This window comes from Carettochelys insculpta, chromosome 2, assembly GCF_033958435.1.
Source record: "Carettochelys insculpta isolate YL-2023 chromosome 2, ASM3395843v1, whole genome shotgun sequence".
NCBI lineage: Eukaryota > Metazoa > Chordata > Testudines > Carettochelyidae > Carettochelys > Carettochelys insculpta.
The window spans coordinates 243,696,043-244,272,758 of NC_134138.1; the positions used below are offsets into that span (position 1 = coordinate 243,696,043).

A 576,716-nucleotide genomic window follows, 5' to 3' on the forward strand; every position below is an offset into this window, starting at 1 on the left:
TAACCTGAACAAAAAGGATCTGCAGAAAATCGCATTTCTTTCCTTACAACAAAGCATTCCTAATCACTTCATCTTGGGGGGGAATTTTTATTCCTGTGTCCACTCAGGGTATTGAAATCGATCGCTGCAATATTTAATATATTACGGTTTTAGACTCTCTTTGTACGGCCTGTTTTATTTGCTGTGGGTCTGTCTAGGTATACTAGCTAGCTCTGTGTGTGTGTGTGTGTGTGTGTGTGTGTGTGTGTGTGTGTGTGTGTGTGTGTGTGTGTGTGTGTGTGTGTGTGTGTGTGTGTGTGTGTGTGTGTGTGTGTGTACACAGAAATTATTTACTCCGGTCTTAAGGGGAAAATCATTAAAAACAAAGTCAGCTTTCCAGCAACATGGAAACTAAAACGTAAAGTAAATGAAGTGAGAAACAGGAGACAGCGCCATTAAAATAATCTTGTAAATACCCAGGTTACTAACTAATGAACTAAATATGTGTGGGTATAACCACAACATTAGGGATAACGCTATAAACCTCTCATAATTAAAATATAGCCCAGTTTTTACCCTTGTTTAACTTTCCTACAGTGACCTGTCCCATAACCCTGTAATCCACTGTGGGGTATTTTCTTTCTGGCCCCTTTCTTTTGTTACGCTCCCACAGGTTTCCACTCTAGATGCTTTTTTTTTAAAACATATATTTAAAAATATTTGACCTATTTGACTTCAAGACATTCAGACATTTTAGGTTAAGGTTAAAGGTTTCAGATTATTGTGTTAGTCTTCCTGGAGCAACTATTCCGGAATTTTAAAAAAGGAAAACATGGTAGGAAATTGCTGCATTAGCCTCTTTTGCGGTTTCTGGTCTTCAAACAGTTTGAAAAGCCGGTACTTGAAATCTGTCTTGTCTTCATAAGCTTCTGATACATACTGGGGCGGATCCATAACCGGTATAAATTGTTATGGTTCCAGTGACTTCAATAAACCACCCTGTTGTGCCTATATATTCTGAGAATCCTGTAATACCTACAGAGCGGCCTCCTTCTCTCCGGTGTTCTCTGGTTTTGCTGGTTGAGGAAGCGTCGAAAGGCATTATAGGAATGTCACATTGGAGAGTAGTTTCAGGAAGAGTAAGGACACATCTGTGATTTTTTTGTAACCACACACAAGGTTTTCGCGGAGTGATTGCCATAAGGAAAGCAACGAGTTGCTTGTTTTCAGAGTTGATCCTTGTATGCTTTAATGGGCAAAAGACTGGAAAACAAAAGGAAAGGAGAGCTATATTTTTATATCCCTGAAGATGTTCACCCCCGATGGAATCAGTAAAGGCTTAGGGGACTCCTCCAGCAGCTATGGAGACGAAGCGAATGCATCTTCTTCAACTTAAAAACAAATCTTTCTTTCACAAAACATACGTTTATTTTCAATAATCTTGGATGGCTAAGAATGCAGACTTTACCTCTGTAACATCGATGCAACTCTATTAACATTACTGATTTTCAATAGGGAAAACCAAAACCGCCTTCCTGAAGACACATCTGCCACATAACGAAGTGTAAAGAGTTGAACGACAATTAAACACCCCTCTTTGTAATCAGCAGTGTGCTTGATTCTAATACAAAGTATCATCTGGTTATATGTAGTTCCTCGTTTTTATATAATTAGATGCAACCCGCATTTCATAACTAAACACAAGCAGCGGCCTCCGTCCTGCTTTCGCATGTCCGGGGAAGCCGCTGCCGTTAGCACAGTCCCTATGAAACACGTTGTAAATTGTTCTGGGGCTCAGGTGGACGTTTCAGAACTAAGATACTCTGATGAGCTTCCTTAAACTAACCGGGCGTAAAGCTTCTTCAATAAAACTTGAGAGTGGCAGTATTTCGGGATCTGGAGGCCACACGGATCACTGTTGGAATTTTCACATTAAATCCTAAAGGGGGAGGGAGGACAGAAACTGAACTGAGGAGCCGCCTGCAGCCAGGCTGGTATGGAGCTCTTGCTCATTATCGCCTTCCTGTCGGACAAACCCTACAGCGACTATAAAAGGAGGCAGCGCGCTTCCCAAACTGTAGCTGCGCTGCCAACAAAACACTCATCTTCACCCCGGAGGAAGAAACTCACAATTCCCACAGGTGACAATTACTTGCCAAGGTCCGCAGTACAGCTCTGACATCCCTCACATCAGTGGGGTCGTATTTACATTTAGATACGCAGGTAACACGGACTTGTTCGAGGCTGTTCCATGGCAGTGGCGTGCTGGGAATGGAAGATGTATTGACGCCCCTTTCGGAATAAAGGTGCTGAACTCATAAACCAATTGATACAATTTTACTGCTACAAATTGCAAATCCGAGGTCGTCATTACAGAATAAACGTCCCCATAAGCTTTAGAGCCTGTGGGGTCAGAGCGGGGAAGAGCGGCCTTTATTTTGCAGTGTGTATTCAGGTCTGGTCTCTTTTTCTCCTAATACATCATTTACTGAGAAAGTGACACGCCTGCAGGGCAACCCGGCCGCCTTCGTTGGGTACAGACAAATCCTCTGAAGCCCCTTCCCATCTCCTTCCAGTGGAGACGGCGAAGTTGCCGGACACGGTCCGTTCGCGGGCCCCTTAGCGCTCCCTCCTCTTCCCCACCAGTGTCATGTACCTGGAAATGGAAACCGGCGTTTCCCAAAGCGAGCCGCTTCTCCGCCGCGCACTTTGCGAGATCGGATTTCTGCTCTCGCTGCGGTGCGGTTGGCTCCAGGCTTTGCCTGCTAAATCTTTGGCCTGCGCTACCAAAGCGGGTAACTACGAAACACGTGCGGGCCCAGGTTATGGGGCAGCTTCGGCGCTAACAACACGCCGCGCTGCGTGCGAAGAGCCTGCAAAGCCCTCTCCTGAAGCTCCCCTTGGCCCTGACTCGGGTTTGCTCCAGCGGGGCGGCAGGTTTGCGTGGGGAAGAGAAACCCCGCGCGCCTATTTATGCCCTCGCAAATAACCGAACGGCGTTAAAACCAGCTAACCCTCAGGTTCCTGTTTCCCAGCCCAGGAGAGCGGGTGACCCGGGTAGCCCCACACGGCAAAACAAAGAGCTGCTTGCGAGTGCCTCCCGGAGCGGGCCGGGTCCCCGCCACGGGGCTGGATGTGCTTCACGCTGAGCAGGTCCATGTGGGTTACCCCAGAGGGATAAAGAAGGAGGAACCGCCAGGCTGAGGTGTGACCCAAAGACGTGGAGTGACCCGAGCGGCAGCGGATTTATCTCCACGTGCTTCTGGGACGTGGTTCCCAGCTCAACTTTGCAGCGCTCTTTGGGGAAAAGCAAACACCGCTGGGTGGAAACCTCCTGTTCTGAGGGCCCCGGAGCGTCCAGCCCTACGCGTCAGTTTCGAGGGTGTTAATCAGCCCGGACCCGCATTTGGCGAAGTCTTGCCTAGGGCCCATTGCAGTTCAGGCCTGAGCGTGAAACTCCGCTTGGAAAGTAGCTTCTGCCGGGAGCGTTCCGGGTTATGTTATCGACACAAACCGCTGGGGATGAGGAAAGCCCCGCCGTAATTTCTAGGCAGAGAACTGCGACGTTGCGTAGAGAAGGGGAAGGCAGGAGCCGCACAAAGTCAGCAGATGGGGCTGCACAAAAAGCCGCGAAACAAGCGCTCTACACCGGGGGGGGGTTTCTCCTGCTAGCGGAGCGAGCGAGGTTTGAGGGGAGAGACGAGCCCTGTGTGAGTTTCTGCAGCGGCCTGTAGGTTTCACCCCCACGTACACTCGGTCCTACACAGCCACGTGCTCCCGGGCGAGCTGAAACGCACCCGCGGGTGTGCTCCGGCCACCGCGGGCAGGGCGGGCTCCCTTTGCCTTCGGGGGCAATGAAGGGCGAGAGCGCTCGCCCCGCGCCCCTCCGCAGCGGGCTGGGCGCAGCCCCCCGGCCACCGCGCTGCGCCTCTTGGGGAACTCCTCTGCCCGACCCAGCGCGCGGGGCCGCCCGGGGACAGGCCCTCCCGCCAGCCCAGCCCTGGGAGCTGCAGGTTCGCCCCCGCCTCGCTCTCGCCTCCTTCCTCTCCCAGCCGCGGCGGCGGCGGAGAAGCCGAGGGGGTGGGGGACCTGAGAAAAACAAACCTGCAATTTTCCCTCCGCGGCTCGGCCCTCCCCTTTGGCTGAGCCGGGCCGCAGCGAAGTCTGCCGCGGCCGCGGGGCAGCCCCTGGGCGCTTTGCGCTAACAAAGGCGAGAGGAGAAGGGTTTGGGCTCGTTCCCCCCCGCAGCCGGGGCGCTGGCGGCTCTCCCCGGGGCTGGGCGGAAAAGGCGGCTTTGGGGGAAGCACGGAGCGATCGCCTCTCACCCGGGCTGGGGCTCGCGGGCCGGTTGGGAACACGCGGCCTGGCCGCTTCCCCCGGCAGGAGCCAGGCTCCCCCGGCGGCCGGATGCCTGCGGGGTTGCGCTGAACTGCAGCCGCGTTCGGCTGAGCTCTGCTGAGCCCCCGCTGGCAGCGCCCCTTGCAGGGGCTGGCAACGTGAAGGGGCTCCCAGCTCTTCCTGCCGGAGGAGCCCCGCGCCCGCAGCGTCTCCGAGCGGACACCAGCTCCGCCATGGCCGAGCCTGGCTTGTGCTACAGGCCACATTAGCAGAGCGGCCATTTACTGCCCCTTGATTGCACCAATGACCAGGTTAGCTCATAAAGCCATTGACACTCAACAATGGGGATTCTCTCGACAATTAACAAGAAACAACCTAATAAACCCATTTACAAAGCCGGGGTATTTACTATAAATTAGACGCTCTTTAAGAGACCAGCGCGTAATTTCACACACTTTACAACCGCAACTGCATTTTAAACACCCGAGTAAACACCCTGGTTGCACTTTTCTCCTTGACCCGCCTGGGCAGCACCACCACCACCTTTGGCCGCTGGGGATGGGCTGGTTGGCGGGGATTGCGGAGCACCCCGCAGTCAGGAGCTGCTTTCCGCCTTGCAATTTGACTTTCGGCTGCATTGGGCAGGGGACGGGACGGGGCATCCCCCCGCTTCTTGCTGCAGAAGCTCAGCCCTCCAACAGCAGCCGGAAGGGGTAGTTTTGTCCCCGTTTTCCCAGCGATGTGTGCCGGCTGCACCCCTCATTTCGTCCGAGGGGGAGAGAGACGGTGCATTTTGGAGAGCTGTGATGAGCGCAGCGCCCTGGCGCGGGTGAGAGAGACGCGGGGAGGGGGAGATACACAGCAGAAGGGCAAAGCGAACTGGACGGGTACCCGGAGGAGCTAGCGGAATGGGGAGGGGATGGGTGAGCCTGATCTTCCTTTTCACCGGCCCGCCCCCCCCCCCAGCAGCCTGCGAGCAACCGCCCTGCCAAGAAGCCCAGTTTGCTGGGAGTGCGTGGGGAGCTCCTGGTCGGGAACCAGCGCCAGAGCCCCCGTTCCCCTGGGCTAGAGCGCGCGTGGGGGGCGGGGAGGTCGGAGCGAAATATCACCAATAATTTGTTTTCCATGAAGCAAGATGGCGGCACTTTTAGTGTTCCCCCCCCCCAGTGCCCGCACGGCACCCAGGGGAGCCCCCAGCCCGTCGCTGCTCCATTCCAGGGCAGAACTTTAACTCGCGCGCCCCTGCCAGGCAAACCACTGCGCTGGTCTCACGTCACACACTGTCCCGCAGACTTCAGGACTAACTTCCTCCCCCTTCCTCGCCAGGAAGCGGGGATGTTGGTCACTCCGGCTCATCGCGCTCATTTACACAGTAGAAAAGCGAGGCCTTGCCGGCTCCCTCCAAACCGCCCCCTCCCCCTGTTTACAAACACAGCTGTTGCCGTATATTTGCAATGCTAAGGATAAAGCCACCAGCAGCGAAGAGCAAACGAGAGATGATGCAAGAAAGGGTTTCTCGGCATCTGGAAAGGACAGAACGCCTTGTTTTTGAAACTGTCAATTCTCTCAACCCCTATTGTGAGAGCTTCATGCAAAACAACTCGGGCCTTTTAAAGCTGGGACTTGTGAGGCCGCCTGAGCTTGAAAAGGAGGAGGTGGGGGGTTAGGGCATAGCAAATAATTATATCAGAACAGCTAAAATGCAACATAGAAGGCCTAACATCAGCCAACTGCACGTCCAGGTGCCCTGTTCCAAACAGTTCTGGACCCGTCCTCGATTTAGCAGAAAGCAACCGGGATAAGAAACCTCACGTTCAGCCCTAGATCTCCTAAACCCTACACACTTACCCATGGCTGTAGGGGTAAATACCAGGGGCAAACCTTGTGACTGGCTCCTCTCTGCAAATCTGATTTAGCAAGGTAGACCCCAATGCCTTGGTCCTTATTTGGAGAGATGTAGTTTGATTTGTACATGTTGCACCTTTTTACTTTCAAGTTATGTCCAAACCGATTTTAAACTGAACCAGCGCAATTTTTCAGTAGGCATTTTAGCCCTCGCAACCACAATGAATCACGTTCTCTATTGTCTGCATTTTCTAGTATATTACACTTATTACAATATTTTTCTACGGATTACCACTGAATTAGACGTGTGTATAGAAAAAAATGCCACTTTTTACATCCTCTTTCTCTTAATCACTCACACGCATGAAGTGTAACAAACAACAACATGAAAGCATTGTTCTCATTTCTGCAGAAACTTCAATTTATTGGCGTCTAAATCTGATATAAGAAAAAAGGTCAGAGACCATGTAGAAAATCACCAAGTGAATGATTGAACAGCAAACGTCATACAACAGCCACCACCATTTTTGCATTATTGCTACATAGTGGCGTTTTAAATAAACCAGTAAAGAGATTATCCCACTGTGGTCAAGTAAGCGTATATTATAAAACAATCACTTTTAAAAGTAAATTGTTGTAAACGGAAGGATACATCTTTAAGGCAATATGCCTGGTTGCTGAAGGCATTACATATGTTCCCTTTTTAATGCTATCTAGAATCAGACATCATCCAAAACTTCCTTTGTCTCCAGCATGGTGGCAGAAATCTTCCCAATAAATGGATCTGTGGCCTCAACTTGTGATGAAATCTCTGGTATAAAGTTCCAGACAAGTTTAAGTACTCTCCTACCTATGATTTATTTATTATTATTCTTTTATTTCATTTTAGTGATTTATGCATTGTACACCAAGAACTGGAAAACTGTCAAGTTTCATAGCTGTTACCCTTTAGTTTCTTTCCTACAAACATTACAATGATATCATAATCTCGCTGGCTAGAAAACCCTTGTTTCTCTCAGTATTAAGACTTACCTTTATCGGGGGAAGTGTGCTATTTATAACAGTAATTGTTCTTTCTTGTTATCAACAACTCTAAAATTATAATAAACTGTGTTTGCAAGAATTATTACAACACGTTGGGAAAGAGCTACCAAATTAGCAGGGATTTGAAATAACATTTTTTTTCGGTAAATACTTGCGCCTGCAAATTACTCTGACAGGAGTAGAAATTCAAACGTTCTTGCTAGTGGCTTGCACTTACACTGAGGTGAACACGTGTGACAATTTAACTTCTTGCCTTTTGATGGTGCCTTTCTCCATCATACTTCGGCAGAAAAGTCTGCAGGCATGAGACACTCAGGAATGTATTTGGCTTGGTGGCCGGTGTTCACATTCCAGCTTCCATAAACCGAAACTACTAGGGCCACAGACCTGTAGTGTCAGAGCTGTGCGCCATGTTGGACGTTTTAAACTCCACTGAATTTATTTGGTCTAAATCTGTGCTTTGTTTCTCCCACCACTATTAGTTAGAGAGTCAAAACAAGTCATCTCTGCTATTTATAAGTTAGGGTCAAGTCAACATGGGTCTAATTGTAAGTACACAGGGTCCATAGAGGAAGCTGCTTTAAAAGGATATACTGTATTTAATAGATAAGGCGAAGATTCAGGTTTGAAGCTTAACTATTGCAGCTTTGTAGCTTTTCGTTCAAGGGACACTTTTTTTCAAACAAATACTCCTTTCCCAAAAGAGCCAGGGGATTTCCCTGAGCGGTAAATTCAGTACCTATTTTCTGGAACTAAGCTTGTGATATATATGCAGCTCCAAACACTCGAATGTAAACATTAATTTCAGAGCAAGTTCATCCAGTAAACAGATTTTTAACGACCACCATAATTTCAGCAGAGCAGGTTAAGTATGCAACGCACCTTTTGCAATTGGCAATTTAAAATGTGGGTAGGTGGGGGAAGAGTGAATCAATTGAAAGGCAATTGTTTACTCTTTCTAAACACATTTGGCTGCAGGTATTCTTAGAAGAGGTCTTTCACAATGAGAGGAAAACCATGGTGTGCACATAGTAAACAGAGCTGAAAGCAGCCAGTGTCTCCTTGGAATATTTAGAGACAAAGGGAGTTAAGGATAAAAAATAGGCAGTGAATTTCCATAAGAAATGTTGACTCTCTAAGTCACACCATAAACATTCCATTGTTGTTTTGTTTTCTTTTTTGATTTATGATAAATTATTCTCCCGTAATTAATGAAGAGGTGGAATCCCTCAGATGCCATTTGGAAAGGTTCTACTGTAAATAAAATGCAAAACAAAAGAGCAGCCCAGCTCTTTTTCGTCTCAAACTCTGCAGATTCAGCAGCCCAATTGCAACGACGTTTTCAAATCCCAAACTTTTCAAATTGCTTTATTACAATTTGGTAGCCTATCTCCCTCCCCCAGACAAACTCCACATTGTTCCAGACTGCCTTATATTGCGTTTATAACACTTTTATTTAAAAACCAAAACGAAACAAGAATAACCTCAGGAAGCCTATTTCCTCCAAATGTAAACCTTGAACTCTCAAATGAAGAGGAAATTATGGACAACTCTGCAATAAGTCGAAGTGTATGAAATCAAGAGTTTTTAATTGAAAATAAAGCTAAAGCATGCTTTTCAACAGTGCAAAGTTTCATAATTTTGATTTACTGCTTCCATCATCACAACATATTACACCACCATGTCTTACCGAGGGCTAGACTCTAGAAGTCTGCCTGTTAAACTATTTCCATATTAAGTGCAAATATAGATAATTGCCTCTGATTGTCACGTGCAGTAGATATGCTCCTGCTACATAGATAAGATGGTATTGCAAAACTCAAGTTTCAAGAGATACGGATAAAACAGTGAAGTGTACTACGGTTTAAATGCCTGAGTTTTGGTGCCCAAAAGCTCCGAATAACATGATATTCTCATTTGGTGTATTCTTTCCACTGATGGCCTCACGTTTCACTTTCTGTGTTGCATTTACCACTTGGCTATTTCCTCTATCGAGTGCGAGAGGTTAGATCATAAATTGTACCGCTATACAGGCAAATATTTTAGTTGCTTTGCAAGTTTGTGAGGGGCATATTCAGACCACAATCGAAGTATGACATTAGTGGGAAACAAGTAACCATAGTTAAGACTGTTGGGCGAAACAAAAAGTCTTTCCAATTGCAAAGAGTGACTGTGCAAGTAAAAAGACACCCTTTACCAAAAAGAGAATTCCATATTTATTGACTAGTTTTGAGCCGAGGCAGCTTTCCCAGGGCTCCAGCTGTAGGCAAATCCCAACCTTTCCAAACCATAGAAAAAAATCAGTAAGTGCAACTGCTCTTGGAAAAAGAGACCCCTACTCCGGAAAACAAAGCTCCCGAAAAGTAGAGGCTGCTGCCACATTGAATTATAGTGAACCCTTACTGTGCAACCAAGTAACTTAACAAACTTTAACTGAATTAACAGTTAGACTTCCATTTTCGAAATCTAGTGCATAAATTTAATGGCTCATTCTAGTATTTATTATTCAACCTTTTGACATGTATTTGTAGCAGTTGAATTGAGGTACCGGTGCATTATTAGCATTTAAACAGTAAAGTGTTCCAGCTCTACCATAATAACTGAGTTTAAGTTGAGTCTTTAGCCTGAAGTACTCTGTGGAATGTAAAAATTACCCAGACAAACAAACAGACAGACAAACAAAAACGGCAATGGAAACGAAAAGAGTAATCCGAGTTCTATCTTCCCAATGGGATAAAACAGGTCTCCGAAAGTGTGTAAAGCCTTAAGGAGCTTGTACAACCCATCCTGTCGAGTTTTAAAACAAACGAAAGGTAAAGGTGGTCCCAGAAAACACTTTCCAAACTGGTTTATTAATTAAATTTCCTGAATTTGTGGCTAGGTGGAAGAGGTATTGCAGAACCGCCCAACTGCCATTTCCATACAGGGTGGGCCTTGTGAGGTGGTTGGGAATCCTTAGTGGTGTTTAAGGAATAAGCTGGCAACAAATCCCCATCATTGCCAATAATTAGTGACGGTGGACAGGGAAAATTTGCCATGAAATTAAACGGCCTTTTCACTGCTGATGCTACATTGCTGGCTACCCTTTTGCGCCTATTGGTGACTGTAAAATCATCCAGTGTTCCTTCATGTGTCTCAATTTTACCTGTAGGACGTGGGCTTCTAGCGGATTTGAGATTTGGTTTGACTGGAGGAGTCTGCAGTACAGGTCGCTTTCCCAAAACCAATGTCCTGTAATTTTTTCTCACCCTCGCTCCAAATTTATACTCCCCATCCTCAGGTTTTGGAGTACCTAAAGTGCATGAAAGGGCCTGACTCTGAGTCAGCGTGTGAAAGGAAGTGGTTTCTTTCTCAGTGCATGCAGAATCTTCCTTGGCTGTTAATAAAACGTCCGGGTTATTACTCTCAGTCACCCCGTTAAACTCGTCCTGAGTCTCATTGCACTCACACTTTAGCTTATGTGTCGAAAGGTCAGGTTCGTATTCTTCATTCGTGCTGCTGTCCTCGACTTTGATTTGAACATTGTGCAGGAACGGCAGCGCCTGATTGCCCGGCTCAGTGCACGCAGGCTCAGCAGCTGCGGTTGCAGGAGCAGCATCCCCCTCGCGAGCCGTTTGCAAAGAGGGCAAATCCGTGGCAAATGCGATACAATGAGGGATTTTGGACTCTTCATCTGAATGCGCCGCTGCCGACGAGGCACCGCGGCTGAAGAACCTCGCCGCGATTGTGTTGCTCTCCGCGCAGTGTGGAGTTGTCGCTTGGAGGCATTTCCTTGCCTCTCCGAGCACTCTTTGTTGTGGAAATGCATTGTTTGTCTTTGGGCTAGGTGAAGAGGCCCCCTCTGCCGCGCAGTTAATGGTTAGGTCAGCGCTCCGCACGGGGTGTGGGAAGGCGAGCTCAGATACCCTATCAGCCCTTATCTCGGCGAAACAACCGCCCAGGCCGCCGGAGCAGCGCCCTGCCGGGCCGTTGGGCGCCCAGCTCCATTCCTCCGGCAGTTCCGATTTGACACCACCCTGAGCGCTGCGGAGGTCGGGGAGCCGGCCGGCCTCCTCGGGAGCTGGCGAGCGGGCGGGGGCGGCCGGGGCCAAGTGGTACACGAAGCCGGCCTGGGCCAGGCCGGGGGCGCTGCAGAAGCTGGTGCGCCTGAAGCGGATGCTTTGCAGCGAGACCTGGCTGGAGCCCGAGCTGGAGTCGGACTCGGAGGTGGTGTCCTCCTCCTCGGAGCTGAGCTCGCTGGAGTCCGAGAGGCCGCTGCCCTCCTCCTCCTCCTCCTCCTCGTCGTCCTCCTCCTCCTCCTCCTCCGAGGACACGGAGTTGCTGGTGCTGGAGAGGCTGGAGCCGAAGTCCGAGTCGTTGGCCGCGCGGTCGGAGTACGAGCTGGACTCCGAGTCGCTGCTGCAGCTCTCGGGGAAGCTGCCCGCGGGCGGCGGCGGCGGGGAGGCGCAGAAGCCCCCGAGGAGGTGCAGGCGCTCCAGGCACGCGGCCGGGCCGGCTGCCGCCGCTCTGGCCTTGCAGGGCCGGGGCAGGAGCAGGAGGCGCCTGGCGCCGCCGGGGGCGTTCAGCAAACGGTCCTTCGGGGCGGCCTCGCGCGGCCTTTTCCTCTTGTAGCGGTACGTCAACCCCACCGGGCTGCCGGCCGCCGCCGCCGCCGCCGCCAGCTTGGTCTGAGCAATGGCGGCCGACTGGTAGTAATACGCCGCAGCGGCGGCGGCGGCGGCAGCGGCCGGGTGCTTGCTGCAAAGGACGCTCCGGAGATAGGGGGGATCCGGGTGGAAGGTGACGTAGCTGCCCAGGAGGGGGGCAGTTTCATAGTTTGAGGGGGGTTTGCCAGGCGGGCGGGCGCTTTCCGGGGAGCGGTGGCCAGTGTATTTACTAAAAACGTGAGGTAGATCAGAGGCGGGTAGCGAGCCAGTGTCCCCGGGCCGCGGAGCTTTTCTTCTCACGGGCAGCGGCCGGGCCGAGCCGTTCAAGCCCAGCCAAAGTTTGTTCTCCTTCCAAAAGCCGGAGTAGGGGTCGGGGGCCGCGTGCTCCGGCTGGAGACCTCGTGCTGACAGCGCCCGGCTTATTTTCCTCCTTTTCGTCTTAAGGACTCGCTCGGTTTTGCAAGAAGTGTAGAGAGCCTCCACGTCCTCTCTGGAGATCAGTGTGCACTTGGCAGCGTGGAAAGCGATGGAGTTGATGGCTTTGAGTTTCCTCAACTCCTCCAGGTCGCAGTGATGCTTTTTGACTTTTAAATGATCCATTCGCTTGTGCACTGTAGTTCTCGGGATGTTTTTGAGCAGGTCTGTGAAAACCTGAGAGAGTGCAAACATTTGCTTTCCTTTAATGATGAGGTAGCCGAGCCTGACGCCATCCACCTCTTCAAAACCCGACTTCAAGTCTCCCATTTCGTGAGTTAAATTATTCCCAGCATTTGCCGACAGAAAGAAAGGAGGGAGGAAAAAAAAAAAAAAGCCACACACACAATCCTCAGCCAGATGCTGTATTTGTCTCAAGGCATCCTGCTAATAAAATAACAAAGACTGTTATTCCTGGTCAATGGAGTGCCAAACTTCAGACGAAATTAGGGAAAAAAACCATGTGAAACTACAATCTCTCTATACTCTGTTGGAAAATCAGCTTTGCCCAAGTGTTTCTCTAAGTTGCTGCTGCAGATCAGTACCTGGTCCCTTTCATTCCCCGCGCTTCCATTGGAGAACTATGATAATGGAATGTGAAAGGAGGAAGAGAACAGAAATGCAGCTGCTATTCCCGCCGCTGCTTTAGCTACAAATAAAATGACAGAGTGAAGTGAGCTCGTCCGGAGACACCTTCATCAATTAATTCCCCTAAAGCCAACGCTGATTGGACACTCCTGACAGGTGATGCAATAAAAATTGATATTCCACCCCTTCCCCCCCAAAAAAATCTCCCACTAATTAGCATACCCTTACACTGCCAAGCCCCCTCCCAAAGTAAATAATACAGTTAGTATATAAATCTTTCTATTAAACAATCTGAGCTCAGATAGGCTCAGACCTCTCAGACTTCATCGCTAGCTACAGATGTAGAATTTGAGGGCTTTTACTGTCATTTTTGAGGCTATTTTGGACAAACGCTGCTATATTGCTCATGATGCGACTGTAAAGGACACAAGTATTGTTATATCGAGAGAAAAAGACTTTGGTAATGTAAGAATTTTAAACCGATCTTTTATTCTGCGTTGTGTTGGAAAATGAAGCGTAGTGAAACTGTGCAGAATAGCCTGGTATTTCCCTTTCCGACGCTCCAGAGTGAAATGCTCTGCTGTTAAAAACCGAGAGCGAATACTTACATTTTCGAGTTTCCCTTGATTTTCCTCTTCTCCTGAACTGGCTCGCTACAGTCAGAGCCTAAGTTTGGTTTTCTCTGCCTGCATATCAAGGTTTCCAGCACCGTAATACTGTAACTCTTGAGCTGAAATTCTCCCTGTAATATTGGGGGAGGGGAAGGAGGACGTGGGCTCACGTCAGACCCATAACAAAGCATAGATAAGCCAGAAATGTATACACTTTTCACAATTAACCGTGCTGGCTCACAAGCTGGAATGTCCTAGAGTCCCAGACTGTACATCAGGATTCTTGCGTGCTGGCTGCTTCCAGTAGAGAAAGGAGAGAGTGTAAAATAGCCAAGGTGCTTCCAGAGGCTTTGCGTAATTAAAAAAAAAAAAAGTGCTGGCACAAGATATAGAATCCTGCAACGCTCCAGGAGACTTCTGGTTTGCAGGCTGCACGTTCAGTTTGGGGTGGACCTTCTGCAGACTTCAGGCGCTCCCTGGGTAGCAACCCTTTTAAAAATCATGGTGCAGAAGCAGCGAGAAGGTTTAGCCTCTCCGCAGTGACGTGAAAATACTTCACTCAGGCCAGGAATGATTTCGACGACGGTGCAATGTTAACAACCCCCTTCCTTCGAGCGTTAAAATGATGTCTGCGGTTTGCATGTCAAAAAGCTGCAAAAATAGCTATCCGCCTCTAATCAGTTTGCAACTGAAAACTGGATCTAACACAAGCGCTTCTATTTAGCAGCACTTCGCTGCGTCTCCAAAATTAGACACATCCGTGTGATTAAGAAAACCTCTCATGTTTCTGGGACTCGTTTTCCCCTTTTCCTTAAAAAAAGTTCCTTTATCCATTCTATAGATTGGCAGTATGGCGAGCGGAGCTCGTGTTACACCGTCAGCTGCAGCTGGAATAAATAAAAAGCTCGCTTTTAAAAATAATTTTCGGTAGTTTTGCGGGACGAGGTAGAACGCCCAGAACCTCTCCAGTTCGCAGGAATTCTGGGGGGAAGCGGGAATGGGCAGGAGTGCATCCGGAAATTCAGGGGAGCCTGCAGCTCCGAGGGGCGAGATTTGCAAAAAGGCACTCCTAGACTACTGTTGCTCTCTGCACAGATGTAATCTCCGCTCTTCAACTTAATCAATGTGCGTACTAACCACGTCTAGCTCTTCCTTTTGAAATCTAAGGATAGTATTCCCATCCCAGAAACCAGAGCTACAGCAAATTACATTTTGTCCCTTGAATGAGAAAAGGATCATTGAATGGATCTCGTGATATTTCAGCCTTTAAACGTAACCACGAGGCAGCAGTGAACAATGCCTCGTCACAGCTAACACCATCCGCAGAGTTAAGCCTTCTTTTGCTTTGCATCTGGATTTATCAGCGTACATTTTCCTTGCCGACTTGCGTAGGAGACGTCATGTTCTATTCTCTCGCTGGAAGTAAAGTTTCGAGGGAAAACAGCTGCTGGTATTAAAAGGAAATCCTCGCAGCCTTTCTAGAACTAGAGACAATAAGGTCGTTTAAAAATTCCTGCTGATGCACTTATGTGCTGCTCTCAGCCCCGCTCCCACCCCAGGGCTCTCCCTCCCCTGTTTTAAGGTGAAGGCTGTGGGGCCAAACAGTAAAGCAACTGTAAACTCCAATAAAGCTTGTGAAGAAGATATGACGGAAAAGGTGGGCTGAAAAGTCATTTCCTTGGCCAGGTAGCTTAGCTGGTCTCGGTCCCTCTTAAGCACACGCACAGAGAGGCACACGGGGATACGCACTTGCACTACAGATGACAGGCTGGTAATGTGCTGGCTGCTTTATTTGTTTCATACTTGCGCTATCAAATATTCTAAACTAGTAGCGGCTATTTGCCTGCCCCCCTCCCTCCTTCCCTCCCCCCACGCACAAAGGTACAGCCATTAGCTTCTGGATGTAGTCGGAGCCAGCGCTGAAGGTGGAGGAAGCGAGAAGTCTTGAAGACTCCCTCTCTCTCTCACTCATAGCTCTACACACACTTTCCAATGCTTATCTTTCTCCATATCACACGCACAGTCTTTTGTTTCTTTAACTTCTCCATCATTTCTCGCGCAGAACGAAACAGGCTGCTTGCTCATGGCCATCAGCACACGCTGGATATTGGGATCTTGTAAAGACACACTGGGGGTAAAGCATTACAGAGCGAGCTGGCAGAGGGCCTTGCCCGCTCTCACACACGTATAGTAAACGCAGGGGACTTGAAACTGCATTTGCAGGAACAGTGGAGTCCTATCAATAGCTAGCAACATTTATGGTTTAGATTATTAATGTGAAAGCTAGCCAAAAGAATGGACAGGAAAAATTAGAGGTGTCTGTTATCAATTATATTAAAAGTTATGCAATAATTTATACTCTCTCCCTCTGTGTATGTTTGTGTGTGGGATCCATATGTATATTTCCTAAGCAATTTTGTTGACCATGTCAGCCTCACTCTAAGTCCAAGATGAACAAGATTCAAAAGGTGGATGTTCACCTCTCATTTCTTCAGAGCAAAAGGCCTAAGAATGCCTATTTTACCAACCTAATGTACGTGCAACAATATATAGTTGTGAATACACATCTTGTCAATCACATGTGTTTCTTTTCACAATGAGTAAGGTGTAATCTTCAATCTACATCCTAGAGTGAGATAATATTTCAGTTCTGAAGCTCTCTGGTTAAGGGATAGACATTTTCCCATTTATCTGAAATTACTTTCATGTTTGAAAAATTGTGTTGAAATACAAAAGCTTGTGAAGAAGCTTAATTATATTGCTTCATAAAGAAGGCATGTAACATTTAAAATGTCTTTTTATTTTGTATTTTGATTTATTTTCATTCTATGATTGTGTTTAAATACAACTATAATTCAGCCTGACTCCTTCCTTCCTAAGCAAAGTAATGCATACACTATTTCTTTAAATGTATAATTGTGAAATGCAACAGCAATTTACAGAACTAGTTTTACTAATGAAGATAACTCTTTTTCGTAAGGGGTCATGTGCATTTTCATACTAGGATTGCCACATGATTAGAGTATTGTTATTAGAATGTATGTTGTTTTTAAGCCCTGGACCAAACTTCAGGCACTGGCAGTATAAAATAAACCCTTTATTTTTCCCAGCTTTTGTGCAGAAATAGATAGATCATTTAATGAACATTAGCCTTGCTCAGGGATTTTAGATGCACTGCGTATAATAGGTGCAAAGAGGATACCAGAAAACAGAGGATATCACCAAGAGTCCAGTAACAGGGTGGAAGAACAGTATACAAGGACCTGTCTGCTATTTTAAAGTCAACCAAATGTGACATCACTACTTAAAATTTGCCATACATTTTAAACATCAGAAATAAGAAGACACAATGAAATTATTCAAATAAGTATGTGGATTAATTGTCAGCTGATAGTTTTTAAAATGACAATTTATCAAATATATCACACTAAGTTATTTCCATGTAAACAAATTAGCAAGGCATAGTTCTGTTCAGCATTTTTAAAATTTTATTTTTTCATGAGGGTGCATTATTCACACATCAAAAATTTTTGGAATTCAGTAAATTCACAAAATAACACGGCAGATGTTGATAATCCTGTTTTTAAAACACAGTTTTTAAAGGGATTTTTGGGCACATACTACAAGCCATGTTGTCTACTGACCCACAATCAATATGCAGTGACCTTTTACCCTTTTTTTGCCCCTTGACCCATCCTGATTTCAATGCAGCCTTTATAAATTTTCAAATCCTTGGATGTAAAGGGGATTTGGCAAAGCTTTGTTCTGAAAGGATCCTAAAATGTGCATTTTTAATTAGACAAAGGTAAAGCAATAAACCCCGGGGAAGATCATTCCTTACATACAGGTGAGCAATAGTAATTTCTATATCCAAGAACTACGTCCGAGAAAACACATTCTGCAAGCTGAAAAGCAATTACAAACGCAGGAGATCAGAAGGTTATGGATTGCGCCAAATTAGCAATGTGGCACAAATCACTTCCATGACGTAAGGGATAGCCAGGCCACAATCTTCCGGAGCTCCTCATCTCCAAGGGCTGTGGGGATTCTGGTGACCCGGGGAGAGGAGACTGGAATGAGAGAGAGAGAGAGAGAGAGAGAGAGAGAGATTTAATCTGAAGCTACAGGCACATTCCCTTATCTCTCTTGCTATCAGCCAGTTTAAAGGACACCATAATTATGATGGTGATAAAACAATGCCTGCTTGTGTGTGCTGAATAAATAAAGAATGTTTACTGCTCTAGAATGTTTCAATTCCAATTAAACGCTATCAAAGAAAAGTCACTTCCCCTCAGCCAGCCCCTATTTACCTTGTTTGTTGCAATATTTTCCTATGAAATACAAGGCTTCCAGAATGCCATTAAGGACAAGTTGGTGGGGAAAGAATAGAGAGCACACACTCTCGGTCCCACGGTTTATTTGGATCGTCTAAGCTTTTATTTGTTTATTTTTCGATGGCCAACTGCTTGGAGATGCAGTGCTAAAAGGCGCTTAAGTGTCTAGCCCCAACCATAGGCAAAGGAATTGGGAGTAATTAATGCAGCGCCCATAGGCGATAGAGGAAGGGGGAGGGAGAGCGGGGAGGGGGGCCGGGTATGGTCTCCTTGTTCCGACCCCCGACCAGAAACCAAAGAAGGTTGGGTCCAGCAGCGCCGGTTTCCTCTACATGCGAGACCCTTGGAAACAGGAGGCTGAAAATTCATCCCATTTACGAAGCTACAAGGATCATTTAAAATATTCATTGTATCAGGAAATCTCATCATAATCAGATTAAAACTAGGTTTGGGGGAGTGTTGCCTATGAGGCTGAGTACTAAGCACTGATTGGATTACAAAGAAATCAGTAAACTGGTCCTTTTTGAACGTTAGAGCAATAGTATGAATATTAATAGTAAAATGAAAACCAACCATTTTGCCCTGGTTGACACTTTTTAAAGCCAAGATTCTCCATTACGTTTAGAGGACACACTGCTTGCAGATACCATTGTAATTTAAACTCTACATCCCACATTTCTATGAGATTCTTGTTTATTTTTCAAGTCCATGCTTTACAAATGCTAATACCGTGCTGTAGATTGTAGTTTATCTCAAGCTGCCTTTTAGCTCGTTTAGCCTAAAAGATCAACACTGAATTTAAAGTTCTTAAATTAAATGTTCATGGGCGAAACATGTTATTTCTGTTTACTTGGAGCAGAATTTAGTGGAAAAGCCGAGTGTATGTATAGGTTTGCTAAACCGTTGTAGGCCCTTTTCTTTTTTAAAGTTTAGACCTCCAATACCCTCGATTCGACTGGCAGAATTAGGATGGACTTGGAGGGTCCTGAACGTGACCATTCACTAAGGGGGTGGGGGGGGGGCTACAGCTTGCAACAACGTGCTCGGCAACTTAATCTTACACTAAAAAAGGCAGAGAGCGAAAAATAATGGAATACAAACTCTCCCGATATTTGTAGTCACTCCTAAGGTGGATTGTGTATTTGAAGGCTGATGGGAACGTCTGGTTTTTGGAGCAAAAAGGAAAGAAGGTAAGCGTTTGTCCTTATATCCGCCAGTTCGTAGAGAAACAATGAAAGAACAAAGGGAACCACTTCTCCATTCCAACTCTTTACATTTTCTTCCTCCATTTCAAGCTTATTCTGAGGGGCTGAGGGTGGACTAGCTTAATTTTGCTTTTAGGACCGGTGTAGAAGGGTTTGGGTTTAAGAATTTTTTAGAAGGTTACGCAGCAATGTAATTCAAAGATGTTTATTTGCAAAGATCCACACAATAGCAGCAACAGCAGCCGCGTTTAAGCAGAAGTTGTTAATTTCATGGCTCTAAAAACTCATCGGCTACCCCCCTCAAGCCAACAGTGATCAAAGTTTAGTTTGTATGAGCGTGGATTGCAACCTTTCTCAGTATTTCAGTGATCCCCAAAGACAGACTGTAGTCGTGGGATAAAAGAGGTTTTAAAGTGCGTTTCCAGTAACGGTCTCCGTGCAGATTAGCGAAGTATGAAGGGAAACGGGAGAAAATAAAACTTTCGTGGAACAAATCAAATAAACTGTAGCAAGGATAGAGGCAGTGGGGGTGGGATTAGGTGTAAACAAATATAACTCGCATTTGGCTAAGCAGCAAAATCTCGCATTTTTGTTGCCAGTCGGTGTTGGTAGCCAACCTCTGCACGGCACATACTGAGCTGCCACACTGGATGGGGTTGTGGTGGAGAAAAACACCTTCCCTTCCCCGCCTCCCCCGGACCCCCGAAAGCAAAGCACGCGGATCAGACAGAGGAAACATAGCTCCAGAGTAGCCAGGAGATTGCCTGAGCAGCAGCCTCCGGTGCACTCTCTGCCCCACTTGCAGGGGAGACACGCTTGGTGTTTATGTTCCTGCTTTGCTGTATTGTCAGGGACAGCGGCATGGGAGGAGAGAGAGAGAAAAACAACCCGGACTTGTTGTTAAGCAAATTTAATGCATTGTTGGCAGCCTCTTCCCCGGGACAGAAAGTTGGGGGTGTGAAGTGCGAGGAGCCCCCTAGAATGTGCGTCCACATAACAATGTGCAACGCTGCGCGCGCGCGCGGCGGCTCCCTCCATTCATTCGAGCGCAGAGCGCGGGGGCTCCCGGCCGCTGACCTTTCACCTTCTCCCCTCCCCTTCCCCCTTCTCCCAGCGTTTCCTTTCCTTTTGCCGCTCGGGCACTGCCTTACCCACAATTCCTCAGGCCGGCCGCGCTCGTGCCGAGCTCGAGCCTGTCGTAATCGGCCCCCCCCACAACCCCCAGCTTTGGGCTCTCCGGAAGTCACCCATTCAGAGCGCAGCCCAGCGCCCGGGCAGCGGGAACCAGCACAGGCAAAGCCTAGGGGGGCGGGGCTGCGTGGATCAGTTGACAGAGGGCCCCTGTGCAGGCGGCAGGTTTTGGAGGTTCTCCTGTCATGGCCCCGAGTAGTATAAAACCTGGGGCTGGGAGCCGGTGTGTGTGGTGGGGGAGAGGGGGTCCTCATAAGTCTGAAGTGAACAGGTGGAATGGGTGCAGTTTAAAACAGCCCCCTCATGGCCCCGAATTGTATGTTGGGAAGCTAAACAATTGTGTGTCAACGCCTGGAATGGCGCGAAGAGGCTGCGAGATTCGGGATAGCCCGGAGTGCTTCAACTGCAGCTTAACCCCTACCGGGAGGAACAGCCCTGAGGCGTTTAAAGGGGTTATACGTGTGCTTGGAACAGGAGCTGGAGTATTTTCCCGCCCTGAATATAGCCTCTCTAGGCTACAACATAATGGAGGGTGGAGGGCAAACTAGAGAGAGAGAGATTATTCCAATGAGGTTAAAGTTATTAGACACAGGGGGAAGGGGCCAAGATCAGGGACAGTGCACAAGCTATCCCTCTCTGAAAGACAACAGGAGGGGAAGAGGACACCTTACAGAGAGAGAGAAAAAAAGAGAGAAGATAGTAGCAGAACTTGGACTGCCCCTGCAGCCAAATAACAGATGAACACAAAGTGGAGTAGACATATTATTGTACCTTTACCCAATATAGTAGAAAAGGAGTTTAGGCCATGAAGTGGGGGGGGGGGGAGGGGCAGAATTGTGTAGGAGGAGAAATATAGACAGGGAAGAAGAATGGGTCTCTGTTGCCTGTTGAATATTATTGGCAAACATGAGTGTCTCATATTTTAAAGTATCCTGTCTTGAGCCTTAAAGAAATAAGTGAAGAATCAAATGTGACATTCAGGAAATCACCCAAACATAAATATTTAGCTGTTAAACCCCAATATAATTATTTAAATCAAGTCAGGATTCCCCCTCCCCAACTTCAGTAAAACCCATCATCCCTAATTTTTTGTTCCAAGGGCTGATATCCTTCCGTTATTTAATGTTTTAACATGCCAGAGAGAAACGTCTGCTTTTATAAGCAGATTTTAACTAACAATATATAGGTGGTAAAGGAGATTAAAACATATTTAATTATAACCCCATTCCACTAATACAAATCAAATTAAAAAATAACTGCATTTTATAACATTCGGTAATAGCCCACTAAAATAATTAACGTTGGTTTGGTATACTGTATTTTCCGGTTAATAAGTGAAAGGTTTGGTCTACATGCAAAGTTGAAGTTAGAAAGAAGCTGATTAAAACACCTGGACTTAAGTCGTCTCCCCTCCCAAACAAACCCTTAGATTTAGTTTGACTATTAACATTTAACGAATGGGCAGTAAGAGTTTAATAGGAGCAGCGTTTAGTTGAGAGAAGAGTCACATAAAGGGGAGGAAGGAGTTGTAGCAGGAAAGCTAAGGCGCTGGAGGTTCTGCAGGAGACTGTAGAGAGGAAAGGGCTGCTGCTGTAAGGCCGTTCTGAGTGAGAGTCGATGGGTTTCGCCAAACTGGAATGCGCAAAAGAGGAAGGAGAATTCAAAATGCTCCTGCGAATGACTGGGTTACCTCGCTTCCGGAGGGCTGCATTTGAATGAATGGAAGGGTTGAGACCAGCTGCAGTGGCAGAGTGCAATAACCAGGTTCGGGAAGGCTGCAGGGAATCCCTGTCAGCTCTCCAGAAAGGCAGTTAAGATGATATAGAGCAATATATGGCGATATTGGAGAGGGTAATGTCTCCTCTATTGCCTGCTGCACTGTCCTCTTCCTTTTGCCAGTAGCTACACCTAAGAAGAAAGGAGTTGGGGTTCAGGGAGAACAGCGCTGACCTGTGTCGTGTGCAGCACTGTCCCCTGAAGGGGGGAGGGAAGCATTGCGCTTAACCCTCCTGCTGCAGTGCTTCCTCCTCTCCTGTTGGCAGTGCTCGTGCTATGTGAGGAAATAAGTAGAACTGAGGCCAGCTGGGGGAAGGCCAGTGGTAACAAGTGGACTTGGCAGGAACCTGGTACATCAGCATAATTGGAACCCTGAACCCAGGAGAGGATCTGGAGAACAGCTGGCAGCAGGCCAGCTAAATAATCTCCCGGTCTTCTTTTAAAACACTTATATTGAGGGTGAGCAGCTGACAGAGTAACTCTGTGGGTGTCCTCAGCAAAAGGAAGGCGAACTCTTCGGCTTGTGCGTTGGTCAAAAGGGCTAGAAGAGGACTGTAGCTGGCTGGGAGAGCAAAGGGAAAATAATGCAAGAGAGGCTAACAGGGAGAGGGGGTGGGCTCATGTAGCAACACGGAGGGCTATCACACAGAGATTGACTAGCAAGAAACTGCAGCCTGGGAGCGGGGCGGGCTCCTGAAGAGAGCAGTTAGCGAGGAAGAAAAGGGACTGCAATGAGCGAGCGGGGCAAGCCCCAGCCGTTGAGGCAGGAAATGCAAGCAGGCGGGTTTGGTGGAGGTTGCTGCAGTGAGAGCGCGGGGTAGGCGGCCTGTCGACGGCGCAGTGAATGAGTGGCTCGGATGGACGGGCTCGAAAGGGCTGCAGCGAACGAGAGGAAGTGTAATTTGGGCTCCTTTTCCTCCAGCCGCTCCCATTGTTCACAGGCCGCCTTCTTCGCGCTGTTTTCAGCTGCCTGGGTTTGTCCTGCCAGATCGAGGGAGGGAGACGAGTTGTGGCTGCACCAGCATTTTCTGTTTGCTCCAAACAGTTGGGTGATGGCTCAAGTTTGTGTTATATCCTACTCAACAGCTCAGGGGTTTCCAACAAGACAACTGGTAAATAAAGTATAGAGGACTATTTAAAAGTGCTATTCAATGAGGGATGTTCCAGTGAGGCTGTAATTTACATGGTACACAAAAGGTAAAAACCTCACCATAGGGCTGGATTTATACACAGAAGAACGTTTGTGAGTGGATGTTAGGACGGGACTTCCTAGAGAACGGAGAAAAGCAACTTTAAGAACCGCAGGACTTGGAATAATAAGTACGGCCAAACAGAATTTTGAAAAGAACGTGTTTGATTTTTTTTGTTTTTTTATAAAACCAAGGATTACTCATATTTTGCATGTAAACAGGGAAGCCAGCAATTTCTTCAAATACTAATTGCGTGTTTGTTCAGTTTAAAATAGTAAAAAAAGAAAAAAGTACTTCCCAGGAAAAATATTTTGTTTTAATATTTTGCAAAAATTTACTTAAAAATAAATGATATAAGCACTCCATCCAAATCTGTTCTTCTCACTCTATATAACATTAGACCAGTTAACTAACTTGCTGTTGAAGAAAATTTTCCAAGTGCTGTATTTTTAAAGCAAAAATAACCTTTGCGCGTTTCAAGTTAGTAAGAAAGTAAAACAGAGGGGAGTGTCTAATAATTTCTGATTAATTTATGGAGACCTGTTTAAATAGTTTTGCACAAATTCCTTCTAAACTGAGATTGGTTTCAGTAAATTTGTTTCACAGGGCTTAGACTTTTAACAAATTAGAATTGACGACTCATTCAAAATTACATTTACACATCACTACAGACTAACATTGGACAAAAGTTTTGATCTATAAAAAGTTAACAGATGTTTATAAATAGCAATGATTGTCAGCTAGATGCTAAAGACTGTGTTTTCTCCCCACCGTGGAAACTTAGGCGTTTGCAGTCGCGTTTAAGTTGTTTAGAAGTATATACAGAACTTACTTTTTGCTGTTCCCTTTCCTTCACTCTAAACTTACAGTTTTGTGGGACTCTATCACTTACTAAAATGCAATTACATTTAGATGGTAGAAGTCTTAAAAATCCGTTGAAGATTGAACATGCAAATAATATTTCACACGAGAAAAACTACCAATTTAATTGGCTTAAAATAAGTAAAATATTTAAGACATTTGTTTGTTTTCCCAGTTGAAATGCATTTACTCTCAAATGCTGTTAGGTGATTTTCAAAATGCAAATATAACTTGAGCAAATGTAATTTAAAATGAAATTTATATGCAATCTTATTGTTTTAGCTAATATACATCACGGATTCAAAATTTCCTCGTTGTGGGAAAAAGATTTTAAAATAGTGAGGGGAACACCATATCTGGCTATTCTCCTGTGTTCTTTGTATTGTACTTGTCTTACATGGTATAGGTTGAGGTATTAATATAGTCCTTACACAAGTGATCGTTGTTTTTAATTGGGGAAGTACAATAATATAAAAATTAACCACATTCCAATTTCAAGTACCCTGGTAAGATAGAGAAAAAGTAATTTGAAGGTTTGTGTGCTTAATTCACTGGAAATGTTAAGCATCCCCAGATAGACCCTATTTTAGACTGATCAGAAAGTTTTTAAAAGATAAAACACCATGCAGAGAAGAATTATGTGCGCATTTACAAATACAAAATCAAAATTACTTTTAGCAACTAGCAGTGGAAACAGCTCATGGATCCAAACTCTTTTTTATTGCATTTGGCAACCTCTTTATTTCAGTGACACAATACAATTAATTAACATATTCTTGGGCGTGTTTTTGAGATTGGGAGGAGATGGCCCCTTATTGAGAAGAAAAAACTTTAAATAAAAAAGTAACTGTTTCGTCCAAATGGTACTTGGCAAACTAGGGTAATATCATTTACGCAGTCCACGAATCTGTTTAATTTACTCCAAGTTGCTTTAGTATATAATGAAACCGACTTTTCTCTTTCCCATCTCACTATCTTGAAACTGCATATATGGATTTAATTTATACACATCAGTCTTAAAATAGCTTTATACCAAGACACTTGATTAGATATTCATGATGCCATTTCCTTTATTAATTATAGTATAAATGTAACTCTTAAGTGGAAATAAAGGAAATGTGACTATATTAAAATTACACTAACAATCATAATACACAAAAAAATAAGGTATTGCTTGTATAAAATGCTAATTTAAGAAATTATACACAGATAAATGCATGCATAAAGACAATTTAAGTTTTGGTTTTGGAATGACAATGTAACTATACTTCTTAAAAACCCAATAAATTAATAAATACATCACAAAAATCCCAAATTTACAGTGGATATTAGTCTTATCTAAAGAAAAGCTGTGTATGGCATTTAAAGCACAAATCTAAATTCCAGAGTTTACTCACCCAGCTTTTCAACGATTAACACAGCATTAATGTTCAGTATGGTTTGCTGGAAGTTTATTTCAGGTTCTTTTGTAATATACTGTAATTATTATTTTGACCTTAGTTACATAAAAACGTGGTTAACAGTTAAACACATGTTTAATGTAGAGAATTATGAATGTATTGTTAAATTTAAATCTTTAACCTATATCACTTAGGGAACGTTAAATCTTTTAAAAAGAACTAAGCACCATGCTTAAAAATATTCTGTATTACAATTCCTCTTTTTAGAACTTTGGCATAAGATTGTTCATTCAAAGAAAAAACCTTGCATCATGTTTACAGTAAACCTCAGACTAGAATTAACATTTAAATGTCAACATTAGTAACATAAGCAGTACTTGAAAACCACCTATTTCATTCATTGCTGCTAGTTAAATAGAATTTGCCAGAGGTCTCCAAAGGTGATAGTGCAATTAAAACAATAAAATTAATGTTTTTAAACAGTATATTTAAAGGAACAGTGAAACACTACTGCCATTCTAAAACATTTAAAACTATACTTCTATTCACACCAATGACAATGAGAATAAATGAGTAGGCATAGTATTCACAGCAAACATCTGGCACAGTCTTAGATACTATTACTCAAAAATATGTATAATCTATAGCTGTATGAGATATAACCCACTACATGAGAGATTAATGAGTATGAAAATATTTAAATTATTACAAATTATGTACTGGTATAGAATACTATATAGTGGTTTGAGAATTGGTATTCATGTACTCAAGAAAACAGAAAACTCTGCTTATAATGGTATAACTTATGATCAATCATACAACAAATAGATGCATATTTTAATAAGGATTTCATAGATATGCTATGTTCCTCATAATTGAACATGGCTAAATTTGTTGGATCCAAGCCAATCTGCCATTTAAATACACTATGTGCAAAGGTCAGAATGCAAGAGTCACATTCTGTCTACATTGTGTACAGTGACTGTTTGCTGCTTCTTTCCTAGGAATAAGCAAATAGCCATGATTAACATTGATTTTCATTAAAGCTATTTGTGATGTTAACACGTATAAACAGGAGGCAAACATAATTTCCAATATATTTTAAGTAGAAAAACATAAGCATTATTAACATACCTACTGAATGTCAGGTTATTGTAACTATTCTTATTTTTAATTACGTATTTTGTTTTACATCATATCCCTTTGCACTCAGATCAAGATGAAAGCCCTTAGAATATAGGCTCAATTAAAAATAGTCTAAATTTTCTAGGAAACACTTCCTTGCTATAAAGAAGCCAGTTTTCCTACCTAGAAGCCCAGAAACACAACTCCTAAATTTACCTCTTGGTTAGCATACAGGACAAATGAATTTCTTTGTTTTGTCTGCTATTCCTCAACTGTCTATATCTAAGGAATTTTCAGAATATTGCACCTGCTTTAATTTTTAGTATGATGTATTTCTGTGAATTAAATGATTAAACAGGAAGCCCTTCTTTCACAGGATATGTTTTTGCATGTCTTAAAAAGGTTTAGACAGATTTAAAGAAAAAGTTCTAAAATGATATTTGAGAACTATTATAGGAGATTGCTAATTGCTAATCAAAAATATAAAGACCTCTTATTTTGTCAGTGAGTCTGAGGTGCTGCTATAATGCATGCAATCACTGAATACCCTGTTAAACATTTCCTAGAATAGTATCTTTAACCTTTTTTCAAACAATTGCCAGGTTGTAAGTACAATTACTATTCATCTCTCAGGATAAAAATAAACAAACAAACTGAGAAATTTAAAATATAGAAAGTATACAGAAAAATGTATAATCTTGTTTTGTATCCTTTCCCTCATAAGTTTACTGTTAATTTTCATGTTTTGTAGACAACTCTTAAAACCATTGTATTTAGCCCATGCACACAAGTTAAAATTTAATCATTCATGTTTGATTTATTTAATTTTTAATTGTTATAATCCCACATATGTGTATGAATCACTTAAAGAAGTCAGCCCTTCTTGTTCCCAAAGAAAATCACCCCCTCTGTATCATGTCAAAGCTTATTAATCACCAGACTAATAAAAATAGATGTTACAAGATTTTATTTCTGATCCCATGGCTGTTACAGGCACACTTCTTGCAGTGCTTATTTTGTGGCAATGCATTTCTTCTTCTTCTTCTTCTTTGCATTTCAAAGGTCTCCTCCAAATGCTTGTTTAACAGAACTACCAAGAGGTTATCTAAATTCTGCCATCAAATATTACACACTTCCATAAGGTAGTGATTATGGATTTTCTTATGATGTTCATTCCATCATAGGAACTAAACTACAATCAATTAAAAATAAGTAAATTTTTATTAAATAATTTAGAGCATTGGAGTTTGACAGCATTTTTACAAAAGCAAATTTCAGACTGATCAGTACTGAAGTGGAGTTACTTATACTGTCAACGTATTGTACAGACAGATCTAAAACATACTTTTATTTGAAATATGCTAAAGTTGTGCAAAAGATATTTCTGCTGAAATCTTTTGATTATTGTTGTTGTTGTAAGACTTTATTTTTTGACAACTTTAAGTTTTATGAAGAGCCAAATCTTCAAATAATTAACATTTCATGGACAAATTTATTTAAAATAAAAAATTACAAAACGAGTGTCTTAAAGTACCATTACCTTATTAGGAAAACCTTCCAAATTGCTAACAACCAGTGGAAAAAATTGTTTTAGCTTTTAGTTGCAATTTAAGTTTTTTCCAAGCATGGATCTGTTAATTCCTAAAACCACAGTATGTTTGCTATATTATCACAAAAGGACATACATATTTATTTTCCAGTATTTCCTGTCAGGGACATTAGGAAAAGAAGTGCTTTTGTACCATGATTTTATTCTTGTCAGGTTTAACAAAATAATTGGGGATGCTGTTTAAATTAGATGTCATTTTCCTGACAGGAATGAGGAAGGCCTGGGACACTGTATCTCTCAGCTTCAAATAATTTGTGGGTTTTTAGAACTTCAGGATATTAAATCCTTTATTCCCAAACAAAGTAGTTGGTGTGCACCTGCAATTTTCAGATTTTACAAGCCCAAAAAGTAATCAAAATTGTCTTGCCAAAATGTCAAGTAAACAGTTTCACCTTTTAACTTGTATTCTCACTGGCATTATAATTCTTTTGTTTTGAAGGAAAGTCACTTGATGATTTTACAGAAACAGAACTATATTCAATTCCGACTCTTTTATGATATCCTGTTTTTAAATAACACAATCTAATGTCTGTACATTGCCATATATACTTTTGAAGGAATTTTCAGAAGATTACAGATTTAAATAGCCCTGTTGTATTAATAAAATGTTTAGCTAGGGCTTATCTATGCAAAAAATGACCTTCAGTACTCCTTTTCCCTTCTCCACAGTTCTTCTTCCTCTATCTATCTAATTTCATTTGGAACTTTGAAGGAGAGAAAGAGCCTGACCTAAGATATTTTCCACACAAACTGCACTGCATACTCAAATATCCCAAGGGGCTAGAGTTGTGCACATCCCTCCTCCCCTTCCACAGAGCAGTTCTTCACAAACCATTCATATGTGCAGAGGTTTTTTTAATTAGCAATTTATAAAATGCACCCAACCCCACAATTTCTGGGTATAAGTAACAACATTTAGAACAAAATATATAATTGACTAAAATATTAAGGTAAATAAATTACAAAATGTTACTAAGCCAGGCTTACAAATGCATCAGGAACATTTACCAGCCCATGTACAAATTTTGCTTGCCTGCCCTTTAGCATGACAATGAAAATAAATCAGTGGTATGTTTCTGGGGGAAAAAAAGGGAAAATTATTACTGGCCTTAGGGCACGTGAGGGAGCAGAATTTTGTGAAGGCTGTGTTTAATCTCGCTACACTCCCAACCATCACCACAATTAGTTCCTTCTGCTACAGCCCTACCTGCTTACAATGGAGAATTGAAAAGCCTTAGATTTTCCTCTCTACTGACCACCTTAGCCACCCCTCCCCCCACAGTTGTCTCCGCTTTTTTAAATAGACAGCAAATGAATTTACATTAAAAACATTAAATTTACATTACATTAAAAATAATTTGGACAAAGAATAAACTACTGTTACATAGAGAACAGTGCACTCAAGCACTGTTTTTGAGTAGGGCCTGTCTGTCATCTGATTGTCATGTCTTTTATTCAACAACACATTTACATTAGTGGCAATAACTGCCAAGCTGGGATGCACCCACATTACAAAAGCTTTTGGGTGCAAAAACCCAGAACTAATAATTACAATTGATCATCGGTATGATGTGTTCATTAGTCACACTGAAGGGAAAATAAACAAGAGAGCACAGACAGTGTGGATGAAGGTGAGATGCCGCAGAAGTGTGAAGGAATGAATCCTGCAGTCACACTGAGGACAGCAACAAGATACTAGAAAGATTTTTCTGGAGTGGTGGATTGGGAGCGTTTTAGTGCAGCCTCACCGAGGGGTGTGTGAAATGGCTCTGGCCCACCCACAGCCCCACCACAAAGGTATGAAATTTTGCAGGCGGACTGAAAAATCCCCACAAGCCGGCAAGGAGCCTAGCCTGCGGCTGCACACAGGTCACTACCCAGCTAACATGGGGAACCAGGGCTCAAGCCTGCCAGGCGGTGGTGTATTAGGCCTTTGCTCCAATGATGAGGGGCCGCCACCCGGGCGGGGGGAGGGCGTCGCTTGGGGCATTGGCTTGAGCTGCAGCTCCGTGTGCAGCCCGACCCAGCCAGCTCGCACATCAGGTGGCAGAGACACTGGAGTCTTCTGGCTCGCGCGCGCTCTAGCTGGCTCCACGGCTCACGCGCGCGCAAGTTCAGGAAGCGTGGGGGGTGGGGACGCCTTTTCCTGAGCCAGTCTCTGCCTCGCGCACGCGCTCTTGCTGGGTATTGGTTAGAACCGTTGGAGGGTCAGAACTCCGCCGACGTTCGCGTTCTACTGGCGGCCCATGAGGCACCGCGAGGTAGCCAGGACCCAGGCCTTCGCCACAGGGAGGTACAACGCGCCTGCGCGCGGGCCTTGCTGGGTCGCTTGCCTGCAGACTGCTGTCGTCCTCAGTGTGCGGCCCCTGTGTGCGTGCGTGACTGACTGATTCAGCCCAGGGCGGGGGGAGCGAGCTAGGAGACGCTCAGCCCACGGACTGGGTCCTAAATCATTGCCGTGGCGGCGGCGGCGGCGGCGGCGGCGGCGGCTGAGCGCCTGAGGGGGAGCCCGGCCGGGAGAGGGAGAGAGGCAGGGACGCTGCTGTGTGCGGTGTTGACGGTGTTTTTAACCCTTAGATGGTCTCCAGCGAGCCGCTACTGCTGCCTGTGTCACTGGAGGGCGAGTTCTCCAATAGTATGAAGGAGATGATCGGTGGCTGCTGCGTGTGCTCCGACGAGAGGGGCTGGGCCGAGAACCCGCTGGTATACTGCGACGGGCACGGCTGCAATGTCGCAGTGCATCAAGGTGAGTGAGTGCCCGGCCTACAGACTGCCACTGCCCCCTCTACCATTTCTTCCTGAAACGAGCACTTCCGCCGCCCCCCGCCGCTCTTTCTGAACACCCACATGTTCTTCACCTGCCTGCACATCTCTAAACCCAGCGTGCACCTCCGCCTTTTAAAACGGCTTTCTCACTCCCTTTTCTTCCCCGACAACGTGCCCCTGCCACATCAGCTGCCCACCGTTCCCCTAACCATGCCAGTTTCCTTTCCCCCCCACCCATCAAACCAAGTACCTGTCTGGGGGAAGCCAAGACGGGAGAGGCTGCGAGGAGTGTGCAAAGGGAGCTGTTAAGATTGCCCCTTCTGTTTGTTTCTTTCCCTGAAAGTTGGTAGTGATTTAGTGCTGTTGATTCCAAGATAGTACAGAAAGAAGAGGTGCAAGATAATGTTTTGACTGGCCCACCTTCTCACGGAGAAAGAATCAAGCTCCTAAGATGACACAGAGCTCTTTTTTTCTTGAAGGAGAGCTCTTGGTAAGGTCAGATGTTTGTTTCTCAACAACAGAAGTTGGTCCAATAAAATTTATTACCTCACCCTTCTTGTTGCTCCTTCCCTGAATGTCATTTGGCTGATATTGGCTGCTAGTTGTGGAGACTTCCTGTTGTGGTGGTTTTGGTGGTGGAGGGGGCTGGTATTTCTAGCTGCCATTGGATTCGCTTGGATTAAGGAGGAACGAGATTGGTTGGTATCTAGCTCTGTCTGTGATGAACAGTGTATATGTGATTAACCTGTTGCTGTCATTGAGTTGCCTGTACTTTGGGAGGAGGGGGACAGGCTGTAGTGTTTTCACCTGACTAGAAAAGGAACAGAACGATCATAATTTCTAAATAAGGCGCAGAAAGAAGGAACTGTAATGGCAGTTAGTTTCTCTTTTCACCAACACCAAGCTGATTGCATCTAAAATAAACTCTCTGTTCTTTAATCGTTTTATAAATATGTTAACAAATCAAAGCAGTGGAGAAGCTGGTGTCTTATATCCCAATAATTAGTCATGTAATATTTGTGAGAGACTGTGCCATTTGTGCTTTACTCAGTAAATATTTTCTACTGCTGTCTTTGTACTACATGCAAAACAGTTCAGACTTTGTTACTTGATTATAATTAGTTACATTGGGTTAGACATGCAATGTGTTGTGAAGCTTACTCCCTGTTCATAATATGAAAGTGGGAGCAATTCAGATAGAACTGTGAAGGAATGAAGTTGTTAATTTTAAAGAATTTGGTGTCATGAGGTGAAAGCAGGCTGAAGAGTAATGAGTCTGGCTTTGATTTAAGGTTGCTCTGTCCTCAGAGTGGAGTTGATGCTCAAAAGGTGTCTCAATTTGCCTATACTATAGTCATGTTAACATCAGGATTTTGGGTTTTTGTTTTAATGTGGTTTTGAATAAGAGAAGAAAGACCAGAACATAAAAAGTATTTATTTTCAGAAGAAGAAGGCATTCATTTAGGCCAAATTGAGTACATTTACAAATATACATTTCTTACCTTTGTTAACGCTAGTTCGGCTTCATAAGTGTTGGTAATCTTGGGAATCCTAGGGTCTTAAATATGGTTTTCTAAGGCTGTGTCTACACTTACATTCCTCTTTCGAAAGAGGCATGCAAATAAGGGAAATCAAAAATGTGAATAAGGTGCAGATTTAGGTATCTGGTGCCTCATTTGCTTATTCTTATTTCAACAGAGCTTCCTTCAAAACAAGAAAAGCAGTGTAGATGGGTTTACTTTTGAAACAGACCCATCTTCGAAAGAACCTCTTCTTCTACACAGCTTTCCTTCTTTTGAAGGAATATGCAAATGAGGTGTCAGATATGTAAACCTGTACTCAATTTGGCCTTATCTGCATTTTCTATTTCCCTCATTTGCATGCCTCTTTCAAAAGAGGAATGTCAGTGTAGAAACAGCCAGTGGGATCATATGATAAGATTTGAAAAAGGTGTAGCAGCCCTTCTGTGTTATGATTCTCAATATTTCTATTGCCAGTGTAGCTAAACTAGAGTTAGCACTATGGGATAAGTTTTGAAAAAATGACCCTAATGTAGACAGGGACTCTCAATTTGGAAATAACTGTATTGCAGCCACATATATTCAAAAGCAGACATGGAAGGAAGGATGCAATTTCAGGAATATAATCTGATGATGATACTCTTAAGTTTTTGAGGTCAGAAGCTATTGTGGTGGCTGCAAAAAAGGAAGAACACCTGTCTTAGATCTATTATGTTACAGTATATAGTATATTTTGAGTCCATGATATTAAAAATGATGCAAATCTAGACAGCTGACATTGTGGAATTGTTAGCGGAGGCACTTTAAAACAGATTTTTAAATGGTGCTTTAACTATTCTCATACCTGTTGGGACTAAATATTTTTCATGGTACTTACTAGTTTTAAACATCTTTTTTGGGAAGTTTGAGTTAAAATTATTTGGCTGTCTGTGAAATTCAAGCATAATTCTTTCACATCAGTCTTCTCGGGTACATTGTTTTCATTCTTGTCTAGTTCAGAACAAGCTTCTTTAACACTTGTTAATGATTTAATTATTTAAGATGTCAAATCCACCTACCAATCTTGAAGAAACTTTAGTTAGAAATAACAAAGATGTAACCATCAGGAACTCCATGTATTGAACAATCAACAATCTTCTAATTTGTTAATGTACAGAAGTGATGTTCAAGATACAAATATATTTGGAACTTTGCAATCTTGAAAGATAGGAAACTCCACTACCTGTGATAGATTTGGACCTGACTTGCCATGTCCGTTCCCTAAATTGCTCTTATTATTTAAATATAGCATATGCTAGCTGTCTATTGCCAGTTTCCAATTATATGTGCTGAGACAAGTCTTCAACAGGAGTGTTCTCAGAATTGGTGTATTTTTCTGATGACAGTTTGAAACATCAAGTGTAATGCATATTTACTTAACTGTGCAACCAAGTTAGAGTGCTGAATTTCTTTTTGGGGGTGGGGAGTATTTCTCTTTGTGCTGGTGTTTGCCAATTTTAGTTTGTGATAGGACAATAACGCAAAATGTGTTCTCTTCATTGCCTCTGTGTTACAGAGGTTTAGCATACACAAGTCAAAAAGGGGTGACCAATGCATTTCAGTTTTTAATGCTTGAATAGTTTAGGTGACAATTTGATAACTGATTCATCATTGCTTGAGTATGGATAGACTTTCATAGTAATATGCTTGGGTTTTTTTCTTGAGGGTTGTTAAAATTATATTTATATGCAAGAAGAAAATATTTGTTTTTTTAAATTGAATTTACTGTTTCTCCCCTTTAAGTTGAAATATAATGTTCAATGTTTTTGGGATATTTTACTAATTAACTGTAATTTTCCCTCCACTCATCTCCTTTGTTTGCAGTTAACTTATCAGGTGACTATGTTATGGCTACTGTTTACTAGATTGCATATTTAGAATTCACAACAATCTGGCAGTTTAAGAAAAATGCAAGATCACTGAGCTCATAAAATATTTGAGATCTGAAGTGTAGAAGGTTAAATTCTAAATTATTAGTCCTGTGGAAGACATAACTCTTTTGTATATATGCAGGTATAAAAATACAATCTGTATATATTTTAAAATATCTATATGTGAGGTTCCAATGGGACAAAGTTAATGGTGCTATGAGAGCCATTACTTTAAGTTTCCTGTTCTGGATATTTAAAATTTGATGTATAAAGAGGTCCTACCTAGAGGCCTCTTTTGTTGTACACAAGACAAACTTAGACCCCGGTTCTTCGAGGAGATCGGAATGGGCAGACCTTTATACTTCCATGGCACCCTCTGAAGTCAGTAAACCCTGCATATAGTAATAGAGGATACACATGTGCAGATCTGCTTTAAAAACCAGAACTATAATGGTCTTTTCCTCAAGAGTTTACTTTGAACTTTGGACTGCTTTTATGTGCAAGTTATTGATAAGGTTTTTGGGATTAGGGCTTTAGAATGTATTGTGGCTTTAAATCCATTTTTGGTATTCTTCAATTCAAATTGGTCATACTAGTATTTTCACTTGCCTTTTCAATAAAATATTATGTCTACATTTAGAAAAACCTTGTGCATGTGTAAATATGCAAATTCAGAAAAAAGCCATGTTGTTAAAATTAAATGTTAAATTTTGTGACACGTTTTTCTAGCTGTGTTCTACTTTAGTAGGATTTACCTTTTTTTCTTAAAATATTTAACTTACTAAAGACATATTTGTTACTGTAAAGTTGTCTTTGATCTTAAATAGCAAAAGATACTACATGTAGAACATCCTATTATGTTTGGACAATATTTTTTCCCCACAATATAGTTTGTTTTAATTAGTCAGAAAAGCATTTTACATAACTTACAGGTCAAGTAGCTTGTATGTGACCACTATCTTGAGCAGTAGTTTTGACAGCGATATTGGGAATAATATGATTTCCACACAGGCATAGATTTACTTCCTCTGTAAAATTATAGTAAAGTATTACTTTATTGTACTGTATTACGGTGGCTGAAATATCTTATCTTGTCTGAAACAGCTTGCTATGGAATTGTTCAAGTACCTACTGGACCTTGGTTTTGCAGAAAGTGTGAATCTCAGGAAAGAGCAGCCAGAGTGGTAGGTGCTTTATTTATTAAATAATATTACAAAATTGCTTTGTAGCAATGTTAATGAGCTTATTTGTTGAACTTTCTATTTTAATTCCATGTTAGACATCATCAGTTTGAAGTACAGCTTTGTTTATTTTCGTTGTTTTTTGAAGTTAAAATATCTTCAGGTACTGCTTTGTGCTTGAGTATCCTGGGCTATTTTTGTGCTTTTTACTGTCACAGTTTCCAAAGCTCTGTCCTGCTGTTCCCTTGTTGTGTTGTGTTGTGTAAAAGACCCACACACAAGTAAGTGAAACCAATTAACTGTATACTAAAACTCTCATCAAGTATACTAAGTAAGTAAATAGTGTTTTTTCTCTACTGTTTTACAGCAGTGTTGGGTGTTGAAACAGGAATAATTTTAAGAAGTTTTGTCCATAAGAGTTAGTGTGTTTGGTGAAAGTTGCTAGGCTTATGCTTGTCTCTGATTAGCATTTTTATTGATAACCTCTGCAGAGGCACATTATGAGGGAGTGAACTATCATTTCAGCTGTTAAAAGTGAACTGTCCAAATCAAGAGTAAAATATGTATGCTGGGACAGTTTTGGGAAGCTGGCACTGCTCTGGACCATTTTATATATATATTCTGTAGTTAAACTTAAGACTAAACTTAATTTGTCAACCTTTTCTCTTCTCCCACACCAGTTTCTAACTAAAAAAGGGCCTTTCTATGCTATAGTTCCAGCACAGCTAATCTGTGACTTGGCTATAGTATTGTTCCAATTTATAGTATTGTAGTGTAGACTACACCATAGCACTGTTTCCTAATCAGGCTAAAGCTCTGGCCATGATATGGAATTCAATTTAAGATCTAGTCTGTAAATGAACCATGTCATAACCAGGTATACAGCTATTGCTGTAGTCCATAAGATGATGTGTTGTGAAAGCTAACCCTTGAATTTGCAAGTGGGCTGGGCAAATGTAGTTCCACTGCTTACATGTTTGTCAAGAAACAAAATCAGAATTGAATAAGGTTTTATTATGTTGAGCAAACCTCCAGTTACATGTGTCCTGCAACCTTTCGATTTTAAAATAATAGACTAGAGTTTAATAGCATTAAAATGTAGGCAAATGTTCTCTTACTGGTGCACAGGTACTTTACATGGTAAATTGCCGTTAATACTAGCCAGCGAACTAATCTGATTTGGTGGGAGATTACATTATTTCTGTACACTAGAGTTTTTCTTTCTGCCATGAGACATTTAAGAAATTGTATAAATGCTTGGTTGTTGGACAGATGAAGGTAGCTGGTGCATATTTTGTCTGCTGTATTTTTTTATATTACAAGCAAATACAATTTCTATGTCTTCCTCTCCTTGTTTGTCATGTAGCATCTTTAATTGTAAGCTCTTTGAAGCAGGGACCGTGTCTTTGTGTTTGTATTGTGTCAAGCAGAATGAGCCCTCGTTCCTGTTTGGGGCATTCAGGCCCTGATGTGAACAGTTCAAAAATGCTGGTCAAAACAACGTTAAAAAACATTCATAGGCTTAACTAGGTTATCCATGTAATTTTTTTAAGATACCTAATGTAAGTGGGGAGGAATAGTTCAATGGTTTGTTCATTGGCCGGCTAAACCCAGGCTTGTGAGTTCAGTCCTGGAGGAGGTCATTTAGGGATCTGGGGCAAAATAGTTTTTAAAAAAAAAAAAAAAAAAAAAAAAAAAGCAGAGGGGGATGGTGCTTGGTTCTGCCAAGAGGGCAGGAGACTGGAGTCAATGACCTCCCAAGGTCCCTTCCAGTTCTATGAGATGTGTATCTCTCTCGCTCTCGAGATAGATATATCTATATCTATCTATCTGTCTATACATATCTACATATAAAAATCATTAAGATTTCATAGATATTTGAGAATAAGAAAGTTAAACAAGAAAGCAGGTGAAAAGAAAAAAATGATCTTTATATGTCCTAGAGTCTTAAGCATTTTACTTGTACTACTATTTTGTTAGTTCTAAAAGGGCCTGTTTTTCCATTGTTGCATTGAAAGCCAAATGTTTCATTGGATGGACCCAGTTGCCAGCAAGATTATGCAGTCTTCATAATATTTAGTCAAGATTAAAGAAACACAGTGCTGATAGTATCCTATTTCAAATGTTTCCATAGCATATCCAGGGTTCTAGCCCTTATTACTAGTAAAACTTGGAGGGAATAACTTCAGTAAGGAAAAACATGGAATGGAAAAACAAGGAAAATCAAGCTCTCATACATGCCTCAAATGTTCACTGAAAGGGTGCATGTAAGCTGGATAGAGTATATATTTTCTTAGGTAATGAAAATAAAAAACACTAAAGCTTTTATAATAAAATTAAAAGAAATTCAAAACAAAACACCTGCACAGTATTTTGGGTGTTGTGGGAAATAATCATGAAGACGTTGGTGCATATGTTGCAATTTAGTACATTTGTATGGCTGGCTGGAACTATATGGAGGCTTTATGGCATCAGTGGGTCTCTATGGCATATGTGTGCACTGCAGCTAGGAGATGGAGTTATGTTTATGGGGCTCACAGTGCCACAAGATTCATCCAACTCTTGTAAAGGCTTGCGCTGGCTGCCTGATCTTGGAGTTGGGGTATGAAGGCCTGAAACTTGGCTGGCTAGCCTGAGTCTTCATCAGGGCTGCGTTGTTCACACAGCTGTTTTTTGCACACAAACACAAATCTTTCTACTTGGGCGTGTAGGTTTGCTCCTAGCTGCAATGTAGACATACCTGTGCAGGCCCAACAGTCTGATCGCGTAGTTTAAATTGATGGGCTTTTTATGTCTATTGGTCAGGATCTAGTTTTAGTGTTTTTACTATTTTATGTTAAATGAACTTAGTCTGCAGTGTTAAAAGTGGTTGCCTGTATAAAATTGCAGAAACAATTTCCATTATTGTCTCCCCTCTCTCCTTCCTTTTTTCCAGTCTGTCTCTCTTATGGCTTCCAAATCCATTAATTTTTAGGGTGAAACATCACTTGTCTTCTCTTTGGTGGGAGTCAGGGTGAGGGAGCGCATGCCAACACATTTCCTCTCTTTGAAAATTAACACCTTTTTAAAAATTAAGTATAACTCAAATTGCTGAATTATGGAAGTGAAAATTTGCACATAAATATGCTATAATAAGTAGTCTATGCTTTGCTAAATTGTTGGGCTGAGGAAGGGAATTTTAATGAGGTATAATAAAGTTACAGATATTTCAGAGTGCAAGTTGGCTCCTTTGTAGTATTAAATTCGTATAATATTCAAAAGGACACCATTTTACATCATACTTATCTATGTTTGTACCTAATGCTGTTCCAAGTAACGCCCAAGGCTCCTATAACAAATAGAGAAGTCATTTTTCTTTTTTTAGTTTGCTTTGCACTGAGAACATGAGCCTTTCACACTGCAGTAGGGATATAACCCCTTCAACAAAAGAGAAGGAAAATGTGATTGTAAAACCATAAATTTTGAAAATGTCTAATTGATTATAATATCTGAAGCCACCTCTAGTTCTGTTTAAAATTATGTTCCTTGTAAGCTCTGTAGTATGCATTAATGCAGTGGTTTTGCATATGTTGCTTCGGTGTGAAATTACTGCTTTTCCTACTCTAAGGCCCTGATATGTTGAGCAATGGGGTATTTATTGTCCACTAGACATGCACCTCATCTCTGGGAAATTTTTTGCTTTTGAAATATGAGTGATTTCTGCTTCCTTCGCATCACCTGACTGGTGTAAAGGAAGTGACATAGAGCAGAGATGGGTCTACTAAGTCTGGAACCTTAACCTTTTAAAATATTTTATTCTTGGGTTGAAAAGGTTAGAAACTAGCTCCAGGGCAGGTCACAGATGTTCATGCCTGGCCTTGGAAGGCATATGTTCAGTCTTTGCACTCCAGGTGCAGTACACTGCACTACTAGTGATGAAAGATATTTCAGAAATGGTGCAAAGACAGCACTATCCAAGTTTTGTCCTGCCTGATTAATTGAACCTGATACAGTTCTGAGCACATGCATGCCAAGATGAAGCATCTATTGTCTCCAGAGAGAGCAGAATCATGATAGTGGTTGGCATGTTTGTAGTGTTAAGAAGAGATTATTTGAGCACAGGGATGACAATAAATTCCTTAAATTTTAAATTCTTCTCTCAGGGGACAAGACAGTTTCTCAGGAGACAACAGTCTTCTAAAGTAATTCCCCTGACAACTGAGGGTCTCTTGTAGTAGTGGTGTACCCCAGAAATGATTCCCTTCTTGTTAGTTGGTGACAGATGGTTTCTGTGGCACTTTTTGGTTCCCCACAATGACTGTCTGTTACATAGTACCTTCTCCTAGAAGTCCTGAGTGAGGAGCATTGGACCTTTTGTGGTAGTTCTAGCTCAGAGATCCTGGCTGGAACATCATGTGGCAGCCTAGCTCTCTGCAAACCCTTTCTCATGCCAAAAGTTGTTATTGGGAAAAATTACTAGATGGTTATTTGGAAGCAAAAGTGGAAGGTGGCTATCCTGAGGATTTACAAAGATTTGGTTTAAGGGTTTGAGAGCTTCCAAGAGGAAGATTGGGAGTGTAGCCTGTGTGGTAAACTAGTAGTAGTAGTAGCATCCTTCAGTCTACGTAGACTATGGATCGCACCCTTCGTAGTTCCATTTGGGATCATCATTTGCAGCGTTGACTGACTGTGAAGGCCCACATGAGAGTGACAGTCCTTGCTGCATCTGTTGCATGTGTAATGGGTGTCTGGCAGGTCCTTACTGTGCTTTCTGTGGGCTCACTTCTCCTTTGCTAGCTGTCTGATCCTCATCTCACCCTTCTGAAGGCCCTTGTGTGGTTCCTGCCTCCATCTGCTGCGATCGTCTGCCAGCTCCTCCCAGCTGCCCGGCTCGATGTCTCCCTCCCTGAGGTCCCTCCTGGAAACATCTTTGTAGGGCAACTGGGGGCGTCCGGGAGATCTTTTGCCAGAGGCTAGCTCGCCATACAGGATGTCTTTTGGAATCCTTCCATCATTCATCCTGTGGACGTGGCCAAGCCAGCGGAGCCGCTGCTGCCTGAGGAGGGTGTGTATGGTTGGGATTCCAGCTTGCTCAAGGACGGCGGTGTTGGGCACTCTGTCCTTCCATGATATTCCAAGGATGCGCCTGAGGCAGCGCAAGTGGAAGACATTCAGCCGCTTTTCCTGGCAGGAGTACAGGGTTCAAGATTCGCTGCCGTACAGGAGGGTGCTGAGGATGCAGGCTCTGTAGACTTGCATTTTGGTGTTGGTGTACAACTTGAAGATATTCCACACTCTCTTGCTGAGTCTGGACAGAATTGTGGCTGGTTTTCCGATCCTCCTGCCTTGTGGGTTATCCTGGGAAGGAGCAAGGCTAAGGGAATAAACCCTGACAAAATCCAGAGGGGAGTCCTAAGGCGGTTCTGTGCCAACTCCTGGCATTGACCTGGCAACTCCTGCAGCTGAGCTGGTACTAGACGTAGAGGTTATCCTCTCCTTTGGACTATATCAGTAAAGCCGAGAGGGGAACACTGATGTCTGGGCAGCCCAGGGTCCCAAAAAATTGCCCAGGCTCGCGTCTGGCGAGGTACTCCAGCATTGCTTAACAGCATCGAACCAACACGGGAGGGAACAGATACTGGTTATAAGCTCTTGCTCGATTGGCATAGAGAATGAGCGCCAGGGGTTGCCTTCGACAGTGCGAGAGATCGTCTCATCTCATTGGACAGTCACTGCCTGCCTCAAGCTGGGCAGCCCACAGCCAGTAGGGTATTGTCCCGCCACAGTTCACCTGCCTCACTGGGTGTGTGAGGCTTAAGGTTCCCAAACCTGACAAGTGACTGAAATTTGAGCACCAGGCAAACCAATAAGAAAATCAACAAGAAAAGGAAACCATCAAAGTTTTAAGTTTGCTTGCTGGAATGTGCAGACTATGCTGTGGTAAACTATCAGGGTGAAATCCAGAACTGTGGAGGTATAAACAGTGTCCAAGTGTATCTAATCAAGAAAGATCAGGTTAAGATGGCTGGACAGCAGCCTTCTATTGGATTCTGTGTAGTCAGGTGGCAACACTAGGAACAGGAATATAAACACATCTCTATTCACGTTTCTGAGCAATTGAGAAACAGTGACTGCCCCTCAGAAAAATCCTGTAATATTTATCAAGATGGGGTTCAGGAATATGGTTAGAACAGGCCCTCGTGGGAGGTTGGGGAAGAGAAATATTGGCACCATCAAATCTTTTATATGTGGGAGAAAGATCAGAAGGAAAGTGGGTGAATGCAGAATGGATCTGCGAGCACAGACAGTTTGGATTTTGGTAGGGGAGGAGGTACAGGAGTGGAAGGTGGGCCTCAAAGTGGGGGCATACCATTCCTTAAATTTCTGGAAACTTTTGAATCCCCGAAATGGGCTGAGAGAATGACCTCATGAGCAGTGCACTATATGTTGAGAGTAATGGAACTTTCTGGTTGTCTCTGTGAGTCTTAAGAGCAGTACTACAAGTTGATGGAGACATTCTGGTCAATTTGACATGCATGTCCAGTAACTGGACCTGTCTGTCTTTGTATTATTCCCTCTGGACTTGCAGGTCTAATCTGCATCAAGAAATTGAATATTGGCAAATAAATTATTTATTACTTATATCATTCTGCTTTGTAAGTTCATGTTTGATTGTCCAGTTTCAATAATCTGACCTTTCAGAAGCTGTCAAACATGCATTCTGATGGCTCTATCTGGTTCTACAGACCGCATACTTTGCACCTAGCAATAGTCTCCTGTAGAAGAGATCTCGTTATTGAAAAGAACAAAACAAAACACTTATGCATTACTGTAGTTCAGGGGTTCCCATTTTACTTTCCTATCAGGCCCACCGGTGCAGCTTCAATAGCGGTTGCAGGTCACTGTTAACACACATACATCAGGTACAGGGGTCCATTGGGGTGTATACAGCCTCTCACCTCAACGAGGACGAGGGCCCAAGAGTATTTACCATTGCCAGCCCTTGTTGACAACATTTCGCTTCAGTAACCTGCTGAGTGTCCTGTGCTGGTCTTCTGGCTGGTCTGTCCCAGCTACTTGCCTAGCACCCTGGCACGCTTTACTGTCACCCCTGCCAGGAACAAGGAAAGAGCTTGCGTACTGCAGTGCCAGGCAGAAGCTCAGGAATGTACTGTCCATTACTTCAGTGGTCCTAGTCACCCACTACAAAGCCTTGAGCTCTGGGAGTGGCAGCTGGTCCAATACTCCAGGGAACCTGACAGCCATGAAGTGTGAGGTGTGGTGGCTCAGAGTGGGAATGTCTGTGAATCTTCTAACCTCTTTCAGCTGCCCTTGAAGCAGCTGCCTCTTGGAGCTTGCCTCTTCTCCTTGCCCGCTGTACAGTGGGTCTGCTTTTCTCTTTGCTGTCCACTGGGGTACTGGGCTTCTTTGGCACAGGGTGGGGGCATTGCCCATCACCATTCTGCCCATGACCACAGTGATCAGGAGCAGTGCTCCTCTCATCACCCAATTCTGTGCATGATGGGCTTTCTGGGACTGTTTCACGTCCCACCTTTTGTCTGTGGCCCACAGTTTGGGAACTACTGCAGTTACCGGGGAGTGGTTACACACCGCATGAATTTTACACTGGCTTGTAAACATCACAAGATAATTTTATTTGCTGTTTTTTTTTTTTTCTAGCAAGTATGAGAAGTGGTAGGTGAGACTAATAAGGTAGAATGCTGTGGCTTAATTTTCCCCGGGCTCCAATGAAATTCTTTTAATACTTTTTTTGTTTTTGATTTTTCAGGATTTTTTTTTAATAGTTTTGTTTTATTCATCTCTGTCTCTTTGGAGATTGGGTTCTATCCCAAAGGGATGGACGGGATGTTGGGTCCTGGACTTTGGGACTGTAACACTGCTCGAATTTGGCTGCACCAGCCCTCTGTCATATTGCGGGGGATGGCTGTGCCTGGAAAATCTTAGCAGCATGGGGAGACTTCCCCCTCCCCCAGCGGCAGCTAGCCCCCCCCCCAGGTCCTTGTTGGGGCATTTCAGTGGGGGGCCAGTTGAGTAGTCCCCCGTGTGGCAGAAAGGCGTCGAAAATCTTAGTTGCCAGAGGAAAGTTTTCCCCTGCAGCAGCAAGTCCCTGAAAATCTTTCCTGCCCTTGAAGCCCTAACCACACGCAAGCCATGACTTGGTGCTGCCTGGCAGCATGGTCAGCACCGAATAGCAGGCACATCCTTTTATTGGGTCAGGGGCTAGCCACCTGATGTGGTTGAACAAGGGAAAGACTCTGACTGTGGGGGAAGAAGAGGAGGCATGCACAAATGTAAACCGCCGAGAAGTTTCATGGCCTCTTACGCAAGCATGACCCCCCAGAACAGTTCTGCTGCGATGTGGCAGCGCAGAAAAAATACCAAGTGTGGAGACAGAACCATGAACTCTGTGCTTGGGCTATTTGTAATGGGAAGATGTGCTCCCAGGCTAATAGCAAAGACAGACATTTCTCAGGCTCTCATGCAAACATGACTCCACAGCCACAGGCTTCCTGGTCCCGAGTTGAAATTCAAGGTCTTCCTGTTACCCAATTCCTGGGCTTCTGGAGAGCAGCAGCCAGAGTGTAGCACTGAGGGGCATTGTAGGTTACATAGGGGACACCTCTGGAGGCTAATACATTCAATTTTAAGACATGGCGCTTCCATACCGGCCTTTATTCAAACTTTCAAATTCAAACTTGACACTACACCCAGCAGGTACTGAGGATATAATATCGTTATTAGTGCTTCCTAAATGGAGCTAATGGTATTTACAGTGAAGACAGTCACATGATGATAATATTGAGCTAACTGCCTTAAATTTGAGTTTACCTCATAGTGTAGACGTATCCTGACTTTCCTAAGATGGAGGATACCACTCTCCCCTGGGCCATTTCCTAATGTGAGTCCTGAAGCTAGAGTTCATATGCTGGTGGAGTCTCCAAGCTTCTCAGGACTGGTAGCTTGTTGGGACTTTGATATCTGTCAACTGGCTGTAGGCAGTTTATCTCCTATCTGGGCCTCAGAATTTCTGCTTCCTGCAGTCCTGGGTTGAAGTGGCTCCTGGGCTGAGCCTCTGCTGACTGTTCCTTCTCCCCAGCAGTCAGTCGAGAATGAGCTGGGCTGCTCCCATTCATACTGAAGTGTTACCTGCACAATTTCTCATCCCTTCCACACTCGGGGACATACACACCTTTACCCAATCCGTAGGGCTCAAGGTGTGATCCTGTTAATTTAAACTCCCACCCTTACCCAATTCCTAAGGCTCAGGGTGCAGTTCCCTGCAGGTATGCAGGATCTGTGCCACTGAAAAAGCCTTACACAGTAATATTCTTATTCTCTATTTACAATTGCCAAGAAAGCAGAATACACACTAAGCACACAGTATCATGCTCACCAATCCTGATAAGGCAGGCAGGCAGACTTCCACGATTGGGACAGACAAAGTCACTCTCTGGATGCTGGTTGCTGCATCGTAGGGTCTTGGTTGGTGAGTCCTCCTTAAGGTGTTCCTTCTTCCCTCCAGTTTGATGTTCTGTTCTTCTTTCTCCCTTGATATTCTGCTCTACTTTCTCTTCTTGGACCCCAGTTTTTAAGTAGTGAAACTACTTAGCTATACCTTGACCAATTATTGCAGTACAATTTTACTAACCAATAATAGCCTATGGTAACATAATTACCTAACCAATCATACCACCAGCTGAACTGATTTACCCCAAGCAAAGTTAATTATATGGCAGACAGGAGCAATTACAAACCAGACAGAGAATATACAGAAAACAGTAGAAAAGTAGAGAATCATCAGAGAATGGTGGTTCCACCTCAGCTATTGATCAGTCATTGCCTGCCAGACGAAATGCTGTTAACTAAGTTTTCTTTACCCATCTTGAGATCTGTTTAACAGTGGGTTATGTTAGGATGTGGTCTTCTTCTTAACAGCCTGATATGATACTGTTGTGCTGAAATGTAGATGGATCGTGAGTATGTGACTTGTAGTTTCACAGTTAATGGCTGCTGCTGTTTAGTCTGGCTGTAGAGAAGCTATAGGCCTCTCAAAATGGCTAGAGAAACAGTATTGATTATACTGTTACAGAAGGAGCAGTAGGAGCATAACCGTCATGGTCTGAGGGATGGGCCTGGGTTTAACCATGTCTCCCTTCGCACCCCATCACAGAGGGCATAATACAATTTGTCTGTGGCCATACTAGTGCCTCCTTTCGGAGGGGCTATGCTAATGAGGCACTACTTTGAAACTCAAGCCACCTGAATAGCCAGGGGTCTTTTGAAACAGCCTCCCACCAACCCCGCCCAGTTTCAAAAGCCCCTTCTTCCCATTTGGTTTTGGGAAGAAGGGGCTTTTGAAATTGGGGGGTCATTTCAAAAGGCCTCTGGCTACACGGTGGCATGCGTTTAGAAACTGGCAGTTACGAAGCACTCATGGTCACCATTATGCTAATGAGGTACTGAATATTCATGACAGCGCCTCAGTAGCATATTCAGTAGTGCCATATTACCATAGCCCCTGTGAAAGGAGGGGCTAGTGTGGCCACAGCCTTTGGGATGGCAAGTATACATGTAAGATAAGCAATTTGCATATACTGTTGGTCTGTTAAAAAGACTTTGAAGAGCACAAAAATGACAGACTAAATTATACGTGGAGTTGGAGGGGTAATAAAAGGAGGGAGATCACAACTGTAATCTTAGTAAGGGCGTTCAGAGAAGATCTTCCCAGAAGTACAATATATTATGTTTCTTCTCCCCACCCATTCCCCAAACTCATGTTTTTCTTGAAAAAAGGCCTTTCACAACTGAAAGGGCTAATGAAAAATTGACTTTAAAATTGCACAGTTTCCATGGAATCTTCTTATTTGCTTAAACACCTGGGACATGTCTATGCTAGCAAGATCTTTCGGAAGAGCTGGGACTCTTTCAAAAGATCCTGCAGAGCATCTACACACACACTGTGTTCTTTCGAAAGGAAATTGGAAGAACACGGTGCTTCTTTTGGAGGTGCTCTTCCTCTCCCAGATCAGGAAGAGTGCCTTCCTCCCAAAGACTCTTTCAAAAGAAAACACATGTAGACACTTCGTGGGCCCCTCTTTCGAAAGAGGGGTCCTCCATGGCGGTGGCCAGCTTGCGCATGGATACACCCTGGCCAGGGCTAGAAGAGCTCTGTGTTAACTGGTCCCAGAAACCCTGTGGTAGGAAGCTGAGAGCGTGGTGGCAGCAAAGAGACAAGCCTCCTGCAGAGAGCTGAGTGATGGCCACCAGCAGGCCCCCAGGCGATCTGCAGGGACCCTGCACAGAATGCTCAGAGGAGGTGCAGGAGCCTGCCTTGCTCACAAAAAAGGTGGGGGGGGGGCACTTCCTGGACTGAGTTGGAGCTTTGGGACCTCCGTGGCCTGTGGCAGGATGAGAAGGTCCTTTGGAAGATATCGGGTAAGTGGCAGAATGTGGCCACCTTTGCCCAGGTGGTTGCTGTCCTGGCTGCCTGGAAACGCCCTGTCCGAAGCCAGGAGCAAGTGTGCTCCAGAGTAAAGGAGCTGAGACGGGTATGCCTGGGTCTGGGATGCAACCGATTGGTCAGGGGCAGGACCCACCACCTGCCCCTTTTACTTCGAGCTACAGAGCTTCCTTGGCCCCCAGGACTCTTCCCCGCCCCCACTCACAGTCCTTGATACTACAGCGGACAAGATGCACCCTGAGGTGGAGGCACAGCTAGGACGCAATGGCTGAACCACCATGCCAGACACCGAGTGGGAGCCACCCCCTGAGTACTCCAGTGATGGGGAGCTGGTGATGGATATGCCGTCGTGGTTGTCCAGCTGAATGACAGCCAGCAGAGTGTCACTGGACCTCAGTGAGGGACCCCCTGGTTCGTACCTGGCCGGGCGCACACCTTGGGGCATGCGGAGGTGATGCCTCTGCTGTGGTCTGGGGTGCAGATGGGTTTATGGGTCCCATTCAGGGCGCTGAAGCAGTTCGGGAATCTGACCACGGCAAATGCTGTGACAACTGCGTCCAGATCCCCCACTTGGACAATCCTCTGAAACGGCATGGCGTTGATAGCCGTGGCGACCTGCACAGAATGGAGAGTACCCAGCCCCCTTCGCGCTCCACCCCACGTGAGATCTGTATGGGGGTGGGGTGGGGTGAATTGGTACGGTCCCCTTTGATTGAGCCTTCTCGCCCCCTGGCCGCTGAGGGTCCCCCTTCCCTAGGAGGCTTCTTCCCCCACTTCCCAGTGACAGATGTACCTGAACATGCCTTAGCTGCATGAGGACAGCCCTGACAGTTACCTTGCTCACACCAAACTGGTGTCCCACAGGCTGGTAATTGTCCGGGGTAACCAGCTTCCATACTGTAATGGCGACCTGCTTCTCCAGGAGGAGAGCAGGCCACATGCGGGTGTCAATGATGTCTAGGTCGGGGAGGTGCTGGGGATCCAGGTTGCTGTGGAATCCTGTCTTGTCCCTGCACTGGCTCAGCTCTGCTGCAGACAGTTTGGCAGGCCTCGGCAGTGTGTGCAGGGAGAGGGTGTTTGGGAGGAGCCCTTTGAGAGAGCGGCTGGCAGAGGCTCCCAGATGGGCTTGGTGGCCATGCAACCTTGTCAGTGGCATTTCCTGCTCTGTTCTTGTGAAAGAATGGCTGGGGCCGTGTGGCCACTCTTTCAAAAGAGCAGATTGATGTTTCAAAAGGGTAGGTTGTTCTTTCGATCCACTGTGTGTGTGTGGACATGCCTTTTTGAAGATGGTCTTCCAGAGAATATCATCTGGAAGATCTTCTTTTGGAAGAGTGCTGTAATGTAGCCCTGGATATCAAGTAAATGAGAAAGTTCAATGATTGTTTCTCAAATCATTTAAATTTACCTAAAAGCAACAACAGAAACTTGGGGGAAAGCTTTAATTCTGCAGACTAGAAACAACTTTAACATTGTTTGTGAAACATTTTTGTTTGTTTGAATTATCTCTCCAAATAAGTCACTTTCTGCTGTGGAAACCAATGTAGGGGTTGCCATTTAAAAATAAATAAGTGAAGTGTTTGCTGCAGAAATTTTGCAAGTTAATTTTTCACATGCATTCACATGTTTACTAGTTTATGGGGAAACTTCAGCCTCAGTCCTACAAACCTTATTTTCATGGAATTCCTTATTCTAGGGAGTATTTTCATTGGCTACCATAAGGCTAGTCATGTGTTTGACTAATGGTAGAAGTAAGGATTAGTCACAGAGATTCTTGTTGTGTAAGTTAACTTTTATCAGAATTTTCCAGATGTGAAGAAGTGGGTCTGTCCCATGACAGCTCATCACCTAATAAATTATTTTTTTAGTCTTTAAAATGCTATGTGACTGCTTTTTTGTTAGGTATTGTGACAGATCCCTTGTTCGTTCTTTAGGGGTCCTGCGCTTGTGGACAGCTTGTGGCCCTCAGAGACCCACAGAGGCCCCTTTGTTGCTGTGGAGATTCCCACAGGCAAGGATATCCCTTTACCGAGCCATTTTCATCACAGGCCAATCACATGGAGGTGTAGTAGGACCCTCTCCACCGGTCTTGAGCTGCCCTGGTTTGGCCCGAGTCGAGTACCTCTCCAGGGGAAAGGTGGGGGGAGTCCAGTCCTATCCACTGTCCTGGACTCCGGCCCAGGGACCCTAGGGAGGAAGGGAGGTGGCAGGGCTTTTTCTCCTTGCCCACGGCAGCGACCTTTCCCTGGGCCTCTCACCTACCACTTCCCTCTGATACCTTGTGGCTTGTGTCACTTAGCTCAACTCTGTTCTGTCCTGTTCCATCTTCTTTTCAGCCCTCCAGCCTCCTTCTCTCTGGCAACCGCTCTTCCCCTCCTGCTGCCCTGGGGAAAGCCTTTTTCTAGGGAGCCTGGAGGCCTTAACTGGTCACAGGTGCTTGATTGCAACTTGTTGCTGGCTTACTCCTAATGAGCATAGCTGTTTATCCAGCCTGCAGGACTGCACTCTCTGGGAACTTAGGAGGGGAACAAAAAGGAGTTCCTCCCGCGTGCAAAATGTTCACCATCTATCAGGCCCTTGTCGGCTGTAGCTTCTCATCTGCCATGGTAAGGATTAGTAGAGCTGTGCTATTGTTAGTAAGATATAAGTGTTGTGTGCCCAGAGCATCAAAGGGATAGCTCAGTGGTTCAAACACTGGCCTTGTAAAACAAGGGTTGTGAGCTCAGCCATTGAGGGGGCCATTTAGGGGTCTGGGGCAAAGAAAAAAAAATTGGTCAGGGATTATTGGGTCCTGCTGTGAGTGCTAGGGACTGGACTTGATGACCTCTCAAGGTCCCTTCCATTCTATAACACAGGTATATCTCCAGAACAAGTGGAGCTTTATAAAACACATTGTGAGTTCACAGGGTGGTTAGGGGCAGCATGGTGTTTGTTAATAAAGACTTAACGTGGTTTGGCACTGTTTATCTTTTTCCATATTCTCATGTTGTTTCGTTCTTTCTTCTCTTTCACTGCCCATCTACACAAATCTCTGTATGTATAGCATCTACCTTTTCTCTTCATCTTGGTTCAGCGAGAGCTCTTCCTAGGAGTGCTGTTCAGGTTTGTCTTTGTTCCATGTGCCTGTGGCATATTCGATAAAACTTGCAATATTTCTTTTTTGGAAATCAGACTGGCATTATAGTAAATTGTACTTTCCTGGGCCTTGAACTTGTCCCTCGCTTTGCCACTTCAAAATGAGTAAATTACACATACAAGCTGAGAATTTGTAAACCTCTTAGAATGAGCAGTCAGGAAGGAAGCATATCTTTTGCCCTTCATTGCCATCGTATTGATCTATTTGAATTCACCAGGACTGAGTCAATGACTCTATTTGAAAGGGAAGTTGAGCCAAGATACCTGAGAATGGATATCTAGCTCATCTCTGACCAAATCAATTTCTGTATGCTTTTTCTCCCCTTCTGCTGCTTGGAAGAATAAGGTCAAAGATCTAGTAATCAGTTATGCTTTATGAATTCCAAACTAACCAAAACCACACTGGTAGTCAGACTGGTAGAATCCTGAGGTGCTCTACTAATTATCCCTAACAAGCCTGACCATCTTCACCAGGGCCATTTACTTCATGCTGATCAGCTTATCTGTGTTTAAAAACAGGACTATTGAACCTGACAATCTAAGGCCTGGTCTACACTTTTCATGCCCTAGCTGTCAATGTAAATGTGACTAGGTCTTTGAGGAATTTTCCCATTAGCCTGGCTTTCTCTTCAGAGAAGAAGATTTAACTCTGTTGATGAGAAAATCCACTTCCTGCAGTGAAGAAAGAAGTTGTACTACAGTGACACAGTTGTAGCACTATAGCTGTTCCACTGTTGTGACAGTAGTATTAACATACCCTAAGTTAAGATGAATAATCATCTTTGAGTGGGATATTCATTGTGGATAGGGCTTCATATAGTATGTGGCATGATGGAGCTGTATTCCACAGTGACACTAATTTATTCTACTACTATGAAATATTTTTTATTTAACCGGAGGGGTAGCCTTGTTAATCTGTAGCTGCACAAAACAAAGCAGTCATATATCACCTTAAAGACCAGCAACTTTTATTTATTAGGTAACGAGCTTTTGTGGGTAAGACCCACTTCAGATTCTCTGAATCTTCTTGCTTTGTTTTTTATTTACCAATTTGCATACAGACATGCACAACTGTGACTCATTGCTGAAAAATACTGGCTCATATTTAATTTATTTCAGTAGGTTTTATCTGAGAGTGTTTTTAACATGTTTTTCAGGTAGCCTGTCTTAGAACTACGTACAATAGGATGTCAGTGTTGCAGACCTCTCAGAAACGGAGACTTCCTTATGACTGAAAAGTTTATGCCTGGGGTGACCATTCATCCTGTTTTTCTTGGGACAGTCCCTTATTTAAGCTGTTTCTCAGGTGTCCTGACTTTTTAAAGAAAATAAGAAAATTGTTCCGTATTTTGCAGGGCTCCTGTTCCCTGGCACCATGTGTACTGGGGTGACAGTCTCTCCTGCCAGGGAGCTCCTCCACTGGGTGGTTGCCCTGTTCTTTGGAGCTCTGCATCTTGTTGCAGCAGCTTCTGCTGTAGGGTAGCACCTCTTTGGGGCATTTGCCCCTTTTCCTGGCACCCCATGGTGGCAGCCCCTGCTGCCAGTGAACTCCACAAGAATCACTGTATTGTTCACTGGTGCCCTACACTTAGGAGAGGCAGCTCCCGCTGCTAGGGAGCCCCTCTACGGGTTAGCTGCATCGTTCCCCAGCCTCCCGTACCTCAGGGAGGCAGCTCCTGTTGCATTCCCTGGGCCCCCTGCTGGGAGGCTTTGAAACACTCCCCCACTAGGGAGTTCTGGAGCCCCCATCCTCCACTCCTCTTCATCTCTGGTGCTTCCCCATTGGAGGCTGCAGAGCCCCCATCCCTGGTGCCTCACTCTGGAGCAGCATCCTCCATCACCAAGGAGGTCTGACATGCGACAGTAGCCCTGCTCCCATCACCCGAGGCCAGTGTGCATTATTTGCCATAGGGCAGTGGGGTCACCCTATTTATAACTCAACAAAAAGTTATGATTGTTCTTTCAGAAGTTTACAACTGGACCTTAATGTAATGCAGCTTTGAAACTTTAATATGTAGAAGAAATATGCTGCTTTTAACCATTTTAATTCAAATGAAAGAAGCAGAGAACGTTTCCTTACTTGTCAAATCTTTTTCTATTTTTTTTTTGGTAGTTTAACACAGTACTGTACTGTATTTGCTTTATTTTTGTGACAGGTCTGCTGCTGCCTGATTGTAGCTCTAAATGAGGAGTGTGGCTGACTAGTCAGTTTGTACATCTGGTATATATAACTCTGAGGCTCTACTGTATGTGAGCACCAGGTGAAACTTGTAGCTATCTTCCAAGCATTAGATCCAGGTCAGCAACCTTTCTGAAGTGGAGTGCCAAAACTTGACCTTTTGACCTCTATGTAATGTCGGAGAGCTGGTGATACTTTTAAAAGCCACTAGTAATCTTACTTACAACAGCTTCATTGATAAAGAAAGATGCAGAGCTTTACCATTTAGGTGGTGGGTCGTAGTATTAGCTGGTCTTTTGTTAATCCACAGGTGGCATGGCTTTGAACAAGCTTCTGGTTGTATGAGCAAGGAGCTGTGGGGCTGAGCACCCAACTCATGTGCCAGTGAAAATCAGCTTGTGCGCCATGGGTTGCTGACCCCTGCCCTTGTAATGTGGTATTTTCCAGGCTGCTCAGCTCACTAGCCTATACTTCTGGTCCTCTAGATCTAAGGTTGCAAGCTTGACTTCAGCTCTGTTTCTGCACTCAAGTATTAAATTAACTCTTTCCTGTGAGAAAGGTTGGAGAGCAGGAGGCAGTAGAAGGCAGATTTTGGTAGGCCAAGGAGATGGAAAACACATGTGCACCTGAGCATAAAAAATTACAAATTGTGCAGGGGAAAGAAACAAACTTATTACCATTTGGGGAGGGCACGGGATGCCAGATTCTCCAACTGTGGAAATCCTGCTGTCCTTACTGAAGCTTCATTTTAAGGCACTTTGCTTGAATTTACAATGTGACTATCATCACTGAAAATAACATTAGGTCAATTTTAAGGGGCACTAAGGTCGACTTTCTTGCCCCACTCCTCCCAAGTGATGTACTGCCAAGTTTGAGTTTAAAAGGTCAAATTAATGCTAGTGTGGAAATAGCATTACTTTAAATCAATTTTATTGGCCTCCAGAGGTATCCTGCAGGTATTCCACACTGCCCCACAAGTGTCTGCTCTGGCCACTTTCACCTCCACTGCTATCCAGGTGCACAGGAAATGGGTAACAGGAAACAGCCATCTCATCTAGCCATCATGACTTATGAGGGCTCTTCTGATCTGAGTTCTCAGGGTTGCAGAAGAGCTCCAGCATGAAGTCATAATGAGATTGTGGATCTCATTTTCTGTGGGGTGAAGGATCTGTGCTGTGCCAACTGTGAATCAGCAAATGAAATGTGAACATTTGAGAAGATTTTGTGGGGCATGATCAAAAAAGTGTATGCCCGTTACGCTTAGCAATGTCAGGTCTAAATAACTCTGCCCTGAGCTCCTTCATCACAAAGTGAGAGAAGCCAATGGGAAATCTGGCTCATCTCAAGATGTGTCACTACTGTGAGCAGCTTCATACCATTCTTGGGAGGGACCCAACCACTGTCCCCAAGGGTAGCATGGACTCCTCATGAGATCATTTTCAGGTCTTTGGTGACAGCTGAGAGGGTGAGCAGGAGGCTGAGGTGGAGGCCAATAAAGAGGAGGATGCCAACAGTCAGCAGGTAGCTGAGGAAGGTGATTGTGCTAGCCTGGAGCTCTTCATTACCCTGGAGCCAGTCCACTCATTGGCACCTGTTGCTCCGGGGTGCAGGAGAGGGATCTTCTGGTGAGCATATTTTTTTAGAATGCTACAAGTGGGTTGTAGCTGGGTTGGGGTATAGGTTTACTTCTCTTGAGCATATTTTTTTAAACTGTGACAAGCGGGTTGTAGGCCAGGCCTGGGAGTCTGTGTCCCTTAGAACAGCTTGTTTAATATTTCTGGGGATGGAGTGCTTATCCTTTTTGGAGATCTCCATAAAGGTCTTAGCCAGGTACTTTTATTTTTTGCAGAAGATTTTTGGGAAAGCCAGCTTTATTGTGGCTTACATGATAGCACACCTAACCATGCCAGGCAACCAGTATGTAATCTGGTAACATGGCACCACACAGCATTTTGTCAAATTTTCTAGCCCTGTTTTCACACAATATGAGCATTTTTTCTTTTTTAGCCTCTGTTGTTGTTTGGGGGCTGATATCTCTTTTTGCAACCTAAAAGAAGCATGGGAAGTCTCATTAAAGTTTGTCCCCTTATCACACTACTCCCTGGCCATTTGTATTTCCCAGGACTACCCTGCTGCACCACATTGCTGGGGAACTCTCCATCTCCCCATTCCATGAAGCTCACAGGTTCTTCTGGCCCTTTCCCCTCCCATAACGCTGCTGGAGGGTTCCCCAGCCCCCCAACCCCCAAACACACAGCTCCACAGGATTTATGAAGAGCTGCCAAGAGTTTTCCCCCCCGCCCCAGGTTTTACAGTTTACAGGGCCAACCACTCCCAGCCCGCCATGTGGCTGGTGGGCTTGCACTTTGCCCCACACAGCTGTCAGGCTGTGAGGACCCTGCTCCTGGAGGCTGGCATGTCTAGAGTGTGATTTCCCTGCTTTAAATGTCTTTTCCCTTGCACAGGATTTATGAGGAGCCACCGAGAAAGTTTTTCCTGTGCTGTACAGTTTACAGGGCCGACCACCCTCACAGCCCTCCATGAGCCGCCAAAAAGTTTTTTTCTGCACTTTATACTTTACAGGGCTTCGTTTCAACACCTGCTCCCCAGCCACCATCCTTAAGCTGCCAAGATCTTACCATGTCCACAGTGAAATGGTCTGGATAAATAATAGCTTCTGTTCTGCTGAGGTTGATTCTTTGTCATCCTTATGAAGCCAAAAGTGGCCTTGGAAAGCAAAAGTTGCAGCGATTGTCAAACAGAAAGTCATTCATTCTATGGGTAAGTGCTTAGTGTCACATTTAAAAATTTTATCTAAATTTTGACCTTCACTGTCTTCAACATGCAGCATGAGTCGGGGAGACAGGGTTACTGCCATGAGGTGAGAGAAAAGATCCCAACAGGACCTCATCCTTCAGCATCTTGAAAAGGCAGACAGGAAGTGAGCCAGAGCTGCTGCTGCTGACCAAAAATGGACACAGCGGTGGCAACAAAGCATACTTCGGTCCAGGAACCAGGACTTGGCTGATCTCCTGACAGCTGTTAGGGAGCAAACTGACATCCTGCATTCCATGTGGAAACTGTAGAAGGACACCTACCACAGGAGTCATTATGTGATCTCCTCACCTTCTTGCCTGGCCTCCCCTCAATGTGACTCAACCCCCCCATTGTTGGGGTCCCTGGGGAAGGCCAAGGACAGTCTTGTATTCCACCCTCAGGACCTCTCCACACTGCAAAAGGCTCACATTCCACCGTATGTGACACCAGGATTCCCTTCTTTTTCCTACCACTTAACCCTCCTCCCCAAATAAAAGGAATGTTTTTGTGAAAACCACAGTGGTGTTTATTGATTCACAGGAGGCGGGGTGCAGTCTGAGGTGCTTTCATAAAGGTCAGGCCCACATCATTGTATCACAATAGTTAAATGCAGTAGATTCACATGGCTGTCTACTCATTCATAAAGCTATTTTCCAGAGCCTTCCTGATTGCTGTTGCTTCTGCAGGGGCATTGCTGAATGCCCTTGTGTCTTACTGTGCATAAGTACTGCCCAGGGCATCTGCATCTGCAAGCCAGGCTGGCATAAAATTTACCTCCTTTGGTTAGCAAATGTTATGCACGCTGCAACCACAGGGGAGATGTTGGTTTGGCAAAGATCCAGACTGGTCAAAAGGCACCTGATTCTGGCTTTTAAATGGCCAAAGGCACATTTCACCACCATTTTGTACATGCTTAGCCTGTAGTTGAAGTGCTCCTTGGTGGGGTTCAGGATGCCAGTGTATGGCTTCCTGAGCCAGGGAGCAGAGGGTAAGCAGGGTTGTCGAGTATGGGCATCTCCATGTTGCCAGTCTTGATTTTTGTGGTCTGGGGAGAAAGCCCCATCCTGGAGCTTTCTGTACAGAGCTGAATTTGTAAAGATGTGCACATCGTGCATCTTTTCCGACCATCCCACGTAGATGTCGGTGAAACAACCTTTGTGATCCATGAACTCCTGGAACACCATGGAGAAGTACCCCTTTGCAGTTTATGTGCTCTGAGGCCAGGTGGTCCTGGGCCAGAATGGGGATGTGCATTCTATCTGTCATCTCACTGCAGTTAGGAAGCCCCATGAGAGCAAAGCCGTCCACTATGTCCTGCACATTTCCCAGAGTCACAGTCTTCTGCATCAGACGGGCACAGATTGCCTTCTCTAGCTGGATCACTGCAGCCCGCGCTGTAGATCTGCCAACCCCAAATTGATTTCCTGCTGACCGATAGGTGTCCCAGACCTCCAAAATGATATGGTCCCACCAGTGTGTGCTGATTTCACATCTCCAGAACTGGTGATCCACTGCAAGCAATGCATCCAGGGCAGCCAGCAGCTCTGCATTCCTGTTCTGCAGTTCTTCAGTATCATCATCTGAATCATTCTCATCCAGCTCATCCTCCCACTGGCTTTGCCTAATTAAACACTGCATAACACTTCAGGAAGTGGCCCTAACACACTGTGCAATGTCTACAAGCTGTTCAGGATCCATGCTAATCCTAATGCCGTGCAGCGGCTGTTCGTTTTCCAACAGTGAGGTGGGGTGGGCTGGGGACGTTGTCCTCTGGGATGATGACGTGAGACACCCACAAGCACTCACAACACATTTTTTCCTATAACCCACTGGCCCAAAAACCCAAAATGCAATGGGGCTATAAGCACTGTGGGATAGGTACTCAGTGTATTGCTGACACAGTCAAACTTAGCTAAGGCAATGGAGACATGCTGTGTCGACTTTCAGGATATTTCTGGACACTCTTCGACTTTATAAAATCTAGTGGTTAGAAAGTCAACTGCATAAATTTGACTTTATTTTGTAGTGTAGATGAAACCTAAGATAAATGGGATAGCTTACATCTCAGGGCTGTTATTTTAACCTCTTTGCTTATACAGTGAGATGTCACTGTATCAGTTCAAACTTTAAAGATGTATTTTTGCAACCATGAATTTAGCAAGCAACATGGAAAAAAATAAAAACTAATGCAAACAAATTCTGGAGCACAGTTGAGTGGCAAAATGTGAAATTTCACAGCTTTGGAATTATGGGATACATAAGCTGTGTCTACACGTGCACGCTACTTCGAAGTAGCGGCACTAACTTCAAAATAGCGCCCGTCGCGGCTACATGCGTCGGGCGCTATTTCGAAGTTAACTTCGACGTTAGGCGGTGAGCCGTCGAAGTCACTAACCTCATGAGGGGATCGGAATAGCGCCCTAGTTCGACGTTCAACGTCGAAGTAGGGACCGTGTAGACGATCCGCGTCCCGCAACGTCGAAATTGCCGGGTCCTCCATGGCGGCCATCAGCTGGGGGGTTGAGAGATGCTCTCTCTGCAGCCCCTGCGGGGATCTATGGTCACCGTGGGCAGCAGCCCTTAGCCCAGGGCTTCTGGCTGCTGCTGCCGCAGCTGGGGATCCATGCTGCATGCACAGGGTCTGCAACCAGTTGTCGGCTCTGTGTATCTTGTGTTGTTTAGTGCAACTGTGTCTGGGAGGGGCCCTTTAAGGGAGCGGCTTGCTGTTGAGTCCGCCCTGTGACCCTGTCTGCAGCTGTGCCTGGCACCCTTATTTCGATGTGTGCTACTTTGGCGTGTAGACGTACCCTCGCAGCGCCTATTTCGATGTGGTGCCACGCAACGTCGAAGTTGAACATTGACGTTGCCAGCCCTGGAGGATGTGTAGACGTTATTCATCGAAATAGCCTATTTCGATGTTGCTACATCGAAATAAGCTATTTCGATGTTGTCTTCACGTGTAGACGTAGCCATAGGGTACAGTCTGTGGCTTCACACAGGTGTTCTATTATATCATGTAAGCTGAAGGTAGTGAGAAAAGTTTTCCTTCTCCTGATGAACAAAGTTGTGATGTTTTTTGGTGATGGGGATCTCGATCTCCAAACTATTGGACTTTCTTCAGGGTAGCTCTGCACATCATAGTCCTGAACAGTGTAATTAGTGCAGGCTTGTTTCAGTTCTTATCTGGACACAAGTGGAGTGTCCACTTTTTAAGAGCAGTTTATTAGTGAAAATTGGTAATGGAACTGCAGTGGCTTTCATGGCAGTTTAGGTTAACCTTGCGAGCTCTAATGTCTCTGAGTTCCATATCGTTATGTTATCTATCAAGGCTTGTTTTTAGTACCAATTACGTAGATTAAAGGGGGCTCAAGAATAGTCCTAAGTAGTCACCAGCCATAGTGCATTTTCCACAATTATAATACAGTACTTTGTACTAAAGAACCTTTGGCTAAAGTTGGTACTTTTTAAAACATCTCTGAGATTCATGCCTTCTGTGTTTGAACTCATTGCACAATCTGGATGTGGTGACAATATATCTGAAACATACGGTCATCTTCAGGACTTCAACAGATCTCTTCATTGCCTCTCACCCCAAAGGCTTAGGAAAAGATGTTGGTGCCAGATGCATGAAACAACGTGTAAGGGAAACATATGTTATATTCAGAAATCCTGTCTCAGAAGGAATTCAGGCTCACTGAAACCTATTCCATGGCAGCTTCCTGAGGTAGAGAACTCATCAGTTAATGCTAAGGAAATAGGCAGGCTAAAATCCCCTTGCACCACGTAGAAAGGTTAAAATAATTCAGAATTATCTTAGGAGCCTAAAGTGATATTGAAAGTGTAACATTTTAAATTCTTAAATATCTTGTTACTTTTCAGAGTGATTCTTTGGGGAAAAAGAGGAACAAAACAGTGATTCCTAGATGACTCAGTAGTATGTTCCAGGAAAAGAAGAAGATAGATTGTGTGTGAATCATTATCTTTATCTTTTTTACTCTCCATTCTTACTGCTCACCGTGACTCCACTGATTCTCAGATTCAGAGTGTATATAAAATCAGTCAGCTGCTTTTCTTTGTGGGATTGCCTCTACTCTTAAACCATCTCATCCTGGTGAAATTAACTAATTCTGTTCTCTTAATAGAGCAGTGTAAATGCTTAGCTAATTTCTATCCAGGTAAAATTCAAAGTGTTTATACACGTTGGGAATTTTTAAGTATCTCTGCAGCTTATGAAGCATTCAGCTGGTGGGCCACAGAAGCAGGCTGGGTAAGATAGGGTGATCACATTGCCTTATGGCAAATAAGGACGCTGCCCTCTGGGGATGGGGGCAGGGCAGCTGTCCCATGTCAGGGCTTCTTGCCAGTGGGGGCTGCTGCTCCAGGCTGAGGCACCAGGAGTGGGGGCTCTGCAGCCTGGAATGGAGAGGCACCAGGGATGAAGGGACTCCAGAACTCCCTGGTGGTGGTGGTGGGTATTCCAAAGCCTCCTGGCAACAGCAGGAGAATGGGGGAGCAGGGAATTAAGCAGGAGCAGCCTCCCTGAGATGTGGGAAACTGAGGAACGAGGAAGTGTAGGGCACCAGGAAATGAGGCAGCCACTCCATTGTGGCATTCATCAGCAGCGGGGGGCTGCCACTATGGTGTGCCAGGGAGAGGGAAGCTGCCCCACAGAGGAGATCCCCTGCATCAGGAGCTGCTGCCACAAGGTGCATAGCTCTGGGAAACAGGGCAGCCACACGGTGGAAGAGCTCGCTGGCAGGTTTGCCCAATATTACATTAGGCATCTCCACATTGCCAACCTTGGTTTTTCAGTCTGGGGAAAAACGTCCCACCCATGAGCTTTCTGTACAGCCCAGAATTTCTGAATATGCACACATCATGAACCTTCCCTGACCATCCCACGCTGATGTCTGTGAAATGACCTTTGTGTTCTATCAATGCCTGCAATACCATGGGGAACTACCCCTTTCTGTTTATATACTAAGAGGCCAGGTGAGCTGTGGCCATGATGGGAGATGTGCATGCCATTTGTTGCCCCATCACAGTTAGGAAACCCCTGGTCAGCAAAACAATCCACTATGGCCTGTATAATTCCCATGGTCACGGTCTTCCTGAAGACACACTGACAGATTGCATTGGCTGTCTGCGTCACCACGGCGCCCACTGTAGATCTGCCAACCCTGAAAGGATCTGCCATTGACTAGTAACTGTTGGGCGTTGCAAACTTCCACAGAGTGATTGCCACTCACTTCTGAACTGCTTTAAAGCAACCTCATTCTTGTGTTGCTGCGCTCTGGAGTGGGAGCCAGCATGTCACAAAGTTCCATAAAAGTGGATTGCACATGTGAAAATTCTGCAGCCACTGCTCATCATCCCAGGACTCCAAAATAATGTGGTCTCACCAGTGTGTGCTGGTCTCATGAGTCCAAACTGCTGCTCCTCTGTCAGCAGTTCATTTAGGGCAGCCAGCATCTGAGCTTCTTGAGCAGCAGTAGAAAAATTTCCTTCTTAAAGCCACCTTCATCATCATAATAGTCAACCATCATCTCACTTTGTAATTGATAGAAAAAGTGCATGAGAGTCTGTGAAGTTGCCATAACTGTGTGCAGTGACTTGAAGCATTTGAGGTTTCGTGATAGTGATAGTGCTCTTTCCCATTCATTTTTGTGCAGTTACTGGGTGCTCTGAATTCTGGGACATTACTTTGCATTCTGGAATAGTGACATGAAAGATCCACAAGCAACTGTGGGATAGGTACCCACAATGCATTGCTCATGCAGATGAACTTTAATAAGGCAATGGGGAAGCGGAAACTTGACACAGAGAAACAGAGGGTCAAATTTCCAGAAAGTTTGTGGGCACTTAAATTCATATTCATAGGAATGAGTTTCAAAAATCATGTTTATTAAAAGTTGAATTTATCTTATAGTGTAGGTGTAGCTTGAGTTAAAGGCTGTTGCAATATATAGGACATAAGGCTTCTCTCCATCCTCTGATAGTCACATACCACCACAACTGCTGCCCTGGTACCTTCTGGATAATCATCCATTGACTTCATTGACTGTTTTAAAATTTAAGGCCAGAAGAGACCACCAGATTATCTAATCTGGCATCCTTGATATTACAGGCCACTAAAGCATCCAGTCATCCTCGCACAAAGACCAACCACCGGACTTAAGCTGGTTATATGTATACCATTTTATGTATATATGTATGCCATTAGTTGCTATTGCAGAGCAAGTATGGGAATTAGCAAAATTGAGAATATGAGCCAAACAGGATTTCTGGTTGTACTCTCCTTTGCTTTAAATTGGCACTACTTCCTTCCCCAGATGGGGAGGGGGCCCATTTCACTAGAGCACACGTGAATTCAGTCACATCTCTTTGAGAAGTGCCTCATGCTGGACATTAATAAGGGAGCACTCCAGAGTTCCATGCACCAGTTTACAAAGTGTTATCTTTGGTGCAAGCCTCTTCTGCTGATGCAGTCCTTAGCATTGCAGTGTTACACGTCAGTACTGCCTGCATTCTCGTACTGCCTCTCCCTCATTTGAGTACTGCTTGCCAGTCACCTACATATGGAATATACGTAGGGATTGGCACTTGAAGAAATGGAGGATAGGTGCCTGTAACTGAGAGTTCTTTAAGAGGTGTGGTTCCTATCTCCATTCCAGTTCCTGTCTTCCTTCTCCTCTGCTTTGGATCACGACTGGATTTGTGGCTCAGAAGGAAGAGTAAAGATGGCCAGTCTGCAACTCCCTTTGTATACTTGGTGCTGCATGTGAGAATAATCAGGCTGTAGGGATGGACTAATGAACACTAGTTATAAGATTTTTCCAGTTTCAAGTGCATGGTGCATAGCCACATGTGAAAAACAGATTTGGATCATACCTCCTGAAGGATCACCAGTTACATATAAGTAACCTGCATTTTTTGGTGCAGGTGTGTTTCATGCCCTGTGGGTTTCAGGTCTTTCAGTTGACACTTCAGAATTCTGTGAATGTCATTTACTAGCTTTGTGAATGTATGAGTGCCCTTTGGTTCTTTCAGGGTAACAAAATATGCTCCCTTAATTCCAGAGTTGTACCTATAATGAAAAAGGCGCGTATTGCATTCTCTTCCATGTCTACCATGAAAGCAATGTTTAGGGCAGATATCGTCTCAAGTAGGCAAGTGTTCTAGGGCAGTGTTCCTTAAATCAACTTTACTTGAGAGAGTCCACTGATTTCAGCTTCAGATCAGACCTGTGTGTGTTGAAACAGGAAAGCCTGACTTTGCGTTACATAGGGTTGGATTTGTGTGTGGACTGGCGCATATAGTGCAAATATCTGTTTTCTGCCATGTATCTTCTGGTGTAGCTTTACCACCTTCACTGAAGCACCCTGTCATTCCTGCCAGTGGTTGTGTTGTATATAGGTACTGAAGCTTTAAGTCAGGTTTACGAGTATTAGGCAATACTAGCAGTACTGAGAGAAAATAAGTTGCTCTTTGACTTGGAGTACTGAATCTCAGTAACTTTATGCATGTTAGCATTTGTAACCCCTTATATCTCTTTTCTGTGTGTGTTTAGGATTGGGAAACTTCTCTGAGAGGCGTCGATAGTAAATACACATTTGGGTCATGACTACACAGCTATGTTATTTTGGAATAAGCTATTCTAGAAGGGTGTGTCTACACTGCCATTCCTCTTTTGAAAGAGGCACGAAAATGAGGTAAATCGAAAATGCAAATGGGGCATAAATTTGCATATTCAACACCTTAATTGCATATTCTAATTTCAGAAGTACTTCTTTCGAAAGAAAGAAAGCCAGTGTAGGTGATGCTCTTTCGAAAGTAAACCCCATCGTCGAAAGAATCCTTCTTCCCATTAAAGAATCCATTAAAGGGAAGAAGGATTCTTTCGAGGATGGGGTTTACTTTCGAAAGAGCATCATCTACACTGGCTTTCCTCTTTTGAAATTAGAATATGCAAATGAGATGCTGAATATGCACATTTCTCATTTGCATTTTCAATTTACCTCATTTGCATGCCTCTTTCAAAAGAGGAATGGCAGTGTAGACTCACCCAGAGAGATTTTCTGGTATACTTTATTTCAAAATAGTGCAACCTCACGCAAAATGCGTAGCAAGATAGTGTGTCTACCCACAATAGAGCTTGTGTGGATTAGAGCCCCCAAGAGCACTATAACTTACTTTGGAATAGCCCCTATTCCTATTCCTCGTAGAAAGAGATATACAGAATATGAAATAAGCAGTCTGCTATTTTGAAATGATTTCCCTGGTTTTGCTGTATAGATGCTCACAAAGTTATTTCGGAATGGCAGCTGTTATTCTGAAATAATTCAGTTGTATAGACGCACCTTGGGGATCTGAGCAGGCCATGCCTGTTAATGTCTGAAGTTGTAGTAATTACCTTCAGTACTAACTTGGGCTCATGTCAAGATTTTTTCATAGCTATTTGCACAGTCAGAATGCTTATCGTGCCAAGATTGCCTGTACACTGTGGAATTAGCTCCTTTAGTGTTTTGAGGATTGTTTTGACCCCAGTGTACTTTGCAAAGCCTCATTGCAGCAGCTGTTTGATTCCTGGAGAGCAGGTGCTTGTCAAACATACCACCCATACACTGTGTTTTTGTGATCTACATAGGGGTGCACCCCTTGGAGGGGGTCGTGAAATTTTGTAAAGGGGGGTGCAGCTCGATCAGGCTATTCTCCCTCCACCCTGCAGACTCCTTTACCTTCCCTGTAGCCACTCTGCTCCTGTTATGCTGAACTCCCCCAAGAGCTGTTTCCTGGTCTTTTTCTTTTTTTTCCCCCCAAAACAGCATCTCCCTCTGGGTGTCTCTCAGAAGGAGGGTGTGGTCTTCCTGCAGGAGAGGAGCTTGATTAATGACCTTCCTGCGGGGAAGTGAGCAGCAGCAGTTGAGTGTGCAGGGGAAATCATGGGGCTGAGCTTCCCACTGCACACAACATGCTCCACACCTTACAAAAGGCTTTATAAGTCATGTTCACATTTAATTTCTTGAGGCACTCTGGACTGGCCTTGCTTCAGAGTTTCTGAGAGTCTGATATAAAGCGAGGGGAATGTATTTTGTTTAAAGTTGCATTGCATTTCCTTCCAGTAAGAAGCTGTATAAGTTGCAATACTAGCACAATTCCTGTCAACCTCTTTCTGTTTAGTGCCGGGCTCAGTGGTCCAGTCATTAAAAAATGTGATTTATAAAAATTTTTGCTGGTCTCTTCCTCAAATTAGTTAAAATGAAAGCCACGCTTTTCAAAAGCAAAAGTGGCATTCAGAAAGCTGGTTTACCCGATGTCTCCCGCCTTGTCCCCTGGGCCTCCGCCACCACCATTGCTGAAGAAGCACAGCGTGTCGCTTCTGGGAGACCACTGCTCGCTTCCACAGCTGTCCAGTGGGGCCCTTCTATTTGCAGGAACAACATGTGGATCCCAACGTAAAAAGTTTGCTCACCCCTTACCTACATGACCTATACAGATTCTGCATGATTCATGTTTTTTTTAAATAATACACTTTTGATTGGAAATACACTCGGTTCTCATTTTTGAAGGGTTTAACTGATCTAGTTCTCTCTGCCTGAGTCTGCAGGCAGCCTGAAAAAAGACCAAAAGGCATTGAAACCATGTCTTTACTAACCAGTTCTAAAGCCAAGTGATGACCCTGTAATGTAAAATTTAATTACAGATTTAATCACTCTAGTCCTGAACTGTTTCATCCGGCAACATGCGTAATCTGGCATGATTTATTTATCCAGACAACCACTTACCATGGATGTGGCCGAGTTTCCTGTGGTCCCATAAAGCTTGTTTACAGCCACCAGTCCTGGCTCTTTCTGTTCTGTGCTGTTGTTTAGCTGTAACTTAGCCTTAATGTCTTCTAATAGTCCAGTAAGCAGTGGAAGTGTTGGTGATGCTCCTAGACAATATAGCCTTCCCATGGTATTGTAAATTCTCTTATTTGGCACTGGTCAGGTCCCCAGGGTGCCACATTGGGGAGGTTCAACCTGTATTAACTGCTGATGATTTTAGTAGATGGTAGGATGGAATGGTGAGAGTGGAAACCTATGACGTGGAATTTGAAAGGTACTGCAGGAAAGTAAATGTTCAGAGAAGAAAGGAGATGATGTGGACAGGGGAAGGTGGGGGATAAAGGAAAAATATCAGTTATTCTACCCCCTGTTGTGGTGCTGAATGTCAGCTGTGTACTGACAAATAAGTAATAAATTTTTATATTGCCCAACGATTGAATTCTGCTTTTGATATTTGTGCAAGATTTGTTGCCAGTAGGAAGTTTGCTATAGATTGAAAGAAATGTAATTAAGAATGGAGTTCGACACCCCTGATTCAGATGCACTGTCAGTATTGTAGGCTTCTGTATCACCTCACTATGGTCAGTCATCTGAGTGAGAGTAAGCTGGTGATCTGCAAGAATGTTGTCTCTGGGACACAGGTGAACTGGCAGTTCTCTACTGATGCCAAGAATATCTCCACTCAAGGCACAGGCAGTACACTAATTCTGCCTATGAGGATCTTACTTACCTTCATATTCTTAAAAAGCTGGTTGAGTTGTCAGATCTAAGTTTGTGCCAGTCTGGGGGTGAATAAATGCCATGATCACGAGATGTCCGGACCAGGACCTCCTGTCCAGTTGCCATGCCTTAGAATGTTGTTTTGGAGCAACTGGTAAAGTCTGATGTCTGCCATGCTTTCCCCATTGTTCCTGTTTCTAAACTGGTTAAATAGCAGTGCTGCTCCAGGATATTGCCAGGTCACTTCACCACCAGGCAGCTTGGTGGATACAACTGTAGCTGATGCTGAAGAATGTCAAAAGAATTGACCATGTCACCACTGGGGTGTTGGGTAGCTTGTGTTCGATCCTAGTGCCTTCAAAATAAAAAAGCAGTCCAGTAGCACTTTAAAGACTAACAAAATAATTTCTTAGGTGATGCGCTTTCATGGGACAGACCCACTTCTTCAGATCATAGCCATACCAGAACAGACTCCAATATTTAAGGCACAGAGAACCAAAAATAGTAATCAAGGTGCCTTCAGTTTCCCTACTGGTTGCCAGTGGAGTCTTGTTATACAAGGCCCAGCTCAAAGCCTGCTGTCCTATGACTCACGTCAGCAGGGAGAAGCAGGTGTCAGCAGGTGACTGCTTGGAGTGTGCTATGAATGTTGAGTCCTATGTCTGTAGCTGTATTCGTTGTATCCACGACTTCAAGAGACTCTGTGATCCGGATGGAAGCAAGTGTCTCACACAGTCTTTGTTTACATCCTGGTTCCTTTGGGATTACCCACTTCCTCCCAAATACTTGGAGGGTCTGCCTGTCTTTCTCAGGAGTGAAGAAATAGGAATTTTGAAAGCTATCTGGAGAGAAGTAGAATTCCAAGTAACTTTGTCCTATTTAAAGAGTACAGTACCATGGTTTGAAAACTATCCAAAAATAGCAGCTTCATTTTCTCAGAGCTCTGTAGTATGAATATATACTTAGTATTGTTTAGATTAATGGAAATGTGTATCCACTTCTAATAAACTGTAATCTGTGAATTACAGAAGACAGTTAGTATGATTCTTTTGTATAATCTGTATGCTTGCTCTTATAATGGTCCTATGATCTTTCCAATCATTTTTGTTTTTGCTTTTTCCTAGAGATGTGAATTATGCCCTCATAAGGATGGTGCTTTAAAGAGAACTGATAATGGAGGTAAGTTGCATTTTTTTATTTTTTTACTTAATAAAAGGAAAACTTCACTGTAAACTGAAGTAATACAAAGACATTACCAGTGAGCAAAACAAACAACTGGTTTAACACAATAGTTTACTGAGACTGCATCATAAGCTAATATTTATTTTACAGTAAAATAATGCTGTAGTTGTCCAATTTAGGTTGAAGTTCAATCAGAAAACATAATCAGTTCAATTAGTTTAATTTAATTAGTAATATATAAAAATACAAATTTCTGTTTGAAGGAAGAAACTGCATTGTAATACAGAAGATTCTAATCACGAGATTCATTAGGATAAAGGGTACATTTCATATGCATTTTAGAAGATTAACATTTATTGCAAGCTGCTGTTGAGAATGCACCAACCCATCTTCAGGTGTGGAAAGTCTGGAACTTCCAAATTGTGGGTCAATCTAACTAGATTGATGCATATTTCAGAGAATAATTGTCATGCCTATTTACAAATAGGTTCTGCAACACAAAAATTAGAGATGCAAAAGATGCAATGTTAATTTAGCACCTTCACATCTGATTGTTATGATGTTCAGGTTATTATCAATTGTGATCTCTCTCTGAGTGATATTACAGAAAATCATGAGTATGTCTTTATTAAAGCGTTACTACTAAATGGAGGTATAAAAGAGCATTTCAAGCATTTTTAGAAATGTCCGTCCTTTTTTCAGTATTTTAATCAGGAGTGAAATCCTGCCTCCACATCTGTCAGAGAGTCAGATTTAGTGGGACGGGTCAAATTCTGGTGTGGAAGAGGGATGGATAAGCAAGATTGTGGGAACCCATTCAGAGATTCCCTAGGCCTCCTGAGGATCTGTTTTTTGGGGTGGCTCTTGTACGCCAGTTTGTGTATGTGTTTTTGATGAGATTTACTGAGGCATTCATCACCATAGTAGATGAACACTTCAGATCTAGTAATGAATTCAACTTTAAACACCCATCAGAGGTACAGAAATAGTATAGGTTGAACCCCTCTAGTCCGGAACTCTCCCATCCAGCCACATCCATAATCTGGCGTGGATTTCATTAGCCAGACAACCACTTGCCATGGATGTGGCCAAGTTTCCTGCAGTCCCATGACGTTTGTTTACAGCCACCAGTCCTGGCTGTGTGTTCTGTGCTGTTGTTTAGCTGTAATTTACCATAAATGTCTTCTAAGAGCCCAGTAAGCAGTGCTGCTAGACAGTGTAGACCTCCTGGGGTTCAGCAAATTCTGTCATTCGGCACAGGATGCCGAACTTGAGAGTTTCAACCTGTAGTATCGTTTTAAAAAGAATGACCTGCTGAGAGAACCGTAGCTCTCTAAGAAAACAATGGAATAGTATCTACAAAGATTTATAGGCTAAAAATATAATGCCGGTCAACGTGGTTTAATGAAAAATAGGTCTTGATAAACAAATGTTTCGTCTCTTTTGACAAAATTATGGATCTGGTTGATAAACTATGATGATATAGTTTATTTGGATGTCCCCAAGGCATTTGACTAAGCACTGCATGACATTTTGACTAAAAAATGCAGTCTATGGAACTACTGGGTACACATTAGCTGGATTAAAAACTAGATTTCAAAATATAGTTGCTGCTGGTGAGACATCTGTGAGTGGGGCTGTTTCTGGCAGGGTCCATCAAGGATCAATTAATGGGTCAAAGCTATTCCATATTTTATCAGTAATCTAGACATAATATAAAATCTTTGCATGTAAAATTTGTAGATAACAATTGGTGGGATAGTAAATAATGAGGAGAGGTTACTCATAGTGATCTCAGTCACTTGATTAAATCGTCACAATCTAAGAACGTGCATTTTAGTATAAACAAATGCAGAGTAGTATACATGGGAACGAAGAATGAGGGCTATACCTACAGGAAGGGAGACTGTCTTGGAAAGCAAAGACTCAGAGGATTTACAAATACAGCATCTTGAGCTTTCAATGCAGTGCCATTGAAAAAATTGGATAATGCAGTTTGCAGATATATAAAAAGGGGAATTTTAAGTAGAAGTAGGGAAGTTGGAGAAATAGTAATGATTAATGAAATATAGTAATGAGAGTTCAAGCTGTAAAAGTGATTGAGTCTAGCAAACAAGCTTTTGAGATTTTCAGGAGCTGAAACTTCTATTTATGGAAGAGAAGGTTGGGGTAACTTGATTGCTGTGCATAGGTACTTATACATGGAGAAGAGATATCTGACACAGGGAAGCTTTTCAGCTTGGCTGACAAAGATAACAACATCCAGTGGCTGGAAGTTGAAATTGGACAAATTCAGCCTTGAAATAGGATTCAATTTCCTAGCAGTGAGTGAAATTTAGAAGTTGGAATAGCTTACATGGGAGATATGGAGTCACCACTGTTTGGAGTCTTTAAAGTGACTATTTTGATATTTTTATAACTCGTGCTTTTTCAGCCAATTTCTGAGATGAAATTCTATGGCCTGTGACAGTGGGAGGGTTAGGATAGATTGTTATGATGGTTCTTTTTGGTCGTTGAATGTGATGTGAATCCCTTTGGCCAATGAAAGAATGTAATAAACATAGGTAGAACATTGAGTTCTACACTGCCCTCCCTGTGATGATAACATTCACAGACTGTGCTATGAGAGAGGCTGTAATCAAGTGTTTTGCATTGGGTAGTCTGCAGAGGTCAGGAAGGAATTTTATTCTACACGTACAATTGTTTTGATTCGTTCTGTTCTGCTGCCACCTTCTCCCAAAGGCATCTGTACTTGACCACAGGTGTTGACCAAATAAAGGATGGGGTAGACCAGTGCTCTGAGGTGGTATAGTGAATCTTTCTCAGAAGTTTGTGTGGAAATTTCTGTATTTGTTAATGTTACGGGGTGGTAAAAAGAATATGCATATGCAGTGACATTCACAACTTTGTTTCTGAATCGTGTTTGAATTTTCTTGAACTAGAGAACCACTAGATCAGGGATTGGCAACCGAAATGGGAAGAAGAGCCATTTTTTCCAATTTGGTAAAAAACTCAATAATTCAAGAGCTGCAGTGCATGAATATGAGAAGATCCTTAATAAATAACGTCAAACCATACTTTTAAGAGCAGCACACAGAATAATGTAGTTGTTTTCTGCAGGATGTTCACAAACTGCATATTCTGTTTCCTCACGCTTTACAAGTGTGTTGTCTTCCTGACTTTCACTCCCAAACCTTTGCTGGGGGAGTTATCCAACATTTTGAGATCATACATCATTTGCTATTTAGATATGAGTTGTTCATTTTTGAGCTTTTAGACATTCACTGTTTATCAAAAATAATCAGGAGAGGCGTGTTTCATTTTATTTGTTTATTTATTTTTTAAACTTTGCAATTATAGCATCAGGAACCACAAAGAAGTCCTTAAAGAGCTGCATGTGGCGCTGGAGCCACAAGTTGCAGACCCCGGGACTAGCTCGTCTCTATACGATGGAATAAAACTTCAGGATTTCCTCTAGTTTTCATAATTTTTCCCCCTCAATATCTTGAAAATCTTCTGGGTGCTAGCAGGAAGAAATGCTTTCAGATATCTGATTTGGTTTGTTTTTTCTTCTGGGTTGGGAAGGAGTGATTTCTACCATCCCTGTGGATTCTTGATGATCTCATGCCTTTCATTTTAATGGAGATTTCTCTTTCAGGCCTTATCTACTGGCCGTCACTTTTCTGTACTGTACTCTCAGGCTCCATCATATAAATGGGGAACACAGACTGGGAATCAAACCTGGGTAGTTATCAGGCATGTCACTATGGACTGATTTGGTGATGTATTGGATTTTATGGTTGGTTTGTATTTTTTTTTTCTTCTTTAAAAAAAAATTGGTGTCTTAGCCCTTTATGTGGGAATTAAGTAATTTTGTATTGTGGTGTTCTGGTAATACTGACCTCCACTGATCCTGAGGCTACAGCTACATTATCACGGAAGTGCCTTCATATATGATTTGTACATGTTTGTGATTCCTTTGGGAGGTGGGGTGAGAGGGTGGGGTCGGGCTGCTTATTTGTGCAGAGAGTTAGTGTGTGAAAAGCAGAAATGTAAATCTACAGTGTACAGTACAGTAAACTCTTTCATATCTGGCATTCCCGGGGCCGGGAGGTTGCCAGATATTCAAATATTCTGGATAATAGAGAGATATACCTAGCAATGCATAACACTAAAGAAAAACATGGTTAGATATTAAGAAACAAACAAAAAAGTACAAACAGTATTTTATCAACAACAGTAGTATTGTACACTGTAGACTTATACTGTATTTGCTATAGTTATTTGTATATACTTTCACTATACTGTACTTATGGAAAACATAACTAATGCTTATGATTAAAATGCTGGTTGTTTGAGAGTTCTGAATGATAGAATGACAGATTTGAAAGCGTTTACTGTAGTAGCTGATTGCACAGACCCTGTTACCAAGCACTAAAAATTCCAGAGTGCAGTTTCCTCTCCTACTTTTCAATAAATTTTTGCTTTATTTGTGTATCCTTAAAGGCATAAACAATAGTAGCAAGGTGTTTTAGGGTACGTTTGCACTAGACTTTTTTGTTTCCGAATCCACCTCCACACTATTTCAGCTTGTACTGGTAGCCCTACTGAACAGAGGGCTTCTTGTGGGTACTGGCATTTTAACTAGGGCTGTCTAAATCTGCTCAGAGCAATTCTATTCTGTACAGTGCTGGAAATTTCAGCAGCATATGATGCATTGTCTTTACCGGGATTGTCCTCAGTAGAGCTGAATCAGTGGTAGTGACTGAAATTTTAGAAGAATAAACTGTTGTAAACAAGAACTTAGAGCCCATAACCTGTGACATGGTTTCAGAATATGATTAGAACATGATTTCCTCCCCAGCTTCCCCCAGGGAGCTTTTGGCAGTATTGATTGGCCTTAAAGAAGTATTCATATTAAATTCTAATTGTGATCTACCTAGAGAGGAAAGTTGTGTTTTACATTGGAAATTTTGTAAGGAATTTCTGCATCTGCACTGCTCCATCAGTAGTAGCAATGGTGGCTATTCTAGTTTAGACAAGAGGAAGGCATTTCTCCCATACTATTCATTATGGATTCTGTAGCTGCTGCCAGGGGTGGAGCTTATTTCCTGCAGGAAAAACATATACAAGCTTTCAAAACAAAAAGCAGTCAAGTAGCACTTTAAGGACTAGCAACATGGTTTATTAGGTGAGCTTTCGTGGGACAGACCCACTTCTTCAGACCATAGCCAGACCAGAATAGCCTCAATATTTAAGGCACAGAGAACCAAAAACAGTAAGCAAGGAGGACAAATCAGAAAAAGATAATCAAGGTGAGCAAATCAGAGAGTGGAGGGCTGGTGGGGGGGAGGTCAAGAATTAGACTGAGCATGTCTGCATACTTGGCTCAATCTAATTCTTGACCTTCCCCCCCACACCCCTCCACTCTGATTTGCTCACCTTGATTATCTTTTTCTGATTTGTCCTCCTTGCTTACTGTTTTTGGTTCTCTGTGCCTTAAAGATTGAGTCTATTCTGGTCTGGCTATGGTCTGAAGAAGTGGGTCTGTCCCACGAAAGCTCACCTAATAAACCATTTTGCTAGTTTTTAAAGTGCTACTTGATTGATTTTTGTTTTGATAGTGTATAGACTAGCACGGCTTCCTCTTTGTTAATATATAAGCTTTCCTAGTGTATTCTGCTGTGCTTTTTGAGGACTGATATGAAAATGACTTTAGGTAACATATTTGTGTTGACAAATGTGGCTATGGCACAGCTTGTTAATACAATTACTGAAAAATTCTTCTCCGTTCAAACTGTTCTCATGAACTGTTTAAAAATGTTTGCACTAGCTACTTAAAAAGGCTAGTTCTTGAGATCTTGCCTCAAGGTACTTCAGAAAATCTTTTTCTTTTTTAAAGGAAAGTGTGTCACTTATTACTTTTAAAACTATTTAGAAATGTTTTGATGTTGAAATTAGTGTTTTACAGTAATTTTCTCTTACTGTTTTTATCAGTGAACTAAAAGGATGGTACTGAAGCTTGTTTTAATGAATTAAAGTAGAAGTTGTTTGAAATCTGATCTAGCTGGATGATGATCAGGAATGCTGTGTAACAGCATTCCTTATGTCAGCTTTTCACCAAGATAATTCACATGCAGCTGGTTGGTAGAAAGCCAGCTAATAATGCAGTGTTTTTATGTCATCGTTTTTTAAGGGCTAGAGCAGGAATCTCTTAAATCTGTAAGGAATGTCGCATGCCAGCTTTTTTGAGTCAGCAGCTTTCCCTGTTTCTTCATTGCTATATTGCATTTTCAGTAAGCATTAATGTATGAGAAGGTGAGTGTTCAAATGCAGTCTGCTGACATTTTGTGCAAAAAGTGTCTACATCTCACTATGACTGTATATTCAGGAATATGTTGTTCCTCTTATGCAATAGATCTAAAACTTGAACAGATGGAAATTAAAAACAAATTACCAAACACTAAAGAGAACTTTCTTTTTACTGGGGAATATAGCTTTGGAGGAAATTTCAGATGAAAACATATTTGAAATCTCTTCTTGTTGATTAATAATTTTGATAAGCTTTAGGTTCTTCCTCCCTAAATGATAGCGGTGCTAGCTGCAAATGTTTTTGACCCTGTTCAGCAGACAAACTGCATTAAATACAAGGCTGGTTTTAGCATGGCTTAACTACTTCAGTTCAAGTTCCTAACAGCAAATTGTTCAAAAGCTTAAATTGAAGGAGGGCCGGGCTAGCTTTTATCCTCAAGAAGTTAAGTTGAATTTCATGCAGTTTAATTTGTGACTTCAAAAATCTGTTTAGCTCTGTGTGCATGCCCACAATTTGATGATGGATTTTGTAGGAGTGACATTGTGCATAATCATGAGGTACAGAATGTATATCCTTACTATTGTTGAGCATCTTGTTTGCTGCTTGGCTACTGCTTTCCATCTCTGAAGTATATGTGGTGTCATAAATGTTGAATGCGATGGGTAACAATGGAACTCTGTAAAAATGACTGAGAATCATGTGGGTAGATGAGCTATTGTACAGTATTACGTTGTCATCTTTTGGAAAGAACCAGAGCCACTGGAATTACTCTTAACTGCTCTTGATATGATCTGCTGGTATGTCAAGAATGCCTTTCTTTCAGTAGCACTGATGGTGGCAGAAAGATCAAAAGTCATAATATGCCCACTATCTTCGTCCACCCCAAAAGGAGATCAATAAACATAATGGGTGCAGTCTCCAATTATACCCAAGCTTAACACCAGGCAAGCTGACTGGGGTCAAAGAAAGCTGAACTGTAGAGGAGTTGTCAAAATATCATCTGTACAGCCCTAATAATTGTCCTTGGAAAGGAAAGGACGGTTTGAGATATTAACGGTCCGTGGAGTGCCTGCCTGCATTAAATACTTCTTGACGAAATATTTTAAAAAATGGTTGAAAAATGAGCAATTAAAGTAACGCCTTTGTTCCTGCACCCTTCTACTTCACAGGTGACAGTTTGTAAATCTCTTAGTACTCCCAAAAGTTTGGTGAGTGACTCCAGCTTCCAGCCTAGAAGATTCTTTTTCAGATCTAGCTTTATTGTCATGACATACAGCTCAATCCAAATCCAGGTCAATGTATCTGCAAGATAACATGGAAGTCTTTATTCAGGAATCCTAGATTTTGTTACCAGATGCAAGTGACCCACGTTTAACAAATTTCTGAGAACAGTTATGTTCATTCAGATTTTATGTTTCTTTTTTGAGTGATGTTCCCTGTATAGATTCCAAATATTGGGGCACATGAGTATCATGTGCTGGAGCCAGAAAGATTCGTAGCAATGTCCATTAACCCACATATAAGCATCTTGTATTGTCCTTAAGTCAGCAACCAAAGCCAGAGGCCACGTGGCTTGATGCCAGAAGAAAACATCATTTATCTCCTCTGTCATATAAGATTTCAGAAACTATCAGTAGCAATGTTTGGATTGAGATTTCTGCCATCAGTACTCTAGCCACCTTCTCTCCTGTTACTTTCCCTGCAAATCATCATCTAGATAACATGGTATCATATAAGGGTGAATCCAGGTATGCTAGGAAACACATTACTGCATGTTGAGAAGTCCTTGCTTGGCATTCTGATAAATCTCTATTTCCTATTCTTCCCAGAGCTCTCTAAAATTAAAATACCAAGAATATAGTCAAAATAATAGACCGTTCATTAGAATACAGCTTTTTCTTCTATTTCATTTCCTTGGTTTTAGCCTCAACCTGAAGGTGAGATGCAAAGTACTTTTAACTGATTTTCATTCCTATTGCTAAGTTTACCTTTATGAGTTTTGCTAAATACTATACTTTCTGTTAGTAATAATAGAAATAAAATATGTTGATTAAATATCCAGTGCAATAAATTAAGTTGTTAGATTATTCCATTAGCCATTTTAAAAAGTTATCAGGGAAATAAAAACCCTAAAAAGTAGGAAACTTCTGTCTTGACAACTTGATGTAGAAGGAATGCAAGAACAAGTATTGTCATTGTGGAAACACTGGAAATCAACTTACACATATTTAATATAATTAAATAGATTTGATTTAGCAGTTGTTAAAACCTAATTTTTATAGGTACACATCACTACCTTTTGAGAAGACTATACAAACAAATTTTAAAACAACTGCTCTAATGGATTAGTTTCAAACTTTTATTTACTTTTTGGTGCTTTCAAACACAAACATTGTGAAATAGCAAGATGCCTACTTCCCATCTAGTGAGCCAGCAACTCATATAACTGAATGTAGACACTGAAACATGTATTTATGAGAAGTATTTAGAAAAACAATATCACAGCATACTTTTCTGTAATATATACTAAAAGTACTTTTAAGTACTATAACTAATCCCTGGAAGGTTCTTTTTTGTACATTATTCAAAAATTCAAGACAAATCAAGAAATTGTAGATAAAGAAGAGTTTCCTGTGCTAATTTGTGCTAATCTTGATTGAACTAACATATCGAGTAAATTGCAAAGAATAGTAATCTTGAATTTTAGGATTTGACAATAACTGTTTGCATTCTAAAATACTTAGAGGTGTAGAGTAGCTTTTAAAAATTCAGTAATTACATGCTGTCTTAGTGAATTCTTCACTGAATGTTGGTTTTGAGTAGAATTTGTATATAACCATTTTGTGTAATGTTACTGTATGGCATCAAATAGCTGTCTCATTGTGCCCAAATGTTAACTATTTCATTGATGGAATTTTAATTTGTATGTTCCTGTATGTTACCTGCTTTGCGATCACTGTTGGTGAAATATAATTATATGGATCTTTCCATATGAATACCGAGACTGCTGTTGCTATTGTATTATGAAGTAAAAGGCTACAAGTGTTTAGGGTGTTTAGATTTTTGCAGTGTAGACTGTTGTAAGAAGAAATTGCATTAGAAATTCCTAAATTAAATCTGCAGTACATGAAGAGTTTGTGGTTAAAAAGTGTAAAACAAAGTTTTAAGTGAATAATTTTGTGTTTGTGTTGTATATGGAATTCTTATAATATTAACTTAACTTTGCTCTGACTTGAAAAGCAATTTGGTAGTACCTTTAAAACACAGTTCATACTATTAGAAGTAATGCCATGTAAGTAGCAGTGTTTCTCTCCTGTTCCTGCCATGGTACATACACCTGATAAGGCTTAAGTTCACTTTTGGGGTTTTCATAAGTAACTTAGTGATGAACTTCTTGTCAAGGGGAACATTTAAGAAAATCTTTTTTTTGCAGTGAGGTGGGGAGGAGAAAGTTGCCAGCATACAGAACTTTTTATGTAACTATCCTTCAAAGCCTGCTGGGGACAGGGAGTGGAAAAGATAGTGGAGAATATCCTATGGAAACTGGTGGAGGGGAGGAGCTGCTTTCCACATTTAGTACTCTGCAGGTCCAAAAAAATTTTTTTTGAATAACCCAAATTGTAACTAATAGGACCCACCAGGTTTCTCTCCCAGTTCAAGACAGCAGACTAGCTACAGGATTCTAGAGCCTGATACCTATTACATCATTGTTGAACATTAGTGATGATCTAAACTTTAGAAAAGTTAGACTTGCAAGCAGCAATACCACTTTGCAGATACTGCTTTTCAGTGAATTAACCTTTACTTTGAATAGGTAAAATCCAAATTCTAGGAAAGAGCTAGTAAAATTGGAGAGATCCTATTCTGATCTATATGAAATTTAAAAAGATTAAAGGCCAAAATAAAAACAAAATTAATAAAGACCCACAACGGAATAGTAACAGCAACGAAGGGTCCTGTGGCTCCTTTGTTGCTGTTACAGATCCAGACTAACACGGCTACCCCTCCAATACTTAACAGAATAGTAGTGCCTATTTATTTTCTCAGATGTGTATGTCTAAACCTCAGTAAAAAGTCCCACATTCGTAAGTAAACAGAATTGAACATCACAAAGGATGTACTATTTTTTGAAAACCTCTGTAGGAAATGAAATCTTATTTGAAGCCCAAACTTCAAAGCTAATAGAAATAAATAAAATAGTTAACAGTAACATCAATAGTAAAACACGGTAATGTAACTTTGAGTTTTGGGTGAAGTTTTCTAATAGGTGGTTTTAGAAAGAGAGAGGGAAAATTAGTTGCTTTAGAAATTTTATTTTCACCTCAGTCTAAAAGCTAAATAATGGTAAGAAACATTCCCTGCTATGAGTCAAAAAGAAAGTGAATATGAAAATAAAATTTTAATTAGAGTTGGTATTTGAGTGCCTTGTGGGGGTGACCAGCACTGAAAAATGTGGACATTACATAATCTTTTAGATTGGAAGTTTGGCTCTTACACAAGACTCTTGGGTATATTGATTCTTAAAGATCAGAGAATCCTGTTTAAGAAGGGAAATTAAAGCAGCAATAAATTTTATATATGTATGTAATCTAATGGAAAAAGGGGAAAGTTGGTAGCAGTGGCTGTAAATTAGTAGTTATTAAAAAGCAGGTAATTCATAAAGGAAGCTAAAAGTTATCAATGAAAATCTGTGGCCATTGGTACCGATTTTGCCCCATTGTCTTTTACTCTTTTGAAGTCTATAACAATTTGCCATTGAAATCAGTGGGAACAGCATTGGGCCTAAACAGATTTTAAAAATCTGTCTGAAACAAAAGAAATTCTAGCACTCATGTAGGTCCATTAGTACCAGCAGGAAGGTAATATTGTCAGTAAAGTCAAAGTGTTCAAAAACGTTTCTGTTCTGTAATTAGGCTGAATCAGGTAGTCATGTATGACAGTGATAATGCAATTTGTAATCCTGGAGTAACTAGGCCTGATGTTAAACAAGTACAAGTTGAACCTCTCTTGTCCAGCACTCTCAGGACCCAACCAAAGCTAGATCAGAGAATTTGCCAGACCACAAGGAGTCGATATTGTCTAGCACATTACCAATGCTTCTGCTGCTTAGTGGGCTCTTAGAAGACATTTTGGGGTAAATTAGAGCTAAATAACAGCACACAACATTGAGAGCAAGGACTGGTGGCTGTAAACAAACTTTAAGGGACCAAGAAAAAGTTGGCCACACCCACGATAAGAGGTTGTCTGGCTAAGTAAAATCATGCCAGATTATGAATGTTGTTGGATGAGAGAGTTCCAGATGAGAGATGTTCAGCCGATACCAAGAAATGTGTGTGGTCTGTCAGGAGCAAATATCTTGCACCCAGGAATTTTAAATAAATTAACCAAGGTGCTCTGAGTTATTGATATTATTTAATCAGTACTGGAACAGTGAGGAAGTGCAAGAGGACTGAAAAAAACAAAACAAAACAAATGTGCCAATATTTAAAAGCAATAAATAGGATAACCTGACTAAATATAGGCTGGTTAGCTTGATATTGAATCCAGACAAAATCCTGGCAAGTATAGTTGGGATGTATTCACATAAATAATCAAAAGATGACAGTTTTAAAATTGAGATCATTGGCAGTGTTCCCTGTAAACTGAGTGTGCACAGCTAGCAGCATGTGTTTCTATTGGAGGTGCACATATGCACATGCCTTTGTGCACATAATACATTTTATTCTGTTCATGGATGGAACAAATTAGAGGGAACACTGAACCGTGGTGATAAAGTTTGAAGATGGCACTAAAAATTGGTGAAATGATAAATGATTGACATAGACCAGTTCTACAAAACAGCTTGGATCTCTTGTTAAAATGGGCTAATTTGGAATATGTTTTTCAGTACAGCCTATGCAATATCTATATCTCTGAGTTGAGAATATATGTTGGAAAGTAATGACTGAAAAGGTGTTGAGAAACATGGTAGATCAGTGGTTTTCAGATTTTTCCTGGTGACCTAGTAGAAGGAAATTGTTGATGCCCATAATCCAGTGAAGTTGGGGATGAATGATTTGAAGGATTGGGACGGGGCTCTGGGCTGTGGCAGGAAGTTGGGGTTAGGAGGGGGTTAGGCTCTGGGGTGGGGCTGTGAATGGGGGTTTGTGGTTTGGGTAGTGGGAGGTCAGGGCTGGGGTGGGGGAATTTTGCATGGGTTGGGATGCTAGATTACCTCCAGTGGCTTCCAGTCAGTGGAACAGTGGAGGGACAAAGGCAGGCTTTCTGTCTGTCCTGGCAGCATGGATCTCACTGTGCCCCAGAAGTGGCCAACAGCAGATCCAGCTTCTATACTCAGCTCTTGCCTGCAGTCACTGTTCCCCCCCCCGCCAATCACCATTGCCTGGGAACTGGCCAGTGAGAGTACAGACAGTGCTCAGGGCATGGGCGTTGTCCTGAGCCCTGTGGCCCCTCTGCCTAGGAGCCATATCTGCGACTGGCCGCTTCTGGGGTGCAGGGCAGTGTCAGAATGGGTGGGAGCTATCAGTGGTTTTCAAAGTGTGAATCGGCTTTAGCCATCCACCAAGGTTCCTGGGTGCTGAGCAAGGCAACCCAGTGCCTTACTTTCCGTGACTTTTTGAAAACTACTGTGGTAGATAACCAAAAGAGTTTGAGTCAGTATGTGTGGGGCTAAGAGCTCTTATACAATCTTTGGATATATAAGATCAGAAAGTAGAAAGTGAGGTGGTATTGCTGTTGTATACGGCATTGGGGAGACCATTACAGAATTGAAAGAAGTCTTGTGGCACCTTATAGACTAACATATTTTAGAGCATAAGCTTTCAGGGGCAAAGACCTGCTTCATCAGATGCATGAGTGAGGGGGTGGTTTCAGAGGGGTATTTAAAGAATGGGGTCCTAGAAAAAGTGAGGGCCAGAGCTGACAAGGTCTATTCAGCAAAGTAGAAATAGCCCATTATCAATAGTGGGTATCAAAAGAGGAAAAAACAAGTCAGATCAGACAGGCAGATATGAGCCATTATCAGAGTTTATGGGGAGATCTTAACACCATGGGCAGAGAAGCTGCCCTTGTAAGCTGCGAGCCACTCCCAGTCTCTGTTTAATCCTTGGTTAATGGAGTCAAATTTGTAAATAAATTGCAGCTCAGAGATTTCTCTCTCCATTTGATATCAGAAATTTCTTTGTTTCACGACTGCCACCCTTAAACCTGCTACTGAGTGTCCAGGGAGATTGAAGTGTCCCCCCAAGGGCTTCTGTACATTACCATTCCTGACGTCTGATTTATGTCCATTTATTCTTTTCCATAGAGACTGTCCAGTTTGGCTAATGTAAATTGCAGTGGGGCATTGCTGGCACATGGTGGCGTATATTATATTAGTAGATGTGCGGGTAAAGGAGCCCCTGATGGTATAGTTAATGTTAGGTCCTGCGATGATGTCACTGGTGTAGATATGTGAGCAGAGTTGGCAGCGAGGACCGTTTCAGGGGCTGGTTCCAGGCCTGGAGCCACTAGTTTGTGATTTGTAGTGGCTGGTGAGGATTTGTTTAAGGTTGGCAGGCTGTCTGTATGCAAGGACAGGCTTGCCTCCCGAAGTCTGTGACAGTGAAAGATTATTGTTCAGGATGGGTTGCAGATCGCTGATGATACGTTGGAGAGGGTTTAGGTGGGGGCTGTATGTGATGGTCAGTGGCGCTTTCTTGTTTTCCTTGCGAAACCTGTCTTGTAGCAGGTGGCTTCTGGGTCCCCATCTGGCTCTGTCAATCTGTTTCCTCACTTCCTTAGGTGGTGGGTATTGCAGTTTGAGGAAAGCTTGGTAAAGGTCTTGTAGATGTCTGTGTCCATCAGATGAATCAGAGCAAATACGGCTGTACCTTACTGCCTGGCTGTAAACAATGGATCGTGTTGTATGCCCTGGATCGAAGCTGGAGGCATGTAGATAAGCACAGCAGTCCGTGGGTTTTCAGTATAGGGTGGTATTTATGTGATCGTCTCTTATCTGCACAGTAGTGTCCAGGAAGTGAATCTCTTGTATGGACTGGTCCTGGCTAAGGTTGGTGGTGGGGTGGAAACTGTTGAAATCACAGTGGAACTCTTCAAGAGCCTCCTTCCCATGGGTCCAGATGATGAAGATGTCATCAATGTAGCACAGGTAGAGGAGGGGCACGAGGGGACAAGAACTGAGGAAGTGTTGTTCCAGGTCAGCTATAAAACTGTTGGCATACTGTGGGGCCATGTGCGTGCCCATAACAGTGCCACTGATTTGAAGGTATAATTTCTCCTCGAATCTGAAATAGTTGTGGGTGAGGACAAAGTCACAAAGCTCCACCACCATTTGTGCCTCGGTCTCATCAGGAACAATGTTCCTGACAGCCTGGAGTCCATCTTCATGTGGGATATTGGTGTAAAGGACCTCTACATCCATGGTGGCCAGGAAGGTCACCAATGGATTGCAGTTTCCTGAGGAAGTTGGTGGTATCTCGAAGAAAGCTGGGGGTGCTGGTAGCATAGGGTCTAAGTAGAGTGTCCACATATCCATCCAATCCTGTGGTGAGGGTGCCAATGCCTGAGATGATGGAGTGTCCGGGATTCCCAGGTTTATGGACCTTGGGTAGCAGGTAGAATAAATCTGGTTTGGGTTCAAGGGGTGTGTCTGTGTAAATCTGTTCCTGTGGTTGTATAGGTGTAAATCTGTTCCTGTGGTTGTATAGGGAGGGTCTTGAGCAGATGCTGTAGTTTCTTTGGGTAGTCCTCAGTGGGATCCTCACACAGAGGCTTGTAGAATGTGGTATTGGAGAGTTGCTTGGTAGCCTCCTTTTGGTAGTCTGTCCTATTCATGATAACAACAGCGCCTCCCTTTTCGGCCTCTTGGATGACAACGTTAGAGTTGTTTCTGAGGTTGTTGATGGCATTGCATTCTGCATGGCTGAGGTTATGGGCTAAGCGATGCCCCTTTTCCACAATTTCTGCCTGTGCACGCCGGCGGAAGCATTCTGTGTATAGGTCCAGTTTGTCATTTCGACCATCGAGGGAGTCCATGAGGAATTCTTTTTCTTGTACCGTAGGTGGGAGGGTACCTGTGGGTCAGTGTGCTGTTCCGTGTCATGTTGGAAGTATTCCTTGAGTCATAGACAGCGAAAGAAGGCTTCTAGGTCACCACAGAACTGTATCAAGTTTGTTGGGGTGGTGGGGCAGAAAGAGAGTCCTCAAGAAAGGGCAGATTCTTCTGCTGGGCTGAGTGCGTAGGTGGATAGATTGACAATATTGCTGGGTGAGTTAAGGGTGTCACTGTTGTAGCTCCATGTGGAAAGTAGGAGTTTAGATAGTTTACAGTCCTTTCTCTTCTGTAGAGAAGGGAAATGTGCATTGTAAATCTCCTGTCTTGTTCTAGTAATGTCCAGCCATGTGGAGGTTTGCGTGGAAGATTGCTCATTTATGAGGGTCTCCAGGCTCTCTTTTGATGGTTTCCTGTTTGCTGTACAGGATGCTGATCAGATGGTTCCTCAATTTCTTGAAGATTGTGCCACACACACTCTTACTGTAATCTGTGTAGTATGTTGATTTCAGTGGGTTTTTCACCTTCAGTCCTTTTGGTATGATGTCCTTCTGTTTGCATTTGGAGAGGAAGATGATGTCTGTCTGTATCTGTGCAAGTTTTTTCATGAGGTTGATGGATTTCCACTCATTTCGGCTAAATGTAGTGCCTTGCATGGTGACAAGTATCAGAGCGGTAGCCATGTTAGTCTGTAGGTTCGAGAACAATAATAATGACTCTTGTGGCACCTTATAGACTAACAGATATTTTGAAGTATAAGCTTTCATGGGCAAAGACCCGCTTCATCAGATGCACGAGTGTGGGGGTAGTTTCAGAGGGGTTTTTAAAGAATAGAATCCCAGAAAAAGGAGGGCCAAAGCTGACAAGGTCTATTCAGCAAGGTAGACATGGCCCAGTATCAATAGTGGGTATCAAAAGAGTCAAAAACAGGTCAGATGAGACAGGGGGATATGAGCCATTGTCAGTCTAATGGGGAGATCTAAACACCCAGGGCAGAGAAGCTGCCTTTGTAAGATGTGATCCACTCCCAGTCTCTGTTTAATCCCTGGTTAATGGAGTCAAATTTGTAAATAAATTGCAGCTCAGAGATTTCCCTTTCCATTTGATTTCTGAAATTTCTTTGTTTCCGGACTACCACCCTTAAATCTGCTATTGTGTGTCCAGGGAGATTGAAGTGTTCCCCCAAGGGCTTCTGTACATTACTGTTCCTGATGTCTGATTTATGTCCATTTACCACCAACTTCCTCAGGAAACGACAATCCTTTCGTGACCTTCCTGAAAACACCATCCTGGCCACCATGGATGTAGAGGTCCTTTACACCAATATCCCACATGAAGATGGACTCCAGGCTGTCAGGAACATTATTCCTGATGAGACCGAGGCACAAATGGTGGTGGAGCTTTGTGACTTTGTCCTCACCCACAACTATTTCAGATTCGAGGAGAAATTATACCTTCAAATCAGTGGCACTGTTATGGGCACGCACATGGCCCCACAGTATGCCAACAGTTTTATAGCTGACCTGGAACAACACTTCCTCAGTTCTTGTCCCCTCGTGCCCCTCCTCTACCTGTGCTACATTGATGACATCTTCATCATCTGGACCCATGGGAAGGAGGCTCTTGAAGAGTTCCACTGTGATTTCAACAGTTTCCACCCCACCACCAACCTTAGCCAGGACCAGTCCATACAAGAGATTCACTTCCTGGACACTACTGTGCAGATAAGAGACGATCACATAAATACCACCCTATACTGAAAACCCACGGACTGCTGTGCTTATCTACATGCCTCCAGCTTCGATCCAGGGCATACAACACGATCCATTGTTTACAGCCAGGCAGTAAGGTACAGCCGTATTTGCTCTGATTCATCTGATGGACACAGACATCTACAAGACCTTTACCAAGCTTTCCTCAAACTGCAATACCCACCACCTAAGGAAGTGAGGAAACAGATTGACAGAGCCAGATGGGGACCCAGAAGCCACCTGCTACAAGACAGGTTTCGCAAGGAAAACAAGAAAGCGCCACTGACCATCACATACAGCCCCCACCTAAACCCTCTCCAACGTATCATCAGCGATCTGCAACCCATCCTGAACAATAATCTTTCACTGTCACAGACTTCGGGAGGCAAGCCTGTCCTTGCATACAGACAGCCTGCCAACCTTAAACAAATCCTCACCAGCCACTACAAATCACAAACTAGTGGCTCCAGGCCTGGAACCAGCCCCTGAAACGGTCCTCGCTGCCAACTCTGCTCACATACCTACACCAGTGACATCATCGCAGGACCTAACATTAACTATACCATCAGGGGCTCCTTTACCCGCACATCTACTAATATAATATACGCCACCATGTGCCAGCAATGCCCCACTGCAATTTACATTGGCCAGACTGGACAGTCTCTATGGAAAAGAATAAATGGACATAAATCAGACGTCAGGAATGGTAATGTACAGAAGCCCTTGGGGGGACACTTCAATCTCCCTGGACACTCAGTAGCAGGTTTAAGGGTGGCAGTCGTGAAACAAAGAAATTTCTGATATCAAATGGAGAGAGAAATCTCTGAGCTGCAATTTATTTACAAATTTGACTCCATTAACCAAGGATTAAACAGAGACTGGGAGTGGCTCGCAGCTTACAAGGGCAGCTTCTCTGCCCATGGTGTTAAGATCTCCCCATAAACTCTGATAATGGCTCATATCCGCCTGTCTGATCTGACTTGTTTTTTCCTCTTTTGATACCCACTATTGATAATGGGCTATTTCTACCTTGCTGAATAGACCTTGTCAGCTCTGGCCCTCACTTTTTCTAGGACCCCATTCTTTAAATACCCCTCTGAAACCACCCCCGCACTCATGCATCTGACGAAGCAGGTCTTTGCCTGTGAAAGCTTATGCTCCAAAATATGTTAGTCTGTAAGGTGCCACAGAGTTCTTGTTGTTCTCGAAGCTACAGCTCTACCTCTCTGATACGTTACAGAACTATTTAGTCCAGTTCTGGTGTCCAAATCTAAAAGAATGTTGACAAACTGCAGAGTATTCAGAAAGTAGGTATATGAGTTAGACCGTAAATGCAGATTTTCTAGACAGCTAATGCTTCACCTACCTAATTTGTCCAAGAGAAATTTAAAAGGTGATTTATTGATTGTACATAGGTAACTACATGCAGAGATGTCTGGTACTAGAAGACTTTTTAATCAAACCAACAAAACCATGCCAAGCTTAAGCCAGATGAAACTAGAGTAGAAATAAAGCACTTTTTTGAAATAATGAAAGAATCCTTGGAAGAGCTTTTACATATAATTTGCCCCCTTACTATCGCTTTGTCTTGAAATCAAGATTGATTGCCTCTAAAATGTGTGTGCTACCTGGGCGAAGTTCTCTGACCTGTGTTATGCTAGATTACTCTAGATATTCCTAATGATGGCGGCCTTAAATGTAGGAGAATTCTGACTACTGGACCTCAAGTAAAAGTTGAGAGCCCAGTAGAGATGCCTACCAGAAGGAAACTTTGGGAGGGGGTTTTCTTTGTTTGAGCTTTGCACCAAATCTTTTTAACTTGCTACTTGATCTTTAGGCAGAAAGGTTATGTCATACTCCTCATGAGTCATCATATTGTTTGTTTTGAAATGCTCCATGTGATCTGCTTGTAATGGGCACAGCTGAGAGAAGCAACCGTGGGCAAATTGCTTAATAGTGGACCACTTGCAGCCCGTATTGGAATTTACTTCTCAGTAAGAAAAACAAGCTGACTCCAAAAGTACTTCTGCTAGCCCCTCTGGCCAGCCAAAAGTTATACAAGCAAGTCCTGCAGATTCTCCAGCAGTAACAATGCCCAAACCAATATCCCTCCTCTGCAGGTGAGAGGTTATGAAAACCTGTTTCACTAAATCCACACATTATTCCAGCCACAGTCACAGGCCTATATATAATTAGATCTTACCCAAAACTGCATGCTGTTCCTTTCCTTTAGAATCTAAAATATAAAGATTGATTAATAAAGGAAGAAAGAATAGGGTGAGAGAGTGAGTGATTGTTAAAGTGGCTAAATTACATACATCAATCAAATTTCATGATGCAGGCTATAGTCAATGGTATAAGCTGCTATCTTGAAAGTCTCTGGAAAATATATCCTCTGTGGGATGGATCCCCAGTCCTTACCGACTTTGTTCATAAGGACTAAAAGATAAAGATGGCCACTGCCCAGGTCATCTTTACAGTCCTGCCCCTTGGAGGGAAGCTGTCTGCTCCTAGGGATGTACTCAATGGAAGATCACCTGATCAGGTTATCTGTTGGGGCAGTCTGCCATTGGCCACATGGTTAGACAGCACATCTCTCAGCCAATTTTATAAGATGTGGATTGGAAGTCTGAGTGTCTGTTCTTTTTTGTTCAGACCATGTCACCTCATTGGGAGGTGACCAGGCATTGCATTGTGAATCACAGCATGAAAACATTTCTCATACAGGTACAGAGCCACTTCCCATAACTTCACATACAAAAATGGCACATATATACAAATAGCATAAACAGATTCATTGAATCACCAGCTTTCATATAACACCTCACTTGGCCCACGTGACACAAGATTTGGTGCAAACTCAATACAGTGGTTACAGAAATGTTTTCATATTTATTGTAAAAATCTGGTAACATCAGACTGCTACACTCCCTTCTGCAAATATTGCAAATTGTCATTTGTTAAGTAGATGGAAGGTACCAACAGGAAGCTCAGAAATGCCAATTTTGAAAAAGTAAAGTATGTTTGAAAATACAGTTTACTTCTTGTGGGAAACTTTTTACTTTTCAGGTTCCTGTTCTGAGGAAAACATATGGATTTTTTTTTCTTTCATGTTCCTTAGTCTTGCCAACTCCAGATTTTTTGAGTCTGATGACATTTGGTATTTTTTTCTTAAAATTGCTGCTTCTGAAGTTGGATGATTGGGAGAATCTTGTCTTAAGTTTAATAAAAAAATAAATTTCTGTCCCTTGAGGTTATAAGGGAAAGATTGAAAATATTTAAAGACACTAAAAACCATAAGGCAAATAAACATAATATTTAAATCTCATTTTTAAACTAATATAATCATTTTTGGTGCCTGATTTATGCTCTCTGAAATGCTTTCGGTTAGTAGTACTGGTTGTCTTGTAACGAAGACTTCTTTTCAAGCAATCTAAAAATAATGTTTTAAAACTTCCTAGACTTTTCTTTGGAAATAAGAGGAGACATTTGAGGGTTTTTTATTTTTTAAAATATAGATCCCAGTATAAGCAACAGAAAGTAAGAGAATATGAGCATTTTACTGGACATTTACCCCAGTGGCTTAGGAAAAACCTGAAGAGTCTACTGTGTTTCTCCCAGTCTCAAGTAGTGATTGACAGACTGGTAGCTGTGGTGATGGCTGTTAATAGTGTTTCTAAAAAGGGTAGCACTGGAGACAAAGGGCAATTCTCTTCTTTCTCACCAGAACTTTATACAATAATGAACATGTAGGCTAGTAATTGCCAAAGATAAGTACAGGTTGTACCTCACTTATCCAGCATGCTTGGACCTGACTGGTCCTGGACAAGAGAATTTGCTGTATGAGTGGAGGTGTAGGGCTTCTGTAGGCAGAAAGCCTTGCGATCAGAGGCTGCTGCAGCTCCAACCTGCAACTTCTCTCTCCAGCCAAGGCTGCCATGGGGCTCCAGCCAGCCCATGCGTTCTATCTACCATGGAGCAGAAGAGGGCTCCATCTCCAAGCCCCATGGCAGCCTCCTGGCCTCTGCTGCTGCGGACCAGGCAGGAGCTCCTGGCTCCCGAACCCGCACTGCTGGAGGATGGCGGGGGCACTGGCCCCAGTTCCCCCTGCTGCTGCAGGATGGCAGGAGCTCTTGCCCTGGCCTCGTGCTGCTGTGGGACCGGTGGGTGCTCCTATCCCGGCTCTGTGATGCTCTGGGGCAGCAGGAGCTCCAGCCCCAGTTCCCGCACTGCCATGGGACCAGCTGGGGCTCAAGCCTCCAACCTCCTTGTTGCTGCAGATCAGCAGGGACTCTGCCCCAGCTCCCTGTATATTGCCATGGGGCAGGCAGGGGCTCTGCTTCCAAGTCCTGTGGGAGCTCCTGCACCAGCCGCTGCTCTCTCATCTAGCAACATCTCTAGTCATGCTGGATGAGGGAGATTGCTGGATGAGAGAGTACCTGATTTCAGAGGTGCAACCTGTATTATTTTAGAAAAAAATTAAAAGTATATTTATTTTGGGGGCTGTCTACTAGGAGCTCCCAGAGGCTGCTTTTCAAAAACAGGAATAAACCTCCTCTCATGTTACGTAAATTTTCAAAGCTCCTTCTGGAATCTAGAGCTCTCTCATGGCCACAAATGAATATGGCATGGGAAACCTTTCTAGGGATCTCTGAAGCAGGAAGCAGTTTAGGGCTTCCATCTCCCTTAATTCTGTATTTATGTGGGACAGACATGACAGGAGCCAATGACTCTCTCCTTAACCTCAGTAGTAACTTGCTATTAGGGAACAAATTTACGCAACAGTGTTCCCAGAGGATATATGGGCAAGAAACATTTTATCCCCACTACCACTGTTGAGGTGTGTCTAGACTTGCCCCCAACTTCAAAGGGGGCATGGTAATTAGGGTGTTGGGAGACTACTAATGAAGTGCTGCAATGTATATGCAGCACTTCATTAGGCTAAATCTCCCCCGTGGCAACTTCAAAGTGTGAAACTTAGAAGTGCCAGCTTGTGTGTAGCCACGGGTCAGCTGATAGTTCAAATTCCCTTTACTCCTGTGGCTATACGCAAGCTGGCACTTCGAAGTTTCACACCTCTGGAAGCTAAGGAATTCTGTTCAAAGACATGGCGCCTCCACATTGTCCTTCATTCGAACTTTTAAAATTCTAACTTGATGCTACACCAACTTGCTTCGTTGATGTTATGATATTGAACTTAGTGCTCCCTAAAATTGAGCTCGTAGTATTTACAGTGAAGACAGTGATGTAAAATCGAGATAACTGCCTTAAATTGGACTGCGTCATGTAGTGCAGACGTAGCCACAGATGCTCCATCTTGAGCGTTTCAAAGAAGATGCGTCTTATTCTTGCTCTAGGGAAGGGGTCACCCAGAGGTCTCTAAAGAGCAATTTTTTAAAAATTGTTAGTGTTGTATGTTGATATTGTATGACCCCGGATGAGTAGATTTTAACCACCGTCAGTTATTGGTCCTGGGCTTCACTGTTTGTTGTTTGTAGTGAAGATTGAGTACAGATTGGCATTCACTGAAAACTCAGCCTGGCTGTAATTAGAAAACTTTGAAACTCCCGCCATGGGTTTGCAGTGGAAGAGTTAAGGCACTTCAGTTTTAGTCAGACTTTTTATAAAAAAGACAAAAAGTATTTTGTAGCCGAGTTACTGTAAATAGAAATTGGATAATTGCAGTCTGTAGCCTTAAAAAAAATTGTATCTTGCCTGCTAATAACTGGGATCAGCAATGGTGCTTAGTGGCCTTTGAGATTATCTCTATTGCCATTTTCGTGTTAGTGTATTTTTTAAATTAGTGACATATTTACTGTATTGAACATTTTCCAGATAGAAAAATCATTAGTATGATAGTTCATGTGGAACACACTTTCAGTTCTGTGTCCGTAAGTGTGTTTGTAGTACCTTTACTGTAGTGGCAGGAAGTCTAAGCCTTAGCAAAGATTTTGTATGCTTTTATTTCCTGGAGTCACATTCCCATTATCTGTTATGTTTTCAGCTTTAAGAATGAAGTGAAGAGGAAAAAGGTAGGCACTGTGGGTCATCTAATGTTGTCATTTGCAGTGCTCACAGAATGACTCTAGAAGAAAGGAGAGGAGCATATATAAAGAGTTCTACCAACAAATAAAAATAAAAAAAAAATAGAGAAAACAGTAAAATAGAACAAATTGTAGAACAAACTAATAATTCAGTATGCCAAAGCTTCCATCAATGAATGTTGCTGACTCTAACCACTACCTGATTGAATTTTATTTTTATGCTGATTAATGTATTATGCCAGCATAGATTGAGAAAAAAATCAGTTTAGGTTTTTTTTTTTAAATAAAATATCAGTCTGAGATCACATGAGAACTAAGAAGCAGCCTTCTGAAGAGTGTTTTTCTAGCCATAAAAAGAAATTTATTGGAAAGCAAAACATACATTCTAAGATAAGTGAGAGTCATTTTAATACTTGTCTAGAGAGTTAGTCATACTGACTCTTTATAAGTTAGTGCTAACTTGTTAGAACAATGTACGTTTGGAAGTCAAGATGCTGCAGTTTTGGTATTATGAAGTTGGGAAACTTAAGACTGAACGTTATAAGTGCTTAAATATTTTGGAAGTCTCTCAATCTGTGTTGGAGCAATAATTTTTTTTCTATTATTGCATTATCAATACAGAGGTCATTTTTTTAATGTCTGGGGAAAAAGCAATAGTTCATTATACTCTACACTGTGCACCGTCCAGATAATTTCTGTTGTGCAGGAGTATAAGATACAGGCTAAACAATTAGATGCACCAAATGATTAGACTGCATTTTTGAGGTGCAGTACCTCTGCACTGAATATTTTTACTTCTGTAATACATGAAACTCTTTATATTAATAAGCGGGTCTTTGAGATTACCTGTCTACTAGTGTGTGTGTGTAAGTGTAAAACAGTTCAAGTTAGAATATGGTGCATGTTTGAATAGTAGAGAGAGGTTCAAATTGAGTTGTCTGTGATGAAATAGTAGCAAGCATAATAAACTGTGTTTCTCAATTTGATAAAAATTGTTGACTCCTTTGGGAGCAAAAGAGAGCCTAAAATTAGGTGGGCTCTTATCTAAGTCAAGAATCTGTGCAAACTGCTAGGAAAGTGAAACAAATAGGTTTTTTCTTACCTAGAAATATTCAAGATCTGCCAAAAGGTGGTAAGTGACAAAATACTTAATGAACCCATGCTGATGTTTTGTATTGAGACTATCAATGTGAAGGTGAAAAGAAAATGTGGGATTTACTTATTGGAGATAACAAGAGAGGAGATTATCAAAGGGTAATTAATTCTGACTGTGAGTTATGGGAAGAAAGCCTTTTAGAGTAGTATGGTTATTTATTAACAGAACCCCATGAATCCAGTAGTCAAAGTAAATTCCATCCAGAGAGCTTAAGGAAAGAAAAAAACCCAATATAAAAAAAAAAAGTACCAGCTATTCCTGAAATATTTCTTTGCATAATCATTTCAAAATTAAGGAATTCATGCAGTTAATTTTAAATGTTGATCTTGTTGATTTAAAGAATTCTAAGGAATCATCTCTTTTTCCCACCAGTATGTTCGGATTTGTTTGAACAGATCATTACCTTTATCATTCCATGACTGTTATGTCTAAATTCTGTGCTTTGAGACAGTAGACTCTTGAAAATGTATTGAAACCAGTCCTATCTTTGCATGCTATGGTAAGGAATCTTTTTTTAAAAGTAACTTAATCTGCAATATTATAAATAATTAAAACGGTCCATGGCAAAACATGATATGAAAGGTTCTCTTTGCTGTAATTTAAATATCCTTTGAGTTTTTAAAAGGCATTAAAATAAATGCAATTATAACTTTTTGTAGGTTGGGCTCATGTGGTTTGTGCCCTGTACATTCCCGAGGTGCAGTTTGCAAATGTTTCTACAATGGAACCTATCGTGTTGCAGTCTGTTCCTCATGATCGTTATAATAAGGTATAAGTGTGTGTGTTTATGGCTTATGTCTCTGTATGTAACGTCATTATTTTTTGAAAAACAACTGTGATATCTAATTTTAAGTTTTCAAATATAATTTTAAAGTCAAGCATATAATTGGTACTTTGCATTTTTTAAAAAAGGATAATTTAACTTTAATGTATTGCATTAAGCTTTTTAAAATATCCTTATTTTTCATATAGAGAACAAAGCATTAATTTCTAAACATTTCTGGTATGTAATTTTATACTAAATGCCAAGAGTTAATAAAGCATGAGTATCATTATTAAAATATTCTTCATTTGCAGTATATTTCAGTGTCTTAATGAAATAATTCACACCATGTAATTTAGAAGTACCGACTTGGGTATCTCCTTTATTGCAAAATATTCTATTGTTTTTATGAAAAAAAAAAAAGATTTTGAAATTACTGTTTTCAAAATAGATCACTCGTGTAATATCTATTTCGTTAAACTTCAGGTTCAATCTTTTTAGTAACTTATTGCTATTAACACTTTTTTAGATGTTGCTATAAATGTTGATAAACAAGCATATTTCTTTTGAATGTTTAAGAATATAAATGTTATATTAATCTATTATGGCTACATCCAGCTGTCCATTCCTGACGTAAGCAGTAACATTAATTTCTGTGGAATCATTTGTATGTAAAGACTATTAATGTAAGTAATTGTTAATAGGATTGAGCTGATTTTCCTTTTCTAGTCTCACAACAGTTAATTTTGTACTCAGTTTGTTCATTTGTGAATTTCTCTAATTTTCAACATATATCTTTTTACAAACTTCGCATATCTGTATATTTTCTAGTTTTCCTCTATGTCCAATGGAAGAGCGTTTTTGTTAATTTCTAATTCATATTATTGCACATATCCCTTTTCTATTTTTATAGGGATGCCACACAATTAAAATGTGACTAAAATATAATTGCATAGTTTATTTATTTATTTATTTATTTATTTACAGCTTTAATTTCACTGCAGGTATTAAACCATAATAGAATGGAAGCAAGTCCTCTGGTGTGGTAGCTGAAGCATGCTGGGGTGGGAGGAGAGATGCAAATGTTTAGCATATCTGATACATGAGTATCCTTCAGTGCTAGCTAAAATAATTCCAGGTGAATGCCAGTTCTCACTTTCAGCTGATGTTGTAAATAAGCTGGCAGCATTATCTTCCATGAATGTAAAACTTGTTTGTCTTAGTGATTGGCTGGACAAGTAGGACTGAGTGGAATTGTAGCCTCTACAGTTTTGTTTTTAAGTGCAGTTATGTATCCAAAATAAAAGTCTCCCTTCAGTTATAAGATGCACTTTCATGATAGAGGTGGCACTACAGCAGTGATTTTTCCTTCTTTCCAGACTTAATGCTTCTCTTTCAGGATCCTGATTTGTCTTGTATATCCCAATTTTCAGCTTACTTAAAAATTGCTTGCTTACAAAGTCACACGTAAAAGTACAGAAGTTTCACAACACACTATTACTGAAGTATGGCTTAAATCAGGAGTCAGCAACCTCTGGCACGTGTACCAAGAGTGGCATGTGAGCCGATTTTTCATTGAAACAGCAAGCGGAAGCTCAACTCCCCTCTCTTCCCCCTTCCAGCCAGGAGCTTGCTCAAAGCCACTTGGTATGAGCTGTTGATTGCCAGATCTCATCTTCTGTGGTGTCATTGGTGATTGACTAAATTAGTCCTTGATTGGCAGAGCTGATTACAGATGTTACAGCATTTGCAGTTGACAGCTTTTTATGTATGTTCTTTTTGGATCCTACGCTTCTGCTGTAGTGCCTGGATATGCTGACTCTCAGGGCAATTAAGAGCCTGTACAGTAGTTTGCTGCCAGGACAACCTGTCCTAAACTAGAATTTCCAGGTCATGGGGAGATATGCTGCATGACTGCACATTGGCCTTTAAGGTGTTTGTATAGCACTTACGCTGACCACTGATAGGGTGCTTTCCATGAGCAAGCTGGCCATAGAAGACCATCTTTCGTATCTGTGTATCATCCATCCTCATAATGCAATCAATCCAGTGAAACTGTCTGTTCATAAGTATTGCTTCCATGCCCATGACATCACAGAGCTTAAGAACCTCCATGTTAGGAGTTTTGTCCTGCCAATTCACATGGATGATCTTCCTCAGACAGTGCATTTGGAACTGACTGAGCTTCAAAAGATGGCAGTATTCTGTTGTCTATGCCCGTGAGCCATATAGCAGGATATTCAGGACAACTGCCTGATAAACTGCTACCTTGGTATGGAGTTTGACGCCATGGCCATTCAATAGGCGTTTGGTCAATTTTCCAAAGTCAGCGCTGGCTTTAGCTAATGGAGCAGATACATCATGATCTACATTTATACTAGAGGACAGTACACTTCTGAGGTAGCAGAACTTGTCAACGTCCTTATACCAGCAACAATGATCACTGAAGTGTTGGGCTCTTTCCAAATGGGCTGAGACGTAACTTCTATCTTTTTGAGGCTCACTGTGGTCCAAGCAGTGAGCAGAAGTAACAAAGCAATCCAAAAGCTCCTGTGCATCCTTCACTGAATGAGCCAACAGTGCACAGTCATCAACAAACAAAGTCATGGATAGTTGTAATAACCACTTCAGTGCGAGCCTGAAGTCTCCAGAGATTGAAAATACTGCCATCTGTTTGGAACTGAATAGGTATGCCCAATGGGCAGTAGTTAAAAGCAGCTAACAGCTTCCTTGAAAAGTAGATATTGAACAGGAGAGGAGCAAAGATACATCCTTGCTTTGTACCATTGGAGATTTCAAAAGATGCTGATGCCTCTCCATTGTTTAGGATGTGATCAAGTATGCCATCATGTTGGAATAATGTTGATAAATTTTTCAAGATAGACAATGTGCCCAATTATTTTCCAAAACCCCTTTCTGTTGACTGTGTCCAACACCTTGGTCAAGTCGATGAAGATCACATAGAGGTCCTGATGTTGCAGCCAGACACATACAAGAGAAATGTAGAGAGCAAGTATCATATAGATGTATCATGTAGAGAGCAAGTACCTCGGCCAGCATGAAATCCACACGGTCTTTCAGGAATTATGCCATTGTTGAACATGTAGTGAAAACCGGCTGTCGAGCATGCAGGCCAGGATCTTACCAGCTGTAGAGAGCAGAGAGATGCCCCAGTGGTCATCACAACATTGCATGATCACCATCACCCTTGTATATGTGTACAACCAAAGCATCTCTGAGGTCCTGAGGGACTAGCTCTTTCTCCCAGGTGGCACAAAATAAGTGGGTGGAGATGGTACATCAACTGGCCACCAGCATCTTTTTAAATTTTTGATGGAATTGCATCACTGCCAGGTGCCTGTCCAGCTTTCATCTGATTAACATCTTTTTGTACCTCCATCAAGAGTTGGTGGTATGACCAGCTGTAAATCATTAGCCTACTGAGGAATCTCTTCCAGAATGCTGATGTCAAAAGTTGAGATGTGGTTCAATTCTTTGTGAAAACGTTCAACCCAGGGCTCAAAGATTTTAGCGCTATCTATGATCAAAGTGAGGCTATCAGCAGAGCACACTGGTGTACAGCCAGCAATGCGTGACCCACAGACTGCCTTCAGCCTGTCATGAAATGTTTTAAGATCGTGTCTTTCAGCTGCATCTTGGAGTTTAAGTGCTTGATATTTCCACCAGTCCTCTTTCATTTCCTGTAATTTGACTTGTGCCTGCTGCTTGGCTCAGATATATGCTCATTTTCTGGATGCATTCTGTTTATCATTGATCCAAGCAAGGTGTGTCACACGCATCTTATCAAGAAGAGTTTGGGCATTGCTGTCCTTGTTATCAAACCAGTCCTTGTTGCCTGTGTTTTTGGAAACTGAAGATCTTGACAGCAGTTCTGTAGTTGGTTTCTTTGAGCTAATTATCCTCAGTAGTGGTTGACCATTCTGGACCTTCAGTGCTGATAACTAAGGAAGCATCAAGACTGCATTGAAACAGTGCTTGCGTCTCATGTATTTCAAGTTTACCTATATCCAGCTTTTTTAGCATACAGCAGAATGATAACATTTTGGTGGATAAAGGTTCAAGGAGACAAACACTGTACCGTGTAGTAGTCAGTCTGGGAGCCGGGTGCACATTTCCTGAGTCAGCTTGACATCAGAAAGATCTCTTTGTTTTGTGATGAAGTAGTCAATCATATGCCAATGCTTAGACTGATGGTGCATCCAAGTTCCTTTGTATTTGTTTGCCTGTTGGAAGAATGTGCTTGTAATAGCAAGCTCATGCTGTGTACAAGTTTTGAAGAAGAGTGCCATTTGAGTTCTCACTTCCAGTGCTAGGGTGTCCAAGCACCTTTGGCCCTGTAGTGTACTCCTGACCAACTCTAGCATTAAAATTGCCTAGTGTACTTGGATTTAAAAGGTACTGAAGAGATCGCTGAATTCAAGCTGGAATGAAAAAAACCCTCCTTTTTATCATCTGAAGCAGTCAAAGTGGGTGCACATGCACTAACAAGTATAAGGCATTGTCCCTGCCTCAGCCTAAGCTTTGTGATCATAAGATGAGGACTGATGGCATGTGGCTCGGATTCAAGCTGGAGGACTAGTGGTGTCCTGATGGCGAAGCCAACTCCTGCTTGCCTTGGATGACCATCAGAGTAACCCACACAGTAATATGAATAGCATGCTCCAACCTCTGTGACATGGCTGGTACCAGAAATATGTGTTTTGCTTGACGCTGTAAAATCAATTTTATAACTTGCAAGTGCTTTATCAATGATTGTTGTCCTGAATTCATGGTGATCATCATGATCAAAAAGCGTGCATACATTCCAGGATGCAAAGCATAGTTTCTGTTTAGTCATTGATTTTTCTCTTGTGACCGCAAAAAATGGGTATCTGGTTGGTCGTAGTTTACCGACAGGGAGCAACAGGAACAAGCTGTGTTTAGGGATTGTTTTCTCTCACTCCCTTCTTTTGAAGGAAGCAGTGCTGTCCCTAAATAAGGCTGCTTTGACACCTCGGCAGGATATGGGAGCTGCTGTCATTCCAGTTCAGCAGACAGATGACCATTACATCAGGGTGCCTGCGTGCAGATTTGTGACTAAATGCTTTCAGTGGTATCCTCCACATCCGGCATGACTTGTCCATCACTGTAGGACTTTCATCAAGAGTTAAATCTTTATCGTCAAGATAGATATCTTCACATATAAATGGATTTAAGTGAGGCTGGCTTGTGAGGTCCAACTTCACTGTCTCTTCTCATGCCAACCATCGTGCACAGGCACAAGAACTGCGATGTGCACTGGAGAGAGAGAGCTCAAGTTTGAGATCAGAGTTTCCTTCTCCTAGACTGATTCCAAATCAGGGCAGACTGAGCTCTCTAGGCCTTTTTAGGCACATCAGTTTCCCTTTTCCTAGGTACTGTTTGACCACAGTATCTTATTTCGTATTATTCGGTGCAACCCCTCGAGAGCACTCCCCAGAGGGCTTCCTCAATCTGGCACCCTGAGGACGTGCCCTAATGCTGTAGTACCCCAGTATGATGAAGCCTTATCACCTGTGGATTAACAAAAGATCAGACAATGTTATTAACTACCACTTAAACAGTAAAGTTTTGTATCTTAATTTATATATTAATGAAGCAATTGTAAGCAGGATTGTTAGTGAGTTTAAAAAGTATCACTGGCACTCGAAATGTACATAGAGGTCAAAAGGTCAGATTTTGGCACTCTGCCTTGGAAAGGTTGCTGACCCCAGCTTAGATTCTTATTTTTTCTATATGAAATAGTAGTTTATGCTGACTTCCCTAGTGTATATTATCTAGCCTGTTGTAAAAGTAGCCAAATATTTAGATGAGTGATTGAGATCCACTGTACTATATTACTTGTATGAGGTGAATTGAAAGATATGGTTTCTTTTATTTATTTACATTACAAGCCATATAGCTGTACAGGTTGAGCCTTTCTTGTCTGGCACCCTTGCAATCTGACCAGTGCCAAATGAGAGAATTTGTTGGACCATGGGAGGTCAATATTAGCAGAATCACCAACATTTCCACTGCTTACTGGCCTCTTAGAAGACATTTAGGGGTAAATTACAAGCAAATAGCAGTACAGAATGCTTAGAGCTAGGACTGATCACTGTAGACAGACTTTATGGGACCACAGGAAATTTGGCCATATTCATTATAAGTTGTTGTCTGGCTAACTAAAATCATGTCGGATTATGGATGTTGCTGGACAAGAAAGTTCCAGATTAGAGAGGTTCCACCTGTAATAAAAATAACATAAAGTGAGCATTGAATGCTTTTTATGAAATCAATCTATTTGAAAATGTAGAAAACATCCACAGTATTTAAATACATTGTTCTCTTGTTAACAATAGAATGTGTATTTAAACTAATGTTAATGGTGTTACATCGTTTTGATTTAACCGCAATTAACTTAGTCCTAATTTTTTATATTTATTTTTGGATTTTACTCTGTTATGCCTGTTCTGAAGGTCACAGACAATTTTTAGGGCTTGAAATAAGAAGTATGGGATTCTCCAGTAATTACAATCTTACATCATGTCTGACACTCACTTGCTTTGTCTTTTCCCACTTTTACATGGTGCTTCTCTTTTCATATATTGCCCTATTTTTTTCTTTTGTGCTTTCATATTTTCTGATCCTACTTTTTGGCTTTTCTTTGCTTTTTTCACCTGCTCCTAATATGTACTACCTGATATTTTTACTTCATTCACTAGCGGTTTCAGAAAGCTCAGGGACACTTAGGGCTAGACTTTATGATCTTACAGATGTAGTGCTTTGGTGTGGACATTGACTATGCTGGTGGGAGGGATTCTTATTAGTGTAGGTAGTAATTCATTTTTATAATTGGTGGTTGCAAGATTGATGGAAAAATTCTTCCATTGACCTAGATACATGTCTGACTTAGGTCATCTTAACTATGTTGCTCAGGGGTGTGGATTTTTAACACTGTGGTGCAGATATGCTGTTGGGCCTATTCAGCCCTGTCTCTCCACAAGCTCTGGACCATCAAAACAAAAAAGCAGTCCAGTAGCACTTTAAAGACTAACAAAATAATTTATTAGGTGGTGAGCTTTCATGGGACAGACCCACTTCTTCAGACCATAGCCATACCAGAACAGACTCGATATTTAAGGCATAGAGAACCAAGAATAGTTATCAAGGTTGATAAATCAGAAAAATTGAAATCAAGATGGGCAAATCAGAAGAGCGTTAACATGTGGTTTGAACCAGAATGCCAATTACCTGGGTCACTATATGGACTCTTACATACTTTGTTTTATCTGACTCTTGTCTTCGCCCCCTCCTACTGCCCCCTGCTTTTCTGATTTGCCCACCTTGATTACAGTTTTTCTGATTTGTCAGCCTTGATAAATATTTTTGGTTCTCTGTGCCTTAAATATTGAGTCTGTTCTGGTATGGCTATGGTCTGAAGAAGTGTGTGTATACCACAAAAGCTCACCATTTTGGTAGTATATAGACTAACATGGCTATCTCTCTGTTACTATTCAAGCTCTGGACCAGTGACATAGCTGCAGTTACATTATTTTCAGCAGTTTTTGTTTGTCATCTCCTTGCATTTAGCTCTAAAATCTTTGCAAATTGCTAGCTCAAACTGTACTTATAATTAAATGATATTTTTCCTCTTGCTAATACCCCAGTTTATATTTGGTTGGTCTGTAGTCAAGCCTGCTGATGCGGGAGGAGGAAGCAGTTGTCACAGGATCTGGTGATTCTAAAGGGTAGAAGCGGCTGGATCCCCAAGCCACCATGTGGTGCTATCTGGGTGGTTCTGAAGGTTAGGGTCAGGGCCTGGTATGGCATGTTCCCCTTCTTCCTGAGGCCCCACTCCTTCTGGGAATGCGGAGCCAGTGAGGCCCTTCCCCGCTTCCCTGCCCCATGGGGGCCCAGCAAGTCTGTTAGCCTCCCTGTGGTTAGCTAACTGAAAGTCCTTCGTCCAATTCTCAAGTGTGAATGACATGTAAAAACTTGTGGTGATCTTTTTTCTCTTCTCGTTTTTAGTTTGTGGCCTATTGCAGTAAGTTAACTACTTATGCTAACGAATCTGTTCATCTTTATATTTAGCTATGAGACTCTTAAGTATCTTTCCCAGACCTGAAGGAGCTCTGTGTAAGCTCAAATGCGTTTGTCTTTCACTAACCGAGTTGATCTAATGAAAGATATTTCCTCAACCTTCTTGTTTCTCATCCTGGTCTGGGTAGATTTCAGCTGTGGTCTTTGGGGATTTTATGTTAACTTCCTTTTATTAGGGTTGAGACTTCCTGCTTTAGCTAACTCTCAGACTGTGGAATACACTTTATTACACTTTTTAGTGATGCTTTATTTGATTTAGTTTGCTATTATTAAATATTGCAACATTTTTTGAGAGTACAGCTTAGAATAGAGGTCTTGTCAGTGGTGGAAGCACCACCATAGTTAGATGTCTGCCAGCATCCATGGTATTAAGATGATTCTTTCATAGTTTTTATAAACTGGCTGCTCTGAATTACTTACTATGATATATAAACTAGATGAATATTGCTGTAGAGTGTCTTTCTTTGTGATATGTCCTTTGCATGAAATATGCTTTTCATAAATATAATTTATAACTTTTTGTATGTGAATAAGCAAAGTGCAAAATTTTGTTTTTAAAGGCAAATTGTCTAAACAAAAATCTTACTTTCATTTGAAAATTGTATTTACTGTCATTCTGAATAGCCTATAAAGTTACTGCAACTGAGAGAGTTGAAAAATATTTTTAATATTTTTTGGTCTTTGTTTATCTGTCACTTTGAAGTTTGTTAATGGTATACCTCTTATCCTGACTCTGGAAGAAACTAAAACTGAACCAGCAGTAGGGAGGAATGTGCCAGAGAAAATGGATGGAAGAGGAGTATGTCCCTAGTATGTTTGCTTGCCCAAAAAGAGTTTTTACTGTGGGGAGCAGTAACAAAATGTGTCATATTACTTTTTTAGGCTGTGTCTAGACTGAGGGGAACTGTTAGCAAAAGATATGCACATTGTACACTGCAATGTGCATGCTTTTTGCCAACAGTTCTGTTGGGAGAGGCTTTCCAACATTTGGGCCGTCCACATGGGGCAAAAGTCAGGGAAGAAAACCCTCTGAGACATCCTTTCTTGCTCATGGAACAAGTGTGCAGGGACGTTGGCAGAATGCTCTCAACTGTCAGATCTCTTCTGAAAAGCCTGTGGTCTAGGCATAGCCATAAAGTGGTGAAAACAATTTAGGATGAATTATTTAAAGGTTTCTCCATCAGTTTAGCATAATCAGGTTGAGTGACCCTTTCATTTAAAATCTGTTTTTATAACACATGACAGTATACCAGCTAAATCTTATTGCAAGTAGCCTCTAAAATTTTCTCCATTTATTTTTCTATTTTAAAATGTAATTAATTTTAATTTTACACAAATGTATTGTCTTATTTTTTTATACTGAGCTACATAGAAGCTTTTAATCCAGACTGTGCCAGTTTGAAGTGCATACTCTTTGGAAAATGGGAAAAGCTGCTTTTTTCTGATATGTAGGTGTTGCAAAAAGCCCTTAAAAAGAACCATAGCAAAGTTTTGAAAAATGTAAATTTATAACCAGGGAATAAAGTTCTTGATTGCCAGCCCTTTTTAACAGACTGCCAACTTCAAACTGTGTGCTTGCCAAATTGGTAGAACTCAAACTGAAGCAGATAATTTGGGAAGAGTCTGTAGAGATTTTGCTTTCCTATAGACTCCTAAGTAGGTTGTGTTTATTCAGTTAGGTGTAAATAGAAAAATAATAGATTGGAATTGTACAGATTTGTGTGAGTCATGGTATAGTAATATAAAGAAAGATGTATACATATACATATTTTTGTTGAAGATGAATGCATGTAATTGTTTATAGAACCGTGCTTTACATATTATGATAATCTTGAACCAGAGTCAAAACAGATTTATTGCTAAAGGAGAAAATAGATGAACGGGAAGTTTGGCACTCCCTGTCTGAAACTGTTGGATTGGCATTATTCGTGAAGTGGCCACATCCATTGTAGAATGCAGTTTTATGTTTGCTATTTTACTCTTTTCATAAGTATGGCTACACCTGGGTCAGACCACAGGTCCATCTATCCCAGTATCCTGTCTTTCAACAATGGCCAGTGCCAGTTAATCATCAAGCGATCCCTCCTCTGTCACTTGTTTCCAGCCTGTGTTAGAGAGGTTAAGTGCACCTTTCCTACTCGTACTGGCTAATAAATATTGATGGACCTATCCTCCATGAATTTATCTAGCTCTTTTTTGAACCTTGTTAAAGTCTTGGTCTTCACAGCATCCTCTGGCAAGGAATTCCACAGGTTGACTGTGTGCAGTGTGAAGAAATACTTCCCTTTGCTTGAAATCTACTATTTATTAATGAGGGGTCACCAAATGAAGTCCTTACGTTATGGGAACAAGTAGATTACTTTTCTTTATTCGCTTTCTTCATACCTGTCATGCTTTTGTAGATGTGTGTAATGTTTTCCCTTTGGTCTCCTCTTTCCTAAGTTTAAAAAGTCCAAGCCTTTTTAGTCTTTCTTCATATGGTGCATGTTCCAAATCCCAAATCATTTTTGTTGGCTTTCTCTGAACCTTTTCCAATGTCAGTGTGTCTTTTTTGAGGTGAGACAACCATATCTGTGTGCAGTATTCAATATATGGGTCTACCAGCGATTTACACAGAGGTAGTTAGATATTCTCATCTTATTCTCTGTGCCTTTTAAAATGATTCCTGACTTCCTGTTTTGTTTGGTGTTTTTTAATTGCTGCTACCCACTAAGTGGATGTTTTCAGAGAACTATCTGCAATGACTCCAAGGTGTCTCTCTCTTGAGTGGTAAAAGCTACATTATTCCCCATCGTTTTATGTATAGCTGGGATTATTTTTTCCAGTGTGCATTTATCAACATTAAAATTTGCCATATTTTGTTGCCCAGTCACCTAGGTTTTTGAGATTCTTTTGAAGGTTTTCCCAATCTGCTTTGGTTTTAACTATCTTGAGCAGTTTAGTATCATCAGCACATTTGGCCACCTCACTGTTTACTCCTTTCTCCAGATCATTTATAAATACGTTGAAGAGGATTGGTTTCAGTATGCGCCTCTTGGGGACACCACTAGTTACCCGTCTCCATTCTGAAAACTGACCATTTATATCTACTTTTTGTCTCCTGTCTTTTAAACAGTTATCAATCTGTGTGAGGACTTATCCCATGACTACTTACTTAAGAGCCTTTGGTGAGGGACCTTGGAAATCTGAGAACATTATATCTACAGGATCCCCTTAGTCCACATGCTTGTTGACCTTTTCAAAGAATTCTAGTATATTACCAAGGTGTGATTTCCCTTTATAAAAACCATGTTGACATTTCCCAAAAAAAATATGTGCCTGACAAATGCTATTCTTTACTGTAGTTGCAACTCTTTTGCCCAGTACTGACATTAGACTAACTGGCATGTAATTAACAGAATCACCTCTAGAGCCGTTTTAAAATATTGGCATCACATTAGCTATCTTCCAGTCATTCAGTACAGAAGATGTTTTAAAGGACAGGTTGCAAACCACAGTTAATAGTTTTGCAATTTCACACTTGAGTTCTTCCAGAATGCTTGCGTGAATTCATCTGGTATCGGTGACTTGTTACTGTTAAGTTTATCAATTCGTTCTAAAACCTCCTCAGTTATCTCAGTCTGGGACAGTTCCTCAGATTTGTCATTAAAAAAAGAATGGCTTGGGTTTGGGAATCTCCCTAACATCTTAGCCGTGAAGACCTGTGCAAAGAATTCACTGTATTTCTCCACAATTTATCATCCTTGAGTGCTCCTTTAGCATCTTGGTTATCCAGTGGCCCCACTGGTTGCTTAGCAGGTTTCCTGCTTCTGATGTACTTAAAAACATTTTGCTGTTTATATGTTTAAGTTTTTGGCTAGCTGTTCTTCAAACTTCTTTTTGGCACTCCTTGTTATATTTTTACACTTTATTTAACTGAGTTTATGCTCCTTTCTATTTTCCTCACTAAGGCCGCATCTACACGAGCAAGTTCTTTCAAAATATTTTTCGAAATATGGGGCTCTTTTGGAATATCCAGCCGAGTGTCTACACACACAAAGCATTCTTTCAAATACGGTGCTCCTTTTGAAAGCACTCTCCTAATCCTGTTTTAGGAAGAGCGCCTTCTTTCAAAGCTTCTTTTGAAAGAAGACGTGTATAGATGCAAAGAGCATTCCTTATGACACCTGATTTTTCGTTTACTGGCCCATTCTTTTGAAAAAGCAGAGGCTGTGTGGATGCTCTCTTTCGAAAGAGCGGATCACTCTTTTGATCTGCTTTTGTGTGTGGGGGCAGACACTTTGAAAAGAAGTTTTTTTTTAGGAAGAGATTTTCTGGAATGACTTCTTTGGGAAGATCACTGTAGTATAGACGTAACCTAAGATTTAACTTTCATTTTTTACATGATGACTTTTTATCTCTCACTGCTTCTATTGCTTGATTGTCAAGCCACAGTGTCACTTTTTGGATTCTTTTACTTTGTGTTTTAATATGAGATACACATTTAATTTAGGCCTGTTTTATCGTGTCTTAGAAAAAATTTTCCATGAAGCTTGCAGGGATTTTACTTTTTGGCACTGTAACTTTTTTTAATTTCATAGCTTGATTTCTCAGATTCATAACAGGAAGGGTCTACCCACATAAATACTTCCAAGAAAGTCTGCACAGATAGTAGCTTTGTCATGCAAATGGATAGTTAAGAAACTGGCTGACCTGGAGAGGGGCTCTGGATACTGAGAGTACCCTGTGAGGTGTGACCACAGCATATCCAAGCTATACAGCCCTGGTGCTCAAAAGTCCAAGCACGGTGGTCCCAGCTCTTGCAACCAGACCCAGTGCTTCCTGCTATTCTGGAGATCTGGCAGCTGGGCCAAGCACAGTGTCTGTACTCCCAGCCTTGAGCTTCCCTCACATCCTCCTCACTAGGGCAACCATATCTCCCTGTCCCAAATACAGGACAGGAAGATATGGGGGAGGGAGGGGCTGGGCAGCTCCTCCCAACTCCACCAAGCCCCAGGGAGCCGTGAAGGAGATGACAGCCGCCAGCCCTCCCTGAGCCCCAGAGAAGCGTCAGCCACTGGTGCTCTCCGGAAGCCCTGGGGAAGTGGCAGCCACGCCTACTGTTCCTGCTTCCTTGAGGCTCGGGAAAGTGACCTGGTGCTCTCTGGCCAGAAGCTGCGCCTGCATAGCTGCTAGTGGAAGAGGTTAGCTGGAGAGGCCTAAATACAGAACAGTTTAGTTCCTTTCAAGAAATAAGTAGGGACACATTTTTTGGCATCCCAAATATGGGACTGTCCCACCAAATACCAGATGGATAGTTACCCTACTCCTAACCCTATTCCCTGAGCTCCCTCCCAGAACCCTCTGCTCTGAGTCTTCTACCTCCACTGCTGGTGACTCTTGCCTTCCCGCCAGTCAGGCCCTTGGTCTAGCCCTTGATCTGGCTCTTGCTCCCTCCAGCCTCCTGCCATCAGCCCCCCCACAACCTAGGTTCCCTGCCCCGAGACACCCCCCCACTCAATCCCATACTTAAATATCTCACAGGTATGTCCTATTGCACACACTCGCCCTCCCCCACACCTTGACCCTTTCAAAATGGTGGGTGGTGTTGTGATACAACAGTATTTGTAAGAAATTTAAAAACAACAAGAAGTCCTGTGGTGCCTTATAGACTAACAGATATTTTGGAGCATAAGCTTTTGTGGGCAAAGACCCGCTTCTTAAACTTAAGAGAGATAAGTTACTTTCACTCTTGCTCCCTGGATACTTTACAGATTGGATCATTTTCAAATGAATTAATTTTACCGTAACCTTGATAATGTCTTTCCTCGGATTCAGTTGGAAATGTGAGAAACTTTTTGAAATCCGTTTTAGAAACTTCTGCTGAGTAGATCAGATAAATCTGAAGTCTCTTGATCCACTCAGTAATAGAGGAAGTTGTCACTGTTACATTTCTTCGGATGTTTTCTGGTAAGCTGGAAACTATGAGCTTCTTCTGAAGCTGTTAATGTAAAACGCTTCATGTTGTAAGCAAAGGTCTCTGATTCACTTGGTGTTTGCAAGCAGTCAGATGCAGAATGTTTCTTTCTTCGGTTGGATGCTGACAAAGCTTTGGATTTGTTCTGGTTATCTATCACACATAAGTTGGATCTACTATCATAGGAGGGTTAGATATACCTTTTGCCCTCTAAATCTAAGTGTAACTCACTCTGTTGTTGGGCCACTTGCCTTAACGAGTCCATAGGTGGAATCTTATGATTCTCCTGCCCTGTGATCCAATTCCTGTGATTCTGTAGTAGCTTGTGAAGTGACCATGATACTTCAGCAATTTAAACTGCATTTGAACACTTCTCATCTTCACTTGAAGAGTGTTGACCAGTGCGTTTATGCATAGTCACCAAAATGATGTTCTCAAAACAAAATTTTGTTGACTCTCAACAGTAGGAGCAAATCATAACAGAAGATAAGGGTTTTATCATAGCAAATAGTCAATAGGCATATCTATTTTATCTAAAGTAGGTAGGCCTAACTTATCCCACTAACCCTTATTCCGGGAGATAGGGTTCCTTCCTCCTTATTATGCTTCAGAGTTAAAACCTATTGGCCAATAGTGCTAGGTCATACTGTAGTTTTTAGCTATTTTCATACTGATAGACTAGTTTTAAAGGGCTTCATTAGTGTAGGGGTTAAGAACTTTATTTAAAATAAATGATTACATTCTGCAAAAACCAAGAAATGATCAGAGCTCACAGAGAATAGCTTTCATGGATGCCTAGACACTGTGGGTGGTGCACATCATAGCTATGATCTGTGAAGTGCTCAAAAGAAAACACGTTTTACAATGAATTTTTGTTTATAGCTTTTATTTCTCTCCTCCAAACTTGGAAACTTTTCCAAAGAGATATTAAAATTCTCTTCCAAAAGATAAGCAAATGCAGTAATGTGCAGTGTTTAGCTGGCAAAAGCCTATAGGAGAAAAAACCTCTATTTCTGTTTTGCTCCAAGCATAGTACCCTGGGAGTTTTGTCCCACTTGATCAGTTTGCGTATTACCATCTTCCAGCTCGCTGGAGGGCCAGGGAAGGAGGAGAGTTTTAAGAGCTCTCTTCCTTCAGTACTAAGAAATGAGTGACGCTCTTCTGGATGCTGGTGGTGGAGTGCATAGGTTGCTATCGTTCAGGCATCTAAAAGCTTAATTGAGGCCAGGGAGAGGTCAAACTAATATGTGGTCTGTTGAATTGACACTGGAGAATCCAGGGCTACTAACACATGAAGGAAAAGTTCATCTTTTGTGTCCAGTCTATAGTACCAAGGGACAGAACAGAGTGCTGGGGATGTTCCGCTTGAGAGTTGACTTTTAGCCCTTCCAACAAAGGGGAAGTGTGGTATGTTTGGCTCTCTTTATGCTTATCGTTAAGTATTGAGTTCTCAGAGTTTTGATGAATATTGTAGGAAGAGTTAAATTATGCTAAATGTGTTGTAAATTGGTAGCTGATCTATGGTATTGTTTTGTAAACTTGGTCATAATGCCGTTCATTAGACATTTATCATGTTACAAACTGTGTGTCTATTTAGTTTTGGCCATTAACTTAAATGACGTTTAGGCACAGTTATTAAATGAAGTTCAAAGTTCTGACTAGACAGGACCTATATCCATATTGAATAGATGTTTGTATAATTTCTTTTACTGGGCTTTATTTATGGAAAAACAATTACAATAATTATGAGAAAAATTCTGGGTAGTAAAATAATACACTAACAGCTGGATCATGTGCCTTATGGGTTTTGCAGGAACTTTAAATTTTCTGTTAATGGAAATGTTTAAACAAAACAAAGGATTTACATACAAAATATACTTAATGTGCCAAAAAAGAAAAAAACTAGTTGATTACGTTGTTTTTTCTCGATGCAAAAGTATTGAAGGTCATGTGATAATTGCTGGGGCTGTGGCCACACTAGCCCCTCCTTTCTGAGGGGCTATGGTAATTTGACACTTCAGAATATGCTAATGAGGCGCTACCATGAAAATGCAGCACCTCTTTAGCATAATGGGGGCCGCACGTGCTTCGAAACTGCTGGTAGCATGCTGCCTGTGTAGCCAGGGGCATTTCAAAATGGCCCCCTGATTTCAAAAGTCCCTTCTTCCCATCTGGTTTAGGGAAGAAGGGGCTTTCGAAATTGGGGGGGGTGTCGTTTTCGAAGGCCCCCAGCTAAAAGGGTGGCATACATTTCGAAACCGGCAGTTTAGAGGCGCACATGGCTGCCATTATGCTAAAAAGGCACTACATATTCATGGTAGCACCTCATTAGCGTATTCTGAAGTGCCACATTACCACAGCTCTTCTGAAAGGAGGGGCTAATGTGACTGCAGTCTGGGAGTTGGAACAGTGAGTGATCTCAGAAAACGTGTGAATTATCTTGATGCACTGTATGAGTGAGTTGAGGAATGAGTAAAATCAGTTCCAGATCCGAGGCCCCTTGTATGGTTCTTATTTAGAGTAGATTTTAAGGTGTGATGTTAGCTAATTACTCTTTTTAAAAGGCTAATATAGACCATACATATGGCCTTATCTGCACTAGATTCTGTAAAACCTTCTAGGTTGCATATGTTATCTAATATATGATAGTTTCACACCATCAGATAAGACCCTAAAAGCCATTCTATCCGTATGACAGAATTTAATTGATTTTTTTGTGTCTTTACTGTTTTCTTTTAGTTTGTATGCTTCTCTGTGTCTTTGTGTTCTACATCTTCTTTACTTTTTTTCTTAAAACTGTACTCCATTATATTTCCCCCACAATATTTCCTGCGCATTTCCTCATGCTTCACTCAAGTGTTAATCATATGTAAGCATTAGTATGGCTTTTCTTCTTTCCGTCAGTGTAAAGACATGATATAATACAAACAAATGATATTGAAAAGAGAAACCAAACAAAAGTTGCTTCCCATCTTTCTTCTGGGTCTAAGAGGGATGCCAAAAAGGGCAGTTTGCAGTGGGCCCACATTTCAGTGTGCCCCAGAACCAACTGATGTTGCAGTCTAGGTCACAATGCCACTCTCTGAAATTTGGCTCGACGGCACCTCTCTCAAAAAGGCCTTTGTGTCTGTTTGAGTTTTTTATTTTCGTGTAATAAAATTTATTTTTAGACCATCCATATCAAAGGATGCCTCCATGAAGGATTTCCAGTTAAAAATAATTTTCATTTTGTTCATACAATACATAGGGCCCTACCAAATTCATGGTCCATTTTGGTCAATGTCATAGTCATAGGTATTTAAAAATGTCATGGCACCATCTACTTAAATCTGAAATTCCACAGTGTTTGTAAATATGTGGGTCCTGACCAAAAAGGAGTTATGGGGAGTGCCACAAGGTTATCACAGGGAGGACTACAGTATTGTTACTCTTATGTCTGCACCCGTACTGCTGGGGGCACTGCTTTCAGAACTGGACAGTTGGAGAATGTCATCTATGGCCGGTAGCCCAGCTCTGAAGGCAAAGCTGCCATCAGCGGTGGCACAGAAGTTAAGGATGGAACTATGCTGTTGCCTGCAGAGCTGGGCCCTCAGTCAACAGCTGCCACACTCTGGCTGCCCAGCTCTGCGGGCATCAGCACAGAAATAAGGATGGCATGGTATGGTACTGCCACCCTTACTTTTGTGCTGCTTCTCGCAGGGTGCTGCCTTCAGTGTTGGGCTCCTGGTCAATAGCTGCTGCTCTCTGGCTAGCTAGCTCTGAAGGTAGTGCAGAAATAGGGGTGGCAATAGCATGATACCCCCTTGCAATCCATCTGGAACTCACTCTTGGATCAGGACCCTGGATTGAAAAACACTGGTGTTCCCTATAAAAATCTGTGTCGTATAGGGTAAAGCACACAAAAGACCAGATTTCACAGGTAGAAACCAGATTTCACGGCCCGTGGTTCATTTTTCATGGCCGTGAATTTGGTAGGGTCTTAGCAATAGGGTGCAACTATATTATGAACAAAGACCAGCAGAATCTCTCCATTTACACTTCGGTAATCCGCACAGCCCAACATTTGCATTAAAACAAAAAAAGTTGTTTCACAAACTTCTGCCCAGAGCTTTAATTAGGAGAAAGGATGGTGACGTCTTCTGTAATAAAGCCTTCGTTATTTTAGAAAGTGTGTGATAGCATGTGTATTAATATGTTGAGTATTTAAAGTTGAAAATACACTTGTCAAATACATTTTGATGGATTATTTTTGTGGGTTTTTGATTATTTTATTGATTGTTTGCAAAATTAAGTAAATTACTATAGTTCTCTCTAATTACTGTGAATTTGATGAGATTCTATAATGATGTTTTTAGAAATCTTACCATCTGCTTTAAATCTGACTTGTTCCTTCATGTTTGAAAAGAGTTTAGGATCCTGACTTAAATTCAGTTTAAACAAAGTTCCAGCAAGACTAGTTTCTAACCAGATGGTCATAAGGCCATGCTGTTGTGGACAGGTATTTAAATAAAATCTATGTTTAATATCACTACTAAACTTCAATAGGGATCTCTGAATCCCAAGTAGGCTTTAAGATATATTGCGAGACTTCTGAAAATCTGTTTCCACTTATTTGTATGTCAATATACATTACATACAATTTTTAATTTTAACTTTATGTCCAGAAAACTTCCCTCTTTAAACTAGGCTGTCTTACATGTTCACACTAAACCTAGCAGAATTAGACACTGATCCTGTTTGCAATTTCTATGTGCTACCATAATACTGCTACTAATAACTATGCATATGAGAAGCAAACATATAAGAGTAATTGTTTGGTTTGTAGGAATGAATAGTGGGTTGGGGTGTACAGGAAAATCTTGAGTTCTAATATTGTATTATTCTTTGGCTGTTGTCTGTTATACAAGTTAACTTCTCTGCCTCAGTAGTCACCATTTTTAAAGTTAGGATAAATAGTGAATTAAGATAATATAGAGGTGGCGCATAGATTTAATTAACCAATTCAATGTTTGTACAATATTTAGACTGGGTGAAGTTCTATATAATTCCTGAACAGTGTATGTAGTAATCTGCTTTGAAAAATTGTGACTAGGCTGTGTAAAGGAATCCTCAAGCAAGCTTCACTACAAGATTGAGGGAATCAGTATATCTTTGTAGCACACCATATAAAATCCCTCCTTTGAGTAACAAAAATATTTTGTGTGCTTTGTGTATAATACGTGAATATTATTTTTCTTTAATAGACATGCTATATTTGTGATGAACAAGGCAGAGAAAGCAAAGCAGCAACTGGTGCTTGCATGACATGTAACAAACATGGATGTCGACAAGCTTTTCATGTAACATGGTAAGTGTATGTAATTGTTATATGCTAGAAGTCTCTTCTTAAAAACGTGGGGAACACAATGCTAAAATGAACCAACAGTTTATTCCTGGTATTTCTGAGACACCTAATACTGTGGCAACTGAGTGAAAGGACAGACTTAATGCTTGATTTTTCTTCCTCATTTAAATGAGTGCCATTTTTTCATGGGTATAGATGGCAGGTTAAATAGGACAACATGGCATACCATAAACACATTTTAGTGGTCAGTATCAAACAGTGTATTATAAGGTGCTAGAAATAATGCACTATATTGTTCTTTCTCGAGAAGTGATCCTTATGTGTATTCCACAGTGGGTGTGTACGTGAACTTGACAAGAAGTTCCTTGCTATCAGCGTCTGTTTATCCGTATCTGTATCCCTCTCTCTTTCTCATTTTCTGAACTGAGCATATTATTTATAAATAGTTTTTAGATAAAATTTTTACATAGTATTAAATACTTATTAGTGTAATTTTTAACAGTTAAAGATTGAGAGGCATCTCCCTTCTCCTTCCTATTCACCCGGTTGACTAGGTCCAAGATCCTGGGATTCAGGAGCTATATTTTCCGCCCCCTGGGCCTTCCTGGTCAGTGATGACCATCTCAGATGCCTTTGTTGCCTTGGGAGAGCTCACATCCCACTGAAAGATGATCTTGCTGATCCTTCCCAAACAGAACCCACCAAGCCTGTCAGTATAGGTTTCAGAGATTCTTGATGGATTGTAATATCCGGCCCCAGACTGAACCTGACGTGTCAGACCTCCTTGTCTATTGTTTGGAGTTGTCAACGAGTGCCTGTCCAAAAACTATGTACTCTGGCTTTAGGGCTAATAAGAGCAGAGCTAACACTCCTCTAAACAGGGGTATGAGGAGGTAGGAGCAATCTTCCTCTAATTTCTCATCCAAGAACAGGATGTTTTATCCAACACCTTCCAAGTTGGATTAGATTCTGCACCCAGGATATGAGAGGATCAGTAGCTCGCAGAGGGCATGGTATTGGTCTCTTAGCTCCAAAGAGTGCCACAAAACTGTCATTAACAACATAAATAGAACTGTCCCCAGTAGTCCCAAGAGAGAAACAGAGTGGATATTGCCCACATCAGTGGAAATACTGCACAATGGTAAGGATTTGTCAATACCAATATCAGTGAGACCAACACTGACAGTGCAATACAGTCATACCCTGAGATACACCCATTCGGGTTATGAGAATTCACGTTTATGAGAAGTTTGATTTAAAACCCCTACCTCGTCTTACAAGGCATTTCCTCAAATTTACAAGGACCTATTTCAATTTTGTGCACCTCAGCAGGACGCGGACGCCCTGCAGCGGCAGAAAGGCTGTGGCTCCAGGCAACAGCTGCCTGCAGCTGTATCTTGCCCGGGGCGTCTCTCTGCAGCACCTGGTGTCTGTTTCCTGGAGTCCCCGGCCCAGCCTTTACCTGTGGCTGGTCTGGATCTCCAATTCAGCTCTGCAGCAGCGGCGCGCCCCAGCCCACCCGGTGCCTGCGGGCTCCCAACTGCTCCCGCAAGACGTGGCTGTTGGGCATGTAGCCCATCTCGACCCCGCCCCTGTTGCTCACTCCCCGGGCAGCTAGGGGGCCACCGCTGCCCGTCCTGCTCAACTGTGCCTCGGGCGCCGCTTGCTGCCTGTGGCGTTCGTTTGGATTTAGCACCTTGAATGCTGCTGGCGGGCCTCTCCGCCACGCAGCCCCACACAAGTGAGGCATCGCCCCTTGCCAACTGGGGGCCTCCTGTGCCTGCCTAGCTCCCTGTGCAGCCAGCCCCTGACACCACTCCCTCCCTGCTTACCCTAAGCTGCTCTCAGGTGGGGCTGCCTCCCCATGCCTCCCCATGCTCTGCTCTGCCCTGCCCTGCCCTGCCCTGTCCGCCCCCTAGCACTGGCCCTGCTTCTGCAGCTGCAAGCAGCTACCCGGCTTTGTGCCCCGCTCCCAGGCACTCTTCGATTTCCGTTCCCCTGTCTCTGCAGGTAAGCAGACATATTGTAGAGTAATTAATGAAGGGACAAAACCTTGTTAGGTTGTGTTATGATAATTAACGTTAACTATTGAAGTAATTGTGTTGTTTTAGTGTAAATGAGTGTAAATTTTGGGCTCAGGAATGCATAAAATTTTTTCCCATTGAAATTTATGGTAATTACATTTTCAACTTACAAGAATTCACCCTACGACGAGTTTTTCAGGAGCGAATTACCCTCATAAGGTGGGGGAAGACTGTATACTCCATCCCTTTTCAACTGAGAAGGATACTTTGCCCCTGAGGACACTGCTGTTGGAACAGGTCCTGCCAAAGGAGAGCCTCACATCATTGCTCCCAGAAGTATAAGGAAGAGAGAGTTGTTCAGCAGTATCTTCTGTTAGCCAGGGCATAAAAAGACTACTGGTCCTGACAGCACCACCCAAAGTCTGGAGCTGCCTCTTCTCTGACAGGTTTGGTGTCAGTGGGGAGTGTTTCCATTCACATTAAGACAAGGGCACAGCTAGACAGAAGACCAGAAGTCTCTTGCATGCCATCCTAGTGCTGCAGGAGAGATGATGCTCCTTTGGATTAATGGTACCCTACTCCAGTGGCACAACTTCAGTTTTCTTTTGATCCTTCTCACTGACTTATTGAGGTCAGTGGGGTCCCATACATGATGTATTTTTAGTCTGTACAGTTTCACCAGGCATCTAGGCAGTCCCATCCTTGCAGAGAAGATCCTGAGCCGCCTCAGAAATTAATGTGGGAATAAGAATTAGATCTGTTGGAAATGCCAATCTTAATCATTTTCAGATGAGGCAGTTGCACTAATTTCAACTACAGTATTTGATGATGACAGGCAGTTTCAAGACCTTCAGAGGAGGATTACAAATACACTCCAGATCCTGCTAGAGAGAGTGCAGAATACTCCCCATAAATTCCTAGATGTTCTCTGAAGTGCTGGAGGCCATCTTTAGAACTGACCAGGATGGTTTAACTCATTCTGGCTATGTGTTCCCTTGCTCTGACAAGAGTGCAGAGGTAGTACTTTGTGCTGGCTAAAGGAGCAGAATTTTTATTGAAACACTGTGCTCTGAATTCATTAGTAATTTAAACAGTTACAGAATGAGGCACTCATCAGCATAGATGGAATAGCTTACAGTTCTGCATAGGAAACTATAAATGTCAAAGTATGATTTTTATTAAGTGTACTAAATTTTTGGAATTCACTGACAAACTCTTCCAGTATAGGCTACAATTGAAAGTGCTCATCAAGGAAGGCAAACTGATTGCTATATTATCTTTCCAGGCCTCAGTCAATGCTGCAGATGCAGCCTTCTGCTCTGGAGCAATGTCTGTAGTCATGCATTGAGTCTTATGGCTTCGGTACTTTGGATATCCAAAAAGTCCAGTCTGAGCTGGAGGACTTGCTCTTTGAGAGAAACAGTTTGATCAGTGGAAAGACAGATGTCATTAAATTCACTAAACGATTCAGAGGCAACACTCCCTTTTCGGGGGTGTCTACATTCCAGCACTATGGAGGAAATACAGATCAGTTATCAGTACCAGTTACATCACAAAATGTTTCTCCGTTTCTCCTCTAACACACACTTCCATATCTCTCTTCAGGGACCCTTTCATGAGAATATGCTGAGCCAAGAAGTGAACTCTCCATTCCATCTGGGATCGATACAACCAGTATCGTTTCAATACATGGAAAAGGGATTTTATTTAAAATAATTGTGTCACCTCCTTAAATAGAAAGCACTTTAAAGACTAGCAAAATGGTTTATTAGGTGAGCTTTCGTGGGACAGACCCACTTCTTCAGACCATAGCCAGAACAGACTTAATATTTCAGGCACAGAGAACCAAAAACAGTAAGCAAGGAGGACCAATCAGAAAAAGATAATCAAGGTGAGCAAATCAGAGAGTGGAGGGGTGAGGGGGGGGGAAGGTCAAGAATTAGATTGAGCCAAGTATGCAGACAAGCCCCTATAGTGACTCAGACAGTTCCCATCACGATTTAAACCATGTGTTAATGTGCCGAATTTGAATATAAAAGCCAGCTCGGCTGTTTCTCTTTCCAAAACGGTGCGATAATTCCTTTTCAGTAACACACATACCTTTAGGTCATTGACAGAATGCCCCATTCCATTAAAATGTTGACTAACTGGTTTGTGGATCTGGAGTGTTTTGATGTCTGTTTTGTGCCTATCGACCCTTTGTCTAAGCGAGTTAGAAGTCTGTCCAATATACAAAGCATCTGGGCATTGTTGGCACATGATGGCATACTGTACCGAAAACCTACTGATCGCTATACTTATCTACACCCTTCTAGTTTCCATCCTACACACGTGACTAGATCCATTGTTTACAGTCAAACTCTTAGGTACAATTGCATTTGCTCTGATCCAACTGACAGAGACCAAAAACTACAAGAACTTTACCAAATATTCATAAACCTGAATTACCCACCAGGAGAAGTAAAAAAACAAATCGACAGGGCCAGACGAATACCCAGAGACCAGCTACTCCAAGATCGACCCAAAAAAGCCAAGAACAGAACACCACTGGTCATCACCTACAGCCCCCAACTCAGACCACTGCAACGAATTATTAAAGACCTACAACCTATCCTTAATCAGGATGCCACACTCCAGAAGGCCCTGGGTGACATGCCTGTTCTCTCCTATAGACAACCTCCCAACCTCATGAGGATCCTCACTAACAGCCACAGTCTATACCCCAGGAATACCGGTCCTGGAACCTTTCCCTGCAACAAAGCCTGCTGCCAGCTTTGTCCACATATCTTCTCTGGAAATACCATCACTGGACCTAACCAGGTTACTCACAGAATCACTGGCACTTTCTCATGCTGCTCTACTAACATCATATATGCCATCATGTGCCAACAATGCCCAGATGCTTTGTATATTGGACAGACTTCTAACTCCCTTAGACAAAGGGTCGATGGGCACAAAACAGACATCAAAACACTCCAGATCCACAAACCAGTTAGTCAGCATTTTAATGGAATGGGGCATTCTGTCAATGACCTAAAGGTATGTGTGTTACTGAAAAGGAATTACCGCACCGTTTTGGAAAGAGAAACAGCCGAGTTGGCTTTTATATTCAAATTCGGCACATTAACACATGGTTTAAATCGTGATGGGAACTTTCTGAGTCACTATAGGGGCTTGTCTGCATACTTGGCTCAATCTAATTCTTGACCTTCCCCCCACCCCTCCACTCTCTGATTTGCTCACCTTGATTATCTTTTTCTGATTGTCCTTCTTGCTTACTGTTTTTGGTTCTCTGTGCCTGAAATATTAAGTCTGTTCTGTTCTGGTCTGGCTATGGTCTGAAGAAGTGGGTCTGTCCCACGAAAGCTCACCTAATAAACCATTTTGCTAGTCTTTAAAGTGCTACTTGACTGCTTTTTGTTTTGATAGTGTATAGACTAGCATGGCTTCCTCTTTGTTACTCCTTAAACAGAGAATGGATTTCAGATGGTTGATTGTTTTCATCTGATGATTAATGTTTAGGATTGTCGTCTTGACGGTAATAATTCCCTCGCTGAACAAGGATGATTAGTTCACAGCTTTCAGTATGAAGGATGTCTGCCTTACATAGACATGTACTGGTTACACAAAATATTCCTGAGAGTCACTAAGGCAGTGCAGAATGGTCACCTTTGGACTTGCACCAAAGGTATTTACAAAGGAGCTATGGGCAGTGGCAACCTGGTTTTTCTGCTAGGGCTCATTGTTTTTTTCCCTACTTCAACAACTGGTGGGAAATCTTGTCAGGAGGTACAGATAATAGCCTTCTTTATATGTTGCCTTCTGCATTCATTGGGACTTGGCTAAATGCATATTAGTTGTGACTCCCCATAACCTGTTCTGAGTAGGAGCCTCTTTTATGGTGGGAGAAAAATGTTTTTGTGTGTAAGGGAGGATCCTCTTCCACTTACAAAGAGACTGATCCCCTATGATTCTTCAACAGGGTGGGAGGCCCATCTGGATGAACGTTTAACGTAAAGTACATGGAGACGCCCCACTCCGCCCCAAGAATCCCAAATGCATGTAAATCTTCTGGAGCTACTATTCATTCAAACTCTGCAGGTCCAAATCATGCCAAACAACCTCACAGCAGTAGTCTGAATTGACAAACGAGGTCAGAGGGTCCTCCTGTGTTTGCGGTCTGTCGCTCTTGAGAACTGACGTATTTGCCACCAGATTGCTCTCTTAGCAGTGCATCTTCCAGGACATACAGCAAGTTAGTACAAAGCCTCAGTTGGACTGGTAGAGGGACCACAAATGAGAACTACTTATTTTGGTGGTTCAGAACATTTTCACAGTGGGGAATCCCTGTCTTGTAATTTCTTTGCACATCTGGAAAACAAAAGCTGGCTGGTCTTGTGTTTTGGGTGACTTAAGGTCAAGGCTCCAAAGGAGACAAGTTTCAGGTTTTATGGTAAGGTCAAATTATGTCTCCCCACCCTTTCCATTCTGACCTTGAGTTCTGAGAAAGATAAAGTAAGAAAGAATGTTTGTGGTCCTGATTGCTTCTGGGTGGCCAAGACATTTTGTTTCCCAACATTCTTCTGGTGTGAGTATGTCCAGGAATCCATATCCAGCTGTTTCTGTCCCCAGTGACCTAGGTCAAAGGCGAGATCAAACATCCCAATCCAACTTCTCTCCACCTAACAGCTTGGCTTTTGAATGAGTGAGAAAAATAGACAGACCTGCTTAAAAGTAGTTCATCTATCCTTTACAATACTAGGAAGCAGTCCACAAGAAAGAGCTACGTGGTACAATTGAAAATGGTTTCTAGCTGTTTTACCATCATTGAATAACTCAAGTGGATTCCAAAATTTCTGTCATCATTGAATCTCCCATTCGTAAAGACTTCAGGTCTTAGTAGCTGTCAGTACTTGTCATGCTCTGGTTGATTGTCATTGTATCTTCACCCATCCTCTGACAGTACATTTTCTAGTAGATGTTAGAACTTGGGGTCTCAGTCTAGTGCTGTCAGCATGAAGGAGGACTCTTGACTCCTTAATGTACCTGTTGGTGAAGTTTGCTTTTACTATAGGCCACCACCTCAGCCAAAGTAGTAGGTGAGCTTGGGGCCTATTATAGCTGATCTACTTTATCTGGTCTTCCTGAGGGACATTGTTTCCCTGATTTTACACTCAAAATACAACCCCAAGGTGATCTTGGAATTCCATTTAAATCGCAGAGTCACATTCTCATATGAGAATCAAAAGATTCACTGTGAATGTCCATTTGAGGCTTGACATTGTAGTTGCAGAGAACGAAATCCTTTAGGAAATCACCTGTTTGTTGTTTGTATTTTCTGGGCCACATATAAAATATGAGGCAGTCTTGTGCCAAAGGTTATCCAAATGGATTTTGGGTTCCATCCCACTCTGCTGCAAGTTGATAGAGACCTTTCTCCCTCTCCCCCTCATGGGTCAGAAACCATTTTCACTAAAGCACAGGCTGCCTCAGTATTCTCACTCCAAGAGGCTATGCTCTTAGAAATCTTTAAATTGGCACAGTGTTTGATTTTTTTTGTTCAGACTTTCATGAGACATTGTGCCCTGGTGCAGGCTTTTCTTACTTTGACAAAGGTGGTACAGTAGGGGTCCTTGCACCTTCTTTTCAATGTATATGGCTTGTGAACAGTGTTCCCTCTAATTTTTTCTGCCTGTGGATGGAATACATATTATGTATACTAAAGCATGCATAGATGTGCACTACCAGTAGAAACACATGCTGCCAGCTGTGGGTGCTCTGCTAATCAGCTGGGTGGCACCTGAATCTCTCTTGGATGGCTGCCCAAGTGCTCAATTTTTGGGAATGGCTGCTTGTGAATCACTCCCTCTGGAATACACATAAGAACCATCACTTGAAAGGTTATTTACCTTCCAGTAACTGTAGTTCTTCAAGGAGTGTGGTCCTTATCTATACTCCATTACTTACTCTCCTTCCCCTCCACTACAGAGCCTTATACTAGGCTACTTGTGACAGAGAGGTACTGGAGAAAAAGAAACATTCCTTTGGAGCATGAGGAAAGGAGAGGGGCACAGTCATGAACCAGCAGACAGGGCAAGCAAGTTTTTTCTAGTTTCAAGTGCATGGAGCACATGTAGCACCCCCGTAGGAAGAAAGATAGGGACAGTTCCTCTTGAAAAAACAATTACTGAAAGGTAAGTAATCTTTCTATCCCATTTTACATTGTTGAAACTTTGAGCAGTCTCAACTATCAAAGGATAACTTGTATAGCGTTTATTTAAAAGCAAAACAAATTATGAAAATGTCACAGTTTATATTCTGTGTGTGTGTGTGTGTGAGCGCACATGCAAAAGTTCAGACTGTGTCACTTTGCTGTAGCATATTGTCTAGAAGCAAATTCTCTGGATTTATCTTCTCACTTTGAGCAGTACAGGACTACGTTTCTGCATTCATCTCTTACCGGTGTGCGCTATTTAACAGTAAGATTACAATATTTTGCCGAATCTTGGAAATGTTATTTAACTAGTCTAAACTGAATTATTTTTTTTTCTAGTTAAGGCAGCTTATTTTTTTCATGGTGAATGGTCAGTTTCAAGTTTTCTTTGAGCATGAAAATAATTATTAAGGTTTGTTCCTGAAAACATTAATACATGAGTAACTTCAACCATGCATCTAGTCCCATTAATTCAATGTGATTACTTGCATGCCTTCAGTTTCTTATGTGAATTAGTATTATCAGGACAAGGGACTTAGTTATATTTTATACTTCTGGTTCCTTTATCATTCATTGTTCCTCTTTTCTCCTACCACCAAAGCTCAATCAGTAAAATGAATGCCATGAAACAGCGTATTTCCGTTATATAAAAAGATGCCCAGAGGTGAAAATAAGCCAGTGTGCGGTAGTGCACCGCTCCAGTAAGAGCTGGCTGGGTTGCTTGGCTTCAGGAGGAGGGATGACATGCTCCCAGTCAGGCTTCTGGGGTTCTCCAGCAGGCTGCCATGCTAAACAGCAGGCAGGTGAAAGGGGCTAGTTGGGTATACTTGTTGGGAGGGTACTCTGGGAGGGCTTCGGTGTGCTCTCCCTGTTCCTACTAGATTTCTTGTAGTTTGCGCTTCCCTTTCCACCACTGTTAGGGAACGAGAGGAAAGTAAGTAGCTCGCCTGCCTTCCCCTCCCTACTGCTGCTGGGGCACTAGTGCACTTTCCTCTTGCTCCCTGACAGTTACAGAAGGGGAAGAGCAAGTAACAAGCAGCATTGGTAGGAATTGGGCAGGGGAGCTTCAATCCCCCCATCCCTCCCTAAAGATCACCCTTGCTCTCCCACACTCTCCTTACATGCACCAGCCCCCCCACCTCCCTAAAGGTTCCTCTTGCCCCCTCCTCCCACTCCCCTTAAGGACAACAATCCCCTGCCCTGAGACTGCCCAAACCCCCAGCCACCTACCTGGATTCCTGCATTACCCCATACACTCCCCAACCCTCTCCTCTGAGGACTCCCTCTCACACCTCCAATCCTGACTTCTTCCCTGAACCCCCTGAACGCCACCCCACACTTAAATTTCTTACAGATAGTGTCATATTGCCCTTTCTAACCACTGCCTTGGAGTAATACAGCAGTACCTTTTAGAAGTTTAAATTCCTTTCACTCCTATTCATGCCTTTCCTAATCCTGGAGCATTTTGGTATTCTGACATTAGATGTGTAAACAGATATGTGAAGTAACATGATACTTAATCAGAGACCTTGGAATTATGTTCAGTAGAGCATGGAGCTGACCTGGGACATGTGTAACATATAAATGGAGGAAATGTGTAATAATATGGGGAAAATAGAGAGATATATAGCCAGTTCTGAGAATATTGGGCTAATAAGAGATTAGAAAAGAAAAATTGGGTTTTGTATACAGTAGACTCCCAATTTACACAATTTTGACTTGCGAGATTCTTGAAATAATGTGAGTCAAAAGCAACAAGCTCTGCTGCACGCCTGCCGCCCGCAGTGCTTACCCTGCTGCCTGGTTCCCAGGTTCACATAGCTTGGGGGCAGCTGGGAAACTGACCGGCACTGCTGCACGTGGCTCTGTGCTCCCCATCGCTTGTGAGAGTTGGGAGCCAGACACAACAGGGAGCCAGGCTCAGCAGTGCTGGTGAGTTTCTCGGCACCTCGCGATTCATGGGAGCTGGTAAACTGACCAGTGCTGCTGCTCTGGTCAGTTTTCTGGCTCCTGTGAGTGGCAGGGAGCCCAGAGTCAGGCACAGCAGTACTGCTGAGTTTCCCAGCTCCCCACTGCTCATGGGAGCAGGGATACAGGCACAACCAGGGCTGGGGGACCCAAAGGTGGAAGGGCCTTCCCCCAACCTGGTCCTGACTTACGTGAAATTTAACTTGTGTGGTTGTCCAGGCGCTCAACCTATGCATGAGTTGGAGGTCTGTTGTAGCTTGTTTCTTGAGTTTGTTCCACTTCGGTTGTTTTGTGAACTGTGCCCTGGAACCAGAGAACTTATCCTGATACTGGTATCTATTGATGTAGCACATCCACTTCCCACACTTTTGTACTGCTAGCTAAGATTCTAAAGGACATAGTTGCCCCAGCTCTCCTCAGTTCCTTTTGAGTTACCTAGTGTTAGTAGTTCACCACTTCTCTGTCCTTAATTTTTCCCTTTATCTCTTGTTTAAAGATAAATTTTCCCATATATAGTTTCTCAGTTTATTTAAGTTAGTTTGTAAGTTGTACCATTTTTAAAGTTTCCCTAAAATTTGAGCTTTGTCTTTGTATGGAGGTATGCTGAAATCTTTGGCTTTCAAATGTTGTTCTGGTTGTACGTCCATGACAGTCAGCTGTCCTCAGTCCTTCTATTTAAAGTGATCCAAGGAACAGCACATTAGGCATTAGTGGCCTGGTTGCAGACTGTTTAAGACCCAAATGAAGACATTTAAGGAGGTCCAACTTCAAAGCATATTAATGGAGACAGCATTGTGTCCTTACTTAGCCCATTTCCACACTATTGCAGAAGACCGACCTGCTCAGGGTTGATCTTCTGTGGTTTTGTTTCATACATGTGCAAAACGGTGTTTTCTGGGTTCAGTGTTGACCCCCAGAACTCCTTGTGAGCAGTGAGGATTAAGGAAGGTCCATGGCAGACACAATGCAGTTATACCATTGAAATGGAGTTTGTTGCCGAAAGTTTTAACAAGGTTAACTTCTTCCATTGTGTGTGCCAGTTTATTGGAGCTGATGATGGCAGATATATATATATATATATGTACGTATATACATACTGGATTTACTGCTGAAACAGTTCTACCCTCAGACCTAACAGAAGTACTGTTTTTACCCAGTTAGACTGTTGGATCAATCCAGGTGATAAAGTTCTCAAAAACAGAGACTATCTCCTTCACCTCCACCTTCTTTTACTTCCAAATATCAGACTTCTTCTAACCCATCTTCTTGACTTCTTCACAACAAATCACTCTGTTTGATCTTGCCTCACTTTGGCAGCCCCATGTCCTACTTCCTATCATCTTCTATTGTTGTAAGCACAATAAAACTGACATGTACCCTGTAGTTCTTCTGTTTCCCCATCCCTTTTTAGGGACCACTCTCACAAAACTCTAAATAGTCCAAAAGGTGCAGTCTCTGTTACAGTTGGGGCTCTAACATAAGTGTGTCTTCAGCATCCAGGAGAGGAATTAGTTTCTCACTATTTTCTTATTTGAAAATAGAAGAGAAGCCTAAGACTTATATAAGATCTGCAGAACCTTAACAAATACACAGAGGCTATGAGTACAACGTTTTGGCCATGTCTACACTAGCCAAAACCTTCAAAATTGCCATGCAAATGGCCATTTCGAAGTTTACTAATGAAGCGCTGAAATGCATATTCAGCACCTCATTAGCATGCGGGCAGCCGTGGCACTTCGAAATTGACACTGCTCGTCCAGATGGGGCTGCTTTTCAAAAGGACCCTGGCTACTTCAAAGTCCCCTTATTCCTATGAGCAGATAGGAATAAGGAGATTTCGAAGTAGCTGGGGTCCTTTCGAAAAGGAGTAAGCGACCAGGGAGCTTTGCGAACAGGGTGAGTGCTAACAGAAGGGAGTTTTGAGAGGCTCTCCTGGAGGAGGAGAAGGAAGGAGCAAACTAAAGCACCTTGGGGTAAGTGGCTGCTTGTGTTTGGGGGTTCTGGGCTTGTGTGTGTGTGTGTGTGTGTGTGTGTTTGGAGTTTGGAGTGCTGAGCTGAGTGTTTGTTTGAAAGGCCGTGTGCTCAGGCAGGCAGTTGGAAGCTGTGAGTCTTGATTAGGTTTGAATCGAAACACCGTGTGCTGATTGGCTGAGCTGTAGGCAGAGGGAGGAGCTATCAGGGAGGCCGAGCACTTAAACCCCACTAGTAAGCGACCAGGGAGCTTTACGACCGGGTGCTTGTGACCAGGGTGAGTGCTAACAGGAGGGAGTTTTGAGAGGGGAGTTTAGAGGGGGAGCTTGGAGGGAGCCAGTGACTTCTATTGCCCTTAAACTTAAATCCTTTATACCAATCTCTATCTGAAACATTTAATTAAACCCTCATATATAATTGGAGTAGGAAATGGAGGCAGAAGCCCAGCAGCAGAGTGGGGGCTATCCTGTTTATTGTGTCGAGTGCAATATGTATGACTATCTACCGTGTGGGCGGGTGGCGTATGTGTGCGCTCGGTGCACGGAGCTCCTGGCCCTCAGAGACCGAGTGCGTGCTTTGGAGGCCAGGGTGGCTGAACTGGAGGAGCTAAGGAAGGCAGAGGTGTTTGATGAGACTTTCCGGGACATAGTAGGGCTGTCCCACCTCCAATCTGACAGTCCTGATGCTGTTACGGAGGATGAAAGGCTCAGGGAGGGAGAGCAGTCAATGGGAGCAGAGGGAAACCATCCCATAGTTGGGACCCTCCTTCCAGAGGGTGCTATGGTATCCTCTCGTGCCAAGGATACTTCTCCGGGGGAGGGAGCGCCAGCTGTTAGGAAGAAGCAGGTTTTAGTAGTGGGGGATTCGATCATTAGAAATATAGATAGTTGGGTTTGTGATGACCGGGAGAACCGTATGGTGACTTGCCTGCCTGGTGCGAAGGTTGCGGATCTCTCGAGGCATCTAGACAGACTTATGGGCAGTGCTGGGGAGGAGCCGGTGGTCGTGGTACATCTCGGTACCAATGACATAGGGAAGGGTAGAAGAGATGTTCTGGAGGCCAAATTTAGGTTACTAGGAAAGAGACTGAAATCCAGAACATCTATGGTGGCATTCTCTGAAATGCTTCCAGTTCCACGTGCAGGGCCAGATAGACAGGCAGACTTCAGAGTCTCAATGCGTGGATGAGACGATGGTGTAGGGAAGAGTGGTTTAGATTTATTAGGAACTGGGGACACTTTTGGGGTAGGGGGAGCCTATACAGGAATGATGGGCTCCACCTAAATCAAGGTGGATCCAGACTGCTGGCATTAAACGTTAGAAAGGTCGTAGAGCAGTTTTTAAACTAAGAGGTGGGGGAAAGCCGATTGGTGCGGGGGAGCACCTGGATCGGACGGAGACTTCTCTTACACGAGGCTCCATAGATAGGGATTCCCCAGAAGTTAGTCAGATAGGGAAAGTGGGAAATAATATATGGGCAAGATCAGATGTGAAACAATCGCATATAAAAAAATCCAACGCGTCTGTGAAAGGCGGACATATAAATAGTGGTAGTTTTTTAAAGTGTTTTACACAAATGCTAGGAGTCTGTCTAATAAGATGGGTGTACTGGAGTACCTCATATCAAAGGAGGAAGTTGACATAATAGGCATCACAGAAACATGGTGGAATGAGGACAATCAGTGGGACACTATCATACCTGGATATAAATTATATCGGAAGGACAGAACAGGTCGTGCGGGTGGCGGAGTGGTACTATAGGTGAAGGATAATATAGAATCAAATGAAGCAAAAATCCTAAAGGAATCAAAATGTTCCATAGAATCATTATGGGTAACAATTCATTCCTCTAATATGAATATGGCATTAGGAATATATTACCGACCACCTAACCAGGACAGTGATAGTGATGCTGAAAAGTTAAGGGAGATTAAAGAGGCTATCACAATAAAAAACACAGTTATAATAGGAGATTTCAATTATCCCCATATTGATTGGGTGCATGTCACCTCAGGACGGGATTCAGAGATTAAATTTCTTGATGCCTTAAATGACTGCTTCTTGGAGCAGCTAGTACAGGAACCCACAAGGGGAGAGTCAATTCTCGATCTAGTCCTGACTGGAACGCAGGATCTGGTCCAAGAGGTAACTGTTACTGGACCACTTGGAAATAGTGACCACAATATAATAACTTTTAATGTTCCTGTGTTGGGAAGAACACCGCAGCGGTCAAACACTACGGCATTTAATTTCTAAAAGGGGAATTACACTAAAATGAGGAAGGTAGTTAAACAGAAACTAAAAGATAGAGTAACTAAACTAAAATCCCTGGAAGCTGCATGGAAACTGTTTAAAGACACCATACTAGAGGCCCAACTTAAATGTATACCCCAAATAAAAAAACACAGTAAGAGACCTAACAAAGAACCACCATGGCTTAACAGCCATGTTAAAAAGGCAGTGAGAGAGGAAAGGGCAGCTTTTAAAAAGTGGAAGTCAAATCCTAGTGAGGAAAATAGAAAGGAACACAAACACTCCCAAATTAAGTGTCATAATGTAGTAAGAAAAGCCAAAAAAGATTTTGAGGAACAGCTAGCCAAAAATTCAAAAAATGATAGTAAAATGTTTTTTAAATACATTAGAAGCAGGAAGCCCACTAAAAAAGCAGTGGGGCCCTTGGACGATAAAGATATAAAAGGAGCGATCAAGGAAGACAGTGCCATTGCGGAGCGATTAAATGATTTCTTTGCTTCAGTCTTCACGGCTGAGGATGTTACAGAGGTTCCTAAATCTGAGCCAGCCTTTTTAGGTGACAAATCTGAGGAACTCTCCCAGATTGAAATGACATTAGAGGAGGTTTTGGAGTTAATTGATAAGCTGAATAGTAACAAGTCTCCAGGACCAGACAGTATTCACCCAAGGGTTCTGAAAGAACTCAAATGTGAAATTGCGGAGTTATTAACAGTGGTTTGTAACCTATCCTTTAAATCCGCTTCGGTACCCAATGACTGGAAGATGGCCAATATAACACCAATATTTAAAAAAGGCTGTAGAGGAGGCCCTGGCAATTATAGACCGATAAGTCTAACATTAGTACCAGGCAAATTAGTAGAAACAATAGTTAAGAATAAAATTGCAAGGCATGTAGAAGAGCACGAATTGTTGGGCAAAAGTCAGCATGGTTTCTGCAGAGGGAAGTCTTGTCTAACTAATCTATTAGAATTCTTTGAAGGGGTTAATAAACATGCGGATAAGGGGCACCCAGTGGACATAATATACCTAGATTTCCAGAAAGCCTTTGGCACGGTCCTACACCAAAGGCTTTTATGTAAATTAGGCAGTCATGGGATAAGAGGAAAGATCCTTTCATGGATCGGGAATTGGTTAAAAGACAGAAAACAAAGGGTTGGAATAAATGGTGAATTTTCACAATGGAGGGGGGTAACTAGTGGTGTTCCCCAGGGGTCAGTCCTGGGACCGATTCTGTTCAACTTGTTCATCAATGATCTAGAAAGTGAGGTAAGCGGTGAGGTGGCAAAGTTTGCAGATGACACCAAGTTGTTCAGGACAGTCAAAACCAAAAGGGATTGTGAAGAACTACAAAAAGATCTCAGCAAACTGAGTGATTGGGCAGCAAAATGGCAAATGAAATTTAATGTGGGTAAGTGTAAGGTAATGCACATTGGAAAATATAACCCAAATTACACGTACAACATGATGGGGTCAAATTTAGCTACGACAGATCAGGAAAGGGATCTTGGAGTTATAGTGGATAGTTCTCTGAAGACATCCACGCAGTGTGCAGTGGCAGTTAGTAAAGCAAATAGGATGTTAGGAATTATTAAAAAAGGGATCGATAATAAGACAAAAGATATCATACTTCCCCTATATAAAACTATGGTACGCCCACATCTTGAGTACTGCGTGCAGATGTGGTCTCCTCACCTCAAAAAAGATATATTGGCATTAGAAAAGGTTCAGAAAAGGGCGACTAAGATGATTAGGGGTTTGGAATGGGTCCCATATGGGGAGAGGCTAGAGAGACTGGGACTTTTCAGTCTGGAAAAGAGGCGATTGAGGGGTGATATGATAGAGGTATATAAAATCATGAATGGTGTGGAGAAAGTGAATATAGAAAAATTATTTACCTTTTCCCATAATACAAGAACTAGGGGACACCAAATGAAATTGATGGGTAGTAGGTTCAAAACTAATAAAAGGAAATTTTTCTTCACACAGCGCACAGTCAACCTGTGGAACTCCTTGCCCGAGGAGGCTGTGAAGGCCAGGACTTTATTAGGGTTTAAAAAAGAGCTCGATAAATTTTTGCAGGTTAGGTCCATAAATGGCTCTTAGCCAGGGGTAAAGTATGGTGCCCTAGCCTTCAGTACAAGGGCAGGAGATGGATGGCAGGAGATAAATCACTTGATCATTGTCTTCTGTTCTCCTTCTCTGGGGCACCTGGCATCGATTTTGAAGTGCCATGGCTGCCCACATGCTAATGAGGCACTGAATATGTATTTCAGTGCTTCATTAGTAAACTTCGAAATGGCCATTTTGAAGTTTTTGGCTAGTGTAGATGTAGCCTTTATCTTCTCTATTATGCCTTTGCTATCCCATAATTGGTTCACTACTCTCAATATAAAGGGTTCATGTTTCCATATACTCTTACACCAGAGACCAGAAGTTTCTAAGGTATGTTAGAGTAGCAGTTCATTATCAGTTTATGGTCTGTCTCTTGAGGTTGTCATCAACACTGTGAGTATTTACAACATAGGTGGTGGTGGCGGTGGCAGCACATGTAGAGAAGTTAGAGTTTCAGGTGTACGGGTACCTGGATGATTGGTTAGGCCAGGGCCAGTCCAGACCGCAAGTATAAGGCAGTACTGCAAAGATGCTGTTCTTCTTAAGTGTGTTGGGCCTGATAATCAATGATGAAAAGTTAGTGTTCCTCCGTGCACAAAGAATGGAATTTGTAGCACATCAACCTCCCATTGTTTGAACAGATTTCCCTCCTTTTAGAGATCAAATGCCATCTTAGAATTTAAATTTGGTTCTTTCATTGTTAATTTGGGTCCCTTTGAAACTATAATTACATATCTCATGTTTTCTCTGTTGATGATGGTAGATTTTTTAGTATGTACTGCTTCATTCAGGAGAAGGGGGAATCTTCAGTATTTTGTGGGTCATTTTCTTTATGCTGATTGTGATAGAGACAAAGTGGGTTTGTGTCCATATTCCAAATTTCTTTCCACTACAGCCTCCAGTTTTCGTATATATCAGACTATAATCTTTCCATTTATTCTGAAGCCCCACCATCACAAGGAAGAGGAGAAAGTTCATACTTTGACTGTCCGCAGAACTTTGTAGTTTATCTAGACAGGACTAAAGAGTTGCACTAATGCCTTTAACTGTTTGTTTCTGCTGCTGATAGAGTGAAGGGAAAGCCTGTTATCTCTGAGGATCACAGAATCACAGGGCTGGAAGGGACCTCAGGAGGTCATCTAGTCCAGCCCCCTGCTTCAAGCAGGATCAACCCCGACTAAGTCATCCCAGCCAGGACCTTGTCCAGCCGGGACTTAAAAACCCCAAGGGATGAAGAATCCACCACCTCTCTAGGCAACTCCATTCCAATTCTTCACCACCCGCCTGGTGAAGTAGTTTTTCCTAATATCTAACCTACACCTTTCCCTGTTCAACTTCTGACCATCACTCCTTTTTCTGCCATCTGACACCACTGAGAACAGTTTCCCACCCTCCTTTTTAGAGCTCCCCTTCAGGAAGTTGAGGGCTGCTATTAAATCACCTCTAAATCTTCTCTTCTGTAAACTAAACAAGCCCAAATCCCTCAGCCTATCCCCATAGGTCTTGTGCTCTGGCCCCTTAATCATTTTTGTTGCCCTTCGCTGAACCTGCTTTAGCAAATCCACATCCTTTTTCTACTGGGGGCCCAAAACTGGACACACTATTCCAGATGAGGCCTCACCAGTGCCGGATAAAGAGGAATAACTACTTCTCTAGATCTGCTTGAAATGCTCTTCCTGATGCACCCTAGTGTACCGTTAGCCTTCTTGTCTGCAAGGGCACACTCTTTACTCATATCCAGCCTTTCATCCACCATAACCCCTAGGTCCCTTTCCATCGTACTGTTGCTGAGCTAGTCGGTCGCCAGCCTTTAACAATGTTTGGGATTCTTCCGCCCCAGGTGCAGGACTCTACACTTCTCCTTATCGAACTGCATCAGATTTCTTTTGGCCCAGTTCTCCAATTTATCCAGGTCCCTCTGGATTCTCTCTCTACCCTCCAATGTATCTACCTCTCCCCCTAGTTTTGTGACATCTGCAAACTTGCTGAGGGTGCAACCCAGTCCCTCATCCAAGTCATTAATAAAGATGTTGAATAACACCAGCCCCAGAACCGAGCCATGCGGCACTCCGCTTGAAACAGACCACCATCCAGATATTGAGCCATTGACCACTACCCATTGGGCCTGACCATCAAGCCAGCTTTCTATCCATCTTATAGTCCAAGGATCCAATCCATATTTCCTTAACTTATGGACAGGAATGTTGTGGGATACCGTATCAAAAGCCTTGCTGAAGTCAAGGTATATCACATCCACTGACTTCCCCATGTCCACAGAGCTTGTTACCTTGTCATAGAAGCTAATCAGATTGGTGAGGCAGGACTTGCCCCTGGTGAATCCATGTTGGCTACTTTTGATCACTTTCCCCTCTTCCAAGTGTTCCAAAATGGATTCCTTGAGGATTCCCTCCATTATTTTCCCAGGGATTGAGGTAAGGCTGACAGGTCTATAGTTCTCTGGATTGTCCTTCTTTCCTTTTTTAAAGATGGGCACTATGTTTGTCTTCTTCCAGTCATCCGGTGTCTCCCCCGATCTCCAAGAGTCTTCAAGGATAATGGCCAAAGTTTTGGCAATGACCTCTGCCAATTCCCTCAGTACCCTGGCGTGCATTAAATCCAGACCCATGGACTTGTGCACATCTAGTTTTTCTAGATATCTCGCAACTTCTTCCTTCCCCACAGATGGCTGCCCTCCACCTTCCCATACTGCATTGTTTAGGTCTATCACTGGGAAGTTGACTTTGTCCTTGAAGACCGAGGCAAAAAAAGCATTGAGTACTTCAGCTTTTCCTGCATCATCTGTCATTAGGTTACCTCCCTCATCCTGTAATGGCCCCACACCTTCTCTGATAACCTGTTTATTGTTCACATGCCTGTAGAAACCCTTCTTGTTACTCTTCACATCCCTTTCCAGCTGCAGTTCTAATTGTGCTTTTGTTTTCCTGATTACTGCCCGGCATACTCCAGCTGTATGTTTATACTCCTCCTCAGTCAGTTGTCCACGTTTCCATTTCTTGTATGCATCCTTTTTGAATTTAAGCTGACTAAGGATTTCCCTGTTAAGCCAAGCTGGTTGCCTACCATGTTTGCATTTCTTACTACGCAGCGGGATTGTTTGTTCCTGTGCCTTCAGTAAGACACTTTAAAATACTTCCAGTTCTCTTCAACTCTTTTCCCCTTCATCTTTCTTTCCCAAGGGATCTTGCTCATCCAGTCTCTTAGGGAGTCAGAGTCTGTTCTTCTGAAATCAAGGGTCTGTATGTTACTGCTCACCCTTCTTCCTTTCGTCCAGATCCTGAAATCTACGATCTCATGGTCGCTGCAGCCCAGGTTCCCTCCCACTTCTGTTTCTTCTACTAGTTGTTCCCTGTTTGTGATCAACAGGTCAAGTTGCACACGGCCCTTGGTCAGTTCCTTCAGCTCTTGTACCAAGAAGTTATCCCCAACATTGTCCAAAAACTTCCTGGATTGTCTGTGTGCTGATGTATTGGTCTCCCAAGAAATGTCCGGATGATTAAAGTCTCTCATGAGAACCACGGCCTGTGATTTAGAATCTTCACTAAGCTGCCTGAAGAAAGCCTCATCTACCTCCTCTCCCTGATCTCGTGGTCTATAACAGACACCCGTGCTCAGAAAAGCTCATGCTCAAAACTTTTCTGTTGGTCTATAAGGTGCCACAAGATCCTTCGTTGCTGTTACAGATCCAGACTAACACGGCTACCCCTCCGATACTTAAGATCACCTCTGTTACCTCCGCCTCTAAGCTTAACCCAAAGACACTAAACTGGATTTTCTCCTTATACTGGAGCTCTGAGCAATCATACTGCTCCCTCACATAGCACGCAACTCCTCCTCCTTTTCTCCCATCTGTCCTTTCTTAACAATTTATAGCCTTCCATGACCGTGCTCCAGTTATACGCATCGTCCCACCAAGTCTCCATTATTCCAAGCACCTCATGCTTGTGTGACTGTGCCAGGGCCTCTAATTCTTCCTGTTTGTTTCCCAGGCTTCTGGCATTAGTGTACAAGCATCTTAGAGAAGGGGCCAATTGCCCCACTTTCTCCTCTTCACCCAGGAAACCCACTTGATTGTTCCCTCCTGCTTCCCCACTTACCTCCGGGCTTGTGTCACCTTCCCCCCACAAACCTAGTTTAAAGCCCCCTCACTAGGTTTGCAAGCCTGCCCGCAAAGATGCTCTTTACTCTCTTAGTGAGGTGGATCCCGTCTCTTCTCAGCAATCACTGTTCACAAAACAGAATCCCATGGTCAAAGAAACCCAATCATTCCCTGCTGCACCACCTGTGCAACCACGCATTTACCACTGTGATTTGACAATCCCTACGTGGACCCCTTCCTTCCACAGGGAGGATAGACGAGAAGACCACCTGTGCTCCATATTCCTTGATCTTTCTCCTGAGGGTTACGTAATCTGCTGTGATCTCGTCAAAGTTATTCTTGGCTGTATCATTGGTTCTTACATGAAGAAGTAGAAAGGGGTAATAGTCTACAGGTTTAAGAATTTTTGGCGGCGACTCTGTAATATCACGAATTCTAGCTCCAGGCAAGCAGCGAACTTGCCGGGATCCTAGCTTCGGGCAGCAGATGGATGACTCTGTCCCTCTTAGGAGGGAGTCCCCGACCACCACCACTCGTTTTTTTCTCTTAGAGGTGGTGGTCAGAGAACTCCCATCCCTAGGACTGCGCATCCCATGCCTTCTAAACTGTGAGGACTCTTTCAGATACAATCCCTGGGAGGTATCAGCCCCAATTATCTCCACCGTATTACCTGTGGAGAGCGGCTGAAGCAGTTACTTAACTCCACTGGAATTGGAGAGACTTGCTCTGGTTTTCTCCTCCTGGAGGTAACATGCTTCCAGTTCTCCTCCTTGTTTTGGGTAGCCTACTGTTCCTACAGTATTATCTGTTGCCTTCTATCCAGAAAGTCTTCACCCTCTCTGATGGACCTGAGGGTTGATATTTGTGCCTCAAGTCCTTTAACCCTCTCTTCTAAAATGGCTATCAGGTTACACTTGGTACAGAGAAAATCCTTTCTATCGTTTGGGAGAAAGACAAACGTGGCACATGACATGCAGGTCACAACAACAGACCTCTTACCAGCCATATCACTCTACATTTTTTCCCTTTTCAGAGATCCCTTTTTTCTAGTGCCACCTTGAAGGGCACAAGAGAAACACCATATAAGAAAGGTGAAAACAGGTATGTGGTTCCTCCCAAAGGTGAACTCGCAGGCAAACTCCATGTTAGCTGCTCCTGTTCGCTGGTCACGGGGTTCACTGGGGCTGCCTTCTTATAGAGCTGCTAGCTGGTTAGGCCGGGCTCAGAGCCTTTGCCTCCAATCTAATCAGCCCTTGAAGGCCCACCTGGAAGGGTATGTTACTGAATTTACTTCTGAGTTCAGTAGTCCTCTGATATTTCTAAAATTCTACTAACACAGAGTGTTTTAACAGTCTGAAGGTTCAAGCTGCTTCAGCATCTTTCCTGAGTCATGTTCCCACTACTCACATTTTTAGAGGAACCTCCAGGTCTTCTGTTCATACATTCAACACCCATTTTGCCGTCATCTAAGCCTCAGAAGATGATGCTTAATTTGGTAGAGTAGCACTACAGTCTGTTTTGGTAGACTGATACATGTACCCGGGTAGGACCAGTTGTGAGTAGCATAACTTGGAATGGATGTGCAGTCACTTAAAGAATTAAAAACAGTTACATACCTGCTTCCTGTTCTTCAACATGTGTTGTACATGTCTGTTTCATGCTCAACCTTCCTCTCTACATTAGAGTTTCTTCAAATAGTGGCTTCTGGTTTGAAGGAACTAAAGGAAATGAGGATGGCTCCACTCCTTTCACTCTCTTGTGATGGCAGCATGAAGGTGTGGAGGGCACGTAAACCTCCCCTTGCTATCATTGTGTGGAAAAATATTCTCCTGGCACTGGTGTGCAGATGTTTGAATTGGACATGAGCAACACATCTTGAATAACAGTTTCCGAACAGGCATGTATCTTCTTTAGCAAAACCTGGAATCAACCATAAGTACATTTGTGTCAAACTTAAATTAGTAAAACTTGACTAAAAGACATACTGTCTTGAGTATTTGGAGGCACACCTTTGCTGAGGTTGTGTGTGTTAAAAAATTAATCTCGACAAAGTATCTAGTGTTCAGAGAAAAGCTTTTGGTATTTTAATTGTGATGAAAAGTGTGATGTATTTGTTTCAATTTAAACACTTTCTTGCAGCATTTCCAAATTAAAACTTTGCTTTCTTGTTCTAATGAAGGAGAAATATAAAATAAAACTAAATGCATATTTAGTGTGCAAATTGATTCCTGTACAGAAAATAAATCAGCAGTGCAAATGGTTAAAAGCAAGTTTGTTTTCTGTAACTTTGAGTAGTATCCCAATGGGTGCTCTACCATAGGTATGCCTGTGTTCCTGTGCTGCTGATCAGAAGACTTCGGTAGCACTGTCTGGTAGGCCCATACGTACACTACATGTCCTCATGACATACCATGAGGCTAGGCAGTGCATGTGGGCTAACCCCCTTTAGTTCCATCTCATCTGCCCAGGCTAGAGACAGAATTGTTCACAGTCCCTTAAGAGCATTACTTTTGCTTTACATTTCTAAAGTTAAGTTAGTCTGCTAGTGCTTAGTTTTAGTTTTCTTCACTTTTTTTCAGTGAAAATTTAAAAAAAAAATTTTCTGCTGTTTCTCATTGGGGTCCCTTCCCCCAACAAAGTATGCCTGGTTCACTGGGCTTCAAAAAGTGATTCTCCTCCAAGGAGTTTATCCCTGTTGCAGACAAGCATTCCTGATGCATATGCTACCTCTGGGAAGGCTGGATTCCACAAAAGTATGGTTCCTTCCAGAAACTCAGTCTCAGTCCTAACCATTCGTAAGGATAATGGACTGAGACAAGATCATCTTTATGGAGGCAGCTCTCAGTATCTGCAACAAAAGTCACCTGGCAAAGATGAGTCTTCCCCACAGCCCTCAACATCCAAACGCAGTGGGTGAATAAAACCAGCTGATGACACCTCTAATAAGTCATTGAAAAAGAGAGTGGGAAGCTCTCACAGTGAGGCCCAAGCTAGCGGTAAATTATCTCTGGTACATTCAGAACCCTGAGCACTGGTTCCGTGAGTACCATCAGCATCCTATGCAAAGTTCATGACAATCTGTAATGACAAGTGCCATTGATGTGCCTACAGACCTTTTGGGCACAGGCAGTGAGTTGATGGCACTCAGGGTCAAAGACAGGGGTAAGCATTCCCCTAAGAAGACATAACCAGTACATGATAGTGCCAATGATGTATCATCAGTGCTGTAGCAGCACCGGGGTGGTTGGTGTGGACAAGATCTCCCTTCTCTCTGGTATTATCAGTGGCACCAAGTTCCACAGACTGACTGCATTCTGTGAAGAAATGCGTACTTCAGTCAGTAACCCAGTTTTGTGAGATCCCTGTGTAATTCTTCACAGTTTTGCCACCACACTGTTTACCCTTTTTTCTCAGATCAGTTATGAATATGTTGAATAATACTGGTCCTCATACAGACCTGTGGTGGACATCACTGTTTATTTCTCCCTATTCTGAAAACTGACTATTTATTCTTACACTTTGTTTCTTCTCTTTTAATCAATTACTGATCCAGGAGAGGATCTTCTCTTTTATCCTGTAACAGCTCACTTTGCTTAAGAACCTTTCGTCAGGGATCACCCCTGTTCATATGCTTGTTGACCTCAAAGAATTCTAGCAGATTAATGAGGCATGATTTCCCTTTACAAAAACCATGTTGACTCTTCCCAAACAACTTGTGTTCACATAGGCTACGTCTACACGTGAAGCCTACATCGAAATAGCTTATTTCGATGTAGCAACATCGAAATAGGCTATTTCGATGAATAACGTCTACACGTCCTCCAGGGCTGGCAATGTCGATGTTCAACTTCGACGTTGCGCGGCACCACATCGAAATAGGCGCTGCGAGGGAACGTCTACACGCCAAAGTAGCACACATCGAAATAAGGGTGCCAGGCACAGCTGCAGACAGGGTCACAGGGCGGACTCAACAGCCAGCCGCTCCCTTAAAGGGCCCCTCCCAGACACACTTGCACTAAACAGCACAAGATACACAGAGCCGACAACGAGTTGCAGACCCTGTGCATGCAGCATGAATCCCCTGCTGCAGCAGCAGCAGCCAGAAGCCCTGGGCTAAGGGCTGCTGCACACGGTGACCATAGAGCCCCGCACGGGCTGGAGAGACAGCATCTCTCAACCCCCCAGCTGATGGCTGCCATGGAGGACCCCACAATTTCGACGTTGCGGGACGCGGATTGTCTACACGGTCCCTACTTCGACGTTGAACGTCGAAGTAGGGCGCTATTCCGATCCCCTCATGAGGTTAGCGACTTTGACGTCTCGCCGCGTAACGTCGAAGTTAACTTCGAAATAGCGCCCGACGCGTGTAGCCGCGACGGGTGCTATTTCGAAGTTAGTGCCACTACTTCGAAGTAGCGTGCACGTGTAGACACAGCTATAGGTGTTTGAATCTGTTCCTTACTACAATTTCAACCAGCTTTCCCACTACAGAAGCTGATGTAAATGATTTACGTACCACAGTTAGCTGGCAATTTTACATTTGAGTTCCTTCAAAACCCATGGGTGAATACCATCCAGTCCTTGTGATTTATTGCTGTTTAATTTATCAGCTTGTTTCAAAACGTCTTCTAAAGATAGCTCAGTCTTTGATAGGTCCTCAGATTTATTGCCTGAAAGGAATAGCTCAGTTTTGGGAATCTCCATCAAATTCTCAGCCCGCCTGAAAGACCTAGAGAAAGAGTTAATTTAGTTCCTCTGCAGTGACCTTGTCCTTCTTGAATGCTCATTTAGAATTTTGATCACCTAAGGACTCCACTGGCTGTTTAGTAGGCTTCCTGCTTCTGATGGCTTTTCTTATTATTTTTTGTTACTTTTTGAGACTTTGGCTCGTTGTGCGTCAAAATCTTTTTGGGCCTTCAGATTATTTCTGTGGTAGAGAAGTCAGTTAGGCTAGAGCCACACTGCTGTGGAAGATTGACCTACTCAGGGTCGATCTTCCAGGGTTTCACTTCACACACGTGCAAAATGATGCTTTCGGGGGTCAAAGTCGACCCTGGAACTCCTCGTGAGAGGCAAGGAATAAAGAAGGTGAACGGGAGAAGTGCTCCTGTTGACCTTTGTGTAGACTGACATGGAAATGCAGCATCGATAAGTTGATTTTAGTTATGCAATTGGCATAGGTGAAATTACATATCAGTGATCGACTTCTATGTGTGGTGTAGGGACAGCCTGAGGAGAGGTAAACCCAGATGCACTGGCTAGCTTCGTGGTGGAACCTGAAGAGAGACATCTGAGCTGCGTCTACACGAGCAAGTACTTTCGGAAAATCCAGCCCACTTTCTAAAGAGCTCTTGGAGTGTCTGCACACAAAACACACTCTTCTTAAAGTTAATCGAAAGAACACAGTGCTGCTTTTGAAAGCATTCCTACAGTCCCATAATAGGAAGAGTGCCCTCTTTCTTTAGGAAAAAATGTGCATAGGCATGTTCTTTAGAAAAGGGAGCCTTCCATGGTGCCGGCCAGCTGGGGCATGGAGACACCCATCCAAATGGCAGCAGAGATTTGTGCTCCCTGCGTCTGGCTGCCCTTACAGCTGCATGGACCCAGAAACCCAGTTGCAGGAAGCTGAGAGTGTGCTGGCAGCAAAGGCATGATGCACAAGCTGCATGCCCTCACGGACACACCCTCAGACTCGAAAAACTGCCATGCCCAGCAGCCAGCTGCCCCAGGAGCCCCAGGGTCCCGTCAGAGCTCTCACAGGAACCTGGCCAGCCATCTAAAAATTGGGCTCCCTCTTGAACTGAGCTAGAGCTGTGGACCTCCTGGGACTGTGAAAGGAGGAGGACGTCCTGCGGGTGATGAGTGGCAAGCTCTGTAATGTGAGCACCTTTGCCTGCCTGGCCACCCGACTGGCTGCCTGGGGACACCCAGCCCGCACCCCAGACCAGGTGAGAAGCAAGGTGAAAGAGCTCCGCCATGCTTACACCCGGACCTGGGATGAAGCCAGCCAGTCGGGGCAGGTTCTGTAACCTGCCCCTACTACTGGGAGCTCTGGGATGTGGATGCAACTGTCACAGGATTCGCTGTGGTCGGCTTCCCAAGTTGCTACAGTGCCCTGGACGGGATGCACGTTCCTGTCTGTGCCCTGGAACACAGTGCTGGCAGCTACATAAACTGCAAGGGCTACCAACCGGTAGTGCTCTAGGCACTGGTGGACTTCAAGGGCCTGTTCACGAACCTTTATGTGGGCTGGGTGGGCTGGACATGTTGCCCAGGTGTTCCAGAGCTCCGAGCTCTACCGCCGTATGGAAACCCCGCCCCCCATGAGCTCCAGGTCGAGGATATCACCACACCCCTCTGTGTGGTGGCAGATGCTGCCGAACCCTGCAGCCCTGGCTAATGTGCCCCTGTGCTGGCCACCCAAACACTTTTCAACACCCAGCTCAACCAGGACTGCAACACGGTCAAATGAGTGCTTAGGTGCCTGAAGGGTCGGTTCAGGTGCCTTGTCATGCGCTTTGAGGTTGAGCTGTGGAACATCCCACATGTGGTGGGTGCCTGCTGCACCCTCCAGAAAGGGCAAGGCATTTGTTCAAGGATGGGTGGCTGAGTCCAACTACAAGCAGCCAACCGCTGCTTCAAGTCACCAGGCCCACTGGGACAGGGTCCATTTTAGACAGGCACTCAGTGAGAGCTTCACTCAAGGGCCCACAGCCACCCCCTCCCACACATCCATCCCTCACCATCCCCCCAGCATGAACAGAGGACATAGAAATGGTGCAAAAATAAATGTTTAACAAAAAATATTAGTTGTGTGTTTATTACAAACAGGGACCAGAACTATATACAGTGAGGAAGGCGGCAAACTATATATATAAGGGGACTGGGGAAGGGGAGGGCAGGTCAACCTGGGAGAGAGGGGGGCATTACTCCTGGGTAGGGGTGGAGGGCCATAAGCCCCCTCCGCCCTGGGATCCCCACCCACTCTGGTTCAGGGTTCCCAGAGGAGCTGGAATGGTGTGGGAAGCATGGGAAAGGTAGGGATGTGGTGGGGTTGTGGTAGGATCAGGTTTCACAAGGGCGCAGAAGGGGAGGAACAGGTGGGCCAGGTGCACCCTCAGGACCCTGGTTATGTTCCTGAGGTTAGACACGAGGTCCTCCCAGGCTCCCCTATGTCTCTTCTCAGCCACCTGTGCCCGGCAGCAGATGGTGGCGACATTCCCATACCAGCTCTGGGCCCTCCCAGTGCAGGCCCATCATGGTGCTGGAGGTGGGGTGCCTGGGCTGCCATCTCTGCCTCCAGTGGGCTGTCAGGGACAACTGAGGAAAGACGATCCCTCATGTGGATGACCCTGTGGAGCAGCATGGTGTTAATTGTGCGAATGACCTGTATGGGAGGGAGGGTGGGCTTGCCCTCTTATGAGAGCATGATGGGGTGTGTCCAGCCCTCTCCCCAGGTCTCCTCCCCCATATCCGCTCCCCTGGGCCCCCTCCCGGCCTCCACTCCCAATAATCCCAGGCACCAAGGGTCCCCCTCCCCTGGAGCTCCTTCCCCCCGCCCTGTAGTGGATGTGTGACCAGAGCATGCCTTACCTCCATGAGGGTGGCCTTGCCCACTCCGAATTGATGTCCCACAGACTGGTAGCTGTCGGGGTGGTCAGCTTCCAGACAGTGATGATGACCTGCTTCTTGATGGGGAGGGTGGGTTGCATGTGGGTGTTCTGGGGTCTGAGGGCAAGGGCAAGACAGTGGCAGAGCTTCTGGAGGGTCTGCTTGCTCATCCAGAAATTCTGAAGCCATCTGGCATTGTCTCACTCCCCCAGCACCAGCCACTCCCACCAGTCGGAGCTGCTGGGGTGGCTCCAGAGACACCGGGGCACTCGGAGCGGGGGAGTGATGGTGGGATCTTGGGTAGAGTGGCCCCAGGGCCCTGGCGGGGGTCTTGCCCCCAGGAGGAGGTGGAGAGTGGCCGCAAGTATTGTAGCCAGCTGGCCAACCATGGCGCCCAGAATGGCCAGCTCTATTTCCACGAGTTCCTGATCGGGATCCATTGGGTGTTGCTGACTGTCTGGTCCCTGCATAGGCTCAGCATTGCTTGGAGCAGCTCAGCAGGCCTTAGCATGTGCCGGGCAAGAGTGTTTGAGAGGGGCCCTTTAAGGGAGTGGTTGGCTATAGACCTCGGAAGGTCTTGTCAGCCATGTTACGCTGTCTGCAGCATTTCCTGCTCTACTCTTCTGAAAGAGAGCAAGTAGCTGTGTGGATGCTCTTTCAAAGGAACGGATCGAAGCTCGATTCACTTTCTGTGTGTAGATGCACTATTTTGAAAGACGATCTTCTGGAAGCTCATCTTTTGAAAGAGCACTGTAGTGTAGATGTAGCTTTATGTACAGGCCTAATGGACGTTGTTGCTGAAAGTCTACAATCTGCAGCAAAGTTACACATGCACATCTACAGGGGAGAACTTGGGACACATTACGAAGAACCATCATTACTGCATAAGGTGAGTAACTTCTTGTTCTACTGAATTATGACTTTTGAAAATTCAATAGAACAAGCTATTAATGCAGAGAAGGAAACTTGAGGGCCTTTTTAAAATAGGGCTGACCATTTTAAACCAATAAAATACAGCTTCACTTTTGTTGTACTTTCAGTTTTATTTAAAATAGCTTCAATATTTATATCTTCTATTTATGGAATTTCTCTGGTAGATCAGAAGAGTAGCTTTTAACGTATTCAGGACTTGAGCAGTTTCTACTGTTGTCTAAAGCATCAGTCTATTGAAAGCTATTCGTTTGCTTAAATTAGTGGTTCTCAAACTTTTTGGCCCATGGCCCATCTTGCTCAATGCAAACCTTTCCGTGGGCCATCAGCCAACCACTCATTATGACAAAATGCCTTTGTGTATCTCTGAATACCTTTAATATTTAATTATTCATATGAGATCACTGGAACTGTAACATAAGGGGGCGTATATAACCGATAAGAAAGGAAATACTATTAATCAAAATCAAAATATTTAAACAGATCAACTGCTTTAATTTTATCATGTTAGTTTATCCAACTTGGTTTTTAATAAAGTAAACTATTAATTTATGTTTAAAAAAAAAAAGGGTTTCAGTGTTGTCTTTATGGTAGGGGTGGCAAACCTTTTTTGAGTCGGGGCAACTGATCTACAGAAAAATCAGTTGGATGTCACACAAATGAGAGTCAGCCCCCCAAAACAAAAGACACCCCCCCAACTCTTACTGATGTAGCCCCAACTGAGATACCTCATTCTTCAGGTGCTGCAGCTCCAGAGGGGCGGAGCAAGGTGAGGGGGCTGGGGGCGGGGAGCAAGCTTCAGGAGTTCCCATAGGCCAGATGAACACTTCTGGGGTCCCAGATTTTGTGAAGCCCCCCAAGCTCTGGGGCGAGGCCAAAAATGAAGGGTTCAGTGTGTGGGAGGGTGCTGCCAGTGCATGGGATAGGGATGGGGGTAAGGGTGGGTGTATGGGTGGGAGGTAGGGTATTGGAGTGGGTTGGGAGTAGAGGTCTGGCTGGGAGAGAGGGCTGAGGGTGAGGTGCCTGGAAGGAGATCAGAGGGTGCAGGATTGAGCTTGGGGTGGGATGTCTGGCCAGGAAGGAGGGTGCAGGAGAGGACTGAGGGTGGGAGGTCTGGAAGGCAGGGCAGGTGCAGCAGTGGGCTGGGGATAGGGTGTCTGGCTGAGAGGTGAAGGTTCAGCAGCAAGGGTGGGGTTGCTTACTTGCCAAGTGTGGGTGCAGAGTCAGGCCAGGAGAGAGTGTGCAGGAGCAGACTGGAGGTAGGGTGACTGGCCGGGAGAGAGGGCCCAGGAGCAGGCTGGAAGAAGGGTGTCTGGCTGCAGGGAGGCTGGTGGAGCAAGGGGGGGCATTTATCTGGCTCTGAGCTCCCAGTTGCTCCCAGGTACCACCCTCTGCTGCCCCCATTGGCTGAAATCTAGCTAATGGGAGCAGCTGGGAAACCCTTCAATGAGTGGTTTCTGGCGTTGCTTCCCTCCAGCTGGGGAAAGCGGGAGTGGTAGTACATGGAGCTGCCCTGTGGTGCTTGGGGCAGATCTCTCCCCCACTCTCCTACTGCAGCAGGAAGTGGTGCTGGGCAAGAACCTTGGTGTGGGGGAAGGGGCTCCATACGGCTGGAGCACCACTGTGGGCTTCTCACTGGGGAGGTGAGGGTGCCCCAAGCCTTATGGCCAACCTGCAAGGTGGCGACCGACCATGTGTCGTCTGTGGACTGCAGTTAAGAGAACCAGTGCCTGAGATAAAGTTTTTTAGGCCAAGAATTTGAAGTTAAATCTATACTTACAGCAGCATGTAAAGTACAGGCACTGTTTGCCCAGCTAGCATGGGTATAAATGGCAGTGTAGATGGGGAGACACTTCATAGGAGAGTAATATGGTCTACTTACTTGAACCCTAGGAGTGCATATAACTCTCCTTACGTACACAAACAGTTCCTCCTACGTACACGCTCCTATAGTTAGCAATGTTGTGCCCCTCTGTCTTCCTGCTGCTACAGTTTAGCCTTGCTGCATCGTCCCCACTGGCCAGTGAAAGACACTGGTAGTGGGGAAAGGCTCTGGTAGCTTCCCAATTCAGAAGCCTTTCACTGTGGTGGGGAAAGGATCTAGCACAGGGGTGGCCAACCAGTTAGCTATTAAGAGCCACAGATAGATACAAATAAATATATATGTGGCTCAATGCCCTCCCCCAGAGCCAGGCACCCCCTGCCCCCTGCTCTAACCCTATCCCCCTTTCCTCCTCTCCAGAACTAAGCACCCCCAATTCCCTGGTCTAACGCAACCCCCTCCCCAACCTCCAGAACTGGGCACCCTAGCCCCCTGCTATAAACCAATCCCCTCCCCACCAGCCTCCTTCTACCCTGCTCTAACTCAATGCTGGTGACTCACCAGAGCCATCACTTTTTCCTTCACATGCTTCTCTCACCAAGTACTGGGGCGCATGCGCAGAGAGGCGGACAACATTCCTGGTGCATGGCTCCAAGGAGGAACTGCATTTAATGGCTCAAAGAGCTGCTGGTTGGCCACCCTTGCTCTAGTAGGAGAATGGTAGTGGGGGAAAATCTCTAGTAGTTGAATTTGGAGCCTTCCCCTGCTCCCTTCCCACTCTGGATACTTTAAGTGCCTTGTGAAATTACATACAGCAGAGTGTGTGGATGCAGGCTGTCTTTTGCTGACTGTTGTAGCTATGTGTACCTTACACAATGTCACAAATGTAGACTAGTTCAGAGTTAGGAACCTTAGTAAGTGACCTGATTTTTAAATGTGTTCTGCACCAGCAACATGCATCCTTGGACTGGTGCCTTATTTAGATGCCTAAATATGGATTAAGCAGCATTAAGGTCAGTTAGGCACCACATTACATTGAGTCAGTGATAGCTGCATATCCTACTCCTATTTATGCCTTTTGGAGTCTCCCCGCTAACTTCAGGCATCTGTATTTGAAAACTTGTTATAAAGATTTTGAGGTGACTTGGTATAAAACTGCTTTTGATCTTGAATGTTGTGTTTGTATTTTTCCAGTGCTCAGTTTGCAGGCCTTCTTTGTGAAGAAGAGGGTAATGGTGCAGATAATGTCCAATACTGTGGATACTGTAAATACCATTTTAGTAAGCTGGTAAGAATTTAATCAGTTCAGTATATAAAATATGACACTAACTTGAATTTTTACTCAATGACTTGAATTACTAATAGCAATTAAAATAGTATTGTATGTGTAAGGGTATTACTTATAAAAGAAATGAAATAAAATTATGCAAAATGATGTAGAAAATATTCTTGTTTTTTCCTTGTTGTACTGATTTAATTTTGAGGGTAGAAATGCTACCTGAAATTGTATTACAGTGTTATAAAGATTTGCTTTCGTATGTATTATCTGTCAGAGAGCATGTTTAGACAGTGACTTTAAAAAAAGGACATGTACTAGATGTGCCCAGCCCCAACTGCATGCATGCTACAGCTCCACCTCTTTCTACCTCTGTTCCACCCCTTACCTTGAGCATATCCTGCCACTGCTCCTGCCTAGCACTTTCTGCACACTGCTGAACAGCTGATCATGGTGGGTAGGAGCCACTGGCGAGGGGGAAAGGAGCTGATGGGTGGGGCTGCTGGTGCATGCTGAGTACACCCTATTTTTTTTCCACCCTATGGATACACCAGTCCTAGAGCAACCATGGGATTGGCACCTATGTCTGTTTGCACTGAGGTCCTGTAATGTTTTCTCTTCCTATTTATTTCCTATTTGCTTAGTTGGCCACACTTAGCTTGTTCTTCTGAAAACATATTAACACACCTTTTTCCTCTTGATGAGCCTTTTTATTGGAGGATATGTCAGCCCTCAAATTCTTCTTCTGTTATCCTTCTCGCATTTTGCCTGTGTATCTATTCCTCTACATCCATCTAAGGTGCTTGGCTAACTGTCATCTTCTGATGGTAAATAGTCTCAGAGGGGTAGCTATGTTAGTCTATAAGTTCACAAAAAAACTCAAGGAGTCTTGTAGCACCTGAAAGACAAAGAATTTTATTATTAGGTAATGAGCTTTCATGGATAAGATCCACTTCTTCAGATTCTGGAGCAGAAATGAGGTTTTACCCATGAAAGCTCATTACCTAATAAAAATGTTAGTCTTTAAGGTGCTACAAGACTCTTTTTTTGGCCTTCTCCTGAAGCACACCAAAAAGGGAAAGCTTTTGGGCTTGGCCATTGCTCTTTGAAGTCAGTAGAAAGACTAACTGATTTCAGTGAGCTTTGGATAATACCCTGAGAAATTAGTGACTTGGAAGACTTGATAATCCCAGATACCTCTTCATATGAATGCACGTATTCAGACTTGGAGGACTCACACATTTTATTTATTAAAATTGTATTGAAATTCTAGAGTTATATTCAGCCATCGGTGTAAGTGGGCATAACTTCAGTGACTCAGCTGATGTTTACACCAATACTGAATATGGCTTCAGTGCAGACATGATACAAAGATACTTACACTGTTATCAAATTAGTATTCTTTCATAAAAGAAGATCTCCATATTTTGAATGCTGTGTGGCATGTAGCTTTCCACCAGAAGACTGAAATAAGAACAACTATAATGAGCTGAGCAGAGAGAGCTGGTCATATAAAGCTTTCTAAGGAAGTGCTAGTGATATATAATTGTCAATAATGTAAATGCATGGCTTTTCCCCTTTATGTCAGTAGTAAGACACCTAGATATTGCATTTCTGTTATAACCTTGAGAACCTTGGAAGGTTGGTTAGGCAGCTTTGGGTTTAATGCCTTAAAAATGATTCAGTTGTGGTGCAGTCACTGAGAAATGCCTTGCTTATTTTGTTTTGGAATTATGAATTAACTTCAGAAGTTTGGCTACTCACCTGGCCTAGTGAAGTCCTGGTCCTTAACTTGGGCTTCTGAGTGTTATAAGATCCCAAAACAAAGCAAAACATATATGTCACCAGTAAATTAGTGTATTAACTTGGCATATTTGTATCATTTTGAAAATTGTTTTTAACTTCTCTTTCATGACTGAGAACTTACTCTAGACTGGGTATGTATCTGGATGATAAATCAAGAATCCAGACCCCCCTGTCTTTTCATAGCGTACCTGAGATGGCCTTAAGTATGTATTTTTCCCTGTGTCTTGTTCAGGTTGATAGTAATGGCAGCACCATGGTACCATACTTCCACTTTCGTACAATCTTTTTTCTCTTTTTTTTAAGTTACCGGAAGATGAATATATATCTGAGCATAACTGGACATTGTTAAAAGATGGTGTATTTTCTCTTTTGTGAAAAGTTTATTTGCAAATTGATGGGCTTCAGATGTCAATCTAAGGGTAGTTTACTTCTGGCATCTTTGGGATTAACACTTCAAACAGCACTGTTAATGTCCATTTTTGTCAGGCTCTCAGTTAAAAGTATATATTTTTTGTCCAGCAATAAGCTATTTTTATCAGACTCAGTTATTCAAATGGTTCCATTTTTACATACATAAATATATCTTCTCTTTGTAGAAAAAGAGCAAACGGGGATCTAATAGGTCATATGATCAAAGTTTAAGTGATTCTTCCTCTCACTCTCAGGATAAACATCATGAGAAGGAGAAAAAAGTAAGTGGATTTGTTGTTGCTAATTTTTGGTACATCTGCTTAATAGTAGCATTTTGCAAGTATTTCATTTGGTTATTGCTAAAAGACATGGAGAAGATTTGCTTCAGAAATGTAGAACATCAAGAGTAAATAATAAAGATGCTAAGCTAGAGGTTTTGTAGAACCTAAAGGGGAAGCCGCCTCTTTGGGTACACTTGTGTGAGTACACTTTCCTTTCCCTTTCCTCTAACATAGACATCTTGGATGTGACCGTAGAGAATCTTTTTGGGAAGTGTTGGTTGCATGTTGTTGCTGTAATCTTTAATGAAAATAAGAAGGATTTTTTTTTTCCCCTATAATAAGGGCAACTTAAAAAAACATATTGGTAACCAGTCACATTAGGTGTGGTAATTACATATTTCTTATTTTTTGTTTTTCCCTTTATCATTGGAGAAATTGAGTTTGAGGTTAGTAAGATTGCTTTTTGGGAGCTAATTTTCAGAGGTACTGTTAAACCCACTGTGGTGGCAGAATGGCATGTCACATGGGAATGTTTAAATGTCTATATATATTTTTAATATAAGGAGCATGATTATCCTCTAATTTGTATCACAGTTGACTTATTCTTCTTACACTTTGATTTTAGATAGTTTAGGAAAGAAGGTTGATTCTGTATTGGTAAGTGAATGCTTGAAAATTTTTGGCTCATGATACCAAATTTACAATTGTGTAAGGTCATTTTGCTGTTGGAATGTTGTTGAACAAAACAGATAGTTGCATAAAAGTGCAAACCTGCTTTCATTCCTAGGGATCATAAAAGTCACATTTTATAGGTGCAAACCCTGTACTCCTAATTTCTTCTTTTTTTAGATTTAATCTTTAAAATTAGTTTGTATGAGCAGACTTTGATTTGAATATTTATTCAAAGGCGTGAAATAAGGAAAAATTGAGGTATATAAACTTTTTTTATTAAATATGTTTAAAGTATTTAGAAACTATGGTTTTAATAACAAAGAGATTAAATTTGATTGGTTTAGGTCCTCAGAATGAAATTTTGTAAAGTCCCTTTTCACCATGGATGAGCGTATGGTGACTCGTTTTCTTTTTAAGTTTTCAATCTTTAGCTGTATTTTGGATGAATAATTCCATAAAACATTTACCCTTTTACCTTACCTGGTAATTCTGCAGATAACTTTATTCATACATATTTGTCTCTTTAAATTAACTTTTATTGGTTAAAAATACATTATGCCAGAGAAGGTTTTGATTTTGGAAAACTAGTAAAAAATCCGTTAGAAAGCACTTTGATGTCTACAGGAAGCAGTTGCTTTTTAGGCTTTTTGACTGGAGGTGTTATGGATGGTATAACATTAGGACTGAGAGTATTAGCACATCCTAATTATGTATTGGGTGGAAACTTAAAAACAAACTCGCAGAATAAATATGGACGATAAAATTATTTGTAAGGTGAAAACAATTATTATTTGTCTTGCTATTAGCTGAAGTCAATAGTAATTTCATCACCTTATTTTCTTTATTTTCCACTGCAGTTTATAGTTTTTCAAAATAGCTGCTGATCAGTTTAGTCCATTTAGAACAGGGGTTGGCAACTGGCAGCTCTGGAGCTGCATGTGGCTCTTTAAGGAGTCATTTGTGGTTTCAGGTGCTGCAGTTGTGGCTCCTGCCCTGCTGTGACTGAAATAATGGAACTGAACAGAACTGGCTTAATGGTGGGCAGGCGGGATCCAGCCATTAAACTAATTAAATTTGGTTCCATTATTTCAGCATGGCAGGGCAGGGACTCACCTGCACTGCAGGTGGGGGATATGAGCAGGAGAGCTGGGGGGAGGAGTGGCCAAGTCTGCCCCTGCTGGAGTTGTGCAGCCCCGCTGGGGGCGGGAGAAGGATGATGATGAACAGTGGGGGCGGGCAGTGGCCAATTCTGCCTCTCCCAGAGCTGTGCAGCCTCACTGAGAAGGGGGGCTGTGGAGAGGAGAAGCACAAGCGCGCAGACGGAAGAACTCGTTAGCTGAGGCTGGTTAATCCTGGGTTGGGGCTGAGATGGGTTAAGCCTGGGGATGTGGGGGTGTGGGTTTGAGGTGGAGAGGAGTTAAGCATAGGGATGGGGTGGAGGCTGATTTGAGGCTGAGAGGGGTTAAGCCTAGGGATAGGGGGTAAAAGTAACTTAAACTTTTTAATTTGTACAAATCAATGTGTGTGAACGCTGTTTTTGAAATGGGGTTACAAAAATATGGTTGGATATTATTTATTAAGAGACTGATTTGTATTCACATGCATTGCAGCTCTTGAAATATTGATTTTGTAACTGAATTTAAAAAAAGGCTCTTGTCGCTATTTTGGATGCAGACCCCTGATTTAGAACACACCAAGATAGCTAGTCTCAGAGGGGTCGCTGTGTTAGTTTGTAGCTTTACAAATAACAGGCAGTCCTTTGGAACCTTAGAGACTAACAAATTTATTAGGTCATGAGGTTTCATATGAGGAAGTGGATTTTACCCACAAAAACTGATGACAAGGATAGGTTTCAACTCAAACTGCCGTTTAATTTTTAAAACGTAAATCAAACTCTCCTGTAATTATTAGGTGTGAAAAAGGTTCTGGTTTATAGCAGTTAGAACTTGAGCAGCATTGAAGAGAGGTGAGAAGGGCATTGCCTGGAGGGTATCATGCCTATTAAACTCATAATACCTCTAGCCCTGGTGGGGAACACTGGGAAGGGCACCTCTTGCTACACTTGTTCAAGGAGTGTAGCACTTTCCCAGCAGAGCTGCTTAATCCTTGCAACATCTAGCATCTCCCCACGCTGTGGCTGCTAAATGTAGCAGTACCACTACTCTTCTTCTTCGTACTTCCCAGCTGTGGGAGATGCATTGTATCTGTTCCCTTCCTAGGAGTACTGAGAAGAAGAGAGAAAGGTTCTGTGAACCTTTGCTTCTGCGCACCCAGAGGCATAATTAAATGTATGTTGTCTGTAAAACTAAACCAAGCTGTACTATTAATTTGATTATCTACTATTGGTATTTCAAAGGGTCTTTGTATGGCATATGGGATATTTATTTCATACAGCAGTCTTGACTCATTCTACATCACATATTTATATAATACAGTTAAGACCACAGATCAAAATAAAGTTATTTTACTACAGTTACTGACTTTTTCAAAGGTGCATTTTTAGACATTGTTATATGAGAGCTAGGTATTACTATTTTATTATTACACATCAGCAAGCAAAGTGTAGCATGAAGGTTAGTTTATTTTTCTAAATTTGATTTAACATGTAACCGCTCATCTGATATATTATGAAGATGCCAATCCATTTCTGCTTGCTTTGCCTTTATGTAACTTAGTTCTTATGGCATCCTGGGAAAATGCAAACTAGTAATATTTATTAGATGTGGTCCCAAAACAAAAATGAATGTAGCTTTGGATAGTTGAAAAGTGTTGAAGTTGTAATGAAAAGCCCTCTGGCTCTCTCCCTTCTCCTCCTCCCTTCTTTTTCTGGATTGTGAAATCTACCACCGAGGTTAATGGCAATAGCCCTTCAAGAGGCCTATTGTAATGCTTTGGATCTAGAAGTGTGGGCTTGATTATTCTGTATGCAATGTAGGTTGAAAAAAATTCTAATATTAATTGTGCAAAGTGGAAAAATGATTAACTAGTTGAATGCTAATGGCCTTGAAGTGTATGCTGATACCCTGAAAACTGACTCTTTAAAAATAGTGTAGTGGTTTTTGAAGTTTGTCTTTTTACTAGCTTACATGGTGAACCTGCTTGATTTTCAAGTAAAACTGTTATGTTCAGGTTTATTTAACCTCTCACTGTCAGATTAGACTGAGTTTCCAGTACTGACTCTAGTATTGCCAATGGCTGAAGACTTTTCAGCAGTAAGTTAATCATTCTGATGTGTAAACAGTCATATAATGCAGTATTATTTGTGTGATAATAGGGCTAAAAAGTAGTTTCAACATGTTCAAAAGTTAACAAAAAGCCAGGGCTAGATTCTGTCTTTAGGTAAATACATGCATCTCTTGCTGAAATCTGATAAAGAAGGTCTCATATTTACATAATCCTTTTTTACTTTCAGTAGTTTAAATGTCAAATGGGGATTCAAACAAATTTCTTTTTTACAAGCTATTTTCCCATATTCCTTTTCTTTTCCTATGTTGTTGTATTTACCGAATCTACCTGCGTTACTGATTCGTATTTGCTGATTGCTTACAGTGAGTGTTCATTTTCTGATGACATGAGAACGTAACTTTGGGACGGTAATATTTTCCATATAGACCTTTCCAATCCAGCATTAGATCTAAAACTTTGATACAAAGTATTATATTGCTTAGATTTCTCAGAACAATAATTGTAAAGGAATTAAAGCTTCAAGAAATAAGATTTAAAATGTCCTAAAACCACGGTTCATATAATATTTTGTCTGCCTGAATAACAAAGCCAAACCAATTACAAAAAACATTCTGATAAAATTGCAAATGAAACTGAAGTTTTAATTGTTGTAAATCTAAGACCCTTAATTTAAAAGATGAGTCAGCTATTTGTATCCTCCAAAACTTAACGTGTCTCCACTCATTTACTTGAATTTTAATCAATAAGACAACAAAAGGTAGCTGAGAGCCACCTTTTATGTTTCCCTTGATCATGGGTCAACTAGGGGGGTTGCTCTATCTTTGCCCTGGCTAGAATGGTTCCTGTAGTGTGTGTTTCCATGCTCTGTTGTCAGGGTTGGATGTGCGTGTGCCCTTATTAGTTGACATGTTATGGGGAAAGCCATTTCTTGTTTTTATGTGTATTGTTGTGTTGACCCTGAAAGGCCAAGCAAACTCAACTCCAGATCTTCCATTATCAGTAAGTCTCAATGAACCATGTCCTGCATTCAGCAGAAGATGATTGAGCCAAGACAACCAATATATATATAGAATTTCTTGCAGTTCCGGACTTCCTGAAGTTACCTGAAACCTAGTTTGTAGATAGCATAGGCTTTTGTAACATCTGGTAGAGTACTCTTGCTTTAAATACTGTTGTATACATTTTATCATGTTGCTCTGGTAGAGAAGGTGGTGGCTCATTCCTCCGGGCTGCGCCAGCTGTATCTGGGGGTGTGGGTGTGGTGGGCCAAGGTGTTCGGGGACTAAGACGGCTGGTTTGGGCCAGGCTGAAGAGTGTGGGAGGAGCTGCAGGCTGGGGGATGTTGGGAGTGAGCTGGGCTGGAGGGTGCAGGGGGAGGAGCAGGCTGGGCCGGGCCGGAGGGTGCAGGGGGAGCTATGGGCCCGGGGGGTGTTGGGAGTGGACCAGGCCAGGCTGGAGAGTATGGGGGGAGCTGCAGGCCAGGGGTTGGAACGGGCTAGTCCACGCCGGAGGGTGCATGGGGAGCTGCGGACTGGGGGGGTGTTGGGAGCAAGCCGGGCAGGACTGGAGGATGCAGGGGAGCTGCAGATTATGGTTGAAGGCTCCTGACCACATTGCTGCAGGCATCCTGCCGTGTGGCTGGACCCACTTCATAGCACACATCCGTGGCCGCTCTGTCACGCGGCGGGAGCTGCTTTACTATGCATAGCTGGAGGTACCGGCAGCTCCAGTGGAGGAGGTGGCGGCTCCTCTGGGCTGCATCAGTGATAAGTCCTTAACTTTGCAGGGGAGGTTCAGGGACTGGGCCAGGGCTGGTGTGGAGAGCAGGCTGGGTAGGGCCAGAGGGTACAGGGGGAGCTGCGGGTCGGGCCGGAGAGTGCAGGGGGAGCTGCGGAGCGTTGGCTGGAGCTGCCTGACCGGGGTGTTGGGAGGAATCTGTGGGCCAGGGCGAGTGCTGCCAGACCAGGTTGGCAGGTGCGGGGGCAGCTGCGGAGTCTGGCTAGAGGCAACTGACTGCATGGCTGGGGGTGCCCCGCTGTGCGGCCAGAGTCGCTTCGCAGTATGCGGCTGTGGTTGCCCTGCCACACAGTGGGAGCCGCTTTGCTGTGTGCATTGGATGTACCGCGGGAAGAGGTAGCAGCTCCTCCAGGCTGCGCCAGCAGTTAGTCCTTAACTTTCTGGAGGGTATGGGGGAGTGGCTGGGCTGGAGGGTATGCGGGGAGCTGTGGAGCATGGCTGGAGGCACCTGACTGCATGGCTGCGGGTGCCTCAAGCTGCTTTGCTGTGTGCAGCTGGAGGTACCGGCAGCTCTGGTGGAGGAGGTGGGGAATCCTCTGGGCTGCACCACTGCCATCAGCCCGTGGGCAATGGGTGGGTGGTGTGGACCCGCAGTCATGACAGTGGGTGGGCAGACTGAGTGGCTTCTGCCTCCTCTTTCTGCATGAGATGAGAGTCTGGGATACTTGTGTCCCTGGATTATTTTGGTTAATCCGAATGGCATATGAACCATGATTTGGTCACCAGCATCCAAGGGAGCCTGACTCCTTACGTTACCCCAGGGAAGACAGCCCTTTCAGAAAATTCCCCACTGCCTTGAGGGTAGGTTCAGGAGATCCAAAGGCTATGGGAGTAAACCCACAGAAAATACAGAGTGGAGACCCTAAGGTGGTTAGCGAGGAGGATTTGTCGAAGCTGCTTTCTGCCATCTCCTTGCAGTCATCTCAGTTCCAAACATACTGACTTCTGTCTTTCCTTTGGATTCAACTGGGACAACCGAGAGGGACAGTGCTGCTTGGGCAACACACTTGCTCGAAACAAGAGCACACGCTCCAGACAATGCAGTGTGTAAGAGGGTGCCAAATGGAGAGGACACTCCATCCTTGCTGATAGCACGGAAACAGCACAGGAAGTGGCAATTATGGTTTATAAGCCCTCCTCAGCTGGTGAAAAGGAGGATCCCATGGGTCACTCTCATCGGTGGGAGGAGTCGTCATGCTCCACTGGGCACTGCCACATGCCTGAAACTGGGCAGCCCCGGTCAGTAAGGCGCTGACCCGCCACATCTGCCTTCCTCATTGGGTGCATGGGGATATACCAGACATCAAAAGGTAGATGTAAACGACATACTCACCAAAAAACAAAATAATAAATCAAGTTGCCTGTGGCTTGATAGCTGGAATGTGCGGACCATGTGTTTGGGACTTGAATCTGCCCATGACCTTATAAACACTGACTCAATATGCAAAACAGTGGTAATAGATCAACAGCTATGCAAACAGAACACTGACATAGCTAGTGTCCAGGAAACCAGGCTGGCACATGCTGGGTCAGTGAAAAAAACCAACTATATTTTCTTCTAGAAGGTCTTGAGTTCAGAGGAACACTGTCTCTACAGAGTTGGATTTGTTGTTCGGAACAATCTGCTGAAATCTATCATTACGCCCACAGCTTAATCAGAACGTATTATGTCCCTGAATCTCTGCACCAAGTCAGGATATGTCACCATCATCAGTGCTCATGTACCCATCTTGGTGATGTGCGCCAAAGACAAGGACCGCTTTTATTATAATCTTCAGAAAGTTATCGAATCCTTTCGAACTGGCCAACAACTGTACATCCTTGACGACTTCAGTGTAAGAGTTGGACGTGACCATCAGTCCTGGCCCATCTGCCACGATCTTCTCAGTATTGGGAAAACGAAGGAAAATGGTCAAAGACTTCTCGAATTAAGCTCCAGAATCAGCTCTGCATTACTAATACTTTTTTTAAGTTAAAAGAGTGTCACAAGGTTTGATGGCGCCACCTCAGATCTGGTCACTGGCATCAACTTGACCTTGTACTGCTACCCAGGAAACATCTCAATGCCAACAAAATTACATGCATGTATCACAGTGCAGATTGTGACGCTGATCACTCCTTGATCATCAGCAGGGTGAAAATCATCCGAAAGAAACTCTGCATGACAAAGGAATGCAATAAGCCAAAAATCAATACCCTCAATACCAGAGGTGTGCTGAAATGCTGTGTCTCTGCGGATGATTTCACTTGCAAAATGGAATGCAAACCTGACCAACAAACTGTTTGATGAAACATGATCCATGCTGAGAGATGCAATATATGAATGTGCCAAATCTGCCTTTGGAACATGTAAATTCTCTAACAAAGACTTGATCGATGAAAATGCTGACATTCTTAGGCCTCTTCGTAAACAAAAAGACAAAGCACGTCTGAATAACATAAAGAACCCATCTCAAAGCAGAAGAGATCAACTTCAACACGCAAGAGCTGTTCTTCAGAGAGAATCCAGGCCGTGTGCAAACAAGTATTGGGCTGATCTTTGCTTTAATATTCAAAAGGCATTTGGTTTGGGCGACCTGAGACCATGTATGATGGATTGAAGAAAGCGCTTAGACCAAACATGAGCAAACTCGCACCACTGAAGCATCAAAATGGACATCACAGACTAAAAGCTGCAGATGTCTGGATGGGTGGAACACAACTCAAGTCTTTATTCCCACAAGCGTACAATAGAACCTGAACTTGACAACCTCATCCCAGGTTCAGAGCTAGATGCAGAGCCTGCGGAGGAGGAACTTTCTTAAGCTCTTGATGCTCTTTCCAGTGGAAAAGCACCAGGAAACGACAGAATTACAGATGAAGTCCTGAAGGCAAATAAGGCTGTGCAGACTCAAATGCTGCCCATAGATCTTCACTGCTGCTGCTAGCCACCATCTCTTGAGACATAAGGGGTGTGTGTGTGTGTGAGTGCATTTCTACCCTCAGTGGTGCAGCGGTGACTCTGTAGCACTGAGGCCTTGTCTACATTATACAGTTTGTCAGCAAAACAGTGAAGGTGTATGTGCTGCAGTACTCCCCCTTTCAAAAATCTCTCCTGTCTCCTCAATGAGAATCATAGAACTTTTCGTGACATGGAACAGTGCAGCACCAGGCACACAGTATTCCTTACATCATTTAATTGGTCTCCAAGAAGCTATCTCACAGTGCCCACTGTGACTACTCTGCTCGTAGTTTTGAACTTTGCTGCTGTGCATCTAGCTACAAAGGCATGAGCCTCTCCTCTTTCAAACCCCCAAGAAATTCTGAAATTTCTCAGCATGGAGACCTCACAAAGCTCCTGGCCAGCTGAGCATGCTGGATTCTGGCAGCAAATACACTCCTGCTTAGAGTACAGGGGAGGGAGTGGATCTGTGGGGGGAAAAAAGGCTGTTAGAGAATTCAGAGGGAATCACATAATCAAAACATTAATGCAGAATTCTGCTTTTCCTGGAACTAGGACTGCAGCATCAGGCAGGCAGAGTGGACTGCTGCTGGGATGGGCTGGAGAAGAGATTGTTGAGCTATGCAGAGCCAGGGAGGGAGGTGGAGGGAAGAAAGGTGTTTTCAAAAGCAGGGTTTCCTTTTGAAGGAACCCTGTCTACATGGCTGTTTGCGTTTCGAAAGCAGCCCCTTTTGGAATTGAGATCCTGCGGGAGTACTCAAATGAAGCACAAGATATTTAGATAGGGGCATCATTTGCATTTTCGATTGGCTGCATTACATGCCTCTTCCAAAAGGGGGGGGTAGTGTAGTTACAGCCTCAGTGTCCCCAAGTGCATATACTGTCTGTCTCTTTCTTAGACACATACTCCTTCTCCTTTCTGTGGGCTTCTTATATTAGTGTTTAACAGAGCCAATCTGGTCATATTACTAAGTGCTTTTTGTGTGCACACAGCAGTAATTACAAAGGTTTATAGCAATGTCCAAACAAGCAGTGCCAGGCTTAGCACAAAACACCAACACACATTACTGTGGCCTAATGTTAATTTTCTTCTTCAAAGCATCCATCAGCCAAATAGTATCGTTTTGAACTAGTTTTAGGACTTTGGTTCATAAGACATAGCACAATACTGAACAGCAGTGCAGGATCTGTGCTTGAGATGTCTAGGTTGCAGGTAACAGGGCAGTTGAAAAGCAGTTGCCAATCTAGTAGGATGCCCTGGAATGATAGGATTGAGAAACCTTCATGGGATGCTGTGCTTGTCCCCATGTTTGCATTGCATACCCTTCCTGAAGCACTGTGGAATCAGTTGCACAATGGTATAACTATCCATAGTGCATTACTTTTTGAGTCCATGCAAGAACTGCTACAGTGGATGTGCTCCACCGACACAAGGAGCATAGTGGGCATGCAACAGCAATTTAATTACAGCAGTTGCTATGTGTTGATGTAACTTAAGTTGACGTTATTATGCAGGTATAGTCTGAGCAAATATGGCATAGATATTTCATCTCTCTGAGCTATGTTGACAGGAGATTTTCCATCTTCCTAAGTAGTATGGTTATGCTGACAAAAGTTGGGAGTGTAGACCAATTATCTACTCTGGCAATTGAGTGACAAAGCTTTTGTCATTCACAGGTGCTTAATCTTCCCTCTCCGCTATTTCTTCCCCATGCCCCCCCAAATAAAAGAGCTTTGTGGCAACAAGTGCTAGTGTTAACAATTCTTTGTGGGCATGAGAATACACCATTCATTGGGGTGAAAGCTTTCTGTTGACGAAAGTGCTGACTAACTGTTTACCCTGTCTGACTTTTAGTGACACAGTGATGTCGCTCAAAGCTGTGTAGTAGAGACAAAGCCGTAGACATATATGAAGTTGGATGTGTTGATCATGGAATTGTCCTGGTGATTGATTAATGTTGTACAGCAATTTGAAGGTGTGAAATGCTATACAGTATGTGCCAAATGTTGCTACTGATTAGTGATGAGTGTTTCAGCAGTAGTTTATTTAAATAACTAATGTTAAAATGAGTCACTTATACCAACTTATTTTTGGGTTGGGTAGCAACTCAGGGTTTCTACTGTTGGCCTTAGGACTGGGCAGACCATGCACATGCTCAGGGCACCATAGCCACAGGGATGTACTAAAGGGTTTGGGCTTCCCTTCGCTGGTTGTGGCACAGACTCTACTCTGGCCCTTTCCCTAAGATTAGCCAGCAGGCTTCTCCACACCCCCTACCCTCTACCTACTTGCTTCTCAGCTCGTCAGGCAAAGGCTTCAGTTCTGACCAGCCTCTCCCTCCCAGGGTGCCTAGACCTGTACCACATGAGTCTCTCCCTGCTGATGCTGCTTGGTGTCGAGCAGTGGCAGAGCCAAGAGTGAAAGCTTCCAGCATGAGTGAGCAGGGGGAACCTGAGCCAGGCAGGTGGGGCTGAGGCAAGCTGGGAAAAGATGGGAGGAGCTGAGCTTGGGGAGTAGTGCTGAGCATGGGACTTGTGGATTGGGACACTGGGCTAGGTATAGATGGAAAGTGGAAGTGGGCTGGGAAGGGAAAAGGGGCAGCAGGGTTAATTGTCTGGTTGTGTGAGCAAGCAGCCAACAGGTTAGGGCAGGGATAACTAGCAAATAACAGCCTGCAGCACAGATCCAGTCCACCAGGGTTATTGCCTTACAGTCATCCACCTCTACATTTATATGTATCTCTGTGAGTATCCGACAATTGTAGCTCTTGTTGAAAGTGGTGGGAAATGATGACTCTGTGCTGCATGCCATCACTCCCATTGGCCACGGATTGCCATTCATGGCTTACGGGAGTTGTGATCATCTAATACCTGCGGCAGCTCATGTGAATACTCGGAGGCCAACTTGCACAGCTACGGTAAACATTGCAGCACACTACTAACACGTATCTATTAGGGAAACAGGTCCTGCAGGGTGTGTGCAGCCCCTTATTTCAGCAGGAACCAGGGTCAAAGAATGGACAAAGAGGCAGGCAGGGGTCACAGCTAGCTGCTACTGACACACTCTGTTTTGGCAGCCTGCTGTGTGCCTTGAGCTGGTCACCTGGCAATCCTGCCCCAGGTACCTAGCACCCTGGCATGCCTCACAAGCACCCCTTGTTCAGGGATGAGGGGCTCAGGGATTGCTAGTGTTGGGCAGAGGCTTGGACTGAACTGAGCTGATACCTTGACAATCCAGATCACATACCACCTTCCCCTAATCTCAGGTAGGGGGAGGAAAGCTGGTGCTGATAATCCAGGAGGCCTGAGAGTCATGGATCGTGGGGTGTGGTAGTTTAGAGCGGGAACAGCTGTGAACCACCTAAGCCTCTTCTAGGTACCTTGGTAGTTGCTTCCTCTCAGGAAAGACTGTTTCTCCTTGCCTGTGACACTGCAGCTCTGCTTTCTTTTCTGCCACCTTCCAAGGGCACTGGGCTCCTCTGGACTTTCCAGAGTATACAGTTTGGGGAGGCCAATGCTCATCCACATACCTGCAGCTTTGCCTGTGATGGACTACCTGAGCCTGTGTCGTGGCCCAGCTTTGTGAATGCCTGTGTTAACCTGTTAGCTTGTGTCTCTGGAAGGAAGATTTTAGGTGGCATTCTGTGGTCTCCCTCCTCTTTCTCCCCCCCCACCCCCAGAAAAAAAATCCTTGCTGCCGTTGAAAAATGGAAAAATTGACAATAATTATAAAAGCAAAGCTTTGGAAGTCTGTCATATAAGACAATATCACAAAGTATTACTCAGAAACAGATTTCATTTATACACATGAATATTTATATATTTAAATAGTGTCAAGATTCAGACCATTACCAGATGTTTTATTTTTAAATGTGCAATAGAAGTGATTGCTGAGGCACAGGATGAGCAAAGATTAAATGCTACTTCATGTCACTGTCCTCAAAGTAGATACTCCTGCTTGCTTTCATAAGTCAGTCATAAGGCAATGTAAACTGGCCACAGTTTGCCTGACATCACACCCATTAAATGGGTTAATATCAGGATTTTATGTTTATGTAATTTTATGCTCACATAAGGCCTTGAAGGTGTGTGTAGTTAAACACCACATAGAAGCAAAACATGAACGTGAAGGATGTGTTAGATTTTGTTAGCCTTCAAAGTGCTACCTGACTGCTATTTTGATGTGTTAAACTAAAAGGGTTAACAGTTTATTTAGGTCTGTATGGTGTCCTTTAAAAATTGAGGTCCAGCATCCGTGATAAGGGAGCAGAAGACAGTCTCTCTCACCATTGAAATCTTTGTAGAATTAGAATTATGGAAATAGTTGAAAATATCCAGTCATTAAATCAGTGAAAATACACAGAATATAGTTTTTAAATAATTATGACTGTAGATCAAGATAGGCTTTCACTCAGCCACCAGAAGCGTGGATGTGACATAAGAGTTATCTCCTGGATGGGTCTCAGCTTTTTACATCACTTGAATGAGGCATCAGATTTTTTTTTTAAGTGCAACTATTCCTGATGTGGCAGATGTGTTGTTTTAGTATTTGTGGTCTTAAATAATGCTCAGTATTTTGCTGAAGCTTAAAATTATATATAAAAATATTCATTCACTGTCAGGCACAGTTCAGGCCTTATTAAATTTTAGCATCAAAAATTGAAATTTGACAACGTTACAGTCAATCAAAGAACACTGTTGAGAACTGAAATATAGTCAACCTTAACTGTAATTGTTGTAATGAATAAGGATAGACTGAGCAGCTACAATAGTTGAGGTAAAATTATAAGAGTATATAATAAGGTGTATATATATGGGTATATACCAAGTCTTCTCTACCTTTAACCTCAGTGTTTTGCTATTGCCAAATAGAAGTGCAGTATCGGTATTTTATACTGCCCAGAGCATCTGGCTACTGTACTGGAACGTTGGATTGTTCTTGCATAGTCTATATTTTCACAATGTCACTGAAATATATTAGGCAGGTACCATTTTATATAAGAACAGGAAGCAGATTTTTCTATATGCCCTTTTGAACACAATTTCAGGGTCTTCAGTGTCTGAGAGCTGAGAATGTTTTCAATAATTGCAGGAAATAAGTAGCCTTAGAGAATTCATACATTTAATAGAAAACAAAACCCAAAAGACCTTGTTTGGTGACATTTTTCCTACAATACACTGTCATAAAATAGTGTGATAGGTGGGAAAATTCCAGATTTTAAAAAAAAAAAAGTTTTATTTTTGACTTTTTGCTACTAACTATGCAGTTGGTTGCCATGTTAATAATAATGCTAGCCTAAAGAAACAGCGAAACAATCTCCACCCTTAAATTAAACAATTTACCTCTTTTATTTTCTCTCCCTGCTCTGTGATTGTTCAGGTAATATGCATTTTTTCCAGTGACAAGTACTACTGCAGTGTCCTCAGTCCCTAAGATAGTACTTCTGTTGTTAAATACTCCAATATGTATTTTTCTCCTTGCTTTCTACCAAACTCTCCCAAACTTTCTTCATATTCTTATTCATATTCATATTCTTTCTGCAAAATTAGTTAACCTGTTTTGATTGTTGGTTGACTACCTGTTTGACCACAGTCAACTGTCAAGTCAGCAAGAATGCCCTGATCATAGAATGAAAAGGGACCTTGAGAGGTCCTCCAGTCCGCTTCACTGAAGGAAAAATTAAGTATTGTTATCTTGACTAGTGGTTCACAGGCTGCTACATTTGGTCCACAACGTGTTACGTGAGCCGCATCCACTACTAGCTGCATGACCCTGAGATGTCACATGGGCCGCAACTCTGTGCCGATTGAGCTGCAAGGGGCATGTGAAAGGTTGAGGGCCACCTTTGACTGGCATATGTCTAACCTGCTCGTAAGAATTTCCAATAAAAGAGATTCTGCAACTTCCCTTGGCAATTTATTCCTGTGCTTAACTCTCCTGTCAGGAATTTTTCCTAATGTCCAACCAAACCTTCCTTGCTGCAAGTTAAACTCCTTGCTTCTTTTCCTGTCATCTGCACTTAAGGAGAGTAATTTTTCTACCTCCTCCTTTAGGTACTTGAAAGCTGTTATCTTGTCTCCTCTGTTTTCTCTTCTCCCAAATAAACAAACCCAGTATTTTCAGTCTTCCTTCATAGGTCATGCTTTCTAGACCTTTAATCATTTTTGGTTTCTCTTCTTTGGACTGCCTCCGCTTTGTCCCTATCTTTCCTGAAATGTGATGCCCAGATCTGAACATACTACTTCAGTTGAGGCCTAATAGTGGGGAGAGGAAGAGTTTGTTCCTTCCCAAGTAGGGTGTTTTGCATTTATGTTTACAGAATTTTATCAGACCATTTCTCCAGTTTGTCTAGATCATTTTGAATTTTAATCCTGTCCTCCAAAGCATTGCAACCTCACCCAGCCATCTAGCATTTGAATCTCACCTGGGTGCGCATCTTATGGGGAACATTGATTGGAGCCTGTTCATCCATGCTTTTAGTGTGCTAAGAGAACTACTCTTCACTTTTGCTGTAAATAGTTTTAATTCATAGTTGTATGTAGTTAGATCTTTCCTTGGACTTTCACATTTGTGGGGCATTTCCTCAGCCAATGGGGCTATCCACCAGCAAGCTGGTTTTAAAAACTGTGATTCATGTCTGCTCTCCTTCTATGTGAGTGACAAGTACCAGCACTGTCTTTACTTTCTTGGCAAAGTCTGCATCAGCTGTTGTGTCATCTGTTTTTCATTCCCATAGAGAACTTGAGCGGCGCAAGAACTTTGTCTCTGCAGATACAAAGTTGAGGAATCTAGTGCCCATGTGTGCACCTGGATCTGATACCAGTAAATCTGCCAGAGCAGCACCTGTCGGTGGCGAGTGCCTTCCTGCGCAAGCACCCACTATACAGATATACCCATTGAATCCCGACAGTGGACCTGAGAAGCATGGGCTTGGGCATAAGGATGGCTTCCTAATGGAGACTGCATCCAAATGCAGTGATGCCTTCCTGAGCCATTCTAGATTGGGTGGGAATTCACGCATCATCATTGATGCCCAGGCTCCAAAGAAGACTTGTATAGAGCATAAGCCTAATCATCTTTGGGGTGTGCTGCTGCTGCCCTCAGCTCAGATGCTTGGGACACCATCAACACTACTAGACCATCCAGACTTTTTTGTCCAGTCCCATACTTACTGGAGCGCTTGTCCCCTCTTAGGTTGCTGGGTGAGCTCCTCCTGTCATGCGCTGGCTCTCCTCCATGATCTGATTCTCTGTCTGCTTTGAGACTTCCATCTTTGGTGTATGAGCACATCTTGCTGTGCTCCAACCTCCTACACTGGCAATCTTGAAAGATGTATCCATTATCCTTATGAACTGTCCTGCTCTAGTGATGGCACAGATGGTCTTGCCTCTGCCAGACCCATCTGACTCAGCGTGGTCCTCCAGGCCAGACTCAGCCTTCTCACTTGCCTAATTCTATAGCACAGATGCTTGGCACCAATCATACCCATGCGCCTTAGCTCTTCCTTGAGAGATGTCCCTGTGGATGCTCTACTCCAGTGTTGTTGTGCCCCAGCACCTTTGCTCAGGGATTTCTAAGCAGTGTCTGCACCAGCTTTGCATAAACAGTGCCTGCCCCATGTGCTGACAGGGCACCAATAGTACAATGCACGATTGCTGTTTTTATACACTGTGCTTCATGGCTCAGTTCATTGTCCTTCTCTTATGAGACACAGATCACTGTGGAATACCTCCCAGGCAATTGTGGGACACTTTCTGCTGCTAAGACCAACGAGGTGTTGCAAACTATGAAGGATTCCAGGGATATGCTACACTGCCTCCTAGAAGACAACAATACAGGTATCAGCCATGCTAATGGCCACAATACCCAGCATATACTCAACACCAACACCAGAGATCCAGGTCTCAGCAATACCTGTTTCCATCAATGGCACCTCTTCAACCTAACAAGCAAACCTGAAGGTTTGGTCCATCAGCATTGAACACCTTCCACTTACTTCAGTACTGTTGATACCTATTCCACCCTTTGGCTGCAGTTTGCTTGCGTTTTACTACTGTTGGTGGACCATTACTTTGAACAGAGGGGTGGTTATTTGAGTGGGTTACATCATTCCCTTCCAGGACAAACTGCCTACTTACCCCCTTACTCTGTCTTCAGGTACCCCTTTCATGATCACTTACTCCACCAAGAAATGTAACGTCTACAAATGGGAGTATCATAGAATCATAGAACACTAGGACTGGAAGGGACCTTGAGAGGCCATCGAGTCCAGCCCCCTGCCCCAATGGCAGGACCAAGTACTATCTAAACCATCCCTGATAGACATCTATCTAACCTGTTCTTAAATATCTCCAGTGATGGAGATTCCACAGCCTCCCTTGGCAATTTATTCCACTGTTTGACCGCCCTGACAGTTAGGAACTTTTTCGTAATGTCCAACCTAAACCTCCCTTGCTGCAGTTTAAGTCCATTGCCTCTTGTTCTATCCTCCGAGGCGAAGAACAACAAGTTTTCTCCTTCCTCCTTATGACTCCCTTTTAGCTACCTGAAAACCGCTATCATGTCGCCCCTCAATCTTCTCTTTTCTAAACTAAACAAGCCCAATTCTTTCAACCTTTTTTCTTAGGTCACATTCTCTAGACCTTTAATCATTCTTGTCGCTCTTTTCTAGACCCTCTCTAATTTCTCCACATCTGTTTTGAAGTGTGGTGCCCAGAACTGGACACAATACTCCGGCTGAGGCCTAACCAGCGCAGAGTAGAGCAGAAGAATGACTTCTCATGTCTTGTTCACAACACACCTGTTAATGCATCCCAGAATCATGTTTGCTTTTTTTGCAACAGCATCACACTGTTGACTCATATTTAGCTTGTGGTCCACTATAATCCCTAGATCCCTCTGTGCTGTAGTTGTTCCTAGACAGTCTCTCCATTCTCAACCTCAGAGAATGTCAGTGCTCAGAACTGTCTTCAAATTTTCATGCATATGACCACTTGTACTTACATGGTAAAATATACATGGCTTAAATGTGCTGTGTCCAGGGTTAAATGACCGCTGTACACAGCCAAACATGCACAGCCTCAACAAACTTTTATCAATACCCACTAAAGTCAAAGATTCCCATTTGGTGGATGTTCCTACACAGTCTGTGTTTCAGATCCCATTTGCACAGCGTTTCATCTCTGTCATAATTACGCTGGATGCTTCCCTCACAGTTTGGGAGGCACACATTGTGTACCATGCCATGCAGGGCCTGTGGTCCCCTACTGAAGCTTGACTACACATAAACCTCTTGGAGCATGGAGAGTTCAATGCATCTACCTTCAATTTCTCCCTCACATCAAGAACCAAAGCATCCTCATGGACAACATTGCTTGTATGTTTTATATAAATAGACACAGATGGGTGCAATCCCATTAAGTTCTGCACAGAGGCCATGAGAGTTTGGAATTGATGCCTTCAATGCAACATTCAGATTTTGGCATTTTACCTACCCAAAGCATTAAACACCATTGTGGACAAGCTCAGCAGAAAGTTTTCTCCTGGAGCATGAATGGAAAATACACTGAGCATTGCAAGAGCATACTGTTTATGAGGCTATCTACAAATAGATCTTATTACAACCATAACCAACAAGAAGTGCCCAAAGTTCTGTTCCAGAGTGGGTCTAACAAATCATTCACTAGGAAACATGTTCCTGATCAGATAGGGTGACAGCCTTCTGTGTGCCTTCCCTCTAATATCACTGCTTCATAAAGTGCTGCAAAAGTTACAAATGATCATATTAATAGCACCTACATGGCAAGACAACCATAGTGCACCCATTCATCACCAGGATGTCAGTCTGCCTTCCCACTTTCACTCCTACCCCCTCTGAACTGGTTATCACAACATGGGGCTCGAATACACCATCCCAGTTTATCAATGTTTCACCTCAAAGTGTGGTTCCTCAATGGCCTGTTCTCAGGAGCCAAAGAGTACACAGCAGAATGCTGTCAACATGCACCACTTACCTTCATAGTAATGTTCAGATTTTTTCACTGGTATACTGTTAGACAAACTGTTCTTGCTTCTGCACCTCTCTTGACTTGATTGTCTCTTTCATCTTAAATTATCTAGTCTCTTCCTCAGATCTATAAAGGTCCACCTGGGAACAATCACTGCTTTTCACCTTAAGACTGGTGACACCTCTGCTTTTGCACATCCCATTTCAAAGAGATTCCTTAAGGGTCTACAAGTGCTATATGTAAATATTTGGCTGTTCTCTCAGTCTTCGGACTTACACTTGGTCCTAACATGTTTGATGCATGAAACCTTACACACATAAGGTATTCAGGTCCACTAGGGCTACGTCTACACTAGCACACTATGTTGAAGTAGCCTATTTCAATGTAAGAACATCGAAATAGGCTACTTCAACGTGTATTGTCTACACATCCTCCAGGGCTGGAGTCATTGACGTTCAACGTCGAAGTAGCAGTGGAGAATGTTGAAAGGAGCTGCCCCAGAAGGAAATGCGGAGCATCCACACACACAAGTGCTCCCCGTCGAAATAAGGGGCCAGCAAAGCCCCAAGCCGCTCCCTTAAAGGGCCCCTCCCAGACACACTTGCACTAAACAGCACGAGATTCGCAGAGCTGACAACCGGTTGCAGACCCTGTGCATGCAGCATGGACCCCCAGCTGCAGCAGCAGCAGCCAGAAGCCCTGGGCTAAGGGCTGCTGCACGTGGTAACCATAGAGCCCCACAGGGGCTGGACAGAGCGTCTCTCAACCCCTCAGCTGATGGCTGCCATGCAGGACCTTGCTATTTCAAAGTAGCAGGACGCAGATCGTCTACACATGCCCTACCTCGATGTTGAACATCGAAGTAGGGCACTATTCCCATCTTCGGATGGGAATAGCAATTTTGACGTCTCGCTGCCTAACGTCGATTTCAACGTCGAAATAGCACATGGCACGTGTAGGCGCGATGCGTGCTATTTCGACGTTGTGCCGGCTACTTGCAAGTAGCCGGCTTGTGTAGGCACACCCGATGTGTGGGGGAGATTGTGGCACTTGTAGCTGATCAGCATACACTATATTTTTAGGGAGAAAGTTATTTCCAAACTCACTTTAAATTTCTCTCAAAGTCCACTCAGCTTTCCACACCAATGAACCTCTTTGCTTATCCACTTTCTGCCTAACGCCCCATGCAAATGCTTTTGAATCAACAGTGCGTGCTATTGATGTACGCAGGGCACTAGCCTTTAATTTTGACAGAACGAGGCTCTGTAGAGCTTTCTCTAAACTTTTCATCTCCACTGTGGAACAATCTAGAGGCAAATCCAGCTCTTCTTGGCGATTATCAGACTGGAGACCAGATTGCATCTGACTATGCTACCAAATGGTGCCTGTTAATTCATGGTATGCCTGTGACTCCCAGTATGGGTACTGAGCTGGGGACCACTGGACATCACCAGAGTCCTGTTCCAGGCCTGGAAGGTCCAACACCAGGGATCCATGGAACGAGGCAGAAGGAAAGTGGGAAGGCCAATGTGGAGCTGTTCCCAGAGGAGCCACCGGAGAAGCGAGGTCAACATCTGGGTTGGTGTGCGTGATCTTGAGGGTCTGATGAGTCAAGGGAAAGCAGTGAGGAGAATGAGAACAGTGTCTTCCATCTTGGGGGAGGCAGATGTTCCGTTTTTATGCAACTTAGGGTGGGGCACTTCCTTAAGGTCATGGACCAACTTCACCACCAGTTCACTGACCAGTCCTGGCCTGGGATCTTTGCCTGGTCCTGCTGGTGCTTATGGGCCCTCCGTTTGAACCACTAGCTGTCCCTTCTACCTCTCCTGGAAAATGGCCTTCCTGGTGGCTATCACCTCTGCCAGAACAGTGTCTGAACTTCGGGCCCTCATGTTTGAGCCCCCATACACGTTGTTCCAGATGCACAAGGTCCAATTCTGCTCCACCCAGCATTCCTACCAAAGGTGGTCTCTGGGTTCCATGTTAGTCAGGACGTTTTCCTTCCTATGTTTTACCCTAAACCTTATAGCTCCAGCGGGAGCAACAGCTGCACCCCCTTCATGTGAGGTGGGTGCTTGCCTTCTGTATTGACTGGACTAAGCTCTTAGTAAGACCACACAATTCTCTTTTCCCTTGTTGCCGTTGCAGGGCATATGTAGGGACTACTGGTGTCATCAGAGCATATCTCCTCCTGGATCAGATCCTCCTGGATGTCCTGTATACGGGCATTTTATGATCTCACAAAAGTCTCCCCACTGGCTGTGATGGCACACACTGTGCAACTGTAGGCATCCTCATCTGCCTTCCTAGCACGTCTCTCTCCAGATGATCTGTCATGCTGCTACGTGGTCCTCTGTGCATGTCTTCAAGTATCTCTATGCAATTGTGCAGCAATCTAGATGAGATGCAGCCTTCTGGACAGCTGTCCTGGAGTCAGCCATGTGTTGAATCTGACCTCCCCCTTCTAACTCAAATAGGTATGAGCAAGCACTTGAAGAAAAAACAGTTACTCACCATTTCAAATGTTGTTCTTCGAGATGTGTTGCTCTTATATATTGAAAACCCACACTCCTCTCTCACTGTCGGAGTGGTCAGCAAGAAGGAACTGAGGAGTGCCATGTTGGTTGGGTCATATATAGTCTTCTCAGGCACCACTTAAGGGGGCTCCCCAGCTGACCTGCCTGGTAGTTGCTAGGTAAAACTTTCCAACGGCCGTTCACGCACGTGCACACACACACACACACACCTAACTCAAATAGATATGAGCAACACATCTCAAAAAACAACAGTTACAATGGCGAGTAATGATTTTTTCCCAGTTGGACAGTCCTGCTAAATTCTCCTGTGTGATAGTGTAACCTGCCCATTCCTTTCCAGTTGCCACATCATCCTGGAACTCCAGGTGTGACAAACCTAGATGAGTTGGCTGCAGTTGTCTGGTAGGAAGGTAAACATCTGGCCATTGGATGAATTGTTTTCTGTCTCCTGAGTGACCAGGGGCTGCTCCAGAGCAATCAGGAATGTACTAGAACCAGTTAAATCAGGCAGATACCATTAGAAATCTGGAGTGAATTAAGAACTTGCTAGAAGCAATGAAGAGAGAGATGTGCTAATCAGAACACCTGTAGCCTATTAAGAATCTATTGGGACTAGTTTAAAAAAGCTCCCCTTCAGGGGAGGGTGGTTTACTAGGAGCTAAGAATAAGACGGTATGCTAAGGATTGAGAGAATGAGTGGTCAGGTACCAGGAGCCAAGTGTTGGGAGGGACTGTTTGGGGAAGTGGACAAAGGTAGGGCAATAGCTCTGGTAGTGGAGGAAAAACTACCTGCTGCTGTTAGGGTCCTTGGGCTGCTACTCATAGCAACAGTTGGGTCTGGGTTCCCCCAACCCTCCGTACACAACCATAGAGACACTCTGAGAAGGAAGACTGCGACTAAGAGGGGGTTCTCACACTAAACCCATATGCTGGCCTGTGATGAAGGTGGCTCGGTAGGCTGTGCCCTTGCTTTCAGAAGAGGGAGAGAGGCTACAGTGAGAGTCACAGTGAGCCTCTGGGACAACCCTAACCACCTGGAAGTGCAGGACCACTGAGGCAAAGCCTGATTTCTGTGAACAGAATGAAGGTGTCTCACATTTAGGTTTTTAAAAATTTGGTTGACCATCCTGTAAACATTTTCTTAGACATAAAGTTACAGTTATGAAAAATACTTATTTTACATGGTGGGTGACTTTTTCCTCCTAGTAGCTAATGATGGAAGTTTTGATAATTTCATAAGTGTATAAAAGAAAACAAATGAACACCTTTAATCCTGTGAAATAATCTAGAGTACATGGAATAGTGTTTGGACAGAGCAACTGAAGAATATTTACAACTCAATAACTCATAATATTTTAACATTTTGTAGCATTAAATCTTTTGCTTTTGTGAGCTATTAAAAGTATGCCTTGTCATCCTGTTTTTCGTCATAGAGGACAGTGTCTGTAGTAACAGTTGCTTCTGTATCGTAAATAATATACTGCTGTCTTTGTTTTCTTATCTTGAAGCTTGCAATTATTGTAATTAAAGTAAGTGTTATATAACTTTTAAAAAAGGTTCTCTTGAGCTCCCAACTATGAAATAAAGCTTTCTGATTAATCAGAGCCATGAAATATGAATCTCTGGATATACTTGTTGTAGTTTAGCTAGATTATCCTTGTCCTAGATTAAGGTTTTCTTGTTCTTGTGTGTACATCTATTAATGTAAAATATATCTAATATCAATATCATAAATATTTTCTTATCATATGGTCTTCCCAATATATTTTGTCATTATCACAAGTTTCGTTGCCTGTTTATTTTAAAAATATTATTAATGAATTCTTCTTTTGAAATTTGTCTCTATGGGTCTCTCTCTATGGGATATGTGGTTGCCCGTACTAAGTCCACAGCTCTCTAAAATGTCAGTGCTCGTTAGGAGCAGTTGAGGTTCATCTCATGAATCTTAAATCTGAGGCAATAAATGGGATGTATAGTTTCCACCTTCTCTCAATTCCATGATAGTCCCGATGCCTTGTCTAGCAGCAGGTTGTCCCACTTTTTTTTTTTTTTTAACTTTTATTTTAGACTAGCAGATCAGCCTGTTAAATTCACTACTTGCCCTGGAGCTTTGGTTTGTAGATATGGATTTACTGAAGCAGATAATGCAGTTTAGTCTGCCCTTATTATATTGGTGCTTTTTTTTTTTGGGTAACCGTGGCTCATTTGTGAAAAGTAAGTTTCAAAAGTGTGTTGTATGACTATAAAATATCTGTGAAGGGCTAATGGGTTTCTTGCTTCCTTGTCTGGAGACTCGCTATGTCACTTTGTGAATGGCAAGTCTTTGTATCCTCCGCAGATCCTTTCTATGTTTGAAACTTGCTTTGGTTCTGATTCCCTTGGCAGAAGTAGAGTCTTTGCAATAGTCCTTCAAGATTGTCTGGTCCAGGGTTTCCTTGATTCTGTCCTCTTTGGTCCAACTGGGATCAGTTTATACTGAGGTACCCAGTCTCCACCAGGTTCTTTGAATAGGAGAAAGAAATATAGCTGTCTGTGGAGAAGGTGATCCACATTAGAAAAAGGAAAGGATAGATCTGTAGGAATGAGATCTTCAGATCTGAAGAGTCTTTGGAGAGTATGTGACCAGGCACCATGTTTTGTGGCATGTCCTCTGGTAATAAATCTAAGTGTTGACCTTTGGAGCTGAAGGGAATGCTGGACTAAAGTGATTTCCAGATCTTCAGTTTTTTAGGACTTAGGCTGTTGCCACACTTGGCCAAAACTTGGAAATGGCCATGTTAATGGCCAAATTGAAGAATAATAATGAGGTGCTGAATAGAATATTCAGTGCCTCATTTGTATGAGCACGCTTGTGGCTCGGCGCAGCTACTCAGGGTCCTTTTCGAAATCCCCTTATTCCTGGAATAAGGGGATTTCGAAATGTGCGGGGTTCTTCTGAAAAGGACCCCTGTGTAGCCACGCCAAGCTGTGCACATTCGAAAGCAGCACTTTCGAAGCTCCACAGCTGGAATGTGCTAATGCTAATGAGGCACTGAATATTCAATTCAGTGCCTTATTAGTATTCTTCGATTTGGCCATTAGTATTGCCATTCTGAAGTTTTGGCCAAGTGTGGCCACAGCCTTAATATTAGATCACCTTCGATCTAACAGACTGGTTCCCTCCATCATTTTTTCTTTTTTTTTTTCTACCCAGAAGAAATGGGGAAGAATCTAGAATCATACGTACCCCTTTATCTCAAACGTATCTTGACTCCTTTAAAGCCAAAGCAACATCTGAAGGCCAGCTAAGGAGATTGATTGAGAGGAAAGTTGTCTTAGAACCTCATTGTGATGTTTGCTGGTATCCTTGATAATGCTGTGTAATTTCATCTTCAGCATGCTGAAGTGATTGGCTCTCAGTCCAGAGCCCTAAGGACACAATCAATATCTTCTTTTTGAATGGTTCAGATTTATGTAATTGATATTTTTTACGTCCTAGATTCAAGGCTTCAGGTTTCAAATACTTTGGGGTTTGTTTACACAGAATCAGGAAGTATGCAGCTGCATTTTAACTGAGTGCCACAGCCATTTACTACACAAATTACGATTGCTCATTCTCAGCCTTTATATCAGAAGAGTAATTGGTCTTTGGAACTACTTTTCATACTTTCAAATCTACAAGACTAATTTTTATCTGACAGAAAAAGAATTTGACTTGAGACTCTAGTAAGGAGAGAGAAACAACAGAAATGGTCTTTGAAGACATCAGTGGCACGGACTGTGTTTTGGAGAGGGGAATCATCTGTTCATAGATCTTTTTGCTCCAAAAATTGTGTAAATATCTACTTTTTTATTAAAGGGCAGGATGGATTACTGGAATGTTGCATGCTTGCATTTTTTGGGTCATTTTTTGTATGCTCTGAAGAGATAAAAGGAGACAAAGTTCATGTGCATCTCATAGTTCCAGCTTGTACTTGTCCCTTTTTTGTTTTTATTTCATGAAGTTTTTTTTGGAATTTCCAATACTTCATCTTGAGCTTCCAGATTATCTTCTCAGGAAGGAGATCAGATTCTACACTCAAATCCAGAATCCTTTCATCTGAAGATCTAAGGGCAAGTCTACACTGCCCTGGAAGATCAACCCACACAGGGGCAATCTTCCAGTGTTTGATTTCACACATCTCATAGAGATGTGCAAAATTGACCTCTCCATTAACATCACACTCCTCACGAGACATGAGGAATAAGGGAGGTTGATGGGAAAAACTCTCCCGTTGTTTTTCCCCTATGTAGACAGCCAAGTTAGCTATGTAGATAGAATTGCATATCTGTGGTCGACTTTCTTAGCCTAGCGTAGACAGCCTAAATCATGATACTTCTGAGTGCAAGGTGTTCAGTGCTCCAAAGATATTCAGGACATAATTTTAAAATCTAGGAAGTCGTGTATAAGGAAGCCAAAATTCCTTGAAATTGGAAAGATTCTCAGTGTGAACTATGGCCAACGGGTTGCCTACTTTAATGAAATTGATATCTGATATTTTGGAAGGATTTTTGTTAAATATATCAAAGTTGTATGTTTTAGAATAAATTGAGAGGTTTCTGGATCTGGGAGAATAAATGATTTTTTCAATTTCCCTGAAGGTCAGGAAAAATTAGATTGGAATCCAAAAATTGCAAACATTTGGCAAATCAAAAAAATCTGTTTTTTAGGTTAAGTGGAAATATGTTTTGACCTGAAATATATGCATATATTTTTCATCATGGTGGTGTCCTCCTTTGTAGCCTTAGCCTAGTGTTTTAAAGCAACCGCTTGGGATGTGGGAGACTTGGAATCACTTTCTCCTTCTCCCTAGGGTGGAAAAAGGAATTTGAACATGGGGCTTAATTGTACTGCACTGGTGTGCCCTAGCTACTTGTCTATGGGTTTTTCTGCAGTGGGTCTGTTAATCAGCTGTGGAAGTTTTTGCACTTTATATATATATATAGTTATATAGTAATTGGAGTAGAGACTTATAGTTGGGCCATAGAGAGAGCGATTATATGAGTGACTGACTGCATAGCCTAGTGGTTAGGGCAGGTCATGAGAGACCCAAATCCCTGTGTCACAACAAATAGAGGGAAAAATGGAACCCTAGTTTCCAGCATTCCAGGTGAGTGCTTAACCAATAGGCTAAAGATTGTGAGGGAGACCATCACCTCCACTGCCACTGCCTGTCCCCAGAAATATTTAATAGATTTGAGTCCATTAAAATTGCATTATATCAAACTATTACAAATATTGCCCAGCTGTAGTTATGTATACTTTCCACTCTGGGGTTCTAGACTCCTCAGTTCTTAGGTATTGTACAGATATTCTGAATAGAACATATCAAGCAGACAGATTTTTTTTTTTCTGTATCAGTGGGTTGAAATTAAAATTTAAGACCAATGGAAACAACCTTTGAACTATTGGAGTACTCTGTACTATCCACTTCTAAGTATTATCATCTGTTGCTTTACTAGCTTCATGGGGACTGAACAGGCTTTTGGGTCATGGGCACTCTTTATACCATGTTCCGCAAGGGCAAAAATCTGTGTTTCTTAAACCATATTGACTGACTGTGCCTGCACTACAAAAGTAACCTTGAAGTTGAGCGTCTACACACACACACTACTTCAAAGTTAAACTTTAGAAGTAGGGCACTACCTCATTCCCAAAAATGGAGTAAGGACTTCAGAGTTGGGCTCCCTACTTCAAAGTTAACTTTGAAGTAAGGAAAAATGTGTGTAGACTCTCTGCTGGCTATTTCAAAGTAGTGCCTAACTTTGAAGTCAACTTCGAAATTAGTTCCTAATATAGATGCACCCATTGAATTCCTTGTGAGTTCAGGTAATATAAACGCGATGTTAAGAGAGTGCTGAGTTATTTAGAAAAAATAAAACTTTATAGAAAGCCAACCAAGTTATTCATTGGTTACATATGTAGAGGGTGCTTGATTTGTTCACATTTTTAAAATGAATTAGACTTTGCCTGTAGACTTTTTCAGTTAGTTGGTGATCCTTTACTAGGGAAGTATAAAAGCCTGTTCAGCTAGCTCCAAAGTAACTTTTATGGCCACTGACGGCTCTTCACTTGTAAATATGTAGAAAACTGACTTTTGGAGTTATGTATTTACATGCACAACTCCTGTGATATGACATACGATTTGGTATGGTATTGCCATAAGACCAATTCTGCAGTCAATATTAAATAAGTATCTTACTTTCTTGCTGGGGATTGCGTAGCCACTCAATCTGTATATGAATTTACACTGACCATTCTCAAAAGAAAAAGAGAGGTTACTTACCAGTAATGGTTTGAGTATAATGCTTTTGCAGATCCCATAGTGCCCACCTTCCTTTCACTTTTTGGAGCAGTTCTTCTGAGTCTTTCAGTTAGCTGAGGGGAGTTGGGACTGTAATACTGTTTGTAGGTTTGTCTCCAAACATTTGTTTCTGCCTGTGAGTGCTTGTACATCTGGTACAGGTTGAACCTCTCTTGTCCAGCCCCTCCCCGGACCTGACCAGTGCTGGACAAGAAAAGTTGCCTGACTATGGGAGGTCAATATTGTCTAGTACAATACCAACACTACTTCTGCTTACTGGGCTCTTAACACATTTAGGTGTAAATTGTAGTTAAATAACAGCACAGAACACTGAGATTCAGGACTCGTGGTTGTAAACAAACTTTATGGGATCACAGGAAACTCGGCCACACTCATGATAAGCGGCAGTCCGTCTAACTAAAATCATTCCAGATTATGGATGTTGCCGGATGAGAAAGTACTGGAGTAGAGGGGTGTTCAACCCATACTACTGTTCTTGGTGTGGTACAGGTACACAGAATTTCCATAAATGTGAATCTGCAGAAGCAGTGTATTCAAGCAACAGTTGCTCATCAGTAATCTGTTTTTTTCCCTCTGAGTTCTGTCAGCATGATCTACCCAAACAAAAGTACGGTAATATTTATAGGGAAAAGTTAAAACTAGGGCTGTTGAGTGATTAAAAATATTGTGATTAATTGCATGACTAAAATTAATCGCAATTGATCATATGAGTAGTCGGACTGTGAAATGATAAATACAATTTATTTAAATATTCTGGATGTTTTCTACATTTTCAAATACATTGATTTTAATTACAACACATAATATAAAGTGCACAGTGCTCACTTTATTTTTGGTTACAAATATTTCCACAGTGAAAACCAAACTACATAGTATTTTTCACATCCCCTAATTCGGGTGCTATTGTACAACTTCTTTATCACGAAAGTTGAGCCTACAGATGCAAAATTATATACAGAAAAAAAAATTCAAAAATAGAACAATGTAAAACTTTAGAACCTGCAAGTCCACTCATATTTCTTGTTCAGCAGTCTTTAAGTCAAAGAAGTTTTTCACTTTTGCAGGTGACAAGGCTGTCTGCTTTTTGTTTACAATGTCACCTAAAAGTGAGAATAGGCATTCACCTGACACTGTTGTAGCTAGTGTTGCAGGATATTTACATGTTAGACGCACTGAAGATTCACGTCCCTTCATGTTTCAACCACCATTCCAGAGGACATGTGTCCATGCTGATGATTTCTGTTGGATATCATCCCCTCAGATTTTTGGAAGGCATTTCAGAATCTTAAACCTTAGGTCAAGTGCTGTAGAAATCTCACATTTGTGTTTCATCAGATTTTCAGTAAAAGCGTTCTCGAAATGAAAATCATCTGAGACTGCTAAAACATGAAATATGTGGCAGAATATAGGCATACAGTCCTCACATGAGGAGTTCAGTCACAAAGTTCAATTTATTTTTTAACATGCATCATCTGTATTTACGTATGTCCTCTGGAATGTGGCCAAAGCATGAAAGGGCATATGATTGTTTAGTATAGCTGGTATGTAAACATCTAGCAATTCCAGCTACAAATGTCCCATAGGAACACACATTCTCTCTTTCTTATGTAAATAAAGAGTGGGCATTGTTATCTCCTGTAAACAAACTCGTTGAACTAGAAGTAGGACTGGGCAGACTTTGGAGTCTCTGAAGTTTTGCATTATTTTGTTTTTGAGTGCAGTTATGTAGCAAACGTCTCCATTTGTAAGATGCAGTTTCGCAAAAAAGAAATGTCACTAAATTACTTGTACGAGGTGAGTTGAAATTACTGTTTCTTTTATCATTTTTACAGTGTGAATATTTATAAGAAAAAATAGCGAGTAGCATACACTTTGTATTCTGTGTTGTCATTGGAATCAATAGATTTGAAAAAGTAGAAAAAAGATCCAAAAATATTTAATATATTTCATTTGGTGTTCTATTGCTTAACAGTGCAATTAAAACTTCAAGTAATTGTGATTAATTTTTTAAAATCATGATTAATCTTTTTGAGTTAACATGAGTTAACACAAGTTAACATTGATTAATTGACAGCGGTAATTGAAACCCTGAATCCATTTGCTATGCAGTTACAGGAAAAAGCGGTAGAACTTCCACAGTATTAAGCTGAATATTTAATTTTCCCATGCAAGCATTTGTTATAAAAATCATAATTTTCACATTAATATCCTTTTATTGATTTCTTTAAACACAACATTTAGGTCCTGATTCTGCAAACATGCAGAAGGCTTGTGGCAGCATCATGCTCTTAGATTGGAAACATGGATAGAGGCAGCTTTCTTTGCTGTTTGCACAATGTTAGCTAGTTATAGTTGTAGTGATCAGTGAATAAAGGAAAACAGAATTACTTTCCAAAGGTTTAGCCTATTTTAAAAGGGAAATATTCTGTTGCTCATTTTCACATATTGAAAGTTGAGAATGATTTGCTCTCAGTATATGAACTAATCACTTTACATGAGTCTGAAGTTTATCAATAAACATGTGTAGTTTTCTGGAAATGGCCATCTTGCTAAAAATATCATTTGTAATACTAGCAGTAGAGCAAACTTGAGATTTGCAAATTTTGTTAATATTCTGCTGTACTACTGATTTATTGTACTCATCAAATGAAAAATTAAAATTTTCATTATTAATACACTAACTGTTGGAAATACAAGAAATTTGAAACAAAATAGATATCAATATAGTTTTTTAATTACATTTTTTGTAATGTTATTAGATCTTGATTTTTGGCAAGATGGTTTTATTTTAGTATCAGTAATAGATTCAGCAATGCTGATTGTAACTAATAAAGAATGTGCTGTTTTTCAGTGCAGACATTGCCATGGGTCTTCTGAACAAAGCGTGTGTAGTTTAATATTTAAAATATTAATCATATTTTACTTTCACAAGAATATAACTTTTATAGTCAAAATTAGGTTTTTACATTTAAATCATAGAAAATTATATTGTGTGTGTTATACACGGGTTATGTTAAAGATGAATCTGAACTTGGGTTGTATTTGCTTTCGTGTTTTTTAGAAATATAAAGAAAAAGACAAACACAAACAAAAGTATAAGAAGCAAGCTGAATCTTCACCATCTTTGGTTCCATCTCTCACTGTAACTACAGAGAAAGTAAGTTAAGCATTCATTTTTCACTCCCTTAGATTTAAGTGAAAATTTATTATTAAATTTGCAATCTTACACGTTTTTAGTAATGCAGAGTTATAAACTGTTTGCCTGTGGTATGAACAATATCTGAAAACTTATAATTGCATAAAATGTTACTGTGTAGTGATTATGGAGACTATAAGAATTTGTACTTGTCTGTGATAATATTTGGTGAACTGAGAAATCTGAAAAAATAAGCTATTCTTACTCTTTACATTGTAAAATATCCTTGGAATATCTGCAAGACCATGATACAAGAAGCACTGAAGTCAGTAATTGGAAGCTAGAGCTCATGAATACGGTACACAACCACCATACATCACATTCTGTGAGCATAAGAAACTGTTTTCTTTACCTACCTGCTGCATTGGACTCTTCCTTCTTATTGTGGCTCTGACTTCACTACAGACCTGTGTGAAAGGTCAAACTGTAAAGAATATTTTTAAGAGGAGCTACAAAAAGTGACACACATTAATAGTGCTGTTACAGAAGGCACAGAGTAGCTTATAAATGTGTTTGCCTTCCCTGGTGTTTGAATTAATTTCTCCCATTCTTTTGGGATCCCAGTTTTTCCAATACTTTTTGATGCCTCATTTTGAAAAGTGATGGTTAGAGTTTATTATTTCCTAGTATTTACCAGTACTATTGTTTATCTCTATTTACCTTTTGACTCTGGACCTGCATTGCTTTCAGGACCAGGGGGCTTCTTCTGGACACTGCCCTCCAGCAGCGCCCATGGCTTCAGTCTCTTTGCCACCTTCCCGGGTTATCAACGGTCCCCAGTCTCACACCTGCCACTGTGGCCAACTGCAGCCGTAGTCTTGTCCCTCACAAACTGTGATTTGCCCTTGAGGTACAGGCCGTGCTCCATTGGTGGCTTCAGTCCTGTCAGTTAAACAGTCAGATGGATAAACTGGATCTTTGTTCCTTCTCCCACCCCATCCAGTTACCTCAGTGTTAGAAAAGCTGACAAGTGTTTTTAAATGAAAACATGAACATTTCTAAATGATGGATATAGTCTATTTATGCTGAGATCCCTGAGCAAGCACTTCCTGATCCAAAACAAAGCAGAGGCACTGGAGACCCTATTGACAGGAGGGATACGAGATGATTGGGTGAAGACAGCACAGGGAGGAAGCTGAATTAAAATATAATTTCACTGCTCAGAAATCTTCATTAATGCATAGTAAAGGTTAACCAACAGTACCTCGTACCACAGAACCTTTACTCTGTCTCCCTCTGCACTTAGCAGTGGGTAGTGGAAGAAAATCAAACTTGATTAGTCCCTTAAAAACACTCCATTTTCTGTGTGGTGTCTGATATAATAGTATGCTGTTGTTATTCAAATCCTCTTGCTTACTTACACATTGCTAAAGGTTTCTGCACATTCGGTGTTCTGAAAAAATATGAGGCACTGCTAGTCAAGTGCAATAAAATTTTGGATAGTCCTTGTGTTTTGAGAGTGATAATAGTGAGAGAGCATGCTTGAGGGACACCACCACTCAGTTACCAGGTCTTCCCCCCTCCCCGCATTTCCTTCATGGCCCAAGTTGAACTGAAAGGGTTATAGAAAGGAATGAAAGAGGCTATTAGTTGGGTTGCTGAAGTACAGCTACCATGAAGAGGCAGAGGAGAATGCCAGTCTCCTTATTCCAGTTGAGGGTGAAGGGCTCCTGTACCCTGAGAAGATTTCAGAGGGATGAAGTAGTTCATTTGTCTCAAAGGCTGTTCTCTTTGAGATGGACTTTGGGAAGAGGGGAAATCTTAGTGTGGCACACCAGTTTTCAAGATAATTTCCCTTGCATGTGGGATTTAGAGTAGTTTGATTGTAACAATTAGCTTTGTTTTGGAAGAGCTGTATCTGAGGAACTCCTTGTAGCCCCAAATGCACACCGCTTGCTGTGTGCCCTAGCACAGTATTTTTCAAGACAATTCATGTTATCTGTGTGGATTTTGAAGTACATTTAAATCCAGGCTCTTAAGCAAAAAGTCCTTCTCCCAGGGCAAAACATCCAAAGTGGAGCCCCGTGCAGTTCCCATCCAAAGTAGAATGTGGGCAGAGAATGGTAGAGTACATGGCAGACGTTCTCAGAAATCTTTTGAGGGCAGAACTCATAATCACAGTTTTTGAGAGTTGCTCAGGTTCAGTGGCTCTGGCATGTTGCCATGAGCTGCCCTGTAACAGATAGCAGGTGTCCCTATAAATACAGAGGTCGATCCAGAGCATCAGTCTTACACTGCATGTACAAATTGATGTCTGTAGCATGCAGGCTAAACCCGACTTGCAGAGCTAAATTAAACACTTAACTTTTGAAAAATTACTTCACAAAAGTGCTCGTAGGTTCTACACACTACCTGAATTCAGAATTACTCAGGCAATACCAGTTTGGGCTGGATCAGTGTCATAATTTGAGCCCTTGTTGTATGCCAAAAAATATAGGAACCTCAGAAAATGTTCCCGTCTGGTTCTTAATGTCATGATTTTGACTCTTGGGAGCCTCTTGGTCAATTGACTTAAATTTGGCCCAACAGTTTTCCTCTCAGGACCCCAATTAAGCACTATAGTTTTCAAAACAATTTGAGTGTGCTGGTGGATATTAGAACATTTAGAAAAATCAACTCTTAAAGAGTAAGCTTACTTCATCTTTACACAAGGTCAACACTAGAAACTCCTGCCAGTGTAGGTTGTTTTGTTGTTTAGGTTGTTTTGGTTTTACAAAATGTTTATACTAGTAAAAGCCTGAGTGTGGACACATTTGTACTAAAATAAAAGAGCTTTTTTCTAAAATAGCTTATTTAATTCAGGGAAATTATGTAAACTATAACATCAGAAGCATGTTTTGGCTAAGGTTACACGAGTGAAATTTGCCAACAAAACTAGTAGAATGTCCACAAACAAAATACATTTTGTCGACAATTTGTCAATGAAACTCAGGACTTTCGTTGGCAGTGTTCTGCCTCTCAGCCTTGCGATTATGTCAACAAAAAAGCTATGTGGCTGCTGGGGGGCGGGGTGTGTATGTGTGCTTCTCTTGACAGACAGGGCATCCAGAAAAATGGGCAGACCTTTCTGCTGTGCTTCGGGATGCCTGTTTTGTTGAGAGAGCAACCAAGCAGTCTGGCTGCTCGATCAACAGAGCTGAGTGCTCTTCCGATTGGCTTTTGTGTGTGGCTGCACATCGTCAACAGGTTTGTTGTGAAATATCTTCCAACAGTGACTTCTATCAACAGAGCGCTGTAGTATAACCCATAGCCTTTAATAGTAACAGAGAGGGAGCGGTGCTAGTCTATATACTATCAAAACAAAAAGTAGTCAAGTAGTCTGTCCCACGAAATCTCACCTAATAAATTATTTTGCTAGTCTTTAAAGTGCTACTTGACTACTTTTTGTTTCCATAGCCTTTAAGTTTAGCTATGCTATCTGCTAACCTTTCTTGGGGTGTGTCTACACAGCAGTTAAACAATATGCCTGGCCTCCATCAGTTGACTTGGCCTCTAGGGACTTGGGGTGCAGGACTGGAAAACTGCAGTGTAATGTTTGTGCTTGCATAGTCTCCACTGCAGTTTTATAGCTCCACAGTCTGAGCCTCATAAGATCATTGGCCAGCTGCAGATGTTCAGCTGATATGTGGATATACTCTTAGAGCTTATCCATACTTAAAAAGCTATGGAAGCCTGGTTGTGATGCTGTAGCACTTTAGGGTATATGCTGCCTATACTTCTGGGGAAGGATTCTTCTGCCAGATGTGGCAAATCTGCTGTTGACCTAACAATATATACATGGGGAGTTAGGTTGGCTTAACTGTTTTGTTCGAGGATGTGGATTTTTCCTACCCCTGAGTGACATAGTTATGCTGATCCAATCTTAGTGTAAGCTGAGCCTTTGTGTATGCAAGACCTTAACTATTGTGGTGCGACCACTAGATTATAATATTCAAAATCAGATTGTATTGAGTGCAAATCAAAAGGAGAACAGGTAATAGCTAGGAAAAAGATTTTCAAAAAGAAGAAAATTGGAAAAATACTATGTATAAAAGCAAAAATAAGCAATTATTAAGATAAAATAAATCTAGAAATAGGCAAGAGATAGAACAAAAACTAGAAAATTAGGCCAGAGTAGGAAGTGAAAGTAAGTAAAATAAATGAGGGGTTAAAACAATTGTAAAAGGTAAGAAATCAGTGAATGAAAACCTTGAAATACAGAGGAGTTTTTAAAGGAATTGTGTTGAAAAGAGTTAATAAATATTATTAAAATAGGGAAGTTATTTTTATGCTCTACAAACATGTATGGCTATATAGGCTTTGATCTAATGAGTTAATCATTTAAAAAAAGATGATGATGATGGAAGAGGTAAGGGCCATTAATAAACTAATAACCCTGCACCTAACTGGGTTTCATCCCAGTGTACCTTGCCACACTCCTCAAACAAACAAAATAAAAATTCACCAAACATGCATGGAAAATTATTGGAACATTAATACTTTCCTGCCGTTATCCTTATCACTTTGACTGTTTCATTGGATCTCTTTCTCATGCCCTTTTTGTATTTTTTGACCCTTTTATTTTTCAGTAAGCATGTTGGGTCTTGTCGTATAGCTGTCTTTTGTGTATCTCTTCACAGCATAGTTAGGTTTAGTTAGGGTCCCGTGGCATTTCTTAGCTAGAAAAGGCGAATTGGAGCCCAAGAGAGTTGCAAAGCTCTGTAGCTATGGAACCACAGATAAAGTGGCACGGGCCTGCTAGCTGATCTCCCAAAGTGGGCCTGTGGCCTTCTTTGAGAAATACTGAGCCCAATCTAACTCCAAGTACAATAACTCAAAGGTGCTATTTAGGCTAACTGTGACAGTGGAGACAAGACCCATGTGTTTGTCCAGTACAATGGGAATCCCATTCACTTAGTGGCATTTATGAGTGCTGCCTCATATAAATACGTTCAACAGTTTGGAGCAGCTATAGCTAAACAAGTATTTGACAAGTGAGTTTGTCTTTACAGATGAATGCTGTTTGTTTTAACTGTGCTATACCTATGATATATGCCATGTTCTTTGCTAGCATTGTGCGAGTCCTGTACTGCCATCCACTGTAGTTCTGACATTACTTACGGTGACTCAATAATTTGTTAGTTATGCAGATGTCCTTCTCTCACTACTTTTCAGAAACTTCTTCAGCTCTGAACTGAGCCACATTATGGGTTTTAGAGATCCCCACTTTGCTTACATTTATTTACAGTAATTAAAACTTGATTGGCGTAAATTTAACTTTCTTTTCTCCCAGATACAGTGACATAACTTATTGGCTCTTTTGATTCGGGTATATGCAGACTGTTTAATACATTGTTTTTTTGATATACGACTTTTCTGCAATTTGCATCTGAGAATTCTGTTCACTTAATAGTGTTGCATGGTAGAGGTTTTTTAGTCAATAGCACTATGTATTATGGCTTTTATGTGCTATAGGTCAGACAAAAACACAATTGTTAGAATTACAGGTGCATAGCTTTTTTATATTTTGCTGCTTTTTCTGAATCTAGCTAGCTAACATGAAGAAGTGTGATTTTTAGATATGCAGACTTGAGGAGGATTGGAATATTATATAGGGATAAAGTCGGAATACAGAAAAAGTAACAGCTTTAAACTTCTGGGTGACTCTAGTATCTTCTCCATTAAATGTCATTGTGGAACTGACCAAACCTAATTTGATCCTCTAAGTAGGTGTTCATGTTATTTTTCCATTTACAGTACCCTTGCCCTGTTTCCTCCCCCTCCCCCACTTGACACATAAGTGAAGAGTGCCAATGTGTTTTTTTTACATGACTTTTGACCTGTACTAGGTCATGCAGGTCACATGTGAGTGGGATGGAGAGCTTCAGGACCAGCCCAAGCTAATGGAAAAATGATTGAAAAATGAGCTGGGGTGGTTTCCCAATTGACCTGTGCAGCATGCAAAAGGTTCATGTTTCTAAAGTAAGCCATGGAGTTTAACCAACTTGAATCCTATTGGTCAGTGCAAATGGGCTTTTATTTCATACTAAAATAAAATGACACTGGGAGTCAGTTGGTAAACTTGTAGATACTGATTTGGAAAAGTAGTGCCCTGCTCTGTACCATGATTTACATTGTTTGCACTGAACTGTGAAAATTTGGAAAAAAATACAGCTAGAATGGAACAAATTAGCATGAGAATACCTCTTTTCTAAAGATGCTGTTGAGCAAAAAAATAGTTCTTCTGAAATAAAAAGTAAATATTTCTGAATACTAATAACTTTGTGATTAGAAAGGTGGGGTCCATTTTGCTCAGTACAATTTCTTGAGATCTTACATTTTGAGTAGCAGCATCTCCCAACATACGAATTACATTGGCACAGGAAAAAACAGTCAAGTACAGGAGATACTTTATTTAGAATTAACTTTTTTTTTTTAAAGTTTCTGGCTGGTGTGGTTATATTAGTGAAAAACAAGATCATGTTTTATGTCATCTGTATAAAAGCTCAATGTGAAAGATGATAAAATAGTTTTCATAATGTTATAGACCCAATTCAGGAAAGCATCCTTTTAGAGAATAGTTTTAATGGGACTTAAGCACCACATGTATAAATACTTTTCTTAGTAGAGATGGGTATGAAGATATTTAAGCGCTGTCCTGAATTTCAGAGCCTTAGTATTTATTAAATAATCAGAAAGGAAAATATACTGTTTAATATTGATACATAATATTTAAACACAGATCTGTTTGTTTAACCAGTATTTAACATGTTGGCAGTTTTCTACCAATGAGAATGCAAATTAGTGTTTTGTTTAATTATATGTCTGCTCAGTTTAGTAAAAAAACAAACAAACAGAAAACCTCCTGAATAATGCCATTCTTTTTCCTGTATGTTTTCACACAACATATTAAAATTCTTCATTTTCATTAGTTTCTACAGACTTTACAAATATAATGATATTTAATAGCTCCACATTTTTTCATTTTAGCATACATAAACTATATCATCACAGAAAACCTGTTTTTAAAATATCTTTACCAGCAAAAGGACTTAGAACACCTTAATAAAATAATCCCTACAGTATTAACTCATTCATAAAATAACCAGATAAATAACATAAATATAGGTATTGAATGGGAATGTTTGCCATCGATTTCAGTTGTCAGAATTTCAGTTACTGAAATAGTTATAATTGACTGTTTTAACATTTTTCTCAAAAACTGCAGAACCAAGCTTATAGAGTTAATCATGTTGTATTAATACCCAATAATTTCTTCAAAGTAACTTCTATATTTGAATAATCATTATTTAAACATTCTTTATTTTTGCCTCATAAATAAGGCCTTCCTAGAATCACACATTTTGAGCTAGTTTTAGTTTAAGAAATAAGCATTTCTCCTAGTCAGTTTAACTTCATGTCTTAAAGTTTTTTTTAAAAAAAAGACATCTTACACGAGCTTATGGGGAAAGACTGTGTGCATGTGTGTGTAATTTAACAATATTCTAATATGTGTATATATAATATAAAAATATAAAACCTAACTGTCTTTTTTCAGTGTTTCAAAACTCCTTTTTAATGTGCCAAAATTTTTGTTACACATTTGCAGCTGAAAATAGTCTTGATTTTCTGTAAAGTAATCCATATAACACAAAATATTTATTTATATTTTCTGTATCGTTATGCTGTTTTTAGACTATCTTTTAAAGACTTATGTTTAGGTTCATGCACTTTGAGCAGTCTACTAACTGTGTCATGTTTAGTACATATTCAAGGCTGTAGTATTGGTTCCGTAATTGTAAAACTGTAGACTTTCTGATAGTAGAGCATATTTCACAAGCTTGCCAAAATTTCAGGAGTAATAGCAAGTATTTTGATAACTAGTAGTATTACGATTTGCCGTTTTATATAGTGGATACATCAACCCATACATTTCCACTAATTGCTGCAATCTGATGCTTAGTAACTGAACTGACAGCTGGCACTATACCTGATCTGAAAAATTACATATTAGTAACTGACTTTCTGTTCTTTGTTTTATGGTGCTTTTGTAACGTAAAAGGATTAAACATTTCAAATAATTATTTAAAAATGTATACTACTAACTTGTGAAACTAAAAAAGAATGCTAAATATTTAATGTTAGGGTACTCAAATTTTTCTCTCTCTTCCACTCTTTTTTTTGTATTGGTTGATGTACAGTTTTTTGTGGTCTAACTGTCTCTTTTTTTTTTTTAACTTATTTTCTCTTAATTGAAAAAAAATTAGACTTACACAAGCACTAGCAACAATTCTATGCCAGGCTCCTTGAAGCGGTTGGAAGATACCACAGCTCGATTTACAAATGCAAATTTCCAGGAAGTCTCTGCACATACTTCAAGTGGAAGAGATGCTTCAGAGACTAGAGGGTCAGAGAGCAAAGGGAAGAAATCTGCAGGTCACAGCTCAGGTCAGAGGGGAAGAAAGCCTGCTGGTGGAAGGAATCCAGGAACAACTGTGTCAGCTGCTAGTCCTTTTCAGCCAGGTATTAATAATAGCAATAATTCTGCTTCCATGCTGATGCACAAGTAAAGAGAAATCTTTTATACTTAATTTTAAATTTAAAAAGTACTTTACCCATTATCCAGAATAGTGATACAAAAGTTTGGATATTTGAAAACAATAAAAGCTTGTTGCATCTTTTGCTGATCTCTTTTTCTGAAAACAAAGTAAAGTCTCTCTCATTATGTGTTCTATATGTATGTTCTGTTCTTACTGGAAAAAAACAGCTTATTCCCATTGAAGTTTAGTATTCACTTGACATTTCTTTGTGTCAGTTTGTAAACCTGCTGTCACATTTGCTCATTGTGAAGAGTTCGCATACAATTTCCAAACACAGAAAACATTAAAAATAAATATTTAGTAATAGTGATTTTAAGTTGCTGAAATGTAAAAATGAAACTGAGGAAACTTCTGTTTGTATTTTAAGTACTTTAAAAACATTTATAATTTGTGTCCCAAATGATTGTTTTTAAAAGAGGCTGAATCTGGTTTTCGGATTTTTTTGAGTCTATGATGTGCCTTCAAAAATATAAGTACACATTTTCGTTTTTACACCATTCGGATTTATTGGATATATAATTTTTTGAGGATATGTGTATTGTATACACATTTTGGTGATTGGTGCAATTTTATATGTAAATCACACATATCTTACATCTTTCTGACATTCTAAAATGGCTTTCTAGAGCCATTACTGTAATCTTTAAAACAACAGCATCAGAAATACACTGCCCTTCCCTAAAACAAAACAAAAACCAAAACCAGTTGAAAACATGCATTTTATTTCTGGTCTGTTTGGGGGATGGTGTGGTGTGTTTGTCAGGGAGAAGAGTAAGAATCTGTATTAGTTTTTACATTGTTTAACAGATTTTATCATGATTTTTATTAATAATCTGTGGACTATAGGCCCTCATTCATTTTGAGGATGAATTATATTATTCTGAAATTTCCAGTATGATGAGTATCAAGATAATAACAACAGAATATGGGTTAGCTTTTTAAGGTTTCTCTTGTGTGTGAGCATATATCGAGTTTCATCTGCAGATAGCTTTGTGGGGGAGCTTTACTTACATTCTTGAATAAGATTTCAAAATTGATAATTGGACTCTTATTTTTTTTTGTAACGTAAAAGGATTAAACATTTCAAATAATTATTTAAAAATGTATACTACTAACTTGTGAAACTTAAAAAAGAATGTTAAATATTTAATGTTAAGGTACTCAAATGTTTCTCTCTCTTCCACTCTTTTTTTGTATTGGTTGATGTACATTTTTTTGTGGTCTAACTGTCTCTTTTTTTTTTTAACTTATTTTCTCTTAATTGAAAAGAATTATATATATGTTGAAGGAGATAATTTGTTACTTAAAGATGGTAATGTAGAACTTCATTATGCACACGGACGTTATTATTTTTTAAATTTGCTGATATTGTGCAGGTAATTTAAAAACATGAAACAAGTTCAGTCCATAAGATGATACCTTTCGAAGCAGTGACTTTGAATGTACATGACATTGCTTGCTTTTCAAATCAATACTGGGCTGAACCAAATTTGTCTCGAGCAAATAGTGAAGTTGCATCCGTTGACTTTTTTGAGTGAGACATTTTTATTTTACAACTTTGAGAGTGTATTTTGTCATAGATGCCTTGGTAACTAATATTAATGAGCATTTGGTCTGTTTGCTCACAGTCGACACAAAAAGCATCTGTTGACAGAAGTTACTGTCAGAAGGGATTTCCCTGCAAAATTTTGTTGACAGATCGCATCTACATATAAAAGCAGATTGAAAGAGCAAGCCGGTCTGTCGACAGAGAGCACCCAGACTGTCTGGCCCTCTCTCGTCAGAATGGCTGACCAGCAACTCTGCCAAACACTGGGCAAGTGTTTGTTCCCAAGGGGACTGGTAAGACAGCCTGTGAGCAGGCTCTGATCTCAGACTTGCTGTCTGCCTTTGATGGAAGCTCTGCAAAGAGGGCAGTCTGGTGAACTGGAAGCTCTCTGTGTTGACAAAAGGGCCTGGAGCATCTGCATACCTCTTCTGTTGACAGAACACTGTTGAGAAAGGCATTATATCTGAACAGGGATAGGTATAATGTGGCCGGTGGATGTGCCAGGTTTTCTCAACACACTGTTGATAAAGCACATATGCTGTGTAGACACTCCATGGTTTTTTTCCGGCAAAAGCCCAGTTTTAGCGGGAAAAACCGCTTGTTTAGATATGGCCAGTATGTGGTAATTTTTACATGTATATAACATAATATTAAACAAATTAATAAAGGGAAATCTTTCTTTCAAATAAGGTGCTATAAAAGTAGCAGCCTATGTTGTGAAAAATATGTTGGAAATCATTGAAACTTTTACTACCTCTTCTAAAACGTATAACTTCCCTTTGCATTCTTTTGAAAGTGTATACTAAGTGTTTCAATACAGGCCATTGCAAATGTTCTTTTGTAACCAAGTATCTTTTCCTGATGGCAAAAATAGGGATGGATTCACAAACCTTTTCAGACTTGATACCTGTGGGTAGTCTTACTGAAGCTAATAGGACTGTATGCAATAGTAGTGTTTGCAGGACTGAACTCTTGCTATCCAAAAGGTTTGCAGTCAGTTCATCCCTTACCTTTTATTTTTTTAAAACAATGTCTTCATTTTGCATCCTGCATTCTGACATAATCCAAATACTACTGTTTTGTTGTATTGAAATATCAGAAAACATAAGTAATGCTTTGTTTAGATTTTTATTGTATTATGTCTTAAAAATTATAGAGCCCAAAGTGAAAGAAAAGTGAAAGAAACATAGATGCCAAGAATGGCAATAGAGTACTGTTAAGCAGGAAGAGTTTAAAGTATTGTTTTGTACTGTTCTGATCAAGCTACTGAAGGTTTAGTTTTTAAGGTACCTTATTGGTTAGGAACACCAGTTGCTCCTAAAGTGCTCTGTAGTTTAAAAGTATTTAATCCATTAGTTTGATCTTTATACCAGCTGTAAAAACAAAAGTATAGAAGAAAGACAGATGGTGACAGATCAGTATTGATGATGGAAAACATCTTTATGTAGATGCTAATTAAGTGGTAAAAGTGCAGTTGTCTTAGACTCACTGATGTAATGTAAATTGTGTATTTTAAACAGATTATTAATCCGTTTACTATAATTGAGTTCTAATTTTAAAATATAACTTTTCATGAAAAAGAGGTTTACCAGTTTTCCAAACGGTATCAAGTGTCTGTTTCTCTTTACCTACTTTGTGTGTGTAGATACAATATAAAAATTCTAGAATCATAGAAATTCTAAATGTATTCTTCAAATGACATGCATGTAATTATGCCCCATATTCAGTATTTTTCAAAACCTAACTTTAAAAAGATCCAGTGAAAACACATTTGTATTGGGACTTTTTAGGCATTCCTCTGTATAATTGCAGTGAAGTCATTTCAGTATTGTGCTAGTGTATCAGAAGTAAAAAAGTAAGATACCGTGAGTCTCAGTTACGTAAAGGCCTTTATATCCTGAGGTGCGTATCTATCAGAGTATAAGTTAGAGCAGTGTGCTTTAACTTACGCCAGTGTCCAGCATGATGCCAGTATTCAGAGGGCATTAGAAGAAGCTTTCAAGCCATTCTTGTCAATTTTTTGTACATACTTTCTCCTTTCCACCCCATCCCTGTCCCAAGCTCAGGAACGAAGTGACTGAGAATCAAACCCAATTGAGTGAAAAACAAAGAGGCAAGCATGATAAAAATAATGAATTCAAATGAGATGTTTTAAAAATGATAATTTTAAGGTTTGTCAGTGCAATCAGATTTATGGTAAACTAGAGTGCAAATATATCTTACGCTAGATTGCCACCCAGTAATTACTTGTGTGGACCTTGCTTCTGCACATCTGAAATCTTTGCACACTTCATTCTATTCCTGTTTCAAAGTGGAATACGTTAACGTGTTCCAGGCTACACATGTGCAGCAGCAGGTTTCGCACAGACAGTGCTCAGCTATCAAATGCAAGTTTGATATGCAGCCTTTCTTGATATAGTCCAGCTGATCACATAGACCAATCCCTTATGTGGTAAAAGATATGTTTCAAAAGGAACCTCCACCTCCAAATTTTATTTTCTAGAATATTCAGCTTTTTAAGCAATTCTAACAATGATAGAAGCATTTTATTTTTAAAGCAAAAATATCATAATTTAATTCTTGCCTTTCCTTCTTTCTACAGGCTGTTTTTTGGGGACTCCTAGCAGTGTAAAATCATCGTCTGGAAGCTCAGTTCAATCTCCCCAGGATTTTTTGAGTTTTACAGAATCAGATCTGCGAAATGACAGTTACACTCATTCCCAACAGACTTTGTCAACCAAAGATGTACATAAAGGAGAGATGGGAAACCCGGAAGGGAGCGTGAGTTGTTTTACTTCCTTAATCGGTCTCTCAGCCATTGTTTCCCAGTCTAAAAGCTTTGAAAGCTCTCCTGGAGACTTAGGTAATACAAACCTTACTTCAGTAGGATACAAGCGAGTCCAAACTTCTGCACTAGAAGAAGATACTGTAACAGAAAAGAAGCGGAAAGGAAACAAACAAAATAAACATGGGCCTGGTAGGCCCAAGGGAAATAAAAATCAGGAGGGTATTTCCCACCTATCAGTTTCTTCTGCTTCTCCAACATCATCTGTGGCATCTGCTGCAGGAAGCGCAACAAGCTCCAGTGTTCAGAAGTCTCCAACGTTGCTCAGGAATGGAAGTTTACAAAGTCTTAGCGTTGGATCATCTCCAGTTGGTTCAGGTAGGCATTTCAGATTCATTGTTTCGTTATCTCAGAAGATGCGTGATTTCATTTTATAAAGTCAAAATCGTAAACATACATTTTAGTCTAAATATCTTTGTTTCTTTTGAAAAATAGAGAATTGATAAGCACATAATGAGGTTGGTAAGGCTAGCCTTTGGCTACGCACATAGGTGCGTATAACCCTTAAATGCATACATACCTATTTGTATTCAGTATTAACCTAACTGCCCAAGGTTCAGAAACAAAGGTATTAAGTGGTATTTTGAAAGTATATAGGATTTAGCTATAGTAAATTGTATTTTGTTCAGGTTAGAATTTGTTAAATAATAAAAAAACAAACATAAAAAAATCAATCTTAAAATATATCCACCATGCTCTGCAGTTGACAGAAAGCACTCAGTTAATTTCAGTCCACCTGGAAAAAATGTTTTCTAATTTCTTTATGGAAAAAGGACTAGTTTAAATATAGTGTGATCTGCAAAATATATTTAATGAGTCCTTCATCATAATCTGAGCCAATGTGCCTGAGTGACCATCTCTCTTTCTTTATGGCAGCTCTGTTTGACAGGGTTGTTCTTCCTCTGTCTCTGCAGCTAAATGTGAACTGGTCCAGAATAAGGCATTTCTTCTCCAGTAAATGGAGCAATGTTATCAACTATTATGCTCACCAGAATTCTGTTGTCTTTGTGGTCCCCTTATAATGCCTTTCTATTTGGATTACTAAATTTAATCACTTGACATGTCTGTTACACCATGTATTAATTTTGCTATTTTTGACTATTTTGGTTTAACTTTTGTGACTTGCTATATGTGTTGTTGGATACAGTACAGTTTTACATATTTTAATTAAAAATTTGCACAGACTTCAGATGCCTAACAATAGGTAATTCAGCAAATAACTAAAGGAAAACTCAGCCTTTTTCCCCCCACTCCAAATAACGTGTACTTCAAACGTAAAATTTGTCTTTAAAAACTAATTGTAGTACACAAAAAAATTATAATGGATGTTGTATATAGGTTGCCATTTTCCTCCTAACAAGATGGAGGTCATAGAAATTAGGATCAGAAAATGTATTTCTGCACTGAAATTAATGGAAAAATTAGACTCTGGAGAGAAATACTTAATTAGGGTTTTGTTTTCGAGGCAGATATTGCTTTTTATATTTTTTCACTGTGTATAATTTTACTTTATTGATTTGATGTCCAAGAACTTCAGAATTATGTCCTAATTCTGCATCAAGTTCTGCTAGTGCATGCCTCTGCATGTGTTGTGTCCTATTGAGTTTCCAGTGTCATGGTAGTTGTCAGCAAATCCAGATGCCAGATTCTGGTTTTGGATCGTGGTGGATTGGTGTAAATCAAAGTGATGTAAACAACTGATTTAAATCATGATTTAAATTACTCATAAAATTATTGATTTAAATCAAGCTACCAAAACAGCTAAGGCTGATTGCTCAGAATGCACTTGATTTTGGAGTAAGCCTCATGGAAGTTGCTGGCATTTTTGGTTTTTGAGAAAGCAAGTATAGAATGGGGTTCCCTTGGAGAAGCTGAGTTATGCTGAAGTGGAATAGGGAATAGGCATGGTGGTATCATTGTGGTCTTTAGCCATGAAGTTCCAAAATAAGGGACATATGTTATGTCATATAAAATAAGAAAGTGACCATGACAACTGTAGATTTCTCTTACTGCAGCCTTTTGTATTGTACACTTGAGTGATAGATTCTAAACCTAGTTAATTAATTAAACATGCCATAAGGATTAGCTAAACTAAACCTTATTTTCTAGCAACATCCAATGCAGGAAACAGCTTGTGAATTTACCTGTCAAATCACAGTTACACTAAAATGCATGGAGAAGGTCAAATGGTGCGTTGTGAAGTGAATTGAGTTGATCCACTCAGCCATATCCGCAAATTCATTCACATCATTTTCTCCCAATAAGGTGTTTTCCTCATAATGTTTCATTCTTGCAGCTAGACCCTGCATCATCATTTTTCACTGCTTACACTTGACACATTTTCCATTTTTATCCAGGGAATGAATTTTTTCAAAATTTTTAGAGAGGGGGTCTCTCTTGTGTCCAGAAGCCATTACAGTTGTTCTATGCCAAAAATATGGAGGAATATAGGAAGCTCTGTGTCTGCTGAACAACATCTTCCCTCTTTCTTTCCAGCCCACTCCACTGTTTTGTTCTGTTCTGCCTCCATCCTTTCCTGTCTCTAAGGTTATATCTAAACTACGAGATACCAATTTTAAGTCATTTAGCCCGATTGCACCAAGTGCCTGTCTTCACTGTAAATTCCATTAGCTCAATTTATGGTGCAGTAAAATCAACATATTTTTGATATCATAATATCATCATAACCTGATGGGTGTAGCGTTCAGTTTGAATTTAAAATTCCAAATGAAGGGTAGTAAGGAAGTGCCCTGTCTTTAAATTGACTTCATTAGTCTCTAGAGATATCTCCTATGTGCCCCACAATGCCCCACAGTTCTCCGCTCTGGCTTCTTCCGTCTCTGCTGCTCTCAGGTGTGGAGGAATTAAGCAACAGAAATATCGTTTCAATTGGGGACCTGGAAGCCTGTGGTTGTAGGCTCATGAGATGCTGAAAAATCTTTCTTTCTTTCTTTGCTGTTAGCACCTGGGGTCTGTGATTCTGTGTCTACCTCTGCTATGTGCCTTTTTTTCCTGTCCTGCCTGGCGCCAGCCGCTGCCCACCCTTCCCCCCAACATCAAATGGCAGCTAGGCTTTGGGTGGGGGTCTTGCTTTGTATGATGGGATGGGAAACTTCTTTTCAGCTGTTTACATTTTGTCCTCCCCCCCAACACCCCCTTCCTTCCCTCCCTGAGAGGCACCACTTTTTCTGGAACATTCTGTCGCCTGTTCCAAGTGGCAGCTAATCTGTGGGTGAGGTTGTGCTTGGACAAGAAACTTCTTTGAGTGCTTGCTCATGTGCATTCCAATTTGGGTGTGCGCTGGCGCATGCCTAGTTGCTGGAAGCTTTTTGCCTTAGTGGGTAGCTCTAGGGTTGGTGCGGCACTCCCTGGAGTGGCGCTCGTATGGCTGCCCATATATTCACTGCCTGCCCTGCCACCCCCCCCGCCATCTTCGTTCCTTCTCACTGTGCTGTCAGTTGCTGGAGCTCCCTCATTGTTGAGTGTTCACTGGTAGCCTTTATTATTAAATTAGTTGATAGTTAGTGAAAACAGTTGTAAATAGTTTAGACACTTGTCTTTCATCTGTAAATAGTTCCACTTAGCACTTAGTGAGCCGAGGTGGGACTTTAACTCCCCCCTTGGTGCCTCAGCGCCAGGGGGTGCCTGGCTCCCTGTGGTTTAAAATCTGCTCAGATGTGGCAAACAAATGCCCAAAAGTGACCTACATAGGGCTTGCCTGAGTTGCCTTGGTGAAGCCCACCTCTGAGAATGCTGCTCTATTTGCAAGGCCTTCAGGCCTAGGACTTTGAAAGACAGAGCTCAACGGCTGATGGTACTACTAATAGAACCAGCCTTGTGCCTGGACATTTCCCTGGCAGGAGCTCAGAGCACTGCATCATCAGTGCAGAGCGCTCTGGCACCGTCGATGCTGGCAGAAAGCTCCCAGCACCGAGAGCAGGAGTTGGTACCTAGTTCCTCCTGGCGCCATAAGAGTCAGTCCCCGGTGCCTCGCAAGAAGAAGAGGTGGGGCTGGAGTCGATCCCAAGAGATGGGGAAGCAACTGCAATCCTTGGGAGACTCCGCCAGATTGCACTGTGACCGTATGAAGTTCAGGCATTGACTCCAGGACGAGGCAGAAGCCCATGCTCTCTCAGACTGCCCTCGATGCTGGAGGCCTTTAGTGCAGCACGATGCTGCTGCAGACAACGCATTGGGTGCCTTCATCGCTCCAGATACAGGTGTCTTAACAGGCTCTAGGGTCCCCGGCACGGTTCCTGATGCCAATGAGGCCCCCGCAAATGGTCGCCTCCCTTGATGTCTCTCAGCAGACGGTGCAGGGCATGTAGGAACCAAGAGGCACCACGGGACCCTCAGCACTGCCATGGTCATCGGCATCAGAGTCCACATCGGAGTCAGACTCTTTTTACTCCAGCTCAGCGCGGAGCGGGAGTACAAGATCATCCTGCCGCAGTAGGTATTGACACCATCCCCAACGCCCCTTGGAAGGTGAGTGGCAAATGCCTCCCCAAGGTGCCCCACAATGGCCTTTCTGGACTCCATAGGTGATCCATGAGGTACAGGGACAGGCTGTGGGACTCCAGACTAGGGCGCTCAGCACTTCCCACGTGAGAGAGCAGGTGGAGTCATCAACACCGGCACCGATGACGGTGCCGACACTGGCACTGGTGCAGTTGGCACCGACCCAAATGTGGGCACAGCCCCTGCAGGCACTGGGACCTGTGGTGCAGTGGGCACTGGCACTGACAGAACCGGTGCTGTCCCAGGTGCAGAGTCGCCCCATCATTACAGCACCGTACCATAGGCCACTGGGGGCCCTTCACCCCAGGCACCGAGCACTGCACCGCAAAAAACGGTGCCGGAGACTCAAATAGGGATGTCTGAACACCCTGCACTGATGGGCTTGGAGGGCATGATGTCCTCGTCCTCCCCAGATGGGGCGTTGGCTGGATTCTCTGCATTCCCAGTAATGGAGGAGTGTACCAGCAGTTATTGAGAAGTGTGGCTCAGAGTCTGGGGGTGCAGGCAGAAGAGGTCAGGGACGAAGAAGACACTGTTAAAAACATTCTCTCCACATCTGGACCCAGCAAGGTGGCATTGCCCATTATAAAGACAACTGCCAACACAGCAAAGACAGCATGGCAGACCCCAACCTCAGCCTTACCCACGGCTAGAAAAAATGAGCACCGGTATTTTGTCCCAGGCCAGGGCAATGAACACCTGTTCACCCACCCTCCCCGTGACTCTCTGGTTGTGGATGCTGTGAACAACAGGGAGAGGCAGGGGACCCAGGGGACCTCCGCTAAAAACAGAGGCCAAACGCTTAGACCTGTATGGTAGGAAAGTATATTCTACAGGTGGCCTCCAGTTGAGAATTGCTAACCAGCAAGCCGTGGTTAGCAGGTATGCGTATAATATCATCAGCTCCCTGGACCGTTTCACTGAGCTGCTTCTGCCAGTGACCAAGTCAGACTTTACGGCCCTGGTGGAGGAGCAGAGACTCATATCTAGAGTGGCATGACAGGCTGCGCTAGATGCAGCGTTTGCGGCCACCAGGGTCAAGGCCTCGGACATAGCCATGAGAAGGGGGGCATGGCTTCAGGTCTTGGGAATCTCGCAGGAAGTGCAGCAGTCCATACAAGGACCTCCCCTTTTGAGAGCCCCTCCCTGTTTTCAGAAAAGACTAATAAGAGGCTTCATAGTATGAAGGACTCATCAATCACCCTATGCTCGCTGGGTCTTTATACACGGGCGACCCAGAGGAGACTCTTTACTCCGAGACCCCGGTTCAGACAGTTTCCACAACAACGGAATGGGAACAGGAGAAGGGGCCACCGTAATAGGAGACATCAGGGCCACCAGAAACAGGAGCAGAGCCACCAGAAACCCCCACCGGGGTCTAAACACCAGTTTTGATGGGGCGGTCGGGAGCGACACACCAGCCACCCCCACAGTTCGACCTCAATATTTATTTTCATCCCGCCTATCGCCATTCTACCATGCATGTTGTTTGTGAGCGCCCAACTAGATGCAGAGCAAGCCAGGGCCTTTAGGCCCCAGAAAAGGGTCCAAGCCATGGTGTCTTGCATCCAAGGCCTAATCAGGTTCCCAACCACAACAGCCAGGGGATACCTCAGACTGTTGAGCCACATGGCGGCATGCACGTTTGTAGTCCAGCATGCCAGGTTGTAAATGTGCCCCTTCCAGGTGTGGCTTGCCGCAGTATACAGACCTGTCAGGGACAATATAGACAAGTTAGTGACAGTCCCCCCCCAAGAGTGTTAACAACATTACACTGGTGGTGAGAGGCTGCATGGGAATGCCCTTCAATCCCCCGCAACCCTCCCTCTCCCTGGTCACAGACGCCTTGGACCTGGGCTGGGGAGCACACTTGGGGGACCTCCAGACTTGGGTCCTGTGGAGCAAGACAGACACTCAGCTGCACATAAACATGCGGGAGCTCAGAGTGGTTCGGCTGGCGTGCAAAGTGTTTCAGAGCGAACTGAAGGGGCAGTGTGTTGCAGTCAGCATAGACAATACTATGGCAATGTACTATATAAACAAACAAGGGGGTGCACGCTCATCACCCCTGTGTCTCGAGGTCCTTGTGCTCTGGGACTTCTGCATCCAGCACCAGATTCTCCTGAGGGCGTTCTACCTGCCTGGGGCTCACAACTCGCTAGCGGACCGTCTCAGCAGGTCCTTTGTGGACCATGATTGGTCCCAACACATGGAAGTACTGAGTTCAATTTTCCAGAGGTGGGGATGTCCCCATGTAGACCTCTTCACCACTCATCTCAACGCAAAGTGCAGGACATTCTGCTCTTACCAGAACCGAAGCCCGGACTCTTGGGCAAACACCTTCAGCATTTGTTGGTTGGGACCCTTACTTCACCGATAGTGCTCATCCACTGAACACTACTGAAAATTTGGTTGGACTGAGCATCAGTTATCCTGGTGGCCCCAGCTTGGGCTCGGCAGCACCAGTACTCGACCCTCTTGGAGATGTCCATTCGCAACCTGGAGGTGCTTACGTTACGCCTGGATCTGCTGACACAAGAGGAGGGGAGACTGCAATACCCCAATCTCCAGACACTGCATCTCACAGCATGTAGGCTCCATGGCTGAGACTGATCGAGCTGGCCTTCTCTGAACCTGTCAGGGATGTATTGTTAAACAGCAAGAAGCCCTCTACAAGGGTAACACATGTAGCCAAATGGAAGAGGTTTACCATATGGGCCACTCAAAGGGGGTTATCGCCGGTGGAGGCCCCAATACCTCGTGTCCTAGACTACTTACTGGCTCTCAGCCAGACAGGGCTGTCACTATCCTCCCTGAAAGTGCACTTGGCAGTTATTTTAGTGTTTCACTTGGGGCCCGGGATGTCATCAGTCTTCTCAGAGCCGGTGCTGAAAAGGTTCATGAAGGGAATGGAAAGGGTCAATCCACAGGTTCGGGCCCCCCTGCCAACATGGGACCTTAATTTGGTATTGTCTAAACTTATGGATCCCCCATTTGAACCCCTCGCCACCTGTTCCATGTTATTCCTTAGTTACAAGACAGTATTCCTGCTGGCCATTACCTCAGCCAGAAGGGTGTCAGAGCTCAGGGCCCTGAAGGTGGACCCCCTTTATACTGTGTTCCACAAAGATAAGGTCAGGCTGAGACCCCACCTGATGTTTCTGCCTAAGGTGGTCTCCCCCTTCCACATTAACCAAGACCTCACCTTACCAGTGTTCTATGCAAAGCTCCATGCCTCCCCTAGGGAGCAGAGCTTGCACACTTTGGATGTCCAGAGGGCACTGGCCTTCTATATGGACAGGACCAAACCCTTCCGGAAGTCACAACAGTTGTTTGTTGCAGTGGCAGACAGGATGAAGGGGCACCCAGTCTCCTCGCAGTGGATCTCCTCCTGGATAGTGGCCTGTATCAGAGAGTGCTACAAACTGGAGGGAGTTCCCCCTCCCCTGATCAGGACTCACTCCACCAGGGCACAGGCATCCTCTGCGGCATACTTGGCCAGGGTCCCTATCCAGGACATCTGCAGGGTGGCCACTTGATCCTCCATTCACATGTTCTCAGTGCATTACCCAGTAACACCGCACGCACAGGAAGATACTGCAGTGGGCAGGGCTGTCCTGCACTCTTTCTGGGGCTCTGACCCCACCTCCTATACATTGGCTTTCATTCACCCAAATTGGAATGCACATGAGCAATCACTCGAAGAAGAAAAGACAGTTACTTGTTCTGTAACTGGTGTTTCTCAAGCTGTGTTGCTGATGTCCATTCCAAAACCCTCCCGCCTTCCCCTCTGTCAGACTAGTCGGAAAGAAGGAACTGAGCGGTGCGGCGGGTCAGGTGGTGCATACATGGGCAGCCATACCAGCACCACTCGAGGGCGTGCCGCACTGACACTAGGGCTACTGGCTAGGGCAAAAAGCTTCCAGCAACTGGGCATGCACCGGTGCATACCCAAATTGGAATGGACATCAGCAACACATCTTGAAGAGCACCAGTTACAGAACAAGTAACTGTCTTATTTTTTCAGCCATTTACATTTTGTCCTGACCCGCACATCCTCTCCCTTTCCTCCTCCCGGAGGTGCCATGCACTCTTGGAACTTTCCTGAGCCCAGTCGCATCAAGTGGCTTGACCCTTAGTCAATAAAAGGACATGCCATGCAAAGTGCCAGGCAGGTTGCTCATGATGAGCATCCTGTAGCTGGCTGAGGGAAGTCTCCTTCGACGGCTAGGATACTGAGGGGCTGTCTGCTGTTCAGGGGTCTTTTATCCACCTAGGGGAAATCTCCCTGCGTGGTCATGATTTAAGGGGGCTGGCTGTAGTTGGGGTCATGGTGTCTACCATGGTCATGAGGCATGCATCCTGGCTTCAGCCCTTCTGGGGTCCCCAACGACCTGCAACAGAAAGTAGAAGTCCACCCCCACTTTGAGAAGCAGCATTTGTTTGCCAAGAAAACTGACAAGGTCCTTCACGCTATGGAGGATTTCTGCACCATGCTGTGCACACTGAGCATGTACCCTCCCCGCATTCAAGTGGGCCTGCTACTCTTCCTGTCAGAGACCACGTGAGCAGTTCCAACAGCAACCACAATGTTTTGAACCTCACCAATGGCACAGGTCCCAGCAAGGAAGACCTAATAGGCAACAGCAACAACAATCTGTGGCATCCCACCCTCAACAACCCAAACAACAGTTTTGAGGGTGTGGTTGATAGTTTGAGAGAGCTTTCTATTCCAGTTGTGTCACAGTATGGGCAATATCTGTTCTACAACCATAATTTCCCCTTTTTCCATCACTGGGATGCTATTACTTTGGATAGGTGGGTCCTGGAACTAGTGGCCTGGGGATACTGTAACCCATTTTCCTCTTGGTTTTAATCGGCACATCAGTCAGGAGAGCTGGGGAGCTTGCCTCTCTCATGGCTAAACCTCCTTATACAGTGTTTACCAAGGATAGGGTCACTCGTCCCCATCATCCTAATTTTTTTCCTAAGGCTCCCTCTCAATTTCACATCAATGAACCTGTCCACCTACTTTTTAGTTTTTCCTGAAGTCGTATTCCAATTCTGTGCATGCGGCCTGGCACGCTTTGGACGTTCAGTGGGCGTTGGCTTTCTACATCTACAGTACAAGGCCTTGGGACAAGTCTCCTAGGCTCTCCTTAATCCTTTGCGGAACAGTCCAACGGTCTGCCCATTTCATCTCAACAGTTGTCCAAGTGGATCTCCACCTGTATTCACACTTACTATGCACTTCACTGGAGGGAGCTTCCAGGTGCTGTCATTGCCCCTTCTACCCAGGCCGTGTCTTCCACTACCACCTTTCTCAAGAACATACCCCTTATGGGCAGATACAAGGTTGTGCCATGGTCTTCCAGCAACACATTTGCACAGCACTACACTCTTTCATCTTTTATTGCGTCCTCTATCAAGTGGGACAAGCAGTTCTGTTGAATGTAATCATTACTGGGCTCCAAACCCACCTCCAAAGTGCAACTCCTGCTTTATAGTCACCCAGAATGGTGCACCCACGAGGACACTACTTGAAGAAGAGGAAGCTACTCACCTTGTGCCGTAACGATGGTTCTTTGAGATGTGTGTGCCTGTGGGTACTCCACTTCCCTCCTTCCTTCCCCTGCTTTGGAATATCGTGCTAGGGTATTTGCTAGGGTAGAGAAGGACTGAGGGGTCCACGCCAGATAGCACAAGGAGGTGATACTGTGCATGTGTGGCATGGGAAACCATGACTATAGACGAATCTCTGAGCACTAGCATGAGAAAGCACCAACACCCAGAGTGGAGCACTCACAGTGACACACATATTGAAGAACTGTTGTTACTGCACAAGGTGAGTAACTTACTCCGTTCCTGATCTGTGAGCTTGCTGCTGGATATCTCAGAGATCTTGCCGATAATATCACCTCATATGTCCAACTATGTTGAAACTGTAAAGTAGCCACTAAAAATAACTCCAAATAACTGTACATACCTAGACATGTCACTGTTGGAAAATCTATTACCTTAGGCCTCCTAAGTCTATCAGTTGAAAAGCTGAAGAACTATTTCTTCTTCTCTTGATCTCTGAGAAAAATAAATCCTTTGAGTAATTGCATACATCCATTTCACTGTGGGTATTAATGTACTTAATGCATAGTTGTTGGCAGTTTTTCTCAAAGTGGTACCTGTCGTGCTTTCATGTTGCTGCACAGTTGACCAGGCTGGCAGCAGTCGCATATGAACTATAAGAATTCAGAGAGTGATGAATTTCACAGTTAAAAAAAATTATTGCACGCACATATGATAATAGTTTAAAAACCAAATTTAAATTAAATAGGTAACAATTAGACAGCAAATCAAAAGTAATGTGTAGCTTGAATGGTTAATGGTCTAATTTTCATCCCAATTTAACACCCTAATTCTTACTCTAATTAAGTACATATACACTCATAAACCCATTCACACACATACTCACTTACCCTTTTAGGGTGACCAGACCCCAGGGAAAGGTTGGTTGAGGTGAGAGTCTTACGTGCATGTCACCCCATTATGCTGAATTGATGGACTCTGATTTGTGTGGCAAATTGATGTCATTTATCTTCTTGGTGGGAGGCAGTGATGTTCAGTTCATTGGTTGTACCCCTCAGTCCGGGTGGGGCGCTGCTCAGTTCATGGGTCATATCCCTCAATCCAGGTGGGTGCTTGTCCATGACCAATTTTGGAACATCCTGCTTACATCACCCCAATTCTGCCTGCCTCAATCATGAGTGATGAACAACAGTGTGACCTTGGTATTTTTCTTCCATGTTAACTTTTTTCTGGGAACTTACCTTCTTTTGTGTAATTCTGCTTTTCTCAGCACACACAGTTTTGTTCTCAGTGTAGTAAACAAGTTCATAATCCAGTGGGGCACTGGCTGATGGCCTCTCTTCAGCCAACTTACCATCAATTTCACTCATGCTAATAATCATTTACACTACTCACTCATGCTAACTACTCATAATCCATGACATACCCATCTGGGTAGTGCGAATGTTCCATGGTGCCTCACATCACTGCATGCAGACATACAGTAAACTCTTTAATATCCAGCAGCTCCGGGAGGTTTCTGAATAGTCAAATATTTGGGGTAACAAAGAGCAGCTGAGGAGAGGCACAGGCAGGGATCAATGCCACTCTCACATAGTTCATCCCCCACCCCCCCATCGCCGCTTCATACTCCAATGCTGCCCCTACCTTGGTGGGGACAGCGTGGAGCTGCTTGAAGATGATGATGGAGGGCGCACACAGGCAGCACAGAGGGACACAGCGCAGGTGCTGAGCGGGCCGGCCCGAAGGGACGGGGTGTTGCTCTTGCACTCTGTAACACTCAAACCCCAGTCATGATGCCATTTCTCTGCACTCCCACCTGGTGTCTGCTGCCCAGAGCTACTCAGCTGTGAGTTATGCCGGTTATTTGAATGTTCTGGTTACTCAAATATTGGATTAAAAAGAGTTTACTGTAAAATGCCATACTGCCCTCAACCTTCCTCCACTTTTTTGTACTACCAGTTGACAGTCATTGTTAGAGATGCAGGCGTTGTTTCTTTGTATCTCCATCCCTTAGTGTCAATAGTACCTGTAGTATTAGCTTTTAGTCTTGTATAGTGTCTCTAAAAAATTAGTTATAGGATTAAGAAAAATACTGTATTTTTAGAGTAGAATCAGTAGTACCTGGTTGTGTACTAGACTAATCGTCCGTTTTCCTGTCTTCAAGACCTGTTGTTTATATAATAAATCCACACTAATGAGTGACCTACACCCCAGCTGCTGCAAATGTTTAGGAGAGTTGTGCTTGCTTGCTTGCTTGGACTGAGCCATCGATTGACAGATCTCATCTTCTATGATGCTGTTGGTGAGTGACTAAACCAGTCCTTTATCAGCAGAGCTAATTACACATCACATATAAAACCGCCAACTGCAGGTGTTGTACGTTCTTTTTGGATCCTGTGCTTTTCCTGTAGTGCTAGATAAACAGACTCTCAAAGCAATTAAGATCCTCTACAGTGGTTTGCTGCTAGGACAATCTGTCCTGATCTGGAGTTTCCAGATCATTGGGAGATATGCTGCATGACTTCATGTTGGCCTTTGAGATGTCTTTATAACGCTTACACTGATCATTGATAGAGCACTTTCCATGAGCAAGCTAGTCATAGAATACCATCTTTGATATCCGTGATAACATGACCACTCCAGTGAAATTGTTTGTTCATAAGCATTGCTTCCCTGCCCATGACACCGCATAGTTTAAGAACCTTCGTGTTAAGAATTTTGTCCCACCAGTTCACGTGGGCAGTCTTCCTCAGACAGCACATATGGAACTGATCAATTTTCAGAACAGGCGGCGATATATTTTCCATGCCTCCGAGCCATACAACACAATATTCAGGACAACTACCTGATAAACTCTTACCTCGATATGGTTATTCCATAGGTATTTGATCAATTTTCCAAAGGCAGTGCTGGCTTTGGGCTAATTGAGTAGATACATCACGATCCATATTTATGCTAGAGGACAGTACACTTCCGAGTTAGCAGAATTTGTCAACAGTCTTAAGGACTGTACCAGCAGAGTGTTGTGCTTTTTCCAAACAGGCGGAGGTATAACTTCTGTTTTCTGGATGCTCACTGCGAGTCCAAAGTGGTGAGCAGAAGTAACAAAGTGATCAAAAAGCTCCTGTGCATCCTTCACAGAATGAGCCAACAATGGACGCACATCAGTAAGCAAAAAGTTATGGGTAGTTGCAGTAACCACATTAGTGTGAGCCTGAAGTCTCCGGAGATTGAACTGCCATCTGTTCATAACTGAATAGTTGTGCCCAATGGGCAGTCATTAAAAGCAACTAACAGCATCACTGAAAAGTAGAAGTTGAACAGGAGAGGAGCAGGGACACGTCCTTGTTTTGCACTGTTTGATATTTCAAATGGAAAGGTGCCTGCAAGTGACAAATGTCATGTTTGTTGAGGGTTCAAATTCCATGGAAGAAGGACAGATTGCCGCCTTCAAGTACCTTCTCATGGGTTATATGCTTCATTTGCCATTAGAATCCTCCCACTCAGAATTGGTATGGAGCTCATCTGAATAAGTTAAAAGTGTTCTGTCTCTTCTGACAGAGTCTTTTCAGACAGATCTGCCTTACTTATGCCTAACAAAAGACTGTGTGAGTCTCCTAAGGAATCTGTACAGAGACCCTCTCAGAGGATGGCATTGAGTGTTCACAAGGACTCAGGGGAATGCTCAAAAAATTCTGCCCACAGGAACAGTCTGTGGGCCAGGAGGTGCTGACAGCTGCAGTCTGTGGGCCAGGAGGGGCTGACAGCTGCAGTCTGTGGGCCAGGAGGGGCTGACAGCTGCAGAACAAGGAATTGTCCAGGATCGGCACACACCTTGGTATTGCTGAGTCAGGAGCCCTTTCCAGTGCTGTCAACACCTAAGGTTTTTCAAGACAGCCAGTGCATTGCTTAACTTGTTGGTATCAACTTTTTCCATGATTCATGAGTGTTGTATGTATCTGTTTTGGAACCACATGATCCTGTGGTCCCTGCTTTAGTCTAAGAGCACCATTCAGTACCTGCCATTTCTATTCTTTTGGTACCTCTGCATAGGATTGTGTCTAGAGGCAAACCAGGAATGATTTCACCAGTGCCCCCTTCTTCAGTCAGAACCTTTCTCCCTGGATAATGAGGGATTCATCTTCTTCATGTTTAGAGAAAGTGGACTCCTTATCAGACTTGGAAGTCAGATTCTTTTGTGTTGTGACTTGTCCATCTCTTCCAATTTGTAAGGATAAGATTGACCTCATCTGGCCTTCCTGCCAAAGGTGGTGTCTTCCTCTCTTATGAACCAAGACAGGACTGCTGGGGAGAGGTATGTGCACACGTTGAACATCCATTGGACTTTGGCCTTTTACTTGGAATGTACCAAGTCTTTGTGTAAATTGACTCAGCTCTTCATTGCTAGAGCAGATAGAATGATGGGCCTGTTTCCTCTTGGAGGATTTCCAACTGGATCACCTTTTGCATAAAGACCTTTTATGAATGGGCAAAGGTCCCACTGACACCAATTGTCAGAGCACATTCAGCTAGAGAGCAGGTGTCTTTGGCATGATTTCTGGCACACATCCAAAGCCAGGAGATGTGTAGGGATGGGGCATGTTCCACTGTTTACATCTGCAGGCCAGAGAAAATACTGGGTTTGTCAGAGCTGTGTCTCAGTCTATGCAGCTGTGAACTCCTACCTGCCTCCAGGGGTACCTCTTGGAGTCACCTAATGTGAAATGGATATAAGCAAGCACTTGGAGAAGAAAAGACCTGTTCCGTAACAGGTGTTCGTTGGGATGTGTTTCTCATGTCCATTCTATTACCCATTCTTCTTTCCCCTGTTGGAGTCTCTAGCAAGAAGGTGTGGGAAGCTGGTGGTGCCACTTTACTCCACCCTGCGGGCACCACGTCAGTGGGCACCAGAGCTGGTCCCCTATGGATACTGCTGGGAGAATAACTTCCAGCACTGGTGCATTGGTGAGCACCCACACCTAATGCAGAATGGACATGAGCACACATCTCAAAGAGCACCAGTAATGGAACAGGTAAGCGTCTTTTCTTTTCTTGATACTGGGATTGGTACTGTGCAGGCAGAGCATAGTGCTAAGAGTTCCCTTGTAAAGAAATTGAGGAGGGACCTCCTCAACCACCGTTAGCATCTTCTTCATTGTCTCCTGGTGGCTGTATGTACCTCTCCCCCCAGTCGCCATTGATTTTTGAGTTCATCAGGATTTGTTGATGAGGGCAGCTGCAGCTCTAGGTATCTAGCGAGGAGATATACAAGAAGGGTCACACAGTCTTATGTACATTTTTGCCTCTGCAGGGCCACCTAAGGTAGTTCTCCTTATGAATGAGGTTATCCTGGAACACGTCAAGATTTTTGACAGGCCCCTTTGCTTTACTTTCTACTCCCAAAAGGATGGAGAAGAAGTGATATTATGTCCATTCATAGGGATTTGAAGACTTCTACAACTTTCCAGCTCCTTGGTGGTCACCCTCTCCAGTGAAAAGGAGAGCAAAGGACAGCAAGCATCTTCTTCAAAAAGGAAAGAAAGCAAAAAGGAAAAAAAAATCTTGAATTTTTTTGACAAGTAACTTTTTATTTCACAGGTTTATAGCTCAGGATCACGAACCAGCAAGCTTGCTGATTTGTTGTGATTTTGGCCTGTTTGTTAAGGGATGATGTCACTGCTCACAATTGTATGTGACCTTTGGCAACTGCCAGTAGCGAACGTCCCAACAGCCATAGACAGGGTGCTAGCTGGGGAGTTTTCTGAGTTACTACAAAGAAGAATTCTTTCTGAGGAGTCTGCCTGGAGGATCTTGCCTAGGTCAGATAGTCGGAGACCATGGGGTGGTTTGTTTGGTTTTTTATATATATATATATATATATATATATATATATATATATATATATATACACACACACACAAACAAAATTTTTTATTTTGTTTATAATTTTTGTTTATAATTTTTATTTTGTTTATAAAACTTTTTTTTATTTTTAAGTTCCTCAGCAGCATGGAGCTTGGGTCACTTGCAGGTTTAAAGTTGCGCAAATTCTCTAAATTGAAGTTTTTAAACCATGATTTAGGGGCTTCAGTATTTCAGCCACAGGTTAGGGTCTGTTACAAGAGAGGTTGCATGGGGATCTATGGCCAGCAATGTGCTGCAGGTCAGACCAGATGATCATGATGGTCACTTCTGACCTTAAAGTCTGAATCTGTAACATTCTGAAAAGGACAAGCTTCCTGATGAGACAAAACAAAAGTTGTCTGCTTTGTAGAAAGAAGGCAAATTATTTGCCTGAATTATACTGCTGGCAAGGCTGAGTGTGGCGGATTCTGGAGCTTAGGCTATGACGTCCATCATCATGATGCGATGCTCATATTGGCTGCAAGCATCAGGCCTCCCCCGGGAGGCATAATGAACAATTGATGACCTCCCATGTGAAGGCCCCTGTTTTCCAGTAGAACTGATGAGAGGTTCTGAAAATCTGTACACTGATGGTAAAAAGAAATGTGTTTCACCCAGTGATATCAGCCATTCCCAGCAGTTTCAGGTATTCTTGCTGCTTCTTGTCTAAAATCAGGTTGGGGTTACAAGACAGGCCCTCCTCCTCCACTACCCACCGCATCTTCCAGCTCTTCTTGGCAGCATGGATCATCTAAACAGTCATTTTGACTTGTTCTTGAGAGCAGCATACAGTGCCATCTTTAACCTATTTTTGCGAACCTCCTATTCCACTTCCTAAGTTATTGGATTTGCATCATGGAAGATGAGTGGGTCTTAAGCAATGTGGAACTAGGATCCACCCTTCAGTTTATTTCTGTTCCCTTGCATTCCCGTAACTCCTTCCTTACCCTCTTTAAGGACCATTCTAATGAGACTTCAGGAAGTTTACTGTCTCCTCCTTTTGGGGGGCAAACAGGCTACTCCTTTATCATGCAGAGGGAAGAAAAATTTTCCCCACTGCTTCCTCATTCCAAAAGAAGTATGGGTCTTAGGCCTACTTTAAATCTAAGGCAGTTAAGTAAGTACCTAAAGAAAATGAAATTCCAGATGGTCATTCTAGCATCCAATCTCCCTTCCTTTGATCCTGGAGTTCTCTGCTTTGTTCACACATGCTGCTCTCTATTTAAGATTTGTGTGTCCAAGGAATCAGATGTCTGGATTGTGACATTCTCTGAGGATTGCACCCTGCACAGCTGGAGCTCTGTAGTCCAGGAACATTCACTGTCCTGACAGATGAAGGATGTTGCTGGATGAGAGCATTTCATCCTATACTGGATTTCATTCATGGCACAGCCTGGTTGGGCTGCTTTTCCTTGTTGTTCATCTCTGGGCTGGTTTCGTTCTTTGTAGCTTGGTCCTCCAGGCAGCGGGGTGGCCTAATGGTTAGATCCCCATTTTTAGCTGAAAGCCCAGGGTGTAGGATCACCAGCCACTTACAAAAGTTTGTTTCTTTAGTTTGGGGATGGCCCCAAGGGTCTACTTTTGTCCTTCTCCTCAGAGGGGGTTTCTTTCAGGTTTTCCCCCTTGGTGCCTGGGGAAGGTTTCGAGGCTTGCATTCTCCTGCGGCTGACCCAGCAGGCATCTCTGGCTCAGATTCTGCAGACAGCAGAGCCAGCTCTTGCCCCTTCACTGGTCAGTGGCAAACTGAGCCAGGTTCCCTCCTTTTATTCTCCCTCCAGGCCAGGTGAAATGGGGTGGGGCTAATTAGGCAATGTGCAGCTCTGGAGCGGCGTGCAGCTCTTTGAGGATTTCTTTATGGCTCCTGATACTATGATTGCAAAGAAAAAAAAACACCCCTCCTGATTATTTTAAATAAATGGTGAATGTCTGAAAGCCCAACAATGAATAACTCCTATCTAAATAGCAAATGATCAATTATTTCGAAATGGATGACACCCCCTTTAATATGTGCATGTGGGATAGGATACTGTATGTGTGTTATGATTGTGTTGCAAATAAAGTCTTGATTTTGAAAGGGAAAAAGAAGCTTGCAGCATTCCTGCTGTGAAGGGCAGCATACATTTTAAGAAAGAAAACTGAAATTAAACATCAAGTAAAATTGGCATAATTAAAGGGGATTCGGGAATGAAAGTCAGGAAGATGATGATACAAACACACACACGTAAAGTGTGAGGAAATAGAATATGTAAAGAGTTTGTGAATGTCCTGCAGTAAACACACATCAAATACCAAATAATTGTATGTGTGATCTTCTTAAAGTAATGGTTACAAAGAGTATGGTTTGATGTTATTTATTAAGGATCATCTTGTGTTCCCATGCACAGTGGCTCTTGAATTATGGAGATTCTTTTTAACCAAATTTGAAAAAAACGGCTCTTTTTGCTGTTTTGATTGCTGACCCCTGGTCTAGGACTTCAGAGAGGAATCAACTTTTCTGCATTGGACCCTTTTGTTTCATAGCTGGAGAAAGAGAGAGGAGACACTTTAGTAGCAGCAGCAGCAGCAATAGCAATCTTCTGCTTTTTGGAGGCAGCAGAGGAGGAGATATTGTAAGCCTTAAATGAATGGAAAATAACCTTCAGGTCCAACTACAGGTTCAAATGAGAGACCTCAGATTTAACTTGAGGATCAGGAGCTGTGGTTTAATCTCTTTTGGGAACAAACTGTCAATATGGAAGTCATAATACTGGCCAAGCAGATTCTGAAGATAAAAGGACGTGATTGTTATTCAGCTAGAAGCCCTACCTTCTTCTAACTCTCATTCCCTGTGTTGAGGTTGGATGTTCAGTCCCTATTACAAACAGAAGAGACAGAAAAGGTTCTGGTGGAATTGAGGTGTCAGGGCTTCTACTTCAGGTATTCCATACAGAAAGAAGAATGATCTGCTTTGTCTGATACTAGATCTAAGGAGTTTGTGTTGTCAGTCAGGAGATTCTGTTTCCACATGTTGACGCCATCATCCATCACACCCTCCTTTGCTGTCCTAGAATGGTTTGCAGTCTGAAGCAGAGGTGGGGAAACTATGGCCTATGGAGAGGATCCAGTTCATGGCTTGCTTTGATCTTGACGGTGAGTCTCAGGCCTAATGACATCCTCCCACCAGCCCCTTGCAGGGCTGAATGCTGGTGATGGCACTCCAGCCATGGGACGGGTTGGGTGTGAGGGAAGCACCAGCGGTGGCTCCCTGCTGAGGGACAGAGGGGAAGCCTCAAGATTCACAGGCCTGATGCAGGTAAGCCAGCGCTGGATCCGCATTGTTGGCTCTGCCTGGCATAGGAGAGAAAGTGACTCCTGCATGCTTCAAGGGACTGCCCCCAATTGCTTTCACTGGGTGAATTATATCCAATAGGAGTGGCAGGTGGTAGTTCCCTGCAGCACATAGAACCTCACAGAGCTGTGTGCATGGCCCTCCATCCACCCCCAGGAGCTGTGCCCAATCCCCTGCCCCTCCCACCCAGTTCCCACAATCCTAACCCCAGTGCACCCTAGCAAGACCCTGCACACCCAGCCCACTTCTGCAAAGACCCCTCACACCCCTCCTGCACCTCCATCCAGACCCCTCACACCCTCCACCTACCTGCTTCTGCAATTCCATCATCACCTTGCTCCTGGATCCCTGCTTCCAGACCCCCACTGCCCAATTCTACTCCTGCACCCTCTCTCTGCCCTCCCACTCCCCCACCCCCATCTTGCATCCCTCCCACCCAGGCCCTGCACCCTCTTCCTGCTATTGTACCCTTCCCCCAAACCAAACAAGGCCCTGCATCCTCACTCTCTCCACTCCTGCACCCTATGTCCCACCCACACCCCATATTCCCAGTCCAGTCCAGTCCCAAGCAGACCCCTCCTGTAAACCGAATCCCTCATTTTTGCCCCCCCACATCCAGAGCATTAGATGTCCCCAGAAAATCTACTAGCACTGGTCCCCTTAGGCTCTGGGGTGGAGTTTGACGGTAGTGTGGTGAATGTCTTTTCTGCTTCTCAGTTGGGGGCCACAACTTTGAGGCTTTAATGTGGTTTTTTTTTAACCTGCCTCACATGTGGGAGCTGGTTGATGAGGTATTTTTATGCTTCTCACTTGAATGTGGCCCCCAACTGATCTTTCTGTGGGTCAGTGACTCTTGACCCAAAAAGGTTCTCTACCCCTGATCTAAATGATGACTGTTTCATATGTTTCAGATCGAGTTGTCATAAATATCTTGCATGGTGGGACAATAGTGTTCCAGAGCAATGTCCTACCCTTTTGCCAGTCTATTTTTCTCCCCGTCTTCTTTCCTTCCCCCAAGAAAATTATAAGTAGCCTTTCTGTGGTGGCAACTCATATAAGAAAAGATGTTTTTGAACCATGTTAATCTGTTTCACCAAAAAACAACGGGGAGTTCTGTGGCAGCTGAAAGACTAACAAATTTATTTGGTCATAAGCTTTTGTGGGCTAGCCATAAAAATTTATGCCCAAATACATTTGTTAGTCTTTAAGGTGTTTTTGTCTTCTCATGTTTAGACGTTTGGTACAGGATGCCCATCCCGCAGACATTCATTACATATGAAAAAGTTCCTGTTATACACAAAAATTCCCTTCACAGGAGCAGTTCTCAAGTATCAGGAAGGAAGGCCTTTTCTGCCCTGGGAGTCTCCTAAGGCCTCAGTCTGCTAGAAGAACGCTTCATTAACATTGTAGTAAGGTTCTCACTGGTGTTCATGTGTCTGTTAATCTCACATACTTAGATCACACTGTCTACTTGACTCAAAATGAGGGCTCTGCAGCATTAGCTGGCATTAGAATACAGACCAAGTTCAGACATTAAGATGAAAAACTAATCATCATAGTTCTGCTATCCTTGACATGGTGATAGTAGGAAGGGTAGGTTTAGAAGATAAAATAAAGAGCTAGTTGAAAATTACTTAGAAAAGTTAGATGTCTGCAAGTCACCAGCATTTGCATACTCTAATCCATCTTTGATACCCTCAGCCTGCTGATTGACACTAAGTTTCTGACTCTGGTACAGAAAACAGAATTTATTAGACGTGGTCCTGGACTCTACAGTAGCCAGAACTGTGCTATCATAATCAAGATTCCTTGCAATGCAAAGCCTCATTCTGGACTTGAAGACTTATTTTCTCATCATTGTGAGGAAATGCTTGTCTGCTTGGGTAAAATGGCTGCATGAACTTACAGGATCCAGTTTTCCATACTGTGTCTCAGACTCCTTCGAGACTGGGTGTTGGAGGTGCATTCTCTAAGAAACACCACATAGGTGCCCCTAGTATGTCTACCAAGTCACATCTTAACCTTTATAGATTGGTGGTTAAAGCTGACCAGTGTATGCATGGGAGTTCCTTTCATCCCTTCTTAGCACTTGCTTATCTGAGATATGGATGCCTTGAATCAAGGGTTTGAGTTTATCTAGGAAACCTGCAAAGGCATGATCTCCAGTCTCCCTAAGATCTCAGCCTACAAATAAACATGAGGGAGTTGTGAGCTATCTGTGTAGCTTGCATGCCATTCCTTGCTTGCATCAGGGTGAGTCGTATATGAGTGCTGGTCAAGAATATGACTGCCATGCTTTTTGTAAAGCCCAGTCCTCATACTCTGATGGGAAGCAATCCTGCTTTGGAACTTCAGCAATAGCAACGCTGTACTTCTGAACACAGCCTGCTTCTTGAGGGCTTAGAATATGCTAGGCTAAGCAGGTTGTTTATTGATCACCACAAGTGGGACCTCTTCACAGACATAGTAAGGTCCATTTTGCAGCTTTTGGGGATGTGAAGAATCTCTTTGCAGAAGAGCATAACACAAAGTGTCATCAGTTCTGCTCCAGAACATGACACAACCTGGCTTCATTTATAGATGCTTTTTCAATACATGTTGAACCTCTCTAGTCTTGCACTCTTCTGGCAACATCTGTAATCCAGCACTATTTTAGTTGGCTGGATGTTCACTTGTCATGAATGCAACCCAGTTTCCCCGGGTCCCATAAAATTTGTTTACAGCCATTAGTCCTGGCTCTCAATGTTTCATGCTGTTAACAGAGCTCTAATTTTCCCCTAAATGTCTCCAAAGAACCCAGTAAGCAGAGGAGACTTTGGTAGTGCTGCTAGACAATACTGACTTCCATGGTTTGGCAAATTCTCTCGTTCAGCACCAATTATGTCCTGGGGTGCTGGAGTAGAGAGATTCAATCTGTACCATGGTCAGAGGGCCTGCTGTATGCGTCCCTTTCATGCCTCGCCTCCCCCATCCGTATTCTGTTCGGAGTTCGTTGCAGGGTCAAAGCTATTTATTGTTTGCTGTGGCTTGGCCCAATCAAAATTGGTTTTCACAGCTGTTGGACCTCTCAGTGAGTTCCCTGCTGGTACTGCCACTTCACACAGATCTAGTTGTGCAGAATTGTGACCGCCTTCTCCATCCAAGCTCTGTGCCTCATGGCCTGGAGATTTCTTGGCTCGTGTTGGTGGAGGACTCTGTCCAGGGAGGTGAAGTTGTTACTACTGAATATTAGAAAACCATTAACAAAGTCATCTTACCTTGCTAAGTATCTGATTGAGGTTAAAAAGAGGTCTCCTGTTCTTGCTTGTGTTTACCATGTGCTGGACTAATTTTTGTATCTGAAACATTGGTTATGTATTAGCTCAGTTATACCTATCATCTATATCAGCATTTCACTCTTCTGTGCCTCCTTTTTTCCAACCCAGTGGTCACAAGATTTTTAAAGGACTTAGGGTTTTTTACATATATAGAACCCTGTTCCATTATGGAGCCTGATTTTAGTCTTAACATAGCTGATGGGATCCTTCCCTCACCCCCCTTCAGGCCACTTGTTACTTATTCTCTATTACACCTTTCAGTTGAGGTGGAATCTTTAGAAGTCGTTACAATGTTCAGGAGAGTAGGGAAGTTGAGAGTATTAACATTTCCTCCAACTTATACAATTTTAATGCAGGTAAAATCTACCTTTGTTCGCATCCAAAGTGGTTTTCAAAAGCTGTCTTCTCTTTTCATATCAATCAAGCAAGTTACTTTCCAGCCTTCATCCCAAAGCTTCACAGTAATAAGGAGAAAGCCATTGCACACTAGGGTTAGTTACTAGTGTTTTATCTACTAACATTTAGCTTTTCAGGCATTCATTTCAATTATTTGTTGCATTTCCAGACAGAACAGAATAAATGGCAGGCTGTTCCCATGACTTCATGATGAATATCCAGTTGTATTTGCCTGTGTTACGTGTTGACTAATGTGAAGCCACTGCTTAGAGCAGTTGGACATTTGATTAGATTCTAAGCAGTTTTGGTGGCCTTTCTGACAACATGTTGATATTGGAGTTTTGCAAAGGGTCATATGTTTACCTTCCATGAAGCAGTATCTCTATGGTATATAGATAATGTTACATTGGGGTAAGTGGTCCTGCAGTTCTTGTTCAAATGGAGTCCAAATCCACCTTCAGAAAAGATTACTTGTGATTTACTACTGGTGGAATGGACACGTGCTATCACACAAAGAAAAGGTTACTGAGGCTGCATCTACGTTTATCTGGAAGGTTGATGGCTGCTATGCAATTTTTGGTGTGCCAATTGTGTACCAAAAATTGACTCTGCAGTCATCGACTTCCGTGCTGCTCTTCACGGCGGAAGGTCGATATGAGGCACACTCCTGTCAACCTTCTGCTGTGAAGATGGGCATGGAAGTCGACAGCTGCAAAGTCGTCCTTCCATTGACCTTCTTTAATACCTTCCAAACAAGCTCCTTCTGTTGACCTTTCTTAATACCATGCTGCTCAAAAGCAATTCTGAGGTTGACATTGAACCTGAAACGCACGGTTTCACTCATGCGCAAAATGGCACCCTGGAAGATTGACCATAAGCGTTTAATCTTCCACAGCGTGTGTAGACCCAGCCTAATTTTCACTTAACTGCAATTCAAGATGTGTTGCCTGTATCCTTTTCATGGCTCACCTTCCTTCCTCTCTCTGAGCCTTTCCAGTAGGAGGGAACTGAGTGGAGAGCAGCCTGGCCTTTTATACATACCTGCAGTGGTGCAAGACAGCAGCAGGTGCTCATACTACCCCACTGGGGCAACTGCTTTGGGAAAAATCCCCAACAACTGTGTATGAGGAATGCACGCAGCCATGGTGAGATGAACATATGCTGTAAATAGAAAAGTGGCAGTTACAGAAAGGTCTGTAACTGGGATTTTGTGGTAATGGGAAGTCTCAGTTTATTCCTCATGTGCTAAGGAAGCCATTTTTTAAGCCTATCGTATTGATTTTTTTCAGAATAGAGATTAGATATTCAAAATGGAGACTAGTAACAGAGAGATAACTGTGCTAGTCTATATACTATCAAAACACAAAAGCAGTCCAGTAGCACTTTAAAGACTAACAAATAATTTATTAGGGGATAACCTTTCGTGGGACACACCCACTTCTTTGGATCATACCTATACCAGAACAGACTCAATATTTAAGGCACAGAGAACCAAAAATAGTGATTAAGGTTGACACATCAGAAAAATTATCATCAAGGTGAGCAAATCAGAGAGCGGGGGTGGGGGGTAAGTCAAGCATTAGATAAAGCATCCTTATAATGAGCCACATAATTGCCATCCCGGTTTAAACCATGTGTTAATGTGTCGAATTTGAATATAAAAAGAGAGTTCAACAGTTCTTTTTTATATTCAAAGTCAACACATTAACATGTGGTTTGAATCGGGATGACAATTATCTGGCTCATTATAAGGACTCCTTTACATACCTTGCTTTATCTAATTCTTGACTTCCTCCCCCCTCCCCGCCCCTCTGCTCTCTGATTTGCTCACCTTGATGATAATTTTTCTGATTTGTCAACCTTGATTATTACTATTGTTGGTTCTCTGTGCCTTAAATATTGAGTCTGTTCTGATATGGCTATGATCTGAAGAAGTGGGTCTGTTTGTTAGTCTTTAAAGTGCTACTGGACTGCTTTTTTGTTTTGAAAGTGTAGACTAGAGCATTTTCTTTGGTAAGAAAATTCTTATCTAATGTTCCTGTTACCTAAACAGTAAATCTACCAGTTTTTGTCCCTAGACCAGTGTTTCCCAGTTTTATTTGGTCACGGAACTCTTTTAAATTCAAAAGAATTTTGGGGAAACCCTAATAACAGTATTTTATCTGTCAGAGAGGTAGCCAAGTTAGTCTGTATTTTGAAAAACAGCAAGAAGTCAGTAACAGACACACTCAATAAGATTTAAAAGTAGCAGTCCTACAACAAAAATTTCAAAAATAAAATGGAAAGAGAAATTTCTGAGCTGCAATTTGTTTGCAAATTTGACTCTATCAACCAAGGATTGAATAGAGACTGGGAGTGGTTGGCCCATTACAAAAGCAGTTTCTCCACTCTTGATGTTCACACCTCCACATTAGCATTTGACAATGGGCCCCCCCGCCCCCCCACCGACTGAGCTCACTTGTTTTCTCCTCTCTTGATGTTCGCAACTCCACATTAACTGTCAATAATGGGCCACATCCACCCTGACTGAATAGACCTTGTCAGTTCTGGCCTTCTCCTTTACTGAGACTCCTTTACTGGAACTGCAGCTGGCAAGGGATGTGAAGAGTAACAAGAAGGGTTTCTACAGGCATGTGAGCAATAAACGGGTTATCAGAGAAGGTGTGGGGCCATTACTGGATGAGGGAGGTAACCTAGTGACAGATGATGCAGGAAAAGCTGAAGTACTCAGTGCTTTTTTTGCCTCAGTCTTCATGGACAAAGTCAACTTCTCAATGGTGGTCCTAGATGATGCAGTATGGGAAGGTGGAGGGCAGCCATCTGTGGGGAAGGAGGAAGTTCTGAGCTATCTAGAAAAACTAGATGTGCACAAGTCCATGGGTCTGGATTTAACACACTCCAGAGTACTGAGGGAATTGGCAGAGGTCATTTCCAAACCTTTGGCCATTATCCTTGAAGGCTCTTGGAGATTGGGGGAGACGCTGGATGACTGGAAGAAGACAAACATAGTGCCCATCTTTAAAAAAGGAAAGAAGGACAACCCAGGGAACTATAGACCCTTCAGCCTTACCTCAATCCCTGGGAAAATTATGGAGGGAATCCTCAAGGAATGCATTTTGGAGCATTTGGAAGAGGGGAAAGTGATCAAAAGTAGCCAACATGGATTCACCAGGGGCAAGTCCTGCCTCACCAATCTGATTAGCTTCTATGACGAGGTAACAAGCTCTGTGGACATGGGGAAGTCAGTGGATGTGACATACCTTGACTTCAGCAAGGCTTTTGATACGGTCTCCCACAACATTCCTGTCCATAAGTTAAGGAAATATGGATTGGATCCTTGGACTATAAGATGGAGAGAAAGCTGGCTTGATGGTCAGGCCCAATGGGTAGTGGTCAGTGGCTCAATATCTGGATGGCGGTCTGTTTCAAGGGGAGTGCCGCAAGGCTCGATTCTGGGGCTGGTGTTATTCAACATCTTTATTAATGACCTGGATGAGGGACTGGATTGCACCCTCAGCAAGTTTGCGGATGACACAGAAACTAGGGGGAGAGGTACATATGTTGGAGGGTAGAGAGAGAATCCAGAGGGACCTGGATAAATTGGAGGACTGGGCCAAAAGAAATTTGATGTGGTTCAATAAGGCGAAGCGTAGAGTCCTGCACCTGGGGCAGAAGAATCCCAAACATTGTTACAGGCTGGTGACCGACTGGCTCAGCAACAGTACGATGGAAAGGGACCTAGGGGTTATGGTGGATGAAAGGCTGGATATGAGTAAACAGTGTGCCCTTGTAGCCAAGAAAGCTAACGGCATACTGGGGTACATTAGGAGGAGCATTTCAAGCAGATCTAGAGAAGTAGTTATTCCTCTTTATTCAGCACTGGTGAGGCCACATCTGGAATAGTGTGTCCAGTTTTGGGCCCCCAGTATAAAAAGGATGTGGATTTGCTAGAGCAGGTTCAGCAAAGGGCAACAAAAATGATTAAGGGTCTGGAGCACAAAACCTATGAGGATAGGCTGAGGGATATGGGCTTGTTTAGTTTACAGAATAGAAGACTTAGAGGTGATTTAATAGCAGCCTTCAACTTCCTGAAGGGGAACTCTAAAGAGGAGGGTGAGAAACTGTTCTCAGTGGTGTCAGATGGCAGAACAAGAAGTAATGATCAGAAGTTGAAGAGGGAAAGGTGTAGGTTAGATATTAGAAAAAGCTTCTTCACCAGGCGGGTGGTGAAGCATTGGAATGCGTTGCCTAGAGAGGTGGTGGATTCTCCATCCCTTGAGGTTTTTAAGTCCTGGCTGGGATGACTTAGTAGGGGTTGATCCTGCTTGAAGCAAGGGGCTGGACTAGATGACCTCCTGAGGTTCCTTCCAGCCCTATGATTCTGTGAGACCCCCCTCTTTTATATCCTTCTCTGAAACCCCCCTACTAATGCATCTGGCGAAGCAGGTCTTTGCCTACGAAAGCTTATGTTGCAAAATCTCTGTTAGTCTATAAGGTGCCACAGGACTTCTTGTAGTCTTATATAGGGAGCTAAAAAGTAGATCACAAATAAATAAGGATAATGATAAATACTAAACAAGGTCCTGAGATCAACATTTAGTTTAAATGCACATATTTAAAAACAAAAATCACATTTAATGTGTACAAAAAAATTCAGCCAGCCATGTGATCCCCACTCCCTGAGAGTGAATGTTGGGATTTACGGTGGTTTACATGTGATTGCACCACTGACTGACTGTGTGCGTGGCACTCTTAGTGACCTCATCATCCTCACTCTGCTTAGGCTGGTAGTACACAGGGGTACTTATTTTGGCAAGCATAGATGAAAGTTGTTTTAAATAAAATTCATAAATGCTTAAATATTAACTATTTTTAAATCATAAAATGTTAATATAATGGACTTTTCTCATGGAACCCTTATTTTCACTTCACTTAGCGCTGGGGTTACACAGAACACCATTTGGAAAACACTGCCCTAGAGTCACAAGGGTGAACAAAATTACATACTTTACAAGTTGAGAGGGCTCTGGCTACTGTCTCAACAGGATTAGGGAAATTTGTAGGTCCCTAAACGTAATCTTTTTATGTTTTTGGAACTTGCATATATCCATTACATTAGGTATCTCTGCATTTTGTGTATCATTGCTGAAGGACGTCTTCATGTCAGGACTGAGTTTCCGTGGAATGTTAAGAGTCAGCACTGTCGCGGGGAATTGTTAACCTCTTACGGCCTGCTCTGAGCCGCCCGGTTAGCGCGACCGGATTGCGAGTCTCCCCGCTCTAGTCGTCCGGATCCTCGAGGACCTAGGGTTTAGAGGAGAGACCGCGGAGGCCCGGCGACGTAAGACCGCCCTGTCTCTCTGCAGACCGCCCCACCCCCTGCCGGCAAGAGGACCAGGGGTTATGCGCGTACCCTCCCGCTGTAAGATGTAACCCTTCTGGCAGGCAGTGGCTAAGCCCCGGGGGCGAAGGTGGAACAAGGAGGAAGCTTAAGGGTGAAACTATTAAGCTGTTTATTAACAAAGCCAGGAACAGGCAAATAAGCAACAGAACGTGTAAAATAAACACATAAAACAGTTCATATTATCAATGTCCTATAAATGCCTTACAAACTAATAAACACTTACTATTATTAATAATAAATCCATAAAGGCAACCTGTGTAATGGTCTTTATTCATCCGGAAGGCAAAAAGGAATGGTTAGGAAAAACTCTTTAGGTAAGAGGGAAAGGAATCTCATTCAGTTTAGCTCTGAGCGGGGGAAGGGCGCTACTCCTTCCCCAATACGCTCAGGCCGGGTCGCTACTACGGCCTATTGGGGACCTTAAGGCTCTGCCTCTGAGGCCCCCCTGCCAACTGGGTGTTTGCCACGGCCCCACCCACTTAGTGTTTGGAGATTATGGATAAGTAAAGGTGCAGGACTCACAGAGAAACCGGGAGGCTATGCCTTCACTGTAGTGACCGTCCTGCTTAATGGTAAGTATAGCTGACCTACTATCTAATACTATAACTAATCCTATAACTAAGTGACTAATTCAATTTAAATTTTACTGAGAAACTATTCATTCAAGTGTACAGCTTAATTCGGGTGGTCAAGCCCGGCCCTAGGGTCGAGCCCTGGGTGCAGCCCTTCCCTGGCCCTGGAAAGAGCGTGGCTGAGGTGTGACCCCAACCCCCCTGTTAGGGAACCCAGTACCCAAAATGCTGTGATAAATAGTGTGTCTAGTTTGGCATAGGTCCCGGGCTGTGCCACGGGCCAGTAGATTACATGTCACGTCCGGTGACGGAGGTCTTGTCGAAATGTGTCTTGTCTGGTAAGTGGTCCTTAATGGTACAGCAGGCGCAGATGCTGGGGAGCAGTGATGGTATCGGTGGCGGGTCCCTGGTTACGTCACCGGGTACGCAGTACCCCCACCGGAGTGGGGGCCAGTTCGCCACCCGGTGACTTGGCCAAAAGACCCACTTGCTGCTCCCCCACACGATGCACTGCTTGTGGGTGTTGAGGCGCGTTGGGGCTCTGGCGCTGCTTCTGCGCCGGTGGGCTCCTGAGGTGAGCCGAGGCTCCGGTGCCTCTCAGATCCCAGCTGGTGCTGCATAAAGGGCAGGCACACCGCAGTGGTTTCAGCTCTGGCGCCGCCCGAGGGGCAGACGCCACAGTGATGTCAGCTCTCTTCAGCTAGGTAAGCCTGGCCTTGGAGCTCAGCGGACACCACTAGGTGGCCACGCTTCTCCGTATGAGGTAACAGGAGCTCAGCCTGAGTCCCTCAGGGTTGCTGAATGGGCTGCAGCTCCTGGATTTATAGAGGAATCTCATGAATATTTATCACATGATTAGCATAGTCAGGGTTCTATGCAGGTGCTTTCAAACAGGTCCTCTTCTCGGCTGAAGGTGCTGGAAGTTTTCACCTGGGGCCAATCGGAGGGCTCCATTTTAAACCTGCTGTTATGAATAATTCATGAGTTCAGGTTACCGGGGAAACCAACTGACTCAGAGTGACCATGGCAGGGGCTGCTAAATGGCAGCCTGTGTAACTTTAGATTTCTCATGTACCTGTATTGATGTTTAATGGCCAAAGGCTTGTTTCCCCTGGCCCACAGGGACAATAATGCCCAAGGGATAAAATCCCTGACAAGCACCACCTATTGTCTGCTTTAGACAGGCTCTAGTCGTAGTAGTACAAGACCACTATAAGGAGGGTTTTAATGCACCTTCTCTGAAAGCCTCATCCTCTTCACTGTAGGAAGCCTTTGTAGCAGATTATTTCAAGTCATACCAGGACCTGATTCATACATCTCTGGGGGTGTAGATGAAGTTGTGGAAGAAAATTCCCACAAATCCATAAACATTTTACATCCATCTACATCAGGGAAAGTTGCATTTCCTATAAATAAGGCAGTTAGGTAACTTATGGAAACCTTATGGCAACCCCCACATTCCTTCATAACAAAGTGCACAATATAAGTACCAAGTTTCTTCACAAGGAGACAGATAGTTTTATCAGCACCACTTACTGGTCAACCAACAGTAGTGGCAGTAAATAAAAAACGCCATCATAGGAAAACAGAAATGACTCTCAAAAGAGTTTGACCTTCTGGTAAAAAGATTTATTTAACTCTGAGATTACAACTACATGTAATGAATCATTAAATCCCATTGTCCTTCTTATTCATAGACCTGTGGAGATTGTCTTTTAGGGAACACTTAGTCTTTAATCGAGCACCTGAGATTCCAGAATCGAGGGATGTTGTTGCACTGGAGCAGTGGTTCCCAAACTTTTTGGCATTATGCCCCCTTTTGAGAAACCCTCATGCCTCCCACCTCTTCTTAACCATCATCAAACCTGCCTTTAACAAAAAAAAAAATCAATTTCTAATTTAAAATATAAAATAAACACAAAAACTTGGTATAAAAATTATTTAAAATTTAAAAATAAGCACACACAGTTTTTCTTGGCACAAAAACTTAATACGGCAGTGGCCGCCAATCTTTTTACACCCAAGATCACTTTTTAAATGTCAGGGCAAGCCCCAAGATCCTGCCCCTTTCTTGAGGCTCTGTCCTCTCCGTTCCCGTTCTCTCCATCATTTGCTGTCCCCAGCCCTTACTCACTCTCACTGGGTTGAGAAAGGAGGTGCGGGTTCTGGGGTGGGAAGGGGTGAAAGGTGCAAGCTCTGGGAGGGAATTATAGTGCACGAAGAGGTGGAGAAGGGGCTGCTGGCTCAGGGTTGGGGCTCCAGGCTGGAGAGTATTGGAGTCAGGTGGCATGTTGAGGTGCCGAGCAAACCACAAGTTTGTGGATGTGAGGGTGCAGGAGTTCAGACTGAGGTGTATGAAGGGCTCAGGGCAGGGGGCGTTTGGGAGTATGATGAGCTCAGGACAGATTGGTGGAGTATGGATTGTGCAGTAGTGTTTTGGGAGAAGATGGGGGGCTAAAGACAGGGGCTTCCGGTGTACAATAAGCTCAGGACTGAGGCGTGGGGGGAGTGCAGGGTGTTATGCTGTGGCCAGATGTGGGCTTATCGGCCAAGGAGTTGGGCTGCCTTTGCATATACAAAATTGACAGCAGCACTTCCGTGACTTTAGGAAAATTGTCCTTGATCCCCCTAGGTCACGTAATTGCATTGTTATTTGTAAGTATGGGGTGGTCATGTGGGGTTTGGATGGTGCCTGAGGAGCTAGCTTAGGGATTGGTGCTCTGGTGAAGTCCAGGCCGTGCCACCTTGCTGGGTCAGGCCTGGTCTGTTTCGTGATTTTTAGTCTGGATAGGCAGGAATTGTGATGTGCTTCAGTTAAAAAACAGAGGCTCTTCTTTGAGGGTCCCTCTGGGTGCTCCACCTTAGGTGTGTCACCTCCGCTGTGCCCACAGGTCGAAGATTTTTTGTGTATCGGTGTCCCTCAGCCAACTGCTTGCATGCACAGAGCCCAAGCACTAGATACCTGTGACAGTTACTGCACATGTGCAGGCAGCCTGTCACCTCAGTTCTTCTTTGATCCCTGCACATCCCTTATCTCTCTCTCAGCCACCTCAGAAAAAGAGATTAGTAATTCAATGACAGCATTAGCAAAATAACACCTAAGCAAGAACTGGAAGAATATTTACAACAGAAGGAATGAGGGGTGGGGGAGAACCGCTATGGGGAAAGCTACTGAGGTTTTTTTCCCTCCCAAGCAGTTTCAAGCTGCTCTGCAGCTCCACTGTGAACGGCAGCCAGCCTCACTTTTTTCACTCATGTCAGCACCATAAATTTGAGAGCTGCCTTCATTGTGAAGGGCTTTCTAAATGGTCTCACAGAACAAAAGCAGCAGCAGCTCCGGGTCAGGTTAATGGAGCGGGCAATAACACCTAGGGACCATATGAACTCCCCCTCCAGACTCAGTCCCCAAGGGGTGGACAATTCAGAAAGGACTTTGCTCCACTCCAGTCCATACCATACACTGCATCAAAGGAATTATTTGACAATTTGGTGCCAGGCATGCCTCTGCTGAGCAAGAGCTCTGCATAGTCCAAGGCTCTTTGACTCTTGCACTCCAGCTACATACCTCACTAGTCCTTGGATTCAGAGGATAACAGACCACCCCAGAAAAGAGCAAAGAAGCCCTCTAAAGTCTTTATGTATACAACAATGGTGGTAGCAGTGGGCTCCACCCCTGCCACCTGGCTGGCCCTATTGGGACCTATGGGTAGCATTCAGACACCAGCCTCTCCCACAAAAGGGGAAATCCCCTAGAGGCAAGAAAAAGTCCCATGCCTCGTCGGGGTCTGTCTCCCCAAGTGCATGCAAGACTGCCTCCAAACACCACACTGCCACCTTCCCCACAGCTAAGGGGACAGCTTTGGTGTCCTTACCAGAAAGGCAAAGGAAGGAGAGGATCCCACCCCTCCTATGCCAAAACGGTTGGACTCTTTGACAAGGTAACCATTAAGGCAGCGCAGAAAAAGCTGGTAAATGAAAAGCTCACACTGGCTCTTGCACTTACTGCCTCAGTACTGGCAGGTTGCAGTGCTGAGAAACCAGCAAGGTACACAGAATAGACTGGCAATACCTGTCAGTGAAGCACTGATGGATCCCACTAAAATCCTCGAACTCCCAAGCCTCTGTCACACCAACATCAGAGAGACTGGGATGCAAATACTACATAGCCTCAGAAGGCTCAATGTTCCTCTTCTCGCATCCACTCTTGAATTCTTTAATATTGGATGCTGTGAATCAGAGGGGCAGACTGTAATACCAGGGTCAGCCCCAGCAACAAGGATTGGGAAGGCTGGATTCAGTGTGGAAGAAATCATACTCCTTGGCCAGCCTCCAATTTCGCTTTGCCAACTACGTGGCATTACTAGCGAATTACACACATCACATATTTGACCAGTTTAACACCTTTTTTGAGGCCATTCCAATCAATAAAACAGACCAATACAAAGCCTTCATAGCCGTGCTCCTTAACTTCAAGAATGGCATTACAGTCCACCCTAGACTCAGCAGACACCCCAACCAGGTCACTAGCAATGGCAATAGTCATGAGGCAGGTGTTCTGGCTGCAGCTCTCCGAATTCCCCAAGGAGGTAAAATCCAGTGTTGAACTCATAGGGCAGCTGCCTCTCCTTGTGAATGTGCAAGTTGTTCTTGATGGATTTGTACTTCAGACATGAGTAGCATAGTGTGATTCTGTGACTGAACCAGTTGCTTGCACAGGGCCCAGTACTTTGTCCATGGTCTGTTCTAACTGGGCGTAGGATTCTCTGCTTGCAAGCAGACAGCTTTTTCCTGTGGTGTTGGGCCCCAGGGGAAATATGGGTAGGAGGTGGATCTGTCCTTTCCATTGTCTGCAGGAGGGTGGTCTTGGCAACATGTCAGAGTTGGGTTGTGGGCAGCCTGTGGGCATAGGGTGAGCTGTTCAGGGTCGGGCCTGTTGCCACCTCAGAGTCAGAGCCTGTTACCAAATCAAGAGCATCAGGTGAGAATGAGGGTCAGTAGTGGTCCTTGGATAAAGGAAAAAAAATCGAAATCAGGGTCAGGAGCTGTGCTAAAGTTGAAAGCTGAAAGTGTGGAATCTAGGTGAGAATCTAGATGAGACACAGTGAGGAATTCTGCATTGCTTAGACAACTCCCCAAAATGGCTTCCTGGTTTATATGACAAGTGTTGACCAAAAAGGGAAATGCGGAGGGTTGTCACGCATTCTCCTTAGGGTAGGACATCCTTCTGGCTTTAGTGTCTTGTTAATTCTTCATACAACCTAACTCTGGGCCGTTGATGGAGATGAAGAAGAGATGTCTGCCTCAGACCATGAGTTCTCTGCTCTAGGCAAACAGATTCTTACATGACATTTTGTGGCTTGTTCACTTGAGAATCTCTAATTGTGTTAAAGCAGTTTAAAAAATCAAGTGTAGACACAACTTATTAAAAGGAACATTGACAATTAAATGGCTGGATTTAGAATTGAGTAGCAGCATTGTGTTAGTGAGCATTGAGAAATGTAAGAATTAAAATGCTTATTTGACAAGACAATGAGATGGGTGTGGTAGATTGTGACAGAAGGATAAACAACTAAATTTTGTGAAGTTTTTCCCTTTTGACGAGGGAAAGTTATAATGGAATTGCAGTTACAACTATAATGAAGGCCAAATTGGAACACACTGTAAGGTTATAACACTAGACAAGACAAAACTGCCTCAATTCACAAAGGAAAGACCAAGATAATGAGGATCAACCAGTCCAACAACACCACCATCATGCTGGGAGGGGGTGGCCCGAAGATGTCAAGCAGTTCACTTACTTGAGGAGTATTATGGGCAGAGATGGAGGAACAGATAAGGATATCAGTGCCAGTATAGGGAAAGCAACAGCTGCATTCAAGACTCTCCATCACATATGGAGTTTATAAATATCTGCGAAGCTGTAACTGTGGCTCTTCAACACAAATGTGAAGAGTCTGCTCTTGTATGGATACGAGACCTGGTATACTTAAGTCTTCAAATCACAAGCAACAGACATTCATAAACAAATGCCTGAGGTACATTCTTCACATCAAATGGCAAGACTTTGTCACAAATGAGGAGCTTTGGAACAGAGCAGGACAAGAACCAATAGACATTCAAATCAAGAGAAGAAAGTGGAGATGGCTAGACCACACTCTCAGAAAACCATCATGCAGCATAGTCTGTCAAGCTCTCACATGGAACCTGCGTGGAAAACGCAAACACATGGAGAAGATCTACTGAGATTGAAGGACTGTGGTACTCCTGGAGTCAGCCAGAACTTTTGTCCCGAGACAGAGTGAAGTGGAGGAGACTTGTAGATGACCTATGCTCCACTCAAAGTATAAGGGTTAAGTAGTAGTAGTAGTAGTAGTTCTCAGAGGGTGAAATTTGATATTTCCTCCAGTTCCGTGCTTTCTTTAATTTGTTCATGCAGTGTGCTGTCCTCCCTCTGAAGATCCTAATAGCACCTTTGTCAGACTTTCCTGAGGATCCATACTGCAGCATACTTTGTTTACCGTCTGCCATTTGGTGCTATAGCTAATTTTGATTTCTAATAACATTAAGTTCTGATTTTGGTCAGAAGTCAAAAGGGGTTTGAGGTACCGCCTTCTGTCTGTCTTCAGGAGTATGGCTATTGAATACCACTCTTTATTTCATTCTAATTGCAAATTTCACATTGTCAGTGTTTCTGAGGAACAAAGTTTGCTGTTGCATTTCGTAGCTGATGCTGCGTAATAACAGAAACATGTCCTGATTTTCAGATTCAAGGTAGATATTTTCATTCAGAAACAATCTTTTCCAATTTACCTTTATGAAGAATGTAAAGCATCAAGAGGTTATTACTGTGTTTTCTTTCTGCCTTATTTTTTCTAATCCTAACTATATTTGATCCTTAACTACTATAGGAATCTTCAAAAGATAAAATATTTTTCATTTTACATTGTATGGCATCTAAAATACTTTTTAAAAGTTATGATTTCCTAGTCAAGCACTCAAAAATTGTAATATGCCCACTGTGTGAATATGCATTATGATGGATTTAATTACATCATTATATAATAGTTTTTTCCATGGGACACTACTTCATGTTGTAATGTTTAGAATATGTAGAATTATTTAGTATTTATTGTGTTCAGCATATAAATTTGTTGACTTCATTTGAAGCTGTCAGTGGGTATCACCACTGCAAATCAGACACCAGCTCTCTCAAACTGACCATCCAGGAAATGAGAAACAGACAGAAAATAGCTACTTTTGAAAATTTTGCTTAGAAACTTGCTGAGCATCACTTAAGAAATTTATTTGGAGAGGTAGGGGTCGAATCCAGTTCTTCAGGGTGGCATTATTTTCCCTCTCTTTTTCCATTGTTGTGTGGAATAAATTTTGTTGTGTACACCAAAGTAGGTGCAACATGTGCACCAGCAGTAGAAACATATGTTGCTTGCTGTGCGTACTCTGCTAAACATCTGAGTGGTAACTGAATCTCTTCATGGTGTCTGCCCATGTACACAGCTTACAGCAGTGATGGGCAACATTGGACAGTGAGTGGGCAGCATGTAGGGCCCTTCTTCATCTCCATTGGCCACAAGACAGTTGTAACCATGATGGACTCCCAGGAAAGCGTCGTTTTGCTAACTGCACCTGTACTTAGAATGTGTGGGGTGTGCTGACTGAACTGTAGCAGCACGTTGGATGTGGAGAGAGTGCACCATTCACACAGTTAATGTGATGTGGAATCAGAATGCACCTCACTCCGTTGCTGTATATTCGTGTCACTTTAATAATACCAGTAGGGGAAGAAAATCGATATGGGTGGAAGCCAGCAGAATCTGGTAACCCTGCATATGGCAATGGCAGATAAAATGTTTTGCAGGCCACACCTAGAACCTCAGTATGCAGCAGGTTGCCATCTACTCAGCAATAAATAATACCTTCAGATTGACAATGTGGTTCTCAAATATCTGGGCTAGAATCTTTGAAAAATTAGGATGGCAAAACAAGAGATAAAAGTATATGGAAAAAGCAGTATAACTTAAAAACAAATGAGCTATTCTGGACCAGGTAACAGAAAATATGCTTCAGTTAACAAGGTTACGTTGACCGGGGTGTGCAGTTATTAGGTCCTTACCACTTTCTATTTAAATACTGGAAAGAGAGGAGGGTGCCAGTAAAGAAGCAGAACAAGACAAAAAGGAGATAGATAGATGGAACGAGTTAAGAAAGAGAGATAGGGACAGAGAATTAAAAAAAAACACAAACAAAAGTGAAAAACCCCTGCTCATCTTTTTAAAATCAGATCTTTTATTTAATTTCTTTTACAGAGAGTACAGTTGAAAGTTCTGTTTCTTTGAGTCCTTGCTCATGTTTGTCATTCTAGGTGTGTGCATTCCCACATACACAGCCATTAAATATTTTTGCCTTAGTGTTATCCAGAGAGCCACCTATTGTGCCCTCTTGAGTGCCATGCTTATGTATTAATATATTAAGCACCACTAACCCTGTGCCCTCTCAGATCCTTCTTATTCTCTTTCATGGCTATTTGCCTTGCCTAGCAAGGGCTAACAATTTTCGCCTCTTCTGAACTCGAGCCTTAGGGCCTTATAAATAGTTTGCTTATTAATTAGTTTTGTGCAGTTGTTAGGCATAGTTAGAAGTTAAATTTCTACTGGGGACTCTGCCCTAGTACCATCAGTACTACGTGTGCTGCAGAAAGTGGCAAAGGTTCCTTATGAGAGCGAGCCAGCCATCAGGACCCCCAGAGGGGAGTTGAATGCCAACAAGGCAGCACTCCCTGCTCCTCTGGCTTTGCAGCCCAGATCCTCTGCAGCTCACCCAAGATCCTCAGCACTCTGATCATGTTCTCTGCCCTCTCAGTGTGGGTCTCCTGGGGGAGGCACTAGTCACCGTATTGCTGGTACCATTTCTTGTCCCTCATGTCATCCTTGGTGGAGATCTCTACCAGTGGGAAAGATCTCCATCATTGTACCATTGTCCCAAGCTCTGGCACTGGTCTTCCTATTCAAAGCGCTCATCTGCAGCAACAGTGCTTAGTATTGTTTTCACCCAAAAGGGATTCCTCTGGCACACAGAGGGAGTTCAGCCTTTTGTATTGTGTCTTGAGGGAATTGTGCAGGAAGTTTTGTTATGAATTTTGTTGTTGACAGTTGGGCACCTGGGTATGACAGCTGAGCCAAATAATCCGCTATATATGCAGTCTGAGTGTTTTAAAAAGGAATAAATTAGCTACCTTGAGAGAGACACTTTAGGATCTGCATTTGTAAAAGATTGAAGTGCATGGTCCTTTTTTTGTGAAAGTCTGCCACTGGTAGAAAGTGGCTGCAACTTCCTGCCTGCTGGTTTGTCTACAAAAAGCCAGCACAGCCCAAGCAAGTGGATGCTATTAACCAAGCAAAAAATATGGAGAATGGGTATCTCTGAAATAATTCTGAACAGGTGCTTTCTTACTGAGAACAGTTGTAGAGCAAGCCTATCTTGTATTCTCACATGTCAAATCTGCTTGAGTTGCAACAGGCCAGTAACAGGGTGACACAATTGTACTATGTCTTCACCCATGAGTAACATATCTCTATGAATTTTAATTAACATTGGTTTGTAGATAATTATAAGATGAAATACAGAAATATTTTGTACACTCTTATAAGATTTCTGGAGTCTAATGAAAAAGAGATAATTTGAAGTTCTCCCTTTTTCATTGTCCCTTGGAACTTCCAGAATCCCACTGCATCTCAGGCTTCATTTATTTCCTGTGTCATGCAACATTTTGATGTGTTGGGAGTTCACTAGCTCTTGAACATTCTTGCTGGTTAATTGTTCGCTACTTTTTTCTGAAACTTCAAGATATTTACGGCAGTCAGTTTTACACATGGCTATAATTTCGTTCAGGTATACAGACTTTGGTAATGTGCAAAATGCATCAAGGTTCTGCGTATTTTTCCACGGTACAGTAAACTCTTTCATATCTGGCATTCTATTATCTGGAACTCTCAAATAACCAGCATTTAAACCCTTAGTAAATTTTAGTTATGTTTTCCGTAAGTACAGTATATTGAAAGTAAATACAAAGAAATACAGTATAAGTATACAGTGTGCAATACTAGTGTTGGTAAATAAAGTACTCTGCATACATTTTTGTTTCTTAATATCTAATCTATTTTTTCTTCAATGGTATGTATTGCTAGGTGTACTTCTTTATTATCCAGAGTATTTGAGTGTCCAGCATCCTCCTGTCTCAGGTTTGCCAGATATGGAAAAGTTTACTGTACTTTGATGATCATGTTGGCAATGCGAATAATAATAAATTTGTACTTTGGAAATGCTTTCATAACTTTAAAAATATGTAAATCAGAAGTAGCGTCAGCCTTATTTTTTTCCCAAGAAATTAACTATGTTGTCTGTCTTTGGCAGCTGTATATTGTGAGGTGAACACAGGAAAGATAAAGCAACATACAAACAGTCCGCATTTATAACATATGTTCAGAAAAAACATCAGATGGAGACTGAGACTGCATCTGCATTAAGACCTAAACTTGACTCTATTAAAATCAATTTTTAATGCATGGTTTTATAAATTTGAATTTGAGCATCCTCACCTTCCCACAGGCTCCCCACAAATTTGACTTATTGCTGCTACACACAAGTCCTCAAACATCGATTGTTGCAGCAATGTATTCTGGGAGTTTATCCCACAGTTCTCTCAGTCCCATAGCACTCTGGGTATTTTCACTGGTGCAGCATGGTAAACAGTGCCCTGCAAGTGGTTGTGGGTATTTGATGACATCTTCCTACATTTCATTTCCTTCATTCCTCTGCTGTGTTAAGTAAATGTCCGTTTTTCCAGGTGGAATCTTGCTTGTATGAATGATTTACTTTTTAGAAGGGAAAGGAGGGGAAGCAGATTGGTTAGAGCATTTGTCTGTTGAAGCCAGGGCTGTGATTTCAGTTCCTGATGGGGGGCTGTTTAGCGATATGGGGCAAATAGATTTAAACAAAAATCTGTCCAGGATGGTGGTAGGTCCTGCTGTGAGTGCAGGGGGCTGGACTCAATGGAGAAAACATGAAGAAAGGGGATAGAAAGGGTTAGAAAAAAAGATTTTGGCCTTTCCAACCAACAGGTTTTCAAAATGGGATGCAAAAGCACTGGAGCACATGCAGAAGTGCAGGGGCTGAGAACAGAAATTCATGCAGCTATACTGCAGTTTTGCAATCTTCCCTGAATAGGAGGTAGCTCATAGCTTTTCCAGTGTACGATCAACCTGGAGAATGAACTGTGACTTACGGCAGATCTAAACAACAGCTGTGTAAGATTAAGTCTTGGATCTGGATTTAAACCTCCTGGCAAAGAAGATCCTCAGAACAAGAATTTTCTCTCAAAGGCCAGTCAGTACACATGGGCATTACAGGGAAAGTGTGAAAGGCTCATTAAAACAGTTACGGTTCCTTGGGTCACCCCAAGCCTTACTTGGCTAACAGTGGTGATTATAGAGCTAATACACTGACTTCAGTGGCCTTTGGATCTGGATTAAGACCTCCTGGCAAAGAAGATCCTCAGAACAAGAATTTTCTCTCAAAGGCCTGTACATACAGGCATTGTAGGGAAAATGCAAATGGCTCATTAAAACAGTTATGGTTCCTTTTCTCTCAAAGGCCAACCATGCTAGTTTTTTTTCTTCCTTTGAGAGAGTATTTTCAGTGTTTGTCATAAGAAGGTCTTCCTACTCCAGATCATTGATCTGGAATGGATTAACCCATAACTCTGAAAAGAAATTGTGTCACTGAAGGCTTGAGCCAAGCCCATTGAAATGAAAGGGATTATGATTCCTTTGGTTGCTACAAGCCTTACTTGGCTAAAGCCGTGTCTACACGTGCCGGCTACTTCGAAGTAGCCGCGCCAACTTCGAAACAGCGCCCGCCATGACTAAACGTGACGGGAGCTATTTCGAAGTTGACATTGACGTAAGGAGGCGAGACGTTGAAGTCGCTATCCCCATGAGGAGATGGGAATAGCGCCCTACTTCGACGGTGAATGTCGAAGTAGGGCACGTGTAGCCGATGCGCGTCCTGCAACATCGAAATAGTGGCGTCCGCCATGGCGGCCGTCAGCTGAGGGGTTGAGAGAGACTCTCTCCAGCCCCTGAGCTCAATGGTCGCCACGTGCAGCGGCCCCTTAAAGGTCCCCACCCCCTGCCTTCCTGTGCAGGAAGCTGAGAGAGCATGCAGGCGGCAGCACAGCCATGCGGCCAGCCTGCACGTCTCACAGCAGCCCAGAGATACGCCCCGCAGAGATGGCAGCCAGCCAGCCCCCCAAGCGCCCCCAGGGCACCCTCCCCCCCAAGGGGAGCCAGGGCTCCCAGGCTGGCAGCCAGCTGGGGAAGAGGCAGCGGGGCCTCTCCTGGACGGAGGCCGAGCTCCGGGACCTGCTGGGGCTCTGGAGCAAGGGGGAGGTGCTCCAGGTAATGGGGAGCAAGAGGCGGAACGCCGATTGGTTTGCTTGGCTGGCCGAGGGCCTGGCCGCCCGGGGTCACCCTGCCCACGCTCCTGACCACGTCAGGAGTAAGGTTAAGGAGCTGCGGCAGGGTTACGCCTGGGCCCGGGATGCGGCCAGCCGATCTGGGGCCGCCCCCGTCACTTGTCCCTTTTACAGGGAGCTCAGGGCCATGCTGGGCCCCTGGCACACCTCCTCCCCTCCGGCCACTCTTGACACCGCAGCCGACGAGCCCCAGCAGGCCCCGGAGGCAAGCCCCGCACCCCAGGGGCCCCCCCAGGAGCCCACCCCTGGGACACCGGAGGAGGAGGAGGAGGGGGGATCCTCCTCCAGCGATGGGGGGCTCCGGATCATCCTGCCGTCCCGGAGCTCCAGCAGGGCGTCTGCTCTCCAGTTGTTCCCCGACCGTGGGAGCGGACCGTCAGGTATGTACCCCCCCAGTGCACAACCCCAGGGTTGAGGGGTGGGGGCAACAGACATGACCAGGGCCCTCCACATGCCCAGATAACCATGGCCCAAAGGACAGCAGTGGCATGTCCCTCAGAAGAATACATCAGCTCCTGGCCCCTCAGCATGACAGTGCCATGCCCCATCCCTGGGGATGGGGGGAGCGGAACCTAGGGTCCCCCGGAGGGAGGGGGTGGGACACAGCAGCAGCAGCATTTCCCAGGGATGGGGATGGGGAACCAGCAGCAGAGGGGTCGGGGGACAAGGGCCATAGCTCGTGGCCCACACTAACAGCTGTCTCCACTCTTCTTCCCCCCCATGTGTTCCGCAGCTGCACCATCAGAGGGACCGGAGAGCGCTGGCGAGGTGTCAGTGGTCCCGGAGAGCCCACCGTGGCCATCGCTCCAGGCCAGCCCCTCGGCAGAGCACCGACCAGCCCCAGGGTGGGGACGATGGCGGACCCAGCACCATCCGAGGATGGCGACGGACCCCAGCTGCTGGCGATCCTCCAGGGGCAGCTGGAGGTCTCAGCAGCGCCTGCGGGTGGAGGAGCAGCGGCTCCAACTGCAGGAGCGGGTGCTGGCCTGGCGCCAGGAGGCATGGGGGGCTTTTATGCGCACATTTGAGCACATCGCGGACTACCTGGCCCCCCATGCTGCGCCGGCCGCTGCTCTGCCCGCCCTGCCTGCTCCACCCGCCGGCCGCCACCAAGGGGCCATCCGCCAAGAGGGACCTGGGGCCTGCTGACACCCGCCGGCCATATCTGCCGGTCCACCCAGCCCCCAGCCAGCCCTGGCCAGGGCTGAGGCCGAGGCGCAGGTCGTGGCCGTCCACCCCCAGCGCTGGACGTTAGGTGGTGCAGGGTCCAGGACGTGGGCCCCCCCCCTTTGTACATATCCCCTTTTACTTGTGTTTTGTATATAGTTTGTATTAGACCCCTGTTATGATACCTGCCCGCCCCATGTAAATAGTTCTCCCCTTACTTGTCTTCCCCTTTTTTTTGCTTATCATCATCATTATAATATATATAATATTTATGTTTGTTGTAAATAATATAATAATAATAAGAATTCAATGTTTGGTGGTTTCACAAACAACAAGTCTACTTTTATTTGCAAGAAAAGTGTGTGGGTGGGGTGCTCTTGGGTGCTGTGTGGTGTGGGCGTAGGGGCAGGGAGTGTTGTGGAGGATGGGGGGAGTGTAGTGGGGGCCCTGCCAGCGTTCACCCCGCGGCTTCGTCGAAATGGGCCCGCAGGGCCTCCTGGACCCAGATCCCCTCGGGGTCCACCCGGTGACTGGCGGCAGCAGGTGGCTGCACGTTGGCCCTGCCAGCCTCCACAGCCCAGCCCTGAAAGAATGCCTCCCCCTTGTTCTCCACCAGGTTGTGGAGGGCGCTGCATGCGCCCACAATCTGGGGGATGTTGGTGGGGCCCGCATCAAGGTGGGTGAGGAGACACCTCCAGCGCCCTTTGAGGCGGCCAAATGTGCACTCAGCCACCTGGAGCGCGTGGTTCAGGCGCGTGTTGAAGTTCTCCTGGGTAGCTGACAGATGGCCCGTGTAAGGGTGCATGAGCCAAGGCTGGAGGGGGTATGCCGCATCTGCGATGACACAGAGGGGCATTGTGGTGTCCCCCACAGGGATCTCCCGCTGGAGGATGTAGGTCCCCGCCTCCAGCCGGCGGCACAGGCCCGAATTCCAGAATACCCGGGCATCATGGGTGCTGCCAGGCCAGCCCACATATATGTCCAGGAAGCAGCCCCGGCTGTCCACCAAGGCCTGGAGGACCACTGAATGGTAGCCCTTCCTGTTCAAGAAGCGTCCTCCGCTGTGCTCCGGGGCACGGATGGGGACATGGGTCCCATCCAGAGCCCCGAAGCAATTTGGGAAGCCCAGGGTGGCAAACCCTGCGATGGCGGCATCCGGGTCCCCAAGCCGCACGAGCCTGTGGAGGAGCAGGGCGTTGGTGGCGTGGACGACCTGCAGGGGAAGGACATGGGAGAGCACCAGTGAGGAGGGGTGTGCAGGGTGTGTCTGGCCCTCCCCTGCCAGGGCTCCCCTCCCCTCCTCGGGCTGCGTCCCCCTCCCCGTGGGTCCTCTTACTTCCATGAGGACAGCCCCGACGGTGGCCTTGCCGATGCCAAACTGCTGGCCCACAGATCGGTAGCTGTCTGGAGTGGCCAGCTTCCAGACAGCGATGCCGACCCGTTTCTCCACGCTGAGGGCACGCCGCATGGCGGTGTCCTGGTGCCTCTGCGGGGGTGAGCCACTGGCAGAGCTCCAGAAGTATCTGCCGGCTCATACGAAAGTTCTGAAGCCAGCGGTCGTCGTCCCACTCGCCGAGCACCAGCCGCTCCCACCAGTCAGTGCTCGTGGGGTAGCTCCACAGCCGGCGGCGTGTGCGGCGGGGCGGGGGCTGCAGGGTCTGGGGTTGCTTTCTCCTCCCCTGGGGCCAGCTCCTCTTCTGTGGCTAGAATGTGATCAGCTGCCTCCTGCATGGCATTGAGCAGGGCGAGCACTGCTCCTGCAGGGGCAGCTGGGTGGACCTCTGGCTGCTGCTGCTGGGGGTCCATAACTGCGTCGCGGAGGTGTGTGTGCCTATGGCTCTGCAAACCGTGTGCCGTGCAGGCTGTGTGTGTCTGGGAGGGCCCTTTAAGGGAGCGGCTAGCTGTTGCCCCAGAAGTGCTAGTCCGCCCTTTGACCTTGTCTGCAGCTGTTCCTGGCACCCTTATTTCGATGTGTGCTACTTTGGCCTGTAGACGCTCCCCCGCAGCGCCTACTTTGATGTGGTGCTGCCCAACTTCGATGTTGAATGTCGACGGCACCAGCCCTGGAGGACGTGTAGACGTTATTCATCGAAATAGCTTATTTCAATGTCGCTACATCGGAATAAGCTATTTCGATGTAGCATACACGTGTAGACGTAGCCTAACTGTGTAAGTATAGAGCTAATACATTGACTTCAATGGCCTTTACATCAAGCCCATACTCAAGGTCTACACTCACAACTTCTGGTGTCACTTCCTATCTGCCGAGAGAGACTTCCCCCAGTTGGCTGCAAGGTTTCCGAATAGGAGCCAGGCCCTGAATATCTTAGCTGCTGAGGGAGACTTCCCCCAGGTGGCTCCAGGACCCTCCCCACATGCAAGCTGCCTGGCAGCATGTTCAGTACATCATTTCATTGGTTCGGGGTCAAGCCACGTGATGCAGCTGGATGCGGGAAAGCTCCAGACTTCCTCGCACCTCTGGGGGAGGGAAGGGGGCAGATGTGGGAGACAGGACAAAATATAACTGGATGAAAAGAAGTTTCTCGGTCTCTCATACAAGCATGACCTCCACCCACAACCTAGCTGCCATGTGGTGCTGGGGGGGGGGGAGGGGTGGCAGTAGCTGGCACCAGGCAGTGCAGGAAAAAAGACAGCTAGCAGAGGTAGACGCAGAACCACAGAACCCACAACCACATTAATAGCAAAGAGAGAAGTTTTTCAGCCTCTCATACAAGCATGACCCTATAGCCACTGGTTTCCAGGTGCCTACTTGAACTGGTCGTCTTGTTGCCTAATTCTTGTGCACCTGAGGGCAGTGGAGATGGAAAAGGCCAGAGCAGAGAACTGTGGGGTACTGTGGGACACACATGGGATATCTCTGGAGGCTAATGAAATCATTTAAAGACATAGCGCTTCCACTCTAGCCTTCATTTGGAACTTTGGATTCAACCTGAACGCTGCATCCGTGAGGTTCTGATGATATTGTGATATCAATATTACATTGATTTTAGTGCTCCATAAATTGAGCTCATGGTATTTATCATGAAGACAGGCTCTTGGTACAGTTGAGCTAAATGCCTTTAAATTTGATTTTATCTCGTAGTGTAGACGCAGCCTAAGACAGGTAGGGAATTCAGCTCCAGAAATAGTATAGAGATTTTTGCAGATCCTGTGCCTCCAAGATCAATTAGTTCATGATCTAGGCCAGTGGAGTCCAATAGTAAAGCCAGGATCACCACACTTGTGGTTGCCATCCTTGCACATTCACCACAGCCTTGCCCCCACTCGAAATAAATGTTCCCTCCCAAGCCAGGCTCCCCAAACCTGCCCCTCCTCCCCCCCGGCTCTAAATAAATGCTCCTCCCCCAGAGCCAGGCACCCCCACTCCACTCTACCCCAACCCCCATACATTCCACTTGATGCACCAGAGTCACCACTGCTGGATCCGGGGCCACTGGAGTCACAGGTGCCATGCTGGGTCCCTAGACTGTGCTGGGCCTCAGGCAGCGGGGCAGCAGGGACTGCACTAGGGCTGGAGGGGTCGTGTGGCTCCCAGCTGGTGCTGCAGGTACTGTGCCAGAGGAACTATGGCAGGGCTGTTGATGCTACCCTGCGCTTGTCCCACCATGTGGTGGGGTGTGTGCGCAGAGTGACCATGGGTGTGGCCCACATGTGCAGCTCTCCTGAGCCACTGCGCTGCAATTTGCCACTCTCTGCTGCCCCATTCACTACATGTGGCAAACAGGGAACATATTGGACACCGCTGGTCTAGCCGAAACAGAAGTCTGCAGTAAGGGGCAGAAACATTATACTCTAAGATACGGAACCTGATGCATTGAAAAAATGTGTTTTGCATCAGTCGGATTGTTATGCTGAGTACGAACAGGCTGTGGCCTGTATGACAATGGTCTTTTGGTTTTTGGGGCTATTATGATGCAGCATTGTTATTTGGCTCTCTACCTGCTCAGCAGAAGACACAGTGTATACTTTGTGCCAAAGTGTAGCCCGAGATCAGTATTCTTCAGGTGGCTACCCTGTCTCTGGTGACAGAAAATTAATGTGAGTACCTCCTCTGTTGCCTTACTAATATTAGTCTCTTCCTTCCCCTACACTCACAAATTATTCCTTAGCTTGTCTCTCTACAGTTGACAAGTATGAAAAAGGGTTCTCTTAACTCCCATAATTTATATGAGTTAATAATTTCGGCCAATCAGCAAACTAGAAGTGATATCATAGGACAGATTGGACTAAAGTTAGTCAGGATAATCCTGACTGAAATTTGAATTAACTTTTATCTGTTTCAATAACATTTGATAAAGGCTTACGAAAACACAATCAGTTATATTTTGATCACAAAACAAACTACCATTAGAAAATACTTCACCCAGTTGTATTTTAAACCCAGTCTTACAAGTAATAATGACCGTGAAGCATTGGCATTCTGGTAGACGATACTTACTATGATAGAACATGTAGTTGTTAGCAAATGCTAACAAAAGAAATGTTTTTTTTTTTAAAGGTTTTACAGTTTAGGTTACTGTAAGTGTTTAGAGCGACATGAGGTAGACACATTCAAATATATTCTTACAGTTTGGTGAAGCTCTGGTCTCCAAGTGTGTTCTTTTTTGCATGTCTGTTAAACACGATCTTAACATGTTAACATCTTAATGTCTTAACTTTTTATTCTCACTTAAAAGCCTTCTTATAGTTGATGAATACCACACATGATGTTAACGTATAGTAGTATCTTCTCCAGAGGTTTATGTATCAAAAAGGTAGTGTTTCGTGGAAAATCCTGATTGAAGTTCTGCATAGTTTATTGATTGAATGAAATCCAGGGTGGCGGAAGGTCAGTGCAATACCTTAGTGAAAATTTTGTAGATTGCCTGCCGGAGATTGATAGGTCAGTAGTTACTCAGTTCTCTCTGTCTCTCTCTTTCTCCTTTTATGTGTAAATGATAATGGCATTATTCCACTTCTGAGACTTGTTTTATATTATTTATCTTTTTTTTAGTTTTTCTGTGTTTCATTCATATTGATGGTGATGGCTACGTAACTTTCTGACTATTTGTATTGCTATTCTAACACACAAAGATATATAATTTGCTTCTTTGTTAAGCAAGCAATCACGACACTTTGACAGTGTTAATTAATACATTAGAAACTTATTATGTGGCAGCTTAATATTACCTATATATTAATGCTTTAGTTCAGACAGCCTGTGGACCTTTGTTAGATTGGTATATTACTTCAATTCTTAACTTGATATGGTGTTTGACTTTTGTTACCAGAGTTTCATTTTGATTCTCTTAACTCCATGATCCCATACTTTTGTCCATGCTGCCTATCTGTCTGTATCTGTGCTGCGTTCCAAGAACTCCTCTTAAACTGTAAGAGCTACAACCACAAAAATTGATATGTAGGGTTCTCTTACCCTAAGTTAAACCAAAGTCAAGGTTTGGTTGTACCTGTAAAATGAACATGGAAAGGGAAGGGGAAGAACAAAGAGGGGGGAAAAAGGGAGGGGGCACAGGCAGAAGTGACGCAATACTAAGAGTGGCCACGGGTGAGCTGCAGCATGAAGAGAGAGACAGCCAGGCTGTGGCTCCACCATCTTGTCTGCCACAAAGACCCAGTAAGTAGCTCCCCTGCCCCAAACCCAGAGCATCTCCCCCTACCCCAGCATAGAGAGCCTAGAGGACACAGAGGGGGCTGCTGGAGGGAGGTACAGCCCTCCAACAGCCTGCAGGCCATGGGGGAGGGGATGCTGGAGGCTAGAGGCAGCCCCCAGAATCTCACTCACCCAGATAGCCTGCAGGAGTAGGGCGACCATATATCCCTGTCCCAAATATGGGACAAGGAGAAAAGGGGGTGGTGGGAGGATCCTCCTGGGTCCACCAAGGCGCTGGGAGCTAGGAAGTGAGCTGTAGCCATCGTTGCTCCCTAGCTTCCTTGAACCTCGGGGAGCTGGGAAGTGGGCAGCAGTCGCCAGTGCTCCCCTGGCTTCCCCGAGCCTGAGGGAGCCTGGATGGAGGAGGCAGGTCCTGGTGCTCTCCCAGCTTCCTTGAGCCTTGGGGAAGCCAGGAAGTGGGTGGCCCCCCAGACAGTCCCCAGACTACAGGAGGGGGCACTGGAGTCTGGGAACAAGCCCGGGAACATGGCACTACCCGGACAGCCTATAGGCTGTGGGAGCAGTTGGAGGGGGGCAACCCATGGAGCCTGGTCCATCCCTAGACAGCCTGCAGGCTATGGAAGACTTTAGAGGGGACAGCCCCGGGAGCCTGGCCCTATCCCCTGATAGCCTGCAGGTTGTGGGGGAGAGGGAGCTGTCTGGGGGCAGCTCCAAGAGCTTCCCCCCAACACGCAGTCTGCAGGCTGAATGGGGGCCATTGGAGTCTGAGGGCCACGCTCAGAGCCTTGTCCCCACTTCAGCAGCCTACAGGCTGAGAGGTCGGGGGGGTCCTGCAGGAAGGAAGGGCAGCCGCCAGAGCCTGGTCTCCCCCAGACCTCCTTCAGGCTGTAGTGGGCACTGGCGGACAGTGGCAGCCCCTGGAGTGCCCCCTGAAACAGGCTGTAGGATGGAGGGGCTGCTGGATGCTGGGGGTTGTTCCCAAAGCATCATCTTCCCTCACACTAATGCAGGGCTGGAGTGGGGGCAGCTGGAGACTGGGTTCAGCCCACAGAGCGCTGCCTGTCCTTCAACAGTCTGCAGGCTGGGGGTGGAGCTGGAGGCCAGGGCCTGTCCATGGAGCCCCATCCTTACCCAACAAGCATGCAGCCCCAGATCCCTCCGTCCCAGGAAGAATTGTTGGATGGGCAGTGCAGCCCCAGGCCCCTGGGAGAGCTGCCACTGTAGCACCATCACCCTCACTACCCTGGGGGGTGTGTGTATGCGCATGTGGCTCAGTACCACCCCACCTCCCAGTCCTTTCCCTAAGCCGTCCCGCCTTGAACCCCACCAACTCTCTTCCTTAGGCCACGCACCCCCCTGCCCCTCCTCAACCCTGACCCTCCCTCCAGCCTTCATTTGTCAAAAATACCATAATTGAAAACAGCTTGTACATTTTTCATTTATTTTCAAAAAAATGACTTCTGTTTGAGAGCTGAGCAGCGCCAGGTACATCTGCTATTATTTAAGTATCAAAATAACACTAGTAAAGTCTTCCATTAGAGTTGCATACTGTTGCTGTTGATTGCTTATTCTGATTGTCCACAAATAACTTCTGTTCCTCAAGTTTATTATGGGAAACCCCATCTTCTGTTTAAGAACAAGAACATATATCCTAACAGGCATGTGGCAGCTTAGTGGTGAAAAGGTTTGTTAATCATATATGAAACCTGTCAGTTTTTGTGTATTTGATGTTCCTTAGTTGTAATTTTAGAGGAAACCATTGTTAAAAGGCACTTTCATTTTCCACCTTACTCCATGTGCATTGTATTAGACCAAATGTTTTTTGAAACAATAGGTCACTGTGTGAAGTCGAAGTACTGAAACCATGTGTGGGATAGTTGCTCTTCTCAGAGAACCAAAATATTTTCCCCATTCAAGTTTGCTATCATTAAGAGTCATAGTTATCTTTCACTGTTGTGAGAGTTCCACCAAAGACCTCTTGCAAACCCTCAAATGAGATTCTCAAGATAGACATCAGGTACAATCTAGCACATGTTGTAGCTGTAGCTTTAGTCACTGGCAAGAATTTGAGATTTTTCATTTTTAGGGACTGAAATAGGAAAAATTGAAATGTCTTTCAGAATACATTCATGCTCCTAAAGATAGGGTTGACTTTTTTTGAGATCCAGAATTGCAAGCTCAAGCTTTCTGTAATGCATAACAGCAGTATAAAAGCAGTATGGACTGATTACGAGCATCGATAAAACGAAAACAATGGTATTTGGAGATAAGGAAATAAGAAGGAAGATCAGTGTAGATGGGATCAAACTAGAGAACATAGGGAAGTTCACATAGTTGGGGAGCAACATAACATATGATCTAGACTGTAAGAAGGAAAAAGCAACTAGAATAGTGAAAGCAAGAGCGAGTTTGGAGGCTATGGGTAAGATCTGGAAAAGCAAAGCAATTAGCTTAGAAACGAAACTGTGAGTGTCTTGAAAATGTGTGAATTTAGCAGCATGTTGTAGGGATGTAAGACATGGATTATCACAAAAGATTTGAAGTGAAGGACATTGGCATTTGAGAATAATTGTTATAGAAAAATCCTGAGAATAGGATGAATGCAGAAGGTCACTGATGAGGAATTATATAGGGAAATACAGCTGAAAGAGAAGCTAATGCAGAAGGTTATACAATGGAAGTTACAACTATTCAGGCATATCTGCATAATGAATGATGGACAAAAAATCAAGACCCTGACATTCAGCATTATGGATGATTCGAACAGGAGAGGCAGACCCCACAGAGAATGGGTAGATGTTGTAGTGGACCTAGTCTACAGAAACTAAGCCACTCTGCATTGGATAGGGAAAGATGGAAGGAAATAATGAGGGAGGCATCGGACACCAGCAGGTGCTGAGCCCATGGTTGTTGTTGATAATCATGGTTTCTAAACTTGGCCTGTACACCACTTGAACAGCCTTTATTTGCTTCTGTGCTTTCTAAACTTCAGCTAACCAAATCTAATTTGAACTCTGTCTTAAACTATACCACTTTTAAAGATCTTTTTACTTTGTGTATGTTACCACTAGTTGTCCTATATTCAAATTCTGCTATGGGTTGAACCTCTCTCATCCAGCAACATCTGTAATCCATCATGATTTTAGTGAGCCAGCTGACCACTTACGGGTGTGACCAAATGTCCCGTGGTTCCATACAGTTTGTTTACAACCACTAGTCCTTGTTCTCAGTATTCTGTGCAGTTATTTAGCTGTAATTTACCCCTAAATATCTTCTAAGAACTCAGTAAACAGCGGAAATATTGGTAATGCTGCTAGACAATATTGGCTTCCTGTGGTCCAGCAAGTTCTCTTGTTCAGCACCAGTCATGTGCCAAGGGTGCTGGACTAGAGAGGTTCAAACCGTACTGTATATCAGTAAAAGGAGTACAAAATTTACTGTCATGCACAAATCTTCTGTATTCCTTACTTTTGCTTGTCTACAGAGTTGTCAGTAGATCCATGCAATGTGTACAGCAACACATTGTGTGTCTTTTGCAGTTGTCTCTATAAAATGTGCTTTAGTGATCTAGTAGAGTAAAATAATTTTTAGTCTTGCCCTGAATTTTGAGCACATTGCTTTTGGACTTATTTCAAAATATGAAACCTTGTTTAGTGACTGTGTAAGTGATGTTAAATAAGGTGTCAAACATTTATGTTGCCTCCTGTTCTGTTTTAAAGAGTAACAGAGAACAAGCAAAGTTTCACATCTGCTTCCTTGCATTTTTTTCTTCAGTATAGAGAATTTATGTACATATGAGAATCAACATAAGAACTCTTATATCAACTTACAAGAGAGCTACCTTTATCAGAAAACTGCTGCTGTTTTCTGGAAATTAAAAGGAACATTTAATAGTCTGTCACATAATCCATGGATATTTAGCTACCCATGAATTCTTGGAAGAGTCTCTTATATCTGTTTTCCATATACCCTAGCATACTCTTCTAAACCACGTAGGAGGCTTTAGTGTGTTAGACTTTTTTCAAGATAAGTCTCTCTCCCCCCAGTTCCAAATCGAGTGAAATTATGAGCACATGGCTTTTGTACAGGGGTTATTTAAAATAGAGTGTAAATCAGATATTTATTTGCAAATTAAGTAAGAGATTCTAATCCTCTTATTCAAAATTCAATAGCTACTTTCTGGCCCCAGTAAAGTCAATGTAGCAAATGGGTCAGACTTGTAGTACATTTTATTATAATGCCTATTTTGAATTAGTTGGTAAATTATACTTTTACCAGTCTTTCTGAAAAAATAATTACGGAGTTTTTCATTCCATGGACATGAAGCTATATGATACAAGCTTTTATGTTGCAAAATTTGTTCTCTGTGTTAAAGTCAAACTAAACTAGGAGTTGCAGCATGTACTGCTAATGTTACAAGGTTCTAAGTAGCTAAAAACATGCTATGGAATGGTTGAAAAATATAATCTGTTTTTTGTTTCCCAGGCTAAGGCCATGCTAACAATGCCACTTCACTGCGCTGTAACTTTCTGACTCAGGTGTGAAAAAAATCCCGGCAGAACACAGCAAATTACAGCGCTGCAAAGGGGCAGCATAAATGGGTCCCCAGTGCTGTGAACCATGTTCTCATGTAGGTGGTTTACATAAAGTGTTCAGAGAGCTATCTCCCAGTGCTGGTGCCATGGCCATACTTTTGCTTAAAGTGTTGTTGCAGTAGGGTTTTAATATTTTAAGTTTAGACATAACTTTAGCCTAAAAAGGAATGTGTTTGAACTAGATGGATATAGCAGAAAATTCTAGACCCAAACACACACTTCCCAATTACCAAAGACTTCTTATGAGAACATTAGCATTACAGAGATGCCATCTCTTGTGATTTCATCGGGAGTCTTGTATTTCTTGGTGTCTTTTCTTGAAGTCTATGTGGCATTTGGGTTTTTGAGCCAATGAAATACCACTTTTCCTATCAAATCTGACCATATCTTATCACCCGGGTATAAAACCATGGTACGCCCACATCTTGAATACTGCATACAGTTGTGGTTACCTCATCTCAAAAAAGATATATTGACATTAGAAAAAGTTTAAAAAAAAAGGGGGGGGGAAGGGCAAATAAAATGATTAGGGATGTGGAAGAGGTCCAGTATGAAGAGAGAGTAAAGAGACTATGACTTTTCAGCTTAGAAAAGAGGAGACTAAGGGGGTGGATATCATAGAGGTATATAAAATTGTGAGTGGTGTAGAGAAAGTGAACAAGGAAAAATTATTGACTTGTTCCCATAATATTAGAACTAGAGGACATCAAATGAAATTAATAAGCAGCAGGAAGTACTCTTTCACACAGTGCACAGTCAACCCCTGGAACTGCTTGCCTGACGAGTCTTTGAAGGCTAGGACTGTAACAGGGTTTAAAAAAGAGCTAGATAAATTCATGGACATTAGGTCTGTTAATGGCTGTTAGCCAGGATGAATAAGGTATGGTGTCCCTAACCTCTGTTTGTCAGAAGCTGGAGATGGAAGACGGGAGAAAGATCGCTTGATTGTTACCTCAACGGACCACTTCCTCTGGGGCACTTCATATTGGTCACTGGTGGCTGGCAAGATACTGGGCTGGATAGACCTTTGGTCTGATCCAGTATGGCTGTTCTTATGTGCTTATGAGCATTCTGGGCACAGACTAGTCTGTCAGTTTTATTTTAAAAATACACAGGAACCATTCTTAAACTTCAAGAATGCTCCTACAACTTTTTTTTAAATGATGTCTGTAATGTAGTAATTTATGGTTTTTATTTCTATTTTAAATTATTCATTTTCAGTTGCACAATACAATGTACAGTTCTTTGCCCATTTCAGCTTTGTAGCTCATTGAAGTAGTAAACTGATTACAGGCCCTGTTGAAAGCAAGCATTTAAGTAGCAAATTGTAGCAGTGCTAATTTTTAGATGTGTTCTATATGGTGTATAGGAAGCTGTAATTGTCTCACCTGTTTCAGCAAAAATTATTACTAAATCAGAGCAGGTTTTCTTAGATGTGAAATATGCTGGAATTCAGAATATTTCTGTCATCATTGTTGAAATCATAATCCAGTAATTTTCTCTTATGCATGTTAAATAAATTTGAGTTCGGGTTTTTTTAACATTTACTAGATTCATTTTTTATAGTAAATATTCATGTCTACTAATTCATTCAAGAGAGACATTTTACATGAAACTTTTGGTTTTTTTTTTTTCCCTAGGTATTTATAGCAGCAATGATGTAGCAGTGTCCTTTCCAAATGTGGTATCTGGCTCAGGATCTAGCACTCCCGTTTCCAGTTCTCATTTACCTCAGCAGGCTTCTGGTCACTTGCAGCAAGTGGGGGCTTTGTCACCTTCAGCTACACCTTCTGTAACTACTGTTGTTGTTACAACTCAGGTAAACATCATAGGCATTTGGAAGAGTAAAAATATTCTGAGCTGTTTATTTTCACTTTTAAACAATTGCAGATTTCCTCTACATTTATGTGGGAAAAGGTTACTGGAAATAACCATTTTAAAAAAGGATTGTTTGGTGGTAGTGGAGGCAGTGATTTATTGTAGAGTGTAGAGGGATAAGGGCCCAGCTAGGAGTCTGTTGTGCATTACATACTGTACACATATGAAGTGACAGTCCTTGCCTCAGAGAGTCTACAGCTAAGTTTGAGAGTAAACAGGTAGATATTTTGAAACAAAGGAAGAAAACGTTAACCATATTATGATAGCTGTAGAGGGTTAGAGTGCTGAGCTGTTGCAATCACAGTGTATCTTACTGTTCATAATATAGTCAGAACTGCATAGCAAAGTAATATTTTGAAAAAGGATTTAGAAGACCAGAGTGAGGAGGCTTTTTGGATGTCCCATGCACAAGGGGTGGTATCAAACCAAGCATAAAGGTGTTGGTTTGGAAAATGTGACAAATGTGCAGCTAACTCTGGCATCACTTTTGGAGAGATGTCAGGAGTCAACATCTCAGTAGCAAATGCGAGATAAAGGCCCCAAAAATGCAGATAAACAATTTATATTGAATGTAGTGGAGAAGGGAAAGCCAGTGGAAGGCTGCATAAAGGGAGTCTGACATTTTTTAATCAGTGACCCAGGAAAATGATTTTTGCAGCAGCATTTTGTGTGGGGCAAGATTGCATTTGCCAAGGCTGGAGAGAAACAGGCCACAGTAATCAAGACACAAGAAAATAAGTGTGTAATTACAGAGAAACCTTCTTCTGCAACTGATGTTTCTCATGCATTTCTTTGTCATTCTGTTTCTATAGTTTTCACTTTTTATGTGTAATCTATTTTGCATGAATCAGAACTGTTGATTTGGACGGAAACTTTCATTTTCTTATTTGTAGGAACTGAATGAAGTTAAGATTTTTTTATATATAGAATATAAAGAAGTGAAGTTAAACTTGATTAATACATGAATGTCTTCATCTTTTGAACACAATTTGAGTAAGCATATTTAACACAGTTCAATATAGAATACAGTGTATGAGACATTTTAGTTGTTATTACAAATGTCAGCTCAGATTAACATTTCAATAATTACAAAGAACAAAATGAACAAGACAAAAATCATCTGAATGAACAACTAATATCCTTCTGATAGGTGAATGGTTAGCAACGCTATAATTAAGTACAAACCAAAACCAAAACATCACTATAACAGCCAAAAGAACAATGGTTAATGTCATTCTTCTGTACAAAAGTAGGAAGGACAGTACAGTCATACCCCGAGATAAGCCCATTCAACTTATGAGAATTCGACTTTACAAGGAGTTTCATGTAATACCTCTACTTCAGCTTACGGGGCATTTCTTCGCATTTACAAGGACTGATTTGGAGGCTGGCAGCTCTGGAACGCGAGCACTGAGGGGATGGAGTCTGCCGCACTGGTCTTGACCAACAGGCCGTGCAGGGGGGCAGTGGCGCCCTGCAAGAGTGCAGCAGTCTGGTGCGGGGAGGTAGATTTGTCCGAGTCCCAGGAGTAGATCATGCTGCTCTGCGAGACGTGGATGCTGGGTGCACAGCCCATCCCGTCCCCGCTGCTGCTGGTCACCGTCTGGGTGGCTAGGGGGCTGCTGCTGTCCGCCCTGCACAGCTGTGCCTCAGGCGCCTCTCGCTGTCTGCAGCACTTCCTCCCATTTAGCGCCTGGCTCGCCCACCGCTGCTGCCTTCACTGCCACCGATGGGGCCTCTCCACCGCGCAGCCCCACATGAGCGAGGCATCAAACCCTCGCCAGCCGGGGGCCCCCTGTGCCTGCCTAGTGTCGCGCCACAGATGGTTTCCTCCCCGCAGATGACGGCGGGTGAGCCGGGCGCAGGGACCCTTGGTTTCTTGGGGCAGGGGAACCCAACCACCCACCCGAGCAGGAGAGGAGCACGGTCATCAATGGGGACAATGCAAGCGCACAAGGTCCCTCCTGAAATCACCCAGGGGGAGGGAGCTTGCAGAGGGAGAAGGAGAGGGAGAGTGAGAGAGTGTTGAACAAACAATAAAACTATCTTTATTAAGTTTGCAACTATCTATTACCAACAACTATCTATCTATACTATACTATTATACTATGCTATAATATGTACATATATACAAATATACATTGATTAAGGAAAAAGGGTAACTGGGAGTGGGTGTTCAGATTCCCAGGCTACCAGTGGGTAGGCGGGGGCGCTACTCCCCACCTTTATCCCTGGAGCCGGGTTGCTAATCCGGCTCCGGCTGGTGCCTGGTATTCTGTCCAACACCAGCCCCGCAACCCGGGTGTCCTTTACGGCTTGCTTCCCGAGTCACAGAGGTAGCATGAGAATGGAACAACAAAGTTAGGGCGCGGTAATCAATATTTTACTTATATATTACACTTCTATCTGAGTATTAATTAACTGTGTTAACTAACTATCTTACTACTAGCAATCCTAACTAACAACTAAGACTAACAATACTATCCAATAATTAAACATATTTAATATGTACATTTAGTATTTACATTTATATTACAAGAAAACCCCAGCCTGGGCCTTTAGGCCCAGCCCTGTGTAAAGTCAGGTAGAAGATTACTTATTTAATAAGTTACTAAATAAGGTAAAGAGTCAAGTCTGGTAGTCGTTATCAAGGTGGGTGGTCACATCCGGTGGTTGTCACGTCCAGGTAGGTGTAGTAATTGGTAGTGAAAAAGCCAATGATAAAAGGTCAATCAAGATGGCGGCGATGATGTTAACGCAAGCAAGATGGTAATGTCGCAGGTGTGGTGGTGACCTCAGGGTTCAGTGGCTGGGCACGCAGTATCCGCCGCCTGGCGGCGACGGGCCAGTTCGCCACCCAGCCACGTCCCCGCTGAGGCCGCTTGGGTGTGCTGGTAGCTGGGGCTGGTGAGCGCCGCAGATGACGTGGCGGCGCTGCGATGTTCCTGCCTCTCTTCGCCTTGCGGCTAGCCTCGGGGTTCAGCAGATGCTGACCGGCAGCCATGCTCCCCTGTGCGGAGTCATAGGGCCCTGGAGTTTCACAGGCAAGGGGACGTGGCTGGGTGGCGAACTGCCCCATTGCCGCCAGGCGGCGGGTACTGCGTGCCCAGCCACTGAACCCTGAGGTCGCCACCACACCTGCGGCATTACCATCTTGCTTGCGTTAACATCATCGCCGCCATCTTGATTGACCTTTTATCATTGGCTTTTTCACTACCAATTACTACACCTACCTGGATGTGACAACCACTGGATGTGACCACTCACCTTAATAACGACGACCAGACTTGACTCTTTACCTTAGTTAGTAACTTATTAAACAAGTAATCTTTTACCTGACTTTACACAGTGCTGGGCCTAAAGACCCAGGCTGGGTTTTTCTTGTAATATAAATGGGTAAATACTAATGTACACATTAAATATGTTTAATTATTGGATAGTATTGTTAGTCTTAGTTGTTAGGATTGCTAGTAGTAAGATAGTTAATTAATACTCAGATAGAAATGTAATATATAAGTAAAATATTGATTACCGCGCCCTAACTTTGTTGTTCCATTCTCATGCTACCTCTGTGACTCGGGAAGCAAGCCATAAAGGGCACCCGGGTTGCGGGGCTGGTGTTGGACGGAATACCAGGCACCAGCCGGGGCCGGATTAGCAACCCGGCTCCAGGGATAAAGGTGGGGAGTAGCGCCCCCGCCTACCCACTGGTAGCCTGGGAATCTGAACACCCACTCCCAGTTACCCTTTTTCCTTAATCAATGTATATTTGTATATATGTACATATTATAGCATAGTATAATAGTATAGTATAATTAATATAGTATAGTATAGATAGATAGTTGCAAACTTAATAAAGATAGTTTTATTGTTTGTTCAACACTCTCTCGCTCTCCCTCTCCCTCTCCTTCTCCCTCTGCAAGCTCCTTCCCCTGGGTGATTTCAGGCGGGACCTCATGCACTTGCATTGTCCCCATTGATGACCGTGCTCCTCTCCTGCTCGGGCGGGTGGTTGGGTTCCCCTGCCCCAAGAAACCGAGGGTCCCCGCGCCTGGCTCACCCGCCGTCATCCGCGGGGAGGAAACCATGCATGGCGTGACACCTAGCTCCCCGCGTGGCCAGCCCCTGGCAGTGCCCCCTCCCCACTTAACCTAAGCTGCGCTCAGGCCGGGCTACCTCCCCATGCCCTTCTCTGCCCTGCCCGCCCCCTTGCACCAGGTTTAATGGGATTTGGTGGTGTTTTAGCATAAATGGGTGTAAATTTTGGGGCTCAGGAATGCATAAAATTTTTTCCCATTGAAATTAATGGTAATTACATTTTCGACTTAAGAGAATTCACCCTAAGAGGGGTTTTTCAGGAACGAATTACCCTTGTAAGGCGGAGGAAGACTGTATTGTTCAAGAAGGATTGTCCTTCCTTAAAGCTTAAAAAACATTTTTATGAAAAAGAAATGCAATCTAATTAGGTATGGGAAATATTTTTAAATGTTGTGTTTTTATAAATGTGTTATTTTTAAAGAAAAATATTGGAAAATAAAAGTACATAACCATGGACAGTGTTTTTAATAGGAGTATTTTTGCATCTTTTGCTCACAAATCTGCATAATATTAGGAATAATGCTGGAGAGTTGGATTCTCATATTAGGTGTAGAATCACGTGGTTTCTCTGAACACGACTTGTGCTGAGACAATCCGAATTGACTTTCATTGTTTTGGCATGAGTCACGTAATAACTATACTATTATGAATGTGTTATAAGTATATATACCTGTAATCTAAATACTATTCAAATACCTCAGTGGTTTTGGTACTCCCATAATTTCATATTTAATATTTTAGAAGGAAAAATATTGCTAGCATCGATTTTTTTTCACTGAATACCTATTCACATTGTGCAGAATTCCAGTGTGCCACAGAACACTGTTTGGGAAACACTATTTTAAAAAGATATCCAGTCTTGATTTAAAGGCTGTAAGTGAAGGCCAGAGTAGAAGAATCCCTTCTCACTTTTTGATGAGAATCTCACTGTAAGGCCAGACTTAAAATGATTCTAGATGCTCTTTTCCAAACTCTCTTCAGTTGACTATACTGTTTGAATTGCCAATTCCAGACTTAGAAACAGTAGTCTGAAGTGGGTCTGTCCCACGAAAGCTCACCTAATAAACCATTTTGCTAGTCTTTAAAGTGCTACTTGACTGCTTTTTGTTTTGATGGTCTGAAAAATGGTGTCACCAGTGCTAGAGACAGAGATCATACCACCTCCTTGATTACAGTCAACATTCCTCTGCATCAGAGAGGTAGCCGTGTTAATCTGTAGCTTTGAGAACAACAAAAAGTCTTGTGGCACTTTATAGACTAACAGATACTTTGGAGCATAAGCTTTCGTGGGCAAAAACCCGCTTCATCCCCTCTGAGCCTCCCCCCACCCCCCAACTCGTGCATCTGACGAAGCGGGTCTTTGCCCACGAAAGCTTATGCTCCAAAATATCTGTTAGTCTATAAGGTGCCACAAGACTTATCGTTATTCCCCTGCATATTCACCTAAGAATCAGGTTCTTGGCCACAGCATTGCACTGCAACCATTCAGTCGGTTATCTGCAGTGATCCTTAAATTATTTTCAAAGTCACAGCTTCCCAGGACAGTCCAATGTGCTAAAAATTAGATTTTCAGTCTTAATGCCTAGTGTTTGACCTTACATTTGACGGTAGTAAAAGGTATGTTGTTTAAATGATGCCAGCCTTTAGGTGACCCAGATCACTTGGTATAAATGGCTTTTCCTTATAATTTACTTCATTAGTGATTACCATCAATGATTTTATATTTATTTTATATTTTTTCAATGTTGTTGATAATGGTTTTGAATAACAGTAGGCCAAGAATAGATTCTTGCCAGATAACACTAGAAATGCCTCCAGTCAGTGATGATTACTCATTAACAGTTAGTTTTCAAGGACTTTCCTTCAGCTTTTTAAAAATCTATTCAGTTTGAGCTACATTGATTTTGTGCAGTGATACTTTAAAAATCAGACTGTTGCAGAGTGCTAATTATAGTGGATGACAGCAAGCTGAGTATATTAACACAATTACCTTTACCATTTTAGCTTATGATATCATCAAAACATTAAATCAGTTTTGTTTTTTGAAAAGGCAAAGTTGACTGAGTCCAATTTCTGGTTGCTGTATCTTGGGGTTTTTATTCCTCCAGCACTCCTGTGCCCTCACAGCATGCTCAGTCACCCTGTGGGGATAGTACATGTGAGTTTGGTTTCACTTGGGAGCTCTGAGGGGGCGGCACATGCTCAATCTAGTCAGCACTAGGAATTTAACATAGCCAAAATATGTTTCTCTAGCCTCTTTCTCAGAAATGATTATCCATTTTTGGCTAAAAATCTCTAAAGCAAAAGTCAGTCAGAGGTAGATTCCTGCCATAGAAAATTTCAGTACAAATAATTCCTGTTGGAAAATTTAAAAGGTACTGAAAACAGTGTCATAAAATGGAAAATATATGATAACCTTAATAATAGGCATTGCTACTAGCCCTGCTTATAACATTTGGCCCTCTAAGAGGTCAATTTCCCAGGGCTGAAAAAAATTATGAGCAAAAGTGATTGGGAGGAAATACTTTGTGCGAATGATGATTGAGTTATTTAAACATATTGGACTAGACTACCCAAATGCCACAGTTTTGTAAGCAGAAAAGAAGACTATGTCAGTTAAATATTGTCCTGATTGAGAAGAGAAAGGAGTGTGTGAATGCAGAGCAGTAGTTTTGTAAGTTGCAGGCGGGGGGGGTCTACTGAATACCCATGCTTGAAGGCTCGTTTGCCAATTAAAAAAAATCAAAAACAACATCACACACACAAAGAATGTAAAATTCTATGCAAAAAATTGAATTAGAAGAATATTGTTTAAAAAATGAAATGCTAACAAGTTAGGAATTGCCAAAATTGATTATTTTGACTACTTTGGAATATTTAATTACGTAATCATGCTATGACTCCCTTCCCATCTGCCCAACTCATGCTTCATTCAGTACACAACTTGGATAATGAATTGGATACTTTCTGCTGTTGTCACTAGGCAATGAGAGTCACCAGCCACCATGCCCTGGTGGCTTTCCATGGTGTAGCAGTCTTTCTTTTGCATCTGTTTCTGGTTGCCTTTCTGTCCCTTCACTGTCCTGTTTCATCTTATAATGGAGCCCTTTGGCTAGATCAGTTTTACCCTTTCCAAAAAAACCAAGAACCTTGCTGCTGGTCTGGTAGTTTCCCAACAGAGGTCTGGTCAAGTTGAAGGTTTCTTATTTTGTTAATCTTTAAAGTGCTACATGACTGCTGGTTTGTTTTGTTAGAATATAGACATGACTACCTCTCTGTTACCATTCAGCCCTTGGCTCTGTAGACTTCATGCTTCCACATTACGCAGGCTGGTAGGGGAACTTAGTATTCTTCTGTGCTCTGGGTTTCAGCAGATTTTTCAAGGCACGAGTTTGTTCAGACTTTCTGCTGTTTCCCTGGACTGCTTCATACAGTGACCTCCAGATAGGCATTTTTCACATCACTTCCCCAGCAGGATCCAAAATAAAGAAGATCCCAGGTAGATGAAGAATGAAGGAAAGAAAAAGGTTATGTATCATGCCTTCCTGTGGAGAGGAGGTTTTGACATTTAGGTTCTAGCTCTAGATCCATGGTGTCCAACCAAGTCTGAAATAGGAGCTACTATAATGTTTACTGCTATAGCAAACCAGCCACGTTATTCTGAAAATATATTCTTCTATGAGTGTCCCCGTGGGTGCTCCACAATAGGTGTCGGGCTCGCCCGGCGCCACAGATCAGAACTCTTCCAGCAGTTTCTCCTGGATCATGCATGCGTCGGCGCGCCCCGCTCCCTTGCGCGCCCCCGGCCACATGCGTGATCCGGTCCCTGCCAGTTCCTTCTCAGCCGCCATTGGCTGCGGATGGAATCCGCTCAGGCTATGGCCAGAGTCAGATTAGATAGTGTTTCTACATGTAAATTGTTGTTTTTTTCTGGTAAAAAAAAAAAAAAATAAAGAGAGAGAGAGAGACAAAGCAAGAGAAAATCAAAAAAAAAAATATATATATAATAAAAAGAGAGAGAGGAGCGGAGAAGACGAGTGGACGTGAAGGCCAGTAGGCCTCCCCTTGCAGGCTGGTGTCCGCGACTCGGGTAAACAGGCACAAATTAAGCATCAAGTACCCTATTAACAGTAAAAAAGACTCACTGTGATGTCCTCTTCAGGCTTTAAAAAGTGTGAGTCTTGCCGCGAAGCTATGCCAGCCTCCGATGGGCATAGTGAATGCATCCGGTGCCTGGGGGAATCACACGTTGCCCAGAAGTGTTCCCACTGTGCTAAGCTCACAGCCAGGGCCGGGAAAGACAGGGAAATGCAGCTTAAAATGCTCCTGTTTGATAAGGCTCTCCAGCCGGACTTGCCGGAGAGGCCTCAACCAGAAGGGCCCTCTGGGCTCCACAAGAGAAAGGCAGCTTCTCTCACCCCCTTGGTGCAGAAACGGAGGAAGCTCTCCCCAGCCTGATCCCTGCTGGCGGGTTCAGCGAGCGGGACGGGCGGAGCACACAGCCCCCAGCCACATACTCAGGCAAGCGGCAGCACAGCAGCACACACGGCAGAGGCTGAGCCTCCGATTACAAAACAGCCGGCACGCGCGGCACCTAGAGCAGCGGCCAAGCAAGCACCGGAACCGGCAGCACTGACTCCTGCGGCACCAACGGTGCAGGGCCCACAGGCAAGGAGCCTGCAGGCACCGGAGGACGTTATCCGCGCGGCACCGCAGCTGAGCGGGCTGAGCGTGGCGCCGACAGCGGGGCCAAGATCCCCGGCGCGGAAGGGGGTGGCGCCAGCCCCGCAGGGGAGGGGAAAGGTAAAAGGGAAAACCCGGCACCGCAGCCCTTCTTCGGATAGGGCTGCACTGTTGCTATCAACAAGCCCTCCCCTTATGCTGTGCGTGCCACCCAGAAGGTCGGGGTCTGCACTGGCCTATCCAGACCCCCCTTCTCCATTCCTCCAGCCAATGTCACCATGGCTTGGGCCACCTTCGCCCTTTCTGGGACTGGATCCCTTGGAGTACTATTGCAGCCCTTGACTTACAAGATGCTTACTTTCATATAACAATCCATCCGGCACACAGACGCTTCCTCCGCTTTATGGTCGGCAAGAACACTTCCAGTACAGAGTTCTTCCGTTCAGCCTCTCCTCGGCCCCCAGAGTCTTTACCAAAACCCTGGCAGTGGTGTCAGCCTACCTGCACAGAGAGGGGGTATTTATATTCCCATACCTGGACGACTGCCTACTGAAAGGGGCCTCGAAGGCAGAGGTCCTACGCATGATACGCATCACAGTGGACACGTTTTCCTCGCTGGGCCTAGTCATCAATTTCGTGAAGTCAAAGATCAACCCCACACAAGACATAGAGTTCATAGGGGCATGTATAAACTCTATTACAGCAAGGGTGTACCTTCCCGTCTCCCGCTTTCGTGCCATCAGTTCTCTGGTGCAAGTCATTACATAGAGCCCCATGGTGCCGGTCTTAACGTGCTTGCAGCTGCTGGGCCACATGGCGGCAGCGACATTTGTGGTGCAGAACGCCAGATAGCACATGCGCATCCTGCAACATTGGCTGGCGAGCGTCTACAAACCGACATCCCACACTGTCCGCAAGGTGGTGTCACCCACGACAGAGGTGCGCAAATCCCTGCAGTGGTGGGTAAACCCCAAAAACCTTCTAGCAGGGGTACCCTTTCACCAACCACAAATCTCTATATTTCTTACTACTGATGCCTCCCACATAGGATGGGGGGCACATATCGGTGACAAGGTGATGCAAGGGCTATGGTCTCCTGCGGAACAGTCACTGCACATAAACATACTGGAGCTCAGAGCAGTGTTCAACGCCTGCAAACATTTTTGAGACCACATATACGGCAAAGTAGTCAGGATCAATACAGACAATACCTCCACTATGTTTTATATAAATCGACAAGGAGGAGCCCGATCCCGTGCCCTATGTGCGGAAGCAGTCCGACTGTGGAACTAGCGCATTGCCAACAACATAACGTTGAAAGCCTCGTACTTGCGGGCGCTCACAATGTGAAAGCAGATCAGCTGAGCAGGCGCTTCGCACTCACGCACGAATGGCAGATCCGCTCCGATCTGCTGCGACCAATCTTTCAAACGTGGGGGTTTCCCCAGATCGACCTGTTTGCCACCCAGCACAACAAGAAGTGTCCCCAGTACTGCTCCAGGGCAGGATTGGGGCGGGGCTCCCTAGGGGATGCATTCATGATTTCATGGAAGGGCCCCCTACTTTACGCGTTTCCTCCCACAGCGCTTATCCACAAGGTCTTGCAGAAATCCAGAAGGGAGAGAGCCCGCATGATTCTAGTAGTCCCAACGTGGGACCGGCAGCAATGGTTTCCCTTGCTTCTGCGCATGTCGGATCGCCCACCACTCCCTCTTCCGGTGGCGCCAGACCTACTCACACAGGCCCAGGGGTCTATAGTGCATCCGCACCCTCAGGGTCTGCGCCTACAAGCATGGCTAATCCATGGCTCAGCTCCTTAGAAAGCACATGTACGGAGGGAGTACAACAAGTCCTGGAAAGTAGCTGAAGGACCTCCACCAGGAAGACTTACAAGCAGAAATGGACTCGATTTACAGCCTGGTGTTCCGCCAAGCAGTTAGCTCCACTTGATGTTCCTATACCTGTAATACTAGAATACCTATTGGACCTCAAGAGGGGCGGGCTTTCACTATCCTCGATAAAAGTCCACCTCGCAGCTATATCTGCTTTCCGGCATACAGAGGAGGGGCCCATGGTATTTGCCATCCTATCGTTACCAGGTTCCTGAAGGGGTTGGTAAACCTGTACCCCCCTCAGAAACCGCTTCAACCATTGTGGAACTTGGACTTGGTGCTCAGCACGCTAACGGGTCCACCCTTTGAACCATTAGCCACAGTTCCCCTGCCGCTCCTTACGATAAAAACAACCTTCCTGCTTGCAATTACGTCAGCTCGCAGGGTGAGTGAACTCTCAGCAGTTATGGCAACGCTTCCCTGCACAGTATTCTCAAAGGAGGCGGTAACCTTATGGTTGCACCCAGCTTTTGTTCCGAAAGTTTCCTCAGAGTTCCACCTTAATGAACCAATAGTTTTACCCTCGTTTTACCCGAAGCCTCACAGCTCCAGCAAAGGAGGCACGCCTACATCTCCTGGACGTGAGGAGGGCATTGGCCTTCTACATAGACAGAACTAAGTCCTTCCGGAAAACGGACAGGCTTCTAGTATCTCTTGCTCCCAGGTCAAAAGGAGAAGGTCCCTCTTCACAGAGAATCTCAAAGCACATTGTGTCCTGCATAAAAATGTGCTACGAACTTCGAAAGACTCCTTTGCTGGCCCTGCCCAGGGCTCACTCCACCAGGGCGGTGGCGGTGTCAACAGCCTTTTTCAAGGGCATTGCATTAAGACATCTGTAGAGTGGCGACTTGGTCATCCTACGACACCTTCGCCAAGCATTATGCACTACATCGGGTATACCAAGAGGACACCCATCTGTCAACAGCAGTCCTTTCGGGGGCAAGCTGCACATAAACCGATCACCCACCTCCTTACTTGGGTTACTGCTAGGTAGTCACCTATTGTGGAGCACCCATGGGGACACTCGTAGAAGAAAGAGAAGTTACTCACCATAGTAACGGTGGTTCTTCGAGATGTGTCCCCGTGGGTGCTCCACTACCCGCTCATCCTCCCCGCTTCGGATCTCTGTTTAGTGTTTTTCAGGAGCATCCGAGGCGGTTGGTCAAGGAACTGGTGGGGACCGGATCGCGCACGTGGCCGGGGGCGCGCAAGGGAGCGGCACGCGCCGGCGCATGCGCGATCCAGGAGAAACTGCTGGAAGAGTTCCAATCTGCGGCGCCAGGCGAGCCCGACACCTATTGTAGAGCACCCACGGGGACACATCTTGAAGAACCACCGTTACTATGGTGAGTAACTTCTCTTTTATTGTTCAAGAAAACTAGCCACACTCTACCGATCTCATAGCCACATGTGGCTACTGCATTGGACACCTCAGCTCTAGCTGGCCTTCCTTCCCAGCCCACGTGGTTTCATAGTAGTCTCTAACACCAGTCATATCTGCCTTTGAAGAGCTAGCTCAAGCAGTCTACTCACTCTTTCAGTCAGTCCCATTAAACTGGCTTTTCTTCTTTTACCGCCTCTCTCCTGGATTGACGTTTACTGCAGGTGTTGAATGAAGGCAAAGCTGAATACATCTGCAAGCCTCTTTAAAGCTTTCAGGCCCAATGCAGAAATATCAATGTACAATGTACAACTTATCATATGTACTGTTACTCTCTTTGGATTGGCCTCTGCTCCTTTTTATAATTCAGTTCCATTAAAGGAGTTTTTATTGGCATGACAGGCTGTGCAACTGTTGCTAAAATATAAGATGACAGATCCCCTGGGTATCTTGTGTCCATTCTTCCTCCTGCAGGTGTGGCTAAAGCTGCCACACTATTGTGGAAGAGTGACCCGCTCTGGATTGATCTTCTGGGGGTTTGTTTCATGCATGCATGAGATGTCACTTTCTGGGGTAAAAGTTGACTCCGGAACTCCTCACGGGTGGCGAGGATTAAGGAAGGGTGATGGGAGAAACGCTCCTGTCAACATTCTTCGGTATAAACAGTCATTGTAGTCAACCACTGATAAGTCAATTTTAGCTATGCGATTGGCATAGCTAAAATTGTGCATCAGCAGCCAATTTTTATGTCTAGTATAGACAGCCTGAGAGTGAAGGGATTGTAAAAGCAGGGGAAGAGCTTGTATGTTTCAGAAACTGTGGGGTTGGCAGAGTAAAGTTACGTGGTGTATTGGAGCATTGCTGAAAGATTGCAGAATTAAGGTTTCATGAGCAATCTTTGCACATTCTGGTTTTCCAAAGTTTGGATTTTGGACAGCACAGCCATGGTTAAAAACCTAAACTGCCTTAAGGCAGCTTTTTGCTATTGCATTTAACGTTAGTTTTTGATCCTGCAGTTCACTGGTTCTCAACCGGTTTACCAGAGTGGGCCTCATATGGTGCTCTCTTTGTAATATTGACCTAATGTACACGGTACATATACACCTTGTATCACCCTGAGGATATCACATGGTCCACAACTGTGTGCTGATTGTGCTGCAAGCTGCCTGTGCACCGTGAGTTGAGACCCATTACACTAGTTCTTTGTAATGAAAGGGAGTACACTATTTGCTATGTTAGCTGAGGTGAAATCAGAAGTTGACCATTCTTTTTTGTATGTTGTTTAAATGCAGAAGTCAGCCCAGTTCTGAAGTTTTTGTGCATGTGGGTATATTTGTAGAGCTGCTGTTGTAGATTTTCTATTGGAGTGTTATCCCAGTCAGTGTATGTTTATACTGTCAAATAATTCTCTTGGAAATTTTACTGGCGGAATTGTATATATCTGTGTCTTTGTGATACAGGAGATCTATAGACCTCTTTCTTTTAATGCTTTTGTAATCAGTCTGAAGTGCCTTGATGTAGGAATGTGCAACTTTAGTATGTGTTCAATAAAGCATATTTCTAATAAAATTTTACTCTATTTTGGTAGTTTGGGGATTATTTTCTATATTAATCTGTAGGATTCATGTATTTTGAAGTAGATTTCTAGAAGCAGTAGATTTCTTTTGGGGCCATTTTTTGTAGGTGATATGACCAGTTCTTCAGAATACAGCAGACATTTTATTGCACATATAAAATACACATATAGTTGTTTTTCATCAGGCATTTCCCAGTAAACAAAGCTGTAAGGCAGCTACAGGAAATGTACAGAGTGTGAAGCATGGGTGGTCAGCTCTAATGCTTAGAGAGAGGAGCACAGAGTCCAAGAACTTGTGCCCAGCATCCATGTCTCGCAGAGCACCAAGAACTTGTAAGAGTTAAATGCCAAGACAGTGGTTAGAACCAGAGTCCAAGTCATGTTGCAAGTGAAAGATCAGAACCAGAGACAAATGGAGGAATCAAGCTAGGGTTTGAAGTTGGAGTTAGTATCAGGGGTAGGGCATAGTAACAGGTACCTGGAGCAGTGCATAAAAGCAAAAAACCGGAATAGACTGGGATGTTGAGACAAAGAAGACAAATGCAAAAACAGGTGGGAAGGCAGGACTCAGGAGTCAGGCAAGAAGGCACATCTGGAATAGAATACAGAGTAGAGCCAGCTGAAGATTCCTTTTGTCATTAGCAGAGCAGCACAGTACGGAGGTGCCTTTGCCTTCTTCTGGTTTAAATAAAACTTCCCAGTAAATTAGCAGTTCTGGATATCTGCCTCAATCAGGAGGTTTGTAGCTGTGGCCCTTTGAAAGCTAGAGCTCTTTTCTCGGGTCATTCAGGTGATCTGCTGGGTGCTGGCCATAGTTGAGGATCTGCAGGTCTGAGTTTAAGGCCCATGACGAACCCTCACAAAATGTGACTTGCAGCGGAAAGTAAAGTTCTTCAGGAATGTTATAGGAGTCTGTCTTGGGTTAGGATGATTGCATCAGTGAATCTTCTTCCTTACCATAAAACTTCTGCATCAGCACTGCCCCTTCCTTCTCAGCTGCTCTGTTTGCTTTTTACCAATTCCCTTCTCTTCTTCCACCTCCTTACTGCGCGGCTCTGAATAGAGCAACTGGTTGAAGGGAAATGGAAGAGAGTCAGCTATTAGCTGCAAATTCATCCCCTTCAGGGATGATCCCCCTCTCTACATGTTGTCCACAGCCTCTTATGCATAGGGGGAAAAGGAAACTTGTAGTCCATGCTGTCCAACGTGTTAGCTGCTTGCCGCATGTGGCTATTTGGCTGATTGAGTGTAGCTGGTTGGCTTGAACAATAAATATATTTTCAGAAAAATGTGGCTAGTTTTGCTATAGCAGTAGTCAATATAGCGGCTACTGCGTCAGAACTGGTTGGACACCATTGCTTGCAGTGTTCATTTCCCCCTCTCTCATTGCAATATGCAGGCGTAGTGAGAGGGCACAGAGTTGGAGAGATTGGCACTGCCGGGCTCCATCTCTTCCAGTGGTTCATATTTATAAAAATTGATGGCGAAGAGAAATTCCCCCACATTCCCATATCTAGTTAGACTTCCAGAAACAATGGATAAAGATTAGCTAGATTTTTCATCACTGAGCTTCTGCAATAGCAATCCAGTAAAGAGGACTGACCTCTCTCAGGATTTATCTTGACTGGGCTCAAAGGTCCTTTTTACACGTTTACGGACAAGGGGCCACCATCTTCCCTGTATTGAGAGGAGTTGAAAGCCATGAATATTTTGAAAGCAGGTGCCTTTAAGGGAACAAAGTAACTTCTGTCCAAGTGAGAACAGTAGGAGATGTGAGCCATTTTGAACAAGAGCACTTCTTCATCAATTTTTGTGGAGCAGAGCATTATTTGTTGGCTCTGCCAAAGAAGAATATTTCAGTTATTAAAATTAATGATAAAATTGATTAAAATTAAAAAAAATCCTATTAGTCCTAAGTTTAAAAATATATTTAAAATGTAGCCACAAATCACATTTTTATCAGTGTTAATTCTGTGGGAAGTTGAGGAGTCTATATTATTTCTTTAGCAAGGTTGCTTGTACCAAAAAGGTGGTATGAAGTAGGATGCTAAATTGTTTAGTACAACAGTTTTAAAATTGATTTTAACTCATAAACTATCAGAAAAGTAGTTCTTTACACAGAGTACTTATGTAATGTTTGGGAGGTATTCTGTATGGTCTGTGTATAACAAGACGATTGAATCCCTGTTTAAGGGCAAAACTGAACTGGGCCTTAACTGTGGAAAACAAAAGCCAGGATTCAGTACTGTATAGAATGCTGTTCCTCAAAAATTATACAGGATTAATTACTCATGTCTGAAATCTATCCAACTTTTAGGAGGAAATAGTAGCCATTTGTACAAGCAACACTGCACTATAATGTTTAGTAGAGAAAGTGTACAAATGTAATATGTTTATATAGTTTTATTCGAGTAACTTTTCTTGGAGTATTTGGCAGTATTAGGTGATTAACTGGTGTATACTGTCCTCAAAGAAGGTGGGGCTAAGGAGAAGTACAGTAATCCCTTGAAATGCATGATTTCGAGTTACACTTAATACTGCTTCCCTTGGCTCGACACCCACCCTGTGTGGCTCTGGCTCACCACTCCCAACACACTTCACCGGCTCAACCCCCCACAGGGCTAGGCGATCCTGGCTCAACTCCACACCCTTCCCCCCAGCTCTCCCTGCAGCCCTAAGCCACTGCCCAGCTTAACCCTCCCCAACTGCCCCCTGTCCCCAACCTCAGGACTTACCTTTAAGAAGGAGCTCCCAGTGCTTTTGTTACTTCCCTGGCTGCAGAACATGTATTCCGCTGGGGAAAAAAAGCCACCCCCCAACTTACATGAAATTCGAGTTATGCACGGGAGTGCAACCCTCACATGACTCAAGGGACTACTGTAGTTAAATATGGGTACAGGATTACTGTTTCAAATTGGACCTCCTTTTGAATATATGAACTCTAATTAGCAGCTTTACATCTCTTCTTAATACAGTCATTTGTAAGAGGTATCATATAGGCTTCTTTGGATCCAAATCGTTAAGTCCAAGTTGAAAGTACTCATATCAGAACCTTGGTCCTATTTGATTTTGCTGATAGTAAAGCAGTTGGAGCCAAAGACATACAGGAAGTATTTGTGTCCGTTCAGAAGTACAGTGGAACTTCACAGTTATGGAGATTGCAGGGATGGAGTAGAGATATTAAAGTTGAACCAGTTAACTGGAAGGGGCTGGAGCAGTCCCAGCCCTGCAGGGCCATCACAGGTAGTGGCACTCCATCTGGCCTGGAGTATACCCTGTGTATGCTGGACTGTGGGGGATTCCTATGGAGACCACTCCAGCCCACATGGTCTGGAGTTACTCCCCTAGTACAGACAGTGCCTGGTGCATCCCTGTTGCCACTTCAGGGAATGGCAGGGGGCACTCCTGTGTGGCCAGAGCAGACCCTTTCTTCAGTGACCCAGCCCAAGAGCACTACTAGGTGGGGGTGCTCCATCCAGACAAAGCAATCCTAGTCTCTGGTACCATGAAGGGTGCTCCAGCCTGGCCAAAGCAGCCCTGGTCCCTGCCAGTCCAGCCAAAGCAGTCCTGGTCCCTGGCAGAGCAGGAGCGGGGGCACTCCAGCAAGGTCGGAGCAGTTCCTATCTGCAGCATGGGGGCCGCCTCAGCTTCCTGCCCATTTAATCAGTTCACCGGTTAAATCTAGCATTTTGATGGTTAACTAATAAGTGGGTTTTATGTCTCTGGAATGGAAGTTTTTCATAACTCTGATGTCTGTAATTCTGAACAAAGTATTGTGGCTTATTCAGATGTTTACAGTTGAACACTGATAAATACAGCCTTGAAACTACAGTGTAGAAGAAAAATTCCACTCCCCCCTTTTTATTTAATATTTTACATTAAACACAGTACTGTACTGTAGTTTGTTTTTGTCTCTGCTGCTGTCTGATTGCATACTTCGGTTGCAAATGAGGTGTGTGGGTGACAGGACAGATTGTAACACTGGCATTCCTAATTCTGGGTTTCTACTGTGGGGAATCTGTAAAGTGTCAGCATGTTGGCTTCCTCTAGAACAGGAATGAAGGCATTGTATGTTCTCCCATTTAGGAAAGTGGTCTGTTTCTCGTTGAGTGTTGCTCATGTTAATTCTAGGTGCCTGTCCACGCCTCTGATCATAGTTGTCAGAGACTTTTGCCTTAGCTGTGGCCAGGCAGTTGGCTGTGGTGCCCTCTTGAATGCTGCACTCATACACTGGTAAATCAGGTGCCACTGGCCCTACTTTCTTTCAGTTCCTTCTTACTGCCTGTGTTGGTCATTTGTGCACCTCTCTCCCTTGCCTCACAAATGGTCAGCATTTTTTTTCCTTTCTGTGAACCTTCAAATAGTTCTGTTTGTTGCCTGGCATGGACTTTGCCCCAGGCGACACATACTCCAGTCTATGGGCTTTAAGCCCTTTCCTGACTGCAGCAGGCCTAAGCCTGTTAGCAACCCACATGATAGCTGTTTAAAGTGCCTGGGGGAAACCCACATAAAAGAAGAGCATTACATTTAAAAGAACTTCCATCAAGGATGAAGAAAGTGTGTGACATCTGATTGAGGGCTCTCCCGATGGAGGCCACTTTTTGCCCAGCCTCAGAGCAAGTGTGGCCCAATGCAGCACCCAGCGATTCAGCGTCAGTGCATAGCATACCCTCAGCACTAAGGCCTCCATCTCCAGCTCCAAAGAAGTCTTAAGAAGACAGCGTAGACAAGTCTGATCAGGGGCCATTGGGCAAAGAATACTTGCTGGGCCACCTGCCTACCCGAGACCTATAAGGTTGCCCAACTTTGGGAGTTCCTCCCCATAAAGGGACCCAGTTCTAGGGAGCAGTAGGGGACCCAGGCTAACAGCACAGTCAAGCCCTCTCAGCTCCTGGTGCCAGAAGAGCAACGATGGCTCCCAGTGTAACCAGCACCATGTGTGATGTTAGAACTAGTTAAGGCTCCTCATAAGGGCAAGGCCACTAAAAACGCTTTGCATAAGCCAAAAGAGTACTGAGGATCTCCAGAAACAAGGCAGAGGCTAGGTTTGTCACATCCTTGCTCTCCATGTCAGCCTGGGTCTCTGGCTTACGAGTACAAGTGGTTGGCTCTGTGCAACTAGTTTGCACCTTCACTCTAGAGTTCTTCCAGAGAAAGATAGTTGCTCCACAGTTGCCAGTGGTTGCCATCATGCTGTTGGTTGCTGTGATCCCTGACATCCTGCTGGTCTCCCTATTCTGACATCAGTTGCACTATTCCTAGCACTGGTCACCTGCAGAGATGGTTGGCTGCCAGCCCCAGGCTGTAACAGAAGGACAAGGCCTTCTCATGAGGCATGATTGATTTGCTGAGATTGCATCTGCTGTGATCATGCTGACCAGGCAGCAAGGCCTATGGCCAACTCAATAGACTTATTGGAACGCCTCGGAAGTGCATATTATGTTGATGCCCCAGTCCCACCAGTTCTTGGTCACCGTATCAGACAAAACTACAGCTGCATTGGGGCCACTGTAGGATGTGCAAGTGGGCATTCTGAGTGAAGAACTAGTACCCACCCTAAGACCTCCCCCCGTGGGCAATGATGCTCTGGGACCTCCTCCAGGTGAGGCAGTAGCGGGAAGTTTCTAGGCTAGCCTGCTGGATGACTTCAGGTAACATCAGATGATGCTCCACAGTGTGGCTGTGAACTTGGACCTCAAAACAGAGGAAATAGTGGAGGAAGCATAAATATTGTTCAGTGTGCTCTTCACATTTCCCTTCCCCCTCTCCCCTGTGTTGCATTCCTGGCACACAAGGGGGTCCTGAACACTGGCAAACCTTGTCCTCCAACTTCCAAGAGGGCCAAGAAAAAGCATTTTGTCCTTACGATGGGGTTAGAATACCTGTATGCACATCAGTCCTGAGAGTCATTGGCTGTGTCAGTAGTCAGCTAAAAGAACAAGCAGGGACCATCCAGATCCACCCTAATGAATAGAGAGGCCAAGAAACTGGACTTATTTGTTCAAAAAATTTATTTTTCAGCCAACCTCCATTTTCAGGAGACAAACCTACCAGGCTATCTTGGGGCATTAAAATGATAACTTGTGGGATACCCTCTTCAGGTTCAATGACAGCATGTCATAGGAGGTGTGGCCCAGGAGTTTGGGACTCTGTTGGAAAATGGTTCAGTGGTGGCTTGGTGCTCCCTCCAGAAGGCCTGGAATTCAGACAACTCGGCTGCCCAGATGGTACCTTGGCAGTGGGAATGAGGCACAGTTTATGGCTATAGACTACCGGCCTATCCAAGGAAATGCAGACTTTAATTCAGGACTCCCTGTTCGATGATATCAGTCTGTTCTCCAGCCAGATGGACACGAGGCTGCATGACCTGAAAAACAATTTGTTCTGCTCTCCACTCACTGGGGGATACATACCCCTCAGACTACAAGGCAACTGTTCTGTCCTCTGCCCAGGCAATGGCCATCTCAGCAGAGTCCTGCGAGGAGGAGAGAGACACTGCCACTTTCATCCTCCAGCTCTCTAGCACAGCTAAAAGGCCACAGAAGCCAGAAGCAGTCATTGAGAGTGGAACAGTACACCAGGCAAAGTATTGGATCTGCCTCTCCTTTGTTTGGCCTGATCAAGGGTCACTTTGTACCACTGAGTATTAGATATAGTGTCATCAGGGTATACTTTCCACTTTATGCCCCCCTCCCTCCTGTTTCTCTAACACTCTTCAGGGGACATTTTAACAAGCAACTCCTCATTCAGGAAGTAAACAGCCTTCTGCAACTGGGGGCAATGGAGGAAGTCCCTTTAGAAAAGAGGAGGAAAATATTTTATTTCTGCTCTTCCCTGATCCTGCAGGCAAAAAGGGTTTATGTTCCATCTGGGAACTACAGAAATTCAACAAGGTATTTGGAAAGTTGAAATTTGCATAATTTCTCTGGCTTCCTTTGTTCTTTCCCTAGATGGGGCAACGGTTACACTGCTCTTGATTTGAAAGACACTTACTGCCAGATTTCTGTCTTCCTGGGACACAGTTAGTTCCTGCACTTCATGGTGGGCTAGCACCATTTTCAGTTTACAGTGCTCCCCTTTGTTTTTCCAACAGCTCCATGGGTCTTTCTGAAATACGTGGCCTCTGTATCAACTCACCTGAGATGTCTGGGAGTTCAGGTGTACTGTTATCTTGATGATTGGCTCATCACAGATAGTTCACTGAATCACATTCAGATCAGCTTCCATCTGGTGCAAGCCACATGCTGCAACCTGGGCCTGTTAATAAACATAAAGACATCAGGCCTCATGTGTGTGCAATAGATAGAATTCATTGGGCAAGGGCGTTCATTGCAGAGTCTTTCTTCCAAGCCATGTTGGAGGTAATATCCTGTGTGCGGGATTATCTTTTCATACCTTCTGCACCTGTTTACAGTTATTTCATATGGTAGCCTTCACTTACCTAGTCCAACATGCATGGTTCCATCTCCAGCAATTGGAGATATGATTAGAGTCAAGTCTGCATTTCCAGCACAGGTGACCTGGACTTAGTCATCAAAATACTGAACCCTTTCAGGCATTTTTGGTGTGGTGGCTGGCCCAACATCAGTCCTGCAGGGAGTTCCCCTGTGGGCTTGTCCCTACCACTGACTCTCATATCCAGTGTTTCAAACCTTGGATAGGGAGTCCTCTAGGGAGCTCAGTACTCAAGACTGCTGGTGAGAGGCTGAATGCTCCTTCCATATAAACATCAGGGAGCACAGGGTAGTTCACCTGGCCTGCCATGCTTTTCAGTTTTAGTTGAAGACAAGATGGTTCAAGTCTTAACGGACAACACTGCCATGTTGTTTTATATTAACACACAAGACAGAGCCAGGTCCTCAGCCCTCTGTCAGGAAGCTTTTGGACTTGTGTGTGCATCATGCCATTGATTTCGTGGCAATGCACCTCTCCAAAGCTAGAAATGTCCTGACACATCACCTCACAAGAATGTTCTTGTCTTCTTAGTGGTCTCTCCAGCCAGAGGTGATGGACAGGATCAGCCAGAGGTGGAGATCTCCCCAGATGGACCTGCTCAAGACATGCCAGAATAGAAAGTGTTGTCATTTCTGCTTATTCCAAAGAACTGACAGGAGCTCCCTAGAATCATAGAATCCTAGGGCTGGAAGAGATCTCAGGAGGTTGGGTCCAGCCCCCAGCCTCAAAGCAGGACCTAACTAAACCCTAACTAAATCATCCCAGCCAGTACTTTGTCAAGCCAGGACTTAAAAACCTCCAGGGATGGAGATTCCACCACCTTGCTAGGTAACCCATTCCAGTGCTTCATCACCCTCCTGGTGAAATAGTTTTTTTTCTAATATCCAACCTACACCTCCCACTCTGTAACTTGAGACCATTGCTTCTTATTTTGTTATCCATCACTACTGAGAACAGCCTCTCCTCATCTTCTTTAGAGCCGCCCTTCAGGAATTTGAAGGCTGCTATCAAATCACCCCTCACTCTTCTCCTTTGCAAACTAAATAATCCCATATCCCTCAGCCTCTCCTTGTAGGTCATGTGCTCCAGCCCCTTAATCATTTTGGTTGCCCTCCACTGGACCCTCCCAAATACATCCACATCCTTCTGTAATAGGGGGCCCAGAACTGGACATAATACTTTAGGTGTGGCCTCACCAGTGTTGAATAAAGGGGAGTAATAACTTCTCTTGATCTGCAGGAAATGCACCTCTTCATGCACCCCAATGTGCCATTGACCTTCTTGTCTACAAGGGCATACTAATGACTCATATCCAGCTTCTCACCCACTGTAATCCCCAGGCCCTTTCCTGCTTCACTGCTACTTTAGCCAATCAGTACCCAGCCTGTAACAAAGCTTGGGATTCTTCCTCCCCAAGTGCAGGACTCTGCACTGGTCCTTGTTGTACTTCATCAGATTTCTTTTGGCTCAATTCTCCAATTACTCTAGGTCACTCAGGACCCTTTCCATACCCTCCATTATACCTGTCTCTCCACCTAGCTTAGTATCATCTGCAGATTTGCAGAGGGTGCAATTCATTTCCTCATCCAGGTCATTAATAAAGTTGTTGAACAATACCAGAATTAGAACCAATCCTTGGGGCACTATACTTGAAACCGAACACCAACCAGACATTTAGTTGTTGATTGTTACCTGTTGACCCTGGCAACCTAGCGAGCTTTCTATTCCCTTACAGTCTGTTTATCCCATTTGTATTTCCTGAATTTGCAGGCAAGAATATTGAGGGAGACTGTATCAAAAACTTTGCTAAAGTCAAGTATATCACATCCGTTGACTTCCCCATGTTCACAGAGCCAGTTACCTCACCATAGAAGCTAATCAGATTGGTCAGGCATAACTTGCCCTTGGTGAATCAATGTTGACTATTCCTGATCACTTTCTTCTCTTCCAAGTGTTTTTCCAAAACTCCGTATCAGACACCTTTCTGCTCCTGTGGTTGGGGGCTCTTTTGTACATTTTCCTGGTATTATTGTTGCCCCACAAGGTCTTCAGGAAGGTGAAGGAGGACAGGGCCAAGCTGATACACATTGCCCTGGTTCAGCTGTGCCAGCACTGTTTCATTAGGCTCGTGTTGGTGTCTGTCTTGATGCCACTGTCCTCAGGTGAGATCTCATGTTGGAAAACAACAGCCAGCTCTTAACGTGCAGACTTGACATCTGTGTTGCTCTGGCTGAGTACTGAGGAGCAGGCATGCTTTGCCTGAGTCCAGCGGGTCCTGCTGGGAAGCAGAAAGCCCTCTAGAGTTGCCTATAAGGCTAAATGAAAACATTTTACATGCTGGTTTTCCGCTCAGGGAGTTAGGCCTGCTCTGGCCTCAAAGCAGCTGATCCTGGATTGCCTTGTGCACTTTAAGCTTCATAGATTGTTCCTTTCATCCATTAATGTCCTTGGTCACCATGTCCCTTTCCACCTTCCACATGCCCTTTCACCCCCCATTCTAGGGCAGATCGATTTTTCACATGTGGCATAAGGGTTTAAGTCCTGAAGGGTGGGAAATGTTGCTACTCCCAGCTCAGGTTCCTAATGCAAAACATACAATAATGGCTCAGTTGTAAGTATAAATGTTACCATAAAGGATGAACCCCAGAGCCCAGACACTTACTATGGGATACCAGACTTCTGCAGATGACACAGGTGAGAATACAGACCATCAGGACCTGGATCCCAGGAGCCTTCAATCTGGTAAGTGGACTCCCCTCGTTCCAAGGTCAGGAACTCCAGGACAGGTAACGAAATTTCCCTTGATCTGATGTCTTCAGTCTTCCATTTTTGACTTGCCATTCTGTGTGTAGAATGCAGACACTAACTATCTGATGTTATGAGTAGAGGTAAGTTAAATGGTCCCTACTGTTGTATCCTCAGTCTCTTCCTACAAGGAAGGCTGGTCCTCTGTGGGAAGGTCTCTGTGCCCCACTGGGATGACCTGCTTGCAGAGCATCCAGAGAGACAGAGCCCCTTCAGAGCGATACATTCCCATAGATATGCTCCATTTGCCAGGCAGATTTACTGTCATGTGACACTCCATGTTCCTGTCTTTTCATCTGTTTTGGCAGCAAACTGGGAATGGGCGCCAGAAGCCTAAAGGAGAGGGGGGCACCAAGATGGAGGGCAGGTTATCCTATTTGCCAGTTCACAATGGCAATCCAACCAAAATGGCAGCCATATAAATAAAATATGTACTTAACCATAGGGGTCTTAATCTGGTGCTCATGTGGCTCTTTCAAGCCCTCTTGGAGTTTTTGGCTTCCTGTTCTCGCCATTTCTCCTGGAAGGTGTAATTTCTGGTGGCAATAACTTCTGACTGAAGGGTTTCTGAAGTTAAGGCATGCATCTCAGACTAATAGGAATCTTTTTTCCCTGACACTTTGTAATTTGCTGTTCTCAAATGCACTGTAGGTCTTGCGTATGATTTCCTTCCAAGTAAGTCTTTCCTTCTTAGCATCCTACTCCAGCAAATGTAGGAAGTCTTCCTAATTGGTCATTTCCATGGTTACAAACCTGATTGTTTGATATTGTAGAGCTGTAGCATAAAGATGCAGGCCATTTCAATCAAAGAAGACTTCCTTGAATGAGTTTGAAAACTCTGGCTCACTTCTACATCCACAACTGCCCAAAAACAAAGATGAGAAATGTCCCTCAATCTGGATTTTATTATTCTTTATTAACATCCAAAAGTATCCTTATTTGATCCATAGTCCTGAAAACAACCAGACCAGCCAGATTCCACATCTACTTTGCAGCCTCCATGCATACCTTCCATGTTTTTGACCAGTTTAGCAGTTTTCCTATTGAAAATTATTAGAATTAATATAGATTTAATGCAATGAGAACTCAGGAATGTGCTCTAGCTGAGGAACATGATGACCTCAAGCCATGTAAAATTTTTCTTAAATAAAAAAAGGCCTTTAACTCTCAATGCATTTCATGTGTTTTCTTTTTCTTAAATTGTAGTGTATGTTTCCTTATAGTTTTTAGATCCAAAATAAAACTAAATGGACTGCTTCCTTCATCTGTGTAGGTCTTTCTAAGGATGGTATGTATTACTTTCAGTATAGAGAGTAGTTTAAAAAACAGTAATAATACATTTGGAAATTGTGATGTGATAAGTTATAATCAGTGCAATTCCTGCAAATATTGTTTCACTAAGCTATTAGAATTCTTTTTATGTGTCAAAGTAGTGGAGAAAGGAACAACAGATAACATAATTTGTTAACTTTCAGAATGTCTTCGAGAAGGTACCTCATAAGAGGACCCCGAGTCATGGGGTGAGATGCAAAGTATTGCTTAAAAACTAGCTAAGTGCCAAAAATTGCTCTGGTCTCTCTGCCTCATAACATAAAAATAAAGGAAGCATAATGTAATAAACAATAGCAACCAGAAAACTGATTACAAATATTTTTTCACACAACATATAGTTAGACTTTGGAGCTGATTTTTAGAGGAAATTCTTGGCATTGGGAATTTAGCAAAATTCAAAAAGGGTTTGGATCTGGGTCTGGGTCATAAGAATATGTAGTGTTGTCATAATTAACACTAACTAATTTTAGAGGCTCGATTGGTTGAAGCCAAACTCTTAGAAATGAGCTTTCTTTCACCTTTCTCTGGAGCATGTGGTGCTGACTATTGTCAGAAACAGGATACTGGATAAGATTGATTGATCTGGTTTGACAATTCTCATGTTTCTATTTTCCTAACAATATTTCCAATTATGGCATTGTCAGCAAATGCTATTACTGTACAGGAAGAGCCATAATTTAGGTTATCATATAGAAACACAAAGTTTAGGCACCCTAACAACCTTAACTCTGCAGAAATACCATGATCATAAGAATTTTAAAAAACTCTTTTTTGAAATTAATTTGGCATTTTGGATGCTATTATGCTGTAATCATAAATGAGTGGTTCTTGTATAGTGGTGCAGCAGGGTAGAGTTAAAGTTTGGGTGCATTAAATGTACATTTCCATGTCTGAACCTGTTCAGATTTCTTCTGAATTTGAACCTTAATTCTTAATTTACTGGATTTGCAGTGTTTCTTTCTGGTGTAATTATAAAATCTCTGTCACATTTTTACTCTCCAGTTATTGATATATACTCAACCTTAACTCTAGTTTGACCTAGTTTTTATCTGAGAAATTAAATTGTTAATATTTGGGCTGCTCTGACTGTCTAGTGACAGCTCAAAACACTGCCATATGGGGGGAATCAGATGTCAGGTCCTGAACTCTGTCCTCAGTTCTTAGGCCTTCAGGGATGAGAGCATTTATGGTAAAAGGGGAATGCCTTGTATCATTCTATAATAGAAGTAATGTTGACTGAATTAGAAGGCATTTTACCTCCTCCTTCTACCATGAGAGTGGAGGGATTTCTGTACTATGAGGAGGTGAAAGTGAAAGATAATCGCTTTCCTCCGTAATTCAACAAAACACATTTCATCTCATCAAATTATATTTAAACTACAGGAGATTTGACATGAGTTACTGATATTAGGAAAATCATATTAATAAGGTATTTGGTATGAATTTATTTGTTCATTATTTCATACCTGTTTTAATTAATTGTTGCACACTTCCAGGCAAAATTAAGTTAAAGACTACTTCTTCTCATTCATTATGACTGAGAATTTTGGGTGTAGATGTGGGGAAGGATAGTGTGGAGGAAGAATTTACTGCCAGAGGGAAAATTCCTTGTAACATGTGACTCAGCTAGAAGAACAAAGGAATCATAGTTCCAAATAAATCAGTTGTTGGTCCAATTAAAATCTTTACTGTTTATATTTTCTTCTTGCTTCAATAAGATATGCTTCACATACTTATATGAATGTACCACTAGACTGACCAGCACTTGCATGATTTTGTACTCTGCTGCATGCCAAGACAACTCCATCTGTATTTCAGCCTAGCAGTAAATGCTTTCTCCGTTCAAACTGAAGCTTATTTAGCTTGGTTTATCTAGTGCTGCTGTAGCAACCATCAGTCTCCAGGCAACTGAGGCACATTGACCTCTTGGTTGAACTGAATGTAGCACTACTTCAATTTAGCTGCATGAGACAATAGTGATGGCACTGAATGTGAAAAATGTGAAATTTTCTAGTCTATGTGCAGAGAAGGAAAAAAAATTAAGTAAAATTGAATGTTTACATATGACTTCCAAAAGATTAAGAATCAATTTGTATAGTGAATCCTTTGTTACAAGTTGCAGTGTTAAATTCTAATGCAAAGTGCTTATAGGCCACATACATATAAAACGTAGTATATTTTGTAAGCATTCTTTAAAAGAGCAGTAATTTTTAGACTTAGTTATTGCGGATATTTGTTTTATCATTTGAATAATAACAAAGAGTAATGAGCTATATTTAGGATTTTAAACAAATAATTATTGAAAAACCAGCTCACGCATTACAGTAAACCCTTACAATGTGCAAATTCAAGTTGCACTTAACTCGCATTAACGCAAGTTAAGCACAACTCAAAATCCTGCTCCCTCGGCCCTGGCTCACCCCGCCTGGCCCCACATGGCCCTGGTTCAACCCCTACCACCTCACTCACCAGCTGTTTACGGCCCCGGGTCAAACCCCCATACATGGCTCCTGCTCAAACCCTCACCCAGCCCCAGTTCAAACCCCCCCACCCTGCTTCAAACCCCTGCACGTATCTCCGTCTCAATCCCCCTGCCCCATTTCAAGCCCCCTGCGTGCAGCTGTTGTTCAAGCCCCCTGCATGCAGCCACGATTCAACCCCACCCCCCCTCCCCGACCTGGCTCACCACCCCTGCACGTGGGTCTAACTCAACTCCCCCTCCCCTCCACATGGCTCCAGCTCAACTCTACCCTCTGTCCCCCAGGCTTAACACCCCCCCCCCCGGCTCCCTCCCACAGCCCCAATCCACCACCAGGCTTAACCCTCCCCAACTGCCCCCCCATCCCAAGATTTACCTTCCAAAAGGAACTCCAGGTGTTCCTGCTGCTTCCCCAGCTGCAGAACATGCATTCCACCAGGGAAAAAAAGACACGCCCACTTACCCAAAATTCAACTTACGCCAGGCTGGTGGGAGCATAGCCTTTGCATAAATCGAGGCACTACTGTACTATTAAAATTTTGAAATTATTGTGGAATAATTATGAAGTTTTTTTTTAATTACAGAATACTTGTGGTAGTATTAGTGTATCTCTTATCAAGTTTATTTTGAGATAGGTTTATTAAAAATAAAGACTTGATAGTGATTTTATTACTAAATCAAATCCTGTTTGGTGCTGGCCAGGCAAAAAAATTAATTTGGGATTTCCAATGAACAGGTTATTGGCTTTAAGGAAGACTGATTTTCTTTTAAATTTGATACTACAGCAATCAAATCTGTACAGATACTGGGTAACTGCCATGAGGTAGAGAGGTGAAAGGAGTAGAGGGCAAACTGAGGTAAAAGGGAATGCAAAATATCACTTTAAATCAGTGTTTCCCAAATAGTGTTCTGCGGAACCCCGGGGATCCGCAAAGTGAAAATAAGTATTCTGCGAGAAAATTCCTCTGTCGTCCCCTACCTTGCCTCTGCTGAAACAGTAGGACTAAATTTAATTGGTTTAAAGGGTGGCAGAAGGGATCAGCAGTTAAACCAACTGAATTTAGTTCTATTATTTCAGTGGTGGCAGGGCAGGGGACCCGAGGGAGACCTTCACTCGCCCTGCTACCCGAGCAGCCACACTCCTCCAGTGCATGTGGCTTGGCTCATTCCCCCAGTAGAACATCTCCACCCCGTCTTCCTTCTGCTGGGTGCACGTGGCTGACCAGCATAGGCTCCCCAGCCAGTGCCCCCGGATGAGTTATTCCCGGGGCCAGTTTGGGGCTGAATTTGGTTAATCCTGGGGATGGCGGGTGAGAGTGGGTTTGGGGCTGAGAGAAGTTAAGCCAGGGGATGGATGGGCAGGTTTGAAGCTGAGAGAGGTTAAGCCTGGGAATTGTGTGTGTGTGTGGGGGGGTGTTTGCAGGATAGGGGATGAAGCTTGGAGATGTGGGGGCAGATTAGAGGTCTGGGGGCTGAAGTGGGTAAAGCCTGGAGATGGGGGCAGGTTTGGGGGCCTAGGGGGTAGAGCCTGGGAATGGGGTTCCTCAAAATTCTTTTCAAGTTTAAAAGGGTTCCGTAGCCAAATAAAATTGGGAAATACTGCTCTATATGAAAGCCCACCTTTATTTAAGTTGTGAAGGAGGTAGAGACTCCCCCAAAGTTATCAGAATTTGTACCCTAATGTGATATTTCAGCATTAAATATTGTTATAGTTAATTTTTTCATGTATAAAATAGAGTTTTTGTTTAATAAATAATTTATGGGGTATCCAGTTTAGTTAACATAGAAGAAATCAGTAACTTGGTAATACAGTTGACACTATAGATGTTTCACATCACTGAAAAAAGGATCTATCGCTGTAGTTTTTAATGATTTGATGTGCTCTTGTTGTACAGTGGGCAGAGGTATACATTATTTTTGGTAGGTATCATTTTGCTTTTCCAATCCCACTGTGTTTCCAAGTTGAATTCATTCTTGCGTCTCTGAGAGTATTTGAGCACTTCTGTTTGAAGGGTAAGGTTTTTTTTTCCCCGTTTAATTAAAGGATTTAATGCCTGAATTTAACCAGAACAATTGATTTCTCTTAAAACCAGCAATTGGATATCTGTTTTACTAGCTAGAATCTTCATAATGGTCACAGTTACTTAAATTATGTGCCTTCTCTGTGTTCTATAAAATTATGTAATAGTTTTATTATTTCAGATAATAGTTTTGAAGGAATGTTCACAGTTAGCATTTAGTTAAAATGTGATGTGTATTTTAATTTTGCACACCAACCTTTTGCTTAAAAAGTTATCTTTTTAACTTCTAAGTGTATTTATTATGATATTTTTCCTGCAGTTTTTGTATTTTCATTTGTCTAGCATATTGCAACAGAATGATCTAGTCAAATTGTTTTATTTCAAATAATTAAATAGTGAAAATTTTGCTTGTTGAATTTCTCCTATGGACAGGACAGCGCAGTTAATAAAATTATAGTTTTATCATTGATGAAAAACTTTCTGGTCTTCGAAATGCTAGAGTAAGGGTCAGGGTACTTCTCTCAGAGAGAGAATAACTAAAGGCTACCTACAATAGATGTTTCATTTGTTCCCTTCTGACGATATAGAAGTGGTTGAATAAAATGGGATTTGATGTAGAAAGTACATGACGTTCCCATCTTGAGTCACCAGAAGTTCTGTAGGATCTTGCATTGAAGAAGCAGTAAAATTGAATGCTTTAAGGTTTATTGTGAGAACAGTATGACAACTGAAAGAGAAATTTAACAAGACAAATGAAATTGTTAGCCTTAGGTTTTCAACAGAATCACAAGTTTCAGACCAAGAAGACACTTTCTATTATATTTCCTACATTACTGCATATGTGTGAAATGTTGATATGATGACCCTCGGAAATAAATATTGAAGCATTTAAGCGCATCAAGACTTTTTTTAAAAAAGGATGCCAAATTTCAGCTGTGTGTCTGGCTATCAGAAAAACACTAGGAAGTTTGAGTATTTTTCCTACAGAAAGTTGAGCTGTAAGTGTTGCCTGTAAAACATATCCTTCACTTGTGGTGATGAAGGGTTTCGAACTGCAACAAGTTCTCCAAAAGGAATTCTGTTGGACTCAGCCAAAATTTATTCTTCGTTTCCCTGGGAGTGCATACTGCTACAGCAGCAATTTACCCATCCTTTACATGGCATAGTGTGGAGCATGTGAGGCACTAGCACAACTGAAAGGAGTAGTGCACTAATAATATGGAGCAGAGAGTTAATTGCTTAATGAAATTATAGGTAGTCCCCATACACTGTCAGAGAGTTGACCATAATCTGGTGCAGAATTTGTGGTTGAAATTTATAAAACAACAGCGGTAAGGTCGTAACATACTTTTTTTTACAAAGGGGAAAAAGCAGGTGGTCCCAAAAGCAGATTTCAACTTGTATCAGTCTACATCTACACATTTAATATACCAGTTTTGAGTGACATTTAATAAACTGCTGTTTGCATGACACCTTTCTTTTAAATCTAGATCACAGTAATTGAAATGGAAGCATGCGTTTTGTACCAGAAATTTTGCAGTCTTCCAAATAAAAGGCAAACCTAATATGCACTTTATTTTTAATTACTATGTGTTTTAAAAATTCTGTAACTTGGTTTTGTATAGCAATTTTCCCTTTGGAAAATTTATTCAAACATAATTAATGTTTGGTAAGCATGATTACGATAGTTCATATAAAGCAGGAAATCATGACATGGTTATCACTATTTTCTGTCACAAGACTTGCATTAAAATGTGTGAAAAAATACCCTGGGGAATTAAACAGCCTTAAGTGTGCTGTCTTGCTGTTAGTATTTGAGGCACATAAGTAACTTACAGTAAATCATTTTTATTCTAAATTTTAAAGAAAAATTACATCCTTCATTTAATGACAGAAATAGGCAATTAAATTATCTTCCATTTACTTTAAAGAATCACCAAAATATTGTGGTACTGAACTATTAGCAATTACTATATTTTTAATCAAAAGGGAAGAAGTGTATTGATTAGATATAAAGCGATTAAGTAGTAGTCTTGGAATAGGTTGTTCAGCCCATTCTTGTTGTCCTATCATGAATGAAGAGAGTTCAGTAATGGTTTAACTACAATTAAATCCCTCCCCCTTCTTTATGGAAACTCAACTGTAGGCATTTCAGCATTAGCCTAAACAATGGTTTTGAATATGTTAAGCCCCTAACAATTAGGGAGCAGTTTGGGGCATTGAATAATGTCCAATGATGCAATTGAACCTGACAGCTTCAATAGTCAGCCTACTCATGGGACCTGAAAGTTGTTCACACTTGGTTTCATCTCTCATCACACGCTGAGTATTAAAACCTTACTGGTGTTGAGCTCAGACAGGAATGGGGCCTGTTATCAGAAAATATTTCATGGCATAAAACTTGAAAGAAACAGGAGAATGTGCACACTCATGGGTTCGCAGATTATCAAGACCTTTCTGATAGAAATTTCATATAGCTAACTAACTCTTTGTATTCCCTTTGATTTTCTTTCATTAGCTCTTTGTAACTTTTTTGGCAAGAAACTTTTTTTTTCCTGGAAAATTAGGTTAGTTTCCAGTTCTGCAATCTAATACTTTTTGTTAATTTTAGAAACTTTTATTGTTCCTAAAAATAGTTCATTTTTATACATTTGCACATTACCACTAAGAAACATCAATGTTGATATTTTACAAAAATATTTGAGTATTTATGTAACGTATTCAGTTAATTTGATTTGTACAAATAATTTTCAGAGTTAATTAAAATATAGTAAACAGGAAGGTCATATGAGGAATACTATAGGCAAGCAGAATTGTCATATTTTTCTTATTATAATCAACCATTGTTTGAATTATAGTGTATTAACTGTCTTCATCTTATGTTGAGTCACTCCTTTATTGAATTTTCCATAAATAAAATCAGAATACAATGGATCTCTAATTAGTATTAAATCTATTAATTAAAATCATTTTAAGTTTGACTTGTTTTTTTAGAAATTAAAACTAAAGATTTAGTTAAATATATATTTAATATCAAAATTTTGTACATTTTAGCCATGCGCTGCAAGTTGGTTATTAAAAAGAATCAGCTGAAATAAAGAATACTACAGCTTTAAAAGTGATAAATTTTAGCACTTCTTTCAATCCTGTGACCTTAATATGTATTGACAGGATGATTGTGCATTTTTTTTTTATAAAAGCTTGCTACAGCCTGTTTCAACTGAGTGAAATGTGAAGCTCCTATTTCACCTTTAAATAATGCAGTACTGTAATACCTTCCTTACTTTCATGTCAGATGAAGTTGTCACGTACATAGTAATACTTCAGATCTATGTTGGTCTCATTTTCCCTCCTCATAAAAAGAATATAATTTTTCTGACACTTATTTGAGCAGTTTTCTTAATGTCACTTTTTCATTGGGGAGTTGCATGGGATGAGTGATATCACTTAGGTACTCTGTATTTCTAGCTTGCATCACAGGAAGTCTTAAAAAAACATTTTTTTACTTAAAGCGTGAACAAAGATATAAATGTAAGTAGTGAATTACTAGCTGTGAAAAACTTCAGACTTAAATATTGTTCAAATTCTGAAGCCTTTTAATCTAGAATATCAACCCGCATAGCAAATATTTAATTCCTTCAATGACTGTTGTTTTGCACTTCGATAGTTTCTCAGCAGAGACTTGCTGTTCCTTTCAAGATATGTAGATCATCATTCAGTAATTTCGTTCAGCTCTTCTTAATTTCAGTCTGTTAAACAAATCCTGTTTCTGCTGATTATGGCAGTTCTGCCACAATTATACATTTATTTGTAATCTTAAACATACTATTTTACTTTAGTTTTATTTACTTTGCTGTGAATTAAATAGCAGGATTAGTATAACTGGGGGACAGCAGCAGAATCCAACCTGTGTTACAGAAGTGACCAGTATACTTTATTGATTTGGTTTAAAAAAGTCACTCTCTTAAAACTTGAACTTTCCAAAATTAAAAACTAATAAAACCTAGTTCACATCTATTAAGGGTAGAAATACACAAATACAATTTATAACTGCGTCTATTAACATTAAATTTTGAATATATGGTGTTTTTGCCTTGATGTTTTTGTCTTTTTTAAAGATAGGATAAAATGTCTTTACATTTTCTATTTATTAAAGTTTTCTTCAGAGAAAGTGTTCATCAGAAATTTGTCATTCTTATTATTTGCACGAGAGGAAAAATAAAAGTTAGTAACAAATGAGGCAAGTCTATCTGGAGTCATGCTATAGGTGTTTATAGAGGGAAAACAGCAGGAATGGTTCAGTGCTGACTGTCTCCATCAGAGAGTCATTGAACTTAGTGGAAATTAATGTATGACATTTCAGGGACATACTGGCACAAACAGGTAAGTGAAAAGACTCACAGCGTTGTAAAAGGCTTATAGCTTTTTCACATTCATTCTAATGCAAATATAATATACAGTAATTCTACAGACCCTGAAATAAGGGCCAGATTCTGCATATTTGGTAATCCGCGAGCATTTGTGACTTATGTTCTTATAAAATATCTATCAAAATGACAATTGAAGCAATAAATTGTCTTACATAATTTCTTGTTCCTACATTGTAAGTTTGTTTATTCTAAATTTTTACTCAATAGAAAAACTTGACTAGGCATACTGGCCACAGTTTCTCACCAGTATATAGTAAATACCACATCATTGAAAACAGTTGTGCAAATTTGTAAAAGTCCATTCATCAAGTTTAATATGTTGGCTAAAAGCCAAACCTTAATGGCAGTGCATGATTCTTTCCAGAGACATAGTTTATATTGTGTAATATTTTTCTTGTAATAACCAGTATGTCTCTTGTCTCTTGTGTGCTGTTATATATGTCAAAATGTCCTGCAACTTGACTTTCCTGCTGTTCACCTTGTTTTTCACATCTTTTAAAAAATAGGCATTTAATTTCTCGTGATAATCTTGTTTGAATCTTCTTATTCAAGTTCTTGCTAAGATTGCTGTTTATGTAATCTCACAGGTTGTCAATCTGTTTTTCTGTAAACAAAAAGTCTGGACCTAAAATCTATTTTTATTTGGTAAAAAGTGTATTTTATCGGGCTAATATATGAATGTTCTCTCGGCACCAGCAGCTTTGTTTTTGTGTGTGATAGTATGTTTCCAAAATTCAATGTTAAGGCAGATCTGTTCTTCGAAAGAAAGTATAAACAGCCAAGAGAGGAAGGTATTTTTATTGCATTGGATTATGCAAGTTTTTGGCCAGCCTCTTTAGCTTCATCTGTTTAAGGGTTCATTTTCGCTTGTTTGGCACAAGTCCCAGCAAAGACCTTCAGAATTGTGGTTAGCAACATGAATGAATACAAACTTTTGACGAGCTCTTCAGTAAGTAGAGCTGGCCAGCTGCCAAAAATACAGTTCCTTATATGGGGTCAGGGCAAAACTGTGATTCGTTGAGCCCCATATTGTATAGAAAACATACTTGTAATGGCTGTTTGCTTTCTTTAAAATCAAAACAAAACAAAAAAACACCAGGCTTCCAAGCCTATCAAAATAGGAAGTAACAAAATAGTGTGCAGGTTTTACTAATGATAGAGTAGAGCAAAGGAAATATGGCTCTGTGTAGTTAAACTATAGAGTTGGAGGGTGGACCTTTTGACCTCCACAGCCGGCTTGTGATGTAAGGAACCCAAGCATTTGTGAGACATCTGTTGTCTACCTGCCCTTATTTTGTAAATGGTTTAACAAGATTAAATAATTAGTAGAATAACCACATGGTCAGCATGCCACTAAGTCCTGGCATTAACTGCGTACTCAGGAATTGTTTGCAAGCCTGCACATCCTGCTTGTATGCCAATCCTTTAAAAGTTAAAATTCAAAAATGTCCTTCAGTTCAGAAAGTAACTGTTTAAATTTTTATAGATGCTTTTTGCTTAATGTATGTGCCAGAGTAAATAGTAATTTACACTCTAATACTTTCCAAAAGTATTGCACTTATACTTTGTTGTTCCCTAATCTTGATATGAAAATCATTACCTTTAAAATTTTCATTCATGTCTAAGTATTTTGCATACTAGTAACTGGTTTTAATTCATGAGGAAGTTGTCCTTGAAACAAAGTAAGAATTTTTCTCCCAGACATTTTAAAGATTGTAATTTTAATTGTTCTCTTACAGGCAAATACCCTACCTGGCTCTTCCCTCAGTTTTCCTTCATCCCACATGTATGGCAATAGGCTGAATCCTAATTCAACAGTGGCCGCACTTATAGCTCAGTCTGAAAACAGTCAAGCAGGTAAGGTTGCTAGAACTGTTCAAATTATCTGCTCTCCTGATTTTAACTATTTAAAATATGGCCGCTAATTGTATTTGTGAACTCTTGGTTGATTCCTAAATGACACATGATTCTTGCATGCTGAAAGTAAATTCTTTGTTTTACTGAAAAATGGCTGTGCATTTTTTACTGTCTGAAATGTAAATGTTTAAGCAGAGCCATCAGCAGGCAGGAATGCAACAATGTCTCCTGTGACTTTTGTGATTGATGTGTTCAGTTCTCTTAGTTCTTTGCAAAGAAAGTAACACAGCACTGGGTTTTGTCTTGAATAGTTTAAATCTTTATTTGCATAATTCATGAAATTGCATTACACACAACTTTGTGTAGAAGAAAGATCCTGTTAGGGAACTTCTACAATGTTTAATAATCCTGTGAATATTTACCAATTGACATTTTGTACAATCACAGAAGAGACCAGTTTTAATGAGCTACTGGATTTGCTTTGTTTCATTCCATCCTTAAGGATTTGTTGACATGTCATAGTAGTCATGCCTGTTTGGGGGAAGGGAATGAGTTTAACAGTTTACCAAGAATGGATCAGTCATGTCTTTGCCCTCTAAGAGGTCAGAGGTCATTTGACTCAGAAAGGGGGAGGGAAGCCTTGAAGGGGACAGATAAGGTTATTTTACTGAGAGGCCATAGGGAAAATAACCTTTTTGAGTCCTTCCAAGCAAAACATTTCTTTATATTTAATTAGGGTTTTTGTTTGAACACATTTTAACAAAAGTTTTTGCTATGTTTTTGCTTATAAACAGTAACAATTTATAAAGTAAGCACTTCAGTAAAAGTTTCAGCAGCTATTTAGTTGGTGGTAGGTTTAGTGCATTATATATTTTATGAGTTGTCTTGGGATGAAAAGTGTTAAAAAATGCAAAGCATCAGGATTTGCTGTGATAAGCATACAGATTAGCTGTCCACAGCTGTGATTCATTACTTTCACCGTAGAAATTAAAAGTGGCTGAGGGGAGGGTACTGAAAATGCAAACCACGCTTCTGTGCTGTAAAACAGAAAGGAATGAAAGAATTGCACATAATCCATTGCCTTGTACACCCACAGAAATGTGTAAGGACAACGCCTTACATGCTACAGTTCAGCAGTCTTCAACTAGCTATACATTAATAGTAACTGCAGGTAGTAGTAAAGGATTAATATGTTTTAAAAAAACAGCAGCTTTCAACCTCTTATATCATAAGAATAACTTTATTGGTTGCAAAATGTTTACGTTGCAGATCAAGATCTTGGAGATACTCGCAACCTTGTTGGCAGGGGAGGTTCCCCCAGAGGAAGTCTCTCACCAAGGTAAGCATTATTTATATTGGAGAGTACAGGCAAAAGAAACATTTTAAGATTTGAAAACGAAGTTACCTTTTATGATTATGCATATATTTGTTAAGATTCTAAAGAATTGTGCAGATGTACCTGTCCAACAAACTGAAAAAATGGTGCCAAATTTACTCTTGATATTAACTGAAACACACATGATTAGACTTGCAAGATAAATGAATTCTTTACTTAAGTTTTTGAGATAATGTAGAGACCCTTAAAGGGACATGCTTATAAGTGTCTATTCACAGTAATTTTATTTCCACTCTATGCCTGTTTTCTTTACTACATATTTTTTCAAACATGTCCCAAAATTCCCATATGTCAGCAGATAACAAGATGTCAAGAATAGTAGTAAGACTTTTTGGGAATATTGAATGTAAGCCTAATAGAAATATTCTTATTTTATACTGAAGGTAAAACATAAGCAACATTTCTGTATGCAAATACTGTATTTTCTTGCTTTGGAGACAGCGCACTTGACCTCCACTGTTGATATTTAATAATAGCATCTTCTTTACACAGTTTTTTCACTGTAACATACTTCTAATTGTTGCCATTGATTTTTAAATTATACTTTTTAAAGAAAAATTATTCATGTAGTCTGCGGGGAGATTACGTGCGTTAAGTGAAATAGTGCTATTTGGTGATAATGGTGGTTATGTTTAAGTGTGTTTATTTTGAATATTTTGAATATGTGGTCTATTTGAACTAAGTTATTTTAAGGATGATGTCATAATGCCTTGCTTGGGCATTGGCATCAGTGGCCAAGTTTTGCCAGTATAAGGACTGCTTGAAAGGTGTGAATAGGTCTGAGTCTGCCTGAGCCTCAGGTACCTCTGAGCCCAAGGCTGCTTAAGCCTGATGTATCATCTCGCAGATAAGTCATCAGCGGTAATCACCTTCAGGTCTTGTGATGGTCCTCGCACAACTCAAGTGGTTTCAGCCTATCCATAGGCAAGGACCCATTTAGGTGAATCCAGTCAGGCATATACATAAGCTCCTAAGCAAAGCAGCCTTTCTGATCTGCTTGATAACTCTACTTTGGCCACTGCCAGTAATTTCAACAGACTGCCTTTGCTCTTGTGCTTGTTCCTGCTTAGTCGGGTCTGTTTCTACACCATTCTGCTTCTTCTCCAGCCTGCATTTGCTCCTGCCTCAGCTTGCCATCTGGCAACTCTGACAATAGGCCTCCAAAGAATTTCAGTTCTTCTTCGAGTGGTCCCCGTGGGTGCTCCACAGTAGGTGTCGGGCTCACCCAGCGCCACAGATCGGAATTCTTCTAGCAGTTTCCACTGGATCGCGCATGCGCCGATGCACGCCACTCCCTTGTGCGCCCTCAGTCATGTGTGTGATCCGGTCCCCGCCAGTTCCTTCTCAACCACCAACGGCTGCAGACGGAGTCTGCTCCCGCTCTAAAGCCTGAGACAGATAAGATAGTTGTTTTTACTTGTTAGCTCGTTGTTCTACTATTATACAAGAAAAAGAAAAAAAAAACGTACAAAATAGTAGGAGAGAAGAGGAACGGAGGGAAGAGGAGTGGACAAGGCTGGTTAAGCTGTCCGCTACCCTGAAGGCCGTGAATGTTATTTGGGTTGTAGAACGCACTGATTAGCGACTAAGTACCCTATTAACAGTAAAGACTCACCGCAATGTCTTCCTCAGGGTTTAAGAAGTGTGAGTCATGCCACGAGGCTATGCTGGCCTCTGATGGGCGTAGTAAGTGCATTCACTGCCTGGGGGAGTCCCATGTTACCCAGAAGTGTTCACACTGCGCTAAGCTTACAGCCAGGGCCAGGAAGGACAGAGAGATGAGGCTCAAAATGATCTTGTTTGATAAGGCCCTTCAGCCTGAGCCGCCGGAGAAGCCTCACACAGAAGGGCCCTCTGGGTCGCATAAGAGGAAGGCAGCTTCTTTGACCCCCTTTGTGCAAAAGAAGAGGAAACTCTCCCCAGCTCGATCCTTGCCGGCGGTTTCAGCGAGCAGGACGAGCAGAATGCAGAGCCCTGAGCCGCGGGCTGATGAAAGCGGCAACGCGGCCGGGGCCGGGCCTCCGGCTATTCAGCAGTTGGCACTGAGGGCGCTAGCGCGGCAAGTGCCGGAATCAGCGGCGCCGCCTCATGCGGCACCAGCTCTCACAGCGCTGATGGTGCAGGGGCACCCAGCACAGGGCCCGGCGGCGCCAGAGGAAGCTACCCGCGCGGCACCGCTTATGACGGTACCGAGCGCAGCACTGACAGCGGGGCCAAGATCCCCGGCACGGGAGGGGGCGGTGCCAACCCTGCAGGGGCGGGGGAAAGCTAGAGCCAAAACTCGACACCTCAGTCCATCTCCAGGCAGGGCTGCGATGCCATTATCACCCATCCCCCTGAGATACACACGCCGCGTCGCAGGGCGGCAACTCCACCGGCCTATTTCGGACCTCCCTCTCCGTTCCTCCAACCCCCTTCACCTTGGCTCAGGCCACCTTCACCCTTTTTGGGCATGGATCCCTATGAGTACTATCACAAACCAGCTTCACCATTATCAATGTCATCACGGAGATCCCGCTCTCCCAGACATTATGGGTACACATTCCAATCGTGGTCCAAGTCTCCATCACCGGGCCCTTGTCCATGTTGTTATGGCCGTCCTCATCATACTGAACACCGACATCGGAGGTCTAGATCCAGGGGCAGATCCCCTCCCACTCCTCGCCAATACCCCCGTGTACACTCTCGCTCTGGGAGAGGAACGCAGCTGTCCCAGGGGGAGTTTGGTCTGGAGTCCCGAGACTTTCATTCACAGCCCACGAGGGAGCAAGCATACCAGCGAACTCGGGAGCCAGAGGACTTGGGGGAGGTTTATCCTAGTGGCTCCTCCTCATCCTCCCCAGATGAGGCAATTGTCCCCAGGGATGTCTCCCCTCCGGATGACCTTAAACAATTCCAAGAGCTGTTCAAAAGAGTAGCATACATGCAGGACATTCAAATAGCAGAGGTGCAGGAGAAGCATCATAAACTCCTGAAAAATTTGAGACCCCCGGCTTCATCTAAAATCGCTATTCCACTGGATGAAGCCATTATGGAGTCAGCCACTAACATATGGCAGACTCCGGCCTCTATTCCGCCTACGAATAAAAGGGCAGATAAGAAATACTTCGTCCCAGCCAAGGGCACGGAATTCCTGTTTAGCCACCCACAGCCCAATTCTTTGGTGGTCGAATCGTCCCAGCAGAGGTCGAAGACGCCTCAGTACAAATCGGGGGGGTGGGTGTCAGATAAAGATGCTAAGAAATTAGAGTTGTTCAGCAGGAAGGTCTACTCCTCTTCTACCTTATTACTGAGTGGCAAACTACGCGGCACATTTATCAAGCCATAACTTTGATAACTACTCTAGACTTACCTCTCTCATGGATTCCCTCCCAGAGGACAAGAAGCTGGTGTTAAAGGCGATCATCCAGGAGGGCTACGTGGCCTCGCGAACGGGAGTTCAGATTGCCCTGGACGTGGCGGACACAGCGGCACACTCAACAGCTGCAGCAGTGGTAATGCGTAGGGAGTTCTGGCTCCAGACGTCTGGTATCCCCAGAGATCTACAGGCGAAGATCGTGGATCTTCCCTTCGACAAGCAAAAGCTGTTTGCAGAATCAACCGACTCGGTCCTACACTCTAGCAAAGATTCGAGGGCCACACTTAAGACCTTGGGTATCTACACTCCTCCATACAAGAAGAAGAAATTCTATCCTCAGCAAAGGTGCTATGCTTACCAACCACAACGCGCACAATATCAGTGAGTCTATGACCAAGGGCGCCATCAACAGCAGCAACAGTACAGGGCCCCCAGGCGACGTTCTCAACAAAGTCACACAACCTCGGGGCAAGCCCAGAGGCAGCAAGTTTGACGGGTATGTCAAGGACTGCACTATCAACACGATCGCTCAATGCCACTCTCACCTCGTGTTCCATCATCGCCTCAAACCGTTCCACTCCCAATGGCAAAATATCACAACAGACAAATGGGTGCTGGAAATTATAGCCACGGGTTACACGATCCCCTTCCAGTCACTACCACCGACGAAACCTCCCACCCGGCCTCTTCTCAGGGACCCTTCTCACAAGGCAAGGCTGAAGCAGGAGGTAGATCACCACATGTTCATAGGGGCGGTGGAAAGGGTACCGGAACAATTCCAAGGGAAAGGTTTTTACTCACGATACTTCCTAACAGAGAAGAAAACAGGAGGCTGGAGACCGATTTTGGACCTACGGGACCTCAACAGATACTTGCGCAAGCAGCGCTTCCGGATGATTACAGTTGCCTCCATTTTTACGGCACTGGACGATGGAGACTGGTTTGCAGCCCTCGACTTACAAGACGCTTACTTTCATATAACAATCCACCCGGCACACAGATGCTTCCTCTGCTTCACGGTCGGTGGGGAGCATTTCCAATATAGGGTTCTTCCGTTCGGCCTATCCTCAGCACCCAGAGTCTTTACCAAAACCCTGGCAGTGGTATCAGCTTACCTGCACAGGCAGGGCATGTTTATTTTTCCATACCTGGACGTCTGCCTATTGAAAGGGGCCTCAAAGGCAGAGGTCCTACGCATGATACGTGTTACCGCGAACATGTTTACTTCGCTGGGCCTAGTTATCAACCTTGCAAAGTCAAAGACCGAACCCACGCAAGATATAGAGTTCATAGGGGCGCGCATAGACTCTATTGCATCAAGAGTATACCTGCCCGACGCCCGCTTCCGCACCATCAAGTCCTTGGTGCAAGTCATGATGTACAGCCCCGCAGTGCCGATCCTAACATGCCTGCAACTGTTGGGGCACATGGCGGCCGCCACGCTTGTGGTACAGAATGCCAGGTTACACATGCGAAGCCTGCAGCATTGGCTGGCGAGTGTTTACAGACCAGCAGCCCATACCGTCACAGGGTAGTATCGCCCATGACGGAGGTACGGAAGTCGCTCGCGTGGTGGGCAGATCCCAAGAACCTGCTAGTGGGAGTGCCCTTCCACCAACCACAAATTTCCATTTTTCTTACAACTGACGCCTCCCACACAGGATGGGGAGCGCACACTGGCAGCAAGGTGATGCAAGGGCTATGGTCACCCGCGGAACAGACACTGAACATAAACGTACTGGAGCTTAGAGCGGTGTTCAATGCGTGCAGACATTTTCAGAAATACCTGCACGGCAAAGTAGTCGGGATCAATACCGACAATACCTCCACCATGTTCTACATCAATCGACAAGGAGGGGCACGGTCCCGTGCGCTATGTGCAGAAGCAGTCCAATTGTGGAATTGGTGCATTGCCGACAATATAACATTGAAAGCCTCGTACTTGCCGGGTGCCTGCAACGTGAAGGCAGATCAACTGAGCAGGCGCTTTGCACTCACGCACGAATGGCAGATCCACTCCGACCTGCTACGATGCATATTTCACACCTGGGGGTTTCCCCAAGTCTATTTGTTTGCCACCCAGCGCACCAAGAAATGCCCTCAGTACTGCTCCAGAGCAGAAATAGGGCGGGGGTCCCTGGGGGACACCTGCACGATCTCATGGAAGGGCCCTCTACTCTGCGCGTTTCCCCCACAACACTTACCCACAAGGTTCTGCAGAAAGCCAGAAGGGAGAGAGCTCGCATGATACTCATAGTTCCAACTTGGGACCGACAACAATGGTTTCCCCTGCTTCTGCACATGGCGGATTGTCCACCACTCCCCCTACCGGTAGCGCCGGACTTACTCACGCAGGCTCAGGGGTCCATAGTGCATCCGCACCCTCAGGGACTCCACTTATAAGTATGGTTAATCCATGGCTCAGCGCCTTAGAGAGCACGTGTACGGAGGGAGTAAGACAAGTCTTAGAGTGTAGCCGAAGGACCTCCACCATGAGGACTTACGAACAGAAATGGACACGCTTTACCGCCTGGTGCTCTGCCAAACAGTTAGCTCCTCTGGACGTCCCTATAACTGTAATTCTAGAATACCTGCTGGACCTCAAACAAGACGGGCTCTCTCTATCCTCGCTAAAAGTCCACCTCGCAGCTATATCAGCTTTTCGGCACAAAGAGGAAGGGCCCACCGTATTCGCCCATCCTATCGTTGTAAGGTTCTTGAAGGGGCTGGTAAACCTGTACCCTCCTCGAAAACCGCTACCACCGTCGTGGAGTTTGGACTTGGTACTCCACACGCTGTCGGGACCACCCTTCGAACCATTAGCTACGGTACCCCTCCAACTACTTACCATGAAAACGACCTTCCTTCCTTGCGATTACATCAGCCCGCAGGGTGAGCGAGCTCACAGCAGTGATGGCAACGCCGCCCTGCACAGTATTGTCAAAGGAGGCGGTGATCTTACGGTTACACCCAGCCTTCGTTCCGAAAGTTTCCTCGGAGTTCCACATTAACGAACCAATAGTATTACCCTCGTTTTACCCGAAGCCTCACAGCTCCAGCAAGGAGGCACACCTGCACCTCCTAGATGTGAGGAGGGTGTTGGCCTTTTACATAGACAGAACTAAGCCTTTCTGGAAAACGGACAGGCTTCTGGTGTCTCTCGCTCCCAGGTCGATAGGGGAAGGCCTCTCTTCCCAGAGAATTTCAAATCACATTGTGTCCTGTATAAAACTGTGCTACGAGCTTCGAAAGACCCCTTTGCTAGCCCCTCCCAGGGCTCACTCCACCAGAGCGGTGGCGGCATCAACGGCCTTCTTCAAGGAAATCACGTTGAAAGACATTTGCAGAGCGGCGACTTGGTCATCCTGTGACACCTTCGCCAAGCATTATGCCCTGCATCGGGTGTTCGATGAGGATACCCATCTGTCGACAGCAGTCCTCTCAAGGGCAAGCTGCACATGAATCGAGTACCCACCTCCTTACTTTGGGTTACTGCTGGGTGGTCACCTACTGTGGAGCACCCACGGGGACCACTCGAAGAAGAAAGAGAAGTTACTCACTTGTAGTAACGATGGTTCTTCGGGATGTGTCCCCGTGGGTGCTCCACTACCCACCCATCCTCCCCGCTTTGGATCTCTGTCTGGTGTTTTTCAGGAGCATCTGGGGCGGTTGGTCAAGGAACTGGCGGGGACCGGAGCGCGCACATCACCGAGGGCGTGCAAGGGAGCGGTGCGCATGTGCGATCCAGTGGAAACTGCTAGAAGAATTCCGATCTGCGGTGCCGGGCGAGCCCGACACCTACTCTGGAGCACCCGTGGGGACACATCTTGAAGAACCATCATTACTACAAGTGAGTAACTTCTCTTTACTATATTATAGTACGGTAGCACTGTATGTTAATATTACAGTCTAAAATTGTTGTAGTCTGTAATTAACAAAACTAAATTATGGTATAAATTAACATGTATGTTATATTGGTGGACACAACTATGATGACACTAGAGCTATTTGCGGAAAATGGCTCTAGAATTTTTTAACATGGGTAAAGCAACCTCTTTTTCCTCTAATCGTATTCTTGTAAATGGCTGAATCATTTTGACTGAAATTTTGCCAAAAAAAATTTTAGCCTCAGACATCCAAAAAGGAAAATTTCACAACACATAGTCAAAGTTTGACAAAGATATAAGCACTTGAAAACAGGGTCTTATAATCTTATGTCTTGGGCAATATTAAGGATAGCCAGAAGCCCCCAGTGAAACTGCCACAGTGAGGGCAGGCTGCTAAAAGAGAGTGAATTGTCTTACCACTGGAGGTTAGCGCTGAAGTTAGAGTCACTGATCAAGCATAAATTGTGCTCCTGATGCCCCACATCCTTTATCAAGAAGCTGAAAATAGGAAATCTCATAGGCTTCTTTATTTCATTCCGGTTCTCTGGCTATGGGTCCAGTACAGTGAAAAAGTTATCTTAAAATTCAGCTTGAAATATAAAATGTTCTTCTTTTCCCAGTTGTAGTTCAGGTCTTACCTAAAATACCACACGGCCAGTTACTTCTTTGGTGTCTAAAACTAAAGACTTGTTATAAAAGAAAAGAAGGAGAAGTGAATTGTTAATAGAGTCCCCCTGGAACACACTCAAAGTTTGGATGTATCCATCATTACCTTGTGTGGTGCTTCAGTTTGTAGAGAAGTTGCTTAAAGGATAAGAAGCATGTCTAAAGACAAAATGGAGAAGCTGGAGCTGCCTTTTTAAATCCTTTTTCAGGTAGCTTGTGCTTCCTTTGTCCCAAATGCAAATTTACTGCACACAGGAATCCCCTGTCCACCAGCATATCTGTACATATCCTGCTTGACTCATAAATGAAGTCCCCGGCTTCTCTCAGTGGGTCACCCTACAGATCCATAGATACCTGATTTATATTACAGGTGTCCACATCCATGCCTGTGAATGAAGATATATGTAGCTAATTTTTGCAGATACAGATGCAGCTACAAATTTTCTATTTAGAACCCTGCAGATTTTTGGCTGTCGGGTATCCAAATCTGCAGGTGTGGACATGGATATCCAGCAGTCGTTTTTGCCGATCAAAACACAGATACAGATATCAATTTTTTATTTGTGCAAGTCTGTATCAATGGGTTCATTTCTAGCTGACTGCCTTTGATAGGCGATCAAGCAGGCTGGATAGTGCTTATGCCAATATATTTGGAATATTACCTAGATACACAGGACAAGTTTAAAAGACAAATAGACTGCACATATGCATAAATCACAAGGTAAAGGTGATAAATGCATATAAATATGCTTATCATATTTAGCCAGTCTTTTTTCCACTGATTCCTTACTCATATGTTGCAAAATTCTTTATCTAATATTGGTATTAGTAATATTTTAAATTGTCACCCATGTACCATCCCTTGCATGTTAGATTGCCTAACATAACCTCTACCCAATAATTTATTTGTTTAGGGCTACTTATAATCTGAGCAAGTTCACACGTTTGCTATTCAAAAATAGAAAAGGCATAGAAATGTTTGCTTCATTCTATGAAATATTGACATCCCCCAAAAATTAAACTAGTCTTATGTGTTGGACTGACAATAGTCTTCCTGAATGTCTTGGAACATTAGTGTGTAAAGTTGAAGGAATTTTGCATATTAGATAAGCTGTTTTAAGACCATGTTACAGTGGATTTTGTTTGTTGGACTTGTATTGGTTTTACTTTTTTCTTTCTGAACCCTGTCAGTTGGGTTTATCATAACTAGATCATCTACTTACAGGTAGAGGGGTACAAAATTAACCTAATTCTCAAGATATTCTTTATTTAAAATATGTATTGTTATACTTATGTGGAGTGGTTTGAAGATCTTATTGATATTTAGTTAGTATGGCCTACATTAACTCAATTGTTAGTTGTACAGCCATTCCAGTTCATGCTAATAATAACTTTATACCACTGTCTAACAATTGTTTGATACCTAATCTCTCACACATACAAACACCCATAGTTAAAGTATAATAAAAATGTTGGTGTGTATAAATTATTTTAGTTTTAAATGACAAGCACTAATTTTTCCAAGCATGCCTCATATATCATTAAAAAAATCAAAATAACATTCAGTGGATAATAACTGCTTTTAATTATGTATGTACATCTCCATATAAATGTACATCGGTATTTTAATGTAACAGGTGAGGCTGAGAATTTAAACAGTAATACTGTGACTCTTCACTAAATATGAGGTAAATATATAAGAAGGCATGGTACAAATACGCGTTCCTGAAATGAGTTAGAGTTTTTGTCTCATTGGCATCATACACACTGTACGTACCATTCCAATTCTGTCTAGCAAATAGTTTGTTTTACTTTAATTAGGGAATTCTGTACAAAAACTCACTTTAGAAAAACATTAAGGTTGAAAATGAAGTGCTCAGATACCAGGAAATGAGTATGAATTGTCTACCCAACTGGAGGTCTACCCTCTTGTACATATGTATGACAGCGTAGTCTTTTATGACAGGCTCAAATACTATTTTAATCAGTACCCATGACTTGTTCCCCTTTAGTAAATAAAACAAGGAAGCAGTAGAAACGTATTGATCCCTTCATAGCTAAAACAGTCAATGGGCACAGATTATTTAGATTCTGTTCTTGACTTTCTACAGATTTTCTCTGTGACTTTGGACAAATCATTATATCTCTTTGCCACATCTGTGAAGTACAGAGAACATACTTTCTGACCTCAAAGGGGTGTTGTGAGGATTAATTAATACTCATAAGACAATCTCTTATGATGTTGAATGCCTAAGCAAGACCTGTGGTGAAAGAAGTTTCTCATTATAGTGCAGATTTGAACAGAGTATAGTAAATCAGTTAAAATGATTCAGCAAGTCTTTTTCCTTGTTTATTACTTCAACCAGATGAAAACAAGTAGTTTGTGGTGTCATTTAAGTCCATTCTTGGCCTGTCTTTGCCTTGCATATCACTTATATGCTGTTGAACTGTCAACCCCTTGCTGTGCTTTACTAGTGATGCCACCTTTATCCATTTGTCAGATTTTTTAGTAACCTGTAAAAATCTGCAGTTACTGTATTTTCCTTCTCTAAATAAAAATCATGTGTGCTGCAATGCCTACAAAGCATTTGACAGTTGCTAGGCATCTACTGTGCAGTAATCACTGCTTATTACATTAATCATAATTAAGGCTGCTAGTTAGTCATGGATATTTTTAGTAAAAGTCAGTAGCAGGTCATGGGCAATAAACAAAAATACAGAGTTTATGACCTGTCCATGAGTTTTAGTATAAACGCTCCTGACTGAATCTTAGCTGTGGGGGCAGCTATTCTGGGAATATCTCAGGGGGGCACTTCTAGGGGGCAGGGCCAGTAGCAACAGCTTCTGGATGCTGTTAAGCAGTGGCTGCACCAGCCATCCCTGGGGCTGCTTGGTGCAGCTTGTCCTAGGGTTGCTCTATTAGTGGCCAGTGCAACTGGCTGCGGAATTGATGCAGAAATTACAGAGGTCATAGAATTCCTGACTTTTGCAATCTCCATGACAGACATGGGTCCCTAATTGTAACTGACTCACTGTTTCGTGGTTCTCTCCCTTTCTGTGTATATCTACCTGTTGTTTTGGTCTATGTTCTTTTCAGATGACAAACTGGTTATATGTTTGTATAGGATCTGTAATTATGGGATTTGCTGTCACATGACAAATAAGTAATATGGAAGGCCTGATCCAGAGCACACTGAAGGCAATGGAAAGACACTTGTTCACTTCTGTTGGCGTTAGCTCTGGCTCTGAATGAGCCACACAGGGAGCCATGGGGATAAGATGAAATATCGAGGAGTTGTTGTGTTCACTGAGTACTGTCCCCCTAGTAGATTTTGGGTGAAGCCTCAAAAAGTGAGTAAGGGGTAGACAGACCTTATACTGGCTTTTTTCAGAGCAGTGAATTTCATTCAGAATAAGATGGGTCCAGGGGAAAGACTGAATATGATTATATACTAAGATAGTATATGAATGCACATGTACAAAGGGGCAGAGTTAAGGTTGTATAGGCAACTTCAACTTACTTTTTGACTTTTGATTGGAACTCTTAATTTTTTTTTTTTGTGGGGAGGCGGTGATTATGAAATGCTGCTACTTCTGGTGCTTGCCTATGGCTATTCTAGAGTATAAATGTACACACCCTTAGTACAGTTGCCAGAATTTTTTCTTGTCTTTTATATCTGTCAGGTCAGCTGGAGCAGCATCTGGGGCTGGGTGCTTGTTGTGCCAGTAAAAAGTGTCCCACCAGTCCTGCTGCCCTTCAGCTCCATCTTACCACCCTGTGACAGTTGCTGACTTTGTTCAGGCAGTCCTTCCCCGGGTTTTTTTTTTCTCCAGCTCATAGTGTAAATAGTTATTGCAATGTGATAGGAATTAGTTTAGTAATTTTAGGAGTTTTCGTACTTAGTTTCAGATGCATCAGGTGCTAGTGGGATCTTCTGCTACCCTGATCCCAGGGCATATTTCCCTGGCTAGGTTTCAAACCCTGGGCCTCCAGTGTTAAGTCTATTCTTTTGAGTGATCTGCACTTAAGCCATCTTAAATGCCTTTTGGTATCTTAGTAGAAAGACTGCTGCCAAGTCTGCAGTGACTTCTGACTTTGAACCAAACAGGGCTGAGCAGTAAAACTAAAGCTCCTCTTCATGTAGGTAGCCTCAAGACATGCCTCAGAGTCACACCAAGCACTTCAGTCTTGGTGAGGCACATTCCTCCCACGGCTCAGGATTTGTCATGTTGATTGTCTTCCTCATTGCCTCAGAAGGAGCACTGTTGATCATCAAGAGATAATCAAGTCCCCCGTGCTAAAGGCAAAAAAGAGGTTGAGATGTAACAAGACCTGCATTGGCTGCTCTTCTGCCATAGCGCCAACAGGTGCCTGCAACTCCAGTGCTGGCACAAGCTCCACTAACACTCACACAGGGTCATCTTCCTCACAACTGACATTGTACTGGCTAGTTTATGGTCCTGTAAAGGCCGGAAGCATTTGCTTCAGGGACCCTCTTGTCCTCCCAGTGTCCCTGGGCATCAAGAGTTGATACTGCTGGTGCTGCTGAGCAGCAGGAATTGTCACAAGGATTTCACCCATTATTATACCCACTGTCTGGGGAACAACCCCATTCATTCTTAAGATCTTCACCCAGGGATATGGCATTGCCCTGGTTTCCACACTACAGTTCATGTTCCTTGTCAGACTTGACGTGGGCTCTCTCCTCAGTACCACAGCCAACCATGCTCCTCCCCAGGCCACTCTTATTCGACGACAACCCCAAGTACAGCAGTTCTTCTTAACTATGGGGAGTGGTAGGTATGCAGAAATCATTTGGGGAACACCGCCCCCCCCCCACCCCCTGGACAGAAGGCAGCTGAACTTGGCTTTTAAATGCTCATACGCTACTGTCTCAGAGATGAGGTCATGTCAAGAGATAATCTGGACTCCAGGAATCAAGCACAGCACTGATTCTCAGGAGGAAGCCCCACATGCTCCTGCAGACATTGACAGAGGCTCGTCAGACCATTATAGCCTACTCATGCTCCTCTCCAGACAAGGCAGTAATGGCAAAAGGGGCCTCCCTGCCACAACATGACCACAGTACACACCTGGATTTGTTAAATTGGATAGCCTCAAACTTGTTGGTCCAAATGGAAATGGCCAGAGACAACACATGCTCTCTTAGGCCTGGTCTGCATTAGGCAGTAAAATCAAATTTAAGGGACTTAGGTTGATTTTATAGAGCATGAATCTTCACCACAGGACTCACTAGGTCAATTTAAGAGGCTCTAAGGCTGACTTTTATAAACCTGATTTCACGAGGACTAACGCCAAAATGGATTTTTCAGTGTTGACCTTATGATAGTGCAGATAGCAGTGTTATGAAAAACAATTTTATTAGCCTCAGAAGGTATCCCACAATGCCTTCAATGTGTCCTGTCTGGTTTTCACTTTCACTTTTGCTGCTCTCCAGATGAGCAGGAAGTAAGTGACAGGAGGTAGAGATCATCAGCCCAGGAAGCTTGAATTCATTTCATTTCATTGAGCGTGGCTAGCAGAGCTCAGAAGCACACCTAATCGCCAGGAATTCAGAGGGTTGCAAAAGAGCTCCAGCATGGAGCTATCAGGAGATCCAGGGGAGAGGTCACAGACATCCATGCAGCCCACTCCTAGGGAATCACTGCACAGCAGAAGGCTGACATTCCTCCAAACATAAAATCATTATCCTCTCACTTTCCCTGTACTTCTCTCTCTGCCAGTAGGGCTCCCTGAATAAAAGCAATGTCTTTGGAAAAAGAAAGTTTCATTTATTTGTTAACATGCTTTGAGGCCCATGCTTTGTGGTTGGGTGTGGTGGTGTGGGGTAGCAAGCAGTTGGAGGTGGTTTTGTAAAGGGCAAAGCACACATCATGGGGGCAGTACTTAACGGCAGCAGATTCAGGTGCCTGCCCACCCATTTATAAACCTGGTTTTCAAGGCACCCCTGATTTGCACTGGAGCTCTGTGCACTCCTCTAATTGCTCTTGTTTCTGGCTGCTCACAATTACTGGACAGGAGATCTGCTTCTGCCCTCCATGCTGGCATTAAATTCTCTCCCTTTGCCTCATAAATCTTATGAAGAATACAGCACGCCCCTACAACAAGAGGAATGTTGTCTCCACTGTGGTCTAAGTGGGTCAGAAGGCACCTGAACCTGGCTTTTAAATGGCCAAAGGCACATTCTACCACCATTCTGCACCTGCTCAGCCTGTAGTTGAATAGCTCCTTATTGTAGTCCGGGGTGCCTCTGTATGGCTTCATGAGCCAAGGGAACAAGGGGGTAAGCAGGGTCACCAAGAATCACTGTGGGCATTTCCATGTCTCCCAATTGTGATTTTCTGGTCTGGGAAGGAAGTTACCATTCTGGAGCTTTCTAAACAGACCAGAATTCCTAAAGATACACGTGTCATGCACTTTTCCCAGCCATCTTGTGTTGATGTTAGTGAAAGGACCTTTGTGATCCATGAACTCCTGCAACACCATGGAGGAGTACCCCTTGCAGTTTATGCACTCTGAGGCTAGGTGGTCCGATGCTAGGATGGGGATGTGCCTTCCATCTCTGGCTCCACTGCAGTTAGGGAACCCAATGGCAGCAAAACCTTCCACTGTGCCCTGAATATTCCCCAGAGTCACTGTCTTTCACAGGAGAAGTTTATTGATTGCCTTGGCTACCTGGATGATAACAGCCCCCAGTGTAGATTTTCCTACTCCAAATTGATTTCCCATTGACCAGTAGCTGTCTGGCACTGGAAACTTCCACAGACCAATTGCCACACACCTGTGAACTTGGAAAGCAGGTCTCTTTCTGGTGTCACAGCACTTCAGGGTGAGAGACAGCAATTCACAACGTTCCATGAAAGTGGCCATATGCATGCAGAAGTTTTGTAGCTGTTGCTGATCATCCCATGTCTGCAAAACTGTGTGGTCCCACCAGTCTCAGCTGGTTTCACGGGAGCAGAACCTGCACTCCGTGATGCACAGTGTGTTCAGTGCTGCCATCAAATCCGCATTCTTCAAGGCTCATTATGTTCAGAAAACTAGCAGATTGTGGTGGGAGAGGAGTCAGTGTGCAGAGACTTGCTTTACCCTATGGGTGTGCACAGTCTAGAGGTGCTCGTGGCCTCTGCAGCCAGTTGCTTTGAGCAGTGTGCAGGGATGCGACAGGGTGGGGAATCTAGCTCAGGATCCCACTGGGCCCACGGGATGGTTGTAGGGCAGGTCTGAATGTGTGGACGGATGGATCTGACTTACAGGCCATATTTTGCCCATGGCTGAGTTTCAGCCAAATCCATCATTCCTCTGAAAGGTGACCTCACAATTCCACTACAACCAAGAACTTTCTTGCCATTGTTCTACCCTAAACCACATGTGAATAGAGAAGAATAGTGTCTTCACTGTGGATGTCACGCAGGCCTTGGCTTTCTACATATAAAGAGTTAAATCATTCCAAGATCTACTCAACTATTTATAGCGATAGCAGAAAGAATAAAGGTTCTCCCTGTCTCCACACAGAGAATCTTATCTTGAATTGTTTTTGGTATCCAGATGTGTTAGGAACTCATGGGCATTTTGCCCCCAGCTAATCTGGGGGCTCACTCCTCACAGTCTTAAGCCTCCTCTGCTGCTTTCGCAGCGCAAGTTCTGCTTCACAGTGTATGCAGGGCAGCAACCTGGTTGTCAGCCCACCCATTCACAACGCATTATGCCATTACCCAGCAGGCTATAGAGACAATGCCAGCTTTGACCAAGCAGTCTTTCAGTTTGCTTGCCCTTGAACTCTGAATCTATCTCGTGCACAACTGATCATGGATCACCTACCTTGGAATGAACATGTGCCAGCACCTGAATAAGAGAAAAAGTGTCCTAGTCTTTCCATAACTGTTGTACTTCAAGATGCATTGCACACATCCATTGTAAAGCCCACTCTCTGTGCCCACTAATCAGAGGTGGTTGGTAAGAAGAAACTGAATGGGAATGAGGTTGCTGGGACCATTTGTATCGGCATTATGAGCATGCAGCACCTAAGGGCTTTGGAGCTTACTTGACAGATATCACTAGGGAGAAAAAATTCTGGAATCTGTGCTCGAGGCATGCACATACTTATATTAGAATGTACATGTGCAACAAATCTCACAGAACAACTTTGGAAAGGTTAGTAACTGTTTTCCCTCTTAGTCGCTTTCTATCTATACTTTATATTCTATCACTTCTGTACAAATCACACATCAAAATTGTATGTGTCCTATATACTATGGGATAATGTTATAATTAGAATGATTTTAATCAGGCTTCATATTTTGTGTTTCATCTTTGTCTAGTTGTTTTAGATATCTGATTTATGTATAATTTATTAATATACTAAGCTCCTATTTTGTGCTGTAGCAATATGTGCTGTTTGAGTACTATAATATCTGTCTGTAAGACATTAACTTTTCATTAAACTAAAGCATCTGTTTTCTGTACACAAACTGCTCCTTTTTGTTAAAACTTGAGAGATGAAAGCTCAGAGTTCCTAATAGCTTTGAGAACTTTACCATGGGAAGCTCTCAATTATGTAGGTGCTAAGGGCTAGCAAAAAGTGAGAAACTTTACGGGCTCTTTACTAAATACTAAATACTGTGCTTTCTTTTAAATGTATAATTACAATGTTTTCAACAGATCTCCTGTAAGCAGCTTACAGATTCGCTATGATCAGCCAGTGAACAGCAGTGTAGAAAATTTGCCCCCAGTAGCGGCCAGCATTGAACAGCTTTTGGAGAGGCAGTGGAGTGAAGGACAGCAATTTTTGCTAGAACAGGGTACCCCTAGCGACAGTAAGTATTCGTGTTTTCTTCTGTTAATGGGATTTTTTGTGGGGAGGGGCTGCAGGGACAATAGATAATTGTCATCCAGTGAATGCCTAAGACTTTAAAGACCCTCTTTGCCATTTTATGCTGTGTATACGTATGTTTTGTGCTGATTATTGTATGAAGGCATATTTCCTGAATTGTGATTCACTTTGTTGATGTTCATATTCTGAAATGTTTTAGTGCTTTATTTTTGGTATTTTTAGTTGACACTACCTGCTTCCCTTGTTATGAGAAACTACATTGTTTGTTTTTCATAAGTGTTGTGCAACTGCCTTACAGTGCTTCGTATTTTATGTTCTGCATTTTTCATGCAATTTTTGTATTGAGTTTTCTTATTTCAAGAGTTGTGTTTGCCAAAATGAAGTAACTGAAAAGTGAATACAGATAAAAGCTTAACTGAGGAAATAATACTGCTTTGGATTTATTCATAATTGATTAAAAATGCATATAAATAAAATGGATTGAATAGTTTTAGACAAGGGATAAAAATCATTATTTTGTCACGTTTTTATATGTATGTTATTCAACATGCTATTCTGGTTGTTGGTAGTGAGTAAAGTGCCATCTAGTTGGTACTTTTATGAATGGAACCCTGACAAAAATGCTAATTGTGAGGAAATTCATGCAGGGATAATCCTTTAAACATGATAGCTGGAGGACAGGTTTAGCTAAGTCTTATTGCATCTCATTTGGGCGCTCTGAGGGTTCCTTTGTATGTTCTTGAAGTGGAGGGATAAAAGCTAAATCCTTGGGAAATGACCAGATGTGCCTATACCAGTAGACTTGTGTCTGTCATAGGCCCAGAGGTCATGTTAAACAAATACAATTTGGTATTTAAAAAGTGGCTGGCTATCCCTGTGGCATAACTGCCACTCCATATCACTGGCTGGGACATCCACGTTCTGGAACAAAATCAGAATTTGAGTAAATGGTAGAAGCTGTGTCTGTACAGATGATGATTTGCTTTATCTGCAAAGAAAGGGTGGTAACTGTAGTGCTCACATAGTGCTCCCTGCTGGGTGATCTATAGATCAACACTGAAAGCAGCTGGAAGGTTTGGCATCCAGCAAGGTGTATAGCGATTCAAAAGCAAAGCAAGAATAAACAGCACCCCTCCCCCCACTTCCACAAATCCGAATAAAGGGTTTTCACTGATCAAATAAAATTGTAATTTATGTGATGAAGGGTTCAACAGAACAGTTCCTTTTGCACCTACTTTTCTTTGCGGTTTTTATAAGAAATATTAGTTCACTACATAAATAATGAATGTAATTTAGAGTTTAATTCTGTTCTTAGAGTTTTTAGTGGTACTCTAAGCTCAATAACCCAAATAGAATAGTTTTTCTATCACTAATTTTTATTTAATTGTTTTATTTAATTATTTTTGTTTTTATTTAATTATTTTTATAACTATGTTGACAAAAAAAAATGGTACTGGAACTTGATCAAAATCAATATAGACCTTAATAGTGCAACTGTCTCTGCACAGAACTAAGGCTCCGTCCACAGGGGTCCACAGTTGCAGGTTTTGGCTCTCAAGTTGTGTATTAGTTTATGTGTTTTAAATAGCACACATCTGGTTTCAAAAGAAAGATTGTAGGATATTTTTCTTTATTTTAGTATATTATTCAGTAGTTTATGGGATGGATTTTCACATTAAATTCTATCTGAATTGGCACTGTTAATATGCAGTGCATAATTAGGGGTGCTAAGAATTTATATAGAATTTAAAATTCTAGCACATGACACATTGTTCAGTCCTGAGACACTTTCATGAAGTCAGTTGTTTTCTAGTTCTGGGAATGTTGAAGTCACTACACCAACTTCAAGTTGAAAATCGGCGGTTAGAAGAGCAGATTAAGAACCTGACCGCTAAAAAGGAGCGTCTCCAGCTACTAAACGCACAGCTTTCCGTTCCCTTTCCAACAATAACGTCAAACCCTAGCCCATCTCATCAAGTACATGCATTTCCAGCACAAGCTGGTAAGTAGAGCAGAATTGTTTCACGCATTTTGCGTAGTTCTCTTATCAAAGTAACCTGAAGACTCTTTATGTCAAAAGGCATATTTTAACCCTATTTACCATGAATGGGAGATACACGTGCGTACAAACAGAATAGGTCAGTCTAACTTGTTTGTTTTTTTTAAATTGATCTCTCTGGTGCATATCATTAATCACTGACAATATTTTTGTTGAAGAAAAAAATGGCAAGTTTATATCATATTTGGCAATAAAAATTAAAAGATTTGAAAAGCTTGTCTCAAGAGAAACATTTCCCCTTGTTTGAATGTATTTAAAGAAGCATGAGACTTATACAAATCATTGCTATTTATGTTCAGGCATTTTCTTTTTTCCCCACTGTTCAGTCTTGAACCCATCTGTCACCTTTCACAGGTCAGTTAAGCTAATATTTGACCTTGAGGTTGTGATTATAAGAAATGAAGTTTGTTTTGTGTATTCTGTGGTTAACATCAAAAATCTGATGTAATAAGTTATTTTGAATATTTAGATATTTTAAACACGTTAAATGCAAAAATTAACTACACTTTATTTTTTAAACTGTAACTATAGCACCTAGCACTGATTCCTTGAACAGCAGTAAAAGCCCTCATCTGGGAAACAGTTTTTTACCTGACAGTTCTCTCCCTGTATTAAACCAGGTAATTTTGTTTTTATTTTTATTTTTTAATCTTGTTATAAATTAACGTAATCTTCAAAACCTTGTACTGTACTGTTCTGTTCTGTTTGGAATTCTGTACAGCTGAGGGGGTTTTGTTTGTTTTTTACATTAGGAGATAACCTCCAGTGGACAAAGTACCAGCAGTTCATCAGTTCTTTCCACGCCACCACCTGCTGGGCAGAGTCCTGCTCAGGCAGGCTCAGGAGTTCAACAGGTCAATGGTGTGACAGTGGGGGCACTGTCTAGTGGCATGCAGACTGTAACATCCACCATTCCTGCCGTGGCTGGTGTGGGAGGAATAATTGGAGCTTTGCCAGGTAACCAGCTGGCAATCAATGGAATTGTAGGGGCTTTAAATGGGGTGATTCAGACCCCTGCCACAATATCCCAGAATCCTTCCTCTCTCACTCATGCAGCTGTGCCACCTAGTGTAACACATCCTCTGCCAACAACACTAAACAACAGGTAAGAATCTTACCGTAATGTATTTTCTTACTACTGCCACCATACACTCTGTAGAATACTAGCTTGTTAAACAGTTTTAATCATAGAGTTTATTAAATATTTCTTCTAGCCAATGAATGCCTGACTAAATTCTCATGGTCGGTGTGAGACCATGTTAAGAGGACAGGAATTTAATTGTAGGGAATATCTATTTCTGCCATTTACATTTGCTTCTGTATATGCTTTGGTTGGTCCCTTTACTGTGTCACAAGGAGTCCAAATAGGTCCCTCAAAAGAAAAGTAGTTTTAGCTAGAGTAAACTATTTTTCCAGTGACAGTGAAGTAGTATTAAAAATTGCTTAAAAATTGTCGTGTTGCATTTGATCCCACATGCAATATGATATTATGCTTGCAAAAACTGCATAAAAAGAGTATTTATGTTGGAAAATCAAGCACTCCAAAGTTAGACATTGGTAGATTTAAACGTTCTGGTGCAACCTTAATTCTTCCCACTTGCACAAATTGGGTGACATTATAATTACACAGACGCCCCTAAATCTGGCATTTCCTAACTTGTGAGTGTTTGACTTTGCAACCTAAATAATGTTATTTTAATGTAGGGGGTTTTTTTGTAAGTCATTTTTGAGGGGCTTGATTTTGTTTGCTTAATAAAAAAGGTTAAAAATTTTGAGCACCTGTAACAACCCCTCTGTCCCACCAGAATGAATCGTAAGCAGGTTTTGAATCCTAAACCTTCAGGATTGTAGCACAGACTGCTATCACTGGAGCTATGGGGAAGACTAAGCTGGCTGGCAATAGGGAATGACTGTTATCCCAGAGGGAGAGTCAGCTGTTTATACTGGAAGGTACAGGTTGAACCTCTCTAGTCTGGCCGCCTCAGGGCCTGACTGATGCTGAACCATGGGATGTCAATATTGTCTAGCAGAATTACCACCAATTTTACCGCATACTGGGTTCTTAGAAGACATTAGGGGTAAATTATTGCTAAATAACAGCACAGAACACTCAGAACAGGGTTGGTGGCTGTAAACAAATTTATGGGACTGTGGGGAATTTGGCTACACGCTGATAAGTGGATGTTCAGCAAACTAAAATCATGCTGGATAACAGATGTTGCCAGACCAGAGTGGTTCAGTTTGTAGTTGAAGGGAGAGGCCACCCTGGCCTTGCTTTCTGCCCCAGTGGGAGTTAGGAAGGCCCTGGGTCCATGTGGGCTGCCCCCAGAGAGTGGGAGTAGAGGGAATAGACTGCTAGGTCTTGACTGGGGCTGTTTTAGGGGTTGGGAAGCATCCCAGTTTCATTTGGTTCTACCAGAAAGGGGCATTGGTCACCTGGACTATTTCTGGGACCTAGGAGACCAAGTCCAGATCTCTTCTTTTCCTCTTTCTCCCATGCTTCCACAGGTACGTTAGTGGCTGCCAGATATTCCCAGTATGGTGGTGTTACTGGCCACTGCTACTGCTGCAGGGGTTGAGAGCCTAGTTCTTTAGAATGCTTGTGTGTTATATTGGCAGGCTACCAAAAAGCTTCTCAGAAATTAAATGAAATGAGAGAAGGGAAATGGCTATTTTTAATAAGTTTCTGTCTTGGGCTCTGTCTACACTACGAGATAAATTTGAATTTAAGGCACTTAGATTGATTGTACCAAGTGACTGTCTTCACTGTAAATACCATTAGCTTGATTTAGGGAGCACTAATATTGATAGCATAATATTGTTGGAACTGGATGGGCGTAGCATCATGTTCGAATTCAGCAGTTCAGATGCAGGCTAGTGTGGAGGCGCCATGTCTTTGAATTGAATTCATTAGCCTCCAGAGACTGACTGGCACTGCTGCACCTGGCTCCCAGCTGCCTGCCACTCGTGGGAGCCAGGAAATTGATCAGCGCAGCACCTGGCCAGTTTCCTGGTTCTTCCAAGCTGCAGGGACCTGAGAACCAGGCAGCAGGGTGAGCGCTGCCAGTGGTGGGGGTGCAGCAGGGCCCAGGGGGAGAGCACAGAACGTAGGGCTCAGGGAACTGTGGGATAGGTTACCACTATGCACTGCTGCAACAGTTGATGTTTGGCCAGTCCAGTGTGGCAGCCATAACTTGACTTTGTGTGGGCTTTGTGGTAAATGAGGATACTTAAAATTGAATTTATAAAACCCAGAGTTATAAAATTGAATGTAATAAAATCTAATATATCTGGTAGTGTGCACATAGCCTTGGGAAGAGCTGAATGGAATTTCATGCTACAAACAAAAGGCACTTCTGATGTCCAAGGGCACCATTGCTTTTGACTATCAATGCTATCATTTTATAATGGAACCTAACCTAACAGATTTTTACCAGTTTTCCATGCCATAATTTTCCTCTCCCAGCTACAGTGGTAGGGTTCAAATACAGCCATCTTTTCCTCCATGATGTTGCCAAAATTTGACCTGAGCATTTGTTTCCTCCTGTCCAGATCCTACAAAAAACTCTTATATAGGCCTTCTTCATACTGTCCTTCAGTTATGGTAACCTGCTCCTCTGCAACCTGTCCATTCAAATGAGGCCGTCAACATTCTATTTCTTGCCCATCAGTTTAGACACATACCCTCCTGTCTTGGAAACACTTGGAAGAATCTCCCTTCTCCACCATCTTACATATCGAATTTATGCCTGCCCCTTCCACGTGGCATAGAACAGTGCCTGTGCTCCCAGTTACCTTACTTTTTTCCCTTTCTCGTTATCCTTTTTGCTCTGTTCCCCCAGCAATGCCACACTCAATGCTGTCTCCATGCCCTTCACCCACATTTGTCTGCTTCCTTTCATGTACTTGTTGCTCATTTGTAATGTTCCCCTCCTCTTTCAAGTCCCTCCCTAGGACCCATTTCTGCCATGACTAACCAATTAGTACATCCATGTAGTCATACATTACAAAAAGCAAATCCTTATTACATCAGAGCAAGCACTGACTCTCACTGATTAACCAAAAAATCTTACTAATGACACTGGGGTATTCTCATCTTATTCCTGCTCTCTGTTCTCCCGTGTTTGCTTTCCTGAGTTTGTAAGGAGCAGGGCAAAAAGGATAACGAGAAAGGGAAAAAGGTAAGGTAACTGGGAGCACAGGCACTGTTCTATGCCACCTGGAAGGGGCAGACATAAATTGGAAATGTAAAATGGTGGAGAAGGGAGATTCTTCCAAGTGTTTCCAAGAGGAGGCATATTGCGTCTCTCCTTTGTTTTATGATTCTTGCACATCTTTGGGTGCTGATAGCAGTATCTGTTGTATTTCACATTTGTGGATGTATTTTCCACCTGGTAGATCCTTCAGAATCATTAGTTCTGAAAATATGCTGAGCAGTCTTTGGTCCTGTCCACTCTTGCAGTCAAACCATGTTCAACATCAGCTGCATCTATACTCATTGCCCTGAGTCTTTGCTATATTAGATACCTTTGGAAAAGTCTCTCACTTTTGTACCATCTGTGATACATTTGACTTAGTGGGAGTGCTTATTTAGATGGGGCTTAGGGAAGTATTGGCAGTTCTGCCACAATGTTGGCTAGATCTGCTCAGAACAGGGTTAGATGTTATGAAGGAATAAATACTGGCAGCTCATCTAAATTAGCATTCTTGTATTGAAAAAAATGCTAGTATGGAAATAGGCTTCAAAGAATTCATCAATATTTAGAGTGAATTGCTACTGCTGGTTAATTACCAGGGTCATGGATCTGACAAAACAACTATATGTGGGGGATAGGTAGTGTAACTGAAGACGTCTGCATGCATGTTGCTTCCACAGATCTGCACAAACTTCTCATTACTGTGATCAGTAGTGAAATGGACAGCCAGTCATCTTCGCACTGCTGCTGCTTGAGAAAACTAGAAGCTGCAGCAGTGTATATGTTGACATATTTCACTAGGGAAAAGCTTTCAAAGTCAGAGGCTGGGGGAGAAACAAATTAATCAAGGGACTTGCATTGATGTGATAGAGAGGGAGAAGCCAGTGGCGAATTTAAAGAGAGGGGTCAAAATGAGAAGCGAGGAAAATAATCTTTGTATCTGTTCTGAATGGCTATGCAGCCATGATTACACTTGTCAAAGCCAGAGAAAAGAATCTTGTAATAATTGAGAAGTGAGATGATGAGAGCCTGGGCGAGACTTTTAGCTGTGTGGATGGGTAGGAAAGGCTGTGTCTGTGTAGAAAGTGCAAAATGAAAACTTACTCTGGATGTGAGCAGGGCTGGATTAACTCCTCTGGGGCTGAAGGCTATTAGATTTTGTGGGCCCCCTAGGCTTCAGGTTGGGGCCAAAAAAGGGGCTCAGCATGCAGGAGCAGGGTGGTAGTCTCAGGCAGGAGGAGTGGGTACAGGAGGAGATGCCTCAGGGCAGAAGGTTGGGGTAGGCATGCAGGGTCTGGGTGAGAGGTAGGGTGCAGGAAAGGGCCCAGGATTGCGGGCGGTGAGGTTTAGGGGGAAGCTAGGGTGTGGGAGGGGGCTCAGGGCCAGGGCAGACGGTGGGGAGTGCAGGGAGATACGGTGCATGGGGGCTTAGGGCAGGGGATTATGGTGTGGACTGTTTACCTGAGGCAGTTCCCCATTGGTGGTAATGTGAGAAAGCAGGTGGCTCCCCACAGCTGCACTGCCATGTGTTCACCTGCAGGCACCACCCCCCATAGCTCCAGTTGGCCACAATTCCCAGCCAGTGTGAGCTGCAGGGATAGAGCCTGCAGTTGAGGGCAGCATGGAAATGAAGCTGCCCCACCTCTTGTGGTGATGTGCCTCCAGCCCTGGGAGGAGGAGGAATGGCAGTGTGTAGAGCTGCCTCCTCCACCTTGCCAGGAGGGGCTGGTGTGGAACATAGGGGCTTTGGTGGCAGCATCCCGGGTCCACCCCCCTTAACTGAAGGCTTTGGGCTGCAGCTCCTAAAGCCCCCTTTTTAATCCGGCCCTGGATGTGAGGACCGAGAGCGGGGGGTCAGCAAATGTGCCAAAATTTGACCTTTTGACCTCTCTGTGTGGTCCAAGTGCTGGTGGTACTTTTAAAGTCACTAAGAGTCCTGCTTACAACAGCTTCATTAATAAATAAATAAAGATGCAGAGCTTTACCGTTAGTGCGTGAAAATTGGCTCCCATGCAGCTCTTTGTGCATGTGATGTGCCTAGTGTGTGCGACTGTGTTCATTCTCTAGTGCAAGGGTCTGCAACCCCCGGCACGTGCACAAAGAGCTGCACGGGAGCCAATTTCATGCACTAACGGTAAAGTTCTGCTGGGGGTGCAGACCCTTGCACTAGAGAATGAACACAGTCGCACACACTAGGCACATCACGTGCACCAGGGTGCCAGTCTGCAGCGGTGTTCCCTGTAAGTTGAACACTTGGATGGCTGCCCAGCAGAGATTCAGGTGCCACCCCGCTGATTAGCAGAGTGCCCACAGCCCTGGATGCCAAAAGTTACAGAGGAAACACTGGTCTGCACGCTGAGGCCTGAGACCTGAGGTGCACCAGGACAATGCGGGGTCTCATTCATGGCCAGACGCGACTTTGCCAGCAGTCAGGTGCACACGTACCCAGCACTGACAAGGTGCTCGCTGGCACTCAAAGTGGTTCAGCAACAACAGCTGGTCCAGTACATATTACCTCTTGCACATACACCCAGCTCTGCGAGGGCCCTCCCTCGGGTAGTGCCAGCTGCTGGAAACACACTGCGTTGACTGCCATTTACATGCTCCCCTCCATCTCGGGGGGGAGCAGGGGGGGATCACAGCTGAGTAGGGAGCCCTCGACCCTGCTGGATAAGGGAAACCAGAGCAGAATCCACTGATGAGTGAGAGGAATTCAGCAGTCCACTTGCTGGCCGCTCAGACCCTCTCTACTGGCACTGGTGAGTCCAAGTCATCCATCTCTTGGCAAAAGAGGAGGCAACACGTCCACAGGCACAGTGGTCAGCTCAGAGGCTACATAGCTGGAGATCCTGGGTGGAAGAACCAGTGAGACCCTGGTGCAAGGCAGTAGGGTAATTGCCCCCACTTCTGTGCATGGCCTTGAGGAGGCACCCCTCATACAGGTACCCAGCTCTCATCCCCCCCATGCGAACCCCTGGTTGAGCCCTTCTACCAATCACCCAGCCCCTCACAGAGCAGTCACCCACCCTCTGTCCACAGCCCCTCTTTTCAGCTGGACCTCACAGCCCCAAACCCCAGGGCACTGCCCTAATCTTCCAATCAGGGCTTGCAAGGAGCCTGCTGCCAAGGGCTGCATGCCACGTGTGACCCTGAAACCCTGGCCAATGGGAGCCCCACAGGGCTTTGGGGGTCTCCTCCCTTTCATGGCATTCCCCTGCAATGTATTCAACTGTCTCTGCGGCAACCGAGTTTGCCCCACTACTTACAAGGAGAGGGCAGCTGGGGGCGGGTGGAGCAGCTCAAGGACTGAGGTGGCACAGGAGGGGGAGCTCGCAAGCTGAGGTTTGAAGGTGACCCTCCAGTGGGGAGGGGTTGCTATGGTTTGTGGACCAGGAGGATGGGCGTGGGCAGGAAGGGAGCTGCATGCAGGCCTGGCACTGTGGCCCTGCTAACAACCTGTCTTATCCCATCGCATCCGGGGTAGGTACAGCAGCTGAACTGGACAGTAACAAACTTCACAGCAGAGAGTTCCCTGCCCCTCCTTTCCTTCTGTCTCCCCAGGTACCTCCAGCCTCCCTGTAGCTGTCAGCTTCAGTTGTACTCCTGAAATGGCAGCATCTAGAGATCTTTATCTGGCTTTACCCAGAAACAATCAGTGGCCTCTCAAAGACATCAGAGAGTCCGGGTGGGGGGTGGGGCTGGAATTAGGTAGTTTTCTTTGAAGAAACTAACCTGCCAGCTCCTCTCCTGGCTTCCGTATTGAGTCCTGGGGAGAAGAATGGCTCCTGCTGATCCCTGTGCCTCCCTCCCTCTCCCCCGCAGCACTGACATGCCTCCCCATGCCTCAGCCGCTTGAGTCTTTTGCCTGTGACTCTCCTCTGAGAGAGTTGTGAAATGTTTGTAACTGATTAAGAACAGGAGAGTAAATGCAGTAACTCCAGCAGCAGGGGCACCAGTCTGTGGAGGGCTGTGTGAGTGTTGCCAGCTCCAGGCTGGTGAGGGGAGGAGGGGCAGGGTGGGGCTGAGCTCCTGGCTGGTGCCAATGAAAAGCGGTTGGCATGCTGCTCTTGGCACGCATGCAGGGGTTACTGAGCACAGCCTAGAGAGAGATCCAAGCTACAGATTAGTGCAGATGATTAGCCTGCTGAGATGTAGGATGATGGCGGTGTCCATAGCATTTGAGAAAGGAAGTACTAAGGGGAAGGATTGAGAGTTCTGTTTTACCCATGTTGAGCTTGAGTTGATGGGAGATGTCCGTAAGGAGAGGTCAGAGAGCGAGACTGAGATTTCTGTTTGGACAGGTCTGAAGCGGACAGGTTTGCAAGTTGTTAGCACAGAGATGGTAGTTAATTTTGTGTTGGTGGGTGGACTTGAATATCCAGGCATAGATAAGCAAAATGTTCGTGAGCGGTGTACACATTACAACTTGGTATGTGTTTTACTTGCTGTCCAACTCATGCAAGAAATAACTACTCATTTGCTATAGCCGTACAGTGGACTATCTAGCAATATTTATTTAAACTGTGGTATAGCAAGTGACTGTTACTTATAGAAAAGTCTACATGTGGGTTTGGGTTTGTAATTTTCATGAAAGGCTGAAGTAAAATGAAATCCCAGACCTCTATTATTGAAATAAATTACATTGTTACATTGCAGAAACTAAGAGCTTGGTCCTTGCTTTGCAGTGCCTCAGGACTAGGATTACTTCCTGACCAGCAGAGACAACTTCTGCTCCATCAGCAGCACCAGCAATTTCAGCAGTTACTGAGCACTCAACAACTCACATCAGTATGTCCTGTATTTATGATAGCATTAGCTTTGTTCTGCGTAAACCTGAGCCAGAGCTACTGCTTTCTGAGGTGTAGAGAAACTCTTCATATTAATACAAATACTAGACCTAGGTGAACGAGCTTCTTGGTCTTATGTTTGTTTAAAATTAATTTTAAAAATAGTTTATTGTTCAATTGTCTGCACCTTTTTATAGCATGGAGAATAAGGTCGTTGTAAATAGTGGTGTGTTTTCCACTTGTTAGTTGCTTTGAAATATTTTCATTTGTATTGTAGTGGAAGTAGTGTGATTTCAATACAATGCCAACATATTTGAGGACTATGCCCCTCCCCCCCCCCCTTTTTTTTTTTTTTTTTTTTTTAAGAAAAGGATATCATCTCAAGGGTCCTGTGATAGAGCCCAACATGCATGCAAATTTCTATACACTGTTGAGGATATCCATGGATAGTATGTATCTAAGCTGCAGGACTCTAATCCTAGGAACCACAGTGACCAAAGGAGAAGAATGTACTGCTGTTGCTCACAGCAGCTTCTCCCATCCATGCAGCTCTACAGTCACAGTTGGGCTGTCCGACCCAGGACAGAAGATGCAGCTGGAGATGGGACAGTATCTCCTCTCTGGGGTTATACAGCCCTGCTGTGGGTGATATCACCACACAGATTGGAGGAGCTGCTGGTGCAGGGTGCTGGTTCTTGGGAGCAGCAGGACCACATTCTTCTCAGGCCTTTTTTGAAATTTGTATCCCCACAGGGCTCTAGTGATAAAATCAGTTGGAGACCACACGCAAGTGAGAAGCACGGGGAAAAAAAAAAAAAAAAACCCTCAATGACCTGGCACCCAGATGAGGAGAGAAAAAAACTGACCAGGTGTGGCTGCCACCTGAGAAGCAGAAAAAAGATATTCACCTCACTACCCTCAAGCTCCACCCCAGAGCCTAGAGGAAATAGGGCTAGTAGATTTTTGGTCCATTTCCCCTCCCCTCACCCAGGCTCTTGGATAGGGCCAAAAATGAGGGGTTCAAGTGCATGGGAGGGAGCTGCCAGGGAGTGGTCTGGGCATGATATAATATGCAGAAATAAGCTTGGGATGCGGGCTGTGGGCAGGACATAGGGTGCAAGTGTGGGCTGGGGTTGTGGGGTCTGGTCTGGTCATAGGGTGTAGGCAAGGGTTGGGAGTGAGGGTGCAGCATCTGGTTGGGAGGCAGAGTACAGCAGAGGGTTGGAGTGAGGGATCTGGATGGGAGCAGGAGCAGGTTATGGGTGGGGAGTCTGGAAGGAGGGGTACAGGAGCAGGGTGGATTGAAGAGTGTAGGCAGGAGGGATGGTGGAGGAGTGGGCTAGGTGTGAGGTCAGAAAGGGAGGTGCAGGAGCAGTATGGGGCTCTGAGCAGGCAGGAGGGTATAGGAGTGGTCTGGTGGTGAGGGGGTCTGAATGAGAAGGTGGGTGAAGGAGCAAGGTGGGTGTGAGGGATCTGGAAGTGGGCAGAGAAGCAGGGTGGGGCTCTGGGAAGGAGGCAGGATGCAGGAATGGGCTAAGGATGAGGGGTCTGGGTGGGTGCAGGAGCAGAGGGAAAGTGACAGGTAAGGGCAGGAGGGGACAGGATGGAGGTGCAGGCAGGTGTATGTGGCTTCTTCTGGCTCCATGCACTGAAGGGAAGCATGGGCCAGAATCACTGCCCACCTCCCCCTCATTGCTCCTGTTGGCCACCATTTGGCCAATGAGAGCGATGTGGTGGGGGGAGCTGCCTGCCTGGAGTGCTTCCCCATGCAGGGCTGCTTCATCTTCCTGTCAGGCAGAGCCCCAGCCCCAACTTGCCTGGATTGACCCATGAGACTGATGCTCCAGCCACAGTGCTCCCTGCCCCCCGCCTGGCTGGAATGTCAGTGCTGGCTTGCACCCTGAGGAGTGGGCAAGTCCCAAGCCTTGCAGGCTGGATCCAGGTGAGCTGCAGGCTTGATCCAGCCCTGTAAAGAGACTTGCTCAAGCCAGCTGGCTAAGCTGCTCACTTCAGGAAAGCTGTAGGAGACTCTCTTATCCATTCTTCATGTTGCTGTGGAGCTTCATCATGGCAGCCCATGTTAACTGGAATGTCGTAAATTGGGATGACACTGCAAGAAACACTAGGTAGGAAAGGACCTGGAAAGGAGTGACCATTCACTGAATGATTGCTGATTAGAATGTTTTGTCCTTGTGTTACCTAAGGAACAACATCAGGCTCTTCTGTATCAGCTTGTGCAGCAACAGCACCGTCAACACCAACACCACCAGCCTGACGTGCAGCAATTGCAGATTGGAGCAGCACCAATACCCATAAATAACCTGCTATCAGGAACCCAGGCCTCGCCACTTCATACAACTACTACCAACCCATTTCTTACAATTCATGGGGATAATGCAACTCAAAAAGTGACAGTAAGTGCACCTTCACCTATAATAGCATTTTCGGTGACATAAGTAAAGGACCATTGTGCTAACTTTAGAGGCGCGGCTTAAGGGAAACCAGAGTTTAATTTGGTATAACTTATACCTTCTGTCTTTAGAAGGGTTTTATTTAGGCTTCCTCAGACTCTAGTCCACATACTGCAGTAATTGCTATACTGGATAAGACGGGTAGTCCAGCCCAGTATCCTCTCTCTGAGTGGCTAATACTAGAGGCTTATGAAATACACGCATGGAACTCTAGTGAACTTTTTTTTTGTCTATCTTTGTTTAATAGACATTATATTCAAAGCTGTATCATCCTTCTTTTTTCATTATGAAACAGACACAATTGAATGACCAATCACAGTTCTGTCTGTGCTTAATTTGGTATCTTCCATGTAATACCTTAAAACTAAGTGCTTAAGTCATGTGACATTTTTGCCTTGCCAGAGCATTGTGTCCAGCCACTGTTACTTTCTGATCTCCTGCATTAGCATGATGATGTGAACCTCTTGCTCTGGTAGCTCCCAGGCATGTGCTTTCCTAATTACTGAGTGGAACAAATACACCTGCTGCCATTTCATAGATTTTGTTTGTGGCTATGGACTTTCATTTCAGAAATTAAATAATGTTATTGTACTTAAGAGCTATACATTTCCCTGCAGCCTTTAAATAATTGTTTTAATTGAAAGCTGTCTTACCTTTTAAATTAATTTACTCGTCCTGAGCGCAGAAAAAACCAGTATGGATGTGACATGTCCAGAAGTCTGGGATTTTTCCAGATATGTAATAGTGATTGTGAGTACCTGCAGATACAGTATAAACCCTGATGGTCACTGTGGAAGAAGGGACAGAAGGGGATGGACTGGCAAGGAGCAGAAAGTGTAATGTGTGGCCCTAGGAACATTGATTGGGAAATGATACCTCCATGGTAAGAGGTTTTCAGATGGAATGTTGTGACCCCATGAAAATTCCCTTCCCCCTCTTTCTGTGAAGCCTGGCAGCTCAAAAGCAGCAGAAATACAAAGCAGAGTTTGATGGCCCCAAAGAAAGTTCAGTAGCCTAGAGCTGAACCAAAGCTTGGATCTGTTTCCTGGTGGTAATTTTGGAGGTCTAAAATACCTTTGCTGAGATTATGTTCTTTCCAAAGGTTTGTTTGCAAGATATGTAAATACTTTCATTTAAAATCCAAAAGTTTTGTTAAAATCATTCGATAAACATCTACATTTGATTCTTTAGCATAAGTATCCACTACCAGCTTGTATGTCCAGACTATATTCCGGCCATGCCTTTTCATCTATACATAGGAGCTGCAGTGTTTAGCAAATCTAAAAGTACTGTCTGTTTGTACAAGGGTTTTGTTTTGTTTTTTTACCACAGAGGCTTAATGATAAAACTGGATCAGTTGCCCCTGAAAAAAGTTGACATTTGGATAGTATTTGAGAACTGAATATCCTGCTGCTATAGCACTTCATCTAGCTGCAAACTGCAGGTCTTCCTTTCTGCAGATATGAAGAAACACAACAAGGACCTTAACTGCACAGCAAAGGATTAACCTTCATAAGGACATTCTTCTAAGGCTTTGATTTATTTTGTTGTTGCACTGAAATCAAACTACTTTCTCAGACGCCACAAGAAGTTAAATTCTGCAAACCATAATTATTTTGTCAGTACAACTACAAATTCAACCATGGACGTTATACGTGGTGCTCAAAACTAGTAGTTCTTACTGTAAAGTTGGAGGGCTAGTAAGCTAAAGACACTTATTTTTGATCTTAGGAGTCTTACCCAAGAAAACAGCCTTCTCTCTGCTGCACTTGCAAATGCTTTCAGACCCAGCTTGTAATTGGCATTGTGGATTTCCTGTTAGGTCTTTCTGGCTTTTTAAATCCTGTTTTGAATTCTGATTCTCATGATATAAAGGATCCTATTCTGAACTTGTCAGTCCATCAGATTTTTATTGACTATAGAGTGAATTTTATCAGAATAAGAATTTCAAGGTAGAGTCCAAAGGTTATTAAGGTTCATTTGGTTTTTTGGAGTGCTAAGGTTGCTGGATAAACCAGATTAGTTTAAATGTGGAAAATAATCTTACTAGATGAGGCCACTTTGGAAATTAGTGGAGTGTTTGGCCTACACCAAGTGCCTGTTGCTACCTCCATTTTGTTGAAATGGCTGCAGACAGCTGAGCATGCACTAGACAAATCCTTGTAAGCAACAGAAATAATCAACATTGCACCAGCAGCGTTGCCTTTTGTCCTGCCTTTATTCAAGTGTTGATGCCACTGTAGATAGCTCAGGCAAATTGTTACCTGGGTCACTTTTCACTAATAAATTACCACAAAAGTGAGTTGATAGTGAAACATTTCCCAATGAAATATATCAGTGGTTGAAACAGGTGAACATTTTCACTTAGGATTGATGGCAATGCTGTGTGGTAGACTATAGACAAAAATTGGGATAATGACCACTAATCAGTATCTTGTGTAAATTATTAGTGGAAGAGGACCCAGTTATAATTAGACCTCCACTGTGTACTTAATTGGAAGAACATGTTAATTCTGCAATATGTCTCTTGGTTAAACATTGCACAGTTCTTACCTCATTTCTGTAAATAAAGTTTTTGTGAATGTTTTGTATTGTGAGGAATTCATAAGAAAACATTGATATTTTGATTTGTAATATTTCTAATGGGTAGATTTAATCAAATAATTTATTTTTATATGTTCTCGGGGGTTTTAAAAATTGTCTCATCACTTTTGTGGATATTTTACAAAAGCAAATCAGTGTGGTTTATTTTACTTACTTAACCCACTGGTTAATATTGTGTAACAATTTGTACAAACGACACAATTAAAATGTGCAGTTATTTTGCCTAGATGTAAAATTCCAAGAGTATGAAAAATATGTACAGAGCTTTTGTTAATAAATTTTAATAATGTTCATAGTGGTACACTTCACAGCTGTGTGACTGAGATTCTTGTAGAAGTTGGAGGATATTCTCTCCTTCTACTTCTGTTAATATTCCAAGACTGGGCAGATTTTACTACTTGTTGCTACTGTAATAATCAGACATGAGATTATACTAAAATTATTTGCAACCACCAGTTTCTTCGTTTCCTTTCCTCACTTTAATTTTGCTTGCAAAATACACATTGACACTAACACAATCTTGTTACTGTAAAAATAATACATGTTTTTTGTAGCACTTCATCAGTCTGATGTCTGCATCACAATGACAGCATAAATTACCTATGATTAAATTTAAAGGCTTTGGTACCAGTAGAGGGACTCTCCTGTTAAGAACTCCCCCTGAGCATGAACTCCTAGTAAGAGCTATACAATAAATCAAGTACAAAGTTTTCACCAGGATTCATCCTGGATAAAGTCTGGAACTTATATGTCAGGCTACAAGAAGATCATTTCCTGTTTAGTCTCTATTAAATTTATAGTTTAAGGCATAAGTAGAAGGGGGAAGATTTCAACCATACATTTGTGGATTTCTTCTTTAAAGTTTCACCTATGCTATATTTTGGCATGGAATTTTTTTCTTTTCTTTTTAAACAAACCACAAACACACATGTAGCATCTTAAAGACTTAACAAATGTGTTAGGTAATGAGCTTTCCTGGGTAAGACTAGGGGGTCTTTTCTTACTCACAAAAACTCTTTACCTCTAATAAAATTGCTAGTCTTTAAGGTGCTACAGCACTGCTTGTTGTTTGTGAACCTACATACTAAGGTGCTGGAGGACTTGTTTGTGAAGTAGACTAACATGGCTACCCACCTGAGCTTATTTAAGATCTGAATTGCCAGTCTTATCTGGACCTATTTGCAAATGGGAACCAATCCTTGGAAGAGTTGTGTTCTAATGTAATCTCAGTTGTCTCAAATTCTGGGCCATGTTTGTCTAGAAAACCTCTTTGTGTAGTTAGTAGTTTTAACCAAACATGGAATGAGCCTTTGAGCCAGCCGTCACATCTAATGAATCAGTTCATTCTTGAGGACCATTACCAAAGCCTGCAACCGTAAACCTTCCTGAACACAGTGGCCCTGCCTGTGCTATACGCTGTTCCACAAAGACAAAAGTAATTAAACTTCAGCTCCAAATTCAGATTAAACTTCAACCTACCATAGCGTCTTTTTCCTCCAAAGGCCTAGCCTCATCTTTGGGTAGGGACATGACTGCCAAAGGCTGCCGTATGGCACTTGTCTACACATCGAGTTCGGGTGTGAAGTCGAAATGCAATCACTATCTCAGGGAACAGCAACCAAAATAGCCATTTTTCCAATTCCTTATAAAACTCAGTAATCAAGTGCTGCAGTGCATGTGAATATGATGGTCCTTAATAACATCAAATCCTACTTTTTGTAACCCCATCTTAAGAACAGCGCACACACAATGATTTAGAATGGGATACATGTTTACTGCAGGATGTTCACAAATTTTTTACATATGCTATTGCCTCTCACTTTACATGTGTGTTTGTATCAATGTCTTCCTGGCTTTCACTCCTGAACCTTCTCTCTCTCTGGAGGATGTCAGGAGGAGGTCTCCAATGTTTCAAGACCACCTATCCTTTCCATTTATATGAGAGTTGTTCATTTTTGGGCTTTTAGACATGGGGGCTATATCTACACTTGCATTCCTTTTTCGAAAGAGGAATGCAGATGAGGCACTGATTTACATATCTTGCACTTCTTGCACAGAACTCTTCTTCCTATTTTGCTTCAGGAAGAAGGGTTCTTTTGAAGATTGGGTTTATTTTCGAAGGAGCCCGGTCTACACTGCTTGCTTTCTTTTGAAAGAATCTTGTCCAAAAAAGAGATTTTATTTTGCAAGATATGTAAATCAGTGCCTCATCTGCATTTTAGAGTCCCTTCAGTTGCATTCTTCCTTCAAATGAGGAATGCAAGTGTAGCGGTAGCCTTGCTGTTCATCAAACATAATCAGGAGGGTTTTCTTTTTAAACTGCGATTTATAGCTTTGGAAGCCACAAACTCCTTAAAGTGCTGCATGCAGCTCCAGAGCCACAGGTTGCAGACCCCTATCTTAATCCAAAACAGCTCTCATGTATTGATGAGCCCATAGATGTGTGCTATTTAAAGTAATTACTTGTCATTTTTGGACAGCCATCAAGTAATTGCTGTGCACAGAAGCAATTCACAAGGTATGGGCCATGCCCACGTGGCAGACTATATGGTTGGGTAGTAAGTACAGTAAAGCCTCGATTTAGTGGACTAATGGTAGGGAGGGATGTCCATTAAAGCCAAAAGTCCATTAAATAGAAGGTTTACTGCCCACTCACCCCCACCAGGCTCTCCCAGCATCCTCCCCCAAATGCCTGTGACTCACCAAAGGAGCCACCCCTGCTGGAACCTGCTGCCACAGCTGCCATCCCCACTGCCACACAGCTGGGGGAAGACCATGTGCAGCTGGAGTGTTCCTGAAACAGTTGGAACCCTGCTGCACATGTTGGAGCTTTCCTGCTGCAGCTGGGACCCTGCCATGTGTGCTTGAGAGCCACCACTTTCACTGGCATTGCTGCGAGTGCCATCTACCCACACATGCCCCACCCCTGGTGGGAGAAGTGTGCGGCAGCTCTGGTCCAAGCCACCATGGAGAGGGCTCAGCTGCAGTGGACCCGGTAAGTCCCTTACTTGGGGGGGGGGGGGGGTGGACTTTAGGATTTTACAGACCCCCCTATTAAGCAGACTTTGGGAACGTTGGGGAGGGGCAGGCTGGTAGATGTCCCTTCTTCCTAAAGTCCATTAAATCAGGGTCTGCAAAATTGAGGGTTTACTGTAACAGCGAATCCTACAAAAGGGTAGTGGGCAGGCCAGGTGATGTCAAAAAACAGTATGCTCAACTACTGGTAAGTAGCTACTGCAATGCATCATGCTGGCATTTGCCAGGTGGAACTCAGCCTCAAGGGCATCCAGAAAGCTTTGAGTGCAAGGATGAGCTGCATTACTACAAGGTAGGGTTTGAGCAAAGCTCAAGGTCCCCTTGCTGCCATCTACATGTTCACTGTTGCATGACCCTACAGGTTGGTTGGTTTGTTTTGGAGGGGAGATGATGCCAATGCAACCCCAGAAGTTGTTAATAACCTTGAGCAACATGCTGCACAAAAGCTGAAAGCGCATTTTGTACTGTTGCTACTTAATTGTAGATATATAAGATTGCATTCATTGTGTCAGAGAACAAGCTGAGTACACATGTATAAAAGCGCATGGTCAGATAATAGCTCATATAGCTGAAACAGCAAGACTTTAAAAAAAAAAAAAAAAGCCCACCCCCCCCACCACAAGCCGTTCTGAAAAGTAAACCCAGTGGCTAGAACTACCCCTACAGCGCTGCAGGTCGACTATGCAGCTGTACATACAATCTAAAGTTTGAAAATGTTAGTGTTGCAAAGCTGCTGTTGTGTGGGCCTTTTTTATTATTAAATAGCCTATTACATAGTTCAGTTTCAGCTTGTTTGAGTTTATGTTGGTTCCACTCAGCCCTACCAGCTTGAGGGGACCATAATGAAAATTAAACACTAAACCATAAGAACATAAGAACATAAGAATGGCCATACTGGGTCAGACCAAAGGTCCATCAAGCCCAGCATCCCATCTGCCGACGGTGGCCAATGCCAGGTGCCCCAGAGAAGGAGAACAGAAGACAATGATCAAGTGATTTATCTCCTGCCATCCATCTCCTGCCCTTGTTATGAAGGCTAGGGCACCATACTTTATCCCTGGCTAATAGCCATTTATGGACCTAACCTGCAAAAATTTATCAAGCTCTTTTTTAAACCCTAGTAGAGTCCTGGCCTTCACAGCCTCCTCGGGCAAGGAGTTCCACAGGTTGACTGTGCGCTGTGTGAAGAAAAATTTCCTTTTATTAGTTTTGAACCTACTACCCATCAATTTCATTTGGTGTCCCCTAGTTCTTGTATTATGGGAAAAGGTAAATAATTTTTCTATATTCACTTTCTCCACACCATTTATGATTTTATATACCTCTATCATATCGCCCCTCAATCACCTTTTTTCCAAACTGAAAAGTCCCAGTCTCTCTAGCCTCTCCCCATATGGGACCCTTTCCAAGCCCCTAATCATCTTAGTCGCCCTTTTCTGAACCTTTTCTAATGCCAATATATCTTTTTTGAGGTGAGGAGACCACATCTGCACGCAGTACTCGAGATGTGGGTGTACCATAGTTTTATATAGGGGAAGTATGATATCTTTTGTCTTATTATCGATCCCTTTTTTAATAATTCCTAACATCCTATTTGCCCTACTAACTGCCGCTGCACACTGCGTGGATGTCTTCAGAGAACTATCCACTATAACTCCAAGATCCCTTTCCTGATCTGTCGTAGCTAAATTTGACCCCATCATGTAGTACGTGTAATTTGGGTTATTTTTTCCAACATGCATTACCTTACACTTACCCACATTAAATTTCATTTGCCATTTTGCTGCCCAATCACTCAGTTTGCTGAGATCTTTTTGTAGTTCTTCACAAACCCTCACTTAAATGTACTAATGGGGGAAGAGGTGTCTGTTAATGCCAAATGTCTGTTTTATACTGTGTGCTGATGCACTGACCTTCCCAGCCCATCACTCACTCCTGTCCTCTGCCTCCCATTTCCCTTGCCCAGTTACCAGGCAAGGAGATGGATGCCAGCCTGGCTCTTTCCACCTCCAGCCCCCACCTCCAAGCTGTCCATGTAAAGGCAGAACGTTGCTGCTGCGAGCAGGCAGTAGCCTCCATCACCATCGCAGGCGACAAAGTTGGGGCACTGACATGCTCCATGCACAATGTATCCAGCCCCCCACCAGCTCCTCTGGCCCCAGTGGCTGCGGTGGCCCCTCCAGCCTCACTGGTGGTGCGCTGGTGAGGTTCTAGCATTTAGTCCAGGGAAGGGCTCAGGGGGCTGGCAGACAGCATGTAATTTCCAAAGTCTGTTAATCAGGGTCCATTAAATCAAGGGTTTGTTGTACCCTCTATGTTTACAAACTAGCTGTCAGTGAGCTTGTAGAATGGTTTGCAATAGTATAATCCAGGTCGGCTATGAGAAGAAAAGACTTTCCCCAAAGGCCATTCCCATTTTGAGTCTTGAGGCTGAAGGATGCTGCTTGAGGGGCCAGCTCAAACATTGGTGTGAAAATGAGTGGAGAGTACTGCCCCAAACAGCTCTTTTCCCCAGTTGCCCACAGTGGGCTGTGTGGCACACGCCTTGTAACTCCAACCCTCCAACACACAATCCAGCTTCAAAATTCAGACATAAATCCAGAGGCAGTAGCACAGCGTTACCAAATCCCTGCTGCTTGATAGGTTGTTAGTAGAACTCAGTCATTGGAGCACTTTTCATTGAGTAAATCAGTCCTAGGTGTTTTTATATTAAGGCTTTCATATGCAGAACCAGGCTGGAGGACAGAGCCCAAGAGGTCTATCAGCACTGCCTACAGGCTCAATTAGCAAGTCTCTGAGAAACCCAGCACTACACCACATCCCCCTCAAAGGGTAGTCTACATAGCAGATCTTAACCTACTACTGCTGTTTGATTCCTTAAGGGTTCAAATTTTTTTTGGTTATGATCCCTCCCCCTGTTTTTGCCTACACCCCAGCCCCCAACCATTAAATACAGCTCCTGCTTGGGGCTGCACAGTGGGAGCGCCATGCGTACACACCCCACTGCTTGGTGAGAGAAGCATATGGAGGCGGTGGTGGTGCTGGTCAGTCCCCCTATTGTGTTAGAGCAAGGGTGACTGGGAGTGCTGGGGGAGTGGGAGGGCACTGGGTTTAGCAAGGAGCTGCGGGTGCCTGGGCTTGGGGAGGGCACTGAGTGAGAGTGGGGAGGAAGGGTTGGAGCAAGGGGCTAGGGGGGCTTGGCTCTGGGGGAGGGTATTGAGACATATTTTATATATCTATATAAAAATAAATATAATACATGGCTCTTAGCACTCTACCCAGAGGCTCTTAGAGTGCTTGGCCACCCTGAAGTACATATTCCCATACCTCTCCTGGGAGGCTTTCCTCTTAGTTTACAAAGCACTGGATTAGTAAACCCTGCTGCTAACCTGGGGAGGAGGGCCTGTAACGTTCTCACCCACAATTATTTCCATTTTGGGCACTGCTACGGGCACCCACACGGCCCCCACAATATGCTAATATATTTACAATGATTCCTCAGCTCCTTTACTTACAATACCTCAATGACATCTTTATCATTAGGAGCCATGGTAACGAGCCCCTAGAAGACTTCCACAAAGACTGAACAAGCTGCACCCCCCCCCCCCGGTCAACTTAGGCCTTGACCCCGCCACACGAGAGCGCCATTTCCTGGACAGTACAGTACAAATCACTAATGGCCTGATCAGTACCACACTCGACTGGAAACCCACAGCCCACTGCCCTTACCTACATGCTTCTATCTTCCCTCCTGCGCGTGTGCAAACACACACATACTGTGAGGCATCATTTACAGTCAAGCCCTGAGATACAATTGCATCTGTTCTGCTCCTACTGACAGAGACCACAAACTACAAGATCTTAACCAAACATTCACAAACCTGAATTACCCACCAGGAGAAGTTTAAAAAAAAAAAAAAAAAAAAAATCAACAGGGCCAGACAAATACCCAGAAACCAACTACTCCAAGACAGGGCCCAAAAAAAAGCCAGTAACAGAACACCACTTGTCATTACCTACAGCCCCTAACTCAAACTACTGCAATGCATCATTAAAGACCTACCACCTCTCCTAAATCAGGATGCCACACGCCAGGAGACCCTACGTCTTTTCTATAGACAACCTCCCAACCTTTGGAGGATGCTGACTAGCAACCACAGGTTACACCACAATAATACTAAGCCTGGAACTTTTCCTTGCAACAAGCCCCACTTCCAACTTTGGCCACATATCTATTCTGGAGAGACCCTCACTGGACCTAATCACATTAATTACAAAACCATGGGCACATTCTGCTGGCTCTCCACTAAGAGGCCAACAATGCCCACAAACCATGTATATAGGACACACTGCAAACATTCTTTGACAACGATGGAATGGACATAGAACAAACATAAAACATTTCCAAACAACAAACCTCTCAGCCAACACTTTAATGGAGTGGGTCAGTCTGTTCAAGAGCTGAAAGACTGTGTTCTACTGAAAAGGGACTTTAATAACTGTCTACAGAGGGAATGCTCAGCACTAACATTCATATTCAAATTCAACACAGTAGCATGTGGTTTGAACAGGAACAGCGATTCCCTGGCCCATTATAAGGACTCAACTACTTTGCTGTTTTAGCTAATTCTTAACTCCTCCACCCCCACCCCATCCCACTGCTCTTCTGATTTGTCAACCTTTATGACAATTTTGGATCGCTGTGCTTTATGAGTTGTTCTGGTATGGTGATGCTCTGAAGAAGTGGGTCTGTCCCACAAAAGCACATAACCTAATAAATGATTTTGTTAGTCTTTAAAGTGCTACATGGCTGCTATTTTGTTCTGATAAAATACAGACTAACACCGGTATCTCTCTGTTACTATTCAACATGCTTAGGCAAAGCCTGTAATTTGCTATGATGACATTTAATCCCAGAAGGAAACTGCAGGGAGCCCTCTCCCCATGCTGGGGCAGGACAAGGATGGGGTTTGTGCCAGCAGTCACAGGCAGTGACACCTGGGGAGGGGGTACAAAGTACCCAGCCCTGCTCTGGGATTTGCAGGTGATGAAGCAATTCCCTCTTTCCCAGGGTTTGCTACTGCCCCAGCCCATCTGTGGTATCTGTGCTAGTCACTGACTCCCTGCACTGGGTGGGCATGGAGGCGGTGAGTCTCCCCTTATCCCTGCAGGAGGTGAGGAGGCTGTACTATGGATAGAGGGGCAGGAAATGGACCTGGCTACACTGTTAGTTACTGTGTATTTAAATTCAGATCTGAAAATTATGCCCTTCCTTGGAGTTACTGAACACAGCGCCCCTACTGCAGGGATACCACCACCTCTCCCATCCTCTGCTCCACTAACACGAGTTTGAGCTGCAGCATGGGGGAGACACACAGTGTCCTTGCTCCTAGAGACAGGCTGCTCCCCTTGGCACTTCAGTGCCAGCTAGAGTCAGGTGCTGCTGATGGTCTGGGAGTGGAGCTGAGCCTGCTACTGGCAGGGGAGAGCGAACTTTGTCGTCATAATGAGAAGGCGTTCTACAAGCACTCCTGCAGGCCATCGACAGCTCTGACTGCTTCTCTCTCCATGGCTCTGGCTCAGCCTGCAGTTATGCCCAGCAATCAGCAGAATGGTGGAACTACCAGCCTCATACTCTAATCATGTCTTTGTCCTCCTCTTCCTCCAGTACTCACACATCTCCCTCAGAAGTGGGGGAAGGGTAGAATGAAACAGGGAAGAGAACGGTGGGGAAAGAATGCCCTGAGTTTGAGCAACCAACCTCAGAGAGAGGAAGACTTTCCATCTAGCAGCTGAGATGAGCACTGCTGTTTCTGCCAGTTGCCAATAGCATGACCCCAGTCCCAGACTCAAACTGAGAACTGCAGGCTGGGGTCAGTAGATGTGTGTGAATTGTTCTGTCATGGTAAGTTCATAGTTTCTCTCTCTGGATTTTGATCATTAGTTTCTCCTACCATGGTAGCTGGGGAAGAAATCCTGAACCCCTGCCCCCACCACGCACACACACACCTCTTTCTCTCTCACAAACACACAAAGAGAGAGAGAGACAGCGTTGCGTAAGGAACTCAGGGCCCCACAGGGAAGCAGAGGCTCTCGAGACCCCCATGACTGAACTGAAAGGAGCTAAGGGAGACTAAGAGCTTGTCCACACTATAGGGGACAGTGGCCTAAGTTATTCACCTTCAGCTACCTGACTAGAGTAGGTGACATCAACATACTTAGACCTACTTACTGTGGTGTCGTCTCAGCAGTATGTCCACAGGAAACACTCTCCTGTCAACCTCCTTGTACTTCTCATTCAGGTGGAATACCGGCATTGCCAGGAGAGTGACCAGTGGTTGATTTAACAAGTCCACACTAGATGCTATACACTGACCCCTACTGGATTGATTGTGCCCTGTGAAGCCAGCCCATACTGTAGACCTGCCCAGAGATGTACAAAGAGGAGGCTTTCAGAAACACAGTACTTCAGTCCCACCTCCACTCTGACAGTCTCAGTGCTTTTGAGGAGGAGGAAAATCTCAGGGAAGGAGAACATAAAGCGGGAGTGCAGGGTAACAGTGTTCTTCATGTGCTGGTCTCTAAGTGTATTCCACACACAGGATACAGAGATGCACCACGTGCCCAAGTCCAGAGCTTGTAACAAGCAGCATGTGTTGTCCCACACATGCTGTTTTACCTCATAAGGGCAATACATTTTATCAGGGCAATGTTGGATTCTGTAGTCACAGGAGCCTTCCTCCTTGGAGAAAGATTTTAAATGATGTGCATTATTATTAATCAATATCTTCATCAATGATTTATTTACAATGTCATGGAGAGCATGCTTATCAAGTGTGCAGCTGACACCAAGCTGGGAGAGGTTCCAACTGCTTTGGAGGATAGGGTCGGAATTCAAAACGATCTGGGCAAATTGGAGAAATGGTTTGAGGAAAACAGGATGAAGTTTAATAAGGACAAATGCAAAGTGCTCCACTTAGCAGGGAACAACCAGTTTCACACATGCACAACAGGGAGACACTCCCTAGGAAGGAGTACTGCAGAAAGGGATCTGGGGTCACAGTGGACCACAAGCTCAGTCTGAGTCAACAGTGTGGCACTGTTGCAAAGGAAAAAAAAAGCCAGTATGATTCTGGGGCATGCATTAACAGGAGTGTTGTGAGGAAGAGATGGGACGTAATTCTTCTACTTTACACTGCACTTATTGGGCCTCAATTGGAGTACTGTGTCAGTTATGACACCACTTTTTAGGAAAGATGTGGAGAAATTAGAAATGGTCCAGAGAACAGAAATAAAAATGATTAAAGCTCTAGAAAATATGACCGATGAGAGACGATTAAAAGAATTTAATTTATTTAGTTAGGAAAAGAAAAAGCTAAGAGAAGACATGATAGCAGATTTCAAGTACCTAAAAGGGCGTTAGACGAGGAGGAAGAAAAATTGTGCTCCTTGGCCTCTGATGATAGGACAAGAAGCAATGGGCTTAAACTGCAGCAAAGGAGATTTAGGCTGGGCCGTTGGGAAAAACTTCCTGTGAGAGTGGTTAAGCACTGGAATCAGTTGTGTAGAGTGGTTGGGGACTCTTCATCACTGGAAATTTTAGGAACAAGTTAGATAAATATCCAACAGGAATGATATAGATGGTGGTTAGTCCTGTCATGAGGACGTGATGACCTCAAGCTCCCTTCCAATGCTAGTATTCTATGAGTCTATGATTTCCTGCAGACTGAGGTGCATATGTACAAACTATAGTGCAAATATGTCCATTGCTGCTTGGTCTTACACTACAGTGTACTTATATGATACTCTTTGCAAGGCTTCATCTACGTTGCTTACGGGCCTGTCTTCTCAATTTGGTCTAGTCGCTCGACAAAGACAGCTTCAATTCCCAGGTGATTGCTCTCAGCAGAATCATTACCTCCTTCTCCTGGTGGTCAAACTCAGATAGTGCACAAGTCAGAATTCCCTTCTCCACTTCCACATTCAGTGCCACCATTGTAGCAGATGATGCCCTTCTGAGATGGGGCCATGCACCTGAACAGTCACACGGTGAAGAAGACGTGGACCTTGCTGAAGACCAAACTTCATATCAACATACCATAGCTGTGGAAATCTGTCTTGCATGAAAGGCCTACCTAGCATTCCTTTATTCCTAACATTCCTTTATTCCTTCAGCACAGAAAAAAGCTGTTACAAACATAGGATTGAATATTAGACAGTATCGCCCCTGTGGCCTACATAAACAAATAGGGAGGAGCAAGATCTGCCATGCTCTGTCCGGAGGCAGTTAGGCTGTGGAATTTGTGCATCAGGTACATCACCATCTTCTCGGTGGCCTCTCTTTTGGAGTTCCACATTCCTTAACAAAAAATCTCTGCAGACACTTTGCAGCAGTCCACAATAGGAAATCCACAAGTCTGTTCTCATTTTCATATGGTGGGGCACACCTGTATGGCACCTCTTTGCAAAACAAATGAAGAAAATGTGCCCCACATATTGCTCCAAAGGAGCTATAGCTGCTACTGCCAGGCTGAAGCACTTATTGTGGACAAGTGGTTTCAGAGATGCCTTTCTGACCATCCCCTTCTCACTTCAGGTGCTGTGAAAAATATGTTGTGACAAAACCAGTGTCATTCTCCTAGTATCCTACTGGCCCAGGAAGTTTTGGTTGCCAGAATTTCTGTCAATGCCAGCTCACTCTATACTCAAAATCCTCTCTTTCGCAGAACTCCTGACACAGGAGGCAGGGTCAAACAACTGAGGTGTTAGAATGGGCACTGGAAGAAGAGCAACCTTGCTCCTCTCCAATCCAGGCTATATTTAACCTGAGTTGAAAAGAATTGACCAGAACCTTGTATTTGACTAAGAGGAAATGCTTCTCTTCCTTGGTGCAGTACAATCAATCGCACCATCTCTTCAATTATCCTTATACTCTATTACATCCAGTCTCCTTATGCTCTTGTCTATACTTACTGGAAAATTGACATGCTGACGGACAATATTCTGGAGTTTTGATTTTGCACATCTGAAGACATGGCAAAATTGACCTCTCTGGGCTCAGCCGTTGACCCCTGTACCCCATGCCATATTGTGGAGTAAGGGACACTGATGCAAGACTACAGAGGCTCAGACTTCACTAGGGAAGTAAGTCAGTTCTGATACTTCGATTCTAGCTATGCAAATGTCATACCTAGAATCGCATATCTAAAATCGACTTATTTCCCTAGTATAGACTTACCCTACCTAGGCAAATGCAGAGGCTGTCCCAGAGATTTTTGTAAATCTCCGGTGTCTCACGACTACATGAACTGACCTCTTGGAAGCGGTCTTGCTGAGTCTGCTTGCACTCTAGTACAGCAAGCTTTAAATGGCAATAGACTCCAACTACAATACTAAGTCCTATTCCAGACACCCCATATCAGGAAATTGTGGACAAATAGGAGGAAATCCAGACGACAGCCAAAAAATGATTAAAGATCTAGAAAATATGATCTGTGAGGGAAGACTGATAAAATCAGGTTTGTTCAGTCTGGAAAAGAAAAGACAAAAGGGGACATGGTAACAGTTTTCAAACATATAAAAGCATGTCACAAAGAGGACAGAGAAAAACTGTTGTTCTTAACCTCTGATAGGACAAGAAACAAGGGGCTTAAATTGTAACAAGGGAGGCTTGGGTTGGATACTAGGAAAAGCTTCCTGTCAGGTTGGTAAACCACTGGAACCAATTGCTTAAGGAAGTTGTGGAATTTTAAAACACAGGTTAAGACAAACATCTGTCAGGGATGGTCTAAACAATACTTTGTCTTGGCATGGGTGCAGGAGACTGGACTAGATGACTTCTACAGTCTCTTCCAATCCCATGATTCTGTCTGATGCTCAGGTGGCTGCAAGATGCACCTTCACTGAGCTGAATGACAAATTATATTGTTCTGGTTCCAGCAAGTAGTCTAAAACAGTGGGCAGTAAAGCCTCCTGCAGGTCCAAAGATAGGTTGATATTAGACAGAAAATCTTGTCCATCACACAAAGTCCTTTCCATAAGCGAGCTGTGCATTTCAAAAAGGAAGGAAACAGCAGAGTTTATACTCAACATCCATATGCTAGCCATACCATAAGAGAGGACGATTTTAGGTCCAGCTCAAAGATCTCTCTGTTGAACTTTCACCCAAGTTCTTACACTGTGTCCATACTGGGAGGCTGGAGTGAGAGACAAACTCACAGCCAGACCAGGCCTCGTCACTCAGGTACAGCTCACCTCTCCAGCAGAACCTGCCATGATGTATCCTTCAGGCATTCCGCAGCAACCTCTCTGTGCAGGGGTCCGGCCAGATGACCCCAAGTTTAGGTCTTACACTCTCTCAGCTGGAATCACAAGTTAGTCTGTGCAACTGCACCTCTCAGGTAGGAATGCTCCTGCAACCTGATGATGTTACAGATTTCCTAGGGTTCCAGCCTGCTGTTGACCTTGTCCCTATTCCTGCCCTAGTCTTGCCCAGACCCTATGCTGGCCTTATTGCAGCCCTGCACCTGCCTCCTGATCGCTAAATTTCTCTAGGACACACCACTGATCTAACCTATAACCACAGGTTTCCCTCACCATTCCCCACCCTACACGAGATTACTCACTTAGAGAGACACAAGCCACCCCATGCTGAAGCTGCACTGCATTTTGCCACACTATGCTGACCATATGCCAAATGGGGAGCATATTGGACACCCCAGCTCTAGATCCTTGGACTGACACCAATCCAGCTTTGACATTTGGCCTGCATTTAAACTACAACTAGAATCCTGATTTGGCTTGTTTTAAGACTGTCTGGTTTCAATCCACGGCTAGTCCCCAGAACACAGTTTCAGTCCTACCCTCATTCCAGTCCTGACTTCATACCCAGCTTTGACCCTTGGGACTTTTTTCACCATTTTTTGCAACCACCAGCTTGACCACCTAGAATCCAGATCTTGACATAAAGTCTCCTAATATCCAGAATTCTACATTGTCTTGGTCAATCCAGAGCTACCACAATCAGTCTGATGGAGTCCTGCTTGACCTTGTGGAATACTCATGGGATCCTCCTAACCACAGCATAAAGAACCATGGGTGAAGCTCCCCCTTGAACAGAACCTGCAGCACTTTCAGTTGTGTGTCACAAACAGGTCTATTTGAGGGTGGTCCCATTCTGAGAAGATGCCTTGAAGCATGGAGTGAGCAGTGCATACGTACTCACCAAATCAGGAGTAATGTCCACTCGGGTCCACCATGGTGTTTCGTAGACCAGGCTGGTATGATTGTGTAGCAGCCCCAGAGTTAATATGGCAGGAGTAGTTCAGATGTCAAAATATCACAGGTTTTTCTGCCATGGCTAACCCATCCATTAGTTCCCAGACCAGAGGATTTCTGTGTGTCAGAAAATATGCTCACAAGCTCCCATAAGAGAGGGACAGAGAGCAAGCTCCTGCACATGCTAACAGGATGTGTCAGGTTGTATTTAACAAAATTAGAAACACTACTCAAGAATCCCTGAAAGACTGAAAGATGATAAAACAAAGCTGAATGAGACGATCCACTGTTTTTAATCCTTACATTTACTCAATTGCTACAAATTCCACTCCTGCCCCCTTGGTCTGTAAATACAGTAGACAGACTCAGGAAGACTCTTCTGGTGTATGAAAGCATCAGGCATAGGGGTAGCATAAAATGCCCTCCACACCCTTCAAAATATTAGTATTAAATGCTGTGGTCAAGTTACAAAGGCCATGTCTACACTACCACCTTCCTTTGAAGGAATTAGGGTGTTGGGCGTTTACTAATGAAGCACTGCCATGCATAGGCATCACTTCATTAAGCAAATCCCCACCCCCCGCAGCAACTTCAAAGTTTTAAACTTTGAAGTACCAGCACACATCTAGCCATGGCGCACCCACCAGTACTTTGAATTTTGAGGAGTAAGGGGACTTCGAAGTTGCCCCGGCACTTTGAAGTACCGGCAGGTGCACCATGGCTAGACGCGTGCTGGTACTTCAAAGTTTAAAACTTCGAAGTTGCCGCAGGGGGGGAATTTGCTTAATGAAGTGCTGCCTATGCACAGCAGCACTTCATTAGTAAACTCCCATCACCCTAATTACCATCCTTCCTTCAAAGGAAGGTGGTAGCATAGACACAGCCAAATAATTTTTGCTCAAACTATACATTTGCTGGAACTGAGATTCATTCTCGAGGGTATTTGCCTAATTTCCACTGAAATCATGATTTAGGCACCTGTGAAGATCTTAGTCCTTAGCAAAATGAAAAAAGCTGGCCCACAAATGAAGTTCTCAGTGACTGAAAAGGACATACTGGATATGTAGTGGTAGTTTGGCTCTGAAAGTGTGCTGAGTAATTGAACAGTTGATCTGATAGCTGCCAATTGCTCAGTAAACTTCTGGGGCTATGAAGATAAGATATGCAGTTAGAATTTTTATTTAGAAAATAAAGCTGGGTTAAAAGTAATACTAAATTTTATCATATAAACATGGAAGAAAGTCTTCAGAACTGGGCAGGAACCAGACTCTCTGTTTCATGGAAGTTTCCACAATCTCAAAACCTTTTCTTTTCTGAAATGGGACCTCCAAAATCAAAATCTTCCATTCAATAAAGTGGTTGTGGATCAGTTGAAACCTTTTGTTTTAATTTTGACATTTTTACTGAAGTGTGTGTATGAATTAAATAGAAGAAATATGAACAACAAGAAAAATTTTTGAAACAAAACATTGGTATGTTTCACTCCAAAAATGTCAAAACAGAATATTTTGACCTTATCAAAGTGCTTTTTCCCCATTTATTCTTTCCCCAAATGATCTTTTTGTCAATATTGACACATTCCTGCATATGTTTCTCTTTCGGCCACTCAGCACTTTTTGATGAAAGTGTTCCATTGGAAAATTTCTGACCAGTTCTACTCCTGAACACCAACAGCTCCATCGATTTCAACTTTTGGAATTGTAGACATCTAGTATCTCTATAGGGGAAAAGAAAAGGCCTGTAAAGGGTATCAGCATTTGTTACTTATGTTTAATTTGACTGAGACAAATTCTGAACGATGCTGTAGTCATCTGCATTCTTGCACAAGAGTATATTTCACCTCTTCAGTTTCCTGGTGTGATTTTTAATGACGTTCAGGCACTTATCACTTCTTTGTTTAAGTTTCCTTGTTTTCTTTCCATAGTTCTAAAAAGTACTGCAGCTAGTGATGAAATGTAACTAGATACAGTTGTTCAGTTAAAAAATGAAGCAGCAAAAATAAAGTAGGAACATAAATATGACATTAAAATAATGGTGGGGATATGCATGTTATTTAAATCAAATTTTGTAAATTCAAAATCTGAATAAGAAACATTTGTTAGAAGTCTTTCTCAATTAAAAACACTCTTAAAATCAATTAAAATATGGCTAAATAACAGTTCTACTTACTATTACTGCATGTTATCACATAAGATACGTGAAAGAGAACTTATGTTGCAGGTATAATGGATACATGAATACGTGAGGAGTATACAGCTCTGCAGTGACGATCCATCCCGTATTGGGAGGGACAGTCCCATATTTGGGACACCAAAAAGGCGTCCTGAGTTATTTTTAAAAAGGGACACACTGTCCTGTATTCGGGCCCTCCCTCATGACCTATTATGCCAGCAGCTGTGCAGGCATATTGCCACAGCTGCTGGCAAAAATCACTTCCCCAAGCCTCAGGAAAGCAGGGGGGAGCGTGAGCAGCTGCCACATCCCTACCACTTCCCCAGGTCTCCCAGTGAGCAGCCTCTTCCCCAGGGCTCCAGGGCAGGGCCAGTAGGTGCCACTTCCCCAGGGCTCCCAGGGAGGCTGGCAGCTGTCGCTTCTCTGGGGAGCATCGGTGGCTGCCAGTTCCCCAGAGCTTGGAGGAGGACCAGCAGCTGCTGTTTCCCTGCGGCTCCTGGGGAGCGCCGGCAGCTGCCGCCTCCTTCCCGGCTCCTCAGGGCTTGACATAGCCAGGAGGAGCCACTCCTTCCCACATATCTCCCTGTCCCAAATACGGGACAGGGAGATATGGTCGCCCTATATATAACTCATACATTTTTGAGCAGTATGTGTCCATACATTTAAATGTACACGTATTCAGTCCAAATCTGGTCTGGGTCTTATCCACGAGAGCCACTATCTAATAAACACATTTGTTGTTCTTTAAGGTGTTACAGGACTGCTCGTTTTCAATAGTCAATGCAGATACACGTGCATATGCATAGTGTGCCTTTAAGGAAAATATTGAAAAAATAATCTCATGTTTATTTAAAATTTTAGAACAGCTCTTATATAAACACATTTTTCTCTTGCTTCCTAAAAAGTGAGACCTTCTAACCCTCTGTGTACTGCACATTCATTCACACTGAAGTCATCATGCAATAAACCACGAGGGTCTTCTGAAAGATCTACCAATTACCAAGACATACACAGTAAGATGTCTTTATAAATTGCTCTCCAAAACAAAATACATTTAAATTCTTTAACACAGAAAACAGTTAAGCAAGATAGCATAAGATTTATTGATATTTTCTTTTATTAAGGCACATGACGTATAGAAATACTGCAGTACAAAATTGAAAACTTCTGCATATGAGATTTAAAATATAATCTCATTCTGAAAAATAGAAATAAAACTCTTTTGCTCAGAAGATTCAGCTTTTGGCCATTTTTTTCTTTTGTATGAGTTCCACAAGCAACTTGTATCTTGCCATACACTCTTCCTGCAAGAGAGAAAAAAGTTTATTTTAAAAGGTATTCACTGTGATTTGGTATCTTGCTATTACCTCTACTGTACACATTCTATTTCTTACAATATACTTAACTGTTTTTATAAAAGTAGTTTCAATACTTAAAAACGTAGACTATTCACTCGTATATTGAATTTTCCGAAGGACACTACAATCTACACATAATGAAAACTGGATTACAGACAGAATTTTCAGTTCAGGGTCCCTTTAACATTGTTAGAGACCAGAGAAAGCCAGGCGAAAATTTGCCTTAGATTAAGTCTCTTTCTTGACAACATTTAGCAGAGTAATTATTAAAATAGGATGTTAACACAGTTTTGTAATATTGTCAATAGAAATGTAGAAACCCATTCTAGAATGTGAACTGTTGGACAATTCTGAAAGTTAGAACATCTGTTTGTGGAACTCCACCCACACTTCCTCCTTGTTAATGATCTTCTGGTGCGAGCAAGAAGAAGATAACCTTCTGCTTCAAAGCATCAACAATGGATTGCACTGGAACTTGAACTGCACCACAAAAACTGGGCTATTACTGAAACCTACCCAAAGACAAACTAAAGGTTTGGTCTTGGACACATTGCCTCTGTTAGCTCTGCCCAGGGCTTTTCTTCCATATAATCTAGCAGGTTCATAATTTTGGCTTCTTCACATGCTTTTTTGTCACTGCCTGGAAATTAACTACTATGCCTTACATAAAGAAAAATTATGACATCTAAAATTATTCTAGTACACTGGAATATTAAATCGGTGAGCATTATGATGTGATCATTAGAAGTACTTCTATTAAGGGCTCATTGATCCACTGTTCAACGCGGAAGGCACCATAAAAAACGTGAGCAGGGCAGGCTATCAAACATTCAGGCTGTGTCTACTCTATATGCCTCTTCTGGAGGAGGAATGCAAATAAGGGAGCTCAAAAATGCAAACGAAGCACTGATTTACAAATATTGTGCCTCATTTGCATCATCTCGCACAATTGCTTTTCCGGAAGAGACTTTCCCAAAAGCAAGAACAGCTGTGTAAACAAGATTTCTTCAGAAAAAAAAACATTTTTGAAAGATCCCTTCTTCCTCTTTTGCTTCTGGAAGAAGGGTTCTTTTGAAAACGGGGTTTTTTTCTGAAGGAACCCCATCTACATAGCTGCTTTACTTTCAGAAAAGTCTCTTCTGGAAATGTGATCACGTGAAATTATGCAAATGAGGCACTATTTGTAAATCAGCACTTCATTTGCATTTTCAATCTCCCTCAATTGCATTCCTCCTCCAAAAGGGGAATGCAGTGTAGACGCAGCCTGAGTCACCAAATGTGACAATCAGAATTTGTCAAAAACTAGAATCTACTGTCTTTCAACCTTTCCAGTGTATAGCTGTTGGTAAGTAGTCTGACAATTTTTCCAACACAAAAAAAATAATTAAAAAGAAAGTATCCATCTAGACAGTAACAATACCACTTGAGTCAGGCTCTTGTACTTAGTTGCTAGCAACAGGCTGGATTAAAGCAGGGATATTAAACTGAGGGCCATGGGGGCCACTGGAATGGACCTTACTGGCAGAGCTCCCATGGCCGATACAGATGGAGGTACTGATCCAGCTATGCTGGAGCGCCATCCTGCCTGTAGTGGGCCCTGCGGGGCTGCTCCAGCCCCACCAGTTAACTCTAAGTGGTATGCCTCATCTGTTTAGGGTGAGGCTTACTGGTAAATTTTCAACATCCCTAGATTAAAGACCTCAGACTGGTAGCCAATTGGTAGGAAAAATCCCTACCCAAATGTCCTACTGGTTTATAAGTAGTCTAACCCCATAGAAAACAAATGGCCCTACCTTATTTTTTCCTGGGACGTATTTTGCTATCTTATCCCAACGCTCTGATGTTCCCTTTGGATACTGCTGTAAGGCTAGTTCAAGAAGTTTCTGTTGATTCTGAGTCCACAGTTCTTCACAACTGCAGCTTTTCTCTTTTTTTCTGCTCTCATCATCGCTATATTCATCCTGTTCTGTGTTATCGAAGTCTTTCTGACGCTTTCCCCTGCATTTCTCTTCTGCCACCTCTCTCATTGTTGCTAGAGTTATTTCAGATGTTCTGGGTGTTTTTCGCTTGCGGTGTCTGGTTTCGCTTGGCACGGTCTCTCTGTGATCTGCTGAAAGATCCATCTGTTCTGGGTCATGATCATAGTTCTCCTCTTTCTCTTCATCATCTATTTCTCGCTGTGTAATTATATGGTCTGGCAAATCCACGTTGGTTTTGGCATTTCGGGAATTCTGGGCCAAGTTTCTAAGCTCAGAGAACCTAATAATTCCTGTTGGAAATAGCATTATATGTAAAAAACCACTGAAGTCAAATGACAAGGGAACTGGGTAATCCCAGATGAATGTTCTAACCACTGGGCTATACGTATTCTGCAGCAGGCCTCAATCTTTTGCAACACAAAAGGCCTCTGTACACATTAAAAGTTCAAAGACAGTTTCTCCCACTGTGTATAGGGCTGAGGGCCCCATCCAGTGGAATGTTTCTGTACAATCTGATACATTTTTTTCTGTCCCCAGCTATGAATTATAACGCAGAGTGGACATTTATTAATATATGAGACTGAGAAGGGACTGGGTGACTATTTTGAGCAGAGTTAAGGAATAAATGCAAAGGAAATACAACAAAAGAGCATAAACATGCATTTCCTTTCTTTTTATATCCAAATCAGTCCATAATAGCAACCACCTCTTCCATTTTTCTCCTCTAATTTTTTGAGGTTTATAATCCTCACTCCTTTCTTTGCTGTTCATGTGTACTGCATTCTCAGATGTCCAACACTCCCATCTCATTTCCTCTTTTTGTACATAATCTTATTTCCCTTGGTCCACTTCTCTTCTTTGTCTCCTTTGTTCATCAGGTACATCCCCTGACTGCCCCAGCCCTCCCACACCTGTCACTCTCAATCTACCCCATTCCTCTTCAGATCTTCACTGGGAGAGATAACAAGCAAGAATAGACTTTTTTTTTTTTTAAATTGTGAACTTTCATCCTTTCTGGAAAGAGTCTACTACCGTAACATGAATTGTCTTGTGGCAGTTTGCATCTTGTTTTCTCATCACAGCCGCACAAGAAATTGAGCGTGTAAGTTCATCCTATCTGTAAAAGGAGTGTGCCATCAGATTGTTGGTGGCTCTCGTGAAGTGGTTAGGAAATCTATTTAAATATGGAAGTTTTGGTAGCATTTGCATGGGAGTATGAATTCACTATAACAAATGCTAGATCCTACAAGATAACCTTTCTGAGAGTACATATGAGATTAAACTTGACAGCTTTGACCCAACATTTAAACACAGGCACAGAAAAGGTGACAAAATAGAGTTCATTTGAAATTTGACCAAATAATGTAAAATTTTTTTGGTGGTCACTAAGTTCTAGTAGATAGACCTTATTATGGCAAGAGCAGCAAATCCAGAACATTTAAAAACTGATTATTCACTGAAGCCATTAACACGCCACATAGAAAGCAGCAGAAGTTAAAATATCTTCCCTTTCCCCCCAAAATAAATTAAACTCATAAGAATAAATAAAATAGGAATAACTTGAAATGGGGTTAAATACATTGTTAAAAGCAGAGGGGCTGGAGCAAATTTTTACGGTGGGGGAGAGATCTGAAAACCATTGAACTGGGCTGGAAACCCTGGATATAATGGAAATCACTTTAAGCTGGGGGGGTGGGAGGCTGCAGCACCTCCCCTCACTCCCAGTTCTCGCACCTGCACTGTTTCCAAACTCAAATCCCTTAGTCAGGCAATTCAGTTCAAGTGTAGGCTTTTCAGGCAGAGACTTGCCTGTTTTGTTCTTTACCTCTGAGCTGCCTAGCACACTTGCAGAGACTATTGTAATAAATAGTATACTATATACTACCACCACAGAGGGTCTTTACAGAGCCAACTCCATGGGGAGCGGGACTTCCTCAAGATGCCCATCACCCTTTATGCTTGATGAAAGCAAGAGCATTGGGCTTCCCCTGTCAAGGCTACAAACATCTCTCTGAAAGCTGGAAAATGGGCTACACATTGGAAACCTACAATATAATTAGGTATTTCACAGCATTGATTCAGATGTAAGAACACACACCTGGAGTATGTGAAACAGATTCCTTCAGCTGCTTAGTTTTCATGGTAACCTGTTCAAAAAGAAAAGTCCAGATTAAAAACTGCATTGTTAACACTGGCTCATTCATTCAGTCTTTTAAAGGTGCAACATACAGCTTACGCCAAAATACAAACATTTTAACGTGTACAACGTTCTTCTGTAGTATCAGGCTAATGCTCTTTTGCTAAGTCTTATTCAGTAGCCCTTGCCAGGTTTAAATTAATAGGTTTTTATCAGACTTGGCCTGCAGGAGAAAGGCAGCAAAAAAACCAGGAAGAATATCAAAGCTGGGAGCTATTATAGTCTACCCTCTGAGGAGGTGGTAGGTGAGACCATCTCAGAACAAACTGAAATATCCAAAACAAAACCCGGTAGTAATGGAAGATTCTACCTATCTAGGTATCTAGTGGAAGAGCAATATGACAAAACACAAACAAATTAAGTTGGTGGAAGGTACAGAGAATGTTTTTGTTTCAGAAAGTGGAGGAAGTATCTAAGGCGTAACCATTTTAGACTTGATTCTGACGAATGGTGAAACTGATAGGGAACTTTAAAGTGTAAGACAACTTGAGTGAACGCAATCGTGATGGGCTTCATAACTCCAAAAAAACAAACAAAAAAACAGGAATGAGAGCAATAGAATAAGAATCATGGACACCAAAACCACAGATTTTAAACACCTCAGACAGTCAACAGGTAAGGCCCCATGGGAAGAAAACTGAAGGGATACAGGAGTTCAGAGGAACTGGCTGTTTCTCAAAGAGACAATATTCAAGGCAGGAGGATATACAGATCTGACAGAAGGAAAAATAGCAAGGGAACCATGGCTCCCTTAGGAGCTTTAATAATCAAAAAAATAAAAAAGAATCCTACAAAAAGTGAAAACATGGGCAAATTGCTATGGAGGAGTAAAAGAATAGCACAAGCATATACACCCAAAATCAGAAAGGCCAAAGAACAAAATGAGTTTCACTGGACGTAAGATTCTATGCATATATTAGAAACAGGAAAAAGCTGCAAGGAAGTGCACATCCACTAGTTAGTAAGGAAGGAGTTCTAACAACAGATGACATCAGTAAGACTGACATGTTTAATGATTATTTTTCTTCAATTTTCACTGAATTGGTTAATTATGTCCAGATGTTTTAACACAATTATTATTAAAAACAAAGGGAAAGGAATTCAAGATAGAGTAGATAAGAACAGACTAAAGAAAAATTAGATAAATTCAAGTCAGCACAGCATGACTAAGTTCACTCTAGAGCCCATAAGGAACCAGATGAAACAATGTTTGAACCGTTAACAATTATCTTCAAGAACACACAGAAGATGGGAGAGGTACCAGAGAGCTGTAGAAGAGCAAATAAAGCACCAATCTTCAATTGAACAGATTGAACTTGAGGAGTTATATACCAGTCAGCCTAACTTTGATACTTGGAAAGATACTTGAACAAATTATTAACCAATCAATGGGTGGACATATAGAGAAACACAGGATGATTGAAAACAGCCAACATGGAGTTGTTCCGAACAAATCATGCTGAACCAACCTAATTTCTTTCTTTCATGGGTTATTGGCCTTGTATGGGAGAAGCAGAAGGCATTATCTTGATTTTAAGTAAAGCTTGTGACATGCTCTACCTGACAGTTTCATAAACAAACTAAGGAAATATGGTCAAGATAAAATAACTGTAAGGTTGGGGTACAACTGGTTGATAAATTGTAATCACAGTAGTTATCGTTGTTTCACTGTTAAACCAGGATCTGTTGTAGATTTGGTATTACAGATTGAGCCTCTCTGGAATTCTCGTCTCACAACACCCATAATCTGGCATGATTTTAGTTAGCCAAATGACCAAGTGTCTGGGTGTGGCCAAGTTTCCTGTAGTCCCATAAAATTTGTTTAGTGCCTTCAGTCTTGGCTATCAGAGTTCTGCACTGTAATTTACCTCTAATTTACCTCTAAATGTCTTCTAATAGCTTAGTATGTAGTGGGAGTGTTGGTAATGTGCTAGACAATATTGACTTCCTGTGGTCTGGCAAATTCTTTTGTCCAGCACTGGTCAGATCCTGAGGGTGCTGGATGAGAGACGTTCAATCTGTATTCAAATTATCACAGTGACTTGAACAATGGGGTGGACAGTATGCTTATAAACTCTGCAGACGAGAAGCTGAAGAGGGAATAAGATAAAATTCAAATCGATAGATTGATGTAAGGCTCAAAAATCAAGAAGATGAAAAAAAAAATCAATAAAGATAGGCACCCCACTGAAAGGAAAAAAAATCAAATGCACATATATGAAATGGGAAATAACTGCAGAAAAAGAACTGGCTGCTACAGTAAATCAAAGCTGAATATGAGCTATCAATGAGACACAGCTGCAGCAAAAGAAGTCTAATATTCTGAGATGTGCTAACAGAAGTTTCATGTTATATACTCCAGGTAATGGTCTTATACTGTCTGGCACTGGTGAGGCCTCAGTTGGAAGACTATGTCTAGTTCTGAGGATGGTAATTCAAGAAAGATGTTTACAAATATTTAAGAGTCCAAAAGAGAGCAAAAAACAGATGGAAGGTTTACAGAACTTAACCTATGAAGAAAGGTTAAAACAACCCAGCAACTTTAGTTTTCAGAAAAGGCAGCTGATAGGGGACCTGATAATCTTCAAATATGTTAAATGCTGATACAAAGATGGTGAACTATTGTTCTCCATATCCACTGAAGACAGGACAAACAGTAATAGGCTTAATCTGCAGCAAGGGAGTTTATGAGGAAAGATTGAGAAAAACAGGTTTTTTAGTATGTGCAAGACTGAAGGAGATATATATCAACTTTCATGTAGAAGGGCTATTATAATGCGGGGAATGATAATTTATTGTCTTATCCACTGAGGACAGGAAAAGTAGTAATGGGCTCACACTACAGCCAAGGGATTTAGGTTAGATATCAGGAAAAAACTTCTTAACTGAAAACGTCATCACCAAGGGAGGTTGCAGACTCTCAGTCATTGGAGGTTTCAAAGAACAGGGTAAACAAACCTGTCAGAGGTGGTTCAGATAATCCTTAGTTCTACCTCACGGCAGGGGACTAGACTAGATGACCTATTGCAGTTTATTCCAGTCCTACATTTTTATGATGCCCCTAACTTTTGTAATACGTAAAATCTATTCTTCAGTTTAATTTGAAATTGCTGATGTAATGTCTTTCCCCTTAGACTTTTGCTATCAATTTTCTTAATTTTGGGGGAATTTAGTTTTTATTAAGTTTGATTTTTAGCCTTGCCCTGTAAACTTTGGTCTCCTCTGACACCAAATCCTTTGCTCCCTCAAATGTCAGGGAACGGATCTAAATGCCCTTCCAGCAGATAGATGTCATATTGGTTCCTGGTGATTCCATATGAGAAATTTTAAGTTTCTTTATTGGTATCTTTGTATGGAAAGTACTCCACAAATTATGCTCTGATAACAAGCACAGTCCTGCCAGTCTTTTACTGTTTCAATTAAGGGAAACAAGGTCATGCTTGCCCTGTTGTTTCTCTACTACATTTTTGTTATTCCCTATCTATTACTAAGAAGATTTTATACTACAAACCAGAGTTTGCTGGCAATTGTAGACCTGATCTTTGATCTTATCATTGTCGTTGTCTGTGAATTGCTTTTCGTCAATTCCTAGCCATTGACTTCCACTTATTGCAAGAATTTCAAGATTATATGTATTCATTTTCCCCCATCACTTGTATGGCTTTTGTTGTGGCAGACGTTGTAACGTTCCAAGAAACATACTTTCATAATGTCTTGTGGCTGGAAAAAGCATCTTGGCTTTCTGATGTCTTTCACTATATCTTGTTATTCCTGTTCATTACCTTGGTGTATTGTTTGCCTGACTGGATACCCTGTTGTGGTTTTTATAACTTAGCTTTTTATACGAGAGTACGTTATTGGCTTATTGCTCAACCCTCAACTTGGAAAGCCAATGACCAGCTGCCCTTCACATAACTCATAAGGTCCCTGGGACATAAAAGCCTTCAATACGGTCTGTTTCCTTGTAATCCTTGGCCCATTTGAGTCTATAGTCTCGTTTTACACCTAGATTCTTAGCTCTTTTGGGCAGGAAAATGTCTTTTTGCTCTATGTTTAGAACTAGCATAAATGGGTCCATGATAAAGGCTTCCAAGTGCTACAGTAATACAAATAATCGTCTCAAAGTAATAATGAGTCAAGTGGTAAATGCTGTGTATTCCTCTATTTAACATGAGAGAAATAACTGGCATGCACATGATTTAGGTGCCTTCACGGTACATGAAAAGATACATGATTCTGCCTAATTTGATGCTGGAAGATGACTACAAAGCGGAGTCCTCTGCTGGCCCGAGAATCTGTGCAGAGTAATTAGTGTGCCAAATGGGAAGACAATTACTCTCCTACCCAAACAAGCATCCTATCATCAGTTTCTTTGTTTCAGACAACAAATCTGTTCTGTTTTACCTCACAATAATTACACAGTGGTTACAGCAGTCCTAAGATAAGACAAAGGAGTTGAGCAGACTGTGGAGTGTGGCTTATTTAAATTATAGTTTGATAGCATCCTCAGGTACTCTAGGAACATATGAGTACCCTGAAGATAGAAGGTAAGCTACTTGAGGTGCACACCTAAGTGAAAGACTTGAAACTGGGGATGAAACATACATACATCTTCTGGGTTCACTTTAGGCATCTTGACTTGAGAAAAAAGTGTGTTCTTAAGTTTAATAACTTTAGTTCTAAACAAACTTAGTTAACATGGACTTAAGGTTGCTGTTGACAGCGTGCACCATTCCACAAAGTTCATTAAAATTCAAAACTTGACAAAACTGGGAAAACAGAGGTTCTTACCTTACAGCAAGTGGAGTTTTTCCAAATGTGCAGTCTGTATGGGTATTTGCTGTGTGTGCACACGCACTCCATGAACCTGAGACTGGATGACTTTCTAATAGTACCTGTCGGTCCATGCCTGTGGCCTACACTTCTATTCATGCTTTAGACTGAGTGTAAGGGATTGCAGGGACTGATAGTCTCCCAGTTCCTACTACACTGAGTTACAGGAAGGTTCTGAACAGTGAAGGATGGCCAGCTATGGAATGCCCACAGACACCACCCATCCTGAAGAATGCCAATATATCAGGTAAGTAACCTCCATTTTTTTTCAAGTGCTGGTTCTACTGGGTACTCACTATGAGCGACATTCCCAAGCAGTATTCATGGATAAAGGGAAGGCTATTCCTTTCACTCTCTTGACAACAGAAACAAATAGCCTTGGAGCCTTCCAAAGAGAGAAGCTTCTTGTCATCGCTGTGACTATTAGGTTTTAGGTAGGAGATGAGTAAACAAATAGTCTGATTCATCCAAAATTCAGAAGTGACCTTTGAGATGAACTTGGGATGCAATCCCAAGGACATTTCATCCTCATGGAACACTGTGTAGGGAGAGTCTGCCATGAGTGCTCTGATCTCACCATCGGCCCCAGGACAGGTAACTGCTGCCGTCAGGGCCACTAACAGGGAGGTACAATAGTGAGCGGGACAACTTAGATGTGGCTACTATAAGGTGGGTGCAAAACTGGCTGGATAATCGTACTCAGAGAGTAGTTATTAATAGTTCTCAATCCTGCTGGAAAGGTATAAAAAGTGGAGTTCCACAGGGGTCTGTTTTGGGACTGGTTCTGCTCTATATCTTCATCAACGATTTAGACATTGGCATAGGCAGTACACGTATTAAGTTTACAGACGATACCAGCTGGGAGGGGTTGCAACTGATTGAGAGGATAGGGTTAAGATTCAAAATGATCTGGACAAATTGGAGAAAAGGTCTGAGGTAAACAGGATGAAGTTTAATAAAGACAAATGTAAAGTGCTCCACTTAGGAAGGAACAATCAGTTTCACACATACAGAATGGGAAATGACTGTCTAGGAAGGAGTATGGCAGAAAGGGATATAGGAGTTATAGTGGACCACAAGCTAAACATGAATCAACAGTGTGATGCAGTTGCAGCAAAAGCAAACATGATTCGGGGATGCATTAACAGGTGTGTTGTGAGCAGGACACAAGAAGTCATTCTTCTGCTCTACTCTGCAATGGTTAGGCCTCAGTTGTAGTATTATGTCCAGTTCTGAGCACTGTATTTCAAGAAAGATGTTGAGAAATTGGAGAGGGTCCAGAAAAGAGCAACAAGAATGATCAAAGGTGTAGAGAACATGAAGGAAGGCTGAAAGAACTGGGCTTGTTTAATTTGGAAAAGAGAAGATTGGGGCAAAGGGGACATGATAGTGGCTTTCAGGTATCTAAAAGGGTGTCCTAAAGAGGAGAGAGAAAACTTGTTCTTCCTGGCCTCTGAGGATAGAGCAAGAAGCAATGGGCTTAAACTGCAGCAAGGGAGGTTTAAGTTGGCCATTAGGAAAAGTTCCAAACTGTCAGGGTGGTCAAACACTGGAATAAATTGCCTAGGGAGATTGTGGAATCTCCATCTCTGAAGATATTTAAGAACAGGTTAGATAAATGTCTATCGGGATGGTCTAGCCATGAGGGCAGGGGGCTGGACTCAATGACCTCTCAAGGTCCCTTCCAGTCCTAGCATTCTATGATCAAAGGCTTAAACAGCAGGTTCCTAAGTGCCAAAAGTACCAAGTTCAGGTCTCAGGGCAGGCGCAGAAAGGTTCTGAGACAAACAAAAACCAAGCAGTTTTGCACTGGAGGACAGAAAGCATTGGCAGCTGCCAGATTCACGTGTAGCACACTAATGAACAAGCCCGATGTTTCCAAGGAGAGAAGACAGCTGAAGATAAAAGCAAATTCAAACTCTTTTGGAAATAAATTATGCTGTTGACAAGAGACAGAAAATGATTTCCACTGACAGCATGGCACTGTCCTTGTAGGGAGCTTTTTGTTAGAATGATGCACTGGACCTGTTCAGAGCATAATCTCTCCAAGTTCACTGCCCAACTAAAACCCAGGCTGTGACATGGAGGAAAAAATGCATGGGAGCATTGGTTCTGTCTGTTTTGACACACCAGGTTTGGTAACAGCGATGGATCTAGGTATGTGGGATGGTGGTGAACAAAAATTCTCAGTTAACAAAAAGCTAACAGAATTAGTTGTCTTGTCCGACTTGACTTTCCTGAGGACACATGATAAATCAGGGAATTGCATGAGGTACCTTCTTATAGTGTGGTATCATCAGTAGAGAAGGTGAACAGGCCTTCACTCCTTGGGAAATATAGGGTCTCTTCTGCCCCTTGAAAGTTTTCTTCCTTTGTTAAGGCTCAGTATGGAAGGGGTTAGGGTTTTTTAAAAAGTCAATCAACATTGCATCTTCCAACCTCATTAGTGGCTAGACTTGTGCTCTAGTTCATTCAATCTCAGTTTTCTACAGTATCTATAAAAGTTCGACTACTTCTGCAAGTTGGGCACGAACCCATCAATGCAGTCTTGTTCTCTGCTGGTGCAAGACTGAAACTTGCTGGAACTGTTTAAATATCTCATTTATGACAAAAATCAAAGCAATGGAAGTTAAGAATATGCTGTAACTTGAGACTGAAAACAGTTTGGTCTCTTCTCCATAGCTATTTTTAACAGCCACACTCCTGCTATAAATAACATAATTGTCACCACTATGTTGAACACTGGTATCTCCGTTGTCACACAGACATCCTGGCACCCAAAGGCCATGGAAGATGCTGAAATGCCACTGATGCAAGACCAGTCCAACATTTGTCCCTCCTGCATCAACCAGCTACCTAGACAGATAAAACTACTCACCCATTCAATGTCATTGTCATCTATATGAAATGTTGGCAAGTTATATAGCTGTGAGAGAGTCAACTGTTGTATTAGACTGGTAGAATCACAAATATACAAGAAATGTGTTTTCTCAGCTATATTATTTAATGTTCCAATAGACTATCTGATGATAAAGCTGACAGAGCCTAATAATAGGAGATGTGAAATTTAAGAGACCCATTTTTAGATGATCTCATGTATGTAGATGATACTGCCTGAGTTGGAGAGACTATTGATCAATAATAGCTAATGCTGGAAGAGCTGAGAAAATGCAGAATCTACAGGACTTAAGGTCAATGGTGACAAAACTAAAGCTATGAATACCTCCAATGAAACTGAAATGAATGTTCTATGGCACAGATCTTCCACTAAGTCCTCAGGTATCCCATACTGATGTAGCAACACCCACTGAGCTAATCAATGAACTGAGTCAAAAGCAATTACAAAATCTATAAATGGAATATTGACTTCTCTTTCTGCTCTAGTCGTTTTTCAGCAACAGTCTGCAGAACACACATAGCACGAATTGTAGAATTACCAGTACTGAAGCCACACTCTCTCTCTCATTTTGGGGTTAAGACAGTATTTCAGTCGCTTCTCTTTTTTGTATCATTTTATGAGAAGCAATCCCATTCCAAGCACATCCAATATTCATGGCACAACTAAACTACTCTGTTGCTTTAAGTTATTATAAGAAGCTATATTCTGAATTTGGTGGTGAATTCTTACCATTTAAGAGAAGACCTTGATCAAAACAGACAAACTCTTTCAAATATATATTAGATTGTTGTCTAAATTTAAGTTTGATTAGCCATTATAAAGCAACAGACTATCTAACAGTGGTTTTGTGGTTCAGGCATGGGAGTGGAGAACTATGCCCCATTAATGACTCCGCCAAAGACTACCTGTGTGATTTGGAGCAAGTAATTTAAGCTTTCTGTGTTTCAATTCCCTAACAATAAAACTGTAATTCTCTAACTTGCAGGACTTTTTCAAGGATAAATGCATTAACACACATAAGGCTGTCAGAACCCACAGTTTAAAGCACCACAGCATTAAAATACAAGAGATCACAGTGACTGTGCTTTTAAAATAGATATTACAAGCACTAAAATGTAACACACTAAGAAAATTAGCACTTTTAAAAATAGGTTTTCTAGTGGCAAAACCCCAAACCAACTCAATAAGTGTATTTTCATTTATGGATCATTCCATGGCTAGATGTTCTTCCTAGTAAAAAGTTAATGAATTTAGTATAAACCTAATTTGTATATTTTGAAAAATAAGCAACACCTTTTATAATTAAGCACAGAAGTACAAAATTAGCCTAGATCCAGTAGCACAGCCTGAAAAACTCAATGCTTGTTAATTATTTCATCATCTTTTCTTTGACATATGGGGAAGCTTACAGAACTGCGTAACTCTTACCTCATACTGTCAGGCAACATGCTAATTAGTAAAGTCTGCTTAAACCTATCCACCTGTCCGTTGTTTTGCTGCCTACCAGGGCCTTTTTCCAGGCTGGCAGCAAATCCCGTCTGCTATCACAACCTGAATGCAAGAGATTAGTGACCGCAGAGGCGAGCAAGAATCAGTTTACATCCTCTCAGGCAAAGAATGATATTACTTCACAAGTATGAAATCTGAGATCTCTTTGCCTTTAATTTAGAAAACCTGCAGTTAATAATCACATTAAACTGTGTTTTGCATGCCAGACAGTTTTTATTTCCTCTGTTATTTCTTACAATTTGAATGCCCCTTGTGGTTACCAAAATAATTTGCTGAAAGGCATAAACTAACATTTAATTTTTTTGATGTGTACCAAGGAAGATCCTTTGTGGTTATGAACTTTATATTTTTATAATGTCTACACAGATCGCTATTCTGTGCCTTTAAATTGAACAATGCTAGTTGCATCCTTTGTAAAAAACCTTCCTTTGGCAAACTGAATTCTGTTAATTTGAAGAAAATATCAGACTTAAAACCTGCTTTCCTAATTTAAAGTATCTGACTGGATTTCCACAGTGTTTAAACACTTCTAATGTATAATTTTGCCTTTTTAAGGGCAATTGTTTCCTTACGTACTAAAAGACATAAATGAGTCCTAAGCCTGAAGCTATAAATTCAACAAGGAAAATGGGTCAAAGACCAGATGTGTGGAGGCTGACAGAGAGCACTGGTACAGGTAACCAGGTCAGCAGGCAGGAACTGTGATTAGAGTAAACTGAACCCAGTTTCCTTTTCATAATCAAAATGCTCGATGAAAACAAATCTAATTAATACCACAAGCCAATTGCAGAGAAAATTATTTTTCAAGTTGCATTATCATGTCAGTTCCAAATACAGTCTTACTTCATTAGACTAATTGGCCTGTTCCATTTTGGATGAAATTAAGATAATTTACAAGACCCACATTACACTACTAGTTACTTGTTTTAGATAATTAGACACAAGGATACGCTGAGCCTGGCTTAACCTGGTTTGTGTTGGAGTTTTTGATACACTGGTTGATTAAGGATGATTTTCTTGAGTGATATTGGAATGACTATAGTAGTACAAAAACTACTTGTACATGAAAAGATCAAAGTTATAGCAGCAGCCAGTAAGGCCACATAGTTGTGGGTCTGTCGATTATAATTCTCTATTTGTAAGGCAGTGTGGGTATGTTACAAAATTAAATTTAGACCAGATGCCTATCAAATTTGGTCATAACTGATTTGAGTCATTTTAAATAGTAGGAGAGAAAAAAAACTGTAAAGATATTATTGTTACGAACTTCTTAAATTTAAGACCAACTGTACTACTAAGACTTACAAAATAACTATTGATGAGCAGAAGTGATTACACATCTTCTGATTTTACACTATGTCAATTCAGAGAGAGAGAGAGAATGTGTGTTCATTTAACAGATTGTTACCTGAACAAAATCAGTAAACACCCCAAAAATAAGGATTTTGTTTCTGTATTTGTTAGCATTATAAACCTTCCTCCATTTATTCCATGACTTTTTGGGTTGGATAGGAGAGAAGTTGTCCCCAAAGTCTTACGAGCTGCCCCACCCCCCTATTTGCCTCTTGTTGTCCTCTACTCTTTGTTCTCAATTATGCTTCAGAGACTAGTGTAGGTTTGCGGGGTTTGAAGTGTTTGCCCCTCTCAGAGGGGCATATTTGCTGCTATTGCATGGAGATACAGGACTTCTCATATGCAGTCGCATGCTTAAATCTTATGTAAAAGTATACTTATCAAGGCATAATGGCAGTTGCATCTTAACTCCCCCCAGGAAATGCATTTCAGAAGCACAAGGAATTAGAGGCTGAAGCAAATGATATCTGGATAGGAGATCCTAAGAAAGTCAAGTTTGATAAGAAAGCTTAGGGTATGCCTACACCAATGGCTCCTGTAAGCTGAGTGCCTGAGCAGTCACCCGAGAGAGATTCAGGTGCTGCCCAGCTGATTAGCCAGGCACCCACAACCAGCAGCATGTACTTCTATTGGTGGTTCCCATCCATGCCATGTGTCTTGGTGCATGTAACAAAATTTATTCTATACATGGATGGAAAAAAAGTAGAAGGAACTCTGGTCAACACTGGAAATGCAATAGCAGCATAGCTGCTGTGCAGTAATGTAGCCATTTACTAAAGCAATGGAAGGAGTCCTTCTGTTGCTGTAGTAAATCCACTGCTCCAGTGGCTTCTAAGTGAGGTTAGTGGAAGAATTTGTCTCGAGTGAGTAGTGCCAACAGCAGGGGCAGGCAATACTTTTTGATTGGGAGGGTGGCACTCCAAGATCCTGCAAAGTGGTCAAGGGTGCACTTTTCTAAGGAGGGAGTGTGGGATCTGGGATGGAGGTTTGGTGCAGAAGGGAGCTCAGGGTAGGAGACAGGGCTGCAGGAGAAGGCATGGGGGTATGGATGTTTGATATGTCTCCCTATGGGCCCAGCAAAATCTCTTGGCTCCTATCCGTCAGAAATTGACCAATGGGAGCTGAAAAATTGTGCTGCACTGCCCCTGTCCTCAGCAATACGGGCCGGCCACATCCCAAATTAAAAGCTTTGGTAGGCTGTACCTCGCCTCCCCGTTATATAGCACAGCTCTAGGTCAGCTTATTTACATTACATAGGATACAAAATATTTCACCATCCTGAGTGATGTAATTGAGCCAATCTAACTCTAACAGACAAGCACATAGGATATAAAAACTCAACTTGTCACTATTAGCTGAGTGATAAAGCCAAAACAGAGACAAATGAATGTCTGCACTATTTAAAGTGTATATTTTTGTTTCACAGCAGGATGGAAAACCCACCTGTTACATTTGCTGTCCCTTAGCAACTGCTGGAGGAGAATGCTCAAGTCTGAAACTAAGACTGAAGACACCGTCTGTGATAGGAGTTTGCTGGTCAAGCTCAGCATACTTTTTATGAAACTTAGGCCCTGTAAAAGATAGAATTATCTGCAATGTAGCTCCCAGATGGCACTGAGAGCCATCCTCAGTTGAAGTACCTGACCAGAGAACATGACCATGAAGGGTCTCCTGGTTCCCTGATCACAAGACATCTGTGCAGATGGTGAAAGAAATAGTAGTTGAATACGTGGAAAGGGTTAGGGACAGGGGTTCTTCTCAATGGCCAGGTGGAAGGCCTGAATATGAAAGAATTTGAATGAAGAAGAGGTTGCTTGCAAAGCTTTTCAAAGAGGAAGCTACGGAAGGTGCATCAACTGTGGCTACTGGAGCTGGAGAAAAGGCTGTAAAAGCATCCAATGGAGGAATGAAGAATGGTTGTAACAAGCTCTAGGGGAAAGCTTACAGACAGCTGTTAATGCAAGAGATTCCCATAAGACCAAAGGGAAACCATGCCTGAGGGAAAGACAGAAGCTGGGCTGAAAATTGGGCCCAATGGGTAGTAGTTAACGGCTCAATATCTGGATGACTGTCGGTTTCAAGCGGAGTGCCACAAGGCTCAGTTCTGGGGCCGGTGTTGTTCAACATCTTTATTAATGACCTGGATGAGGGACTGGATTGCACCCTCAGCAAGTTTGCAGATGACACAAAACTAGCGGGAGAGGTAGATATGTCGGAGGGTAGAGAGAGAATCCAGAATGACCTGGATAAATTGGAGGACGCAGCCAAAAGAAATCTGATGCAGTTCAACAAGAGAAGTGTAGAGTCCTGCACCTGGCACAGAAGAATCCCAAGCATTGTTATAGGCTGGGGAATGACTGGCTCAGCACCAGTACAATGGAAAGGAACCTTGGGGTTATGGTGGATGAAAGGCTGGATATGAGTAAACAGTGTGCCCTTGTAGACAAGAAGGCTAACAGCATACTAGGGTGCATTTGGAGGAGCATTTCGAGCAGATCTAGGGAAGTCGTTATTCCCCTCTATTTGGCACTGGTGAGGTCGCATCTGGACTACTGTGTCCAGTTTTGGGCCCCCCAGTAGAAAAAATGTGCTTGTGCTGGTGCAGGTTCAGCAGAGGACAACAAAAATGATTAAGGGGCTGGAGCACAAGACCTAAGAGGATAGGCTGAGGGATCTGGGTTTGTTTAGTTTACAGAAGAGAAGACTTAGAGGTGATTTAATAGCAGCCTTCAACTTACTGAAGGGGAGCTCTAAAGAAGAGGGTGAGAAACTGTTCTCAGTGGAGTCAGATGGCAGAACAAGGAGTAATGGTCTGAAGTTGAAAAGGGAGAGGTGTAGGTTAGATATTAGGAAAAACTATTTCACCAGGAGGGTGGTGAAGCATTGGAATGCATTGCCTAGAGAGGTGGTGCAGATTCTCCATCCCTTGAGGTTTTTAAGTCCCGGCTTGACAAGGTCCTGACTGGGATGACTTAGTGGGAGTTGATCCTGCTTGAAGCAGGGGGCTGGACTAGGTGACCTCCTGAGGTCCCTTCCAGCCCTGTGATTCTGTGAAAGACTCATAACTGACAAGTCTCAGCTAGAACAACTGGGGACATTTTTCAGTGGTTTTGTGGAGCCAGCTCCCAGGACCAGGATAGGAAGCATTGTCGAGACTCTATGGCTACCTCTACACTGGCGCCAACTTTTGGAAAGGGCATGTAATGCAGTGGATCAAAAATGCTAGTGAGGTGCTAATATGAATATTCAGCACCTCATCTGCATAACGACAGTCACTGGCCTTGTCAGAAGTGCTGCTTTCAAAATGCAAAATAGCTGTGTAGACAGGGTTCCTTCGAAAGGAAGTCCTGCTTTCGAAGGCATCCTTCTTCCAAAAACAAATTAGGAAGAGGGTGCTTTCAAAAGCAGGGCTTGCTTTTGGAGCAACCCATCTACACAGCTATTTTGCATTTTGCAAGCAGCACTTTCAACATGGCCAGTGGCCACCATTATGTAAATAAGGTGCTCAATATTCATACTTGTGCCTCATTAGCATTTTTGATGTGCTGCATTTACATGCCCCTTCTGAAAAGGAGGGTCAATGTAAACAAAGCAAAACAGTTATCCTAAGATGAGAAAACCACAGTTCAGCAACACTGGCTGCTAGCAAGGAAGTTCATCAACTGCTATTACAATATCTCCTCAACAGATTTCAAGAGGCAGTACCATTTAGGATTATTGTCCCTGTGACACTGCAACCCATTTTCTTCACAATGATATTATGAGATGATTATAGTACAGTTATGATGCATCTTGAAATAAGTCTTCTGAAGTGTTCATAGAAAAGTTATGATTTGCTGAATATGATTATCCTGTTTGCATGCATTTATCATTTTTGTATCTGAAGTTATGAATATTGACTAGGGATCTGTATTTCAAATGGGGTTACTCTAACAACCACCCACACCCAGTTTTTCAGGTACAACCATTAAGAAGCCAGATGTGGCTGATGGCCCATCAGTTAAAACAATGGACTGTGAAATATCTTAACCTTCCTGTGGGCATTTTGGCCATCCTGTAACCAATGGCAGCTATAACACTGCAAGGCCACTCGTCTCTGGACTCCATCTTGCGGAGTCAGTATTTTTCCACAAACTGGTCTGGTAACCAAGTTTTGAATCAAAGGATTCCTGTCATATGCTTAAGCTATATAAGGCAGAGAATGACATCATTCAGTAGTTCTTCACTCCACACACAAGATGACGTCTGAAAACAGATAATGAACTGGGGGAAGTGCTGGACTTAGGCTAAAAGGATTTCTAGTCTGTGTAAGTGAGAAACCCAAGCTGTGAAGCTAATGCAGCTCATGCCTTAAGAATCTATAAATCTGCCTGTGCCATCAGTTAGGGTGAGAATCTGCTAATTAGAAAGCTCAGAGGACAGCGGGCCTAGTGATTCAGTTTCTCTCTCTAGAAACCCAGCTGCAGTCTCTCTCCCCCACAATGCTTGGTATACCCAGGGAACATTTTGGGATATCTCAGGTGTGACAGGCTCTTTATAAAAACATACTTTTACATACATACAAACACACTTGAAAACAAATGAAGAAGGGCGTAGAATTTTTAGGACAGCTTTTTGCATCACATCACTTAGTGCACAGACTTTGCTGAGGGACCCACTAGATGTTCAAAGACAGACTACATATTTTTTTGAACTTTTTTATTCTCTGTTGTACAGTGCATATCAGAATGGAGCCTGGTTCATGACTAGCATTCCCAGGCCCTAGAGTAATAATAATTATAATAATAATAATAATGGATGGATTTGTTAATTTTTCTGCTAATTCATACCCAATCTAATATATTAAACTTAGTTTTTGTTTTGTTTATTTGTCAGGTAATCTGCATTGATCTGTTTGCTATCACATATAATCACTTATAATCTCTCTCTATAGTTGTTAAATACATTTTATGCTTTAATCTAAACCATTAAATTAGGAGTGAAGTGCCTGGAAATCTTAGCTCAAAGGGCAAAAGCTGTTGCATTATTCCTTTCCACATTGAGCGCTGTACAGTACCCCATGCAGTATATACTCTGGGGGGTGGGGGTCAGGGTGGGGGGGTGCATGCTCAGGGAGCTGGGAATTGCCTTAGCTGTAGCCTTTCTAGTAATGGTTTGGGCAGAGTCCATGGATGTAACTGCAGATGGGTGTGCCCCTACCTCTCTGAATGCTGATGGAAGTGTAGGACTGGGAGAAATTTGTAACTTGCCACAACAGCACACCGTGCAAGAGAGCATAGCCTGGTGTATCTGAGGGCTCAGAAGCATCCCAGTTCCATGTGGCATCCCAGGAAGGAATCTGTCATATTTCCTTACCACCAATAAGCAGCAAGTATGAACTCCCTTTCCCTGAACTGCCTCTCGACATGGTTTGGTCAAGACAACAAGCAGGGATGCCTTCATCTTGCTGTAAGGCAATCTCACTTAATGCATATTATGCTCACAATAGTCAGGTATCAAAGATGTCCAGCAGAACTCAGAATGAGCACACTGCAGTTCTGATATTTCTAAGCATTTTTTAAAACAAACTTTTCTGGCAGTTTTATTAAAAGAAAAAAAGCCCAAAGCCCATTTTTTTTAAAAAGTGGTCACTTAAAATAGCCAAAAGCATAGTATGATATAAATGTGCCAGGATGAGATTTTAAGGGGAAAAAAAAAAAAAAACCAGAAAGAGCCCCCAACCACTCCACGCACACACAAACAAAAGCTAACATAAAAAACCCAAACAAATGAAACAAACAAACAAAAAGACTAAGTTAAAATAACATTAAGGATCTGACATACTGACAAAAGCCAAAAACACTCTCCTTAAATCACTTCATTCTGCTTAAAAACGAGGACCTCAGAACAGTTTGATACTACAAATCATACCACCATAAATGACTACCTTACAAATTGTGAAGAAAAAATTCTGTTGATGGCTTTTTTTTTTTTTTTTTTTTTGCTTTGCTTTCTTTGTATATCAGAGGTTTTTGGGTTTTCTTTTTTAATATTGCAAACGCTAAGTTTTTCTACGCTGTTTTTACTAAAGGACCTCTTGTTGATTACTGAGAGCTCTCAAAATGCTGAAACTTGAGCTGTTGAGAAGAGAAGATTTGTAGCTGGATTATTTAAAAAAAAAAACAAACCTATTTGTTAATACCTATTCAGCCAAGCTCCTGACATACACTTGGGAGCAATCCTCGAAGATTCAAATACAGTAGGTTGCAAGTCCTAGACCATTGTAAATCCACAACAAGAACAGGAAAAACAAAACTTGAAAACTCTAATATTTCTAGGCAAAAATGAAGCAAGAATTATATAAAGGAAGAAAGAAGCCACATTATTATTTTTTGTTTTGAAGGTCATATATAAGAGTTCTGGTTTACTCCTCAGCTGAGTCAAACAATGTCCCTATGGCCTGGCTAATGCTAGAGTAGACTGTAAATAAAGATTTTATGCCCCCTTTGACAAGATTAAGGGGCAGGCTAATATCCACAACTGAATGGCTATGTTTAGGGTAGCTTCTAACTTCAGAATTTTTAACATCAAGACAGCAACGGTGAGGGAGCTAATGTATACAGGGCTCCAAGCAACTGATGTCATTTTAAGCATCATTTCATTGAAACCTGCTCAGTGCAGGTCTATGCAATACAGTGCTAAATATGACAACTGCTGGTGTACAAAATTGGAGCTGCATCAGAATTAACAGGAAGTGTTCAGCTTAAAACTTGGTACAGGTAAGGCTTACATAAGATACTTTACTGCTGGGGCTACATAGTGGGGTGAGTATTTTCTGAGCACCAGTTTCTGGACAGGTTCACTTTGCAGGTATCCTGACCCTAAATAGCTTCCATTTGCAGATGCCTTTAGAAATGTACCCAGGCTTTCACATGGATAACACCACCTTCTGTCTGGGGCTGTTCTAACAAAAAACAACTGAGTTTTCACTGTCCCAAAATAAAGTCCATCACCACATAACCATCCATACTTAGTGCTGGTGTCTCCCCTCACAGCTGGAACTCTTCTATCCCAAAATATCCTCAGAGAGCATCCTCTCATCTGGTCCTTGATGGAACTTAAGCCTTCTGGCATAGGCCTGTAGGCTCCAACTTGTGGGCCCAAACTGCATCCAGATCTTCCCACAAGTCTCCTGCTCCTTGGGCTCCTCTATGTTATGGCTCTCTTCGTCCTGTGGTTATCCCTGCAGGAGCCCTTCATGCACACCACAATTTCCTGAGCTTCCCCTCCCCTTTTCTGTGCAGCCTCCTGCTGCTCTTTATGGGGCAATCATCCTGATCTCTTCCAGGTGTGACTTGTTCTGTAATCAGGGGTGGCTAGTTCCAGCAGGCACCACCCTGTTGCATACAGGCCACAAGAAATCAGTGCTATAGCAGGTTATTTCCAGACCCTGACTCCCCTTGTAAAACATCTCTTACAATTCTGTTTTCCACGCCACGTCAGCAAGAGCACTTTTGGGCTGTATCTTGCTCATATCTCACTAGAAAGCTCAAAGGACAGAGAGCCTAGTGATTCAGTTTCTCTCTCTAGAATCTCAGCCGCACTCTTCTCTCTTTCTCCCACAATGCTTGGCATGTCCAGGGAACATTTTGGGATATTTCAGGTGTGACAGGCTCTTTATAAAAAACATACTTTTAGGTACATACAAACACACTTGAAAGCAGATGAAGAGGGGTGTAGAATGTAATTTTTAGGACAGCTTTTTGCATCAAGTCGCTCATTAGCGCACTAGACTTTGCTGAGGGACCCACCAGATGTTCAAAGACAGATTCTACATTTCTTGAACTTTATATTCTGTGCCTGCACAGTGCATACCAGAATGGAGCCTGGTTCATGACTGTCAAGTATCAGAGGGGTAGATGTGTTAGTCTGGATCTGCAAAAGCAATGAGGGGTCCTGTGGCACCTGATAGACTAACAGAAATGTATGAGCATAAGCTTTCAACCTGCATCGGAGGAAGTGGGTCTTTGCCCATGAAAGCTTATGCTCATACATTTCTGTTAGTCTATCAGGTGCCACAGGACCCCTTGGTTCATGACTAGCATTCCCAGGCACTAGAGCACTAATAATGGTCTGACCGATTTGTTAATCTTTGTGCAAGGCCATGTTTAAAGATTTGTTTTTCCACTGTCAAGCTGCTTACAATAAAATGTATTACTCACAACTGCTGTGTAAATTAGTGTTTTTGAACGAGCCCCTCCTTAGTTAGTACTGTGAAGTCAGAGACACTCCTGTCTCTAATAAAACATATTTCACCATCTGCTACGCGTTGCATCACAAATTGCTTAGTCGTGTGCACACTGAGACTCCTACAGCTTGCCTGTATATAATATAGGCATATTTAATTTCTTAGTGACTTCATAACAGAAATAAAAGTAAAACCCTTAGGCATATCTACACTAGCCACTGCATTAGAAATTTCTGTCTCTCTTTCAAAAAAAGAAAGTAGAGGGTCTACAAGCCAAGCGTTCCTTCTTGAAAGGAAATCAAAGGAATGTGCCACAGCTTTTGAATTTGGTCCTCCTAACCTGTAATAGGAAATGTTTCCCCTTTCGAAATGGCCTTTCAAAAGAAAATGTGTGTAGATGCTCCACGTGCCACTCTTTCAAAAGAGTGGGTCCTCCATGGCACCAGCCCGCTGGGACGTGGATACTTGCTGGCTGGCAGCAGCAGGGCTCTATGGTCTGTGTGATCAGCAGCCCTTAAACCACACAGACCCAGAAACCCCATGGCAGAAAGCTGTGTGTGTGCCAGGAGCAGCCATTGCACACACTCTCTCAGCACGTGGCAGGGACACCTCCCCCGGGACAACCCCCATTCCCTGAACGCAACAGCCAGGTGTGCACCAGCAGCCAGCCATCAGAGGAGCCCCAGACCTCCCCTCCCAGAGCTTTCCCAAGGTTCATGGGGGCCTGGGCAGGCAATGAAAAATGCGCTCCCTCCTGGAATGAGCCAGACCTCAGGGACTTCCTGGGCCTCTGGCAGGAGGAGAAGGTCCCGAAGGAGATGGGCACTGAACACCGCAACACAGCTGCCTTCATCCCGTTCACTGACAAACTGGCCTCCGGGGCACACCTGGCCCAGTCCTCTGACCAAGTCAGGAGTGAAGTAAAACAGCTGCAGCAGGGCTACAACCAGGCACGGGACTTAGCCAGACGGTCAGGGCCCGCATCCTGCCCCTTCTACTCTACAGAGAGTTACAGAGCCTCCTGGGGCCCAGGGACAACAACTTCCCACCTGCCATCCTGAACAGTGCAGCCGATGAGCTCCCCTCTGGGGATGAGGAGGAGCTGGGACCCCCAGGCAACCCCACCATACCGGGCATGGAGGCAGAAATGGCGTAGTTCAGTGATGAAGGGAATCTGGTGATTGACCTCCCCTCCTGGTCCTCGAGCCACACCTCAGCCAGCTGGGCATCACTAGACCTCAGTGGGGGATCTGCTGGTAAGTACCCTCCAGGATGTGGTAGGCAGAAGCTCCTGACCCAGCTGCCCCCTCCAGCTGAGCCCCCTGCCGATGCTCCCTCACAGCCTTACCATCCCCCATCCCCCCTGCCCTATCCCTGCCCCACTGGGGCCCCCGAACCAGGGGCAGGAGGGGATCCCAGGGCTGATGGGGCTTGAGGCCCTCCACCCCTGCCTTCAGGTAAGGCCCCCTGCACAGGTACACTGCTCCAATGTACATAGCTCACCCCACTTCCCCACTGTATGTAGTTCTATGCCCCACTGTTTATATAGACATATTGTTCTTTTACATAATATACTTCATTTGATCTAAATCCCCATGTGCTCAGGGGGATGACGGGGAGAGGGGAGTGTGCAGGGTACCTGCTGGGGGTGGCTGGGAAGGTGGTTAGTCAGGCTCCTGAGCAAGATGCTCACGGTGGGCTTCCCAAACATGGACCTCATCCTGGTGGGCCTGGCAGCTAAAGGTGGCAGCCAGCTGCTCATATCCCAGGCCAGACTCAGATGCCCACCCCTGGTTGAATGCCTCGTCCTTGCTCTCCACAACATTGTATAGGATGCAGCAGGGGACCACCACTTGGGGGTTGTTGTGCAGTCCCACCTCCAGGCATGCCAGGAGACCACCACCACTGGCCTTTCAAATGTGCGCTTGACCACGTTGAAGAGCTCCTGTCTGGGGTCAGGGTGGCCAGTATAGGGCCACATGACCCAGGGCTGGAGGGAACAGGTGACATCCCCCAGCATGCACAGGGGCATGGTGGTGTCCCTGAGCAGAAACTCCCTCTGGGGGATGAAGTTCTCTGCCTCCATATGTTGGCAGAGGCCGAAGTTTCCAAACACACGCTCATCATGCATGCAGCCTGCCCAGCCCACATAGATGTCCTGGAATCGTCCCCTGCTGTCCACATGGGCCTGCAGTACTTGTGGAAGCTCCGGCACCCTCAACAAGTGCAGGGTGAGGGTACCGAGGGGGGCCCCTTAAAGCATCATCTGGCTCCAGGCCCAGAATGGCTTGTCTGCCATGCAATCCTGTCCGCGGCATTTCCCGGCCCCTTCTTTCAAAATGATGCCTGTTGCACTGTGGATGCTCTTTCGAAAGAGCACCTTGTCCTTTTGAAAGGGTGGATTGGAGGCGCCAGCTATTGCTCACGTGTGGACGCTCCACTTCAAGAGACGACCTTTCGAACTGTGGCTTTCAAAAGAGAGCCTTTTGAAATTGTGCTGTAGTGTAGACATAACTCCTATGTTTGTTTCCCAAGACAAAGTAAAACCACTTCATAAACTGGCTTGCAGATAACCCACTATAACTCATATAGCAATTTATGACTAAAAGCCAGGTTTCATTTTCTGAAAATACTATGCTAGGTTTATTATTATTAAGTATAGAACATCAAGCCCCAAAAAGGTACATCAACAGCATTAAGCTTTAGACCTCTTTAGACCCTCCAGACCCTTTGAAATAGCATCAGCTGAAGAGACTTTTGAATGACCCTCTGCAGACATGGTAGAGCAATAAGTGACCTATTGCTAAAAATGAAAAATTCCTTTTATAGACTATTTAAAAGTTTTCAAGATAAAACTTTGAATCCTTTGGCGTGTGTGCGTATAAATGTATATGATACAGGCCACCTTAAAATATGTAGGATATTATTTTACACAATACCACTGTTAGCCCATACTGTAGCCTGAAAATAGGAAATGAAATATAACTAATCTCATATGAAATGTTTTATCATTTTGTAGAAATATTTCCATTTAACTAATGGTAGCCACCATTCTAAATGTTCTAAACAAACAAGCAGTCAAGCAGCACTTTAAAGACTAACAAAAGAATTTTGTTAATTATTTTGTTATTCTTTTAAGTGCTACTTGACTGCTTTTTTGTTTTAATAGTATATAGACTAAAATGGCTCTCTCTCCGTTACTCTCTAAATGTTGAGCAACGAAGGGTCCTGTGGCACCTTATAGACTAACAGAAAAGTTTAGAGCATGAGCTTTCATGAGTTAACTCACTTCTTCAGATGCTATTAGCTGATTCATATCTTTTTAAATAAACCTGCTTTAAATAGTAAACTTTAAATCTTACTAATGTCCTTTTGCAGTTAAAAAAGGGTTACCACAAACACTAAAACATGCATTGTTTTTCTGTTATCAGGTTACAAGTAGTTCAGGTCTCCAAGCACCAGAATGCCCCACACAGCTGATCAGTTACAGCTGTTAATTGTGGAGCAAGGGACTGCTGACATCTGCTTCTTGCTTAGTTAGTTAATGGTTCACTTCCAGGTCCTAAAAGGATTGCAGTCACTCTCAAAAGACAATGTTGGACCCCATCTACGTCTGCCTTCTACACTGCCTGTCTTGTTCTGGTTTGTCACTCTCCATACAAAGCAAATCTGAGTGAACTCACATCTGCCACTGATCGACCCAATTCGTGAGCAATCTTTTCCCATCGACCTGGGGTACCCCCTGGGAACTTGACCATACTTCTTGTCAGCTGGCTAAGGTCCTCTTCCGTCCATTCAGGTGCCTGCAAAACATTTGGAAAATACTTACTATGCTAGGAAATTGAAAAAAAGAGTAGCTGGATAAAATATTGAACAACACTAAATACATTAATCAAATAATGTATACTGTAACAAACAATGTAATTTAATACTGCTTTAAAAGCTTGTTAGTTGAATGCTCAGTTTATTCTGCTGTTACAGAAAACAGTACATAACTCTCAGTGAAGGAACTTGAACTATTAAAAGTATTTAATATACAAAATACACACATTTAACTTATGTCACTATGAAAAGAGTAAACAGCAAAAAAATCAAAATAAACCATAAATTCACTACTGAAAGATTAAACCATTTCTAAAGACAGCAAAATTTAGAGGATATAAAAAAAAATCCTCTTACATGTAACTGAACAATTTATAAAGCAAAAGAAATATTTTAAAAGTCCTTAATTAAAAAATACTGAAAATAATACTTAATATCATTCATAAATCTGTATCTTAAAAGAGCATGCACAACTCAGTCAGTTTTTAAAGCAACCATTATGTATGTATATTTTAACATTTTGGGACAACACAGAAATGAAATCTGATGACCTTACGTTCCACTGAGTTACTGTTTTTTAAAGCAACTAAACCCGGTTGCTTCTGTGCACCATACACATGAAGAAAATAGAATGAAACGACATTTTCAAGAGCAACAAGGCCCAACAACCAAAATACAATCAATGTTCTACTGCAACAGCGTGCTGCAAATTGTGAACAATTTCCTCCTTTGTGATAACCAAATAAAACAGTGCAAAAACACTGGCTCTTCAGATACAATAATAACATTAACAATTAAAATTTTTATGTTAAATTGCCTCCCCAAGAACTCAGTCTTCCACACCAATAAAAGTAGTGACTATTGAACTAAACATTTGTAAAATAAAGTAGTTAACCATTTTATTTTTAAAAATAAGAATCTTTTACAACAAATACCTCTTCTAATCACCATTTCTGATAATGAACAGACATATATCAAGCAGTTTGCATTACAGAGCCATCAGCACAGAACAACAGTCAGAGGTGAGTGACCCCAGGGACCATCTCCACAGCTACAGCAAAGCTTCTCCCTGACACTAATCCTGCCTGTCATTCTCCCACTGTGCTCTAACCACACTGACATCCGCCTGCCGCACTGCAAGCTTAACGGGCCCTTCCTGACTTTTTACTGTCTCCCCCAATCAATGGTTCAAGCGTGCTCTTTTCACCATGTCCAAATGGCAGCTTCACTCATAATCAAAGTGCACTGCCCCTGTTAAAGGGCTTCCCGAAAGGCTCTACCATTTGCATTCATTTGCAAAGCAAACTACTTTTATTCACTTTGTTCTGCTATCAAGAATGTTCCCTGAAGCAGATAAATTGGCATAAATACAACCTGCCACTTAAGAGACAGTAAATAATAGCCAATAGTGGGGAGGATTTTATCAATTGTTCTATTTTGTAGCTACGTAATTCTTTGTTCATCAAATGCTAAAAGCCTGAAAATATTCATATTTATATAGCTTTTAATGGAAGCATGAATTCATTATCCATCACAGTTTAAATAACACACAGTAGTGTGTGAGAGACTTAACACCTACACTACGTATTAAGTAAAGTGGGCATGTAAGCTAAATACAAAAAACAAATTTTAATCACACTGTAGAATAATATTTTATTCGTTGTACAAAATAAAAGAATACATATTCTGAATTACAACTTCTTTATTAATGCATTTGCATAACTTTAGGTGGGGGTCATAGAAATGCAATTCCTGGATACCTTTAAATATTCTAGTTTTGAAAATATAATTCCGGCACTATTTATTTATCATGAAAAGAAAAGAGGCTAAGTAGGGAATTTTAAATATCAATAAGTTTTTCATAATATAATGCACACATGGAACTTAAGCATTAGTAAGTGCAACTTTCAGGAACAAATGAAAATTATGTTCTACGATGATTTCAAATGTAAATACTTAACACAAAATAGTAGCACAGACAGATGTATCAACATATTAAAAGCATATCTCAAAAATTTCACACGAAAAACAAAGTAACAAACATTTTGAAGATAATGACTGATGTGTTAATTTTTTTAAAAAATGTTTTGTAAGTTTTGATAGTTGGATGTGCTGGATATTTAAATTCTTGTATGTAAATATCACAGAAGTAAACACAAAGTTCATTTTCCTTAGCTATCATCACAAAAAGTGTAATTAGAATGTACTGTCTACTGTTCTTTAAAACAGAAAAAAAATCACATCTAATTGTATGTGCAGCTATGATTCCAATGTACTAAATGAAAAATTTACCTCACTGACATGGTAAATTACCTTAATAAAATTTTTAAAAATAAAACTAAGGACATAAAACTGATAGGTCCAAAATTCTTTGCTAGAGCCTTCCAGAAATCCATTATTAACCACTACTGCAGTGAAGAGCTTTGGTGAATTTGCAATTCCTGAGCAATAGATAATTGTGCCTTTAGATGCAACGTCCCTACTATGATCCAGCCATGAGGGGGGGGATTAGTGTGAATGTATTCTCCCTGTTCTGATTTGGAGCCAACTGTAACAGAGTCTCAAATGAATGCATAAGCATACTGCTTTGTCACTTTATCCATGTGTCCCCAATATTACTGAAACACTGGGCCAAAATCCATCTCTGCACTTAAGTAATGGAAGATACCACATAGTGAGGGGACAGCTGTTGTGACTACACAAGCATTCAGATTTTACATCAGAAAAGCTCTGCTCTGGGATTAACTCTCCACAGTGAATACCAAATGAAAGGAAGCAGAGCTATAGGCCTCAGCTTTTAACATCAAATAAATTACATTTACAAATATAAAAAGTTATATAGCATTTGCTCCAATTATATTCCTTAAAATGGTTTTTGATACAAGTCTTGAAAGAATCAAGACCAAACTTCTCTGCAACCTTTAAAGAGCAAGTAAGAATGTGGTATGTTATCTGAACCACAATTATGTTCTTTCATCTTTAATTATGTCACACACTTCCTTGCAGCAAAAGCAGCTACATGCTATGAAGTCTCCTCTATATAAAAATAATTCCTTCTTTAAACAGAAACTAAAACTCAAATTGTTGAGAACAAATGCTATTCTGTGTTAAGTAAAACAATCTTTTAGGTCTCTAATTTAAAACTTAACATTTTGAAGAATTCACGACTTGCATACAATTTTATTGATGACTTAAGTATTGACATTTTAGCATTCACATCAAAATTCTGATGTTTAAAAGGCATGCATTCTAATTTGATGATTATCAAGAAACTCAAGGACTGAAATTCTGCCTCTGACCTACCTCACAGGTCAGCTACTTTTTCTGACACATTTTAGCCCTGACCTACCTCCCCGTCTATCCAACACACAGAGCCCTTGGGCATACATTCTCAGAACACAGTTGTTGTCTACACTGGAAAGCTACATTGGCATAATTGTGTGTCTCAGGGATGTGAAAAATCCAGAGACTTAAGCCAACCTACGTTTGGGGCAGGACACTGCTAAGAATTCTTCTGTGGACTCAGGACTTGTCTAGAGCAACGTTCCAGGGGTTGACTTAGTGGGTCTACTAGGGACACGCTAAATCATGCACTACTTGAGCTCCTGACGAACCTGTTACTCCATGGGGTCGCAAAGCATAAACGAAGTCAATGGGAGAATTTCTCCTGTTGACCACCTGGAGTGGGAATGTCGCCATGGGTCAAACTAACTTACGTCAACTCCAGCTATACTAGTCACACAGCTAGAGTAACATAACTTAGTTTGACTTTGCTCCTGAGTGTTGACCTGCCCTCAGGTACTACTTGTCAGTGAGATGGATTATGTACAGTGACGGGAGACCCCATACTGTCGCTGTAATGTCTATGATGAAGTTATACACAGGACCTGGTGGAGCAGGGCAGCTGTGCCATTGTAGTGCTTTAAATACAGATATACTCCAACTTGCCATCTTACCTAGGAGGACAGATACAAGTGCATGTACCATTCTCACATGTCTGCCCACCCATGTGGCAGGGTGCAGTTAAAGCTTATGTAGCCGAGTTAAAATTATCTTGGATAGTCTGCCAACGCTATTCTACAATTCTCATGGTGTGTATACTCCATCCCTTCTATTTGCTGACTTTCCACTCACCTTCTATGCATGGAAAGTGATCTGCTGGTTTCAAGAGAGACATTAGGCATTTACCATTCATTTCAAGTATACTAACTACCATAACAACAACTAAACCCAGCTTGGTCAAAGAAGAAAGATTCCTACCAACCAGTGACTCTAGCATTTGTGTAGCGTGAGGACTGCAATCCCGTCCCCTCTCTTCTGGAAGAAGCAACAGGAACATGAATTTGTTTGACAGAATCTCAATAAAGGTGGCAGAGGTGTGCAGAGACTAATATTCCCCTAACCTTTTCCACCCTTACGCAGATTTTTGCATCCATGTGTGGAATAAATTTTTGCATATGCAAACTGAGCCACCAAAAGAAAAAAAATCTAGCTGTAGGTGCTCTGCTAACCAGCTGAGCGGCATGTGAATTTCTCCTGAATGGCTGCCAAGTGCACAGCTTACCAGGAATACTGCGGCACACTATTCCAGCGAGCAAATCAAATCCACCTAAGTTAAGATGAAGGATGGGAATGGAAAGTCTAGCCACCAATATGAAGAATTTAACCATAAGCTGCCACCACCTTCACAGCCCATAGTCCTGTATGATCATCTGAGTGTCAAGGACATATGATTTCCAGACCAATGGCAGAGTGAACGAGGACAGCACCAGAGAACAGCCTGGAATCACAAGAACAGGTCCCAGAACAGAACATAATACTGGAACCAGCCCTGGACTAGGCCACACAGCCAAATCAAATAGGGGATGTCCTGGGCCCAAATGACACAGTCACTCCTTTATGCAGCAACGATCGTTCTTTGAAACGTGTTTCCCTATGGTAGCTCCTCTGTAGGTATGTGCACTCCTGCACCTCCAATCAGAGATTTAGCCTACAAATGCCATCTTCCTCCCTAATTGTCTGCCTTGAGGTTACCTGGCATTGTGCAAGTGAATCCTACTAAGCTCCTTCTCTACAGCAGAGCCACATGTAGAGAACTCCAAAGTACAGGGCAGAAGGGCAAGTTGTGGAGCATCTGCAGGGACATACATCTCAAAGAACCATTGTTAAGGTGTGTAACCCCCTCTTATTTTTCAAATAGTGTCCCCACAGGTACTCCAATGTGGGCAACTACACAGCAGTTACCTCCATATACGGTTGGGGTGTTGGAGAGGAGTCTGTTACTACAGAGAGTACTGTGAAGCTAAAGATGGTACTGGAAGCTACATTTCCAGGGATCACATAAAGGTCTGTGAAAGCGTGGCCAAAGGCCAAAGTCACTTCCTGTGCAGGTTTCTGAGATAGGGACATATTTAACGAATGCGACTGAGGTAGAAACTGCTGTCATGGAGTATGTATGGATTCTGGATGGAGGCAACAGGATGCGTCCTAGACAACAGCGATTAACGCAACCTGAGACCCATCTGGATAGCTTTTGAACTGATACGATGAAATCTTTGGTTCTTTCTGCAAATGAAACGAAGAGTGCAGCGGACTTGCTGAAGTCCTTAGTCCTATCCAAGAATATTTGTATTAGAATATTAGTACTCTTAAGATCCTACATAGCAAAGTTACCTCCCTGTTGTCACAACGTGGTTTTCTGGGAAAAAGAAAACAGGAAGATGGATCTGTTGATTCCCATGGAAAGTGGAAGCAATTTTCAGGAGAAACTTGGGATGCAGCCTCAGAACGGCCAACACTCCTCCTACGTTCCTAGCTGATGTAATGTCAATTAGAAATGCTGCCTTCATGAACAGGTGTAACAGAAAGCAAGTTGCCATGCCTAGTCAAAGCACTGAGAACTAGGTTATGATCCAAGCTTTGAGCAGATGGTCTCATGTGGGAAGAGATTCCCAATGGCCTTAAGGAATCTGTGCATCAGTGGGTGAGCAAACTCTTGCGTATTTGTCTCACAGTGGAAAGCAGTTATGGTAGCAAGATGTTCCTTAACAGAACTGAATGAGGGTCTTGATGCATGGAGGTCTAAGACGTAGTCTAAAATCTGACGGAGTGAACACGAAGTTGGATTTGTGCACTAAGAATGACATCAAACTTGGAATCATTTCCATTTTTGCAGGTAAGTACATCAGGTGTTCTACCTTGATTATACAATAACTTGTCTTTCACCTCAGAATATTCTAACGTTAAGTCTTGCAACTAAGAAAGAGCCAGGACAGGAAATGGAAGACTCACAAGCTGGAGTAAGGGATCAGCCCATAGCTATGAGAGAGCAAGACGGAATGGGCCAAAGAGGAATCAGAGGATATACCGGTTCCTTTGTGGGACACAGAAGGCAGACTTGTCTTAGCTTGGGAGGTGGGGGAGCGGCAAATCATGATAACTCACTTTGTCTCATCAAATTTTCAACAGGATCTTGGATAAGGAAAGGAAATGGGGGAAAAGCACGACAAGAGCTCTCTGCCATAGGAAGATGAGGGCATCTCTGAATGAATGTTTCCGTAGACCAGTCCTGGAGCAGTAACAAAGACATTTCTTGTTTTGATACGCAGAGAAGAGATCTGTGTTTGGGGTTCCCCAAAGAGTGTCTCTCTAAACACTTTCAGTTCAACTTCCATTCACGGTCATGAGAAAGACTCCGACTCAGGCTGTTGGCTGTCACATTCTTTGTCCCTGGCAGGCAGACAGCTGAGATGAGCACATTGTGACCAGTGAACAAATTACAAAAGTTTGAGCGCTTCCATGTGCAGAGAGGGTGATCTGGCACTCCTCTGGTGATTTACGAAAGACATACAGGTCACACTGTCCATCACAATTTTTCTATTGGTGATCTAAATGAAAGACAGGATTAGCAGAATGCCCACAGCTGGCAGCATGAGTTTCTGTTGGTGGTGCGTATCTTTACCTGCTTTGGTGCACATAAAATTTATTCTGCCCATGGATGGGGAAAAAAAAAATATTGAGAACATCGCTCCCCACCCCCTCCAACTGCAGTTGCCACCCTGGTGCTCCTCACGGGGAGCAGAAAAGGCTGCAGTAGTTTCCCCTGCTTCCCAGCAGGAGTGTCACACAGAGTGCATCGTTGCACCAAGCATGCCCATTTTTCCAGGGCTCCCTCATTGGCAGGGACCTTTGTGCATGAGCCCCACTGCACCAGGAGGTAGTTTGCCACTGATACCCCAACTTACTTTGTGACTAGCTAGTTAAACCTTAGCTGACTACTAGTAGGGCACTGTCATAGAAATGAGTTTTGTGAAAGGATGCAAGTGTAGGAATAGTACATATCTGAGCAAAAATAGTACGTCCCATAAATGTAAGGTCTCTGAGTATGAATTCAGCTAAATGTGAGCTCTTGGGACCTGTGTATGTCTTTGTGCTCCAACTGATCGGTGCAGATTAATGTAGGAGGCTTAGAAACATGGCTAAAGCAGGGCAGATTTCAGCAGACCTTTCCATTACAGGCATGCAAAAACTTAATGTAAAGGTCCGATACATTCTGTAATGCATTAAACATTATTCATAATACAGTATTGTTACTGGATAGGAACATATATCAGTACAATAAAATATACCTTTAATTACAGAATTTATTTGGTTGTATGGGTTTTGATTGGGGATCTCGGCCTGCAAATGCTAACGTACACAATAAAAATATGAAAAGACTGCTTGCATGCCTAGTTATTCACATGCTTGAGTGTTAGCAGGATCTGAGGCTGAGCCTAAAAATATATTTTATTCAGTCAACTAACCAAAGTAACTCTTACGATGAAATCCTGCTCCTATTAAACAGACTGCCATTGACTTCAAGTCAGGCCAGTCCTTCTCCTTGGATTATATGCACCGTGACTGGGGTACACTCATCCCTCATTAAACGAGTACTTTACTTACGAGTACTTGCTAAAGCGAAGGACAAATATACCTACCTTTGTTCACTAGATGAGTGAACTACCCCCCCAATACAAGCCTTATCCCCATCCCTGCAGCTCTAACCTGCCACAGCCTGACCCCTCGCCAGCTCTGTGGCCCCTACCTGCCACAGCCTGACTTCCTGCCCATCAGCTCCGAGGCCCCAACCACTACAGCCACAACCCCCCACCAGCCCGCAGCCCCCCCCCGCCAACTACCTGGCCCACTCCCAACACCCCATCGCCCCACACCCCCAAGTAAGTTAAGGACTTACTTACCACTGGTGAAATCTGAGGAGCCTCCAGTACCTCCAGCTGCGCACGTCAAAGCAGCTCCCGCCACATGGGGGGCGGCCGTGTGCTAAGAAGTGGCTCTGGCCGAGCAGCAGGGTGCCCACAGCCATGCACACAGGTGCCTCCAGTCACACTCTGGAGCTCCCCCTGCACTCTTCGTCCCAGCTCGGCCTACTCCCAAGGGCCCCCCACAGCTCACAGCTCCCCCACCCCCACCCAACACTCCCCCTGCCCACAGCTCCCCGCCCAGTCCCCAAATCCTCTGGCCTGCTGCACACTACTCCCCACCCCCCCAGTCCCAGATACCGCTGGTGCACTCCGCAGGAATGAACCGCCACCTCCTCCACCAGAGCTGCCACCAGATTTTAATTCTCCCTCCTCCTCATGGTCCCAAACTGCCCCCAGCCCTTAATCCTCTCCAATAACCTCCCCCCAACCCAAGGTTTACTTACTTTTCCAAAGCAGCACCACATGCTGCCACTCCTTCACCGGGTTAGGAGCAATAGAAACCAACCAGAGACTTCAAAGTGTATTTAATGGTAAATTAGTTTCCCCCTTACAAGTTTTTGCCTGCGAGCAGAAAGTTGGGAACCAGTTGCGCTTGTATAGCGAGGGATGAGTACACAGGGAACGGTCCAGGCTTCTGCACCTGCAAACTTGTGCTTCCCAAGCGACATTGCAGAATACACGTGCCCCGTGCACAAGCAGCCATACCTATAGTGGCACTGCACTGACACGGGTTTGGCATTTGGATACCTCAGACTGTATCCCAGGGCTTTTAAGTGCCTCACTAGCTCTAGGAAAAAAATTGTGGTGTATTGTGGGAGAACTTGTCTGTCGTCCCAAGCCTCTATGCAAAAGTGTTGTCAGTCCATGAAGGCTTCTTGCTGAGGCACTTCCAGCTCTGCCCACTCCCTGCTTTTTTTTGTTCCACCCAAAGATAAGCCATAGATCCAGCCCTGGTGGAAGAGTTCTTCCTGCCTGCAGCTCACTGTTACTGCAGGATGAAGATAAGGGGACGGTGAGATAGTAGTGGACATTTCAGCAGCTGTGTCTATTATTTGGAAGATCGCTGCAGAGGATCTCAGCAGAGATGCAACTATATTTACTGCTGTAGTTGCTGAACTTTTTTAAAATAACAAGCGTATGTATAATGCAAACCATCTCCATTATCTCAGAACACCTTGTAACCTCTTCAGGACAGGGACCATCCACCTCTGCTGAGCACTTAGCACAACAATATCCTCATTCAGACATGAGCCTGCAGTGTGGCCTCTGGACACCAGCATAATATATTAAGATAATATGTAAAAGAAATTTAAGCCAGTAGGTGACCTTAAAATGCTTTCATTTTGTTCAAAGCAAAATCAAATGCTAAGAAGCACTTCTCATGAATACACTGAGATGTGAATAGTTGATTTTAATTACAATGGGTATTTCTGAGATTTTTAGTGGCTGCCATCTTGATAAAATGACACATTTGACACTGGCTTTTTTTTGGCAGGCTTTGGGTGAAACTGTAAGCCAGCTTTAATACCAGTTTTAACAGCCAGAAGGTTGTTTAAATCTTTCAGCGTTTAAATGAAGAATCTAATTTACAAATATTAACATTCACTTTGATAGGTAAATTAGATTGGAACCCAGCATGCAAACCTTTCTGTGTACACTGTGAGGTTAGTAAGGCAGCTGTTATTTTATTTTTTGAAAAAGCAAAGATGGCTGCCATCATTAGGTTCCAAAATACCAATGTTAATTTAAAATACTAATTTTCAAATACGTTTCACAATCTGTGCATGCAAGGAGTGATTCTTACATTAACATTCTCAGCCCTGGGTTGAGTAAAATGTACATAACTATCTTAAGAGTATATAGGCTGAAAAGTAACTCATTTACTTATTTCAGACAGGAAAATCTCAATCAAGAAGAGGAGATTAGTTATTTGTTTCTAGTAGCACATACGTCAGGGGCCTGCAAATGAAATAGCGAGAAGACACATTTTTTCCAAATTCAATTAAAAAATCAATACTTCAAGAGCCACAATACATGTGAATATGAGACAGTCCTTAATAAATAACATCAAACTGTACTTTTTGTAACCCTTATTTTTAGAACAGTGTGCACACAAAGCTAAATTACCCCCATCTCCAGGCCTTACTGGCCTCAGGCCCCAGATCTTCCCCATCTGCAAACTTTACTCCCCCCCCCTCCTACAAACCTGTCCTCCCCACCCCCAAGCTTTACTCTCCCACCCCACAAACCTGTCCCTGCACCCCCAAAGTTTAACCCCTCTCAGCTCCAAACTGCCATCCCCCATCCTCAGGTTTAACCGCTATCAGCCTCAAACAGCTCCTCCATCCCCCGGATTAACCTGCCTAAACCCCAATCTCCACTCCTCCTCTTCCCCAAGATTAACTGGCCTCAGCATACACAGCCTCTGGGGCTGCCACCTCCCCCCAGCTTCTGCTGCCTCCTTTGCAGTGGAGCTGCATGGCTCTGGCATGGGCAGGCTTGGCTGCCCCTCCCTCCAGCTCTCCTGTAGGCTTAGCGCTTCCCCCAGGTACAGTGCAGGCGGCTCCCTGCCCTGCCACGGTTTTCTTCCCCAGGGCTCCCTGCCACAGCTGACTGCTCAGCGGCTGTGGAGGCTGCTGCCATTTAAACAAAAAACCTATTTTCAATTGGTTTAACAGTGGGCAACTGAATTTAGTTCTTTTTTTGTTTAAGCAGTGACAGCCTCTGGAGCTGCAAGAGGAGTCAGCTGTGGCAGCTCTCAGACCCGCAAGAGGCTCCTTAAAGAGTTACAGGATGCCATCCCCTGAACTAGGTGAATGCCATACATGAAAGAAGTCATAGTTCCAGCCCTTAAGAGCTTAGTTGTCTCTTAGAGACAAACAGGCTAATAAAATGAAGGGAGAAAGGGTAAAAATGAGTAAGCTGTAGAGATCAAGCCCACAGCTACGTAAAGCCATCTAAAAATATTTTTTTAAAATCCCCAGGTACCCACAAATAACAACAACCCATCAGTCAGTAGTTTGTTACATCTGCTGTGACCCCCACAAAGACAAAGGAATATTTGTTAAATGGTTTGAAAGCTTTCAGTATTATAGGTATTATTTAGTATCAGCTAGCAAGGGACACAGAGGGTGTAGATGGCTATACTGGGATCCCTTGGGTCAAACATTTGCCAAATAGCAAATGGACATTGGATCTGACTTGCCACCTCATCCTTAAGGAATGGTCCACCCAGAACAAAGTTAAGGCGCACTGGCAGGACAATATGTGGGGAGCCTGTAATGCTGTTTACACACAGTGTGTGTATTCCGCAAACATAGGGCTTCAGCTTACAGAGCTGCCAATCTAGTGTCTTTCATGAGCAGGACAATCTCAAGATTTAGATATTAAAAGAAACAATTCTGTATGAACAAATTAATTTAGATTCCGCAGCACATGAAAATATGTTATACGGAATAATACTAGATACAGAACATTTTCCAAACTCTTTCAGGAGGGGAAAAAAAAAAGCATTCCCACTATTATTGCAACTCATACCGGGTTCTGCACACTTGTATTTAAAAGACATTAGTCAACAGATCTTGTCTGAAAATACCACCAACCATTCCAGGAATGAATATAATATTAGAGTTGAGCACCATCCTCTTCACTGGTCATCCTGCAACAATCCACACCAACTTGAATTTAAAAACCTTCTGAGGGCATTGGGAACGGACCAGTGCAGATGGATGGATATTCTAGGGTTAACAGCATTGAAGACACAGCAACAAATTTCTGAGAACTACAATACAATCTTTTTTTACTTGGTATCTGAGTAACTGGAACACTCTCATAACCGGCATAACTCACAACTGAAGCTCTGCTCAGCAGATACCAGGCAGGAGGTTGGAGAAGGGGCATCATGGCTGGGTTTGTGAATTACAGAATGTATGAGCAATGCCCCATCCCTTGGGGCGGCCCCACACAGTGCCTGCCCTGCCTCCCTCTGTGCTGCCTGTGTGTGCAGCGGTGGGCAGAAGAGTGGAGGAGCCTGCCCATCTGGTGCAGTCAGCACTCCATCACCATCTGCAAGCGGTTCCACGCTTAACCCACCAACAAGGTAGGGGCAGCGGTTGAGTGGGAGCCGGGGCTGATGTGGGAGGATGGGTGAGGGCACTAAACCTTGTTATTGGGGGGCCAATGACCCCCACCTCTGCCTTCCCCACAGCTGCTTTCTATTAACTAGAATGTTTGCATATCTGGCAACCTCCCAGGCCTGGGGCTGCTGGATATGAAAGAGCTTACTGAAGAAGAAATTGTGAACCAAATCTGTAACTGTAATACACACATCTAGTACTAAAATTTATCTCTTACTCGACAGACTATACTTGAAGTTTCCACATCCTGAATAAAAACTGCTGTGCTTATTCCACACATTTGCTGCCCCAGGGATGAGAGTAGTTGGAAGTTGCACCATTATTTTTGCTGAACACAGTTAAAAAAAAATCAACTCCAACTCCCGTGCATCCATCTGTGTGCCTACTTGTCTAGTTGTACAGAACATTACTAGTATTTTCCTTCCTTGATGTCTAAATTGTGAGGGTCAAGCACAAATTCTTGAAATTATCTATGACTGACTTATTAATGATTGATAATTTCATAATAATTAGAAATTACTTCAGTTTCTCATCATGTATTTGAAAAACAGGAGATGGAGAAATAAATCATTTTAACATAATCCATTTGGTGTTCTATAGCAATACCCCCCTTACTAAAAATTCTGCACTGCTCTCCTACGTAAAGTTTTCAAATTCTATTTATTAGTCCAAGACATTTGGGAAATGTAGATGGGAACCAGGGAGCAGATAGAAACTGTATTCTTTGTTGCTTTACAGTAAAGTCTACTTTATAGAATAACTGAGAACAAAATTATTAAGGAACACAAAATCATTGCTGTTATACAGAAGATTAACAGAGGGCATTGATGATGGAAGGGATACAATACTGACAGAAAGAAAACCCAAGAGAAGAGGAAGCCCAGAGCAAAATGAGAAGAGTTAAGAAGTCTTGTTATCATATGGCAGTGTTTTTCCAATCACATACCTCTGGAGATCTTAGAGCTGCGGTGGCCAATGCAGTGGTTCACCATGTGGCGAACGGGGTAGCAGGACATCGTGAATGCGGCACTCATGGGGCACCCCTCCTGCTGCTTTGTACACATGTTCCACCACTTGGTGGGACAAGCGTGTGGCAGCAGTGGTGGAGGCAGCTCTGAGGCACAGACTCCAGCCCCAAGATGCCCACATGTGGCGCAGCTCCAGCCCTGGGGCACTCACACAGCAGTGCAGTTTCAGTGAGTAATCTCAGGGGCTGGGAGGGGGCGGTGCCTGGATCGGGGTTGTGGGGGGTGACACGTGGCAATCCATTCAATTCCTTTTTGGACACCACTTTCTTAGAGATAGCCTGCACACCTCTAAAGGGACCCAGAAAATTCACATCTTGGTTCAAACCACGTGTTAATGTGTCGTATCTGAATATAAAAGAGTTCAGAAGCCTCTCTTTGCAGACTGTTGTGAAAATTCCTCTTCATTAAAACACAAACTTAAGTCATTAACAGAATGGCCCATGCCATTAACATGTTGACTGACCAGTCTGTGAATCAGGAGTGTTCTTATGTCTGTTTTGTGCCCATGAATTCTTTGTCTGAGAGAGTTTGAAAGGTCTGCACGTTCACTGAAAATATTTTAGAGGTCCACAAATGGAAAACAAAGCTGAAAACCACTGCTCTGGTGCACCCTTCACATTGGAAAAAAAAAAAGAAATTACGTCCAAAGCAGGCATTCATTTTCAGTGCTGTACTTTCAGATGAAGAAGCAGGAAAGAAAATGTGACTTTCAAGCTATTCTAATTACAAGAATACTCTCAGTGGACATACAGAAGAGGCAGTTTGAAACCCAATCTCTTGGAGTTTGCTACCATGAAGCTGAATCAATTCAGAAAACCAGTCTCCCGCTTTAAGACAAAGTGCATGATTAAACTGGCTAGAATAATGCATATATAGCTTTGTTACCTTTCCAAAGAACTATCTGCTTTTGATAACTGCAATGCTTAAAACAAGTATGTAAAAACATGAATTAAACATTGGGTACGGATGCTCAGTTTTACAGGAAAAAAAAAAACTTTCCATCTCAAAAAAGCCTCATATTTGAGGTTCTAAGCTTTGTAAACATTTTAATTTTGGTCTTAAGTCTGCTGCATTTAGACTACTTACACAGCATAACTTATACAAGAAAAATCTTCCACCGGTACTGCTCAGTGACCACAGAGATGGGAACTGTGTGAGAACTGTGCTATATGAGTACTCCAGGAAGCACAGAGATGAAAGTCTTCCTGTACACCAGGCGTGTCCAACCCGCGGGCCGCATGCAGCCCTGGACAGCTAGTAACGCGGCCCCACAAGATCGTAAACTTTTAACATTATGTGATTTTTAGCGATATTTTTCATGACTCAATTGTGCGGTACTCGAGCGCAGACTGCGTAGGCAACAACGGAACGCTGTGTAGGGGAGGGCGCAGTGCAGTGCTAACTTCACCTCCCACGCCTGCCACACACAGTCAGTCGAATTGAAACCCACATGGGTCAGACGTTATATGTGCCTGTGCGACTTGACGAGTAAAACGCAATGATTACCGATAACACGTGTGTGATAATACGATGTGTGTGTGCCTGTGAAGACAGGCGTTTATTGTTATTAACCCAGCAAACAAACGCTAAGTTTTTTTGCTGGGAAGCACGCATGTAAGTTTTCTTATTTAATTATTGCACTTGGGCTTGTTGTATTACTTCGTAAAATAATTTAATAAGTTAAAATAAGTTAACAGTTTTTTAGCAGCTGTGGTGGAGTAAGTACAAAAATCAATCAAATAGTTTTTTGCTCATGATATTGATAAAATTACATATACATCATCACTAATACAAGAAAAATAAATGGTTAATTATTTCTTAATTTTTTATCCGAGCATGGCTTCAACGTCGTGTCAAAAGAAAACAGAACCCAAAAAAAGAAAAATCGTGGATGAAAAGTGTTCAACGAAAAATGGACAGATGAATACTTTTTTGTCAAGACAAATAATAAGGCACTATGCTTAATTTGTAGGGAAATCATGTCAGTTTTCAAAGATTACAATTTGAAAAGACATTATATGCAAAAACATGCTTCCAAATTCGATGCATATCAAGGAATGTTTCGTAAAGACAAAATAGCAGAACTGAAAAGAAGTCTGCCATCTCAACAATTTTTTTTTAAAAAATTACAACTGAAAACAGTTTCTACTATTGTGAAAGCTAGTTATGTGGTAGCAAATCTGATTGCAAAAAAATCAAAATCATTTACTGATGGTGAGTTTATTAAGCAATGTATGGAAAGCATGGCAGATATAATTTGTCCTGATAAAAAATGGATTTTTCTAAAATCAGTCTGTCTCGCCAGAATATAGCCAGGTAAACTGAAGAAATAGGAAAATCTATCGAAAGAGATTTGGAGAGTAAAGCTGCTAATTTCAAATGTTATGCTTTGGCGATAGATGAAAGTACTGATGCTACAGATACGGCTCAACTTGCCATTTGTATTAGGGGTATTGATAACGAATACAATCTCACTGAAGAAATGGCTTCTTTGGTGCCATTAAAAGACACAACTAAATCTCTTGATTTGTACGAAGCAGTAAAAATTACATTAAAGTGATTTTCTTTAACCTTTGCCAACATACCTGGTATAGCTACTGATGGTGCCCTGGCTATGGTTGGTAAAAAAGAGGGACTTATAAAACTAATAGAAGACGGTGCAATTGCCGCTGGCAACTCACATTTGATGAAATATCACTGCATCATACATCAAGAAAATTTATGCGCGAAAGCTTTAAAAATGGATGATGTCATCCAAATTGTCATCAAAGCTGTGAATTTCATAAGATCCAGGGGATTGAATCATCACCAATTCCAGGAGTTCCTTAAAAGTATGGATGCTGATTATGGGGACATCATTTACTTTTCTGAAGTAAGGTGGCTAAGTCAGGGTAAAATGTTGAAAAGACTTTATAATTTGCTAAATGAAATCAAGTCATTTATGGAATCAAAAGGAAAATTTGTGCCAGAATTTGAAGATGAAAAATGGCTCACAGATTTAGCATTTTTGGTGGATTTGAACGCTCATTTAAATGAGATAAACATGCGTCTTCAAGGTGAAAATCAACTTATCTGTGCTATGTTTCAAACCATAACACCGTTCGAAATGAAACTTAAATTATGGCTAGCTCAAGTTAGGGCAAATAATTTTATGCATTTTGATACGCTGGCGAAACACCCTCCTGTGAACAGTGAAAAATATGCAGCCTTGCTTTCCGTTTTGATACAGGAATTTGATAATAGGTTTCAAGATTTTCGAAAAAATCATCAATTTTTTGGAATATTTGCAACTCCATTTTCAGTCGATAAATACATTACCTGCGAATTTTCAAATGGAATGTATATAGAGTTGCAATCAGACATTCAACTCAAAGAAAAATTTGATCATGTCTCTTTACTAGACTTTTATAAGTCCTACCTTCCCAGAGAAAAATATCCCTCCCTTCACAATCACGCCTTATTCATGTCATCGCTTTGTGGCAGTACATACATTTGTGAACAACTTTTTTCAAGGATGAAGCACACGAAGAGTAAAATTAGATCAAAATTTTCTGATGAGCACCTTGAGAACTCACTAAGAATTGCAACCACTTCCATCGAACCAGACATTGATGCATTGGTTTCACAAAAACAAGCTCAAATATCCCACTAGTTTTATGTTTATATTGCCCTCTTTTGTTTTAATGTTATAATTAAAAAAATAAAGGAAGTTTGTTATTTATATACATTAACTATATTATATATTTTATATGAAGCCCAAGACAATTCCTCTTCACTCAATGCAGCCCAGGCAAGCCAAAAGGTTGGACACCCATGCTGTACACTCTAGTCTAGAGGTAGCTTTTGGGTTCCTGGGAGACACTTCCTGCTGGGGCAGAAAAACCAAGGCTGCAGATAGAGCAGGAGAAAATTTGTTACCTCGTTGCTGTATGTTGTTCCTGTGCATAGTAAGAGATTTATCCCGACAATGTTGTGCTTATCAGTATGCTACTACACAGTATTAGAGTAAGGTGGAAGGTGTACACACACTGGAAGTCCCAATGAGAGATCACATTGCAACAGCCTGTGCAACTGCAAGTAACTCTCCACCAGCCTCAAGAATCAGGGGAAAAGCTGAATGTGCTTAGAAACAAGTCAAGGAGCAATTTGACATGTATATGTAGGCTAATGGGCAAATAAACTGGAGAATGAGCCAAATATTGCTCTGCTCTTACAAGTAACATGAAGGATCCCATGAGGTACACAATGCATTCCATACAGATGATGGCAGGGAGAGAGAGAAAGGCTTTGCAAAAAACAATGAAAAAATGTTTGAGGATCATTGTGTACCTAGGAAATGTTATGAGAAATACATGTGCAGGATGAAAACACAGAATAAAAAGAAAAACAATAGAGATGTTTGTCATGGATTGAAAAATAAAAAGTCAGTTCTGTGACTACAGATTAAAAGGGGGTAAATAAAAACCCGATTCTCCAGTGATGTAACAATAAAAAGGTACATGAACAGTTGATTACTAAGGGACATGGATCTAATGGGCAATAGGTATATGTTAAGCAGGAGAACAAGCACAAAAACACATAAAGCCTGAAGAAAGGCACATCACTGTGACTACTACTGCTAAACCAGAAATGGAGAAGTTCACAGAAATTAAGTTGGACAGAGACAGAAAATGAAAAGCAGGAAACAATGCCAACAACGTGGCAATCAGCATGACTATAGAAAATGTCAAGCATTCAGGCAAATACACAAAAACTGTAATAAGCTCTACCATTATGCTAAAACATGCAGAGAATACAGGAAAGTGGATGAATTAAATGCAAAAATGGAATCAAGTTTTTCTGTATTGGGGCATTCACACTAAAAATAACTGTAAATGTTCTAAAATATCACTCTCATTCTGGGTTCCAAAAGACTTAGCAGGTCCTACGTACTGCCGTCCATAAAAATGAGACTATTTTGACCTGTACCACATCAAAAGCTTTATCTCTAGCTCTGCAAAAAAACGAAATGCAAAAAACCACCAAAACACAACACCAAAGCAACCACCTAGAAACTTTCTGAAAAATGACTTTTGGGGAGAAGAGCTTCTGTTTATGAAACCCTTTGCTCAAATGACCCCCAATTCAGATTTACCCAACCTGAATTCACCTGAGGCACACCGGATTTCAAGGGAACCCAACTCAGCATGTCAATTTTAGAGGACTTAAAAAGGCACATAGTGGCACTTCTGCACCACTATAACAACAGAAACTGAAAGAGAGAGATGTAAGGAGCACCTGATAGATGAAAAGTCAGAAGTCTCTGTTAAAGGCTATAATGAAGGAATAATTCCAATGTTGGGAGGGTGGAAATTGACATTTAAGAACAAATGAGAAGACGACAAAAAAAAACAAACAAGAATTTGTGGTGGCACACAGAAGCAATCAGCCATTCTAGGTCTTACAGCTGTGTGAAATGGTGGGTCTCAAAGAGAATGTATACCACAGACACACAGAAAGACATCATAAACCCAGATGTGTTACTTCATGTGCCCTTACTGTATTAACAGTAACACTCAGTATTAACAGCTGCATGCAAAAACGTATTTACAGGAAAGAGGCATTTCCCAATAACAGACAAAATACAGTTAAGAGAAGATACATGTTACACACAAATCAGAGGGGTAGCTGAGTTAACCTATCTTCAAAAACAACAAAAAATCCCGTGGCACCTTACAGACTAAAATATTTTGGAGCATAAGCTTTTGTGGGCAAAGGCACACTTCACCAGATGCATGAGTGGGGGGGTCCAGAGGGTCTAAATTTATAGGCTCATGAAAAGGAGGGAGTCCCAGTCAAGAGGAGGGCCAGAATTGCTAAGGTCAACACCTCCACATTAGCTGCTGATCATGAGCCACATCCTCCATGACTGAATTGACCTTAGCAATTCTGGCCCTCCTCTTGACTGGACTCCCTTCTTTTCATAAGCCTACAAATGAAGACCCTCCTCTGGAATCCCCACTCATGCATCTGACAAAACAGGTCTGTGCCCACGAAAGCTTCTGCTCCAAAATATCTGTTAGTCTATAAGGTGCCACAGGACTTCTTGATATTATATAAAACGGTTTCACAAGCCTTAAGAGGCTAGAAGAATTTCGAAACATGGAAGTAAATGGTATTATTGGGAGAACAATAGAACAGGGATGCACTCTTTACTAAGTGCAGGCAAAAAAGAGTGTGACTTTAGTTTGTATACTGACCTCAGAAGCTGAACAGAAACATCAAAAGAGAATACTTCTGCTTTACCACAAGAAAAGAACTGCTGCCAGAAAACAAATTATTCAGCAATTTAGATGCACGAGCTGGATTTTGGCAGATCCTTCAGGGAATAGAGAGCTCTAAGATCTGCGCTTTCAAACCCTTTAACAGATACTGCTTCCTAAAACTGCTTTTTGGAATTTGGCCCCAGAAGTATTTCATGGTATAATGAGCTACCCACTGGGAGGTCTAAGAGGCATGAAAACGTACACCAGGCACTGCCACTGAACATCAGTATTGACTAAGGCAAGTGTTGGAAATTCAGAGAAAGAATAACCTTAAACCAAATATGCCAAATGTTATTTTCAAACAATGGAAATAACACACCTTTGAGAACGAATAACCTACAAGGAAACCTGGCCCAATTAATCAAAGATTCAAGCAATACAGTAGTCCCTCTAGTTATGCAAGGGTTGCATTCCCATGCACCTTTGCATGACTTGAATTTTGCATAAGCTGGTGGGCAGCCTCTTCCCTGGTGGAACGCACGTTCTGCAGCTGGGGAAGCAACAGGCGCATCTGGTGCTCCTTTTGAAAGGTAGACCCTTGGTTGGGAGGGCAGCTGGGGAAGGTTAAGCCTAGGGTGAGTTAGAGGTGGAGCTGAGCCAGAGCCACATTCGGGGGTGGTGAGCCGGACTGCAGGTGGTTTGAACCAGGGCAGGGGGAGCAGGATTTTGAGTTGTGCTTAACTCAAGTTTATGTGAGTTAAGCACAACTCAAAATTACAGGTTTTGAGGGCTACTGTACTGAACATTCCAAAACCTGAAGATAAAAAGGGAATGCAAAAGCAGTTAGGCAAGTTGAATTATATCAGCAAATTCATACCTAACTATATAGCTCACACAACTTACCTAAGACATTAGCTCCACAAGGTCACCAAACGGCCAGATCATGAAAAAGTTCAGTGATTTAAAGCATGTTCTGCCATCACTCCAGGGTTGCAATTTTTGATCCTCAGACTGACATAGCAGCACATAGAGTGCAGTGCTTCAGTTTCAGATATCTCATTGATTTTAGTATGCTAGATAGAGGTTCTTTCTAAAAGGAATTGGGACTCAGTCATCAGCTGTGTCAAATTTATGCTCCTATCCCCTGAATTCTCATACAATGCACATTCTTCCTGTATTTCCAGAACATGCTCACCTATTTTTTTTATTCATTCACTCATGATAATTAAGTTTTAAATCACTGGACAATTATAAATATTAACAGATGATCAACCACACATATGGTCCGTTGTTTTCTTCATTCACCATGTTCTAGGAACACGGAAATTTATACACAGTGACGTGCATTGAAACCACCGTCAAGACTTATGCCCAGGGCCATGGTGACTTCACTGGGATTGTCCTTAAACCAGAGACTCCTAAAGAGTTTTGCTCTTAGCCTTTCATGGGTGCAGCTAGGTGGTGGAAGACACAAGTATAAATAACATCAATAGGTACAATTATGAAATATTCAGAAAGAAGAAATCAAGCCAAGGATTGCTGCAGATACAAGAAGAGAGAAGCCAGTAGCTGAAAACCACACGTATATCAATCCCTTATAGACCACCAAGCACCTGGGAACATTAGTAAACACAGTAGCCGTGTCTACACGTGCACGCTACTTCGAAGTATTTTGTCTTTTCAGTATCTGGGACCAACACAGCTACAACACTTGCAAATAAGTATTATTTGCTCACATTGGCATATTTGTTTTCCTCTGACACGGTTATACCTTAAACATGGCCTAACATCATTAGTGATTATGGAACTCTTACTTCTGAGCAACACAAACATTGTAACTGGACTGTTAGCTGCCCATAAATTCCCTATTGTAAGCAACAGACTACCTTCCTTTCTTAGTCTTAGCAAAGGCACTTTGTTGAAGATCTTGTGAATTAAATACTCCCTCTCTCTGCTGGGTGTCATCAGGACAGAACAGTCAATATTTCAAAGCATTCAAGAGTGACACAATGTCATCAAGCATATTCTTTAAATGTATGTCTTGAAATAGAGAATCCACCAAAAAGCTTTACAGGTACCCTAAAAAGCAAGGTTGACCAGACTGGCTGCTGGGCTACTAGCTCTTCAGTTCAGTTAACTGACTATGAAAGCAATCATAGACAGCTTCTCTTTCAACATAAAATGAACTCCATCAGAGAAAACTTTGTAAAAAAACAGATATCCTTCAGACCAAGCCTCCAATTCAGGGCAAGATTTTGTTTATGAAAGCACAAGGTATAACCACACCTTGTTTCCACAAAAAGTTGTATGACAGTAGCGGAATGCTGGAAACCTGGAACCTATTCCCTGCACTGCACCTTTTACGCTTTGTGACCTTGGGAAAGGTATACCAACCGATTTCAGTTTGGTGTATAGTTAACATAGTTCAGTTCTGCCTCTGCCACTGCAACTGCAGCTACTTGGCTATTCACACAAATGCTTGTCTCAGTATGTGTGCACGAGTAGAGGAACTGCACCCTAGAGTATACTGTAGACATAGTCTAATGTTAGGGACTCTGCACAGCAAACATCTGCCATTATTTGGATTTATGTAGCGTAAACGTTCACGTATCTTGGCACAAAAGTATCTCATACAGCCATTTGTACACTTGTACCCTAACACTACGTACAGATTCTTGATTATTTAAATCAACATCAACTACATCGCTGAACAAATTACACCAGGAGTCAAGAAAACAAATATACACTTCTGTTATAACAAAACACTTAGGCCATGTCTACACTAGCCAAAAACTTCAAAATGGCCATTTGCATGGCCATTTCAAAAGTTTTTGGCTAGTGTAGACGTAGCCAATATGTTGTAAACGGAATTAAGGATTGTATTTTTAAAAAGTTACATATTCTCAACAGCATCTTTCATGGAATGCTGTTCCAAGAATTTACTGCAATTACTGTTTAATTTGTTCCACTCAAAGGCTATGAGGTTTTTCCTAAACTCCTCCTTACCACCCCAGCATTCCAAAATTAGCTACTAATATCTTTCAGGGAAGCTAATGAATGTTTCCAATTAAAATGTTGGGCTTAAAACCAAATGTTTCCTCTAATCTTTTCCATCCAAGTGTGAATTTTTTTTCAATCCACGTGCAAAATAATTTGTGCAAACGTGTACCACAAATAGAAGTGAAAACCTAGCTGTGGGCACTCTGCTAGTCAGCTACGTGATATTTGAATCTCAACTGAGGGGCTGCACACACACACATCTTACAGGGAACACTGCTAAGAACTCTTTATCCCTTCTAATATATTACTGCAATTCTTCCAAGCAACCAAATCCGTCCACTCACTACCTGCTGCTTAGTTGAGACACACGCAGTATTGAAGAAAAGCACTGCAGTGTGGTCTTCTGTGGAATAATCTGAATCACAAGGAAAAATATATAATCTGAATGTTAAGCAATAAATCAATGAACTAATAGAAATCCATGCTGAATCAGTTCTGTTTACCTCACGGAGCAGAATCTCCTTTTCTCAATATCTAACCACTGAAAATGGTTAACAGCAATGAAGGGTCCTGTGGCACCTTACAGACTAACAGAAAAGTTTTGAGCATGAGCTTTCGTGAGCACAGACTTGCTTCTGATGAAGTGAGTCTGTGCTCACGAAAGCTCATGCTCAAAACTTTTCTGTTAGTCTGTAAGGTGCCACAGGACCCTTCGTTGCTGTTACAGATCCAGACTAACACGGCTACCCCTCCAATACTTGAAAATGGTTAACTGTGACTCTGATCAGCAGCTGATTTTCCCCTCCTTTCCAACATCCATAGCAGACACTGAAGGATATCTGCTGCTGCACAGTTCACGTACACTATTTTTAGCCAACTTAAGGGGAGAAAAAACAGTCTAAACTACTGTGCTACCATGTTATCATTTTCATCTACTGATGTGACACTTTTGTCAAGAAACCAAATGAATACAGAAGAAAAAGGACAGAATCTGCCCTATTACTTTAGGGTCAAAAGTTTCATAAAGCTGGACTAATTTTATAGCTGCATAAGGCCTTATGCCTAATAATAATAAAAACCAGATGCCCCTTTGGAAAGGTCTTCCTACTCCTCTCCTATCCTCATGTATATTGCTATGGATAAAATTGATTTTCACAAAAGACAGTACCACAAGGGCGCCTACATTAACCTTATTTGGAACATTTCCAATCATTTTTACCACAATACAGCTCCACCATGGGCAGTAAAGATGGGAAAGCTGGTGTAGACACAATTTTTCTTTTTTTAACTACCACCTTGTCAAAGCAGTTCTAAACACTTCAGTGACCACAATATCTGTGTCCATGTACACCAGAGTTCCACCAATCTCTGCCTATAACAGAATACACGCAAAATTGTGAGGGAAACAGATTTCCCAAAAGCAATCATTGTCAACAAAGACTGCAGATGAGTTTGTAGTTACCATAATACTCATTTTATAGTTTCCATTAATAATTAAAGCAGTTTCATTTTCACATATCATTTACTTCCAATCTCAGTTCCCTTACACAATTAACTAAAAAAATTAACTGCAATGTTAATCAGTGTTAAATAGTAGAATATCAATCAACTTTTTTATTTTCTATGTCTTTGTACAATTTCATATATATTTAAGTTATAACACAGAATACATGTACAGTGCTCGTTATATTTTATTTAAAAATATTTGCACTATCAAATGACAAATCATATCTTAATCCATATTAAGCACTGTTGCGCAACCTCTATTGAAGGGGTCAGCAACCCCCAACTCCATGCCAATGTTGGCACGTGAGCCAACTTTAATTGGCACATGGCAAGAGCTTAACCCCACCCATCCTCCCCACATGCAGCACAAGAGGGAGCAAGAAGATGGGACTGGGGCCAGAGCCCCTGATGAGAAGGCCCTGCAGCAGTACGGGGCTGGGGCCAGACTCCCCCGGACCCTCACAGTGGCACAGGGCTGGGGCCCCACGGGAGGCCCCACTGTGGTGCAGGGACTCACTGCCCAGGGCTGCCAGCAGCTCCCCTGCCAACCAGTGAGGCTGCCTTCCAGACTGTCTGACACTACAGATGTTGCTGGACTAGAGAATCTGGGATAAGAGACATTCAATCTGTGTTAAAATCCTAGACATTTTTTAGGTATTTAAAAAAACCTAGCTGGACAGAGATTTAAAGACCAAAACGGTAAAGCTCTGGATCTTTATTTATTTATTTAATGAATCTGTTGAAAGTAGGACTATTAGGTTGGGTCTACACTTGCCCCCAGCTTTGAAGGGGGCATGTTAATCAGGGTGATGGGAGATTACTAATGGAGTGCTGCAGTGAATATACAGCACTTCATTAGGCTAATTCTCCCACGCGACAACTTCGAAGTGTCAAACTTTGAAGTGCCTGCGGCTACATGCACACCGGCACTTCTAAGTTCGACACGTCAAAGTTGCTGCAGGGGAGAATTAGCCTAATGAAGTGCTGCATATTCACCGCAGCACTCCATTACTAATCTTCCATCATCCTGATTAATATGCCCCCTTCGAAGATGGGGGCAAATGTAGACAAGCCCTTAGTGACTTTAAAAAGTATCACCAGCATTCAGACCGCACAGAGAGGTCACAAGGTCAAATTTCACCACTCCACCTTGGAAAGGTTGCAGACCACTGCTCTACTGTCAAAGCACAACTTAGAAATGTAGTTTTCTGGGGGTTTTTTTTTTTGGTTACATAACTGTACACAAAAACAAACCAATGCAAAATTTTAGTACTTACAATCCACTCAGTCTTAATTCTTGTTCAGCCAATCATTAAAAACAAACAAATTTGCTTACCTTTACAAGAAAGTAATGCTGCCTGCTTATTTACTGTGTCACCTTAAAGTGAGAAGAGGCACTTCTGCAGCCAGCACTGCAAGGTATTTATGTGCCAAATACGCTTAACACTTGTATGCCTCCTTATGTTTTGGCCCCATTCCACAGGACATACTTTCATGCTGATGACAGCCATTAAAAATGTATTAATTAAAATTGTGTCTAAACCTCTGGAAGAATTGTCTCCTGCTCTGTGGTTTATCTGTATTCCGCCATATACTTCATGTTATAGCAGTCTCAGATGATGACCCAGCACATGCTGCTTTTTTTAAGACCACTTTCGCAGCAGATATGACAAAACGCAACAAAGGTACCAATGGGAGTTTTCTATAGCACTTAACCCAAGGTTTAAGAATCTGAAGTGCCTTGAAAAATTTGAAAGGGACAAGGCCTGAAACATGCTTTCAGAAGTCTTAAAAGAGCAATAGTCTGATGCAGAAACTACACAACCCCAACCACAAAAAAAGAAAATGAACCTTCTGCTTGCAGCATCTCACTCAGATAATGCAGATGAAGAGATGTCACTCCACACCGCTTTGGATTGTTCTCAAGCAGAACCCATCATCATCAGCCTGGATACATGTCCACTAGAATGATGGCTGAAGCACGAAGGGGCATATGACTCTACCACATCTGGCACATAAATATCTTGCAATGCCATCTGCAGCAGTGCCATACAAATGCCTTTTCTCACTTTCAGGTGACACTGAACAAGAAGTGGAGAGCATTATCTCTTGCACATGTAAACAAACTTGCTTGAGCAACTGGGTGAACAAAGAAGTAGGATCAAGTGGACTTGTATGTTTGAAAGTTTTACAGTTTTGTTTTTGAGACAGTTTAATATACGTTTACATTTGTAAGTTAAACTTTCGTGATAAAGAAATTGCACTCCACTCTTTGTATTAGGTGAAGTAAAATACTATTTCTTTTGTTTCTTTTTTACAGCGCAAATATTAGTAATAAAAATAAAATGAGTACTGTACAGTTGGTATAACATTTATTATAACTGAAATCAATATATTTGAAAATGTGGAAAACATCCAAAATGTTTAAGTAAATGGGAGTCTGTTACTCCTCAACGGTGTGTTTAATCACAATTTTTGAAATTGTACAACTTTAATTGTTCAACACAACTAATTTTCACTATATTACTTTTAGATTCAAACCTTCACTGTTCCTGTTTTCATTAGATTCCTCAACTCATCAATGAGCACTAGTGAAAATTTTTGATGCAGATACTTCTGTCTTCATGCAGCCTTTGTAATTAGTAAGTTTATAAATGTAAAACTTCATTAATGTCTTTAACATAAGCAATTTAATGGGCTAGTCTATAATACTAGTTTAAATTACCGTAAATGTGGACTAAATTACAGTGAAAAAATTAATATACAGTCTGTCCTGCTCCCTCTTTCTAGTTTTTAGACTTCCTGATAGACAGCAACCAAAAGTGGGAGGTGGGGGAGAGGGAGAGAGAGAGCCGGGACACTCAAACATTTACCAAAGATGTTTTACTTGTGTTTACCACTTGGACAAAGCCATTTTCTTTTAAACCTGAGTTATTTTCTCAGGGTATTTTACAAGCACGGCTCTACATTACCCTCAGGGCTTCAATCATATATGATCTGATTGTCAAATATAATGTCTGGAACTAAGGAAGAGCTAAGATTTCAGTTTCTTTTTATATTAACAGACCTGGAGGCAAATTGATCTACCTGAGAAGTGCAGTAAGAAAATCTTTTAATAAGGAAGAGATGTCTTTTGGAAGATTTTTAGTCAGGGTAAATTTCCTGCAATTAATGTCTTGAACAAATGAAAAAAATACTATACCAATTGTTATATACATTGAAATTGCAGAACAAACATAAATAATACACTATATATGGCACTTCCTTTTAAAACAGTAATTTGTCTTTTTTCAAAACAGGACTACAGATTTTTCATCTACTGTCGTATAATCTTCTCAATAAAGGGAGTTAAAAATAAAAAATCCTTCTCACTAAAGACTCTACACTTATTTCAAAATACAAAGTTGCCTGTCCCAAAACCGGGACACCATGGCTAGGCAAAATCTGTGCTATGTATTCTTATTTTCAGTGTGAAATTTGCTATGGAACACAATAGTTAAAAGGCCAGCATATGCAAAATGAATCCCAAATAGCTATTATGCTTCATAACAGATACGAGGTTAACGTAAATGACTATTTTTCTTGGCTTTTGAACTATGCTTAAGAAAAACTTAAGAAGTTCTGCAGACTATATACAGGCATTTTTGGTGCATTTCCCATTACCACTGGAGCAAGCTAAGAAAAAGTAGGGAAACACTAATTTCACCCCTAATTCTGGAACTCATAATTCTTGGTTTCTATGTAGAAAACTGGAAGAAAAATGTCAGAATTAAGTGGTTCATAAATGTAACAAATTATTATTTCAGTCCATTTAACAGACCAGAAATTAAAATACAGTTTTAAATTGAGTAGTATGACTTATCTGGTAGCACTTAGCTGAATGTGTTAACTCATTTATTTTTTAATTGTTAGGTGTTTCAAGGTCACTGTTTAAAGCAGAAAAATATGAAAAGTACTTCAGTAAATTTGACTGTCGGACACACAGGCACATAGATCAGATAAACTACAGACTCTGCAGGTTATCAGACTCCGTATGTAATATACACATTCGCCTGGAGACAATTCTCAAAGAAAGGAATTTTTATATACTGCTTTTGAATAGTCTAATTGTATCACCAAATGACACCTGAATGAAATCTTTTAAAAAGTATGAAATTATACCTACCAAATAGACAAAGTATTTAGCCAACATGTCATGAGATACACATTTTAATACATGATAATTTTTAGAGAAAAATTATAAAACAGCTTAATTTTCATAATCCTGCCCAAACACACAAATAACTATGTAATACAACTTTCAGCAACAAACTATGAAAGTGGTACATGTTTTTTCTAAATGGTCCTTGCAATACTATTATATTTGCACCTTGGCACAATCAGTAGCTATTTTCATTCTTTTTCTATATATTTTTCTTAGTGCCCATAAAGATTCACTTCCATTTAATGCAGCATTAAATGGATCTTTTTGAAATGTTAGCATATGATACAGAATATTTCAAGAGCTAGATTTTAACTAATTTTGCCACTTTACAGCTGGGTCATCAAGTTAATTCTACTGTGGTCACAAAGGTTATAAGGGAGGTCAAGAGTGAACTAAAGAGCAACTCCTTCACTGTCCTCTAAAGGTGAGAGCTCTGGATGGAGCAAACCAGTGCTGGTGTCCAGTCATCTTGCGGGGAGGGAAGGGGCACTGAGAGAGATCCCCACTGTACAGGGGACTGTGGGGGAGCCCAAGACTCACATGATGAATCAAGGCAAGTCACAGTCAGCATCTGGCCCTGACAGCCAGAAGGCAGTGGCTCTGTGTACTGCTGTCCCCCTTTCCCAAACCTGACTGCAGAAACACAGCACAGGGAAGCTCCAGCCCTGCTCTTCTTGCAGTCTCCACACCTGGTGCTCCCATTGTCTGGGAATCCCAGCCAAGAGGAGCAGTGGGGCGCAGTGCCTGCCCAGGCATGGTGGCACCCAGCCACTTGCCCCCTCCCCAGAAGCATAGGTGTCCCCATTCCCCACTCCCTCCAGTTTAGACACCCAACCCTGACCCCACTCCTACACTCACCTGCCCAGACTCGGCATCCCCAGCCTTCTGCCCAGACTCTGCACTCTCCCAAGTAGCCCTGATCTCTGGTAGCCCTCCCTCACACACTAAACCACCTCACACATGGCTCCCCCATATAACCAGGGTGGGGGGCACAAAATCTACTAGCCCTAGGCCCCACAACAGTTAATCCAGCTCTGGGGGGGAGGGGAAGCACCAAGGCTTGGCACACTGCCTCTCCCCTCATCCCTGAGTTCTGGGGTATAAGGGAAACCCCAGGACCCCAAGTTGGATGAATAAAGTGAGTGCATATAATTTCTTTCACTGCATAGCAGTCAGAGGCTATGTCTGAGAGGTTTTTAGCTTCTCACTTGCATGTGGTCCCCAACTGATTTTTCTGCGGGTCTGTGACTTCAGACACCAAAAAAGTCCCTCCCCCACCTATTAAGTGGAGCACAATGTTAAGAGATTCTAAGAGGAGGTGCTGGCCCACCTGCTACAGAAATCAACTTCCACTGGTCCCTAGAACACTTTCTCATTAGAAGCTCTGGAGTGGGAGGAGTACCCTGAGATACATGACTGACCAATATTTGATTTTATAGACAACTCAGTTTTTTGCCTATAAGAATTCTGGTATATTTTTATTTTGGTTGTTTTTTCTATTTTAAGAAGTGTGGAAGATTTCACTAAAAAGTTCCACCTTGTTCAGTTCATAACAAAGTTTTGATCCCTGTGTGATCCACTTCGATAACCTTTGTTTGGACATTAGTTGCCCCCTTGATCTCTCTGCAGTGGAAAAGAAGAGTCAGTGATTTTCTGGAAATGTTTGTTCTTCCTCGAGTGTCCCTGTGGGTGCTCCACGATAGCTGTCATGCTTGCCCCGGCGCCGCAGATTGGATCTTTCCAGCAGTTTCTGCCGGACCGCGCATGCGCCAGCACGCGCCGCTCCCCTGAGCGCTCCCGGCCACGTGCGCGATCCGGTCCCCGCCAGTTCCTTCTTAACCGCCATCGGCTGCAGACGGAATCTGCTCAGGTTGCGGCCAGAGTCAGCGTATTTAGAGGTTTTTTTTCCCAGAGTTTTAGAGTTCTCTTTCAGAGTTCTTAGTTAAATTGTTTCTCTCTTTACTGCAAAAAAAAACAACAACAACAACAATATATATATATATATATATATATAAGTAGAAAGTCTTAGAAACGAGAGGAGGAGCGGAGGCACCCCGGGGACATGAAGGCCAGTAGGCCTCCTGCTGCGGCAGGCTGGAGTCCGTGAGAGGGGAACAGGCACAGAGAAGGTGCTAAGTACCCTATTAACAGCTCAAAGACTCACCGCAATGTCCTCTTCAGGATTCAAGAAGCGTGAGTCCTGCCGCGAAGCTATGCTGGCCTCTGATGGGCACAGTCAATGTATCAGATGCCTGGGGGAATCACACGTCACCCAAAAATGCTCCTTCTGTGCAAAGCTCACGGCCAGAGCCAGAAAGGACAGAGAAATGTGGCTGAAAATGCTGCTGTTTGATAAGGCCCTCCAGCCAGACGTGCCGGAGAGGCCTCAACCGGAGGGACCCACAGGGCTCCATAAAAGGAAGGCGGTGTCCCTCACCCCCTCAGTGCAAAAACGGAGGAAGCGCTCTCCAGCCCGATCCCTGCCGGCGGTCACAGCGAGCGAGACGGGCGTAGCTCATAGCCCCCAGCCGCAGTCACAAGCGAACGGCAGCGCAGCAGCGCACGTGGCAAAGGCTGAGCCTCCGATTACTAAACAGCTGGCCCGCACATTCAGAGCGGCGGCTAGGCAAGCGCCGGAACCGGCGGCACCGCCACAAGTGGCACAGACCCCCGTGGCACCAACGGTGCAGGGCCAACAGGCACGTAGCCTGCAGGCACTGGAGGAGACCACCCGCGCGGCACTGCAGATGAGTGTGCCGAGCGCAGTGCCGACAGCGGGGCCGAGATCCCTGGCACAGAGAGGGGCGGAGCCAGCCCCGCAGAGGAAGGGAAAGGCAGCAGCGAAAACCCGGCACCGCAGCCCTTCTCTGAACAGGGCTACTCTCAACAAGTCCCCCCTTATGCTGCGTACACCAACCAGGAGACATGGGTCTCCCCCAGCCTACCCAGAGCCTCCTTCTCCGTTCCTCCAACCAGCCTCACCATGGCTCGGGCCACCCTCGCCTTTTCTGGGATTTGACCCTCTGGAGTACTACCATGAACCAGTTTCACCATTGTCTAAATCGTCCAGACGATCTCGCTCCCCCAGACATCGGGGGTATACACCTCGAGAATGGTCCAGGTCTCCATTCCAGGAACCGTGCCCATGCTGCCATGGTCGTCCTTATCACGCCGGGCATAGACACCATAGGCATACACCCAGGGGCAGGTCCCCCTCGACCGCCCAGTACCCCCGTGGGCACTCACAGACGGGGATGGAAACACAGCTGTCTCAAGGGGAGCTGATTCTGGAACCCCGAGATTTTCCCTCGCAAGCCTCTAGTGAGGGTGTACCACCGGCAGCAGGACCCTGAGAGTTCAAGGGAAGTCTACCCTAGTGGTTCCTCCTTGTCCTCCCCCGACGAGGCTACGGCCCCCGGGGATGTTGCCCCCCCGGATGACCTCAAACAGTTTCAGGAGCTGTTTAAAAGGGTGGCTTTCACGCAAGGCATCCAAACAGCAGAGGTGCAGGAGAAGCACCACAAGCTCCTCAAAAACCTGAGGCCTCCGGCCTCGTCCAAAATCGCTATCCCGCTCGATGAAGCAATCATGGAGTCTGCTACCACCATATGGCAGACCCCGGCTTCCGCTCCACCTATAAACAAGAGGGCGGATAAGAAATACTTCGTCCTGGCGAAGGGTATGGAGTTTCTGTTTAGTCACCCACAACCAAATTCTCTGGTGGTAGAATCGTCTCAGCAGAGATCGAAGACTTCCCAGTACAAAGCGGGGGGAACGGACAGAGATGCCAAGAAGCTAGAGCTGTTCGGCAGAAAGGTATACTCCTCCTCCACCCTGCTGCTAAGAATGGCTAATTATGCAGCATATCTAGCGAACCACAATTTTGACAATTACTCCAGGCTTACTTCTCTCATGGATTCGCTTCCAGAAGATAAGAAGCCAGTGCTGAAGGCCATCGTGCAAGAGGGCTATGCAGCCTCAAGGACGGGAGTCCAGACAGCCCTGGACGTAGCAGACACGGCAGCATGCTCAATGGCTACGGCAATGGTCATGTGCAGGGAACCCTGGCTCCAGACACCGGGTATCCCAAGGGATCTGCAGGCAAAAATTGTCCATCTCCCTTTCGACGCGCAGAAGTTGTTTGCAGAGTCAACTGATTCGGTCCTTCATTCTAATAAAGACTCAAAAGCTACACTCAGAACCCTGGGTATTTATACCCCTCCATACAGAAAAAAAAAGTATTACCCTCAACAACGGCGATACCCGTACCAGCCTCAGCGTGCTCAGTACCAACGGGGCTACGACCAAGGGCGGTATCAACAGCAACAACAGTTTAGAACTCCCGGGCGACATTCCCAACAAGGCCGTGCATCCTCGGGGCAGGCCCAAAGGCAACAAGTTTGACGGACAGGTCGAGGGCTGCACTATTACTACCATCGTGCAATGTCATCCACAATTAATGTTCCATCATCCCCTCCGACCGTTCCACTCACAATGGCAAAAGATCACCACAGAAAGTGGGTACTAGAGATCATAGCCACGGGTTACCTGATCCCCTTTCAGTCGCTCCCACCGCCAAGACCTCCGCCCAGGCCTCATCTCAGGGATGCCTCCCACGAGGCAAAACTCAAGCACGAGGTGGACCATCTGATGCTTATAGGGGCGGTCGAAAGAGTGCCGGAGTGACCTCAAGGGAAAGGGTTTTATTCACGATAATTCCTCACAGAGAAGAAAACAGGAGGCTGGAGGCCCATCTTAGATCTTCGAGGCCTCAACCGGTACTTGCGCAAACAACGCTTTCGGATGATCACAGTCGCCTCTATACTCACGGCACTGGACGATGGAGATTGCTTTGCAGCCCTCGACTTACAAGATGCGTATTTTCATATAACGATCCACCTGGCTCACAGACGTTTTCTCCGGTTTACGGTCGGCAAAGAACATTTCCAATACAAGGTTCTGCCGTTCGGCCTCTCCTCGGCCCCCAGAATCTTTACCAAGACTCTGGCAGTGGTGTCAGCCTACCTGCACAGACAGGGGTATTTATATTCCCATATCTGGACGACTGCCTACTGAAAGGGGCCTCGAAAGAGGAGGTACTACGCATGATACGCGTAACAGCAAACACGTTTTCTTTGCTGGGCCTGGTCATCAACATTGCGACATCAAAGATCGACCCCACACAGGACATAGAGTTCATAGGGGCACACATAAATTCTATCACAGCCAGAGTTTATCTACCCGACGCTTGCTTTCGCGCTATCGGTTCCCTGGTACAAGTCATTACATGCAGCCCCACGGTGCCGGGTTTAACGTGCTTGCAGCTGCTCGGCCACATGGCAGCGGCAACATTCGTGGTACAGAATGCCAGATTGCATATGCGCAACCTACAACATTGGTTGGCGAGCGTTTACAAGCCAGCATCCCATACCGTCCGCAGGGAAGTGTCGCCCACGACAGAGGTGTGCAGATTCCTGCAATGGTGGGTAAACCCCAAGAACATGCTAACAGGGGTACCCTTTCACCAACCACAAATGTCTATTTTTCTCACCACCGACGCCTCCCGCATAGGGTGGGGAGCACATATTGGCGAAAAGGTGATGCAAGGACTGTGGTCCCCTATGGAACAGTCACTGTATATAAATATTCTGGAGCTCAGAGCGGTGTTCAATGCCTGCAAACACTTTCAAGACCACATACAAGGCAAGGTAGTCGGGATCAATACAGACAATATCTCCACCATGTTTTATATAAACCGACAAGGCGGAGCTCGATCCCATACCTCATGTGCGGAAGCAGTCCGGCTGTGGAACTGGTGCATCGCCAACAATATAACGTTGAAAGCCTCGTACTTACCAGGCGCTCACAACGTGAAGGCAGACCAGCTGAGCAGGCGCTTCGCACTCACACATGAGTGGCAGATCCGCTCCGATCTGCTACGACTGATTTTTCAGGCATGGGGGTTTCCCCAGATAGACCTGTTTGCCACTCAGCACAACAAGAAGTGCCCCCAATACTGCTCAAGGGCAGGACTGGGGCGGGGGTCCCTGGGGGACGTGTTCGCGATTTCGTGGAAGGGCCCACTGCTTTACGCATTCCCCTCCATGGTGCTCATCCACAAGGTCCTGCAGAAAGCCAGGAGGGAGAGAGCCCGCATGATCCTAGTGGTCCCCACATGGGATCGACAGCAATGGTTCCCCTTGCTTCTCCGCATGTCGGATTGTCCACCGCTTCCCCTCCCGGTAGTGCTGGACCTGCTCACGCAGGCCCAGGGGTCCATAGTGCATCCTTACGCCCGAGGCCTGCACCTACAAGCATGGTTAATCCGTGGCTCAGCTCCCTAGAAAGTACATGTACGGAGGGAGTGCAACAAGTCCTGGAAAGTAGCCGAAGGATCTCCACCAGGAAGACCTACAAACAGATATGGACTCGATTCACTGCATGGTGTTCCACCAAGCAGTTAGCTCCCCTTGAAGTGCCTATACCTGTCATACTAGAATACTTACTGGACCTCAAGAGAGGCGGGCTCTCCCTCTCCTCGTTGAAGGTCCATCTCGCCGCTACATCGGCCTTTCAGCATGAAGAAGAAGGGCCCACGGTGTTTGCCCATCCTATTGTTACCAGGTTCCTGAAGGGGCTGGTAAACCTGTACCCCCCTCGGAAACCGCTTCCACCATCGTGGAGCTTGGACCTGGTGCTCAGCGCGATAACGGGACAACCCTTTGAACCCTTAGCCACAGTTTCCCTCTGTCTCCTTACGATAAAGACAACCTTCCTTCTTGCAATCATGTCAGCTCGCAGGGTCAGTGAGCTCGCAGCAGTTATGGCAACGCCGCCCTGCACGGTATTCTCAAAGGAGGCGGTAACATTACGGCTGCACCCAGCCTTTGTTCCGAAAGTTTCTTCAGAGTTCCATCTTAACGAACCTATAGTTTTACCCTCGTTTTACCCGAAGCCTCATAGCTCCAACAAGGAGGCACGCGTGCACCTCCTGGACGTGAGGAGGGTGTTGGCCTTCTACATAGACAGAACTAAGTCCTTCCGGCAAATGGACAGACTCTTAGTCTCTCTCGCTCCCAGATCAAAAGGAGAGGGTCTCTCTTCACAGAGAATCTCGAAGCACATTGTGTCCTGCATAAAGATGTGCTACAAACTTCGAAAGACTCCTTTACTGGCCCCGCCTAGGGCTCATTCCACCCGGGCGGTGGCGGCATCAACAGCCTTTTTCAAGGGCATCGCACTAAAAGACATTTGCAGAGCGGCGACCTGGTCATCCTATGACACCTTCGCCAAGCATTATGCCCTACACCGGGTATTCCAAGAGGATACCCGCCTCTCAACAGCGGTCCTTTCGGGGGCAAGCTGCACATAACCCGATTACCCACCTCCTTTCTTGGGTTACTGCTGGGTAGTCACCTATCGTGGAGCACCCACAGGGACACTCGAGGAAGAAAGAGAAGTTACTCACCGTAGTAACGATGGTTCTTCGAGATGTGTCCCTGGGGGTGCTCCACCACCCGCCCATCCTCCCCGCTTCGGATCTCTGTTTGGTGTTTTTCAGGAGCATCCGAGGCGGTTGGTCAAGGAACTGGCGGGGACCGGATCGCGCACGTGGCCATGAGTGTGCAGGGGAGCGGCGCGCGCCAGCGCATGCACAGTCCAGCAGAAACTGATGGAAAGATCCGATCTGCGGCGCGGGGGCAAGCCCGACACCTATCGTGGAGCACCCACGGGGACACATCTCGAAGAACCATCGTTACTACGGTGAGTAACTTCTCTTTCTTTGTAGGTAGATGTCTTGAGGCACCAACACAAACAATGCCAAGCTCTTCAAAATCACAGCACCTGAAAGGAATTGATAATCCTTAAACCCTCACAAAACACTTGTGGAGCTAGGAAATCATTCCACCAACTTACAAAGGGTTAAACCCAGGCTCAGAGAAGGAATCTGTCCAGACTTACACAATGGAGGTCTTCCGTGGATTCACTGCATCCCGGTGGCCAGCTAATAGCTGAATGGCTCTCCCCCAGCACAGCATTACTGTGCTCCTGGAATCCCTTGCCTCTTCCTGTGCGCCACTCTCCTTTCTTGTTATATACATAGTGAGCTGTGTTTTTGGGATAGGCTTAAATGATCCCTTTTTGAAGGAAAGAGAAGTGGGAGGAATCAGAGATTTAATTTTCCCGCTGAGCCACGGAAAAGATCCAGTGGATTTTTCTATCTGTTCTGCAAAACTGTGGAAATCATAGCTGGCATCCAGTGCCAATACAATTAAGATTTAGAAGTTTAATATGAAAGGATAATGTAGGATTATGTAGTTAGCCGCATCTTGCGGCTGCCATCCAATAAGGCTTAAGGCGAAAAAGGGCAGCTCCCTGAGGCAAACGAGACCTGGGATTTTGGCCAATGAACCTTGTGCCTGGAGCTGAAAGCCTGAAGTCCTGCATGTTAAGGTTCCCTCTTTAGTACAGTGACTCATTGCTTAACATTGCAGTTATATTCCTGAAAAATGTGAAATTGTGTTAAGAGAACCCAATTTCACTTTAAGAGTTAAATGTAAAGGGGATGGGGAAATTAGATTATTCAGTGTAAGTTTTAAATAATTTTAAGTGGACAATTTAATACTGAACTCAAATGGAACAGTAAAGACTGGTTGAGGCAGGGGCATAGTGGGTGAGGGTGAGTGGCCTTGCCCCATTCTACTTGCCTGATGGTCCTGCTAGGGAGCAGGGTAATGAGCTTGCCGCTCCCTGGCTGGACTGGTGGACAGGAGAAGGACGTAAGCCTCCATGCCCCAAACCTGTCAAACCTGGTCCCCAGCTGCAACACCAAGAGGGTGGTATGGGGCAAGCCAAACCATCTTACAATGGAACACCACACAGCTTTAAATGAGTATGTTCTGTAATAGATCCATAGGCACCGACTGTTGGTACTCCAGCCCTGAAGGATCCAGGGAGAAAAATTAATGGGGGGGATGGTGAGAGCCCCCAATTCTCCTTTAACCACCGATGACCCTCGCTAACTCTTCCACCACTCTCCCAGTACATCCAGAGATTTATGAACAGCTGATTCACAGCATTCAGGAGCTCTACGAGGGCAGGAGAAGAGTGGGAAAAATGGCAACTCAGGGGCTGGTGGTGGGTTGGGGGTGAGAAGAGGCAGTCTGGGGTGTGGACAGCAGCAGAGCTTAGGGGAAAGGGGTGCAATGGGGGTTGGAGCAGAGGTAAGAGGACTCAGGGCAGGGGTGTCCAGTACTCCCCAACTAGAGGGAAGTTGGTGCCTATGAACAGATCAGCCATCTAATAATGAAACATTAATGACTAATGGAGGAGTTACAGTAATACTTATTCTGCCTCTCCGGATGTAGGCTGACATGTCTATCCTAAGTTATTGGTTAGATGTAGTACTGTAATTCTGCACTGGACCTAGATAAATGCCAGGTATGAGAGATGGGTGGGCAAAAACTGCCCTTACCCAGTTTTCAGTGTTATTAAAATCGAGCCTGGCACTTAAAATCCACTCCAGTGTCCTTCATTCACCTGCATGTATTGAATAATGTGACTTTAGTTATGGAAAACTAATTCAAGCCACTACCACCACCAAAGACTTAACCTGGAAAAAATTCTGAAGACTGGGATTAGTCTTAAGTTTTCAGGGAGAAATACGAAGGTAAGGCAAACAGTTGTGATAAAAGGAGATTTTTACTTCTTTCTCTTCAAGACTTGCAACCCTAAATTTTACAACAGGATTTGATAGCAGCTTTCCACTACCTGAAGGGGGATTACAAACAGAATGGAGAGAGGCTGTTTTCAATGGTGACAGATAAAAGAATGAGGAGCAGTGGTCTCAAGCTGCAATGGGGGAGATCTAGGCTTGACAAGGTCCTGGCTGGGATGATATAGTTGGGATTGGTCCTGCTTTGAGCAGGAGATTGGACTTGATCACCTCCTGAGGTCTCTTCCAGTCCTGTGATTCTATGCTTTCATGCCTCAAAACAAATTTCTTCTTAGCTTTCCCTTACAGGAAACACCACCAGAAAAGGAAACTTCCAGGCTTGCATATCTGCCATATGCACATATGCCAATCATCTTGTACTTCCCAAGGTGCCACCATACAAGATTCAATTCCAGGGAAAAATATCTGAGAAATGATAGACTATATTGCAAAAAATGTCATAAGACCTAAGAAGAGCTCCGTGTAAACTCAAAGCTTGTCTCTTTCTCCAACAAAAGTTAGTTCAATAAAAGACATTTCAGTAAACCCTCAATATGACGGACTAATGGAGGAAGGTTGTTCACTATTCCTGAAAGCCTGTTATATGCAAGAGTTTACTGCCCACCAACCTGTGCCAGGCTCCCTCAGCCTCCCGCCCATCCAAAAGAACCCTTGCCACTCACTGGAGCCACAATCACTTGAGGAGCTGGAGGCGCCCCACAGCTGGAGCTGCCTTGCTGCATGAGGCTGGAGGCGCCTCACCATGTGGCTGGTGGTACCATAGAATTATAGGGCTGGAAGGGACCTCAGGAGGTCATCTAGTCCAGCCCCCTGCTTCAAGCAGCATCAACCCCCACTAAGTCATCCCAGCCAGGATTAAGTCAAGCCAGGACTTTAAAACCTCTGGGGATGGAGAATCCACCACCTCTCTAGGCAACGCATTCCAGTGCTTCATCACATGCTGGCTGAAGTAGTTTTTCCTAACATCCAACCTACACTTCTCCCTCTTTAACTTCAGACCGTTACTCCTTATTCTGCTATCTGACACTACTGGGAACAGTTTCCCACCATCCTCTTTAGAGCTCCCCTTCAGGAAGTTGAAAGCTGCTATTAAAACACCCCTTACTCTTCTTTTATGTAAATTAAACAACTCCAAATCCCTCAGCCTCTCCTCATAGGTCATGTGGTCCAGCCCCTTAATCCCTCATCCAGGTCATTAATAAAGATGTTGAACAAACACTGGCCCCAGAACTGAGCCTTGCGGCACTCCGCTTGAAACTGACCGCCATCCAGCTATACGTATGCATGGTGGCTCCTCCAAGCTGCACCAGCAGTACATCTCAACTTTTTTGGGGTGGGAAGGGTGATTTTACAGACCCCAGCAGACTCTGAGAACAACTGGGCAGAGGGGTGATGTCCATTGTTCCCAAAGTCCATTAAACTGGGGTCTGTAAAATCGAGGGTCTACTGTATCTTCTCTCTCGAAAATACAAAGAGAGGGAGCCGTGCTAGTCTACACACTATCAAAACAAAAATGATCAAGGTGGGCAAATCGGAGAGTGGAGGGGTGGGGGGGAAGGTCAAGAATTAGATTAAGCCAAGTATGCAGATGAGCCCCTATAGTCTGCACACTTGGCTTAATCTAATTCTTGACCTTCCTCCCCCACCTCTCCCACTCTTTGATTTGCTCACCTTGATCATTTTTTTCTGATTTGTCCTCCTTGATTACTGTTTTTGGTTCTCTGTTCCTTAAATATTGAGTCTATTATGGTCTGCCTATGGTCTGAAGAAGTGGGTCTGTCCCATGAAAGCTCGCCTAATAAACTATTTTGCTAGTCTTTAAAGTGCTACTTGACTGCTTTTTGTTTTGATGAAATACAAACACCTCTAATATTTTCAGAGCAGAAGACAGAGAAGACTATATCCTGAAAAAGGAGATCTGAACAAGATAATGGAAAACATGGAGGGTTGTGTGGACACAGGCTCTCAAGACAGATTTTAGTGTGTTTGCAAAACAGCAATACATAAGAGCCCAACACAAATATTTTTTTGAGAATGAGCAGAAAGCAAGGTTGCCTGAGCTATCAGTTTTTCTTCCCTAAAAATGGTATGTCTGCCAATTCTCTCCTATGAGTGAGGAAAACAGAAGAAACAGAGTGGACATAAGGATTATATGAGACTATTTAAAGTGAGAAAAAGGGATTTGTCTACTGAAAATGAAGACATATTGGAGATATTATGAGAAGCTCCTGAACTACTCACCTATTTCTTCTGTGTAGACAAAAATGTCGGTTGATTGGTGGCTCAGCTAACTGGTGACAGAAGACCAGACCCATTCACAGATGTTCAGGACTGCCTCTTGAGAACCATAAATTTGTAAATGAAAATTCATAATACAATGCAACAATTCTCAGAAGGAGAGAAGATTAAGATGTAACAGTTATGGCCTTGTGAGTAGAAAACTTTATAGTATCTCTTAAATACTGACAGTAACATGACCTGGTCTCTCTCTAGAATGTCACAGGATTCCCCTATGAGGCAGAGGTCAGGCAAGCAGACCAACCTTAACTGATACATGGGATAAAGAAAAGATGAGGGCTGCCCAGAACAAAAGGCATTTATCAAGGATTCAAGCTTATTCATCCCTGGCCTAAGTTCTGCTAAGTTGCTTGGAAGAGAGTACCACCACGTCAAAACATATTTAAGTTGGATGAGAAAACGTTATTACAGCACTTGCTCCCTCTGCATCAAAAACAAGTAAAAAACAGCAACAATGAATTGCATTGCAAGGATATTGGCTTATCTGAGACACTATACTTTAAAAGAGGGAATTAGAGCACATGTATGGTATGCCATTGCAAATGAATAAGACATGCAACTCTTTTGCACTGTACAAAACAAGAACTGGCAAGACTGTACACAATTTTGGGAAAAAGCACTTTGAAGAACTACACAGTTCGAAAAGTTAATCACGCAAGAGTTAGGAAGTGCCAAAAAAAATTGCCTGTGCAATCTTAATTTGCCCTCTTCTGCATATGCATGACAGATCTTTAATACATACTTCACATACTTTTTTTTAAATTGATGGCAGGGTATTCTCTTTGTGGACAGGCCACTAGAGAAGGATGAAACACACAATGCCTGCTGGTTCCTTAGCTGTCTTCGACAGTAGTACTCAGACTTAGGAATCCAAGATAGGTTCAGGAGGGGAGCATGAACAAATACTTATAAACCCTTCTGCCCCTGTTGACGACTGCCAGTTGTATTTAGTCTCCTTCCACAAGCAAATCTGAGACTCCTCCACAAACCCATATCCCTGGAGGGTTTTATGAGCTGGCAGCAAATTACTTTCAAGATTCCATCTGCACTTGAGTTTGCTCCATCATCAAACAGCTCATACATGCCCTTGGATTGAGCAGGCTCGATTCCCAACATATTATGATATGCACTATATGCCAAAAGTTGATCTGTGGTCAACAAGTTACACAGACTAACTTTTCCTATCACTTGGAAACAGGTCAAAAAAACTGAAATAGAGGTGGAAAAGTCAGGATTGGCATGGAATCTTAACACTTACATGACAGTCATTTAATGTTTATTCAGTGATTAATATATTTGATCTGATTCTTGTCAAACCCGGTAATGTTTTGCTTAATGATTAATAGTATCATCATAATAGATGGTTATGACAAGAGTATTTTCACTGAATCCATAATGAGGTAATAATTTTTTCTTAACGCAATATTAACAAATGCAGTTTATCCTCTGATGTACATCTGTCATAACGAAAAAATCCAACTGCAGGTGCAACATCAAAGAAAGTTTAATATATTGTCATAGGTTGCATAGCTGTATACATTTAAAGAGATGTTCAGTAAGTTAACAGTACTGTATGCTCAACATTGTAGAATGGATTGATATTATGTGGCCTGACTTTTAGGATGATGGTGAGTGCCCACAGCTCCCAAATCATCTGGATTTGTGAGTGTAAGATAAGAAACATAAGAATGGCCATACTGGGTCAGACCAAAGGTCCACCCAGCCCAGCATCCCATCTGCCGACGGTGGCCAATGCCAGGTGCCCCAGAGAAGGAGAACAGAAGACAATGATCAAGTGATTTATCTCCTGCCATCCATCTCCTGCCCTTGTTCTGAAGGCTAGGGCACCATACTTTATCCCTGGCTAATAGCCATTTATGGACCTAACCTGCAAAAATTTATCAAGCTCTTTTTTAAACCCTAATAGAGTCCTGGCCTTCACAGCCTCCTCGGGCAAGGAGTTCCACAGGTTGACTGTGCACTGTGTGAAGAAAAATTTCCTTTTATTAGTTTTGAACCTACTACCCATCAATTTCATTTGGTGTCCCCTAGTTCTTGTATTATGGGAAAAGGTAAATAATTTTTCTATATTCACTTTCTCCACACCATTCATGATTTTATATACCTCTATCATATCGCCCCTCAATCGCCTCTTTTCCAAACTGAAAAGTCCCAGTCTCTCTAGCCTCTCCCCATATGGGACCCTTTCCAAGCCCCTAATCATCTTAGTCGCCCTTTTCTGAACCTTTTCTAATGCCAATATATCTTTTTTGAGGTGAGGAGACCACATCTGCACGCAGTACTCAAGATGTGGGCGTACCATAGTTTTATATAGGGGAAGTATGATATCTTTTGTCGTATTATCGATCCCTTTTTTAATAATTCCTAACATCCTATTTGCCTTACTAACTGCCGCTGCACACTGCGTGGATGTCTTCAGAGAACTATCCACTATAACTCCAAGATCCCTTTCCTGATCTGTCGTAGCTAAATTTGACCCCATCATGTAGTACGTGTAATTTGGGTTATTTTTTCCAACATGCATTACCTTACACTTACCCACATTAAATTTCATTTGCCATTTTGCTGCCCAATCACTCAGTTTGCTGAGATCTTTTTGTAGTTCTTCACAATCCCTTTTGCTTTTGACTGTCCTGAACAACTTGGTGTCATCTGCAAACTTGGCCACCTCACCGCTTACCTCATTTTCTAGATCATTGATGAACAAGTTGAACAGAATCGGTCCCAGGACTGACCCCTGGGGAACACCACTAGTTACCCTCCTCCATTGTGAAAATTTACCTTTTATTCCCACCCTTTGTTTTCTGTCTTTTAACCAATTCCCGATCCATGAAAGGATCTTTCCTCCTATCCCATGACCACCTAATTTACATAAAAGCCTTTGGTGTGGGACCGTGTCAAAGGCTTTCTGGAAATCTAGGTATATTATGTCCACTGGGTGCCCCTTGTCCACATGTTTATTAACCCCTTCAAAGAATTCTAATAAATTAGTTAGACACGACTTCCCTCTGCAGAAACCATGCTGACTTTTGCTCAACAATTCGTGCTCTTCTACGTGCCTTGCAATTTTATTCTTTACTAGTGTTTCTACTAATTTGCCTGGTACTGATGTTAAACTTATCGGTCTATAATTGCCAGGGTCTCCTCTAGAGCCTTTTTTAAATATTGGTGTTATATTGGCCGTCTTCCAGTCATTTGGTACCAAAGTGGATTTAAAGGATAGGTTACAAACCACTGTTAATAACTCCGCAATTTCACATGTGAGTTCTTTCAGAACCCTTGGGTGAATGCCGTCTGGTCCTGGAGACTTGTTACTATTCAGCTTATCAATTAACTCCAAAACCTCCTCTAATGTGACTTCAATCTGAGTGAGTTCCTCAGATTTGTCACCTAAAAAGTCTGGCTCAGATTTAGGAACCTCTGTAACATCCTCAGCCGTGAAGACTGAAGCAAAGAAATCACTTAATCGCTCCGCAATGGCACTGTCTTCCTTGATCGCTCCTTTTATATCTTTATCGTCCAAGGGCCCCACTGCTTTTTTAGCGGGCTTCCTGCTTCTAATGTATTTAAAAAACATTTTACTATCGTTTTTCGAATTTTTGGCTAGCTGTTCCTCAAAATCTTTTTTGGCTTTTCTTACTACATTATGACACTTAATTTGGGAGTGTTTATGTTCCTTTCTATTTTCCTCACTAGGATTTGACTTCCACTTTTTAAAAGCTGCCCTTTTAAAAAGATGTTTTTCCACAAGGAAAACTTGAGAACCAAAAATTAAACTATGCACACATACCATGTCCTTGCAACTTCATAAGACAAGAGGAAATCATTCCAAAGATTTTACTTTAAGATTTTTACTTTATGCCACAGAATATTAGCTCTAACCATGAAAGGGAGACATCTAAGAAGAATACTTAATTCTGCTGAATTGAACATCAAATAAAAGAACAACTATCAGTTCAGTGTAACATGGTGGCTCCACAACTATTTAAAGAGTCAAGAAAGGTAAACAAGTGATTACCTACAAAACCAAAACAAACAAAATACTCGCTTATAACTGTTAGTATAATGCTGAGGGGGAAGACAGTGGAGGAGCCTTAATTTTGTTTCCAAGGTTGCTTTGTCATCAGATGCGGGGACAAAGCAAAAGGAAAGAACATGTATTCAGAACACATGCAAGACTAACAAAAATGTTGTTAGTGTCATTTTATTTTCAGTACTTTAAGTAATATTGGATTATTCCAAAATAACAGTCCTGGAAAATAAGAACTCTGTTTATTTACCACACGGTATAGCCTGGGCAGCATGTTACAGAAGACAAGTTTCCCCATACTGCTCCAAACTATTCCTTGGCCTTGATATTTTGTTAATATCAATCAGCTGCACAGAGAACATGGAGCTAAGCATCTGAGGAACTAGGAGGAAGTGCAGACAAGTTATTCTGGCTTGCCCCAGGTCACTAACCTCTTTGTATGAGCAATTGAGTCTTCTTGTACTCCTTTTATAATAAGCATCCATTTAGAACAAAAATGACTCCTATTAAGTTACATTTTCAAAATGTGGTATGTCAAGTGCTTCTTACTCAAGGAGTCAATTATGCAGTACGAAAGGATTTTAAAAATGTTTAAAAAATATGTTTTCTGGGCTAGGAGCTCTGCTGCCTCATGTTATTCTGTTATGAAACAGAAATAAACAGATAGGAAATAGGAGGGAGATTTCTGGTGTGATGGGGGTTAATACCACTTTAATGCTGAACACAGATTAAAAAAAAAAATTAAAAAAAAATCCTCTTTTCCAGCGGATCACATTGCTTAGGAGATTGGTAATAGGATACTGAGCTTTTCACCTTTAGGTCACTAGATTCAATATGGCCTAAATCAGTAGTGACTTGAAATCATTACCATTTGATGGGAGTTTGGAGCTTGGGTGAAATGTGTTTGTGGTCATAGACTAGCTCTTAGTGGACTACACCATAACTGACACTAACGGGTATCTTTGTTGGCAGTCTCAAGAAAAAGATCTTGGACTGAATGGGCATATAGACTGAATTACCTTCCTAACCCATAGTAATCCCTTTGAATCAGGGTTGAGGCAAACTGGCTGGGTACCATGGGGAAGCTTGTACTACTGTTACCCATGATGTACCTGTCCCCTTTGAATAAATAGTTCTTCATTCTAGTGCTGTCAACTCAGCATAACTGGAACATACATAATAAAAAGGGTAGACTTGTTTCAAATGCTATCTTTATTGTGTCTCTACAGAGTATATTTTCCTTTAAAAATGTTTCAATGGTAGTTGGCCTTAGGTGACATATTAATGCAGAATAAACCAGAAAAAAGGCTAATTTATTAAAACATCTGATTTATACAACATCATAATCCTTCTAAAATAGGGATGGCTCATTCAATGAATTAACATTTTTTTAAAAAAGCCTGGAAATTGTATTCAGGTAATCCATAATAAGATGTCTGGCTAGAACAAGCAACATATTATTTGCTACTGAAGAAAAAGCATTCTCAGATTTCAAAGCAGCACAGATGTGGTAAGATTCCAGGCAGAAGAGAGCAGGTGGTGAGGTAGCAGACAATTATAAAATGTGCAAGATTATAAAAAGAGTAAAATTTAATTGTCAGTATCCATTTTTAAACTAAAAATAATAATTTAGTATTTAAGCTGTGTCTACATCACTATACCATATGGAGAATAACTAATTAAACCTCATCTTTATGGAGGATTTTCTACCACAATTGTTCTTCTATGAAGCATCAAATAAAAGCTTAATTACTAAAAAGCTACATTTCTCAGTTATTGATAATGCATCCATGAAATACAGCACTCTGGTAACTAAGGTTGAGAAAAACCAAACAAATCACTTTAATCGACAAGACTACACTACCAAATGAAACTACAACCTACAATTCAATAACTTGAAAAGCTGACCAGCACCACAATCCCTTAACCCCACAGAGAACTCTTCATATTTGGAATCAAAATATAAACTAAACAGAACTATTTAAAATATTTCTTATGGCATGGGTGGAGTCTGAAGTGAAGGGAGCTAAAGAAAATGTACATTATACACACTTGTCAGCAATGTGGGGTAACTGAAATGGTATTTACTACCTCTGTTTTAGCAAGTGAGCCAGATTTCTCCCATAATTTCAAACATCCAAATGCAACAATACTGCAGGATAAAATGAAAACAAAAATAATGAGAAACATGATTTCTGTTCCCCCACATTTGGTCCAGCTGCAAGGGATCAGGCACCCTCTATCCTCACCTTTATCTCTGCTTTACAAGGCAAGCAAATATCAAAGAACCGCTGACATCTCAATGTTAAAATGAGTAAGATCGAGAGAATTCATTCTTTATAAAAGTGGAACTTGGCATATTATCTTCTGAGACCAAGGGAGTTAAGATCATAAATGACATGAAATGACTACCAGACTCTGGAAAGAGAAAGTTTTAGGTCTGTGAGATAATACAAGTGGTACAAATTCTGCCTAGCTGCACTGAAGACAACAGCAAATCTCACAGGCTATGGCTACACTGTGGTTGCTATTTCAGGATACATTTGTATCCTAAATAGGAACCCCACAGCTAAATACCATGCTCAGAATAAGAAGGCTATTCCAAGCACGGTGTTCCATTTCTGCTACCCCTCATTGCGTGGGGGTGCCAGAAACTTAAAAAATTCTGCTTATTTTGAACCTCGATACCATTTGGACAGCACCAAGTTCAAAATAAGTTAACTCGAAATACCTTACGCATTTGCATTGCACAAATTGCATAATTTATTTTGAGTTACAGCTACAGCGTAGCTGTAGTCACATTGACTTCTGTGGGGTCAATATTTGATGCAAGGAGAACAAACTGTTTACAGACTGTGCCATGCACATTCATGATGATAATGTACATTATAAACCATCAGGAGAGTATTAGGAAAACCCACTGGGAGAAAAAGCATTCAGTGAGAATTCATGACAAAAATGCTTCAAGCTTCTACTACAGGACAGGACCCAAACCACACTCAAACCCAATTCTTACTAAAGTCTCTGGATAATACTATAATATAAATTTATAACAATCACTGTTCCCAGATGCCCACCTGGAAAAGGCAAACTTTATACAGTATCACAACAGTTATTTCACAGTAAGAAAGACAATTAGGAGCATGTTAGCATGAGGAATTTACAAAATCCTAATTTAAGTCTAGTCACACAAAGCAGAAAGGAGATTTAAGATTAAATGTTAAGTTCAGAGGGGCCCAACAGATTTGCCAAGCCCCTAGGCAAAGCGTCTCGGGGAGCTGTGCTCCCAGAGGGGGCAAGGCCTAAGGCAGAAGGGGTGGGTGTGGGGGCATCCAGATGTCTGTGCTGCTCACAGAACATGATGCTGGCCCCTCCCTCCCCCTGTGCAACCCTCAGTCTCCCACAGTGCTCTGTGCTGCATTCTGGCAGCTATTTAAGTGCCTCAGGTTTCAGCGGCTGCTGCAGTAGCAAAAGCCGAGAGACCTGGTCCTTTTGAATCACTGGGCCCCAGGGCCATGGCCCCTCCCCGCATCTCTCTGTTGGCAGGCCTGGTTAAGTTTCAAAAGAGGTTTTTGAGGATACCATCCTGTACTCAGCAGAGAGAGAAGTATAAGGATATAATGTCTAGGATGTCAAGTATCGGAGGGGTAGCCGTGTTAGTCTGGATCTGTAACAGCAACGAAGGGTCCTGTGGCACCTTATAGACTGACTAACAGAAAAGTTTTGAGCATGACCAGCATCTGATGAAGTGAGTCTGTGCTCACGAAAGCTCCTGCTCAAAACTTTTCTGTTAGTCTGCAAGGTGCCACAGGACCCTTCGTTGATGTCTAGGATGAGAATTCTGACCCCAAAAAGGCTGGACAGAAGTCTCCTTCTTGGAGTGGACAACTCAGACACAGGAAGGAAGACAAAAATAAACCTTAATGACCTTTATGATTGAAATATTCAATTCTAATAAGTACTTTTGATTCTTTGCAAAAACAAATTGAGTCATGGACACCTGTGTCCATCTGCCCATGGCCTAACTCAGTGGTTCCCAGCCTCTTCAATAACGTGGCACAGTTCAATGAGACAAACAATTCCCCTACACCACCTCCTTTTTTTCAGCTGAATTGACTGCTCCTAAACATCACATTTACTTAAATTTTCTACAATTACAGTCTTATTGGAGAGGTGTGCTTAATTACTCGTGGGAGGAGGAGGAGGAGGAAAGGTGGCTCCGGAGATCATTTAAGCCATGTCCTGGCTCCAACAGGCTCATTGCCTCCCTCCCCTCTTGCTACAGCGGGGTGGGAGCTCTCCACCAGTCCATTTGAGCAGAGAAGCAGCATTTCAGCTGGCTTCTGGTTTGAACAGGCTACTTTCCCTATGTAGTTGTTCTTACTGGCGCAGGGTCGTCAATTCCCCCCTCCCTCCCCCACAGTGGCTCTCTGATTGATGAAATCTGCGCTAGCTGGCACTCCAGCAATCTTGTGTTCATTTACAAAAGCACAAAACACCTTGCTGCTTTGCAAATGTCACTATGCCAACTTCACCTGTCCATTACTATAGCCAGCATAGTGCTTGGATGGATAAAAGCATTTTCTCCAACGGAGTTTTGAACACTTTGCTCCACTTGTGAAAGAGTACATCAGCAACTTTACCTACCTGAGCTGTGCTACTGGTGGATAATGCTTCATTTAATCCCACCATTGAAAAGATCTGTTGACAGAAGATGGGTGCATTTGATATTGCTTTTGCCACCAGTCATAAGTCTCTTTCAGTCACCATTCATAAGTCTCATACAGTCAGCATTACAGAAAACATGAAACATGGATACGAGTGAAACATCTTATAGAAATTACTACGATTAATTCAATTCGAATCTTGAATCAGATTTTTGTGAACATCTGACTTCAAACAAGCTGTCAATATGCATGCTGAGCCTTTGAACGTGACTGGCTCTGTATCTTTGAGAAGCCCCTGCAATAAACTTTGGCCATGTATTGATAACATTGAACCAGATGAGTTACAAAACTGTGAGCATACAAAAATACATTACATTACTCTGAAAAGCAACAGGTTTGGCTATCACGATGGAAAACAGGAGAAATGGCTAAATGTGGATAAACATGAGAGTGAATGACCTATACTTAGTGATCATGAGGTAACTGATTTGGTACAAGGAATAGTACTACCAGACAGTGACAATGACAGTGAAAGTGGTATGGCAAGAAGATAATCCCCTACATGCAAGCAGAAGAGTGCTTCACAACCTCTCCCCACTGATAACAGCACAGAGAATACACCCATAAAGCTTACAAGTGATACCCAGCTGGGAGGGGCTGAAAGTGCTTTGGAGGAAAGGATTAAAATTCAAAATGATCTGGATAAACTGGAGAAATGGTCTGAAGCAAATAGGATGAAATTCAATAAGGGCAAAGGCAAAATATTCCACTTAGGACAGAATAATCAATTGCTCACATACAAAATGAAAAATGACTACCTGAGAAAAGAGTACTGCAGAAAGGGGTTTAAGAGTCATAGTGGACCCACAAGCTAAATATGAACATACAATGTAACTCTTTTGTAAAAAAGGGCAGACATCCTTCTGGGATTACAAGTAGTAATTCTTCATCAGTACTAAAAACTGATTAGGCCTCAATTGCAGTAGTAGGTACAGTACTTGGTGCCACATTTCAGAAAAGGTGTGAATCAACTGGAAATAGTACAGAGAAGAGCAACAAAAATGATTAAAGGTCTAGAAAACACGACCTGTAAGAGACAATTGAAATAATCAGGTTTATTTAGTTTGGAAAAGGGAAGACAGAGGGGATGTGATAACCACTTTCAAGTACCCGAAAAAGTTCTTACAAGGAGGAGGGAGAAAATGTTTTCTCCAATGACAGGACAAGAAGCACTGGGCTTAAACTACAGTGTAGGAGGTTTAGTTGGACATTAGGAAAATCTTCCTAACTATCAGGGTTACTAAGCACTGGAATAAATTGCTTAGGAAGGTTGTGGAATCTCCATCACTGGAGATTTTTAAGAGCAGGTTAAGAAAACAGCTGTCAGGGATTGTTTTGATCAAGACAGGCAAAAATATGGTCTAGAGATGGTGCTTGTTCCCACCCTGAATGCTGGGACTGGACTTGGTGAGCTCTCAAGGTTCCTTCTAGTTCTGTGATTATACAGAACGCAGAGTCCACATCCTGAGATGGGAGGCAGCCCCAACCCCACTCCAAGCATACCTTCTACCCCTGAAAGCAGCCCCAGACTCCTTATAAACCTCCCTTTGTATCCAGAGAAATGCTATAGCTGCTGCTGGAAGCTAGTGAATAACCTTTTCTTTGCTGGAAAGGAGCCAAAAGATTCCACATGGCCCCTGCATTGTGCTAAATCCTGGGAGTTAGGGAATGCTGGCCAGCCAGTGCCTCTCTCCCTCAGTTAGCCAACTAGTGGCAGGAGGAAGATGGCACTGTCAATTAACCCTTGGTGAATGCCTGCCCCATTGCTGTTGAGACTATCTTCCTCTCACCACTGGCTCCAGCAAGTCCACTCACTTGCTGATGCAGTGAGAGGCTGTGCGTAAGACAGACATTCTGCTTTACTGGACCAAGAAAGAAAGATCTCAAAGGAACACTTAGTTGCATTTATTTTTGAAAATCAGCAGTTCTCCCACATTCCTTGTCTCCACCTCCCTCATAATACTATATTCATTCCCAAATACATAAAGCCATGTTGGAATACCTGTATGTCCACTTTTGGCATGAATAAAAGTTCCTTTCTGGATACTCTCATAAAAATCCATTTGCATGAATGTTTGCAGAAAAGAAAACAAAACAGAACACAAATCAGATTAAATAATTCATATGTAAGAAAACATTTCCCTAAGAATTTTCCCTTCATTCTCCCAGCTCTAGCTATAAACAATCTCGAGACAAGTTAGACGGGTAACAGGAAAGAAAAGGATTAAATGGCTACAAAGTAATATGATAGGTGGCTTAATACACAGGCCAACAAACTGATCTGATGACGCAGGATACTAACTGCAACATTTATATCACTTAAAATATCCTCTATAGCGGAACAAACATACATACACAGCACTGTTTATCTGCCACCAGAATTCATGTAAAACCCAAAGTAGAAGCTCAGTCAAAACAAGGGAAGCTGTTTGTACTTTCCTTCTGAAGAGCAGATCTGAAGAAAATCCAGATGCTTAATTGTACAACACTATTAAAACCAACAAAACAAAATTTTAGAAACGTGTTTCAATGCATCATTGGAAGACATTCATTATTTAAGAGATAACAGATTTACAGAACTATCAAATTCAATAATCCCTCTGAATGCCATGTTATTGCTTAGAAAATAAAGTCAACATCATCAAAAAGTCATTTATAATTATGCTCTCCAAAAATTCAAAGACTACAAGAGGCCTAGTTATGGTAACATAGTGATTTCAATATTATTTGCACTGTTCCCTTGCGAATTTACTCACATTATTAGGGGACCTAGATTTAAAATTAGAAGTCATTGATATTGTATGAATTCACAATCCAGAGTTAGGTAAGTCAACTAAACACAATTTACAAGGAACCAAGTTTCATGAAAATAACGCACTAGGCACCTTAAAAGAATTTAGCTACTAGACCACGTATGTTTTATGTTTACGTGGTAACACTAAGCAATAGCTTCAAAATAATATATGTTGTGTTTAAAATGTTTGTGTGCATAGCTAACCAAGAAAATCCCTAATGAAGGAAGCAGAAAATATAAACATCTAACAATGTAGGCAATTATTCTCATTTTGTTCCATAATACCCTCTTCTCTGACTTGAATCGGGATAAAGAGTAGCCCATACCACTGCATGGTAGGAGAAGAGTTCCTCTTTAAAACTTTGGTTCACATTAACCAATATACAGAATGGTAAAGTGTGCAAGAATTATATGGACATGCATAGTAAAATAAAAAACTAAATTTATCAAGCAATACCTGTGTGGAAAAGATAGAGTGGGGGCCATTGGGACAGCTGGAACAGAGGTAGGTACCAAAGAATAATTTCTAATATTTATCATAATCGTAAGACAAAAAAAAAAAAACCACCTTTCACTGGGCGTTTTGATAGAGACTCAAAGATGGAAGTCAGAAAATTCCTGGACTCCTTCACCTGTAAAACCATACATTGTAATGGCCACCCTTCCTCCTCAGCTCCAGTCTCAGCCACCTATCTGTCAGCTTCTCACACAGAAGTCTCCAAACCTTTTCTGCTCTTGAAGAGCTGAACACCATCCCAGAACTAATCCATAAAAGAGCTGTCTTGTTCTCCTTCAAATCCCTTTTCAGTGCTCACCATTACTGCATCAGTTGTAAGAAATCAGTCAAATAACGATAGCTAATGTCAGAAGATGGCAATAATTGACATTTTTTCCATTTTTAAAAGAATAGATGGTAAGTTATTGCATGAAGGGATAATGTCTACATGTGTGTTTATACAGGACCTAACATAACAGGACCCTGATCCTAACTGAAGCCTTTAGATACAACACCACCACAAATTGAAATTATGAAAAATCTTCATGAACAGCACTGCTTCCTCTTCAAACTACAACAATAATCTAGATTTATGAGTTCCTACTGAAATGTTTCTAAATTTGCATTCCAAAGTACTTTGTATCACAACATGTATCTGCATGCTATTTATTTCTATTTTGCTTTTATCAAGTTATGTGACTTGTACATTCTACTGTACTGACTCGTAACATATGTTCATCAGACTTCATCTTTTAGACAACACCAATGAACAGCTTGCTCCTTAAAATTCTTCCCACAGCATTTTTACAGTAGGATGTCTGGGTTGCAGAATGCTTGGTTACCCAGTAGTTCTGAGAGAAATCTATGACAGACTATATCCAGGGCTTTTATTCAAAGTCACTAGCCTTTGAAAACCTAATTAAAATATACTTTTCTAATGGCCTGGGAAGATAGAGCATCTGTGCTTACTATTTTCTTTGGGACATTCTTCATATTCTATATGTGACCTGTTTAAGCAACAGAGTGCCTTGTCCAGTACAAGACATTGACTTACCATCTAAATAAGGTCCACTGCTGAAGACTGATGTTCAGATTTCCTTTGTGACTGAAAATTCTTAAGAACTTAACTGTTGTGGAAATAAAGACTACTCCTAGCCCTTTTGCTGAAACAATCTTATTTTAATAGCTGTCTAGGGTGTTTTGAGATTATCAACAGCAACCTTTTTCAATGCAAAAAATCGGTGAACAGAACTGGATGCAACTCTGTCATACACATTAAAGCTGTTTTATCACACATTTGGCAAATTACCTACAAAGTATACGTCCATCCCTGGCTGCTTCAAGAAAACTGAGCTCCTTGATTCAGGTAACTCAGACTTATAGGGTATGTTTACACTACAGTGGTCCTGTGGAAGAAGTAATTTCAGAAGAGATCTTCCAAAAAAACTTTCTTCAAAAGAGCACGACCACACACAAAAAACCAGATCAAAAGATTGAGCGGCTCTTTCGAAAGAGAGTGGCCACCCAGCCGCAGCTGCTCTTTCAAAAGAACAGGGCAGGAAACGGCATGGATAGGGTCGCATGGCTGGAAAGCCCTTCCAGGAGCCCCGGCCACGTGCTCCCTTAAAGGGCCTCTCCCAAACAGCCACTCCCTGCACACGCTGAGGCCTGCCAAGCTTGCCAAAGCAAAGCAGAGCCAGTGCAGGGACAGCAAGCTGATAGGTCATAGCCCTGGACCCACAGCAGCTCCAACACTGCATTTACACCCTGGTCGGGCTGCTGGCCACCACGCAGCTCCTCCAGTGGGACAGATGCACCACCAGGCTGAGGACCCCAACCCACAACAGCCCCATTTCCCCCCACCCCACCCCTTCACCAGTCAATCAGGCACCTCTGGAGCTACCCAACTGGCTCTGAGTGGTGGGACCGGCTGGTGATGGGTGAGTGGGATGACATGCAGTGGCTCCAGAATTTCCTCATGTGGAGACACACATTCCTGGAGCTCTGGACATGGCTTGCTCCTGCCCTTGTATGCCAGGATGCCTGCATGCTGCCCACCCTGCCCCTCAAGAAGTGCATAGCCATCACTATTTGGAAGCAGGCCACCCCAGACAACTGCAGCTCTGTGGGGCAGCAATTCAGAGTGGGCAAGTTGACCGTCAGGGCTGTCCTCATGGAGGTAAGGCATGCTCAGCTTGCAGGCTTCAGACAGGGAGGGAGGAAGGGAGGAGAGGGCTCCCAAGCAAGGGGGCCCTCAGGGACCAGGGTCAGGGGTGCGAGGGGTTGGAGCAGGGGGGCCCATCCCCAGGGGACTGAGCCACCCCACTCTCATGCAGGCCCACTGCCAGAGGGGCAGCCTCGGGGGAGGAGAAATGGAGGGATGTGGCAGAGAAAGGGACTGGGAGGGGGAAAGTGAGCCCGCCAGGGCCACCTCTTCACGCACTGACAAGTATGTGCGCTCTCTGTCCACTGCAGGCTGTGAGAGCGACCACCACCCTCTTGCTCCTGACAGTCATCCATGTCAGGGGACCTGAATATGGCTGTCATCGGGTTCACCACTCTCAGCTTTCCACACTGCTTCAGCGCAACTGATGGCGCACAAATCACCATTTGTGCCCCAGACCACAGCACAACCTGCTGTATTAACAGAAATGGCTACCACTCCACCAGGCTGCAGGCCCAGGCAGACATAAGGGGTGGATCGGGGATATTTATGTGGGCTGGTCAGGTGGGGCTGGGCCCACAACACATGGGTCTTCCACAACTACAGCCAGAGGATGGAGGTGCACACCTACATTCCCCAGCAGGAGCTTATGGTCAGGGACCTCCCCGTGCTCATGTGCATGGTGTGGGACATGGCCTACTGCCCTGGCTCATGCACCCATACATAGGTCACCCAGACCCCACCCAGGGCCTGTCAAAAAGCCACCTCAGTATGGCACACTATCCAGTGAAGTGTTCCTTTGGCTGCCTGAAGGCGTAGTTCAGGTGCCTCCTCATGCAACTGGACGTCGGGGTGGACAATGGCTCCTAGGTTCTGGGGGCATGCTGTGCCCTCCATAATGTGGTGGAGGCCAAGGAGGAGACCAGCCTCCCAGAGCAGAGAGCCGAGTCTGGCCCTAGATAAGAGCAGCTGGCCATGGTCCGCAGCCACCAATGACTTTCTGGTCCAATGATCCTCATGGTGCTAGCCAGTCCTGGAGGTGAGATGGGGCTCACCCAGCCCTCAGATGACACAGCTGTAATGACAGAAGCGGAAAGAGAGAGATGGTACATCAGTCCCAAAGCCCAGCCCTGACAGCCATGCCTGCCCGCCCCCAAACCCCATGGGCAGGAGCTCCCACCCCTGGAACAAGGGACATGGATGTCCCGGGAGCAGTGGCATGTGAGCCCTGCCACACATGGACTCAGCAGTACCTGGGGGATTGAACTGACCATGCAGGCCCCTGCCCCGGGGGAACGGGCTAGCTGGCAAGTGGAGGTTTTTCCGGGCACAGAGGGGTCCCCACATGGGGTGCGGGTGAGCCTGGCACAGCCTGCCCACTCTCCAATGCATGTGGCACTGTCCATGGGGAGGGCACTGAGTGTCACCTTTTGGGAGTGCCCACATACCAGGGGCACACTCCTCGGTGGGGCACCTAGCATCAGGCCATCACCCATGTGACTGGCCCGCCTCAGGCCATGGCATGCTTCCCCTCACCCCAGGGTGTGCCACATGCTGGGCACTTACCAGAGGGTCCCTCAAAGATGTCCGGGGATGCCTGGATTGACAAGACCAAGGGCATGGCAATCATCTGGGTCCTGTCCATTGAGTCATTCTTGGAAGGGTCCTGATTCCTGCTCCGGTGCAGTGACTTGGCTAGAGGGTCCAGGTTAGCTCCCATCCAGACCTGGCTCTTCCTCCAATGCATCAGGGGACTGCTCTGATGCCGTGTCGAGCCTGGTCTGGGGTGGGGAGCTGTCCTCACCTCACAAGGAGGCCGTGGAGCTCATGGTAGAAGGGACAGGTGGCCAGTCCTGCCCCCAACCACCTGGCCATGTCCCTAGCCCAGACATGCTGCTTGTGGAGCTCCTTAACCTTGCAGCGCACCTGCTTGACTTTTTTTTTTTTTTTTTTTTTGGGTGGTGGGGGGAACGGAACGCACACACGCACAGATGAAGCCATAGACTTTAAGACTAAAAGGGATCATCATGATCCTCTAGCCCAGGCCTGAGCAGTATGTGGCCCACGGGCCAGATTCAGTTCACCCAGGGCTAACCCTATGAACAACATCCATTGCCCACCCCGACATAGCTTAACAGCCTGCACATGGCAGGCCACATAACCTCAACTACCCACTCCTGCAAGAGACCATTGTTTCTTGCCCCTTTGCTGATCAAGTGCCACCCAGATTGATTGATGGCTAGATCCTTAAGGTGGCGTGGCTGTGTCTTCTGTCTGTGTGTGTCACTGGCAATTTTATGCTATTGGGGATTTTGGCATGAAGGTGGTCATGGGCAGTCTTTCGGCATTTCTTGGTATGTACATTTTGGAATCCATTGGTTTCTCATTCTGACACGTCTAGACCAAACAAGTCATGAAAACTGAACCAATGCAGATGGTGACAGCTTCTGGGTTTGCATTAAAATATCCTTACAGATTACAAGGCTAGAAGGGACCAAAATGATCATCTTGTCTGACCTCCGGTATAACACAGGCAATAGACATTTCCCCATTTCTAGAGTGGACATTTTAGAAAAAAAAAATCTAATCTTTATTTAAAAATTAGCCAGTTATTGAGAACTCACCATAACACTTCATAAATTGTCCAGTGGTTAACTGCCCTCACTATTAAAATTATATGCCTAATTCTAACTCTGAATTTGCCTAGCTTCAGCTTCTAGATAAAGAATCATGCTATAACTGCTCATTTTTAAAATATTTGTTCCCTACATAGTTACCTTATAAACTATAATAAAGTCACACCTTAGCTTTCCTTCCCTTTTGTTAAGCTAACTAGAGTTCCTTGAATTTATCAATATAAAACCTATTTTAAGACTTGAATCAGTCTCCTGGCTTTTTGAACCCTCTCCAATTTATCAAGAAGCTCACTATAAAGAGAGATAGCAATCAATTGTCTACCATAACTACTGAGAACAGGACAAGAAGTAATGGACAAACTGCAGCAAGACTCACTTAGGTTAGACATTAGGAAAAAAACTTTATAACTGTAAGGGTAGGTAAGAACTGGAACAAAATTATCTAAGAGAAGCTCGAGAATCTCCATCACTAGAGGTTTTTGAGAACAGTTAAACACATACCTCTCCAGGACAGTATAGATAATATTTAATCCTGCCTCAGTTCATTGGACTGGTCTAGATAACCTATTATAGTCCTTCTAGTCTTGTGCCAGCCAACACTAGACACAGAATTCCAGAAGTGGTCAAAAGAATCCTATATACAAAGGTAAAATAGCTGCCTACTCCTACTTGAGATTCCAATTCTTTAAAAAGGGCTCCAAAGGTGATCCCAGAAATTATAGGTCAGTAAACCTGACTTCATTACTGGCAAACAGGTTAAACCATAATAAAGAACAGCATCGTCAGACACACAGATGAATATAATTTGTTGAGGAAGAGTCAATAAGGTTTGTGTAAAGGTAAAACTTTCCTCAATTACTAGAATTTTTTCAGGGTGTGTGGACAAAGTGGGTCCATTGAACATAGTACACTCTGATTTTTTCAAAAAGCATTTGAAAATGTCCTTCAAAGGCTCTAAAACAGAGTAAGCTGTCTTGGGATAACAGGGATGAGCCTCTTAACCCACGACAGCTCACTAACACAAAACAAAGGGTGGGAATAAATGGTCCGTTTTTACAACAGAAGTAAACAGTGGTATTCCCCAGATGTCTGTACTGCAGCCAGTCCTATTCAACATATTCATGAATGATCTGGAAAAAGGAGCTAAATGGTAAGGTGGCAAAATCTGACAATGATACAAAACTACTCAAGATATGTAGAGCAGAAGACAAAGACCTTAAAAAGGGATCACACAAAACTGGGTGACTGGGAAACAAAAGGGCAAGTTCAATGCTGATAAATGCAAAGTAATGCACATTGGAAGGCATAATCCCAACTGTGCATATATATAAAATGATGCAGTCTAAATTAGCCACCCAAAGGGATCTTGGAGTCACTGCAGATTCTTCTTTCACAACATCCATTCACTGTGCAGCAGCAGTCAAAAAAGCCAACAGCATGTTGGGAGTCATTAACAAAGGGAGAGATAAGACAACAGAAAATGGCATAGTGCCTTTATACAAATCCACGATATGCCCACATCTTGAATACAGCATACAGATATGGCCATCCCATCTCAAAAAGATATACTGAATTGGGGAAGATAAAAAAATAGCAACAAAATTATTAAGGGTAGGGAATTCTATATGAGAACACATTAATAAAATTGCTGTTTTTCATCCTGAAAAAGAGACTACAGGTGGAGGTGGGAAGGATATGATAGTGGTCTACAAAATCAGGAGAAAGTAAATGGGAAGTGTTATTCACTTCTTCTCTAATACAAGAGCTAGAGGTCACCAAATGAAATTAACAGGCGGCAAGTTTAAAACAAACAGAAGGAAGTACTTCATACAACACGCAAAACTTACAGAACTCATTCCCATATGTTGGGAAGGCCAAGACTGTAACAGTGTTAAAAAAGAGCGAGATAGATTCCTGGAGGATAGATCCATGAATGGCTATTAGTCAGGACGGGCAAGAATGATGCCCCTAGCATCTGTCAGAAGCTGGGAATGGGTGACAGGGAATGGATCACTTGATGATTTCCTGTTCTGTTCATTCCCTCTGTGGCACCTGCACTGGCCACTGTTGGAAGACAGAATACTTGGCTAGATGGACCTTTGGTCTGACCCAGTGTGGCTCTTCTTATGTTCTCTCTTTATGCACCCAAGGATCACATTTGCTCCTTTTGGCCACAATACTGAATTGGTGGGTCATTTTCAGATGATTATTCACTGAGACTCTCAAACCTTTTTAAAGAATCACTGTCTCCAGGGATACAGTCCCTCACCCTGCATACATGGCTTAAATTCTTTGTTTCTACATGTATACAGTTACATTTAGCCTTACTAAAACACATATTGTTTATTTTTTCCCAAGTTACCGAGTGATTCACACCACTCTGTATCAGTGACCTGGTCTCTTCATTATTCAACCCCAAAATTGGAGGAGTGGTATCTGCAAACTTTATTAGTGATGATTTTATATTTTATTCCAGATCATTGGACAAGAATGTTAAACAGCATTAGGCCAAGAACTGACTGCTGCTACCATCCTAACCAAACCTGCTCAACGATTCCCTGTTTACATTTATATTTATTTCCAATCACACTGTCAGGTTTTAATCCATTTCACATGTTCCATGTTAATTTTATATAGTTGTAGATTTTAAACAAAAAGTTGTGGTATCATGTCAAATGCTCTACCGAAGTCTAAGTGTTATATTAATAATGCTATCATATAAACCAAACTTGTAATCTTTTAAGAAGAGATATCAAATTAGATAGACAAGAGCTATTTTCCATAAATCCATATTGACTGGCATTAATTACATTTCTGATCTTATGCTGCTTAATATGGAGCAGATGAAGACAATGAGAATCAAAAACACTCATCTGGTGTTCTATAGCCTGCCTCAATGCACATATTTCACTTAAGTACAACAAAGTTGGTATGAGCCCAAGTCTAAAGACCCTCAGCTTTGGAGAACGTCTGATGTCATGACTTTTCCACAAGCTGCTGAGAAGCCCGCAAAATGACTGATGATACTGTTCTATGAATGTACTCCTCTTTAGCATTTTCCAACATTATGAAGATGCCAAGATATTTGACAGCTGCCACCAAACTGATGACCAGTCCAGATTTAATACGGAGCTGTTTGTAACCAGAACCTGGAAGCTGCTTGATGGCAATGGTCAAGAATATAGTTTTATCCAGACCAACACACTGCTTTTTGCCCACCCAGATCAGCCAGCAGCTGCAGCAATTCACCAAACTGATCCAACAAGACAATATGATTGGCATATTCCAGATCTTGAAAACAGAACTGTGTTCAGCTCAACATTATCAACAGCTGCCTCCACAAGCATATCTATCACCCAGTCAACGCTGCTATTGAGTGATAATAGAACGCAGCCTTGCTGAATTCCTTTGGACACTGGGAACTATGCGGTGCATGAACAGAGCTTTCTTCATTGTAGAGCTCTTGTACCAACGACACTATCTTCCCTGCAACACCAAATCACCTCATCAGATCCCAGAAACATTAGATGCTTTTATTCTTCAAGTGATTGCACACGTAATATCTACTTTTGGCGAGTCCTAAGCAATAGTATAAGCAGATGGAATGGAGTTCACATACAGACTGTAGTAATGTTTCAATGAATTTGGCATTAACCTCAACAGCACTGAATGATGGCATAATGGGAGGAAAAAGTGTGCACCAATAATTAGGTTGCTGCTTAAATGTTCTCGATGTGGATCCTCACCATGTAAGTAAAATACAGGTAACGAAATAGATTGACATGAAAATTTGAAGCTACTTTAGGAAGAAACCCACATGAGAGCACAAGCTTATAAAGAACACCGAGTACAGTGGTTCAGATGAGAAGGTATGCAGTTCGGAGACCCTTCTGGCACTACTAACAGCAATCAGGAAAACCATCTTTCATGAGCAGTGCAGTAAGCAGCACATTGCTGAAGGCTCAAATGGTGGTCTCAAAAGTTTCCCTAAGACCAAATTCAAGCCCCTCAGGGAAAACCCTCCCTTAACTGAAGGTAGAATCTTTCCAGGACTTTACAGAATCTGAATACCATTTCATTTATAAAAACCCAAGAACATTTAACCACACAAGGATGGAGAGGTGATACTGCTTCCAGGTGAATCTAGATATTTAATTATATGTTGGCGAGTGCAGTGAAACTCTAGTCTGACAAGCCCAGAAAACTGTTTCCATTTTGACAGGTAGGCAGCTCTGGTGGAGTGCTTTCTGCTGGGAAAAACTGGAAACCTTGTTCCAAGCAGGCGTGCTCTCTGGGATTTAGCCACAAACTGCATGTTCAAGTGGAGCAGCTGGCTGCATTCTTGGAAGATCAAATTCTGATGCGACTGCAGTTGCCCCAAGAGAGCTAATGGAGTAGAGGAACCAGTGCTAATGAGTGACCACACTGGGGTTATTAATGTAACCTGGGCATAGTCCTGGTTGATCTTTAGTGTCCAGGAACAGATCTGGGGGGAAAAAAAACTTTTGTATCCCTGGTACCAGGAAAGCATCTGTGAACAGCCTGTACTGAAGCCCTGCAGACAGTAGAATTGGTATTTTCTGTTGGACTTGTTTGCAAATAGACCTGTCTGGTGAGTCTCCCACTACAGAAAATGCAGCTGACATCCAGGTAACAAGGTCTCGTACAGTGACTCGAAAAATCATCTGTTTAGGCAATCTGCTAGCTCATTCTACAGCTCTGGGAAATAAGAGGCCTTCTGGTAGATTGACTGGGCTATGCAAACTGATTTCTGACAAAGTTACTGCCACCACGGCCACATATTTTGTGAATATCTGAGGAGATGTATATAGACTGGACAGAAGCACCATGAATTGGTAACGTGAATGCTTCACCATGAACCTGAGGAACATTCTAGGCCTCTGTAGATCAACACATGGAAGTAGTAAACTGAAGGCTGTCTAACAGTATTCAGGATCTGAAGACAGAAATATAAATGCCAGGATGGCCATGTGAAACTCTCTTTTTGAGATGGCTGACACAGATCTAAGAGATGTCTGAGACTCCACTTTGCTTTCGGGATTAGGAAATAAGGGAAGCAGAAATCTCTCATTTTTAAATTCTGTGGAATCTCTTCTATGGTTCTCCCCTGAAGGACAGAAGCTGTTGGGCCAGAAATTCTTCATGAAAGGGTAGAAATAAACTGGAAGGTTGATCCCACTTCTAAGTGCTGAACACCCAATGGCTCATGCTCATATGTAACCAAGCACTGAGGAAATGGGAAAGGTGTTTGCGAACAAAGAAAAAGCAGAGTCTGGCGTCCTTAACGTTCAATTATTTACAATAAAATACAAGAGAACACAAACACAGACTACATACAAAAGCAAAAGTAGCAGTTTCAGGGACTGTCAAAGGCGGTAAGCAGGAACTGAGGAAACTCAGGGTGGCTGGGTCCTTTACTATGCAACACTGGTACCAGTATAAACAACGGGTGATTGAGCAGCCTGGCCAGGTACCACTGAGTGGAAAATTTCTGCTCTGTGCAGGGTGCACACACCCCAATACCACAATGCACAGGTGCAAGCACTGAAAGAAGAATTTTTAAATGTACTTGACAAATGTAAAGGAACATTTTAACTTGCCTTTTTTCTGTATGTGCGGTTCTTATTCTCCAACCAATCATCCACCTGCTCCTCAATCTCTTCAATAGACACTCCATGATCATATGATGGTATGTAGGCATTGGATTCTGAAGCAGTATATATAGGGAATTCAGATTTTGGCTTCTTGACTTTAGGCTTCTTCTCCTCTACAACAGGACCAGAAATGATCTATTACTATTGTTGCCCAGAAGCATCACAGAAGTATGTTCTTAGCCTCTCCACGATTAACGTTAAACTGAGGTTTTCAGTTACAAAGGGGGATTCCATTCTTTTTTTTAAATTAGGAAGAAGGAAGACAAATGCTTGTAACAACCAAAACTGCAGTTACAACTAAAAGCACATTGGGCTAGATCCTCAGACTCTGAGCAGTAGTTGGAAAGTTGCCCTAAACAGATAAATGGAGTTTTCCACAGCAGTGGGAAATGGGTGGTACACCATCCAATACCTCTGCCTTGTATACAACAGGTATGTCAAGACAGGACCAGATGAGGCAGAAATGTAGCTCAAAAGTCACTTTTGTCTCCCACTTCCTCAGTTGCATTGACTAAAATATATCTTTTATCCTGCTGTCTAGCTTCCCCAATGCCCCTTGAAGTCTTCTATTTACAAATGCCATTGTTTTAACATTTGGCACTTTTGGCAGATGTAGGTCTCGGGCCTGTATTTTCAAAGGTGCTGAGCACCTTCAGGTCCAGCTGGCCTTCAAGAGAGACTACGTGCTCAACCTCTCTTGAAAACAGACCCATAAAACATCTGAAAAACAGATTCTCACAATTATAAATTTCAGGAACTCTGTGGTATAAACGCCCCAAAACACGGAAGAATCTATTGTGAGAGTATGACTCAAAGTAAGCGCAATTCCCAACTGACAAAACGGACAGCTGGCTACTCCAGTGACTATCAAACAAGAGCTATAGGTCATCTATTTAATACCAGGATTTAGACCAATGAACTAATGGTGACAGAAGCATCCCTCACCACCAAGGTCATCTACATGTATAATATAACAATAAGCTTTAAATCTACAAATAAAGTTGCACTTTGGAATTGGGTTGTATATTTCTTCTGGTATCCTTGTAACAAGCTAGGTTGATAGAAAAACCACATGAATTTAAATGGAGAAATGAGAACACTCAAATACTGAATTTTTTAAATATTTACAATTCTGTAAATATTAAAACAGGTATATATAATTACAATGAATAGAAACAAACTTTCTATAAACTACCATTTTACAAAACACCGACTTTGTGGAGGATTTAATAATTATATTTTACACTTAACCATGAGGCGAGGTGATAAAAGGTTTAGAGTATAGTGAGAAGTGCTAACAGGAACCAGACACAGGTGTCAATAGAAAAGCTAAAATTCTGCAGAGAAGATTTCTCTGGTAGGATAATATTTACTTATCAAGAAATTACCTTTTCACACTTTGTATATTCTCTAGCAATGCATCATATTAATGAGACCTCCATAGTGCAGTCTCTCCTATTTGCAAGTTATACGGAATTCCCTCTTGCATTGGTTCTAGTTTGATTCCCCAGAGATTATTACACAATTTCAACAGTAAAGCAGATAGACATGAGGGTAAATTAGCAATTAGATCATGAAAACAGGCAGCATAAAACAGCTATTGCTAATCTGCATGAGATGCATTTACTCAATTAGGTAGATGGAAATATTATTATGAACTCAGTAGTCCACTGATGGTCTTTAAAATTAAGGAGGAAACGGGCAATTGAAATGTACATTTGGGGATTTCAACCTTGATATACTAATTCTGAAATAAAGAATGAGCTTAACTTTAAAAGGTTTTTTGTTTGCATGTAACCACTGGAGAAATCTAATTACATAACATACTTTGATGTCAGTAACACACTGGATGTCTATGCTATGTTGTCTATAGTCTTGACCAGTGTGTTTTGTTTTTGTCCCCCTCACCCCAAGAAGAAGAGCCAGTATGTCTCCTCTCCCCTGCACCCCCCAGCTAGGGCTGCTGGAGGGGTGGGCTCCCAGTCCTGCTCTGCCACAGGGGTTCTACCTCCCACGTCCATGGCAGACTCCCAGCCCCCATACTGCTGCAGGAGCTCCAGTTCCTGATTCCGCATTGCTATGGGGCTGGTGGGGGCTCTGGCTTCCAGCCCTGCACTGCCATGGGGCCAGCAGAGGCTCCAGCTCCCAGCCCCATGCTGCTGAGGGAGGTAGAATCTCCAGCGCCCAGTCCTGCTCTGAAGAGAAGTGATGGCATGTGCCAATACAGCGTACCGTCACAAAATAAGCACTGCTCTTGACTGTTGTAAATCTTCAACACTTATTTATTTTTGGAGTATATGATAGACAACACATGTTTGGCACTAAGAGCACTGTTCAGTATTATTGGCTCAATTAAGATTGTGTGAAATTCCACCAAAATCTACTACAGTCATACCCTGAGATAAGTTCATTCAAGTTATGAGAATTCAACTTCACAAGGAGCTTCATTTAGTACCCCTACTTCAGCTTACGAGGCATTACTTTGCATTTACGAGGACCGATTTGGAGGCTGGCAGCTCTGGTAGGAAAGCACTGAGGGGATGGAGCCGGCCGCATTGGTCTTGATGAAGAGGCTGTGCAGGGGGGCAGCGGCACCCTGTGAAAGGGCAGCAGTCTGGTGCGGGGAGGTAGATTTGTCTGAGTCCCGGCAGTAGATCATGCTGCTCTGCGAGACGTGGATGCTGGGTGCGCAGCCCATCCCGGCCCCACTGCTGCAGCTCACGCCCTGGGTGGCTAGGGAGCTGCTGCTGCCCGCCCTGCACAGCTGTGCCTCGGGCACCGCTCACCGTCTGCAGCGCTCCCTCCCATTTAGTGCCTGGCTCACCCGCCACTGCTGCCTTGGCTGCCACCGGTGGGGCCTCTCCGCTACGCAGCCCCACACGAGCAAGTCATCGCCCCTCACCAGCTGGGGGCCCCCTGTGCCTGCCTAGCTCCCCGCGTGGCCAGCCCCTGGCAGTGATCCCTCCCCACTTAATCTAAGCTGCGCTCAGGCCGGGCTACCTTCCCGTGCCCTGTTCTGCCCTGCCCACCCCCTTGCACTGGATTTAATGGGATTTGGTGTTGTTTTAGCATAAATGGGTGTACATTTTGGGGGCTCAGGAATGCATAAAATTTTTTCCCATTGAAATTAATGGTAATTACATTTTCGACTTAAGAGAATTCACCCTAAGAGGAGTTTTTCCTCCTTGTAAGGCAGAGGAAGACTGTACTCAGTTTCATAACTAACATCCTTGTCCTTCTCTGCATGCCCAGTACTCAGTAGAAAAATGCTGAAATAACATTTATTTTCAATTTTAAATATAAACACAGGGTCACAAATCACCACAATTTTAATGTTTTCATGCTTGAATTTGCACTTCTAGAACCATAAACTAGTCTTTTTAAACTAAATGCTAAAAGATGTTAATTGATACCCTCGAGGTATTCATTCAAGTGAAACAAAATGACAACACATTCTAATATCATAAAGTGGCTGATAAACACTGTTGTAAACTACAGTTTGCTAGATGAAGTATAAAGCTGGCCAGTTTTGTGGCTGGCACCTGTAACTACTGATGAAAATTAGAATTATCTTGGCATTCTAGGGTTTGGAGAGATGGTACCAAATTATGCTGAATCTTCTCTGTGGATTTCACAAAATACTGGAACCACAGGCACATGGGACTCTACTATAAATTTCTAAAGGGGTTTCTTTAAGAGTATTCTATGCAACAGATTGACTACTAGCTTTGAGTACCCACACCAAAACACAAAAATGAAGAGAAGAGAATTACATTTAATTCAAATAAATACACATTTTAGCTTGTTTTTGATTTTTTTTTTAAGTTTGGTCAAAAAAATTAAAAAGGGGAAACTCATCCAAAGCCTATTAAAGTAGGCATGTTAGTTATTTATTGCATTCACATTATAATAATAGCAGAAGGATTTCGTATTCTAAGATTCCAATTTCAATAGTGTCCAAAACTCTCACCTAAAGTTTACATGTATATTTTCACTGGTGCAAGCAGTGCTCTTTCTGTGCCGATACTGAGTACCAAGACCACCTCAGCCCTAGCCATGGGAGCCAGCCGGCTGAGTATTGGCTCCTTTTTGGGGCGGGGGGGGAAGGAGAAACGGGTGCAAGTAACTGGGAGGTACATTTTATACCACACAGAAAATCAGCCCCATGTGCACATAAGCACTGTAAGACATACCTGCAATTATATGCAGAAACAAAAATACACTCAGGTTCACAACCAGAGACCAGTTCTCTAAACAACATACCTCCAAAGTCTTTACTTTTGGGTTTGCCTATGCTGTAATAACAGTTTTCAGTTTACATTAGACGATATTTTTAATAAACCTACACACATTTTTAATCAAACTCAGAAGTATTTTCACTACAAGAAGATTTGCCAAATTACTAGAATTTAATAGCTATTTTGTAAGCTGTATAAACCAAATATCTGATTCAGACTACTCACATAGTTATGTTAATACATGGACACAAGTGTATCCAATTTAAATGAGAGCACAAGTTATTAGTGAAATCATTCAAAAGTTGTAACAGAAGTCACCTTCACTAGACAGCAAAAAAAACCCGTAAAACAAATTTCAGAACAAAGAAAAGTATACTTTCCTGTTAATCTTCTGAAGTATATATGTTATAATAAATTACACTGATTATGTATTAAGACGGTATTAAAAACTCACTCTGTAGTGTTTCAAGTTCAGCTCTAGCCAGGGCATCTTCTCTCGCCTTCATCTTTGTTTCTTTATAGTCTACATAGAATTGTCTGGCATCCTTAAAGAAAATGTTGTAATGATATTAGCATCCTTTATATAAACAAGCTTGTTGCAATGGTATTGTTTTAAATAATTCTACTTTAACTTAATTCTTTAAAAAGCAAATGAAATATATTCACTCATTCCATTACTGACATTGTAATGACATGCCTTGAACATATAATTAGTGAATTAAGTCCATATTTAATCATGCTGAGATTGAAGTTTAACATAAAATACATCTTAAAAACACCACACACCTTCAGAAGAGTATTTTTATGACCCTGTATGTGAGATGGCTATACATCCCTAATTAGCTCTTTAAGAGGCCATCCACCCATTTTGCTCACCCCAACAATCTAGAAGCTCAAGTAACAAGTTCATTACCACACAGATACTTAACATAAAATTCAGTAATTAAAGCAAACTGTTTTTCCTACTACAAGGCAGCATTCACTTGGCTGTAGAATCATTTATGAGACCCCCTATAAAAAATACAACACCACTCAAAAAAAACCATTCTAATAACACTTCTAAAATTGTGAGAGAGGCCAAAACAGTTAAGCATAAACATCAAACATGTTTTTTTCCAGCCTTCCTACTGCAAAACATTTGATCAGATTTAAAATTAAAAAAGTCATTGCACTTGTAAGAGTAAGATTTATGTCAAAGTGGCTATGGACAAATTTCCTTAGGAACACTAATCAAATAGATTTTAATTAACAGCTGAGAAAAGCTCTCTAGCTTTTATGATTTCTGGGTTGAGATAAATGAATGACAGCTTTCCTTCAATGACAGCCAGTTAGTTGAATTAAAGTTGCACTCCCGTTTATGATCTAAGTAAATCTGCATTCAGCTAAGTAACAAGAACTAAAATGCAGAAGTGATGAAACAAGTTGTTGCAATTGCATTTATTAACTTTAGACATGAACAACATTCCTTCTATTACATTAAAATTAATAATATTAAGAACCATTTTAATTGGGTTAGTCCCTAAAATAATGATTATATCTTTATAAAATCAATACCAATATACTATTTCTTCCTTTGTACATTAGCAAATCAGTTTTTCAGTTTCTTTTTGTAAACATTCTCAATACTTCACTTTGGCTATTCCTCTACTAGGGAACACCTTTAAAATAAATTTATGTTTATCTATGACTGCACAGACTCCAGCACAAATCAGATGTTTTAATAGCAATAAAATAGAAACAATATTAATAAATATTATAAATTATCTTAAGCAGTTATTTTCTGTTTGCATCCTATCTTCCCACTGTTAGATATAAAAAAAATTTGGCCACCATGCAGATGCTATATGCAATCAATTATATGCATTGCCTTAGTACCTAGAGACCCTAACCCATCAATCAAGCTTACACACTGTACACACACATAATGAAAAGATAGCCCTTGCACCAAAGAGTTTATAAACCCCAAAATAATAAAAAGCCTTATGCTTGGTGCTTTAGGCACCTGAGGAACCCCCTCAAAAGCAATGGGACAACTCAAAGCGGGATTTTCCTCTGCATTCAGTTCAGAGATTTATATTTTGGAACCACCGGGCCCTGCTGCATGTGAGAGCTGCAGTGGAGTGAGGGGGCATGAGGAACAAGATAAGGTTATATCACCTCTGCCAGTTTTATGCCAGAAGAGAAATCCACATGTGCAGCAGACATGCTCCACTGAGTATTTCTGAATAGTTTCCATCCATTTTGCATTACTTGGACACAGTATGCCAGAGAGTGTATCTATCTGAAGTGCACAATTTAAGAACATGCTTAAATTTTGATAGGATAAGGGCCTGTGCATGTGTATATGCATAGGATACAGGATGGATATCAATTACAGCAAGCACCTTGAACAACGTATCAATTCCACTGCAAGCTCTTAAAAGGATTTTCTATTTTCTAACCCAAATAACCAGAAAATTCTTACATATATACAGTTTTTATCTCTTCAGTTACAACTGAAATTTGGAATTCCTACTTACACAAGAGGTGTTCCCAGTATTTATGTGGTTATTTATACCTTTAACCAGAATAATGACCAAAATTAAACTACTGAATACATAGAACGTTGGCTTACAGATATCCCAAGGATGCTTTTGTTTAAAGCTGTGATTTTTAAGAAGATACAATCATCCAGCATTTCTGATTTAACACCGAAAACCAATATTTGATGCTAAATTCTGGTGCAAAATCCATTATTGCTTGTGGGACCCCCAGACAGCAGGCACTAGGGGGTAACTGTCAATCTCTCTAGTGTGTCAATCATGGAACAATTGGAACGGCGGCTCAGATGAAAATGAGAGACAAGAGCAGAAAAACAAAGAAAACTAGTCTGAAGCAGATAAAGCAACAGCAATACTAAATTTGATGCACCCCTATAAAGTGTGTAATCAGTGTAGTTAAAGGACTGATCAGGTTAAAAGATATCAAATAAGTATTGGACTATATGCATATTATTTAATTAAACATAATTTATTTTGGTTGATCAGTATATGAGCCTTAATGTGAAGAAAACAAAATGGCAGCAGATATTTAAAAAAAAGAACACGTGTACCTGAGCAAAATGACAAATTAGAAGAATAACGTTTAAAATTTTACAGGCCTAATTCTTCTCTCAAAATGTGAACATTTGACTTTACAGGTTCAACGGGAGTAGAAATGATGCCACTGAGTGCAGAATTCAGCCATGTATGCCTGCATATGTACATATACGCACAGATACTTGGCCCAAAAAAGGTAGTGAAATTGAAAATGACTGGAAAAAATGCAGTTACATAAAGGTTTAGAACCAGGGAAATAACTGAAAACACAAAATTACACCAAGTAATTTTCTTAAACCAGTAACTTTTTCTACAACTTGGTAATCATATTAAGCCCTTATGTTTGAACATGAGCGCTCTCACTCACCAACATAGTTTTGCTACTGCTCAATCCTGCAGTGAAATTATTCCCATACTCCTTTAGTTATGGTTGAAATCTCATTTCCATTATAAATCTCCATATCAGGCTCCTAGTTTCCCAAGATATTTTGGGGGTCAATTTTATTGTATGTTTATCATTTTCAGACAAACTGATGAGGATTATTCTATGAAATTTTGAAAATATAAATATTAAAATATAATTTGCACACGTTTAATTTGGGCAAGTCTGACTTCTAAGTAGATTTTTGATCACTGTCTTTTGCATTCCAATAGTTTGAAATACATCTACATTTCTTACTTGGTATGTACTCAGTCCTCAAAGAATTAAAGAGCAACCCAAGCAACAAAATGTGGATCTGTATCAAAGGCCACATTTCCAAAGAAACACAAGCAGTTTGGAAATGTTTTGGCTAAGGGTGACAGTTTGGATACACCCTAACAAGAACAAGCCTTTTCCTTCTGTTTGAAGGAATTTGCTGGTGAAGTGGAAACAATGTTGCAAGTGGGTCCAGCATGCTGTACTAGCAGGCCATGTTCCCTCTAATTTTTTCATCCATGTGTGGTATAAATATTAAGTGCACCAGTGCATGCATGTACACTGCCAATACACACTGCTAGATGTGGGTGGTCAGCAAATCAGATGGGCAGCACCTGAATCATTCCTGGGTGGCTGTCCAAGTGCACAGCTTACAGGAAACACTGCCAGCCAGCAAGCTATTTTTAGGTCAGAAAAGTTTTCCTGCCAGGCACCCACTACCCTTCATTGGCTGTGGCATCTCTGCATACAGGGCTGGGGCTAGGAGCACTACAGCAAAAAGAAGAGCTGGCATTCTGCTTCTTTCCTGGCTGCCCCTCCCAACAGGGAAAGGAGCAGAACCATCAGCCATCCCCCCCTGCCCTGCCTCCCTCCCCAGTACACAGCTGCAACAAGTCTGTGGAGGGGCAAGGGTTGGAGCTGGGAGCTCTGCTCCTTTCCTGTCGTCTCTCCTAGCAGAGGAAGGAGCAGAGTTTCCAGCAGATCCTCTATCTGCCATGTGTCCCCTCCCTTCAGGTAATGTGGGATGGAGAGGGAATGGGATAGAAAGAGTGTGAGGATCCCAGCATAGGGGTGGGGCAGAGTCATGTGGTCCCCCCCTTAGCTGGTGTGCCCTTCTTCTCCCATACCGGCAAGAACGTTTGTCTACACGCACCACTGAACAGAAATATTTGGAAAGAACAAGCAGCAGCAATGGGCTCCCAGCTATGCTGTGCGTTTGCACTTGTGTATAGCCATGGGTATGGTGGTACAGATATACACTTAGCTTCTTTGATTTGAGTGGCTGGTCTTTTAAATGGTATATTAAAGTTGTTCAACCATATATTTTAAAAATTCAAGAAAATTCAAGACAAAGATAGTTTAATAAAACAATGGTCCACTTGTTAACACACACAAGCACAGACAGTAAAATTAAGATTTACAAAACAATGCTTAATGCTATGAAGCCAGATGGCATAAAGGCAACAAAATTTATCCTTACTTAAGATTGGGTAAGGAAAAAAAAAAAAGAAGAAAGGAGAACTACAATTTTGTTTACACTGGAGTTTTTCTGCTGCTGGGACTGATACACAGAATTGGGGATGTCAATCCGTTGCTTTGATTAGTCATTGCTGTTCTGATTCTCTTCACCTGCCCTTCATTGATTTCCCTTCATTTCCCTCACAAGGAGGATAGAGCAGAGAAAACAACACAAGGTCAAAGAGGAGATATGCCTCACGGAACCAATTGTGATCCCAGGCATATTCCATGGTAAAAGTCAGACTTTCACCTGTTCTGACCCTATATAAGTGGGCACAGACCTTACTTTAAATTTAAGGATGACTGGTCTGAAAATACTGGCAGTCCAGCACTCCCCAGCTCTCTCAGACTGACAACCCAACTGGGAATAAGTAATTAAACTGTTTTTTGTGTATCACTATTGTTGTTAACTGTATATGGAAATTGTAAGCAAAGTATAATATTTATGGACAGTACCTTAAATGGTCATCCCATATTTTTGGATGGCTTGAGTTGCTTGATTTTTTTAATTGTAATATCCTTATGTAGTTTGTATGAGAGTTATAATGATCACAGAAAATATCCTAAGTATGTATTAATTAATTTCTTGTGCATGAGAATACAAAGAAAGGATCGGGTTGGAGCTAACTGAAAAATGTTCCTGAATTTGCCCTTTTTGTGTAAGTAACAATGCCAACCACCATGCAACAAAAATGATGTTCTTTGCATTAAATAATCCTGGCATCTATGTTTTGTAAAAGTAATGAATGGGCTGTCAAAAATTTTAATTTGACCTACAATCCATGATCAATAACAAGGAAGTGAGCTAGCTCTGGCTCGGTCTACACTACAAACTTAAATCCACCCCCCTGAGCAATGCGGTTATACTGTACTGCATTGCTGGTGGCAGGAGGGTACTTCATCTACCAGCATTGCTCCTGCCTCTCACGGAGACAGAATAACCACACCTCTGGAAGAAACCACCACCAGTCAGGTATCAAATTCACTAAACTGCTACAGCAGTGAAGCCATGCCACTTCAGCATGGTACACGCGGAAAACTAAAAAGGAGAAAAAAAAATGTACCAGTTTGTCCTTAAACATTTCATAAAAATGACAGATGAGCAAATGGATTCTTTAACCTTCGGACTACAGTACATTCAGACAAGTAGCTTCTTTTTAATTGGTCTTCTCCTGCCTATAACTTTTATTCCACCACCACCCATCGCCTTTTGCTCCCTTCCCAAATTGTAAGTCACTTACTTGCTCTAGTGCACACCAGATAATACTACCCACTCCCACTTAGAAGAAACCAAATGATTCTTGCTCACCTTCTACAGACCCTGCTTTTCCCCCAAACCTCCTTTGCCTGCCATCTTCTCAGCCACTTAATCTCTCAGCCTTGACCCACAGCTGCAACCCACCAACTGCTCTTTCCCCTAAAAGGATGAAACTGGTTCCAGTCAGACCCAGGTTAACTAGAGTGCAGCCAATATGTTTTCAGAGCCTCTCCCCCGTCCACTCCCTGGCTGCCACAACCGAAACAAAATCAGGGTAGTAGTCAGAACCTTTGTGCCAGTACACACCACAACTCACTCAAATGTGTCCTGACAGAGGGGCAGCATGTGGCCAAGTAAGTGCACAGCAGGCAAAGGAAGTGAGCAGACCTGCAGAGCTGGGATTGAGAGCTGCTATACTACCCTGGAACAACAGTTAACCGCAGAGCTGCAGGGCACCAGGTGTTGGTAGGTTCTGAGTTGAATGGGAAGTGTTGGAGGGCTACAGAGTGAGGGGCAGAGGGAAATCTGGTGATATTGGACGTCAGGGAGGTTGACAGCTCATATGTTGGAGTCTGCTGATGGAGGTAAATTACTGGAGACTGCAGTGATCAGAATGCATGCCACAGCGTCTGGGATGCGTATGCGGTATATACGGGGGCTGGTAGAGGTTTGCTGGAATATATGTGGGACAGAAGGGGCATTTGGACGTCTATGTGATGTGAGGTATGTACAGCAGTGGTTCCCAACCTCTTCAGTAACACAGCACACTTCGATCAGACAAACAATTCCACAGCACACCCACTTTTTTGGGTGAATCGATGGCTCAAAAATGTCATACTTACCTACATTTACTATAGTTCCAGTCTTACTTCAGAGGTTTACTACCTAGTCATGCATAAAACGAGCTAAACAAGGATCACATGTATTAATGTTTCAAATCCACCACACAATACATGGTCTTCGCCAGCAAGCACAAACCCATTTTCACAATCTACTCAACGCCATGCTAGGGATGTTGAGTAAACAAGTAACCATTGAAAGCAGGCTCCTCCTCCCACCAGCCCATTGGAGCCAGGACACGGCATTTAAACCACATCCCAGCTCCAGTAGGCTCCCGCCCTCCCTTTATCCCCCTTCACAGAGACGGGAGTGGGGACAGGCTCCCTGCCAGCTCAATCAGATCAGGAAACAGCATTTGGGCTGCCTCACAGCATGAATGGGCTCCTCTGTGTGCGTGTCAGCATTTCCACTCACAGTGGCTCTGCAAAAGGCCACAGCGGCTCTGCAAAAGGCCACAGCAAGAGCAAATTGTTGAAATTTCATAGCACACTTGGACAGTTCTTGTGGCACAGCAGTGTGCCATGGCACACGGTTGAAAACCAATGATCTAGAGGACATACGCACTTAAGGCAGGCGCCCCTTATTTCCATAATGCACAGGGCCCCAAAGTTCTTCCGTCTGGCTCCCAGCAGGATAAGTTTATACCCCTTCTGCCACACATCCTGCCCTTCACTATCTTGCAGAAGCTGCAAACTCTTCTTAATAAGTGCAGTGCTCCAGTGTTAGCCACCTTAAAACCCTGGAAAACTAGGTAGTGCTCAGTCCTCACCCTAGGAATTATATTTTCTAATGATTAAATCTTATGCTTGAAAGTTTCCTCTCGAAAAGCCTCTGTTTTTATGCAAGTTAGTCAGATATTACAGATGTGATATATTGGATATTACACTAAAATATTAAGGCTATGTCTATGCTAGACATGGAAGTCGAACGCAGATATACTATTTTAGCTATACCATTTGCATAGCTAAATATCAATTTATTTATGCTCGGGTATCTTGTCTGCCTTAACAGGGAAAGGTCAATGGGAGCGTTTGTCTCTTCAACCTTCCTTACTCCATGCCTCTGGAGAGCAGTGCAGGGATTGACAGACTCCCAGGAGCTTGATTTTGCACATACCCCAGAAGATTGACCCTGAGAGGGTCGATCTTATGCAGCAGTGCAGATTAAGCCTAGGTGAAACGTAAGGGGGCGGCATGGAAACAATAACACAAAAAAGTTTGATTAGATCACAAAACAAAGAAAAGTGAAGAAAATGGCCTTGCCAAAGATTTCCCCTAGCTTTTCCTAATTCAACACTCGATTGCTAAAAAATTAAACACTTGCTCACTGCTTAGTTACTAATCTGAACTAGATTCAAAGTGTAACTATCTATCATACATGGTCCATATAAAATAAATTTAGAGGCTATTTTTATTCTGTCTTCTAAGAAATGATCTCAAGATTTGCATCCTAGAAGTCCCCATCATAATTAGAAACCTTGCTGACAATCTCAATAGGTTACATACGGTTATATATGAAGACTGAAGAACTCGTCACCACTGGAGAATCACTAGAGATATTCCAACTACCTAGTAACGGGAATATGCAGTGAAGCTTGTGTCATTATTCTGCAGATAACAGGAAAATTCCATTTTCTTAACCAGAGCACATTTCAAGACAAACTACACAAAAATTCTTCCTGCTTCATTATATAGCAAGACTAGCAGCAATATGACAATTTAACAAAAATGTTTTCTAGTGCTGTAGTGGCATAAATAAAATAACTACATCATGAAGACTGACACTAATATTTTAGCTTCTACTTCATTTGATATAGAAGAAAGGAAAAGAACACTTGCTTCTAAAAAAAATAGCTTAATAAAGAACACCTTTATTTTTCAGGTATCTAAAAGCAACAATGAGAATAAAGAGTGGCTAGTGAGCAGCTTTAAGAAACAGCAAAAGAGTTTCCTTAAGTTGTATCTTTTCACCTATAGACACAAACCTTCAGTCACCTGTGTTAAAAAGCAGTCTATTCACAGAAAAGTCTACTTTTGTACCACACAAAGATAATTAAAATCTGTAATTAACAAAGGTCTCTACTCTGAATTACACCCTTGATTAAGACTGCAAATACACACTATTAAGTAGTTGGATTCCTTTATTATCAAGCTTGACTTTTGAATCCCTAGATGTTATTTGTGTGTGGAGATTGTTTTCTTTATTTTTAAGAGAAAAAATAAGCCACCTACAGTCTCCATTTCATTTGAGTCAACAAAAATGGGCTGAATGACATGTATCCTATTTATATATCTCCTACCTAAACCATATATTGTATTCTCAGCAAAAATCATAGAGTTTATTACAGTATAAATTACACTGAGCATTGTAAGTTAATATTTAAGAGTTTCACATTATATTCAAAAGCAACACCCAGATTTGGCTTTGAGTATCAACTTCTTTACGATAATTTCTTTCAACAAGCCTCTTTTCTATAGGATATTTTTTAAACTTAGTTTTCTTCACTTGCACCTTCCCTAAGTTTACTAACCTCATAGGCACAATTATGAAAATCAATCTTGTTATTCTTCCTCCTTTTGACTCTTGCTTCCCAAATAATTCAAAATAAAAGATTCCTTATATAGTTCAGTTTTGAAAGTCCTACCTTTTTCCTCACACAGCCCTCTTCCTTTTTCTCTCTCTCTTTTTTTTTTTTTTTTTTTTTTTTAAACTCCATGGTACAAAAAGCAGATCATGACAAAATGACATAGGCCATTCCGAGGACATGACAACAAAGCATCTCCCTCAAGAAAAGGCCCACCTTAATTATTTTAAGTGCCTCCTTCTCTGATTTGATATTTTTAGATAGGGGAGGGAAGGAAGACACTAAGTTGGATAAATGAGAATTAGACATATGTAGCATCTTTGCAATCTGAATAATCTAAGTGGATAGAACTGTGGTGAGTAGGACAGTAACATGTCCCATCATCTCAAAAGTAAACATTTTTGAAAGCAAACAGTAGATTGAACCTATTTTGCAAGCTTAATTATAATCTTGCCTTTTTTTTTTTTAAACCACATTTGGGGATGAGGCTTTCTGGTATCAAGCAAAAAGTGATAATATTTTTAAGTTTGAGGGAAATGTGTTCTGTTAGTTGTAATAAGCAAGGTTTAAGGGTAAAGATAATGAGCGGCACAGGCAATATTTGCTAGTAAGATACTGCTATTGCTTCCCCCCCCCCCCCCCACACACACACAGTTCATTCAAATAGGAATGAAATTTGCAAACTGAGTTCATAAATATTAATTATAGAGCATCCCTGGCCAAGCTTGAGGACAGTCTACTGGATAATATTACACGATGATTCAAAAAAGTTAATATAGTACATTCAATAGGCATCTAAATATTTTAAGCATAGTCTAATGACAATACATCATCTTCACAAACACACATTCTTGTCTCTGTTCAGTCTGACAGGTGCCGGCAGTGGACTAAAAAAAGGACTGGAGAAGTTGTACATGATTTATCAAAAACCAAACAAAAACAAACTGTGCTAATGTCAAGACCAAGAAAAAATTATAGTCACAAAAATTTTGCAAACCCCCATTTTAAGGATTGTATAATTATTACTTAATTCTGTTGTGTATTGCAAATTCACCACTTCCATCAAGAAAAAAAATCTATATACTTGCAAAGAAAATTATAAAAATTAAAAAGGTGCTACTGTCCTCAAACTATATAGCAATTTGTCCATAAATGGCACAATAATTTGTGAATTCACTCATGCCCTAACTTATTCATCAAAATGAGAAATTAACTTCAAAGCCCAACTGTGATTGGGAAGTAACCTTAACAAAGCATGGTCATTTTTTTTAAACAAAAAACTACTGTAGTACAATATCAAGACTACAACATTCTTTTTTTAAAAAAAAATAAGGAAATACAGGAGTTAGATGTCCATGACTAACATTCGAGAGAAGTTATATCCCTGAAAAAGAACTAAGTATAGTGGTCCTGGAGATCCATTTTTATTATCTCTATGATTTTTCTTAGTAAGTTTATACCTACTATTGTTTAATATGCTGCTCTTGCAAAGGTAACTACATGGAAGCAAAACCTAGATTTCATCTACCCGGAAACACTGGTGCTTAAGTTGTTAATGATATTGGTGATATGTAAGCCAAAATCTAATTCAGCATTTTCCCCCCCAAATCCTAGCAACTCTACAGTATTAATAAGAGAAATAATAATAAATCAAAATACAACCACCTTCTTTTTTATTCACTAAAGCACATACAATGAAAAAAAGAGTAAAAATCTGTTGTATAAGGAGTTTTTCTCCATAGACACTAAGTTGGTGATATTACACCATTTGCATATCTTACAATATGTCTAACAAAAAAGGCTCTTACTCTACACTTCAAAAAAGTAAAAAAATTAAAAAAAAACCATTTGCAGACAGACTGATCAAATTTAAGTTCCTAGACTACTGCTCATTTTTGCTTTTCTTGATTTGCACCCTCTTCCAAAGTACTAACTGTACAACCTTAACCTTCTACAGTACTAACAGGTTTTCCACATGAACGAAATTTTTAAAAACTTCCTAGTCATTAGGAGAAAAATTGTAGCTTAATTTGAGAAAGAGGTCAGTTGCCAATGAAAAACATAAAAGTAAAATTACTCTATCTAGGAAAAAAATCAGCATCAATTTATTGCCATTTTCTAATAAATATATATAATATATACCCCGATCAAATTTAACAAACTATTTTATATACATTTAAGCTATAATTAACGAGCTTACTGCAACATACTGCTTCTTCTAAAATACATCTTATTTTCACCCTCTTTTCCCACTTCTTGAACAGTTCTTAATGTTTTGCCTGTTTATAAATCAGAGCACAAATTAATGCAAAATACAATCGGAACCACATGGTACATTAAACAAAATATTCACTTTACAAATATACATTTCACATTTATATGAGCATTTAAATAATAACCCTAAAATAACTTCTGTGTAAGACAAGTGCTTCTGAAGACAGAAAAATCATGTGAACAAGCAACAGTGTGTGTCATCACAGCATAGTGAAACCAGCAAAACAATTCCGTAAAAAGTGGGGTGCAAATTGTATTTTTACCTGCAACAGCTGAGGTAATGCTTTTACAGTAAGACAGAACCAAATACCCAGCTTGCATGGAAGTAAATCACGCCACTGTGGTTTTTCCCATGATCTAGGAAAAAGTAAAATTACTTTAAATATTAAAAATATGTTTTCATTCTTACAAAATATACACTATTCTCACATAATATACCTGTTTACAAAAATCAGCAAATTCTCAACTAGAAATATAAAATTCAGAATGTTTATAAATCCACTGTAAAAGGGCATAAACACAATACAAAATATTCATTATAAATATTGAACCCATTATAGCATAACATCAAAGAATCAATACTAGATTTAGACAATGTGTTTCTATTGGTATATTTTAATCTTCTCCTAATAAGGACTTTTCTTCAGTTACACAAAAAAAAAAATCCTATCCTCTACAGAATCATTTCAGCTAAAAAAAAGACTACCGTCACGAAAGCGTTTACAAGTGCTGACAACCAGATATGAAGATGGTAGCATAAATAAACCAATACATAAAAATTAACGTCATTTGCAGTTCACTGAAGCATTACTCACTGATGTCATCAGAATAGAAGACAGGCAGAATAGTCTCTGATCTCCATCCTGCATTGATCCAGTTCATGCCCCTGCTGTGTGAACTATTTAAACCCTTTATTTCCTTCTATGAATCAATAGAAGAAATGGTGGCATCTTTTGGAGTACACTGGATGTCACTACTTCCCTATGTTGTTTCTTAACTAAGCAGTGTCAGAATCCTCTACTAATGCTTTTGATTCTATGTGAGTCAGACAATAGTAGACATTAAAGAACATCCAAAATTTCAATACTTACAGAACAATGCATTAAAAACACCGTAACACTGAAATTGTTAGTTTATAATTTAACCTAATTAAAATCTTCAGTGGAAAATCTTGATGAACTTCTTATAAAAATGTTGTATAAACCAAATACATCCTTCTGCAAATAAAATACACTTGATAACTAGTGTGGATCTTCCACTTAACCCCATTTCATATTACCAATCCACACCAATGCCTGGCTGAAAACTTATAAATAAAAATCACAGCACACATTGCCAGACTTGCTACATTCTCATAATTTAAAAGATTGTCTTTCAGCATGGACACATCACATACAAGCATACAGGCTGAGTGTACAAAATATCAATCAATTTTGTTAGTAGCTGAGGTACAGTTCTGACAAATCATTTAAATGTGAAAATACACTAGTAATGGTTCCTACCTTTCATTTTTGTCAGCAACACCAAGTTTCACTTCATCTGTACTCCTGCCTCCTGTCTTTTTCTTCTTGTCTCTCTTTTTCTTGCTAAGCAGTTCATCCTTAACATAGAAAGAATTATGGTTACAATGGCCATTAACGTTTACTCTGTGTATGTTACTGGAACTCTTCTGTGAAGGATAAACATTGGAGTAGCATTTATGCAAATATATCTAGGGTCGAACACTATTAAGTAAAATCATCTATCTTTAACAATAACTGTTGCCATGGCATCCAGTCCTTAAGCACACATGAAGTCCAGCTCTGTCAGTCATGTGTATCTCCATAGCAATCAAAGTTTTCTAAGGGAGAAAGCATTCAACTTGCTTCCTTTCTCATTCAGCAACTTTAATAATGCAGTTTGGAAAATAAAAAGAGTAAACAGATGCTAATAGGTGAACACTGTTCAATTTATATTTAAGAGTATAAACAAAAAAATCAATTGCTTTCTATGTTATGTTTGCTTGTACCAGCAAAAACTCCCAAAGATATATATGGCGGGGGGGGGGAGAGAGAGACTGAGAAATGCTTTACATTTGGCTGTTTTCTAATTGACCTGAGAACATTCATCAGGCTTTATTTTAGAAAATCTTCCAGGAAAAAGAGGAAAAGCCAAAGGAGTATGAAATCCAAAAATCGAGAACAGAGACACCCAACACTTGTGAAGTCCAGAAGCATGACCATGGAAGGACACGTTTCTGCTTCAATATACAGTAGAGAAAGTGTCTGCTGTCTGCCTTTCCTCAGAAAAAGAGAGAAACTCTCTTGTTCACTAATTGTCATCAGCAACTATATCAGAAATTAAATTTTGTGTGTTACATTCATATAAAAATATACCATTTTGATTTTTGAATCTAGAACATACAAAACAGATCAAACATGTAACTAGTTAACAAATTATTTGCTATGGATACAACTAAGCATATAATGTATCCAGAAAGGTAATTTCAGTTGAAAAAAGACAAATAGTAAAAATCCCTATTATTTGGAAACACTTGCAAGAATTTCAGACAAACTAATGATTGTAGAACATTTGATTTATTACCAATACTTACCAGCTGTTTTTCCAGGTAGATTGACCAAACCACAGCATAATGGCCCACTGTGAGAATAATGAACAAGAGTAATGCCAGCTCAGCATTGCTCATTTTTCTCACCCGCCTGTAGTAGAATACAGGCTGTCGCCAATCTGGTAGTCCATTGATCAGAATATCATCATACCTACAGTAGCAAATATAACAGGCTTTCATGGAGAGTTTAAAATGAAATAAACCAACCCAATGCACGTAAAAGAAAAAAAAACCACCACAACACTCCACAAGATTAAATAAATACAGTCATCATTGTCACATAATTTTATTGATATACCAGAAACGACCTGGGGACAGACTGAAATCAGAGCTGCATGATGTAAAAATGTTTTCCACCTCTTGCAGAAAAAGGTAGCAAACTCTACTGTTTCTACAGCATCCCCACCTGATTCACTTATGAAATAGGAACTGCTGTAGAATATATGTTTCAATCATTGGTCAGGTCCCCAGGATAGAAGGGAACAAGAGAAATAACAACATTTTGAAATGTGAGAATGCAAGACCAAAGTTTCAATTCCTGAAGTGTTTTACTAATTAAAAATATGAATAAAGATATAAAATAGCTTTGCTCTTGTTTTTCTTTATTGTGAGATATCATTTTCCACTACAGAGTATAATGGATTTGCAATTTAATAAACCTTCTAGCTAGGTCTACCTCCTAATTAAACTCTTGCTTACGGTGCTAGAAATCAAGTTTCAAAGGATCTAAGCAACTTTGTTTATTTCTAAAGACTGCTACCAAAAAGTTAACCTGTTCACATTTAACTATTCAATTTATTTTAACACTATTCTCTTTTAAGGTAACTATGTCCTTACAAAAAGTTAGTTTATTTTTCTACATTCAGACTCCTTGAAGTAATTTAATATAAGCAGTCTTTGCTTGTTAAAGTATATTAATATAAATTAATACTGGTTTACATAACCACAAATAAATTTAACACACCTAACCAAAAACATAAGAGTAAAAAAAAAATCTATAATATAAAACTTAAAATAGTCACACTCAAATACTGTATGTTCAAGATACACAACCTGTTAATCTTAAACTGAACACAACTCATTACATATTCTAATCACACCATTTCTAGAATTAAATCTGCACTGAAAGGCCTAATTTGGTGCAACACATTGACCAAAATATTTTAATTAAAAATATTCTGAGTTAGTCGCAGGCCTAATTACAGGAATAGAAATAGGGCCTATATTGTCATGCAGGTCAGTAGAACTCAGTAGTAGGTTTTTCTCAAGTAAATTGACCGATCCAGGAATAATGGCGCAGCTGCTAAACTGCCAGTCTTGACATGTAAATCAATTTAAATGCAACAACTGCAGTAGCTACTTTGATAGTTATTAAATTGATACCTTGGAAATGTACTACAAAATTTTGTAAAAATTAAGGATTTATTGCTGGTAACTTTTTTAGTGGAAAAACACTAGTTTTAAATGCAAAATATATTTAATTCAACAAATCTAGAAAATTTGACTTAAGGTAAAGGGCCATTTGTTCAAGGCAGGAGACATTATTAGTCACTTACTAAGGAAACGATTTAAAACACAAGATTCTGCTGACTTCTATGCTTACGTATTAAATAAGATATCTACCATGAAATTTTTTTAATATAATTTTATAAGATGAATACCCAGAAATATAAATTCCGCATTTAGGATAATTCTTTTTTTCATTCACAGTAAATCAATGTAAGGCTTGAGTTAATAACCTAACTGTATAAGAAAATAAAAACCCACCTACTCTGCCTTTAGTTTAGGAAATAACATTTTAAACTAAAATATTACAGGATAGGATATTACATATTTCAAGAGCAAAACAAGAAAGCAAAGCCACTTCAACCATTGCTTAATTTCAAGATAACAATGCATTCTAGTTTTACTGAACAGTTTAGAATTGAAATTCACCTAAGTTTTTTGAGAGCAAAATGATTACATTCAACTAATACAGCAAATAATTTGACTTCAGTGAAAAAAAGGTTGCTAAGAAAATGTTATGTTCATGTGTACCATCAATTTAACACTTTCAAAAACATAGGTGGGTGGGAGGAAAAGGAGAGCAGTCAATTTACTAAATATTTTTCTTTCTGATACAATGGGATGTATTAGTCGCTAGACTTAAGTTATCTGCTAGTAAAGGGAAACAAGTTAAGATAAAATGTTGTTAAATATTTGTTTTCCAGTATTATGAGTATCAACAATGCAGTCTTATCTTCACAATATATAAATTTTTAACAACTAAATTTAACACAGCAGAATTTCATTCATTCAACAATCTAAACAGTACACATTATTTACCAGGCTATGTCTAGTATTCTGAACAACAGTCTCCGAGGATTATGTCTCAGAATCAATGCCCTATTGATTTTACCATCAATGAAGATTACGACTCACGACTGGCCATTTTAAAGGAAGATAGTTTCTATTATAAAACACACTTTTTAGAATATATACCGTTGAAAGATAAATCACTTCTTCCCATAATAATTAAGCACTATATTTGAAAAATACTGTCATGATAATTTTTAGGGTTATAATTAACAATGGTCACAGAGTTACTCAGAAACCTATCAATTTTTATTTTCAACACTAAGACATCATTTAAGTAAGGGGTATTCAGATTACTCAGTAAAGAACTTATACAAAAAAAATATTATTTATGAAGGGTAGTCAAAGCACGCAAAGCAAGGAAAACTGTATTCAAAACTGAAGTACAAAGCGCCCTTCCATTATCAATCTATTTTAAATTACTACTTTTTGGCTCTCCTTCCTACTTAATTTCATTTGATCTACCATACTATTTTTTCTTACCCTAAAATGTTTGCAGGTACACATAATGCAACTTGTATACAATATATGATAGCGCCCGTGCGATGTGTGCGCTTTGAAATAATCAGCAATTATAGTGAAAAATAAATATCAGAATGTAACAATCACAGCACAAGAAAATGAACTTCATAATCAGAGTAAAACTTATTAAAAATATTAATTTAAAATTTAGTATCACCATTAGGAATCAGTTATGAAAGTTAATTATCTACGTATAATTGTTATAGGTTTTAGAACTTTATAGATTTTACTATAGTGCAAAAATCAATTAAGTAGCGTTGTTTAAGATTACAGTATAATTGATCTGATTTGCAATCATATAATAAAATATTTACCATTTTTATAAAGCCCAGAAAACTTCACATTTCATAGAGCTGATGTAGTTTTTTTTTTTTTAAAAAAAAGACAAAAACAAGTCTGAAGTAATGAGATCTTGCAATTTAAAATCTAAATCTTAAAGCACCACCTAGTTTTCCATAAACTACCAAAAGCAACATATAATACACATGCGGTCAAGAACACATTACTCTTTCCATATGGTACATGAAAAGCCATACAATTACAAAAAGAAGCACTAAGGTATACTCAGTGTTAGAAGGACGCTCATTTTGATTTAGATATGAATGCTTTCTGTAATGGAAATCACAGTGTTAAAGAAAGTGGGGTTCATAAACCAATATTAGTTTAAAAACAAAGATTTAAATTTCTGAAGACATTTGCTTAGGTGTAACGAATGCAAAAGTTTGTACAAAATTACACAATTTCTCTTCACAAATTAAAATCAAGGTAATGACTATCAAGGAGTTTAGTTTGTAATTTTACCCAATAAAATCCTACTGGATGAAATTCACTCCAACCCAGAAAGCCTATGCAAGATTCTTTTTAGCACACAACACTCATGGGGTGATTAATTTACATCAAGTGCTCTGTGAACTATACCACTGTTAATACAGCATGCACATAAAGTAAATATTTTAAAACATATTACTTGCACATTTAAATTGCTATTAAAATAAAGGAAAATATGAAGTATTAATATGCTAAAGTAGCACATTCTACTAGTAGAGTGGGCCTTTCTGGAAACGACAACCAGGCTTTTATTTCTTGTTCTTATAAATATTACCACTACTAAACTGTAATACTCTAAGACAAGTTTATATTCCAAAATGACAATGAATAAAATAGAAATTATGCCTAAATACATGTTTAAAGTAAAAATCATTTTTATGTTGCTAAAATGAGTTACTCCACTGAAATGTTACACAAAAGTATAACTATTGTTTCTGTACACACACACACACACACACACACACACACTCTCTCTCTCTCTCTCTCTCTGTCATTGCCTAGACATGCAGGAAAAAAGAAAAGGTGCAAGGGATAAGTTTAATTAGGCTACAACCTCATTAACTTAGCTCATGTGGGAAACTACCTTGCAGTAACTCATACGGTGCAGGTCACTATTTAACTTCTTTAATTGTTGCCACCTGTTTGAGAGCTGCCATCAGCCCTTGCCCATACCTGTTCCCAGTTCATTGCTGGAAGATGACCACCCTCCCTTTCCATGAGACAAAGGCTAAGTGAGCTTGTCTCACTGCACCAGACATTAGAAGCCCCAAACCCTCTGCCAAGCTTCTTTAGGGATACCTTCCTATAACAAGCATTACTACTTTGGTATAATCAGTAAAGCAGCCTTCCTATGGAACAAGTACCAAAACTGGAGACCTGCCACCTACTAAATTCTGACAGCTTCAACTGTACTGCCTGACCTATCTGACCAGGTCCTGAGCGGCTGTGGGGAAGCAAAATAGTCCATGTTACTTGTTAGCCAATCTGCCAGCACTGAAGAGAAAATTCCTGTCCAGTCCCTCAAAAGGTAACTGGCGTAATACGCACAGAAGACAAAAAATAAACAAAAAGCCCACCTTCACACGAACTCCTATGTTAATCCTACAGCTAGTATCTGGGAGTTGCTGAGAGGGATCACCTGGAGGTACAGGACTTACATACTCTCTCCCAGGTACACAAAGGGCTTATTTGAGCACCAGTTAAGCTCACGGGCTCATGAAATGCCTCCCCCAAATCCTAAGAAGGGCCATTATCTCTTTTTTCCCCAATGCTCCAGACCCTTAAGGTTGCAGGGTGAACATCTGGCCTCAGGCATGTCCCCTTAGAGGAAGGATTCACAGAATGATTAGTGATGGCTTGCATCAAGATAAAGCTAGTTAACCTATGAGTTGGTTGCGCCTTAAGGGGGCAAGCACTGCCTCTACTTATATACATCAGTTCAGTTTTTCAACTTGTTACCTAATCCAAATGGTAAAGGATTCCTGAAGTGACTAGACAACTAAAATGTAGGCTAAAGATGCCATGCCATGTCTAGAATCTCTTTTTAAGTGAACAACAGCTTTTCGCCTATAGAATGGCTAGTCATTCGTATATACGCAGTCTAGGAGACAAAAATATCAGAAAGGCCGAGTCTAGAAGAGAAAATTATCAGTAATAGGCCATTTTGAACTAAACTGATACAAGGCATCCTTAAGATGAAATAAAAAGTTCCACTTGAAGCTGCATCACCAATTTAACTATCAATTTCTGAAACAGTTTAAATAAACAAGCATGGTAGACAAGCCTAAGTATGTAATAGTTACAATCTAATGAATCACAATTACAAGTAAAGCAAAATCATGGTATAGAAAATATGGGGAAATGCCTAAGGAATTCCAAAGACACGTCTCATGATAAACTGCCTCAACATTAAGCTAGAACCAAACAGAAAATACATGTAAAATACATTACCCACAGGACCAAGAAGACATAAGGTTTCAGGCTCGTTCATACTTCAGGAGCCATTTAAAAATACACACACACGCACATGCACACACACACCCATTGTTAGACTTCATAACTTTCCTTGATCTGTGATTCCAACTTGACATTCCACCGAGGGAGGCAGGGTAGAAAACATACAATATATAAAAAAAACTCCCTTCAACACGTTTCCATGACTTGTTCAAAACAGAGGATTACCAAAGAGAAGATAATCTCTACTATGAGACATGGACTCCTGCCAAGATTTCCACAAAGCCAAAAGCCTTCAAGAGTACGTCCTGAGAATCCCTGTTTAGAGAGCTGTAAACCTTAAGATACTTTACCGAAACTCCTGTGCTGGGAGCATGACTCTTTCTTTAGTCAAGTTAACCTGATAATCATTAGTTCAAGTGGATATCCTAAACCAGATTATACATACAGGCACATTACAGTCCTTTGGAAAGCAGTCCAAATACAAGCTATTGTCCATTCCAACTATCTTTCAGATGTTCTTGGAACACCACTTCAGCTTCCAGGGCACTACTATACTAAGAAATCTATCACATAAAAAAAAACCAAAAAAAAAAAAAACCACACCCTTAGGCTTATCCAGGTACTAAATATAATCATATATTAACACGAATAGAGTACCTAAGCATCATGTGAAAGTCCTCATGCACTGAGAAGGAATCAACAGTTGGGCAAAGTGGGTTATAATTTTCAACTCCCAGGTCTATCGGAGATTGTTCTAACAGAAAATTTCACTCCAAATACAAACTGTTTTTTAAAAATTGTTCAGAATCAAAGGGAGTAATCAGTTTCTCACTGAAATGTGCCATATATCTATATATATTTATTTTAAATAGTAGATAAATTAAAAAATATGGCCCCATTGTGCAAAGACATATGTGCATAACTATATCCAGTGAGAGTCAGTGAAGCCAATGGAATTACTCACAGTGCACCAAGTTAAGCATGTGCATAAATCTTTGTAGGATTCGCACCCATGGCAGGTTTATTTAAAAATATGCAAAAAAACACACTCACCTCTTCCTTCTCTCTTCATCCTTTAAAACCTCATAAATCGCCACCAACTAAAATAAAAGCATTGTTTTTGTTAAGAACATAACTATGAAAAAGAAATGGAAAACAGATTTTTCCTTGATCAGTATTATTTCATTCTGAAGTGATATTTGTGTCAAACACAGGTAAAAATATCCACCAGGAATGTGATTTTTAAGTTGATAACTGTCCCTTCAATAGGTACTAAGGTATTCAAATTATAATACCACTCAACAAGTAGCCTTCATTTAGTGAAGTACATGGAATTGATAAAGCTCAACTATGACAGACACACCCTCGGGCACTGCGCAACATCAGAACTCAGAGGGATAACGATCAAGACTGAAGACAAAATATTTTAATATCTTCATTAAATGACTTATAATGAAGACTGATGAGATCTTCTCCCCCAATTTATATTAAAAGGCAAAGTGTATGCTTACAAACTCTTTCCCTTTTAACAGAAGTTTTTATGTTGTTGTGGAGAGAAAAGAATAAAACATTTGATTTCTAGGTAACAATACATCCAAATATTTTAAAAACGCATATAAATCAAATGTATTCAAGCACCTGAATACTAATATGAATAACAGAACTAGCTACAGAATAGTTGTGACATCTGTCCAACATTACACCCAACTAAAAGAATAATTTTGCCTTGTTTGAAATTAATAATTTCAAAATACCACTTTCCTATCAAAATGTATCTATTCTTGATGTTCCTAAGTAAACTTATGTCAAAAATTCTGATCTTATGCCTGCTTACCCACCCCAATAGTATATTATATCATGTATCACTTACTTGTCTAAACTGGGTTTCTGCATTTTCATCTTTGTTCTTATCTGGGTGTAAAGTTAGTGAAAGCTTGCGATATGCTTTCCTAATGTCTGTAGATGAAGCATCCTGTAAAAACACAAAGCAAACTTTGTCAGAAACAAATTCCCAGAACCTTGTTAAGATGTGAGAAGACAGCCAACCAAATGCAGGACCTGAGGCAATGTAATTTGAGCAATCAGTCTAACAACCAAGCTATGCAGCAAGCCTGACCCACATGACTGAACAATCATTTATTCCAATTCAGCTCTCCTCTTTAACTTCTTTCATTACCATACATCCATTACAACAAGTTAGTATTTGCCAAAACTTTCAAATACTTGCTTTCTTAAAATTAACCAGTAAAACTTCGCACTAATTTAGAGATCAAAAAGACAAATTAAAAATTACTCTTAATTCTTTCACCTTGTGCTAAATTCCTGAATCCCTGGCCTTGACAGATTTCACCCTTATTATTATTTACCTTACCTATCTCCTTTTAGGACTTTCATGCAAACTCAATTTCAATATGTCTAAAGAAATATATTTTCTGAAGTAAGATCAGCTCATTTTCAATTGGAAACTACTATGACTATACCCAATATTTAATAGGAACTTGGAAGATGAGAGCACAAAGATTTGTCTTAATTTGTTTTTTCTTTTCTCAGGTTTGTGAAGGATGGAACTATAAAACTAAATATTAAATTAATTGCACATATATAGCCATTTATTATGTATCTATTTAAACATAATCAAGTTACTAGGATTATACAGCTCACACAGAGCAGAGGGATTTCACAAAGTTATATCTATTGCACACTAAAAAAATCCACAGCAAAGGTTACCATGCATGTTATACATCAGGAATTTGTGTTTAATGGGACAGCTCGCCACAGCAATGTATCAGGATGGATTATGAATGCCCAGATCTAAAAGATTACAACCCTAAACAGACCAAGACAACTCCATTGTCAAAACAATCTGAGGTAAAATAAAAGTCTCATGAAATGTAAAGTTCTTGGTTTATCATTTATTTTCTCAAGATCACTATCAACAGGCACTGATTAAAAATGAAAAAAAAACAAACTGATCCCTATTAACTGAACAGCTGTTAGAAGAACAAAGCTTAAATAAGACAATTAAAGCAACACTGTAATTAGTCTGTCAAATTTTCCATTACAAAATCATTATTTTCATTAGAAATTTTTAAGTTTTATGGCATGAAGCTATAACTCCAGCTAAGATTTTCAGACCAGGGTGAATATTTTTGTAACACACACACACACACACACACACACACACGAGAGAGAGAGAGAGAGAGCGAGCGCGCACATGCAATGGGTATGTGTAAAAGGCAAGGGGTTTCAGAGGAAGTTTAGTTGTGAAATGGTAACAATTTTATGTTAAGATACAATTTTGTCATCCTATAACTCAAACGCTGATCTCTGCAACTGCCCTCCTGTAAACAGCAATTGTTTTGACTATTTAGAGGAAAGTAAGATGTGAGGTCTGGTGTTTTTTTGTTTTTATTTTAAGAAAAAACACCTCCTTGTATATTGCAGAACATTTTATTTGCAGCAAACACTTAAAAGGTTCACTGCCAAAAGAAGAAATTCTATGCTGTTGATGGCTTGCTTCAACTCCCACCAAGGGCAGCATAGAAGTCTTCCATGTACTCATGTTTTAAAATTTTATTTTTCTTTTCGGAAATGAAGAGTGGAGAGAACTGTGACTTCCAAGTTAGTGTTAGTGTTCCAAGTACACTACGTTGCACATTGAAAAATTAAATTTTCAAAATGGAAATTTAACAGGATTATGTAAGAAACTGAGGAAAGAGAATATGCAACACATTAAAAAAAAAAGCAGGGATTTGGACAATGACAAGATCAAAGGACGAGTACCTCCAGATTGTAAGGCCTGAAGTTTACCAGATACCCTTTCTCTCCCAACTTAATCTATCGACACACTTCATTTGTATCAAGATTTGCGTTCAATTTTATTGAGAACCATCAACTGAGTGTTCCTTCTCCAACAGACCTGACAACTGAAATTTTAAGAAGTTGGTGGAAGATTTCTGTAAAGAGCCAACTAATTCAGATCCAGAGGCAAACTAACAAAGGAATCTGTATTGTTTCTTTGTTAGAAGGAAAACTGAAAATGAATTCTCCTAATCCCAAAATAAAATTTTATTTGTGTAAGACTTTAAATCCAAGGGTTTTTCTGGTTCTCTCTCATGTTACATTCATGAGGTTGTTTGAGTTAGAGCTCTTCTATTCCCATAACTTCTGTTTCTTAAAATTACACAGCAGAGAAAGGAAAACGTGTGATTGGAAAAAGTAAAAACTTTATTCTTAAATGTAAGTAAAACCACGGAGCAATATAAACAGAAAATAAGTATGAAATAAAAGTTGACTTATTTACGCACAACACTTACTATGTAACAGAGAGGAAGCTAGTCTGGATATGGTCTGAAGAAGTGGGTCTGTCCCACAAAAGCTCACCTAATAAATTATTTTGCTAGTCTTTAAAGGCTACTTGACTGCTTTTTGTTTTAACACTTACTATGGTAGATACAGGAAGTAATTTAAAGATTATCATAATTACAGTTACCTATTACTCCAATTAGACATCTCATCAACCAACTGGGCTTGTCCTGGATTCAAAATGTTACTGTAGTTGAATACTGTTGAAGAGAACAGAGTTTGTAGATATGATGCCGATCACAGCTTTCCACTCAGCTAAACAAGGACAAACTTGTGTTCAGCATGTCAGCTAATCATGATTAAACCCTGACAGAGGATGGAAGGAAAGGGGAAAAAGGTAAAAGCAGGGATAAACCACATTCAACATCATGACAAATTTAGATGACAAGAATGAACACAAATTTCTCTTGACCTATCCTGCCTGTTTGGCACCTTGAGGTAAATTTCAAGATCTTTTCAGTTTGTTTTCAGGAGCCTGAAAAGCCTGAAAAATAACTATTAAGACCACCACTCCAGAACATCTTGGGTCTTTGCCCTCAGTCTGGCTGTGGCCACACTAGCCCCTCCTTTCGGAAGGACTACGGTAATGTGGCACTTCCAGGAATATGCAGTGCCTCATTAGCATAATGGCAGCCCCGGATGCTTCAAAACTACCACTTTCAAAACACACGCTGCCCATGTGGTCAGGGGCCTTTCTAAATGACTCCTCTGATTTCAAAAGCCCCTTCTTCCCATCTCATTTTGGGAAGAAGGGGTTTTCAAAATCAGGGGGATCATTTTGAAAGGCCCACAGCTACACAGGCGGCACGCGTTTAGAAACCAGCAGTTTTGAAGTGGGCGTGGCTGCCATCATACTAATGAGATGGTGCATATTCCTGGAAGCACTTCATTAGCATATTCCAAAGTGCCACATTACCACAGCCCTTCCAAAAGGAGAGGCTAGCATAGCCATAGCCTCTGTATGCACTAGAAGTAATGACGTAAAAAATTGTTCTCAAACAAATACAGAAAGCCACCTAGCTTGCCACTATACCCAGAAGTCCTGTTTGGTTTTATTTAAATGCAATTCTAGGCAAAGTCCTGAAATGTGGGGGCAGGAAGGAACTATTAGACTTCTGAATTCAGACCCCTGCAGCATTTCTATCAGCTTTAAATAATCATATTTCACAGCTGTACTGTCAACTGCCTCTCAGACCCCTGTCGTGTAGCATCCTTCAGCAAGGCTCCACTAGAAGCCAAGAAACAAAACAGCACTATGAGGCTGCATCCAAACCATCAAGAGTTTTTGAAAGAAGGGGGTTCTTTGGAAAGACCCCATGGAGCATCTACACACAAACAACGCTCTTTCAAAAGTAAATCAAAAGAAAGAGGCACTCCTTTCAAAAGCACTCTTTCACTCCCATTTCAGGAAGAATGCCTTTCTTCAAAAGAAGACATGTAGATCCTCTGCAGGGCCCTTCTTTTGAAAGAGCAGTCCTCGTGGCACCTGATTTTTTGATCCCTGGCCCATTCTTTCACACAGGGGCTATGTGGATGCTCTCTTTCGAAAGAGCAGATCACTCTTTTGATCCGCTTTTTTGCGTATGGATGCACTCTTCCAAAAGAAGCTCTTTCGGAAGAGACCTTCCGGAAAGGCTTCTGTCAAAAGATTTCTGTGGTGTAGATATAGCCAGAGTGTCCCAAGAGTCTACGCTCTACGATATCAAAATCAAAAAAGAAGACAAGGTTCCCAAAACAGCCATTTGAAGACAGAAGAATGCCCAGGCAGCCAATTTTCAAAAACTAATTTTTTTTTAAGTGGTAGCTTTGGGAACTTCAAGGAGGAAAGGCTTCATTCACACTTTACTAAAAATTGGGTTCTCTCTCTTGCTTATAAGAAAACTTCTGCAGTAATCTAAAGTGCATACGACCAACAGCAGAGGAGCCTCTTAATGCTCCAGACCAGTGGTTTTCAATGAAGGGCACCTGTACCCTGGTAGTATGTAGGGGTTTTCCATGGGGTACTCCATTCACATAGACCAGCCCGGGGCTTATGACACCCAGGAGACTAATACAATGAGTTTGAAAGAAGGGGGTGTTACAAGTGCAGGAGCAGCCCTATAGGTGGCAAGCAGGGCAACTGCCTGGAGTCCTGGGAAGTTAAGTTACATTCTTCAGGTTCAGGCATCGAGGCTCAGGCTTTAGCCCTGCCATGTGGGGCACAGACCATGCAAAAAACTTGGACCATGCAAAAGAAACCACATTCCTAAGAAGAGTACAATAGTTCGGAAAAGTTGAGAATCACTGGATCAATTAGATGGAGTTGTCCCTCGGTATTCGGTTCATATTGACAATTATGCTTTGTCACTGACTGAACCAACGCAGTCAGTCATGTTGTCTTCCTCATGTGGATATTAAGTCAACATCACAGCACCAGCTCAGACAGTCCTTCTAAGCTCAAATGACTAGCAGCCCTGTAATAAAGCACCTCATGCTTCAGAACAAACACTGTACTAGGATACTTCCAGCATCAGGCAGCCCATGGAGCACACCTGCTTGTAGTAAGAGGAAGCCTTAGGAATATAAAATTCCTAGTCCTTACAGCTGCTGCACATACCACCTTATTGACACCTTTTGCTTCTGAGAAACAGCCAAAAATCTCATTCTAGCTGCCCTGATATTTTTGCTTCATCTTTGAGCTAATGAGCTAAGCTGTGAGCAAGGCTGATGTGGTGGGCCTCATCAACTTCTGGGTTGACCAATCAATTCTGGGCACTGCTATAATCTTGAATACCAGTGAAACATATTCACTCATGATATCTCAATCACTTTTTTAAAATGTCACCAACTGGAACAGAAAGTCTCTGAAGTCTCTGAAGAGATTATGCCCAAGTTGTGTATGTGAGTTATTATTGCTGTGGTCCTATCTCAAACAATATTACTTCCTACCAATAGCTTATTAGTTAAATAGCTGCATAAAATTTTCTTACACTCTTTTAAAAAAGGCAGGTTTGGGCAAAGATGAAGCATTGAAAATCTCAGTTCAAAAACAATCATTTTATAAAGTGAAAATGGCAACTAGGGTGGTTTGTAACCAAGGCCATCCCTAGTGGGCTGGAGCCCCAGGACAAAATCAGCCCATATGTCCATTCCCCATTCTCCCCTTGACCTTTTTGTACAAGTGAACTCTGGTGTGGGGAGAGTAGCAACCAACAGGAGGGACACAAACGAGGGGCCCCCCCATCAACTACAGGAAGGCATGGTAAATGTGGAGGAGATGGGGAATTTATCTTCCTCCCACTGTGTTGGAAACTGCAGTGGTGGCACAGCTGTACCATACAACAGCCCTTCCATGCAGCTGCATCTACTGGGGCCTATACAACCCCACTGGAACACAGGGCTGGGGGCAGGAATCTGATAGGCTGTACAGATGCCAGGAGATGAGTTGCGTGGAAGAGCTAAGGGCTATATAGCCGCACCAAAGCGTTGCAGGCATGGGACTGCTTCTTTTGCTGCCACGAAGGTTTCCTGCTCAATGTGCCCCCAACCCAATACCGGGGAGGAAATTGTGGCCCTTCTTGCCACTTCCATGAGTCACCCTGGAGTGCTTGAAAAGGGGTGGTGCAGGGCAGAACAGCAATGGAGAAGGTCGGCTTGGTGCTGGTGCGTTCTTGGTGGTGCTAGGAGACTAGTAGCTAATGTGGCAGTGGACAACACTAAGGGGTAGGGCAAGACAGAGCAGGGTCGGGGGTCACTGCTATTACTTCTGGATCCTGAGACCAAGCCTTGCATGACACACAAGCTGAAGTGTGGTGTCTCCCAAAGAATGGGGCTCAGAGCAGTCACTTAGATTCACCTTACCCAAGGGGCAGCTCTGTAACAGAAATATCTTATTAAAATTCAACAGGTTTCAGTTTTGTAAAGCAAAACCTAATGTTTCAACTAAATGAGCCATAAAGCAAAATACCTAATGCCTTTAAATAAATAAATAAATAACCCTCCTTTGTTCATTCTCCCTGTCCATGCGTTATGACATAAGAACTGGTTTACTTGAAGCAAAAATACATTGGGGCTTTCCAGCAATAAAGTCACCTTACTTAAAATTTCAAGGGTAACAGATGTATTTATTTGTAAATATTTCCAATGTCTACATATTCCTAGCTGCAACAGGCTAGAAAACATATGGGAAGTTTTTCCTAATTTTGAAAAGGTCTGAAATTGTAAGGCTGAGTCTACACTAGAGCAAGTTCTTTCAGAAAAGCAGCCCCTTTTTCAGAAGAACACACGGAGCGTCTGCACACAAAATGCACTCTCTCGATCCAAAATCCAAGGAACGCAGCTCTTCTTCCAGAAGCAGTCTTCCACTCCCAGATCAGGAATAGCGTCTTCTTCTGAAAGACACTTTCTGGAAAAAAAAAAAAAAAAAAATGTGTAGATGCTCTGCAGGCCCTTTTTTTCTAAAGAGCAGTCCACATGGTACTAGATTTTTCAATCTCTGGCCCATTCTTTCAAAAGAGGGGCAGCTGTACAACTGCTCTCTATCAAAAGGGCAGATCAATCTTTAGATTCGCCTGTGTGTGCAAGAATGCACTCTTTCGGAACAAGTTTTTTCAGAAATCTCTTGCAGAAAATCTTCTTTTGAAAGATCACTGTAGGGTAGACATAGCTAATATGACAAGAATCTTCTGGGGTTTAGAGCTCACAGTGTAAGTCATGGGGTATATCTACACTGCAGTTAGAAACCCACTGTAAATTTAGGCTCAGAGCTGACTTGGGCTTATGGCACTCCAGCTGTATGGCTGTTTAACTGCAGTGTAGACAGTCCGGCTCAGACAACTGCCCAAGATCTGATGCTCTCCCCTCTTCCACTGTCCTAAAGCCCAGGCTCCAACTCAAGTGTGGGTTTCTACACTGCCATTAAACAATGATGTAGCCTGAGCCTTGTGAATCTGAGTCATGGGCGGGCCAGCTGCTGGTTTTCAGCAGCAGAGAAGACATATCCAAAATGTCCACATCCATACTTCTAGACATAGGAAACAAATGTACTGGAAAGTTGATTCTGTAGTATATTTTGTACCTCCTAAAGGATGACTGATCAAGTGTTTAAACAAAAGTAATACAGAAAACAAGAAAGCTGGAACAAATTAAGGCAGTTCCCTTTTGAAAACCAGCCTTACCATGAGATTTATTCTGATCCTAAAATTGATGCAATATTAAAGCCCTCTTGTACACCAGAAGTGAAAGTGATGTTTCAGCTCTGAATATTATGGACAATGCTACTTATGCAGGTTAACATTAAATATATAAGCTAGTGGCAATGCCCACCTACCATACATATCAAAAAAGACATGTTCTGATTCATTAAAGTTCTAACTACATTACACTGATCTTTTGTTTCTTTTTTGTTGTATTTTTGAATTACACCAAAGATATTTTCCATCTGGCCCTTATAAACCCCATGCTCTGGAAGTTGGGGGGTGGGGGGAAACACTAGCATTCCATCAGTTCACACTTTGGGGTGAGCAAAAATTCTTTTTATGCTAAAAAGTCATTACTAAAACTCAAAGCAATCAAAGTTATACTTAGAAACATTTAGCATAATGCTCAGTTATCAGTAATATTGCTGGAAAAAGTGGGCAGAAGTTGTGGATAACCAATTCATTTAAGAACTATTTTATGGTACATTTAGGGTGGGTCCACGCTCACCACAGAAAATTGAACACTTACGTTTGATCTTCTGGGATGCCATTTTGTGCGCACATTCCAGGGTCAGTGTCGACCCCGGAATTTCTTTTCAGCAGCATGGTATTAAGGAAGCTCATTATCTAATGGATGGGGAGAGAGATATGCAAGACTAGGATCCACAAAAGTCAGCACTCTATGCAGGGAGCTGCCTAAGATAGCTAATACGAAATTATACGGCAAGGGGCAGGACTAGATGTGAGCACCCACACTGAGGCAGTTGGTACGTCTGCTCAGTGGCAGAAAGTTAGGGGATTAACAGTAGAAATGTACACACCTACAGGGTTAAATGAAAGCTATGAAGGGTTTTAAGGATCTCAGTGGTACCTAAATGTTGGAATAATAAGCTTCAAGTGACATTTAGACATCTAATTCCTTTTGCAGATCTAGTCTTAGGGAATGCTTCAACCTCCACACCATTTCTTCACATTATTGTACATTGCCTTTAGCATACACTATGAGATCTCATCTTTACAGCTATCACCAATAAATTTACTCTACAAGAATTACTAAAACTACATTGTATAACATCATTTCATGTCCAGCTAGTCTACTTAACATAACTATGATTACTAATGAAGTTAAAAAAAAAAAAAAAGCTTACCACAGTCCCAAGACAATTCTTGGTAAAAGCGATACAGATTAGATATAGCCACAGGCACTCTGATTAGGTCACAAAGAAAAAAAAAAAATCAATATCTACAGTTTGCAGTTACCAATATATAAAATCCAAATCCTAAATTGTTCTCTTGACTGTAATGCAGTTATATAATAAACCTCAGTTGCCTACTACAATTTAGCAACTAATTCTACAAGACAAAAATGTTCAATTAATCTCAGGTTTTAAAAATGCCTGTGAAAATACACAAATAGCTGGCACTGCAATTATTAGCAACTAGAATATAGCAGTATGGGGAGTGTTTCTGAAACTTTCTGAGACCATGGAACACAAAATATTCTTTATGGAGAACATCTATGAAAATTTTTTTCAAAAAATTGTCACACTTTAAAAAAACAGCAACACAGAGAGAAATAACAAACTGAAGTCATTTAGTCAGGTATCTTGCAATGAAGAAGCAAAACTATCTTGTTTTAACAATAGAAAATATATACCATCAGTCTACGGTATCAAAAAAAAAAAAAAAAGTCATACGCTCACAGCACACTTGCAAGTTCTTCATGGAACACCAGTGTTCCATGGAACATAGTTTAAGAAACACTAGTCTAGAGGGGTAGGGAATCTATGACCCATGGGCTTGATACACCCCACAGCTTACTTGGATCTGGCTCATGGCAAACCTCAGAGTCATTCCGGGTTCACGCCCTCCCCCACCCCCCCCCACGCTGGAGCACAAGTGTTAGGAGCCCCTCAACTATGTCAGTAAGGGAGTGGGGGGGAGAGGAAGAAGCGTGGGGAAGTGCTAGGGTTTTTTTGTTTTTGCTTGTTGGGAGCCAGATCAGTGAAGAGTGTGGGGGAGGAGGGTGTTTTGGGGTGGTCTGTGGGCTTTTTTTTTTTTTTTTTGCTTCTCATGGGTGTGCAACCCCAACCAAAAATAAGAGCTTAAGATTCCTCACCACTGGTCAAGAGGAATAAGTTCATTGTTGAATGTCAGAAAGTCTTGAGTTCTAATCCAGACAGCTATTGTCTTACTGTTTGTCAACACTAATTACCATTTAGTAAAAAGGAATATAATATTAGCATACCTATTTCCCTCTGGTACTAAGAAAATAAACTTGGTAGCACTTGTACTGGCAATAAATAAAACATTAAGCATAATTATTAAGAGTATTATTGTTTTTAAACCCTAGTAACAAAACTAGCAAATCAGGTGAGTATAATTCTGAATAAATATTGTTAGTAGTAAAACTTTATACAATGGGAATACCTAATCATTAATGGTGGGCTCTGACCAAAGAAATTAATACACTTCGAGAAAGATTCTTTTTGTTAACATTGCCTTCCCTTAAATTTGTCAAAAGAAAGTGGTGGTTTGTGCCAAGAAAATGTAACCAATAGAGAAATAATAATCAGGAACCATTTAAGACCTCCCCTGCTGATGTTCAAAAAACCATAATACAAACAGTTGAGAAACTCACGTTTAAAAAAAATTGATTTAGAACAGAAGTGGAGGCATCTATAAAAATTTTTAAATTGGCATATACCAAATGGAAGAAAGGGGAACCTGACAGTAGTGAAAATAGATCAGAAGTTAAGAACAATATAGAAAACTGATAAGGGAAGCAGAGACACATAAGGAGAAATGTATGATCAGCAGAATTAAAAGAAAATAATTAAAAGAAAATACATCAGGAACAAAGAGAATCCTGACAACAGTATTTGTCTACCACAATATAGTATTGGGTAATCCGGGCCTGCAGAGCATCTAAAAAATATAAAAGTAACATGGCACATATCCAATGAATTTAGAAATGCTTAACCAACAGATCTCAAACTGTAACTCCAAGTCAGGAATCATCATCAAGCAGGTGTATTTCCAGCAAGATCCCAGAGGGATCAGGTCTCCACTCTATATAATTAATATTTTTATCAATGACCTGGAAGAAAACTAAATCACTGATAAAATTTGCAAAAATGGAAAAGGACAAGTCTCAGACTACCTTGGATCACTTGGTCAAATTGGTTGTGAGTAAATCATGTTTTAATATGGGTAAATGTAAATGTCACATCTAAGACCAAAGAATGTAGACTACATTTACAAGATGGAAAACGGACTTGGAAAAAGATTTGGGTGTTAAGGTTGTGGATAATCAGCTCAGCTTCCAATATGATGCTGTTGGCAACAAAACCAGTTTAGTCCTAGGATGAATAAATAAGGGAATCCCAAGTAAAAGCAGAGAGTTTATTTTACCTCTATATTTGGCACTCGTGAGACTACTGCTGGAATACTGTGCTCAGTTCTGTCGCCCACAATTCAAGAAGGAAGTTGATAAATTGGAGAGGATTTAGAGAAAAGCCGCAAGAATGATAAAGGATTAGAAAACATGTCTTATAGTGATTGACTTCTTTGAGTCTATCTATTTAGCTTAACAATGAGAAGGTTAAAGGGTGACTTGATTACAGTCTGTAAGTATCTACATGGGGAACAAATATTTAATAATGGACTCTCCAATCTAGCATAGAAAGATAGAACACAATCCAATGGCTGGAGTTTGAAGCTAGACAAATTTAGACCAGAAATAAGGTGTACATTTTTGACAGCAAAAGGATACTTAACCATAGGAGCAATTTATCAAAGGTCATTACTGACAATTTTTAAATCAACATTAGATGTTTCATCTAAAAATATATGCTCTAGGAATTATGCTGGGGAAGTTCTATTGTCAGTGTTGTAAACAAATTCACATTAGATGATCACAGTGGTCCTTCTGGCCTTAGAATCTATGAATACAAATTCTTGGTTGCATGAGTTTTACTGTGAAATGGGTTTAGGCTATAAGATAATGTTTTATCTCCCTATTAGCCAAAACCAGATATTTAATAATAAACTGATGTAACTTACATATTTTGTGTTGTCAAAAAACCATGCTTGCAGCTCTCGCCATTTCTCTCCCCCTTTATTGGAGATACTGGACCACTGAATTCTACGAAACATACTTAAGTGTAGATAGACAGATCTTTGGTCTGTCTACTAAAATTTAATTTTATACTGTCAGTGACGAAGCCTAAAATCTGACCCTTTTGTGTACAAAGAACTTATTCATTAGTGGTAATATTCTTAAGTGTCACAATAACCAAATAACTTCAGTACCAGTCAGACGTATGCAGTGTCAGCAGGTTGCAGAAGTAAAATCCATTGCTCTCATCACTCGTGCAAGCTGATGGAATGCAGCATGATCCCTCTGTGAAACTGGCGTCCCTCTTCCCACAACTCCTTTTGGTACTGGCATGACGTGCTTGCACAGAGCCCTTCTCTGCAACACATGCATGTTCAAACTGACCTACCTGCATTGTTTCTCTCCCCATGTCTTCCCACTCCCCACTGTCTTCACTTTGTAACCAACTGGAGACCTTTGAACAGGGTTTCAAAGAATTTCACCCCTTCTTTTCTGTGTAAGAAACACTTCTTTTTTAAAAAAAGTTAAATACCACATCATCATCCTTGCATTTCCAGATATTTACATTCTGTGCAAACTCACATACACCAGGTTTTTTTCCCCCAATTACTCAGAATTTTGAGCAATTTTCCTCAAAGAAGCATTACACCTGTATTGATATTCTTTTCCCCACAGCAAATGCTCAACAGTAGAAGAAAAGCAAAAGTGTGAAAAAGACATAACCAGGCTCTTTCCTAAGAGCAGTAACAATGCTCTGGATCACCACCATAATACTAAGAGAGGATGGAAAAATGTAGATATTGAGATAGTCAGAAAAGGGAGAGAAACAAGCTATACACAGAGGTGACTGGAGAGAGACAATTAAAATGGTGTGGAGTGAGAAGAGAGAAGATAACAGCAATTAAATGGGAGCACACAGATTTTGCCTCCATATACCAACAAGGGCTAGAGACACAATGCAGAACACTAAAGCCATCACATTGTTCTGTGCTAACTCCATGAAATTGAATGAAAGAGCAGCTACATTTAGTTGCCCTCAGATACAGGGTCACTCACATGCAGAGCTGATGGACAAAAGGGCATAATACATTCCCAAGAGAGATTCCCAGAAACAAATTTCTTCTTACTTGCACAGAGCTCACATACTGTGCACCTGAAAACAAACGTGATGGAGGAAGGAAGCCCACAAACCACCTGCCCATTTAAAATACCTGGATGACAGAAGAAATAAAAGTTAACCTCTGCTCCCATAAATAATTCCTTAAAATCAGCGTGTACATTTTCAAATATTTCCTCACCAGTTTCCCCCTCACCCTGACTTCAACATTTGAAGGGGTAACTGAGCAATATGATAAAATATTTTAAAATTACAAACTGCACATTGGGAAAGTTTTACACCAGCATTCTCTGGATCACAGGCCAGATCCTCAATTGATGTAAAACCTATAGCGCTATATCAACCTACATCAGATCCAAGCGAGAATCTGAACCCACAAGTTTATGGTATGACTGGCACTTATCCATTTCCCGTTTATGAATTAGGCTCATTGTTACATATAAAGAAACCAGTTCTTGGGCTATGTCTAGACTGCAGGCTTCTGTCAACAAAACTTCTGTCGACAGAAGTTTTGTCAACAGTGCGCACATCCAGACTGCAGATCTCTTAGAAGAGATCTGCCAGTTGGGAGTGTTCTGTTGACATTCCTGTATACCTCGTTCCACAAGGGAGAAGGGATGTCTTGGTAGAGGGACTTTTTTCAACATTTGGCTTATCCACACGGGGCCAAATGTTGAAAAAGCCTCTCCTGACAGAACTGTCAACAAAAGATATGCAAACATGTTGCACAATTTGCATATATTTTGCTGACAGTTCTCAGCTATCTGGACACAGTCTCAGTGACAGAAAAGCAATTCTGTGGTACATAAACAAATCCAGTTGTGTATCTATAACAGTATATTCTGTGGCTGCATACAGAGTCCTCACAGGAGATCTACTTTACCCAAAAAAATAGTTACTACTTTCCCAAAAGAAGAGAATTTCCTGTTATACTAATATGTATAATGAATTCATCTCCTGAGAAAGGTAATTTTTCATATCTAATGGACCCTCCACCCTTAAATCATAGATAAAGGGTAACAGGACAGAAGAAATCTCTGATAAAGTTTAAGAAACAGATCCTTTTGTTCATGAGATCAGCCAATAAATGTAGGTCCAGTGTATTACATATACACAAAAGGAAGTGTTTCTGAATTCTTGAACGCAAGGTAGTAGAATCTTCTTTCATTTGCCATACTCACTAGAAATAAACATGCCAGTTAAAGAGACTGTGCCTGTTACCAGATCATCACAGGAATACATTGTGATGGTTTGTATTCATTTTCCTTTTATGAGTTGCTTTAAAACTAAGACACATACAAAAGCATTAAAACCTTTATGAAAATTGTTGTTAGTTCCCTTAGGTTTCCCTGCTGTGCTGTTATACTATTTAAATCAGAGTAATGTTAGGAAATGTGTGGTTTATTCAGCAGCACAGCAGACATGATCTGCTTTCTGGACATACCTATAATACTCAGCATTAGAAAAGCAGTGAATGTGTTGAATTCATTTTACAGCTATACAGGGAAAATACTGGGTGCTTTAAAAACAAGCATAAACAAATAAAGCAATAAAAACTGGACAGAGCCACACAGTAAAAAAAAAAAAAAAAAATTAAGCAGGCAGCTATCAGTTGACAAATATTTTCTCTAAATGTTCCTGAACAATTATTTCACCTGATGGTGACCATTGCTGTTGACTCCTAGCAGGGACTCTCCAAGAATGCCAACAGGGACTTATCTAAGGAAACTTGCCCCAAAATCCAGCTTTCCCAAGCAGTGTGTAAACTGTAAGTTTGGCAACAGTCTAGTGCACTGTGCAAAGCTTATTTTTTCACCAGGACTTTGACTGGGGAGGAGGGATAGTTCAGTGGCTTAAGCATTGGCCTGCTAAACACCCACGGTTGTGAGTTTAATCCTTGAGTGGGTCATTTAGGTATGTGGGGCAACTAGATTAAAAAAAAAAAAAAAAGAAAAAGAAAAGGATGATGCTTGGTCTGCCAAGAGGGCAACAGACTGGACTCAATGATCTGCTGAGGTCCGCTCTAGTTCTATGGGATGTGATGTGTAACTAGCACTGGGTTGCATAGGCTGCCTTTAATCAAGAAAACAACAGAGCAGTATTTTAAATCAAGTCTGAAATACGTGAGTTGATATTTTGTTTGTGGGTTTTTTTCCCCTTTATGCATTTACTATGCATACCCAAATGCTACTGTGATATAACATAACAAGCTAACCAATACTTAAATGGCACAAGGTTTAAATGAAATCAATGGGTCTCTGCACTGGTGCTTGTGTCCACACTTGAGGTGCTTGCTACCAGAGCAAGGCCTTTGTCGTTATGTGTCAGTGTAGTGTCTGGTCCCTAACTTCTCATTCTATATTCCTCATATACCTATTCACACCCATTCTGCCTCCCTCCTGCAACACCTCCCTCCACTCTTCCCTCCAAAAAACACTTTAAAAATTCAAGTTTTTGTACCTGGGTACTTTTAAGACAAAAAAAAACCCTACCAGCAGAACTAGATACTTGTAATACGAGTGCTTACTTTTCCTTACTTCTTCAGCTCACCCTATTTGATGTTCCTGTGTTTGTTTCTAGTTCTGTAATTAAACCGTAAACTCCAATAGGCACAAAAGTGTTTTATTTGCTTGTGGGGTATCTACCACACTATTGGGTATTCTGAAATATTAACATGATACATACATGGTTGGACAGAGAAGGGTTAACAAGGTTGCACAACAGATCCCATGACAAATAATTAAAATCCATTAATAATCAGAAAACTTGCAATTTGCTTTTTGTTAAGTTTAGAAGCTATTTCGTAGCTAGCCAGTATTTACATGGTAGATAACCCAAAGATATTGACCTTCCCAAGGGTCATTTTTGCATAAGTATTAATTAAGTTCTCCAGTGTATTTAAACACCAAGCCTTTCATTAGGCAAGCATTTCATCCCATTTTACTTGTTTCTACTTTAAAGCCAATTAGCATCAAAAACACATTGATTACCGTTTATGGTTTCCCTTATCCTTTAAGCATACAGTTATTGATTCATACACTCATGTCCTTTGCATGGTTGCCTTCCAGTACTCTAGAAACTTAGTGTTAGGGACTTTTCCACCTGTTATTGCCTGGTGTAAAACCTCTCTCAGGTCAAAGACAGCTGTGGAAAGAAACCAACATTAGCTGTTGAAGGCAGCAGAAAGGTTAGACTCTAAGGTTGCATCTACACTACGACCTAGAATTGATTTTATTAAAATTGATTTATTGATGCTAGGTTTTATCAATTCCATTGAGCATCCTCACCTTCCCACACACTCCCCACAAAATCAACTTATTGCTGCCACACACAAGTAGCTTAAATCGACTGTTGCAACAGTGTATTGTTAAAACTTATCCCAGAGCTCCCTGAGTCCTGTAGCACTCTGGCTATTTTCAGTGCTGCAGAATGGGAAAAAAAATGCCCCACGAGTGGCTGTGGGTATCTGATACCACCTTCCCACACTTCATTTCCCTCATTCCCCTACCACGTTAACCAAACGTCCCTTTTTCCAGGCAGGGTCTGGCTTATCTGTATAAGAGATGTGCTTTTTATAACTGATGGAAGGGGAGGAGGAGTAAAGCACTCAAGAAAGATTAGAAAAAAAGATTATAGGTTTCCCAACCAACAGGTTTTCAAATGGGATGCAAAAGCACTGGATTTTTGCAGCCTCGGATCTGGACTTAGACCTCCTGGCAAAGCAGATTCTCAGATCAAATATGGATCATTGAATCAGTTACAGCTGCTTTGGTTGCTCACCAAAACTCTGGGGCAGGACCTACCATCTGCCCTTATTACCAGCATGCCCAGGCTTGGATCTAGGTTTGGACCTGGCAAAGACGACCCTCAGATCAAGAATTTTCACCAGTTGAAGCCTTATTTCATGAACTATGGTAATTGTAGAACTACTACATTGCCTTCAACGGCCTTTGGAAAAAGACGACGACTATTGTCAGCCCCCCAAAATCTTGACCACCCAGGGAGACTTCCCCTGGATGGTATAAAACCACTGACTCTAGCCTGCACTGAAAATCGTGAGTGCCCAGGGAGACTTCCCCAAGGCAGCTAAAATACCCACAAGTACAGCCAGCCCCCAGCATTTGGATAAAGCCCATACACACTCTGGTGCAGGATGCTCCACCTGCATCTGGATTTAGACTTCCCGGGAAAAAAAAAGACCCTTAGAACAAGAATTTGTTTAAGTAGACATGGGCACTACACTGAAACTGCAATGGATCAGTTATGGCTTGGGAGGGCTAAAAGACCCCCAACTACAGCCAGACCCAAAAATCATGACTGCCCAGGGAGACTTCCCCCAGGCAGCTGAAAGAACCTAACTATAGCCAGCCCGTTGGCCAATACAAGAATGTCTTGTGAGAGAACAACCACCCTAGTAACAAAGTATTATCTTCTCTTGCCTGAAAATCGTGTCCACCGAGGGAGACTTCACCCATGTGGCTAAAAGACCCACAAATAGCAGACAGCTCCCCAATAGCCAAGCCACCAAGGGAGGCTTCTCCTGGCCTGCTACAGGACCTTCACCATGCACAACCTGTCTGGCTGCGCAGCACATCCTTTTATTGGTTCGGGGTCAAGCCACGTTATGCAGCTGGGTGCGTGAAAGTTCCAAACTGTGTGGCGCCTTGGGGGGAGAGAAGAGAGGAGATGCGGGGGATCAGGACAAAATGTAAGTGGCTGAAAAGAAGTTTCTCGTCCAAGCACAACCCCCACCCACAGCCTAGCTGCCACATGATGCCATCGAGGGAAAGTGCCAGAATATGTGGCGCCTCTGGGGAGGGAAAGTGATGTGGGGGGCAGGACAACATGTAAATGGCTGAAAAGAAGTTTCCCATCCTATCATACAAGCATGACCCCCCACCCACAGCTGAGCCACCACATGGTGCAAGGCAGTTCCTGGCGCCAGGCAGCACAGGGGGGGAAAAAAAAAAAAAAGGCAGCTAGTAGAGGTAGACAGAACCACAGACCCCACAGCCGCGCTAATAGCAAAGAAAGAAAGAAAATATTTTTTTCCAGCCTCTCCTGACCCTACAGCCATGGGCTTCCAGATGCCGAACTGAAATGCGTTTCTTCTTGCCCAATTCCTCCGCACCCGAGAGCAGTGGAGACAGAAGAGGCCAGAGTGGAGAACTGGGGGGCACTGTAGGGTACATATGGGACATCTCTGAAAGCTAAATGGTTAAACGAAGAAAACAATAGCTTTGCAAAAACATCAAAGCCCTATAACTTTATTAGGATAAAACAAAATGTTCCAAATTCCTTGCCAATCTTCCAGTTATGTGGGTAGGAGAGGATGGGCTGAAGGATGGAAGACTAAACTTTTAATTCAAGGAGACAAACTTCTCCCAAACAAAAAGTAACTTTTTCATTTCTCCATTTTACAAGAGAAAAAAGTAATGTTCTCACCTTTACAAAACTATACATTGTTCTGTGAATTTATCTGATTTAATGTATTCAAAAGCAAGATAAGGAAAGTAACATTTTACTAGAACTAGTGGAGTTTTAATAGCAGAACTTAAAATTTGGCCAGATAAATTATCCAAAAGCACCCAAATCATTTGGGAACCAAAATATTTTCAAAAGCGAGTTAACCTGTTATGGATATAAATCTTTAAGACTCTTGAAAATAGGACTTTGACAGAGCCACTTCTGAAATTTTACAAGAGTGCTTCATTCACTGAAACAAGTTTTATACACAAAAATAAGTCTCAGGTCTTGTAAAACTTTTATATATCAGATTTTGAATTGCTCTATTCTTGCTTTACAGTTTTACGCCACACCTCACGTTTGGGAGATGCCACCTATAAAACAACTCTGACAGGAAGCCCCTACGAGCTCCATGACAGTCTCAAGCCTGGATGAAGGAGGAGGGTTGGTCAGATGAGTATCAATGTGCTGACCATGAAACAACAATACCAATGAAATCTCATGCCCATACAACTAAATGATAAAAGATGCCAGCTCGGACATCACCTGGATAAACAAGGTCCGCAACACCAATTGAGTGGTCGGGGTTAGGTAGATAAGTTGGCTACCGAACAAAAATTACAACACATATGCTATCAGTCGGAACATGAAACGTCTGAACGCTGTGGGCAACTGGAAAATTAGAACTGCTTCAGAAGGAGATGGAGAGATACCAATGCAATATACTTGGACTGGCAGAGATGCATCGGATGGCATCAGGAGAGATGTACAGTTGCAAAGTCATTTGGTCAGGAAACTAAAAGCGTGAAGCAGGAGTCGGATTCCTTCTTAGCAAAACAGCTAGAAGAGCATTATTAGGATACAAACAGGTGGCTGCAAGAATGATGGTAGCAAGATTTGAAGCAAACCATTCAACATCACAGTCATTCAGGTGTATGCACCCACGTCAGACAGTACAGACGAAGATACTGAGCTATTCTATAAAGACTTGACAAAGACGGTGGAGGAAATGCCAAAGAAAGATGTGTTGATTGCCGGAAGAGATTGGAATCAGAAGGTTGGAACAGATAATGAAGGTTTGGAGAGAGTCAGGGGAAAGTTTGGATATAGAGAAAGAAATGAACAAGGCAAGAAGCCACTAGAGTTTGCTACTGAGCACAAGATGGTGATCTGCAACACAAGATTCCAACAAAAGGACTGCAGGAAGTGGACATGGCAACTGAATGACAGGAAGTCCAAGAACATGATAGACATGATTTTGATAAGAAGAAGATGGGTAACATCAGCACAGCCGTGTCAAACTTTCCAAGGAGCAGATATAGACTTGGATGGTAGTCTAGCGATCACAGACATCAAGATAAAACTCAAAAGAAAGTTTAAGACACAGTTTAAAACAAGAAGAGGCTTGGTGAGGAAGAAACACGGAATGCCTACAGAGCAGTGCTCAAAGAGAAGACTAAGAATATCGCCACAGAGAAAGACTTAGACAAGAGAGTCACAGGGGTAGCCACGACGATAGAAGCAGCAATGGACCAGACTGTTCCAGAAGAAGAGAAGATCAATAAGAAGTGGATTACTCAGGAGACACTGAAGTTGGTACAAGAGAAGAGAGTGTTGAAGATCAGAAGAGATGTCTCTGAGATGGCAGAACAGCAATATAGGGTGAAATGCAATGAAATTAGGAAAGCAGCCAGAAAAGACAAGGAGAAATGGTTAGAGGAGCAATGGGAAGCTATAGAGAGGTATTACAATGAATGGAAGACTAGGAAGGTGTATAAAATTTTTAGGAATATTAATAGGAAATGGCAACTGAAGCAGATGGCAACCAAAAATGAGAATGAAGAAGTGCTCATGAACAGAAAGAAGATTGGTGCAATATCTCATCCATCACTGCACAATTGGACCCGAGTGTCTCAGAGAAACTGTAGAACTGAAAGAGATATCTCCACTGAGCATTGAGAGCAAGACTAATATTTCGAAGGAGGAAGTTGAAAAAGCAGTGAAACAACTGAAGAAAAACAAGAGTCTTGGAAATAAGATCACGGGACAGATGATCAAATACAGCAGAGAAAGCACGATCCAGAAAATACACACTGACTATGTAATATAGCATGGAAAGAAGGGAAGGCACGTAAGGAATGGACAAGATCTGTTCTAGTGACAATACACAAGAAAGGAAGTACACTGGAGCGCAAGAACTACAGAACGATTGCCCTAATGAGTCATCTAGGCAAGGTGCTGATGATGATACTGACTGAGCGATTAAGATCGCAGATAGAAGAATATCTAGCAGATGAGCAAGTGGGGTTCAGAAAAGACAAATACCATACAGGAGATATTGGCACTAAGACTGATAGCAGAGAAAGCTCAACAAAAGAACAAGAGTGTATACACTTGCTTAGTCGATTTTCAAAAGCCACTTGACAGTATAGATCAGAAAGTGACTTGGGTTGTGTTAGAGTCGTAGAGGGTGGATAGACTGATACAGTTGTTGCAGGACATCAATGACAATGTGAAGGCAGTGGTGAGAACATGCGGGGAGTTGGGAAGTTGGTTTAAAACAAGTAGAGGTACGAGACAAGGAGATCCAATATCACCAAGTATCTTCATCACACGTCTAGAGAGCGATGGATAAGATCAAGGAAGAGGAAGAAGGGATATCTGTGCACGGGAAAAGAATTAACAACTTGAAGTTTGCAGATGATATAGTTATCATTGAGGAAGATGAGGAGAAGCTGGCAAAAATGGTGCAGGTGCTACACGAAGAAGGGAAGCAGTATGGACTGATTATAAACATTGATAAAACAAAAACAATGGTATTTGGAGATAAGCAAATAGGAAGAAAGATCAGTGTCGATGGTATTGAACTAGAAAGTATAGAGAAGTTCACATATCTGGGGAACAACATAACATATGATCTAGACTGTAAGAAGGAAATAGCTACTAGAATAGAGCAAGCAAGAGCAAGTTTGAAGGCAATGGATAAGATCTGGAAAAGCAAAGCGATTAGCTTAGGAATGAAGCTGAGCATCTTGCAAATGTGTGTATTCAGCAGCATGTTGTACGGATGCCAGACATGGGTGATGATGAAATATTCAAAAAGAAGAATATTGGCGTTTGAAAGGAGTTGTTATAGAAAGATTCTAAGAATAGGATGGATGCAGAAGGTCACCAATGCGGAATTATACAGAAAGATACAGTCAAAAGAGAACCTGATGCAGAAGTGTTTAAAACTGAAGCTACAACTATTCGGGCATATATGCAGAATGAACAACGAATGAAAAAAATCAAGACTCTGATATTCGGCATAGTGGACAGTTCAAATAGGAGAGGCAGATCCCACAGAGAATGGATAGATGATATAGTGGATTGGTGCGGAACTAGTCTACATAAACTAAGCCTCTCCAGGCTGGACAGGGAAATACAGAAAGGAATAGTTAGAGAGGCGTCAGACACCAATGGGCGCTGAGGTTACTGATGACGACCATGACCTATAAAAACACACAAAACTACCTCATCCTCCTTCAGAACCCACCTTAAAATTATTCTTTTACTGCAACATCTACAAAAAACTTAATGGACACATTGCTGTATGGTCACGATTCTTACCGGAAGACTAACTAGACTGATCAATCTTTCAAGATTCAATTTAGCATGCCTAGTGGTGACGCACTGAAACCAACCATCACGGCTCTATTATCAACCCTGGTAATCTTCACTGTCACAAATAATAAGGAAGGTTGACAGGAGAGTTTCTCCCATTGACCTACTGCTGTGGGAGTGGCCAGAAAAAAAAATTAAAAAGAACCCAACAACAACAACAACAACAAAAAACACAACAACTATCACGTGTCAACTATGTCATAGCTGGAGAAGCATATCACAGAGTTACTTTTCTACATAGTGTAGACTTGGCAACTGACCACTGACTCAACATTTCTTTGTTCTTCTCCACCTCTCTCCTCATTGGCTGTTTTTTGCTTCACACTTACACTGTAAGTGCTTTGGAGCACAGACTACATTTCAATAGATCACAAATGTAAAATACACTAAGGATTTTTTTTAAACAGATACTCTTGTGCCTTGTGATGGTATTAAATAAGAGTAATAGGGTGTTCGGAGACAGTGCCATGGTGGCTACTGGGAACAAAGAACTAGAAATTACATCTGAGGTGAAAGACAAATTTAAAAACAGGCTAGCAGGATCAAAGCAGGGTCATAGATAATTTCCACCCAAGTATAGTAAAGGAACTGGCACATAAAACTTGAATAGCAAGAAATATTAATTAGTCCATGGACTCACAGATCATACTCTATGACTGGAGAATTGTTAAGTAATACCCATAGTTAAGAAAAGGGGGTGGGGGGGGGGAAAAACAACTATCTGGGAAATTACAGCCCTGCTAGTCTGACCTCAACTGTATGCAAGGTCGTAAAACAAATTTTGAAAAAAAAGACTAGTTACAGAGGTAAGTGTTAACTGGGATAAAATACAACAGGGTTTTATAAAAAGCCTGTACGATCAGGTTGGCCTGTCGCTGTTTTAGACAATAAGTGATTTTTCTAGACAAAGGAAAAGCAGTAAGACTACTACTTCTGGCTTTCAGTAAAACATCTGACAGTTTCATTTGGGAAATTATTACATTGGAAATGATGGAGATTAATATAGGAAATTGAAGGGTGGAACTGGTTGAAGGGGAGACAACAGGTTACAATAAAAGGTGAACTGTCAGGCAGAAGGGAGGTTACTATTGGAGTTTCTCAATGACTGGTCTCAAGACCAATCTTATTTAGCATTTTAATTAATGGCTCTGGAACAGAAAGTGGACATGTACTAATAAAACGAGTGGCTGACACAAAGTTGGGAGTGTCTGCTTATAAAGAGAACTGGAATATCATACAAGCTGCACTGAACAACCTGGAAAATTGGAATAATTAAAATGGGATAAAAACTAATAGTGCAAAGCTCAAGGTCACCCACTTACAGACTAACTAGAATTTTTGCTATAAACTGGGGACTTTCAGTTGGAAATGAAAGTGGGGAATGAAAAAAGTCATTTTGTGACTGGCCAGTACAAAAATCAGGTCTCTAAGCCATCAAAGTGATGCAGCTTTAAAAAAGTCAAAGACAATCCTGGGATTCATCAGGCAAGGTACTTCCAAGGGAACTACAGAAGTACTTTACCATTATATAGGGCACGCGTGAGAACTCACCTGGAATACCATGTGCAATGCTGGTCTCCCAATAGTGAAGAAAGATTCATTCAAACTGGAAAAGGTACAGAGAAGGGCTCCTAAGATAATCAGAAGACTGGACACGAGAATCGAGGAGTTTGGCTTTTTTTAAAATGCAACAAAATGAAGGCTGAGGGAAGAGATGATTGCACTCTCCAAAAACACTGGGGAGAGAGAAGCAGCAGGAAGGAGAGGGAGTTATCTTAAATTAAGGTTCAGGGTCAGCACAAGAACAAACGGATATAATTTAGGCTTGATACTAGACTTGATAAGGTCTCTAATCATCAGAGGAGGGAAGTTCTGAAGCAATCTTGCAAAGGGAGTAATGGATGCAAAAAAAATAACCAATTTCAAGCCTGACCATGAAAAATTCATGAAGGGGATGGTATATGATGAAGTTGCCTACAATAGCAGATGGCTCATCCTTGACCGCTAATACCTAATATTACCAGCAGCTAGAGATAGGACACTAGATGGAGAGGACTCAATTACTACTAAAAATTGTTTACCATGTGTCTTGCTGGTGGGTCTTGCTCACATGCTCCAGGGCTGAAATACTCACTGTTTGTGATCAGGAAAGAATTTTCTCCCCCATGTCAGTTTGACCAAGAAGAGTTTCACCTTCCTCTGCAGCATGGGGCACTCGTAACTTGCTGTTTTGAACTACAGCAAATGGAGAATTCTCTAACTTGTAGTCTTTAAATCAAAATGTGAGGACATCCATAACTAAGCCAGAGGTTATGAGCATATTACACGAGTGGGTGAGTGAGATTCTGCAACCTGCAATGTGCAGGTGGTCAGACTAAATGATCTCTACTGGTCTTAAAGTCTATAATATTCTTAGCAAGCCTAAAAAAATGCATCAGGCAGGTCAAACCCACCACTTCTCACATGCTAGGGGAAGCCCAGGTGTGTGTAGAGGTTAAACCTATCACAAATGAGGAAAATACCTCCTTCAACAACTTTTGAAGGACAGAATTCACAGGTAATAATGGCAGGTGAGTTTAAATGTGTCACACATCTGCATAAGACAAGACTACCAAGTAGTCAAGAAAACACAAAATCCTTTCAAATACTGAAATTAGCATATAAAGAATAGGAAATTGTGGCTATTTGGAGGTTCTACAATGTAAATGGATTTATGTACACTAAAATAGGTATGATATTTAAATCTTTCCTACATAAAATCCCTTAATGTTAGAATTGGAATAGTACAGCTGAGCATGTACCTGTCTTCATGAAAACAAAGAGAAACTGGAGATTTGGTAATATTGCTAAGGACTTCATTAATCAAATGGAGAAACACTTTGATAGCTATATTAAGAACAATCTGTTACAGGATATTTTCATGAGAACTACTGGGAGGCCTTTAAAAAGAGTCATATAAAGACATCTCTTACAATAATAATAGGACACAAGACAGGCAATACCAGAAAAGACTTGGAGGGAAAAATTATGGTTTGCAGAAGCAATATAAGACTAACAACACACACTGACTCGCATATACTAAGAATGTGCAAATAGCATTAGATGTAGGGAAGTGATCTCGCTACTACTACAATACTGTGTTCAGATCGGACGTCTACACATCAAGAAGGAAGTGGAAATACTGGAAACAGTTCAAAGGAGGGCCACAAAACTGATCAAGGGACTCAATAAGTCCTTACAATGTGAGACTCCAAGCATTTAATTTAATCAGTTTCCCAAAGACAAGACTGAGTAGTGACTCAGTAAATATGCATAGAGACTCACCCATTGAAGAGATGATAATAGGAGGGGCAGCGTATACGTGTGAGTTTTTCCAGAATTGCTGACAAAGGCATAACAAGATCTAATGGCTGGAATTTGATGTTATTTAAAGGTTGAATTTGTCTAAGACAGTTTTCTAAATGGAAGAGTAATTGAGCACTGGCACAGCTTAGCGGGGAGGTAGTAGACTCACTGGCACTTTGGAGTATTTAAAGTGAGATTACATCTCTTTCTAAAAAGCCTACGTCAATCCAGTTTGAACAAGAAATTATGTGATCTATGTGCACCAGGTAGAGGAAGGGCAGGTTTTATAGTCCTGGTGGACCCTTCTGGCCTTAGAATCTGTGAGTATATATTCTCCATCTCTATATAAGTAGTCATAATATTGCCCCAGCTGCCTGTATAAAATGCAAAATAGCCAGGCCTCTTTCATGTGAGATATAGGAATGCTAGAGAGTAAAAACATTTTGGAATTCTATCCTGAAAGTTGTAAATTTAAAAAACAAAAACAGAACTTGGGCAAGGTTTAAAGAATATATACTGCAAGTTGGCCTCTTCAAAAGATCAAATATGGATATTAGGAAGCTACTCTAGGGGTACATCTACATTACAGAGAAAATTGACCCTGCCACACTCAATCTTCCAGTATTTGATTTAGCGCAACTAGTGGGGATGCACTAAATGGACTTTACAGAATGCCCCCATCAACCCCAGTACTACTGCCCCGGTTAGGGGTAAGGGATGTTGACAGGCGCCTAGGCGTCCATCATCTTCCCTCAGTGGCGACAGTAGGGAAGCCTGAACTCAGGTGCATCAAACTTTAGCTACTCTACTAACATTGCTGAAATTGTACACCTGAATTCAAAGCTCCCCTAATGTAGACCTGCCCTAAACCTGTGGACCAGGCAACAGCTCCAACCACTGGGGAAAACATAAACTATTAATAGTCCATAAACTGAATTTTTTTGTGAGAACAATGCCAGAGAAACCTTAAAAATGAAAGAAGCAAAACACATTGCACATAAAAATACAACGAACACTGAAGTTATTGAGGTGTTTTGATACAGACATGATAAAATTCTACTTATAGGAACAATAAATGGTCAACAGGGGCAGACAGGTTACACTAAATGTCCCTTCTCCTTCCTTTAACTTTCCATACTTTGTATCGGAGATGGTTCATCTCCTGCAGAAACCAGCTAGCTTTCCAATAAATGTTTTTAAAAAGTTAATTATTAACATATACAAAGTCATGACATTTAAATAATCTGAAAAAGGAGCAACAATAATGATAATGCACCGTCACTGTGCACCACACCATTAAATATTAATTTTGTAATCAGGTATTTTTGCCTCATGACACTAATTGAAATGTTTTATCCAAAGTGTTCTGAAATATCAGTAAATAAAATTTTTCCCAAAACCAAACAATAAGTGGAATAAATCAAAAAATGAGAAAGAGCCACAATTTACAGTATGCTAATTCCCTGCCAAAGGGGTCCACTTGTAATAGCTGGCTGCAGTCTGCCTATGGAGGATAGCCAGAGCACCCCCAGCTCTAACCCTCCCCACAACTCGCTGTGCTTCCTTACCCACCTACCCTGAACCACTGTGGGTTTCTGCTTCATCTTCCAAAAAGAGGGAACAGAACAGAGAACCTGCCCCAAAAGAGTAACTGTGGTCACCCAACCTTTTTGAAAACACTAGATTTACCCTTCAGGATGAAGAGATTGCACCTCAATAGTCTATATATAGTTAGCAAAATGGAGAGTGAAGAACCTTCACAGACAGTGGAATGTTAGAACCAAGAGGGAGACTAAAAAAGTGCATAAGAAAATGGAAGAGTCTCCAAGGGAACAGAGAATGGAAAAGAGAGGAGAAGAAAGTATTGATGCTTTAAGAGGAAAGAAGTGATAAAAGAACAAGTGAAAGCAAATGGGGGATAAGAAGCTGCAAAAGGAAAGAAGGAGCCTAAGCAGGGAAGGAGAAAGACAGACAGAATGACAGCCCCTCAAAGCAGAGTTGATTAGGAGAGAAGTAGAATCCAACCTCTGAGATGCCTCAGAGTAGACCTGAATGTCTAATGATGTTTAAAAGTCGAATGAGGCAGGAATTCTGTGGGCAAAAAATAATTCAGATCACAAAGATCATAATTCATTTGCATAAGTGGGACAAATTAAGATAGAATGGACAGCCCCTTTTCTACATTTTTCTAAGATGACTGCTTAACTTTGCAACCCTAACATTTTTAATGTAATTTCCTGTAATTATTTATGGCTTCGCAGATTCTAGCACAATGATCAAAACAATAATAATAAAAATTATAATAATCCCAGAGGAAAAGGTGGGATTCTACAATCTTGTCTAATATTTCTACATGTGTTGTGCTAAGGTTACACGTTTTCAGAAGTCTTAAAAGAGCAACATGCCAATATGGAAATTACAGAACTCAAAACCACCAAAAAAGAAAATCAACTTTCTGCCAGGGGCATCTAACTGAGACGATGAAAACAAACATACATCAATCCACACCGTTTTTGGTTATTATTTAGCAGAACCCAGCAGCAGCAGAGACCCATGTCTTGTGGAATGGTGCTTGGAGCATGAAGCGACATGTGAATCTTTAGCACATCTGGCATACAAATATCTTGGGATGCCAGCTACAACACTGCCATGTGAATGCCTGTTCTCACACTTAAGTGACACTGTGAAGAAGCAGTGGGCAGCGTCACCACCTGCAAATGTACACAAACTTACCTGACTGATTGACTGAACAAGAAATAGGACTGAGTAGACCTATAGGCTCTAAAGGTTTGTGTTGTTTGGTTTTTGAATGCATTTATGTTTATATATAACTCTACACCTACAAGTTCAAATTTCATGCTAAAAGAGATTGCACTACAGTACTTGTACTAGGTGAACCGAAAAATACCATTTTTTAACTTTAGTGAAAATATTTAATTAAAAATAAAGCACTGCATACCTCATTCTGTTCTAAATTTAATCAGTATTGTAATGTAGAAAAGTTACAAAAGTATTTAAATAAATGCAATTCCATTATGATATAATCATGTGATTATCAAAATTAATTTTTATTCACTTGACATAGTAGAAAAATTTATCAGTGTAAATTTATCCACACTTTAATTCATGCATTGCTATATGCCTGAAAGTCTCCAAACTTCTAACAAAGAAAATATTACTCTAACTCATCACTAGGCAGCTAACGCATATTCATATGCTACCTCTGGAATAAAAGTGGCTTCAACTGTATTACTCATTTGTATAAAAAAATTTGGAAGTGTCATTTATTTAGATGTATTTAAAATGGATACCATTAATTTGCACATTGCAGTACTAATATCTGGAACAAACTAAGAGTGGGCAAGCAGAGGTATATAGGAATGGGGTAACTAAAAGGGATATTATAAAATATATATTAATGATTAATTATTATAACTTTAATCATCACTTTATAAGTTTTCAATATAACTGAATACATAAACTTCAGAGTAATGCAAGTCACAATCAGGGTGGGAGTTGGAAGGAGAAAAGAATTGGTGAGAAGAAGAAGAATATTTTTGCTCTTTCTTTAGTGAGAAAATCATCAGAGAAAGGTTATTCATTCATAAGAAAGATTCCTGTATCAAATTAAAAATTACATCACAAGAAGAAACAAGAAAAAAATCCTAGCCTACTGAGTTATCCAAATGGTAACAAAAGAATGCAAATTAAGTGCTAGTTTTGTGGTGAAATAAACTGTTCATATTTGTCGAAAAGGTCAGTCCTATGGATTGTTATATTTTCTTGGAATTATTCATAAAGCACCTCACTATCCTTTATAAAGGCAAAGTAATTACTCCACATTTCTAAAATTTGTTTAGCTCACATGTAAAGCAGAATTGGGCAGCAGACATTATCATCCAATTTGTTTCACTGAAGTTGGCAACATACAAACTAATTTTTTGCAATTCAGAAATAAAAACAAGGTATTCTGGGGACAGTACGTAAAAAGGCCCAACTACACTTACTTTTCCTATTCTGGTGCCAGAGTTTCTTTTCTTTAAAACAGGTTAAAAATGTCAAAGACAGACAAGAACTTAAAAGCCTATGTTTAAAGTATAACACAAATACTGAATGTAATGATATTTTGGAAGTATTTTACACCAATTTGCTAGAGTCACACATTTATAACTGAAAACCTTTTCAAAAATTCAGCTAGCTTTACTAACATACAGATTATCAGTCTGGGCTTTATGAAGCAGTACAATATAGAAGGATTATAACAACCTACAAACCTCTCCTCAAAGCCTTTCATCATTAAGGTAATTATTTTATATTAGGGAGTCATTTAAAGTCAAAACAAAACAAAAATAATTAAAACAAAAAGAAATTGTAGCTGACTTGAATATTTAAGTTTTTAGCTCATGGACTCTACTTTAAACAATATTTTCCTTCGGTATTTAGAAATTCAGTATTATGGTAACAGACAAGAGCCCAAAAGTGTAACTGAACATAAACACAAACAAAACCAATCTATATTCATTTGTTAAAAAGAAATATGAAAAGACCAACACAGTTAAAAATTGTTTATCAATAACTTTTGTAAAAACAAGATAATACAATTGTAAAATTTTCAAGCACAATTTTCATCATCTGCCTTTTTTACAATTAGTACCATATTTTGATTTATTTATATATATTATACATATACTCTCTCTCTCCACACACACACACACACACACCAGGTACTCAGAGGCTATTAAATCATCATAGCATCATTGATGCATGTGGCACTATGCTGCAGAGAATTTAGCCCATGAAGAAGAGTAATTTATAAGTACAGAAAGTAATGTGAAGTCAGTAATAATCCCCAGATACGTGCTTTGCCTTCACACATCCCACTTTAAAATGCATATTTAATTTTGTAAGGACTAATATCAAAGATGAACAATAGGAATTTTGAGACAGTTCAGAAAATGCACTATTTAATTAAATAAGGAGCAAACAGAAGACATAAGTCTTCTGAGGAACTGCTACTAGTGAGCTGATTAACACACACACTCTTTTGAAACAGGACACATTCACATTACCAAACACAAGATGCATACCTGATTCATTCAGGGCATCATTTTACAATTCTCCCTCTCCCTCTCCCACACACACACACACACACACACAATATATATATTTCACAGTGAACTGCAGAAGCTAGTGCACCATTACATTTACTCAAATAAATTATCTGCCAATTAATTTTACTTAGAAAATAGAAATATTAGCATTTTGCAAACAAACGTACTTCAATTTTCCATATATAGTACCTTGATTTTTAGTAGTTTTCTGATTTGATTTAGCAGGCAGAATAGAGTAACAACATACTGGTCTCCTAAACAAATAAATTAGCTACTTTCAGACATAAAACATTCCCTGTATTAAAGCGACTTATTTATATAGCAACTATTAGGAAAAGTTACATTATTTTTCCAATGGGTTGTCATATACCTGTTAAAATGCTCTACACAGCATTAAAATTAATACGGTAAACTCTTCTATATCTGGCAGCCCTGGGACCAGGAGATTGCTGGATATTCAAATACTCTGGACAACAGAGAGGTATACCTAGCAATGCATAACACTAAGGAAAAACAAGATTAGATATTAAAAAACAAACAAAAATGTGCACAGAGTATTTCATTTACCAACAGTAGTATTGCACACCGTAAATTTATACTGTATTTATTTATATTTACTTTCACTGTACTGTACTTATGGAAAATGTAACTAAAATTTACTTATAGTTAAAATGCCAGTTATTTGACAGTTCCAGATGATAGAATGTCAGATATGAAAGAGTTTACTGTATAAGCCATACTTCTCACTACGGAGTGAAGTACCATTTTATTTTTGTACGCTTTAAATAATCCATGTGCATTTCCAGAAATGGTATTGATTTACTCATTTTTAACAGATGAAAAATAGAACTCTCAAATAACTCAATTTTATTCAGTAGACAAGATGTATATTTCTGATTAACAACCTTTAAAAATCCTTAGATTTAGATTTTTTTTTTCCCCAACAGCATATGGACTCAGATGTCCATGCATTACACTAAGGTTAAGGAACATCTACATTTTTAGTAAACGAGTATCTACTTTGGGATTTTTTAAAATAAAAGCCAAATATAAGCCCCATAGTATATTGACAATATCACAAATAATTTAGCATATTTATATCTGTTCTCTTGATGGATAAATCCAATTTACTACAGTCTTCTTGTAAAAATATTTTCCTTAAATTTCCTTATGTACACTATTAGGCCTCTATTTTACACTTACAAGACTATAGCGCATGTTGCATTAAAAACATTACTCCACTTGAATATAACTTTGCTCTACTGTATTAAACTGGAAACTGTAGACACAATCAAGTGTTACTTGCTAATTAAGTCTATACCATGGTTTCCCAAACTTTATATAGTTGGGACCCATTTTTTTTCAGTACCATTTTTTGCAGCCCAAAACCAAACATGTATTTTTAAAAAATGAAAAACCAAATATATTTTCACTGTTTATTATTTATTCACAATAATAATAGTATATAGCGATAAATCCGTATATTTTCTAAGGACCTGTATTCTTTTCCCCCCAAGGACGAGTACTGGGCCACACAGCACACTTTGTGAAATGCTGGTCTATACCACTTGCTGTACAGAATTACAATTAAACACTAACGTCCTCAAAATACACAAGGACAAACACAATGGAACAAGCAACTTAATTATGTTCAAGAGATAGACATACACTGTCCTGAACTCACAGATTATCTGTACATCAAAAACACACAACAAAAACACTAACAAATGATAATGCTGTTCCTTAATTCACAACTCTGTGTATACTGAATCTACCGAAAGCCCCAATTACTTCAAATGGAGCTCTATCTACACATCAGGATCCACTCACATCAAGCCAATTACAAGATAAGAGGCACTGTTATTCATTTCTTCACAACACCTTGGCACGAGGAGTGTAAAGTTACAGGAAGTGGCAGAGCCTTCATAAAGGACCGAAAACAGATTTTAGTGTAATAATCAAAGTTTCAGTTCACAATAATTTTCCAAGGTGATACAGTAAATGGTTTAGAATTCTAACACTTTTCATACTTTGCCTTGTTTTAAATCAGAAGTTTCAATCTTCTGATGGTTCTTTTTCTTTAATTTTCTTCAAAAATTATTTGAAACATTTCTGACAAGTACTCAGTTTACCGCTCAAGATTCCTAATAATGCTCTGATAATCATTAAAACTGTTGACATAGTACCTTCAAAGCTGTAACCATATAGCTATGTCAGCAATAACATGCAAAACAGTGAGATCTTCAAGAGGTACTTGTAACATTATAATGCAGAATTTGCAGTTTAATTGCTTACAATAGGTAAAATTCTCTTTGTAAATATTAAAGTGTTCTAGTTCAATAGAATTATTTAAAACTAATTGGAAACACTCTACTTAGGTCCCAAAATCTCTCCTCCTTATGAAGCCCTGAAGCTCCATCTAGAGGGTTTTTCCTTCCCTACTGTTGTTTTAATCTATGTAATATCACCTAGAAATGAGAATATTAAAATGTCAAAGACTTCCATTGTACCTCCCCTTTTGTTATTCAGAATAGGTTCTTGCCCTGAACCTTTCCTAGCAACACTAGCTCCTTCACTGCCATCAAGTGGTAAGAGACCCAAACTGAAGTTTAAGTACTTAAGGTATACAAATGATCAGTGTAAGTACATACAGATTTTCCAGAAAACATTAAAAAAAAATAAAAAATACTGTAAATCCTAACTGTTTGTGCCCTATTTAAAAGCCTGATGTCAATCCACAAAGCTGGTAGTTTACATTTACCCCAGGTACAGCAATGGTTCTCTATATCGGCCTTAGCGCCTCATAATTTCAAACTGCAAAATTCCTGATGACATAAAACCGAATACACCTTCTGCCCAGAAGCACTGTTACTCTGGACATATGATACCTAAACGAAAAGAAACTGTGCTAACACATATTACATTTCTCACATATTTAGTTAACTGAGTAATACATGGAATAATAATTATCCTACCACAATCACCATCTTATTGATTTTAGCCTGGTCTATACACAAAAGGAACAGCAAAATAGCAGTAAACAATTTAGGCATACTGTCTTATGTGGCATATACACAACTGGACCAGTTTCTACATTTGCACATCACAGATGGAATCTGATGAACAAACTGGTCATCTCCACGAAAGTCCATCTCTCCCTCCTTAGTAAAGGCTGTGCAGTCGAAAATGGGCTGTGGGAGAGCAAATAAAGTCCACACTGAAAACAAATTTGACCTAAATAAAAACACACAAAGAACTGAGGGAACCCTAGAGCAGAAACAAAATGGAGCCAGACTCACAGATTCTGATTTACTTCCTTTTACCCACACCTTGAGCATCTCAGATACAAATCCCTCTGTATTTTAGTATTTCAAACAACAAAAGTCCCTCTGAATGTATGGAAACTACACAGCTAAAAATCACATACACCTCTAAAAATATATCACACTATTTCCAATGAAACTGCATTTGTCAGCTTTATACATCTACCAATGAAATGGCATCACTGGAAATTGAAACATTCCTATGGCATAATTTTTCTTTTCCAGCTGCTATGTCAGTTCAAATACTTGAATATATTTCATCCCAATCAATAGACGGAAACAGTACAAGCACTGTTTTGGAAATGCCACTCCCTGTACTAGAGAGTCTCCAGCTCCCAAAACTACAAAACCCTGGAACTGAATGTAGAAGTCAAGGTGGGTAAGGTATTTTGAATCACCAATAAAAGGTGAAAGTGACTAGCTTCCGAGATTTATAGAGCTTTTCTGAAGACTACCTTCCATGTAGCTTGAAAGCTTGTATCTTTCCCTTACAGTAGCTAATCCAAAAAATTACTACCTGACCCACCCTGTCTTGTTACTATCTGGGGATCAACATGGTTGCAACAACACTTCATAAAGTGAAAGTCAAGGGAAAGAACAATAAAATCATAGTGAACGAGAACACTCTTCTCTGCTAGTTCAGGCACTTAGGCGCTGCCATGCAATAGGGACAAAGCTAGGGAGCCATGACAGGTGACTAGAGGGTTCAGAGAAAGACTGAGGAGAAACCCCAAGACAGAAAAAGCTTATCTGGGGGATTTGTTTGGATAGTTTTTCTTCTCAGTGAAGGATGTGATTGTGAGCAACTGAACCAGAGTTCACAGGAAGCCCAGGACAAACATCTGCTTCCTTTTTGAAATCTATGGTCTGTCCAGCCCCTGCCAGTAGTGAGTGGGAGGAAGCCCCCCATTCAATCTCCAGCACTTGAGGGGAAGGAGATGGAGGAGAGAAGACTGCTCAGACTCTGGAGAGGGCGTGTTGGCCCAGAAATGGTGAAGAACAGTTTACTGAAGCCACTGTTTAGACTCTGATTTAAACCCAGAAAAGGGGTGGAAGAGGTCTAACCTAGGCTACTGCGACACGAGGATAAAAATTCGACTTTATTAAAATCGATTTTATAACGCTGGGTATTACAAACTCGAATTTGAGTACCCTCACCTACCCACAAAATCGATTTATTGCTGCCATACTGAATTGCCAAACATTAAATATTGTAGCAGTTCATTGTGGGAACCTATCCCACAGTTCCCTCAGCCCATAGCATTCTGTGTTTTTTCACTAGTGCAGTATGGGGGCAAAATGCTCCGCGAGTGGTTGTGGGTATGTGATGTCATCTTGCCACATTACATTGCTCTCATTCCCCTTTTGTGGAAAGCAAACAGGAATTTTTTCAAAAGGAAAGCAGGAAAAGTAAGAAATCCCAAGCAAAGGAAGACCAAATAGGCTGGCTTCAGAAGGTGACAACCACATAAAGTGGTTGCTCCGCTGATTTCCCCACCCCACCCCCTGTAGAAAGAACACCTTTAGGTATGGCTTTTACATTACCAGCCAACTGGCACACCAGGCAGGGAACTGTCATAACTGCCCTGGGATCACCCAGGTTACTGCGCCATCTCAACTGGACTACCAGCCACTTTGCCCCACCTTGAAGCCAGAAACATCCTCCCTCAAAAATACACAGGAACAGATTACCACCTGAGGAAAGAGTAGGATAGTAAAGCTGAGGAAAGTGCAAATTGTAACAACTAAAGCCAACTCCCTCAGGCAGGGGAAAGCAGATAATATGTGGTGCGGGATTTTTGGCTTCCCACTTCACTGCACAGACATGTCCAACAGGGCGTGTAGCTTGTCAAACTTCCACATGCCAGAAGACTGCACACTCTGGGATCATCCAGGCAACTGTCATCTCAACCGCCACTCCAGCCATTTCCCAACCTGGAAAGCACCCCTGCCTGGGCAGAATGGTATGGCTTCTACCTGATAAACCAACTAGAGCTCCAGGCATGGGATTGCCATACTGCCCTGGGATCACACAGGTGACTGTCACCTCCACTGGCCCTCCAGCCACTTTTCTCCCTCTTGAAACGACAAACATCCTCACTGAAAATATTGCAGGAACAGACAACAGCTTGGGATATCCACCCCTGACCACAGCCTATAAGGGTGGGGGGGGACACGGACTGGTTGAAGGGCCAGTTGACACAGACCCTTCAGCAGGTTGCTCTGGTGGATGGGGAGCCCAGCCCCAAATGCCTGTGACTATGGGGGCTGGTCCCCCCACAGTCTATAAGGGATGTCAAGGGGGTGCCAGATATCACAAGCTATAATCTGTTACAAGTCAACACCCAGCCCCTGAAAACTTTGCTGTGGGGAGACTTCCCCCTCCCCCCTCCCCCCTCCCCGAGACTCCCAGCCTCCCCAAAAACCCACCCTCACCGTACACAACCCAGGACAAAGTGCTCTCTGGCAGCAGTCTGTACTGCACCGCAGGCATGTGCTTTTATTGGGTCGGGAGCTAGCCACATGATGTGATTGGGTGTGGGATAGATCCTGACTGCATGGAATCTGTGTGGGGTGGGCTGCCCCTATACTAATGTAAGCTGCAGAAAATAAGTTTGTTGGCCTCTCATACGAGCACAACCCCCACAGCATAGCTGTCACATGGTGCAGTGAGGAAGGGGCTGGCACCGGCACTGAAAAAAAACTTTTGGCCTCTCCTGCTATAACCTGTGCAGGGAAGAAGCCATCCCTCTATATTGGTGCTATTTCTCCCACGGGTAGATGTGATTGCCATGCTGATAATAAAGAAAGAAGTTTCTCTCAGCATAATACAAGCATGACACCCCACCCCACCCGCCTAGCCAACACAGGCTTCCTGATGCCAAATTCAAATTTGCGGGCTTCATGTTACCTAATTCATGTTCACGAGGAAAGGAGTGGAGATAGAAGCGTCCAGAGTGGATAACCATGGGGCATTGTGGGATACATACAGGACACCCCTGGAGGCCAATAAAGTTAAAGAAATGACATTTCCACACTAGCCTTAATTCGACCTTTTCAATTTGAAGTTGATACTACATCAACTCACTTTAAGGGTGTTATAGTATCAACCTTAGCACTCCATAAAATTGACCTAGTGGTATTTACAGCGAAGACAGTGACACCGTAAAATTGAGCTAACTGCCTTAAAATCAACATAGGAGTAGGAGAATTTAAGACTACCCTACAAACTAAGAGGGAAATTATGAAATAGACAAGAGAGAGTAACTGAGGGAATGGCCACGTCACAATAGGATGAAGAGATGTACCAATGACTCTGCAGGAGAAAGCTTGAATCTCTCAAGCTGGACATACAGTAGCAATTTTGGCTAGTTTCCTCACCAGTGCTAATGCTAGTGCTGTTCAGAACCTAAACAGTCTCCCACTAGCGGAGCTCAACTAGTGTTACTTCACAAGTGAGACATTTTGTGAAAATATTTTAACAGAGAAAAGTTCAAATCTTCTAGCTAAAATCAAAGAATGAGCTTGAATAAATTTACTCTGACCACCCATACAGTGGCTCCTGTATTTTTGTGCTCTTCATCTCACACACGGGTGCAATTCAATAAAGATCTGTTCACACCTCATCAAAGTGAGATATACCAGCTTAAACAATCTCATCTGAAAGACTCTCCCCTTCCTGAGGCATGCCTTTTCAACATCCACTTTGCAAGCACTAACCACAACAGATCTTTGCAAAAGATAAGCCCTTGATTTAAGGGTGTCCGTTTCCAAAAAACAAATCTACATTTCCACTGGTATTCAGCAAGTCCAAGCCATTTGGACTTCTTGGTTAGGCTGAGGCAAGAAAAAGAACATTCTTGAGGACTGGATTTTTTTCTGGATCACACTGTCGTGAGTCTTGTTACTCTATGTGCCCAAACAATTTGTTGATTCACTTCCCTCATGAGCAGATTTCAAATGCTCTAGATATGAGTTCCCACGTTCCTAGGCACATCTGCTTTCTACTGAACCAAAGTACAAATTTAATTCTTTGGATATGTGAATTGCGGATGGCTTTTCTCACCTCATTCTTTGACCAGTTACTTATCATGCCATTGCAGGTTTACATAGAGGATTGGTTTTACCATATAACTGGACATAGATGATGGTTATACCAGTTCTGAAAGCACAGGAAAGGCTACATTTCACACTGGCTGAAGGACCATCACCCACCCCCTACTCTGTAAATCAAAACCATTTGCTGTAAGATGCCAAAATCTGCAAAGATCGTGGATTGCATTGTCCAAAACCAAACAGTACTATAGGCTTCATAGGTTCACATGAGAAAGTAACATAAACATCCTCCCTTTGATTTCTTGACCATTTTTCCATGAGCACCTTTCACATGGAGTCTCTGAAGGTAGAAGACATCCCCTATTCACCTTAAAAGTCTTAATGTGCCATCTTATTTGTTGTGACAAACTTTGGGACTGCATAAAATACCTTCCCATTTCAGTTTCCTAGAGCTCAAGCTGCAAACCAAGACTGACTGGCAATGTTACAGTTTAACAGCCGTACAGCCCAATTCCCAAAAGTTTAAGACAGCTGGAATAAGCCAGCAGCATGTTTTTAATTGCAGTGTACACCTACCCAAAGAGGAAAATCCTAGGCATAGTTCAAATTAGGAAGTATTTAGCAGAGAAGACTGCTGCTCAAGGAATGGTCTGATGCTAGGGCCTTCTGAACTTCAGTTCAGTCATAGTTCTTGTGTGATGATACAGTGCAATAAGGGAAAACAGAGCATATTTAATAGTAAACAGAAGGTTCCTCAAGATGTATAGTCTATATTTCACATGTGAGATGAATCTACTTCATGCTCCTGAGATCAAAGAATTTGCAAGTAGCATCCTTTCGTCTGTGCCTGCACCCTAGCATTCCTCTTGTTCAGTACTTCCTCAGTTCCTTCTCTACTGGGCATCCAGACATGACCCAAAGCAGAGGAAAAGGAGGACAGGTGATGAAATACAGATAAGGGCCACAAATCTCAGAACTTCCTGTTACAGGTAACTAACTTCTATTTCTTCTTCATGCACTGATCCCTCTGTATTCCATATGTGGGTGACTCATAAGAAACATTCAGACAGGAGTGGCATGCAAGGATGAAAGAAAGCAGCATATATAGCTGCACCTGCAGAAGAGGCTTGAGTAAAAGCAAAATGCTTCAAGGTATGAATGGAACTCTGGGTTGTAACTCTACAAACATTCAATATAGCAAATTCTAAAAGGGATGCTATTGAGAATGCCTGTGCTCTAGTGCAGTTGTTTTCATTCTGTTGTCCACAGGGGATCTGCAGATTACAAGATTTCCAAAGGAACCCACACTTGCATTTCAATTTAATTAGCAGTCCCCAAATGAAAAAAAAAGGTTGAAAATCACTACTTGAACCACATTTCACACACTCAGCGATGTACTGTTGAAAGACTAAGGGTGGGAGATGTATTAAGTCTAGCGAAAGGTCTTCAAGAAATCCTTTAGACTCTGCTAAAGCTCATCTGATCTCCAGGGGAAAACACATCTCTTCTCCTTACTAGAAGCATGAAGTTTTGGAAAGAATACTGGTAAGTGAACTGATAAAGGTTATACCCCACTTTCACATGAATTATTTCAGGTGGAGGCAAAGCAAAGTCTTTACAGAACATTGTGTATATTAGGTCAGCCTTCTGTGCTCCCAGGTCGCTCACCCTCCTCACTGATGTGAAAGCAACAAGGAAAGTAACCTTCATAGATAGGCAGGACATCTTCACAGATTGGCTACAGCGTCCTGCCTATGTTTCAAAAGGTTATTTGTTAAATATCAACAGGATGAGACTGTAAAAGCAATGAGGAGTCCTGTGGCACCTTCTAGACTAACAGAAATGTATAAGCATAAGCTTTTGTGGGCAAAGACCCACTTCGTCAGATGCAGGAAGTGGAAATTTGCAGAGGCAGGTATAAGACAAAAGATATCATACTTCCCCTATATAAAACTATGGTACGCCCACATCTCGAGTACTGCGTGCAGATGTGGTCTCCTCACCTCAAAAAAGATATATTGGCATTAGAAAAGGTTCAGAAAAGGGCAACTAAGATGATTAGGGGCTTGGAAAGGGTCCCATATGGGGAGAGGCTAGAGAGACTGGGACTTTTCAGTTTGGAAAAAAGGCGATTGAGGGGCGATATGATAGAAGTATATAAAATCATGAATGGTGTGGAGAAAGTGAATATAGAAAAATTATTTACCTTTTCCCATAATACAAGAACTAGGGGACACCAAATGAAATTGATGGGTAGTAGGTTCAAAACTAATAAAAGGAAATTTTTCTTCACACAGCGCACAGTCAACCTGTGGAACTCCTTGCCCGAGGAGGCTGTGAAGGCCAGGACTCTATTAGGGTTTAAAAAAGAGCTTGATAAATTTTTGCAGGTTAGGTCCATAAATGGCTATTAGCCAGGGATAAAGTATGGTGCCCTAGCCTTCATAACAAGGGCAGGAGATGGATGGCAGGAGATAAATCACTTGATCATTGTCTTCTGTTCTCCTTCTCTGGGGCACCTGGCATTGGCCACCGTCGGCAGATGGGATGCTGGGCTTGATGGACCTTTGGTCTGACCCAGTATGGCCATTCTTATGTTCTTAATAGGCAGGCCAGAGCAAGGCTGGAGATAACAAGGTTAACTCAGTCAGGGAGGGTGAGGCCTACTACCAAGGAGGTGTGAACACCAAGAGAGGAGAAACTGCTTTTGTATTTAGCTAGCCATTCACAGACTTTGTTTAATCCTGAGCTAAGGGTCTCAAATTTGCAGATAAAATGCAGCTCAGCAGTTTCTCTTTGGAGTCTGGTTTTCAAATTTTTTTGCTGTAGGATAGCTACTTTTAAATCTGTTACTGTGTGTCCTGGGAGATTGAAGTGCTCTCCTACAGGCTTTTGTACATTGCCATTTCTGATCTCTGACTTGTGTGCATTTATTCTTTTCTGTAGGGACTGTCCAGGTTGTCCAATGGTTATAGCAGAGGGGCACTGCTGGCACATATTACGTTGGTAGATGTGCAGCTGAATGAACCTGTGATGGTGTGATTGCTCTGGTTAGGTCCTGTGATGATATTGCTGGTATAGATATGTGGGCAGAGCTGGCACCGAGGTTTGTTGCATGGGTAGGTTCCCGAGTTAGAGTTTCTGTGGTGTGGTGTATAGTTGCTGGTGAGAATTTGCTTCAGGTTGGCAGATTGTCTGTGGGCAAGGACTGGCCTGCCTCCCAAGGCCTGTGAAAGTTGGGGATCGTTGTCCAGGATGGGTTGTAAATCACTGATGATGCACTGGAGGAGTTTTAGCTGAGGACTGTAGGTGATGGCTAGTGGTGTTCTGTTGGTTTCTTTCTTGGGCTTGTCCTATAGTAGGAGTCTTCTGGGTACATGTCTGGCTGTGCTGATCTGTTCCTTTACTTCCTCAGGAGGGTACTGTAGTTTCAAGAATGCTTGGTAAAGATCCTGTAGGTGTTCGTCTCTGTCAGAGGGGTTGGAGCAAATGCGGCTGTATCTTAGTGCTTGGCTGTAGACAATGGATCGTGTGGTGTGTCTGGGATGGAAGCTGGAGGCATGAAGGTAGGCGTAGTGGTCGGTGGGTTTACAGTATAGGGTGGTGTTTATATGCGGCCATCGTGTATTTGCACCATGGTGTCCAGGAAGTGGATCTCCTGTGTAGACTGGTCCAGGCTGAGGTTGATTATGGTGTGGAAGTTTTTAAAATCCTGGCGGAATTCCTCCAGAGTCTCCTTCCCATGGGTCCAGATGATGAAGATGTCATTGATGTAGCATAGGTAGATACGGGGTGTAAGGGGACAAGAGTTGAGGAAGCGCTGTTCCAGGTCAGCCATAAAAATGTTGGCATAATGAGGGGCCATGCAGGTGCCCATAGCTCTGCCACTGATTTGGAGGTATATATTGCCACCAAATCTGAAATAGTTGTGTGTGAGGCTATATTTACAGAGCTCTGCCACCAGTTGTGCTGTGGCATCATCAGGGATACTGTTCCAGACAGCGTTTATTCCATCTATGTGTGGGATGTTGGTGTAGAGAGCCTCTACATCCATGGTGGCTAGGATGGTGTTTTCTGGAAGATCACCAATGTTTTGCAGTTTTCTCAGGAAATCAGTGGTGTCCCGGACATAGCTGCGAGTGCTGGTGGCATAGGGTCTGAGGGGAGAGTCCGCATAACCAGATAGTCCTGAAGTGAGAGTGCCATTGCCCGAGATGATGGGTCGTCCAGGATTTCCAGGTTTGTGGACCTTAGGTAGTAGATAGAGTAGCCCTGGATGGGGCTCTAACGGTGTGTTTGTGTAGATCTGTTCCTTAGCTTGTGCAGGGAGTGTCCTGAGCAGATGGTACAGTTTCTTAGTGTATTCCTTGGTGGGATCTGAAGAAAGTCTCCTGTAGAATTTGGTGTTGGAGAGTTGTCTGGCAGCCTCCTTCTGGTAGTCAGACCTGTTCATGACGACAACAGCTCTTCCTTTATCTGCCTCTTTGATTATAATGTCTGAGTTCTTTCTGAAGCTGTGGATGGCATTGCACTCCACATGACTGAGGTTATGAGGCAAGCAAGTCTGTCTTTCCACAATTTCGGCGGAAGCATTGTATGTACAGGTCTAGACAGTCATTTTGACCCTCAGGAGGAGTCAATGTGGAGTTTTTCTTGTGCTGCTGCTGGGAGAGTGTCTGTGTACTGGTGTGCTGTTCAGTGTTGTGTTGAAAGTATTCTTTGAGTTGGAGATGGTGAAAGTAGGCTTCTAGATCACCGCAGAATGATCACAGCAGGATGAGACTCAGGTCCTTTGGTAGCACTGCCTTCATTACTGATGGGAAATCTTAATAAGATATTTTAAAAACCTGGCTGTGATCCAATGAGTATGAACAGAACAGCCTTCTACTCAATGGCAGAAGGCACAGATTCCTTCTAGGCTGACCAAAACAAGCTAACGAAAGACATCGAGACTGAGAAGATAGTCTAGAACGGAAGGAATACGTGCTCTATCTGGAGTTGATTTCACCAACAACAGGTAAAAAAAGGCCTTTATTTCAACTACACTGAATTTTCTGGCAGAGTCTTTTCTGCCATTGTTGAGGACAGTTTCAACTACCCCTGAATATGAACACCCTAGCCTGATGCCCATCCATATGCCAGATTATTCTCCTGAATCAGCATCTGAGCTTTTGCAGATTTGCTAACAAGAGGACAGGCAAGTCCAGAAACAAAAACTCTCCAGGCCAGCTGGCTGCAAAAAGAATGACTTCCATTTTGTTGTGGTAAATTTTTCCAAAGAACCAGTGGAATGGGAGGAATGGCGTACCTGACGTCTTGATGTAATACTGCAAAGGAGAAGTATAAATTGAACTTCTTGTGCATCTGGGCAGCAAACAGGTCCCATGATGGTGTTCCCACTCAGTGAAGATTTCATTTGGGTCTGCATTGCAACTCTCCCACTTGCATTCTGTGGAGAAGTATCTGTAAATATTATCCACCACAACATTGAGTCTTTCAGCAGTGCATCACTGAAAACGTGATTCTAGATGCACTTGTTTCATAAGCACACTGCCTCTATGCAAAGAGGATAAGAGTCTGCTCCTCCTAGTTTGTGTACAAGGTTCTGACATGGAGGTCACAGATTTCATGACTCTCCAAGACAGCTTCTGGGATAAGGCTGTAACAGCTGTCAGCTGCAGAGCTGAAGCTGAGCCCCAAGCTTCCCAATGCAGCTGGTCAGCAGCCTGATGGAGCAGCTAACTGGCATCGGATCAGCAGCAGGACCGGAGTAGAGAAGTTAAAGGCCGCTGTGAATTTTTATTATCCCTGACTTTTATTAACACCCATGACAGAATCATAACATTATTTATGTAGAAAACGGTCATAATGTTGCATTACTATCTAAATAGGGCAGGACCATATACGTGGAAGAATAGATTACAGGGCTGTCTAATTGCTCTTTCCTCCAAAATATTCATACATACACCTTGTGCTCCCAATCCTGTAAGAGGTGTGCCTATGACTATGGTCCCACTGGTGCACGAAGGAGGAATAAAATTTCTAGCACTTGTTCCGGGCTCATCCACCTGGAAAGGGAAGCTATGAAATTGGCAGGAATTGTCACCTTGGTATTCATGATGTCTGGGGAATTAACAGATCAAAACCAGGGCTACAAGCAACTCAGTGTTTACACAGATTCCACAAGGCACAGCAAGGATAACATTACCAGCTGTATTTCACAGCTAGAGCTGCCTGGTAGGAGCAAAGTATCAGAGAGGTAGCTGTGTTAGTCTGTAGCTTTGAGAACAAGAAGTCTTGTGGCGCCTTACAGACTAAACAGATATTTCCTAGTCTATAAGGTGCCACAAGACTTCTTGTTGTTCTGGTAGGAGCCAGTCATCTAGACACAAAGAGACAGTGCAGACATGTCTCACATGCCACCACACTGGAAGTATCTTTGTGAAGATCCCACATACAGTTGCCAACCTTAAGAGAAGTAACTCTAAGCCAGAGCTTCTCAAACTGGGGTATGCACATCCTTGGGGGTCCATAAGGGAACTCCAAGGGGTCTGTGGGCACTGATGACAAACTTCTCCTCACTTCCCTCCCAGTGCCTGTGGCCCAGGTTTAACACAGATTTACCTACCCTGGTTCTGCATGGCTCCTGAGAATCTGCCAACAGGTACCCTGCAAATGGGCAGCTAGGACAGCTCCATATAAAGCCCCAAGGGCTGGCTCTGCAGCTCCCACTGGGAGACTATCAGCTGGAACAAGGGTGCCATGTTTAGGGATCCAAAGGGCACCAGCAAATAGGAGGATTCAAAGATGGGTTGTGGGCAGGACCCCAAGGCATTGGATACCAGCAATCCCTCAAGCCATCACATACGGGAGGAGAAAAGGTCCAAGATAGTCTAGGCTCCATGTCCAAAATAACCTCTCTCTGAAAAAGGCGGCTTGTCGTGTATGCCCAGTTTGACTGATGAAACAGTTGGATGTCTCCCCACTGGTGGTTATCAATACCAGTACATAGAGACCACAGTTCATTAACAGAGAAGGGAAACAGCTCCCGCTCTTCAAGATGGGCTATCCCTCTGAGGTCAAAATGTCCCTTAAAACAACTGGGTTGACAAAGATGAAGCCAATCATAATGTTCAGCAAAATTAGAATCTTCCAGATCTGAAGAAGTGGGTCTGTCCCATGAAAGCTCATAACCTAATAAATTATTTTGTGAGTCTTTAAAGTGCTACAGGACTGTTTTTGTTTGTTTGTTTGTTTGAAAGCAAAATTACCCTCCATGGAGGCATAAAACTCTCAGTCTACCTGGGAGTGTGAGGTGTTCTGAGAGTGAGCGTGGAGGAACATGGTTTGTCCACGCGCTTAGTGGACAGCGGATCTTCACTGGGCCAGGCCTGTACAGTAGAAGAGCTGATAGTTGATTCCAGCAGATGCTGCTCTTTAAGGTTGTACCAGATGCTTGCTCCTCTGCACCTTACACTTGAGTATGGGAGATGTAGGCAGACCTAAGTCTTTAAGATATGAGTGCAAAAAAAATCACACAGCACATCTGGAAAGGCATCTAATCTTGTGTCTTTGAAAGTGCCCTTACTATTGTGAGAGGCGAGTGTTCGAGCTTAACAGATTTGGCCTCTGCTCCAGAGCTTATGCTCAGAGAGCTGCAGCTGACGCCAATGTACTTTGTGACTAGGCTTGCTCCTGGCCTGTATTTGACTTGAGTTTTCTCTGCAAGATACCCCGTCAGTTGAAACTCCTGTCGTTCTCAGTTCAGAGAGATGCTGCACTTGGCAAAGGTGTGATGCTCCCAACGCAGTGAAGGCACTGTTTAACTGATCAGTAGTAGGGGACTCTGGCTACAGTGTCTCTGGAAGTGAAGTGGAGGCTGGTGGCAGCACACGGGGAGGATCCCCAAGAATAGGAGAAGCCACTTTATACTGGCTATAAAAGGCTACTAGAAAGCACCAGAATCAGTAAAATAACAAAAACTATTTACTGTGCATTTGCGAATATGAAAACAATGGGGAAGCACTGGACAGAGGATTGCATATCAGGCCACGCAGTGGTAAGAAAGAACTGGAGACACCCTCAGTCCGTATCTCCCCCTTACACCCTTAGCATTAAGCATAAGACAGACCAGTGTAGGCACAGACTGTGAGGCGCAATGCACACCGCATGTGGAATACACGAGGACCAGCATTCAAAGAAGAAATGAATATTTTTCCCGTTTTAGTCTAGGAGCAATTCAGATTCACTTTTAGTTGTTCCACTTCTCTAGATTCTAAAGTCTTACTCCCTCCTGTTCAATCTATGCATCCTATTCAACTAATAAATAACTAGGGAAAAGTGTGGCATGGTGAGGCAAAATGCACAGAAAGAACATAAACTCTCTAACTGTATTACAAACTGTGGAATTTAGGACGAGAGACAAATTCTACCACAACTTGTGTCCGCAAGGCTTTAAGTGGGGGTGCACAGTACATAAGCCACTGGCAGAATTTGACCCAGGATGCTTACTTATACAATGAGCAGTGGCCCAAGGAAGTTGTGATACTAGCGCCGTACCCTAAACACTTTAGAAGTTCACTGTAGCAGAGAAGAGGTTACCTAACTGCCCTTTACGTAGTCATGCTAAAACCTTAATATCTTCTTCTACAATAGTGGGTTTTCAATGTAAATATTTTAAGTTGAAAATATTAAAAAAAATCCAAATTTCAAGTGAAGCATCCTTGCAAAAAGCAAACCTCATTCCTAGTTCCAAAAGTGGCTCTAGCAGGCATGGCAAAATGCAAGTGTTTTTCTTGCAGCCAGCATAGTTCTATTTTATTTTTGCACAACTGAAGTTTAAAATCCAAAATACCAGAGTCTAAAGGAACCTGTAGTTACCACTGGAAAACTCTAGTCAGCCCAATGACTAAAAACCAACCCCATCTGAACAAAAAGAAAGGAGCACAAATAAGGCCAGTGAAACGCAACATAGAAAAACAGAAGAATTTAAACAAATTAGATATATTAAGTATATTCAAAGGTGGAAGCCTGTGAGAAAAATCAGTCTGTCCACTGGACTATTAGCACATAAAGAAAATAATTAATGAAGATGAAAATACTGAAATAAAGTATCTAGTATTGAAATAAAGTAAGGATTTGTCCCAACTCTTTAGCAGGATTTGGTGGGTTGTTTTGTGTGGGGGTGGGTGGGGGAGCTATTTAGACATAAACATCTTTATTTACCTGAAAGGAACTGAATGTATTGCCAGTCACTGAAGTGTCAAAAAGGATTGGAACAGACTGATAAAATAAATCAGTAATCAGGAATGGATAAAATTAATTCTTAAATCTGTTCAGAAGTCTTGAATGATGTGCCCAAACCTTTAACAAAAATATTAAGATCAGCCATCATACCAATGGGCACTAAGGACTATGATCAATTTGAGAACAGTAGAGCCTATTTCAGTTCTAGAACGACTGATGAAAATAAAATGCTGCACCTGTTGACAGGAACATTTCTGTGAAGTACTATCACGTCTTCCCAAAACGATCAAGAGCCAGCTCGTGCAGCAGAGACTATGTGTGGGCAATCTAATGAGCACAGCTGGCTGGCGTAGGGCAGCAGGGTGCTTAGCTGGCCACAGAGACTAACTGGTGGTTAAGAGTGCTGACCAACTCAAACCCAGTAGCAGCAGTTTGCAGCTGCTCAAAGCAATTTCCTGCAGCTGCAATAAATCCTGTGCCTGCTTGTTCCCAGTCTTGCCCCACACCTTATTTCAGCCATAGTGACAGCTTATGAAGTCTTTCAAAAGCACTATGTCCCTTAAAAGATTAAGTAAACGGGGTGTGTCTCTCGGTTTCAGCACCCTCAGGACCTGACCAGTCCTGAAGCAGGGAATTTGCTGGACCTGGAGAGGTCAATGCCACCCTTTGCTGCTGCTGGCCGTAGGGCTCCAGCACCAACTAAGGAGCCAGCCTTTGCAGAAGAGGTCCTAGACTGGAGTAGGAAGCGTGGGGGTGGTTATGGGAGAGGCAGGGTGGATATGAAGGCCCAGGAGTGCAGCTCCACAGTAGCTGGAATGCTCTCACCCCCCTGCAACTGGTCATGGGCTCTGCTGCCACCTTGCCTCTCCCTCCAAATGCCCCCCACCCTGTCCCCAATCCTTTGTGAGCTTGAACGCTGCAAAACAGCTATTTGTAGTGCTCTGGAAGGGAGAGAAGGAGTTGCTGAGTGCAGGACCTCAGTTTTTCCCCTATATTCCAACTTTTACTTAGAAACTGTCTACTGTCATGGATTAGAAATTGGGCAAGAGAAAGTATATTAGAAACACCACTAATGTAAAGATCTTACTAGAATTCAAATATAATTGGGTACTTACAGAGACAATGAAAACACTGATAGTTAATTACAGTGCATAAGTGCTAGAGAAAGATGTAAATCCTCAAGATCCAGGTCCTGTGCTGGTCAGTAACACATTGGCAGGTTATTTCAGAATTGTCCTCTGCAGGGATTTTTGCATTGTTATACCAAAATATCCAGTATTCGCCACCTCCATCAGACCTCAGATAATGTATTAAATGGATGGCTGGTACGCTCCAGTATGGCAGTTCTTATTGAAAATGAAACATGTGGCGGAAGGGTCAATAGTAGGACATCCTGCAGTAACTAATTTTAAAATTTAGATTTTAACTGTCTCATTAATTTCCTCTTATCCTTCCATATCAAATTCTTTTTCTCTCATCATTGTTCTGATGGAAACAGGCTCCTTGATTGCCATCTTCAACACAGAGGCATACTACTGGGACTGTATTTTCAGTAGATATGCTTCACTGAGGATTTTATTTGACTGCTGTTGTGTTATCTTGCATTGTCAAAACAGAACTGGACTACATGAAAAAGGAAAGAGCCAATGAAACTGAAAGGTAGGAAATTCAAAAAAACTGGTACAAAAATGCAGGAAGCCCCCAACTTCTGAATGGCTTGTGATCCAAAAGTTCATTTGTAAGTCTGTTTGGAACTCGGAACATTTTCCCATAGAAACAAATGGCGATTAGATTCCCAGGCTAGCCCATAAAAGCCTATTCATCTCAGAACATGGTTGAAAAACTGTACAGTTGCAATGAAAAAACAGACAACAGTACTGCTGAAATACAAGTAATTAAAAACAGAAAAAAATTATTTTTTCTTCTGTAACATGAATGCTGGTGCTCGAGAAAAGGCACGTTTAATTAGAGAAGGGTGAGGAGTTGACGGCACTGGCTTCTTTGTGCACTTTACTTGAAAAACATTTCTAGAAAGTCTGAACACTTTTCTTTTTCTCAAGGAAAGTTTCCTTGTAACACAAGAGCATTTCTGACAGCACTTGAGGCTGAGAAAAATCTTGAGAAGTTGGGATCTTACTCCTCAAACAGCGTCAGCAAGCTTTTCCACCAGCACTAGCAGCTTCCCCACTTGCCTTATGTTACGTAAGCTGTAAATGCTAATGTATCTAAAAGACGCACTTTCTTAGTTGAGAATCTATTGGGTGGGGACGTCTCAGCCAACACCTTTGCAGCCTCCTCTTCTGCAATCTTTACTGCCTCCAACTGCACAAGGTCACCATTAAAGTGATCTGCTGCATATAAATCCAACTTCTCTACCTCATCCACCTCCAGGTTCAAGATTGAGTTGCTTTCCCATCTCATTTATATTTTCAGTTACATTCTACAGCGTTTTCTCAAACCCCTTAAAATCATTAAGCTACGGACAACATTTTTTCCAAACTCCATTCACGTTGGTCTGTATGACTGCTCAATGTTCTTTACTGTAAATGTTGTAACCCCTCCAGAAAACTTTGAAGGTAGAAGCTTCTTCCCCTTCTACAGCCCTAATTGCCTAGACAAAGGTTCTATGGGTATAGTAATCCTTAAATAACCTTACAAGTCCTCAGACCATTGCAAGAAGGAGGTTGTGTTAAAAGGTACAAACAACTTTATTGTCAAGATGAAAATCATCTAGGGCAGCGTTTCCCCAAACTAATTTGGCCATGGAACGCTTTTGTGCTTGAATATATTGATGGAATACATACACACTGGTTGGGCCTGGGGGAGGAGGGTGGCACCACAGAATGTTTCACACCAAAATATTGCTGCATGTAATGCTCAAAAGTTGATTTAAGAGAGCTGGTTTTTAGATGTCTTATTTTACAAAGAACAAAAAATGAGAAAAATCAGCTAAATGGACAACTAATGTCTTTCTGATAGGAAGATGGTTAACAACCCTGTACGTACAAACCCAAAACAAAACATCAGCATAACAGCCCAAAGAAGAATGGTTAGTGTTGTGCTTTTGTAAAAAAAAAAAAAAAAAAAAAAAAAAAAATAGAAAGGACAATATTATTCAAAAAAGGACTGATGTTCCTTAAAGCTTAAATGACATTTTTATGAAAAAGAAATACAAAACAAATTAGGTATGAAAAATATTTTTAAATTATGTGCTTTTATACATTTGTTATTTTTACAGAAAACTACTGAAATATAAAAAACAACATCTGACAGTTTTTTTTAAATGAGAAAAGTGTTTTTTCATCTTCTGATCACAAATCTGCTTAATGTTAGGAATGATGCTTGAGAGTTGGATCCTTGTATTAGGTGCAGCATCACCTGATTGATCTGAACATGACTTGTGCCAAAAAAATCTGAATCCACTGTTCTGGTATGAGTTGCATAACAATAACTATGCTATTCGGAATGCATTATAAATGTTAATATAACTACAATCTAAATACTACTCAAATACCTTAATATTTTTGACACAGAATTTCTTATTTTATTCTTCCTTCGAAAATACATTGCTTGCATCAAAAAATTTTTGCAGAACACCTGTTCACATCACATGCAACACCGGTGTTCCACGGAACACCAGTGTTCCACGGAACTCAGTTTGGGAAACACTGATCTAGGGAAATTGGGTCCCAACTGCATTGTCTAACACAAGCATACTTTTGAAGGGAATATCATTTTTGGCATAATGTATTTTCATATCAGGTTCAAAAAAGTGAAAGAACCAGTCTTCAAAAATTGCCAGTTACCCAAGACTTGTGACTTGACCATTTAAGTGTAATAACAAAAATTTCTCTGCCTGTTGTATGGAAGTCAAGGGTTCTAAGAATGGTAAAGCAGGACTGGCTTAAATTAAAATCCCCAGAACCATTCCCTCCAAACAAAAGAGTTAAGCACTCTTTCACAGCTTTAAGGCAAGGCATCGTTTTCTCTTTCTTGGAGAGACAGGTTCCATCAGACCATTTTCTAGAACAGTCCCATCTCATCAACATTAAAACACAATTTTCCTCCCTAATTATAGGAGCAAATGTCTCAAGAAAAGCAGTGGCTGCTTTTTTGTCACCACTTGCAGCTTCCCCACTCACCTTAATGTTGCATACGTTTTAAATGTTAACAGCTTTAAACCAGTTGAACCACAAACAACTTGACAACAAGACACCTCTTGCAGGGAGTGGATTGGTTATGTTGATGAGAGAATTCTCTTCCATCTAGGTAGAGCGGCAACACTGAGGAATTTATAATGGTGTAGCTGCAGCGATGCAGCTGTAAACTCTGGACTGTAGCCACAGCCTGAATGGAGAACAAGGATCTAATCCCATTTCAGTCCATCTTGAAGGACTCCCTCAAAAATGCCACAGATAATTCTTTTATATGACGTCCATCCAGTTTTGGGTCTTCCTACCCCCTCAAGTTTAGAAGTGGACACCTGCCTCCTATATAGTCTTTCAGAATTATATATCCCTCTCCTGTCAGACTAGTCAACGACTGCCTGTTCTGTTCACTGCCTCTGGGGCATCTGGCATTGGCCACAGTTGGAAGATAAGACAGTGTGCTAGTTGGACCTTTGAATATAAGAATGGCCATACTGGGTCAGACCGGTCTTTTCACTTGTTCAAACCACCTAATCCTGGAGTCCGTCAGCTCTTCTATAATTGATACCACCTCTCTAAATCCCATAATTCATTCATTTGTAACTCCAAACATACACCTTAACCTTTTAATGTTCCCTGTATTTGAGATCTGTTCTTGTCTTTTCCTCTGTGCAAGGCATTCACAGCCACGTAAAGATGCACACCTAATTACTGTCTTGGAGACCATACTTTTCAATTTAATATGTGGTTGCCTATTGCAGATCCTCTCACTCACTTCTCTTCATTTAGACTGGGGTCGACAACCCCTTGCATGTGTGCCACTGTTGACATGCGAGCGATTTTAAATGGTGCACGTGGCAAAAGCTCATACCCACCCGTCTATCCCCCCATGCAGCACAGGAGGGAGCCAGAGCTGGAGTCCCTGCTGCAAAGGACCCTGTGGAAATGCAGGGATGGGGCTAGAGGCCTGCACAGTGTGGGGCTAGGTCCATAGCCCCCACTGCAAAGCCCTGTGGGTTGGGGGTGGATGGGTAGGTTCTGGCTGGACGGGAGGGTACAGGAGAGAATCGGGAGTAGGTGTTTGGGGTCTAGGTGGGAGGGGTGGGCAGGAATGGGCTGAGGTTTGGGGACTTGGGTGGAAGATAAGGTGCAGCAGTCAGCGAGGGGTGCAAGAGTGGACTGGAGTTGAGATGTCTGGGTGGCAGGAAGGCCACAGGAACAGGCTGAGGGTGGATGTGTGGATAGGAAGAAGAGGAGGCAGGAGCATGCTGGGTGAAGAAGGGGGTACTTATCTCCCTGCAGCATTGTCACTGCCCCCACCCCTGAAGGGGAAACATCAGCAAGGAGAAAAGTGGCCTGGAGAGACACTTTTCTCACACTCCCAGACACTGCCTGTTACCTCCTCTGATTGACAGGAATTCCAGACAATTAGAGCAGCCAGGGAAGCCTCTCTCCAGGCACACCTTGTGGATGGGGCTCCCTGGTTCAGAAACATCTCAGGTCTTGCCAGACCATGGATGTTGTCGGACCACACAATCCAGGATAAGAGATGTTCAACCTGTATTAAAATCCCAGACATATTTAGGTATTTAAAAAAACCCTAGCTGGACAGAGATTTAAAGACCAGAACAGTAAAGCTCTGCATCTTAATTTATTAATGAAGCTGTTTTACGTAGGACTATTAGTGACTCTAAAAAGTATCACCAGCACTTGGACCATACAGAGAGGTCAAAAGTCATATTTCAGCACTCTGCCTCAGAAAGGTTGCTGACCTGATTTAGATCATGACTTTCCTCTTCGCTTATAAGTTTGTTGGTGAACTCAACATTACCCTATACTATTGACTAAGTCCCTTAACTTCTGTGCCTCTAGTAGTTGCTGGTCCTTTCCAGACTTAGTCTCACTGTTCCAGAAAGTATTATCATATCTACAGACCATATGTTGTTTTATTTCTGCTGTTTGTCATGCCATTTCTGTCAAATATGCAACTCCAGCTGTGTCTACACTTGCATTCCTCTTTCGAAAGAGGCATGCAAATGAGTGAAATCAAAAATGCAAATAAGCTGCCAGATTTACATATCTGGCACCTCATTCGAATATTCCTTCAAAAGAGCGTCTTTTGAAAGATGAAAAGCAGAGTAGACATAGCTCTTTCAAAAGTAAACCCCATCTTCAAAAGAACCCTTCTTCCCATAAAAAAGGAGAGCATTTTAGAGGGACTCCCCACCCGCCCCTCGCCCACGGTTAAAACACTGAAATTTCAGGGGAGGAAGACCCAACCTCTGCACCCAGAGCCATTTTGAGAGCCACAGATTGGGGGGAGGGAGGGAGTCAAGCTCCCAGGCTGCTCCAGTGAAAGAGTGAGAGTGCACACCACCCTCATTTCTGTGCTGCCTATTGAGCTAGGTCTGATCTCACCACTGAGAGTGGCTATGCTGGGGAAGGACAACTCCTGTCCCTTTCCGGGCCACCCAGATTAGTAGCTATGAACCCCAGGGTCCCCACAGCAGAGGGAGATCAGATTCTATGGGGAAGGGCCACTTTCACAGTTCATAACACATTTTTCCCAGTTACAAAATTGTCAAGGTTCTAATCATAGAACATACAAACACTAGAACTGGAAGGGACCTTGAGAGGTCATCCAGTCCTGTCCCCTGCCCTTACAGCAGGACCAAGCACTGTCTAGACCATCCCTGATAGATGTCTATCTAACCTGCTCTTAAATATCTCCAGCAATGAAGATTCCACAACCTCCCTAGGCAGTTTTTTTTCCAGTGTTTAACCATTCTAGTGGTTAGGAAGTTTTTCCTAATGTTCAACCTAAACCTCTCTCGCTGCAGTTTAAGCCGATTGCTCCTTCTCCTATCCTCAGAGGCCAAGGAGAACAATTTTTCTCTCTCCTCCTTGTAACTCTCTTTTAGGTACTTGAAAACTGCTATCATATCCCCTCTAAGTCTTCTCTTTTCTAAACTAAAGAAACTCAGTTCTTTCACTCTTCCCTCATAGCTCATGTTCTCTAGATCTTTAATCATTCTTGTTGCTCTTCTCTGGACCTTCTCCAATTTCTCCACAACTTGAAATGTGATGCACAGAAATGGACACAATACTCCAACTGAGGCCTAATCAGTGCTGAGTAGAGCAGAAGAATTACTTCCCATGTCTTGTGCTCAATACTCCTGTTAATGCATCCCAGAATCATGTTTGCTTTTTTTTTTCCCCGCAACAGCATCACACTGACTTATACTTAGCTTATGGTCCACTATGACCCCTAAATCCCTTTCCACAGTACTCCTTCCTAGACAGTTGTTTCCCATTCTACATGTATGAAGCTGTTTGCTTCTTCTTAAGTGGAGTGCATTTGTTCTTATTAAATTTCATCGTCTTTACCTCCGACGATTTCTCCAGTTTGTCCAGATCATTTTGAATTATGACCCTATCCTCCAAGGCAGTTGCAACCCCTCCCAGCTTGGTATCATCTGCAAACTTAATAAGTATACTCTTTATGCCAATATCTAAATCACTGATGACGATATTGGATAAAACTGGTCCCAAAACAGACCACTGAAACCCCCCTTATTATGTCCTGCCAGCATGACTATGAATCATTAATAACTACTATAAGAATAGCTATCAAACCAGTTATGCACCTACCTTATAGTCACACCACTACTAGACAAATTTTCTCAAAGCATAGTATAAACCTCTTCAAGGTTGATGGATACTATTATGCAAGGTTTTCCTTTTTATCTATATTGTTTCACAATCTTAGCGCAAAGACAACATCCATTGTTAATTTGCCCAGCCCAAATCCTTACTGGATGTCACTGATTTTTATAACTCTTTGTAGTCTTATAAATAATTTTCTTTTAGATCTTTACTATGTGGCTCATGAGTTTGATGCTCCATTAGTTCCCACAAGATTGCCTATGCTTTTTCTCTTAAATACTGATATTCATGTACTCTTTATCCAAGCAACAAGCATCTCCTCAGTCCCCATTATCAAATTAAATAGTTCTATACATAAGTCCGTGCCTACTCATCCCAGAAACATCCACACTTCTGCTGCTACGCTAAGGGGAGCAATAGCTTTTGTATTTAAGTTGCTCAGTATTTCTGAAACAACTTCTAAGACTGATGCCGCTAGATTCTGATTTGTTTTTCTCATATGGCATGGTTCTCCTGTATTCTTTGAATCTGAAAAGCTTGACAATTAATCTGATCATCATTACTTAATCTGGTTCTTCTGACTGAAAAATTTCCACTTTCATCTTTAATTACTTGGATCTCACCATGGTCTTTATTTCACTTATTGTGAATCTTTGCCAGTCAGTATATTTCCCTCTTAACTGTCATTTCAGAACAGGCATATAAGCCTTCCATGGCTTCAGGAGCTGTGATTCTCTCTTCATTATCATTTTGGCTTTTACATACTCCTGAAACCCTGCTGCTGAAGCATCTCTTGCCAACATTTAAAACACTTTTTCTTTTCTTGCACAGCCTCTCAAACTTTCCCCAATGAGATCTGGCAATCGACTGAGAAACATCCTCTAGCCAGGTTCTTATCCAGTATAGCAATTCCTATATTCTTAGTTCAATAGTAATACAGCTTCACATTTTGAAGAAGGCAGTATACTGCATAAATATTTTTTCCAGTGTCCACTGTCTAAGACAGGAAGACTGTCTGAAACCCCTCAAGAAAAGACACACAAATAGCAAAATTAGTAGTAACTATTAACAATGCTCAGCTTGAGGTACTGAAATTTATTCAGGTGCAGATGGATCCAGCTCCGATTTTCAGTCTGTGGGATATGTCTTCCCGCCCTTTGCCAATAACTACAACAAAAATTGGACCCAAATGTCCTATGTCAGCTCCATGAATACAGCTTAAAATGTCTTTGTTTTGCTCATTAATATTGCTTCAACTCCTTTAACAGGTACTATGTTATGAAGGAAAAAACAGCCTCTGCTGGCTTTCCCACTTCCTTCACTAGGTACTAGCTGCCATTCAGTCTTAGCCCTCGGTAAAATAAAAAAAAATGAAAGAATGAAACTAAGCATCTCATTTTCAGTGGATCCTATATTTCTTCAACAGCGAACAGTTTTTTAAAGCCACTGCTCAGAATGAAGAATTTTGGGGTTGTGCTGCTGAATTGGAGTAGTACTGGAACGCTAATAGAATAGCCACCATACACTGATTTCAGGCAGCAATCAAACTAAAGACCAGGTCCAGTAAAATAGTTAAGCATATGCTTCTCAAGAACATTGCTGGGTCAGGACTAACCTCCTGTTAGAAACTATTTTCTTGGATTAAAACATTGCTTAAAAGGTCACACATTCAGACCATCTCCATTATATTTATGTAATGGCCACCCAGGGAAAATAGCTTCTATGGGGTGGCGGGGCAGGACTGAATGCCTCAATTTAAACTACAAACTTAAGGTTCCAGATGTAAAGCCACACAATGCACTAGAAAAAGCATGCACCCTGTCTGTTGGTCAAATATTAATAGAAGCACATTTTTGAGGAATAGGTGTTGCTGCCAAGAAAAGGGGAGGAGAACATGAACATGCACCAAATTAACAGCAAATCTGGAAGCATTCAACAGCAGCAGAAATTGCTTTGAAGTGCTACTGGTTTCTTGTGGAAGATTAGAATTTTTTTAAATTGAAAATATTCATTCTAATTTTCTGCTTCTCTTCCCATTTTTAATACCAGACCTATTTTGCATAATAGCAATATCTTTGTTATTCAGAATTGCTTCTACTTGTGTTCTGTATTGGCTCATTTGTATAACAGTACAACAGACTCTTTGTTATGCTCTCAGCAGAGCCATTTATACACCAATTCATCTCAGGAATGCTTCCACTCTGGATGTTTTTCCTTTCTTTGCCAAAAAAGTAATTGACCTTAAAGTTAAAATGAAATCACAAGTATTTCCTAATATCCAAACTTCAAAGAATATAAACAAAATATAGGAACAAGTATAGATCTTCAAAAAAACCCAAGCTTACTAACATACTAGAATCAGCTTCCTAAAAGGTTCATCATTCATCACAACGGAACAAAGGATGGATCTGAGAATTTTAACCATGGAGCAAACTGAACCTATTAGGGATATGGGCATGCTGAGGACTGTCCAGAGATGTCAAGGGACAGAATTTCCTCTGAACATCTCTAAAACTGTGTGTGCAGGATTATATTTCAGGTGAGTAAAGGCATATACATGGAGGTTACATGGGCATGTGCAGAGGCAGTCTAAGAGGAACATGGGAACACAAAAATTAAAAGGAAGTATCAGCACACTCCAGTAGCTTAAATCACCATTCCTCATTCAGAAGCTGTTTTTTCCTGAAGCTAATTACAAGGTCAAAGATGACTTTCAAGAGAATCAGAGGTCCAACTGCTCTTGCTGCTTAGGGATGGAAGGAGAAAGAGAACATGCACCAAATTAACAGCAAAATTGGAAGCCTTCAATAGCAGCAGAAATTACTTTGAAGTTATAGCGGAAGATTGAATCTTCAGTATTAGGTAATGAAGATCAGGTTTTCCTACAAACGTCCTTGGAAGAAAATCATTCAGGGAAAAGAAAAAAAAGATGGGAAGGGAGACAGCTCAACTGTTCTACAACAAAAGGTTTTTCAAAATTTTTCTGGAGGCAGTGTGGAGTGGATGAGTCACTTAAGAATCGCTTACATGAAAGAATTGCCAAATATTATTGAAGAGCAGCATATTATGATTGAACAAAAATAGTCTGAAATTTTTATTTACTTTGCATATTTAATTGCTACTACTTATTGTTAGTTTCACTGGATTCCTACACAGTTTCCTGAGTCTGTGGGTTTTCCACAAAGCAAGAAAGAGGAAAAACGTTCCTAAAAATAGGATATTATGAACAAGCCAACTGGCAGGAAGAACAAGAAGTCCATCTGGAACTTTCACCCTTTAATTGATTAGATTTCAAAATATTTTTCTTCTTTTAAGAGGGAAGTCCAAAACATGCCCTAACACTTGCTACAGTAAGGGCTTTCATATCCCTCACTTTATCACCTGGAACTCAAATAACCAGCATTTTAACCATAAGTAAATTTTAGTTACTTTTCTGTAAGTACGGTATAGTGAAAGTAAAAACAAATAAATACAACAAGTAGAGTATAAGTTTACAGGAGGCACCCCGGCATGGCAGTTGCACAGCTCCAGAAGCCCCGTGGGGCTTTAGTTGGAGAGGCCCCTGCACTTGCACATACGTAATTTGCTGGCATTCACTTGGGAGGAGGGGTGAGAACTGGGGGTGCCTGTCTGTGAAGAAGAGGGCATTCAGGTGAGCAGGCTGGGGGTGCCTCTTTCTGAGAGTGCCCGACTCTGGCAGAGGGCATTCATTTAGAGCAGGGAGAGGATGCTAGAGCTGTGGGGGAGGGTGGTTAAAGTCTGGTAGTGGGTAAGGGCTACAGGGGCAGGGAGGGTGCAGTTTGTGGCTTAAGTTCCAGCAACTTTTCTCTCCTAGGAAAAAAGCATTGAATTTTCATAAAAAAAATTTATAAGCATGAAAAACATAATTTTCAAATTTCATAACATGAAATGCAAATTTTTTTTCCTTTTGACATTTGAGGGGAATGCTGGTTCGGGTGGTGGGGAGACCAAAGAACGACGTAGAAAGTGATGGAATTTTTTTAGAACGTTCTAGCTCTCTCCCAAGAGTGCTTAAGAGATTGTTCTGTCATGGGAGCGATTACCTCATGACACAAAACCGGGTACTTGCCAGACGGGGGTGTCTCTCTCTCTGCGTGTGCGTGTGCCAGCACCCATCCATAAGTAATAATAGTAGTAAATAAATGTTCACAATAACTTAAATTAACTTGGGTCCATTAAATTTATTCAGGAATAAGGAAAATTATTTTTATAGATTTATTGGTAAAATCATGGCGGCAATGGAGTAAAGGAAGTATGATGAAGACTGCATTAAGTATGGCTTAACTGTCAAGGAAAAAAAAATGTACTGGAAATTTTGATTTCTGACAATTCCATGAAACGTCGTATAGATGACCTGGCAAAAGATTTAAAACTTGTGGAGTCAAAGTTGTGGAGGCAGTCAAAGCTTCTCCTTTTTTTCCACAATTCAGTGTGACAATACCACTGATATAGCACTATGCTGTCAGCTGCTAGTCTATGTCCAATTAACGATGAAACTGTGAAAGAATTGCTGTTTCTGAAGGAATTGATGACCACATCAAAGGCTCCAGATGTTATGAAAATGACTTCCAACTTTTCTGAAGAAAATGGACTTTCATGGGAAAAACTGGTTGCGTATGCACAGATGGTGCTCCAGCAATGTTTGACTCTCCCTCTGGTTTGTGACACTGGTGAAAGAAAAAAATCCAGCCACAACCACAACTCACTGTATCATACACAGACGAGCACTGGCTGCTAAAACCCCTCCAGATGACCTACGTGGCTCATTGAATTTGGTCATTAAAGCTGTCAATTTAGTGAAGAAAAGCGCTTTAAATACAAGACTTTTTGCAGCTCTTTGCACAGATTTGGGAGCAGATCATAAAACTCTTGTTTCACAAGGAGGTATGATGGCTTTCCAAAGGGAACATGCTTTTGAGATTATTTGAACTGAAAGATGAAAAGGAAATTTTCCTCAAGCAAAGAGTTATATTGTGTGTTTATAGACCAAACATTTCAACTTTCACTGTCATACGTCCTGGACATTTTTTAATCTTTGAACAACCTGAATTGGAAGCTGCAACAAAACAATGCTGCAAACATTATAGCATACCACAATGCCACCAAACCATTTACAGTGGAAAAAAAATCCAGCTTTGGAAATGTCGAATACAAGCTCAGATAAGTTTGTGTGTTTATTTTTAATTTTAAGTTACAAATTGCATTTTTGGTTTAAAAAGAGGATTGAATGATGGCAAAGGAGAGGTGAGTGGCATGAAGGTTTCTTGAGAAATAAAAAGGGGTGGGTGATGTCAAAAAGTTTGGGAGCCGCTGATCTAGGTAATGATATGAAATATTTGCTGATGATGTTTGCAGGGGACAACGATTAATGGAATAGCAAATAAGGACGATGACTGGCTCCTGCCAGAGTAATCCAAATTGCCTAAATAAAACTGGTCACACTCTAGTAAAATAAACTTTCAATATAGTCAAATGCAAGTTAATGCACCTGGGAACCAACAACACAAGTGATACCTACAGAAGACTGTCTCGAAAAGAAATGACGCAGAGAAAGATTTAAGGGTCAGCATGGATAGTTATCTTAAAGTGAGCTGTCAAGGCAATGTGTATCGCAAAAAGGGCTTAAATGTGATACTGGCTTTTTGTTTTGTTCTGTTTTGAAGTACCTATCAAGTAGAAGTCACTAAGTGATTTTGCCTCTGTACTCATTATTGGTAGGACCACTGCCAGAATGCTGCACCCAGTTACTTTGTCCATCTGTCTAGAAGATGATGAAAATACTGGAGAGTTCAAAAGAAGGCCACAAAAGTGATCCAAGGACTGGAAAACAAGCCGTACAATGTCAGAATTTAGGAACTTAACTTATTCAGCTTATCAAAGAGTAGATTGAGATGACTTATCTCTGTGTATAAATATTCATCATCTCTCATCTCTATCCCGTAACCCCTTTTGAGGGTCGTTGGGGCACCGCAGATGACTTCCTGATCAACTCACTCCACCTCATCCTGTCCTGTGCAGCTCTCTGTAACTCGCTCACATTCAGGTTTGTCCACTCTTTGAGGTTATCTTGTCATCTCTTCTTTTGCCTGCCTTTCCTTCTACCACCAGGTACTGTGCCTTGCAAGATGGTCTTTGAAAGGCCTGATGATCTGATGATGTGGCCGTACCATCTGAGCTTGCGCTTCTGCACCACAGTGAGCAGGTCGTCATGTGGGCCTATGACATGCCTGATCCTATGTCATACTTCTGTATAGATATTTACACATGCAAAAGATATGAGAGGTGAGGCGTGAACCTTTTCAACTTTTTTGACAAAGGAATAAAATCTAATAGAGAACCAAGTTAGACAAATTCAGAAATAAAACAAGATGTAGTTTCTTAGCAGTGAGACCAAATAAACATGAAGTTTGTGGAACTGTGCAGGAGGCGAACTCACCATCCATTTGGAGTCTTTAAAAAGAAACCAACTCTTACAAGATATAGTTAATCGAGTTTCAAGAAGAAATTTTGCAGCCTGAATGCACACGGAAGGAACGGTATGTCAAGCTGGGTGAATGCAGTAGTCCCAGCCACCAGGACTCTCTGGTGTGGGAACATCTATGGTCCGATGTTGCTGGAACAGAAGGTCCCAGTTTAAAGAAGTACAACCTGTACAAGAAATGGCTTCACCAGTAAAAAGCACATTCCTCAGGTTCAGTTGATAAGCACATATCAGTAAAGGAACTATAACCTAAATGACATTCAATTAGGTATTTCAAAATACAACCTCTACACACAGAGCCTATTTTGAAACAGAGCCATTGGATGCACTATGGCTTATTTTTAAATAGGCACTATTCTTCATAAAACAAAGGTTACCAATTTAGAAATAAGATGGCTGCTATTTCGAATTCACATAGATGCCGAGCATTGTTATTCCGAAATAACTCCTGTTATTTCGCAATAACTGTGCTGTGTAGACCCACCATTAGAAAAACTAACAGTAAAAGGGAAAGATTTCTTCTCCCTAGAGAAGGAAGGCTCAAATTTCATAAAATGTAGAAATCAGCAGAAAGCAGAGAATGTGACAACTAGATAATACTTATGTAATTTTATTCTAAAATGTCAGAGTGTCTTCAACCACTGAAAGACTCCTGACAATTTTGAACTCCAAAAAGGAAGGAGATAAGAAATTAATGTAAAACATAATATGGAAATCTTACCTTGAGCCATTTGAGATAACTTAGCTTCTTATATGAAATCTAAAAAAACCCTTAACCTAGATTAAAAGTGCCTTTCGGATAAAAACTCAAGTTCAAAATTTATATACATAGTGCACAAAGTTCCTCAAAAATAGCAGTTTAGTTTGTCAAAAAGTTGTTAAGGCTCAAAATAAACTGTTAAAATGTGAATTATACATGAAAACTATAAAAACAAATAATGAAAGTTTGTTACAACTAGTCAAACTATGTTGCAGTTCAGTGTCTAACTCATTCAAGTTTTAATACTGGTTTGTACACGTATCCCCTTTAAAATAGATACCTTCATGTTTCATTATCCACTAGAACTATTCCTTGGGTATGCTGTTAGCATGACAAGTCACTGTCTAGCATGCCCACTTACAAAGGAGGCACTTCACAGAACGTTTCTTTAGTAAGCGTTTGAAGGCCTCCTGGCTGAAAGTCTTGACTTTTTGTTCACCATATATCAATTCTGTTTCTCCAAAGATTAGTTACAGTCCAGAGTCTCCCTCTCCCAACCCTTGTCATCTGTTCCGACCTTCACGTTCTAATCTCCTCCAATGGTCAATACATCACTTTCTAGTATCTCCTCCAACGTCTTTGAGTTATGCTATAAAGACTTGACAGTCTCTTTCTCCATATTGTCTGACGTGGGTGCACACACCTGAATTACTGAGATGTTGAGCGGTTTTGCTGCGAATCTCGCTACTGTCATTCTTCCGTTCGCCAGTTTCTAACCTAACAATGCTCCTCTAGCACTTTTTCTAAGAAGGAATCCGACTCCTTCCTCGTGCTTTGTTTCGTTCCCTGACCATATGACTTTGCAACCACAACTCTCCCAATGCCATCAACATTTCTCATTCACTCCAAGTATATTGCATCAGTACCTGTCCATCTCCTTCCGAAGCAGCTCTAATTTTCCGGTCACCTACAGTGTTCAGACGTTCCACTTTCCAACTGATGTACAGGTTGAACCTCTCTTATCCAGAACTCTCCTGTGTGGCAAACTGCATAATCTGGCACGATTTTAGTTAGCTGGACAACCACTTCCCATAGTTGTGGCCAAGTTTCCTGTGGTCCCATAAAGTTTGTTTACAGCCACCTGTCCTGGCTCTCAGTATTCTGTGGGGTTATTTAGCTGTAATTTACTCCTAGATGTCTTCTGAGAGCCCAGTAAACAGTGGAAACGTCGGTAACGTGCCAGAAAATATTGGCCTCCCTTCGGCCGGCAAATTCTTTTGTCCACCACCAGTCAGGTCCTGAGGGTGCCAGACAAGAGATGTTCAACCTGTAGAGGCACAGCAAATAGGGACCTCCCTCGACCAATCAAAGCCAAAGAATTAACCATAAAATTAAAAGGATTTCATATATATATTTAGCAACAGGCAGTGTGCAGTGGCCAGTTTAGGGCCTGGTTCGTGCACACCATTACCACCCAAGATTAAAATCTTAAGAGCTTAGGGACCATTAAATCATATGCTGAGGAGCAAGAATCTTTGAGAATAGTGTGTTGGTTGGAAATTTGCCATTCTTGGGTTAAATGGGTCCTGTATTGTAAGTGCCATAATATAGATACTAAGCTAAAAACAGAAGTTGGAAAAGTGAAGTTTTTCAACTAATAACTACTTTTTCATTAGCAGCATCCAAGGTAGATAAAAAAAAATCAATGATTTTTATAAAAAATTAGACGTTTAAACTCGTTTTTTATTTTTTAAATCAATACAATACTAAATTTCTCATTTAAAAATGATCACACATAAATTTTATCACAAACATACCACATGTACACTCCAGTAGGCTTCTTGCAGCTCCAAAATAATGCAAGAAAATGCTGAATTTTCTTGAACCTCTCTAGAAATAGGCATATCCTTGCTGTAGCGGTACCTACATCATTCCCAAGTGGGTTATTTTTATGAATGGAATGAAGGGCCTTTTCTTGATATTGATGATAAAGCCATGTGCCTGCAGGAGGTCATACATAAGGGAAGTGGATCTGTGGGTTGTTGCAAAGCATGGAACTCTAATTAAAATGCCATCCAGAAAGGGGCAGAGATGGATCCTCTGTGATCCAAGTCGAGTTATGATTTCCACCAACATCTCTGTAAAGATCCAGAGAGCCAAAGATGAGCCAAATGTGAGCATTCAATATTGAAAATGCGTCCTGCAGTAGGTAAGCCTTAGGAACTTGTGAAGGACAGATCCACTGATCTCTGAAAGTCACCCATGACAAAGATGGCACCGTACGGGTTAGAAATTCCATCAGAAATTTTTCTTTAACCACTTGTTCAGCCTTTTGAGAGAATGTCTCAGATTACCCTGTAAAGTTCAGAACAATGAAGAAGATGGAGTAGAGCCCTGACCATCTCTTCTCTCAGGGAATGTTCTCTATTACTTCCAAATGCAGGAGGAGAGAAATTTCACTCTGAATTAGACCTTGCTTTACTTGGTTGTTTAACAAAAGACTGAAGGAAAAATGGGGGGGGAGAGAGCTGTAACTCAGTGTACTCCCTCATCTTCACAACACATGGCCATCCTTCTAGAAAACGGCAAATCCTGCCCCCAGCTACAGTTTTTGGAGGAGAGCTATGCAGTCATAAAGATGATTTAGGAATGGCAGGGTTCCCTCAAGGCTGTCTCTGTAAGCACCTGCTGCCTCTTTTTTGGTATATTGGCAAGGATGAAGGCCAATCTGTACTCTCTCAAAGGTATGGTGTGGTGTTAGGAGAGAACATTTAGATTTTGTAGCACTGCCCAAAACTATCTTGTCCTGCTTTTCTCAAAAAATCTTGTTTATATGGTAGAGCACAGTACCCGCTTCAAGTGGCTATCCACCTTCCAGAGACAGCGCTACACTGATGACATCTTCATCATCTGGACCCATGGAAAAGAGGATCTTGAAGAGTTCCACTGTGATTTCAACAGTTTCCACCCCGCTATCAACCTCAGCCTGCATCAGTCCATGCAAGAGATCCACTTCCTACCACACTACCATGAAAGTAAGTGACGGTCACATAAATACCACCTTTTACCGAAAGCCAACAGACCACTATGCTTACCTACATGCCTCCAGCTTCCATCCAGGGCACACTACATGATCCACTGTACGCAGCCAGGGACTAAGATACAACTGCATTTGCCCCAGTCCCTCAGAGAGAAACAAACATTTACAAAATCTTTACCAAGCTTTCCTGAAACTACAATACCCCACTAAGGAAGTGAAGAAACAGACTGACAGAGCCAGACATGTACCCAGAAGCCAACAGCTACAAGACAAGCCCATCAAGGAAAACACCACTGGCCATCACATAGAACACCGAGCTAAAGCCCCTTCAGTGCATCATCAGCGATCTACATCCCATTCTGGGCAATGATCCTCCACTCCCACAGACCTTGGGAGGCAGGCCTGTCCTTGCCTACAGGCAGCCTGCCAACCTTAAACAAATTCTCACCATCAACTATGGACCACAACACAGTAACTCTAAACATGGAACCAATCCCTGCAACAAACCTCAATGCCAACTCTGCTCACATATCTACACCAGCGATATCACAGGACCTAACATCAACCACACCAATAGGGGCTCTTCCACCTGCACATTTACTAGTATAATATATGACATCACGTGCCAGCAACGCCCCACTGCAGTTTACATTGGCCAAATTGGACAGTCTCTACATAAAAGAATAAATGGACATAAATCAGACATCAAGAATGGTAACATACAAAAACCTGTAGGAGAACACTTCAATCTCCCTGGACGCTCAGTAACAGATTTAAAAGCAGCAGTCCTACAACAAAAACATTTCAAAAATAAAATGGAAAGAGAAATTTCAGAGCTGCAATTCATTTGCAAATTTGACTCCATCAACCAAGGATTGAACAGAGACTGGGAGTGGCTGGCCCATTACAAAAGCAGTTTCTCCGCTCTTGATATTCACACCTCCACATTAGCAACTGACAATGGGCCACATCCCCCCAACTTAACTGACTTGATTTCACCTCTGGATGTTCACAACTCCACATTAACTGCTGATAATGGGCCACATCCACCCTCCTTGAATAGGCCTGTCGGCTCTGGCCCTCCCCTTTACTGAGATTCCCTCTTTAAATCCTCCTCTGAAACGCCCCCACTCATGCATCTGATGAAGCAGGTCTTTGCCCATGAAAGCTTATGCTCCAAAATACCTGTTAGTCTATAAGGTGCCACACGACTTCTTATTTCTTCCAGGGATAGTCACAAGTGATATCTCGTGACAGAGCTTGTCATAGAGTCTTAGTCAAAGCCGCATTACTTCCCTTAAGACATCAGCCATGATTTATATACTATTGCCAGGGAATGCCTCTTTAAAACATATCCAAATTTATGGTGCTCATGAGCCCTACTTCTTTTCCCAGAATGCTCAGGACCAACTGGGGAAGAGGAAGTTTGTGACATAACAAATATGCCCTTGTCTTTTCTCTAGCATCCCTGTTGGGACTAATCTGAGCCAGCTGACTGGGGTCACTCTCCTTGGAGGCTCTCCCTTGCTCTGTATAGGCACTCCCAGTTTTTCCTATGTTGGAGTTACAGCTGCTCTGGGGAGTAGGGAATGCCATGTGCCTTTCTGACTCAAAGTCTGGGGACTCAACAAGAGCAAGGAACAGAATGTTGGGTGACAGCTGGGCACAACTCACTGTCTGCCAAATCTGGGAAGACAGTCTGACAAATCTGAAAGCCAGTTGGTGCTCATTCAGGGTATTTTAGGATGCTCTGCCAAATCTGTAAGGTGCATAGCAAGCAGCAAAGTCTCAACAAAATTCAAACAATTGAAAAACTAGCTCCAGACGCTGAGGAAAAAGTCTCTGGTCACCACTGTCCCAGATTTGAGCAAGGAACGCTCTTTAGGCAGATGAGAAGACAAAAGCACTAAAAGCACACACTGCCGGAGGCAGAGAACCAGCCATGAGCAGGAACAGAGGAAATGACCAGTTCCAAACAACTGATCTCACTCTATGAGCCACAAAAGTGAGAAAATCAGCCCAGACATCAAGAAATGCAAAACTCAGTGGGTAGCAGACATAGCCATTTTAGCTACAGAAGTTAACAGTGGTTCAGCACAGGCTCCTCAATGGAAGGTTTGCCTGACCTGTTTTGACGTGCACTATTATCTTTACACGTGAGTATGAAGTGGCCGAGAATACATCATATGTATGTTTCAGATGGTGCTGGCCTACACAGCTATATTCAAACTCATGCTTCCCATTCTCTAAAGAGAGGAACAAGGGAGCCGTTATGCTGAAACATGTTAAGCAATCCATCTAATTCAGAATACTGTTTCTCACATTGTACCAGATGAGTCAGAGAAAGGTGACAGGAACTCTGGAGCAAATAAGTATGGAAGAACCTGTGCATAAGGACATCGGAAAAAAATGACCTGTCAACAGCTAGTTGGGATGTACCTTGAGCCATACAAATGTCTTTCATTTCTACAATTTTTATTCTATTCATATTTATATCATACATGTTTTATTAGATATACAAACATCTAACATATAAAATCTTAGGACGCTCTTGGCCTTCCTGATATAATGAAGATTAATCATATCAAATAGCATTTCCTTTTACAGTTTTGTCATCTTTCAAGTTCACTAACTGCTCCCTTTATTTTGTATTATATCTCCTATTTAGTTACTTTCATAAGTAAGTCAAGATTCTCTAGGCAGACATTTTAAGAACATAAGAATGGCCACACCGGGTCAGACCAAACTCTGAACCTGGTTATAGCCTTTGGCCTTTTCAACACCCAGAAGCTGACTGTGTGTTATGTAAAACATCTGGTAGTGCCTCAAAACAATAATGAGAACCAAATTTTTTACTTGTTAAAGTAAAAAAGTTGCATCTCAGTAAATGTTCAGATCTGGGTTTTCAGCTAATTGCAAGACTTAAAATGTCTAATTGAAATTCAAACAGTTTTCCATCACCATAAGAATCAAACAAACTCTGGCTCAGGCTTAAAATTCATTCCTCAAAGACAGCATCTCCCTCTCTAACTGTGACTGTGAAGTAACAGAACACTAAATCTGATATGTAGTGAGGTGTTGGAAAATACGGTCATTCTGAGGTACCAGATCCTAGGATATTGTGTTTAATTAGCCCAGAGAGCAAGACAAAAGGAGTGACAGCCTCAGGGTCAAGCAAGTTACTAATCAATTGCAGTTGCTACTCTCCCCTCACCACCTCTCCCCCAACCCCATTCCCCAAAGCACATCTCTGCAGAGAGCATGTAGTTCTCCATCTCAAAGGCAGAACAGTATTTCATCTACCTGAACAAAATGTCTCAACTTCACTTTATATTTATTCTCCCTACATCCATGCAAGATAGATATCAGAAGAGCCTGTGTGGGGAAAAAAAGTGATTTACCACAATCACATGACAGATCTCTGCACACCTAAACCGATGCCTTAACAGCAAGGCTACCCCTCTTCCGAAGAGCCCATGTGAAGTCACCAGGGGATCTGTATCATCAGCAGAGACCTGTCACCAGAACTGACAGGTGAAGAAAAGGGAAGTAGGAAACAGAATACATGGTGCACAGTTGAAAGTAGCACAGGGTGATGCAACAGAGATTAGACAGAGTTTCTGGGGGTGGAGGGGGAAGATAATCAGGACATAGGGGTCAGGAAAAGTCATGCAATCCAGAAGACTGGGGAGGCCAGCAGAAAATGCCCAAGGGATGCAGGCAGTGAGGGAGTGAACAGAAGATGGAAGTGTGGAATTGGGGCAAGACCAGCAGCTCTACCTTAAGTGACTGGGAAGCATAGGGTGAAAGTGACTGGAGTAGCAGATAAAGAGCCATGCCCAAGCTGCATGTGCAATGTTAACATGAAGTGAACGTGCTGGGCATACATCAGAAACCCTGTCTGGGAGGCAGGCAAGAAGGCACTGAAGGGAGGAGACCAGGGGAACAATCTCTAGGGTACACATGGCAAAGAATGGAAACACATGAGGTGAACAGCGAAGTGGTTCCAGAGCCATGGCTGGGCAAAGATTAACATATGGTGCAAAAGAATTTAGGGAACAGAAAGACCAGAAACCCTACCTAGGATGTGGGGGAGGGGAAACTGAGGGTGAAGAAACTGGGTGGCCAACATTTATACAAAGGGTATGTAGGGGTGGACGTGGAATGGAGAGCAGAAACCATTTGTGGGATGCATATGAAAAAGGGGAGAAGGGGGACGCCACTAATTACATTCTGGGTGTGTGAATGGAGAAATGGGATGAAGGAGTGACCTACTGTCAAAACCATGTATGCATGGAGAGGGGAAGGAGATAGAAGGAAAGAAACAATGAGTCCAGGAACACAGCCATGATGCACAAGAGGGTGACATATACTGGGGGGGGGGGGGTGAGGAGGTAGAAGCGCAGCACAGGCCCGATGGGATGGCCAGGCACAGCGCAGCCGGCGGCGGGGAAGGGCGGAGTAGGCCGGGGGGGATGGCCAGGCACCGCACAGCCGGCCGCGAGTGGGGGGGAGAGGGGCACAGCAGGGCCTGAGAAGGAACAGGCACAGCACGGTTTAGGGAGCAAGGCAGGCGGGAGGCAAGCACAGCACAGCTGGGGGGCAGGGCAGGACACGCACCGCGCCGCACAGCCGGGGGAAGGGAGGGGCCCGGGGCTTCGCCGGCCCGTCGCTCACCTGCGGCAGCCCCAGGAAGCCGTAGAAGTTTTGCGGCACCTCCTCCACCAGGTCGAAAAGCTCCAGGTCGGTGCTGTCCCAGGCGCGCGCGAGCGGCGGCGCCGGCAGCAGCAGCAGCGCGAGGAGCGGCGATAGCAGCCCGAGCAGCCGCGGCGCAGGGTGCGAGCGGCCCATGGCACTGCCCGGCAGTCAGACGCGGACGTGGCCCCGGCACAGGCCACTCAAGCTGCAGCAGCGGCTTAACACTAGCGAGGGGGCAGGAGCCAAGCTCCGCTCCTCCCGCTGCGACTCCCACGAGGAAAGGGCGGGGCTTGAAGCCGGGCCAATCACCGCCGCTAGCGGCCGTGATCTCACTGCTCCTAGCAACTGTGGCAGACTGCGGCTGGAAGCCTGGGCTAGCAGGAGGTTCCAGAGCGGGGGAGGGGCTGCACGCGGCAACCCCTCCCTACAGGAGACCCTGCCTCCTACCCGCAGCGCGGCTGGGGATGTCGGTGCCACAGTAACGTCTGCAGCTGAGCTGCCCGGCGCCCCCAGCCCTGCACGGCGGTAGGGGCTCATGAGCTGGGGTCAGACGAGCGCTCGTCTCTCCCGCCCAGCCCCGGAGGCCGTTCCTACTTTGTCCCGCCCGCTGCCCCCTCCCAGCTGCAGCCGCGCAGCGTCCGCTGGCCGCGCAGGCGCAGGCTGTCAGGCCTCAGCCCACGAACCTCTTAGCGAGGGAGATAGGGTTTTCCAGCGCTGCGGGTCAGGCAGGAGTTGGGCAGCAGCCCAAGTTGTTATGCAACCAGTCTGCTGGGCCAGGTCAACTTGACCAGAGCACTCTGTGTACACAGTTTTTCAGACCCCATAGATAGGCTATCTAATTTTTAAAAGGAAACTAGGCCCAACTAGTATATTCATCCATGTCCTGGTTCACCCAGTTGCTTCAGGGATTTTCTTCCCTCTTATGGTCACACCTCCTCCTCCTTCCCTCCCAGCTTTGAACAGGTTGAGTTCTTTTGTCCTGGATATGGAAATGCATCTAAATACCCTTAATTCTGCCCTGCTGTGATACCTGGATGGAGGAGAATAGATTTTTAAAAGATGCTTTTAAAATATGCCAGTTTGGGACAGCACATACGAACATGTAAATTGTGTGACTAATGCATGGTGTCACCACAAGAAAGTTAAAATTTCTGAGAACCCTATTATGAATAATTTTGTGGCAAAATTGCCATTAAGTTCTGCATCCACCCCCACCCCAGCAAATATTAAATATTGCCTGTGCACAAGATTTCAGCAAGTTATAACTGGTGAGCTAAGTTTATGAGAGTGCCGTTATCGTGCATTTTTACATTTATGTGTTTGCATTTAACTACAAATTTTTTGAGTGAAGAGTGTTTTGTTTTGGGATAATTACATATTTGTAAGGTATTTTACTTTATATTACTGATATGTATTGCCAATCTTAATGCCATTTTAACAGTTTTCACCTGGGAATTTCTTTGCTTACATTAAAAAATTCATATATGAACACTGAACAAGAACCTCAGAGAAAATGTCAAATATTGCTAATGACTTAAAACTATGAAGCAACTGGTCATTTTCTTAATTTTATCTTTTTATGGCCAGGTCCATTATTATATAGCAGGTGTTTTAGCTTAGAAGTACCACAAAACAGTTGGAGCGTACAGGCTACTTAAATTAGTTTCATGGACGCATAGTTTTGCCAGAGCAAATCAAAAATTGGAGAATACACCAGAGTTCTTACTCATTCCTATACTTCAGACCCCTGCTGCTTGTATCTCCCACATTCCCCTACTTTTTGCAATCCCCTACATTCACAGTGTTACAAACTCATGTGATTTTATCCTGAGTCACATTAGTTAGTGTTTTCTCATAAAGATCCAGCTGCTGGAAGCAAGAGATTCTCATCCCCAATCAGCTTTCATTTGAAAAACAAAATGAACAAGCAAACAAACAAAAAAACTCTAGCCATCAGGCTTGTGTTCAAAACCTTGAAAATGTGAAGCAAGTGAATCCTAGAGGCTTCAAAACCAGAAGGCAAATAAAAGAACTCCAATGTTTGTTTAAGATAATCTCACTTTAGAAAGCTTTGTGGTTGGCAATACTTCATTCTACCATATGAGCACATCCCAAGTTCCCCCTCTCTCCTCCACCCTGAGACAGGGAGATATACATCTCTTGTAGAGCTGGAAAGGACATTGCATCATCATCAGATCTCATCCCCTGCACTAACAGAAAGACCTATTGCCATCCCTGATGGATTTTTTTTTTTAAATCTAACCTGCCCCAGACCGTGGAACGGCCCTCTCAAAAACTGAGCTTAGAACCCTGGGTTTACAAAGCCAATGCTCCAACTACTCAGCTATCTCCCCTCTGCTTCAGTCTTTTCTTTATGGTTGTGGCTACGTTAGCCCCCGCCTTTCGAAAGGGATATGCTAATGAGGCACTTTAACAAATGCTAATGAGGTGATGCCATGAATATGCAGTGCCTCATTAGCACAATGGCAGCCACATGTGTTTCAAAAGCTCCACTTTCAAACCACATGCTGCTCTTGTAGACAGGTGCCTTTCAAAAGGACTCCCCGGACTTCAAAAGCCCCTTCTTCCCAAAACCAAATGGGAAGAAGGGGCTTTCGAAGTCTGGGGGGTCCTTTCAAAAGGCCCCTGTCTACAAAATCTGTGTGCGTTTTGAAAGCAGCACTTTTGAAATGTGTGTGGCTGCCATTATGCTAATGAGGCACTGCATATTCATGTTAGTGCCTCATTAGCATCTGCCAAAGTGGCTCATTAGCATTCCTCTTTCAAAAGGTGGGGGCTAGTGTAGCCACGGCCTATGTGTGTGTGCATGCACACGTACTCGCATACACATCCCTCCTATCCAAACAAAGTCAACAGGGAGCTATTGGAAAGACATTAATGGTCATTTTGTCATTTATTTGTATCTTCTGTAAGGAAAAATGGCTTGCTTTCAGAACAGCCATCATCTCTCACTGTTTCTACTAGAGCTGAAGCCACAGCTGCCTTCAGAGAAGACAGAAGAAGATGAAACATTTAGACCCACTAAAAACAGTGAAAGAAAGAGCTTTCTCACAATAGCTACCAATTGAGTGCAGCTGTGGCATCAGTCCTTCTGAGAGAGGTACGTCTAGATTGCACGATTTTGTTGGCAGAGGTACTTGTTGGAAGATATGTTGCAACAAATCTTCTGTTGACAGAGCACATCCAGACACCAAGACACATTGAAAGAGCGATTCGCTCTGTTGACAGAGAACAGCCAAACAGCCCAGCTGCTCTCTTGACAAAACTGCCTCCTAGAACCACGACAGCCAGGGTTGATGGTCACCTGTTCCTTCTGGGAGCTGGTTCTGGATCCCTGCAGATGTGGGCACTTAAAGGGCCCTTGTGGAGAGCTTTGGGCAGCCGTTCCCTGACCCTGCTGTGGGCTCACCTACCCGTGAGGGACAGCAGAGCTCTCCAAGTGCATGTGGGGGTGACACAGCCAGTCCCTGGGTATCATGCTGTCAGAGCCACCCGTGGGATTGTGATGGTCCCACACAGACATGCTGGGGCCTGAACTTTCTAGCAGCTGTCTTCCTGTTTCTCATTGAGGGTGAATCTGAGAGCACCTTTGGGGGCAGCATTCTGGCTGCAGGACTTGCACCTGCTCCCTTCCTACCTCCAGTGCACAGGTGGCTCTGGAGGCACCACACCAGTTCAGACTGATGGGAGCAGCTGGTCACGGAGCAGTGGGATAATAGCAGTAGCTCCAAAACTCTCGCATGCAGAAGGCCACCTTCTTGCAGCTCTGTGCCTGGCTAGCCCCTGCAATCTGGGGACACGACACCAAGCTGTGGGCCACTGTCCCCATGGAGAAGCAAGTTGCAATCACCCCCTGGAAGCTCGCCAACCTCAACAGCTGGTGGGCAACCAATTTAGTGTGGAGATAATGTACTTTTAGGCAGTGGTTCCCTCACAAGGAGGGGGGTGTCCTGCCAAAGGCAGACCCTCTGGAAGCAGGGCTGGGCGGTGTGAGGGGTAGGGTTGAGGGGGGAGAAGACCTGTCCCAGGGGAAACATACCATCATGCTCTCATACAGCCATGCTGCTGGAAGGTGTGGCCTCCCAGGGGACTCCCAGAGAGCTCAGGGGGAAGCAAATAGAAAAGGGCCAGGGACCACCCCACCAAGGGCCCAGGTACTCCCTCCCTCAGTCCTTGTCGTATGTGTTCGATCGCCTCTCTCTGCAGATTGTGAGGGCCATCAACATGATCCTGCTGAGGAGGGCCGTCTGTCTGGGAGACCTTGACCAGGCCCCCAGCAATGCCTAGGCCCATGTTTTGTTGACAGGTCTCTCCCAACAGTGGCTTTCTTCCTTGTGGGGAGTGGGGTAGGGCTGCTGACAAAAGCGCAACTTACTGTCAGTGGAACGCACTTCACAGTCTGGATGCTCTGAAAGTATTGTCGACAAAATGGCCATTTTGTTGACAAATCCCTGGAGTTTTGACATAGTCAGAATGAATGGAAAGGGTAGCCATTTTGAGAGAGGACAGGTCTTTGTGGAATTCTCTACAGTAAAACATGATATCCTTCAGTTGAAAAAATAGTGTTCAATTATGAAGGATAACAGGAAAAATTACCATTGATCCTAACATTTATATATTCAGAAGTAGCTTATGCATATGATTTCAGTGAGTTTTAGTAACATGGGAAATCTGAAGGGTCTGTGTTTACTGATACCGAGATTACTAGGGCCAAACAAGTCTAATACTAGGGGATAAATTACTTTATAAACTATTTTTCGTTTCCAATCTAAGAAATTTACTTGTAAATTCTTATTTTGTATTCAGAGTAACTGACAAATTCTGGAAAGAGTAGTATGGCTGGGTCCCTCGCAGCTGCATAGCCTAGTGGCTAGATTGCTGAGTAGGCAGGCAGAAAATGAGTGGAGGTAGGCTGGCCCCTTGTCCTCTTGTGTTCCTGACCCTGAAACTTTGAGCCATTCCCCATTCAAGTCCTTAAGATTCCCATTAGTTGAGGTCTCTCAATATGCTCTCCCTTTTTTCCAGAGGGTTAGGGATGGGCTCACTTGCTCCTATGGCTGCTGGGCAGGCTCAGGTTTCTGCCCTCAGACTGATGAGCCAAGCTCCTGCTTCCTCACTAGTAAGTGCCAAATGGGGGCAGGCTCCTTCCTTTTCTCCCCCCTCTAGGCCTAGCATTGGCTGCAGGTAAAGCTGGGCAAGGCTAGCTGGGCCAGAGGCTCTCTTTAACCCCTGGGATCCAGGAACTCCTTTCTTCACTTCCTCACAGATATTTTATATATTCAGCTCAACCATAGCAATAACTCATTATCCTGCCTCTCTCTTTTTATATTTGCTGTTTTGTTTCTCCTTTTTGAAAGAGAATTCTTTTCCTCCTTGGCTTGAATTGGGCCAGATCACACCAGGCTCCCACATTATTCTCCTAAATCTCTGCTTCATTTAAAATAAAAACATTTCTATAGCTCTTATGGTTGCAGAGAAAATGCTGGAAACATGAAACAAGCGTAACCTGACATAGCTCTATTTTGTGAGTCTGAGATGAGCTTGAAACAATAGAACACAGGCCATGTCTACACTAGCCCCAAACTTCAAAATGGCCACGCAAATGGCCATTTCGAAGTTTACTAATGAAGCACTAAAATGCAGATTCAGCGCTTCATTAGCACGCGGGCGGCTGCAGCACTTCGAAATTGATGCGCCTCGCCACCGCGCGGCTCGTCCCGACGGGGCTACTTTTCGAAAGGACCCCGCCTACTTCGAAGTCCCCTGATGGGAATAAGGGGACTTCGAAGTAAGCGGGGTCCTTTCGAAAAGGAGCCCCGTTGGGACGAGCCGCGCGGCAGCGAGGCGCGTCAATTTCAAAGTGCTGCGGCCGCCCGCGTGCTAATGAAGTGCTGAATATGCATTTCAGTGCTTCATTAGTAAACTTCGAAATGGCCATTTGCGTGGCCATTTCAAGGTTTGAGGCTAGTATAGACGTAACCATAGAGATGTGAACTTTCTGATTCACAGGTCCAGCCAACGAGTTTGTGTGGCCAAAGGCAGAACACTAACAGTGAGGCCCAGCCAGTGGGAGTTCAGGACCCAGAAGGTGCAGGGTCAAAGGCAACCACTTTGCTTTCCTTGGCCTGAGGCTGAACCTGCTGATTCATCTCAATATCCAATGAGGGGCAACTCAATAGCCAATGATTTAAAATCTCAACATTATTAGTGATTTTACAGATATCAAAGCATGTAAGAAAGTAGATAAGCACAGCTGCGAAGAACCTACCTTCTATGTTGTCTTATAATGGCACAATAAATGGTAATGTTTGGTAGTGCCACAGGTCACCTGGAAAAAAGATACTGTCTAACGGGCAAAAGAAACAAAAATAGAATCCAGGGCATAATCCTGTGAATATTAGCTATAGGATACTGTGAACAGTTCACACCTGGGCCAGGGTGGCCTAATGGCTATGCCCCCTGGCCAGGGCTTCTTGGGTGGGTCCTCAGCTCCCACCCAAGCATCTATGGGTTGAGTTTGGGGCATGGCCCCAAGAATCTAGTTCCCCCTTTCAGCAGGAGAGGGGTTCACCAGGGAGGGGCTCCCTGCTCCCCTCAGTACCTGGGGGAGGGTCCTGGGCTGTGCCCTCCGGAGGCTAACTGTGTGGCAGCTCTGGCCTGGGGCCTCCTGCCTCAGAGCCAGCTCCGGCATCTTTGCTGGTCAGCCTCAAACTGAGCTGGCTTCCCTCGCTTTATACCCCTTCAGGCCTGACACTGGCCACAGGTGAACTGGGGTGGGGCTGATTGGGCTAACAGGTCTTGTTTAACCCCTGCCTTGCCTGGCCTCCCTTTCACCCTCCTACACATCACCTATCTCAAGACTCCCACAGGGGTCTGCCCCTCCCCAAACTGTGTTCCTTCTCCCCAGGAAAAAAAATCCACATTCACATGATCCTTTCCTGCACGATGCTGGATCTGGAAGGAGAAGGGTTGGAGGACGAGGTACCACCTCATGATTCTGGGGTTTGTCTCTTTCATCACCTGTAGCCAGGGCAGGGGGGCGTGGTCGGTGATGAGGGTAAAGTGTCTGTACAGGAGGTAGTATCTGAGTGAGTCTATGGCCCATTTGACTGCTAGGGCCTCTTTCTCTGTTACTGAGTAGGCCTTTTCTGTTGGGAAGAGCTTACGGCTGATATAAAGAATCAGGTGCTCCTCCCCTCCCACAGTTCGGGAGAGCACCACTCCCACCCCAACATCTGAGGCATCTGTTTGCAGAAGGAACTCCTTCGAGAAGTCAGGGCTGTACAGGACTGGTTCTCGGCACAGCTGGGTCTTTAGGGCCTGGAAAGCTTCCTCACAAGCTCAGGTCCATGGGACATGGTTGGGAACCTCTTTCCTGAGATCGGTAAGAGGGGCCATGATGGAGGAGAAGCCCAGGATGAAGTGGCAGTAATACCCAGTTAACCCCAGGAACTGGCACACCTGTCTCTTCGAGGAAGGAGGGCGTACTGCTGGAGGGCTTGGATCTTCCCCAAGGTGTACCCTAAGTAGGTGGTTTCATCCCTTCCAAGGCGGCATTTTGCTGGATTCGCCATCAGGCCCGCTTCCCAGAGGGACTGCAATACAGCAGACACATGTTGCCGGTGGGTTTGCCAATCGCGGCTGTAGATCACTATATTGTCCAAATATGCTGCGGTGTATTGGCTATGGGGACATAGAAGCTGGTTCGTTAGGCACTGGAACGTAGCCGGGGCACTGTGCAGCCCGAAGGGCATGGTTTGGAACTGGAAGAGTCCAAAGGGAGTGGAGAAAGCAGTCTTCTCCTTGGACTCAGGCATAATGGGGATTTGCCAATAGCCCTTTGTTAAGTCGAGGGTAGTGATGTATTCGGCTTCCCCAAGCCGATCAAGCAACTCATCTACCTGGGGCATTGGGTAGGCCTCGAATTTGGATATTGCATTCAACTTCCGGAAGTCAATGCAAAACTGCATGCTCCCATCCGGCTTGGGGACTAGGACTATTGGGCTTTTCCATTCGCTGAAAGATTCCTCAATTACCCTCAGTGCTAGCATTACTGCAGTTCTTACTTGACCACCTTCCTCAACTTCTGGGGAAGGTGTCGAGGTGTTTCTCAGACCTTAACCCTGGGTTCAGTCTGGATATGGTGGACAGCCAGGTGAGTTCGACTGGGTTTCATTGAAAAGACCTTGCAAAAGTCAGCCACTAACTTCTGGGCCTGAAGTCTCTGCTCCGGGGTAAGGTTGGGCCCAATCTGTACCCCCCCAGGCTTTGCCACTTCCACTGCCTGAGGCCCCAATTCTGGGTCTGGTGGGTAGGGTGTAATTAGTAGCCCTTCCTGGTCCTTCCAGGGCTTTAAGAGATTTACATGGTAGATCTGCGACCCCTTACGCTTATCCAGCTGGTCTACCTCATAGTTCACTGGGCCCACTCACTGGATGATCTCGTAAGGGCCCTGCCAGTGGGCAAGGAGCTTAGAGTCGATACTTGGTAGTAGCAGTAGCACTTGATCCCCTGGCTGAAACTCCCGGAGTCTGGCCTGTTTGTTGTAAGTTGCCTCCTGGGCCTTCTGTGCTTGGAGGAGGTTCTCTTGGGCAAATGTCCCTAGATCTTCAAGCCTCTCACGTAGGCTGAGCACATATTGTACTACATTATTGCTTTGGGAGGGCTGTTCCTCCCACATCTCTCTTACTAGGTCCAGAATCCCCTGCAGCTGCCTCCCATACAGAAGTTCAAAGGGTGAAAACCCTGTGGAGGCCTGGGGCACCTCCCAAACTGCAAACATGAGGGCGAGGAGGAGCTGGTCCCAGTGATGTGCATCCGTCAGCACAAACTTGCAGAGCATGGCCTTCAATGTCCGATCGAAGCAGTCTACTAGTCCATCGGTTTGGGGGTGGTAGACGGATGTTCAGATGGCCTTGATCTTTAGCAGCCGGCAAAGTTGTTGCACCGTTTGGGATATAAAGTTCATCCCTTGATCCGTTAGGATCGCCCATGGGACCCTGACCCAAGCAAAGATGTTCATGAGGTCAGTTGCCATTCTCTTGGCACTCATGGAGCGTAGTGGCACAGCTTCTGGGTACCAAGTTGCATAATCAATAACAACAAGGATGAACCAGTATCCAGCGGCACTCTTCTCCAGTGGGATGACTATACTGAGGCCAATCTGCTCGAAGGGTATACTCACGAGTGGGAGGGGAACTAATGGGACCTTCTCCACGGACCGAGGGGCTGTAAGCTGGCGCTGTAGGCAGCAGGCACAGAAGTCTGCAACCTCTCTGTGGATGCCAGACCAAAAGAAGTGGGCCAGGATCCAGGCCAGGGTCTTGTGTCTCCCCAGGTGTCCCGCCATGGGGATGGCGTGGGCAAGCTGCATGACCTCTCTCTTATATGGCCGGGGGACCAGGAGCTGATGATGCACCTCTCTGATCTGTGGGTCTTTCTCCACATGGTAGAGATGGTCTCCCTGGATTTCAAAATGGGGGAACTGTCCTACTGGATGAGCTCCGGTGGTCTCCCCATTCACTACTGCCACCTGATCATATGTGCAGCTCAGTGTCTCATCCGCCTGCTGCTCCCCCACAAAGTCCGAGGGCCGTGCAAGGACTGCAGATTCAGGCAGTGGGGGTGGCTCCCTCTCCAGTTGATGGGGGCTCGGGTCCACCTGGGCAGGGGCTGGCCCCTGGGAAGTCCCTTCCCTTGGTCCGCCACCTCCCCTACTCCAGCCAGATTTGCGGCCCCTGCCTTTCCCTTGCTCAATGGCTGGGTTTGCCGCTCCCTAGCTGAAGGCTTCCCAAGTCCTGCTAACAGTTCGTGAAAATATCCCCAGTATCTACCCAATATTACTGGAGGGGCAAGAGCTGGGGCCAGGCCAACCATCACTGGTTCTTCAAGCCTTCCCACCCGCAGGGTCACCGGGGTGCAGGGATAGGCCTTCACATACCCATGGACAAACTGCAGCTTGACGGTGCCTTGGGGAGGCCCTGCATCAGGCACGAGCTCTTGCTGAACCAAGGTCTGGGCACACCCTGAGTCGATCAGCCCAATTGCCTCTGTCCCATTGAGAAACACCAGGACAGTCAGTTTGGCAGGGCCTTGGGGGTGCGCCCATGTTTGTGGGGTCCAGCGCTTCCCAAAGTTGCACTCCATGTATGGGCAGTCTCGAGACCAGGGCCCACTGCCCCTGCATGTGAAGCGGGAGTCCTGTTCCAGGGTGGCCCTCGACAGGTCTCCCCAAGGGGCCCGTGGCAGGGACGGATGTGGAACTGGATCTCCCGGCCGGGGCATGAGTGGGGTTGCTGTTATCTTGCCCGAGAAGTGGCTGGGTTCCCTGTGGGGGAGCTGATGGGTTGGCTCAGGGCCCAGGGGTTGAAACTCAAGGTTAGCCTGGTAATTCCAAATCTGTCAGGGCCCAGGAAGGAGTGGCAGGCACCGGGGCCCTCCCCGACCTTGTGACTCACGGCTGCCCTCCGTCCCTCGTGCCGGGGTGCCTCCGACCGACCTGGGGGCTACAGAAGGACTTATCCCCAGGGACTCGGCTGCCAGATAATTCTCCGTCAAGTGGGTAGCTGCTGTCATATCTTCCGGACGGTTCTTCATCACCCACTCCCTTCCCCCAGAGGGCAGAATCTGGATGAACTGTTCCAGCAGAACCTGCTCGGCTACCTGCACCCCAGACTTTGTTTCAGGCTTCAACCACCTCCAGCAGGCGTCCCGCAGCTTCTGGGTGATGAGGCGGGTCAGGTTCCCGGGGCCCATACTTCCCCACAGAGGCGCTGGCAGAAAGTCTCTTCCAAGATATCCAGAGCATCCAGGTTTGCTGCCTTGATCTGGGCATAGTCCTGGGCAGCTACTGCATCCAGTGCCCGATAAGCAGTCTGAGCAACTCCCGTCACGTAAGGTGCCATGATGGCCGCCCACTGCCCTCAGGCCCACTGGGCTACAGTGGCCGCCCACTCAAGTCTCCAAGAATGCCTGTGGGTTGTCTTCCGGGCCCAGCTTTGAGAGTTTGATTGGTGCGAGCACTGGCGGCCCATCTGGGGTTCGGGGTTGTATCAGGGAAGTCACCTGCTGCATCAGCTGTTGCTGGTGTGTTGCTAATTCCCCAATTAGTTGCTGCTGCTGCTGAGCCATCTGTTGGAGCAGCTGCTGCTGTTGCTGGCTTGCCTGCTGCTCCACCATCCACTTCAGCAGGGGCTCCATTGGTTCACACTTGCTGGGTCTATGGCTGGCACAGTAGGATGGCCTTTCCGCAGATCCAGGACTATGCCCACATTCTCTACTATGTGTGAGTGGTTCGCACCTGGGCCAGGGTGGCCTAGTGGCTAGGCCCCCTGGCCAGGACCTGTTACGTGGGTCTGCAGCCCCCACCCAAGCATCTATGGGTTGAGTTTGGGGTGTGCCCCTGAAAATCTAGTTCCCCTTTTGACAGGAGAGGGGTTCCCCAAGGAGGCGCTCCCTCCTCCCCTCAGTACCTGGGGGAGGGTCCTGTGCTGCACCCTCTGGCAGCTAACCGTGTGGCAGCTCTGACCTGGGGCCTCCTGCCTCTTCGCTAGTCAGCCTCAAACTGAGCTGGCTTCCCTCCCTTTATACCCCTCCAGGCCGGACATTGGCTGCAGGTGAACCAGGGTGGGGCTGATTGGGCTAACAGGCCTTGTTTAACCCCTGCCTTGCCTGGCTTCCCTCTCACCCTCCTACAGGTACACTGAAGATTTGCTAATTATCTTACCCATGTTGTCCATCACTAATGTGTAATGTGTTGCATGGTCAGAGAATTGTCATGCTATTGGTCAGAGAAAGTTAAATTTGTGGCATTTCCTGATTAGGTTATTCTTAAGGTAGTACAAAAACAAAGTAACAGAGCAAATTTTCTTAATGGCTGATCTTTGGACAGCACCAGGCCGTTGCAGCCTCCTTACTGATCCCTGGGATTTCCAAACATATTCGTATTTATAATGGAATTGTTTTGTACTTCCATTTTACATTGCTGTATTCATTCAGTTATTTCTAAACATTTAAAAACAAACAAACAAACAAACTGGCTTGGCATTGGTTGCCATGGTACAGATAGGCAAAGCATGTTCATGCACTTTTTTTTGAAAGAAGTAGCTAGCTGTGAGTGAAACTTAAGTTCTAGTGAAACTCTTACGTAGGTAAACCAGATAGCGTAATTGTCAAAGCAAATTGTCAAAGCAAATAACAAATTCTGGATCAATTTTTCAGAATTAACAGAAGTTCAGAAAAAACATATACAGAGATGCGAGTGACTCTGAACATGAATAAAGAAGAATGGTAGGAAAATAAAAGGAAATGTTTGGCCTTCAATCAAAAATACAATTTGTCTTACATTAAGTAGAGGTTTGTTGCAAATGAAGAGGCAGACTGCCCAAAACTGCAGTGTGTTGTGTGTGGCACGACTCTGAGCAATGCTGGTATAAAACATTCAAAAGCAATTCAGCACTTTGAAACCAGACATCCAAATTCAAAAGGAAATCCAGTGGAATTCTTCCAACAGAAGCACAATGAAGAGACAACAGAAACTGTTGCACATAGCTGTAACATCAAATGAAGGTATATTAAAAGCACCATATCTGCTGTCCCCATGCGACGCTAAATGCAAATTGCCATTTACAGTTGTTGAAGAACTAATCCCGCCTTCAGTAACAGATTCCGGTCACAAAGTCCTGGATGATGCAGCTGTCAAAAGAGTGAGTTGGATTCCCTTGTCATATGATACTGTTTCACATGTTGAATCACTGATATTGCATAAGATATTGAAGCTCAGTTGATAGAAATGGTGAGAATGTCAATCTAGTTTGCAATTCAGTTGGATGAGTTATTAGACATTTCTAATACAGCTGTTCTTATTGCTTAGGTGTTCTATGGCCATGAAGAGCAGCTCACGAAGATCTACCTCACTGTGAAGAGCTGCCAGATAACACAACTGGTGCTGAAATCTTCCTGGTCCTAAATGAACATGTGGCAGGGCACAGACTTCAATGGAGCTGCTGCACTGCAATTTGCACTGACAGAGCAGCCGCAATAACAGGAAGACATTCTAGTCTACTGCCAAGAGTGATTGAAGTTGTATTGACTGCTCAATCAACACCCTGCTTTATTTATTGAGCGATTTGGGCAGCCAAGAAATTGTCTCCAGAGCTTAATGATCTTCTTAGTTTGTTTATTGGAATTGTGGATTTGTGACAGCAGATGGACTGAATTCTTGTATCTTTGCTACAATGTGTGAAGATATGGGGTCCAAACGCCATCACTTGCACTCTGAAGTTTGGAAGTTATCCCATAGCAAAGTATTAAACTGAGCATATGAATTCTGACCTGAACTTGAAAACTTTCTATCTCAAAAGAAGTCTCTTTTGGCAACATACTTTCAGGAGTTACAATGGTTTACCAAATTTGCATATTTGGCAGATATATTTGCTAATTTCAATCAGCTCAATCTGTCTATGCAGGACAGTACATCCAGTGTCTTTTTTTTTTTTTTTTGGCTGACGGGATCACAGCTGTGTAAAATAGATCCAGATCTGGAAAGAGAATTAGGTGCCACTCTTATGACCATGTTCCCATCTTCTGCATTTCTTGTTATTGATGACAGTAAATGGATCTGCCTCTCTTAGGTGAAATAATTGTATCACATCTAAAATGAGCTCCCCAAAAGTTTGAGAACTACTTTCCATCTAACTCTGATCCATAGAAAGGAAAACAATGGGCTTGTGTTCTAGACTCTGCTGTCTAGAAATTGAGACCTCTCTGGAGGACAAGTTGCTGGAACACTCAAGTGACTAAAGTCTGAAATTATAGTTTCATGAAGTGACCCTATCTGTTTTCTGGAGCAGTCAGATGCGAATACCTATAACTCAGTGAACACAGTGTTAAAACTTTGCCTCCATTCCATATGCCTCTGTGAAACTAGATGTACAGTGATGACTACAACAAATACAGAATACTACAGTCAGCTGAGCATTGGAAAGACACTCCCAAGCCGTGTCTACACATGCTGCCTACTTCGAAGTAGCGGCACTAACTTCGAAATAGCGCCCGTCACGGCTACACGTGTTGGGCGCTATTTCGATGTTAACATCGACGTTAGGTGGCGAGACGTTGAAGCCGTTAACCCCATGAGGGGATGGGAATAGCGCCCTACTTCGAAGTTGAACGTCGAAGTAGGGCACATGTAGATGATCCGCGTCCTGCAACATTGAAATAGCGGGGTCCGCCATGGTGGCCATCAGCTGAGGGGTTGAGAGACGCTCTCTCCAGCCCCTGCGGGGCTCTATGGTCACCGTGTGCAGCAGCCCTTAGCCCAGGGCTTCTGGCTGCTGCTGCGGCAGCTGGGGATCCATGCTGCATGCACAGGGTCTGCAACCAGTTGTCGGCTCTGTGGATCTTGTGTTGTTTAGTGCAACTGTGTCTGGGAGGGGCCCTTTAAGGGAGCGGCTTGCTGTTGAGTCCGCCCTGTGACCCTGTCTGCAGCTGTGCCTGGCACCCTTATTTCGATGTGTGCTACTTTGGCGTGTAGACATTCCCTCGCAGCGCCTATTTCGATGTGGTGCTGCGCAACGTCGATGTTGAACGTCGACGTTGCCAGCCCTGGAGGACGTGTAGACGTTATTCATCAAAATAAGCTACTTCGATGTAGGCTTCACGTGTAGACGTAGCTCCAGTGTCCTTGTTAGACATACGCCCCGGACTGAAACACTTGTATCTCCAAGACAGGCACAAACAGTTCGTTAACAGTATAGTGAGTGAGTGAATCCATCTGATTTTTGAAACTATCTTTTAAAACTAAATCAATTGAATTATCAATAATGTACAAAAATGTATACAGTTTCAGACAAAATTATTGTTAACCTTCATTTGAAACAATGTTTAAAAATCTGCTTAATATTTTTTCTCACACAGCTGGTTGAACTGGACTTTCTTTTAACAGATGAACAGAGTTGGAGTTGTTAAGCAAGTAAGAAATACCTTACATGCAGACGGTAGAAAAAAGAAATGCTTGGCAACATAGAAAAACACAGCAAGAAACAACAGGGAAAACCCATTCATTTTTTTCCCATCTGAAGGAGTCCATGAAAGTTTAGAGAGGCAGCAATGCAATCCCGGTTATCAAAAAAGGTTGAGAAGCATTAAGTTAGTGTACTGTGACCTTTTAAAAATAATTTGTTCTGGACTTGTGAATGAAACTGATTAGTTGCTGACTAAAACAGAGGGCACTACTGTCCCTGTCAAGGCTATTATTGTTGATCCAATAATGATATCCCAGTACTGTGCTCACAAATGGAAACACTTGGCGCAACTCAAGCTGCTAAAATCAAGACAGCTTTTAGAAATATCTGTTACTGTTTCAGTATTTCTATTCCGTGAATGGTGCTGATGCCTTTCTCAATGGCGGCCACTGTTCTGAAGCATTGTTATTCACTGGAGGAGATGGAGTCTAAAGATTCAGCATTCATGAACATGATTCGCTCAGTTCACCTCTTAAAAGCACTAGAAAAAAAGATTTTCAAAGCTGTTGTAACTTCACTTTTATTTTAAAGACACATTTTTGGTGAACGAAAAATTAAATGAAATTATAATAGGACTTGTCATGCAACAACTTTGAAAATCTTATATTGTTATTGTTTTCAAATGGTAAATTGTTTTGTTCAGTCTTACTCCACGTTATCAGACTGTCAGAGACTGGTAATACCCATTGGACTGTTAATGAAAGTATTCTTTATTATATTTGACACCTTAAATGTTTCAGTGGTTTGCTCTTCTTTGCAGTTAGATGAAGCAATTGGCATACATTTTAAATTTCAGTGACATTTTCTTTCACATTCTTTGTAATAGTTTTCAAAACTATTTCACCACCAGGGGGCAAGGAACCATTTCCCCAGAAAGAAAGGTTCCATAGCTCAGCTTCATAGAAGTGTTATCTTAACAAGGTCATTTTCTGTTTCACAGTAATTGCAGTCAGCATTAAAAATGTGCAGATCTCCAAATGTCTCAAAGAGAAACTTTGCTGTTGATTCTAACCTCAACCACTATAGCTTTAAACCAATGGTTAGGAGAGGTGGAGGACCATAAAAAGGAAGAACAAGATGGCTACTCTATGGCAGTAGCCACACTTCCTTATTGTCTTTAGTTCTGCTATCGTCCTATCAGGTCTCACAAACTAAGCAAACCACTTGATCGGAAGAAGTGGGTCTGTCCCATAGAAGCTCGTCACCTGACAAATTATTTTGTTAGTCTTTAAAGTGCTACACGACTGCTGGTTTGTTTTGTTAGAATACAGACTAACATGGCTACCACTCATTACTAAACTAAGCAAGGGTAGCATAGGTCAGAACTTGCATCTGAGAGATCCCAGGAACACAGAAAGCACCAACAGTTATTCAGTTGGTGGCATGCTTCCCTTTGAGTCAATAATTCACCGATATCCTGTCGCCTACTGTATTTCAGGTGATTTTTGCTTTCCAGAACAGTTTTTCCCAATTCTTTTGTGCCCTCTTTTTTCATTTTTCTTCTTTTTTCTTTCCTGTTTTTGCTCCAAGGAAGAGAAAATTTTGCTGGGAATAAGACATAAGAATGTGTAATTACAAATCCTAAAAGGTAACTTATTTTTAATAGCACTCTTGAATTGCTTATTACTATGAATGGAAATTCTTGGAGAGCAAAATTCAGTTCTTAGGTGAACGAAGACAAGACTCACATTTATTAAACTGGGGGCTGTGTATGTTAGTTGAACCTGCTGAGGTTGTTAAAGGCTTAAACAAGATTGTTAAAGGCTTAAAAAAGTGCCAACAAATGGCAGCAGGCAGAACAAGGAACCATAATTCATGATAGCAAGAATACGGTAACCAATAAGGAGATGTACCACATACTGCTGTGACTGGGCACAGAATTATTGTCCAGCAAAAAAGTCAACATATCAAACATGTAAAGAGAACATTTCTTAAGTCAAATCAATGCAGAAAGTAACATTTTTGAGACACCTGGCTTGTGAAAAGGATTTAGAACTTTCTTGAATAGTAAACTCAAAGTGTGACAAACAAATAAGATTTGCCTAGGACTGACACTTCTGCAATATGAGGATTCATACACAATCTGCAGAATGTTGTCACAAACACAACTGCAGTCAACTACTGCTGTTTTGAAATTTGCAAGCAGTGTACTAAAGTGGAAAGGACAGTTTGTTGCAAAACCAGCATTGCAAACTATATATATTTGAGGTTTGCATCAACAAGATTGATAGGCTGCTGGTCTGTAGTGCAACAAAGACAATGGGACTAATCAAACATGCAAAACCACTCGTATGATGTATTTGGACACAGTGGTCTTCTTAAGGATGGTTATGCAAAAAAAATCAATGTGGGGCCCTATAACATGAGTCCTGGGTGAAGAAAAAATTACCCAGTGCTGCCAAAACTATAAACGAGTTTGAAATGGTGAATAATGATGAGGATTAATGAAATAACTGAATGTGACATTCTTTGTTCTTTTCATGCTCAAACCAAATTCATTTTCTTTCCAGAAATTCTATACATTTTACAATAAAGTGTGATAGCAAGAGACAAAGAAGGAGATGACATAAGGCAGTTGGGTGGATCCCTTCTTCACTGTCCATGTTCTAATATTTAATTTAATCAGGTTAAATCTAAACAAGAGTTTGATAGTTTTATAAATTGATATTTTCAGGACTTAGCTGAAACAAACTTTAAGCTTAACTATTCCCAAACAAAGTTATTCACTGGGAAATTTACCTCCTTTTTTTTTTCTGCCCTTTGGAATGAGCATCAAAATGTTTAAGTCAGAGGACCATAGCAGGGGAAGCCTGCTGTGACAGATTTTATGAGGCATTTCAAAGTGGAATTCCCCTCCTGCAGACTTCCTGGTTGAGATACAGGATAGTGTATAGTGGATGTGATTTATGTCTAGAAAATTTTAATCCTCTAAAGGAGGCCAAATTAGCTAATACCCTTTCTTGGTTCACTATGATACATGAAGAGAAGCTGGGAGGAGATATAGTGATGGCTCACTCCCTTCCCTGGCTAGCAGGTGCACAACCCCTTCAGAAGTTCACATGCTATGTGTACGGTTAGGGAACAACCATGCCAATAATGGTTCTATTCTTTTTTATTCTAGGCCATGTATGCCTGATAAGGAAATTAACAGGAAGTCCATTCTGGATTCATTAAGCAGAACATACAACATATACAAAAATATATAACTAGAAACCAGTATATGAGCCTGTCTTATAGACACGGCTGATATTTTCCAGAAGCAGACGTTGAAACGCCTCTCAGAAAGACATATGCAAATATACATCTGTGGAAGTAAACTAAGTTGTTTCTGGTGTAACTTTTTGTGAATTTCTGTGATGAAAAGTACATATATACCTACTTCTTGCAGGTAACTTTAAATTTTAACACTTAAAATGAAACCTATTGCAATGACTTCCTATTAGTGAAATGCAGTGCTTTTTTTGTCCTGGTACTTGCCAGTACTCAGTACTGGCACCTTAGTAGCCCCAGCCATAGGATTGGCTGTGGGGGAGCAGCAGGGACCTAGCTGAGTACCGGTTCCTCTTTTTTCCTTCTTTTTTTACAAAAAAGGCACCAGTAAAGTGTATTTCATTTTTCTTTGAATCATAACACAAAAGATCAAATTCCTGCTCCCAGCTGTGTATCTGTGGTTCCCATTGTCCCTATGATTTGATGCATTTTTATTTACGTATATGTAACCATTTTTAGAGTCTGCCAAATATATAGGAGCAGGTTACCATACATGTCATATCTTCAGCACTAAAAGAAGCAGACTTTCCCTTTGAAAAATTGTGGTAAACTTTCCTCATAAATTCCACTTTACCTAGTAACATTTTGCAAAAAGTAAACTTTCAGAGTAATCTTAACTGCCATATTTTAAGAGCTCTCAGCATTGGCTTTTTATTCTCTCTGCTTTTTGTCATGAATTTGTTCTTAAAATCTCACAAACTAAAAAGGCATATAAGGCAATATGAGATTCTGACATATCTGCTTTCTAACATGTGATTGAGGACAATGAGTTGCCAAACAGGAGGCAGACTGCAGGATCAAGCCCAAAGAAGCAGACTTCTTTTAAAACTCCTGTGGTGATTTTCTGAAATCATATGTGTTTCTAGATCAATCAACACAGTTATATGGTTATTAAATGGATACTCACTTCTCACTAGTTAGCCAATTATTTACTATTTACAATATTTTGCTTCTGATTTTGAAATCCAAATAGCTTGGATTCTATTGATAACATTTTTCTCAGTGTCACTGCAATCAAATTGGGGGGCTTTGTATTCTCTCCCTGCCCTGTAATGGTTTTCCTCTGTCTGCCTTCTTTTGCTGATATGTATTCTCTTCTCCCTCCCCTACTCTTGTACTGTATTGTGTTATCACATAAACATTAAATGTGTTCATTTACTTCTTCTCAAGTTGATATTCCATTCGCAACTATAATTAATATCCTGATCTATAAACAAATGCTGGACAAGAAAAGTGTAATATGGAGATGTATTTGTCATATTTATCTCACCAAGGACTCAACAAAATGTATTTAGTTAATTCCATGAAATAAGTGGTACAAATACTGGCACCTCATTAATCTGGCAAGTTCAGTAAGAAATCAACAAGCTTATGATAAATAATCTTTCACTCACCACTAAATTGTGGAGACATCTGAAGGGGCATAAGATTAACACTCTTCAACATTGTCATTTGGTTAGAAATGTTTGTTTTACAACATTTGTGTAAATGTCATATAATGTTTGAAATGTTTGTGTTTCAATGACATACTAGTGAGTCAAGTCACAGTGCAGCCGTCAAGAGAGTATGATGCAACCATCACTATATTGTAACTCAACATATAAATGGCATGGCTCAGTCCTAACAGAATTAAAAGTGTCCTATGAAAGTAGGGTTAGGTGACAATCATCTTCTGGCGATGAGAAACAGTTGAACAGCCGACCCACTGGATATAACAAATATAGAAAGAGAAAGCACCAAATAAAATTATAATATATATGTCTCTACACCAATAAAGGGCTATACTGTACAGTTTAGAAAGAGCCCTGAATAGCTAGTTGATTTATTGAACTATCCATAATGGGATGAAGTCTGCCTCCAGTATCTCTGAGGCATACACAGGATGCAGGCTCACATCTATAACCTCTGTGCTCTATACAGATAATTTGCCACCTGATGACCAGCTTGCAAAGCTTGCCAGTGTTCAAGGAGGATATGACCATCACTCTTTTACCCTGTTTGGCATTCCATGTGCACCCAGGGGAACATAGGAGGGGCATAGTTTGTGGGCTTCCAAGGCTGTGGCCACACTAGCCCCTCCTTTCGGAGAGGGCATGGTAATGAGGAACTTTGGAAGATGCTAATGCAGGACTGCCATGAATACGCAGCACTTTGTTAACATACTGATAGCCGTGCGCGCTTCGAAAGTGCCACTTTCGAAACGCACACCGCCCATGTAGCTGGGGGCCTTTAGAAACAACCCCCAGATTTTGAAAGCCCCTTCTTCCCAAAACCAAATGGGAAGATGGGGCTTTTGAAATCGGGGTCATTTTGAAAGGATCCCAGCTACACAGGCAGCATGCATTTTGAAAGTGGTATTTTCGAAGCATGTGCAGCTGCTATTCTGCATATTCATGGCAGTGCCTCATTAGCATTTGCCGAAATCACCCATTACAATGCCCCCTCCAAAAGGAGGGGCTAGTGTGGCAATAGCCCAAGAGTGCAAGGACTGCAGTTCTGCCTGGCACTATTTGAGCTATGGAAAATGGTGGAAAGGTTTTGATGCCCTTCTAGATGGCAGTCAGAAAGACCAGCTTCCCTCAGTGTCTACTTTAGAACTACACATGCTTATAGGATATGAATCTCACCTGTTTCATCAATGAATAATCATTCCAAAAATGGGGACTCGTTCCATGACAGCATTCCTCCTTAAAGCAAAAGATCTTCCACTCAGCGTTCCCCTTGCTATTGTGGTTGCCACCTTTTTAGGGAGGGAACTGGGGAGTCTGGAATACAAAGTTTGTTGTAGAAAGATTTGATTCAAATTATTTAGTTAATTAACTTACATTATCATAAACGATCTGCTTACAATAATAAGCTTTTGTTTTTAACAAGTGGCATGTGAATTTTGTGCTGGTGAAGATGTTAGCTTGACGAACCAGATTAAAGGTGTCCCTTTTTTCTACCAAACAACAAATAGAGCAAGCTTCCACTCTTGGGCCATGGCTACACTACAGCAATTTTCCAAAGATGATCTTCTGGAAGATCTCTTCTGGAAGAGCTTCTTTCGAAAGGGCACGACCACACAGAAAAAAGTAGACTGAAAGATCGATCCTCTCTTTCAATAGAGAGCATCCACACAGCCCCTGCTCTTTTGAAAGAACAGGCCAGGGATCAAAAAATCTGGTGCCATGAGGACTGCTCTTTAGAAAAAAGGGCCTGTGGAGCATTTCCATGTGCCTCTTTTTGAAAAGAGCATTAGAAAGAAGGCGCTCTTCCTCATCCGGGAGTGGAAGAGGCCTTTCGAAAGAAGAGACGCGTTCTTTTGATTTTGGATTGAAAGAGGCCATTTTGTGTGTGGACACGCTGCATGTTCTTTCACAAAAGGGCCTGATTTTCTGAAAGGACTTGCTGGTGTAGATGTGGCCTTGGTGTCCTGCCAGCATCCTTCAGCCCTGCGCTCAGGTCTTCCTGAAGGGATATAATGGGTAGATCAGTCTCCATGGCACATGCTTCTGTGAGTCTGATAATTAGTGCAAAACATGCTAGTAAGTTTGTGATGGGGAGATGGAACTGAGACTCACCAAACTGGGAACACTTTTCAGGCCCTGCGGATGCTGGCTGTATTCAAACAGGTTACCTACAGCTGGCACACTCTGCAGCCCGTTAGCAATACTCTGAGGCATCCAGTTTCCCAGTTTGTGCTGACTTAGGAGGGGAGTCTCATAGGCTGATAAATATATTCATACAAAAATCCTACATTAAAGGAATGTTCAGTTTGCAAAGACAAACACTCAAGAGTTTGGGAAATGCCATAATTAAAATTTAAACTCCTTGAACATGTGCATTAAGGTCAGCGGGGCCGAAAGATGCAGTGGGCCCAGGGCAAGATGGGAAGGTAGCCCAGCTCCGATCCCTGGAAGGGGTGGAGCAAAGGGACGATGGGGACAGGGCTAAGGGAAGTCAGCCCTGGGTCTTCCTTACACATGCTCCTTCACAGCCACTTGCTGCAGGAGCAGTGCTGCCACAGTGATTCAAAGGGACCCAGGGCCCCTTTTGCCCCTCCTCACTGGCAGGCCTGATTGTGGTACAATTATGTGATCATATTTTATCTTCACCTATGGAGATTATAAGCAGGGTTTATACCTACAACCTTCAGATCCACAGCACAGACAGCTGTCCCTTGCTCTAAAGTGATAATAAGTAACACAAATGTTGTTAGTAGTGTGACGCAATCTTTTCTGAGGGGTTATACAGCTGTCTTAAAGAGAATACTGGGCAGCAGAATTGCTGTTTTTGGACAGTGAGTGTGGTTTACTGGTTACTGGCAGGATAGCTGAACACATAGCTATTTCAGATCATTTCTGAAAAAGTAGATGGCTGACAGCTGACTATGATATGGTAAGAGTCCAGGGTCTTATTCCCCACTCTGCTAGAACTGATCTTGTGGTACTCTCCCCCTTTTATAGATAAGGTAACAAATAGTGGAAAAAATTCAACATCTATATTACAGTGTCAACTAAAAGCCAACCAGGTTATGAAGTCTTTCCTCTTGGTAAGTGGTATAAAATGTAAAGAAATATTAAACAGCAGTCAAGCTGAAACTTGAAATCATGGTCTCTTGGATTCCAGCGCTGTACACTTTTCCCTGGGAACAGGGTATTTTGTTGGTCTCCCTCTACCTTTCACATGGTCGGTACTTTGACGGAGAGAGCACAGGAAAGTTACAGTTTTCTGATGTAAAGGACTGTCCCACTAAATGTAGAACAAGTTGCAAGCCTACTTCCTATGATCTGTGCCTTAAAGGGATGAGCTAGTTTTAAACGAATAAATACGTGTAACCCTTCTGCTGGAAGGAGCCGGCAGCAACCAGGGCCGGGTTCAACATCTAGGGGTTCCTTTTCATCCATCTCACACAGAACCGGCTTGAGCCCCCATCCAGTAGCCTGGGAAATTCACACACCCCTGGGCACCTCGGAGAGGCAATGCTTCCCCATTCGCAAGCACTGAGTCTGAGTGTAGAAAAGAAACATTTAATGAGAGGCAAAAAAGTCATATGGCATAAGCTTGGGAAAATACCACACCCAGAGTTCATAACCAGTCCTCAAGTAATAGTCCCAGCTCAAATGCATTGAGCAATGTCTTTTGCCTCTCAGGGTCACCAGTCCAATACTGTAACCAGCCAATCCACACACCCAAACTCTTTCTGTACCTCCCCCAGCTTCAAGTGCCCCACTTACAACTCTGTCCAGTCCGTGCAGGCCCTGACACATCACCCTGATGCATTCCCTCTTTGAACCTGGGGCAATGTGACCTTTGCACTAGTCCAGCATTCTGCTTGCCCCCTGCCAGCTGCCCCACCAGCCGCCCACCAGTTGCTTCTGCCAACCACCAGCTGCTTCTCTTACCAGCAATTCACTGGTTGTGCCTACCTGCCAGAGGCCCGCTGCTCCTTCTACCGGCCAGCAGCTGGTCACCCACTGCTGTCTTGTGGGTTTTGCTGAAGGCAAACCCCTGTGATTTCAGCTCTCAGTGATTTCTCCTTATAATGGCATTCAGCCCTAAGCCTAGCAACAGCATCTCAGTATCTATCAAGGTGGATTCTCACAGAATAACAATAGACCTATCTTTAGGTCTACTTTTAAACAGTACATGGGGGCAGGGGGAGACTGGTCAAACCAGTCTTACAGCTGTATAGCCAAAAGGCTTCCAACCAACTGATTCAACCACAACCCCCCTTCTCACCTCATACTGCTTAGATGGAGGGGGGCCTCTGCAATCCATATCTTACCCAGTAGTGATGACTGCCCTGGATCCCCACAACAATTTCAAGCATTCTTGAGACTCCACAATTCTTACATTGGGGAATAGCATAAATGGTGACTTTACAACATATTGTTTACAATAGGCAAAACGTCATTGCTTCATCTGCTCCCATCAGGCTTTGTTTACAAGGCATTACATATGCACACCTTTGTATTTTCATGCAAATGATCTCTGAAGGACACATTCCCCAACTTCTTCAGCAGTAATGAGCTCCTGCTGGCACATTCCTTACATTGATTGGTCAGGTGTACATTTTTCAAAACTGCCCAAGTTTTCTTAACCCATCAGTTGTATTAACCACAAGACATTTAATTATTGTGGAGTGCTCTGGGAGGCATGTTTAACAATGTTTTATTTGGAGCCAATACAGTTTGTATTTGAATTGCTAAAAACTAATATTTTCCAAGAAAGAGAACTCTTTGCAAGCTCTTTTCTTACTTCCTGTTTTCATTTTTTCTAGCAAATTGCCAAAATGTTTGTTAAAAGGAAAGGGAATAAGCATAAAAATGTTTAGAAAAAAGAGGAATTTGCAGCTGGAGAAGGAGTGAATGGCATCCAGCTATTTCCTCTTTTGTCTCCATTTTGTTTCTGTTTTGGAGTAAGTGAAACAAAATGGTGGAAATTTCATCTGTGCTGTTTTCAGAAGCAATAGCATTTCAAATACCACTAGATCCTTCATTGATCAAAGTGCTGTCCCTCTGCAATACATATCTCTTTTCCGAGTTTCATTCTCTCATAGACCTGCCAAGTTTCACTCAAAAGATGACATACTCATTTGGAATCTGAAAACTGTTTTCTGGAGGCACCACTGAGCATACTACTGGAGACAAAAACTCCCAAATTGTATTTCTGTATTTGCCAGTGACTTGCTGAATTTGCACTTAAATAACTCACCTGATTTTCATGGCAGTTTAGCAGTCATAATTTACATTGGCTTTGGTGGAGCTCTGCAATTTAAACCATGCATTTAGTGTTGAATTGGGGATTCAAATGTCAAATTTTAGACATACAAATCTAAATCTGGACTTAATTTCCCCAACTGTAAAATTCCAAAAATATGTTTAACAATGTATCTCAGACTCTTGTGAGAATTAACATTTCTACAGGTCTTTGCTAATACAATATGCTATGTAGATACCATTTTTATCATTCCTTATCTCACTATGATGATGATGATGATGATGGAACTTGCAATGTATTTCAATATAGCATTTCTTTATCCCCCCTCACAATTTTTTAAATCTCACACTTTCAAATTGCTGCCACCTGATAAACCTGAGCTAATAAATACATTTTATATTATAAGGTGATACAAGAGATCCCACAGTGTTTCATACATATCCTACAAATATTTTTGGTTTAAATTATAATTTTCCAAAACAAGGGCAGCAACTATTAAAATCCTAGCTTCTAGTCTGGAAACTACAAACATACACATCTCTTTTTGTGAGCCTGTGTAGGCCAGAGATTAAAGAGCCGTGCTCTCTAAGCACAAAGAGCAAGATTCCTTTCCATTTCCTTACCAATGAAGCTAGAAGGACTGCAAGGAAATTGTGAGATTAATGTATATATAAACTTCACAGTACAATAAACTGATATAAAGTCATCTGTGCAGTGTCCTAATAAATAAATCCCTACATACGAATTCTAGTTCTGACATTTTTCTATGAGCAAATAAATGGGAGTTTCATTAAGACACTGTTTACATTTTGTATTATTGTACTTGCCGTATGGGCTACATTGCTCATCTTATCACTCACATACTTCAATTGTATTTGTCTTAATTCTTCAAATGTCATGAATCACACATTAAGCAGTTTGCACACTAAAGCACAGATGACACAAAACATCCACCATGCTGTCTACATTTAGCTTTTCTTAATTTAGTGAGCTTTTTATTTGGATGCCAAAATTAAAACATTCTAGAATTTACATAATGCATTTTCTTTAGCAGTCCATAATATTTCAGATTATGATGACAATTTTGGATTTTAAATCACTAGAGAAACAACTAGAGATTTTAAATCACTAGAGAATCACCTCAAAAAAGATATATTGGCATTAGAAAAGGTTCAGAAAAGGGCGACTAAGATGATTAGGGGCTTGGAAAGGGTCCCATATGGGGAGAGGCTAGAGAGACTGGGACTTTTCAGTTTGGAAAAAAGGCGATTGAGGGGCGATATGATAGAGGTATATAAAATCATGAATGGTGTGGAGAAAGTGAATATAGAAAAATTATTTACCTTTTCCCATAATACAAGAACTAGGGGACACCAAATGAAATTGATGGGTAGTAGGTTCAAAACTAATAAAAGGAAATTTTTCTTCACACAGCGCACAGTCAACCTGTGGAACTCCTTGCCCGAGGAGGCTGTGAAGGCCAGGACTCTATTAGGGTTTAAAAAAGAGCTTGATAAATTTTTGCAGGTTAGGTCCATAAATGGCTATTAGCCAGGGATAAAGTATGGTGCCCCAGCCTTCATAACAAGGGCAGGAGATGGATGGCAGGAGATAAATCACTTGATCCTTGTCTTCTGTTCTCCTTCTCTGGGGCACCTGGCATTGGCCACCGTCGGCAGATGGGATGCTGGGCTCGATGGACCTTTGGTCTGACCCAGTATGGCCATTCTTATGTTCTTATGTTCTTAACTCTCAGTGCAATATAGTATCACAAGATGTCTGTATTGTATTCTAAATCTAAGAGGCTGAAAATTATAGCTGGGTTTTTACCTTGGGTCTTTATTTATTTGTTTGTTTATTTTAAATAGACAGATTTTCATGTGAGTTTAATAAACAACGAAAATAAAGGAATAGAAATTTGTATGCTAATAGCTCTTTGCATCAACGATTGATCTTGGACTCAAGAAGGCTCCACTGGAAAGGGAAGTCACAAAAATAACCAAAACAATTATGGTGCCTCATTAACATGCCCCTGCCAAAAGGGAGGGGCATGTGTAGACATGGCCTATATGTTTGCAATGAGATCAGTATTAATAAAATCAGGAAAATTCAGAATTTAAGTTCACTCTGGTTCAAATTCATCCTTTGCATAAGCAGGCACAATTCTATGGCGTCAATTCAAATTGTGTCCCAACCTCACCTTCATGATAGATGAATTTGGACTCTGCCTCAGAGGGCTTGCCTTTCCACAAAGCCAACTTGAGCTGTAATTCAAGTGCTGCGCCTTGCCAAAGTCTGATTCACTCAGAAATATCCTTACATGTAACAGTGGTGCTTTTCATTTGAGTCAGCTGATTTGAGACAAGAGAAAGGCTAAAAATCAGCTATGCAAACTCAGCCATTGCTAGCACAACCACGCTGTAGTGTAGATGCAGGCTACTGCTTTTGACTGACTGGTTTTTGTACTCTGGCCTGGCTCCCTATACCACATCTTTTGTTGAATTTCTTTCCCCAGAGAACACGAACAAGGATAAGATGCGAACAAGGCACAGGGTTATTTAACACAACCTCAAGGCAAGTAAACAAGGTAAAATAGTAATAAGGACTCCCCATAGTAAATAAGGGGGACCAAATATATTACAGGCTTTGGCTGTAACAGAATAGGGGGCTTGGACTCCCGACCCAAGACCGTTCCCAGATCAGATTCAGTAACAGGAAGGATGCTGTTCCTTTACTGTATCTTCCAGCTTGGTAGCCAACTTGGACTGCCATACCTGGACTGGGCTCTGGATCCAGGTGACACTGGCAGGTGCCAATGTATAGTGGCGTTCTTGGGAGTGTGTCCCTACTCCCCTGGCTTCTCCCACTCTTTGACAGCTGCTACAACCATCATCAAGTCTGGTGGGTGTGAACAAGTATTAGTACCTTTTGATAACATGTAATAATTTTGACCCCTTTTGCTGTGGGGGTCAGAGAGGCCAGCATCTGCCACAGGGCCTCAGCTGTCTCCTGTATGGTTTTAATAAAGTCAAGTGCCACCCTGATGAGTTCTGCGGAGGACAAGACATCTATCACAGGGTCAAACCTCAGTGACCTCCTCCATCTGGAAACCTAGATTTTGTGCCACCCTTTAGAGGTGAGCTCTGCTATCAGCTGGGACAATACTGAAGATGTCCTCACTACTGCCTCATTGGGTGAAGATGAGGAGGAGGCTTAGGCTGGTATAAGGTCTTCTTGTCCATCCAGCTCCTTAATGAACACCTGGTCATTGGTATCCATGCCTATTGCAGTGCCGACCATGGTGTTGACTGTGGTTTGAGTTACAGCACTGATTGAAGTGCTCACTGTGGTGCTGGTAGTGGTGACAGTATTGGTGCCATGGGAGAGCTTTCTGGCCCTGGATGGAGTTCATCCCTTTGAAGCAATCAAGTGTGATCACCTGGAGTACGACCACTGGGACTGATGGTAATGCTATGGTGTCCAAAAGGGCAAATGTGCTGGCATCTGACACTGCCCTGGCCATGGCATGGGTGGAAAGGATTGTGCCATTTCTGGCTTCTGGAAATGCAACTCCACTCAGTGCTGGCTCCTCTTAAATACATAAGATTTCACCTCAGAGTTTGACACTGAGCAGCCTGAATTCGGAGACAATGGCATGATGCTGGAGGGGGCCAGGGAGACAGTGAGTGGTGCTGCATTAGCAGCAGCTTTCCCCTAGACCGCATCCATGGTCTTTGAAGTGCTGGCAGCTTCAGGACTGATGACCTTTTGTGTAGGTGGCCTGTCAGGGTTACGAGGTCCATTGCAGTTGCAGTAATCTCTGGCATGGAAGGGAGATCTAAGTACTCCATTTGCCACTCCTCTAGTCATGCTGGACTTGATGGGCCTCTCTATGGTTCCAGAGTCAACAGCACATGGATGAGGCAGAGTGGCCCAGTATGGTCACACTCCACTAGCAGGCTCAAGCTCAGTCATTTGAGCAAGCGAGCACCCTCTGTCCGTCCTTCTATGCTTCTTATGTGGCACCAGCCACTGCATGCAGGTGCCAGGTCACGGCATGTGAGGAAGTTTTCAGTGCCAGGAAAGAGTGATGCTGAGGACTCTGACCGCATGTCCTTCCTTCATGCCACATCCTGGTTGAGGCCAGTGCCCTAAGCTTTGATGCTGAAGAAGCTAGTTCTGGGTCCATGGGGCTTGACTCTGACTGCAAGTGCAGAGATGCTTCCATCAGCAAGTTGTAGCCTGTGATCATTTTCCTTCTTAGTGTGGGAGTGGAATCTTCTACAGATTTTGTACTTATTCATCTGATGGGAGTCCACCAGGCTCTTTATGCAGGGCATGTGTAGGCAACTTTTTGGCAATGGCTTTTGGCAGACCCCCCCCCAGAGCTTAAACCACAGGGAATGAGGCATGCCACAGCCCCAGACAGGGGACAGGAATGGGGAAGGGACCCCTGACTAACAAGGGATTCAAGTATTCCACTACATTATACAATAAACTACTGACAACTATTTACAGGCAGAATTGTGAGTACACCAGGGGATCATCAAAAACAAGAGAAGAAGAAGAGAATCCTCCAACAACCATCACTGGCAGTAAGAAGGGAGTGGAAAGGTGGTGGGTTGGAAGGGCCCTGCGTGCCTCCATGAAAGAGTGACTCCAGGGGCACCTGAGCTGACCCAACAGATACTACCACCAGGAAAACCCTCCAGTGACTTGAAATCAACATGAGGAGGCACTCACAGGAGAACACCAAAATACAGTGAGATTCATGACAAAAATACTAAGAACTAGCAATACTATGAACTGCATAGCCATGTCATCACTTGAACTCACAGTGTAGTTTACTTATTTCTCATTCACCTTTAAATGTATCATCTGCTCTTTAACTGCTAATTCATCTCCCAAAAATATATTCTAACATTTCCATCCCTTGAGGCATTTCAAACAGCTGCCATTTAATTAACCAACCTGCCAGAGTGATGTTGTCTTCTTTTCCTCAAATGTGGAAATTACACAACAAAATTACACTTCCTGAGGCCCAGGAAGGGCACTGTTCATTCTTGGAACACAACAGCATTAAGTTTCAATAAATTCCACTTAATAGGGCTAGAAATAGAACATGTTGAAAAATGGAGATTCAGTTTTCCATTTTGTCTTCTGAAAGTAGATGTTGAATATCAGACTTCAGACTGTGACATTTGTAGGAACCTAAAAGCTATGTTATTTTTAGAGGCATTTATTATGCTCTTCAAGCCCTTTACAGACGGACTTATAAAGTAAGGACCCAGTTAAACAAAGAACTTAAGCACATGTTACAGTATTCAAGCATGTGAGTTCAATGGACATTAATGGGATTATTCACATGCTTAAGGTTAAGCAATGGGCTTAACTGCTTTGCTGACTCCAATCCCTAAGCACTGGATTTACAGACCCAATACTTTTTAACTCTCTAAAATATTTGTAAGATACTTTTCTGGCCCATATGTGACAAATATAGACTACAGGACATCATAATGTGGTAGCAAGGCTAACCTGCTTTACTATCTTAGCTTGATTCACATGGCCCTATTATGTATTTCCCATGGCACCATCATCCTGCAACATCTCCACCCTTACTCAGGCCAGTGTCTAAGTGACACAGTTGGTGCTGTATTAAAAAATAGGATTGAGTCAACTGGGCTATAATATATTACTTAATGTGAGATGTATCATACCCGACCTGATAGAATATAAATGGTTATAAATGGCCTGTGTTTTGCTGAGACAATTCCAGAGATATATTTAGTGAGGTCATGAAGGGGTCAAGGCTGAGAGGTTTCAATATCTTCATAAATGTTCTGGAAGAGGTCGTAAAATGCCCATGGATTATATGGCGTACACGATGCTTATCTCACAGATTTTATACATAAAAGCTAAGATTGAACAAATAAAAGTTGAGCCAGAGAAAGAGCATTGAGAGAAATTAGCAACTTAAAGATACTTTAAGCAAAATGCAGGCCAACAATCTAAGAGAGCGTATCACCAATAATACCAAGAACAAACAATTCAATAATACCATGTTCTCCCAAAAAAGAACATAGTAATTGCAATTGTAAATAAGTCCCGGTATAATTTTGTCATTCTGGGCCTGATTATTGAAATAAAAGCTAGTCCTTATTTAACTTCAGTGGGCTCTGGATCAGGTTCTACAGGAATTCAGAGACAAGAAACCACATTAAGGGAAAGTCTAGTCTGAGACTATGTTTCAGTACTTAAGGTGAAAAAAACATGAGAGGAATGTTGTAATTATTCCAAAACCAAACAGGGAATTCAAAGTTAAGATTATGCTTAAAAGAAATCCAACTCTGTTAAGGTGAGAAACGAATACCCAGATAACTTCACCTTTCTCCTGTAGTGACATCATCCAACAACTTATTATTATAATTAGCACGTATGGTCTTATATTAGATTTAACTGCTTTTTAATGACATTAGATTTCTTTTTAAATTCATAGCATCACTGCCTGCATTTCAAAGCAGGATCGGGACCAAAGCTTGAAATACAATTTTCAAAATGCAATTTACGCTCCCACTATGGATTTCGCCTCCTCTGTCCAATATTGCAGACAGAAGTGGGGAGGTGGGGAAGAGAGAAGAGAAGAGAAGAGAGAGAGAATAGAAAACTATGCCGTGAAAGACAGGTCTATAAATATTCCTTACTTATGCTTAACTTCTATAGTTTCATATAAAAGTGTGAAATTTAATTTTCAAAGTAAAACCCTCCTGATTGTGATTTAGTAAGCATGATAGATGCACATATAGTACTTTATACATAAGCAAAACCAAGTCTGCCCATGTTCACTATTATCAATCTGGTTATTAAGATTTATTAAACACAGTCAAATTCTGTGAAAAGTCATTCTTCATAGATTGAATTTGCTTTCCTTTGTATGATAAATGTTCACCATAACTTCAAATCAAGAATTTAAATATACAGTGTGATGGACTCCCCCATGCTTTATGCAAAATGGGTTATGAATATAAATATGCATAACTCAGAAATGCTTTGGACGAGATGTGGCTTGTGACCTACCATTTTTAATGTTACTAGTAGGGCCTGCCCCTTTGTGGTAGTTACCAAGCTGGGAGATTGCTGGCATCTCCAGCCCTGCCTATCCGACTGGAGCTGGGGTAAGTCCAGCAACGCCAGCTCTGGAGACTCGGCTGTGTTAACCCCAGCAGCCCCGGGGCTCGGAGCCATAGAGGTATGGAGCCCCACCACCAGCTCCAGCCCGGGGGACCTGGGCAGGGCCAGGTGAACCCTGGCAGCCCTAGGGGTGGGAGCCGGTAGGGGCACAGAGTTCTTAAGGACCAGGCTGGGAGAAGCCTGGCAGCTCCAGCCCTGGGGTTCGAGCCAAGGCTGGGGTTCCCCAGCAGCCCTGGGGCTAAGAGCCAGCCAGAGCACAGACCTCCACTGGCAGCTGCAGCCCTGGGGAAGCCTGGCAGATCCAGCCCCAGGGATCCAAGGAAGCTGATGGAACTCGAGCAGCCCCCACGATGGGAGCCAGCAGGGGTATGGAGCTCTGCCAGCAGCTCCAGTCCTGGAGATCTGGGGGAAACCCCTGCAGCCCCAGGGCCAGGAGCTGGCTGGGGTGCAGAGCACCTCTGGCAGCAGCAGCCCCGCGGACACAGCCTGCGTGGGATGGACGGATAGACAGATGGAAAGACAGATGCCTCTCCTTTTATAATAATATAAGTAACCTGCTGGATCGGTAAATACTATTTTAGTGCACGTATCATCTTTGTAGTTGAAGTTGTAAGTATTGTCTACGTATTTGTATACCAAATGTTTGTGTGAAGACCTCAACGGGAAGTGTAGCTATGCAAGTGTGAGAGTATGGCTTGTGTGGGGATAGCAGTACTTAGCCAACAAAGAGCCTTTAATAGGTAGCAATTCACATCTGTGGATCTTGACTGTGAACATGCAATCCGCAGACAGGCAATGGCTGATTGCCTAAAAAGCACTTGGACTGATGACCTGTTCATGTGACAGGTTTGATCTTGGAGTGTATTTATGCACAAAGAAAACAAGGGAATTCCCTCCACAGGAGAAAGATTTAAAGAGGACCTGGGGGCATTCCTCCATTTTGTATCTTCAGCCTGCCTTGGAAATTGACTGACACGCCCTAACAAAGAGAGATCTTTACTGGACTCAGGTCAGGATAGGATAATTTCTGACCTGAAGATTTCATCTGATATAAAGACAGATGTTTAGGGTAAGAACTCACAAGTAACTAGATTTTTAGAATAGAATTAGCTATGGGTTTTCTCTTTTCTTTGATTTGGTAGCTCATTTTAATCTGCTTGTTCTCATTTATAACCACTTAAATCCTACTGCTTTACTTAATAAAACCTCTTTTGTTTATAGTCAAACCCAGTGTAAATTGTTATGACCTGGGGAGAGCTACCACTGTACATAATTCCCTTTCACTGATAAAGGGGGCTTACCTGATGAACCCTCCCTGTCAAATCTTGGGCACAGAGGCTACGTCTACACGTGCAGCCAACATCGAAATAGTCTATTTCGATGAATAACGTCTACACGTCCTCCAGGGCCGACAACGTCAATGTTCAACTTCGACGTTGCTCAGCCCAACATCGAAATAGGCGCAGCAAGGGAACGTCTACACGTCAAAGTAGCACACATCGAAATAGGGATGCCAGGCACAGCTGCAGACAGGGTCACAGGGCGGACTCAACAGCCAGCCGCTCCCTTAAAGGGCCCCTCCCAGACACAGTTGCACTAAACAACACAAGATCCACAGAGCTGACAACTGGTTGCAGACCCTGTGCCTGCAGCATAGATCCCCAGCTGCCGCAGAAGCAGCCAGAAGCCCTGGGCTAAGGGCTGCTGCCCACGGTGACCATAGAGCCCCGCAGGGGCTGGAGAGAGAGCATCTCTCAACCCCCCAGCTGATGGCCGCCATGGAGGACCCAGCAATTTCGACGTTGCGGGACGCGGATCGTCTACACGGTCCCTACTTCGACGTTGAACGTCGAAGTAGGGCGCTATTCCTATCTCCTCATGAGGTTAGCGACTTCGACGTCTCGCCGCCTAATGTCGAAGTTAACTTCGAAATAGCGCCCGACGCGTGTAGACGCGATGGGCGCTATTTCGAAGTTGGTGCCGCTACTTCGAAGTAGCGTGCACGTGTAGACGCAGCTAGAGAGAGATTAATTTATTTGTGATTTTGATCCCTTCTGGGGGTTGTGTTCCTGGGTGCTGGGCCCTAGAGTTGCATTCACACAGAGCTGTATTTATACACTCTCTGCATTGCTCTGTGGGGAGTGGGGGAGGCAGTAACACAAACTCTGTACCCTAACTGGAGGACACAAGAGGACCTGGCTCAGTGGTGGTGAGGGAGCCCCAGAGAGCAAGGAGGATGTCAGAGGCATGATCCACACACTGGGGAACACCCAAAGGGGACTTCTGTGATTGCTCCTTGTCATATACAGTATTTCTGAAAGAGTCTTTTGATACCTAGGGGGTAAATCCTCTAATAAGCTTATGTTTGCTACAGCTGGGAGAGCAATGGGGAAAGATAGCTGTAAGCCATCTTCTGCTCCCCTGCCAAAGGTCAAAACAGTTTGAGATAGTTTAGAATAGCCTAAAGACTGCTTTAAGTTATTTTAACTGCTGTGGTCTCTGTGGGACCAGATGAGGAGCAGATAAAGAGATACATATTCTGCTTCAAACCCCAGCTTGCATCCTGTATAGAAGGGTGAAAAAGTGGCAACCATAGAGATGAGCATCATCTTGAGGGAATCTTGAGTAGTGCCTGTAGGACTAATTCAAGCAGTGCTAGACCTAGGATCTAGCTCCTGGATCTTAAATTTAACCCAATGAAATTTGTGAACGAGTTTGATTTCCTACAAGAATTTCACACATATTACACCTAATGTAAAGTTTCTTACACTGGTGTGATTCAGCTGATATCAGTGGGATTATTCCAGATTTACAATGGGATAAGTGAGACCAGAACTCAGGCTCACTAAGTGCATCTGAAAGTGATAGGCTGCCAACCATTACCCTATAGTCATAGATAGCAGATAGCTGTCTATTCTCATCTTAGTATTAATGGGAATGACATGTTTACGACTTCACACCAGGCCTCAAAGTACAAATTGCTGAGCTCTTCTTGCCAGTTTCTGAGTGCCCAAAACATTCACTGAGGTCAGAGATAGCTAAAGACACGTCTCACCTCACAAGGGCAAGGCAGCAGATTAGAGACTTAAGGTCCTACTCCAAAAATTGAATGTTCAAACCCAGAGCTGTTTAATAATGACGTAGGAACACCAAAAAATTGGTCTTGATCTTTAGTCAAAATGCCATAAAAATCACAGTTGTGATGTAACATTTTTAAATTAAAATCAAGTAACAAGACTTATTCTCACTAGGGCCAAACCCTGATACAAGACTGGCTGGCTGTACCATATCAAGTGGCCACAAGCCAACGAAAAGCAGCATGCACTCATGCTGCAAATAAGCTGTGTTCCTGGGAAACTGGAAAAGTCCAGACAAACAGCAAATCTAATTTTAATTACTTACTACTTCCACAGTTTGTGTAGCACCATGGGCTCCTTTCTGTTTCTATCAAAATATTGATAAATAATTTAACATATTTTTAACACCCAGGTTTGTTCAGATGCTCTCTGAAACACAAAACATGAAGATTTCGAATTAATCAGTGCCTATCCACCAAGACCACCGTTTATTTCTCCCCACCATTCCCTTTCCTTCTTCTTTTCTCCACCCATCCTCCTTTTTCTTTACCCTGTCTTCTGTGCAAAAAACAAAGGGTTCAGTATGATGAGCTCACTCAACTCCTAGTGACGTGATGGACCCAGAGAGTCCTTAAAAGCCTTAGGCTAGGCCCTATCCCAGCAGTCTTCTCCCTGCAATCTCCAGCAGGTATTTGATGAGGACTTGCATAAACCTTTCAGCTCACTGTGATACCAGGGATGCTGTAGGAGAGTGATAGCTTACATAATGTCATATTTTTATAGCCTGAAGTATCCCGAAGTAATTTGCAAGGTAAATTTAATCCATCATCGTAAACCAGGTCTGTACGCAGGGATTTCTGTACGGGGTACTTTTTTTTTTTTGTAAATATGGACCACCCCCCAGAGTGGGCCCTGCCCTTCTCCCCTCACCCTGCTCTCCAGCTGGCCCTGCTTCCCTGCCCCAGCTCTAGCTGGCCCTACCCCATTCCCTCAGCATCCCTGCTGCCAAGCACCATGACCATGTGCACCAGGGCCCCTGCCACCTGACCTGCATGGCAGGGTCCTGGCTGCTATGTACCCAGGGCTCTCCTGATGGCATGCAGGGCAAGGGGCAGCGTTCCCTCTAAGATCTTCCATCCTTGGATGGGTTGAATGTTCTTTTGGATGCAACACAAATACTGCGATAGTGTGTGGATGTCCACCACCAGTACAAACAAAAAGCCTAGATATAAATATATATTGTAAGAAAATATACTAAAATATAGGCTAATTAACAAGGAGCAATGCTGAACATCTTTATTTAATATGAAATCAAATAAGAGAATGACCACTACTCTTGGTGTACCTGTATTATCATCCATTCTAACAATTCAAGCTGGTGAGCACACCAAAATGCGTACTATCCACACACAGCGCAGCTTTAAGATGCGACACAAATCTATGCATTAATTAGAAATACTCCAGAAATTATGGGATGGATTGTGAGAGGCTCAGGACAGTGGACTAGGGATGTGGGGGTGTAGGAGTCAAGGCTGGGGTGTTCAGGGTATAGGACTGGAGTGTGCAGAAGTTAGAATAGGATGCTGGGATGTCAAGGGTTCAGGAGTAAGGGTTGGGTGTTTGAGAGGGACCCAAGGCAAGGCATCGGTGTCCATGAGGGGCCCAGGGCAGGGCACTGAGGTTGGGAGGTAGAGAATGCAGGGCAGGAAGTGGGAAGTAGGGTATAGTGTGCGGGGTAGGGAGGCTGGCTTGTCTTACCTGGCTGCTGGTTACTGGACCGTTCAAGCTGGGCCCAGATTGGAGCTGGGCCCAGACCGGAACTGGGCCATTGCCACATCCGAGACTACTGAGGCTGTAGCTGCTGGTGCCATGACTGCTGGAGCTGGGCCCAAGCCACTGACACATAGCCACCCATGGTTTGACAACTCCACCCCCCCTGAACATCGCCTCCACCCGAGCCTCCGCTCGGCCCAAGGACCCCTGCGCCTCACTCCTGCCCAGCCTGAAGCCAGCCAACAACGTCCTAACCACCCCCTCTGCTCAGCCAAACACTCAACCCTAGCCTGGCTCAGCCTGCTCCCCCTGCAAGGCCCCAACACCCCCCCAAAATCCCATCCTGCTTGGCCTGAAACCCCCCCAGCTCAGCCTTAACACCACACCGCTGCTCAGCCTGAGACCCCCCCCCACCCCTCCCAGCAAGGCCCCAACATCTCCCCCTCCCGCTGGGCCTGAACACACCCCAGCCTCCCTGCTTGGAGAAGCAGGGCTCAGTGAGCCGTGAGGGTCTGGCAGAGCGCCTCGTGGTGAATGGTGGAGGAGGCCAGCAGGAGGGGACCTCCGAGTTCTATGGCTGCTGCTGCCGCGGCTGTCCACACCTGCTCCCTGCCGCAGGTAATCTCTGGCCAGGCTGGTCAGAGAGGGGGCTGAGGTCAGGGTTGGGGTGGAGTGGGGAAGAGGTGGGGCATGCAGTATGGGGGAGGTGCTGGGGTCCCTGCCCCCATTTGAGACAGCCCCACACACATGCCATGCTCCCTCATGCTCCCTCCACCATATAGGCCTGTAAACACAGAAAAGTCTGCACTAGGACAAAACCACTGCTGTAACAGTGCATAGCCACACCTCCTACTGCGGGAAAAAGACTGTATCCAACTGCAGTTGCAGAGGACGCTTTTAGATTAACAGATTATAACCCAAACTGGACATTGATTGGGACACTGTAGTGAGATGCACGCTTGAAAAGTGTCCCATGAGATCCATAATGACCCAAGTGATAGGACTTCAGTTTACACCGGTTCCAAAGCCTTCACTCAACACCAGAGGCTATGTCTACACTAGCCAAAAACTTCAAAATGGCCATGCAAATGGCTATTTCGAAGTTTACTAATGAAGCGCTGAACTACATATTCAGTGCTTCATTAGCATGCGGGTGGCCGCGGCATTTCTAAATTGATGCGGCTCGCTGCCGCGCGGCTCGTCCAGACAGGGCTGCTTTTCAAAAGGACCCCGGCTACTTCGAAGTCCCCTTATTCCTATGAGCAGATGGGAATAAGGGGACTTCGAAGAAGCTGGGGTCCTTTCGAAAAGGATCCCTGTCTGGATGAGCCACGCGGCTGCGAGCCGCATCAATTTAGAAATGCCGCGGCCACCCACATGCTAATGAAGCACTGAATATGTAGTTCAGCGCTTCATTAGTAAACTTTGAAATGGCCGTTTGCATGCCCATTTTGAAGTTTTTGGCTAGTGCAGACACGGCCATAGTGGCACATAAGTTGCAGACTAGCCAAGGGAAAGTTTGCCATCTAGTAGATTACCAATACCACTTCCGGCTGCACCTTTGTTTTATGTGCTAGTCTCCATTCCAAATATTTACTGCTTTACCAGTAATTACGCTATGTAATCTGACAATTCCAAAGCCAAAAGCAGTTTGGATACAACACAATATTCTCTAATATATAGATCCATATTGTAAGTTGTTTCATGCCTGGTATTATTCAATAATTTCACTAATGACTTGAATAATGGAGTGGGGAGTAAGTTTATAAAATTTCTGGATGACACCAAGCTGGGAGAGACTGCAAGTACTCTCGAGAACAGAATTAGCATTCTAAATTATCCTGAAAAGTTGGAGAAAGGGACTTAATGATAATTGCTGAGTATCTTATTTAGGAAGGAAAAAATCAAATGAACAGGCTTGAAGTGGGGGATCACCAATTAGGAGGCAGTATTCCTGAAGAAGGTCTGGGGGTTACAGTGGGTAACAAACTGAATGAGCCAATAATGTGCTGCAGTTGCCAAAAAAAAAAAAAGATATTTTCATTTTGAGTATAATAACGGGTGTTAAGACATAGCAGATAAATGTCCTGCTCTGCTCAGCACCAGTACAGTGGCTTTTAGGCGTGGTGTGAACAAATTGTGTGAGAATTCAGAGTACAGCAGCAAAAAGAAACAAAAAGGTCTGGAAAATCTGCCGTCTGAGAAAAGGTATAAAAAAGCTGGGCAAGAATAAGAACTTTCAAATATGCAAAGGGCTATTACAAAGAGGATGGTGATCAAATATTCTCCCTCCATGTCCAATGAAGATAGAATAAGAAATAGTGGGCTTAATCTGAAGCAAGGGAAAGTTGGGTTTTTCTAATATAGACCCTTTGTAACAAGAAGTCCGTGTCTACACATGCCCCTCATTTTTGGAAGGGGCATGTTAATGAGGCACTTTCAAACAGGTTAATGAGGCGCTGACATGCAGATTCAGCACCTCATTAGCATAATGGCAGCCAGTCACGCTTCGAAAGTGCTGCTTTTGAAACACAGACTGGCTGTATAGACGCGGGCGCTTTGAAATAAACCCCACACTCCAAAATTCTCTTATTCCCAAAATGAATTGAAAATAAGGGAATTTGGAAGTGTGGCGCTCATTTCGAAGTGCCCGCGTCTATACAGCCACTCTGCGTTTAAAAAGCAGCACTTTCGAAATGCGGCTGGCTGCCATTATGCTAATGAGGCATGGAATATGCATGCCAGTGCCTCATAAACCTGTTTCCAAGTGCCTCGTTAACATGTGCCTTCCGAAAGGGTGGGGCATATGTAGACACTGCCTTAGGGTAGGCAGGCTCTGGAAGAGGCGTTCCAAGAGAGGTTGTGGAATCCCTGTCATTGGAGATTTTTAAGAACAGATTACACAAACACCAGTCAGGAATGGCCTAGGTTTATTTGGTCCTGTCAAAGTATAGGGGACTAGTCACAGCTGATGACTTCTCAGGTTCCCTTCTAGCCCTACATCTCTATAATACTATGATGATTACACGAACAGCTATAATTGTTTAACATCTGAATCTGATGTATTTTCTATTGGTTTTATATTGATCCTAAGGCACTTTACAAACTAACAAGTGCAATGACTTTGTACTCATCAATAAGTCTCAGAAAGCTTTGGATATAGATACACAGTTTATTGAGAGAGAGAGAGACTATTGGCCAGGACATTAGATTTTTTTCAAACAGTGTTAAGATATCTTTAGTATCTTTATAGAATAAATAAATATCTGAATAATTACTTTGATGTGACTTATCTCATTTTATATTTCTTATTTTAGATGGTGCTTTAAAAATCATTTCAGTTTTTGTTTAACCAGACAGCTTTCCTGCTTTATAATTAACAGTCCCCTATGCCAAATACTTAGAGTTAACAGAATTTTCTCAACTCAAGACATTGCATCTGTAGCTATAAGAATAGGGATCTCTGAAAAATGAAGTGTGGTTGTGAACCTAAAATGCCAACTGGCAGCGTGTCTCCAATACTCTAATTCATTTCAGGTCTGACACACTCATTGCCCCCAACATGTTATTGTTATATGTAGCTTTAAGGTGTAATGTAAGGTATTACACGTGAACTGGTGACATGCAGGTCCATGCATGCCAGAAACATGTTCTTAACATGTGGGAGGCAGTGCATAAACCAAGCATGTCCCAGACAAAAAATGTGGATTCACCTGACTGGCTGGCTTGATTACAGGTGGAAGATGTGGAAAGTATATTTGCATGTAAGGTAAACAATCCGATCAAACTAACAATCAACAGAGGAAGGACCTAAGTGAGCTCACCAAGGGTCTGAATCTGCACCCTTAAGAAATCCTCCTAGCTCTTGAGAGACATCTTCTAGACTCTAGAAGATAGAAGGGGCAGCAAAAATACAGTCTACTTAGCTATCATGTAGGGACATGGAGAACAACCCACTTTGAAGCTGCTGCCGCTGACTTAAGTGGGAAATTGTTTTAGACCAAAATATAACTTGCAACAATTAAGTTTTAGGCACTAAAAAGCACGCTTTGTTTGCAACCATACCTGACTGTCTTGCTAGTATCACTTAAATCTGTCTTTTTAACATAGTTTTATTGTATAAAAAAATCTGTTATATTGAAGTAACTTGTGAGTCTTCAGCTAAACTAAGAGGTTCACATGTACTCTCTCTCTCTAGAGCCAGTGAACTTAATTTCTTTGAGCAACTACAAAGAATTAGAAAGGGATCTCACAAAACTGAGTGCCTAGGCAACCAAGTGGCAGATGAAATTCAATATCGATTAATGAAAAGCAATGCCCATTGGAACACGTAATCCTAACAATCCCCTAAAACAATGGGGTCGAACTAAGCTGTTACCACTCAAGAAAGAGATCTAATTTTCAGAGAACAATCTGCAATGAGTATGTCTGCTCAATGTGAAATATCAGGCAAAAAAGGTAACAGAATATTAGGAACCACTAGAGATAAGACAGAAAATATCATGCCAGTATATAAATCCCTGGTATGCCCATACCTTGAATACTGCATGTAGTTCTGCTTGCCCACCTTGGAAAAAATAAGAGACATGCAACAAAAATTATTAGGTGTATGGTACAGCTTCCATACGAGATTTGAAAGACTGTAATCGTTCATTTTAGCAAAGAGTTACTTAAGATATAATAAAATTGTGAATGGTGTGGAGCAGGTGAATAGGGAATTGTTATTTACCCATTCACATAACACAAGAATCAGGAGTCACCCAATGAAATCAATAGGCAGAAAATTTGAAACAAACTAAAGAACTTTTGCACATGATGCAGTCAGGCTGTGGAATTCCTTACCAGGGAATATTGTGAAAATCAAAAGTATAACTGGGTTAAAAAAGAATTAGATAAATTTCTGGGTGACAGGTCCATCTAGGGCTATTAGCCAAAACAGTCAGAAATGCAACCTCATGTTCTGACGTCCCTAAACCTCTGACTTCCAGAAACTGGGACTAGACAACAGGATGGATTACTCAATAATTGCCATGTTCTGTTCCTTACTTCTGAAGTATTGGCATTGGCCACTGCTGGGAAACAGGCTAATGAGCACAAAATGTAGCTCCATCTGTGAACTATTTCTTTGTATTTCCTTTGAATGGTTTAATAGAACCACTATGTTGTATACAATACACAAAGTGTCTGATCATCTGCCTGCTATTTCTAAGCCCCAGTATAGTTACATATTTCAACCTTGAGTTTTTAATCTAATGTGCTGTTCTGTTTTCTCCTTTCTCATACTCTAAATCCAGACAAGCTCTTCTCTTAGGATATAGTTTCATCATGGCTCAAGTCCTCTTTCTCAGTTATTGTGGGGCAGGTCCAAGGCTAATTTTCCTTACAAGTCTGAGCATTCTTAGACTGTAACTAAGTAGGTACAGATGCCTTTCCTAATTTGATACTAATACGAAATATATCCTTTGCTCTCTGCTACTGGATTTTAACGAGACAGGGAAAATGAGGCATTTGCTTTATTTTGTTGCAGAGCTCATGGTTCTCTGGAGTTTGCATTGCCTAACAGTTGTGCTTTAAATATGCTATAAACAGAAAGCTATTAGTTTGGAACTGGGACATTATCTGTACATCAGCAGACTGTGCGACTCCAACACCAAACAATGGAGACCCTGGCAATATCATTAAGTCAAAATGGGTTGAAAATAAGACTGTCAGCTTTTTGAATGCATTTGTTCTCTATTTTTATATTATTGTTCAGTGGTTTGTAGCAGATAGATTTTTAGTATTGCAAATGGAAGGTCTCTAAGTGGTATCTCACCTTCGCAGTTTGATTCCACGCCACCAACCTGTTTCAGCAAACTCTTCACATGTTATTTTCTCCATTCAAGATGAAGAATATTCTTAAGCTATGGCTGCTAAAATTAAACCGGAATGTGAAGTGAGAAAGCAGTTCAGGTATAAAGCGTATTTTTAATAGTGAAGGGAATCCTCTCTGATTCTGAACAATGAACCTAGGTTTTAAAGGACATTTAAGCATTGCTGCATTCACCATTACAATGCTTAACTGATTCAGGAGCCTGAATCTCACAGTCAAAAGGAATTCAGGCTCCCAAACTAATTTTGTTCCTGTGTTTATATTAAAGTGCAGAGGCACAGGTACCATATTTTATTTTTTTCCCACATAAAAAAAATTAATTGCCATGGCTCAGAAATGGGCTGTGAAAACTTCCCACTTCAAGGTAAGCCCAAGAAGGAATTCCAGCTGATTCAGCTACTCCTATCCATAGCCTGAATCAGGGGAACAGGAGCCTCTACTGACTCAGCCATGAAATAAATAACAGTCTGTATGGCAAGCCCCTTTATTTTGTTTAAATTCAATTTACTTTCCCTGACCTGCACTTTCAGTTTCCAACAGATGATAGAGCTTTTTATTGGCAACTTATAACCGGATCACAGAAATTGTCAGGGATGAAGCAGGAGGTTCTGTCAGCGGGAAGAAATTGGAATTTTTGGGCTGCAGAGAGGCACAAGAGGTAATTTGGGACTGTAGAAGAAGCAAATTAGTAGGATGGTTCTGCAAAAATGCACTACAGTAGGATAGCTAATGATATTGCCATTTCATATGTCATATATGGGTTTCAAAATTAACACTCTCCTGTGATAAAGGGGCAGTTCACACATCTCAAAGCAATTCTCACAAAGTCTGCAGACTCAGGAAGATAACACTGCATCATTTCATACCTGGTTTACATTTTAATGGTTTTATGAACAATAAGCAGATGATATACCATTCTTTTTACCCCTCACAACATATGAGAAGAATGCCACTGTCAATAAGCTAGCTGTGACTAGATAAAGTCAGTTAATAGATGGAAAGCAGCTGGTAAGATTAATGTCATGATGGTTGGCAGAAGAAAACATCTGAAAGGTTTGCAGCGACAGAGTAATCTCCTGTGGCTGAAGATCCTTACCTGCAAGTGGCCAAATTAAACTAGAATTTAAGAATGCTCTTTGACTCCCTACTGATGTTGAGATGTCAAAGAACAGCAAGCATCCAACCACACCATCCATGGCTGCCTAGAGGACAGTCCTATCCTGATAGACAGGATCTGGCTTCTAGAACATCCACGTCCATAATGACAACAGAAGTAAAATCTACTGGGCATAGAATCATCAGCCCCCACAAAACTACAAGCAGTACAAAATGCAGCATCTAGTCTCCTCAGCAACACAGCCTGTGGCAAGTACACCAATGCTTATCCTCCCCTCACTACAAAGGCCTCCTAGTTCCTGTGGAATACCATGTCAAAAATTAAAATTTTTGAAAGCCCTTCTCTTCAAGGAGTATAATGATTTGGGTGTGGGCTTCTGAAAACATAAAAAATGTTAGGTCAAGGACTGTGTCCATAACTCTACTTCTTAGGCACAACAGAACTGCTTATCACAAGAGTAAAGCTCAGCTGTGCAATGGACAAGACCGTCTAGCAAGCTGGACTGTGGAAGAAAGCCCCATACAAACTAAGAACTCCCACATACCTAATCACCTGCCAGTCCAAATAAGGGACCCGGTTGACCTTTGTTAATTAAAAACTCCACAGAGCACAATGTAAATATAAACATCTAATTCGCATCCCTGGGGACTGAAAGAGAATCAGAGATGGCATACTAGACACTTAATTTAACACGCTACCAGAACCTGAACACATGGGGAGTGTTGAGCATAGTCCTGTCCTAAAAAAATTGAGGAAGCAATGAAAATATCTCCCATTCTTCCCCAAGGAATATTCTCCCACAAGTTACAGTAGCCCTCACTAGCATCAAGATGCAAATTCCATTTCCTTGTGCAATTGGAGAGAAGGTGACACTGTCTTCAAATGCTATTTTTATTGACACTTATTTCAGCCTTATTGCCAGGCAGTTGGATTGCACAGGCGTAACTAAAAGCATGTGGCTTGTAACTTAGGCCAGGTCTACACTACCACTTACTGCAACAGAACTTATGTTGCTTAGGGGTGTGGGTAAACCACAACCTGAGTAATGTAAGTTACATTGACTTAATGCCAGTATGGACAAGGCAGCGTGGGTGGGAAAGTCCCTCCTGCTGACAGAACTACCACTTGTCATAGAGGTAGATTTGTTATGCTGACCAGTGGTGTGGGGTGGGAGGTGGGCAACACACTTACCAGGCCCCTGAGCAGGTGGGAGGGAGGGTGAAACTGGCTCTGTGCTCCCAGAAAGGGAAGGGCCTCAGTGGGAAAGGGCAGGGCAGGGACAGTCATCCCGCAGCACTACCGGGATCATGCTGCATCCCCCTGCCCTCCAGCCACTCCTCAGTGTCATATATCATGCTGACCTTTGATGATGATTTAAAGAGCCTGAGGCTCAAGCCACTGGTGCAGTATGGTGGCCTGGAGCTCTGGGCCCTTTTATATCACTGGGTCCTGGGACAGCTACCCTCTTTACCCCCATTATTTCTACCCCCACCCAGTTGCCAGGCCCACTGCCAAGAAAGCTCTGCCATTGGCCTACAGTGTCTTCACCAGATGTTTTACAATGGTGCAGCTGTGCTGATGTAGCTCTTCTAGTAAAGTGGAATCTTTCCCTTGAGGATGGGAGAATCAGAAGGGAATCCAGCCCCAACCCCCACAGCTCTGTTATGTCTGCACTGCGACAGAGGTGTAGTAGAAGGAATTTTTTGTCACTAATGTAAACATATCTGACTCTAAAGCTGGAACTGAATGTTAGATAAGGCTGCCAATTTTACACTCATTTTTCAGCGTACATCTGCAAATACAGCTTCAGCAAGTGCTACCTGTGTGCACATTAATTTTGTTAAAATCTATCATCTGAATTGCCTTTGGTTGAAAAAGTCCACCCAGATGGTGTAGTTTGTGCTCTTTACTTTATGCCAAGGGCATTTTCCTCTCTGTCTTCTTCAGGGACCAGTCCCTCATCAGGCTGCATTCTGCATCTGTCTTTCTCTTTAGGCTGCTTTCTTTTGTCTCTGTTTCAATAATTCTGTGACCTTTCGTTCACTGTTCTTAAAGGAACATTATTAATTATTATTATTATTATTATTATTCATCCCCAGACATCATCTCTGGACCCTCTGCCTATTCCCATGCATCTCTGTCTCTGGTTTCAGGGCCCTCTTTCCCTGTTTGCTAATCCTTCTCTATATCAAATTTTTGCAACAGCATTTTGAGAGAGAGAGAGAGAGAGGAAATTCCCATGTCTGTGATTAAATTTCACATAAAATGGCACATGCTTTATCTACTGCAACAGATATTTCTTATCAATCACAGCTAGTATAAATCAAATGACATGAAAACTGGAGTTGTAAGAAAGAAGAGAATAGGACACACATGTAGGACTTTACTTTTAATACACAGAGCTTTCATTGTTAAAAACAGGATCAGTAGTGTTCAAAACCTGAACTAACTGATTAACTTGGAACCAAGTCAGTGAAGAAGCAGCAGAGCTCTGTGATATCATGTGAGAGGCCCCCGTATGGGAGCAACATAGGTTGCTGATGAATGGGTGGATGCCACAAGACTGCTGCACCACTCTCACTTGATTCCTGAACAAACACCCTGTGAAAAGGCATGACTCAGGGAGTCTGCTGGGGATGGGATAGGGACTCTCACAGGTAAAGTACTGAGGGCCCCTGCTGCACATTCAGGGCTATAGTAGTGGCTGTAGACAGTTTGCTCCCCTTCTATTAAAGAGTTTGGCAAGTGGGTCTGTGGAAATCACTGGCTATGCCCTTACTGCTCATAGCATACATGAAAGTTGTCTTCCTGCATTCCTCCCTCCCCACTCACTGTGCAAGGGCAGTGTAAAAATTCTGATGCCCTTAGGGACCTCCTCATGTGGGAGGGAAGACATAAATTTACCTCAGCTGAGTACTTCTACCATCTATTAGGCATGATTGTACCAACAGGACCACACACAGCTGAAGGAAAGGTTATGATGATCAGATAAAAAAAGTTTAGAAGACAAAATCACTCAGGACAAAGAATAAAAACAAAATCAATAACCTGTGTTTACAGTCAGAGGGAGAGAGGAAATGGAGGGGAGGGAAGGAGGTAAGAAGAGAAGGGGGAGGAAAGAGACATCAAAGGTCAAGAGACAAAATACAAACTGAAAAAGGGACAGAGCAACAGGAAGAGAACTAGAAGGGAAGAAAGACAGAAAGTATATTGAGCTAGAAACTGAGCTACTTGGTCAGTTACAGGCAGGAAACACTGCTTCCAAACCTACCCACAGCACCTAGTCCTAATTGTTATTGGACAAGGTGGTAAGATCAGAGGAAAATTGTGCACATAGTCTATGCAACCGTGTGATCTTATTACTGCTGTCTTGACCTTCATCTCTGCTTCTAGCCTATTTTACACATTTACTTGCTGCACCTGTCTCAGATAGTAAACACTGTGAGAGAGGGGCAGTGTCTGTGTGCCTGTACAGAGCCTTGGAAGAGTGACTTATTTGACTTAAACCCTTGTCCTGCAGGTGGAGCATAGGTCATTTATATGTATTCTCCTCTTCCCTCTGTCTCAGGACAAAACTTTAGCTTACCCCAGAAGTACCGCAGTTGTTGTCCTTCAATCTCAGTAGAATTTTGTATGGTGGGGCTATAATATATTCCAAACACTAAAAGTGAGAAGCTCCTTCTGGTTTTCTAAATATTTTTAAAAAGTTTTTCAAATGATAATTGTCCAGATCAGCCAGGATTCTGGAGCCACTAGTCCCCCCAGCCACTGAAGAGCTTTGGGAGACTTCTAAAGAGCTATGTTTCACCAGAAGTACTAACTAATTAAATGTCACAACACCTTGGGAGTCAAACCCAAGAAACCAGTGCTGCCCAGAAGTCATGCTTAAGCCACACCATCTGGCCAATCATACTTTCAAGCTGCCCTTCGTTGTGGCAAGAGGCCACACTGGTGCACTGGCAGTCAGCTAGCTGGGAATGAGCTCCATCCTGAGCGTAAGCCTCAGTGGCAGTACCTGCCTCAAGAGCCAACCACCCCAGAATTCAAAGAATGTGTTCACAGATCCCAAAGGTCAGCCCTGGGCAGCTGTATAAGAATAACCCACTGTGACAGACTGTCCCCTGATAGTCAGCACCTTATCATAACTTTGGGAAATCTTGTGCAAAGTACACCTTGTAAGGCATCATTTGAAAACTCAGCTTGCTGATTGACTTAATAAAATGTATTTGGCAGCACTGAATGTAAAGGGATAATATGCAACAGGGTGATATTACCAAGGCAGGGGTGGGCAATAATTTTTGATGGCGGGGGGGGGGCACTCCAAGAATTTGGCAAGTGGTCAAGGGTTGCACTCTTTCCTGATATTAATGGGGGAGATGTGGGGTCTGGGATGGGGTTGGGTAAAGCAGGGGGTTGTGACCTGAGGCAGGGTATTGGAGTACAGGAAGGGGGCAGGATCCAAGTGGGGGAATTCTCAGCTGGAGCAGGGTCTGGGAGGGGGTTGTGACCTGAGGCAGGGGATTAGGATGCAGGGTTGGGGGAGGGGTTGTGACCCGGAGCAAGGGTGCAGGAATTTGCACTGTGACCTGAGGCAGAGGATTGGAGTGTGGGAGGGGGTGCAGGGTCTGGGTGGGGGTACAGGTACAGCACAGGATTCTGACCTGGAGGGGAGCTGGAGGAAGTGCAGGGATTTGGGCTGTGATTATGGGCAGTGGATTGAGGTGCAGGGCCTGGAAGGGGCTATGGATGCAGAAGGGGGGTACAGAGGGCTTGGGTTATGTGAAGTAGGAGGGCAGGAGGGAGACAGAGGTTGGAGGAGCTGGGGTGCCAGAGGCATGTTTACCTAAGTGACTCCTGCCCAGCAGCCCAGCAGGTCCCTCAGCAGGCTGTGCCTGTGTGCTGCCCAGAGCAGCCAGCTTCTGGCACCAGGAGCTGCTCTGAGCACAGTGCGTGGAAGGGGAAGGGGGACAGACCGCGCATGCTGCCTGCCCTGAAAACCAGCCGCTCCCATTGGCCAGTTTTCGGTCAATGGAAATTGCTAGATTGTGCTGGGGTGGGACAGCACATGAAGCCTCTGCCCTTCCCCTCTTTCAGAGCCATGCTGAGAGACTCACAGGCCCCCTCAGCTGGCTGCTCTGAGTGGCGCGCAGGAGCAGGGCCCGCAGAGAGCCTGGCTGAGGTGTCCGCTAGGCCGTGGGCCAGATCTGGTGGCTTGGCAGGACAGATTCAGCCTGCAGGCTGAATTTCTCTGTTTATGTATCCAAGGATAGCATTTGCCCCTTTGGTCACAGGGAACTCATGTTCAGATGGTTATCCACACTGATTCCCAAATCTTTTTCAAGGTCACTGTCCTCCCTCCCTTAAGTATGGCCCACCTTCTTTGTTCCTAAATAAATACATTTAGCGATATTAAATCATGCATTGGTAGCTTGACCCCAGTTTACCAAGGGATCCAGCTCACTCTGTAACACTGACCTGTCCTTTTCATACTTCCCATTCGCAAAATATGGGGGCATCTCCAAAATTTATCAGTGATTATTTTATGTTTTCTTCCAGTTCACTGATAAACATGTTCAACAGTGTAGGGCTAAGCACCAGTCCTTGGAGGATCCCACTAGAAATACAACAAAGATTCCCTGTTTACAATTCCATTTTAAGGCCTATCACTTAGTTATCTTTTAATCCATTTAATGTGTGCCAGATTTTCTTTTTTTTAAAGCCAGAATAATATAAAATAAATCAAAATGTTATGTGGTACCTTGCCAAATGCCTAACAGAATTCTAAGTGCATTACAAGAGTACTACTATGTTTATCAACCAAATTTGTAATTTTACAAAAATAGATATCATTCGTTTCAGAGGCTTTATAAACATAAACATAAACATAAACCCATGTTAATCAGCATTAATTGAATTTCTATTCTTGTGAAGCAGCTGAGAAAGACAACAAGAATCAAAACCAGTAATCTGGGGTTCTTTAGCCTTCCTCAGCACCAATGTTTCCCTTACATGCAGCAGGCCTGGTATGACTGTGGTTTGATAGATCCTTAGCAAACTTGATAGCAGGACTTCTTCTCAGAGTCCCATGAGGAGCCTGAGACACAACAGATGTTGCAGCTATGTCTACATCTCCACAACTGCCCTTAGTGTGCCATTACCTCTCCCAGCCCCACGAAAACTCCCCCTACAGCTAAGTGGGGAGGGATAGGTCAGTGGTTAGAGCATTGGCCTTTTAAATCCAGGGTTGTGAACCCTGTCTTTGAGAGGGCCTTTCCAGGGCCTGGGGATTTATTTAAAAAAAACTCTGTCAGGGATGGTGATAGGTCCTGCCATGAGTGCAGGGGACTGCACTTGATGACCTCTTGAGTTCTCTTCCAGCTCTATGAGATATGTCAATAATCTGTGGAGAGACAGGTCTCCAAACTAGTAGGGTGGCTCTTGGGGTTGGAGTACACAGCCAAAACTTGATGCTTTGTATAGAGGCATGTCCAGGTGGGGAGCAGAAGGCAGGGCAAGCTGCTTTAGGAAGAGCGGTACGGTTTTTGCTTCTGCTGGGGCAGCAAATGCTGCTGCCATTGAATGAGCTGAAAATTTTGTACAGTGTAAGATTCTATTAGTAGTGGAAGACATTTTAGAATGCGATTATCTGGATAGCGTCCTTCTGAACACTAAGTATGTTAGTATTTCTTTTCAAAATGTTATAATTCTTTGTGTGGTGCTAAACTAGAACGGAAGCTGGTTCACACGCTCTTACTCAGGGCTTCTACGTGAGAGATCACAGAATCATAGAATACTAGGACTGGAAGGGCCCTCGAGAGGCCATCTGGCAACATAGCTATGACTGGCAATAGAAGCCTCATTTTCAGATTAAGCTCCTACCATCCCACAGCTGCACAATGACCTAAAATGTTTAAGGCCCTTTCTATGGTTAATAAAAAGAAACTGAAAGAACTGACAGACTCACAGACTATAAAAAAGTAAAAATGTGTATATGAACAAATGTGGATTAAACGTCAGTTCTGGTCTCCTGAGATGCTCAACATGAAGTGCAGCACATCATGACGTTGACTAGGATCTCTTTCACTCCAGCATTTAGAAGTCTGGAGTGTTGAATCTCGAGGACATCTGTTTTTTTCCAAGTATTTATTAGGCTTTGGTGTTAAACGTATGTTATAATAAAACCAAACAGTTTCTAATGTTTAATTTCTACTGGAAATTGGAAGCAAAAAAGAAAAATCTTTTTTTACATAACCCAAACACCAAGAAGTCCTGTGGCACCTTATAGAGTAACAGATAGTTTGGAGCACAAGCTTTCGTGGGCAAAGACCCGCTTCATCAGATGCATGAGTGGGAGGTTCTAGAAGAGGGTTTAAATATATGGGCTTATGAAAAAGAGGGAGTCCCAGTCAAGAGGAAGGCCAGGGTTGATTAGGTCAGTTCAGTCAGGGAGGATGTGGCCCATTATCAGCAGTTAATGTGAAGTTGTATACATAAAGAGAGGAGAAACCAGGTCAATTGTGTCAGGGAGGATGTGGCCTTTTATCAGTAGCTAATGTGGAGATGTGAGCATCAAGAGAGGAGAAACTGCTTTTGTAATTGACCAGTGTATGTTGAATCCTTGGTTGATGGTGTCAGATTTGCAAATGAATTGCCATTTCAAACACCCTAAACAAACAAGGTGGAGGGAAATTTTTTTTCCTTTGCAGACACCTTTACATGGATCCCACATGTACTCTTCTTGGGCCCAGCTAAACTACAATTAGAATTAAACAAAGCAGCAGAAATGTAGCACTTTAAAAACTAACAAAATGATTTATTTGGTGATGAGCTTTCATGGGACAGACCCACTTCATCAGATCAATCTCATTTCCAATACAGACTCACATTTATAAGTACAGAGAACCAAACAAACAAACAAACAAATAAACTTGCAATAAAAACTGACACAGGGTGATGAGGGGCTCTAATCTGTTTTTAAATTCTTTTTGCTCCAAGACACAAATTTTCGGGTCTTTAACAGAATGGACAACTCCATTGAATTGTTCACTGACCGGCTTATGTGTATTGTGTTTCTTGATGTCTGCTCTGTGTCCATTTATTCTGTAGTGGAGATTTTGCCCACTCTGTCCAATGTACATAGTGGCAGGGCATTGTTGGCACATAACAGATCAGAGTGGGAAATTTGTGAGTTGGAATTCATACTCAAATTTGACACATTAACATGTTGCATGAACAGAGACATCAATTACCTCACAAATTACAAGGACTGCTTCCCCCTTTGATGCTCGTAATTATCTCAGGCAGGACAATTAACATCCCCCTGCCCCTCATCCTCCTGTGTCAATTTTTAATGCAGGTTTTTTTTTTGGCCCTGTGTACTTATAAATGTTAGTCTGTATTGGAAATGAGATTGATCTGATTAAGTGGATCTGTCCCACGGAAGCTCATCACCAATTAAATCATTTTGTTAGTCTTTAAAGTGCTCCATTTCTGCTGTTTTGTTTTGTAGGAGTACAGACTAACACAGATACCTCTCTGTTACAGTTAGAACTGTCAGACGCAATTGCGAATAGATGTAGGGCCAAACTGTGATGCAGAAACAGACACATTGTGATAGTGTCTTTAAGAGGCTTTGGCTCAGCCCCATTTGTATCTTGTCACCTGATCCCAGGAGGCAGGCTTGTTGTGCTTGTGCTGCTGGTTGGGTCAGGTAACCAGATTTCATGTGGCAGTAGGCCCAGGTTTGCTGCTGCGTTGGAGAAAAGGCCCAGAAGAGTTCTCTCCAGAGGAACCAAGAGTGGCCATGGCAGTGCCACCTGCTCAGTTGGATCTGGGGTGCTGAGGGCAGTAGGGAGGCTTTTGCCAGAAATCCAGAGGGGACCCAAGGGTCAGCAAGTTGCCAGGAAGAGACTCTCCATAAGAGTCAGAGGGAAAGGCAAGGCTGGAATCACCTGCCACAAAGAGCAGAAGAGACAATCTTAAGAGGAAAAAGATTTGAGGAAATGCTGCCAGCAGGGCTTCATTTTGAACAGAAAAATTTAACTCAGCAAGGGGCTGAAGACAGATTTGTTTTGGTTTATGGTGACGTTTGAACTACTCTTAGTAACAGGCCTTCTCGGGGTCTGATTTATTCAACTTGTCTGGGTTCAGCTCTTGGGAAGACCAAAAAGGGAAAACAAGGCCGCAGCAGCAAGGTCTTTGGCTCCACTGGGTAAGAGCTAGTTAGATGTCATCTAGAGTAGAAATGGGAACTGTGTTGTAGTAGTGACATCAGGGTCAACCACACTGTAATTGTTGCAGCGCGTCAGGTTTTAAATTACAATGTAAACAGGCTCACAAGGTGAGGGGACAGGCCAATGAGAGAAGACAGGTGACAGCACAGTAAAATGTTTGCTGGAGCAGATTGTTCTGAACACTTACACAGCAGAGCAACTTAACTACACCTGCAGCAAATGCATATTTCTTAGTGTTTGCCAACAGTAAAGACACAATTACCCGTGATATGACAGCACTTTTTTCATGTTCGCCTTAAATCACTTCCCATTAGAAACACCAGAAGATCAAAATAAGGTGCAGGATGCAACATGTATGCTATTAAAACACAAGTAAAGAAAAGAAGACTCTTTTTGGGTCTTTTTGTATTATACCACATAAACACATATTAGCTGGGGAAAGAGTAGTGCTGCACTAACAACCCTGATAATGGGTAAATTGGTACTAGCATTATCAGACTGTTTTCAGATGGTTACTACTTTTCACAAATGTTCTTCGAACTACACTTGTACGTTTGTTCTTGGTCTAGAGAAGCTCTTTAGGAAGGGAGGATAAAACTGTTTGGCCTCCTTGAATAATAAGTTGTGGAAGAAAATGGTCATTTTCAGCATTTAACACATTTTAGGCACTTCAAAGAATTCAGACAATCCATAAACAAAGGTTTAGGATTAAATCCTGGTTGCCTTACTCCTGAGCAATCCCACTGATTTCAGTATGTTCACACCTGTGTATCATGTGACCGAGGATTTGGTCTCCCACTCCTCAGTCACTACAAGAAACTGATGTATATGAAGAAAGATCATCTAGAAACTGATATGCATTTCCAAACTGTTTCCTGCTCATTCATGTTACCCCCTACCCCTTGCTGCTGGCACTGTGCCAGCAGCTTGTACATTTTTATTTAATTTTTTGTATACACACTATAAAATACACTAACACAATTCAAATGTTCTGGGGGTGTGTTTGCATACGCTTAGACAGAACATTCAACTTGTGTTAGTGTGTTTTATAATGTGCACACACACCCCAGGGACTAGTGTCAGAGAGGTAGCCATGCTCCAAAATATCTGTTAGTCTGTAAGGTGCCACAAGACTTTTTGTTGTTACCCCCATGACTGAGACACCCTTGTTTTCCTACACTCTCCATGCAGCCTCACTAGCCACTCTATCAACCATGTTTTTTTGATTCAGTTAAGGCTATGTCTGCACTTACCTGGAAGGTCAATGGCTGCTATGAGATTTTTGGTACGTCAATCATGTACCAAAAATTGACTTTGCAGCCATCGACTTCTGTGGCTGTATTCATGTCAGAAGGTGAATGGGAGCACCCCTCCTGCTGACCTTCCTTAATCCTCACGGCTCGTGAAGAGATCTGGGGTTGACACTGACCCCGGAACATGCTGTTACATGCATGCGCAAAACCGTGTCCCAGAAGATCGAACCAAGTGGTTGATCTTCTGGGGTTAGCGTAGATGTAACCTCATATATTACACTTAGCTGGGGAAGATGTTAAGGGTTCCAACTCTCCTCCTACTGAAAGCAATGGGAGTTTTGTGGTTTCCTTCAATGGGAGCAGGATCTGGTACAAAATTTAAAACCACCCATCATGGTTATGTCCAGGAGAGAAGGCATCAGATTTTCACTCCTCTCAACAACAAGCCTTGGAGAGGATACAGGATGCTTATTAGCCTTTTTTGAGAATGTCCATTTGGTTAATCAATAGATCATCACTGCTCCATAGAGAGCTTGAGAGCAGGTCATCATAACTTGAATGTTTTGGCTAGCAGAGGCGGCAGCCAGGAGCCCTGGGCCCTTTTGAATTGCCAGGCCCTGCCTTTGCCCCCCACCTTTGTCGGCAGGCCTGGCTTCAACCGTGGCCTCAGCTGCTAGTGTAATCCACTGGTGACTATGTTAGAAGTTTTCCTTTGTGCCTGACCCACAGAAAATAGAAGTTGTTATAGTCCGTGCCCCAACTATAGAACCTTGGCCCAAGCTGTGACGTTGCTTTTAGCTCTGGAGTCCTGGATCAATTCTTAATGGCTCAGCCAAGATGACATCCACAGTATTTTAACCCAGCTTAGCTCCATTGTCTTCAGTGAAGTTATGCCAGTTTACACCAGGTGTCCCACTGCTCAACCTGGACAACATACAAGCATCATTTGAAGGCACTTGAACAATGTCATCAACATTGCCTCAGGAGAAGCTGAAATATCTCTTGGGAAGACAGGCGCATGAACGCTCGCGTCCTGGGAGAGTCAAATATGACCAGCATTGAAGCCATTATTGTTCATCAACAACTTTGTTGGACTGGTCACATGGTTCGGATGTCTGACCAGCACCTCCCAAAACAGGTTCTGTTTTCCAAGTTAGAGGAAGGACAGAGGAGCACTGGGGCCAGTGGAAGTGATATAAGCACATGCTGAAGGCACACATGAAAAAGTGCAGCGTCGGTGTCAACGCTTGGGAGAATCTTGCCCAGGACAGTCCCCAATGAGAGCAGTAATCCGTGAGGTGTGGCACAATTTGAGACGTCCCGCTGCACTGCAGATGAGGAGAGGCAGAGGAGAAGAAGAGAGTGGCAAAAACTGCCCTGCGTCCCTCCAACAGCTACCAGCACCTACACTTTCTGTGGTAAGAGCTGCAGCTCCAGAACTGGGCTGGACAGGCATCAACGGACTCACAAATGAGAGGGTGACAGGAAGACATCCTACTCATTATTGAGTGACCACCAAGAAACTACTGATTGAGGATACCACAAGTTAGTTTTATATCTTGTACACAGGATACATTTGTCAATAGTCCTGTGAGGCCGATAAGTAAATATCCCCATATCACAGATGTGGGAGGAAAAAGCACAGAGATGTTTTTATTTAACTTACTGGCATAAGTGAAAAATTGGGCTCTCACAGTGCCAGGTCCTATGGGCACAAGCATGTAGAAAAAATAAACATTATCTTTTCTAAGCACCCATGATATATATCACTGAGCTCTTACACACAACATCCCACTCCCTGACTGCCCAAATCCTCCCCAGGGAAGGAACAAATCACATGAGGCTGTGCATGGGACTGGTATGAGAGAACAAAGACACAAGTGTTGGGTTTGCCATGTGCACAAGTCATTAAGAATTCTATAATGCTTGCAGCAGGAACCATGTTTTTCAGTTTCCTGATGTCCGTTTAACAAAGTCTCAGCCACATCAGTATCTTATTGGTATATCTTTGCTGGGGGAAAATGAACAAATAGAATAGATTGTAATGGGCTTCAGCAGCAGGCTACATATATATTATGACTCTGCCCCTTTAGACCTTAAATTATGATCTATTGATCAGTATAAATGCAGAATGCAAATAGAACTGTTTTGGGCATCATACAGCAGTTGTGTTTAACTTTCCAATATTGCTTTAGAAAACTACAATATGTTACTTCAATATTAGCAGCACTCCCTGTCCTCACTTATATTTTGCATAGGAAAATTCCACAAATACACAGGTAACAAGCTAGACTGTGAACTCTTTAGGGCAGCTGCCGTGGCTTCCTTTGTGTTTGCACAGCACCTAACCCACTATGGACACTACTCCAAAAAACAAGCAGTCCTGTAGCACCTTAAAGACTAACAATTTTCTTTATTAGGTAATAAATAAAGACTCACTTCACCATCTGAATATTTCAAAAGCTTCTCAAAAATGCTAAGGCCACCTCTGGATCTGGATTCAGATCCACATCTGATGAAGCGGGTCTTAACCACGAAAGCTAAAATTGTTAATCTTGAAGGTGCCACAGAACTGCTTGGATTTGTTTGTTTGTTTGTTCTTTGTGAAGCTACAAACCAGCATGGCTACTGCTCTAAGACTATGGACAGCACTAGTTACTAACTAAATGCAAAAACCTCAACAATTTTATATAAGGAAACTGAAAAGTTTAAGCACATTCACCGCACATGGACACTTTTAACATGATAAATAATACAATAATGCGATTGCTCATTGGCTGCAGCAGTTAGACCACACTACTGTTCTAATAACATTGGAAGATGCCTTACCTTAAAACCAGCAGTATGCAGTTTCTCCAGTTCAGCCCTTTGATCTCAAGGTAATTCATCCAATTGTTACATACAGTTACAGTACTTAAATGCATCCAGCCTGAAGAGCAAAGACAAGTTAGTTACAATGACTGAAGCTCAGATGGTGGTAAGTCCCACTCCAAACCAATTCTGAATTCTAAAGGCTCTTTTTAAGGGATAATGATGGGAGTTCAAGGCATGTCTTCAGGTTAATTACCGGATGGGTGAGACAATGGCCCATAGTTTTGCTTTGGGATATTAACCCCTACAGGTCACTTCAGGGCCACAGGAAAACCACCGAGTCAAGTTCATTGTTGCTCTTATAAACTGTAGTACGATAAAAAAAGATTAAACTTATATATGATTTCCATTCCTATGTTCATAGTGCTTCTTGATAGATTTTTGCAGTGCCTGTACATTGTCACACAGAGAGATTTAAAAGCAACTTCTCTTATTAGGTTTGATGTCAAAAGTGCAATAAAAAAGCTACTTGT

The 576,716-nt window shown here is 42.6% G+C and overlaps 3 protein-coding genes and 1 long non-coding RNA gene across 7 annotated transcripts; 1 reads left to right on the top strand and 3 right to left on the bottom strand.

Annotated features, from left to right (window-relative positions):
• Positions 1–6,750: 6,750 nt before the first annotated feature.
• On the bottom strand, positions 6,751–16,368 carry SKIDA1 (SKI/DACH domain containing 1). The gene has a single exon (XM_074984856.1). It carries the CDS (start codon positions 12,594–12,596, stop codon positions 10,059–10,061), a length of 2,538 nt encoding a protein of 845 aa, XP_074840957.1. The 5' UTR covers positions 12,597–16,368; the 3' UTR covers positions 6,751–10,058.
• A 14,083-nt stretch (positions 16,369–30,451) lies between these two features.
• Positions 30,452–315,448, top strand: MLLT10 (MLLT10 histone lysine methyltransferase DOT1L cofactor). 4 transcript variants are annotated; one of them, XM_074984859.1, is made up of 21 exons: positions 30,452–30,509; positions 30,794–30,962; positions 35,517–35,596; positions 66,854–66,908; positions 91,887–91,996; positions 111,311–111,414; positions 143,628–143,721; positions 146,112–146,207; positions 176,754–176,849; positions 185,135–185,390; positions 189,619–190,179; positions 244,474–244,652; positions 280,603–280,720; positions 281,990–282,059; positions 298,711–298,865; positions 300,696–300,884; positions 301,473–301,561; positions 301,694–302,046; positions 309,823–309,925; positions 312,129–312,338; positions 313,728–315,448. In XM_074984859.1, the coding sequence occupies exons 2-21, from the start codon at positions 30,794–30,796 to the stop codon at positions 313,770–313,772; spliced, it is 3,132 nt and encodes a 1,043-aa protein (XP_074840960.1). In that variant the 5' UTR covers positions 30,452–30,509; the 3' UTR covers positions 313,773–315,448. The 4 variants fall into 4 exon arrangements, with proteins under 4 accessions (XP_074840960.1, XP_074840958.1, XP_074840961.1 ...); XM_074984857.1 differs by having other exon boundaries at positions 30,496–30,586; XM_074984858.1 differs by lacking the exon at positions 30,452–30,509 and adding an exon at positions 30,547–30,590.
• A 17,090-nt stretch (positions 315,449–332,538) lies between these two features.
• Positions 332,539–519,245, bottom strand: DNAJC1 (DnaJ heat shock protein family (Hsp40) member C1). Its single transcript, XM_074984862.1, has 12 exons — positions 518,820–519,245; positions 448,968–449,069; positions 448,151–448,197; positions 441,422–441,587; positions 440,331–440,428; positions 439,092–439,185; positions 427,314–427,404; positions 422,568–422,734; positions 359,523–359,642; positions 336,920–336,968; positions 334,636–335,111; positions 332,539–332,788 (listed from the first exon to the last, which is right to left on the bottom strand). The coding sequence occupies exons 1-12, from the start codon at positions 518,991–518,993 to the stop codon at positions 332,720–332,722; spliced, it is 1,653 nt and encodes a 550-aa protein (XP_074840963.1). The 5' UTR covers positions 518,994–519,245; the 3' UTR covers positions 332,539–332,719.
• On the bottom strand, positions 457,180–461,042 carry LOC142008053 (uncharacterized). The gene is made up of 3 exons (XR_012644066.1): positions 460,954–461,042; positions 457,788–457,846; positions 457,180–457,266 (listed from the first exon to the last, which is right to left on the bottom strand). It is a non-coding gene; the product is annotated as an uncharacterized LOC142008053 (long non-coding RNA).
• Positions 519,246–576,716: the final 57,471 nt, after the last annotated feature.

Coding starts and splice junctions, on each gene's coding strand:
- SKIDA1 (XM_074984856.1), bottom strand. CDS start 12,596: ATGGGAGACTTGAAGTCGGGTTTTGAAGAGGTGGATGGCGTCAGGCTC.
- MLLT10 (XM_074984859.1), top strand. CDS start 30,794: ATGGTCTCCAGCGAGCCGCTACTGCTGCCTGTGTCACTGGAGGGCGAG. Junction 244,653..280,602: donor CTGTTGTTGTTACAACTCAG/GTAAACATCATA, acceptor GTTCTCTTACAG/GCAAATACCCTACCTGGCTC. Junction 298,866..300,695: donor ACAGGGTACCCCTAGCGACA/GTAAGTATTCGT, acceptor GTTGTTTTCTAG/TTCTGGGAATGTTGAAGTCA.
- DNAJC1 (XM_074984862.1), bottom strand. CDS start 518,993: ATGGGCCGCTCGCACCCTGCGCCGCGGCTGCTCGGGCTGCTATCGCCG. Junction 449,070..518,819: donor GCTTCCTGGGGCTGCCGCAG/GTGAGCGACGGG, acceptor GTGTTTTTACAG/GATGCTTCATCTACAGACAT. Junction 359,643..422,567: donor ACCGCACATACAGAAAAAAG/GCAAGTTAAAAT, acceptor AATGTTTTGCAG/GCACCTGAATGGACGGAAGA.